The sequence below is a fragment of the Astyanax mexicanus genome, chromosome 7 (assembly GCF_023375975.1).
Source record: "Astyanax mexicanus isolate ESR-SI-001 chromosome 7, AstMex3_surface, whole genome shotgun sequence".
NCBI lineage: Eukaryota > Metazoa > Chordata > Actinopteri > Characiformes > Acestrorhamphidae > Astyanax > Astyanax mexicanus.
The window spans coordinates 9506000-10073853 of NC_064414.1; the positions used below are offsets into that span (position 1 = coordinate 9506000).

The window sequence follows — 567854 nt, forward strand, 5'->3', positions numbered from 1 at the left end:
GTGTGAAAGTGTGTCATGCATGCACACTTAATGAATATTGCCCATATCAGTCTAATGTTTAATTATTCGTTGTTCCTGGTAACAATTTATTTTCCCTTAAAAATAGCAACGCAATCCAACACTACATTCTAAGTGCAACTATTTTTTTTTTTTTATATGACGTGAGTAAATTTCACCAATCTATTTTCTGTGGAGCGGCAAAATAATGTGTCTATTCTATGCTTTTATAGAAATATTAGCCATATATAAGGAGTAATAATGTTCAATAATACCACATCTCAGTATGATGGGCGGACAAACATTCTAAGAGTGTCAACTCCCAATGATGTATCTCAAGGGAAACAAAATCTAATCTTTTTTTTGTAAAAAAAATTGATGCCCATTTACATCCTTACAGCTGTAATACACATACATTAATGTGGCCAGAAATCCAAAAACAGAATGTATTAATCACAGCCACTGTGAACGTGTGGTTATGGACTACACTGTTACAAAAACGAATCAAATCCAGCACAGTACATGCAACAGACAAGTGACCAGAACAAATCATGGCGTATCTTTACAATTAATACAGACACAGATACATTCAATGCATGTCAGACTAGATAAGCTCTTCATCATGACGCTGAACAAAGAACATTTTTATTTTTTATTGACAGTAACTATAAAAACAGCAGGGCTAATAAAACCCTATCGCATAAACTGCTGCTGCTAAGCCTTTCTCTTTCTCTCTTTTTGCAGGAAAATATATGTACATTTGTGCGATTGGACCTGTGTGCAGAATAAACATCATATACATACAATGTGCTCCTAAGAAGGCAAGTGTGTGTTGTAAAGGGGTATACATTTGCACTGATCAACTGCCTTTATTTTTTGGAATGTTTGGACTGAGATCAGTAATGAGATAAAAAATGTTGTAGCTATGATGCCTACCCCCCCACAGAAGCTCTTAGTTGAAGCAGAAACCCCAATGCAGTCGTTAACCAAAGCCCAAACCCATTAAGAAGGCCTACAGCTGAAGCATTATCCCCAATGATGGAATTAACTGAAGCCCAAACCCCTAATGAAGCCCATAATCAAAACTCAATAGCCCAGTGAAGCCATCATCTTAAGCCCAAAACCGTCAGTGAAGCCCTTGACTGAAGCACAAACCCCAATGAATACATAGCCTCAAAAATAAGTCAAAGGCAGCTGTAAGTCTCTAATGAATCCCTCAACTGAAGCTGTGACCATTCTATGAAGCAGTCAACTAAAAACTGTAAGCCTCAAAAGAACCCTCATCTGAAGTATAAACCCCACCAATGAAGCCATTACCCCAAACCCGAACCCCCAAAGAAGCCCAAACCCCTAAAAAAAGCCCTCAACTGAAATTCAAACCCCCATGGAGCCCTTAACTAAAACATAAACCCACCGAAGAAGCCATTATCTTAGGCCCAATCACCCAATGAAGCCCTTCACTAAAGCAAAAATGCACTGAAGAAGCCTTCAGCTGAAGCATGAACCCCAATGGTACCATTAACTGAAGCCTAAGCCCCAATAAAGTCCTTAACTACAACCCAATCCCTCAATAAAGCCACCATCCTAGGCTCAAACCCCCCAGTGAAGCCCTCAACTGTGACACAAACCCCAATGAAGCCCTCAGTTGAAGAATAAACCCCAAATAACCCCTTCGACTGAAGCCATAAGCCTCAAAAGAGGCCATCAATTAATATTGTAACACTCCAAAAAACAGTCGAAGGCAGTCGTAACACTCTAATGAAGGACTCAAATGAAACTGTGGCCCTCCACTGAAGCAGTCCAGGCCGTATCTCTCCAATGACGCAGTTGATTAAAGCTGTAACCCTCCAGTAAATCCTTCACTGAAGCCCAAACCCATCTTTAAAGCCATCATCCTAAACCCAAACTCCAAAAGAAGCCTACTACAAAGCAGTCAACTGAAGTAGTAATCCTCCAAAACAAAGCAAAGGAAGATGTAACCCACTAATGAAGCCTCACATGAAGCTGTAACTAAAGCTATAACCCTTCACAAAGGAGTCAAGTGAAGCTATAACCCTCCAATGAAGCAGTCAACTAAAGCCGTATTCCTCCAATTAAGCAGTCAAAGGCAGTTGTAGCCCTATAATGAAGCCTCAACTGAAGCCTTAACCCTCCAATGAAGTAGTCAAAGGCAGTTGTAGCCCTCTAATAAAGACCAACTGAAGCTGTAACCTTTCATGAAGCAGTCAGTTGAAGCCATAACCCTCCAATAAAGCAGTCAACTGAAGCAGTAACCCTCCATTGAAGCAGTCAACTAAAGCCATTACCCTCCAATGAAGTAGTCAACTAAAGCCATTACCCTCCAATGAAGTAGTCAACTAAAGCCATTACCCTCCAATGAAGTAGTCAAAGGCTGATGTATCCCTCTAAAGAAGCCTCAACTGAAGCTGTAACCTTTTATGAAAGTCAGTTGAAGTCATAACCCTTCACAAAGGAGCCTACTGAAGCTATAACCCTCCAATAAAGCACTCAACTGAAGCCATTACTCTCTAACGAAGCCTTCAACTGAAGCCATAACCCTCCAATGAAGTAGTCAAAGGCTGATGTAGCCCTCTTACGAAGCCTCAACTGAAGCTCTATTAATATATAACCCTATAAAGTAGTCATCCAAAGTGGTAATCTTATAATAAAGCCTCAACTTAAGCCACAACCTTCTAAAACAGCCACAAGACACAACCCTCAGATGAAACTATAAACTGATGCCCCATTCTATAATGAAGCCCTAAACTAAAGCCATAACCCTCAAATGAAGCTATTAACTGAAGCCGTAACCTTCCAATGAAGTAGTCGAAGGCAGATGTAGCCCTCTAATCAAGTCTCAACTGAAGCTGTAACCCTACCGCGTCAACCGAAGTGGTAATCCTTAAATACCTCAACTTAAGCCACCACCTTCAAAAACATCCATAAGCCACCACCCTCAGATGAAACCATAAACTGATGCCCCATTCCCGAATGAAGCCCTAAACTGAAGCCATAACCCTTTAATGAATGAATCAAGGCCATAACTCTCCAATTGAGCAGCCAACTGACGGAAAGCCCTCCATTGAAGCCCACTGAAGCCGCCAACAGAAGCCCACATCCTGACAAGAAGCCCTAATCACTATGAGAATGATTTATGACTGATTATCTATTTGCTGTCCGTTAAACTGACAGTAGTGGTAAACATTGTACGTTAGTTCTGTCATTTACTGTCACATAAACTTAGATTATTTTTCACTCCCAGTGTTACTGATGGACTAAAACAGGATTAACTGCATATAATGTGATATAATCTTTATCACTGAACTCCCTGACTGCTGGCAGTTGCACTGAAAATATAAAAATATTGACAGAAGTGCCTGAAAGTTTGTGATCTCTAAAGAGTTTCCCGTTTCTTGTGCATAAAATGATAAGATAAGAATATTGGATTTTTTTTCCCATAATTTTTAAGTTAGATTTTAGTTAATATCTGGTGCAGAAACAAAAAAATCTAAAGTGTTCACAAACTTTCAAACACCTCTGTATATCAACAGGGGATAATAACATTGAACAAAACATGACCCAAAATGTTGAAGGTAAATGTACACAAAGCATTAGCGCACAGCCCTCTGCTAATAAAACCTTAGCTTTGTTTTTGGGTGTCTCAACACCTCTGACGGGTAGTCTACATCAATAACTATAAAGATTAATGCCTCTTTTTAGTGTCCAGTGTTCCTACAAAAATGCATTAATCTAGGGCATACAGTAGCTCCTCCCCCTGCAGCAGATTCTGGCGTCCAGCTACAGGTGCGTTCACCTCGCAGTCGTAGCGGGTCAGCTGGGGCAGGGGCACAGGAAGTGTCCGGCCTTCAGACGGTCCAGCCAACAACTGGGCTACCACATCTTAGAGACAAGAGAGTAACAGAGAGACACAAAATACATTACACAATAGCATGTCTATCACATCATCACATCATCCTGATATTTATTGTGATTTATAGAGTAGAGTGTTTACTAAAGATGTTTATAGACTAATATCTCCTATTTAAGTGTACCAGAGTGTTTATTGATGGTGTTCATGGACTAATATATAATATTCTAGAGTAAAGGTGTGTGTTGATAGTGTTTATAGACTAATATCTCCTATTTGAGTGTATAGAAGTGTTTACTGATAGTGTTTCTGGAATAGTATCTCCTATTCTAGTTTAAAGTAGTGTTTATCAATTGTGTTTATAGACTAATATCTCCTGTTTGAGTGTATAGAAATGTTTATTGATGGTGTTTAAAAAAATAATATCTCCTATTTGAGTGTATAGGAGTGTTTGTTTGTGGTGTTTGTGGGACTAATATCTCATATTCTAGAGTACAGGTGTGTAATAATAGTGTTTATCGACTAATTTCTCCTATTTGAGAGTATAAATATGTTTATTAATGGTGTTTGTGGACTAATATCTCCTATTCTAGTTTAAAGTAGTGTTTATCAATTGTGTTTATAGACTAATATCTCCTATTTCAGTGTATAGAAATGTTTATTGGTGGTGTTTAAAAAATAATATCTCCTATTTGAGTGTATAGGAGTGTTTGTTTGTGGTGTTTGTGGGACTAATATCTCATATTCTAGAGTACAGGTGTGTTTATTGATGGTTTAATGGAATAATATCTCCTATTTGAGTATGTATGAAAGTGTTTATTAAGAGTGTTTATAGACTAATATATCCTATTTGAGTGTATACATGTGTTTATTAATGGTGTTTATGGACTAATATCTCCAATTCTAGTGTACAGGTGTGTATTAATAGTGTTTATGGACTAATATATCCTATTTGAGTGTATAAAAGTGTTTATTCTTGGTGTTTATGGGCTAATATCTCTTATTTAAGTGTATAGGATTGTTTAACTGGGTGTACAGGGTGTTTCTGGTGTTTATAGGTATCTCCTATTTACGTGAACAGTAGTGCTTATTGATGGTGTTCACAGATTAATATCTCCTATTTGAGTGTATAGGAGTGTTTAGTGATGGTGTTTCTGGACTAATATCTCATATTCTAGTTTAAAGTAGTGTTTACCAATGGTGTTTATAGACTAATATCTCCTGTTTCAGTGTATAGAAATGGTTATTGGTGGTGTTTAAAAATTAATATATCTTATTTGAGTGTATAGGAGTGTTTATTTGTGGTGTTTGGGACTAATATCAGTACAGGTGTGTATTAATAGTGTATGGAAGTGTTACTGAGAGTGTTTATAGACTAATAGCTCCTATTTGAGTGTATAAAAGTGTTTATTCTTGGTGTTTATGGGATACTATCTCTTATTTAAATGTATAGGACTGTTTAACAGGGTGTATAGGTTGTTTATAAACTAGTATCTCCTATTTGCGTGAATAGGAATGCTTATTGATGGTATTCACAGATTAATATCTCCTATTTGAGTGTATAGGAGTGTATGCTGTGGGTACTTTGAAAGTGTTTATAGAATAATATCTCCTATTTGAGTGTATAGGAGTGTTTAATGATGGTGTTTCTGGACTAATATCTCCTATTCTAGTTTAAAGTAGTGTTTACCAATGGTGTTTATAGACTAATATCTCCTGTTTGAGTGTATAGAAATGTTTATTGGTGGTGTTTAAAAAATAATATCTCCTATTTGAGTGTATAGGAGTGTTTGTTTGTGGTGTTTGTGGGACTAATATCTCATATTCTAGAGTACAGGTGTGTATCAATAGTGTCTATCGACTAATTTCTCTTATTTGAGTGTATAAATGTGTTTATTAATGGTGTTTATGGACAAATATATCCTATTCTAGTGTACAGGTGTGTTTATTAATGGTGTTTGTGGAATAATATCTCCTATTCTAGTGTACAGGTGTATGGAAGTGTATGTATGGAAATGTTACTAAGAGTGTTTGTAGACTAATAGCTTCTATTTGAGTGTATTAAAGTGTTTATTATTGGTGTTTAAGGCATAATATCTTTTATTTAAGTGTATAGGATTGTTTAACAGGGTGTATAGGGTGTTTATAAACTAGTCTCTCCTATTTGCGTGAATAGGAGTGCTTATTGATGGTGTTCACAGATTAATATCTCCTATTTGAGTGCATAGGAATGTATGCTGTGGGTACTTTGAAAGTGTTTATAGAATAATATGTCCTATTCGAGTGTATATGAGTGTTTTTAGTGGTGTTTATGGTCTAATATCTCCTATTTGTGAGTATAGAAGTGTTTATTGAAGTTGTTTATTGACAAATATTTTATAATCTAGTGTATAGAAGTATTTATTGAGGGTGTTTATTGTCGCTGTCCAATTAAAAACACTTATCTCCAAAACAGCAACTTTACAGGAGAAAGAAAAAACCTTGTAAACTTTTAATGGAAGTCAATGTAAAAATAGTTTATTTCAGGTAATTTTGAAGAGTTTCTATTGGTCTGTTCATCAAGAAATTTTGGTACAGTGTAGGGGACAGTTTGTCTGTTTAAATTATGTAGTAAACTAAAAATCAACAAAAATAAAGATAAGTGTTTTCCATAGGACAGCGATGATATGGACTAATCTTTGTAGTTCTATTGTACAGGAGTGTTTATTGGTGGTGTTTATAGATTAATATCTCCTATTCTTGTGTTTAGTAGAGGGTGTTTATGGACTTATATCTCCAATTCTACTGCACAGGACTATAATATAATGTTTATGCAAAATAAATAAGACACCTACCAGAAGGCAGAAGTAGTATGGTGACAGTCTCTGGCATGGTATTCTGTGGAAGAGCCTGTAACCCTGTCACCTCTGACCTTCTGACCTTTTTACCTGCTGTAGGTATGTCACTGACCACCTGCACAACAGAACCCCAGAAACACTGTCATTTACACATGGATTTTATCTGCAACCCCATATTAGAAAAGCTAGGACAGTATGGAGAAAATGCAGGAGTTTCGGTTTCGCGCTGTTATATTTAGGAAGTGTCTGTGTATCTTTGGTATTGTAAGGGCGCAAAAATTACGTTTTGCTCGGCTCGAATTGCGCAAAATTCATGTACTAATTTTCTTAATTAATCATGGGCGTGTTTTGGTTATAACGTGAAATGAACCAATCAGTGAGACAGTCGTCATTTCCTTTAATAGGCAGGTGAGCTCTGACTTTGGTGCCTTCGTATCTTAACAGTGTAGCGCTTTTGTTCGTCTCAGCAGAGGATACTGACCTGCATGTTAATGCTGTAAAGCAGGGGTGTCCAAACTACGGCCTGCGGGCCATTTGCGGCTGGTTTCCTTTTTTGGAGCGGCCCACGAGGTATTTTAGAAATAGAATGAAAGTTGGCCCGCTGTTAAACAGATTTTTATAATGTGAGATTCAAATTTTGAACGCTAGGTGTCAGAAACGGGCCAAAGAGTCTAAAAGCGGAGAGGGTGCGCATTTCTAGCACAAAAAACGGACAAAAGAGTCTAAAAGCGGAGAATGCGCATTTCTAGCGCAGAAAACGGGCCAAAGAGTCTAAAAGCGGAGAGGGTGCGCATTTCTAGTGCAGAAAAACAGGGCAAAGAGTCTAAAAGTAGAGAGAGTCCGCAGTTTTAGCGCAGAAACACGAGGCAAAAGAGTCTAAAAGCGGAGAGAGTGCGCATTTCTAGTGCAGAAAAACAGGGCAAAGAGTCTAAAAGTAGAGAGAGTCCGCAGTTTTAGCGCAGAAACACGAGGCAAAAGAGTCTAAAAGCGGAGAGAGTGCGCATTTCTAGCGCAGAAAAACGGGCCAAAGACTCTAAAAGTTGGCGTAATTAAGGAGTTTAATATTAAGAGACATCATGAAATGAAACATCAATTTGAAAAATCTTAGTTTACACAACACTGTCAAAGATAAAGATAGTAAGTCAAGTAAAATGGTGTGTAAATTAAATAATCAGGAAAAAATTTATTATTTAAAGTGGTATATTTCATTATTTGTTTTATTACAGAGTCTGTGGCCCGTGACTTCAAATATATTTCTCCTTCTGGCCCCCAACAAAAAATGTTTGGACACCCCTGCTGTAAAGGTACACCAGCCAGTGGGGCAAAAAGGGGGTATGCGACGCATAGGGGCGCTAAACTAGAGGGGGCGCCAAATCAAAGCCCCAAACAAATTTGCGGAGCACGGAGGGAAAGTAATGACAGGACGATGACGATTTTTAAACGTATCCCACCTACCCCCCTCTTAAAACCCACCCCCCACTTGCTGACGATTTAAAAACGCATATCTCCCCACAACACTGATTGCTGGGCGAAGCTACAGGAATAGACTCTGGCGACTGACTGTTGACTGTAGGTTTTCCACCGCCAAAATAGAAACACGCCAGAAATGTACCTGAAATTTACTCACTTCCAGACCACCACGCCCATCAGTGATTTAGTAGACAGTAGGTATACTCCTAAACTCCGACATTATTTTAATGGCATGGGCACAAGGCATAAAAATAGACTGTTGACGGAGTGTAAGGTAGCAAAAAGCATTGCGACGCACCTTGCGCAGCGGGTACAATAGGGATCTTGTGTTTTTTTTTTCCCAGTTTTAATACTTTCCCGCCTTTTTCTGAGCTTGGGTTTAGGTAGTAAAACTAATTTACATGTTACAAACATGTAGAGAATGTTATTACACATTATGAGGTTACTCTCAAATGATTTCCTATGAATAAATATGTGTATAACTATCAAATCTAATGTTACATTTGGGCTTTATAACACAACAATCACATACATACCAGTCCTACAGCCTGAGACAGAGAAATCGTTTCTAATTTCCTCTTGAGCAGTTTTTGGCTTGGCTGACACACCCTAACAAAAGAGACAGAGAAAGAGAGAGAGAGAGAGAGAGAGAGAGAGAGAGAGAATGAAAGAGAAAGAAAGAATAGGGCATGTTTAAAGATTAGTTCATTTATGTTACTTTTCTTATTAAGATGTGTCCCCTAATCTTTTTATTCTACTTGAGCTACAGTGTCTCAACACAATACCATAATAGCGCTCTGTTACTGTAACAATAATAGAACCTCTAAGTACTACAGTGCACCAATAGGAAACACTGTTCTCCAAACCAAAGAAGATACAAATCTCAACTAAATCTGAAATAGTCCTTTAAAACAACAGTATTTAGAAAAACTCAACAGGTTTCAATTAAAGTTCCAATGATGCTTATGATTGATTCTTTGTGCTGATTCTGCTCATAGACGTAACATATACATAAACTGGTTTAGTGCATTCACATTAATTCACATTAGTAAATTCAATTCCATAACATTGTTTACCTCACATATAACTTACTAAAGAGCTTCTTTAAGTAATCAAGAGTGGTTCTTCTTGCTGAGTAGAACAGTTTTGGCACCGATACCACATAACCACTACCTTTACTAAAGAATCTGAAGAAGCTCTTAATAAAGAGAGCGTATAGGTGTATTTAAGGGTGTATGATAGGGACAAAAACTGAAATGTGCGATGTCCTATGCAGTTGAAAATCCTGTAATCAATATAAAACTAAAAATAAAAATTGCATAAATTGTGGGATGCTAACAGACACAGCCAACTCTGACACGTTTGTGTCTTGGAATCCAGTAAAGCAAAGCTGCTGAAAAGCATAAAAACTAAACTAGTCTAATGAGTAGTTTGGTTTGTGCATTTACTGTGGACCTCTACCTCACTCTACTTCCATCACTGTTTAGTCACATGATCACATTCTGCAGTTAGAAGTGCTCCCTCTGTTGCTGCACGCAGGTAATGCAGCGCTTGGTGTAGTATGTCTGGGTCTTACCTGCTGGAACTCTGCAGTGGCTGTGCTGGTGGAGGTGGATCTGCAGGTTGAGTGTGTGTGTTGGTGCTGCAGGTGTGTGTCTGGTCTTGAGGTGCTGAATCTATCTGAACTGGTTTAGATGCTGGAACCTGGCTGACACATCCAGACTGCAGTGGTGAGTGAACACGCAGCTGATAATCATCATCCATGGGGATATAAGGAGCCAACATCTCCAGATCCAAATCCTTCACTGCCTGAGGAACACAGAAGTGTTCAGTGAGAAAATTACATTTAAAAGCTCTTTAGTATTTAGTATTTAGTATTTAGTAAGCTCTAGTATTATTCATAGTTTTAAATCATATCAGCAGCTGGTTGGGTAAATCAGAGCTTAATAATGGTAAATCAGATGAACCGCTGATGGAATTGAACACATCCACTGGGGCACTTATTAGGGGAATCGGGGAAAAATCTGTCTCCAAAGGTAATGTTCTTAAGAATGAGAAATTACCTGTGCGTCCAGTAGGGTTTTTGTCTCCGCCTCTATGGAGAAGATTTCCTCCTCGCTGTTCATTTTACACTGGTAGCTGTGGTCAGATGTCAGTGGACTAGTTGGCTGAACATAAACAAAAAAAAAACAAGATGACAATTCAGAAAAGCAGAAGAAAAACATCAAATCCAAATAAACACTGAAAAAATGATGCATAAAATGTACTTGAAGGAAGTTTTGCAACTTTCTGCATTTGCTTTTTCAAGTAAATTTTATTTTAGATATATTTAAGTAACTTCAATTCGGTTTCAAGACTTAAATGTTACATAGAGTAAATAAGTGAACTAAGTGAACCTTCAGTCAATCCTTTCTTTTAGTAAACTTTACTTCATTTATTTTTGCTGAATCAATCCTTTCCTTCTTTTAGTAACCTTTACTTAATTTCTACATACAATATTACCTAATTACAATTACTTCATTTCCATGACTCAAATCATTTATGATAAATAATATATTATAATTCCTGAAATGTAAATATTTTTAGTTAAAACACACATATTACACTCTCTCAACACATGTATGGCATATAAAAAAATAATATACTAAAGCCATCCATGTGTTAAGACAGTGAGACTTGGTCTGTTTACAAAATAAATCTTTGAGATTATGTAAATATTCGAATGTAGTTTTAACTAAAATTATCTATAATAAAATTGTATACATGGAGTAATTGTAATTAGGTAATATTGTACGCAGAAATTAAGTAAAGTTTACTAAAAGAAAGGATTGACTGATGTTCAGTTCACTTATTTACTCTATGTAACATTTAAAACTTAAAACTGAGTTGAAGTTACTTAAATTTATCTGAAATTAAATTTACTTAAAAAAAGCAAATGCAGAAAGTTGCAAAACTTTTTTTAAGTAAGTTTAAGTTTTCAGTGCACCTAAGAAATAAATTATAATAAATTTGACATCAAACATACATTAAAATTTAAATAAGTGGATTTATTTAATACTAATATAATAATACAACTAGGACTGTCAACCATAAAGCATTAAATCACGTGATATATTTGGAATCAGTAAGACGTAATAACGCCACCAAGTTTGACCCCAACTTTCGCAGTAATCTGGCCCGCCCTCCCTGCCCATTGCAAACTTCCATTTTCGACCCAGATAAAAGGACATTGGAGCAGATAGCACAGTCGGACTCAGTCTGGCGGTATTCCACTTACTTACTTATTAGTTAATACATGAGCTAATGCAGTAACAAAGCATATGTACAGCATTAATTACAGAAATAATGTAAATGCAAGAAAAGAGTCTCTTAAAGCGACAGTGTACACATTAGTGAATAGTGGCTGTTACATATTTCTTCTAGGCCATTTAAATGGTCATCCCCCTATTCTGAGCATGTGTGCAATACCAAACACTTCCTGAGATTTTTATAATCAGCAAATTGAGTTCTAAAAATTATTCAGAAATCCTTACAAACAAGCTGAAATATCAGATCACGGTTCTAACCTGGGTGGAGCAGGTAGTGGTGTCCCCTGCTGTACTGGAGGTGTCTGTGTCAGAAGATAACGGGAAGGAGAAGTCCTCTAACTGGAGCTGGGCAGCAGTGGTGTCCGGATTGATTAGACTGGCACAGGGGGGATCGGTGGGGGGCAAAAGGGGTGAAAGAGGCAGCAGGACACTGCTTGAGGGCAACATGACATCATTGTAGAGGGGCACGTCTTTCAGCACTGCAGCATCTATATCTGCAACAGTGAGATAACACAAACAACTGTTGTCAGTCTAATATCTGAGGTAGACAGACAGACAGACTAGAAAGATAACAGGCAGACAAGGAGACAGGTACAAACATAGGTAGACAGACAGAAGGATAGATACAATATATCACAAAAATCAAATTTTTTTGCAAATGTTTTACAATATCTTTCAAAGGACAACACTGTAGATATGATACTTAAAGATATGATGCTATATACGGCTACGGTATACGGCTTGTATAACAGGCAACCAGGGGAGGAATACGAAGACAAGCATGTACTGTGACAACACACTAAGAAAAGTAAGTACAGATTTGTACTTTAAAGAGTAAAAAGCTTGTTGCTGGGGCTGTACCTTATATTGAGGTACAAAAAAGTCCCTTTCAGTGAAAGTATTTTTTTTGCCAGTAAAGATTATAAAAATTATAAACATTATCATTAACTGAATATGTGTCAAAAACTTGATGATCCAAAATTGTCTGGCTTTCAAATAAAAAAATGTGCAATTAAAATATATGATGTTTATTAGTACTGTGATACAGAATACTGAGTGTAACTGTTGGCTGGTTAAATGGTACAAATTTGTACTTATTGCTGTTAGAAATGACTTTGTACTTCAGAGGGAACAAATCTGACCCAGTAAAGACCAATATTGTACCTTTTTTAGAGTGAATGAAGCAGAGCATGATTCCCTCCCTTCAGAAGCTGGGCTTCAGGGCAGTATTCCAACATGATAATGACCCCATACACACCTCCAAGACAACCACTACAATTCTAAAAAGAATCTGAGGGTAAAGGAGCTGGACTGGCCAAGCAGGTCTCCAGACCTAAACCCTACTGAGCATCTCAGGGGCATCCTCAAACAGTAAGTGGAGGAGCGCAAGGTCTCTAACATCCACAAGCTTCGTGATGTTTCATGGAGGAGTAGAAAAGGATTTTCTAGAAAAGGCAACCTTTGAAGCTCTAGTGAATTTGACTCTTTTAACACAGTTTGGCCGTTTTCACTTAGGGGTGTACTCACTTTTGTTACTAGCAGTTTATACATCAATGACTGAAGCTACCACTTCAGTTTCTGAATCAGTTTCTCTGATTTTGCTTTTTATAGGTATATGTTCGAGTAAAATGAACATTGTGTTTTATTCTATAAACTATTGACAACATTTCTCCCAAATTTCAAAAACAAATATTATAATTAAAATCATTTATTTGCAGAAAATGAGAAATTGCTGAAATAACAAAAACGCTAAAATGCAGAGCAATCAGACCTCAAATAATGCAAAGAAAACAAGTTCATATTCATAAAGTTTTAAGAGTTCAGAAATCAATATTTGGTGAAATAACCCTGTTTTTTAATCACAGTTCTCATGCATCTTGGCATGTTCTCCTCCACCAGTCTTACCCACTGCTTTTGGATAGCTTTATGCCTTTACTCCTGGTGCGAACGTTTAAGCAGTTCAGCTTGGTTTAATGGCTTGTGAGCATCCACCTTCCTCTTAGTCATAATCCTGAGGTTTTCAGGTTTTTAATTTGGTAAAATCAAAGATAACTCATCATTTTTAAGTGGTCTCTTATATTTTTCCAGAGCTGTAGATACAAATACAAACAGATAGACAGACAGAGAGACAACTCCACTCAGTTTACCTGCGCTGCTGAAGTGCAGCTGATTTAAAACCTCTGGTTCCTCCTTGAGGTCATCTTGCAGAACTGCAGTCTCTATTTTCTGAAAGCACTCCTGCTTTTCTCTCTCCTCCTCTTCCTCCTCTTTCTTTTCCTCCTCTTCTTCTTCCTTCTTTTCCTGCTTCACCACCATGGAGCCGGACTGATGGAGAGAGAGGACAAGTTCAGGATCTTCAACTCCGCTGGAATGAACAAAGGAATGCAGAGTTGAAGCATACATACATGTAAATTCAATGTATGCTGAAAAACACAGAGCACACACACACGAACACACACACAAACATAGTCAGGTGTATGGTGGTACCTGAGGACATAGTTGACGCAGACGACACACTGCGGCTGAGAGTTCTTGCTGTTGTAAATAACAGTGGCCTGAGTCTCCATCCACACAAAGCCACCAGTCTTCACCAGCATACGGTACTGTCCAGTACACGCCTGACCCTTGGCAAACACTACACACACACACACACACACACACGTGTCACATTTCTCTCCATTGACACTGTGGATAAAATATATCGTGATCAAACATCACATTATAGCTACCTCTTCGTGTCTGCACCAATTATCATTTTGGATTTTTCAGCTCCATTGATCATGTTTGAGCACTATGTAGTTCTATAATTACAGACTGTAGTTCTGTGTCTGTTTCTCTACATACTTTATTACCCTCCCTTTCATTGATCACAACCCAACAGAATAGACCACCACAGAGCAGCTATTGTAGGTATGAATATCTAATATAGTGGAGGACAGTGAGTGAACCCAGTGTTTAAAAACTCCAGCAGCAGTGCTGCATCTCATCCACTCACTGTACCACCAGCACAACACATACTAACACCTCATACACCAACAGCATGCTAATCAGTGCTAATCACTGCAGTGCGGAGAATAACTACCCACAAACCAGATAATAGCTGCTCTGCGCTCATAATATTTACAGGTTGGTTCTGCTGATATATTTGCATATATATCATATATTTTACCAAGCTTTACCTAGATAAATATAAATGCAATATAAGAAATATTAAGTGAAAATAAAATCATTGATTGCTGAATACGCAGCAAGTGTCTTCAGCCCTTTGAAAATAAAACAGTATAAAGGTTTAGATGTCGGGGTTAGAGGTTATCTTATTCCAAGATGACAGTGTGGACATGGAATTCTTGGACACATTTAAATAGCCTAATATTTTTATAAAAATAGCATTTATTTTAGAATATATATGTACAAGGCAAAAGTGTGGACACATCTTAAATTTAGTGGTTTTTCATGTGTGTGTGTGTGTGTGTGTGTGTGTGTATTCTTACAGTTGTAGTGAGTTTTGGTCAGACTGTCCGAGTCCAAAGCATGGTAATATTCATACACAGATTGCTGAAGAAGGTCCTTTGGGTCATATCCCAGCAGCTCCTTGATCCTGCACACACACACACACACACACACACACACACACACACACACACATTTATTTACAATGCAAGCATTCAAGTTACCTACACTCACTGGACACTAGATGGCACTGCAGCATTACTTTAGAATTCACGCCTCAGAAGAACGGAATAAAAACATGATGTCCAATAATAAAGTGACTAATAAGTGGAAGCACAAGGTAGGTAGGGTGTTTCCAATAAAGTGGCCAGTGTGAGGAAACACAAGGCATAGAAAGATATTTATAAGAAAGTGGCCAGTGAGTGAAAATGCAAGGTAGGTAGAGGGTTTCCAATAATGTGGCAAGTGAATATTGGTACATTGTATTAATAAGGTGTTTCTCATAAAGTGGCCAGTGAGTAGAAGCACAAGGCAGGTAAAGTTTTTCCAATAAAGTGGCCAGTGAGTGGAAACACAAGGTATAGAAAGGTGTTTCTAATACGTGCAAGCACTATGTAAGTAGGGTGTTTCCAATAAAGTGGCCAGTGAGTTCAAATGCAAGGTAGGTAGAGTGTTTCCAATAAAGTGCCCACTGGGCTGAAGCACTACTTCGGTAGGATGTTTCCAATAAAGTGGCCAGTGAGTGGAAACACAAGGTATAGGAAGATTTTTCTAATAAAGTGGCCAATGAGTGAAAATGCAAGGAAGGTAGAGTGTTTCCAATAATGTGGCCAGCAAGTGGAAACACAAGGTAGTGGAAAGGTGTTTCTAATAAAGTGGGCAGTGAGTGAAAATGCAAGATAAGTAGTGTTTCCAGTAAAGTGGGCAGTGAGTGGAAGCACTAAGTCAGTAGGGGGTTTCTAATAAAGTGGCCAGTGAATAGAAATACAAAGTAATAGTAGGGTGTTTCTAATAAAGTGGCCAGTGAGTGAAAACACAAGGTAATAGAAAGATGTTTCTGATGAAGTGGCCAGTGAATAGAAATACAATGTATCAGTAGAGTGTTTCTAATAAAGTGGCCACTGAGTGAAAGCACAATGTAGGCATGGTGTTTTCAGTAATTTGGCCAATAAGTGGAAGAACAAGGTAGGTGCGGTGTTTCTACTAAAGTGTCCAGAGTAATGCTGCAGTTGTGCATTATCTCACCTGTCGTCGCAGTAGGTAAAGTGCATGTTGAGTGTGTGTCTGCTGAGGAAGGTTCTGGAGTCCAGTGGCGTCTCGATGCTGGCTGGGTGAGGGATAGGGTTGCAGATAAGCACCAGGTACGATGCTGGAACACCTCTGTCCTCACAGTCGTCTGTCTGAACGCACACTCTGACCGGCGCTCTGATGTGTCCGGAGCAGTGCAGCACCTGAGTGCAGATGAGGAGTAAGAGTTACACACTGTTTACTCCTGAAATGGAACGTCTGGATGTAGGTAATGAAGTGTGTAGGAATGTGCAGTAGCCTGAGATAAAGATCTGCACCTTCCATGAGGCAGATCTGATGTTGACGTTCCGCCCCCTGCTGGTCAGAGTGCATTTCATCCGTAACAAAAAACGTCTTTCTGTATTCGGCTCCTCCTTTATTTTCTTAGATGAACCTGAAAGAAAAAGGGAGAGAGAGAAAAAATAGCTCTTATAATATGCTACAGTATGTTTACTTATTAATATGCTTGATGCATTGCTTAATGTAAAGTACCAGTCAAAAAATGGAGATTTATATTGCAGATTAATATTAAGGACATCAAAACAATTAAGGGACACATATGGAATTATGTAGTAAACAATAAAAAAGCGCTAGTTCTCCACAATCCCCTGATCTAAACCTGATGAACTGAGATGGTGATTTGAGGTGATTTAATTGGTATGAGCTGGAGCTTCACAGCGTGAAGGAAAATCAGCAACTATTGTTCAGCACCTCCAGGAACTCCTTCCTTCAAGACGCTGAGAAAACTATTCCAGGTGACTCTCCCTCATGAAGACACTGAGATTAAAATACCAAGAGTGTACAGATCTGTCCTCAAAGATAAATGTGCTTATGTCGCTCTCAGGAGCTCAGTGAAGTTGTACCAGTTTGGTACCATGGTAGGATGCAGCACCTGTGCAACTGCAAGTCCAGGTGTAAAATTTCACTACTCACTACTAAATATTCCACAGCCAACTGTGTTAAAAGTGATATTATAACACAGTGGAAGCGACTGGGAACAACAGCAACTCAGCCACAAAGTGGGGTCACCAACTTTCTGCAGAGTCAGTCAAACTAATCTCCAAACTTCATGTGGCCTTCAGGTCAGCTCAAGAACAATAGAGCATAGATGGAGCTTAATGGAATTGGTTTCCATGGTCAAGCAGCTACATCCAACCATACATTACCAAACCCAATGCAAAGCATCAGATGCAGTTGGGTAATGCACGCCACCACTGGACTCTCTGAGCAGTGGAGATGTGTTCTCTGGAGGACAAATCACAAATCGCTTCTCCATCTGTCAATCTGAAGGACGAGTCCAGGTTTGGGGATTGCCAAGAGAACAGACAAAAGTACATGTCTGACTGCATTGTGCCAAATGTAAAGTAAAGTTCGATGGAGGGGGATGATGGTGTGGGGTTGTTTTTCAAGAGTTGAGCTCTACTTCTTAGTTCCAGTGACAGGAACTCTTACTGCTTTAGCAAACCAATGGATTGTAGACATTTTTATGCTCTTAACTTTGTTCCAATGTGATTGCACACCAGTGCACAATGAAGAGTCTACAAACAGTCTGACCTTACAAATGCAATTCTGGAAGAATGGCCAAAAACTCCCATAAACACACTCCCAAACCTTGTGGAAAGCCTTTCCAGGTTCAAGAGTTGAAGCTGTTATAGCTATACTAAAGGGTGTAATGACATCACCCTATTGATTAAGAATGGGATTGAATGCGGAAGAAGGCAGATTATTTTTGGCAATATAGCTTATGTAATTTTATTATATATATATATATATATATATATATATATATATATGTGTGTGTGTGTGTGTGTCTCTTAGTGTTATAGTCAACTCTGCTACCTCTGATTTAATACATAAATACAGTTCTAGTAAAAAACAGGTGATCTGCATATATTAATGTCTATTATTTTGTTGTTTTATTTACTAATTTAATATTTTAATGTGATATTGATTTCCCCACTTAGTGTGATTTAGTATTTGCAATTCTACTCTACATACAAAATTATAGGTAACACTTTACAATACGGGTACATTCATTAACAGTAGTTACAACAGAATGTTTCAACTAATTCTTAAATAAAACTAGTTAAGACATTATTAATAATAACAAAGGTTTTAAGTAATGTCTCAATTCGACATTATTGACAACATTTTTATGCATTAAAATTTAGAAATGATTAATATTGTGTTAATTAGTGTCAATGAATAATTAGTTGTGACATCACTTTGCCATTTAATTAGGTTTATTACTGCTGTAAGTACTGTTATTTGTGACCCTTATTGTAAAGTGTTACCAAATTATATTAAAATACATACATTGTGTCCAAACGTATCCAGACAGCCCATCTAAATTAGCTTCTTTTTAGGTGCTCACACATATTCAGATGCAATAACCTCCACAATAAAGAACTAAACCAATAGAATTGGATGCTGTGAGCACCATGCCCATTGCCTGCTCAAAGCATTGGCTGAAGGAGTAAAACCCCTCTATTCCTCTAGAGTTCAATCCAATACCTTTGGGATGAGTTGGAGTGGCAGAACTAATCATCCCACATCAGAACCTGACCTTACTGATGCTCTCACGGGACTAAATTCAATCAAATCCTCCTAACAGCAAAGTTCCTACATATAAAGTAAAGCCTTCGCAGAAGAGTAGAGACTGTTACTGCAGTAGAGCGACAAACTCACGGCCAATACTGAAGAAACACTGGAGGAACCGCTGCACAAATACTTAATACGAAAAAATTTGTGTGTGAGTGTGTGTTTGTGTGTGTCACCTGTTCTGTGCACCAGCATCTCTCTGATCTCTTCATGGTCACATGGGTGCGTGAAATCAAACACGCTCTGTCCTGACAGATCAATCTATCAGAAGGAGAGATAGGGGCGGGGGGGGGGGGATGGGGGTGTTTGGAGAAACAGAGAAATTTAGAAAAATATAGAAATAAGTACAAAAAAGAGCAGACAGAAAAACAGAAAAATGGAGAGAGAAAGAGAGAGATCTTCAACTGCAAATGAAGGAGAGCTGCTCTCACAGCGATGCCACTTAAAATGTCATTAGAGAAGGGAGGCCTAATGTTCTAATAATGTTCTCTAGAGTGTGTGTGTGTGTGTGTGTGTGTGTGTGTGTGTGTGCTAGGGCTGTCCAATATACAGTGTGTGACACTGGATTGCTACAATACTGATAAAGCAGTATGCTAATAAGCTCTTCAACCAATAACAGCATCACAAAGGGTCGCAAGTAACAGTACTTACAACTTTATTTAATGTCTCTTCTGAAGTGGCCTGACCCTAGCCAATCACAATGCTACCATAGCTCGAGCCTCTCTTTGAGTCTAAACAACCTGGTGTACTGAGAACTAAAACTAAAGAGCTAAAGCTAAACCTTGAGAGATAAACATCTGGAAGAGTTAAAGCTAAAACAAAAGAGTCCTCTAAATGTAGAGAGTCAAAGCTAAAACAACACCTGGAGAGTTAAAGCTTAAACTAAAGAGCTAAAGCTAAATCTAGAGAATTAATGCTAAAACAAAACCTGGAGAGTTAAAGCTTAAACTAAAGAGCTAAATCAACACCTGGAGAGTTAAAGCTAAAACTAAAGAACTAAAGCTAAATCTAGAGAGTTAAAGCTAAAACAACACCTGGAGAGTTGAATCTAAAGCTAAATATATAGAGTTAAAGCTAAAACTAAGCATGGAGAGTTAAAGATAAAACACCAGGAGAGTTAAGGCTAAAGCTAAAGAGTTAAAGCTAAAACTAAAAATGGAGAGTTAAAGCTAAAACACCAGGAGAGTTAAGGCTAAAGCTAAACCTACAGAATTAAAGCTAAAACTAAGCCTGGTGAGTTAAATCTAAAACAACACCTGGAAAGTTAAATAATGAATTAATAAGATATCAGTCTTTCTACTGTGTGCTGTGAGCATCCCAACCAATCATGAGCTCAGTGCTCATAGCATCATCACTCAACTGCAACAAAACCAAGGCCAGTTAATTAAACACAAGCCAATCTTTACAGAGCCAAACAGAACAGAGCTGATTTACACATAAGTCCTAACAGCTTGTTTGATTGCAAAATAAAAAGGAATGCTTAAGAAGGCTATTTATGATAGGGCAAAATGTAGGATAAGAGCCTATTACTTTATTTATATGTAGGATATTGGCCCTTTAACTTAAAACCCCTGGGAACCTAAATCTGATTTATCCCTCTAATTAAGTTCATCTCCTCAGGGCTCACAATGTAAATGTGCAAAGTATGTCCTATGAATACCTTCCTAGAGTCAAATAAATGTCTGCTGTATTTCACTAGAATTGCTCTTGTCTCTATGTAGAATAGGCAGTGATAAATGGAAAGTTAAAGCTAAAACTAAACCTGGAGAGTTAATGCTGAAGATAAATCTGTAGAGTTGAACCTAAACTTAACCTGCAGAGTTAAACCAAGAGAGTTAAACATGGTAAGTTAAAGCTGAAGGTAAACCTGGAGGGTTAAAGCTAAAACTAAACCTGGAGAGTTAATGCTGAAGATAAATCTGTAGAGTTGAACCTAAAACTAAACCTGCAGAGTTAAACCAAGAGAGTTAAACATGGTAAGTTAAAGCTGAAGGTAAACCTGGAGAGTTGAAACTAAAACTAAAGCTGGAGAGTTAAAGCTAAAACTAAAGCTGAAGAGTTAATGCTGAAGATAAATCTGTATAGTTGAACCTAAACTTAACCTGCAGAGTTAAACCAAGAGAGTTAAACATGGAAAGTTAAAGCTGAAGGTAAACCTGGAGAGTTGACGCTAAAACTAAACCTGGAGAGTTAAACCAATAGAGTTAAACATGGTAAGTTAAAGCTGAAGGTAAACCTGGAGAGTTGAAGCTAAAACTAAAGCTGGAGAGTAAAAACAAAAACTAAACCTGGAGAGCTAAATCTAAAATTAAAGCATAAAGTTAAAGCTAAAACTAAACCTGGAGAGCTAAAGCTAAAACTAAAGAAGTAAAGCTAAACCTGGGCAGTTAAACCTGAATCTGAGCTGCCACCATTTCACACATGAGATGGCTGATTGCTTGGATGGACAGGACTGTTTCTGGATATAGAATAGGTGTTGTGCACTTGTTCTCACCTGAGGAAGTCCAAGGCACCTGTTGACATTCTCTGAAACATAAACTACGTCTCCATCATGAGACAGAACCATGAGGAACCCGTCCAGAGCCTTCAGACAACAACCACTCCACTGGGAATCCAACTCACCTCCCTTACTCACATCTAGAGAGAGAAAGAAAGAGAGAGAGAAAGAGAGAGAGAAAGAGAGAGATCTTTAAGTTATGGTTATATTATGGTTGTATAAATAGAACCCAAAGTCTCTTTTTTAAAGGTGTTTATGAACCTGTTAGCCTTTCGGACGGTCTGACCTGTGTGCAGTAGAGAGCGCAGACGCATGTAGCTGAGGGTCAGTCTGATGACGGATGCTTTGTCCAGGTTGGAGGTGAGGCTGTGGGGGAGGGGTAGTTCTCGGGACAGTTCATAAAACACCTCTGTCTCCTTCCCCCTGCGACAGCGGGCCGCGTCCCGGGACCTCTCCTTCCTCCTCTCAGAGCTCACCCTGAGGGACATTACAGATAAAAATACATTAGAATCACCCTGAAATACCATATCAACCACCAAGTCAAAAACCATGAGACTCCTTGGCAACATCTTGATGTTGATCGCAATTGACTGGTGTGCTATAGATCACTAAAACAGGGCCCTTAATTTGCGAACAGATGCCCTGTTGAGCCTTACAAGAACTGCCAAGACTACATGAGTGTCTCAGTCAGGTTGAGTGAGTGTCTCAGTGTCACAGATGCTGTCTGTCAGTACAGATCATCACATTCTATTGTTAAATAGTTTCACAAAGATTACAGAGTTTCAAGATTAACTGCCTGATCAGATCAGTTACATTAAAAAAATATAATAAACGAAGGAGCCTGTTCTGACAAATGTAGAAAGAGGAGTAAAAAGTACATATTTGTTGTTTAAATATAGTAAAGTTTATAAGTAAAAAGTATTAACCATATCCACCCTAATCCACCCACCCCTGATTGAGTTTCTTTCTTCTGCATTTGTGTTAGAATTTCCAGCCTGTGGCCTTCAACCACAGATGGATGCAGCTCCTCGTTTTATTGTTTTTTGAAAGCACTGAATTCAAGTTATGTAAGTTAATCAAGCTCCTCAATACTGCAATCTCCTTGTGTTGTATTGGTAACTCTTCTGTTCAAACATTATTCTCCTCTTTTTCCAATTACTGTGACACTCTATAAGTAATTAAAGATATTATAATACTCATTCTGTATGTTGATTATCAATGTGAGTGTAATCTATCTAATCAACGGTCCTCTGCAGTGGCAGTTGTTGCCATAGCAACAACTCAAAGTATGAGCAAACAATGTCCTTGCAACCTAGCAAACAATAGCAGCCACCTGAATATTCACTCAGCATCGCCATAGCATTGCCATAGCAACCCCTGGGGAATCTGGGAAACCATGTGCAGTACTTTAGCAACTACCTTGGTAAGCATCTGGAATACCATATCATCCACCTAAAATACCATAGCAGCTGTCATAGCGACCACCTAAAAAACAATTGGCATACCATAGCAACCACTTAGCAAAACAGTTTCATTCTATTAACCAAGTATCAACAGCACTGTCAAGGAATCATGCGTCTCTACCTTACCACATTCTCACTTTCTACTATTAGTACGTTACAGCAAACCACTCACACACACACACACACACACACACACACACAATCATGCAAACAGCTGGAAAAGGCCTAAGGCAGAAACACAGTGACTCTGATATATTGAGCAAACGGACCACAGAAAACAGCTGCATTGTGTCCACTCTTGCTAATGGACTGCCTGTGGACTGTCTGTAGGTGTGTGTGTGTGTGTGTGTGTGTCTGCATATGTATGTGTGTGTGTGTGTGTGTGTGTGTGTGTGTAAGAATGTGTCAGAATTGCCACCAGTCATGAGAAAATACTGACTGTAATCACAGAGCCTTATCCACATGAGAGAGAGGTAAAGGGGGATGGGGTGATACACTTCTCTCTCTCTCTCTTTCTCTCTTTCTCTCTCTCTATTGACTGGGACACAGGCAGATGATTCATTCACGCAATTTCTAAACACTCAATCAGTGGTGTGAGACAGATAGCTCCTGTCCTGGAATCCGATTGGCTGAGGCGTGTTCTAAGCCGATGTAACACTCTCAGTCCTTTATTAATAACCGGTGTGCTGCTTTCAGAATCACCTGCTGCTAATGAACAGCAGTGTTCGGCTGGAGAGCTGTTTATCATTTAGAAAAATGTATACAATTATTTGCTTAAAGTTAGCACAACCTGGGGGTGGAGGGGGTGGGTTTTTTCTTTTGAACACTCAGCAAAAAAAAAAAAAAAAATTTACCACTAAAAATGATAAGTTTTAATCTTACCAAATAAAAAAAACTATATAATCAAGAGGGAAATGGATAATCACATGCCATCAAACCAAGCTGAACTGCTTAAATTTTTGCACCAGGAGTAAAGGCATAAAGTTCTTCAAAAGCAGTGTGTAAGAATGGTGGAGGAGAACATGCCAAGATGAATGAAAACTGTGATTAAAAACCAGGGTTATTTCACCAAATATTGATTTCTTTTTTATTGAGTCCTGCATCTTGTTTGTTATTTCAGCCATTTCATAATTTTCTGCAAATAAATGCCCTAGAATCTGATTCAGTAACTGAAAATCTGAGAATCTGATTTAGAAACTGGAGTGGTCTCTTTTTTTGAGAGAGAGAGATGTATATACAGCAATTCTACCATCTACCCGAGAATGAAACATATATGTATTTATGCATTAATCTTAGAGATGTCATGACTCTAAATATCCTCCTGAGATTTTTCAGGTAATTAAAATATTGTCATTGAATTAAACATTAAAACTTTACATTTTTTACATTTTGTCACCTTACAACCACAACCATAAATGTATTTTATTGAGATTGAGACTAGCACATAGTTGTATAATGGAACGAAAAAAAAAAATCACTGCAATTACAATTGCAAATCTTTTGGGGTATAGCTCTACCAGCTTTGTGCCTCTAGAGACTAAGATTTTTGCCAACACCACTTATGTCTTTCTTTCAGATTCTCTCAGGATTTGTGTAAATATATATATTTTTTATGAAAATAAAAATATTTCTCTGCTGGTTTGTGTACTCTAAAATATTTTTAAAAATCTGCTCCACAATTCAACAAAACTGTAGATTTTTTTTCTGGCCTCATACAGCCCTCTGCTTTCACAGCATTTAAACTGGAAAAAAAAATTAAGCCAACGTCATTTTGTCCATTACAGTGAACACTGAATTAAAGCTGTGGTTTGCAAGGATTAAAATGCATATTTTTCTAATCTTTCAAAACTGAAGTTGGTGCTGGTTCGAATCCCGTTCATGCAGCTTGCCATCAGCAGCCAGAGCCCTGTAAGAGTACAATTGGCCTTGCTCTCTCTGGGTGGGTAGATGGCGCTCTCTCCCCATATCACTCCTAGGGTGATGTAGATCAGCACAAGGCATCTGTGAGCTGATGTATCGGAACCGAGCGCTGCGTTTTCCTCTGAGTGTGCTGTGATGCTACTCGGCAATGCTGCATCAGCAGCAGTTTAAAAAGAGGGGGTGGCTTAATTCATATGTATCGGAGGAGGCATGTGCAATCTTCACCCTCCTGGTGTGTTGGGGAATTACTAGTGATAGGGGAAGTCCTAACAAGTGGGTTAGGTAATTGGCCTTGTTAATTAGAGAGAGAAAAAAAATAAAAAGTTAAGAATCTCATTTTGCTGATGATTATTGACAACAGAAACATATGCAGTCTACAAATGATTGATCACTTGCCCTTCCTATTGCCATCAAATGTGAAAGCTGCGATGGCTGATATTTGAAAACAAAGGCAACCATGGCCTCACTGAACAGACCAGGATTCAAACAGAGAGCAAAAAATGTGTTTGCTTATAGGTCTAAACCTATTTCCACTACAGTGGAGAAAAACTAAATGCCAGGTCTCCGGAGGATATAGAACCACGCTGCCTGGAATAAAGAACCCTCTGAAAAATTCCCCTTTTCCCATTGTTCAAAGGGAATTGTGCTGTATCTGAATGAGAATCCATATGTATATTTTAGAGCACTATTATATATGTCTGACATTTTTCTCTGAGTGTCCAAATTGTAAAGTGGAAACCAATGTTTAGCTTATTAACAGTATCATAGGGTGTTTTCCTGTTATTTCCCCATCCCCTTAAAACAAACTGCTGATATTATTCATAAGTACAGATCAGTAATTACAAAAAGAACGATTTAATTATATTATCAGCATTTTTGTATTATACAGTACCTGTTAAAGAACTTGTGTTAAAGTGTTAAACAAACCAAAATACTCTGTGAATAATTTAGATGGATTTTATCCATCTAAAATCCATCTAAATTGATGGATTTTAGATGGATAAAATTTCAATGTTCTTGAAATTGTTGGAGTTGACTGACCATTAACTCTTGACAGGTTCAGCACAGCTGTTAACTGAAAGCCATTCCAGGTGATTACCTCATGAATCTGAGAAGAAAATCCATCCCAGAGAGAGCACAATTGGCCTTGCTCTCTCTGGGTGGATAGATGGCGCTCTTTCCCCACATCATAACAAAGGGTAATTCACTTGTGTTTTTTTACTGCTACATAGTAACCAAAATAGTGTCTTCCTATATAGCAAATTACTAATAAGGTAGTAAGAAGCCATATCAGCCACATAACTTATTATCCTTACCCACACACCATGATTGTCTTGCCTCTGTTACCAGTCAGCCCTCTACAAAGGTGCAACAGAGAAGTGTGGTTTGACTGGGGTTTATATGAGGGAGCAGGAAGTCATACGAGTCACAGAACTGATTTCCCTCATCAACACACGGGCCGTTTCTTAATACACAAGTACACAAATCTGTACTCCCGTACTTGGCAAGTACGGACTTGGGAAGTTCGGACAGCGAGTGCGTACTCCCGAAGACAGGAGGAATCGGGACGGTTGTTCTGTAATTTTTCACAGCTGTGTACTTGATGACGTCACCCTCTTAGAGGAGCGGAAAGCGTTGTTCTGAAAACATAGGAGCACATTTTCACCTAGCCGCTTTCTTAACAAATAAACCACATGTCTGAAGTTTAAACCCCTACATTCTCACCTAAAAATAACTTAAAACGTTATTTTAGCACACAGCAGTCCTGTTTTGAAAACGTACAGGTGCTTACAGTTATGTCCCTTCTCCTCCTGCATTGCGCTGATACTGCTGCGAGGTGCATTCTGGGTTATCGGGCTGTAAGAAGTCCACACAAGTCACCTTCCATGCATCCTCGATAAAGTGGGAGGAGCAAGAACACATCCGGGTATTAGTTGTGTACTTGGCTAACTGTGATCTTCTGAATTGGAACAGTTCTTGGGCTGCGACTGATGACGTTTCCCGAGTCCACAAGAACACAAGTACAGACAAGAACGCAGATGAGAAACGGCCACAGTGATGAACAGTGATGTCATCGAAACCCCAAATTATGTTTTAGAGTTATTACATTTAGATAAGGCAAATCTATTTTAAACTCTATAATTTGAACGGTAACTGCTCACCGCACAGGCTATGGAAATCAGTATAGATTGAGAATTGAAGTGCATTTCCCTGGAGTAAACACAACAGTGCAGAATACAGAGCAGCTCTAATGGCTGCCATCTTTTTAAACTCACTGTCCAATACATTAAAACCCCCTGCGCTGAACCATTGGCTTACTGATCACTTCAAATATATAGGTAAACAGTTACAGTCACTGGCCACTTTATTAGAAACACCCTACTACTATATTGTCCTTCCACACACTGGCCACTTTATTAGAAACACCCTCCTACTACCTTGTGCTTCCACTCTCTGGACACTTTATTAGAAACGCCCTACTACAATCTTGTGCTTCTACTCACTGGCCACTTTATTAGAAACACCCTATTACTATCTTCTGCGTCCACTCTCTGGCCACTTTAGTAGAAACACCCTACTACTATATTGTCCTTCCACACACTGGCCACTTTATTAGAAACACCCTATTATCCTGTGCTTCTAGTCACTGGCCACTTTATTAGAAACATCCTCATACTATCTTGTGCTTCCACTCTCTGGCCACTTTATTAGAAACACCCTCCTACTACCTTGTGCTTCCACTCTCTGGCCACTTTATTAGAAACGCCCTACTACAATCTTGTGCTTCTACTCACTGGCCACTTTATTAGAAACACCCTATTACTATCTTCTGCGTCCACTCTCTGGCCACTTTATTAGAGACACACTACTACTATCTTGTGCTTCCACTCAGTGGCCACTTTATTAGAAACACCCTACTACTATCTTGTTCTTTCACTCTCTGGCCACTTTATTAGAAACACCCTACTACTATATTGTTCTTTCACTCTCTGGCCAATTTATTAGAAACACCCTACTACCCTTTAGAAGAAACACCTACCTTTAGAAGAAACACCCGAAGCAGAACAAAGGAAATGTCACTTATAATATACAAACAAAGCTTTCTCAAGAAAAAAAACAAACAAAGTTATAACACAACAAAGCACAGTACTCTTTCTTAACTTTGTTTCAACTCAAAGAAATTCAACTACACTACATTTTCTTTACTTTTCTTGTTTTTTTTTTCTTGTTTTTTTTGTCTTGTCTAGTCTTATACTATCTGTTACCAGTCACCCGTCTACAAAGGTGCGACAGAAAAGTGTGGTTTGACTGGGGGTTTATATAGTGCTGTACAGGTGTGGCTGATCACTGACGGGGATTCTAGGAATTGAAGTTGCATGACCCAACTTCATAGATTATTCCCCTTCATTACCCAGCTCCCCTGCTGGTTGCCTGTGGTGCAGCAATGACATTGCATAACATTTTAATATAACATTGTATTCATTATGCCTTTTATAAAAATGTGTTTTGGGTACTACAGGACCCATTTTTACCCTTACATTACTTTTACTTTTATACTTAATTAGTTATGAAACCAGTACTTTTACACTTTCACTTGAGTAAAAAGCTTGAGTTGATACTTCAACTTCTACAGAAGTATTTTAAACCCTAGTATCTACACTTCTTTCTACCTACAGAGTAATGAATGGGAATAATTTTCTCATCTTTGTATAACCCTAGTTATTAAAACAGTAATTCCATCTTCATTTTCAGTGATGGTAGGCATGTGTTGTAAAAAATGGCCGCAGAGTGAACAGACTTGTCTATAAGGACTTTGATTATGTGCTGAAACATGTCTAGGTCTTTTCCTGTCTGGTATCTTATTGAAATTAGCTACAGCATGTCAGACAATGCTGACAAGAAATGTAGCATAATGACGCTATACATGACTGGAGACAAACACATGAGTTTAAGAAAACAGGCTGTGCCTCATGAATGAGTTTAGTCAAAAATGCTAATGTTGCTAATATCCGATTAGAGTGAGTACAATAACCTCTAGTTTAAACTGGTGTTGCTGGCGTCAGAGCAGAACTCAGGCATCTCATAGCATACACATCTTCTTCCACCTGCTAATTCTTCATTAAAACAGACTGAATAGTTTCTTAGAACAGTAAGAGTGAGGTTAGCTCTGCTAACATCAGCACTCACTCCAGTTTACTGTGAACGCTAACGTTATAGTCATGACAACAAGCATGACCTCAAACTAAAACTGCCCTGCTGAAAAAATCCATCTTAAGACCAGTTTCTGCTTCTAGTTGTTTTTTAATGGTTTAAGCTGGGTTTTGATAGTTAGCATGGGTTTAGGTTGCTCATTAAGGGGAATAAATTGTCTGTCTATACTGGTGAAGCTAGCTGGTTAACAGCTCTTAGTCAGCATGATGCTTTTGTTTTTGGTTATGCTAGTCATGCTGGTCATCCAGTCTGGTCACCATGTTCATGCTTGTTGACAATATTGGTGATGATGGTGGTCATTCACCATCTTAGTCATGCTGGTTGACCATCCTGACCAAGCTAGTTGATCATTTTGATGATAGTGGTCACACTGGTTGACCATCATGGTCACTGGTCATGCTAGTTAACCATCTTGGTGATCATGGTCATGCTGGTTGACCAGCTTAGTCATGCTGTCCATGTTCGTTGACCTTATCAATCAAGCTAGTCAACCATTTTGATGATCCTGGTCATGCTGGTTGACCATCTTTGCTGTTAGCCATGCTGGTTGATCATTTTGGTCTTGCTGGTCATCTTAATCATGCTAGTAGCACTGCTTGACCATCTTTATGATTTTGGTCTTGCCTTAGACAAGCTAGTTAAGCATTTTGATGTTCCTGGTCACACTAATTAACCATCTTTGTCATTGACCTTGCCTTGGGTTATCCCTCTTGGTGATGGTGGTCATGCTAGTTAACCAAATTAGTCAAGCTAGTTGAGCATTTGCATGTTCCTGGTCACAATGGTTGTCCATCAGGGTTGTTGGCCATGCTAGTTGACAATTTAATCATGCTGACCATGTTGGTTTACCATATTAATCAAGCTAGTCAACCATTTTGATGATCCTGGTCATGCGGACTTTCTTACTCATGCTGATTAAGCCGGGCTTGGTGATGCTGATCATGCTATGATGGTCAACCAGGTTAACTAAAAAACCCAAACAAAAACTGACCCTATTCTGATCAACATCTAGTTTAACAAGCACGACCAGCTTAAGCAGGCCAGACTGTTTTTACAGCAGGGTTTGAACAGAAAATTCCAGAAATCCTGAATTACAACCAAGCTGAGATGTTTACAATAAAGAAAAACAGTTAGTTCCGACCCTTGCAATGTGATTGGCTGAGAGGCATTCTATGAGTGCCATTATCAGCCGGTAATGCACTGTAACCAAAGTTCTCCATGTATTACTCCGCCACATACAGGTAACCTAGCAACAATGCAGTGCTTTTACAAGTCAAACAGTGCAGCTACAAACAGAGCAGCAATGGAACTATTTTTTTTTATAACCCAAAAATATATCCTTGTATTCTCTCATCCTGTTTAACTCAAAATCTTTTAATAAAAAGTGATAATGGAACTGTGGTATATATCGCATTACAACACTAGAGGTTTGTGCTATAATGTGTAATATTGGCACTGCTGTGCCAACTGCCAACGGACCTTGAGAGTATTATTGATTAATTGCATTTTACAGTTCTTACATTCATTATTTTATTTACATTTAAATATCCCACAGTAAATATCACAATAAATGGAGAAAGAAAGCACAATTGATATGTCTGGTCCATACCATCACGGAACAGCTGTAGCATCCATTTGGCCATTGTTTTGGGTGTCTGTTTATAAAGATTTCTAAGTCCAGTCTTAGTCCATTCTCCGCATTAGCATTCATGCTTGGTATGTATGTAAGTACAACCTTCACCACCCCCTTCCTGAAACCCCAAACTGCACCCTTGGTAAACACATCATCCCACACTCTCTCTTTCTGGTCGTCTGGGAATGCTCAGAAAGCTAAACACATCCAATATCACTTTCTCTCTCTCATTATCTAGCAGTTTGTTGTTCATACCCAGGAGCGCTGGAGCGTCTGCAGGACGTGATTAGGGTTTTATGGTTCTCCCTATCTGAGCGAGGGAACACTAAGAGCCCATCTTCAACACTGCTGCCGCTGACACCACTGACATACCATCTGACACTCTGGGGAAGCTTAATGCATAATACTACTAGTATTATTTTATAGCGGTTGAAAGAAAAAAATAAGGACTTAATTCTTCTTCTTATTATTATTATTATTATTATTATTATTATTATTATTACTTAATCAGAAATGTTGGTTATCTATACTTTACTGGAGTAATTTTTTTTGCCAACTTTTTACCTTTACTCTTTACATTTTCACACAATTATCTGAACTTTCTACTACTTTCTTACATTTTAAAAATAGTCCCACTACACCTAAACATATTAATACTAAAAACATATCCAGATAAATCTCTCCATCCAGAGTGAATCTGACTGTGGTTAGATGAGAAATATAAACATATACCATTCCGACACCCTATTGGTTTATACACAATCTATTACATCTACACACATCATGCCCCCCACAGACTCCAGCAAGAACATAGCTTCTACAATATATTTACATTGTATTAAAATGCAGTCATTTGGGGGCGCCGAGTGGTCCAGTGGTCTAAAGCACTGCCACAATGAGCAGGAGGTCGCAGGTTCGAACCCCAGCTCATGCAGCTTTGCCATCAAGCTGCCGGCGCTCAGAGGGAGCAAAATTGGCTCTGCTTCCTCTGGGTGGGTAGATGGCGCTCTCTCCCCACATCACTCCTAGGGTGATGTTCGCACTGTGAGCTGATGTATCAGAGCCGAGCCACTGCACTTTCCTCCAAGCACGCTGGCTGCTCGGCAATGCTGCATCAGCAGCAGCTCAAAAAGAAGCAGTGGCTGACTTCACATGTATCGGAGGAAGCATGTGCTAGTCCAGCGTGTGTATTTATATTCCTGTCTTCTTGTACATATTCCACGTCTGTTATGGTTGCTAGTGTTTATTTGTTTTACGTCTCAGCATAAAGCTAAGACTAAGCTTTTGTCCTTAATGGATTTTTTCCAATAAAGTAGTTTAAGTAGTTTTGAAACCAGTACTTTTGCACTTTTACTTACATAAAAATGATTTACATTAGCCATGTAGCAACGATTTAATACGACTGAATCAGTTTCAGACACTGCACATATGTACCTATGGCCAACTATCACTTTAATCCTTCAGTAAGAGAGGTGTAAGTGAGGTCATGGTGGAGCGCTGCAGGGTGAACGAGGACACGGGGAAAAACTCTTCCCAGCATTCAGGGTGAGGCCTGTTCCCGGCCCCTCCAGCCCCTTATAAAAACTCAGCTCAGACACGAGCGGTCCGGAGTTCACACCCCGCTTCACTTCACACAGAGACAGCAGTGTGCACCTACCGCAACGGTTACACCACGCCATCCATATCCATGCTAATGATATTACTACTAAACTCATATTTCATCTCCAGACACCACACACACACACACATTCTCTATTTAGCATGTGTCTGTATATTTCTAGAACACAATGTAGACAAACAGGAGAAACACAGGTGTGTGTGTGTGTGTGTGTGTGTATGGCACCATTCCTAAAGCCTGGCATGGGCTAAAAGGGTATTCTCTGGAATGGTGATGCTCTTTTCAGTACTTTTATTGGATTATATTAGCCCAATCTAATACATTTTACTTCGATACCGATTACACACACAGTGCATTATTAATGTCAAGACATGTTAGATAATTGAATTGAATTGTGTTGAGTTCTGGTATAAATTTCCAGCAGTTTTCTTTGTCCGGTCTTATTTAATAAGTCAGATGGACAATCAGGTACTAAGGATGTCACTACTTCACTGTCCCTACCCTATATTGTCACTCTCACTTGTATTTAAAAATAACTCATTTAACTTTAAAAAGAAGTCGATTTAAAAATATTTTATGTTTAGTACCTAGTAATCATACCCAGATTCAGAATCCAGATTCTGTTAATATTTGAAACTCACTTAAAGCAGGACTGGTATATTTTATTATTATAGAGCGGCATATTTCATCTACTAATGTTAGTTATTAATGTCTTGGTGTAGTTACTCTTTAATTCATATTTGAGTAGTTTAAAAACTTCTGAAAATAATCTCTGGTATGTATGACAATTTTCTATACATTTCTTGTCATTTTTAGGTGAATAAAGTATCTATCTATCTATCTATCTATCTATCTATCTATCTATCTATCTATCTATCTATCTATCGATCTAAAAGTGCATCAAACTATATAAATTGGTCTAGTCTTTAAAGAGACATGCAGTATTTGTTATTGATCAGTTCACAGAATTCAAGTCGAGCAGAAACAGCAGCACACTGTAGACTACCATAGTCTGTTACCATAGACTGTCAGTGTGTGACGATGTACAACATAGACAGTGGCTTTTATACTGTCCATATCCATATCAGAATAAGGTCTCATGGGCTGAAATAAAGAAATATATTGTAATATATATTTTGGCCAATCCGTCCAGCACTACTTACAAATAAATAAAATATATAGAGTATTTTTCACACTATAGGGCACACTTAAAATCCATTCATTTTCCAAAAATCCTCAGTGCACCTTATGTATAAATTCTACCAGTCAGGTTGTAAGGAGCAGTAAAGCCACGCTGCTGAAGTAGAGTGTTATACAGGAGTTTCAGGGAAGTTTCTCCAGCGCCGAGGCTGGAGCAGTATTAGCATAAGCTGCTAACCGCAGCGCTAGCTTGTTTACCGTTCAGAGGTGAGTATATTAGACTATAGCCTGCGTGTTTTCTGTATTAAAACAAGCTACAGTGGGACAAACCGCTAGCTGACAGTACTCTGGCTTACTGGAACACTCAGGGATCCTCAGTGTAGCGCTGTCGGGCAGCATTTACTAGCACTAAGCACTGCTTACTGTTCTAAAATATTGGAAATCTAAGCTTACTGTAAGTAAACAAAAGCACTTTACTCACCAAAATAAACAGTTTTTAGGAGAGAAATCAGTTTAGATTAACATTCAGCACTCGTTTTACTTTGAGACCTGTTGAATTAGAAGAGAAACATGGTGACACCCTTGTTCCTTACTATTGTCGCTTAAAATACGCCTTATGTATGAAAATATGAAAATAGGCCAAAAAATAGACGTTAATTGATAGCGCACCTTATAATACAGTAATAAATTTGGTAGATACTCAAATATACAGTATTATAAAGTGATGTGCAAACCTTATACTACTATATAGTATAATACTGTATATATAAATCCATATAAAGCGATACATAAACTATATACTCTCCATCCCTGAGGTTTTCAGTGTTCAGTACAATTATGTAATTCAACACAAACTACCCTACCCATAATTCCCCTTTGGTGCTGCTCCAGTCTTGGCCCAAATGTTCACAGTGTAAAACAGCAATGCAGTGTAAAGCTGTAACATTCTGATGTGACAGTAATGACACACACACACACACACACACACACACACACACTGGTGACTGGTGTGAGCTTCAGCTTGCTGACACACACTCACTACTCCGGGGTGTGTTGGGGATTGTGTTGAGCTGAACGTCTCGGAGCACTTTGGTACAGAAGGCTGTTTCCCTTCAGCCAGACGACATCATAACAACTCCAACAAACCACCGACACACACACACACAAACACACACACCACCAGACTGATACCCCTCTCACACACACAGCAGGGGGGACACATTCCCGCAGACCGAGCGCATCTGAGTCCAGCAGCAGGGGGTGGGGGGCATTAAAGGTAATTTCTCATCAGTGATGCTCCACAGACAGGGTAAAAGGACGCCGTCAGTGGGCCATGAAATAGGACTAATACAGTGCAGGGGGGGTGGGCTCTGAGCGACACACACATGCACACATACACAAGCCTCGGGCAGGTGGGAGGAGGGGTAGTGATCATGTGACACGGGTGCTTAGCCTGTGTGTGCCTGTGCCAGAAGCACGTAAATTATATAACATACATGTGTACACACACACACACACACATGTGCACATGCATGCACGCACACTTTTACACCAGTTTAAGTCAAAACAGTTGGAACATACAGAGTAAAAGACAGATAGATGTAAGAGAATTACAGTAATTTGAAACAGCTATCAGAAGCCTTTCTGCCTGAGTAGATAAAGAATTGGAATGTGCTATAGTGATGCATCAATTAAGGAGTTCCTCTAGTTTCTGTAATTCAGTGTAAATTCTGTACAATATTGAGTTATATACTCTTAGTACAATAGTATAATGTACTACTTTCCAACCACAAACAAAATCATACCTTCAAACCCATAACTAATACACATCCCAATACCCAACAACTCAAACCCATCCTCTAATGCCAATCCATCCCAACACTCATCCACATATAAACCCATCCATCCCAATAATCATCCATACTCAAACCAATCCATTCCAATAGTCACTCTTACACATCCCAATACCCAACCACTCGAACCCATCCCCCAATACCAATCCATCCCCACACTCATCTATACTCATACATGTCCCAAAACCCAGAAACCCAAACCCATCCCCAATGCCAATCCATGTCAACACTCATCCATTTTAAAACCCATCCATACCAAACCATTCTAACACTCATGCATGCTCACAACAATCAGTTCCAACACTCACCCATACTTACACACATCCCAATACCCAACCACTCAAACCCAACGCCAATCCATGCCAACAGTGATCCATACTCATACACATCCATCCCAATACTCATCCACACTTATACCAATCCATTCCAATTGTTACCCATACTAAAGAAGACTACAGAATAATTTTTTTTTTTAGGCAAGTTAAAAATGTTCTGCAATTTCAAGACTGAACAGGAATGCTTCCACGTTCCACGTTTCTTTTCAAAAGCTATGATTGCAAATTTTTGATGCATTTTCAGAGTTGCAGTTTTTTCCATGTTATGTGAAATCCTGCAGTTTCCATATATACATTCTAAATCTTTAATGATTGGTAGATCTTTCTTGACCTTTCCAGTGGCCATTACCCACCCCCACCATCACTCCTCTACCAGGAGATATAACCTCTACTGTTGAGGACTGAAGGTCATTAGGACTCAATATTCTGTGCAGGCTTTCAGAACGGTCAATAGAGCTCAGACGTTCAGTCCCTCTCAGAAGAAGAGGCAATAAACGATACGTCCATCATCGTCTCGGTCACCTCTGGCCTCCAGCCTTGATTAATTATACATGAAGCAAGAGAGCACTCTCACTAAGCGCTGAATATTTCAACAAGGAAAATACACACACACTCACACACACACGTGTGTATTTGAAAAGGAGTTCTAATACACTACAGTAGCATAAATCATTGTTAATTCATGGCTAATAAACAACCTGGTTCAGTCCAGCCAACAACAGCTCCTTCAGAACTCAGAATTATTAAATTAAAGAGATTTGTGTTTTGCGCTGAGAAGAACAGGTTTTTTTGTGCAACAACCCATGAGACAGGATCTAGTATCATGTCCCATGATTTTTGCCATATTCCACAAAAGCTAAAGAATGCTGTACTGACCTGTGGGATATGTTTGGGGGATCTCCTGCATTTAATATGGATGTGATGATTTCTGCCAGAGTATAAAAACAGAAGTACTGAAAAAAACATGCATATCACCATGCACCATCACCAGGCAGAGGAGCTCATTTAGCGGCAGACTGCTGTCCCAGTCCTGCTCCACAGACAGACTCAGAAAGTCTTTTGTCCCTCAGGCCACAGACTCTGTGACACTTTGTCATTCTGGCCACTCTGGTCACTACATGGACACACCCCTCATCTCAGCAGACACACTCTCAGAGATGCCCTTTTACATTACTTTATTTTGCACTAGTCGTTTTTGCATCTATCTATCTATCTATCTATCTATCTATCTATCTATCTATCTATCTATCTATCTATCTATTTTTTGTGATTAATTGTAATTCCTTCTAAAAACTTCTTTTACTTTGCTTTCATTAACAGTTTATAAACATATAAATTAGCCGTCTGGCTAACACTGGCTAATTTAGCATAAGAACTGGAGTGTTCTTCTCTAAAGCTCCAGAGTGAGAGGTGTGATTTACAGTAAAGCAGTGCAGGAGGTGAACCACCACAACACAATCAACTTAAATGCATTAAAGAAACCAGGAGCCAAATGATAATGACTAACATTGAATCAAGGAGAAAGTAGATGCCTTCATTTTTTGCTGTTGAATAAGCAGAGTTCTGCCTATTCAGTGAGTACATTTACACTAATCAAGCATAAGAAAATGATCACCTCCTTGTTATGGCCCACAGGAGTGACACTAAGGTGTTTAAAAACTCCAGCAGTACTGCTGTACCTGATCCATTCATTCCAGCACAACACACACTACTTACACCTCATACACCATCATGCCAGTACAGACACTGCAGTGCTGAGAATAATGACCCACCACCCAGACATTAGCTGTTCTGTGGTGGTTTTCCATCCATTGGTGACCCTGACCATTGAAGAACAGGATGAAAGGAAGATAATAATAAAGTATACAGAGAAACAGATACGATACAGGACTATAGTCTGTAATTATAGAACTACAAAATGCTCTTATATGATCAGTGGAGCTGAAAAAGAAAATGGATGAAAATATATTATATAGATGTATTACACAAAGAGTCCTGCTGGAAAATGAAATCTGCATTCCCATAAAAGTTGTCAGCAGAGGGAAGCAAGAAGTGCTGTAAGAATTTGTGGTAAAACAAAACTGCACTGACTTTGGACTTAAATAATAATAAAAAAAACACAGTGGATCAACACCAGCAGATGACATGTCTCTCCAAACCATCACTGATTGGTGGAAACTTCACACTTGACCTCAAGTAGTTTGGACTGTGTGTCTCTCCACTCTTTTTCCAGACTCTGCTACCTTGATTTACAAATAAAATTCAAAATTTACAAATAGTCAATGATGTTTTTTTATCTTACATCCTCCCAACAGTCTATTTTCATGCTTTGCGCCTGTGTCCTTTAAATAGCAAAAGCGCTTGTGAGTATACAGCATCTACGCTGATGGGTGTGGTGGTCGCGAAATCAGGTGTTTAGGTAAATTTCTGGCGTATTGCTATCTTGGCAATGGAAAACACAGGTGCACCACTGACTGAAAACAACCTAAACAGATGTCAACAGTCATCAATTTATTGCTATCTTGGCAATACAGGCACATGACATTTTCCCAATATGTGTACACCCCCACTGGTTACACACACAAGGACATGCAGCAGTGCACAAACCCAACTTTTACATTAACATCTTCACAGCTTGAATGAGCAGATGAGTTTAATCTGCTGTGAATCATTGACCACTCCCAGGTAAGTGCGCCATTAAAACAGCAATCCGTCAAAGTCAGAGCTCATGTGGCTCTTAAAGAAAAAAGCAAGTGACACACTGATTGGTTTATTTTACATTACACGCAAAACACACCCATGATTAATTAAGAGAATTAGTACATGCACTTTGCGCATTTTAAACCGAGCAAGGAATACTTTTACCGTCGTTACGATAGCGAAGACTGACACACCCTAAGTCAAGCTGCACAGTGCACGGTTGACAACTTGCCTGTTGATATAATAAAATAGGGCCTGACACTGCTTCAGATGTTAGGTTCCATTCTCCCCCACTGTGAACAATCTGGACTGGGTAAACTTCTCTATAAAGATCTAAAATAAAACTTTATGAGTCAGTTTCCTGGAATCAATGCACCTAAACTAGAAGATTCTCTGTTCAGAAGGCAATGTAATACTTATACCTATGCTCAATACCAGTCAAGACCAGTTTCTCTAGACCCATATTACTGTAAGACCAATTCACCATTAACACTATAATTTAAGTCTATGCTTTAAAAAAAAAAAACACACATTTTGAGAGGCTTTTCATTTTTTATTAAGAGGATATGCTATGATATAACACAGGCCATATCTGCAACTAATTTAATTGGCTGCTGACTGTTTGGGAGTTATGATCCCGTGATAAATAAATATAATAATGCTGTTTTCCGTCTGTAATGCTCAAAAATAAGATTGCTTAATATCTAATATAAATTGCATGTGAAAAACTACTTAATAACTACTTAACTAAGCCAAACAATTACTTTAAGAATTAAAGGTCAGTCAATCTGGAAAATTTCAAGAACGTATTCTCAAGTGCTGCTGCAAAGACCATCAAAAACGCAATGGTGAAACTTGCTCTCATCAGGACCACCCTGGAAAGGAGGACCAGGACTTCCCTCTGTTGCACAGGATACATTCATCAGAGTTACCCAGTCTCAAAAACTGCAAGGTAACAGCATCCCAGATAAGAGCATCTAAATGCTTCACCGAACATTTCTTCTTTTTTTTTTGGTGCACATCTCAACCATTTACTCGCACAGAAAATCAATGGAATAAGATCTCAGTTTGAAGGCAGACAGGTTAACTTGCTTTAAATGAAAAAAGTTGATATTACTTTTACAGTGATAATATGTGGAAAGTAAACCACCATGCTTCAACACTCTGATGTTTCATTAGAAAAGCTGAAGCCCCTGTACTGTGTTGACCTTGAGCTATTTCTGGCCAAAGGTCAGCAGTGTGATTAAACTAGCCTTCTGTACGGCCACCTCATCCCTCCGTGTTCCCACGCGGCCTTTGTTATCCTGGTTCACGCACTGCGGTTGGCTTTCTCTGAAGCCTTTTAGCTGGTTAACCTTCTACAACATCCCCTCACACTCGTGCTAATGACAGTGGTGCTGATACCACAGCAGAGATCCTTGCACTTCGGAGGGCGTCAGCTGATGCCCCGCTGCCACACTGTCACCGAGAGCACCGCTGGAGGGACACTGACACACACACACACACACACACACACACTGATCTAATTATGTCACACACAACCAACACACTGCTTCAGTCCATTTAGCTCAGTTTCATAGCTTCTAAAACTAGTTATTTATAACTGAATTAAGGATTGATTGGCTGAACTGGGTGTTGGACAGGAACTGGCCTGGTAATGGTTCGGCTGGCACACAACCATACAATAGATTAAAGGTTTGTATTTATTGTATTGTAAACAAATGATTCCCAAAAAAACCCTCATTTTTTTAAATGAACTTCTGAACTGTACTATAGTGCACTATAGTGAAAGTACAGAAACCATTACCATCTAACTCAGATAAAAAAGCTGAAATTGTGCTGTACTGAAGGTATAGGTACTGTATCACAATTGAATTTGAATAAACTTTACTATTGTGGAAGTATTTATACAGTACTTAAAATCTAACTCAATTAAAAAGGCAAAGACTGTATTATAGTAAAGGTAACAGTACCATATTACAATATAACGCTATTAATAGAGCAGAAACTGTTCTTCTGTAATATTACAGGTATTATATTACAATGTAACTCAAATGAACATGCAGAAACTGTACTATTATGAATGCATGGGCACTAAATTACAATCTAACTCAAATAAAAAGTGCAAAGACTGCACTATAGTAAAGTTAAGGGTACCAAATTAAACTTTAACTGTATTATTAGAGCAGAAATTGTTATTTTGTAAAAATATGTGGGTTTTGTCTTACATTGTAACTCAAACATTAGTGCAAAACTGTACCATAGTGAACTTACAGGCACTGTCTTACAATCTAACTCAATTAAAGTACAGAGAAACTGTAGCATAGTGAACTTACAGGCACTGTCTTACAATCTAACTCAATTAAAATACAGAGAATCTGTACTATAATTAATCTATGTTATACAATTCACCTTAATTAAAATAGCAAAAACGGTTCTATAGCGAAGGTGAATGTACCTTATTACAATCTAACTCTATTAATAGAGCAGAAACTGTTTTCCTATAAAGTGTGTACTTTAAAACTCATTTAAAGTACAGCGAAACTGTACTTAATAAATGTATGGGTACTGTATTAGAATCTAACTCAAATAAAAGTGCAGAATTGTACTATAGAGAATGCACTAGTACTATATTACAGTCTGACTGTAAAAGAGCCAAAACAGGACAATAGTAAAATGATGGGTGTTGTGTTACAATCTGTAGTGAGGTTATGAATACTCTATTATATAACTCAATTAAAAGAGAAAAGACTCTACTATAGTGAAGGTGAATGTACCATATTACAATCTAACTCTATTAATAGAGCAGAAACTGTTCTTCTGTTAGAAAAAAACTTTAGTGAAGTGTACTATAGTGCATGTATTTATCTCATTTAGAGGAGCAGAAACTATACTATAGTAAAGGTTTGGATACTGTTTCACAAAATAACTCAACTAAGTGAGAAGACTGTACTTAAGATTTGTACACTGTATGGGTTGGGCACTGTATTACAATCTAACTCAATTAAAAGAGCAAAGACTGCACGATAGTGAATATACTTTACTATAGTGAATCTAACTCTATTAACAGAGCAGAAACTGTTCTTCTATTAGAAAAAAACTATAGTAACTCAATTAGAAGAGCACTGATTTGACTGTACTGATTTGTATACTGTAGGGGTTGGGTACTATATTACAATCTAATTTAATTAAAAGTTGTGAAACTGTACTATGATAAAATATGGATGCTTTGTCATCTAATTTTAATCCTTAATTTAAAGTGCAAAAAATGTACTTCTGTAAAAGTGTGGTGAACATATGAATACTGTTTTTCATAAAGGTGTGGGCACTGTATCAGCATAAACAGCCAAACAACTTTAAAGAAAAAAGAAAAATATACATTAGGAAGATCGAGAAAAAAAGCATCTGTAAAGGTCATACTGATCATTAAAGCTGCTACAACAGGTAGAAATCAGATCAGTGTAAAGATCAGCGTGAAGATGGCACTGTCTTAGTGTCTCATGCTGTAACACACTAACACCTCAGCTCACACAGCAAACCCTCCAATTAACACTTTTCACACGTGTGGACTGGACTGATAGGAAGACTAGAGGTGTTAAGGGGGCTCAGTGAGTGGTGCTTATAGGAACCAGTGGTCACATGACTGCAAAACACATATATAGCCATTTTATTTACTGTCCAAACCCACCAGTGAACCACTTGTGTCTTCTGAGTTTTATATGAAATGGTTAGGCCTGTCACAGAAACCACAAACTGTATGTTGGACAATATACAGTATATGTGATTTATTGCAGGACCTGTGTTACTAAAGAGGATACAATACTCCTAAATAAGCAAATAATAGGAATTATGGATTATTATGGATTTACAAAAACAATATTATATACTGCAATATCAATATTTTGTCACTGTTTAAAGTGGCTCTTATCTGGGGTGCTGTTAACTTGTAGCTTCTGAGGCTGGTAACTCTGATGAACGTATCGTATAAAACAGAGGTAACTGTTGGTCTTCCTTTCCTGGGGCAGTCCTGATGAGAGCCAGTTTCATCATATCATTTTTGATGGTCTTTGCAACTGCACTTGAAAATACTTTCAAAGCTCTTCATTTCTTAAAGTCATTATTTTCTTTATTTAGTTGAGTAGTTGAGTAGTTATCCATAATATGGATTAGAACATGACAACATAGGATTATTAACTTTATACAAACTCTACCTCTTCACAACTTTACAACTGACACTCTCAAACACATTAAAAGAGCAAGAAATTAACTATTTACAAGTTTAGCACAACTGTTAACTAAAAGCCATTTCAGGTGATTGTACCTCATAAAGCTGGCTAAGAAAATCCACCCAAGATGCGCAAAGCTTTCATGTAAATATTTAGGACATTTCATGCCACTATTATAATAATGCATTTAAACATTGCTTTTAACAATCAATTGACTTTTTCAAAAATGTTCATATACACTATGGAGTTGGGATGTTAAGGGCTGGTTTCTCGGATTATTTAAGAGTAATACCCAATGATTAATCTTAGTCCTGAGCTATACAGCAATCTGAATGGTAAAAGAAAAAAAAAGTAGTCCTAGGACTAGGCTCAATCCCTGAATAGAAAATCAAACAATTGTTTCAGTTTTCCAGAGAGTATATAAATTTAGTCCTGGACTAAACAGCATTACTCAATGATTTTAAGATTCTCAATCAAAAGAAAAATTAAGTCCAGGACTAGGCTTTGTCCTCGGTTTCCCAAAGAAGGAATAAGCCTAGTCCTGGAGCAGACCATGTTTTCCTATCTATCAATGGAAAATGCTGTGCTTAATCCCTTTTCTGGGGAACTACTCCTTAATGTTTAAATACCCTAAATATTTTCTATATTTACAACATAAACTAATGTTCATCCACATTACTAGGTTAAGCCAATGAACACAATGAGAAATACAGGTGTCAGCAAAAACGACTGAGGTCATGTTCATGTACTGCCCAACAGGTGTGTTGATACCATACATTTTTGTGACATGCCTAGAAATTATGATGGTGGTTCACACATATAGTTTAATTCACCACTACAGTGAAAAAAAAAATTGTTAGGGTTCTCTATAAAACCTAAGCCTGGCTCACTATTAGCACTGCAAATCATTCCAAGTCTAAGCTGAATCTATGTCTAGAAAACCAAGCTTGAAATTCATTAAATAGAGCGTACTAAGGGCTAATTTCCCAGACCTAGACTGAGATCAAGCCAAAAAACAATCTAGCACTGAAACATCAGCAATAACATTAAAGTCAACTGACAAACAGCTTGAGCCTGTTGAGGCAATCACTACAGAAGACCTCTAAAGAAGTCCTGTGGTTTCTGGAGCACCAAGACATCACTGCAGCTTCTTTAAATCCTGTTGCACGTTGTTGCATCAATAGGTGTTGGGCATCCATGACTCAGGGTTGTCCTTCCTTGCAGTACATTTGGTAGGTACTGACCACTGCACATTAGGAACAGTTCACAGGACCTGCCTGATGTTTTGTAGATGTTCTGATTGATCAATTATCTGGCCATTGTAGTTTTGTTTGTTTGTTTTGTTGTCTGGTTGTCTAAGATTATTACACTTTAATTTTTTTCTTGATTCAACACATCAAGACACACTTCAAGAACTGACTGTTCACTTACTGCCTAATATATAGCCAGTACACCATACATATATAAACATTGAAGCAGATAATCAAAGTTCTTCAAAGCGCTTCAGCTGCCAGTGTTTTAATGTTGTGGCAGATAAGTGTCAGAGTTTGTTTAGCTCTGTAGGTTCTGTAGGTTCTGTAGGTTCTGCATTTGCTGATCTGAATGAATCACAGACCTGTGGAAGAAACCGAGCGATTCGTTTGATTCATTTACCTTTTCTTCCCAGGTGCGGCTCCTGACGTCATGGTCTAATCAGCGTCCGCCGCCGCTCGTGACGAGTGAAGTCCGTGCAGTAAACAAGCGCACCGGCGCGGGCTCGGATCCGCCGCTCCGCGAGCCTCTCACTCACACACCGCGAGTGCAGCGGGAGCGCGCAGGCCGGTCACGTGCCCGCAGCGGGAGCGCGCAGGGAGCTCCGGACAGGGCTGAATGGTGTTGCGTCTGGATGGTCCTCAGTCTCGTGAGCTCGTGCAGTCAGGGTTTAGTAGCGCGCGACCGACTGACAGCCTGATAACAATAAAGCAAACCTGGACAAATTCTATCTTAACATTCAGTACATTCTACAACACTACTACACACTACTACTCTACTACACTACACTGTATCGAAATACATGACACTATACTGCACTATACTGTACTGTATTAAAACACAAGACACTATATTGTATTATACTGCACTACACAACACTATATTGCACTACACTATACTGTATTATACTGCATCACACTATACTGCACTACACTACACTACACTGTATTATACTACACTACACTACACTATATTATATTGCACTCCACTACACTCCACTACACTGTATTATACTGCATTACTCTACACTATACTGTATTATATTGCACTACACTACACTACACTGTATTATACTACACTACACTACACTACACTGCCTTATACTACACTACACTACACTACACTATATTATATTGCACTACACCACACTCCACTATATTGTTTTACACTGCACTACACTACACTACACTGTATTATACTGCACCACACTCTACTGCACTATACTATACTGTATTATACTGCACCATACTATACTGCACTACACTACACTATACTGTACTATACTGCACCACACTATACTGGATTACACTATACTGCACTACACTATACTGCACTACACTATACTGTATTATACTGCACTACACTATACTGTATTATACTGCACCACACTATACTGTACAACACTATACTGTATTATACGGCACTACAATTTACTGTACTATACTATACTGCACTACACTACATATACTGTATAATTCTTTACTACACTATACATTATATTGTATTATACAGCACTACACTACACTGTATTACACTTAACACACTATACTACACTACACTACACGACACTGTATTGTCGAGCCTCTGCTGTGTCCCCAGAGTCCATAATTCATTATTGTAGTGTATTGACTTCTTGTGTTTTGACTCACTGGACACTTTATTAGAAACACTCTCATATCTTCTACTTCCACTTATTGTTCACTTTTTTTAGAAACACCTTCATACAGTACCTTCTAGCACTCTAGATCTCTTTTGTTTCTGAAATGATGGGTGTTCTGCCCTGTATGTTAAAATACAATACAAAAGTCTATTGTATATACATTGTTCATAAGCAGAAGCATTGTAAAGTCTTGTATGGAGGCAGGAGGGAGGACATTTTACTGTTGCATGTGCTAACTGGGCGCCATGCTGCATTTATGACGAATAAATCTACAGTTACCGAGTGTGTGGTGTGTGTGTGTGTGTGTGTGTGTGGCTCCAAGTGTTGGTAAAATTTCAAGTCTGCTACACTAATTGGTGGTTATGCTGTAAGAAGCTGGTGCTGAAACTAAGGAATAAAACTCCAGAAGCTGAACTACGGGATTATTCCTTCAGCTCTCTGAAGAAAGGGCGTCTCAGTGGGCTGAAGAGGCAGGTTTTTGTGGCCTGGCACACTCCTGACTCCACTGAAGAGGACGTGCAGAGTGGCATGCCCCTGCCGCTCATCCATTCCCAGCAACCCCACCGAGCCACTGGAGAAATTCCACAGCCATGATCTACTGAATGAACATTGCTGACGCTTGCTCTGGGAACGAGTGCATCTCAATCTGTGATGATTTAGGCCTCTGGATTTCTCATATGAACAACTACAACTACAGTTAATAGCTGAGTATTACTGGAATATAACTGGTGTTCTGGGACCAGTTCTTCTAGGTTGGGAAGTGTGGGAACTCTGTGGTGAGAACTGCATTTACTGCTGTATAATTATGTGTAGTCACACAGTCAAAAACGGGACCATTTTATTAGAAACAGCATCACTTTGCGCTTCCACTCACTGGCCACTTTATTGGAAACACCTTAATGTACTTTGTGACTTCACTTACTGACCACTTTATTAGAAACACACTTATACATTGTGCTTCCACTCAATTACCACTTAATTAGAAATACATTCATACCTTGTGCTTAGACTCATTGGTCACTTTATTAGAAAAAAAACCCCATACAGTGCCTTGAGTTTCCACTCACTGGTCACTTTATTAGAAACACATTCATACCTTGTGCTTCCACTTAATGGGCACTTTATTAGAAACCCCTTCCCACATTGTGCTTTCACTCACTGGCCATTTTATTAGAAACCCCTTCCCACTTTTTTTTTCACTCACTGGCCACATTATTAGAAACCATTTTCCACCTTGTGCTTCTACTCACTGGCCACTTTATTAGAAACCCCTTCCCACCTTGTACTTCCACCCACTGGTCACTTTATTAGAAACACCCTTATACACTACCTTTGGTTTTCACTCACTGGCCACTTTATTAGAAAACCTTTCCCACCTTGTGTTTCCACTCACTGGCCAAATTATTGGAAACATTCATCTTCGTGATTTCACTCACTAGGCAATTTATTATAAACATTCTTATACCTAGTTTGTCCACTTACTGGTCACTCATACAGTATCATTTAATGCCACTCATTGGCCATTTTATTAGAAACACCCACATACTGTACCACCAGAGGTTTCTGTTAAAGTGGCCAGTCAGAGTACAGTCATATATACGTGTGTAAAATCCTTTTTTTATCCTTGTGTCTCCCTGTTTTTTTAGCATCCAGCACTGAAGGGGTTTGTCCAGCTTGTCTCGAGCCTCTGCTGTGTCCCCAGAGTCCATAATTCATTATGTGCTTTATGTAATTAGGCTTTGGTAATGCACCTCTCTGAGGCTTCCATATCACTTTCCCAAACATTACATGTTCGATGGGCCGTAATTACATTTTATCGTTCTGTGCCGAGCTGCAACCTGATTTGGTGCTTTTGACACTACATATCCATCTTAGCATGAGCGCCACTTGGCTGAAAACATCTTATTCTAATGGCTTTGTTGGATTTGGCCGTTCACTGTGATAAACGACAGAGTTTATTGATTGAATTGTGCTTTTTCCCCCATTGTTATTAATGAGACTCAGGCGAGGCGATGTCCTAGATGATAGCTGTGTTAAAATGTAGCATTTAGACTGTGCTCTCTGACTGGATAGCGTTGCTTATGTGCAGTTAGGGATTCCTGCAGCAAAGAAACTACATTCACAATTCCAGTGAGTTGGGACGCTGTGTAAAACATAAATAAAAACAGAATACGATGATTTGCAAATCCTTTTCAACATACAGGGGGTGGACAATTAAACTGAAACACCTGTCATTTTAGTGTCTAAAATGACAGCCTGGTGGCCCATCTTCATTAATTGCACATTGCACCAGTAAGAGCAGAGTGTGAAGGTTCAATTAGCAGGGTAAGAGCACAGTTTTGCTCAAAATATTGCAATGCACACAACATTATGGGTGACATACCAGAGTTCAAAAGAGGACAAATTGTTGGTGCACGTCTTGCTGGCGCACCTGTGACCAAGACAGCAAGTCTTTGTGATGTATCAAGAGCAACGGTATCCAGGGTAATGTCAGCATACCACCAAGAAGGACCAACCACATCCAACAGGATTAACTGTGGACGCAGAGGAAGTTGTCTGAAAGGGATGTTTGGGTGCTAACCCGGATTATATGCAAAAAACATAAAACCACAGCTGCCTAAATCACGACAGAATTCAATGTGCACCTCAACTCTCCTGTTTCCACCAGAACTGTCCGTCACCACAATAAATTATTGTGGTCTAAAAATAGGTGTTTCTGTTTCATAGTCCAACCCCTGTATATGTAATTAAATACACTACAAACACAGTATGTTTCATGTCCAAATGGATATGCTTTACTGTTTGTTTGCAAATATTCACTCATTTTGAATTTGAGAAGTTGGGCATTGCATCCCTAAAGAAGACGTAGCTTGGATGGGAGCATATGTTGCTCCAAAACCTATATGTTCCTTTCAGCATTAATGTTGCCTTCAGGTTACCTACAGCATGAGCACTAACACACCCCCATACCATCAGACATGCTGGCTTTTGTACTTTGTGCTAAGAAAAGTCTAGACAGTAATTTTCCTTTTTGTCCAATGTCCATAATATCTAAAACTATTTGAACACTTTTACACTTTGCGTTATTTCATCTCGGATAAGCTCGGGTCCAGAGAATCCAGCAGCGTTTCTGGGTGTTGTTGATATAGTTTAACTTGCACTTGTAGTTGGAGCAACAAACTATGTCTGAGCCCATGAGGTTATATCCGTTTCAGAACGATGTGAGTTTTTAATGCAATGCCACCTGAGGGGTTGAGGGTCGCTGGCATTCAATGTTGGTTTTCTGGCTCTCCAGATTTTCCACAAATCTTTTGATGATATTATTAGCTGTAGATAATAAAATCATCAAATTCCTTGCAATTGCACATTGAGAAACATTGTTCTTAAACTGTGGAACTATTTGATCATGCAGTTGTTCACAAAGTGGTGAACCTCACCCCCTCCTCGCATGTGAACGACTGAGCCTTTCAGGGATGTTCCTTTTTTACCCAATCATGACCCTCACATGGAAGAGGTCAAGATGTGCTGCATCATAAGGCTAGGGTATTAGTTAGGACTGGGGTTAGCCTATCCTGCTGTTGGATGATAAAAGCATGCACACACCACGACATGACAGAGCTTTGTGCCGTCACATCAATGTCAAAAGTTGTGGTGCAAAAATATCAGGTGAAAAAAATTAACCTGCATGGTTTAACATTTTGTGTGTGTAAATATACTTCTCATGAGCACAAATCTAAAACTCGCAAGCAAAAAAAAGCTTAATTTTTCTCCCTCTTGGGTGTTTTTTTTTTCACTGCAGCGGCTCTTTTTGAGGTTTACACAAAGCACTTACACAAGAACTTATTGTCCAACGTGCACATGTTACCCAATATCCTGTTGGCAGACGGCTGCACGGCACAGGACAAGACGCGTTCAGACCATTTGTGAATATTTGAGCTGCATAGGATAAATTATCGCAGTTCGCCATTAGGAACCTCTACAACTCCATGCTGAGTCATGCTGCATGTTTCATTAGTAAACATGGCAGTGGCCTGATCCTGAGAGTATGATCAAACTGGTCAACCAGCACGATTAAGTTGGTAGACCACCATAAGCAAAAAAAGACCAAGCTGGTTGACCAGCCTGACCAGCCTGACTAATCCAGCTAATCATTTTTGGTTAATAGAACTTTTTCTTAATGTTACAGTTAACATTTTTAAAATATTCAATCTGTCAAGTTTTCTGGATGTTCTAGTGTTTTTATTTAATGTTTTTAATGTTCTGGTAACGTCGCTGCAATGTCACCTGTGTCAGTGTTTTCATTTTTGGTTTTGGGAATGTTACTTTTAGTTTTAACATTTAAATAATGTTAGTATTCATCTAGCTGGGAGCATTATGTGAGAAACATTCCGATTATTGTCACACTTTTTTAGAACGATCTTGGAATATTATTTCTGCAACATTACAGGCTAAAACTAAAGGAAACTTTTTAAAATGATGCTGAACGTTCTTATATATATATATATATATACACACTAAATTAACATTCTTATAATGATGCTTATAATATTCTCTGTTAGCTAGGAAGCTGGTAGAGAAGTATTACCACATTGGCCAACTAATTTAAACACACTAGTCTTCTTGGTTAGGAGAACATTTTCTAAATGTTACAATACACATTCTTAGAATGTTCAATCTATCAAGTTTTCTGGATGTTCTTAGAACATTTGAATTTAACGTTCTTTAAACTTGTCAGCATTTTAATTCTTAACGCCCTCTTAACGTTTCTTTTTCCTGATTGTCATTTTTAGAAACGTTATAATAACATTTTTAGTACGTTTCTGGAGCATTATTTCTGCAGAGTCACAGGCTACCCCTCCTAGAACCTTTTCAAAATGTTTGCTAAATGTTCTCTGATAGCTGTGGAGCCACATTAGCCTCATATGTCTAGTTAAAACTATAGAAGCAAACCTATAGGAACTATATATGTTTTGTCTGGTCAACTGGATATGTATGTATTGGGGAAATAGCTAAATAAATCTGCTGAACTGGTCTTCTTTCAGCTTTGGCATTCCAATACTCCCAGTTTAAAGCCTGCCGGCCTGCACACAGTTCAAACTAAAGATCCACTTTAAACAGAGAGGATAAAGGTGGGATTACTGAGGATCAGCGCTCACACACTTCCAGCTGCTGCTCCGATCACGCACGCTAAAGAGAGAGACAGCGTCCATCCAGCCAGAGCTAATCTTCACACACATCAGTTCAACATTTCACACAGAAACATCTCAGGCTCCAGTGAGTTCTGCTTAAAGTGACCGCCTTTACCCCACATCCAATATACAAAAAAACATCAGGATATGTCAGTTATTTTAGTTTTAACTCTGGAGATGTGAGATTAATGTAGCTAATGGGAGGTTATAACTGTTAGGTTAGCATGGTGTGTCTTAACAGTTTTTAAACAGTTTTCAATTGCACCTGTTGTGCCAATGATCACTTACAGGTCATTATCAGAATACTGTGCCTTTTTTGCCCTCAAAACATAAAAAACATGGTTTGACTAGTCACCACATTGCCATTTGATGGAAAAATGGTTGACCTAGAGTTGCAGACATGTTGAATTGCTATGGCATGGATGTAGCTAGCCCTAAAAATTAAAGCAAAAAGTTTTTGTTGTTGTTTTCCTCATATTAGCAAAAAATAAAAATACATAATTTTAGAAAGTATATAACTAAACAAAATACAAGAATGAAAATAAAGCAATGAGTGTTTCTAATACTGTGACCAGTGAGTTAAAGCACAAGGTTGGTAGGGAGTTTCTAAGAATGTGGCCAGTGAGTGGAAACACAAGGCATTAGTAAAGTGTTTATAATAAAGTGGCCAGCAATGGAAGTACAAGATTGTGTGTTTCTAATAAAGTGGCCAGTAAGATAATGCACAAGATTATGGGTGTTTCTAGTACAGTGGCCAGTGTGTGGAAGCCCAAGGTTTGGTGTTACTTATAAAATGGCCAATAAGTGGAAGTACAAGGCGTAAGTAGGGTGTTTCTAATAAAGTGACCAGTGTGTGGAAGCACAAGGTTGGCTGTTTCTAATAAATGTCATATCATAGAAGACTGCTGTTGTTGTTAACAGGCTTTTAAGACGAATATGTGCAAATGACCTCTGTTCTCATTGGCTGCACATCATTTAAAGAGCATTTCAGGCTGAAACAGCTCTTATAACTAAATAAATAAACAAATCTAAGAAACTAGTTATACACTATCCTTAAAATGTTTCTATAAATGTAATTTGTTTTTTTAATATTTATTATATTTATAACTTATTTCTAATAATGTTGTTTCTAATAAAATAGCCAATAAGTGGAAGTACAAGGCATAAGTAGGGTGTTTCTAATAAAGTGGCCAGTGTGTGGAAGCACAAGGTTGGCTGTTTCTAATAAAATGATCAGACAGTGCTAGCACTAGAACGGTTTGGGTGTTTCTAATAAAGTGGCCAGTGTGTGAAAATACAAGACATTAGTCGTATGTTTCTAATAAAGTGGCCAGTGAGTGGAAACACATGGCATTGGCAGAGTGTTTCTAATAAAGTGGCCAGTGAGTTTAAGTGCAAGATTATGTGTTTTTAATAAAGTGGCCAGTGTGGAAACACAAGCCATTAGCAGAGTGTTTCTAATAAAGTGGCCAGTAAGTGTAAGTGCAAGATTGTGTGTTTTTAATAAAGTGGTCAGTGAGTTAAAGCACAAAAAAGGGTTGGGTGTTTCTAATAAAGTTGCCAGTGAGTTAAAGCACAAAAAAGGGTTGGGTGTTTCTAATAAAGTTGCCAGTGTGTGGAAACACAAGGCATTAGTTTTATGTTTCTAATAAAGTGACCAGTGAGCTAAATATGAGTAATGAACCTAATGCATAATAAAGTGAATAAAAACACAAATCAGTCCTGGAGTTCAAATCTTTATAATAATGGCAGCGATTAAGCAGAAACATTAAACGCTTGAACTTGTATAATGAGTGTTTTAGCTGGACTGCTGGATCTCCTCTATTGTTTATCCTACAAACACAGCTGCTCCTGATGACATGACTCTAGAGAGGAACTAAAAATAGAGAGATAGAACAGGCACTAGAGAGAGAGAGAGAGAGAGAGAGAGAGAGAGAGAGGCTGCAGTATTGTATTATCTCTGTCAGTAGTAGCAGTATGGGTCAGCGTGACACAACGGCTGTAATTACCCTCATATCAGTGACACACATTTCCTGACCGTTACTCAATACGCTTTCTGGTCTGCATTCAATGAGTTGTGTAAGTCCTGAAGCTACAGTTCAGCAAAAATATAAACTACACAGCACCAAGAAACCTAGGTTCAGTCAGTCAGCCAGCCAAGATAGTTTAGTGTCTGAGGATTTGCTTATTTTTTCTTGTATTTTTTAATTGCGCATAACATACAGTAGCTAACAAGTATTGAAAGTATGTACACCAATTGGCATGTTGCTATCATTACCGTATTTTTCACACTATAAGGCGCACCTAAAATCCTTTAATAAGGAGTAGTAAAGCAACTGTGCTGAAGTACAGCGTTATAAAGGAGTTTCAGTTTAGTTCTCCAGCAGTATTAGCATTATCCGTTAAACGCTAGCTCTTTCACCGTTCAGAGGTGAGTATTATCAGCCTGTAGCCTGCTGCTAACCCCGGCTAGCACTGCTGGAGCAGCATTAGCATTGCCCGCTAACCATGCTAGTTAGCTCTTTTGCCGTTTAGAGGTGAGCGTCTTGGACTGTAGTCTGCGTGTTTACCGTGTTAAAACAAGCTACATAAGATGAACCGCTAGCTAATATCACCCTGGCTAGCTAATATCGCCCTAATATCGCCTACAGTAATCTAAACTTACTGTAAATAAACAGAAGTGCTTTACTCACCCAAATAAACAGTTTTCAGGAGAGAACTCTGTGTAGATTAACATCTAGCGCTCGTTTCACATAAAACATTTTTATTTATTTATTTATTTATTTTTAAGAATTACAGTTTTGTTTAGGTGAGACCTGCTAAATTAGGAGGAAAACAACACCCCTGTTCCTTACAAGTGTCACATAATGTGTATTTTAATCCGGTGCGCCTTATAGTGCAAAAAATACAGTAAGTGTGAACAAGTATCAATGTCATATCATAGAAGTTCCATAACATTACATTTTTAAAAGGCTCATACACTACTTTTCTTTACTATGTTTCTCCTCATTTAATGCTATTTACAATGTTTGCAAGGTCAAAACAATCATAATTTAATTTTACACATGTTTATGACATACAATTAACCAGATTGTTGTTGTTACCTGACCTTTAAGACAAATATATGACAAATGACCTCTGTTCTCATTGGCTGCACATGATTTAAAGAGCACTCCAGGCTAAAACAGCTCTTATAACTAAATAAATAAATACATCAGAAAAAATAAGAAAATACTTTTATAAGTGGTCATCATATGAACAATTTGTGCATTATTTTCCCTCAGAACATTCCTATGAATACATGATTTTTTTTTACTATTTATTATATTTATAACTTGCATGACAGAGTGGACCATTATAGTGAAAATTGACATTTGGTAAAAACATTTGCCTAGAGTTGCAGACATGTTTCAGTTGTTCTGTGATCGTGTTTTGTTTACATTGATACATTTTGATTTTCTACATTTATTTTAATTACTGTGAAATTTTACCACAACAGGATGAACAGTCTAAGCTTCTTAAATCAATATATTATTAATTGCTAAATATGCAGCAAGTGTTTTCATTCCCTTTAAAAGAAAACAGTGTAAAGGCTGTGATCTCAGAGGTTACTGTAAATTGTATGGGGGCACGGCAGATTACGGCATTAGTTGGGGTCAAATTCAGTGACATAATTGTATTTAAAAATGATAACCTGCTACTGATTTCAAATTAATCGCCTGTGTTAACTCTTTAACTATGACAGCTCTAGTAATAATGTATTTATTTAGGGTAAATCTTTAAACATGTTGCACAGTGTTTGTATGAAATTTAAACTCCTATGCTGCATAGTTGCCACTAAATAAAAAAGGTACATTATATTAATATTAAAATTGACTTGTGCTATTTGTAGCATCACAAAATCAATCAATTTTAAAATCAACTAGTTTCCTTATATGTACTGTACAAACTGGAGTGTAAATATTTTCAAATAAAAAGCGTACTATATCATAGTACACTTATTAAGTGAAGAAAATGACATTTTCCATGATATGGGGTCTTTAAATACCTAACAAAGCAATAATTATAATCAGTTATTAAGGCTGTAATGTCTGAGTTGCTGTAACTGAAGGAGAGTGCTCTAAACTCTATACAGGCTATATATAGTCTAACTTGTAGACTGTGTCGTTTTGCTGGATGATTCTTCAGATGAGGCTGAGAGTAACCTGTTCTTACAGAGCGTTCTAAACCCTTCCCTTCTTTAATGCTGCTGGAAAACACCATATTTGGCCTGTGTGTCAAACCTGAGGCTCTCCACTCTCTCCAAACCGGAATTTTCCATACTTTGAACAGGTCCAAGCTAATTCACCAACAAGCCACCGGCCAGCAGGAGTGAGAGAGAAGTTACTGGAGAGAGATTTTAGGATTTTTTTTTTTTTTTTGTAGAAAAGACAGAAAATTACTTAGTGATGCAACTCAGGAAGTGTCCCAATCCCTGGATAAAGGTAAAGGACCTACTGGCACAGCATAAATCAGTAAAGAAAGCACAGTAGGAGTCATCTTCAATGTCTACAAAACAAAAAATCTATTATTTTATTGTTTGACTATCCAAACTCTTCAGTGAACTTATTTGTATCTTCTGAGTTTTTTATGAAAGTAGATGTTGGTAAAGTAGTGGGTAAAAATGACTGTTTGTTTGCCACACAGCATCCTATATGTATTTTAAAAGTACATTTTAGACAACAAATCTTTGCAACACTACAGTAAAAATTATCTCAGACATCAGGCAGTGTATTCAAAGCCATTTGGTGTAATAATTTTCTGTGAAGAGTAGCGGGAATGGTTGTCAGTAAGTCAGTAAGGCGAGTCATATGGAATTTAGAGCATATATATTTTAATAAATACATTGATATTTGACGCCATGTATTGATGAAGTATTGCAAATGAAAATGATATATCGCAATATCAATATTTTGTCCCAGCCCTAATGAGGACATTGAATAAATAATTAACTTTTAAAAATAACTTTGTAATTTTCCCTTACTATCTCTGAGTGTACTGGTAAAATCACTGCCCCAGAATATGGTAAAATGGTATGGTAATTATAATAAAACTTTTATATCACAAAAAAAATCATCTAATTTAACTGTTTTTTACAACTGTTTTTTCATTGTAATGAAATGTACACAGTTCTTTAAGCACTCACTATAACCTCAATATGCTTGTTAAAACATATTATCGATACAATAAGAACATACATCTCTGGAAAAAAAAATTAAGAGACCACTTCAGTTTCTGAATCAGTTTCTCTGATTTTGATATCTATAGGTATATGTTTTAGTACAATAAACAATTTGTTGTTTTATTCTATAAACTACAGACAACATTTCTCCTAAATTCCAAATAAAAATATTGTCATTTAGAGCATTTATTTGCAGAAAATGAGAAATAGCTGACATAAAAAGCTGCAGAGCTTTCAGACCTCAAATAATGCAAAGAAAACAAGTTCATATTCATAAAGTTTTAAGAGTTCAGAAATCAATATTTGGTGGAATATGCCTGGTTTTTAATCACAGTTTTTATGCATTTTGGGATGTTCTCCTCCACCAGTCTTACACACTGCTTTTGGATAACTTTATGCCTTTACTCCTGGTGCAAAAATTCAAGCAGTTCAGTTTGGTTTGATGGCTTGTGATCATCCATCTTCCTCTTGATTATATGTTCTAGAAGTTTTCACGTTGGTATATATTTAAAGAAATCCATCGTTTTATGTGCCTCTAATTTTTTTTCCCGAGAGCTGTACATAATGATATGATAAAATATCAATATATTGCCCAGCTCTAGTTTCACAATTATTTTACCAATATAACTTAAATTAAACCTTAATTAAAACCTTAAGTGGGGCAGAACTTAGGATGGAAGGATTTGGGAATGAGAGACAGTTGGAGAACATTTAGGTATAAAATATGATGTAAGTGAATGCAATCAAATCCTCACAACAATGCTTTGAAATCTGGTAGAAAACCTTTTATGGTCAGTAGAGAAAGAGAAGAGTTACTCCAACAAAAGCAGGTGTCCCAATACAATATTTGTCTATATGACATATATCACTACATTTGAAACTCCATTTCTTGTGTCCTGTTTTGTTAAGCCCTGTAATAACTCTTCAGATACCTCCTCAGATACCCCAGAAACTCTTTGTTCTTGTTGGATGAGGTGAAGTAATGTTGGTAACCCTCTGGTCTCCTATTGAGGCTAATGGCTGTCAAATCTTCCCTTACAGCAACGTTTATCATACAGTGTAAAACAATCCCAGAAGATTAGAGGCTTTTCCTGCAGTAAAATCAAGACCAACTGCATATTTATCCCTGTGAACTCCTTTAATTCAGCTGAAAAAAACTGATGTGTACAAACCTTTGGATTTTCCAAAAAGAGTCATGGGTGGAGGAAATTTCCCATCAGTGCTGTAACTCACTCTGTTTCTTCCCATTCAGGCATATATGTGTGGCTGTGTTGGCCATACTCCTGGAGTAGTGCTGTGCTGACCATCTTAATGAAGTGGAGAATTTACGGCCACGGGTTGGTGGGGTGATGTCTTCTCACTGTAGGCTAGTTCTCATCATACTAGGAAATATTTCACACTCACGATTACACAACCCACACACAAACTGCCCTGATAACCCACTGGCAGCAGTGATGGAACACATACACACATAGTATTGTACAAAATGCTAACACATTTCAATTACTTAAAGCGACAGCCTGTAGGTTTTGAAGATTTGGAGACCTCCCTGGTGAGAATGTGTAATTGCACAGAGCATGTGGAAGAGTACTCTTAATGCAGGTTAATTAAAAGAAATTCTGTGTACAATTCTGTCTTTTATATATATATTGTTTGGTTCATTTTAATCATTTTTAAAATACTTTAAAAAGGTAGAGAGCAATCAAATCCAGGCATAAAAGGCACAGACATCTCATTTATTTAAAGCAATATTCTGTAGGTTTTGGAGATTTGGAGACCTCTCTGGTGACAGTGTGTAATTGCACAGAGCATGTGGAAGAGTACTCTTAATGCAGCTTAACTTAAATTAATTTATATGTGAAATTTTGTGTTTTTAAGTATATTGTTTGATTCATTTTGTACATTTTTAAAATACTTTTAATTGTAAAGAGCAATCACATCCAGGCATAAAAGGCACAGACATTTCATTTATTTAAAGCGACAGTATGTAAGTTTTAGAGATTTGGAGACCTCTGTGGTGAGAATTTGTAATTGCAAAGAACATGTGGAAGAGTACTTTTAATGCAGGTTAATGTACATACATTTCTGTGTGAAATTCTGTTATGCAATATCGTTTGGTTCATTTTGTTAATTTTTAAAATACTTTTAAAAAGTAGAAACCAATCACATCTGTTTTTAGAATGAATAAGTATATTAGATGTTGCAGGGACGCTGATAACATGAATTAAAAATAACTGTGTTAAAAAAACTGATAAAAAAAAAATTAAAATTATTCACAACAGAATGCAGTGATATTTCTCATATTTTCTTCTTTTTTCTTCTCTTTAACAATGAGTATTTAAATATAAATACAAAAATGATTAAAATAACTATTTTTTTAAATGCTAGTACTTTCTCATAATTTTGGGAGTGGGACAGAGAAAGAGATTTATAACATACATCAGCAGAACTAAAAAAAAAAATGAAGGATCTGAACAACACTGTGTTTACATCACTAAACGCAGCTAAAAATGCTCATACATCACCAAATCAGTAAATTATGGTAGGAGTTTGCGTGATTACCAGGTAAATGTTTTTTTTATTGCAGATTTATTCATGATGACAGCACTAATTTGAATATTCTGTCCCCTCCCAATTTAGGAATACTGCTTTCAATCTAAAGGAAAATCTTAAGCACTGCTACTTTAAGTTAAAGTAAGTTAATTTCAGCTTTTTCTTAATGTTGAAAAATGATAAACTTATACTTACTAACCATTTAGACTGAAAATGACATAAAGAAAGGATGCTCTGAACTTTGCACAGCACTATATTACTATATATATATTATTTTACCTGAAATAAAATGGTCCATAAATATTAGCAGATGACAAAACACTTTTATTTAAAAGTGCAATCAAATCTAGTTTATGTATCTTCTACCAGACAACTGAACACAACAATCTCATCAAAAGCTCTTCAAAAACAGTTGAAAGACAACTACTCCACATCAACAAATAAAAAAAAATACAAAAAGTAAAAACAAAGCAAACTTAAATAAAATTAGAAAACAAAACTGTGTAAAAAAAATTTAAAAATGCATTTTAACTTAAATCATACAACAAGAAGAAACACTAAGAGTGCTATCAATACTCAACCATCAATAACTGAGCTGGCCAATGTATTGTTTGCTTGCAATTATTAGCTACGATACTTGCCTGACCAATCACAGCGCCACTTGATACACTCTGCTATGCATTCTTTTGTATTTCAGCAATATGATCCATTATTTGTTGATATTGCGCAGCTCCCGCAATAACGATACATGTGGTACTCTGTCAGATACCCTCAATATCCCAGATACCATCAAACATCTCTCCATTATGACCAAATACTAATATTGACCCCTTATTCCTCAGTAATACCTACCACAGATATACACTACAAGCCCCTTAATACGCCCACACAACCCTGATTCCTCCTCAGATAAACCTGTAACCATAACCCCTCTAATATTTTACTATTACTGACCCTTCATTCCTCAATACTGCCTACCCTTAGGTATCCCAGCTTCCCCCAGATATACCTGATATACTTGATAACACCCCAAATCTATCCAATACCCCTTTAGATAAACCTGTGGTCATAACGCCTCTAATACTCCACAGATACTGACCCTTACCTCAGATGCCACTTACACTTTGCTTGCTGATCCACCCCCAAACAATCCTGACCCCCAATACCCTGCTAATACCCTTCAAACCCTTCTAATACACAAAATATACCTCTGATACCTGGACACCATCCATTCCCAATACTACCTCTTATGTCATGGTACCAACCAAAACCCCTTCAATGATCCCCACCCTCCAATATCCCTGCTACAGCCAGATGCACCCCCCTCACCTTCCTTTAGATTAGGTTGCAACCCCCAAGGGGTCCTGACACCATTCTTAGGGGTCACAAAAGTGATGCTACTCTGTGTATGTGGCTGGAACTCTTGAAGCTCACCAGACTGCAGTTCAAACAGTCATATGAAATCCAAAATAAGGTAAAATCCTGCTGCTCTGCCACATCTTCAGCGCCAAGCGGCACTTTAGGGAACATAGGAAAAGTACCTGACGAAATAAGTAATGAATAAATTAATTTACCATATTTTCCGAACTTACATTCCATTAATTTTCCCAAAAATTGACTTATAATCCGGTGCACCTTATGTATAAATTTTACCAGTCAGGTTGAAAGGAGCAATAAAGCCACTTTGCTGAAGTACAGCCTTATAAAAGAGTTTTAGTTTCTCCAGCACTGAGACTCAAGACTGGAGCAGCATTAGCATTAGCATTAGCCGCTAACCGTGCTAAGCGAGTGAGTATTATCAGCCTGTAGCCTGCTGCTAACCCTGGCTAGCACTGCTGGAGAAGCATTAGCATTAAGTGCTAGTTCCTTCACCAATCAGTGGTGGGTATATTTGACTGTAGTCTGCGCATTTAACATGTTAAAAAAAGCTACATGGGACGAACCGCTAGCTGATAGCACCCTGGCTTACCAGAACACTCAGGGTTCCTTAGTGAAGCTCTGTCAGGCGACTAGTGCTAGCGGTTAGCTGCTAATGCTAATGCTGCTGCACCCAGTCTTAGTGGAAATTTGGAAATCTAAGCTTACTGTAAATAAACAAAAGTGCTTTTCTCACCCAAATAGACAATTTTCAGGAGAGAAATCTGTATAGATTAATATCCAGCACTCATGTGACTTTAAAAAGAAAATGTTTTTTTAAGAATTAGGGGGTTCTTTTTTACTTTTTTTGTTTATCTTTTTTTTTGTTTGTTTTAAGTTACCCCCTCCCCCTCCACCCAGCGGCAAGACCTGCTAAATTAGAAGGGAAACATGGCAACACCCATGTTCCTTACTAGTGTCGCATAATGCGCCTTAAAAATCCAGAGCACCTTATGTAGGAAAATAGACCAGAAAACATACGTTCATTGATAGTGCACCTTATCATCCAGAGTTTGAAAATTCACAGCAAATTATGCAAAATGTGACCTTGTAATGTCAAACTACAGGGAAAATATGTATACATTTATTTTTATCGTACTTTTGGTTACATTTTGCAAAAGTTAAATAGAGTTTCTTATTACTTATATTGTCGGTTGTTTTTCCTATAGTCTGGCATGGTGTTGAAAACATGGGAGCACAGCAGGATTTTGGCAAATTTTTGGTCAAATATACTCATGTTCAATTAGGTTTAGTAAAGTAAAACTGAATTAAAATTGAAAGTAAAGATAGTTGAGGTTGATGGTTGAAAGTAAAGGACATGTTGAGGTTTTAGTTTGTTGTTATTGAAAGTGAAAGTAAAGCTGCACTGAGTTATGTTCATTGTGATGAATAGTAAATAAGAGAGGAATTCTGAATCTTTTCACATCAAACATAAAAAAAAAAAAAATCATCCAAGCAGACCCAAGCTGTCTCTTGTCTGATATATTTTAGGGATTGAGTTGACCACAGGGTGGTGAGTTTGAGGGGGTCCCATATATCCTGTAGATAACCCCTTTAGAAACAGTGTCAGATACCTTCACTCCAGTGAAGGTGATTAAGAGCAAATTTCAGTCTTAGCCTGAGTTATACAGAGCTGGCTTCAGTTCTTTGGCATCTAAAACAGTGACAACTCCACTTTGTGGAAAACATGGCACACTGCAGTCCCACAGAATAAGTGCCGTCAGGAAAGTATAGATGAATCCAGCTGTCGTTGATTCTGAACTCTCTGAATATCTAGTGCAGTTCCAGTTTGGAATAACCCTGATTGGCTGCTTTCACCACATATTAAACTTAGCCCTTTTAGGCCATAGTTATTGGGAGTCACATGAATGAAATGCCTAAATTGTGTCTGTCCAAGAAAGAGGAGAGGCATCAAGAACATTAAGTTCATCATTATTACCCTAAAACAAGTATTATCCTGGAAAGATAAAGGCACATAAAAAAAAGCCTAGACTTGCAAACGTTCGCAAAAAAACAGCCATTGCTAAAATGCATTAAAATGAACTTTGCCCCAAAAATAAAACAGCTAAAAGCAGTGCAAGCCACACTTCTGTTTCTGAAGGTCACTGCACTAGATGCAGTACTTTCTCGGTTTCCACAGAGAAATGGTCAGAAATCTGACTCCACCATGCAAACATCAGCACAGCACAAGCTCTCATCCACAGCATTAGCTTCAGCCAAGCCACAACAGCCCACAACTCCATCGTCTCTAACAGAGCATTCCAGAACGTCCACCGCGATGAGAATTTCCACCTGATGGCATTTTCTTCTCTTCCACAACTGCTGGCTCCCTCTGGGGGTTTATTTTGCCCTTTTCATAGCGCCCCCTAGTGGTTTATGGAGGGCAATACTGCAAAATCTCTGAAGAAGTGAAAGAGAAGTTGCAGAACTCTTCCTGGTTGATGGGTGGGATTACAGAATCCAGGATGGGCGTGAGGATGGCCTCTTCCTGCGTGAAGTCTGGGTCGAAGTTATTGACATCCTCTGGAGTTTTCTGTGCAAAAAACAATAGTTCTTTTTTGAATACATTGGATATGGTCTCAGCCTCAGATTTAAATGCTTGAAACGGCAACGCTTGGTAGTGTGCAAAGTAGCTAACAGAGTTAGCTTGTGATAGACTGGTTTAAACCCTTGAACTACATTTATGTTTACAATAACTGTTGCTGACTGATGCCCTTATTATCTGCTTATTAAGAATTTAAATTTGGAACATGTTATCCAAGTAGGTGTAATTTAGAGTTACACATGTATAAGTGTATCCCCATTAGGCTGTGTTACAGTAAAATACCCTGTTGGTAGATTTAGCCTTTGTTAGCTTAAATTAAACATGCTAGGTTGCCTCCAAATAACTGCTCTAATTAAACTCTGAGTTACTTGAGTTTACTGAGAAAACCTGCTAGAGTTGAATTAAGCCTATTAGCTAGATAGCTTATTAAGAGATAGCCTGATGTAAGCCGGTATTAGCTTGAATTAAACCTGTTAGCTACATAGCCTGTGTTAGCCAGAATTACACATAGTGGGCCATTAGTACTGTAGGTTATCATGCTAGGCTACAGATGGCTTCCAGTCGGCAAGTCTAAACATTTATATATCGTATTTTTATCACAATAAGACGCACTTAAAATCCTTTATGTATAAATTTTACCGGTCAGGTTGTAAAGAGCAGTAAAGCCCCTCCGCGGAAGTACAGCATTAATCAGGAGTTTCAGTTCTCCTGCACTGAGACTGGAGCAGCATTAGCATTCCCTGCTAACAACGCTAAGCGCTAGCTCTTTAGCCATTCAAAGGAGAGTATATTGCACTGTAGCCTGCACGTGGGACAAACTGCTAGCTTATATTGCCCTGGCTTACCGGAACAATCAGGGTTCCTCAGTGTAGAGCTGTTGGGCGGTATTTATTCCCCTCTAGAAGTTAGCCGCTAATGCTAATGCTAATGCTGCTGCACCCAGCCTTAGCTGAAATCTGGAAATCTAAGCTAACGGCAAAAATAACGGAAGTGCTTTTTTCACCCAATAAAGAGTTTTCAGGAGAGAAGATTAGATTAACATCCAGTGCTTGTTTGATTTTAAAAGAAAATATATATTTTTGAAAAATCACAGTTTTGTTTACTTAGCTTAGCTTTCTCAGCAAGTCCTGCTGAATTAGTAGGCAAACATGGTGATACCCCTGTTCCTTACTAGTGTTGCATAATGCACCTTCTAAACTGGTCTGCCTCATGTATTAAAACAGACGTTTATTGATAGTGTGCCTAATAATCTAGTGTGCCTTATAGTGCGAAAAATACATTTAATCAGGAACATAAACATCTACTGTTCTTTAAATAACAGTTACGATTTTGTTAATTATTCTAAATTAATAATTGGGAAAAATAAAAGGCCCTTCTATAAGCAGGCATGTCCAAGCTGAATGGCACTCAATTTTCCTGCACATTTTGTTCTTAGTTCAGACTCAACATATCTGGTGATTCTGACTTCTCTGCTGACTCACAGTAATATGGATCAGCTATTCTCATGTTACAGAGTCATTTGTTATTACGAATCTTGATTCTGACTCACGATTCGGGGCTTGAACGGCGGCTCCAGCTCCCGCTGGTTCAGTTTGTCCCAGTCGATGGTGCTGAAGAAGGTGTGGCTGATAATGGCATTTTCCCCACCGTCCGCCGCCACACAACCCAACCGACGGGAAGGATTCTTCGTCAGGAACTGAAGACAAAGCAGAGCGAGGTCACAATCTTAGTGTATATCATCACAATACCTGGATTTAGGTAGTGATGTTAATATACAGCTCTGGAAAAGAAATTTCAGACCACTTCAGTTTCTAAATCAGTTTCTATAATTTCTCTATTTATAGGTGTATATTTGAGAAAAATGAACATTGGTGTTTTATTCTAAAAACCCGACAATGTTATTTGCAAATTTAAAAAAAAATTATTATCATTTAGAGCATTTATTTGCAGAAAATAAGAAATGGCTGAAATATCAAAAAAGATGCAGAGCTTTCAGACCTGAATCAAGTTCATATTCATATAATTTTAAGAGTTAGAAATCAATATTTGGTGAAATAACCCTTTTTGTTTTTAATCAGAGTTCTCATGCAACTTGTCATGTTCTCTTCCACCTGTCTTACACACTGCTTTTGGATAAATTCTTGCCACTCCTGGTGTAAAAAATTTAAGCAGTTCAGCTTGGTTTGATGGCTTGTGATCATCCATCTACCTCTTGATTATATTCCAGAGGTTTTTACCTTGGTAAAATCAAAGAAACTCATCATGTTTCTCATCACACAGAGGAGTGTGTGTGCATGCACGTGCAAACACGCACACATGCACACACACACCTCTGGCATATGTGTCTCACTCTCTTGAGATGCAGCTGGGTTGCATGATGCAGCAGTTCCCTAAATTACACTGAGGTCATATATTCCTCTACAGAAGGAAACTTTTAAAATAGGCTAGCGCACACACACACACACACACACACACACACTCTCTGCCAAGATGGTTTCAGCACTGGCGCTACTAGGCTACTGTAGTTAACAAAATAACAGAAACGTATCACCACTGATTAGCATGGTGCTAATTGCAGACATCACACACTCTCTTCAAACCATATCACAAAGTCAAGTCACGGGTCTTTTATTGTCATTTCATTTAAGGGCAAGTACACTGTGCAATGAACTTTAAAGGCATTATGTACTTTTAAGTGGTTTCTGATTCTGTATGAAACTCTTTTACTGAATTATTGCTTTCACTATCAAATACTAGGAAGGTAACTTGCTACGCTGAAAGGGACCAACTCAGAATAACAAACACAACAAACACCTCAATAAGGTTTTAAAACACTCTACAGCATTAATACTTCAGGACTGTGTATGCTGGCTCAGCAAGTTCTCCTTCCTATAAAGGCTGATCTAACAGAACCACCCCGAGCTGAACGAGCAGCTGTGGAATATTCTCCAGAGTACACTGCGTTATTATACAGCACTGCTCAAATCACAGTCCAGCTACAACAGAGGAAACATTTTCAATAAACTAAATCAAACTTTTAATGAAGGTTCAGCTACAAAAATAGTATCCAAATTCATGTCAGGGGACAGCCTGGAAACACCCACACCGTTAGACAAGGAAAGAGTTAATGCTTCAACTTTTACCGACACAAGACCATCTTGCCAATAAAGAACAACCAATGGCATCGGGCAGTATATCCACATATACAAGTTCAGCCTTCCATCTTTTTATCTGTTTGAAGAGAATACAATACTCTATATCAGGGGTGTCCAAACTTTTTTTGTTGGGGGCCAGTAGGAGAAATATATTTGAAGTCACGGACCACAGACTCTGTAATAAAACAAATACTGAAATATACCACTTTAAATAATACATTTCCTGATTACTTTCATTTACACACCATTTTACTTGACTTACTATCTTTATCTTTGACAGTGTTGTGTAAACTAAGATTTTTCAAATTGATGTTTAATTTCATGATGTCTCTTAATATTAAACTCCTTAATTACGGCAACTTTTAGACTCTTTAGCCCGTTTTTCTGCACTACAACTGAGCACTCTCGCCACTTTTAGACACTTTGGCCTGTTTTTCTGCACTACAACTGAACACTCTTCCCTTTCAGACTCTTTTGCTCTTTTTCTGCGCTACAACTGAACACTCTCCCCTTCATTGGCCCATTTTTCTGCGCTAAAACTGCACACCCTCTCCGCTTTTAGACTCTTTGGCCCCTTTTTCTGTGCTACAACTGAGCACCTTCTCCGCTTTTAGACTCTTTGGCCTGTTTTTCTGCGCTAAAACTGCACACCCTCTCCGCTTTTAGACTCTTTGGCCCCTTTTTCTGTGCTACAACTGAGCACCTTCTCCGCTTTTAGACTCTTTGGCCTGTTTTTCTGCGCTAAAACTGCACACCCTCTCCGCTTTTAGACTCTTTGGCCCCTTTTTCTGCGCTACAACTGAACACTCTCGCCAATTTTAGACTCGTTGGCCCATTTTTCTGCCCTAAAACTGCACACCCTCTCCGCTTTTAGACTCTTTGGCCTCTTTTTCTGTGCTACAACTGAGCACTCTCTCCGCTTTTAGACTCTTTGGCCCGTCTTTCTGCGCTTCAACTTCACTCTCGCCGCCTTTAGACTCTTTGGCCCCTTTTTCTGCGCTACCAATGAGCACTCTCTCCGCTTTTAGACTCTTTGGCCCGTTTTTCTGCGCTACAACTGCGCACTCTCTCCGCTTTTAGACCCTTTGGACCATTTTTCTACGCTAGAAATGCGCACCCTCTCCGCTTTTAGACCCTTTGGACCATTTTTCTGCGCTTCAACTTCACTCTCGCTGCTTTAAGACTCTCTGGCCCGTTTCTGACACCTAGCGTTTTAACTTTGAATCTCACATTATAAAAACCTGCTTAACAGTGGGCCAACTTTCATTCTATTTCTAAAATACCTCCGCAGTTTGGACACCCCTGCTCTAAATCGAAGGTCTAACTAACTAGCAGCAAGCTGATTGGCTCTTTTTGGTGAAGGGCAGAACTTTATTATTGAATGGATACTGGGTTGAATGTTACGAGAACTTCCAGTCACATTTCAATCTCCTCATTAATCCCATCTCTGTTTTTAGTCTGCTGTACTGTAAGAGGGTAGAGTTACACTTACTAGGGCTGGAAGAGACCATAAGTATTACATGGAGTAGCTGATTTATCTATCATATGGTACTATTGGGATGTTAGTTGCATTAACAGACGCACTCTATAAAGTTCTTTGCAGTGTTGGGGGTAAGTCTAATGTTGGTGGAAAATGGGCAATGGAGGCAATTACTGGTTAGCCAGCCATCTAACAAGTAAGTTAGGTGTGCCGGAATCTGTAACACTAGCATTTGTACTTGTCCTCAGCCAGTACTTTTGTCACATTTATTTACAGGTCTGTAACAAGTCTAAATACTGTTTTAAACACATTTCCACATTTTTCTTATTTTAACCATCATTATATGAAATTACATCTACTGTGTGAGAGAGAGAAAGACAGAGGGAGATAGATAAAGAGAGACAGAGAAAGAGAGAGAGAGCCATGGAGACGGAGCAAGACATACAGACATTGCTTTGGGGCTCAGACGAACTCAAGGTTTTAAAGGGCAAAACAAATTAAAATGAAAAAGTGCCACCGTTGCTGAAGGCGCCATCTGAGCTTTGACAAATGATGATGACACTTCAATGAGCTTCTCCTTCACTTTAACTCTCTTTTATCTCTCCTCTCTCTCTCTCTCTCTCTCTCTCTCTGTCTGTATCCATCTCTCTCTCTCTCTCTCTCTCTCTGTCTGTATCTCTCTCTCTCTCTCTCTCTCTGTCTCTCTCTGTCTCTCTCTCCATCTGACAGCTGCTAAAACAAATGCTCAGAGATATACTAAAACAAACACACACTCCCTTTAAGAATCCAATAACAACTGCTATTAATAAAGCCCCCACACACACACACACACACACACACACACACAGGGAGAAGCTCCCAGCAACGCTTAATCTAAAAGAGAGAGAGAGAGAGAGACAGAGAGAGAGAGAGAGAGAGAGAGATACAATGAGAAATGGATATCACTTTGAGAGGGAGTTAAATAAGGAGAAGAGAGATAAAGATGATGGAGGGAAAGATCAAAGAGAGTATCAGCTAAACATAGAAAATAGAGATGCATAGAGAGAGAAATACAGAGAGAGAGAGAGAGAGAGAGATCACACACCATAAACACAACAACAACAAAACGTGATGCTGTACTGTTATGTAATAGTTGCTGACTTCTTACTTGGAGGTAATGACGGGGAGGCCAAAGGGTCTATAGCAGGGGTCTCAAAGTAGCGGCCCGCGGGCCACATGCGGCCCGCGACGCGGTTTCATACGGCCCCTCACGGGTTAACAAAATAAACATACATCTGGCCCGCAATTCAATTTAATTATTTATGCTTTATTATGTTCGTTTTCATATTTTATCTTAACTTGTATTTTGGTGTGTGTGTGTGGTTTTTGTTTTTTTTTGCTTACGCTGCGTTGCCTGCTTTAATAGTCTTCAGTAGCCTTCAACAGTCTAACCTTGCTGCCGTGGTGTGTCCACTAAACTCCGTAGTTATAAACATCCTGAGGTTAGCAGCGCGCTAACTGACCTGTTTATAATGTAATCCGAGCAGTGACTCCGTGACGCTGCTCTAAACTGCTGCTGTTAGCTGCTTGGGCTGAAAGATGAACTGTAGAGAGCTGTATTATCCGGTTAGTGGGGTTATTTTATTTCATACACAGAAGAACTTACAAATTTTTAAAAACGCTCCAGACAGGCTCAGCTGAGTCCTGTAGCCCGTGGCTGGGCTGCAGCTCTGACTAAGCAAAGACTGCGGGCTTGTGGTGCTGCAGCTGCAGCTCCGACTAGTGGTTGGATGAGGAACTGCTAAATCTGAGGAAATGCTAAATCTGTCACAGCTCACAATTTTTGATTTTATATTTATTAAGCCTTATTTCAGTATCAAACGTTTTGATCAAAGTTAATATAACTTATAAATTAAAAGGATTTATGTTAATAGAGCAACAAGCAACCATTTTTCCATGCAACTGTAATATTTGATTGAATAAATAGTATATTGAGAGTTATTTAACATTAAGGAGTAATTACATTCATTTTGTATTACATCTGGTTACATTTTCTTATATTTATAAGTTACATCTGGCCCTCAGAGGACAGCCAATATGCCAATGTGGCCCTCGGCAAAAATGAGTTTGAGACCCCTGGTCTATAGTGTGTGTGTGTGTGTGTCTGTGTGTGTGTGTGTGTGTGTGTGTGTGTGTGTCCATATGAGGCTGAGATTTTTATTTTTAGCTGTTGTTGGGTTCAAATGGTGGAGTTAGATGTGCTTGTTATATAAGAAATACAGAGTGAGAGAGAGAGAAACAGAAAGAGAGAGAAAAACAGAAAGAAAGAGAGATAAACAGAAAGAGACACAGAGAGCGAGAGAGAGAGAGAGAGAGAGAGAGAGAGAAAGAAAGAGAGATCTGTCTGGCGCCACCTAGCGTCCGTAATCATTTTATTTATTGTGCTGATCGATTTTATGGCCTACTACACTCACAGCTTTCAGGATGTCCACCGCATTGGCACTCAGCCAGGAGGCGTAGATGATCTCCTCATTCAGGATACACTCAAACAGATCATCCTCATTCTCTGCCTCGAAGGGGGCGTGGCCTGAGAGCATCTCGTAAAGGAGCACGCCCAGAGCCCACCAGTCCACCGATGGCCCATACAGCATCTCCTGGAGGATCTACACACAAATATAAACACAATATAAGCAAATATTTAGTACCTTTCATGAAAGAAATGCAAAAAATGTTGTGCAGCTGAAGTGGATTCCACTTCAAGGAAGTTGTTAGGATGTTGCTATGTGGTTGCTATGGTATGTCAGGAAGTTTCTATGGCGTTGCTAGATGGTTAATATGGTTGCTGTGGTATCTCATTTGGTTGCTATGGTGTTGTCAAGTGATACTAGGGAGTTGCATCATATAGGGGCATTAAGCCACACCACAGCAACTACCTGGTGGTTGCTGTGGTGTGGCTATTTGGTTGCTAGGTGGTTGTTATGGTGTTGCTAATAGTATAAGAGATGAAGGTTGCTGAAGGTTGCCATGGTTTTCTAGGTCTGAGGAGGTTGCTAGGCTGTTGCTATGGTATACCATTCAGTTGTTGTGTTGTTTATAAATGGATGCTTTGATATCCTAGGTAATTCCTAAAAATTGCTAAAAAAAAAAAAAGATGCTTACAATGGTATTTCAGGCAACTGACATAATATTGATTAGAGCTGCTAACTGTTGCTAGGGTGCTGCTAAGTACAGAAGTTGCTATGGTGTCTGAGGTGGTTGCTCAATTATTGTCATGTGTTTGCTGTGGTAACCTACGTGGCAAAAAGCTGACAGAAAATTGAAATTTAAAAGAATAATATAAAGACATTTAAAGAAAACAAATATAAATACTTGTGCAATGCATGAATATAACAGTAAAACTTGATTTACATTATATTTATAATATACAGCTCTGGAAAAAAATAAGAGACCACTTCAGTTTCTGAATCACTTTCTCTGATTTTGTTATTTATAGCTTTATGTTTGAGTAAAATAAACATTGTTGTTTTATTCTATAAACTACGGACAACATTTCTCCCAAATTTAAAATAAAAATATTATAATTTAGAGCATTTATTTGCAGAAAATGACAAATGGCTGAAATAACAAAAAAAGATGCAGAGCTTTTAGACCTTAAATAATGCAAAGAAAAAAAAATATTCATAAAGTTTTAAGAGTTCAGAAATCAATATTTGGTGGAATAACCCTGGTTTTTAATCACAGTATTCATGCATCTTGGCATGTTCTCCTCCACCAGTCTTATGCACTGCTTTTGGATAATTTTATGCTACTCACTCCTGGTGCAAAAATTCAAGCAGTTTAGCTTGGTTTGATGTCTTGTGATCATCCATCTTCCTCTTGATTATATTTCAGAGGTTTTCAATTTGGTAAAATCAAAGAAGCTCATCATTTATAAGTGGTTTTATTTTTTTCCAGAGCTGTATTAAGCTGCTCAAAATGCATTACAGTCAAGTGATCCAGTCACAGCAACAAAAGATGAGAAAAAAGATGGTACAATATACATAACAATCACTACATAACTGAATCACATCCATTTAATCTGTTTATTAAGAAACAAGATTTAGAATCCTATTCTACCCTATTTTAAACAGTGAGCAGTCTTACCTTCAACTAATTTTTTTTTTAATCTAAAAAGCTAGAGATTTTTTTAAAATCATTGTCTTATTAAAGAACCCGACTGTCTGCAGCTTTATCTCTCAGACAGATGACCTGACATCCTCTCGTCTCTATCTGTAAGTGCAGACTGGTGTCCGGTGTGTTGAACTTACCTCAGGGGCGATGTAATCAGGGGTTCCGCAGAATGTTCCGGTAACAGCTCCCTCACACATCCCCTCCTTACACATGCCGAAGTCTGCCAGCTTACAGTGACCATCCTTATCCAGCAGCACATTATCCAGCTTTAGATCCCTACAAAACACACACGCACATTTACACACACAGACTCTGATACACAGATACTGCATCATTTATAGCATACACTAAATAATCAACTGTAGATACCCTATCATGTATAGCATATACTGGACAATTTACAGCAGATACTGAATCATTTACAGCACATAATGAATCATTCATAGCAGATACTGAACAGTTTCTAGCAGATACTAAACCATTTACTGTGGCTAGTGACTCATTTTCAATTTTACAACTGGACCATGTATAGCAGACACTGGACCATATATATATATATATATATATAGTAGATGTCCTGTACATATGCACTATTGACAATAAAACTGCTTAACTTGACTTGACTTGACTAGATACTTTATAATTTATAGTTGATACTGTTGCTAGCAGGTACTGAACCATTTAAAGCAGATACCGAAGCATTTATAGAAGATACTAAATCATTAAAAGCAGTTCCTAAAAAATGTATAGGAGATACTGAATCAGGTAAAGCAGATTATGAATCATTTATAGCAGACACTGAATCATTTATAATAGATAATGAATAATTTATAGCAGATTATGAGTCATTTATAGCAGACACTAAATCATTTATAGCAGATAATGAATCATTTATAGCAGATAATGAGTCATTTATAGCAGATAATGAGTCATTTATAGCAGACACTAAATAATTTATAGCAGATAATGAATCATTTATAGCAGATAATGAATCATTTATAGCAGATAATGAATAATTTATAGCAGATAATGAGTCATTTATAGCAGATAATGAGTCATTTATAGCAGACACTAAATCATTTTAGCAGCGTTCCAAAGGGTTCTATTTTGGAGCCTATGAAAATTATGTTATGAGTTATGAAAGTGAGAAAGTGTGAGGGTCTAAGGGGAAAACAGGGGTGTCTAAAATTTTGAACATAACAAAAAAAGACCAACATATTATAAACAGATGTTTTTGTATTGCTGCACACTGTAAATTACCACTGTGTGAAAAATGTGCCACTGTGTGTAAATTGTTTTTTTGTAAATTTGTGTGTAAATTTGTGTTTACTGAACAGTGTATGGTCAGAATGTGTATGTGTGTGTGTGTGTGTGTGTACCTGTATATAATGCCCTTGCTGTGCAGGAAGATAAGAGCAGATGAGATCTCGGCCGTGTAGAACCTTGCTCTGTTTTCTTCAAACTTTCTGGATTTCTGAATGTGGAACATTAAATCCCCCCCGTTCACAAACTCCATCACAAAGAACAAACGCTCCTACAAAACAGAGAGAGAGAGAGAGAGAGAGTGAGAGAGAGAGAGAGAGAGAGTGAGAGAGAGAGAGAGCATTTAACATTAGGAGTCTCCACACACTCAGGTAACTCACCCCTTCCCACACCTCCACTCCATCCCCATCCCATAGTCTAACCCCACCCCATCCCATAGCCACAGCCCTCCCAACCTCATAGCTCCACCACACCCAATACCATAGCCACACTCCATCCAACCCCATCTCATCCCATAGCCCTTACAAAGTACGACCCAAACTAGTGGTGGGCGATATGGCTAAAATAATATCACTTATATTTCATGGTATTTTCGTGATAACGATATTCTTGGTGATATAACAAAACAGTGAATTAGAACAAATATTTTAAGAATACACTACTGCAACCAAATAAAAATTAAATGTTACTTTTGCATACGATAAGATATGGCACAATTGTATCAGATTTGTAACAGAAGTCAATGATACACAATGTCATGAAACTAATAACGCACTCCATATATCTCCATATATCCAGGATTCAAGTAAAATAAATGATACTGGACAGATATATGGCAATTTAAAAGAGTAGGATTTTTTTTTTGCTAAAAGTAGTACCCTGATGTGATAATTAGGGGTGGGTATAAGGCTATAACAGGCTATAATATAATTCACAATATTCAAAAATGTTGAATGTTGTATGATATGATATGGCACATATATGTATGATATGATATGGTACACACCTAACACAAACCCATTCAGCACACCCCACAACCCACCCAAACCTATAGCTCCAGCACAAACCCAACCCCATAGCCCTACCTAAGCCCATCCCACAGCACCCCACCACACCAGACTTCAAAACCCAACACACCCCATGATGGCCTTACTTCACATTATTTAATAGAAGCCCCCCCAATAGTGCCAACCAATACTAATATTGACTGTATCTATGTACTACATGCTTAAAACCATAAATCCACTGTGTGTGTGTGTGTGTGTGTGAGTGTAGATTAATGGGGCTGTCTTAGACAAGTGAGAATGAAATGAAACACACCAGCTCATAAATTTCATTTTTCATTACAGGAACATGCAGTGTTTACACCTACACACTCACACGTACACATATACACACATACACACACATGCTCAAACAGGGGACAGACCTTGAGCATTGCATGTAAATATAATTCTCATATGTATATATAATTCTCACATACGTGATCACACACACACTGGATGGCAGGCAGTACACACACCACAAACTCATATACACTCAACATTTACTCAACTGGGTCCCCAGTTAGTTTACACAGTACTGTTCACAATAGACACATTGAAATTGAAACTGTAGGCCAATGTTGACATCTGATATTATTTAGAAATTTAGAAACAATCTGAAAACTATAGTAATTAGGCACAGCTAAAACATTTCCCACTTTATATTGTCGCCATTTTCTTCTCACTGCATTTTTCCCCACCCATCTCCTATCACTAGTGATTCCACAACACAAGGAGGGTGAAGACTAGCACATGCCTCCTCTGATACTTTAGAAGTCAGCTGCGCCTCTTTTCAAACTGCTGCTGCAAGAATTGCAGAATTGTAGAACAGCATCACGGCGCACTCGGTTCTCATACATCAGCTCACAGACGCCTCGTACTTATCGACATCACCCTTTGGAGGGATGAGTGGAAGAGCACCATCTACCCACCCAGAAAGAGCAAGAATAATTGTGCTCTCTCAGGGCTCCGGCAGCTGATTGCAAGCTGCATGACCGGGATTCGAACCAGCGATATCCCGATCATAGTGCCAGCTCTTTAGACCGCTCAACTTTGCAAAATTGCATCATGTTAGTGTGCAGATTTGCATTGACCTTGAGCTTGAATTAGAGAACACACATACACGCACACACAAACACACACACAAACAAACACATGCACACACACAAGCAAACACACACACACACACAGACTGAAATAGAGTTGTAATGAATCAGTATATGAGGATTAGAGAGGAATTTAAAGGGTTTAAACTGCCCCCTACTGGCCCATCAGCTGCACTTTAGCACAATAACTCAGTACACAATCACATAAAGTAAAACAGCGTAACATAAAGGAGAATAAAACTGCACCAGTCTTAATGTTTATACTGACTTCAGACTTGATATAACACAGTGCATCAACACCAGCAGGTGATGAGACATGTTTCTCCAAACCAGAGACTGTAAAAAAAGATGGACGCTGTGTCGCCGTTCCCCTTCATTCAATGAAAATGAAGCCAAAATCTTCCGCCATGTTGGCGATTCTGACACCCGAGTCTGCGCAGTAGAGACCAGAGGAGGGAGAAAGACTGTGGAGAGACAGCCTACTCATTTAAATAACTCCGCCCCTGAGGGCTGCAGAGCGGTCACAGGCTGCAGAGCGGGGCGGAGCGGAGCTGACGTTCTGTTATTCGTCCCGCCCATAACCAGCCCTTTTACAATAACCACACCTTTTTTGAATAGAGCTGAATAACATTTTAAAAAACAGGTTCTGTGGGGATATAAAAATGTGACGATATAAGCAGAGGTTACATTAGCTGTTGCATTTAAATAAAGGAGGTAGAATTACAGTATATTAGAAAAAAACGTGATTGAAAGTTGTCTGTTTTGCCATTGAAACCTATGGGGATGGGTGGAGTTACACAGCTTTCTGAAACCGAACAGCAGGGGGCGCCCGACCTGTGGTGGCTTCACTTTTGAGAGACGATGCTCTGTCCAGCTATACACAGGCTGTATTCGGAATGGCATACTACTATACTGCGTACTGCATACTGCACTAGTATGTACTGCATACTACACACTGCCCAGTATGTAGTATTCGGTACTGCAACACTTTTGATTGTAGTACCCTACATGGCCCCATGACACACCAGTCAGTCCTCTGTGCTCCGAATTCCTCACAGTGAGTTGTAAACAGAAACAACCCAAGAAAGTTCCAGTTATATTTAAATACGTTTTCCTATTTATTTTAGTAGATTACTATTTTCATCTATGTAAGTACCATCAAGAAGAAAACATTTAAACAAACTCTTATTCATATTTACACAATCTCAACAATAAAAGAAATGAGACACGTTGCACAAGTGAAACAATTTTATTAATTTGTATTCAAATCATTCCCTTATTTAAAACAAAAATATGTAGTAAAACTGAGGGAATTATTTATTAAATCAAAAGAACGATTTTTTAAACAAAGGTAATTATTTATTAAATTAACAGAACGATTTATTGGAATTATTTATTAAATAAAGAGAACGATTTATTAAAACTGAGGGAATTATTTATTAAATCAACAGAACAATTTTTTAAACAAAGGTAATTATTTATTAAATTAACAGAACGATTTATTGGAATTATTTATTAAATAAAGAGAACGATTTATTAAAACTGAGGGAATTATTTATTAAATCAACAGAACAATTTTTTAAACAAAGGTAATTATTTATTAAATTAACAGAACGATTTATTGGAATTATTTATTAAATAAAGAGAACGATTTTTTAAACAAAGGTAATTATTTATTAAATTAACAGAACGATTTATTGGAATTATTTATTAAATAAAGAGAACGATTTATTAAAACAGAGGGAATTATTTATTAAAGTAACAGAGTAATTTATTAAAACTGATGGACTTATTTATTAATATAACAATCATTTATTAAAACTGAGGGAATTATGTATTAAAATATCAGAATAATTTATTAAAACTGAGGAAATTATTTATTAAAATATCAGAATAATTTATTAAAACTGAGGTAATTATTTATTAAAATAACAGAATAATTTATTAAAACTGAGGACATTATTTATTAAAATAACAGAATAATTTATTAAAACTGTATGTTGCTGCACACTGCGGAGGGTCCCGGCCGCGGAGAGCGTTCGGCGCGGCAGCGGAGGGTCCCGGCTGCGGCGGAGAGCGCTCGGCCGCGGAGAGCGTTCTGCGCGGCAGCGGAGGGTCCCGGCTGCGGCGGAGAGCGCTCGGCCGCGGAGAGCGTTCGGCGCGGCAGCGGAGGGTCCCGGTGTTCTGTCGAATTTTCCTACCTTGTCGAACCGTGCTGCCCCAATGTATATTTAACTGTAAAAATACAAAAGAAGCACTATTTTAGGGCATGTACCCAGTGATATTCCAGTAGATGTACGTTATTAGATTTGGATTGCATAATTCATTGTACCATGGCAAAGTTATAGTAAATATAGCTCATTACAAACTGCTTTTGTATTTATTTATGATAATAAGTGTAATTTTTTGTTTCCCTTTACACGTTTGTGCAATGACAGTTCGTCCAGGTTGTTTAATACACATAAACCCCCCTAAACCAGATTAATTATACATAAAAAACGAGAAATAATTAAATAGTGTAGGTCGGCGCATGCGCAGTAACTTTGGGAAGCATGTATCGATGGGTAGGAGAATTCGACAGAACACCGGCCGCGGAGAGCGCTCGGCGCGGCAGCGGAGGGTCCCGGCCGCGGAGAGCGCGCGGCCGCGGCAGCGGAGGGGCTCGACAGCGGTGAGCCGATACTTTCCAAAATAATTCCCTTAATTTAAAAATATATATATTTCCATAATTTCAAAATCTCTCGCACTCGCCACCATCTTGTTTTTTTCTGAAGCGAGCTGGAGGAGCCAGCCGCAATGCATGTTGGGATGCAGTACACCACGAAGACAGCTCTCCATGCACACTGCGAAATCGGAGCGGAGTAGTACACCATCCGGGTACCTGTAGTGCACTACAGATTCTCAGTTTGGTCGCATACTGCGTACTGCATACTGGCTTTAGGCAGATTTAGTATGCGAGTAGTATGTAGTATGCCATTTCGAATACAGCCACAGTCTATGCTCCAAACCATCACTGATTGTAGAAACTTCACACTAGACCTCGAGCAGTTTGGACTGTGTGTCTCTCCACTGTTCCTCCAGACTCTGATCCCTTGATTTCCAAAAAAAATGTAAAATTTACTGATGATCAGTGATGGTTTGGAAAGACATGTCATCTGCTGGTGTTGATCCACTGTGTTTTATTAAGTTTAAAGTCAGTGCAGTTTTTTCCCCACAAAATCTTACAGCACTGAACTGAATTACTGAAATAAAGTAACTTTTCAAAAATATTCTATTTTTTTGAGATGCACTAGTATACACAAATATAAAAAAAAAGCATGTGGGTCAATCTAATAGACCCCATTGCTCTGCTTCCTCTGGACACCATATATCACAAAATACAGAACAGGCCACAAAGTCTCATCTGAATCAAGGGTGGTTATTTACACTATTAGGAACAGTAGGTGAGCTGGATTTAGGTCAAGGCATTGTAGAGAACAAACGTTTTTATTTAACTACCTAATTCTATATGTGTCCCTTAATTGTCTTTATATCTTTAATTTTAATCTACATATAATGTAGAAAAAACACTGAATGAGAAGTTTCTAAACTTTTGACTGGTACTACACTGATACTGTGTGCATTACCGGGTTCTGGAAGCAGCAGTAGAGCTGTGTGAGGTATGGATGAGAGCCAGCGAGTGAGAGAACTCGTTTTTCCGTCATTGTGCATTCAACATCATCGTCCTGCAGAATGATGTCCTTCTTCAACACCTTTATGGCGAACACCTGATCAGAGTTATTCAGACGAGCCAGCATTACCTACACACACACACACACACACGTAAACCAGTTATGAACACAGAACAGTGTTTTGTACTTAACTCATTTACAATAATAACCAGGGATTTTAATCCCCCTCTGTCTACAACAAAATAAAACTTTTTTTTTACTTTTTACTTTTTTTGGTTATATCTTTGAACAATTTTTATTCAATAAGCCTTACTCATGAAAGCTTTGTTAAAGTGACAGTCCGTATTATTTTGTTTCAAAACTAAAAGCAGAAGCATTTCTGAGTGGAGAAGGGACAGAATACTGTGTTTAATGCTATCAGTGTGACTTTATGTACCGCGTCACATGTACAGCCTCTGAAAGAGGATCCGGCTCAGCTTTACTGCGAGCACACTCTCACCACTATTCGACTCTTTGGCTCATTTTCTGCGCTACAACTGTACACTCTTGCCGCTTATAAACTCTTTGGCTCATTTTCTGGAATGCTGTGTTTTTTTACACCCTGTCATTATCAGCACCTTATGCCAAAATGAAGGTGGCTTGTCCAAATGTGCTTTAGCTTTAGCATACCTCAAGCGACTCTGTTTGTGGCGTGTGCTCAGAAAAGGCTTCTTCTGCATTACTCTCCCATACAGCCTCTCCTTGTGTAAGTGCTCTGAATAGTGACTAGCTGAACGATGCACAGTGACTCCATCTGCACCAAGATGATGTTGAAGATCTTTAGAGCTCTGGAGGTCTGTGGGTTGACCATGACTGTTCTCACCATCCTTCTCCTCTGATTATCTGAGATTTTTCTTGTTCTGCCACTTCAGGTCTTAACTAGAACTGTGCCTGTGGTCTTCCATTTCCTCACTCTGTTCCTCAAAGTGGAAACTAACAGCTGAAATCTCTGAGATTTGAGGTTTTTATATGCTTTCTCTAAACCAGGATGTTGAACAATCTTTGTTTTCAGGTCATTTGAGAGTTGTTTTGAGGCTCCCATGTTGCCGCTCTTCAGAAAAGATGCAAAGAGAGGAGAAAAACTTGCAACTGGGCACTTTAACACTTTCTCAAAATTGGATTCACTTGTGTATGTAGGTCAAGGGTCAATGAGCTTACCAAACTAATTTTGTGTTCCAATAATTAGTGATAGCGATACTTAAATCAATAAAACACATAAATACACCTGCCTAATTGTGTTTAAAGAATTATTGCACACTTACTTTAAATCCTATTAATTTAATTTCACTTCTCAAATATCACTGTGTTTGTCTGCTATATGATATATTTAACTGAAAATGCTGATCCAAACAACCAATGATTTATAAAGGAAAATCTTGAAAATGATCAGGGGTGCCCAAACTTTTTCATACCATCATATATAGTGCGGCATTATTAGGCTGTTTATGCTGTCTAAAATTCATGGGATGATATGGCTCATTTAAGGCTCCTGATCTGTCATCAATTACCCACTGTCATATTCCAGTATCTAAGGAACCAAACATGGTCCAGATGGCAGCGTGCAGTAGTGTGGCGGCTTCTCATGTGCCTAGTGATTACCCTGTTCTGAGTAATTTTAGCTGGACCATAGACTGTGTATAGCTGGACAGAGCATCATCTCTCAAAAGTGAAGCCACCACAGGTCGGGGGCCCCCTGCTGTTCGGTTGCAGAAAGCTGTGTAACCCCACCCATTCCCATAGGTTTCAATGGAAAATTAGACAACTTTCAATCACATTTTTTCCCAATATACTGTAATTCTATCTCCATTATTTAAATGCAACAGCTAGTGTAACCTCTGCTTATATTGTCAAATTTGTATATCCACACATAATTCGTTTTTTAAATGTTATTCAGCTCTATTTAAAAAGGTGTGGTTATTGTAAAAGGGCTGGGTTACACCTAGCGGGGTGGGACCAATCACTGAATGGGTGGGACCATAGACTGTGTGAGCTCTGTGGAGGCAGCCATCAGCCCTCAGGGGCAGGGTTATTTAAATGAGTGGGCTGTCTCTCCACAGTCTTTCTCCCTCCTCTGGTCTCTACTGCGCAGACTCGGGTTTCAGGATCGCCAACATGGTGGAAGATTTTGGCTTCATTTTCATTGAATGAATGAAAACGGTGACACAGCGTCCATCTTTTTTACAGTCTCTGAGCTGGACCAAACTTTCTAGGATAAAAAGTTTATTTTATACTTGATTCTATTTTATTTAATTTTACTGTGGGATTACTGTGGGTTTTGTTCCACCTCATGTACCACATGTGATGTGAATGAAAATGAAGTCTTCTCGAATCTTTAAATCCTTGATAAAATAGGAATAGAGCAGGATCAGGTGGACTCCGTTCTAAGAGCTGCTCTAAATTCTTGTGTAGACATAAAGTAAATGGATCTCAAAAGTCTAAAGTTTAAAAAAACAGCCACTAAACCTGTATCACCTCTAACGATGCTAAGCTTCTCTCTGCAGAGCTCTGTCTGATGCATCCAGCAGCAGCACTAGAGCAGTCACTTCCTCTGGTGCCAATTACAGACGTTAACCGACCACAATGACCACATAAGTAACAAATAAACATTAAGCAACCATTTGTTCTGTTCAGCTTACTGGAAGTACTGGCTCTGAATGACTGTATCAGGAAGACTTCATGGCTATAGAAGGAAAAATGAATATTGTATGGCTGTTAGATGTAATTCCGCTAATTAAAAAAAAAATATTACATTAAAAGCGTGAATTACCGCGCACTGAGTTTTCTAATTAAATAAAAGATTACTCGAGGCACAGAAAATTAATCGATCAATTTTTTAAATTACTCTACTAAGTAATCGTTTCACGCCTACATTAAAGTATACTTGAATTAATGTAATTAAAGCTGAACACTTTACAATTTATAAAAACAAAACATACCTTGCCGAAGCTGCCCTTGCCAAGAACCTGCAAGAAGGTGAAGTGCTCCATCCCCAGAGACCGACCCGGCTCTTTATCAGTAGCCTCACACTCTCTCTTCAAGCTCATCCCGCGGGACTGTGCTTCCAGAGCTGCTGGAGACTATACACACACACACACACACACACACACACACAAATAAATGTTTTTATATACATATATTTTATTTCCATCACCTCTATGGTAGGTTTCTGATTAAATGAGATTTAACTAGTATAGCAACACATTCTGGGACTTGTACAAAATAAGTCATGAAACACACTTACCATGAAAAAACTCACTGTTATATTACAAAAAAGTCTTTAGGAGTAAATACATTAAAATTTAGTGACATATTACGCTAATTATCTTCAAGAAACTCCTGAAGACAGAGCTCTTCAAAGAGCACTTACTCTCTTAACACCTCTAACTAACTAACAACTTCTAACCTCATTTCCTTCTTCCCCTCCTTCACTTCTCTATCCCATTATTTCCCTTCGACCTCCTTTAGGCCCTGTCTAAAGATGGTTTTACCTTTAACTTCTATTACTTTTGTACTTGACTATTGTAAGTCGCTTTGGACAAAAGCGTCTGCCAAATGTAATGTAATGTAATTTAATGTAATGTAATTAGCTATAAATTTACACTGCTGAGATTAATCTGGAAGGGATTCGTTTCTCAGGGGGACGTCTGTGAAAAATATTTCACACTTCTACTCTGGCGTAAATTTTTTGGCTTTCTGGGTCACATGACATCGTGTTTAGTCGCTTGTGTTTACGTGGATCGCCATGGAAACGTACGCCCAAAGTGTAATTACGGTGCGCGGCAGTGGACAAACAGCGAGACGAAACTCATCCACACAGGAATAAAATTACTGGACGACCACAGAGTTTAGCGAAAAAAGTAGATAATTCAGCCTGTAATTTTCTCAGAGGACGTCTGAGAAATACACACACATGGTCGTTCTGGATGGGAAAAAAATCACAGAGGACCCCCCCATATAAGAAAATTACCCCAGGACCTGTATACCTTTTTTAATGTAATTTTAAGAGAGAGAGAGAGAGAGAGAGAGAGAGAGAGAGATTGTGTGTGTGTGTGTGTGTGGGTTTACCAGTGAGTTGCGTTTGGACATCCCCCCGGGCTGTAGGCCCATTTCTGCCAGTTTATTGGCCAGTTCCACGTTGTTCACTCCACAGTTCGGCGCTACATTCCCCTTACAGCGTATGTGCACATTCATCTTACAGACTGCAGAGAGACACAGGCACAGAGAGGTCAACACACACACACACACACACACACACAAAACCCACAAAAGCTCACAAACATAATGTGTATTTTATTATAGCCTGCTTTAGCAACCCACATGCAATAGCACAGTCAGATAACATGGTCAGAAAAGGAGCTGATACAACTCATTAGAAATTCAATTAAGTTTGTTGTAAGCTTTCTGTTTATTGTTTCTTCAGTTTTCTGTTTATTTTAAAGAACAGGCAAATAAATGTCTGCATAATTAACAGCCTGAAACGTTTAATTACTAATAAATTATTGTTATTTACTGAATTATTAATTCTGCAACTTTATGGCAATTGTAGCATTAACATAGCAACCAACAGGGACACCATTACATCATCTGGCAACACCATAGCAAGCCCAAAATAATGAATAACATTTCTGTTAATTAATGCTTGAATTAATGTACAGTCATGTCGAACTAAACTTCTGCCATCTTTTTAATGTGAACACATCACTCATCTCTACGCAGAACCAATAAATCTATTTAAAAATCTGTTTACCAACCCAAACCAAATTGGACAGAATCTGGAGAATCTGTGTGTGTGTGTGTGTGTTTGTATATACTCACTCTTGCAGTGCAGTCCCTGTTTCACAATTCCCCACAGTAGTGACCCACAGTGGTCACAGAAAGTAGGAACTTTATAGTTGTGGATGTTGAACTTGTGTGGGATGTTTATACTGAAGCCCTGATTGGTCGTCTGCAAAGAGATCAAACAACAACATTAACTGACCTGAAAAACAGTGTTTTGTACTGTTCAACTAGTGGCTGAAATCAGGAATTCTCCAGCAGTTCTCTGTCTTTCCAGCAGAGGGAGCTATTTCACTATATTTTCAGTGGGGATTACAGCCACTGAAAGTGGTAGTGAAAATATGATGCAGTGTTTTTGTAACGTCAGACATATAACAGCAGTTCATCATTGCTGCTTTTTCATTTTTCATTCTTCACTGTTTGACAATGTAAATCTGACAGCAGAAATTCATATTGTTTTATAATTCATTTCAATAATCGCAAGTGAGGTTGGAACACTCTGTGAAATGTAATTAAATGTAAGTATTATTTAGAACTTGAGGGCAGCAACACATCTCAAATAAGTTGGGACAAGGTCACCTCTACCATTGTGCATCATTCTCTCTTCTTCTTCATTCTCCTTTTCAGCTTTACTCAGCTGTATATTCCCCATCACGAGAGATGCCACAACACAAGGAGGGCAAAGCCTCCTCCGTTACACGTGAAGTAAGCCACCACCTCTTTTTAAACTGCTGCTGATGCAGCATTGCTGAGAAGCACCTCACTTCAGCTCACAGATGCCTTGTGCTGATCGACATCACCCTAGGAGTGATGAGGGGAAAGAGAAAGAGCGCCATCTACTGTACCCTCCCAGAGAGAGAGAGCAAAGCCAATTGCGCTCTCTCAGGGCTCTGGCCGCTGATGGCAAGCTGCATGACCGGGATTCGAACCAGCGATCTCCCAATCATAGTGGCATCGCTTTAGATTGCTGGACCACTACCTTTATACATCACCCCGGCTCTGTACGTTTTTGGTGAGAATGTGTAATTGCACAGAGAAAGCTGCAAAGTACCTTTAAAACATGAGTTGTGGTGTTGTCTTTTCAGAATGAATGAATCTGCTGATTTTAGCGAGGATTTTAGCGAGAACTGCATTTCTTTAATCTAAACAGATCTTTTTTTTTTGTTCTAATTCATTTTTTTTTTTTTTTGCTTTAATAATGAAGAATGAGTTTTTGCCATTCTGATATCTCCATGTCTGCATGTTAGCTCTTGTTTTAGCACCATTAGCAGCACTGGACCAACCAGAAACCCTGTTTTTAAAAAGAATATATGTGGCTTTGTAGGAATTGAAGCAGAAGCACATTAATGCCATTTATTCATATTAAATATTTTGTTCTTACGGACTGCAGCTTTAAGAGGGGTATTCATTATATAAAACTCATAATTTCTTTAGTAATTCTAGGTATTGGTAGATGTAAACTCACTGTTTATAGTTTACAGGCTGTGTGTGTGTGTGTGTGTGTGTGTGTGTGTTACCTGTTCTTTGGCAGGCTTCTTCATGCGTGGACACTCTGTCACAACCAGCTGATGGCATCTTTTGTGGACAACACAGGTACACACTAAGACACACACAAAAACACACACACACACACACCATAGTATACATTATTACGCTTAACTTTAATGAGAATAAATCTATGAGAACACAAAATCCAGATAAAGGACCTTAAACACAGGGGGGCACTGGCTGATTTCTTATGTACACACTCACACATGTACACACACTCACACATGTACACACACTCACACATGTACACACACTCACACATGTACACACACACACACACTCTGAGTGGTGGCTTTCTGATCAGAAGAGCATGAGTGTTAATCTACGCCCCCGCACTCTCTGAATGCTGCTGTGGGAGAAGTAACGTGATGACTCTGAGACCCCCGCTGGCAGATAAACGGGGGCAAATGACTCACAAACAAACAAGCAAACAAACAAACAAACTAACTAACTAAATAAATGAAAAGATGCATTTAAATAAACCCTATTGTACAAAGTGCACTATAAGCAGAATACACACACTGACAAAACACTCACTCACATTTACACAAGTGGTTTGGTTTCCTGTGTGAAAATGACAGAGTTGACCATGCGGAGAAAAAAAAAACGAAAGACAGACAGCCAACAAGAGAGAAAGAGAGAAAGAAAAAACAGTGAGAGAGAAAGAAAGACAGTGAGCATAAGAAAGAGCAAGAGACAGAAAGAAAGTAAGAGAGTGATAAGAAGTTTAAGATAGAGAGAGAGAGCAAGAGGGAGAGAGAGATCTGTGGCAGGACTGAGGACTGAACCTGTGACAGAGTCAGCGCTGAGGCAGCTGCACTACTCGTGACCCTCAGTATAATAATGCTTCAGTACAGTTACTCAGGACTCAAATAATGACTCACCCTGACACTGGTACCCCTGCTTTCCAAACACACCCCTAAAAACACAGAAGAGAGGAATATAAACCACACATAGTACCAGTACACAAAGGGAACCAAATCCCTTTTTAACTAGAAGTCAACAAGCATATTTTCTGAAGAAAATGCAGAATGGAAGGAACTAGGAATGAACAATCAATAAAAAGATGAGTGTGGGTTAGTATGGCTGTGGATTAGAGATTGGGGTCATACCCTGGAGGAGTAAATGGGAGGTAAATGAGGCCTGCATGCTCCATTCACACTTAATGGATATTTAAAAATCTGATTTAAGTGACGTTTATACAAATAAAGTGCATCTGATTAAATAGGTGTATACAAGCCAGAATTTAACAATCAAAATGAACAATCTTAAACCTTAGGCCCAATCCCATTTCATCCCTTAGCCCTACCCCTTACCCCTGCCCCTCTGTTTTGCACGTGCACACCGAGGGGTAGGGCTTTCCTGATTCTTGTTTGCCCTTCAAACAGAGCTTTTCCAGATGCATACTTCAAACCAAGGGGTATGAGGATCACTGGTAAGAAACCCAGAAATGTAAATATTTTCCCTGTTAAAAGTGACGATTAGCGCTATATTACCACAGTTTAACGTGTAGTTTCAATGTTGTATGGCCAAATTTTTCATAACAAGCTTAAAAAAGATTGCTAGTAGTTTGTCTCAGTAGCTAGCTAGCTAACTTTCCCGTTCCACCTTAAATGGTGCAACAGCCATTAGCTAACCAGAGCTAATTTCAGCTCACCATCACAGAGAAATTAAGAAATGGACAATATTAATTAATTTCTGAACCATCTCCCCCCTTTCTGAAGACATAAAAAGCCCTAAAATTAGCTCATTAGCAGCTATGTCACCTGACTTTAGCGCTCCTGATGACGTAGCCAGTGCTTAAAGGGTTGACCCAATTCTAAGGGTGTTCCAGGTGAAAAGGTTATACTCGAAAACAAGGGGTAGGGGTAAGTGGCAGGGAGGAAATGGGATTGGGCCTTAATCTTTAACAAAACATAATGCATTCATCCTTAAACTCTAACTACTAACTAAATGTAGAATGCAAAACTCATAAACCTTAAAAGCTAACCCCTTGAACCCCAACCTATATTCCTAAAATAATAATAATGATACGTAATATTTGTAACACTAAATCCTAATCCCTTGAACCCTAACCTCTAAGCCTTAAACCCTATGCCTGTATCAACTAACCCTACAACCCGAACCAGTAACCTTAAAACCGTAAAACCTTACAACCTAACCTAAACCTACAACCTTAACTCATTAACCTTAAACATGGTTCTTGCACCATTTGCACCATAAAAGTCAAATTTAATGCTTTTTTTTTTACACCATTTTAAGACCTCAATAAATATCATTTAAGACCCAAAATTATAGTCATAATTTATTTGGCAGAAAATAATGTATTGTATTGGAAAACGAAACTTATTGTTTACCATTTATTATCATTTGTTAGTAAGGAGTTAGTTCCCTCCCCGGTAATGCTAGTTCTCCGCTAACATTAGTTCTCTCCCCAGTAAAATTAGCTAGCTTTCCGCTAACCTTAGTTCTCTCCTCTACAACATTAGCTAGCTTTCCGCTAACCTTAGTTCTCTCCTCTACAACATTAGCTAGCTTTCCGCTAACCTTAGTTCTCTCCTCTGTAACATTAGCTAGCTTTCCGCTAACCTTAGTTCTCTCCTCTGTAACATTAGCTAGCTTTCCGCTAACCTTAGTTCCCTCCTTTGTTACATTAGCCAGCTTCTGCTAACCTTAGTTCTCTCCTCTGCAACAGATCAGATGTTTACGCTATATGTTTTCCCACTAGCATTAAACGTAGCGTCTGAAAATGTAATACCCACAGCAAATTTACAGTAATTTTAAGACAATTTAAGATCTTAATTACCTAGATTTTATTTAAAGACATTTTAGGAGTTTTTTAGGACCCACAGGAACACTATTAAAGTTGAATTATTTAGACACACAGAACATAGAATGTTTAATGCAAATCAAACACAATATTTGATCTAAAGAACCCATACATACTGAGAAGCACAGGGTTGAAAATGTCATGGTTTAGAGCTGTTTTGCTATAGTAGGGCCTGGCAAGCTCTATTACAGAATCCACTATGAATTTTTCACTGTATCAAAATGGGCTTGAGGACAATATCAGACCATCTGTCCAAAAACCGAAGCTAAAGCAGAGGTGGGCTATGCAACAAGACGGTGACCAAAACATTAAAGTTTACCAAGGAATGGCTAAACAGAAAGAAATATAGAATTCAGGAATAGCCCAGTCAAATCATATATGTTATATTTTGCATGGAAGAGTGGGTAAATATTTATCTCAGTTGATGTCAGTGAAATGTTTAAACGTAGCTTTATTTAATTTGTTTAGTGTCATAAGTTCCATCTCTCAATAGTGTTCAAATGAAACTTAAATATGTGTGTGTGTGTGTGTGTGTGTGTGTGTGTGTGTGTGTGTGTGTGAGTGTGTACCATATAAAGTCCTTGCAGTGGAAGCAGAAGGTGGGCTGCCTGAGGTACGTGGACATAAACTTGTGTCCATTGACTTGGTGGATCCGGCGGCGGACCGCCTGCTGACGTTTCCGAGAAAACTGTTTAAACTGATGTGGATTCACTCCAGTGTCATCTGAGTCAGAGAACACACACACACACCAAAGAGGAGAAGTGAGAAAAGTGAGAAGGGCCTAAATAGAGTGATGAGTGACGGAAATTCAAATCTGCTGGAAAGCAGAAGACAGTTTCATTTTTCATATCTCATTATTTACTTTATAATTTTACACACTTCACACTAACTCTGTATATAAAATATACAGTAAATACACACATCAAAGTAAAGGGGGTTACTACCCACTGTTAATACCCGCACAGCTTCAGAAATACAATGTCCCATCCAACTGGCACCCACTATCAGACCTCACTCCAACTCCCATAATTCACAACACCTTGCCATGAGCACATTGGACAGTGTACCACTTAGATAACACTTATACTTAACTTACACTGGTGTGCAAGATCCTAAACCATCCCCTGATGTAACAGTTCATGATCAGTTTACATACTGCTATCCCATGACTTCTGACATGTCAATACACACACACACACACACACAAATACAAATTACTATCATTAGCACACTAACCACAGAGAAACACAAAAAGAGAAGATACGGTTACATTAAATCTTAATTCTTTGATTGATTTGATCTGATTCTGTTCACTGTTTATTGTTCATCATGATAAGTTTAATGAACATCATTAGTGTATCTAATTAAAGCTGATGTCAGTACGTTTTGGGATTTTGGGGATTGAGATTTAGGGCACTCTCTAGTGAGAATGGGTAATTGCACCGATTGCATGCGAAAGAATAATTTTAAACTGGGCGGGAGTGATGCCGTCTTCCTTTAGAGCTGAAGAATTCGATTCCAGGTTATGTTCAGCCAGAGAAAGAGCGCACGGTCATGGAGCTCTCTCCACCATTTAAACTCTATCACATTCCTTTTTGGCTTCAGAGCGTGCTTTACTCCTTCATTTCTTTGTTTTGACTATGAGTGAATGAGCCCTTCTTAAGTCCCCATTGCTCCACCAGCCGCTCGCTTTGCAATAAAATTGAGCCGGATCCTTTTTCAGAGGCTGTATGCTGACATAAGTATATATATATATACATATGTATTCATACAGAGAAAGAGAGAGACCCCATAGCTGATTAAGAGGCTGATATAAAGAGAACACTGTTAACCACATCTGTTTAGAGGAAGTGCGCCTCACGTCCCCCGCTAAGCAGCCTGTGTGTAGAGTGTGTGTGTGAGAGAGAGAGAGAAAGAGAGAGAAAGAGAGAGAGAGAGAGAGAGAGAGAGAGAGAGAGAGAGAGAGAGAGAGAGAGAAAGAGAGACTCAGAGAGAGAGAGAGAGACTCAGAGAGAGAGAGAGAGAGAGAGAGAGAGATGGGGTGTCCACAGCTTCCCCACCACAGAGTCAGAGTGTGTTACCCCTCAGACACTGTAGATCAGAGAAGAGCAGTTACTGGCATCAACTCAGTCCTGCAGTGCATCATGATCTTTCTGTTCTTCCTATCTCAGATTCTGTCTCTCGCCTAAATAGAGTGATGAGTGATGGAAATTCAAATCCGCTGGAAAGCAGAAGACAGTTTAATTTTTCATATCTCATTATTTACTTCATCATTTTACACACTTCACACTAACCCTGTATATAAAATATACAGTAAATACACACATCAAAGTAAAGGGTTCAGATTCTGTCTGATTCTGGCATTTCTACACATTTTCCACACAACCTGTGCTGTAGGGGTGCACAATATGACAAAAAATATGGTGTGATAATACTGTTGGATAGCTCAACACTGATCGATAATACATTAAAATTAAATTAGACTAAATTATTTTAAGCTTCTCTAAAAGTTATTCTGCACTTGGTTTGGCTGCACTTTAGTTTAGTGTGTGCATCACTGTGGATCTCACTCTGCCCTCACAGGTTCAACTGTGCTATAAGCAAGGATGATGTTTCCGTGTAACAATATGCAAATCAGTCAATCAAAAATGCGACCCCCTGGTAACATCCAACCATCTGCGTCTCACTGTTATCAGAGGCACACAGCTCGGCTCAATCAGCTTTCCCTTCTGCCCCGCCCCTAAACCACTACATCACCCACAATACTTCGCTAACAGTTTTTTTTTTTTTTTTTTAAGCATTTTTCAAATTTAAGCTAAGGGTGAAGTCAGCTAAATCAGTTGGTTTAGTTCCCCTTTTAGCACAGTCTGCAGCATAAAGAGCTCCCTCCCTTGCTACATGTGTGTAATGCAATTTGAGTTTATTGTTTTTCTATTGCAGCTTTTTTGATGTGCTTTTTGTGAAATCTACTATTATGCTAACAATAAAACATTTCTGATTTATCATAGTTTTAATACAAAACATCTTAACCTTACAAACATCTTAAGATTGAGATATGTAAATAGCATCTGTTCACATTGTCTGTACCCTTTCTATAAAAAAAAAGAGCATAAATGCACTGATGCTAAACATTACTGAACTGCATCACAATGTTTGGAGGAAAACGCAACGACTCGGTTTTGATACATCAGCTCACAGGCGCCTTGTCCTGATCCAGATCACCCTTTGGAGTGATAAGGGGGAGGAGCAGCATCTACCCACCTCGAGAGAGCAAGACCAATTGTGCACTCGCAGGGTTTCGGCAGATGATGACCTCCGGATTATAGTGGCAGCACTTTAGACCGCTCAGAGCCCCATATAGCTAGCTAGCTTATGACAAATAAAATGACATATGACAAATATTTAAAAGAATCAGGTATTTATTATATTTATCCTGTTCCAGTTTCAAACTTTTTTCTATTTTCTATTTTCTTTTTTTCTATTAACAGCATTGATTTGACATGGATGATTATTACCAATATTGCTTAAGAACAAAAATGATTAATATGATTCATATTATTTGTTGGTATTTTTATTATTTTTAATTCTTATTTATTTATTATTATATTTGAATGTAATGTTCTTAAGTTAGGATACTGGGGGGGAGGGGGTGTTTATGTGTGTTTCCTCTGTGATAGATATGCATGGTTACTCATCTAACCATTTATAGAATTTCTGCTACTAAAGCCCAACATAGACTGCACAGGTGTTCAGTGGTGTGGGTGTGTGTGTGCGCACAAGAACAGACAAAACACACTTTTTAAGGTCTAGTGATGTCTAACAAAAACCACACACACAATTGTGTCTAGTGAGAGTAAAGTCTAAATGTGACAACTTCACCTATGGACGGGGTTAACTAACAGACTGAGTGGAGTGCTGCAATAATTAATAAACAGTCCAGATAATTCCATTCAAACACTATTAATTCAATATATGCATATACTTGTTGAAGCAGACTGGCTTTACAACTTAAATACATTGATATGCATTCCAGATTAATGCGTTTAAATAAATGTGATCAGTGATAAGAGGCTGCTGTGTAAAAAACCCTGTACATTTACTGCATTTTCCACTTCCCACCTAGACCAGCAAATTACACCCTCCTAATTTATTGTATTGAAAATTCAAACTTAATGTTTCTCATTTGTTATCAATTTTCTTTCTCTTCAGTTTTGTTCCATCGTAATGCAGAACATGTAATCATGTTAGCTAGCTCACAGCTAATGTTAACTCAGCTAGCGTTAGTTCTCTCTGCGTTAACATTAGCTAACTCTCTGCTAATATTAGCTAGTTCTACGCTAACCTTAGTTCTCTCCCCGTTAAGTTTAGCTAGCTCTCTGCTAATATTAGCTAGCTCTACGCTAACCTTAGTTCTCTTCCCGTTACCGTTAGCTAGCTCTCTGCTAATATTAGCTAGCTCTACGCTAACCTTAGTTCTGTCCCCGTTAACGTTACTCTCTGCTAATATTAGCTAGCTCTCCGCTAACCTTAGTTCTCTCCTTGTTAACATTAGCTAGCTCTACGCTAACCTTAGTTCTCGCCCATTAACGTTAGCTAGCTTGCTGCTAATATTAGCTAGCTCTACGCTAACCTTAGTTCTCTCCCCGTTAACGTTAGCTAGCTTGCTGCTAATATTAGCTAGCTCTATGCTAACTATAGTTCTCTCCCCAGTAACGTTAGCTAGCTCTCTGCTAATGTTAGCTAGCTCTACGCTAACCTTAGTTCTCTTCTCGTTAACGTTAGCTAACTCTCTGCTAATATTAGCTAGCTCTATGCTAATCTTAGTTCTCTCCCCGTTAACGTTAGCTAGCTTGCTGCTAATATTAGCTAGCTCTATGCTAACTATAGTTCTCTTCCCAGTAACGTTAGCTAGCTCTCTGCTAATGTTAGCTAGCTCTACGCTAACCTTAGTTCTCTTCTCCTTAACGTTAGCTAGCTCTCTGCTAATATTAGCTAGCTCTATGCTAATCTTAGTTCTCTCCCCGTTAACATTAGCTAGCTCGCAGCTAATGTTAGCTAGCTTTACGCTAACCTTACTTTTCTCACCATTAACATTAGCTAGCTCTCTGCTATTATTATCTAGCTTTACGATAACCTTACTTCTCTCCCCGTTAACATTAGCTAGCGCTTTGCTATTATTAGCTAGCTCTACGCTAAACTTAGTTTTCTCCCCAGTAACGTTAGCTAGCTCTCTGCTAATATTAGCTAGCTCTACGCTAACCTTAGTTCTCTCCCCATTACCGTTAGCTAGCTCTCTGCTAATGTTAGCTAGCTCTACGCTAACCTTAGTTATCTTCCCAGTAACGTTAACTAGTTCTCTGCTAATATTAGCTAGCTCTACGCTCACCTTAGTTCTCTCCCCGTTAGCGTTACTTTCTGCTAATATTAGCTAGCTCTACGCTCACCTTAGTTCTCTCCCCATTAACGTTACTTTCTGCTAATATTAGCTAGCTCTACGCTCACCTTAGTTCTCTCCCCGTTAGCGTTACTTTCTGCTAATATTAGCTAGCTCTACGCTAACTTTAGTTCTCTCGCCGTTAATGTTAGCTAGCTCTCTGCTAATATTAGCTAGCTCTACGCTAACCTTAGTTCTCTCACCGTTACCATTAGCTAGCTCTCTGCTAATATTAGCTAGCTCTACGCTAACCTTAGTTCTCTCCCCATTAACGTTAGGTAGCTCTTCGCTAATGTTAGCTAGCTCTCACTAACCTTAGTTCTCTTCCCGTTAACGTTAGCTAGCTCGCAGCTAATTTTAGCTAGCTCTCTGACAACCTTAATTCTCTCCCCGTTAACGTTAGCTAGCTTGCCTTTGATGTTAATTCTGCTAACCTTAGTTATTTCCCCGTAACGTTAGCTAGCTCGCAGCTAATTTTAGCTAGCTGTCTGCTAACCTTAGTTCTCTTAACTGGCCATTAATGTTAGTATGTGCCTTCCCACTGGCATTAAACACACCATCTAAAAATGTAATACCTACAGAAAATTTACAGCAAATCTAAGACAATTTAAGACCTTATTTATCAAGATTATAATTTAACACATTTTAAAGGACCCGAGAAGGACTTTTTTAAGACCTGCGAGAACCCTGTTTTATCCCTGTTTTTTATTTAGTTTTACTGTAGGGGTCTCATTTACAGTAATAGTTTATGAAACTACCTCCATCATGTTTGAAAGCCTTACTTTAGCCTGGCTAGCTGTGAGTTTCTGATCTGCTTTCAAACAGTTCTCAAATGCACGAAAAATAGTTCACCGGGAACGAAATGCACTCAAGATGAATATATGTATTCATATATATATATATATATATATGTAAATATGTGTTCAAATGTGTTAAAGGAACATGTGACGATGATCAAAAGCACAATGTACTGCGATGTTTACCCACAACTGCTAATGAAGAACTACCACAAACAGTTCAGTTCTCTGTTACCAGGGATAGTTCTGTAAACAGGTGTGTGTGTGTGTGTGTGTATGTATGTGTGTGTTCCTCTTACCATCTGTAAAGGATCCAGTGAGACTGATCACAATGAACACTTTGCCCTCTGGCTCCAGGTCAACCTGTCACACACACATACACACAACAGTTCAGTCAATAATAATAATAATAATAATAATAATAATAATAATAATAATAATAATAATAATAATAATAATAATAATAAAATGAATAAAAACAAAAAAAAAGTAATAATAATAATAATACACATTTAAAACCAATTAATGTGATAACTAATGTGCCAAAAATCGCATTTGTACAATAGCTTTACTTTCTTGTTAGCTAACCTAGGGTTGTATATTTGTTTAGGGATAAATTAAATATTTGGCAACATAAATTATTCAGCCAAGTAAAAAAACTTGTTAATTTATAATAAAATATTACTAATTTATTTTTTATTTATTCATGTTGCAGGATTTGATGTTAGGAGTTTCTCAGCACTGCTGAGGTAAATCTGTTATTAGAATAGCACTGCTAAGGTAAATGTATTTTATACTTCTAAGTATAGATTTGTAATAATCTTTTCTAAAAAAAAACTATTTAAAAATATTTTAGGCTGTTTAGTCAATTGATTATTTGTGGCAATTTATTTATTAATTATTATTTAATTTAGTACATTTGGTGCATCTGTAGAAGAACTATGGATTTATCTGAGCACTATGTCTGGGTTGTGTTTGTAGGTCAGTGCTGATCATCTATACACAGGAAACACCTCGAACAAAGCAGCATCAGCAATACACACTGTGTGTGTGTGTGTGTGTGTGTGTGTGTGTGTGTGTGTGTTGAGGGGACAATAAACTCAAGTTGTTATCAAGCGGAAAAGCATGAATTAAAGTCCATTTCAGTTTAAATCAGATAAATGTTTCTCAGTGATCAGTCAGAGTAGAGGCAGTGCAGGAAGTCAGGCTACACTATCTGACCTTGTATAAACTGAAAACAACAGAACAGTATTCACTCTCACACTACCAGAATTAGGAGTGTGCCATATCGTATCTTACACAATACACTATATTGCCAAAAGCATTTGCTCACTCATCCAAATCACTGAAATGAGCTCAGTGAATTCTAGTGTGGTACAGTGATAGGATGCAGCACCTGTGCAACAAGTCCAGTCGTGAAATTTCCTCACTACTAAATATTCCACAGCCAGCTGTCAGTGATATTATAATTAAGTGGAAGAGACTGGGAACGACAGCAACTATAAAATATTAATAATAGTGCAGAGAGTTCACCAACTTTCTGCAGAGTCACTACATCACTACAGACCTCCAAACTACATATAGCTTCAGATTAGCTCAAGAACAGTAGTTCAGTAACAGTAATATGGTGATTTAAAAAATCCATATTGTGTATCTATTTCAGCAATTCTAAACTGGTGGGTCGAGACCCAAAAGTGGGTCACAGACACGTTCTGGGCGGGTTGCGCACAGCTTGTAAAAAATTAATACATTTAAAAACATAAAACATTTAAAATAATTAATGCTTATACGATTTTGTACTTGTCTTTTACATTTGGGAAAAAAAGAGAGTTTCTTACAAATCTACTCTAAATGCAGAGTATTTTGTGCAGTTTTGATATTTAATTTTATTGAAGTAACTTTTGAACATGTAGACACGGGACAGACAAGCACGGATACAATATAGATTGTTTATTAAATAAGGGATAAGGCAGGTAAGAATAGTCAGAAACAAAATGGCAGCGTAAATAAACAGCATACCAGAGTGTGCAGGCAAAGAGGTCATACACAGGAAATACAAATCAAAGTAATGGGGCAAGGCAAAGGGAAAGTCAAAATACAAAAATAGGTCAAAACGGAAAAAGGTAACAAACGAAGGGCTAAGCAATTAAAGAGCAAAAAGGGTTGTCAATAAACGGGTTAAAAACACAGAAGGAAACGATATGAGAGCTTTACAAGATAGCTTGGGCAGGGAGTGGCAGGGAGGGAGTGGATAAAAATGAGAGATATTTATATATTAATGAGTTTAGGTGTGTACAATCAATAGGATGGTGAGCCGAAACACTGATGTGTCACGTGATCCAGCATCTAGAGGGTTGAGCACAGGTGCATCATGGTAAATGGAGATTTTTCTGGAGCAGTCTGTGGCAGACAGACAGACAGGACCTGAAAATCTCCATTTCCCATGATTCATCTGTACTAAACACTCCAGACATGCTGGATCATGTGACAAAACAGCATTCCGGCTTGCCATCCTATTGATTGTACATGTACATGAACATATATATAAACCCAGCTTAAATGGCAAAAATAAAGGGAAAAAATGGGGATGTTCTAAAACTGTAAACTGTGTTATATTTCATAAGCAAAAAACAAAAACAAATTAAAGGCTGTTTAAAGTAAAGTCTGACTTTTGTGATTAGACTAAACAACCAGTGATGTTGATCTGGAAACCTGAAGGGCGAGTTAAGATGCAGGAGTTTGTGCTGGATGTATTCCACTGAATACTGTTTAAACACATTCTCCAGGACATGACAGGAATTCTGAATAGCATTATATTAATCAAACTAAGATAATGTGTGTGTGTGTGTGTGTGTGTGTGTGTGTGTGTGTGTGTGTGTGTGTTCTTTTCTAAATGGTACAGTAGTTTACCCCACAGTTTCTGACAGTCTCACACGTTCATTTAAAACTGCAGCATCTGGAAATAAATAACAATACTCAAACAACAGAGAATAATAATAATATCATGAGCTGGTTTGGTTCCTCTGGAAGTTCAGAAACTGAGCTGTAAAAGGGTGGAGATGGAGAAGTGAGCAGATTAAAACAGAGTCTAGTGTTACAACTGTTAAGTACTACATTTAAAATATACTGTAATTATGTTATGGCTGCTTTATTGACTAAACAGTACTTAAACAGAAAGTTATTCCTTTTTAAAACATATGCTCATATTTTTCAATTAAATAAGTCTTGGGTAAAGTATGCACAATATTTACTTTGTGTAGAACATTTCCCACTGACTGGAGGTCTATTGAAGTGAAGGGTGGTATTATTGAAATTACTTTATTTATTTATATTATATTTATATTCCAATAATTCAATAATACTCAGATGGGGTTAAATTATGAATATTGATGCTGTCAGACAAAACCTAAACCTAAAACTTAACAGTAGAAAAAAAAAATTCTCAACTGTTAATAAAAAAGTAAATGTAAAAAACACAAGCCCTATGTTCACCATGTCCAGAAGCTCCGCCCACTTCTCCAAAATACAGAGTTATTATATTCACTAATACCACTTACAACTTTACTGTACACAACACAAGCCTTATGATCACCATGACCATTACACTTTTGCACTTTATGTTTGTCTATTGTATTGTTGTTCCATGTTGCACCATGGTTCCGGAGGAATGCAATCTCATTGCGCTGTGTACCTGTACTTAGATGTAATGACAATAAAAGCCTCTTGACCTAACTCTTGATTTAAATTATATTAATTAAATATACTGAAATGATTTATTGCTGTGTATATAGAAACGAGGCGCAGTTATCTGTCTCTCATTACTGCTGGAGTTCAGATCAGCATCAGTGTGAGCGCAGACATACAGACACAGACATAGAAGATGCAGAGATAGAAGAGAAAGATAAGAAAGAGAGAGAGAGAGAGAATAACAGAAAGAGAGAGAGGAAGAGAGAAAGAAAATGAGAAAGAAAAGGGTTAAAGGTGTAGCTGGTGGGAAAGTAGTAGTGAAACAGTTCCGTATGTGTGTGAGAACATATGAGCAATGAATACATTACACTCTGTGTGTGTGTGTGTGTGTGTAGGCTTAAAAGAAGAACATATATACAGCTCTGGAAATAATTAAGAGACTTCAGTTTCTATTGCTATTGCTATTTTTTATTTTATATGTATATTATGTTTACGTAAAATGAAAACTGTTGTTTTATTCTATAAACTACAAACTACATTTCTCCTCCACCAGTCTTACACACTGCTTTTGGATAACTTCATGCCACTCCTGGTGCAAAAAAATAAGCGGAAGATGGATTAAGGGGAAGATGGAGGATCACAAGCCATTAAACCAAGCTGAACTAGCTTGGTTTAATGGCTTGTGATCATCCATCTTCTTCTTGATTATATTTCAGAGGTTTTCAATTTCAGTTCTAGCCCCATGATTTCTGGTATTGTTATCTTGGAATATGTCCGTGTCATCAGGGAAGAACAAGTCCATTGATGGAATAACCTGGTATATATTCTGTATATTTAGGTAGTCAGCTGACCTCATTCTTTCAGCACATACTGTTGCCGAACCTAGACCTGACCAACTGCAGCAACTCCAGATCATTTGCTTTCAGGTAGAGACGTTTTTTTGGCCAGACAGTGTATGTATGAGGTGATATCTTGTGAGTGGGCCAGACATAGCAAAGCAACATTTAATCCCTGATAGTGGGTGCCAGATGGGAGGGAACGGCACTGTACAGTATATTTTTACATCAATAAATAGGCTGTTTAAAAATACTTAAGACAACAAATTTCAAAAACAGCACATCTACAGGAGAAGCACTCCCAACTTCAGCAGAAGTGTGATGTATGCAGCATATGTATGACTTCATGTCCTGCCAACGATTCATGTGCAAATTCCCCCCACCACTCTCTCACACACCAACCCACCCACACACACCAACCTACCCACACACACACAGACACAGACACACACACACACAGCTGATCTTTCTTTTACACCAAAGAATATCAGATGAACTTTTCCGTGAAGTTGGTCAGAATCATCACCCCATGTCGTGACTTAGGTCTAAATATAATACTCTACTAACCTCTACCCTATGCGTGCACCATCTCTCACGCACACACACACACACACAACTATATTTCCATTAAATGGCTTCAGCCTTGACTCACTCAACACTTTCAGCTCTTTAACGTGTCTTTTATGCTCTTATTGTTTGATTTAGGACAGCTTTCATGTTTATGTGAGTTCACATAATCTGAACTCTCATTAACAGACTGTAATGCAATACAGGAAGCATAGGGGGCGATCTGTAATGCTTTAAAATGTTCATATGATCCAAATCCTCATTCTGACAGACTGTGATGCACTACAGGAAGTGTAGGGGGCACTCTATAGTGCTTTATAAATGTTTATATGATCCACACGTTCTGACAGACTGTAATACACTACAGGAAGTGTAGGGAGAGCTGTATCATGCTCTATAACAGGGGTATTTAATTAGAATTCAGTATGGTCCAGTTAGACAAAATTTTGACAGGCCAAGGTCTGGACCGATTGTTAACTTGTGTTATAATTTAGTGCTTTATCCTGTAAGGTTGTTTGAACTGACTGATGAAAATTTTTAATATATATAATAATAATAATAATACATACATACATTCCTCGCCAGTCTCTCTCCCGTTCTCGTTTTTCCGCCTGTTCTCGGGCTCCCTATCTCTTTATAAAGGCGTTTTTTCATGGCTGCGGCAACACGGGTTCTATCCCGCGTAAGGAGCGGTGTGTTTATTTATTTTTTTTTCCCTTACCGCGTCTGCACAGATCTGATTGACTGAAGAGAGCGTTTGGTGATCTTACCCCACACGTGATTGGTCTGTGAGTTTACTGCGCCGCAAAGCACGTATACAATTAAATCCTTCTCAGTAGGTTTGGGTCCGCATTGGACAACGTTTGGGTCCGCACCCGGACCACAGTCCACCCATTAGTGACCTCTGATATAGAGCATGATACTATACTTCCTATAGTGTATTACAGTCTATCAGAAGGAGCATTTGGATCAACTGAACATTATAAAGCATCATAGAGCGCACCCTACTCTTCTTGGTGTGTATTACAGTCTGTCAGAATAACTGTGTGGATCATATGAACATTTATAATGCATTTTTGAGTGCCCCGTATGTTTTTTGATGTGTATTACAGTGTGTCAGAATGATCGATTGAATCATATGAACATTATAAAGCATTATAGAGCCCCTCCTATACTTCTTGGCATGTATTAAAGTCTGTCAGAATGAGCAAGTGAAACATTTAAACCTTATAGAGCAGGGGTCACTAATAGGCGGACCGCAGGCCGGGTCCGGACCCAGACCCAGACGTTGTCCAATGCGGACCCAAATCAATAAACTACAGAGAAGGATTTCATTTAAAGCGGCGGAACTTTTCTTGTTCACACTGCAGCAACGCGGCATCGCTCCCAATCGCTTTCTCCGCCTTTCTCTCACCGCTTTGGGGCGTGTCTCCTGAAAGAGCAAGCAGTTTATCTGTCACCAGCAAGAATATGTATAGTTGTAGTTCAGTGCTGTATTCAAATTAGACGCTGTTCTTTTTTTTAGCTAAGTTAACACTGATGACGGTCCGGACATTGGACTGACAAAAATTTCTCCAACTAGACCGTACTGAATTCTAATTAAATACCCCTGCTATACAATGTTCATATTATCCAAACGCTCATTCGGACAAACTGTAATACACTACATAATGCATAGAGGGTGTTTTATAATGTTTTATTATGTTTGTATGATCTAAAATCTTATTCTGGCTTTCTGTAAAACTTTACAGAGAGCATAGGGGGTGCTTTATAATGCTTTATACTGGTCATATGATCCAAACACTCATTCTGACGGATTGTAATACACATGAGGTAATGTAGGGGGCACTCAATAATGCGCATTAATGGTTATATAATTCCAACACTCATTCTGACAGACTGTAATACCCTAAAGAAAGTATAGAGGGCACTCTATCGTACTCTATTAATCTGTTGAATGGGTGTGGGGATCATATAGACATTACAGAACATTTAAGAGCGCCCTTCTGTTCCCTCTAGTGTATTACAGTCTGTAAGATGAGCATGTGACCATTATATGACCATTATTTCACAGAATGTTTAATATTAATTACTTCACTGTTGTTCTTAGTCTTGTGTAACATGGCAATCATCACTTTTAAAGCTACAGGTTACTCATCTGTCATTTAGTCTTCATTTCACTACAGCCAGACTACACAAAATGACCCCCAACACATGATTGAAAATACAGTGTTTTGACAGTCATTTGTTTGAGTGTATAACCAGGGAGTGTAATTCTACACTAACCCCTTCTCTGTGATCAGAACACACACTCACAATCAGCTTTCACCCTGAAGACAGCGCCATGTGATCCAGAGCATGCTGGGACAAAGAAGGTGTGTGTATTTTTACTGTGTGTGTGTGTGAATATTCTCTGCTGTTCAGCTGGTTTCTGGCTCAGCCCTCGGGTCTCCACAGCAGTGTACGGTTAAGTCAGTGTGTTCCTCCACTCAGTAGGAGGGCTGAAAAAGGACTCAAGGGCTATTATTATCAATTAGCTGCACTATTTAAATGTGATTATATTGTTGGGTGGAATGATCAAAATGTATATCATGATATTATTCAAGATTCTGACAGTTTTGGTACCACTTTAAAATAAGACTACCTTTATAAAGGGTTTATAAATGGTTTACAATCAGTTTATTAATGATTACTAATTAGGTTATAAATGCCTTACAAATAATTAATAATCACATAAAAATTACTAACACATTTATAAATTACTAAAATAGTTAGTGGTGGAATGATTAAACTTGAGAGTTAAATGATGCTGACAGATGTAGAAGCATCATTAGATGGTGAAGACAAATAAAGTTAACAACTAAATAAGTCTAACAATATAGATGGCTGTGGGTTCACTATTTGGCAAACAACAGGTCATTGTTGCCCTTTCTACGTATGTGTTCTAACTGATTAATAATGATTTTAAAGGCATTTACAACCTAATTAGTAACCATTAATAAACTCATTGAAAACCATTTATAAACCCTTTATAAATGTAGTCTAATTTTAAAGTGGTACCAAAGTTTTTTGCATGACTGGACTTTATGCCGATTCTCCACCAAATGATTTTCAAGCAATTTCACTGTTGCAAACAAATTTCCAAAGTCAGGATAAAATCATGAAGAATCTTGTTGAAGTTGAGTTGTGGTCGCAGTTGGGATTGGTCCACTAGGCCTCGCGTTCCTGCCCATACATACTCGCTCTCGCGGTATAAACTGCAGAGCTGCTGATACGCGCACGCAGAAGTATAAACGCACTCCGCTGCATAGCGCACTCTTGCTGCATATGCATAGGCTACAGCGTAGGTTTGATGCAGAAGTATATATTTGCGTCATTTTTTTATAATCCAGTGTAAGGTGTCTTTTTCTCATCCTGGCGTTCAGATAAAATTATATTAACATAAGTCTTGAGACTTGGCTCACACAAATAGATTTGTGAACAATGTCAACAACCAATAGGAGAGCTACAGGAAGCTGCAAGGCAAGCGTGGGAACTTTTGAGGAACTAGACATGATAAGACTCTGGCAATGCAGAGAAAAGGTGGACAGAAATTAAACAGAAGCAATTAAATTACAACTTTAACACAGCTTAATCATCATTTCATATCTACTATGAACTTCTCAGGCTCTAAAAGGAGTTGTTTAAAATTCACTAGTAAGTATGCAGTGTTCTGTCAACTTCCAATAACTACATGTTTTTGAAAACAAGAGATTTGCTGATAAATGTTTTAATATTTTCACGTCCTCGCTATATTTCCCTGCGTTTTCTCCGTTTCCTAGTGTGTTTCTCCAGTAGTTTTCCGTCACGTGTGTGTTATTTGTAGCTCCGCCCTTTCCCCAGGTGTTCATTGTTTCATGTTAGTATAAGTAGTACCTGTTAGTCTATGTTTGCTGTCGGTCTTTGCACCTTCCACTGTCGTTTGTCTCGCCACGTTTTAGCCAGTTTAGTTCCACGTTTCTTAGTTCTGTGTTAAGTTTTTTTTTTCCTGTTTATTCTCTTGTTTGTTCTAGTTCCTTGTTTATTTATGTATTTATCCCTTGTATATATCCTTAGCCCTGTTTCTTTATTATCTGTCTAGTTTAGCTCCTTGTCGTTCTCCTAGTTTGTTTTATTAGCCTTCCTGTCTATTTATGTTATTATTATCTCTGGTTTGTTTTGGTTTGTTTCTTGTTTATTTGTTTATTTACGTATTAAAGTCTGTCTTACCCGCGTTTACGTCCGCCTCACGTCTGCTCCCTCGCGTTACAGAAAGACCGACAGCAAACATAGACTAACAGGTACTACTTATACTAACACGAAACAATGAACACCTGGGTAAAGGGCGGAGCTACAAATAACACACACGTGACGGAAAACTACTGGAGAAACACACTAGGAAACGGAGAAAACGCAGGGAAATATAGCGAGGACGTGACAAATATTATGTATTAGGTATATAACGTTATACATGTTTTAATACTGACTTAGAATACAGTATGGCACTGTAGCCATATTTTTCTCTAAACACCATTTCAGAACCTCTTTACAGTTTTAAACATGTATCTAAACATAATACATATAAATAAACATCTTAACAACTATAAAGTACAATACTGCCGTTTTCATACAATATATTTAGATAAGCCCTGACTAGTGCAGTATATCTGGATTAGTGTGCATTACAGTATTACAGTAGACTGTGTCTCGTGAAAATGGCTGCAAGTATTGTGGTGTTACATTTTCTTCACACTACTGACCCGTAACACACACAAACTGAACAGCAGCTGCAGCTTTGTGTTGCTGTTTGTAAAGAAGCTTTTAAAGAGATTCTCTGGAGCATAGAGCAAAAATAAGCAGGCAGTTTTTAAATATTAATAACGGCACACTGTGCACCATCTGAGGACCTTTAACACCCTCTCTAATCAGCTCTTTACACTTTAAACTAGCTGAAACACCCAGTCTAGCTAAATGTCACACCATGCTGATGCAACACCATCTGCTGAAGGGTTACTGCGATGTTCACCCTAATATGGTCATAGATAGTGGTGCTGATACAATAATGGAGATAGCAGATGATTTAAAATGCTTTAAACGTGACCAAATTGAAGGTCAGGTTTGCTCAGATATATGTTCTGGCAAAAACCTGTTGATATGACAGGTATCACGATCAGTGATGGCATAGTTACTTTGAAACAGTAATCTGATTACTAGGGGTGTCACGATTCTCTAAATCCTCGATTCGATTTTATGTCCGATTTTAGGGTCACGATTCGATTCTCGATTTTCTTTTTTCTTTTCTTTACAGCAGAGAGGCCTATGCCAGTTTTAGATTAGTCTATGGTCAGTCATTGGTTTGATTAATCAAATTTACAATATATTATTTCAAAAGGTGGGCTTGATATAAGTGATGCAAAGTGATACAAGTGATCTGTAATACACCACATTAGGCATTATGGTCAAATAAAAAAAAAAATGTATATATTTGATATATTTGTAATGCCATCTAGTGGCTCTTTTGGTAGTAGCAGTGTGCACATAACAAAATAAATAATAAAAGAAATACAGGAATAGTCATGTAAAAAATAATAGAACAATTAGAGCCTTAACAAACTGAACTCTATCCTACTATAACAGTTAAACATGAAAAATAAGACTTTAAGACTTTCGGTCCCTTTTTGACTTCGAGGCCCGAGACCATATCATAATTGCGATCGATTTCGATGAACTATCGAAATTGTAACACCCCTACTAATTACTGATTTCCCCTTTTTAAAAGTTACTTTTAAGTTACTTTTAGGTTACTGCCGCCTCAACATAAAAACCTGTTTATAATAACTAGGGGTGTCACGATCTCGATATTTTATCGAAATCGAATCGAAATGAGGTCACGATCTCGAGTATCGAAGTCAAAAAGAGGATCGACGATCCCTCCCGCGCGCGCTACGCAAATAGCGCAGCGCGCTACGCAAATGGCGCGGCACCAACACAGCGCATCCTATTCATTTAAATAGAGAGCCGCTGCATGAGCGCAGTCGGCGGGAGTGTGATCACTGTTTTTATCTGTCCAACGGGGGAGGGGGGGCGGGGGTTGGGCGCGCAGGTTTTGTATCTGTATCTAACGGAGGGGTGGGTGCGCGCAGGTGAGAGCGTGTGAACTCGCTGAAATGCGTGTGTCAGTGTGACTTGAGAACACTGACTATAGATCACAGTGAGGTGGATTAAAAATCTTAAACTTATAATTGACTACACCTGTTGCTTTCCATTGAATTAAAAAAACATCTTTCTCTCAGATAAAGTAAACACAAGCGTGTTTCTGACTAAAATAAAAGCTTTTCAGGAGAGATATAAGTTATGTGTAAATATAAGACAATACCTGACAAAATCTGTTTTAATGACGTTAATAAACATCACTTATCTAACCAGCCTGTACTGATTTCTGCCCCCCAATAATGCTTTCAATAACCTCTAATAGCCTTTAATAGTCTTCAGTAGCCTTTAAAAGACTTACCTGGCGGCCGTGGTGTGTCCACTAAACTCCGTAGTTATAAACATCCTGAGGTTAGCAGCGCGCTAACTGACCTGTTTATAATGTAATCCGAGCAGTGCCTCCGTGTCGGCTGTTCTAACCTGCTGCTGTTAGCTGCTTGGGCTGAAAGATGAACTGTAGTGAGCTGTATTATCCGGTTAGTGGGGTTAAAACCTTTATTTGTTTACAGAAACAGTAAAAACGGACTGGCTGAGCTCTGTAGCCCGTGGCTGGGCTGTACTGAAGTAGTGACTGAGTGAAGAGAGCGGGGTGCTGCTGCTGCTAGTGGTTGGATGAAGAACTGCAGCTTCATGTAATGAGCAGTTTCACCAGCCATCCACACACAGCTCTGATAAACTGCTTGTTTTAATAGTGCACACTGTTGCTACCAAAAAAAGTCACTAGATGGCATTACCATATATATCTTAATAAATAATAATAATAATAATAATAATAATATTTATAATATTTATAATAATAATAATAATAATAATAAATATATTATTTAAATTTTATGAGGCATAAAATAATAACAAGAAAAAAAAACAAGAAAATCGAGAATCGAATCGAATCGTGACCCTCAAATCGAAAATGAAATCGAATCGAGGATTTAGAGAATCGTGACACCCCTAATAATAACACAACTCCTGAATATAAGGCGCATTATGGAACACCATGTTTTACTTTTAACGCAGCAGGGCTCACCACCTGTAAAGCTAAGCTAAGTAAACAAAACTGTAATTCTTTAATCTACACAGATTTCTATTCTGAAAACTGTTTATATGGGTGAGTAAAGCACTTCTGTTTATGTACAGTAAGCTTAGATTTAAGTAAGCCAAGGCAATATTAGCTAGCGGCTCGTCTCATAGAGTTTTTTTAACACAGAAAACATGCAGGCTACAGTCCATTATACTCGCCTCTGTACAGCAAAAGAGCTAGGGCTTAGCATGGTTAGCGGCTGTTGTGTTGTGTAAACTAAGATTTTTCAAATTGATTTTTAGTTTCATGATGTCTCTTAATATAAAACGCCTTAATTACGGCAACTTTTAGACTCTGGTCCGTTTTTCTGCGCTAGAAATGCGCACCCTCTCCGCTTTTAGACTCTTTTGCCCAGTTTTTCTGCGCTAGAAATGCGCACCCTCTCTGCTTTTAGACTCTTTGACCTGTTTTTCTGTGCTAGAAATGCGCACTCTCTCCGCTTTTAGACTCTTTGGCCCGTTTTTCTGCGCTAGAAATGCCCACCCTCTCCGCTTTTAGACTCTTTTTTCCCCGTTTTTATGCGCTAGACATGCACACCCTTACCGACTCTTTGGCCCGTTTCTGACACCTAGCTTTCAAACTTTGAATCTCACATTATAAAAACCTGCTTAACAGCGGAAGTAGGAGAAAAAAAAATAAATACTCCAGTAGACACAGATAGAGCATTTTAGTACTGTGAGACTACTACAGTAGTGAAGCTGTTCTATTTTGTTTCTATACATCTCTGTCTTTACCAACAGCCTCCCAGTCCGTTATGGCTGCTGCACCACCTTTGACCAAAAGACTCCACAGAGACTGGTGAGGATGGTAGAGAAAATCATCAGCTCTTCACACCCGCCCATTTAAGAGCAAAGCCCTCAAGATAGTCAGAAACCCCCACACACACTCTGCCTGAGAACTGTTTAGCCTTCTGCTCTCTGGCAGAAAACCTCCTCCACAGTGCTCTAGACCTCCGACTGGGCAGAGGGTTCACCTTCCAACAAGACAATGACCCTAAGCACCATTGGCGTAGAAACTGGGGGGATGCAATATCAGAAATAGGAGGATTGGTCCTCCTCAAAAATGATACAGCAGAAACAGCAGAAATTGTTTTCAATTTTGTTTTAAACTTGTTCTAAACTTTTATTTTGAAAGCGTTTCACATGCTGTGTTTGTTGTTAGCAACTGGCTCTGGTTGTTATGTTATGTAGCCCTTTACTTTATTTAGGCTTGAGTTAAAAAAAAAAACAAAAAAACACCTGCATTCAGCAGCAGCTTTACTGATCAGAGCTTTCGCCTAATTGGGCGTCGGGAAGGTCAGTGATGAGAGCAATGAATCGCAACAATAACAATATACTGCAATTAAAACGACTTTTGGTTAATGTCTTGTTCTGCTAACAGACTGGGTGGGTTTGGGTTATCTAAAGTTTATAATAACTGCTGCCAAAAATCCCAATAAAATGTTTTATAAAAGGACATCATCGTAGTAAATGCTTTCTGTAGAAAAAAAAAATAAAACACAGGACCCAGCGCTACTGATTTTTTTTTTTTAAAAGAGTGAAGATTTTTGGAAAAAAAACAAATCTGTTGTTATATTATTTTAAATATTAGGTGATTTACTAAGTAACTGATCAGTTTTTGTCATACGTGTATATGTCCTGTATTTGGTAGAGGAGGTGGGCAGGTTCAAAACCCACACAGATTACTGTGCTGTACCGCACAGTTCAAGTAAGAAAATACTGGATGAAGCTCTAATGTGAAGAGTGGTCTGTGCTTAAACTTAGCATGTTTCCTGAATATCTAATGATACATCCTGATCAAAAAATATCATCCTTATAATCATCCTGTATTAAGATGAACAGAAAGGCAACATGGCGGTCTTTGACATTTCAGACTTCATAAAAGCCCCTTCACCAGCCCACTTGTTGCTACAGCCATTTATAAACGCTGCACTCTGCTGCAGACCACCACCAGAGTACACAACATTTCTGCTCTACAGGAACACAGGCTTTAATCTTAGACACCTTCAGCATCTCTCTTTTCCATTCAGTGGGTGAAATTCTGACTTGCGCTGTGTTTGTGCGATTTGGTCTCTAGAGTTCACCGTGCGACGTGCAAGATCTTATTGCTACTGTGTGTGGGTCTGTGGGTCTGTGTGTGTGTGTGTGTGTGTGGGTTGTGGTGAGGCACTTCATTACAATAATGAGGTGATGTTCATTTCCATTTACAGTGAGGACAGACTGAAGTTTAGTGCTGAAGACATTTCAATCTAACTTTTTTACCTCTTTATTTTTTTGCAATAACAAGTAAATGTGTCAGAAGTATTCACGTTCATTATTTATGTAGAACTATACTAGGGTTTAAAATACTCTTGTAGAAGCTTAAGTATTAACTCCAACTTTTTACTTAAGTAAGTGTTAAAATACTGGTTTCAAAACTAATTGTAGTATAAAAGTAAATGTAACGAAAAGGGGGGAACATGCCATTCAGGACAGTGCACTACCCCCCTCCCCAAAACAAATTTTTCCAAAAGCCATATTGACTATAACGTTATATTAAAATTATAATGTTGATCAATTTCAGATCACTGTTTCAGCTGTATCTACAGTTCTGGGGAAAAAAGAAACCTCTTAAGGATGATGTTTTTCCTCTGGAATATAATCAGGAGGAAGATGGATGATCACAAGCCATCAAACCAAACCGGACTGTTACATTTTTTTTGCATCAGGAGTAAAGGCATAAAGTTATCCAAAAGCAGTGTGTAAGACTGGTGGAGGAGAACATGCCAAGATGCATGGAAACTGTGATTAAAAACCAGGATTATTCCACTAAATATTGATTTCTGAACTCTTAAAACTTTATGAATATGATCTTGTTTTCTTTGCATTATTTAAGGTCTGAAAGTTCTGCATGTTTTCTTGTTATTTCAGCCATTTCTCATTTTCTGCAAATAAATGCTCTAAATTAAAATATTTTTATTTGGATTTTGGGAGAAATGTTGTCTGTAGTTTATAGAATAAAACAGCAATGTTCATTTTACACAAACATAAACCTATAAATAGCAAAACCAGAGAAACTGATTTAGAAACTAAAGTGTTTTTTTATTTTGTCCAGAGCTGTATATACATCGAAAATTAATGTATTTTAGTACAATGCAAATATATTAAAGAAGCTTAGTTGATGACGTGATATAACGTTGGTGGTTTTACTGTTTCTAACATCTACTCTTATACTGAAAATTATAGAGAAATAAAATAAATATAATACCTTCACAGCCTCCAGCTTCTCATGTGGCCCACTCCTTATCTAGATAAACCTCAGTTTACTTTGGCTTTAACTCGGAGCTTCTGCTGGTAACAGAGGTATCAAGTAAATAAGTTAAAATACTTTATTACCTTAACTTAAGTAGAAATGATTGTTATCTGTACTTTACTGGAGTAATTATTAATTTTTCAGCTGGCATTTTACTTCTACTTCTTACATTTTTTACACAATTATCTGAACTTTCTACTCTTTACATTTTAAAAGTAGCCTTGTTACTCCTATTTTATTACAGCCTGTTTTCAATTCGACTTCTCATCGTTCAATAAAACCCCTATCCAGATAAATCTCTTCGTCCAGAAGTATAACATTATATCAGTATATCATTCCAACACCCTATTGGTTTATGTTGTGATCCATCAAACCTCCATCACGCCCCCCCCACACACACACTCCAGCAAGAACATAGCAGACATATGTAGTCTAGTATGAAAATGATCATCCAACTAAGATTCTTTAATATATTTACATTTTACTAAAATACATTCATGTTCAGTGAGCATATATGCAGCTGAAACAGGGAGCCTAGTGCATCCCAAATTTATCAGCATTAATATTTAAATATAATATTATAGTCTTTATGGCTTTTAGAAAAATTCTTAAGTTAATACTTCAACTTCTACAGAAGTATTTTTGACCTTAGTATCAAAACTTCTACCTGAGTAATGAATGTTAATACTTTTCCTTTATCTTTGGCTGGTAACTATTGTAGTTTCAGATTTAATATTTAAGCTGAATTTTAATGGCCTTTTAATGATTGTACAGCTGTTTAAAAAGCTGCTCATGTAGGAGAAAACATATCCCTGGTAATCGCTGGTAATGTGGTTTACTAAGCATCCTTTGGCTAATATATTGTGCTTTGTTGGTTTATTCGCTTCAATATTAAAAAGATTAAGTGTTCAAATAATATCTTTAAACTGTAGTTTTATTGCAATTACTTTTTCTTTTGATGAGAGAGACAAAAATAAATGCAGGCTATTTTATTTATGCAATGGTATTAATAGTGGCAATGTGTTGTTTTGTATTGGGTATTTGGCCAAATATTTTACCAGCAAATATGTGTGCTGTAGCTATTAAAGCCAAAAGTGGGTGTATAGTAACAGTGGTAATGGGTGTAGCATTTCTACCGACACAAATGTTGTGTCACTAACAAAATGTGGGTGTGGCTAAACCACAGATGTAGCTCAGCCATGACAATTGGTGTAGCATAAAAACAGAAATGTGTGTAACAAGAACAATTGCAAATTCCTTTTATGAGAAAACTCAAAGTGTGAACACAGTTTGTGTGCATCTGTGAGTGTGCATGTGTGAGAAAGGTCTTGATAACACGTCCTGCAGCTGTTTATGCTTCTGCTGTGGTCCGAAAACCACAGGTTCTCTAAAGCTGCTCAGAGAAGAGCAGCCGAGAAGAAAGCTGCCGTCCTAAGTTTGGTCATTGAGCCGCCAGCCGGCACTTCCTGCTTTCAACCACTGATTCACAGTCAGTTTCCTATGAGCACAAACACATAAACACACACACACACACCTCCTACAGTGTACAAGTCTGTGGCCCAGAACTAGGCATTTGTGGTCATAAAGGTACGAGCCAACATCGACATAAACTTCTGACTCCCAGTATGAATTAGTTCTAGACCAGAAGCCTTGAGAACATTTGTATCCACAGCTAGGGGTGTGCCTTGTCATATCATACATAATATACCGCAGGGGTCTCCAAACTTTTTTTGTTGGGGGCCAGAAGGAGAAATATATTTAAAGTCACGGGCCACACTCTGTAATAAAACAAATAATGAAATATACCACTTTAAATAATACATTTTCCTGATTATTTCATTTACACACCATTTTACTTGACTTACTATCTTTATCTTTGACCGTGTTGTGTAAACTAAGATTTTTCAAATTGATGTTTAATTTCATGATGTCTCTTAATATTAAACTCCTTAGTTACAGCAACTTTTAGACTCTTTGGCCCTTTTTTCTGTGCTAGAAATGCGCACCCTCTCCGCTTTTAGTCTCTTTTGCCCGTTTTTTCTGTGCTAGAAATGCGCACCCTCTCCGCTTTTAGACTCTTTGGCCCCGTTTTTCTGTGCTAGAACTGAGCACTCTCTCCGCTTTTAGATTCTTTGGCCCGTTTTTCTGTGCTAGAACTGAGCACTCTCTCCGCTTTTAGATTCTTTGGCCCGTTTTTCTGTGCTAGAAATGCGCGCTCTCTCCGCATTTAGACTCTTTGGCCCGTTTTTCTGTGCTAGAAATGCGCGCTCTCCGCTTTTAGACTCTTTGCCCCGTTTTTCTGCGCTAGAAATGCGCACTCTCTCCACTTTTAGACTCTTTGCCCCGTTTTTCTGTGCTAGAAATGCGCACCCTCACCACTTTTAGACTCTTTGTATTTGTTTTAATATTTAGTTTGAAGCTTTTAGGGCTTTTTGTGAATAACAGTATATGTTTATATTTTATATTACGACTGTCAGATTGATGTGTTAATTTGTAATAATTAATCACTAAAAAATAACACCTTAAAATAACTTAACCTGGTGATACAGTTCCAGTCACTATAACGTGATGGAGAGAACCAAGCTGCTAGCTGCATTCCAATGTTCTGAGGTCAATAACTAACGACTAGAGTTAACAGAACCTACTAATCTAACCAGCACAGCTCCATCCATCTGTTATCAAACCCCAAAACCTAGTAATCTAACCAGCACAGCACCATCCATCTCTTATCAAACCCCAGAACCTACTAATCTAACCAGCACAGCACCATCCATCTGTTATCAAACCCCAGAACGTACTAATCTAACCAGCACAGCTCTACCCATCTATCAAACCCCAGAACCTATTAATCTAACCAGCACAGAGCCGTCCATCTGTTATCAAACCCCAGAACCTACTAATCTAACCAACACAGCTTTATCCATCTATTATTAAATTCCAGAACCTACTAATCTATCCAGCAAAGCACCATCCATCTGTTATCAAACCCCAGAACCTACTAATCTAACCAGCACAACTCTATTTATCTGTTATCAAACCCCAGAACCTACTAATCTATCCAGCAAAGCACCATCCATCTGTTATCAAACCCCAGAACCTACTAATCTAACCAGTACAGCGCCATCCATCTGTTATCAAACCCCAGAACTTACTAATCTAACCAGCACAGCTCTATCCATCTGTTATCAAACCCCAGAATTTACTAATCTAACCAGCACAGCTCTATCCACCTGTTATCAAACCCCAGAACCTACTAATCTAACCAGCACAGCTCTATCCATCTGTTATCAAACCCCAGAACCTACTAATCTAACCAGCACAGCTCTATCCATCTGTTATCAAACCCCAGAACTTACTAATCTAACCAGCACAGCTCTATCCATCTGTTATCAAACCCCAGAACCTACTAATCTAACCAGCACAGCTCTATCCATCTGTTATCAAACCCCAGAACTTACTAATCTAACCAGCACAGCTCTATCCATCTGTTATCAAACCCCAGAACCTACTAATCTAACCAGCACAGCTCAATCCATCTGTTATCAAACCCCAGAACCTACTAATCTAACCAGCACAGCTCTATCCATCTGTTACCAAACCCCAGAATTTACTAATCTAACCAGCACAGCTCGATCCATCTGTTATCAAACCCCAGAACCTACTAATCTAACCAGCACAGCACCATCCATCTGTTACCAAACCCCAGAACTTACTAATCTAACCAGCACAGCTCTATCCATCTGTTATCAAATCCCAGAACCTACTAATCTAACCAGCACAGCACCATCCATCTGTTACCAAACCCCAGAACTTACTAATCTAACCAGCACAGCTCTATCCATCTGTTATCAAATCCCAGAACCTACTAATCTAACCAGCACAGCACCATCCATCTGTTACCAAACCCCAGAACTTACTAATCTAACCAGCACAGCTCTATCCATCTGTTATCAAATCCCAGAACCTACTAATCTAACCAGCACAGCACCATCCATCTGTTATCAAATCCCAGAACCTACTAATCTAACCAGCACAACTTCATCCATCTGGAGGAGGCATGTGTTAGTCTTTACCCTCCTGGTGTTGGGGCCTCACTAGCTAAATGGTAGTTCAGGTTGTGTTTATCCTAAATAAAAACTCAAATAATTATCACAGCGATGAACATTTGCAGTCTCTGCTGTTTTCACACTGAATGTGGTGTGTGCAGCATTTACTGCTCTCAGCCATGTGACTCTCTATTTATATATATACCCAGCAGAATCTAACCAGCACAGCTCTATCCATCTGTTATCAAACCCCAGAAACTACTACAAGAACAGCAAGAAAGACCACACCTAGCATCCACACCTAGCCCATTCCCTTCACCCATATTCTAAAACACAAACTTCATTGCAAGATCTTCACAGGGGTCATCAGGTAGACACCTTCCTTCGTCAGTGTTTCGCTAAATTGATCTCTAAAGAATGCTGCCCGAGCACGCTCCTTCTTCTCTCCCCAGCACATCACTCCGGAGGAGGCATGTGCTAGTCTTCACCCTCCTGGTGTTGGGGCCTCACTAGTGATAGGGGGAGTCCTAATGAGTGGGTTGGGTAATTGGCCATGTAAATTAAGGAAAAATGGGGGAAAATTTTGAAATAAAATGATAAGAAAAGGAAAAGTTACTGCTTCATTACTCCACATGATGGCACTAATCAAATAAACAGGGTAAACCTGTAGTGGAGAATATTGGTTGTCAAATTCTGTGAAACTGACCCTAATGAATCCATTATCCCTGGTATTGACTTATTTAAATAGAATACATATGTAGTTCACTGGTGGGTTTGAAGAGTTAATAAAATGGCTATATTTGTGTTGTAGTCATTGAAGCATGTGGTTTCATTCATCACCACTGAAAAGAAATTAACCAAGCAATAACCGTACACTACTGCAGACTCCAGCCCTGCTGAAACTCTCCAGAGAGGAGAGGTGAACACTACTTCCTTTTAAAGCACACTATAAGTGAACCAAATAGATCAGAGTGTATCTACAAAGGGTCACTGACAGAAGTGATCCCAAACATAATGCACTCACAGCACACTGTCTCAAACTGCCTGTTTGTGAGAACTGAACTTAAATCAGCTCTCGATCGTACGATGAGAGGACTATTTTGGCCGACTTACTTTTACTTCTCTTTCTACATGAACTTTATTACTCACAGCCTGTTCTCAGACCGATTAATGGTGATCAGCACAAGTGTGAGTGTGTGTGTGTGCAAGACCATACATGGAAACGTTAAAAAAAAAAAAAAAAAAGGTTTTAAAAAGGTGAGTAAATAAATGCTCTAATGCACAGCATGAATTTCTGAGTATTCTGAGTTTCATGACTTGCAGAAGAGTGTTAATAATGTATTTTTAATGTGTAAAATGTTTACGGTTATATTCCCTCCATCATAATAAGAAGGAATCAGCTGCTCAATTAATTCAATTTAGAAGCTCTGGATGGTCCAGGCTTTGCCACTATGATCTGAAGATTGCTGATTCAATCCATCAGCCATCATCAGACAGAGTCAGAGCTGCCGGCGTTCAGAGGGATCAAAATTGGCCCTGCTCCCTCCGGGTGGGTAGATGGCGCTCTTTCCTCACATCACTAAAGGGTTATGTCCACAGTACAGGGCGTCTGTGAGCTGATGTTTCAGAACCGAGTCGCTGCACTATTCTCCAAGCGCGCTGTAATGCTACTCGGCAATGCTGCATCAGCAGCAGCTCGAAAAGAAGTAGTGGCTGACTTCACATGTATCAGAGGAAGCATGTGTTAGTCTTCACCCTCCTGGTGTGTGGGGGCATTACTAGTGATAGGGGGAGTCCTAGTGAGTGGGTTGGGTAATTGGCCTTATAAATTGGGGAGAAAATGGGAAAAATTAGAAAGAAAAAATAAAGTAAAAGAGAGCACAATTGGCTGTGCCCTAATGTGATGCCAGTCAGCACATCAATCTTTTAGCTGATGTATAAGAGCTGGGTCCCTGCACTTTCCTCCGTCCTTGCTGGCTACACAGTTATGCTACATCATTTGAAAAAGGCAAATAATAGGGGTCCTAATGAGTGCGTCTGTAATTGGCCTTCCAAATTAGAAATAAATTATATAAAAAAATAAAAAGGTTGGGACCTTTTACATATTAGAAAAATAGAAAATGTCTGGGCTGATATAAGCTATAAGCAACCTTAACCCATAGCAAACTGCTTACACTGCTATTGGGATACCCAAAGAAATTATTACTCCAAATGGTTGTTAATCATATAACGTATAATGTATAATACACTCATTGACCAAAGATTACACACAATCGATTGCTGCAAATCTTAGTATGCACTCACGTCTCAGGAAGATATGTAAATGATTGCAGGTGTGGTCTGACTAGACGCTAGGTAAAAGGCGTAAAAGTGCACCACTGTCCTTTTTTATATAAAAAAGCTCTTAAAAATTATTTTTGGATAGTGTACCTCTTGGTAAAATATAGCTGAATGCTTGACATAACCCTACAACACATTCTGCACTCTCTCAGAGCTCTCTATCAAAGCTTAATAACTCAACAATATCCAACACATCAACATAAACCATATACAGGGGTTGGACAATGAAACTGAAACACTTGGTTTTAGACCACTATAATTTATTGTCCCGACGGACAGTTCTGGTGGAAACAGGAGAGTTGAGGTGCACATTGAATTCTATAGTGATCTGGGCAGCCGTTGTTCCCGAACATCCCTTTCAGACAGCTTGCACTTGCGTCCACAGTTAATCCTGTTGGATGTGGTTGGTCCTTCTTGGTGGTTAATGCTGACATTACCCTGGATACCGTGGCTCTTGATACATCACAAAGACTTGCTGTCTTGGTCACAGATGCGCCAGCAAGACGTGCACCAACAATTTGTCCTCTTTTGAACTCTGGTATGTCACCCATAATTTTGTGTGCATTGCAATATTTTGAGCATAATTGTGCTCTTACGCTGCTAATTGAACCTTCACACTGTTTTTACTGGTGCAATAATGTGCAATTAATGAAGATAGCCCCCAGGCTGCTCCAATTTAGCCATGAGACCTCCCACACTAAAATGACAGGTGTTTCAGTTTCATTGTCCAACCCCTGTATATGGCTAGAAAGAGCTCCTACTTTCTGGTAAGGATCTGTGATTAATCCACTGTGGAAAACTCTTAATAGTAATCTCTTATTCAAAGTGTCTGAGGCTTTGAGCTCTGTGTCGTGTCTGAGATTCCCTGCGGCTTAGAACCTAATATCAACACCAGTGCTTGTAAACAATGTTTTGAATCATTGAATTGAATTTGAACTCAGCTTGGGAAAGGATTTACTTACTCAGGCTTTAGTCAACTCTACACTCAACCCATTGTGTTACTGTAGTTCCTCAAAGCATCCAAACACAACACAGATAATTTGATATTTCACGAAATATCAGCAGAAGTTTAAATGTCTCTCAGCTTTTAAATGCCTTATTGTGCGATTCCCTCTGTGTTACAGCAATCGACTAAATCAAAACACTTTGATTACAAACGAGAGCATACATGGGGGCGTGGCTGATTACATCACTGATATTTTTTCCATTTTTTCAGATAAATTCTATAAACTTCTTGTGAAATGAGGAATAGACATCATAACATTGTTAATTGTCTCTGTTCCATGTTTGATCTTCTATTATTTTATTAATTTCTGATGTTTTAGGTTTCAGCAGTGGTATCGTTTCAATATCAGTATTGAGATATTTAGGTAGGTATTGCATTAAAAGTCATAAGTTTGATTTAATGACACAATTAACACTAACAATAACGTTTCACCCCTTGCAGTGATACAAAAGAGACTATCAGCTCAGTGATATGTGTAAGACACAATGCTTGCCCACACACAGCATGTGTTTCTCAGGAATGCTTCTGTCATATTGCAACATTTCTTTTGTCTGCTCAGTCACCAGATTTACCAATGAATGTGCAAGATCTGCAAAATCTGTGGGCAAATGTGCCCATACAACTCTGTCATCTTGTATCCAGGCTAGACATACCAATATTACACTGTACATATCATCATTACGTTCATAAACACAAAGTTTCATTCCGTTCCAACAATAAACTTCTTGGGTGCATTATTTTTTTTTCAGTGAGTATACAATAGTATATTAATAAATGTAGAATCCACCTTTGTGAGTGTGTGAGCCTGGAGCAGTGTGACCATAAACAGTAGGTTTGCATGCGTGTGTGAGTGTGTGAGTGTGTGTATGATTGCAATGCGTGCATGTGTTAGTGCTCACCTGTGTGTAAGGTGTGTGTTTACAGAGCTCTTCAAAGAGCACTTACTCTCTTAACACCTCTAACACACTAACTACTTCTAACCTCATTTCCGTCTTCCCCTCCTTCACTCCTCTATCCTATTATTCCCCTTTGTCCTCCTTTTATCCCTATCCAAAGATGTTTTTCCTTTAAACTTATTTTACATTGTACTTGACTATTGTAAGTCGCTTTGGACAAAAGCGTCTGCCAAATGTAATGTAATGTTTACCCAGTACAGTCGGCATATAAAGAATGCAAACACAGCCAGCACAGAGCAGAATATGACTAAACTGCAAGTGTACTCAACATTCTGTATATAAGTAGATGTTTCTAAAATGTTTCTAAAAGTGTCCAGTGAGTGGAAGTACAAGATAGTACTAGATAGTTTCTAATAAATTGGCCAGTGGAAGGAAACACATATAGGTGATATCTGTGTTTTAATAAAGTTGCCAGTGAGTGAAAGCACAACGTAAGTTAAAGTGTTTCTAATAAAGTGTCCAGTGAGTGGAAGTACAAGATAGTAGGGTGTTTCTAATAAAGTGGCCTATGAGCAGAAGCACACGTTAGTAGTAGGGTGTTTCTAATAAAGTAGCCAGATAGTGGAAGTAAAATATAGTTGAGTGTTTCTTATAAAGTGGTCTGTGAGTGAAAACAGAAGTTGGTAGGCTGTTTCTATTAAAGTGGCCAGTGAGTGGAAACACATGGTAGTAGCGTGTTTCTAATAAAGTGACCAGTATGTGGAGAAACAATGTAGGTTACAGTATTTCTAATAAAGTGGCCATTTAGTGAAAGTACAAGAGAGTTAAGTGCTTCTAATAAAGTGGTCAGTGAGAGGAAACATTATAAGGTAGGTAACGGTGTTTGTATTATAGTGACCAGTGAGTAAAACAACACAGGTTAAGGTGTTTCTAATAAAGTGGCCAGTGTGTGGAAGCACAAATAGGTTGGTGTTTCCAACAAAGTGGACAGTGTGTAGAAGCACAAGGTATTAGTGTGTTTCTAATAATGTGGCCAGTTTGTGAAAACACAACGTAGGTAAAGGTGTTTCTAATAAAGTGGCCAGTGAATAGAAGCAGAAGATAGTAGGGTGTTTCTAATAAAGTGGCCTATGAGCAGAAGCACACGTTACTAGTAGGGTGTTTCTAATAAAGTAGCCAGATAGTGGAAGTAAAATATAGTTTAGTGTTTCTTATAAAGTGGTCTGTGAGTGAAAACAGAAGTTGGTAGGCTGTTTCTATTAAAGTGGCCAGTGAGTGGAAACACATGGTATTAGTGTGTTTCTAATAAAGTGACCAGTATGTGGAGAAACAATGTAGGTTCCAGTATTTCTAATAAAGTGGCCAGTTAGTGAAAGTACAAGATAGTTAAGTGTTTCTAATAAAGTGGCCAGTTAGTGAAAGTACAAGAGAGTTAAGTGCTTCTAATAAAGTGGTCAGTGAGAGGAAACATAAGGTAGGTAAAGGTGTTTGTATTATAGTGACCAGTGAGTAAAACAACACAGGTTAAGGTGTTTCTAATAAAGTGGCCAGTGTGTGGAAGCACAAGATAGGTGGGTGTTTCCAACAAAGTGGTCAGTGAGTAGAAGCACAAGGTATTAGGATGTTTCTAATAATGCGGCTAGTTTGTGAAAACACAACGTAGGTTAAGGTGTTTCTAATAAAGTGGCCAGTGAATAGAAGCACAAGATAGTAAGGTGTTTCAAATACAGAGTCCATTGAGTGGAAGCACAAGAGAGTACGAGGGTGTTTCTAATAAAGCGGCCTGTGAGTAGAAGCACAAGGTTGGTAATAGGGTGTTTCTAATAAAGAGTCCAGTAAGTGGAAGCACAAGATGAGCACAAGCACAAGATGGACAGGGAGTGGACACACAAGGTTGGTGTTTCTAAAAAAGTATGTTTGTATTGTTGTGCACATACAAGGGGCCTTAGTTACACTCACCCATCCCTCAAACGTCTCCTCAGTGCTGGTGGTCTCCATCAGGTCCTGGAAGCGGATGGTGCAGTTTGCTATGAACTGGTCATATCCTATAGGAGCGTCGTGGAACACTGCGAGTTCCAGTGTGCTGCCGGCACTCACGCATGCGTCGAACTCCTCGTTGTAGGTCGGGGAGCTTGTGCGGGGCTTGGTGCGTGTCTGGCCCACACGGTACTCATCCACCTTCACCACAATGTACGGGTCCAGTGTGTGCGTTGCTTTACCGAAAAGTGCTGCATGGCGTGTGGCAGCAGAGGTGGGCTGCAGGTGCACAGCCTCACCAATGCGAAGTCGCATGGAGCCGGAGAAACGCATCACTCTCTCTCTTTCACACAGTCACACACTCAATAATAACTTAGGACACTAAACACTAATGCTACACTACACACTACATAGTAGTAAATAAGGATAAAACTAATGCACTAATGCTGCGGGTACTGACACTAACGTCCTAGTACCGCTGATACTGGCCCTGATCTACTATTACTGCTAACACTAATGCACCGATACTGCCAACACTGACACTAATGCACTAGTACTGTTGATGCTAACTGTAATGGACTAGTACAGCTGGCATTGATACTAATACACTAGTACTGCTGATAATAATACTAATGCACTAGAACTGTACTACTGACACTAACATGCTAGTACAGTGCACACTAATACCAATGCATCAGTACTGCCGACACTCATAGTAATGCACTAGTATTATTGACACTAATGGAAACACACAAGTACTGCTCCCAGTAAACCAATGCACAAGTACAGGTGACACAAACAATAAGTGCACTAGTACTGCTACTACTACTAACTACTACTACTAACACTAACTATCACTTGTAGTGATCACACAAAAATAAAAGTACTACAAACATTAACACTAACAGACACTTAGATCAACATACTAGTATTGATCTATTAACACATCACATCAGCACCAATGCATTAGTTCTGCTGACACTAATACCACTGCACTAATACTACTCACACTAATACTAATGCACAAGTGCTGCTGCCGCCACTGACACTAATGCGCTAGAAGGGTCGACACTAATACTAATGCACTAGAACTACTGAAACTTACACTAGTACTGCTGACAGTAAAACTAATGCACTAATTTAATCCTAATACTAACACTCTAAAACTAGAAATACTAACAATAATGCACTAGTACTATGGACACTGACACTAATGCACCAGTACTACTGCCACTGACACAACTGCACTAGCATTACTGACATTAACATCAATGCACCAGTACTAACGTCATTTAAGTTGTATTAAAGACCAAAGTTTATGACGCACTAGGGGGCGCTGTAGACACACACACACACACACACACACACACACAGAATGACACTCAACTTAAATGCAAAACATACACACACTCTCTCACTGTCAAGTACAAACACACACTCACATGCGCGCGCTGCGGGTCTCTCTAAAGCTCCTTCATGTCCACTTCACCTGCACCAGGTGAGGCACGCGCAGACAGGTCCAGACACAGGGGGCTCGCTCTCGGCTGAGTAAAGTGGTCCTCAGCTAATGACCCCTCTACTCTTTCTAATCTATCTCTCGCTCTCTGCTCCACCCAGAGAGTCTGATCACTCACTCTCGCGCGCGCGCCTGCAGCTTCTGCTTCTGCTCCTCTCTCTGTTCCTGTTTATGTCACATCACCTGCCCTGTTCTGCCCCATAGCGCACAGCGCCCCCCAGCGAACTGCAGGGGCAGAGTAACTTAGAGTGTGGAGACTGGTCTGGTGAAAAACACCCCTGGGGAAATAACTTGTAGGGTTAATAGATGTAGTTTAATGCAGAGGATATACACTTATCAGAATATTGTGCCTTTTAGCCCTTAAAAGTGACAGACAATGAGTCATTGTTTATTTACTTTTTTAATAGATTTTTTATATATTCATAACAAGACTATTTTTTATATAACAAAAAGCTTGTGAAAAATCATCATATGTCAATAACATGCAGTGTTATAGGTCGCGAGAACTACAGGGCGCGTGGTTTTAAACAGGCACGGCTTTTAGAACACAGCCAAATTCACATCCAACAGCAGAGGTTCCCAACCTTTTGCAACTCACGACCCCCTAAGCCCACCAAAAAAATTCCACCCCCCCCCCCCCCCCCCCCGGAATATTGTATTTATTTATTTTATTACTTTATTTTTTTGCAATTTAAAAACAAATACAGCCCAACTAGGGTATCGTTTTTAAATTTAGATGCTGATACAATACTTTGAATTTAATACCGATACCCAAACAGTACTTTTCCAGCTGGCACACAACCGACCTTCAACGTTGAAATGTGGTTGAAATATGACCCAGATAGCCAGCGACTTTGGCCCGGAGTCGTTTCTAAGTCGGCACTGCTGGTTTAGAGTCGCAAGCAGAAAAATACTTCTGGCCCACAGCTGGCCCAGTGTCACTTTCTGAGTGTTCTACATCAGTGTCACTGAGCAGTCGTTTTGGTGCTGGTGAACGACTGTCGCACCTAACCTGCTGATTCTCTGAACACAGGTGTGTCCTGGCTCAAATACGGCAGACGACCCTGTACCAGCACTGCACTAACAAAGTGGAAAACTGACTGTTCCCTACTGTTAGCACTTTTCTACCAAAGCTGACTTGTATATTTTCTTTTTATTTACAGTTATAGATGACTCCTGTCCGTAAGAATACTTACTCCCGCTGTTATGCTGCTCCTCACACACACACGCACGCACGCATGCACGCACACAAACACACACACACAGCCTGTTATAGTACACACACACACACACACACACACACCCACACACAGAGCCTGTTATAGTACACACACACACACACACACAGAGCCTGTTATAGTACACACACACACACCCACACACAGAGCCTGTTATAGTACACACCCACACACACACCCACACACAGAGCCTGTTATAGTACACACACACACACACACACACACACACACACACACACACACACACACACACACAGAGCCTGTTATAGTACTGCTACACGCACACACACACAGCCTGTTATAGTACACACACACACACAGAGCCTGTTATAGTACTGCTACACGCACACACACACAGCCTGTTATAGTACACACACACACACACAGAGCCTGTTATAGTACACCCACACACACCCACACACAGAGCCTGTTATAGTACACACACACAAACACACACACACACACACACACACACACAGAGCCTGTTATAGTACACACACACACAGAGCCTGTTATAGTACACACACACACACACACACACAGAGCCTGTTATAGTACTGCTACACGCACACACACACAGCCTGTTATAGTACACACACACACACACAGAGCCTGTTATAGTACACCCACACACACCCACACACAGAGCCTGTTATAGTACACACACACACACACACACACACAGAGCCTGTTATAGTACACACACACACACACACACACAGAGCCTGTTATAGTACTGCTACACGCACACACACGATCAGCATCCCTAGACCCCAAAACCAACCGTCGCGCACACCCCAAACGTGTGATCACGTTTAGAGTGTAAATGAATCTAGATGATATTTACCTTGGTGCCCCTGCGCATCAGCCCAGTTCAACCCGTGCGGTTTCTCGTAGCACTTGGCGCGCGGATTCCTCAAACATTACAACGTTCCTCAACTGTCAGCTATCCTGAAACCTTTGAAGTTTGTAGGTAGGTATCAAACCTAACTAAGTATTACGTACCTTTTTTGAAATATAATTTATTTTGACTTAATAAATATTTTGGCCGTCAAATATGATTTATAACCCTATCTGTGTTGCCTCTTCAGTTAGCTAAGCTAGCTAACTTAGCAGCATATCAAGGTGATATTATCTGAAGCTAAATTATCTCAGAATGTAGCATTAAACACATTTCATGTTAATGTAAATGTTAATGTTGCTATAACAGTTACTAACAGACAACCAAAAAGTATGTTTTTACTTGAAATTCAAATTGTTAACTAGTGTACAAGGCCAGAACAGAAGTACTGTTTCGGTATTTACGTTAGCTAAGCTATAAACGGTTAGCTAGCTAGGATAGAAACCAGCCAGTTTGCTAGCGTTAGCTTAAATGCTTTTACAAACATACATACTGTAAAAGCATTTAGGCTTGCTAGTTAACCAATTTGGTAGTTAGCTAGCGAATTGGTCTTTACTAGCTAACCTAAATGCTTCCACAGAACTTTTGTTTAGATGTTGTACATTAGCTAGCTAGTCAGCTAGGTTAACTTAGTGGTTGTGTGTCTCTACAAGTCACTGTGTAATGTTTGTTTTAGCTAGCTTTTTAGTTAAATAAAATGGTGCTGTGTCTGTGAGTTAATATAAAAAAATCTTTATTTGTATTGTTTATTCCAGAGTTCAGTAATACGTTCCTGCACACTCTGCTACTTCGTTAAAAGTGTATGTTATTAACTTAGCTAGCACATTTTTATATAAACACACTCACTACTACCAAATAAGCTTTAGTCAACATTTCTCTAATTTGTAAAATCACACTAGAAGTTGTTTGTGTGTGCAGTATATTAGTATACTAGAGACAAAAATGTTTTACTTAAATTAAATTACACACACACAGTTATCCTGTTAGACACAACAGGAGAATTTAACAACATTAAGTAAAATAGTGGAGCTTTTCAGAGCAATTAAATTATTCATGTTTTATATTGGCAAAAAAAGGAAATAGGAAAATCATAGATACATTTTATTATTGTCAGTAAATTAATATGTTTTAATGTTGCTGCCCCTACTTTCGCTTCTGCTGGTGCCCAATTTTCCAAGTACTTATTTCAAGAATGTGATGCTGAATTTAAAATGGTCATGTCATACAAAAGAAAAAACATAACAGCATTATATTTGTAAATATGACTGCAATAAACATATTTAACATTAAACTATTACTGTACTTCTATTAGTTGATAGTTGTATCTATAGAAACAAGCGTACAATTAAATATGTGTAGAGAAGGTATAACTTGCTTTTAGAGCCTACTCAGAAAATATAAATAAGAAAAACTATACTGGTGGGTGTGTAATGCTCTCAGGGAGTAAGATATAAATTTACTGAGGAGGAGACATCAATGAATTATTAAATTATCTTTATTTTAATTGTCTTTATATTATTTTAATCTTTATAATCAACACATTTCCCTTATAATTAATGTAGATGTATTTATATATTTAAGTATTACAGTATGGAGGACCAAAAATGACATACGTATAAATAAATAAATAAATAAATGCACATATAAATGTAGAAATAAATAAATGTTGAAATAAATAAATGAATAAATAAATAAATGTTGAAATAAATAAATACATATATAAATACACATAGAAATGAATAAATAAATAAATATATAAAAAATAAATACACGCATGAATAATTGTATAGGTAAATAAATAAATTAATAAATACATTTCTAATTTTTTATATTTATTTTTATTTATTAATTTATATGTGCATTTATTTATTTTTTCATTTATTTATTCATTCATTTATTTCAACATTTCTACATTTATTTATTGATTTATTGCCACATTTATTAATTTATTTATTTCTGTATTTCTGCATTTGTATGATAGTTAGGTAGGCGGTCCTATCCTCGCTCTAAAGCAGGATTGGTTTTTGAGCTGCAAAAGTTTTGGTTCTACTGCTTGTCACTACCCGATCTGTACCCCCTGCCCGATTTGTTCCGCGCATGCGCACGCATGCGCATTGCAAACTGAGCAGGGGCACAGATCAGGTAGGCAATGCCAAGTTGTGGTTCCGCTCACACTGTCGCAAACAGCTTGTAAAACGCGGTTTCAAAATGAAGGACTTACGTTTTTACAGAGCTCTGAAAGAGTACATTTTAAGTGGAACATTTACTCCACCATGCAACAAAAAAATGCGCAAGGAAATGCGGCGTGTGTCTGAAAACTTCATAGCAAAAGGTAAGTTAAAATCATATCATATTTTAGAAAGGTTTGCGTTAGCTGAGGAAGCGAAGTGTCCCGTTATGTGAACTAGTTAGTATAGCTAGGTTAACTATGCTAGCTAATTTAGCTCGGAGTATTTTATTATATCAATAAGTAATTAAATATGAAACGTGTTTTTTTTCCGGCAGACAACCGATTGTTTTACACTGGACCAAATAAAACGTATATGAGACTAGTTGTTTGTACTGAGGAGGAAAAAAGGTCTGTTTTGATGGAGTGCCATAACAACTCCGGCACCGGCAACCACAACGGTGTACGAGGCACGAGAGACAGGGTGATTGCTGGATACTTCTGGCCTACCCTAATGAAAGATGTAACTGAGTGGGTATGTTGTGAAGTTATAACACAATTTCTTATTTATTTCCAGAGCGTAAAACTGCAACACAGTACATATAAATGTTTTATTTAGTATAAATATTACAGTATTATTCATACAAGGCTGAAGTTGGTTTGATATTCGCAGCTCCTGATTCGTTTGGTTGTATGTACACTACCTTCCATCACTTACTTTCTCCAGTTTTACTTTAACGTGCTGTTCTAGTGTAATTCATTCATTTACTAAGTAGAAAATATCTTAACTAGAGAGTTAGCCTCATACTTTAAGAGAAAACCTGGCATTAGCCTGGCCAGAGCTAATTGTATACTGTATAATATTTATTTTAATTATTGAATATATAATTAACAATTTAATATATAATGAAAAAAATATTTAATAAAATTATATTTTAAAAACCTTTGTGAGCCATACTGCACAAAAAATGAATAAAAAGCTAATGTTCCAATGTGATTTCAAATAATTTTTTCATCTTGGGCCTGACCAAATACACATGATATGAAATTGAAGTCTCCTATGTTAAGGAAAACCTAGAATTAGCCTGGCCCGAGCTGATTTTATACTGTAAAATGAATTAGCAACATGACATACGAGCCATAATGCACCAAAAATTGAATATTAAGCTGACGTTCCAGTATGATTTTGAAGGACTTTTTCATTTTGGACCAGAACAAATAAACATGAGATGAAGAGTTCTAGTATTCACAAAATCGCACTGGAATCACTGGCTTTATATTCATTAATTTTTGTGCATTATAGCTTGTATGCCATGTTGCCAGTTCGTTTTAAAGTATAAAGTATTTCAGGTTCTTCTTAAAGTAGAAGACTAAAACTCATTATATCATGTGTATTTGGCATGGCCCAAGATTAAATATCCTTCAAAATTGTACTGGACCATCAGCTTATATTAAATTTTTGCTGCATTATGGCTGTGTATGCTATGTTGCTAATTCATTTTACAGTATAAAATCAGCTCGGGCCAGGCTAATTCTAGGTTTTCCTTAAAATAGGAGACTAGAATTTCATATCATTTATCAGTATCAGTATTTGGTCTGGCCCAAGATGAAAAAATTCTTAAAATCACACTGGATTTTTTTTTTGAGCGCAACGGCTTTTAAAATATTATTGTATTTTTTAAATTATATATAAAATTTATTAATTTAATATTCAGTAATTAAAATAAATATTTTACAGTTAACAGTTAGCTCTGGCCAGGCTAATGCCAGGTTTTCCCTTAAGGTAGGAGGCTAATTCTCTATTTAAGATGTTTTCTACTTAGGAAATGAATGAATTACACTAGAACAGAAAATAAGTGGAAGGTCGTGTATATAAAATTGCATTTTATAACATAATGTATATTTACATAGTTAATAAACAGCTGTACTGCTTTTCTTCATTATAGCTCCTTCAGTGTTGATATGTGAGGTGTTAAATATAATATGCGGAACAGTTTGTGAACGCTCCCTTTAGTTCACGGTGGTTCAGTGAAGCGGCAGCTGCGAATATCAAACCAACTTCAGCCTCATATTATTTATTCAGTAGAAACAAAAGAAATCTTTCATAGATAGTTACCAAGATTCTGATTTTGTATAAAAATAGTGTAACAAAAACAAAGTAATGTAACGACAAATATTATTGTGCACGAAATTATATAGCACACCCCTTGTTCTAATATGTATTTATGATATGCATTTTATTTTACTTTTTAGACACTGTCCCAACTTAATTCTTCTTTTTTTTGTTTTTTTTTAGGTGAAGTGTTGTCGCCGCTGCCAACTAAATGACCCCATGAAGACGGGGACACCAGTGTTACATTCTATTAAGGTATTCCAAATTCTGTTTTGTTTAATAGAGAAAATAAATGTTTTGAAAGGTAATGGAAAATATGTGTTTAGGTGAAGGCTGCATGGGAGGTGATTGGCCTGGATTTAATTGGCCCACTGCGAGAAACTGGTCAAAAAAACAAGTATGTGTTGACCATGACTGATTTATATACAAAGTGGGTTGTTGCTGAGCCACTGCAAAATAAGACTGCAACTGAAGTGTCAGCAGCCATCATAAAGACACTCTACTTGTTCGGCATGGTCAAGAAAATTATTACTGACCAAGGGAGAGAGTTCGTTAATGAGGTAAAAGTCTAGTATAATGTGAATTCTTAACATTGATATTTATCTTAATTAGCACACATGTTTTTCTGACATTCTGCTATGCACACTGTATTTCCTTTTTGATGATTTGCACACAGCTGAATGAAAACATCTTTGCAACTCTGAAAATCAAACATGCTGTCTCAAGTGCCTACCACCCTCAGACAAATGGGCAGGTAATTTTCAACATAATTTTATTTGACATTTCCCTGTAATGTTAAAAAAAAATAGGAAATGTTTTAATTGTTGTTTTTTTTTATATATATATATAGGATGAGCGAACAAATCAAAATGTCAAACGTTTATTGCGGAAGTATGTAAATGAAAGCCATAATGATTGGGACATCCATTTACCTGCAGTTGTGTATGGTATTAACACTGCTAAGCAAGTGGGTATTCATTATACATTCATTATGGTCGATATATAATGTAATCGATATATAATGTTTTATTTCTGATAACTTAATTTGTTTTTAACCAGTCTTCAACCAGGCACACCCCGTATTTCTTATTCTTCCATCGGCACCCTCATTTGCCAGAGGTTATGAACGCCTGTCCCATGGGAGAAGACTTTAAAATTGCTGACCCAGAAGATGATCTTGACACCCGAGTAAATGAAATGAAAATTTTAAATGAGAAGGTTAGGTCCAAATTCATGTAGTCTGACCACAGAAGTTTTTTTTAATTCAATGGCATGTAGTAAAGTGTAATTTTTTTTTTTCAGGTGCTTAGCAACATTGAAAATGCGCAGAAAAGACAACAAAAGTCTTACAGGAACCGTAAGAGAAAGCTAATGAGCACAATCAGTCCTGGCGATGAGGTCTTGATTTCTCAAGATTTCAATATAAAACAGAGAAAAGACACCCTTGCTGACCGCCACAAAGGTCCTTTCACTGTGGATAGTATCTCTAAAAAGGGTGTGGCATCAGTGGTGAAAGATAATGGGACTCGATGTTGCATCAATGTCTCACGGCTAAGGCCTTTCTACAGGTTGGAAAGTAAGAGCTAAGTAGTGTTTTTTTTGTAATGGTTGACATGTAAGGTGTATATTGTAAAGTTTATTTTATTAATATTAGACTTAATTTTTTTTATTGTCTCTTCAGATCATGGAGCAGTTCCATGTGTGTCACTTCAGGACCATGAGTATGGTACACCTGATGAAGCAACAGACCATCCTTATGCTTTTTCTGGAGAGAAATGGGAAAAAGACTTGGGTCCTCTCCAGGAAAAACTGGTAGGGGATGATTCCACCTAGCCCATTCCAAATTTCACTCTCCTTCACACACTGTTAGACACTACCAATAATTTTTTGCAATCGTATATTCAGACCATCTCTCACATATCACACCATTCTCACCCCCCCTCCCTTGCTAACTCTTTTAATTGCAGTTGAAATATGTCCTGGACAAAAGCCTTCCAGCAGCAGAATTGATTGTTAAAGATGACAATATCTGTCTTACACGTGAGGACTTGTGGAGTCTTGGGTTAAATCAGTGCATGGAGTCTACTGTAAGTATATTCATGTTGCAGCATGCTTGCTCAAAGGCACAGAAATAGTTTTTTTTGTGTGTAATTTATGCCTTTATTTTGTTTTATTACGTCTAGATTGGGAATGCATGTTTTAAGATCATCAGAGAAGCTGCTCAAAAACATGTAATTAATTACAGAAGCTCAAACATTGTTATTTTGTATACTTCTTCATGGGTACTTGTATACATTTGCTAATCTTGTTGTGTTGTAAATAGGGGAAAGATGTTTACATTGCTGACATGTATGTGGTTCCCACATGGAAAACGATGAATGTGGACCCACTCTCAAGTTTACCGGTAAAGTGAAGTTAAACACACACACAGACAGACAGTTGCACATTAATGCAATGATTTCTGTACAATGCACAGTAGTTGAATGGTTGCATTTTCTTTCTCTACACCAGAACAATCTGTGTTCCAAGAATGCGATTTTGTTCCCTGCATGTAGTATGCAACAGAATCAACTGGATCACTATTTGCTATGTGTTGAGTTACAGTTTCAAAAAATAGATATTCAGATTTTTAGAATGAAGTTTGTTGATTAGCTTATCATTTTGAAATATGTCCATTGCAGGTTTTACTGGTTGTGGAGAGAGAGATAATTTTTCTAGATTCTGTACTCCCTGGTGGTTTTGGAGATGACTCGTACAAAACGATATTTAGGTTAAGAGAGAGGAAAAAGTTGCCCTTGTTCAGTGGCTTTTACCAATAATATTTTACGCAAGAGCCATGTTCTGTGGCTGCTGATTTACACAAAAGCCTTGTTCTATGGCTGATGATTTACAAAAAGCCTTGTTCTATGGCTGAAAATTAACAAAAAGCCTTGTTCTATGGCTGCTTATTTATAGCTTTGTTCTTTTGTTTTATGTTTACGCAGAAGCCTTGTTCGATGGCTGTAGGATTAGGTCTCATTTTATGAAACTAGACCATGGAGAACAATTGTATGACTATAGGTTTCAGTAAGTGTGTGTCCATAATTAATTTTTTTTCCCATTTTATGTGCAGACATATTGCAGGCCAGATTGACCCAAGACCCTGGACAGAGAAGACCGGCAGAAGTTTTGATGTAAAGCCTTTTCTTTATTTTCTTACTGGGTTATATAAAACTCTGGACATCAGTTGGCTTAAATGTAATGTAAGACTATAGATATTTTCTTTTGAAGAGAATTTTCTACTGTGATTTTGGGAAACTGAGCCATGACTAGCCCACCAGTTGATACTTTTTGCTATATTCATTCGTCTTCTTTCCACCATACATTCTTTCTTGTCCAGACCTAGGGACTTTCTGTCTATTTTACACAATTTGAAACAATCTCTATCTTCAGCACATCTACTTCATGTATTAATGGCTTTTGGCAGTAACTCAGTAAGGGGGAACCTAAGCTTACTTTAGTGAAGCACTTGTCTACATCTGTTTCTATTGGTTCAACACCTTTACTTAACAGTAATATTTAATATTTTGTTTCCAGCACTTCCCTCAACAAACTTCTGGGAACTACTGTGGCATCCTTATACTCATTGTAAGCATCCTTTTAAGTTGTGATAAGCAGCATTTTGAGTTATTGGGTATAATAGAGAGATTTATTTTTTTACAGTATGCCCTCTGTATCTGCACCAATACCCCATTTATCTTCACAGAGGTCAGTTGCATCTATTAATATAGAAAAAAATTGTCTGATCATTGTTATATATGTTTTAGAATGATGTGCCATTAATCCGCCAGTGGTGGTGCATCCTCCTGATGGAAAGATTTCAGATTGAAGGGTAAGGCCACTCTGCTAAAGTATTCATGCCTTTTCTGCATTTTATTTCATTTGATTACCTGCTGATTAAGTTTTTTGATTCAACAGACATGGCCAGAGGTTTGCTTTCTGGACTGACAAGGCTAGCAGGCTATTGCAAGGGACCCTTCAGCCACTTTTTAGGGTATCTAGGTCAATCACTTCAGACATTCCACCTCATGTGCAAACCATGGTCAACCGCACAGCCCAAGAAAAGAAGCTGGTAGACTTTGCTGTACAAGACCATGGAGTCCGGCAACATTTGTTGGTATGTTTGTCACACATTAACAATGTTTGTTATTTACAATTTGCACATTGTTTTACCATTACAGTGTTATAAGCAAATAAGCAAAAGGCCTTATAATTCATGCTTGTTGTCACCATGTGTTGGGGGACTTTTTTTTTTTTTTTTTTTTTTTATGTGGATTTACAGTCCAAAACTTTTAACATAAACTACTTTTGACATTCAACTAGAAATGTTAAATGTTTGCTCATGTTTTGATGAAGTGCTTTTGGCACTTTGCCTTTTGCCTTTTGACCTCTGTGGAAAAGAGCCTTCGAAGTGGCTCAGCAGAATCCAGAAGGGATCATCTCTACGGGTGCCAGTGTACCTGGACTCGGAGGAAGAACAGGACTCCCTATTTTTCTATCTTCAGGATGTCCTGAAATCTGCACCAGTAGAATTCCACATTGAGGATCAAGTGCAGTTCATTTTGGATGTTTTGTTCCCAGAGGTAAGGTTACTAGGTATGCAGTAAATATCTATTAACAATGTTAAATAGCCTGTTGTGACTTAAGTTACATAAAAATTTTAATCAAATGTATCTTTTTTTAAAATCCAATAGAGTAGTACTGTGAGACCATGATAACCACAATACATTTTCTCAGACAGTTATTGGGTCATTTTCAGCAGTGACACTAACGCTAATGCTGGAGTTTTTAAACACCTCAGTTTCACTTGCTTGACCTGAATAGTCCACCGGCGGTGGACATCCAGTGAGCATTGATGAAGGACTAGAGTATTGACAGCACCAACTATGCAGCAACAGACTCAGAGCTTCTATCTGACTTTACATATACACTGTGGTGCAGATAGGTAGGAGTGTCTAATAGAATGAGAGACAATAAATGGACACAGTGTTTAAAAACTCCAGCAGCACTGATATATCTGATCCACTCACTGTACCAGCACAACATGCACTAACACCTCATACACCACCGCCATTGCTAATCACTTCTAATCACTGCACTGCAGTGCTGAATCTTTATAATGCAGTTTTATAATTTATATTTAATTTTTTTAACCCTTTTGTTAGTGCATCACCCAAGCCATGTCTACACTACAGGGAATAACTATACAAGAGGCTGAAGAGTTGTTTCTTTCAGGTCCTAACTACAGCAGAAGGTAAAAACAGTTACCTGTGTTTGAAATATCTGTATGAATGTTTATTTATTGTGACTACCATTTTAATTGGGTGGGTGGTTGCGTGTTTGTGTCGGGGTACTTTGAGTTGGGGAGGGTGGGTTTTTGTGTTGTGGTGGGTGTTTGTGTCGGGGGGGTTGGGTGTGTTGGGGTGAGGTGGGGTGGGAGTGGGGTGAGGTGGGGTGTGTTGAGGTGGGGTGGGGTGTGTTGGGGTGAGGTGAGGTGGGAGTGGGGCGGGGTGAGGTGGGAGTGGGGCGGGGTGAGGTGGGAGTGGTGTCATTTTTGGTCCTCCATAGTACAGCTCAAACACACACACACAAAAACCTATACAGTATGTGTGTATATGTACAGTACTGTGAAAATGTTTTAGGCCGATGCAAATTTCTTAAAACCAATCATCTCAATATTAAGTTGAGTTAATATTGAGTTTTACTTGGCAAAGGTACCACGTATTAAAACAGATACAAATAAAAATAAATACGGTAAAAAGTAACAAGAAGTCCACAGGTGCCAAACCTTTGTTTGGGCGAACCTATTAAACCAATGTTTTTCATAGTACAAAGTAGGGCTGTGAATCTTTGGGAATCCCAAAATTCGATTCAAAATTGATTCTTGGGGTCACAATTCAATTTTTTCCTGATTCTTTCAAATCAGTTGGATTTCTTTTTCTTCATCCTCCATACTTTAGCGGCGCAACAACAAACACTGTAACACAACACTACATGCCCCTCTGTAGCCTAATAGGGAGAGGCAGTAAGAGCACTGTCGTGGGGAGCTTTTTAACTGTACCGCGGAGCTCAGCTAGTTAAAGAAACAGTCTGGGGTCTCCGTTCTCGTATTTGGTCTTCATAATGCATGCATAATGTTGTTACCCCTGTCTTAACTTTTGGAACATGTTACAGGCATCAAATTCAAAATGAGTGAATATTTGCAACATTAAATTTCTTGTCTTTGTAGTGTATTCAATTGAATGAGTTAAAAAGAATTTGCAAATTGTAATCTGTTTCTGTTTTCTTTTTTTCCCTTTATTTTTTAAATATGTAAACTTTATGAATTAAACGTAAATTTAATATAAATCTTTGTTTTATGTCTTTCTTTGAGCTTCCAGACAAAGTTTTTCTCTACTTCTCTACTAACACTAATTGAGTAAACAGAATACTCTATTTAAACCAATGGTAAATTCCTTATTTGTGTTTCCTATAATAATATATAATAATCATATTGATGTACTGATGTACAAAGTGGTTATTTACATAAATTTTATGTACAAATAGCTTGTAGCTTGTAGTAGTAGGAATAACATTGTAGGTTCCTGAACCTCCTAGTTCTTAGAAAACAAATTCACCAACAGTAAAAGACAAAGTACCTTCAGTTACAAAAGTTTTGCTTAACTTGTGTTGGGCACTGGACCAAGTTCGGTGGCAGGATCTCAGCCAGCTTCAAGAACAGTCAGAAACCAGTGTAGGCCCAGTCCTGGTCCTACGTTCAAAAAGACACTGGGCCGAGTCCGGTGACCGAATCTCAGCCAGCTTTGAGGAGTCAGAAACCAAATAAGGCCCAGACTTGGTCCTACGTTCAAAAAGACACTGGGCCAAGTTCAGTGGCCGGATCTCAGCCAGCTTCCAGAACAGTCAGAAACCAGTGCAGGCCCAGACCTGGTCCTACATTCAAAAAGACACTGGGCCGAGTCCGGTGACCGACTCTCAGCCAGCTTCGAGGAGTCAGAAACCGAATAAGGCCCAGACTTGGTCCTACGTTCAAAAATACACTGGGCCGAGTCCGGTGGCCGGTTCTGGGCCACCTTTGAGGACAGTCAGAAACCAGCTAAGGCCCAGTACTGGGCCAGCACTCGGTGGCTATCTGGGGACTAAAGTAATGTTTGTTGTTGTTTTAACGTTGAATCAACATTTAATGTTCAATGGTTGTGCTAATGTTGAAATTTTAACGTTAAATCAACATAATATCCTCAACCTTCTGCCTTTTGAATTTGCCTTTTACATTTCATCACCATAATTTCTAAAAACAGTTGGATGAAGGAATTAAACAGTGTTTTACTTCTATTTGCAATAATTGTTTTTTTTATTTAACATGTTCATTTTCTAATAGTTTTACTGTTTTAGTGTTCTTGAGATCAGATGTTGAATTGATAGTGATGGTGGGTAACTTTCATTACACCCAGATTTACTGCAGTGATGTAAGTTTATTGTTAACACTTTTTTAACCAGAGGATTTTCTAATTTTAGTGAGCTATAGGTTATTAAGGGTTGAACATATGACGTTGAAACAACGTTGCTATATCAACGTTGATTCACTTTTAAAAATCAACAGTTGATTCAACATTGATTCAACCATAACATCTACGTTGATTTAACGTTTATTCAACGTTGAAATGCCAGCTGAATTTTTCAATATCTTTTTCTAATTTGAAACCAAAAATACAAAAAACTTTTATTATTATTATTGTACAAAATGTATTTATTTAATAGCTTTAATGAATAATCTCATTCTCATTCTGTCATGAAACTCCATCTTTTTGGTTCTTGCCCAGAACTAAATTACTGAATTACTTGTTTGACTGTTATTTTCTGAATTCAGAATTCTACAAACTTGACAGAACCGATATTTTTATAAGGGTTTGATTTTATCAAGAAAACATTTTTCTTATATAAACAAAAATGTAAATTTAATGTTAAATGGTTGCGAACGCTGAACTTTTAACATTAGCTCAACATAATGTCCTCAACCTTCTGCCTTTTAAATTAGCATTTTACATTTTCACTTTCATTTGTCATAATTGCTTTTTAATTTGGCACCAATTCTTTACCATACCTGGGGGTATGTTTATGTTCTATTTGTTTTACTGTTGTATTTTTGAGAACAAATATTGAATCAGAGTGGTGGGTAGAATTTTTTATACTCAGCTTTACTACAATTATTTTATTGTTAACACTCTGTTAACTAGGATTTTCTACTTTTATCTAATTGTAGTAATAAAAGCTTTTTCTTTGTAGTTGAACAGTTCCTACGACGATTATATTCAGGGAGAGAGAGAATAAAAATCAAATTGTTAATTTTTCATCATGGCATACAAATTTTCAGCATCCTGAATGTAAGGTATGGTTTATTAAAGGTTGAGCTTACGGCATTGAAACAACGTTGCCATATCAACATTGATTTACTTATCAAAACTACTCAACTAGGGGTGTCAACGTTAAAGCGTTAACGCACGCTGTTAATTTGTAATCAGTAACGCGTTACTATTTTGCAAGTTAATTAAGGCACCAAGTTTGACTTGGTTTGAGTTCGGCCTTAAACTGGCCCGCCCCCGCCCAACGCAACTCCTGCACTGCACTGCTCCTCATCTCTGATATTTTTTAAATATTAAAATTAAGCTGAAATCCTCACAACCAATTTTACAGTCCAATTTATCATGCATTCTTTATTCCAGCACCCTCTTTTGATTTTATTTCCCATCAAACATACATATATATACTATTATTTTTATTTACACCACTAATATACATATAATTGCATTTTACATTTCTTACATTCATTCTTTTACGTACATTTAAATATCCACTATAATAATTTGCGTCTGAAGAAAAACAAATGCGATTAATCCCAGTTAATCACAGAATTTTGTTGTGATTAATCAGATTAATTTTTTTCATCAATTGACACCACTAAAATCAACACCAAATCCAACGTTGATTCAACCATAAAAGCAAGGTTGATTTATTGTTGAAATGAGTCATTACATTTAATGTTTAGTACTATTAGTTAAGTTTTTTTTATCAAGATTTTTATTTACCTCTTACTTTTTTGTAACTGGTTTAAAACATTTATATTGAGAAGTTATTTTGGAAAGGACACACACACACACACACACACACACACACACACACACACACACTCCACTATATACTGTTACACACACGGACCACTAGATGGTGCTGCTTCACTTTACTCTGAGTGTTTATCCGACAGTAAGGTTTAGGCATTATTTCGAGGATGACTCTATAAAGTTTTATATGTACAGTACTTATAATTAAATAAACACAAATAAACAAAGTCAGTGGTCAATAAGTTTGTTTATACATGTAAAACTCCATATAACAAAATTACATTACACACAAAGAAACAAAGTCAGAACAGTAATTGTGAGAGGGAGATGGGTTTGTGCGTAGGGGATGATTTGTAGGATGTTACTCACATTGCAGACTGAGAGAACTAATTTTTATTGTGCTATATTATATTGTAAAATATAAGGAGTTCACAGAGCAGTGTATCTTTGGTGTTTAAGGTGCAGTGGGAAGGTTCTGTGGTGTAAAAGGCTAGTGTTGGGTACCTGAAAAGGATTGTTATAAATTATTGCACTTTTATATCAAAATATGAGCAGCTATAAGACAAGTACAGGCATCTTTCCACATGGTAAGGCACGGTTTCAATCTTTCCAAGAGGTCCCTGATTGTTTCCGCACTATACAAAGAATGAAATAAAGTGCATTTTCACAACTGAGAACAGTTGTATGTATCAACACATAACATAAGAACTGGTCCACATATTCCCATAATTCCACAGTACATATGAAATTATATTTTACAAGTGTATTTCTGTGTGTCCTGCAGCTTTTCCTTTATTATACGTCAGGTCCTGAAAAATGCTTGGTCAGAATGTGTAACCTGTGTTACAGTAATAACAGCACCCCTGTCTATGTGTGTGTTTAACACGTCCCTCATTAAGTTGGATTTGTGAAAACAGAGGGGAACAGTTAGAAATGTTGAAGAACACCAACAGCTGGAGAAAAGGTCAGAAGGACATTTGTGCCCATGAGAGGATGATGATACAGAGGCTCAGCAAACCCACGAACACACCAAACACCACCAGGGCTCCCGCCTGCAGCAGAAAAGAGAAAAAAATGCATTTAATATACATACAGCTGGGCAATATTTCAATATCTACTGTATATTTATTGTGATACAAAATCAATTTTAAACATTACTCACAACCACATATACAGTGGTGTGAAAAAGCAGATTTCTCACTTTTTTCAGATTATAATTAAACTTTATCAGACAAATATAACCTGAGTAAATATAAAAAGTACTTTTTTTTTTCTTGATTGAGGAAAAAAAATCCAATCAAACCTAGCCCTTTGTGAAAAAGTTTTTGCCCCCATTAATTAACCGTGATTAATCACACTTTTCCATACACAAAGTTCAATTTCACTACTAACCACAACCAGGACTGATTACCTGTAGAATCAAGAAATCACCTAAATAGAACCTGTCTGACAACATGAAGCAGCTAAAAGATCTCACAAAGCAACACATTATGAAAAAATAAAAATAAAAACAGTTGAGGAAACAAAGTCACTGATCATCTATCAGTCTGGAAAAGGCTACAAAGTCAATTCTAAAACTTTGGGACTCCAGCAGACCACAGTGAGTGGTATTATTAACAATTGGAAAAAACATTGGCAACACTGGTGAACCTTCCTAGGAGTGACCGGCCAAACTAAATTACTCCAAAAGGCCATGGACAACTCATCCAGGAGGTCACAAAAGAACCCAGAACAACATTTAAGGAACTGCAGGTCTCATTTGCCTCAGTTAAAGTCAGTGTTAATGATTCAGTAATAAGAAAGAGACTGGTTAAAAATTGTCTCCATGGTAGAGTTGCAAGATAAAAAAACACTGCTGACCAAAAAGAACACAACGACTCGTCTTACATTTACCAACAAACATCTTGATGATCTCCAGGACTTTGGGTAAATATTCTTTGGACTGACAAGAAAAAAAAAATTGAACGTTTTGGAAGGTGTTTGTCCCATTACATCTGGTGTAAAACTAACATATAATTTCAGACAAAGAACATTATACTGAACATAAAACATGGTGGTGGTAGTGTGATGATCTGGGGCTGCTTTGCTGATTTAACAGACAATCCTAAAGTAGAATGTCCGGCCATCTGTTCGTGACCTCCAGCTGGATTTCTGTACCTTATTGTTATTCAGTGATGTTCAGTACAGTGTGTAGAAGTTCAGTAATTTAAAGAGTGTGTGTCATTTAATGTGTGGTTTAATACTGTAGTGTAATAACATCAAATTGAATATGTAGATCATTAATATTAAAGCTTTGCTATGTTCAATACCATAATGTCAATCAGTTCATTTTTCAGATTTACTAATTTACAAATTTTTAGTTCAGTAGATGTAATTTGTAGTTCAGTAGATGTATTTTTAGTTCAGTACTGCTGGGGCATAATACTCACCTTAGTTGAACTGCAGGACCTGATGTCATGAGAATTGATCCGCAGGTAAAACAAACCAGGATACACAAACAGTAAACAGGTGGAGGTAGTGGAGCCTGTATGTCACACACATGCACACACACGCACACACACCCACACACACGCACGCACACAAACAAACACACACAAACACACACACACAAACACACAGCTGTTGAATAACTGGCACATCAAACATGCTGACGACAAATACAGAATACAAACACATTAATATGAATAATCAGTCCAGAGCATCTCCCATGCTTAGTCTCAGACTAAGCAGCAGTCTGTCACAAAAACAGAGCATGTGGACTAAACCAATACAATTAAGAACACTGAGCCACAGGTGAGCACAGTTATATTAGTGTGAGGTGTGGGGGTGTCATATGAACATGGGCAATTTTAAAACGAAAAAAGGACTCTCAAGTGAAAGCAATTCCTGTAATACAGGGGTCACCGATCTTATCCACAAAGGGCTGGTGTGGCTGCAGGCTTTGATTCTAAACAACCAGCAGCTCACCTGATTTTACTGCTTTAATCAGCTAGTCTCAGTTTTTAAACAACTGTTAAGTTATACAGGGTCTACTCCTGCAGTTGGAGTTGTAGCCACACTGTGGCCCTTTAGGGATAAGATTGGTGACCTCTGTTTTAATACAATATGAACAAGCAAACAGACCAAGTCACTGATTCAAACAATGCATTAACTCTAAATTACAGTCCCTAGTGTTGCACGATATACGGATACTAAAAAAGTATCTTGGTATTTCCTAATTAAAAACGGTACAATACCCCATTTATTTAATGAGCGTGTTTTACAATAAGGGTGGTATTTTCAAAGAGTGCAACCAGGGGGCAGTGTGCTTCCTCTCTCAGTCAGAAGAGAACGTGTAGCATGGCTGCTAATACGAGCAATTTAGCAGATTGTCCTCAGCTTGTAGAAAAACTACAAACACAAATCAAAATATGAAACTACTCTGCATACACTTCTGACAGTCAGGACAACCCCGTGTACACATCAAATCTGGTCTGCACGATGGACGATGCTTTAAATCTGTACAGACCAAAGGAGCCAATAATAAAGGCATTATCTACAGTCCTAGACGCATTATACTGACTAAAGAGCACATTCACATGCTTGTGTTCCTGGCTAAGAACCTTAAAGTGGCTAAAGAACTGTCCAGAAAATAATCAGTGAGAAAAAAAAGAGGACAAAACTTTTTTTTCCTCATAACTTAGCCATAAATCTCAGCTGCTGCAACAGAGAATTATTTATTTTTGTGCAGATATGTTCAATAACTCAGCAGATGTGACACAATATAATGCATTTTTTTTTCTTTTTTATTTATTAAGTTAAAATTGTCTTTCTGCTTTAAGGTTGTGCTCAACAGATATCAAACACTGAATAAATATCACATTGTTAGTGTGGTGAGTTTGTTTATAATTAAAAAAAAAAAAGAATTTTAAATTCAATTATATAATTAAATGTTATTCCATTACTTTTCCTGATGTTCTATTTTCAGTATCTGTATTGAGATATTTAGGCACGTATTGTTTTGAAAGTCTTAATTTTGTTATCGTGACAACACTAACAGCCCCACATTTGTCTATTTTTTTTCTTGCTGATCTGAAAAATTCATTAATAGTTAGTTTAATAGTAACCTTTTAATACTAATGATGCCAGTAAAAAAACAAACTTACCCACAACTCCAAAAACATTTCTAATATCTGGAACATATTCAGCCAGCAGCACCACCACCAGGAGGAGGAGGAAGGTGGAGAGACAGTGAGCAATCCAGGAGAACCTCCTCTCACCCAAAAACAACATTAACACTGCTTTACGGGCCTACACAAAGAGAGAGAGAAAGAGAGAGAAAGAGAGAGTTAGTTGTTTAAATTTGCAGTATCACACTCCAAGCGAAAAGGGATCTACATGGCGTTTGGTTGTATTTCTACTATACAGTAGTACAAAAAAGTTTGGGCACCCCTGATAATTTTAATGATTTTCCTTTATAAATCATTAATCAGCAATTTCAGATAAATATATCATATAAGAGACAAAAACACCCCAACTTTTGCAAAACATCTCCAGTTCAGTCAGGTTTGATGGTTTCTGAGCAGGAACAGCCCGCTTTAAATCACACCACAGATTTACAATAATATTCAGGTCTGGGGACTGAGATGATCATTGCAGAAGTTGGACGTGTTCTTCTACATGAATGCTTTAGTAGATTTTGAGCAGTGTTTAGTGTTGCGGGTCGTTGTCTTGTTGAAGTATCCAGCCCCGGCACAACTTCAACTTTCTCACTGATTCTTGAACATTGTTCTCAAGAATCTGCTGATATTGACTCAAATTCATGCGATCCTCAACTTTAACAAGATTCCCAGCACCTGCACTGATCACACAGCCTCACAGCATGATGGAACCACCACCAAATTTTACTGAGTGTAGCAAATGTTTTTCTTGGAATGCTGTGTTCTTTTTCCTCCATGCATAAATAACCGCCCTCCAAATAACTAAATTTTAGCTTCATCAGTCCAGCCCCTTATTTCAAAATGAAGCTGGCTTGTTCAAATGTGCTTTAGCTTTAGCATACCTCAAGTGACTCTGTTTGTGGCATGTGCTCAGAAAAGGCTTCTTCTGCATTCCTTACTCTCCCATACAGCCTCTCCCTGTGTAAAGTGCTCTGAATAGCTGAATGATTCACAGCGACTCCATCTTTGGAGCTCTGGAGGTCTGTGGGTTGACTATGACTGTTCTCACCATCCTTCTCCTCTGCTTATCTGAGATTTTTCTTGTTCTGTCACTTCAAGTCTTAACTAGAACTGTATCTGTGGTTCTTCCATTTCCTCACTCTGTTCCTCACAGTGGAAACTGTTGAAACAGCTGAAATCTCTGAGATTTGAGCTTTTTGTATCCTTCCTCTAAACCATGATGTTGAACAAGCTTTGTTTTCAGGTCGTTTGAGAGTTTTGTTTAGAGCAGGGGTTTCCAAACTTTTTTGTTGGGGGCCAGAAGGAGAAATAGTCACGGGCCACAGACTCTGTAATAAAACAAATAATGAAATATACCACTTTAAATAATACTTTTTTCCTGATTATTTCATTTACACACCATTTTACTTGACTTACACACTTTATCTATCTTTGACAGTGTTGTGTAAACTAAGATTTTTCAAATTGATGTTTCATTTCATGATGTCTCTTAATATAAAACTCCTTAATTACGGCAACTTTTAGACTCTTTGCCCCGTTTTTCTGCGCTAGAAATGCGCACCCTCTCCGCTTTTAGACTCTTTGCCCCGTTTTTCACCCTCTCCGCTTTTAGACTATTTGCCCCGTTTTTGTGCGCTAGAAATGCGCACTCTCTCCGCTTTTAGACTCTTTGTCCCGTTTTTCTGCGCTAGAAATGAGCACCCTCTCCGCTTTTAGACTCTTTGCCCCGTTTTTGTGCGCTAGAAATGCGCACCCTCTCCGCTTTTAGACTCTTTGCCCCGTTTTTGTGCGCTAGAAATGCGCACTCTCTCCGCATTTAGACTCTTTGGCCCGTTTTTCTGTGCTAGAAATGCACACCCTCTCCACTTTTAGACTCTTTGGCCCAATTTTCTGCGCTAGAAATGCGCACCCTCTCCGCTTTTAGACTCTTTGCCCCGTTTTTGTGCGCTAGAAATGCGCACTCTCTCCGCATTTAGACTCTTTGGCCCGTTTTTCTGTGCTAGAAATGCACACCCTCTCCACTTTTAGACTCTTTGGCCCGTTTTTCTGCGCTAGAAATGCGCATTCTCTCCGCTTTTAGACTCTTTGGCCCGTTTTTCTGCGCTAGAAATGCGCATTCTCTCCGCTTTTAGACTCTTTTACCCCGTTTTTTTGCGCTAGAAATTTGCACCCTCTCCTCTTTTAGACTCTTTGGCCCGTTTCTGAGACCTAGCTTTCAAACTTTGAAACTCACATTATAAAAAAACCTGCTTAACAGCGGGCCAACTTTCATTCTATTACTAAAATACCTCGCGGGCCAGTCTAAAAAAGGAAACGGGCCGCAAATGGCCCGTGGGCCGTAGTTTGGACACCCCTGGTTTAGAGGCTCTCATGTTGCCACTCTTCAGAGAAGATGCAAAGAGGAGAAAAACTTGCAATTAGCTCTTTGACGCTTTCTCATAATTGGATTCACCTGTGTATGTAGGTCAAGGGTCAATAAGCTTACCAAATTAATTTTGTGTTCCAACCAGGTGCTGTGTCAGGATCATTTGCTTGAATTCCAGATCAAGATCAATAATAATAATAATACAAAATATGTAAATGTAATAAATGAAAACATAAAACACAAAAACACACACCGGGAAGTGTATAAGAGGCACTGTGAGCAGCACAGCCAGCAAGATGAACAAGCGGACCACTGTCACCAGGACGTCATGTGGCAGGTAGGCATCGTATCCTAGCAACAGCTGAGACTCCACCTGAGCTACAGTCAGAAAACACACACGATCAGACTACAGACACATATATACTAGTGGAGATAATCAGCTACTGTAAAAATATATTTAAAATACAATACTACAAGTTCTCTTCTCTCCACGTGTGACTCACACACACACACACACAACACAATTCACCTGTACTCTCTTACCATAAAAGGTGAGGTAGCCGAACAGAGCAGACACCAAATACACCAAGAAACTAAGAGAGATGCTGACATTCGCCACATTCTGCATCCTCCGCTTAGTGGGCCTGAAACACACAAACACACACACTGAGTCCCAATAGCGCCCCAGTATTGAGTCTGCTACATGCTAGTCAGTGTACTAAAATCCATGAGCTTCTTCATTTCTAAATTACACTGTAATCATTCGTTTTCAATCACACTACACAAATCACTACACGTATCTAATCCATCTTTGTGTTTTTTTTTATCTATCTTTATCTAATGTAATTATCTTTAATTGATAATCTGTTACAGGAATCCAACTAAAGGTTTAAAATGAAGGCATTCTGAGTACTCTGAGTGTCATCTACAGATCATCATTCTACTCAGCTACTGTACTAATAACTGTGCAGTGTTTTATATCTGGTAAACTGACTAGAAACTTTTTAACTTTATTATAATATCTCACTGTAGCTGCTTAAATTAAAATTTCTTAATGTGCTGTATAAAAGATAAATGGAGACATTTGGCATCAAACACAAGCATCTGTGTGTCTCTAAGTGTGTGTATGCGTGCGTATTATATGTAATATATGTTTTAGCATAAACAAAGTTTGTTTTTTACCCGTTCAAATATACAGTTTCAGTCGAAAGTTTTTTTTCCCTGCATTGTAGATAAATACTAAAAGTCATCTACGATATAAAAAAAAATATTAAAACAAATATAATAATAATAATAACAATAATTATTATTAATTTATATATATATATATATATTTATTTTTCTTAACTCTTCAAAGTAGCACCTCTTGCTTGGAGGACAATTTTGCACATATTGGCATTTTCTCAGTCAGAAGTACTGTACCTGGAATGGCTTTCAAGAGTTCATTAAATTCCTTGTCCTCCTAATGTGTTTGAGAGCATCAGTTGTAAAGTTGTGAAGAGGTAGATTTGGTATACAGTAAATAGCTCTATTTGAGTAATGTTCTAATCCATATTATGGCAAAAACTGTTCAAATAATTAAATAATAAAATGACTCCGGTCAATCCGGAAAAATTCAAGAATTTTTAAAGTATCCACAAGTGCAGGCGCAAAAAGGACCATCAAAAATGTTATGATGAAACTGGCTCTCATCAGCACCGCCTCAAGAAGGAAGAGCAAGAGTTACCTCTGTCGCACAAGATAAGTTCATCAAAGTTACCAGGCTCAGAATCTGAGTAAACAGCACCCCAGATAAGAGCACCTAAATACTTCACAAAGAAATTTTGGTTTGTTTAACACTTTTAAAGTTACTACATGATTCATGATGTGTACCTTCATAGTCTGGATGACTTCAGTATTCATTTACAATGTAGGAAAAAATATGAATTTAAAACAATGAATGAAGAGGTGGGGTACTGAATGAACTCTAATATTACTGTATGATGTCTCACTAAATAAAAGCACTAAAACATCACCAGGCTCAGTAACCAGAGTGATTTATGTGAGGAAGCTAGCGGAAAACTTGTTAAATTGATTAATTCAGTTAAAGTTTCTTGATGAATCACATGCATTAACATGTTGGATTAAGTCGGATGCTTAAATGGTCACCTGAAGAGTGTGTGTGAGGCATTGTGATGTGTGTGTGTGTGTGTGTGTGTGTGTGTTTTACTAACCGGTGGAGTTCACAGTAAATGGGCAGAATGGCAGTGTGGCACAAGAAGGAGAATGCCATGGTGGGAATGGCGTAGGCACTCTGAAACACACACAAACACACACATGTGCGCACACACACACACACAAAAAACACTCTCGGTCAACTTTATTACATGCCATAACCCCAAGCATTTGCATTTAGACTCCATCAGCTGCTTATCTGATCAGCAATGCTGTGTGACATGCACTCACACTCATCACACACGCATTCACATGCATTCACACACACTCCCTCATAGTGGTTTCAGTCCTTTTCTCACCCACATGCAGTGTGTGAGCTCAGCTATGTGATATGATGAGTTAATGGGATCACATTAAGAGTAATATTAGTGTTACGCGCAGCCCTGCAGTGTGTTATTAAAGAAAACACATCTCTCACACACACACACACACACACACACACACACACACACACACACACACACACACACACACACACACACACACACACACACACACACAAACACACACACACACACACACACACACACACACACACACACACTCTCTTTATAGCTCACTTACCTTACTAGAGAAGACAAAGAGATGAGCCGTGCAGTCTGAGCCGGAGAAGTTGGAGGATGGAGTTGGAGAAGACATTTGCTGAAGCAAAAACACACACACACGCACAAACACACACACACACACACACACACACACACACCTGATTAAAGACTGAATATTCGCTGATGCAGAAGGAGGAGTGTCAGTATAACCTTTATCAGTTAGATTTTTATGATAGTTTGAGGCTAAATAATTTTTTTTTCACATTTAAAATAACATGATTTTTTTAGTTCAGAATTAAAAAAAAACAGAACTGGCCAAAACTTTCTAAAAATAAATATTCTTTTAATTTTCAGAGTTTTCCATTTTTGCATCTTGTGACAAAAAATCTGACAGCATAATCCATTTTACTTTTCTGATTAAAAGAATCAGAAATTCTGATTAATGAGTTACAGAAATAAAAACCAGACAACAGGAAAAAAATGGATGAAAACCCTTTTCGTCTACACTTTTCTAAATGGTAAAAAAAAATAATTAAGTTTATAATTCCTTTTTCCAAATTTACCCTCAAACGATCAGAAATCTAGAATTATTGTATCTACAGAACAAGTCAAAGGTTTGGACACACCTTCTTATTTAGTGTATTTTTTACATTGCATATTAATATTAAAGACATCAGAACAATTAGGGGACACATATGAAATTATGTAGTAAACAGTATAAGAAAGTTTTCGTCCTCCACATTAATCCCCTGATCTAAACCTGATGAACTGAGATGATGATTTGAGGTGATTTAATTTGGATGAGCTGGAGCTTCACAGCGTGAAGGAAAAGCAACAACTATTGTTCAGCACCTCCAGGAACTCATTAAAGATGCTGAGAGAACTATTCCAGGTGACTCTCCCTCGTGAAGACACAGATTAATCTACTAAGAGTGTGCAGATCTGTCTCCAAAGATAAATGAGGCTACTTGACTGGTACTGTATATAATTACATTCTTCCTCTTCTCATTATTATTATTAGTAGTAGTATTATATCCTGTGGGTCTGTGACTGTCGGTGTGTGGTAATTACCAGGCTGAGAGTGGAGTTGACGGGTAAAGGACAGGGAATGGACCACTTCTTCACCACAACCTGAGAGAAATGCAACACAAAAAGACAAAGCAAGATCTGTGTTTTTTCTGCTAAAGTGTATAGTTGGGATTATTTGCAAAAATCTGTGCACTTGTTCAGGACTAACTGCAATTGTATTGTGAAGCAAACTGTATTTATTCACATAATTCTGTGCAGCTAATTAGTAATAATTATACTGTGTCTTATGATCAATTGCACTATTCTGTGTGATCACGATTTTTTAAACTATAAACTACAATTAAAAGCTGTTGCATTATTCAACAATTGATGGCATTATTAGGTGGGGTATAACTACAAATAGCTGCATTATTCTGTGAAGTCAATTGTAATGAACTTCAATGTTATATGCATTCATGAAGAAAATGTTTATTAAGTCACGCAATAAATTGCACAATTGTTCTTAAAAAAAAAAAGATTGTTCCCATGTAAAGGCTGTGCATTATGCAAGCAGTGAAGGCAGCACAGACTGTGTGTTTAAACAGCATGGAGCAGCACAGACAGCATTTCTTCACAGCAGTATACTATCAGGCTAATATATCAGATTAATCTGCACCTTATTAACAGTTTAATTTATATTTTGACAGTTTATATTAACAGTATAATTGATAGTTTGTTTGAATCAAGACCAGATTGCGTTCTCACCACGGGGTTTGGGCGGATTTTGTTGGAAGTTGGGATCATTCCAACTGATTCCAAATGAATTGCCTTTGTTAACATTTTAATGTGATCTCAGCTATATGAACGAAGAACTCACTCACCACTACAGCGAAGAACAACATGAAGAAAAACGACAGGCTGCTGGTGTAACCAAGGAAACCTGAGAGAAAATGATAAATACTGTGTTTAACATTAGGACTGTTAAATATACTTACAGCTTAAGCCTACCTACTGAGATTCCCTCTAGCAGCTTCTGCATGTAAAGATTTACATTCTCAAATCTCCCATTTAAAAATCTCATTAAAACAGTAATTTGATTAGTCAAATTAACTCAATTAAGCTCCTAGCAATGATTTAGTCAAGATATATCATTTATATATTTGGATTAATTAAAGTAATTAATTAAATTAAAATTAATCCTGCTGAATGCATTTATTGTATTATTTTGTAATTCAGCGGTGAACTGTAAAGTGGGGACTTGCCTATCTTTGGCAGGAGGGCGAGAGGTAGCACCACACACACCGTGACCAGAATCAACAGAATTCCACCGTCTTCATACCACAAACTGCAGAAGAGAGGGAGAGGGAGAGGGAGAGAGAGAGAAAAAGAGAGAGATGATTATGATCTAACCTAGTACCACTGTTACAGCATTACTATTAGCATAGTATTATTGTTGTTATCTCAAAAATACAATTAAATCATACAGCCCAACACCATGCTGCACAACAGATTTCATTAGAACTACATTACAGTATATGTCAGTATATACCACAGGCATTCCCAACACTGCACTGATGAGCTGGGCTGAATTACTTTTGTACACTGTGTGTGTGTGTGTGTGTGTGTGTCCAATCCCCAAAGTTTCTCAGTTCCCCACGCAACCAGCACTAATAGATGATTTATATGAAAATATTGTGTATTGTATTATATATATATATATATATATATATATATATATATATATATATATGTGTGTGTGTGTGTGTGTGTGTGTGTGATCTGCATAAACACAGTCCTAACTTGTGACACTAACATCTGCAAAACCCCTTCAAGGGTTTTTCAGTAAATGCTTTGGTTCCACTTACATAATTATCTGGACGCTTAAATCTTTTAAGGAGTTTTAGGAGAGAGCATGTTCTATAGAGATGTTGTTGAGAGTTCTGGAAAATAATGTAAATAATTCTAAAGCAGAATACAGAGTTCTAGAAAACAGAATTCAGACTAAAGAATTCTAGAAAACACAATTCAGACTAAAGTGTTCTAGAATGGAATGTTACGAATTCTAGAATGGAATGTTAAGAATTCTAGGACAGAAAGCTGAGAATTCTAGAATGGAATGATAAAAATGGAATGTTGAGAATTCTAGAATGGAATATTGAAAATTCTAGAATGGAATGTTGAAAATTCTAGAATGGAATGTTGAAAATTGAATATTGAGAATTCTAGAATGGAATGTTGAAAATTGAACATTGAGAATTCTAGAATGGAATGTTGAAAATTATAGAATGGAATGTTAAAAAATCTTGAATGTAATGTTGAGAATTCCAGAATGGAATGCTGAGGATTTTAAAATGGAATGTTGAGAATTCTAAAATGGAATGTTAAGAATTCTAGAATTGAATGTTGAGAATTCTAGGATGGAATGTTGAGAATTCTAGGATGGAATTTTGAAAATGGAATGTTGAGAATTCTAAAATGAAATGTTGAAAATAGAATATTGAGGATTCTATAATGAAATGTTGAAAATTCTAGGATGGAATGGTGAGAATTCCAGAATGGAATGTTGATGATTCTAGAATGGAACTCTAGAACGCAAGGTTAATGATTTTAAAATGGAATTCTAAAGAGTTCTAAAGTGGAATGTTAAGAATTTTAGAATGGAGTGTTAAGAATTCTAAATTGGAATTCTAGAATGGAATGTTCACAATTCTAGGATGGGATGTAAATAATTGTAAAGCAGAATGTAGAGAGTTCTGGAATGGAATGTTCACAATTCTAGGACGAAATCCTGAAAATTGTAGAATGGAATGTTGAAAATTCTAGAATGGAATGTAAATAACTGTAAAGCAGAATGTAGAAAATGCCAAAATAGACTGTAGAGAATTCTACAGTGGAATGTTGAGATTCTAGAATGGAATGCTAACAATTCTATGATTCTATGAATGTAAAGAATTCTAAAGCCGTATGTAAAGTTTTCTAGGATGGAATGTTGAGTATTCTGAAGTCAAATTTAAAATTTAGAGAGTTACATGGAATTTTGCTATTTCTAGGATGAAATGGTAAAAATTCTAAGATGGAATGTAAAGCATTTTAAAGCCAAATATAAAAAACTCTAGAAAAGTAAACAGAACATACTCTGGATTCTGGACTGCGTGAAAGCTTACCCAGAGGCCTCTGTTCTCAGGAAGCTGTGGATGGTGGCTGGAAGTTCAGACTTTAAGATGAACATGTAGGAGGCCATCGCTACCGAGGAACACAGGGGAGAATGCAGAACACATATTTTTACATATGTGAATATAATATGAAAAGTTTTTTTTACAGAAAATCTGTAAATCTGTAAAGACTCTTACCACCAATATTCTGGATCAAAATAGTAGAAGCTACAAGAACCTTGGAGAGAAAAAAACAGAATAAAATATAATTTAGTGGAAGTAGTCATGAACAGTATTTAAGTTAAATAACATTGACAAACAGCCAGATGCTCCTGTGTATAATATTTTAATAACTTACTTTAATTATTTCTTGTTTTATCTAATTATTTTTTATATCTAGTTCTCGCAAATTTAAAAAGGCCAATTACCCAACCGACTCATTAGCCTCACCGGATTGCCAGTGCATTTGGAGGAAAGCGCTCTGACATGGTTCTGTAGTTTATAATAGTTATATTGCTTACACTATTAATGTATTAATGTCAAAAACATAAACATGGTCTGTGCTGTTTTATTACAGTTGTGTGTAAAGCAGATCTATAGGCTTACCTTCCCAGCTTTTTGGAAAGCTATTTCCCCCAGACCTTCATATGACTTCAACCCTGCGCACACACACACACACACACACACACCACTTTTTGTTAGTTTCTATTAAAGATATAAATTTACAAGTATACTTATAATGTACAGTGCTCAAAGAAATAAAATAAAAGCTTTTGATTTTTATATTACATGTTAATTCAACACCTTAATATTCAAATATGACATGTTATTTGTTTTTCTATATATTTTAATTTATTTGTTGTTTATTTTGCCTATTTATCTTAGAGTAAAAACTGAAATTTTACGATTAAATATAATTAATTTCTTACTTTTTCATCTGAATTCATTCTCTCTTACTTTACTAATTATCAACTTTGTTTGTTTCTCAAAATGAATTTCTGATATTTCAAATGTAGTTATCATTAAAAAAAAAGGCTTTTCCAAATTTCTTACTTTGGGCAATTCCTAATTCTGTGCATTCAAAACTAATGTATGTAAATGAGCTTGTTTCTTACTGGCTAAACTGCATTATGCATTGTACAGTATGTTCCTGTGCTAAAGTGCTTATTTCCCATGCACAGTTCTTAAAGATTCACATTCACTTCCACTGTGTATCTTTATGTGTTGCTTTATGATGGCAGATGGACAGGGAGGGTTCCAGACGTTTGAGGATGAGTGTGAAGGGGTTAAGGTGATATTACCTGTCTGATCACACAGGGTGAGGAGGATGTGGATGGAATAGGAGGCCAAACTGGACACCAGCAACAACAAAACACTGCACAGAACACACCAGGGGTTAATAAGCCAAGAGTCTTCATGTGTTTACATACAGCAGGGGGTGATGGGAGAAGATAAAGGGATAGTCCAGACAAACACATACAAATAAAATGACTGTTTTCCTATTCATCCCAAATATAGTTTAAGAATGGAGCTACAATGTTAATGTAGCTAATAAAATGGAATGAATGCTCATGTGCACCAATTAGCATTGTGCTAACTGCTTTCCTAAATCATTAAACACTCTGAATAATCCACATGGAGGTGTTCAGTAATCTCTAATAGACTGGATTAATGTGGGTTTCAAACACTGTACTAGTACATCTCAAAAAAGTTACTTTATTTTGGTAATTCAGTGCAAAATGTGATAGTCATATATTATATAGATGTATTACAGACAGATTGCTCTATTTTAGGCGTTTATTTATTTTATTGTTGATAATTTTGGCTTACGGCCAATGACAACCCACAAATCAGTGTCTTAGAAGATTAGAATATTATATAAGACCAATTGGACTGTGTTTCTCTCCATTCATCCTCCAGACTCTGCTGCCTTGATTTCCAAATGAAATGCTTAATTTACTGATAGTCAGTGATGTTTTTTAGAGAGACATGTCATCTGCTGGTGTTGATTCACTGTGTTATATCAAGCCAGTGCAGCGTTTTCACAGAAAATCTTACAGCACTTAATGTTTTCCTCTGCTACTGACAACTTTTAGGTAAATGTGGATTTCATTTTCCAGCAGGACTTGGAACACTGCACACACTGCCAAAAGTACCAACTGGTCTTATATAATATTCTAATTTTCTAAATCACTGATTTTTGTTCCATTTTCCTCAGACACTAGATGTCTGTGCTGGGACATCACACCCTAATTTGACTGTTTTCAGTTGCACATTTATATATAAACTATAATTGTTAACATTGTCAAAGGTTAGCATTGTTAGCAACACCAGTTGATAACAATTTATGCAGTATTTATCCATCAAAACAGCATGTAAACATTTTCACAGATAGAAGTTGGACAGTACTGTGAGTATGGCTGATTTTATGAGACACTAATAAACAGAAGTTATAATAAACTAAATAATATTACTGCTTTATATTACTTGCTGTTGAGGGAGTATTTGCTGAGGCTTTTCAGACTTGCTTAGTAGGAAATCTGAGTATTACGGCGTATTCCAGTTAAAATGTCCTACTTGGACAGAGGAAATTCCAACATCTGAGCACAAGTGGAACACAGCATAAGCTTCGTGTTAAATACTAAATAAGTTACCTGTTATTGACATTAGCCTTGTAGCTACACTGCTAAACTAAACTTTTAGATGTCTTTTAGAGTAAGGAGGCAAATTGTGTGTGTTTGTGTTGGCAATCCATCACTTTCAACTAAAATCCAGCACCTGTGGCTTACCTGAAGCCGACGATGCCCGTGTTGGCCATGGCATATGCTAGACCCAGGATGCCACTGCCCATTATGGCATTCATCAGGTTGAACACAGAGGAAGCAAAGGAGGCCCCTCTAGAGGCACCCTAAGAGAGAGAGAGAGAGATAAAAAATATTAAAATTACTAAAAATGTTATCCTTACTAATAGTGGTAGTGGTGGTGATAAATTACAAAGCTTTGGTTACTTTACTGAAGCTCGGTGAATACCTATTCAGGAGAAAAATAGCCAGCTTATCTGTTTTAATGGTTGCAGCACACTGTGTGCTGTTGTGTCGTACACCTGGCAACCTGGGTGTGGAAATGAGACTTGGAAGGCGGCAGGCAGCAGGTTCGGAGGCTACATGCTACACAGATTACTGTGACGTACCACACAGTTCAAACAAAAACATACTGGCTAAAGCCCTGCTGATAAAAGCTGCCAGTGCTTAAGAAACTTTTATTTAAAATCTGATGATACATCTGGACCCATGGTATGAGTAACTAAATAAAATATAATCCTTAATGCTCCTTTAATATGTCATGACTTGACAACAGACAAACAAATGAATCAAAGAGTTAATAGTTATGAAGTAAAGAAGCACAACACTACAGCTCTCAATTACACAACATTCCACCACCAAGCTGTGAAAGCACGTGCAAACACACACACACACATATAAACACACACACACACACTGTGTGAAAGTGAAAGAGTCAGCATATATTATGTGAAGTGCACAAGATAAGCATGTGATCACTCATGCAGAAGTTGCACAAAACTCTTAATGCCTTACAGAGACAATGACAAAAAGATACACTGACTGTCAAGATTTTAGGAACATCTTGTTTTTTTATTTACCATTTTTTAAACAGTTTGTGTTTAAAGTTTCAGTATGTGTTTCAGTATGTGAAGTCTGCTTCGCTACCTTGATAAATGAATTGACTATTCACTTATCGTGTCCCTAAAACAAACAAATATCATAAATGTTGTTACATTAGAGGAAATAATAAGACAAGTTTATTTTTTTATATTATTATATGTTTTTTTTGGTCTGTTTAAAAATATATATAGTTGCATATTCAAAAGTTAAGATATTGCATATGTAAATAGGATTTTTTTATTATCCTATTGCCTATTTTTTTTAACTATTTTTGTTTATTAGTATTATATATGAATGTTTATTTATGTGTGTTTTCTCGATCTATCAATCTATCCCACGTTTGCTGAGGCTTTACTATGGTAACTCATTGCAAACTGACACATACAGCATTCATGTGGATTAAAAATATGTGGTTTGTATAGCTCTGTTTTCTTGGAGGGTATAAGTGTGTATGCCTGTGTTTTGGTATGCCTGTGTGATGCATGTGCCCTGATCTAACACACAAGGAAATAGGCACAATAATTACATTACGACTTACTGAAAAAGATAAAAACTAAATAATTTAAATATGTTTTATGGCCCCATTATGGGACACTGTTTTACTAAGCATAGAGAAGCTATTACAGTTTTTCATCACTTTGAAGCATTTCTCAAGTTCAGCACAGCTGTTAACTGAGAGCCATTCCAGGTGACTCATAAAGCTGAGAAAATCCAGCCAAGATGTGCAAAACTGTCATCTAAGCAAGAAGTACTACTTTGAAGAATCTAAAATATAAAACATAAAAATAAAATAGGTGTGTGTGTGTGTGTGTGTGTGTGTTTGTGTGTGTTTGTGTTAGTTACCTGAGCCAGTAGTGGTGTAGTTTCACCATCATCTTCATCTCCTCTGTCCGGCTGATCTCTACTCCCAGCCTGAATGCTGGAGGCTGCAGCTTCTTTACTCATCTGCCTCTCTCTTTCCTCTCTGTCTCTCTCTCCTATTCTTTCTTTTTTCCTCCCTTTTTCACTTTTTCCTTGTGTCTATTTCCTCTGCATTTGTCTTTAACCTTCTCCTCTCTTCTCGTTTTCTTTCTTTCTGTCCTGTGCTATCTTCCGTTTTTCCCTAGCCTTACCTTACCTTTTCTTTTCCTCACCCTCTCTTCCTTTCACTTTTCCCTTTTGTTTATTTCCTCCTCCCTTAACTTCTCTCACTCTCTTCTCTTTTCCCTGCTTTCGTTCTTTCTTTTTCTGTATTTAAGCTTTTCTTTTCTTCTTTTTTTCTTTCTCTCTGTCCTGTGTCTTCCCTTACCTTCTTTCCTAGCCTTACTTTTTCCTTTCCTCCCCTCTTTCCCCCTCTATCTCTCCCTCTCTCTGTTCCTCTCTCAGCTCTCCACTCTCAGGCTGAAACTCTCTGCTCTGGCTGATCATGTGACTTGTTTACTAGTCGACTCTTGAAGACGCAGCTCGCCGCTCCTCCAATCAGTGATCAGCTGTACACGGGCGGACCAATCAGACAGCGGCGCTGTGTCCCCCGAAGCTGACGCAGGCGCAGGCGTGTGCGCATGGCCGGTGTGATGGTGAGGTAAGGGAGCTGGTGTGAATGAATGCAGGTTAAAATGCTGAATTAAAGAGTTTAAACTGATCTTTATAGAGTTTCTGTGTGTGAGTACAGGATTAGTGCGGGTTATATTAACTGTAAACTGTATTACTGTGGCTGTTGTGTGTGTGTGTGTGTAGATGTAGTTTATGGGTTAGACTGTAATCTGTAACAGTAACAGGGAGTTTGTGGTTTAATAGCTACAGATCTGCACACTGTTATTATTTCACACCTATAAACATTAGACATTTTAAACACAACATTTTAAAGCCCATCTGTTTAAAGGTTTGTTTCAGGTCAGTTTTAAGAAGATCTTTAGAAACAGCTGAATGAGTTGACCTTGAATAAGTAATTCAGTAATTTAATATAAAATTCTAATACTTAATAAAACGTAATAATTATTACAATACTTCTAATACTTATACTGTGACTACTGTGATTATCCCTTTACATTTAAAACAGTAGTAATATGTAGCAGCAGTACAGTCATGTTGATGTTACACTGACTGCAAAGAGGAGAATGTTATTTCTGTTATGTTAAACAGAACGTTAGCTACAGTAAACTAGCTTTTTCTGAAGAGATTAAAATTATTTCTGCTGTAGAAACAACTGCATTTGATTGATTTATTTATTTTTCAGATTTTATTAATATATTTTAGGAAGATGTAAACACTTTGCTGTCTTTAAAAAAATAATAATAATGTGACTCCTTTTGAATGTCGTTATACTTTTGGATAAAAAACTTAAAAAAAACATAGAAAATTCATAGAAAACTATTTTTATTATATTATTATTATTGTTATTATTATTATTTTCTATTTCTGTATTTTTATCGCACAATTCATTAATATTAGTTGCGTGAACTAGTCCGATCCAATATTAGACATGTATATATCTGCCGATACTGATATACATAATAATAACTTACAGAAGGATTAGACATCCCAGTATAACTTCAGAAACAATTTTAACATTTATATACCTTACATTTTAGCTTTCAACCAACCCCCAGGCATTCAATAAATACATAGTTTATTTTTGGTCCTATTCTCTTTTTTTGACTACTTTCCTCTTTTTTTGTGCTTTAAAAATATATTTATGAAAGTATATTACACTCCTCAACCAGAAGTGGGAAAGGAAGGAGGGGAACAGGAATAAATACTAATTCTTGCATAGTTCAATAATATCTACCATAGGACCCTCCCTAGCAAAACCACAGCAACCACCAGGCTGTTCATTAAGCTCAGCAGTTACTCTTGCCCCCCTTTAAAAAAGGTCTAATTTAATATTGTTGGTTTGATTCTTAACATATGCTCTTGATATTTGAGTATTGTGTCAAAACACAGAGGGAAGAGATGTTTGATCTTGATGGATTAACTTATTTTAGATGGAGATGGTACAAACTGGTTTACAACACTAATTTAATACTACAGTTGCTTAAATATGGTGATTTTTTTATTCAAAAAGTGTTGCACTTTATCAAAATAAACATAATTAGTTACACTTTCTGTAATCAAGTGTGCAGTTGATCAGTGTGTTTTTGAAGCTTTAATAAAATCCAAGATTTTTAAAGATCAGAATAACAAATTTATCTTTTTGTCATATTGCCTTGCTCTAGTTTCATGGAAAGAAAAAGAACAAAACAGCATTACATAATCAGATGTAATTCTTAATAACATTTCCCCTAATTTATTCAGGGGCTGGTATGCGTTGTGCATTTCTAATAAAAGCTGTTGTTCCTCTGTCCTGACAGGCGTGTTCACAGACTGCTGACTCTCCTGGATATTTACTGTCGAGGAAATTGTGGACGTATCTCAACCAACCTTCAGATTCCAGGGCTTTCCCTCTCCTTCCATGCACACAAATCCGTCATGGCAGACCCCCAAGCCCCTGCAGCACATCCTAGCCTTTACACAGCGCCCCCTGCAGTTCGAGGGATGACTGAACTGGACCGGGAAGCTTTCACGCAAACCATCAACGTCCTGGCCATTCGTATCCCCACCAGCGTCATCGACAAGGTTGTGAAAAGCCTGAAGAAAGTGGCCCTGCAGAGGCCCGGGCTCAAACGGGTTGTAGATGACCCCCAGAACCAGACGGACAGTGATGGTAAAGAGCACCGGCTGCTCCTGCTGGACCCTCAGAGTGTGTCCTCACCTGAGAGCTTCAGCCAGGATGAGGCCAACGCACTCAAAGCCTTCAGTGTAAAGCCTGAGCTCCAGCGATACGAGCTCAAACTGACGTATGATAACCTGAAGAGTGATGAAGTTCTGCGGGCTGTGCTGCCCGAGGGTCAGGATGTGACCTCAGGCTTCAGCAGAGTGGGACACATCGCTCACTTGAACCTACGAGATCACCAGCTGCCCTTCAGAAACCTTATCGGTAATATAAAGTATGATCTAGAAGATGGACTGTTCGTATGAGCCTGAGAATTAAAGAGAAAAACAGACCAAAAATTGAATGCACAGCCCCTCCACATATGTACATAATAGAGATGCATGATTTAATGCACTTCTAATTTATTCATACTTGAATCGCAAGCTAGTCTCCTATACAAACATCCAAAACCATGTGTCTAGTGCACATTATTGCACCAACAAACAGACCGTTCTTAATTCTGGCAACTTCATCTCTTATGTTCGAATGATATAGTTTGAAGACAATTTTAAAGGAAAAACATCTTAAGGACGGCTCCTTTAAAGAACCTTTGAATGTTTCTTTCTGCAGGTCAGGTGATCATCGATAAGAACCCAGGAATTACCTGTGTGGTCAACAAAACCAGCACCATCGACTCCACATACAGAAACTTCCAGATGGAGGTTCTGGCAGGAGAGAACAACATGGTGGCCAAGGTAAGAACCTTAATATTGTACTGGTTAAAGCAGAGGTTCTCAAACCCTTACTCAGAACCCAGTAAAAGATTCATGTTTTAGGTCTGACAGCATCAGTACCATGGTGTCAACAGGGGCAAGGAAAAACTCCCTCACATTAAGAGAAAGAAACTGAGAGACTCAGTAAGAGAAACTCATCCTCCTCTGGTCAGTACAGTACAGTCCAGACAGTATAAACAAATAACAGAACAAAAACAACTGTACAGACAGATAATGAGGAGCTAGTAATGGGCACATGCTCAGTGTTAAAGTTCAGCCAGTTTAGGCATCCATATCTACAGCTATAGAATGTCAGGAATGGATTAGTGCCGAGCTCCAGAGCAGGACTGCATCACAGCGGGCAGCAGGGCAGTGGAGAGCCAGGTTGGGCATCATCAGAACACAACAGGAGGAACAGGTCATCTCTGTACAAATTAAAGTACTCCAAAATTGAACCTTCACGTTAAGCCTACAAATTGAAGAGCCAATAGTTCTATGCACCATTGGCTATTTTTATTTTTTCTATTTGTTTGCATTTATTATTCAAAACAAATTGTTAATCATTATGAAATGACAATTATCGATACTATTAGAACATCAAAATATCTAAACCGGCTCAAAACCTTGTAGTACAGTACTGTATATAGGAGGCAGTATATATATATATATATATATATATATATATATATATATATATATATATATATATATATATATATATATATATATATATATATATATATCTATATATCAGTGATCTTTAATTTTGGTACTGCCTTCCTCTGTGCAAGCAAATGTATGGCTTTCCCTTTTTTCAACACACCTGATTCAACTTATCAGCTCAGAGTAACGGTGGGTGTGTTAAGGCAGGCAATCCTCTAAAATGTTCTGGGCAGAGGGTCACCAGGACCGTGATTAAAGAAAACTGATCTAGAAATATCCACATCATACAGTACTACCAGGACTGGGAGGGTGAATGTTAACACGGTCTTCACTTTTTCAAACAGCAGCAAAAGCATCCACTGGACCCTTAACTAGGGCTGCAACAATTAGTCGATATAATCGACCATGTCGATTATTTACATTTGTTGACTACAAATATTGACTAATCGTTCATTTGTACCAGTACTGAATTACACAAAGTGCTGGGGACAGAAGTGCAATGGGAGATGGGTAAATATCTCATTCACACAGTTTACACTGAACTTGGTCTGTCTCTCCAAAAGTGCTCAAACACAACAGAATACATATTTACTCACTAAATATTAGAACTTTCCACATTTCAACAATATCTAGACATTTAAATGCCTTTTTAAATCTCATGTTCAGCTGTTTCTATTGTTTTTGGAGATGGAGGACATAGCAGAAAAAAATCATTGACTAATCGAGAAAAAAAAATTATCAGATTAGTCGACTACCAAAATAATCATTAGTTGTAACCCTACCCTTAACATGCTTGAAGGAGAGCATTACCTGCTAATTATGTTCTTTCTGGGTTACCGGAACACTCAGGGATTTCTCAGTCTAGTGCTATAAGGCGGCATTTACGTCCCGCTAGCGCTAAGGTTAGCGGCTAATGCTAATTCTGCTGCACTCAGCCTTAGTGCTGGAGAAATTTTACTTTTGCCTTGAGGACATTCAAAGTTTGTCTTTGTTGCATTCTTGTTATTTACTCTTTAATTACCTTTCTTTCTCATTTCCAGGTGAGAGAAAACGGCGTGTTATATGAGTTTGACTTTGCGCGAGTGTACTGGAACCCTCGGCTCAGTACTGAACATGAGCGAGTCGTTTCTCTGCTCCGTCGGGGCGACATAGTGTTTGACATTTTTGCCGGAGTCGGGCCGTTCTCTGTTCCGGCTGCGCGCCGGGGGTGCACAGTTTTTGCTAACGACCTCAACCCAGAGTCCTACCGCTGGCTTCAGCACAACACCAAGCTCAACAAGGTTCAGGCAAAGGTCACCACTTTCAACCTGGATGGTCGAGAGTTCATCAGGGGGCCGGTGAGAGAGCGGCTGCCGGAGCTGATGAAGGGCTCGGCCGGGATTCACGTGGTCATGAACCTTCCGGCTTTAGCACTGGAATTCCTAGATGCCTTCAGGGGCCTGCTGGGACCGGAGCCAGAGAGGGAGCCTTCCGGTGAGGTTAACCTGCCACAGGTACACAGTTACACTGCATTATAGCATTTCAGATACTGTGTGGAATACTGTTGCTGCATGCTGGTATTCTGAGCCCAATAACTAAGGACTCATGTGAACTATATCCGTAATCTCCATATCATATACCACTAACTACTCAGGCTAAATAGCACAGGAAACAGTAATTAAATTCAAAGAGTGAAACTCATATATAATATACAGGGGTTGGACAATGAAACTGAAACACCTGTCATTTTAGTGTGGGAGGTTTCATGGCTAAATTGGAGCAGCCTGGTGGCCAATCTTCATTAATTGCACATTATTGCACCAGTAAGATCAGAATGTGAAGGTTCAGTAAGCAGGGTAAGAGCACAATATTGCAATGCACACAACATTAAAGGTGACATACCAGAGTTCAAAAGAGAACAAATTGTTGGTGCACGTCTGGCTGGTGCATCTGTGACCAAGACAGCAAGTCTTTGTGATGTATCAAGAGCCACGGTATCCAGGGTAATGTCAGCATACCACCAAGAAGGACCAATCACATCCAAAAGGATTAACTGTGGACGCTGTAAGAGGAAGCTGTCTGAAAGGGATGTTCGGGTGCTAACCCGGATTTTATCCAAAAAACATAAAACCACGGCTTCTCAAATCACGGCAGAATTCAATGTGCACCTCAACTCTCCTGTTTCCACCAGAACTGTCCGTCAGGACAATAAATTATTGTGGTCTAAAACCAGGTGTTTCAGTTTCGTTGTCCAACCCATTTTCCATTGTTGATGATCATGGCTTACAGCTAATGAAATCCCAAAAGTCAGTATCTCAGACAATTTTAATATAATACAGGTTAGACAGATGGGCACTGTGCCAGGTCTCATAAAATAAAATCTGCATCTCCATAAAGCTTGTCAGCAAAGGGAAGCATGAAGAGGTACCAAGCTGCTCGAGGTCTAGTGTGAAGTTTCTACAATCAGTGATGGTTTGGGGAGTCATGTCATCTGCTGCTGTTGTTCACTGTGTTTTATCAACTCTAAAGTCAGCACAGCGTCTAACAGGACAAATTACAGCACCCTCTGCTGACCAGCTTTATGTAGATGCAGATTTCATTTTCCAGCAAAAGTACCAACTGGTCTTACATATCTGTTAGCTGTAGAGCTTGGTTCAGCAGATTAATATTATTATATAGAGTTGTGTCCCAAATAGTCAAAATATTCTACACAGCTGTGTTCCAAATAGCCATATGTCATATGAGTTGTGTTCCAAATGTAATATTGTGTATATATATAGTGCATATATTAATATTATAGTGTTGTATTCCAAGTAGCCATATTTTTATGTAGGGCTTTGTTCAAAATAACCGGAATATTGTGCAGGGCAGGGTGCAGAATAGCCAAAATACAGTCATATGAAAAAGTTTGGGCACCCCTATTAATCTTAATCATTTTTAGTTCTAAATATTTGAGTGTTTGCAACAGCCATTTCAGTTTGATATATCTAATAACTGATAATATAACATGAAATATAACACAGTAATATTTCAGGATTGAAATTAGGTTTTTTTGTACTTACAGAAAATGTGCAATATGCATTAAACCAAAATTTGACCGGTGCAAAAGTATGGGCACCCTTATCATTTTATTGATTTGAATACTCCTAACTACTTTTTACTGACTTACTGAAGCACAAAATTGGTTTGGTAACCTCATTGAGCTTTGAACTTCATAGCCAGGTGTATCCAATCATGTGAAAAGGTATTTAAGGTGGTCAGTTGCAAGTTGTTCTCCTATTTGAATCTCCTCTGAAGAGTGGCACCATGGGCTCATCAAAACAACTCTCTAAAAACAAAGATTGTTCAACATAGTTGTTCAGGGGAAGGATACAAAAAGTTGTCTCAGAGATTTAACCTGTCAGTTTCCACTGTGAGGAACATAGTAAGGAAATGGAAGACCACAGGGACAGTTCTTGTTAAGCCCAGAAGTGGCAGGCCAAGAAAAATATCAGAAAGGCAGAGAAGAAGAATGGTGAGAACAGTCAAGGACAATCCACAGACCACCTCCAAAGAGCTGCAGCATCATCTTGCTGCAGATGGGGTCCCTGTGCATCGGTCAACAATACAGCGCACTTTGCACAAGGAGAAGCTGTATGGGAGAGTGATGCGAAAGAAGCCATTTCTGCAAGCACGCCACAAACAGAGTCACCTGAGGTGTGCTTTTGCATAATGAGAATATATATTTTGCATAATAAGAAATGGCTTCTTTTGCATCACTCTCCCATACAGCTAAAATATTACTCAGGGAGTGTGTTCAAAATAGCCATAATAATATTTAGACCTGTTATCAAAGTGGCTGTAATGGTACACAGTGACTTAAGACAAAGGCTATGTTTAAAATGTGCATGTGTGGTGATAATCATATCACATTAAGTAAAATAAAATACATCAGAAACCCTGTGTTGCAGGTGCACTGCTACGGCTTCTCGAAGGAGGATGACCCTCAGAAGGACGTGGTGGAGCGGGCGGAGGCTGCTTTAGGAACTTCCCTGCAGGGACGCTGCACGGTGCATATGGTTAGGAACGTAGCGCCCAATAAAGAGATGATGTGTGTGAGCTTCACCATGCCCACGGAAGTGCTGTACAGCTCGAACAACAAAGGTAAGTAAATCTGTTTAAAGCTCCAAATCTGAAAAAAATTCCAGGCATAGCATTGAAAATGCTAATTTAGAAAAATGCAGTGTTTATTACATTAGCTTTGGCTTTTGTTTAATTGCAAACAGTATGAAGTAAATGTATTTCATGTTTTGAAACTTTATTTATTAATAAACATCCATTCCTGCATTTCAGACCTGCAACACAATACAGAAAAGTTGAGACAGGGGCAATTTAGAGCTGGTAATGAGGAAAAAAACACAAAATAATGGTGTGATTTCAAACAGGTGATTTGATCATGATTTAGTATGAAAGCAGTATTTACAAAAGAGCAAGAGGATCTCCAGTTGCAGCAAATGCGTAAGAATTATTGAATTATGTAAAAACACAAGGGATTTGCGTATTTATTTCTGTTTATTAAAATGAATCAGTGCAGACAAAATATAAAATGTTGGTTTCATAATGTCTGCAATCAAATAAAAGCCAAATAAATGGAAGAACACATACTGTCCCAACTTTCTCTCATTTGAGTTTTTGCATTTTTTGCAATGCTCAGAAAAGATCAGCCAAAATGAACATCCAAAACTAACAATTCTGGCGTTTTTCTTTCTTTTTCAGATTTCTCAGAGCCATCACCAAAAAGACAGAAATGTGAGGAAGCTGAATAGAAACTCATCTGGGTGGACTGCCATTTTGTTTTTTTCACATTTTCTTTTATAATAAATCATTTTTAGATATTCCACACTCTGTTGACATTTCTGTAAAGTGTAAATGATTCTACCAGTGCTGCTACTGAACCCTAAAGGCTTAATTGTATGTATGGAAGGAGCATCTATACTTTGCAAATTGCAATCATGTGTCTGAGTCACCACAAAGACAGCATTTCGGTGCTTAGCGGACCAATCACAGTTACTGCAATCTACACCAGGGGTTCTCTACTGGTCTAAGCCCGGGACCCAATTATTATTATTTTTTTTTTTTTTTTTTTTTTTTTTTTTTCCCCATGGTCATTAATTCGCAACCCACTATTGTAAAATACAAACCAAACAAACGTATTTTTGAAAAATAGCCTTCAAATACCCATTTAAACATACATATGCATAAAGTGAATTTACGAGCAATTACATGTATGTAAAGTTACTACAGGGAAATTGAACATCAAAACTGCACAAAATAAATAAGGCCTCAAAATCTCATATCTCTGTGTTCAAAGTATATTAATAGGAAACGCTCTCTTTTTTCCCCCCCAATATAAAAGACGAATACAAAATCAGATAAAAATGCTACAAGCAGTCCAATTTCAAAACACCACAGAGAGTAGTCTGCCCCACCCACCGCTCCCCAGACACAAAGCTTACTCGGGTTGCCAAATCAGGAGGCTGAATGTACACAATCTACACAAAATTTAGACGGGTAGGAGAGTACAAGCGAGAGGAGTGGAGAAATACAGAAGTTCAAAATTCTTCAAAAAACTGTTTTAGCGTTATATTGACTTTATAACTGTGCTGTGCTGTGCTGCACGGCCTGAGAGGGAGCTATCAGCTGGGCTCTGCGCTGTGCCACGCTGCGCCACCTGAGAGACAGCTACACCTTGCTAAGCTCTCTCGAGTACTCTCTGCCTTGTTATCCCAGCTGCACACACTCTCGTCATATTCCTTCTTTGGTCACTGAGTTTTTGGAAACATGCTGAGGATTTTTAAGCTGTGGAGCAGCTGAGGTTTAACTGAACCAGCTCTGCTTGCTAAGTTCTTTGCTGTACCACTGATCGCACGCTTTAGTTTGCTTACTGGCCACCTCTGGGGGTGTAGTTAACATTGGGCAACGAGCAGCAGGCGGAGTCAGAGGACAAAACAAACACAGATACCAGGGACGGACTGCAGACTTCAAATAGGAACAAACTGGCTTAACATGATTCCTTAATATCTGATGATACATCCTGATCATTTTATCACTTACTACAAAAATAAATGACATATTGGTCCTTTAAGTCTAAACTGGCCATTAAAAGTAAGCAACTGGATTATTTACATATAGTTAGACACAAGCAGTTGTATGCTTCCAAGTTTCATTTAAATGAAGACAGTTTCAACTTGTTTTACCATTTATTTAAACCAAACATTTACAAATTACAAAATTACAAATATGCTTCAAAAATGACTACACAATGCATCTGTACGTCAGTCAACCAGGACTAGACTGCAGAATGTTTGTTCTGGAATACATGGGAAAATGACACAAAATAAACTTGGGTATGTCTTCCAAAAAAGCACAAATCGTCTTTAGTTTTACACTTCATGAGGTACAAGTAATAAAGTTTGTGTAGCCCAGTTAGCACCAGGCTGAAATCATCACACACTTCTTAAACCATGTGGAGGTGTTTGGTAATCTCTAATAGATTTGCTTCCTGTTTGTGCTTACAGGGAAACTCCACCAATGTTTTAAAAAATCTTCACACAACTCATTTGGGTCAGTTTCGTAGACCAAGAACAAGCCTAGTTTTAGACTATATTCTCCTTTCAAAGGGAAATCTCAATTTTCACAACTGAAAGTCCAGATCAGAGTATCTCTATACTTAATATTAATTGGTTTGTATGTTAATGTTAATTCAGAGAGTTGCTTTGTTTTCAAACATTCCCCCTTCACTCCCTTCACATACACGCCTTCACTCCGCAGCAGAATGACTGTAAAAGATTCTCCTTATATTCCTTTTATTTCTTTTGGAAATAAGGCTTAACCTATCAGTGTTGTAGCAGTGATACAGTGTCAGAAATCCCATTAGCAGGTCTATGAGACTTGATGTGGAAGCAAAAACTAAATCAAACTTGAGATAATAAACATGCCCTGGCTGACTGGAAAAACTCAAGATTTTTTGACCTTTAATAAACTTCTCGTTCCTGCTGGATGCTCTTCACAGAAGTTATCCAGTTGGCTTGATTTGTGCATTAAACATACAAACACAGACCAGCTAACACACACCATGAGGGTGTGTTATACTAACGATGTAAAGAGGCCGCTGAAAGCGTCCTGTAGCGCTCGATGGCAGGCAAGTTCAGATGTGTAACCACCAGCCAGATCCTGCGGCGTCGCAGTTCTCACATGATTCAGATACCTGAGAGAGACAGAGAGAATAACATTAACAAAATCCATCAGTGCAATCAGTGTCCATATTTGTTGCTTTCTAAATACTGCACCATGTTTTACATACGATTACATAATTTTTTGCACTATAAGACGCACCTGAATATAAGGTATCAATGATACCTTTAATGAACGTCTATTTTCTGGTTTATTTTTCATACGTAAGGCGCATTATGAGATACTAGTAAGGAACAGGGGTGTTGCCATTTTTTCCTTCTAATTCAGCCAGCAGGTCTTGCCGCTTGGAGGCGAGACCTGGAAAACTAAGCTAAGTAAACAAATCTGTCATTCTTACGAACAAGTCTAACAAATGCTAGATGTTAATCTACACAGATTTCTTTCCTGAAAACTGTTTATTTGGGTGATTAAAGTGCTTCCGTTTATTTACAGTAAGCTTAGATTTCCAGATTTTCAATAAAGCTGAGTGCATCGGGCATTACCAGTACCAGATAATCGCTAGCGCTAGCCTCATTTAGCAGCTAATCCTGTCCGACAGCGCTACACTAGGGAATCCTGAGTGTTCTGGTAAGCCAGGGCGATATTAGCTAGCTGTTCATCCCACGTAGCTTGTTTTAACAAGGAAAACACACAGGCTACAGTCTGATATACTCACCTCTGAAAGAGCTAGTGCTGCAGTGCTGTTCTACGCATGGTAAAAAAAAAAAACATACCGGAGAGGAAATTAAAACCGGTATGCATGAAAAAGCGATATACCGCCCAGCACTAGCTACACATTAATGTTGAAAGCATCAAAATTAACCAATCGAATAGGATGCTTTATAGGGACTGTGAGAACATAAGATCACATATGGTCACTGTGCTGTACTCCAGTGTGGAAAAAACACCCAGCACTGTGTTTTAGGGTTCTCTGGACTAATGAAGCCCCATTCAAAACATGTGGAATAAGTCTGGATTGACTGACAGAACTAACCACTCAACATCTGCAACTGACCTCACTGATGCTCTTACTCCTGGAAGTGAATACTATGAAATCCTCGCTACAGCAAAAAGTGTTCCAACATCAAGCTTAAAGCCTTCTAAGATCTGTAGAGGCTGTTACTGGAGCAAAGGAGGAAAACCCCCTATGTAGTACCCTCTGAAACACCACTTATCATCCATCATTCTGCTTTCCATTCACATTAATGAGAACTGATAAGGTTGTATGTGCGTGTGTGTGTGTGTGTGCTGCTGTACTATTTCATCAACAGTTCATCCATCCTACACACACACACACAGCAGCATTATCAGAAGTGTCTTGGGATTTGAATTCCCAACTACACACCAGCTTGAGTGGCAGTTCAGTCTGCATTAAGGTATTAGGTGTGTGTGTGTGTATGTGTGTGTTTAAATGTTAACAGCTGTAGAAATACTCCTCCTTTTAAGTCCCTCTCCTCTACTTTACTGTTTACTGCCAAAATTGTATCAAAAAAGTTGAACACAACTTGTTGGAAGTAACTTTTCATACAAAAAATAGAGGTGGGCATCTCACAATATATCACGATACTGTGATTCTCGATATATATATATATTTTTATATACATATTCTTTATGGTACATTTGTGTTACTGAAAAGGATTACATACTCCTAAATAAGCAAATACCAGGACAAATGGATTTATTGGTTTCAGTTTCACAGAATATAAATGAATGCTGTTTAATATTTACACACACACACATACCACAGAGACAGAGAGAGAGAGAGAGAGAGAGAGAGAGAGAAAAGTGGGAATGAAAGTGTAATTAGTATGTAAGGCCTGTAGGGGGTGACAGAGCTTGATAACTTTATATACAGGGTTCATACATGTTTTAACAAATACATTTGTGATTTTTTTCATGACTAAAACCAAAAATAAACTAAAACTATAATGATTAAAAAATATATTTTAAGCAATGTTGGCAATCTTTAATAATAATATAAAGTTTCAGATCCTGAGAGCACCATTGTGTAGGGCTATATTACTGAACTAACTCTGAGCTGATGTATTTGTTAGCTAATAATAGTTTTTATTCAGTCAATAAATGGAAACACACATTTGTGAATTGCAAATTTCCATGACTTTAACAAAACTTTCTGCATATTTTTATTTTTTCTACACTTATCCAAGCCTGGAAATGGCTATTTTCTAAATTTCATGACTTTTCCAGGTTTTTCATGACCGTACAAACCCTGTATATAACTCTGTAGTTTCTCCAGAGGTTAAATAACTCTTCCACAGCTTCCAGAATCCAGGCTTGTAACTACCCTGATACTAGTATTCTGGTATTCAAGAGAATTCAAACATGTGAATATGTGTGTATTTAATTATTAAAGTACTGAAGTATTTAAACATTTAAGTATTAGAGGACTGACATATTTAAACCCCTGTGTGTTAGATAATTGATGTTTTGCACCATCTGAGTATTAGTGAACATCTAGGTATTGGTGAAATGATGTATTTGGAAATCTAAATATTAAAAGATTGAAGAATTTGAACATCTCAGTATTTGTGGAATTTGTGTAATAAGTGTGTTTTCAATGAGAAACAGAGATATGTTAAATATATGTAAAGTATGTTAAATATCACTGTGTTTATGGGATGGAGATGTGTGAAGTGTATGATGAATAAGAGAATATATTTGTAATGTGCTGTGTGTGTGTGTGTTTTGGGGGGGGCTGCAGATTTATGGCGTCGGGGTCTCAGTGGGAAGAAGGGAAAGAAAAACAGAGTGGAGGAGGAGTAGAGAAATATACACACTCAGAATTGTCCATCAAACCACATGCGAGAATAAGTGTGTGTGTGTGTGTGTGTGTGTGTGTGTGTGTGTGAGGAATGTAGGCACACAATCAATCCAGTGCTCCAACGTAACTCATCATTAAATACAGTCAGTGCTGTTCTCTTTACATTCATTCAATCCCTCCCCGTCTGTCTCTCGCACGCTCACTCACCGCCTGTCTCCCGGTCTTTCTCTCTGTCTCTGTCTCTCTCATACTGCCTCTATGTTCCAGTCTTCCTCTCTGTCTCTCTCCGTCTCTCTCACTCTCCCTTTCTCTCCCCTTCTTATTGAAAGATCACTTCCTGACTGTGCTGACATGTGATGACTTCCTGGATGATAGCGTGTGTTTCCTTGGCTAAGTGTATAAGTAAGTAGGTAGCCGCCAGACCACCAGTGCCCCCACCCAACCACCCCCCACCCCTACATCTTGCACTATCCATTAAGAGCTCCCCTATACAACTGAACACCATCATCAGAACAAAACCTCAAACCTCCAGTCCTGTAGAGACTCACTGCTGTATACTGTTCGGACTGTACTGTTAATTACTGACCGAGCAGAACAGACAGCATGTGCAATGTTAATATATTAAAATGTTCTGTAAGATTTAGCAAATATACAGATTTATCATTCATCATTACAGCAGTATAAACGGATGCTTTAACATTGAGATAAGTAATTACAATATATTCTTTACTATTACTATATTTATTATTATTATTGTATGTAATGTATTTTTATTATTACTATATTTATTATTGTATGTAATGTATTTTTCACTACTCACAGCTTATAATAATTCAAGCATCAAACATTTTACAGTTCATCAACAAAGTGTGTTAGCGCACTTGTGTGTGAGTGTGTGTGTTAAAAGGCTCTGTGTTAAAGGGGGCTGCTGAATAAACCTTTCAAATACTTCCACCCTTCATTGACTCTCACTCACTCTCTCTTACACACACACACACACACACACACACACTTCCCTCCCTCTCTTTTCTGTACCTGTGTAAATAACGTTTGGGTTGGGCACAGCTGTGTGTGTGTGTGTTCGTCCCAGGGGTTAAGGGGAGTGGATACATAGATGACCGTTTAAAAACACACGCTAGTCCAACATAAATCACTAGGAACTCAACTGACAGCCTCCCAACCCACACACCCCATACACACACACACACACACACACAATTAAAAGATATAAGTCTTATAAAATGCACAAATTTTCCTCCAGGTCAGCAACAGTTTGTAATCAGTAAATACTAAAAAGTTTTTTTCCACTCTTAGCTCAACAGAAAGAAAATAACTAGAGAAGGTAAGTTAAAAAAAAAAGTTTGATGTATTTATATATTTATGTATAATAATATTATATATCATTATATATCATACTAATATTAGATAGTTATATATAACAACATTTTTAGTATTATTTTTGAATTATTAGTATTATTTTTTTATTTAGTTTCTGCTTTGTTCTTCTGTTTTTCTTCATAGTCATTATTATTATTATTATTATTATTATTGAAATATTCCATTTAAAATATCGTTTGTATTTTTAATTAAAAAAATAGGTAATGTAATATATACTTTTTTTATTGTAGTATTTTCATTATTTATTTTAGAAAAAAACACTAGTATTTGTTTGCTTTTCACATTGTAGAACTATAGAAAGTTATTATTAATAATATTAATGTTATTAAAAAAAGAAAAGAGAATCCATGATCTTTCCTTTTTTTAACCTCTCTCTCTTTCTCTGTCAAACCACATCACAGGATCTGCTGTAGGCAGGAGCGGGAATGGAAATGTATGTGTGTGTGTGTCTGAACTAAAATATGAAACTGCAAACATGGCAAAATTTCACCATCCCTTCCTGTTTACTCTCAGAGTGGGGTGCACCATGGGAAATGTGGTTTATTTTTCTGAATAAGAGATTACCATTAATCTCTGTCAGAGAGAAAGAGAGAGTGAGAGAAAGAGAAAGGGAGATTGAGAACATTTATTTTAAGAGCCTAGTTCTGGGCGAATTAGGGCCTGTGCAAAGTTTGGGCGACTTTTGGGAGAGCACGAATTTTGTGCGACTTTTGAGAAAGCATGAGTGCTGGGCGACTGTAATGCCAGTGTAAACTTTGGGTGACTTTTTGGAGAGCGCGAATGCTGGACGATGTTTGGGAGAGCACGAATTTTGGGTGCCTTTTGGGAGTGCGCAAATTTTGGGTGACCTTTGGTAGAGCGTGAATTTTGGGCGACTTCTGGTAGAGCGTGAATTTTGGGCCTCTTTTGGGAGAGCACGAATTTTGGGCCACTTTTAGGAGAGCGCGAGTGCTGGAAGAGCACAAGTGTGGGGTGATTGTGTGTGAAATGCAGCATTACCCCAGTCTGTCCAGCTGCTCCAGTTCAGGTAAGGGAGGTCCATACGTCTCCACATGAATCGGCTGATACTTGTACAACACCTCCTCCACACGAATAACTGGAGCGAGAGACACCGTCTGACCCTGAAAGAAAGACAGAGAGAAAGAGAGAGAGAAAAAAAGAGAGAAAGATGTATGAACAAAACAAACAAAATGTCTGTCAAACAAGACAGTCTTTTTCTGGAAAAAGCATTTTAAACTAGAACATGCCTTTGGTGCTCCTATAGCAGAGTGTTCCCTAGACATCATAACCTACCGATATCCTAGCGAGAGCTAAATTACAGCTTCCAAACATGGTGGAGGTAGTTTCACTCACAGTTACTGTAACTAGGGCAACATTCACACAGCAGGTAAATGTGGCCCAAATCTGATCTTTTATGTCACATGTGAAACAGATTTTAATTCCAGTTTGGGTCACTTCAATATGTGGCATTAAAATTCGATTTAAGGTAATGCCCCTGAACGGCCAGATGGGAATTAATGCAGATTTTATGTCAAGGGAAAGAGGGGGAATTCTGATGCGACTAACACACCTTAAATTTTAGAAAGGACAGGGTCAAAACCACCAAGAATTCTTAATGAAATGGTCAAACTAAGTCTATATAGTATGCGCCTGTGATAAAATAAAAAACTTGCCTGTGTACTTTTTACAGTGAGCTCATATGCTTCATAGCTTCTGTGTATTTCAGGCAAGAATGAAAGTTCAAGTGAAGTTCAAGTTCAAGTTCTGTGCCTTGGTCAGCTGAAGAGCACACACTATTCAGATGCTTAAAAAAACAAACATTTAGGACACTTTTAACTGCTGTGTGAAGATCCTCAAAGTAAACAATGAGAGACTCAACTCACAACAAAAACTACCTAGATGAAACTACAGCTTCCAAACATGGTGGAGGTGGCTTCATATATATTGGTACTGCAACTAGAACTAGGACAATGAAAAATGAGTCCCTCAACTCACACAGTGTACAGGCTATGTAAATGATATGAAGACCACTGAGCTGCTGTAGTTTAGTATCAGGGAGTCAGTTGAGGTAAGATGTGAATTAAGAGTCAGAGCTTGTGCTGCTTTAGACTGAACCCAACTGAGGTTTTCTGAGTCTAAAGAGCATATGTGTGTGTGTGTGTGTGTGTGTGTGTGTGTTTCTTTCCCTCACTGGTAATGAAGATGGATTGGTCTGGGAGCTGCAATTGAGATCCGCCAGAGATCAGTGTGTATATAACACACACAGGCAGCACTACAGTAACAGTGAAGGTAATGATAAAAGCAGATGTTGAAATTAACTTCTGGGGAAGTCATATGCAGTTGTGTGTGTGGGTGTGTGTGTGTTCCTTTACTACCATCTAATGAACAACACTCTATAAACACACTGTCCAGAGGCCCTATATAACACTTTGATGTGAGTAAGTGCTTACTAAAACTCTACTGAGAACAAATGCAATCTTCTCACACCAATGTTCCACATCTAGCATAATATCTGACCAGAAAACCATCCAGCTAATAGCACTGGTTTTAAAAAGAATGCTGGAGTGTCCAAAAACCTTAAGACAAGTGGTGAATAACCACAACTGCTGACAATGTATTAAAGAAAATGTCTCTCCACAACAAGCTTACTGTGCTGTGTTCAAGCCACACACACACAAACTAGGGCTGCATGATAGGGCAGGCCGTGTGATGTCACTTAAGGCAATTGAATCAAACGCTTTGTCATGTAGCAAGGTTTTGATTCTTGACACAAGAAGTAGATACACAGCGTTGTCTCTGTGTCTGTGTGAGTGACAGGCTGCTTCTTCCTGTGCGAAAAGCGCGAGGAGGAGGGGGAGCGCAACAAGGGGGCAGGAGTAAACACAGGGTAACCCCATGGCCTACATCCACATGGTTGGGCACATGCTTGTAAAAACACGTGTCGAAAGCTGTGCACCTCAGCCCAGCACAGTTTTGCACAGATATTTCCAGTTACTTTTAATCTTAAAAAAATCTTAAAATTTTAATTTTACTTTTGAATTCATGCTTTTAATCCCAAAAAAACACCTCTTATTTACTTTTTTAAGAAGCCATTTAAACGCCAGATTAAAAAGCCAATTACTGCTGTTTTACTTGGGTTTTGAGTGCTCAGCACTGACTCTGATTGGTCCCGACATAAGACGGCGAGCAGATTGGGGTAGGGCTGGTAAGGTAATGGGCCCTTTGTTTAATATCACAATATATATTGTCAAAAAAAGAACATTTGCAATGTAATTTTTCCCCAATATCATGCAGCCCTAACACAAACACCCTCCACAGATGAAAGACATACAAAGGAACAGTCACCTGTTTCTACCAATCAAACACAAAAACATATGATCAAGACAAACTGGTACATAAATGTGCGTGTGTGCGCATGTGTGCAAATAAACGTCACAAAGGTTTGTGAGCACTGAATGTGTTCAAAGGACAAAACACAAATCATGTCTGCATAAAAAGCACAGACAAAAGAAGTGTGTGTGTGTGTGTGTGTGTGTGTGTACACAGAACCAGTCAAAAGTTTGGCCCCACCTCTTCTCTGAGTTTTCTTTTTTTTTTATTATTATTTTTTTTTACATTGTCAATTTAATATAAAAGCTATACGGGAACACATGCTGAATTATTTAATAAATAAAAGTGTTAAACAATCTTTATGAGGGAGTGTCACCTGGAATAGTTTTCTCAGCGTCTTGAAGGAGTTCCTGGAGGTGCTGAACAATAGTTGTTGATTTTCCTTCACGCTGTGAAGCTCCAGCTCATCCCAATTAAATCACCTCCAATCACCATCTCAGTTCATCAGGTTTAGATCAGGGAATTGTGAAGGATAAACACTTATTTTACTGTTTACTACATAATCTATTTGTGTCCCTTAATTGTTTTAATGTCTCCAATATTAATCTACAATGTAGAAAATGTATTAAATAAAGAAATTAAGAAAAACAGTGAATGAGAAGGTTGTCCAAACGTTTGACTGGTACTATACGCGTGCAAAAGAACAGGCTGAAGAAGACTTTGGTAAGGGATATTCCCCAAAACAGTGCGAGTGGAGGACAGACACTTAAACTAGAGCAAGCTACACTCTTACACACATTTACAAATATACACTGCCTGGCAAAAAAAAAAAAAAAAAAAAAAGGGGTCACGGCATGCATTCACTGTGGCATTGTTTCCATAAGCTTCTGCAATGTCTGACCGCAGCACAAAGCCTTCTCCAGCACATCCCAAAGATTCTCAATGAGGTTAAGGTCTGGACTCTGTGGTAAACTCTCTCAAGCCACATGTGAAAATGATGATCTCATCATTGAATATGTCATGGGATATGTCCGTGTCATCAGGGAAGTAAAATCCATTGATGGAATAACCGGGTCTATATTCAGTATATTCAGGTAGTCAGCTGACCTCATTCTTTCAACTGCAGCAACAGATCCAGATCATCTGCTTAGTTAAATTCAGGTGAAGATTGTTTTTGGCTAGGCAGTGTATATATGGTGTTTTGACCATTCTACATTCTGACCACACCAATGCTCTCGTCACTGAATGTAATCAAACCTCCAAAAAAAAAAACTTTTTAATATCCTTGATTTTCAGAAACAGTGAATAAGTGAGTGTTCTGAAACAGGGAAAGGGACTAGACAAGCTGTGTTTGCGCATTTGCAGATCTTTTTTTTTATTATTCACATTATGAGTCTATTTTATGTTTTTCTTTATTGTTTCATTTGATCAGAAAGTCATATCAGCATTTCACTTTTAGTTATACAGTGTATAATTTTCTGCCACAAATAAAAAATAAATAAATAAAAATAAATAAAACAAAAACATTTTGTAGTGTTTTCTGTTCTTAAATTTGCATATTAACCATTATTAACTATTTATTTACTTCTACTAGAAAATATTAATTAAAAAGTTGTCACATGATAATCTTATCTTATTTAAGAACACTTGAACATCCTATAACCAATAAATGACCAGTAACTGTAATTAAGTTTCTCTTTCTTCTTTTTTATTAAACGTGTAATTACCTAATACACAAACAAATTAAAAACAGATTTGTATTTTTGTTTCTGTCAGTCTCTCACCTGGTGAAAGTGAGCTGCTTTAAATGTTTTTAAAGTGTGTGTGTGTCTCTGTGTTTTACCTTGGGGATTCCTGTGGAGAAGATGGTGGTTGGTTTGACGCTTTGTTTCTGTTTCTCGATCTGAGTCTCCAGCTGTGCTGCTCTGTCTTTATGCTGAGCCAGAAGAATAGACGCCGGCAACTGAGAGCGTTCCTACATTAACACGCACACACACACACATACGCACGCACGCATACGCACACACACGCATACGCACACACACGCATACGCACACACACGCATACGCACACACACGCATACGCACGCATACGCATACGCACGCATACGCACACACACGCATACGCACACACGCATACGCATACGCACACACACGCATACGCACACACACGCATACGCACACACACGCAGAAACACAGACTGTTTAATACGAGGTAGGCCTATCACAATGATCATGTTATCATACAATATATGGACATGACCTCAGGGTGTAAAAGAGTGTAATTGCATTATTATGCTATTTTATCTTGTCAATGCCAGGACAGTATATTGTCCAATCCAAAATAAGTTAGTTTGACAGGCCTAATATAAGCCATTTACATCCGTACATGTGTGTGTGTGTATATGTACCAGCTCGTCCAGTAGAGCCTGTTTGTTTTTGCGTTTGGCCTGTAGTTGTCTCTGCTCCTCCTGCAGCGTCTCCAGCCTCCTCTGCTCCGTGTCCTGCTGCTCTAGCAGCAGAATCTCCTCCAGCTCCTCCTGCTCACGTGTCTATACACACACACACACACACACACACACACACACACACACACACACACACACACACACACACACACACACACACACACACACACACAGACACACAGTTTTACACTAGTCATTTAAAAAAATAATGAAAGTTTATGTACACAGATGAGCACAATGCTAACTGCACTGCTTGTCCAACTCATCACACACTCTTCCCAAAGACTTGATAATGTGGTGTTAATGTATGTGTTATCTAGAACGTGGACACACACTGACCAGTTTGACTTTGTTTCTCTGTATGACGTCTCGGTTCTCTCTCTGGTACTGCTCCATTATCTGCTTTGTTCTCTCAATGTCAACGTTATTCGTCAGGTTATATACTGAAACACACAAACACAATGAATTTACTACACATAATTATGGGATGCACTGCTGCAGGATTTTGACATCTAACAAAAGTACTGGGTGAGGTTAAGTCACGTGGTGATGGGGTTGGCTAATTTGATGATTAGAGCTGGACAGGGTTGGATGACATGGTAATGGAGAGGAGAAAGGGTTGGCTAATGTATGAAGTACGCAGGCTGAGTATTGCAGGTAAGAAAAGGGGAGAGGGTTGGGGAATTCAGATAAGGAACAGGGGTGGATCTTGCAGAGATAGGAAGGGGACAGGATGGGAGTGGATGGGAATTAGTGTTGGACGATTTTTTTAAACGATTAAATCGGTTAATTCAAATTACAGTTTTAATGCGATTTTCAAAATGGAGTAATCGCGATTTTACATACAGACATTTTATCTTTTGAATCAAAAATATCCTAAAACGCTCCTAATTTCTGAAGTGTTTATCCATCCCACAAACTAATGCGCTTATATTTTCTCGCACGCATATTTTCTCAGAGGACTGAGCTCGTATTGTGAAATGTTCCAGCACTGCTCCAGCACTTTCGACATGAACACCCAGTGGGGAAAAAGCATATATTTAGCTAGAAATAAATATTTTTATTGCTACCGTTTCTAAAAACTGCAGCGTCGTCATTCTCCGATGAGGATCTGTGATCAACTGTGGAAAACAATAATAATCTCTTTTTCAAAGTTTCTCTGTGGCTGTGTAGATACGAGGTCAGCACGTATTATGAATGCAGGGGCTTGTTATACAATGTTTTGAATCATTGATTTACTCGATGAGTCGACTCAACCCAAAGCATCTGAACACCAAACAGGTTTTATATATATTTTGAACCATTTTTTGGCCATAATCGCCCAGCACTAATGGGAATGGTTAATAATTTGTTTGGGGTTGGGTTATGTAGGTATAGTAAGGGAATTCACCGATTTCCTCCACCTGCTCCAGGTAGTCGTTATACTCTCTGAGACTGGAGAAGTCAAAATCCCTCTTATTATAACTGAGAGAGAAAGAGAAAAAGAAAGAGACATTTTATTTAAGTGATATTTGACTGTGATATGACATATTGACTCCACTGGGCAAAAATATAAACACAACAGAATGAAATACATACTAAGAGAAGATGGTCAAAGAATTAGGAGAAAACGGAGTCACTTACATTTTCAGAACCCTCTTCCGAATCTCCACCTCCTTATCAATAGCAGGATCTTCAAAGAGCTGCAGTCGGAAATTACTCTTTCTGAGGGGGGTATCACACTGCACACAATTACCGGACCCCCGTACAAACAGCATGTCCACACAGTTCTCACAGCTGAAAAACACAGGCAGGCATTCACATATTAAAATTGTAAAACACCAAAACATAAATATTTAATATATATATATATATATATATATATATATATATATATATATATACACACATATATATACACATATATATATATATATATATATATATATATATATATATGTGTATATATATATATATATATATATATATATATATATATATATATATATATATGTTTCGTATATAGTGTTTGTATGCGGTGATTTGTCCCCTATCCAGACACATGTCCACAAGCTGTAATAAATGTTGTGCGTATATATCTGTCCTCTCTCAGTCAGCACGGTAGGAGAGCATGCTTTTCCCATTCAGCACAAACACTGTGTCCTCTCAGAGCCAAGGGCGAACACAGAGGAGAACACAAGAGAGGGCAACACAGACAACACAACCCAAGTCATACCCTTAACCCGTACACCCTACAGCCAACTGCCAACATGTCTTTAATCAGATTAATCACTAATAATATTCTATGATTAATCACGATTGAATCACACTCAAATGATCACACTTCGTTGTATTTTTGGGAGGGAGAAAAATGTTTTTGTTTGATACACATTGCAAGCTGGCTAGCGTTATATTTAATATTTCGTTATAATTTCTCTGGGCACTTTTAATACCATAAATAAAGTCAAGGTGCATAAATATGGGCACCCCTAAACAGAGAAATTACAAAAATATTTAGTAGATCCTCCTTTTGCAAAAATAACAGCCTCTAAACTCTTCCTATAGCTTCCAATTAGAGTCTGGCTTCTGGTTGAAAGTATTTTGGATCAATATTATTTACAAAACATCTCCAGTTCAGTCAGGTTTGATGGTTCCTGAGCATCAACATCCTGCTTTAAATCACAACACAGATTTTCAATAATATTCAGATCTGGGGTCTGAGATGATCATTCCAGAACTTTGTACTTGTTCCTCTGTATGAATGCTTTAGAAGATTTTGGGCAGTGTTTATGTTTAGGGTCATTGTCTTGTTGAAATATCCAGCCCCGGTGCAACATCAACATTGTCACTGATTCTTGAACATTGTTCTAAACATTGTTCTGCTGATATTGACTGAAATTTATGCAACCATCAACTTTATCAAAATTCCCAGTACCTGCACTGGTCCCACAGCCCCACAGCATGATGGAACCACCACCAAATTTAACTGTGGGTAGCAAGTGTTTATCTTGGAATGCTGTGTTCTTTTTCCTCCATGCATAAATAACCACCCTCCAAATAACTCAATTTTAGCTTCATCAGTCCACAGCACCTTATTCCAAAATGAAGCTAGCTTGTTCAAATGTGCTTTAGCTTTAGCATACCTCAAGCGACTCTGTTTGTGGCGTGTGGTCAGAAAATACTTCTTCTGCATTTCTCTCCCAAACTGACAGCTGAAATCTCCGAGAGAGCTTTTTGTATCCTTGCCCTAAACCATGATGTTGAACAGTCTTTGTTTTCAGGTTATTTGAGAGTTGTGTTTTGAGACTCGCATGTTGCCATTCTTCAGAAAAGATGCAAAGCGAAGAAAAACTTGCAACTGGCCACCTTAACACTAACAAGTGGATTATTGAATTAACGTTATAAAGTAAACAGTAAAATAAATTGTTAGTAATTTAATGAGTAGAGATGTGTCTAAACTTTTGACTGATATTGTATGTTTAACAGTGATCGCTCTAAAACTAAATCAAAATTCAGTTCTTTACGCAAAAAAGTAATTAAAGTAAAGCTAGTTAGCTTAGCATCTCTATACTCACAGTGTGTGTCCACAAACATTAACCATCAGCTTCAGAGACGGGTTCCTGTATTTAGTGGTTTTGCATCTCGGGCAGCCCTGATCGTCCATAGCTCGGGTACGCGTTAGATCTGCTGATATAGCGCTTTATTCTGTATTTAATCGGATATTTATTAGAGAAGTTACTGCGCTCTGGGCTCGTGTTTATGGTGTGCTGTAAAGTACGCAGGTTTTATTTTCACACCTGTTTTCAGGCACGGACCGCCCTCCATCGATTTTGACTGGCTACTTACATCACAGCTCTTGTGCTGGGATTGGCTGACGGCTTGTCAGTGTGATCTTCTGACCAATCAAAGAGCAGGAAGGGCGGGACTTTCTCACCGAGTAGCGCTTTCGGTGGTGTAACAGACAAACGCGTCCTGAGAAAAAAGGGTTTAGCGGCAGTCGTTCCGCTCTGTTTATCAATACCAGTGAGTGCATGTCTTTTTTTTACAGTAATTGTTCAATACTAAGTTTTAATTATTTTTTAATCTATTGAGTGATTCGTTTATTACATTTTAATTAACCCTTTCATTCCTAAAACACACAAAAACAAAAAAAATAAATGACCACTTAAAAATGATGAGTTACTATGATTTTACGAAATTGAAAACCTCTGGAATACAATCAAAAGGAAGGCGGATGATCACAAGCAATCAAACCAAGCTGTAAAGGCATAAAGTTATCCAAAAGCAGTGTGTAAGACTGGTGAAGGAAAACATGCCAAGATACATGATACATGATTTCTGAACTCGTAAAACTTCATGAATATGAACTTGTTTTCTTTGAATTATTTGAGGTCTGAAAGCTCTGCATCTTTTTGTGTTATTTCAGCCTTTTCTCATTTTCTACAAATAAATGCTCTACATTGCAATATTTTTATTTAAAAGTTTATAGAGTATATTTATGGAAGCCCATTTCCGCCACCTGAAGAAAAAAAAAATGTCCTCAACTAAGTCATAATTATGAGATAGTAAGTCATATTTATCAGATAAAAAGTCATAATTATGAGATACTAAGTCATAATTATGAGATAGAAAGTCATAATTATGAGATACTAAGTCATAATTATGAGATAGAAAGTCATAATTATGAGATAGAAAGTCATAATTATGAGATGACTTTTTATCTCATAAATATGACTTACTATCAAATAATTATGACTTTTCTATCTCATAATTATGACTTAGTTGAGGACGTTTTTTTTCTTCATGTGGCGGAAATGGGCTTCCATAGGGGTATATAGAGTATTATAGTTTATAGAATAAAACAACTATGTCAATTTTATTCAAACATATACTTTAAATAGCAAAATCAGAAAAACTGATTCAAAAACTGAAGTGGTCTCTTAATTTTTTCCAGAGCTGTGTATAAGAATAAATCTAATTAACTAAACGTTTTATTCCTAAACATGATTTAAAAAACTGTTCTATATCACAGAATTAGTACAAATTTGTTGTTTTACTTTGCCTTGTTTGTTCTGTAGTGCTGACATGTCGTAATTGTCTGAGTAGCAGGTTTTCTTTTCAGTGCAGTGGGCGGAGCTAAGTTACTGTTTCATTGGCTGGTTTATGATCTATTCTGATGGACAACAGGTCTCAATTATTGTTCTGAACAACAAAACATTTGAATAACAGAAACCACATTATGTCCACTGTAATTGATGCAGTGTCTGAAAAATATTTTAAAAAATGCAGATATTTAGTTTTGCTTAAGATTTGTGTGTTGTGCTGTTACAGTTTTTTTTTCCAATTTTATAAACTAGGTTGGTTTTATTAAAATACCTAACACAATTCACAAAACCACACAAACAAATTGCAAAACACATTATGTATCCTGCAAATGGAAGCAATGAACCTAAAAATACTTCAAAACCAGACTTTTGCACCAAAGAGCACACACTTCATTCAGCTCTACCCCAACCTCTCACTCTTCCCTCCCTCTCACTCTCACCCTCCCTCTCTTCCTCTCTCTGCTCTGTCATCCACTGTTAGTGTAAAAGAAGCTTACCTGTGGTCTTTTTATAGTGCTTAATTTCTGATTGAAGAGGTAACAATGAATTATGGAGGTGTTTAGACTGGAGGCACATATTGCCAATTAGCTCATGTTGTGTAATGTTGAATGGCAGTGTAAGACATGTGACTTGATATCAGACTGTTATGTTCAGTAAATTTAAAATGTGCCCATTTAAACTGCAAAATGTGCGTAAAGCAGAAAATGTGTTGGAAACTTGAGAACAGCATGTACTCTGTGTATCACTTCAAATAAATGTGCATGCCATTTTAGTGTGTTAGCAATTGGAAAACAAATTAATGATTAAATAGTTAGCAACCCTATAACATCAACAATCCTTATAGCAAAGAACTTTGAATAAATGTTTTTTTTTTGTTACATTAGATTTTTTAATGCTGATAGTGGAAAACAACTTTTAAAAATGTTTATTAGTATTGCCTTACATGCATAAATTCTGACAATTAATCAACGTTCAAGGTTTTGAATGGTCGGCGGTCTGAATCCACACTCACAATGCTTTCATATAAAAGGTGCTCCCCAATATATATCCCCATATACTCCCCAATACTAATATTACTATTAATAAGTTATTTATATAACTTTTTTGTATTTGTCCTGTCCTCTGTGCTGCTGTAATATAAATTTCACTGTTGTTGGATGATCTTATTTTACCCCTTAACGGCCAGGATTTTTGTCAAATGTCTGCATGACTTACACCTCTAAATCTTGAGGATTTCTATTCAAGCATTACATAAAAAGCTTTCATGTTTAATAAGAAACCTTACTGAAAAGTATAATAGTAATTGCAATTGAAAATATAAAAAATGTTTAAGTAAATTCTGCTAATGTCAACATATAATGAATTAAATCATAAAATTGGATCTTTTCTGAACTTCATTTTAAAAACAATATTTTCCTGAATACAAATCAAACAGTTCCTGTGCTCCAAACCTATAGTTTCGTTATGTTTGTCTAGTTTTTACATCTATTTTTAAACCTGCAGAATTTGGGTTTGATTCCTGTTACTGATCTGGAATTATTAAGTAAAGTAGAGAGTGAACAGGCAGCTTCTTTAAGTGTCCTGTAGGAGATTTCAAAGTAATGTAAATAAGTTAGTTTACTGCAGAGAATAAGGGTTTTGTATCACCTGCACCTGTAGTCCGTATAAGGGACAAGGCTTTTTAAGATGTTATCTGAATATCCTATAACCAATATATAACCAGTAACTGTGATTAATAAGTTTCTCTTTATACTTTATCAAACATGTAATTACTTTATAAACACATTTTAAAACAGATTTGTACTTTGTGTCCTGTCACCCTTCAGTATTTTACCTGGCGCAGATGAGCTGCTTTCAGTCCTTTGAAGTGTGTGTGTGTGTGTGTGTGTGTGTGTGTGTGTTTGTTTGTAGATGGTATGCATTAATCTTTGGCCAATCACATACCTGTACACTATCCCAAGTCTCGTGGCCCCGCCCTCTATGTTCTCCCCCCGCCCCCTCTCACTCTTCACAGAGTAAAAGTGGAAAAGTGCAGAAAGTGCAGGAGCGCGAGGAAACACGACCCGATACCTGGGCACTCTCCCCCCAGCAGCACGCGGGATGCAGCGGGGTCAAAAACAGGTGCAGAATAGGCATCAGAAGCGAGGAGAACAGCAGGAGGGGCGACAGTGGCAGCAGCAGGGGAATCTGGAGGGGCAACAACAAAGGCAACTATGGGGGCAACAGAAGCAGGGGCAAGATGGGCAGCAGCAAGTGCAACAGTGCCATCCAGGGCATCAACAAGATCAGAAGGAGCAAGTGCAGGTGGGGCAAGTGCATCAGCAAGAGTCGAATGGGCAACAGGGCAAACAGTGTCAACAGGGGCATCAGCACGAGCCAGTGGGGCAACCGTGTAAACAGGGGCATCAACAAGAGCAGAAAGGGCATCAGTGGCAACAAGAGCATCAGTGGAATAGAAAGGGGCAAGAGCACAAACAGAGGCCAAAAGGGCAGCAAGAGCAGCAACAGGGGCAACAACAGTGGCAGGAAGAGCAACAATGGAAAAAGCAAGACCAGAAGGGGCAAAAACAGGGGCAAGTGTGGCATCAGCAAAAGCAGGAAGGGGAACGATGTTATCATAAAGAGCTAGAGGGACAACAGGGGCATCCGCAAGTGCAGGATGGGCAACAGTGGCAACAGGAGCATCATCAACAGCAGTGTAAACAGGGGTATCAACAAGAGCAGAAAGAGCATCAATGTCAAGAGGAGCAAGTAGGGCAAGAACACAGGAAAGAGGGGCAGCAGGAGCAGCAACAGGGGCAGAAAGGGCAACCGTGGAAAAAGCAAAGTCAGAAGGGGTTAAAACAGGGGCAAGTAGGGCACCAGGGGAGGAAGGGGCATAAGTACAAGCTCAGGCAACAGGAGCAACAGTGCCCGGAGGGGCAAATGCAGGAGCAACCGGGGAAACAACTGCAACAGGGGCATGAGTGGCAGCAGGAACAACACAAGGGGCAGCAGCCTCGTGCCCCGTTGCCCCCCTTGCTGATGTCCTCCCTCTCCCCGGAGCAGGCCGCGTGCGTGTGCGAGGCGCTGCTCCAGAGCGGTCGCGTGACCCGCCTGGTCAGTTTCGTGCGCGCGCTGCCTCTCCAGCCGCGCGCCCCCGAGAGCGTCCTGAGGGCGCGCGCGCTCGTGGCGTTCCACCAGGCGTGCTACCCCGAGCTCTACGCGCTACTGGAGCGCCACAGCTTCAGTCCCGCGAGCCACCGCACGCTGCAGGACCTGTGGTTCCGCGCGCGCTACCGGGAAGCGGAGAGCGCGCGCGGCCGGCCGCTAGGTGCCGTGGACCGGTTCCGCGTGCGCAGGAGATTCCCGCCGCCGCGCACCATCTGGGACGGCGAGCGCACGCTTTACTGCTTCCGCGAGAGAAGCAGGCGCGCGCTGCGGGACGCGTTCGCGTGCAACCGCTACCCGAGCGCGCGCGAGAAGCGAGAGTTGGCGGAGGGCACGGGCCTGAGCGAGACGCAGGTGAGCAACTGGTTCAAGAACAGAAGACAAAGAGAGAGGAGACCCCGCGAGCAGCAGAGCAGGAGGTACACACACACACAATGTACTACAGTGTGTATTATACACTGGCATGCCAAAAGTCATGGAATATCACTTTGTAACGTGATCATGACGTGTTACCTTTGGCTCTGATACATTGTTATGTGCTGCATTGTTACTTGTTACAATATAAAATATTAAAATAATACTAATCCTTCCAAACCCTTTCTATAAAAACTTAATAACACATTTTTTGTCATTTTACTTTTAGTACTTAAGTAGCACATTTTAGAATAAACTACTTGCAATACTTAGGTACAAAAAAAAGTTGAATACTTTAGTACTGCCTTTAAAGTACAGTCACTTTTTTGAAAGAGCACTTGTGCTTTTACTCAAATCTGGGTCTGAAATCTGGGTACTTTATACATGTCTGCGTATGTACTGGGAATACGTCATAGAAGGCATTACCACACACAGTGGAGAGCTCAGTGTATGGTAATGATCGAGACAGGCGGTTCCTGTTTAGAGTTGTCTGTGTCAGAAATCATCACATCCACATTCAAATCAGGAACTCCCCCACACATATCCCACAGGTCAGTGTTCTGGGACACAATATTAGTTCCATGCCCCGTCAGGCCATCCTAGCAACTTCAGTGTTAGATTAGGCCACAGCGTGTGCAAAGTGTTCTTCAACCATTCTAAAATATTATTCCAGACCTACAGGTTTTTAAACCATTGTTTAAAAAAAAACTCAGGGTCAGACTAAAGTTAGAGAACAGTTAGAGATCACAAAGACAAAGAGCAGGACTTATAGAACAGTGTACAGTGGACAGATAAATCCAAAGCTGAATTATTTGGGTTCAGTAACAGAAGACATGTATTTGAGTACTTGCTTAACATTATAGATACAATATAATTTCTTCAGTGTATCAGAGGGTGCTTGACCAAAATATGACACAATCTTCACAAAAACTGAAGCTGAAATGGAGATGGACCATGCAACATGATCATGACCACGCAGCCACCAAACACATTCCAGTAAATCCATCAAGGAATGGCTTAAATAAGTTTTGGAAAGGTCAAGTTAACAGCTGAATATCTAAACTATTGAGATTCTGTGAGGTGATTTGAAACGGGATGTGCCCCTCAAATATGAAATACATCCTGATGTTTTCACATGGCTGTATTTAAAAAGGTAAGCCCTACAAACTAAGTTTGACAGTGTAAGAGCACTGATATGTCTAGACTTGCTTTACTGTAAATGTTTTGGTGATGGCATTATTGCAGCTGTGTGTGTGTGCTGAAGGGGAGGTTTTACTGTTCCCCTTAGGTAGCAAAGGTAAACAGTGCAGAGTAATACATACACACACTTTGAAGAGACAGCATTCACGTCTTTAGATGCTTTTCAATTCTGTGAACAAAAGCTCAAAAGCTCACATGCACCTGGCAGAGGTGACCTTCAGGTATGACTGACTCACACTCATGATCACACACACAACAGGTTAGGAGTTGTGGATTGTTTTATTTAATTATTTTATTATGTAATACATTGCCTGACCAAAAAAAGGTCATGCTCTCTAATATTTGTTTGGACCACCTTTAGCTTTAATTGCAACACACATTCGCTGTGGCATCATTTCCACCAGCTTCTGCAATGTCACAACATTTATTTCTGTCCATTTTTTTTTCTCAAGATCTTGTACTAATAATAGGAGATTTGTAGTACTGTGTAATGTTTTTTCCAGTGCATCCCAAATATTCTCAATGAGGTTCATTGAAATGCTCTTACTTTCATTATTAAACATATCCCTGAGTTTTTGATTTTACCAAAAGTTTAAGTGATGGCCGATCACCATTATTTAAGACTTGTTTCTGACCACATTCCTTCCTCAAAGATGAAGTTTGCTCTGAGTGGTCCAGCGGACTAAGTGCCCTCACTTTGATCAGGAGACCACCGGTTCGAATCCTGTTCATGTAGCTTACCATCAGCTACTAGAGCCCTGAAAGAGCACAATTGGTCTTGCTCTCTTTGGGTGGGTAGATGGCACTCTCTCCCCACATCACTCCAAAGGGTGATGTCTGCAGCACAAGGCATCTGTCTGTGAGCTGATGTTTTGGTACCAAGTTGCTGCGCTTTCCTCCAAGTGCGCTGTAATGCTACTCGGCAATGCTGCAGCAGTTTAAAAAGAGGCAAAGGCTAACTTCACACATATCGGAGGAGGCATGTGCTAGTCTTCACCCTCCTGGGGCCTCATGTACTAAAGGTGCGTACGCACAAAAACATTGCGTACGCCATATTTCACGCTCACGGTCAGATGTACTAAATTTGACTTGAACATGAGAAAGTGCGTTCCCCCATGGCACTTTTGTTTTGGGCGTACGCCTTTTTTTGTGCGTATGTATTGTGTTTTTGTCATTTGGCGACACTTAGTGGCGATGCACTGAAATATTGAAATAACTATTAAGATATCCTTTATGCACACATTGAAGTAAGCATTATTGGGTAAAATAAAGTAAATTAATCAGACAGTTTCATTGTCTTACAGAAATAATCGTTTAACGTGTTTCCACTTAGCCTAGATTATGGGTTTTAGCCTAGATCAGGTTTGCGCTGGAGTTGTTGGAGATGCAGCGTTGGCATTACTGGAAAATATTGCTAATGGCCGAATTCATTGAGCGCGCATTTTCCGTGACCATTATGTTTTTTTGGCCCATGATGATGACTGGCTTATAAGCCGTTTTAGATTTCCAAGAGGATAAGAGGATAAGAAAACAAGCTGAGTGCGTGACGTGTGGCTTTTTGGTAGGCAACTCATTTAAAGCATTTAAATGAAAGCATTTATCTTAGAATAATAAAACTTAAAACATGGGTAATTATACGCTATGCGTATATAATATTCTTTAATATTATTATTATTATTATTATTATTATTGTTATTATTATTGTTATTATTATTATTATTATTATTATCATAACATTATACTCTGCGTAATTGAGGGAGGAGTCGTGGCAGGTGTGATGCTTTCGTGCATTTGCGCTTGATTTTAAGTTGATTGCGATGTACTAAGAGAAAGTACGTGGGATTGTGCCTACGCACGGTTTGATAAATCTGGATTTTTTTGTGCGTACGGAACTTTTCAGATCTGAGCGTACGGAACATTTTAGTAGGAAGTCCACGCAAGTCTTAATACATGAGGCCCCTGGTGTGTTGGGGCATCACTAGTGAAAAGGGAAGTCCTAATGAGTGGGTTGGGTAATTGACTGTGTAAATTGGGTAGAAAATGAGAAAAAAAAAATTAAATAAAAGAAGAGGATGTTTCCCCACTGTCTTTCCACTTTTTAATGATGCGCTGCACAGTTCTTTACCTGATTTGGTTTAAGATAATTTTTACATCTCTTGCACGACAACAGGATGAGTCTTTCCACATCACAAATTAACAAATGAGGAGCTACTCACTGCATCAGTTAGGGTTAGATAACTTGTTGGCAGATGAAACATAATCACCCATGCAGTAATCATCCAATGGGTGGTTCTAACATATTTGCTTAGTTAAATCCATGCGTGACATTTTTGTCTCAGGCAGTGTATTAATTAACTGATACACAGACAGACAGTAGCCTAGCAGCACACAGGTTTACCCACAGCTTCTCATTCTCATTAAAGGGGCACTAAACCCCCTGATTTTTGCTGAATTCACCCTTAGCCCAAATTTGGAAAAGTCTAAAAATGGGAGGGATTGTTTGGGAGGGGCACTGGGTGATGTATGGGTCTAGAGATGGGGCAGGAGGGAGAGCTGATTGGCTGAGCTGCAGCAGCTGCAGTGTTCCTCTGATAGCACTGGTTGGAGACACAGATGTTTGGACGTCAGAAGGAGGGCGGTATTATTGATTGATTGACAGATCTTCATATTGTGTAATGTGTTCGCGTACCAAGGTACAAACAACATCCTTGCCTATAGCACAGTTAAACCTGAGAGGGAGCTGCAGAGGCAGAAATGCATTTTTAAATGTTTAAAAAAGGTTAGGAAATGTTTATAAAAGTTTAAAGCAGAACCGTATCTTTCACTACTTTAAAGGAACACATTTTAGCTAGGGCGGCGTGGTGGCGCAGTGGGTAGCACTTCCGCCTCACAGCAAGACGGCCTGGGTTCGATTCCCGGCTGGGGCGACCCGGGTCTTTCTGTGTGGAGTTTGCACGTTCTCCCTGTGTCTGCGTGGGTTTCCTCCGGGTGCTCCGGTTTCCTCCCACTGTCCAAAAGACGGCACGTTAGGCTGATTGGATGTCAGATACAAAGTGCATGTGTCTGTTTGTCTGTCTGTGTCTGTCTGCCCTGCGATGGATTGGCAGCCTGTCCAGGGTGTATCCTGCCTTCTGCCCGATGCCGGCTGGGATAGGCTCCAGCACCCCCCAGCACCCCCCTTAATGGCTAAAGCAGTTGATAATGACTTGACTTGACTTGACATTTTAGCTATTAACAGAAAAACTATGGTTTAGGGTTAAGTGGCTCTTTTAATACTTTCTCAGCAAAAAAAGTGATAATTCATCACAAAGCATGTAATTAGAGCACTTACAAAATCTCTCTCTCCCTCTCTCTCTCTCTCTCTCTCTCTCTCTCAGTGAGTCTGATGGTAACCCCTCCAGTGAAGATGACAGCAGTAAAGGTCCGGAGGGTCTCTCTCCTCTCTCCAGCTCTACAGAACGGACAATAAACCATAAGGTCGCAGAGGTCATCCTTCAGCCACTGGAGGGCAGTAGAACCTCAGAATCTCCCACTTTGCTCATCTTCAGGGGAAGTGTGGATGTCTGTAATACTAACCACCACAGTTCAGCTTCCACACACAACCAGTCTTCAGGAAACTTCTTCAACGAGCTGGACCTGGAGCTTCAATCTGAGGCCTGCAGGCCTCGCCCAGACATCCAGACAGACACTACTAAAGCAGATGAAGATCACCCCAGCTTTCACATCAGTCTGGACGAGCCTAAACTGGACCTGAGCAGATTAGACTCAGGCCTGATGGTCCAGACTGAAGCTCCAGGCTCAGGTTTAACCCACAGTCCAGAGTGTTCCTCAGACCAGAGCCAAACTGTAAGCCACAGCCTGGTGCCTGAAGCTGAAATGGTTGAGGCAAGTGATGAAACTTCAGTGTTCAAACTTTTAGATCTGAACCCACCTTCATCTTCATCACCTGCTTCAATTACACAAGGTGAGAAATCACAGTGTGCTTCCATTCACTGGCCACTGTATGAGAAACCCCTACATAACTTATGCATCCACTTACTGGCCACTTTTTTGGAAACACCCTAATACTTTGATTCACTGGCCACTGTATTAGTAATACCTACATTTCCTGTGCCACCAATTACTGTCCACTTAATTGGTAAAACCCTATCAAACCTTGTGTTTTCATTTACTAGCTACTTTACTGGAAACACATACCTTCCTTGTGCTTCTATTTACTGGCCACTTTATTGGAAATACCTACTTTTTATTTACTTCCACTCACTGGCCAGTTTATTGAAACCACCCTTATACTTCCTTGTGCTTCCATTCACTGGCCATTTTATTAGAAACACCTACATTTCTTGTGCTAACAATCACTAGCCACTTTACTAGAAACATCTACATTTATTTTGCTTCCATTTAGTGGCCACTTTATTGAAAACACCATATCAATCTTGTGTTTCCACTCACTGGCCACTTTATTGGAAACATCTACATTTATTTTGCTTCTATTCAGTGGCAACTTTATTGGAAACACCCTGTAAATCTTGTGTTTCTATTCACTTTGCACTTTATTGGAAACACCCTGTCAATCTTGTGTTTTCATTCACTGGCCACTTTTCTGGAAATACATACCTTCCTTGCGCTTCCATTCACTGGCCACTTTATTGGAAACACCCTACAAACATTGGGCCTTCCACCCACTGGCCACTTTATCAAAAACACTGTCATACTACATTGTGCTTTCATTCACTGGCCATTTTATTAGAAACACCTGCATTTCTTGTCATACCATTCACTGGACACTTTATTGGAAACAACTACCTTTCTTGTGCTTCCACTCACTGGCCACTTTATTGGAAACACCCTATAAAACTTGTTCTTCCAACACTGGCCATTTTATTGAAAACATCAACTTTCCTGTGGTTCCATTCACTGGCCACTTTATTAGAAACACCTATCTTTCTTGTGCTTCCACCTACTGGCCACTTTATTGGAAACACCTTTCAAACATTGGGCCACCCACTCACCTTTCTTGTGTTTCCATTCACTGTCTACTTTATTAGAAACACAGCAGCTTGTGTTGATGATTGTCTCCTCTATTTTAGGTGCTGTTAGCACAGACGCTAGCCTGACGCCACTGCAGTCCAGAATTGCCTTGTATAAACTAAACAGAACTGAAGCACTGACCCCGATCAAACAAGAATGTGAGAGTACACTGGGCTACATGTACACACACCTGAGCTACACACACACACCTTTACCTGTACAGTCAGGATGCGGGTCAGCTCCTCCACAGCTCATCACACAGACAGACATAAAGAAGCTCAGAAATCAGGACCCCATCCTGACCCCTGGCCCTAATAGTTACTTTCTGTGTGCTGTATCAGAAGAAAGGACGTTGGGGGACACAATGGGGGACACTCTGAGGGATGAGTGTGTGCAGGTGGGTGTAGCTCAGGAGGAAACTTACCCGAACCACAACCTGACTGACCTCTGAAGCATCAATTGGTTGTTGTAAATGTTGTAAATGTTGGAACATTGCTGTGAGGAGGATTGGATTGCTCTCAGCCATATGAGAACAGGAGCATTAGTGAGGTCAGGTGCTGATGTTGGATAATTATTTCTGCTGCAATAACATATCCCAAAGGTACTGGGTGGAGCCAGTGGGGATTCTAAAGTCTCTTAGGGCTCAAGGCAAAAAAATGGTGTCAAGTGTTTTAGGGTGTTATCACACAAGCACTATTTGGTCCAGTTAAAAACTGACTGGTGCAGTTAGTAATCACATTTAGGTGCAGACCAAACCAACCACACCAAAACTCAATCTGGTCCCAAGCGATCCTCGGAACAGCTAGTTTGTGGTGAGAACGTGATCCGACCTTGATCTGAACTGACTATCAAATATAGTCGTAGAGCTCCTCATCATTTGAGCTAAATGGCTGTTCAGGTGCAGTTTAATAAATTTATTTCTCAGATAATTACTACAGCCATAAACTATTGTGATCCCCTTCTCCATGCTAAGCTCATCTAATTTCACAATGAACGTGTTAAGTGCACAGCTTGTCGCCCATGCCCCCGCAAATCTGTTTGTACTGCTTTGTACTGCTATTCCCATTGAAAAAAAATTGTTCGAAAGTGCAGCAGCAACCGTGGCACCCTGCCACCACCCCTCACCCATCAACCCCCACCTGAGCCCCACCCACTAGATCAGTTAATGATCTGCCATGTGGGTCTGCTGTTTTTTTTTTTTTTTATAATTTTATTTCTAATGTTTCCCATTTTCTCCCCAATTTACATGGCCAATTACCCAACCCACTCATTAGGACTCCCCCTATCACTAGTAATGCCCCAACACACCAGGAGGGTGAAGACTAACACATGCTTCCACCAATACATGTGAAGCCAGCCATCGCTTCTTTTGCTTGGAGGAAAGCACAGCGGCTCGGCTCCGGTACATCAGCTCACAGACGCCCTGTGCTGCAGACATCACCCTAGGAGTGATGTGGGGAGAGAGCGCCATCTACCCACCCAGAGGGAGCAGGGCCACTCTTGCTCCCTCTGATGCCGGCAGCTTGATGGCAAAGCTGCATGAGCAGGGGTTCGAACCTGCAACCTCCCGCTCATAGTGGCAGCGCCTTACACCGCGGGTCTGCTGGTTTTACCAGCACCATGCCTTGTCTGAGGGAGGGATCTGTATCTGTATCTAATGTCTGTGGCAAGTCTGCAGAGAAGGAAGATGTAGCACTTTCAAATAATAAGTTTTGTGCTAAGCTTATATGTAACTAGCTTTCTCACGTTTTGCCACTTAACACCAGCTATCACGTGTAGTAACGCTCAGCTTAATGATGGGGCGTGGCCAGCAATAGCTTATTTGCATACAAGTGAGAGAGCCCTTAAATGGCTGATTCTGAAAAGGACTGAAACTGACAAAAGTAGAGTTGGTGAGATCTCTTTATGTGATGGTGGTTTGTCGAAGAACTTCATGAGCATGTTTTGTTTAGCCCATAGGCCTATTCTAATTTGTATAAAAGCAGGCACACTGGAACACTGTGTTTACTTTCTTGCTCCTGCCCTAGTCAGCTCTGACCAATAAGCAGAGAGAACATGTTCACGTTGTTTGTTGTGACGCATTTTGTTGCCCTAGTGATTTCCTTATGTAAAACCAAACCAACCAAGAGGGAAAATTCTCCAAGTAAACAAAATAAAAAATACATTCACATCTGAGAAACTATGGCGAGGAATTGGTGCCAAATTGAAAAGCAAACACTGCTATGGAAAAAAGTAAATGCAGGCCACAAGATGCATTACTTTTCCTCACTAACATGCAGAACGCGTGCAGAAATAAAATGCAAAAGCACTATTACCCAGGAGCAATCAGTCTGGAGTACCGTTCTCCAGACGGTTGTTTGTGGTTCGCTAGTGCAGACTGCACAAAGTGTGGAAGCTATCCGAACCCCGGTCTGTATGGGCTGGTTTTGGTGTGTTTGGTTAATTTTTCATTGTGACTCTTTCCCTTGTTGTGTTTAACTCTGACTGGTTTCTCAGCCACGCCCCAAGTTCAGTAGTGGGTTCTGATTGGATAGTGATTCTATTTCATTTTGCCACGAGTACGACGGTGCTCCTAGCCGAAATGCAATCCTGTACATTGTGATTTGCTTTTGAACATTCGCAGCACCACACAGTGGAATATGATGGCAAATCTTCATTCGCCTGAGGGAATGATCAGTATCTACTCTACGTTGCAACTCTGCAGATGAGGGAGATATAAGTACTTTCAAATATGAGTTTTGTGCTTCTTTCACAGTTAAGCATGAACTAGCTTTCTCATATTTTTGCCATTTTACACAAGCTATCACGATACAATACAATTCAGTTAAGCCAATTGATTTTAAGGTTTGTGTGCAATTCTGACACATATTTAGTGTTTGGTTTTAAAAAATGTAAATCGTAATGTATTGTTTTTCAATAAAGAGATCAAGTGCAGTGTAATGTAATAGTGATTTATATTTTGCCTTCTGATTGCGTTTAAATTTTTCCATGGTAGTGTTTGCTTTTTAATTTGGCACTAATTCCTCTCCATAAGAAACAAACTACAGGTGTGAAAACACCCTTAAATAATCTGACCAGCAAACTTCATCGCTTCTTATTCTCCATAAGCCCATGTTCGGCATTGGGTATGGTGACCTTAGGTGACCTCATGTGCTCATGCTTGCAATAAAAAAGTGTACTTTTTTATTGTTTGGTGCTCTTGTATAGAGATTATTCAGACTGTATAAGCTTATCGAACAGCTACAGCTAGAGATTGTGTATATATTGTTTCCATATAAATTAAATATATATTAAGTTATTCACACTTAAAAACTACAAAAATTGTCATATAAAAAATAAGTGTAAAACTGCCAGCATTTATTAATTAGTTCCAAGCATGAAAGTCATCAATGCAAGAAATGTAAAAAAAAAGAGAGATAACGTGAGTTTATTGTCAGGCCCATTAATAAAAATATGTTTACCCAAGTTCATGTAAACATGTTGATCTGCATTAATCTGATTATATGAAACGCATTCACTGACTGAGTTAGATCAACAGTGTGCAGGACTCAAAAACCATTAGTTAATTTCTGCATTAAAAATGCTAACTAATAGTTTTTTAAGGTGTTCATGACTTATTCTTATCCTCTTATTAGCCATTTATTATAAAGATATAGTTATTACATGTGGTACCCAAAAGTTATATGGTAACCATACAGTAAAGGGTTAAATAACACAGTTTATCTTTAAAAGGAAATTCAGCTTAAATGTATAGCACCAAATCTGTGTAAAATAAATGTAAATAAATGTAAATAAAAAGAGAATGCAATGATATGCAAATCACAGAGACCCATATTTTATTCACACTAAAACAGAATACATTTCACATGAGAAACCTTTCCATTTCATTAAAAACAATTACTAATTTCTTCTCAATAGAATTGGGATGAGGTACAAAAAATGTGCAGACATATGTGGAACTAATAAATGTGGCTTCAATTAAAGGTAATTGCAACTTACATTGCAACACTTGTCCGTATTACGCACTTGACTTGCAGCATTGCACAGTGCAGTGCAAAGCCTTATTTCTGTTTTTTTATGTTTTTGCACAAAAAAAATTGTTTAGAATTTATTTTTTATTCTTAAATCATGCAAAATTAGATTAGAGTAAAGTCATTCACACATCATTCTTGTAGCCTAATTTACCAATGTTTAGGTCTGTGGATCATTGTTCACATTGTTCGTGTTTTAATCTTTTGGAGATCTGTTTTTAATAAACATGCTTCTTCAGTGCTGCAATGTTAACTTCATTTTGAACAGATTTTGCTTATTCAAACAGCCCAAAATACTTTTAAAAGCTCTTTTTTTAATGCTCTACTTACTAAAAAAATGTTGGGTTTAAATCAGGCTTATAATGACAGTTTATGGGTCAAGTTGGATATTTTGGCTCCGATCTAAGCTCTACAACACACATGTCTGGTAGAATACAGTTAAACTATGATGGCAAAGTGTGTAAATTCTCTCCAAGCTTCAAGAATTCCAATAAATATTTTTATTCATATAAAATAAAGTGTTTCTGCCCATCTAGTTTAAAAATATTGCAACGAAATATTCACACAAGCCACACACACACGGTCCGTTCTTAGCTATAGCATTTCCGAGCTACATCTGCGGCTGTTCTAAATTCCTCTGGACAGGAAGTGTGTTTATAAAGGCCTGGGCAGTGCAGTGATGAGGGAGGGCCGGGCTGATCCTGCGAGGCCGCTGCAGCCGCTGCGAAACCCGTCCTGATGGTTTACACATTGCCGGCAGTCTGGAGCTCATTAGCGAGCCGAAGCTCGTCTCGGCCGCCTTAATTCAAATAAACATCAGGGCGATTTTCTGGAGGCCCCGAAACAGAGGGAATGCTGGGGGGTCCGGAGAGAGACAGCCAGAAACAGACAAGGAATTAGAGGGGGATTCAGGGGGTGGGGGTCTGTACTGAGCACTGACAGTTTCAGGATCCAGAATCTAAATCCATAAAAATATCAGGAAAAAAATATGTTTTTCATAAAAGGCTATTTTTTGCTCAGTAACAGTAACATATGCAATATAAAAATGTATATGATTTACAGAATGTAAATATTTAAAGCTGTCTGTTTGTAACTGCGTTCCAAAGCATAGGGTGTAGCCGAGGTGATCTGCGTTCCTCGGCCAATACGTCATAAAATGCTGTTCCAAACTGAAGGACACTTCGTATGCAGGCGAGGAATGCAGCTGAATTTGCTGTGCATGTACAGCATAAAGGGATAAAAAAAAATACAGCACAATGAAAATTTTGTAGATTCCATTTATTTCTGATTATAAATAAGGGTTAATCTACAGATACAGTAGATACAGGAATCACCAGCTTTTTAAACATCCATACTAACTTGAATCTGACATTCGGCACAATACCATTTCTTTTTTTCTTCTATTGTTTAATGTTTAATGATAGCCCACCTAAATTTCCTGTAGTTGTTTTTAAAGACTAAACCATCAAAAAAAAAAGTGTTTTCACACTGCGAACGACCCAAACCATGGTTCAGTTGATCCAGACTGGGACCACCTCTTTTGGGCAGAGCGAATTCTGGTCCTTTGATCAGGACTGAGGCTTGCTGCACTTCTCAGACCTGTTATTTTGGTTTGGAGAAAACTGAAAAGTCAGAAACTCCAGACCAAACAAGGTAGAAGAGAAAGCACCCTCAGTCTACGCATACAGAGTTTTCAAACATTATGTACCTACCAATCTACCGATCAGTGTGTTGTGCTGACCTTACGTCAGGGTCAAAGGTTTAGACAGTAGTTTCAGTCTCCATCACACACACTTAAATGCATGCACGCACTCACACACACACGGCTGTCAGCAGTGAAAGAGTGGAGCGGAAAGAGAGAGAAACAGAGTGGGACAGAGTAAAGAGGAGGTCGCGACCTTCTGGGGTTAAATGCCCCGGACTCCACTGAGGGCAATGCATAACACATGCGTAGTTACCATACACAGGACTGTGTGTGTGTGTGTGTGTGTGTGTGTGCGATTCTGAGAGAGAAAGAGAGAATATTTTGAAACACAGGATTATTGTCACTAATAATTCACTACAGGGGAAACATATGTCAACAGTGTGTGATATGAGTGTAAATACTGATCTGTGTGTGTGTGTGTGTGTGTGTGTGTCTTCTGTTCCACCCAAACACAACCAAAATAACTAAGAGATCAGCTTTGACCAATTTTTTTTTCTATTATAATTATTTAAGGTGTTTTTAACTGGAGAGCAAACACATGTCCCCACAAAGACATAAATACACTCACACTATCCATCATATTACTCTGTATGTGATACTATACATGCTGTGGATTTATTGAAGACAGATCTGGCCTCTGTGTGCATATATAATTAGGTAGCTCCCTCCCTGCACAGCCTGCTTTCACTTTACAAACATTACTTTACTAAAATATTTACAATTTCTGATTAAAGAAAATACAAAAACTATACTCAATATGAATGCATAATTTATAAAATAAAAAAAAAACTCTCATATTCATAAAAGTTTATTTGTCAATTTAACATCCCCTGCAAGCAATATTTAATGCTTTAGTTTTATGAATTACTTTGAGTAGCATTTAAGGTAGTCTCTAGTCTCTCCCTAGCAACCATCCAGCTCCTTAGCAACCATCCAGACAACCTCAAAGACAACCACAGCAACACAGGAACAATATAGCAACTATATTGCAACACTGTAGCAGACAACTATAGTACACCAAACCAAAGTTATAACTAGAAACCTCCTAAAATTGCACAGCAGCCACTAACCAACACCCTGGCAGCCACCTGAAACAATACACAAATTCACACCATAAAGTCTGTGTTAGCTTATGAACTAACACGACTGATCTGTAGTTTGTGTGTGTGTGTGTGTCTGTGTGTATTCTGTCCCTTTAAGTGAATGAACTCTAACCCTGGGGTAACAGGGCAGATCAGATGGGCAGTGGGGTCTCTTACTGCTTCAAACACACACTCACACACACACAGACACACACACAGGCCCCAGGTCAGGGGTCACTGCTACTGCTGAGAGAGAGAGAGAGAATCAAATGATAGAAAACTAAATAAAAATTACAAAAGAAAAAGAGAATGAAAAGAGAGGTAAAGAAAAATTGTGTAAGAGAGCAAAAGAATGAGAATGAAAGCACAGAGATTGAAAGAAAGCAAAAGAAAAAGAGAGAGAAGGAGAGAAAGACAGCGGGAGAGATTGATAAGAGAGTGAAAGAAAAAGTGAGAGAAATGGAGAGAGAGAGAGAGAGATTGAGTGAGAGAAGGGATTCTACAAGTGAGAAAAGGAGAGAGGTTGTGTTGTAATTGTGAACAGAGTAAAAGCAGATGTTTAGTTTGGAGCTGCTTCGAGCTCAGAGCTGAACTCTAACACTGTGTAAGTGTAACACTGTGGATCAGAGCCGACACACACACACACACTCTCTAACACACAAACACACACACTTACACACTCACACATGCACACACACACAGTGTTACATCTGCAGCACAGTTAAAGGAGCAGTCGGTGAGGTGAGGGCTTGATCAGGTGAATGTGTATTAAAGTGCTAATATCCAGCATATCCCAGCACTCTCCATTTTTCATGATATTTCTAACAATAAAGTATTGTTTAAATTAAATACAGAAGAGTATATCGTTGCTGTCCAATGAAAAACACTTATCTCCAAAACAGCAACTTTACAGGAGAGAGGAAAAATGTTGTAAACTTTCAATGGAAGTCAATGTAAAAAGAGTTTATTTCAGGTAATTTTGAAGAGTTTCTATTGGTCTGTTAATCAAGAAATTTTGGCAAAGTGTAAGGGACAGTTTGTCTGTTCAAATTTTGTAGTAAACTAAAAATCGACAAAAATGGAGATAAGTGTTTTTCATAGGACAGTGACGATATAGAGTTTCCTAATTATTGTAACTACATGCAAATAGTAATGGATTCTGTAAGATCAGACCCAAATAAAGTGAGTGTAAACTGTTACCTTACATATATAGGGTATATTCTAGGTTTATTTTCAGCAGTGTAAACCAGCATTTTAGCACATCCGTTTTCCAGCCATTCTTAAAAAATAGTTATTAGTAGTATATTTTACACTAGAGACACTTCTGGTATTTAACATGGTGTTATAATGTTATATACTGTTAAAATAAGCACTGTGAAATACCAGCAACATGCTAGTGAACCTAGCAATAAAACTAGCATGTAATTAACCTATTTAATTACTGTCATTTTTCAGGAATTTTTTTACAGTTTAACGTTACCTACATTACCTGAGCTCTCACAAACACACACTCTCTGTCCTTTCTCTTTTTCTCCTTTTCATTAGTTTAATTCTCACTAACTCTCACTCTCTTTTCCCCGTTCATTCATTTTCTAGTCCTTTTTTAATTAACTTCTTAACATTTATTACATAAGCTGTACTAATCAGTAACTACATGGACTGCTGTGCAACATGACTGGGGCTATTCTTCTTTGGCAGAAGTGTGTAATTACCAGTTACAGGTTAATCTCTCTTTCTCTTTCTCACACTCTTTCTTTTCCTATTTTATTTCCCCTTGCTTTCTTAATTTTATCTCGGTCTCCATTCGATTCTTTACTGCTTTCTTCATTTATTTTCCCAGTCTTTCTCTCTCTCTCTCTCTCTTTCTCTCTCTCTCTCTCTCTCTCTCTCTCTCTCTCGCTCTCTCTCTGTCCTTTCTTACAATTGATTCTCTCTCTCTTTTCTTATTTGTTCAGTTAATGAGTTATGGAGTTGCTGTTGGAAGTTGGAAGAGGTGTGTGATGCTGGTTACAGAGCACACAGCTGTTGTTAAAAAACGATCAATTATCGCACCCCTTAAAATAAATTACTACAATTAAAACAGTGTGTGTGTGTGGGTGTGAGGGTCTCCAGTTTCATGTCTCCTCCTCCTGGGAGGAAGTGCAAGACTCTGCACTGCGCTGACTTTAACACACTCCACACACACTCTGGCCGAGAGACGGACAGCGTCCAGCATCAGAAGGAACAGAGCAGCACACACACTCCTCACAGCATCAGGAGGAACAGAGTGGCACACACACTCTTCACAGCATCTGGAGGGACAGAGTGGCACACACACTCTTCACAGCATCTGAAGGGACAGAGTGACACACACAGACTCTTTGCAGCATCTGGAGGGACAGAGCGGCACACACACTTCTCACAGCATCTGGATTCACAGAAAGGCACGCACACGCCTCACAGCATCCAGAGGAACAGAGCGGCACACACACTCTTCACAGCATTTGGAGGGACAGAGCGGCACACACACTCTTCACAGCATCTGGAGGGACAGAGCGGCACACACACTCTTCACAGCATCTGGAGGGACAGAGCGGCACACACACTCTTCACAGCATCTGGAGGGACAGAGCGGCACACACACTCTTCACAGCATCTGGAGGGACAGAGCGGCACACACGCCTCACAGCATTCAGAGTAACAGAGCGGCGCACACACTCCTTAGAGCATCTGGATTCACAGAGTGGCATACACACTCCTCAGAGCATCTGGATTCACAGCATCCAGAGGAACAGAGCATCACACACTCCTCACAGAACCTGAATGGATAGAGTGGCCCACACACTCCTTACAGCGCCTGGAGGGACAAAGTAGGACACACACTCTCCGCTGTGGCAGGGCTTGGAGGAATAATTACTGTGTAAGAACAGCCACACTAATCCAACACTGCCTTACCTTCTAAAGTACTGCAAAACCTATTGATTAAAAAAAGTAAAGAGTAGTAATAACTGAGAAATTAACAATAACAATTTACTTGCTGTTTACAAACTGAAAAAGTTATTTATAAATAAATAAATTATGACTGTGCAATAAACCCTAAAGTTTATAACTGAGTAATAAACCATGAAAGTAATTTAAAACATTAATAATACAATAATAATAAGTAACAAACCTTAATGATTATAACTGAAAACCTGTTGTTCATGACTGGGTAATAAACCTTGAGAATTATAACTGATCTTAAATCTTAATGGTTATAAAGGAGTAACTACAATACATATAATACAACAATAATATTATTAATTATTAATTATAACCTAGTAATAACTATAAATATGAATAACTGAGCATTAAAATACTAATAATAACTAATTACCTGTATTAGTAAGAAATAATAAACTGAAAAAAATAATAATAATAATACTTAAAAAATCTGCACTAAACCTTAATGCTTATAGTTAAACAATAAACGTTTTATATATGTTAATAAACTGAGGAATAAACAATATTGTTAACTGAGGTAAAAAGTTTATTAATTAAAAGTAAATATAATAAAATTAGCATTATTATTGTAATAGTTTCACTCGTGTTAGTTATAGGATAATAATTATTCATTTGAACTTAACACTTATTGTTTATTTGTTGCTGTACAGTTTATACTATTTTATACAAATCTGAGGATATAAATCACAGCATGTTACTTGTATTATACTGTATAGTTTTGATAACATAGAAAGTTAATTGAAATCAATTTAATGAATAGTTTTGAATTATTGTATATTTTTTAGCTAGTTCTAGGGTTAGTGGGTAATATGTCTTAACATTAAGAACTGAACAATAGTTCTGCATTTTAAACACAATATTATTTAATAGCTACTGTATAAACCTATGTAATTTAGTAAAACAGCATTAGTTACTTAATAGTAACTAAATGCACATATGTAATATATACTATATAATTCATTAATAACACATTTATTTTATGGTAGTTACTATTTCACTGATATTAGGTATACTGAATACAAGTAATAAGTCTTAAGACTTTAAGCAGATCTCCTAAGACGGAAAAGGGGCTTCACTCTGGAAGGAATACCGTACCCCGGTCTTCAGGGAGCTTCAGGCTGGTAGGACTTCAGGACAGCATGTCCATCTCCTCGTCCTTCGGCTTCACGCAGGAGCAGGTGGCGTGTGTGTGCGAGGTCCTGCAGCAGGGTGGTAACCTGGAGCGCCTGGGCCGCTTCCTGTGGTCCCTCCCGGCCTGCGAGCACCTCCACAAGAACGAGTCGGTGCTGAAGGCCAAGGCCATGGTGGCGTTCCACCGGGGAAACTTCCGGGAGCTCTACAAGATCCTGGAGGGCCACCAGTTCTCCACACACAACCACGGCAAGCTGCAGCAGCTGTGGCTGCGGGCGCACTACGCCGAGGCGGAGAGGCTGCGGGGCCGGCCACTGGGCGCCGTGGGGAAGTACCGCGTCCGCCGGAAGTTCCCCCTGCCCAGGACCATCTGGGACGGCGAGGAGACCAGCTACTGCTTCAAGGAGAAGTCCAGGAGTGTGCTGAGGGACTGGTACACCCACAACCCGTACCCCTCGCCCCGGGAGAAGAGGGAGCTGGCACAGGCCACTGGCCTCAGCACCACACAGGTCAGCAACTGGTTCAAAAACAGGAGGCAGAGGGACCGGGCGGCCGAGGCCAAGGAGAGGTGAGAGACAGAGAGAGAGAGAGAGAGAGAGAGAGAGCATATAAAACATGTCAAAATGGTGGGACTCAAGAAGAACAAACTCTTAAGATCTATAAAGTATTCTTTAAATGATGGCATTTAATACCAAAGTAATACATTTTAATATTTACAACTAAAAAATATATATATATATGACTGTGCAAGATACCCTGAGAATTATAACTGTGCAATCAATTGTAATATTTATTGTATAATAACATGTAAATAATAATTAATAGATAAAACAAGATTAATAACATACTAAACAAATAACAAGTACTTAAATGACACTATTTATAACTGAATAATAAACTTTTAGAATAACAACTGCTGGGAAACCTTAATGTTTTAAAAACTTATTGTTTATAACTGAATAATAACCCTTAATAGTAATAAATGAATAATAACACAATGACAACAATTAATAATGGGTAAACTTAAAATGTGTAACTCAGTAATTAACCCTGAGGATCATATCTGTGTAATAATTTTTTATTTTTAATGTTAAGAAATCCTAAAGTAATACATCTTAATTGTAACAACTGAGTACTAAAACCATAATATTTATTACTGAGTAATAAATCTTTAGAATTGTAACTGGTGGGGAACCCTAATATTAACCTTATAAACGTATAGTTTATAACTGAGTAAAAAACAATAATAACAACTAATAAAGGTGGGTAATAATATAAAACTTTAACATCTCAAGTAATAACCCTTGAGAATCAAAACAATAATGTGCAATAAATCATAATGTTCACAAATCTTATTAAATCTGAACTGTAATAACTAACTAACAAAACCACAATATTTATAACTGTAAGTATTACATCTTTAGAATCATAACTGGTGAGAAATTGTATTTTTTTTAAACCTTAAGGTTTGTAACTGAGTATAAAACCTCAATAAATTATAACTGAACAATAAAACAATAATAACAGCTAACAAGCTTAACAGTAAAAAGTGATAACATATCTATAAAATAAATATTAATCAGTAGTAAATATTATTATTATAAATATTAACCATTAGGATCATAACTTGCAGTGAATCTTTATTGTAAGTTTTTTTTATTGCTTATATTTTGAAGAATCATGTTTGATTAAATAATAATCTACTGTACTAAAAAAAATTTAAATCACTTTTAAATCACTCAAAAAAATATTTAAAAGTTTAGTTTGTAATGTGAGTACCAATTTAAAGAACCCTTTTAATGAGAAGCCACATTTCCTTCCTAAAAACAACAGTAATGTAATATAATGATATAATATTCCCTTCCACTATACTCTACTCTCCCACTCACTCACTTTTAATCAAACCAAAATCCTGGAGCTAGATCATAAGACCAAACAATTAGGGTTGTTGTGGCCAGTTATGATCTGAATAGAAATATTTAACAGAAAGTGAACTAAAACAAGAACAAGAAGAAATCCTACACCCAGCAGCTGCCGTCATTATGATCCATACGTAAATAAAATAAGACTAAAATTAAGGTTTAAATTAAGTGCTATTAAAACAGACATTTCAATTCACTGCATTGTGATGTCACACGCTAGAGCAGTTTAGCTTCACCTATTTACATTCCAATCATAATGAGAGTTTCAGACCTGACTGCTCTCCAAATAAAGCTCAGCCAATCAGATATACATTGATAATATTGATAAGAATAATAAAACTATACTAAAAACTAATAGTAAGAAGCAAGTAATTAAACCAATTTTTTTTATATTATTATTATTATTATTATTATTATTATTATTATTATTATTATTATTATTATTATATAAGCATATTTAATAAATAACAACTGTGCAATAAATAATTGTTTATAACTTAACAATAAATATAATGTTGATAATAAACCAAACGTTAACAACTGCAATAAACCTTATATTATTAACTGAATAAAAAGCTTTATTGACAAACAACAAATATAATAAAACTAACATTATTAATTAATTAGTTATATTAATTGTTATTGTGGTCATTTATGTTTTTTCCAAAACATTCTTAAAAGTTTTATTTAAAAAAGACGGAAAATGAGTTCTTAGATAAATGATTTTAAACTAACTTAACTGAAGTCCACAGCTAAAGTATTTTTTTCTGCTTTAATTCATCAGTAAAGTTTTAAAGTCATAACAACCTTAGTTCTAAGAGGAAACATCCACTAAACGTTTATCAACAAACCTGAGAATCATTTAAGCATCCAAATGATAAAGAACCCTTAGAGAACCATGTTTATTATGCTTCTGAGTTTACACAATACTTATCAATAAAATGTTCTTATATAAGTTTTTATATAATAGATGTGAATGGTTATAGGCTATAATGTACAGCTCTTAGAAAAGCCTTTATAAGCTGCAGAAGGGAAGGAATTAAGCTTTTCACATCTCAACTACAGAACAAAAACTACATTAAGTGGTAAAAGACAATATATAGTATCTAAATAAATATATATTTATCAGAAACTCAGTATAGGAATATATACATTCTGCATATGAGAGTTCAGTTTAAATACATTCGGTTTATTATTTTTTAAAAATATTCTAATATTTATAACTGAAACTGACACTTTTAATTGAAAGTGAATAAGTTTAGATACATTCTATTTAGATTTGTTTTCTGAGAATTTTAATATTGTTGTTGATGTTGTCAATAAAAAACACATAAAATGGGTTTACATAACTTTTACGTATACTAGTGTAAAACTAGAGTGCATTACTGTGAATTCATTTAGATATACAAAATATTAAATTTAATAAAATCTTTTAAAACCTGACAGTTAAAATAACTTTGTATTAAAACAATAAACACTAAACAACACTAAAGAAACATCTTAATAAAACAAAAGAAAGAAAGAAAACATTAATGTTCATTAATTATATTTGAATGAATGAAATTTAAATATTTAAAATATAATTTTAATTTTAAATCTAAATAACCCATGAAAATGTTTAGTTTTTATGATGTTCACTAATTTTCTATTTACATTTTTTTCTAATATCTATTATGCTTATCAAATGTTGATTACAAATAACCTGAATTTTGATCATCCTAGAACTAGCTTTAGTTTACAATATTTAGATTTTACTATAGTTTATTTCAGATTTCAGTTGAACAATTATTTTTTTATTTATTATAATTAGCTAAATTATATTTACACAGAGATATGTCTATAATGTCTGTAATTACAAAAACATGCTTTGTAATGTTAGATTATTCTTTTAGAAATGTAAATGAAAGAATGACAATCAAATTCTAAAAAGTTTTTTTTCTTTCTATATAACCCATTGAATGAGAAGAGATGGAACCTTTGACTGGTACTGTATATATATAGTTTGATTTCTGACATTTTTTTAAATGTCTAATGATATTATATATAATGATATTTGTGGTTATTTTCTCTTCAAGGATAAATGATAAAAAAAAAAATGTATTCAAATAGTAGAGAAATGCTAATTACAACTAAATAAGTAAATATAAGCAAATGTAAATGTATGAATTAAATATTTAGTATAAATTAACAATAAATAACACAAAAACATGGAAAAAATGATCAGTAAAAATATAAATTTTGAAAAATATTGTTTTTTAGGTCATATTAATTTAAATTTATAAAAATTATTTGTTTTATTTCTGTAACACTGCAGTGAGTGTTATTCTGTTAAACACTTGTTGTGTGTGTTTGGTGGATTGTGATTCAGGGAGAGCAGACCGAGGCGCCTCTCTCCGCTGGATGGAGAAGGGAAGTCCCTGATGTCCAGCTCAGAGGAGGACTTCTCCCCGCCGCCGAGCCCACGGCACACACACCCTCACACACACACTCCCCATCCCACCGCTCTCAGCTTCCTCCGGGGGGACGGCATTCACCCTGCGGCCTGCCTCGGGGTCCTGCAGCAGCAGCAGGGTCATCCTGTCCAGCTCCAGGACTCTTTACTCGGACCTCTGGCGTCCAGCCTGGCGGAGCTGAGCTCCTAGAACCCTCTGAGCTCTGCAGCAGAACAGAACAATGAACAATCCAGCTCCAGGGCAAATGCAATACACACACACACACACACACACACACTCAATTCTGACCCTGTTCTATAATTTATCTATTGATAAGAGTGAACATTAAGAATAAACTGTGTAAAAGTAAAAAAGGGCTGTTTTATTGAATCTCACCCACGAGATAAAAATGCTGTGGATTCAATGTTGCAAAGTAAACAAGGACAGCGTGTGAAAAGCCTCATATCCCACATTCTTTAAAAGGAGAATTTCAGTTTAAATGAGAAATTCGTTTATTAAAAAAAATATTTGAATGAAAAATATTCAGACAGAAATGACAGAAAAATCACTTTCTGTGTTCAGCTAGTGAAAAGACCCAATAATTTATAACCAGCAATGACTTATTTATTTTAACTCCTACTTCAGTATTGCAGACAAAGGGAACGTTTAATTTCATTTTACTCTCTGTAAATTCCACTCACATTTGATAATGTAGTAAGCTGAGGTAAATAAATGCCTGTTATAGCACTACTAAAGTAAATCCATGATAATGGATAATAGCTCTGGTGAAGTACAGTGATGATTAAAAAGCACTGCTTTGCTTTGTTGGTTTGTGTGCTTGGAAATTAAAAAAAAATAACAGTAGTAGTTTTGTAATTGCTGTTTCTTTAAAAAGCAAGACAAAAATCAATTTAGGGTACGGAATTTATTCAATAGTGAAAAATGGGTTCGGTATTTTGATGTTTTATTTTTTTCGATTTCAATTCATTTTTAAGTTTAAGTAAGATAAATGACCTCAGATGCCAGATTCAGTCAATTACCAAAGACACATTAACAACAGGAGAAACTAGGATAACATACCTAATACTGGACTCTTCACTTTCAGATCCTTATTAATTTGGTAAAGGGATGTCATTTAGAACATAAATTGACTTTATTTAGTCCACAAACATAAATATAACCTGCATTGTTTTTTTTTTGTACTTATTCACAACTTATTCATCTCTGCTGTCAAACAGAGCTGATCCTGAATAGTTTAATACAAAAATAATTTCTAACTACTGTTGCCCCAATTATTAGCATCTCTTATACTGTAAATACTGTGAGTCTAGAAGCAAAAATATAATGTATGTTTTTATATCAATGTGTGTGTGTGTGTGTGTGTATGACAGCAAGAAAATCTGATATATGTGTGTTTATTTATTTAACACTAACAAGTTGTAGTTCACATGTGTATATATTTTATACAGATTTTAATTATATTGGCAGTACTTGTCTGCAGGACTATATATTAGGTATATATCAGGAAATTGGTAAAACTTAAAGTAGATAAATGCACTCATTAGAAGGGGTGTCCACAAGCATGTTGACACAGACACACACACACACACACACACACACACACATATATATATACCGGTATATATGTGTGCGCAGGGGCGTAGCAGCAAATTCTGGGCCCTGTACACCCTCTATGTTAATGGGCCCCTATCCATGCCAGTAAACAAAGGAAAGTGAGCGAAAAAAAAAAATCAGGATTTTCATGGGCCCCTCTCCCTACTCGGGCCCTGGGTAGTCAGGTCCACTTTTCCCCCCACTACCACGCCCATGTGTGTGCGTGTGTGTGTGTGTGTGTGTGTGTTTAAGTGTGTTTACTTTGCTCTCAGTGTGTTTGTTCAGTCAGTTCTGGGCCGCTGCAGTAGAAGTTTTTACACACTCTGAAGTGTATCTCACTCCCGATCTGTGGCAAACTGACCGTTACACCTAAATCACACTTTTACTGTCGTCATTTTTCATCCTGAAGTGGTGAAACAGCACCCCAGGGTCCCTAAATGTGTGTGTGTGTGTGTGTGTGTGTGTGTGTGTGTGTGTGTGTGCGCACCAGTATATGAGAGCAGATTTATGCCTTCTGGCCCAATCACAGCCACAACTAACTGAGAGAGTTTTAGACACTAACATGACCACCTCAGCCCTGCTCCATACTCCTTCTTGATGGGGATAACAGTAATACAATAATAATATTACAGGGACTCACAAAAATGAAGAATTTTGCCCAAAACAACAGAAAACTATTGGCTTAAAACAGAATACTGAAGTTTCCATTAAATCTGGCACTTTTTTTTACCATTGAATAATGTATGTAGCCTAAATACATTTGTCTTATTTTTCAAACAAATCCAATTTCAAAACTATAATTGAAAAATATTAAATACATATTTTTTAACATTCCAGCCGACATACCAACATAGCACAGTAAATTTACCTCATTAGTGCTATTTTTACCATGGCCTAATTCTAGTCACATTTAGTTACTAACTAATTTTACCCCAACAGTACAACTTAATTCATAGTTTTTTAGTAGTGCTATTGTAATCTTAAATTTACTTTAGATGTGCTAATAAAATAGAATTATTTATTTGTCACATACAGTCATACATGATACAATTAACAGTGAAATGCATTAAAGTCTGCCCAACGACCCAATACAACAAGATATTACATAAAATATATACAGTACCAGTAAAAAGTTTGGATACACCTTTTGTCATTAAATGTGTTTTTTTTTTCTTTTTTTATGATTTATGACATTGTAAATTGAATACTGAAGACAATATTAAATCTATACAGTAACACATATAGAATTATTGTGTAAACAAAAATGTTAAACAAACCATAATTAAGCAATAATACACAAGAGGGAGTGCTATAACATGTAATATTGGTACTGCTGCGCTGCGGTTGTAGGCACTATAGGCCACAGGCTGTGAGTTAAAAATAGTCCCATTGCTGCTCTGTTTGTAACTGCACTGTTTGGCTTGTAAGCGCTACATCGTTGCTAGGTTGTGGTGGAGTAATACATGGAGAGCTTCAGTTACAGTGCATTACTAGCTGATAACGTCACTCATAAACACATCTCAGCCACGCCATAACAATCAATGCTGAATAAATGTAAACTTTCTGACATTGGATAACAATATTGTTTTAGTGAATTAGAGATGAAAAAATATATTCGACGGTCTTTTGCTATCGGACATTTGACATAAACTAATAATGAGTCACTGTTCAGTATAAATGATTTGGATTTCTTTTTTCAGCTTAACACTGAAAGCTCTTTTTTGCCATTACTAGCTGAATTATTCCTTTTGCCAAATGCTGGGAGCATCCCTATCATATAGTTCCAGAAATCACAGCAACAATTTAATTTTGACATATGATGATTTATATGTAGAAATAGAACCATGCTAATTGGTGGACATCAACAAGTTCTATTTCCTTGGTATGTCCTGTTATGTTCTATGTCCTATGTTAGCATTATAGTGCCAGTGTAAAAGACCTTATATTTATGCAAAAGATTTTTATATGTGAACATATATAATAAACATACGATACATTATTTTTAGAGAAACTAGGACAAAATAACACACAATAAAGCAAATGCCTTCAGTCATTTTGGTTAAAGGTGAAAATTTGCCTAAATGACATTTTAAAAAGTATGAAGTCGGTGTGTGTGTGTGTGTGTGTGTGTGTGTGTTTTACCCTGCTTCTGTGCGTCAGGGTAAATAGTTCTGAACAGAGGCCACTGAGGGTTTCCGGACTGTGTAATCGGAGCCGGTTTAGAGGAGTGTGTGTATATGTGTGTGTGTGTGTGTGTGTGTGTATGGAATTGTGGGTGTAAGGGGCCCCAGACTGAAGGAGCTGAAGTTGTGTTTTACTTACAGTGCACATTTTTGTGAGCTAAATAGAATGGAATCATTCCTTTAGCTTCACTCCTATAAAAAGGGACACACAGACTGAAACGCCACCAATTTAAAAAAAAAAAATCTATAAAGAACAACATGTTTCAGAGAAACACATTCAGAGTAGAAAATGTACTGACACGCACTGATTTATTTTCAGTGCTGGTGAATAGAATCAGATATTGGAGGCCATGAAGACACACATACAAACATACAGAATCAACTTTATTTACTATTCAAACCCACCAGTGAACGTACACATAAGTCCTCTCTAAGTTTAGATTGAATTTTAATGATGATATCATAATAGTGGCAGAACCAGGCCCGTTGTAACAGGACAAACAAACTAAGCAATTGGGCCAAAACAGGCCAGTTTGGGGCCCCCAAACATGGACTGGTTATGAACTGAATGCAGAGACAAACTGTGTGAGAGGCCGTTTAATTTCTGTGTGAGTCAATGCAGGAAAATACCACACTAACTAACTGACATTACCCAGCTGGCACACCACCGACCCTCAATGTTGAAATATAGTTGAAATATGGTTAAAATAATGTATCTTGAAACAACATTTAATGCTAAATATTTGTGCAAACTTTAACATTTTAATGTTGAATCAACTTGTCCTCAACTTTCTGCCTTTTGAATTAGCATTTTACATTTCATCACCATACAGTTTCAAAAAAGATTTGGAAGGATGGATGAAAAAGTGGTTTTACTTCCATTTACAGTAACTGCTTTTTTATTTGGCACCAATTCTTCACCACACCTGGGGGAATGTTCATGTTCTATTAGTTTTACTGTTGTAGTAGTAATGGCGGGTAACATTCTTTATAATCAGCTTTACGACAGTGATGTAAGTTTATTGTTTCTAGGATTTTCTATTTTAGAAGATTTGTGTTTATGGTAACAGGACTGAGTGATACCCAGGGAGACAACTAAAATGTGTATTTTTTTTTACTGAAATATTATGGATTTAATATGAGAGAAATATTTTTAAAGCATAGACAGGATTTTGGAGTCACACAACAATGCAAAAAAATCTCTGAAGGTTTTTAATAATTATATTTCATGGTAAAGTTTATAGTAAGAGAGTGGGGACAGGTAACAAATGCTATTTTTTAAGTGTTGGAAGTAGTTTGTATTAATATTTTAATTACATATTTTACTTGCTATTAGGTCAATGTACAAGATACTTTGCTTAATAATAAAATGTATTTTAAAATTATTTTGTGTGCACATTTAAAAATGTTTAACATTACTTAAAAACAAAGAGACTGTACTGTAAAAGTGTATTAAATCTAACAGAAATGATTTATATACAACCTGCTAATAACACTGCTGATTAGGCAGAGCGCTGCAGCAGAGCATGCTAATGAGAAGTTCTCTCCTTCCCTCTAGTGGTTCAGTTAAGCTAATACAGGAGCACCAAACATCACCACACTGGGTTTCTAATAAAGTGGCCAGAGAGTGGAAGCATTAGGAGGCCCAATATTAACTTAATATAACATTAGAATAAACATAAATAAACATAAAATCAGTGATCAATGAGAGTGTCTTCCTGTAATTAACTCTATATAACATTAGAACAAACCTAAATAAACATAACGCCGGTGGTCAGTAAGAGTGCCTACCTGTAATTAACTCTATATAACATTAGAACAAACCTAAATAAACATAACGCCGGTGGTCAGTAAGAGTGTCTACCTGTAATTAACTCTATATAACATTAGAATAAACCCAAACAAACAATAATAAAGTCAGTGGTCAGTGAGAGTGTCTACCTGTAATTAACTCTATATAACATTAGAATAAACCCAAATAAAAATAAAGTCAGTGGTCAGTGAGAGTCTCTGCCTGTAATTAACTCTATATAACATTAGAATAAACCCAAATAAACAATAATAAAGTAAGTGGTCAGTGAGAGTGCCTACCTGTTATTAATTCTATATAACATTAGAATAAACCCAAATAAAAATAAAGTCAGTGGTCAGTGAGTTTCTCTGCCTGTCATAAACTCTATATAACATTAGAACAAACCCAAATAAACATAACGCCGGTGGTCAGTAAGAGTGTCTACCTGTAATTAACTCTATATAACATTAGAACAAACCCACATAAACATAACGCCGGTGGTCAGTAAGAGTGTCTACCTGTAATTAACTCTATATAACATTAGAATAAACCCAAATAAACATAAAGTCAGCAGTCAATTAGTGTCTACTTTTAATTAACTCTATATAATATAAGAATAACGCAAATAAACATAACATCGGTGGTGAGTAAGAGTGTTTACCTGTAATTAACTCTATATACCGTTAGAATAAACCCAAATAAACAATAATAAAGTCAGTGGTCAGCGAAAGTGTCTACCTGTAATTAACTCTATATAACATTCAAATAAACCCAAACAAACACAATGTCAGTTGTAAGTAAGAGTGTATATCTAATCAACACTAAATAACATTAGAATAAACCCACATAAACACAAAGTCTGTAGTTTATTTACTCGTCTGTCTGTCTGTTTACATATATACTGTAGGTATATAGATGAAATAAATATAAACTGAAAATCTTATTTTATATCATGCATATGCAGTGCATATATAAAGCCTGGTTTTGTATATTACATTTATAAATGTGTATGTGGTGAACAAAACATTAATGTAATATGCATTAATAGTAACATTATATTTGGGTTTTCAGGCTAAGGCTGAAGCTCTGTTATGTATACTGACCCCTCGATGACCCTTCATGAGAATTACTGTCAGAGCAGGTTACGACACAGGGCAGTATGGCCGCTGATTACAGAGAGAGGCATTAAAGATAAACAACCCAAAAAAGATCGCTCACTCCACTATCAACTCCTTTACTGCTCTACAGCTTCATCAGCTACAGTTCCCGATACAGTGTTAAAGAGATACAGTAAAATATGTATTTATCCTGAGCAGCTTGTGTTTAGAACAGGAGAGAACATGAAAGACTGCCAAACAATCAGTGATTCTTTCATAATACCATAACTCTCCAGCGGAGACCCTTATCCAACTTCCATCCCAATGCCAAGATTGTGAATAACTCTCCTCAACTAAATCCTATTTACCTACAAACACATATGATACTTACTCATGACCCCCCAAACAACAGAAAACCCCTAATAACGCCAAAGAAAAAATAATGGTGGCAGCAGAGCATGCTGGCAGAACCTCTAATACAGAGTACACTGTGGGGAGTTGAATTATAACCTCCTGAGACCGAGACTTTAGCTTGGTATGCATCTTAATTTCTCTTTGTCTTTGTACATAAAGTGTTTTCGCAAAAACAATGTCCTAATATGGGCACAGTGGTGTATTTTTTAACATTTAAAAATGATCCTTGCCATTTGCGGTCAGAAGGATCCAATTAGTCAAAAGACAAAAAAAAATTAACTTTCTACAATAAGAAAATAAACTAGTTTCAAATAAGGATGTGCCATATTGTATTGTACGTGACAATATCACCAACATGTTTGAATATCGTGAACGATATTATACCCTGAAATATTATGCGATATTACCCACCCCTAATTATCACACCAGGGTACTACTTTTTTTGCTCTTTTTAGCAAAAGAAAAGTTGACACTGTTCTCTTTTCTCATTACAGTATAATTTATTTTACTTTAATCCTGAATATATGAAGATATTTGGAGTGCATTTTTAGTATCATGACAATATGGATCATTGACGTCTGTTACAAATTATATAAAATTCTTATTCTTTAATATCATATCGTATGCATTAATAAAATGTATTTTTCATTTTGTTGCATAAGTGTATTCTTGAAATAATTTTTTAATTCAGTATTTTGTCATATCCCCAAGAGTATCAATATAGCAAAAATGCCATGAAATACTGTGATATTCTTTTGGGGCCATATCACCCACCCCTAGATTCAAATACAAAATTCAATGAGAATTTTTACCTGGCCCATGTTTCTGTCTGGACTGGCTGTGAAAAGTTTCGACTGGGATTCCTGCCATTTTGTTTTCAATCAATTGGGTGAGACATGAGACAAAAGGGTCATAGTTTTAAAAAATACAGTATAGTATGTACAGTTATGTCCCCATATGAAGACGCAGGGTCTTAAGAGGTTCACTCTTGTTAGGATAACTCCCAGGGTATCAAAAAATGTTAACAATGTGATTTTAGCACTGTGAAATTTGCTGCGTTATTAATAAATAAAACACAACTAATACAGTGTTTTCTAACACCACATATTCACACACAGGCAAAGTCTGACTTGGTCTTTTTGTATTATCCCATTGTTTTCACACACAAAAAAAAAACAATAAAAGTCATTTCAACACACAAACAAATTGTAAATTTGTCCAAAAAGACAAAAATAGAAAATGAAATAGTGCTTCAGTCTGGCCATGCTGTGTGTCCATCCCCCTCTGGCCTCTTGTAGAGCTTGGTCTTTGGCCTTGTACAGGCACTAAGGCTCTTCAGGCAGACTGTCTCCTCCATTTACTCCTTTAGAGTCTATCGCTCCTCAGGCAGAGTTTAGCGAAAGAATCCTTCAGGGCACCTCATGTCTGAGCTCTTTGCACGGATAAAACTTATCTTATGCCAAAAGCACCAAAATAGGCTTTAAGTTTACCTGTACAAAATTAAATTCCTTGGGAAATCATTCTGATATACAGTATTATCTGTATAATACAGATTTTTTTAGCTTTTAGCATTAAATTGAGGTTGTGATTAAATAGATAATCAGGTAGATCATCTTATCAGCTCCACAGAGCATATAGGATTATTTTGAAGTTGTAAGATTACAGACAGGTCATTCTTAGCATTGAAGTGACACTGATAGGTAGTGATTAGTGTGTTAGTGTGTGCGTTGTGCTGGTACAAGTGTATCAGATACAGCAGTGCTGCTGGAGTTTTTAAACACACAAATTCATTGAGGCCCTTGGGGAGCCGGATTAACTTAACTGAAAAGTTATCTCAGATTTAGGTACCACAGTTTGCTGATGAGCAAACTAACCAAAAGATGCCCTTGAAGGTGCCATCCCAGTAACAAAAGGGGTACACAGTGCACAGTGTTGAAATAATTGTGATTGTCTGACTGTGGGAAATGCACTACAGGAGCCACAAATAGAGATCAGGCTGAAAAACACTGACGTGCTCCTTTAAACTCAGTCCATTTTAGCCAGACTCTCAAACCTGTGTGTCCGAAACCACTGGCTCCAGTCCTACACTTCACACTCACTGTCACTGGAGCTGATGGAGACAGTGGAGAAGGCCACAGTGACATTGTTTGAGGGTCCCAGGCCAGATGAATCACTCAGAGGGTCTACAGGACCTTCATCATCCCCCAGGAGAGACTGGACTGAGCCGCCGGACAGAACCTCCGCCTGTATCCTGCAGGAGAGGGGAGTTAACGACATTACTGTCTGACCAAAAAACTACATAAACTCAATATGCAGTTGATGAGCCAGGATGTATAGTATCATAAGTAATAAGTCATATGTTATGTGTTAAGACATTATCTATAAGTCATGTTGTAATAAATTACTATACCGTACATTTTCCACATTTATCCACGTTGTCCCTCAAACATACATTTACATTACATTACATTACATTACATTTGGCAGACGCTTTTGTCCAAAGTGACTTACAATATTGAAGTGCAAATAATAGAAGAGGTTAAGTACAAAAATAATAGAAGTTAAAAATAAAGCATCTATAGATAGGGCCTTAAGGAGGTCAGAGGGAAATAATGGGATAGAGGAGTAGAGAAGAAGAAGAAGGAGATGAGGTTAGAAGTAGTTAGTGTGTTAGAGGTGTTAGGAGAGTAAGTGCTCTTTGAAGAGCTCTGTCTTCAGGAGTTTCTTAAAGATAGTGAGAGATTCTCCTGATCTGGTAGTGGAAGGTAGTTTGTTCCACCATTGGGGAACTCTGTATGAGAACAGTCTGGATTGCTTTGTGTGAGTGTTTGGCAAAGCGAGGCGACGTTCATTGGAGGAGCGCAGCGGCCGGGAGGTAGCGTAAGCCTTCAGGAGCGAGTGCAGGTAGGAAGGAGCCTGTACTGTCATCACCTTGTAGGCGATTGTAAGAGCTTTGAATTTGATGCGAGCAGCAACCGGTAGCCAGTGGAGCTCTATGAGCAGCGGGGTGACATGTGCCCGTTTTGGTTGGTTGAAGACCAAACGTGCTGCTGCATTCTGAATCATCTGTAGTGGTTTTACTACACAGGCCGGGAGGCCAGTTAGTACGGCATTGCAGTAGTCGAGGCGTGAGATTACCACAGCTTGTACCAGGAGTTGGGTGGCCTGTTGCGTCAGAAACGGTCGAATTTTTCCGATGTTGTAAAGCGCAAAGCGGCAGGATCGAGCAACTGAGGCCACATGGTGCGTGAAGAGAAGCTGGTCATCAACCATGACACCCAGGTTCCTAGCAACCTTTGTCGGTGAGAGAGAGAGAGAGAGTCGATGGTTATGGCAAAGTTGTGTTGAATAGAAGGTTTTGCTGGTATGACCAGAAGTTCAGTCTTTGAGAGGTTTAGTTGGAGGTGATGTTCCTTCATCCATGCGGATATGTCTGAGAGACACTGTGATATTCGTGCAGAGATTGAGTGATCATCTGGTGAGAACGACAGGTATAGCTGAGTGTCGTCAGCAAAGCAGTGGTAGGAAAAACCATGTGAGCGGATAACCCGATCTAGAGAGGTGGTATATATTGAGAAGAGAAGAGGTCCCAGTACCGAACCCTGGGGAACCCCAGTGGGTAACGAGTGGGCTGGGGACAGCCGTCCTTGCCATGACACCCTGAACGAGCGCCCAGTGAGGTACGATCTGAACCATGACAGCGCATTGTCTGAGATCCCCATGTTCGAGAGTATAGTTAGGAGGAAGTCATGGTTGACTGTGTCGAAAGCAGCCGAGAGGTCCAGCAGAATGAGCACTGAGGACTGTCCTGCAGTGTTTTTGTTTGATAGACTGACACAAATAGCAAGTAATTGTGAAATTAAAAAATATATGATACATGGTTTCCAAACCTTTTAATAAATAAACATCTAGGAAAATGTAATACATGTTTAATGGGCTTTGTAAATATGACACAAAGTAATTGAGTAAGCAACTGCTTTAAAGGTTTTGAGTAAAAAACACATTTTCATCAATAAAACTCACTTCAGTAAAGCCATAGTGCTGAAAATGTGTTGGTAGGCTCTTTGAACTGAACCTTTTCAGCTTTTAAAGTGGAACAGAACATTTCAATTAGAATCCAGTTGTATTATAGTTTTATACTATTTGTCATGTCATGAGTCATGAAACAAATCAATACATTGTGGTTTAACCTTGAATTTTAAATTAATTATGTAATTTTCAGGATGGAAAAAACTGCTAACAGATTTAGATTTTTGGGTGGCCTATGCCTTTCATGTATCAGGCCTAAATTGTGTATGTAGGCAACCAATAGCATTGTTAATATTGTGGTATTTGCACTATTGACTGGTGTAATGGATTTATCATTTCCATACTGTAGACTTTACAGTAAGCAAGAAAGACACTATAAAGGTTTGTAAGACTTCAGTTCACTGGTTCCTTTTATACCCTGAAGAAAAACTTTACCCCCAATTATCACTGTATAATTTGCCCCTTGCCACACAGCATTACAGAAGAAGCCAACTTCAGGATCCAGGTTCATCTTACCTCAAACTGGGTCATAATGCTGTAACCTAATAGACTCTCTTTTGTTGTGTAATATTTAACAATCACACACTTCCAGATAACCCTGCTGTAGATTAAGTGTTTACTGTGAATGCTGAGTAAAAGTGCTGAACTGGGGGCAGGAGTAGGGATTACAGCCTCGAACTGACAGTTGGCCCAACAGGCCGAGGCTCATGCTGGGAATGTATAATCTGATAGAGGCAGGATTAGGATTAATACTGGATTAATAGTGAAGTGGGTGCCAGTGGAAACGTCTGTCATCGTTTCATCATCACACCTACAGAAACGGCAGGTATACAATCTACCTGTGCAGCAAATGCAGGGAGAACTGTAGGAATGATGCACAGGAGGTTCACACACACTTATACATATAGTTCCTGTTACACAGGCAGGTTATGCTCTGTTTAGGCCGTTCAGGAGAAATCTGGACCTGTGATCTTTAGATCTGCTCACAAGATCCACTTTCTTTAAAATGTACTTTTTTATGTATCTGTTTTAATGTGATATACCTTCATTTATTTATATAATCCCAGGAGAAGACATAAAACTAAATAAATTTAAAAAATCACTACAATTAGTGTGTTTTGAATCTATAATTATGCACTTGTAATTAAATGCTAAAAAAATGTATATATAGTGTAAATTTTTTATTTGAGACTTTTGTTTTATTTATTATATAATTATTAGAAATATTATTATTGTACAATACAATATATAATACGAATTTTAAAATTTCAATTATAAATTATAAATACATTATCTACTTATAAATTAGAATGTACAGAACAAATGAACTGCCTTTTTTAAGAAAATAACTTTTGTTATGTGATTATTATAGAATTCAATTATTTTTCCTTTTTAAGGAAATTTATACAATTCATTAAAAGGATGACATTATTATTACTGTTCTTGATGTTATAGTTGCACTTTTATTATTCTTATCGTTATTGTTGTTATATTATTATGAATTGTATTGTTGTTGTTCCTAGTGTTAAAGTACACTGGGAAAATATTCTTAAGCCTAGTAAACTTTGCTCATTAAAATGAAAAAAATTTACCTAAAATGATCAGTAAATTAAAACAGTATGTACAGCCAAAAATTGTGTTTATATTGTTCAGATGTGTGCTAGTTTTACTTAAGAATGTAGTGCAAAATATGTGTGGGCTTATTAAGTAATATCAGTTTTTAGTTTGTCTTTAGTAAAAAAGACAAAAATAATGGGCTAGTTTTACTTAAAAATATAGTTTGACATATTTACAAGCTTATGAAGTAATGTCAGTTTTTATTTAATGTCAATATTTAGTAAAAATGACCAAAAAATGATGTGCTAGTTTTACTTAAAATATAATGTACATGCAAGCTTATTAAGTAATGTCAGGTTTTATGTAATGTCAATGTTTACTAATAATGACCAAAATGATGTGCTGGTTTTACTTAAAAATATAGTGCAACATATTTGCAAACTTATTAAATAATGTGGCTTAAAGATTTTTAGTTAAAATGGCAAAAAAAATAGGTGAACTTTTATTTAAAAAATATAGTTCAACATATTTGCAAGCTTAATAAATAATGTCAGTTTTTATTTTGTCAACTTTCAGTAAAAATGACAAAAATTATGTGCTAGTTTTGCTTAAAATTATAGTGCAACATTTTTCCAAGCTTATTAAGTAATATCAGTTTTTTTTAAATGTCAACTTTTAGTAAAAAGTGACAAAAAATATAGTGCAACGTTTTTGCAATCTTATTAATAAAATTAATTTGTTATTCAGTGTAATGTTTTGTAAAAATTGACAATTTTTTTTTGTGATTTACTTTTTAAAAAAAGTACTCTTGCAAAATAAGTAAAACTAGCACCTCATTTTTATTAATATTATTGGTGGTAATGGAGTTTTATGAATATAGATAGGTAGATAGTGTACCTGTTGGCTGCTGCTCGGTCTCTCTGTCTCCTGTTCTTGAACCAGTTTCCCACCTGCGTAGCCGTCAGTCCGGTGGCGCGCGCCAGCTCGCTCTTGGCGCGCGTGTCCGGGTAGGGCTCCCTCAGGTAGCTCTGCCGCAGCACGCGCCGGGCTCGCTCCCGGAAGCAGTGCGCGCGCCGCTCTCCGTCCCAGACTGTGGGCGGCGGGGGGAACTTCCTGCGCACGCGGTACCGGTCCACCGCGCCAAGCGGGCGGCCGCGCGCGCTCTCCGCCTCGCGGTAACGCGCCTCGAGCCACAGGCGCTGCAGGGAGGCGCGCGACTCCGGCGTGGAGAAGCTGCGACTTTGCGCGAGCCGGTACAGCTCCCCGTACTCTCCCGCGTGAAACGCCACCACGGCGCGCGCGCGCACCACCGCCTCGGTCTCGCGCTGTGGGTCCGGCGGCAGCGCCCAGAGGAAGCGCGAAAGTCGCGCCACGTCCCCGCTCTCCTCCAGGGTCTCGCAGACGCGCGCGACCTGCTGCGGGCTGAAGGAGAGCGCGGGGAGATGGAGCATCGGGGCGCGAGGGAGAGAGCGCAGGATGAACGCCCGCGCGCGCGTGTGTGGGTGTTTGTGTTTTAGTGAAAGAGTTTATCCGCGAGGAGGAATGTCGCGCGGCCTTAATGCCACTAATGTATCCATAAGCATCCTGACAGTGTGTGAGATAAAGAATAGAGAGAGAGAGGGATGGAGTGAGAGAGACAGAGTGAGAGAGAGGGAGAGGGAGGGAGATAAAGAATTCCCATAAACACACTTCTAAACCTTGTAAAAAGTCTTCCTAGAAGACTTGAAGCTGTTATAGCTGCAAAGGGTAAGCCAACATATTAAACCCGAATAGATGTTCCTTTTCTTTGTCCTTTTTCTCTGAGCTCTTACTGCTCCTTCTTTAAGTAAATGGAATTGTTAAACAGAGCTCAACGTTTATGTTATGCAATATGTGAGCTTCTAGATTCGGGAATTGTGCAGTTTTTTGTGTATGCAAAAAAATAACACTGCTAACAAAATCTCAACAAGTGTACTTAACAAAAGTGAGTACATCATTAAGTGAAAATGGCCAAACTGTGCCCAAAGTGTCAATATTTTGCGTGAACACCATTATTTTTCAGCAATGCTACTGGATTTCTCTTTCACTCCTCCTTGACGATGTTGGATGTTAGAGCCGTGTGAGGATATGAGGATGCCCCAGAGATGTTTGGCCAGTCAATTACCTTTAACTTCCTCAGTAAAAACTGCCATAAGGCCTGTTTTCTGGAGGGAGAGGATCATACTCTGCTTAAGAATGTCACAGAACATGTTGGAATTCAGCTCCTCAGGGCTATCAGCATTCACGTAGTCCAGACCAAAATCCTACCAGCACCATGCTTGACTGTAGACAAGGAACAGCTTTTTTTCTGTTACTCCTCACCAGGGTGCTGCCACACATGCTGGATACAATCTGAGCCAAACATGTTTATTTTGGTCTCCTGAAGAGTTGTCTTGTCATGAAGTGCCATGTTGAATAGTCAGTGGTGAGTTTGAGAGAATTGTACCCAAAACATCACATTTAACAGGCCTGCTCCCCATACACTGGGAACCTAATGTATGATGCTGAAATATTGGATTTCTTGGATTGTATTATGATCCCTTTATCTTATTAATTAGATCATCTTCTACTCACTAAACTATTCACAAAATTGGGGTAACCAGTGCCCAAACTTTTGCATGCCACTGTAAACTAAACTTCCTTTCCCGAATTCAGGATAATGTTTCATAAGGCATCCACAGTACTGCTGCTGTGAGTGCACGGCAGATGGTTAAAAATTGCATGAGAGAGAGGAATAGAGACAGTAAGACGATTACAGTGGCCTTCTAATCCATTTCATTACAGTTTATAAGGGCAGAAGAACAATGAATGAAGGGTTCGAGAGACTTCTACATGCAGACAGAGGCAGAAAGTTGAGAAATTCACAGTTCTCTGACAAATTCATGGCCTTGCTGTTGCGCTGTATAAATCACATAGACACTAAAGCCTTAATGTGGCCAGATTTTTACACATACATGCAGTGATGAATGTCTGTAATCCCCATTTGGCAGCAGTGGCAGGGATTTATCTGACCCCTGTCTGAACTCCAGTCCTCCACATGGCAGTCTCTGTGTTTAGCTTGAATCCGGCGCGTCTCCTCTGGTCAGAGGATTAACTTTCTAATTAAGATATCATGTCTGTGAGCGGCAGAGTGGCCCGTAACACTGACCTGGCCCATATAAAACACCCATACACTCATAACACAACAATAAAATAAAGCTAACGGTCGCTTCAGTTCATACCGGATTAGACACAGCTCCAGGCAATCGTGTGTGTTTTCCATTGGCAGTAAAATACACATAGTTTTTTTATTATTTTATATTATTTTGTTATTAGATATTTACATACATAAATACATGGTCCATGATTAATTAATCTAAATGAATGTCTTGTCTCCACCCTAGCCCTTAGTTTCTCAGTGTATATATATTGCCCCTTTGTTTCAGTGTTCTTTGTCTGGTCTTTTTTGTGCTTTTTGTTTTGTTCCAAAATTTAAAGAGGATAGTCACAATTATTTTCATTATATGTTGCTCTGTAATAATAAAGTACACAGGCTGCTTTAAATGCTTAAAGATTAAATGCAAATATTAACAGAAAGGAGATATTTGACTATATTTTGATTAAAAGTTTACTTAGTAAAGTCCAAATAAAATAACTTTAAAAGTGACTCAACATGTCCCAGTGTCATTTCACAGTTCTGGTGATGGGTAGACTCACTAACCCCATCACACTGGATGTTCTTTACAATTTTCAGTATATATATATACATGTATGAATTAATGGCTGATGTTTGGTATCAGAATGATGTTAGTGTGCTGGTTAGTTACAGTACCATATTTTTCAGACTATAAGGCGCACCTAAAATCCTTTCATTTTCCCCCAAATCGCCAGTGCACCTTATAATCCAGTGCGCTTTATAGTCCAGTGCACCAGGTCATTAGGAGCAGTAAAGCTACTCTGATGAATTACAGAGTATAAGGGATTTAGTGCTGCTAACCGTGGCTGGCTATGTTGCTAACCACGGCTGGGAATCGCTGTTAACTGGGGTTAGCTATGCTGCTAACCATGGCTAGCGCTCACCCTTGGAATTCTAAGCTTACTGTAACTGTACACAGAAGCGCTTTATTCATCCAAATAAATAGTTTTCAGGACAGAAATCAGTAAAGTTTAACATACAGTGCTCTTTTGACTTTAAAAGAAAGTCTTTTTTTTTTTTTTTTAAAGAATTACAATTTTGTTTACTTAGGCGCTTCCCTCCAGCTTCTCCATTAGAAGGGAAACAAAGCAACACCCTTGCTCAATTCGAAGTAGACATCCTCACTAGTGTCACTTAATGCATTTTATAATCCGGTGTGCCTTATGTATGATAATAGACCAGAAAACAGACATTATTTGATAGTGCGTCTAATAATCTGGTGCACCTTATAGTTGGAATAATACAGTAAATTCTGCAGTTTGATGTAATATATGTATGATGTCTGTATGTCTTCAGTTATGAGTTGTTTCATTTGCCTCTGTCACGTTTCAGTGACTAGAACTGTAGCTTCAGGGCAAAGGGCACAAAGAAAGGTGAATAATCAGCATTATTTTTTTTAATGCAATCTTTTTATTGTTATTAATTTGTGTGTGTGTGTGTGTGTGTGTTTTGCCACGTGAAACAGCTTTCTCATCCAGCTGCAGTGTTGTGGTGTGGGTATGTAATCTGGGATTTGTGGTAATGGAGAAGACTTATCCATTTGACCCCATAGCCTCCCTCTGTCTCCCTTTCTCCGTCTTTCTCTCCCTCTTTGTCTCTCTCTTTTCATGACTGACTGATGTTAGGCAGCTATTGAAAAACAGATAGACAACTGTATATTGTTTGTTCATGAATTTATTAATACAATATGTGCGTTTATATCTGTGAGTTCACACTACAAACACTGCTTGTACCATCAACCTTTCAATCCCTCACTTCTTACACCAGAGGGTCTGAAACACGCCCAAATTACAGTGATCAGCCGTAACATTAAAACCACCTGCCTAATATTGTGTAGATCCTACTCATGGTGCTAAAACAGCAATCGCACGCTGAGGCACGACCTCCAAAGGACCTTTGATGTCCTGTTAATTTAGAGATGCAGACAAACCAAGTCTCCCTGAAGCTGCGGGAGTCTCCCGCATTTCGGTAGTGGTTCCCGGATGCCCGCGAGTCACATATAATCTCTCGGAATTCAGAACGAGCGCCCCAAACGCGCACTGCACGCAAACGCGCACACAGGCGACAGGCTTTTTTTCTCTAATCGTGTGTGGGAAGGAGAGAGACAAAACAGAGAGGGTTCTGATTGGCCTGTTCTCTGCAAAGAGTCTGTGAGACAGCCAATCTGTTTTTAGTGTGGGCGGGCAGTGTTTTTCCCCCCTCCCAGACGGGATTTGTTCAAAGAGTGAGAGAAAGCAGATCATGGCGGAGGCAATATTAATAATTATTGTAATATGATATGAAATGTTTTTGATGTTGTGCAATTTCTTGTGATATTGTTACTGTAAATCTTTTGTCAAATAAAAAAAAAAGCATAGGCAGGAAAGCAGAGGCAGGGCCTTCCAAAAAGAAAAAGATAAAACTCATTTTATTTCAACTCTGAGTACTCTAAATAAAAAATAAAAAAATAAAAAAATAAATAAAAATAAAAAAACCGTAAAATTAATTAATATAAAATTAAAGTTTCGTTATCATTTAGTGAGTTGGTTGAATTTCTTTTTTTTTTTTCGCCCCCTGGGTGGGGGGGTGGCGGAGGGGTGGGGGGGGTGGGGGGGTGGGGCGGGTGAAATCAACTTTTGCAACTTGGGATGTCTGGAGATGGGAGATCCAAGAGCATCACTCAGGGTTGAACCTTGATATGCGATGCCACGTAATAATACGCTACGACCTAAACAACATATATAGATGTGTTATATAAATATATATATATATATATATATATATATATATATAATACGTCGCAATATTAATATATTCCTATCCCTAGTTTTGATTTATATGATGAAGAAAATATTTTTAAAAAGAGGATCCATTACACTATTACTATCTCCTTCCCAAAATAAAGTACCAACAAAAGTCTCGCTCTACATATGTATTCATCCGCCGCCCAAGTTAGTTCCCAAAGCTGTACATTGTTTAATATGCACATCCTCGATTGGTCATTTACTTAAAATCATCAGTATTTTAAATTAGTATTGCTTCTGGAATATATGTAAGATATGTATTTGCAAAATAGACACTTTTTAACCCAAAACAAAGTACTTCTTCTGTAGTGCATTAATACAGTGACACCAAGAGACATAGCCAGAGAATCTCTGGCATAGTCATAACTCACAATGTCAAGTTCATTTGACTCCTTAAAATATCTGCTTGGTTAAATTAACTTAACAATACTAATTGAAAGACTGAAAACTCATGAACTTTAGATGAAAACCCAAAACTCATTATGAATAGTCAGGGTAACTAAAGAGTGTACGTTATCATAAATTATGGGCTAAATTATTGTTTACAGTGTACCCATTTAAAATAATGGTCTTAATTGTAAACAATCAGAATATAATGGTGATTAAAACTAATAAACTTATATGACAGTGATTCAAATATTTTTTAACGTAAGACAATACTAATATAATTATTAGCCAATATAACACTAATAACTAATAAACTAGTTAATTAAAATGTAATACACTTGGTGATTTAATTATTATTTAACGTAAGACACCACTAATATAGTTATAAGCCAATCTAACATTAATTCCAGAGACGTATAGTAAAAAAGTACCACTACTTCACTACTTAAGTACTAAAATGCTGCATCTGCATTGGAGTATTATTTTTTCTCCTACTAATCTCCAGTTTTACTTTACTGTATATTTTGGATGAGTTTAATATTTTTTATCTAAAATTTTTATATGCTGCATTGTTACTTGTTACAATTATAAAAATGTTAGGAATCATTATAAACCCACATTATCACTAAAGTCAGAGCGGTAGATGCTTTGCACTGTCACCTGGTTTGATGAAGCTGCTCATCATTAAGTAAATCAATCAAGCTGATCTTATAAGAAGACCACACTGCCTTTAGCACTGCTAACTTTCCTCTGCTTTCAGTAATAACAACATAACACAGTAATGTACTTTCACTTTCAGTACCTGAGTAGTGCATTTTACAAATAGCTACTTCCAATACATAAATGTTTAATGTGGTGCTTAAACAACTCTAACATTTACTCAAGTCACTTTTTGAGAGATCTCTTGTACTTTAACTCAAGTCTGATTCTCTAGTACCGTATACATGTCTGATTCTTATATTTACATTTAAATACCTACTATTAAAATCTTAAGAAAAAGAAAAAGTGAAGAACATTGTTGTGATTAATATGGTTAATTTTTTAATGGACTGACACAACTAGTATTAATGTTATGGCTGATCAGTGTATATTGCAGTACAGTACAGAGAGAATCGGATGGTTCTGAGCACCACAAGTACTTCTGTTGGTCAAGTTTAAACTGCTTTTAAGTTACATGTTGAAATGCTCTTCTGCTGTTGGAACTTTTTATTGGTCTGATTTTCTTGGTCTTACTGTATATCTTATCTATATGCCCGAAGGTGTCCAAGCTTCCAAAGTGGCATTCCTGAGCATTCTGGTGTTTAACCTGATGATGAGGAGAATGGAAACACTGGTGTACACATTCATAGCACCATTTATCTGGATTAGAAGTCAGTAAGAAGCAGTCAGCCAGTGTGGTGAGAGTGCTAGATCACACTACTGTTCATTTAAGCCAGTTTTAAAGCTAAAGCTAAGCTAAGTTCGGCAAGACAGTCTGATCTTCAATGTGCAGACACTTTATCAGCTGAAGCATGGTGCCATGGAGAACTACAAAGCTTATGTAGCTAACATGTAACAAAAGCTCATATCCCACCAATTAGCACTATGCTAAATGCATGCCCAAATTAGTGCAGCTCTCTGATGTATTATGTATACAGACTGGTTCCTAAAGTATTTGGGCATTAACACAATTTTGGTAATACTGTCTCTGTAGACCACTTCAATGGGTTTAAAATGAGTGTCTTTTGTTAGTGAAAAATCACTAAAATGGGTTAAAGCCAGCTGACTGACCCTGCAATTTAAACATATTAATTTCTTGAGTTCATCATTCATCAATTTTATGACATTTGAATGAATCTATGCAGAGAACAGTGCTTTTTACATCTGAGAATTCCTTATGCTACTTCTACCAACTCAACATCATCAATAACCACAAGTGACCAAGATCCATTGGCAGCCATTTAACACACCTTGCCTTAACACACCATGGCGAGTGGTCCAGCGGGCTAAGCGCTGCCACTATGATCATAAGATTATCTTTTCGAATCCTGTTCATATAGCTTGCCTCAGCCAACAGAAGCCCTAAGGGAGCCTTGCCCTCTTTGGGTGGGTAGATGGTGCTCTCCTCCCACATCACTCCTAGAGCTGAAGTATCAGAGTTGCTGCGCTTTCCTCCAAACGCACTGTGATGCTACTCGGCAATGCTACTTTAGCCGCGGTTCGAAAAGAGGTGGTGGCTGACTTCACATGTATTGGAGGAGGCATGTGCTAGTCTTCACCCTTCTGGTGTGTTGGGGTATCACTAGTGATAGGGGGAGTCCTAATAAGTGGGTTGTGTAATTTTAAGTAAGTAAATTGGGGAGAAAAAAATTAAATAATAAAAAAACAATGTCCCCACCATGTTTATTAGATCATGTGATTGCTTTGATGATTAATCTGATCGGACCTTTTCATTATTGAGTGTTACCAATGGCTGAAAAATACTCTGATTGCTGGTTGAAATATGATGTGTAACTTCGCCTTTCCCAATATGTTTCAATTTTTTTTTTCAGATAATTCTTCTCCTGTAAACAGTTCTCAAGTGTCTAACTCCAACAGTTAATTTTCACTGTGATAAATTAGCTGATTTTTATTTTCCCCCAGAAATCAATTCTCGTCCAGCACTCTAAACACAAATATTTTCTAGTCTGGATCAAAGCCAAATACCATCAAAACCATTATTTCTTAATAATCAGTTTTACTGTGGAAACATTTCTCTTACTGGGCAAACTGGGTATCCAGTAGGAAAATCTGCTTTGTTTCTGTGCTGAAGGCTTGATTTAGGTGGTCTGAAACTTACATGGGGTAGAAGGGAGATCTATCAAATATATGGGGGCATCAGTCTCTGCCATTGATATCTACTGCACAAACTCTGTTTGGAAATTTGAAAACATGGCAGCTTATTTTTTTCAAACCAGAAAGAAATGTAACCATGGTGTCCATGTTTTCTGCAGTTATATTAGTGGTTTGCACCGTGAGGTAAACTGTATACTGTATTGACATTTATGCCTTTTTTTCAAGGTGGTTGACCTTGACAACAAGACACCAACCTTCTTAAGAAAGTCTTCTTGACTTGAATATCTGCTGTGAATGGGTTTTTGATGAATGATGAACTCACCTCAATTCCACTAGCAGCCATACACACCCATACCATACCACTATGTCCGCCATATTTAACTCTTTCGCTTGAAACATCACCTCTTTGGACCACATATGTGGAGATCATATGAACAGTTACCAAATACAAATTCAACACTTGGATTTTGTCCTTCCACAATAGACAACAGGCTACATATATACCTGGGCATGCAACTGCTTAGCAGTTAATTGTCCAATTACTTTTAAACGGGGGGACACTGTGTTAAAAAATGGCTCTTAAACTCATAAATATTGACTGCTTCATTTCAAACCTATTGTGGTGGTGATGTACAGTGGAAAAAAAAATGGCACAGCCCAAATACATAGACTGAAGTTCAAATAACAGATAGTGTGGCCCAAATCTGATCTTATACATCATTTGTGACACAGATGGCAAGTGTCGTTTGTGTGGCAGTATGGACAACAGAAAACAAATGAATCTTACATTTTAAATTTTGGCTATTTTTTTAATATGTGGCATTAAAATCCAATACATATTCGATTTAAGGCAATGCAATGCAGCCGAAACAGATTTTATGCGACTTTCACGTCATCACGTCATAAATATTTGGACTGGTGTCTCTGGTCCAAAAATATTAGAATGCTTGTGTTGCAGATTGTGTGAACAGCCAAAATATGTCATTCTTTGGTCAGAAAATCAGACTTGGGCCACTTTTACCTGCTGTGTGAACAAAGCATTATTGACCTGACTGTAGAATCACATGAGAAAAAAACATTAGCTCCACAGTTCAATACTGGCAGCCATATTGTTAATAACATGGTCCACTTTACCCCCAGTTTGTGCCACTGCCTACATTCAGGAGTAAAGCATTGAGCTGTCTGTCCTCAAAAATTTTAAAAATTACATAATAGTCAAGTTGCACCAACAAAGACATAGCTAACAAAGAAGCAAACAAACAAGGGAAAAAATAAAGATGTGCATCAATCTGCAGATTCCTGGCTAATTAACCACCATTCCCAAATCTGTGGGGAAATATGTTTAAATTTCATTATACAGTATATTCAACCAATATACAAGAAATATTCCACATGATTCTGAGGAGATGGTGGTCATGGTGGTCAGTCTTTAACTGAACCCTCGAAAGAAAAAGATGTCGGGGTCCTGGAGAAGAGGAAAGAGAACACAAGGTGCACCTGACTGGATAAACAAATCAAATGCAAGCATACACAAACTGACCAATTATGTGACAATTATGTGACAAATGTGAGGTAGATTAACGTGTTATGATTATGAGTAGAAGCTAGCACAGCAACTATGTCATGCATATTACTGTCGATATTACTTCGTTAGACACTGTAAAACTCTCTACTGAAAAGCATTCAGAATCACTGACACATGGGCTGTGTCCCAAATTGTTCCGAGCAGCCTCCTTGCCTTGTAAGCCATTGCAGTGATGAAGGTCTTTGTGATTAAATCAAGGCATCAATTCAGTCTCACACTGGTATCAACAGTCCACTGATAGATGTTAGTGGTTAACATAAGCAAACCCAATTTAACCTACACAGATTAAGCATAAATGTATAACCACTTCCTTGTTTCCTGTATCCGTTTCTCTGCATACTTTATTATTATCCTCATTTTCCATTGTTTTTTAATGGTCAATAAGTAGTGTGTGTTGTGTTGGTACAGTGTGTGGATCAGATACAGCAGTGCTGCTGGAGTTCTTAAACAATGTGTTCACTCAATGCCCACTCTATTACACACTTCTATCGAGCTGCTTCACCTTGTGAATGTAAAGTCAAAGAGAGAATCTCTGAATCTGTAGCTACAGAGTGTTGTGTTGGTCATCCTTTAGTCCTTCATCAGTGCTGCACATAGGATGCAGAGGATAATAAGGTATGCAGAGAAACAGATACAGATACTACAATCTGTAATTACCAGTATAGAACTACAATGTTTTTATATGCTATGTGAATATCTAAAAATCTGAAGAAAAAAATGAATAAAGAAGGGTAATTTTTTATGCTTTATCTGTGTAATTTACAAAGTAAAATATGCTGTACTTTAATTCAGACAGTGTTGAGGGCCTGTCTGCTTCAGACTCTTGCAGTTTTCTTTATTGTACCCACATAACCCCATTGATACATTTCTGTTTTCTTGAAATTAGTTGAATGAGGTGTAACGGAAATCCTCACATTGTGCTGGGATGTTAAAATATACTTTAAAATAGCCTGTAATTTTAAACATTTTATATATCTTATATTATTTAAATTTCTATAAATTCAATACATTATGATACATTTGCATCTTATGTGGGACTTGAGATGGAATGAAATTGTAATCTCACAATCCACTTCCATCCAAAAAAGCACTTGTTATTTAAGATAATAAAATAAAATAAAATAAGAACCACCCTCTGCAGAGCTTTCTTGTCTGCAGTACAGCAGCTACCATGCCAAACGTTGATGCTGGCATAATCATCTCCTTCGTCTTCTTTACATTGATGCAGAGACTGATGCTCCAGGTGTTCACCTCCTGCCTGTAGCTGGACTTATACCTGTTTGTGATGCATCCAACCACTGCTGTCTTGTCTGCAAACTTCACGTTATGACAACCTGGGGGGCTCAACATACTGCACTGAGGGGAGCCAGTGCTAAAGATTAGGTGGGAAGAGATGTTGTAAATCCTCACAGACTACAGTCTGTTGGTCAGGAAGTCCAGGACCCAGTTGCAGAAGGAAGAGCTCAGGACAAGTCAGGAGAGTTAATTTATCATAGTCTGAAGAATTATGGTGTTGAATGCGGATGTGACGTCCACAAAAAGCATACAAACAGAGAAATCTCTCTACTCCAGGTAGACGAGGAAATGACATCCTCTGTCGGCCCAGAGTGTACCGTGCCTGAGCTGCACTTATTCACAAACACTGCCCCCTTTTGGTGAAAAAAAAACCCCACAAAACCATTTTCAGTCTGACAGAGAAAACACCAAGACCACTTTACTTAATGCAGAGCATGACCTGCAGGTTCTCTGGAGTGATGGTGCTCCATCTAAAACTGAGGAATGAGTTGGAGTGGCAGAACTAATCATCCCTCACCAATCTTTACTGATTGGCTCTTGTGGCTGAATGCAATCAAATCCTCCTCACAGCAATATTTTGATACCTAGTGTAAGGTCTTCCCAAAAGAGTAGAGGCTATTAATGCACCAAATTGGCAAGCTCATGAGCAGGTGCAACTATAATTACAACTACAAACATATTCACAAATTCTTTCCTTGCATGGTCCTTGTGAGTCTCAGTGATGTTTTAAAAAATGCAGATTAGAAGGTTCTGGATTTGGATTCTTGCTTGGACCCTGAAGATTGTCGCATACTTGTTTATTTTTCAATGGTTATTGAGACATTTGGACCAAATAACTGAACATGTTCAAATTACCCATGTGAAGATGATTTTTGTTCAGGCCTGAAAAGACGTCATGAACCTGATCAGAATTCATCCTGTGACTTTTAAATTGCGAAAATAAACTTTTAATTAAGAAACAAAAGAAGAAACTGTATTTTAAAGTTTAATAGATATGTGTTTATTTTCAAGGGACAACTTCATGGAAAGTTTTTTTAAAATAAAGATTTAATGTTGCTTGTAAAAATGTACTCTTCTTAGCCCCATTAAGCATTTTATCTGCATCCATTCAGCCTAAAGCATTTCAACTCCACCCATTTAATTTACAGAAATTTTGGCTCCACGCATTCCACGTACAGCTGTCTTTAGCATTTAAGCTCCACCCTTTAGCCCCACTGTTTAGTCTGTAAAAGTTAAGCTCCACCCTTCAGCCCACAGCAGTTTAGCCCCACTGTTTAGTCTGTAAAAGTTAAGCTCCACCCTTCAGCCCACAGCAGTTTAGTCCCACTGTTTAGTCTGTAAAGGTTAAGCTCCACCCTTCAGCCCACAGCAGTTTAGTCCCACTGTTAAGTCTGTAAAAGATAAGCTAAACCCTTCAGCCAACAGCAGTTTAGCCCCACTGTTTAGTCTGTAAAAGATAAGCTCCACCCTTCAGCCCACAGCAGTTTAGCCCCACTGTTTAGTTTGTAAAAGTTAAGCTCCACCCTTCAGCCCACAGCAGTTTAGCCCCACTGTTTAGTCAGTAAAAGATAAGCTCCACCCTTCAGCCCACAGCAGTTTAGCCCCACTGTTTAGTCTGTAAAAGATAAGCTCCACCCTTCAGCCCACAGCAGTTTAGTCCCACTGTTTAGTTCGTAAAAGTTAAGCCCCGCCCTTTAGCCCACAGCAGTTCAGTCCCACTGTTTAGTCTGTAAAAGTTTAACTCCAGCCTTCCTCTGTGAATAAGGAACAAATATGACACTCATTCAAATAAAATAGGTTTTATTTCCAGTCTGAAAAGATTAAAATGACAACAATAACTAAAAAATAATAATAATAATAATATAAAGCCAAAAACAGACGGTTAAAGGATGCCTGGAGGGCTAGGGAATCACAATGTGTTAGGAGAGGGAGCGATTTTCCTTGACTCACTTCATTTTGTGTACATATTTATAAATGAATACAAATATACATATTAATAATTTAATAATAAAAATAGCTTAGCTTAGGGCAACTGTTGGCTAAAACCAGTCAAAACCAAACTGACGTGCAGAAAATTGGGACATAAGGGGATGGGTTCACGTGGGAGTGGGAGTGTGTGTGTCACTGTGTGTGTCAGTGTGTGAGAAATTGGTTGCCCTTTATGTCAAAGCAGGAGGTTCAGCACTGGGGGTAAGCCTACACTAGAACATTTCATGTACACATTTTTTATAGAGATAGGTTGGCCAAAACAGAATTTTCACAATAATCCACAGTCAAAATAAAGTACTCAGTCTTCCAGGACATATTTAGCCTCTGAAGTTTGCTGCTTCCTTGGCCATGAGGCTAATGTAGCTAACAGTCAGTGGAAGCCTATATCTCACCAATTAGCACTGAGAAAGTCAAACCCAGCAGACTTGCTGTGGTTTCTATCTATAAACACAGATTAATGCAGGTCAAAAATCTAACAGAAAACAAAAGCATGCTAACAGGCTAATCCTTTACTGCTTAGCTGCATTAGCCACATAGCTTCAGTCTTGGTTTATTGACTACAGGGATTCAAACTGAGTGTGATAATTTTTTTCAGCTGAACTATCGCTTTAAAAGAACATAGAAATAGAAGAAATAAATTAAATGACCCCAGGTGAGGTCAATTAGCGAAGACATGTTTCTTGGTATCTGAGGTGGAGATGCTCAGCTAACACTTCTAACAAAAATGGCACTGAATGTTAACAATCTCATCTCTCAACCAGTGCTATCAACATTAACACATTAATACACAAAATTAAAGTGTAAACAATTTTGGCCAAGCTCTTTTTTACAAAGCCTGCTGACATTTTATTAGTTCAGATATTACTTTTTATTTATCTTAAATACAGATTAAATCTCATAAATCTCATTTTTCTCTCTTTTACACACAAACTGGAACTATATTATCATCATGTCATCATGTCCTCCTACATGATTTGTAGTGCTGTTCCACTTCCAAACAGAAGCGCAGTGTGTGGAGTGATAAACACTGTGCTGAGGTAAAAGTGGTTCCAGTTATTTCAACATTCAGCTCTATTTATTTAAGTTTTTCTGTGTTTATAGACTAAAGTAAGTCACGCAGTGTTCTAAACCACTACAATTTTGTTTTTACAGAGAAGAATGACGAGTGACAGTCAAATAATTAGCCTGTAGGGGTGGGACAAAACATTGATATTGCAATATATATTTTATCGTTTTTTTGTTTGCGATACATCATTGATACATGTGTGGCATCAAATATGGATATTTTCAATGAAACACTCAAAACTCTTTAAGACTTGTCACCCAAGTTTGTCTTAGTAAATTGCTGCTGTCAAATTGGTTGAAACTCCTGGTATTTACATATTTAGGAGTATTTTATCCTCTTCAGTAACACAGATGCTGTTAAGTTTAATGGAGAATTGTTTGGATATATTGAGGATAGTAGAATCACAGTATTATGATTTCATCAATATCGTGGGCAACGTATTGTGATTATAACATATCGCGAGATGCCCTACAATTTCCACCCCTAAGTGCCTGTTAGCAAAATTAACCTAGTATTTCTTGCAGTTGTAAACAAAATAAGCACAAATCAGATACAAAACATGTCTTGGCTGATCAGCCGATTCTGGGGTCAAGAGATCAATCATGTTATATTTTGTTCTTTTTAATATGAATGGATTGGAAGGGGAATTGATGGGCTTAAGGCTAAAGTAACTACATGGTATTTACATAAAAAAGGCATGTCCAATTAATTCCTAAATCGATCTCAAACTAACACATTCAGAAGGTTTTTTCTTGTGAGCTGCCCTTAGAGCAGTGTCAACCATACAGGACTTTTACCACTGACATCACACAAACCAAGGGTTGTGTGTGGTAAATTACCCTTGTGAAATTTAACCCTTGTGGTTCATAACATCAAGTGCATCCATACTGAAACTGTAGAATATGTAAAACCATGGTGATCTGGCAACCTCAGACAAGTCCAAACATGTCTATATGTTTGTTCAGTTTGTTAAACCTCTATTGACCAAGTGTACAGGATGCTCTGGTGCTGATGTGAGCACATGAGCCAAAGATCACCATACCCAATAACATTGGGCTGTGGGTTTCTCTGAAATGTTGGAGTTCCATCAAAAACCTTTAAGATAAGTTGAAGTGGCAGAACCAATCATCCAACATCTGTACCTGGCCTCACTGATGCTCTTAATCTTACAGGGTCGAACACAATCAAATCCTCCTCACAGCAATGTTTCAACATCCAGTGTAAATCATTCCCAGAAGAGCAGAGACATCAAATTCCCCTTGATTCCAGAAGAAACGTTGGCCTCCACAAACTTTTGGACATATAGTGCACAGAAACACACTGTTATGGAATCTGCACTTCGGCATTTTGGCTCAAAGCATTCAGAACACATGTGAGCAATAATTCATAGATAATTCCACAGATTTGTCTAAAATTTCTGCATAGTTAGACTAAAGTTAAAATGTGAACAAGTCAAAGTGGGTTTGGTGTGAAACTCTCTGTTCTAAAGAAATAACCTAAACTTGGGGGGTGAACGAGAACCAGAACCAGAAAGCTTCTCCCTTTTACATCAAATATGTACTGTATGAATACACAGTTTAACACGAGACACTGTATTACCATAGTTTTAATCCAATTTTGGGTCAAACGGTTTAGACATCAATGACTGTTATTTTGAGGGCACAGCCAATTTACACTGTTATATTAGCTGTTCAGTGACTTCTTTACATTGTATCAAAGTGTCATATCTTCAGTGTTGTCCCATGAAAAGATATATAATAAAAACTGTAAGGGCTGTGCTCAGTTTTGTGAGATACTGTAAACTGGCAATATTAATGCCATAATCATGGCATTCGGTGCCTGGTTCCACCACAACTTTATATAATTCTGAGATATCAGTACAGTAAGTACCTCTGCAATTTCACACCAAACCCCTTTCTGAATAGGTTCAGAAAAATGCAGAGAATTTTGAAACATTGGTAAAGTTCCCCTTTAACCTGTTTAATAACTGAAATATCCTATGACCACTTATTGAGGAGTCTTGAGGTCAATTCAGTGTAATCAGTCTTAATAAGATGAATAGTAGGTGCTGTGTTATAAATGCTTTATTCAGACCAAGTGAAAAGCATGAACAGTTTCATATCATCATATGTCATCATATGACAGGTCCACATTGGTAAAGCAGATTTTACACAGTTTCAATGCGCAATAAAATACATAAACAGTACATTTCCTGTTTTCTCAGACTACTACTGTGATTCCTGATTAGTTTAGAGGATGAACATTTATGTATTTTTGTTATTACAAAAATAGTCCACTATCCAAGCCCTCGAATGGGCTGTCTGCTCTCTATTTGGCCAAACTCGGTTACATACGGACACCAAAAAGCCACAAGTCTACAGTCCAGGGAAAGGGGGACGGGCACTTTGTGTTCAGATTAGCTATATGTTGTTAGATTGTCAGTTTTGTTACAATTCAAATTGGGAAAGTTTAATAAATTACCCTGTGAGGTTTAAGAAACACAACTCAATGCCTAATCTCCAGTTTAACAAGTCCAAGACTGGTAAACTCTTCCCACACAAGTATTCATAACACACTAGACCAGTTTTACTAGGTCCAAAACAAACTAGCCAGATTGAAATCTAACCCCCGACCAACCATTTCTTAGTGGCATGGACACTTATACTTCTGTAAAATTACGGAAACCATTTAGCCACAAAAAATTCCAGGCAAATATGGGATAAAAAAAAAAAAAACAATAAACTGAAAATATCTATATAATTACAGTAACCATCTGTCTCGCTTTCTCTCTGCAGAAAAGAATATACCTTTTCAAATCTACAGGGGTCGTACAGCATAAGAAAAACTGACCTCTTCAAGCTCTGCCCACAAGAACACATGCAACTACTTTTGCCAGGTAGAGCAACCCTAATGAGAGACTGTAGCTCCACCTCCTCAGTGTAAATAATCACAATACCTACATTTAGAGTGTTATTAATATATATTTACCCTAATGAGAGACTGTATCTCCACTTCCTCAGTGTCTCCTGGTACATCCTTACAAGACATTTCAACACACAGTGCCAGTGTATGCTAATTCAGGCTACATTCTGATTTTTTTTCCTGATCGTGAATCCGGCATTCTTCTGCTAAAATTAATCTTATACTGACTTTTACTAATACAATATAGATTCCAAAAGTCAGTCAGTCATAGGATATCAGTATATAAATTGCTCATGGAGTTTTATCTTAGGGGACGACTCTATACCTGTATAGACTGTCAGGTGTGAGTGAGGCTGATCACTTGCCAGAGTGTTTATATAAAGGCAACATAAATTACTGGAGTGAGTGGGGGTGCAGATTGATGGGACATTCGGTTTGTTGTGTGAGTATTTAATATTCCTTGATCTACAGTGTCATGTGTCACTGGGAATAAAAGGCATTACCACCCACAGTGGATAATGCAGTGGGTGGTAATGATCGTGACTGGCAGCATCTGGCTAGAACTGTCCTTATGAGCAGACAAGCAACTCCGGCAGAAATCATCAAATCCACATTCCACATAAGAGACACCACACAGACACACACACACACACACACACACACATCCCACAGGTCAGTAGAGTGTTCTTTAGGTCATGGGACACAATACTAGTTACTGGCCCATGACTTTTCATTTCAGTGTACCATTTCTAGCCATTACGCAAACATAATAGTGCAAACTGTAGTTGGACAGTCAATTCAGTCAATAGGATATAATTTTTTCAAAATGTCAAAATAAACATTGGTATAACAGCCACATAACCCTGCACATACATGTGCTGACATAGCTGAGCGATATGGTAAAAATATTATATTACAATATTTAGACATTTTCACAAAACAGTATTTGTCCCCTAATTTTGACACACAGAGAAATAATTTTTTTGCTGCACATCATCCAAGATTTTGTACTGTAATAAAATGCACAGTTAAGTCACTGTTCTTTAAACAATAGTACCCTCAATATGCTTATTAAAGCATATCCTCAAAACAATAAGGAAATGTATCACAATAATCATAATCATATTGCCCAGCTCAATCGTGCAAACCTTTACTCACATCCAAAAAACTAAACAAATAACACACCCTAAATGTAGGTACTGTGATAAACACTGAGGTGGAGCTAGATTTGAATGTTTTTTTTTCTCAGCATTCTTTAAATCCTCTTTAACAGTAGTTATGAAAAACACATTTGTGGGCAGAGCCTAAATGGGCAGGCTGGGAGAAGGGGTCAAATAAGAACATCAACTGTCAGCAAAACCTTACCCAAAACCATACCAAAGGTCACACAATAACTCGACCAATCAATCAGTTTCTTAATCAATCGATTAATCAATCAATCAATCACACACTCTAGCAGCAAAGTGTTCTGACGTGTTCCCTAATTTTTGTAAGACACAAAAACTTCCCAGAGCCGAGAAACAAGACACACTCCAAACACCAAACAAGCTCTCTGCCTCGCACTGCTGTTTGTTCTTAGTCAAAAGCCTGATCAAAACTATACAAAAATAGTTCCTAAAAAACACTTGCGTAAAAATGAGAGAGTGAAAGTAAGAGGAGAGAGGGTGGTGAACTGGCAGGAGGAGAGGGCAGCAGTAACTGAGGTTTCAACTATTTGCTAATTTGCACAACATTCATGATCTGCACATTTGCATCCACTGACTCATATCTACATTACTAGCCAAAATAAAAGTCCTTTACAATCCACATTTCTGCAAGAGTCATGAAATAAAACAAGCAGCCAGAGCCAAAGCTGTAGGCATTCACACACACACAAACACACACACACACACACACACACTTGGTTGGGCGAGGCAATGCCTCTTCCACAAAGCTAAAAACCCAACGTGCTGGTGCTCACAAGGAATAGCAAGGTTAGCAAAAGCCAGCATGACTAGCATTCACCTAAAACAAGCTAGCATGATGCTAATAGCAAAAAGCAACACACTGATCAATAGCTTCCATTCACTGTTGAGTGAAAAATCAAATTTACGCAGCTTTCCCAGCCCTTAAAATCCCAAACACAGTCAGTCAAGTTTGGTGTCTTGACTAGATTTTATAGTTTTGCTCAAATATAAAAATGTACTTTAAATTAAATAGAAGAAAACATAACTTTTTGTAAATAAACAATGACTTGGTAATCATTAAAAGTAAGTTTAAATTGAATTTTTAGTGGCTTTAAAGTGACCATCTTGTGAACTAGTGAACACCAGATGATTTGAGGAGTATATAATTTCCATAGGAGTGTAAGATTCAATCATTTAAATGCTTAGTGTTTACATGATTTGTTAATACAATTAAAAAAAAAAAAAACTTTAGTCATTTAATATTTTAGTATCAGTATAAGTATTAGAAGGTAATGCTTAGCTTTAATCTTACTGAATTTTGATTACCAACAAATACAGATTTAGAATTCAAATCTTAATTTCTTAACCTTAATTTCAAATCTTTATTTTGTTACTTAAAAAAGTTTTTTCTTAACTTCTTTAACTTGGTTACTTGGACAAAAATAGATCAGTTTAGAGATTCAAAAATAAAAACTACTACAAAGTAGTTTTCTGTTGAGAATAAAAAAAAATTGATGCAAATTTCAAATACAATTTATTTGCTAAATTTAAATATTCAAATATTGCTTTTTAAATGTTGCTTTCACGCAATTAAGCAAATAAAAAACGAATAATGCTTTAGAACACGCAGAAGGGATCTGAGGTATTTACACTTACACCAACTACAAACACATTTTTCAAAACTATACAAAATTATATGAATAGATTTATCTGCATTAATTATGTTTATAGACAAAGTATTTTGAAACTGGTTTGAGGCCATATCATCACCTAGAAACAGACACTTATGTCATGCAAAATTAAATAATTTTCAACTACAGTGTCTAAACTTTAGACACCAACAAGTCTTGACTGACTGGAAAGGGAGGAAACTGGCTGCATCTCTCAGTGAACCACTGCTTCACTAACCGCATTAACATGTTTGGTCAAGTTATTCCTTTAAGCAATGAAAAGACGCTTCCCAAAGCCTGTTACACAACAAAAACTGAAAGAAAGAAAAGTGCTGAGAAAACATGTGCAGACGAACCCCAGTGTTCCACCATGCTGCAGAACTCTGGAGGAACGCAGCATAAAGCTCTAATCTAGATTAGGTCCACAGAAAAGAAACAGAAAAATAATTCCGCATAAAAGACTGATGAAGAAAGGAGGAGCCTGGCGTTCTCATGCTAATTACACATCATCCTCGTCACGCTGTCTCTCGCTCATGCACCCACACCCAAAAAAAAAAAAAAAACACACACTGTGAACATACACACACACACACACACTGTGTACATACATACACACATACATTTGAGCTTAGCTTGGTTTTAAGGAAGATTTAAAATGGTTTCTTTATAATAATAATAATAAAAAAATTGTAAAAGACAGTAGCAGGTAAGACGAGACAGTGGCACTCACCATCGCTGCTGCGTCCTATGTGCCAATAAAGAAAGAGAAACACAAAAAAAAAAAAAAACAAAAAAAAAAAAACAATATTTCGATTTACAAAAACAGAAAAAAAAAAAAAAAAAAAAAAACACTTTAGGCATTGTGAGCCTGTTTATTGTTTATTTATTTACCCGTTTTATCTGAAGAGCCAATAAAAAAGATAAAAACAAAGCAAAAAATTCAAATTAAAAAGTAAGAAAAAAATTAAAACACAACCAACCTTTTTTGAGTTTGTTTTTTTTTTTTTTCATTTTAAAAAAACTGCAAAGGAAATTTTGGGAAGGCCATACAGAACGGGGTTTTCAGCAAAACAAATAAAACATTTTTACACAAGAACTTTAGGTTTTAAATCCTGGTGATGGGGGCAGATGGTGGGGTTGTATTTAAGGATTTTATGAACAGAAAGGCAGATAGTGCATAAAGGTTTGCTCTTCTGATTTTTTTTTTTCTTTTTTTTCTGAGGTTTTGTAATTTTTATGGATTTATTTTTATTTAATGTCAAGCTGCATTTGATACAGGCTTTTTCTTTTTCTTTGTACAAGACAATTGCACTTCACAAAAAAATCGTAAAACAACAAAAACAATAATAAAAACAGAAATATACAAACACACAAGGAAATGTGAATCAAATTAATTACAGCCCCAAAAAATAAAACAAAAATAAAACAAAATAAAAAGAAAGAAACAAAACTGACTCTATAGCTGCAGGGTTGAGGGGAAAGGGTGATGTTGAGGGATGAGGGACACTGGCTTTGAACAGGTGAGAAAGAGAGAGAGAAAGAGAGAGATATGGAGGAAGGGTACGGACGTTGATCCACTTCCCCAGATGTATCGATGGCGTAAGTGACGAAGTGAACGTGAAAAGGTTCTCCTCCTCTGGCGGGTCCCTCTCAGTGGTCCGCAGGGGGAGGCCGGAGCTGTAGTGGGTCTGGGTGCAGGTTCTGGAGGGTTGTAAACTGTGTGTCCGGGTTTAAAAGATCAACGCTACCACATATCATCTGTGGACGCAGAATCCTTGAGTGGAGAGAGGAGGACAGCAGCTCATCAGATGCCACTCAAATCCACCTCAGCTAACCTATCAGCCCCGACAGAGACGATAAAGCTGCTAACAGTAAAGGAACAGCTAGCTGACCAAACACGCTAATGTGCTAAACTGACTAATAGGAACAGGAAAATTGTAGCACTTATCAATTAGTCATCTTATGTGCGTTTAGGTTCTAAGTAGCACTTTTTTCATTTAATGTTAGTATCATTAATTTCCGTTAAACATATTAGCACATTTAAAAGTCTATTATTATACTATTATTATTTTTGAGCCAAATAAAATGAGAAACTGCACTAACTTCAAATAATAAGCAAAGAGTGCAGTTTTTACCAGAAGCTAATTTCTTAGCATTGTTAGCATCATCAGTTTCTGTTAACCACATTAGCATGTTTAGCCAAGCTATTATTCCTTTAAGCAAAAAAAGACAGAAGCTGCACTAATTACAGTATCAGTCAAAAGTTTGGACACACCTCTTCTAATTTAATGGGTTTTCTTTCTTTTATGATATTGATGAAAAACAATAAAGCTATGAAAAACATGTATTATAATTTAAACCAAAAAGTGTTAAGCAACCCATAATATGTTTTATCCTTTAGATTATTCATAGTAGCACATTTAGCTTTGAAGACAGATCTGCACACTCTTGGTATTTAAACATCAGTGTCTTCATGAGGGAGAGTCACCTGTAATAGTTTTCTTAGTGTCTTCATGGGGGTTCCTGGAGGTGCTGAACAATGACTGCTGCTTTTTCTTTCACACTGTGCTCCAGCTCATCCCAAATCAGTGAAATCACCCATCTCAGTTGGGGATTGAGGAGGACAATCACTTTTTTGCTTACTAAATAATGCCATATGTATCCCTTAATTGTTTTCATGATTTTAATATTAATATTATTTATGTATATTATTTCTACAATGTAGAAAATAAATTAAATAAAAAAATAACAAAAACAATGAATGAGAAGGTGTGTCCAAACTTTTGACTGGTACTGTATACTTAAACTTGTATCAGAAGTAGTTTGATAATCATAAATTAATGCAAACAGCCACGATGCAAATAAAGCAAACTATATTACAACATTAGCTCCTCTGAACTACAAATGGAACTGACTTGCAGCTGCCATGTGCTTCATGCTAATAACAATGTAAAAACCCATAGTGTTAGCAACATTAGCATGAATCATGTCAAGTTATCACTTAAAGCAATAAAAGAGTGAGGTTTATGACTTATGAGACAAATTTAATTTCACCTAAGCTAAAACAACTAAAGGAATAGTCGGAGCAGCTAATGTTTTGAAAAATAAATAAAGATAAACAAGAATACTATAAGCTTCCACTGTTAGCCAGTTTGCTAATTTAGCATCTGTTCAAAATATCCCTTTAAGCAACAAAAGCAATAAATATTTAAAGAAATAGCCGATACTAATAAGCATTATACTACTGTTTGATTTCATACAGAAATATTAGCTCATATAATTGAATTAATAATGTAAATAGCAAGCCATTATCGATTAACATAGCATTTTTTATATTATCAATGTTTCTTTTGCATTTAATCACAAGGAATTCACAAACAGCAATCTAACTACATTAGCGTGTTTGGTGAAGCTACTCTTTTAAAACATTGCCAACATTTACACTTAGCCATAAGAGCATGAAATGATGGTTAATAAAGTGGGAAATGTAGTAAAGTCAAAATGAGAAGTAAAAATGACAAATGGATGAAAATGTCTGTCTGAAACAAAAGAGCTTAATTTTGTAAAGTTTTAGCCAACATGTGCTAACTAAACTCTGCAAACAAATGCATTTGGACAGCTAGCCACTGCTGCTACCTGAGTAGAAAACGTAACTGCATTATTCATTTCAAATGATTTTCGCTGTTTATGTGTGACAAATCAAAATATTCGGACAAATAAATGTTTTTTATTGTTTATAAAATACTGTTTTAGCAGAAAATTCACTTATTCACTGCTATTAGCATCGTTGGTTAGACAGTATCATACCAAAATCGCTGGTAACTCTGAGAGAATGACCCATAGTGTTTTTGCAGTTGTGCTCTGAGGTAACACAAGATTTAAAGATCCTCAAATAAAACTTGACATTTGAATATTTTTTTAATTCAATGTAAAAAAAAAATTAAAATGTATTTAAAAATCAAATGTATTTAAAGCTACTTCTGCAGATACTATTACAATATTTTAGCCCAGTTAGTCACGCAGAGGCCAGCTACAAAACTCACAGAAGAGCCACTGCTGACCAGAAGTAAAAGATACCTGTTTATGCAAGATATCTGTTCTATTTAAATACACACAAAAATTACTTTAAAATCAACAGCGTAGGCACTTGTATGCCCATGTAATGTACTTGTAAGCCCATTTCTGAAACTTGAATAAAATAAGGTTCATCAGGTAAGTCATAATTATGAGATACAAAGGCATTATTATGAGATAGTAAGTCATAATAAGAAGAAAAGTAAGTCATAATACAATAACAGTAAGAGATACAATATTGAGATACTTAGACATAATTATGAGATACTAAGGGCCCAATCTTATACACTGCGCAAGGCAATAAATAAATAACCAAAACATAGCCAATTACCGACCCCTGTCCTAAATTAAGCTGCGTGATGCATGGTTGACAGCTCACCTATAAATATCTAAATAGGGCCAGAAGTAGCGATTATGAAATAATCACTTGGTATCTCATTATTATGACTTAATATCTTATAAATATAACTATGCATCTTACTATTATGACTTAGTATCACATTTTTATGATTTACTGGGGAACATTTTTTTTTCTTGTGGCAGAAATGGCCTTCCATGCTAAGACAGAAATGCTTTTCTCTGCTTCAATATGGGAAGCATATTGAAGCTCTCCAAACACAGCGTGCTGTAGTGCAGTAAGTGCACAACCACCTCATGATTACACACAGACAATCTGCTCGCTTGGTTAGTTCTCTAAAGAAGATCCTTGTTAGACGGTTTTGCTAAGGGCAACACACTGCAGTACCTGCTACTTTAAAAGCTACTACTAGCACAGTTCTGCTGTGTTCCATTTAAACTCAGATGCCAAAATGTTCTAGTTACAAGTAGGAATAATTACGTGAAACACTAATACAGATAGTCGGAAGAGCTAAGTCTTTAGCTAACTGTTTCTTGTAAATGTGCAGAAACACTGTAAAATTATAGGAATGTGTAAATGAAACATCACCAGCTCGGATCTGACATAATTCCCTGATCCGACATCCACGATAAATGGAACGCAGCATTAATAACACAGAACATCAAACCAGAAGTGCCACTGCTGACCATAAATTAAACAGCAGCCTGTTTCATATTTAAATATGTATCTAAAGATATAAATATATTTTAGATGGTTCTTTAGCAGCTCAGGAAACAAAGAGTAAAGTTTAAATTTCTCTGCTTTGGACACAGACTTTTCCATACAATTTGTCTCTCCAAACTCAGCACTCAGTAGCCCAGTGAGCTCGTTACAACCTTATATCTCAGGGTTCTAGCTCTTTTTGGGAAAATATCTTTCAGGACTATTTTCATAACATCCATACAATAAATGTATGAAAAACTTTAAACATTGAAAAGGTGTTATTTATACACATAGCTATTAGATGCACTACTCAGCCACTAGAACTGTCAATATATTTTTAAAAAAGTCCCTCTGTAGACCATTTTGTGTTAAATACACTGCCTGGCCAAACAAAAAAAAAAAAAGGTCACACACTAATATTTCATTGGGAAGCCTTTAGCTTTGATTGCAGCACGCATTCACTGTGGCATTGTTTCAATAAGCTTCTGCAGTGCCACAATATTTCTTTCAATCCAGTGTTGCATTCATTTTTCTCTTGCATTGATGATGGTAGAGTCTGACCGCTGTACAAAGTCTTCTCCAGCACATCTCAATGAGGTTAAGGTCTGGACTCCGTGGTGAACAATTCATGTGTGAAAATGATGATCTCATGCTCCCTGAATCACTCTTTCACAATTCCAGCCCCATGAATCCTGGCATTGTTATCTTGGAATATGGCCGTGCCATCAGGGAAAATCCATTGATGGAATAACCTGGTCTATATTCAGTATATTCAGGAAGTCAGCTGACCTCATTCTTTCAGCACATACTGTTGCTGAACCTAGACCTGACCAACTGCAGCATCAACCCCACGTCATTTCCTTTTTTTTGGCCAGACAGTGTAAATCAGCAGCTAAAATACACTGTTCCACTGTCTCAAAGCTCCAAAAATATCTCTGCTACTATTCCCAGAACAATTTTGTAGTTATACATTTTTCATGAGATTCCAAGAATGTAAAAAGTGTCTCAAAGTATTTTAGGGCTGTCAAATTACCACATTAAGTTTGATTCATTAATCACAGAAAAATACCTTGTAAAAATGAATGCCAATAAATCAGCTTTCTTGGTGCCTTTTGACGCAGCGTTAAATTTCCGGTCACTGTAACGTGATGGAGGCAAACAAAGTGGCTCTGCTTAGTCCCTTTAAAGGCACCACTTGCAGGCCAACATGCCCGTCTTCATGGATAGCAATGCATGACTGTTAATGTATTTTGCTCCATTCAGGTTATAATTTTGGTCTAAAAATGATGGTATGGTAAACATCTGAAATAAAATATGTTCAAATTCTTTATTCATTCGCTTCTCATCTAAAATGTATTTAAGCTGTTTAAAATACTTTCTTAGCAAAAAAGGTAATAATGCTCATAGAAATGTCATAGAGATTAACTGAGTAGTGTCAACTGGTAGTTGTTGTGGTGGGGAGATGGGGCGGGGGGATCGAAATATAAATAGATAAACACACCCCTTCTTGCACAGGCTGGAACCTGGGTTGTCAGCTGGGAAAAATCGCGTTTATAAGGAGATAGGGAGCCCAACAAAGGGCAGAAAGACGAAAACGGGCAGAAACTAAAGTCACGCCGAGAGACGGGGGGTCCAGAGAGGCATTTTATTTATATTTATATTTTTTTCGTTATAGTTCAAACAACCTTACGGGCCAGATGTTTCATGCTGCCTATTGCTGAGCCCTGCACTACTGCAACAAAATGAATATAAAATTATTTTGGCGATATTAATGATGTGATATGGCACGTCCCTACTTAATTGATATTTTTAACCAGATTGTAACAGAAGCCAATGATCCAACATCATTTTACTAATAATGCACTCCATATATCCAGGACTGAAGTAAAATAAATGATACTGGACAGATATAATCTGTGTCTAGTATGGGAAATGAGAACAGTGTGAATTTTACTTTTGATATACACAGCAAAAAAGTTGGCCCAAAAATAAATCAATATTTCAGGGCATTTTTGCAATAACATTCTTTAAAATAAATTATTATATAAATTGTGTCGATATTATTGTGAACAATATATTATATGGAACACCCCTATTCCTGACCAAAAATATCAGTCAACAGATTTATTTAGTTGGGCCTCATCACATCCTTTGTGTTTCAAGAGAAAACAAATTCATCATCGTTGTCAAGCAAAAACCCTGCATCTACAAAATGTACCTTTTAAAGGATGTGACTTTATAACTTTTAATAAATAAATAAAATAAGTTAAATTATTTTCTTCAATTAATTTCGGAGCAGTATTATTGGATGACATGTGGACACAATAAAAATAACAGGCAGATTCACATAAAGTTAAAGATACAAGGTTTTTGCATGATCGTGACAATGTGTGCTCTGCAACTAATTCTAAGGGTCAAGGATAGCAGATTGAGACTAAAAGACCTTAACGCAACCATTGCAAACTCTCCAGCACACTACTGCTCTAAACATCAACTAATAGCATTCATTAAACCAGCATCTCCTTGCACACGCCTATTAATCACTACAGAAGTTGCAGAAAGTCTACACACCCCTACGGAACCTTCACTGTGTAACTGCAAATGAGAAATTACAAATTAGTCACAACCTGGTTAGAAATGCTTTGGTAAACATTGTACACAAATGGCACAGGCGTGTAAGCTTAATATACACTATACACTTACTTAGTTTACTGTGAGCAAAGGTAGGCATTTACAGTAGTTTGCATTTTGAATAATTCAAAATTATAACGGCTGCATTTAAAAGGGTGTAACTGCAGTCGAATGCTATTTTATTGTAACTGAATTAAATCAGAAACAAAAACGGTTTTGAAATAACAATATTGTTTATCGCAATTATTTCCGAGGTAAAATATCCCCCAGACAAAAAAATTCAATTTGAATACAAATCTAGAGAAAATATCTGTTTGTAAGTAATAAATAAATAATATATCAGCCATAACATTAAAAGCACCAGATAAATAAATACCAGATAAATACTGTGTAGGTTCCCCTTATGGCGTCAAAACAGTTTTGACCTATTAAGATTGTACAAGACAACCAAGGCACGAAAGACAAATGTCCTGTAAGTTATGAAGTGACACCTGGTTCATGTGGGTCTATGAGCATCAAAGAGCTATAGACCTACATGACCCAGCTGCACTATTGTTCTTCCTCATTATATTACAAAAGCATTATGTAATGTTATTCTAGCTATAACAAATGTTTATTGCCATAGTATGCACCCATAGTTAGCAAAATCATTTGTAAGTGTTTCTCTAGCAAATTTTACAAAAGCAAAGTTGACAAATTTCCAAGACAGCCTTCCTACTAAAAATGCAACTGACTAAAACAACAATTTAGAAACTGAAAGACAAAAAAACTAAACCGAAGACCAGAAGTGACTCAAATTTTGAGGGGATGAAAACAAGAAATTGAGAATTTTAAATCCAAAAGAATGACATATAGATTGGTTCCCAGTTCAGACAGTTATGGAGCTGATTTTAAAAGACTGGGTTGAACAGAATGAAGGAAAGAAAATGGATGGAAAGGATGAGAGCAGATCTACCATTGAGCATCAGTCCCTCTATAATGTTAAAAACACTATTCCCAAAGAACAGCCAACCTTCATTTCACAGTATACACTCATCTAAGAAGCATGCAACAACAAGCAAACAAGCATCACCACACACAAACACAAACCCACACACAGCGCCAAGCTGCAATACTCACTGTGTCCTCACTCCTGTATGGGTTAAGTTTGTTATATACTGCTTCGATGACGCTTCGCCTACAAAATAAACAAAAGAATCAAATTAAATCAGTTTGTAAAATGGACTGTACTGCTATCTAGAAATCCCTGCTCTACCCTAAGACACATTTATTATCAAATCACAACACTATAGGTCCGGGTTAGAGCAGGAAGGTACGGTCACATGCTGACTTGGGCTGCAACTATTATTGCAATTATTATTTTGGTAGTCGACTAATCTGACGATTATATTTTTGATTAATTGATTAGTCAACGATTATTTCTGCCATCTCCATAAACAATAGAAACAGCAGAACATGAGGTTTACATGGCATTTAAATATCTGAATGTTGTTTAAACATGGAAATTACTGAAATTTAGTGATTTAATATGTAATCTGTTGTGTTTGGGCACTTTTGGAGACACAAACTAAGTCTGCTATTGCGCTTTTGTCCCCAGCACTTTGTGTAATGTGGTACTGTTACAAATTAACGATTAGTTGACAATGAAATTTTTAGGTGACAAATTAAAATAATCGACAATGTCGATTATGTCGACTAATCTTTGCAGCCCTAATGCTGACAGCTGAGCGAGGAGGGGTTTAGCAATTACGCAATTAAATCAGGTGCATGTACACAATACTGACATATGCAATGCAATGACATAGCAATCTTATGTAAACTGTAGTGAAATCAGGTTATGTTGGCCCAATCTTATGTTTTCTTTGTTACTCCTAATTCCAGGTTCACAATACACGATTTTAGCTGGGTTTTTTCAGTCGCTTTTTTTATTTTAAGTATTTCTATTTTTCTACAGTAAACAGGTTTTCCATAGTAAAAGTACATAGCATCCCTGCTACTTTAAGCTGATTACTTAGTGAGCTGATGCCAGAAATACAGGTAGACACTAAGTTTAAAAGGTTTATAACTGGAGTTTCAAACCTTAAAAAAAATATATAAAAACATTTGATATAGTTCTGTGTCGAGGACATAATTACATATTTTAGTATAAAATTGATCAAACATTTATAAACTCAAATTTTATTCAACTGCTTAATATGACCTCTTTTTTTTCAACTATGCATTCTCCTCTCTAGAGATTGTCTGGCTCGGCATCACTAGTTGTTTTTAGAGAGCACTCACTGTGAAAAATTGTGTAATTTGTGACCCTGTATCGCTGATCGGTCGTGTAGTGTGAAAGTCTCAACAACTGAAGGACTCGCAATAATAGCATAACCGGTAGTGTAGTGTGAACATAAAGACTGATGACTTAAAAAGTGTAGTATGAACCTGGTATCAGCCTTGATTTTGAAATGTAACCCTTCCCTCTGGAACAGAGTTACAAGAGGAAGGGGTGAAATCCTCCCCGACACAGACACACTGAACAAAAATATAAATGCAACTCTTTTGCTTATGCACCCATTTTTCATAAGCTGAAGAAAGAAGACTTTTTCTATGTACACAAAATACTTTTTTCTGTTTTGTCTAAATCTGTGTTAGTGAGCACTTCTCCTTTGCTGAGATAACACATCCACCAGTCACAGGTGTGGCATATTAAGATGCTTATTAGACACAGTGATCATTATACAGGTGTACCTTGGGCAGGCCACAGTAAAAGGCCACTAAAATGTGCAGTTTTACAGTATTGTGAGAATCTTTAAATAGAGTTGATCAGGTTGTTGACTGTGTCCTGTGGAATGCTGGTTCACAGGAATGGCAGGAACTGGAACCTGCTTTCGTATAGGCCGATCCAGAGCTTCCCAAACATGCTCAATGGGTGACATGTCCGGTGAGAATGCTGGCCATGCAAAAACTGGAATATTTTCAGCTTCCAGGAACTGGGTACAGACCCTTGCAACATACGACCGTGCATTATCATGCTGCATCAAGAGGTTTTGGTCATGGATGAATGGCACAACAATGGGATCTCATCACATTATCTCTATGCACTTAAAATTCCATCCAAAAATGCAGCTGTGTTCATTGTCCACAACATACGTCTGCTCATACCATAACCCCACTGCCACCATGGGCCACTCGATACACAACATTGACATCAGCAAACTGCTTACCCACACGATGCCATAACTGGAGTCTGCCATCTGCCCTGTACAGTAAAAAACTGGATTCATCCATAAAGAGAACACCTCTACACTGTGCCAGACGCAATCAAAAGTGAGCATTTGCCCACTCAAGTCGGTTACGACGATGAACTGCAATCAGGTGAAGTCTCCGATGAGGATGAGCATGCACATGAGCTTCTGTAAAACGGTTTCTGACAGTTTGTGCAGAAATTCGATTTTGGAAGTAAAGATGCTGGATCTGTAGGTCCTGGGCTGGTGTTGTTACACGTGGCCTGCGGTTGTGAGGCCGGTTGGATGTACTGCCAAATTCTCTGAAACGTCTTTGGATGCGGCTTATGGTGGAGAAATGAACATTCAATTCATGGGCAACAGCTCTGGAGAACATTCCTGCAGTGAGCATGCCAACTGCACGCTCCCTCAAAACTTGCAACATCTGTAGCATCGTGCTTTGTGACAAAACTGCACATTTTAGAGTAGCCTTTTATTGCGGCTAGCCCAAGGTACACCTGTGTAATAATCACTGCATCTAATCAGTATCTGGGTATTCCACATCTCTGACTGGTGGATGGTTTATCTCAGCAAAGGAGGAGTGCTCACAAACACAGATTTAGACCAAATTGGAGAGAAAACAAGCTTTTTTTTTTCATAGGAAAAGTCTTAGATCTTGGAGTTCAACTCAGCACTAGTTGACGTGTCTTCAGAAAAGGGGCATGTGGTTCAGCAATTAATTATTATTTTAAATTCCTTAATTCCTTTGTTATGATTACCTGAAACTATTATTAGCTTTTATTTAATTGTTTCCTTTTCCGTATATTTTTCCCACTCCAGATAGTCAATTACATTATATACTTGTACTGGCATCAGGATGAAGCCTGTTTTCACTCTAAAGAAATGTGAGTATTTACGTTTCTCTACAGTAAAAGCAAAACTTCACACTCTAAATTCTGATGTAAAAGAATGACTCACTTGCTAGCCAGTTCTCCTCCCGGCGGTAAGTTTGGGATGCTCTCTGATGCCAACATTCGCATCACATGCACAAGATCGGGCACTCCCTCATCACCATGTTTCTTTAGGATCTCTGGAGAGGGAGAGAGAGAAAGAGAGAGAGAGAGAAAAAAAGAATTATTCAACTCAACCCAATTAACCTACTCAGTTTCCCTATCTATGGTCTGCTCACAGATAAGGCCATCATTATTTACGTTTGTACATACACTACAAGTAGATATTGTGATATACACTGAGCTAAAGGAGCTACAGTCTCTTATTAGAGTGAACATATATTATTAACACTCTAAATGTAGATATTGTGATATATACCAAGAGTTTGATCTACAGTCACTCAGCATTGCAGTTGTTCCTACCCTCCACACGGCCCTCCAGATATTTGTCCAGTTCTGCCTCTCTCTTTACAGCGTCCGGCGAAACCTTTGGCGCTCCGCTAAAACACACCAATACAACGCTCATGTTGTCTCTGCTACCCTGAAGCATCATAACAGAGGAAGAAATGTTAGCACAGCATTCCATTTAAGGCTTATCATCAGTATGCACAGAATCGCCCACACATTCCTGCAACAAGACATTCCAAAAATAATTTTTTCCAGCGTTCCCCAGGGAAAATGGACAAAGCCTACTGGGTGGCATGTGTCCATTACTATTTTCATGCAGCAGAAAACTGTAAAACATTTCCGTTGTGTTACCTAAGTGATATTTTTTGTATAATGGTGTTCGGTGACAATTTACATTATGGACCATACTATTCGCTTAAACTGAGTGCAAACCACAGTTTCTGCAACATTACCAGCAAACCTGACGGAATGATTATTTGGAACATATGGACATTTATAGAGCACCCCTTTATAGAGACTACCTCTAGTGTAACACAGTCAAAATATATACACATGTAGAAGTGTAGAGTGCCATCAAAAAAGTTAACAGCAGCTCTGTGGAGCCTCACGCTGTCCTGCCTGCAGAAACATAAGAACAGAACTCCTGCAGCTTCTGCTGTTATTCCTTACAATATGAGTAACTATAGCTGTGTTTATGTATATTAATACTGTAGCTTAAAGGATAATTTTAATGCACACTGAACTAAATGTATTTATTAACTGGAGAACCAAGGGACTTGTGATAAACTGATAAACAGCTGCTTAAATACTGTAATGTCTCTAATGGCTTCAATAAAAATATATTGTTAATTGATATTAAACTTGTGTCTTATTTGTATAATAAAGCATTTAAAAAAATATGTCTTGAATGGTTTTACATGTTGAGTATTTTAGGTTCATTTATAGTATTTATGGAACGATAAATGACGATATTTTATTGAAAATTAGGTGATCTAAACTCCCTAGAACTTACTAAGTATTGTATCCTCTTCAGTAACACATATGCTGTGAAGCATTGCAGAATCACAGTATCAGGATATTATTGTGCATCATGGTCAATGTAGTATGATGATGCCGTACTGTGAGATACCCTATATATATATATATATATATATATATATTTTTTTTTTCTTTTTTTTTTTTCTTTGTGTGAATCTCTCACCTTGTACAAGCAGGTATCCACTATTTCATTGCAGACTCTCTCCAGGTCATCAGTGACCTCCAGTCGTGAGCGGACAAAATCGCAAAGCTCCTCGTTGGCCATCACATCCCAGATCCCATCGCAGGCCAACACGATGAATTCATCTTCTGTGTCTGAGCGCTCGATGGCGTACACCTCAGGCTCTGGTGACACCAGCTGCTCCGTGGGACCTTTACCATGAACACATTTGTAGTCAAAGTCCCCCAGAGCCCTGGAGACAGCCAAGGAGCCATTAACGCGCTGGATCATGACGGACCCGCCGGCATTCTGGATGCGCTCCTTCTCCAATGGGTTGCTGGGCTTGTGGTCCTGCGTGAAGAAGTGGACGGCACCTCCGCGGCTCAGCAGGCCGCGTGAGTCTCCGCAGTTGATGAAGTAGACGTGCCGTGGTGAGATCATCACACCTACCGCTGTAGAGCCGCTGCGGTCTGCGCCGCCGTGTTTCTTTTCTGAAATCTGCCTCATGTGGTCATCGATTTGCAGAAAGCCAGTGCGGATACCACACTTCACGCTCTCCACGCTCGGCTCCTCATCAGTGCCACCGTCGACCCCTCCACCGCCACCACCGCCCCTGAAGTCAGGGTTGCTGGTAATGTGCTCCAGCAGGTGCTCACAGCAGTAGCGTGCCACCTGAGAGCCTGCATGCCCGTCATAAACAGCGAAGAAGGACCAGGGATCAAGGCCATTGGGAAGGCCAATGACGGCTGTGTGGGCATCTTCCATTTCCACTCGCCAGCCCTGCATGCTGCTCAGGCCAAAGCGCAGCCCATTACCATCACCATGAGCATTGTGCTTCTCCATCTTTGGCTTGTCCAAAAACGCACCCATCCTGGAGGTTGAAAATCTGGGATTTAAAAAAAATGCATTAGAAATTCATTACAGTTTCATTACAGATATATTTAACATTTTATGATATTATTATTACTGTTTGTCTAATTAATAACAGTAGTTATAAACAGTGCTGTAACAGGAAACATTTTCAGATTCAATGATGTTCTTATAAATAAAATCAATCTGTGCCAGGCCAGGCCCAATTTTAATGATTTTCAGCTATTTTAAGCCTGATCTGTATTTGATCCTGTGTTTTTGCCACTGTGCCACTTTCTGTCAAATCACTGATGCTTAAAAAACAAACTACTTTGAAAACCTTTTACTCTTTAGAGGCAGCAGCATTCCAGCTACTGTTCTAGACAAAAACAATGACCTTATTAAACAGTTATTACATAAAAACAAAGAGGGAAATAGTGAAGATATTAGGCACACTATAAAGTGGTGAAGTCATCAGAAATGTAACTATTAGAACATGATTCTCATGAATCTTAATTAAGTACAATATTTTAAAATTCAACTGCACTATGATTAGCAGATAGCATATATTACTGCATGTCTTTCCTTTGGGCTAATGTAAAACTGTTCATCCACCACGGATCCCAGAACAAATTGGCCTTTATTGTGATTTTTTCCACCAACTTGGGGTACTGTATGTATAAGCAGTGTTTTTTTAATAAACTACCTATGCACTTTCAAAGTGTTTAGTGCCTTGTTTTAAATGTCCGGGCTCTTTGAATTCTACCAATGAAGTGTGAAACTACTTTGAGCTTCTTAATGGTGTTAAATTAGTGATTTCTTTACCTGGGCAACGCTATGCTCCCGTCACTAGCATTGTAAGCCTGTCGGGAGCATTGGCTAAAAGTTGGCTGAACTTAAAACAAATGTTTGTACCCATTATGTACCCACTACACCCCAAGTCAATAACATGTTAATATGCAATAAATGCAAGACAAACGGTGTTAGTAACATAGAAGGAAACAAAAGTTTCAATATTCATTTTAGACTACGTTTATTACACAAATAACACAGAACACATAAACCACACAACACAGCACTCAAAACATCATTTGAACTATGAAAGCCAAATATCTGCAAATTGTAAAAAAAAAACAAGGGTCCTCCACTAAAGCATAATTATGAGATACTAAGTCATTACTGTGCAATAATGCCCTCGGACTTAGCATCTCATCATTATGACTTAGTATCTCGTATTTATGACTAAGTAAGTATTTATCATGAGACACTAAAGCTTTATCCAGACAGGATTAGTTTCTCAGGGGGATGTCTGTGAAAAATATTTCACACTTCTACTTAGTGATAAACCTCTTGCATCTGGACTGCAATTGAACAGACAGGAGGACCAGTGAGTTTTTTGTTAGCTTTCTTGGTCACTTGACATCGGGTTCAGTAGCTCCTCCATTTCCACCCACTGTTGTGTTTAGATGGATTTCTGTGGAAACGTGCACCCACAGCGCTATTACGGTGTGTAGCAGTGGACAAATAGCTATTTTATTAAACACAAGGTAAAGAAACTAATCCTGTCCGGGTAGGGCTTAAGTCATAATAATGAAATAGTAAGTCATAATTATGAGATACTACCTATGGGGGCATTGTCTCATAATTACAACTTAGTGGAGAAAAACAACTTGCATATCAGTTTAATTAAAGGACTGAATGATCAATTACGTAAGCCCCAGTTTGACAGAATAGAAATACCCCCTCTCAAAGCGAGACAGCTGGTTTGCCATCCTTGTATGGCAGTAAGATTATCTCTGCAACACACTGCTTGCACTCCTGCGCACTAAAAATAGGCAAGGATGCCTAGAACTACACACAAACCCGTCCGCAAAGCAAGTCGGTCATACAAAATATTATGGTACAATATATAACTATAATCACTCCAATCACTCGGAAGCTTTTACATTTAACTGATTAAGATGTGCAAATATGATGTAGCTGGCTAGCTGGTTATTTCTTAATCTGGCTATGGCTTATACACAGACAGTAGTGCATAGGAGTGTAGCTAGTTTCAAACCTGATATTTTATATGAAATATCAGAGCCAGGGACAGCGGGAAACTTTAAAAAATAAGATAAGAAAGACTGCAAACTGTCAACTTCTTTAATCTTCACTATTAACCAGTTAACGTAAGATTGCTATCCTCTCCTCTCCTCTGGTTGGAATGAACAGGGATTACGTAATGCCGCTAAACTATTTTAGCTTAGCTTATTATTTATTTTTCAACCATTTATTTTTATTACAGAATTGAAACACGTTTTTTAAAGCACGTGTAAAATAAATTAATTGTCACGGGGAGTATAATATAATATGAGCTTAGGTCAAAAACATAAAATTAGCTAACCTAACAAGAGTTTAAATAACACAGCTAGCGTAGCTAAGCTAGGTTATCTTAGCTTGGCTTAGCGCTCTTTCTAAGCTGTCAAACTCGAACTGAATGACACAATTGGGCGTTTTAGACTCTAGTTGTATGAATTAACACATTTGGACAATTAGGAATATTTTGTTAAAATAATTAGAATTGTGTAATCGTGCGAAAGGGGGCGAGTTAAAGCCGTGTAAACAAATGGCTAATGCTACTTAGCTTAGCTAGCTAGCTAACTACTAACATGGGACAGGCCTCCAGCCTGGGTCACACTCATTTATATATATATATATATACACACACACACACACACTGACTGACATGCACACGTACAAACACGGGCTGTGAAAGGCTCGCGGCATAGAGCAGAGGTTTATTAGGAAACAAAAGGACGAGAGAAACTTACCTAAAATCCCAAATATATATAGAGAGAGAAGGAGACGGGGAGAGAGACACTGAGAAGAAAGCAGAGAGAGAGAGAGAAAGAGGGAGAGAGACGGGGCGCTAACACACGGGCTCTGGTTGTGTGTTTTCAGTGTTCAGTGTGTGAAGGAGCGGACACCCCCGCTCCGGACCCCGGCAGCAGCCATCCTGCGGTTTACGATGCGACCCGACGGGACGCGGCTGTGTGTAAATTAAAAAGCTGAGATAGAGATAAAGAGCGCGCGCGGCCGAGGCTGCTCTCCTGCCCCCCCAGCAACCAAACAACCCCGACTAGCTACAGCAGCAGCAGCGCCAGGACCCGGATGTACATTCGGGGCAGCTTTGCTTGGCTGTTTTTTTTGGCGCACTGGATAGAGGCGATTACGTCAGCCCGGTCAAGTACATTCGCTGTAGTGTGAGGAGGCGCCGTGACGACATTTCTGCCCTGTGCTGCACGGCATAGGCAGAATGACATCATACTAAAAATTACTTCATACGTTATGTGCAGACATTGGCATCATGCCCATTCAGTACAGAGCTAGGTATAATTGCATCATGCCCATTCAGTACAGTCCTAGCTAAGCATAATGACATTATGTCCAGTTAGTACAGAACTAGGCATAATGACCATCATACTAAAAAAGGATGACATCATACTCGTTCAGTGCAGAGCAAAGTATTATGACATATCTATTCAGTACAGAGCTAGACAGAATGACATTATACTAAAAATTGACTTTATACTTGTTAGGTGCAGACTGAATGAGTATGATGAGTATTTATTAGGCATAATGACATCATGCACATTTAGTACACTGCTAGGCATAATGACATCATGCCCATTCAGTAAGTACAGAGCTAGGCATAATGACATCATGCCCATTCAGTACAGAGCTAGGCATATGAATATGCATACTTTTTTTATTTATGCCCATTCAATACAGAGCTAGGCATAATGATATCTTGCCCATTCAGTATAAGCTAAGCATTATGGCATTATGCCCATTCAGTAAGTACAGAGCTAGGCATGATGACATCATGCCCATTCAGTAAGTACAGAGAAAGGCATAATGACACCATGCCCATTCAGTAAGTACAGAGCTAGGCATAATGACATTATGCCCATTCAGTACAGAGCTATGCATAATATCAGCATACCCAGTCAGTACACACCTATGCTATAAAAATGCATATATCCTTTTTTAATTTGTGGAAGTTTTTCAGTTTCACTATGTCAGGGCATTTTTCATCTTAATTGAAATGCTTAAGTACGCCCTCTTGTACTTGTCCAACAATAAAAATAATATACATTTTAAAATTCTGTATTATAATGACGAAAATATCAAATGTTACCTATAACTGTAATATTATAAAATAAAAACAATGACAGCCATATTAAAAAATTTATTGATTAATAATTACTTTGTAATAACAATATATTAGTGAAGGATTATATTGTGTTTGTGTATTATAAAAATAAACCATTGCCTATTGCATTTATAATATAAAATAAGCAATAACAAACAAAAACAAAAAAAACAGTAAATTACTAATGTCACAAATAATAACTCGTTTAAATTTAAAAAGCACCAAAACCAACAACAATAATAGTAGTGTAATTATTAGCCATTTTTAATTTGTATAAGGTATGTTTTAGTTCTGTTAGTAACTTTTATTTAAGGAAACTTTTATTTTGTCGGGTGGCGATTACCGGGTCATGTGTTGATGCAGGGCAGCAGGGCTGTGCTGTGTGTGTAGGTGGAGATGATGGAGGTGTGCGGGTGCTGTCCGCTGCTGTTAGCTGCAGGAGTTTGTGCGCTGCTGCTGCTGCTGGTCTTCATTGTGTCTGACAGGGATTTTACGCTGCTGTGGGCGGAAAAATGGGGCACTAAACCAGGTAATGAGCCCTGACTAGTATCTTTACTCCCATACACACTTCCTATGTTCCCCAGTACACTTCAGTACTCGGTATACTGTAAAGCTGCTGCACACTGAGGACTGCAGTTTAGAGTTTAGACTCTGTTTATTCTCAGTTTATTAGTTAGAGCTTGACAGCCCCTTTTATAGCAAAAGCTAACACAGTATACCGTACCAGTCAAAAGTTTGGACACACCTTAAATTTAGTTGTTTTTTATTATTTAAACATTTTCTGCATTGCAGGTTAATGCTAAAGTCATCCAAACCATAAAGAAAAACATATGACTGTTCTCATACAGTGTTCCCAAATGGTGGAACAAACTACCTTCCACTACCAGATCAGGAGAATCCCTCGCTATCTTTAAGAAACTCCTGAAGACAGAGCTCTTCAAAGAGCACTTACTCTCTTAACACCTCTAACAAACTAACAACTTCTAACCTCATTTCCTTCTTCCCCTCCTTTACTCCTCTATCCCATTATTTCCCTTTGACCTCCTTTAGGCCCTATCTAAAGTTTTTTACCTTCTATTATTTCTGTACTTCACTATTGTAAGTCGCTCTTGACAAAAGCATCTGCCAAATGTAATGTAATGTAATATGACAGTTTTGCCCATCTTTGCAACATTTTCACTGTCAGCTTAATGAGTTAGAGCTACCTGGAATAGGTTTTATTTAATAGCTGTGCTGAACTTGTTAAGAGTTAATTATTTGAAATTCTTGAAATTCTTGAGCGCATCAGTTGTAAAGAGGTATAGTTGGTATACAGTGAATAGCCCTTTTTGAGTAATGTTCTAATCCATATTATGGCAAGAACTACTCAACTAAATAAAGGAAAAAAATACTCGATGGTCAATCAATCAAAAAAAATCAAGAACTTTGAAAATGCTGTCACAAAACCATTAAAACAGTATGATGAAACTGGCTCTCCTGAATGCTTCACAGAATATTTTGGTTTGTATTACACTTTTAAGTTACTACATGATTCCTAATGTGTCTATTCATAGTCTGGATGACTTCAGTATTATTTAAAATGTAGGAAAAACATATAAAAATATCCCCCATGAGTTGTGGAGCAGTGGTACTGTGTTCTCTGGAATGATGGTGCTCCATCCTACTTTTGGATGAGTTGAGGTGGAGTGGTCATTATCCAATATCCTGAATTCACTTATTATCCTGTAGCTAAATGCAAACAATACTTAATGCAGTGCTTCAGATTCGAGTACACTGTAAACTTTTCAGTTCAATTTGCTTAATGACATTTTCAAGTAATGTTTACAATTACTATTAATAACATAGTTTAGTACTCTAAACTGACTTTAATTCCAATGGCATAAACATTGAATATTTGGGAAACCTTTACACTTTGAAAGTGTGCAGTGTAAGAAAAGAAGAGGCAACAAATCTTTTTTACTGTTCATTTAAAACAAACGTGGAAAAAATGGGTAAAATACTGACATAAAAAGGTACAACAATATTATCTTACCTCAGACAGTCAGTAACATTACAGAGTAATAACAGAGACTCTGGCCTGTGGAAAAGTAGTTATTTCTAGTGTCAATCCACATCCTCTGATTTGATGTCCAGGGGAGTATGGCTGTCATCTGTGATAATAAATAATTCAATAAAAATGTGGGAAATTATTGTTTCATCATGTTTAACCTATTACAAAGTTACAGAATTTACAATTTACTCATTACAGCAGCCATGCCTGACATGTGCATTACAGTAGCCAACACTAATCAAATCAGTTGCGAATAGTTGACACTATTCACACATTTCCGCACCTCAACACACATTTAATATAATTTACACCTGATTCAATACGACACCCACATTAATAAAAAACCTGAATCTGGTGAAAATAAACAGTAACGTTAGTTAAATTAGCTAATTATTGGATAGTTAAAACTTTCCATTATCGCAGAGTTTTTTATTTATTCACAAAATCGATGAAAGTGTTCTGTTTTACAGTAGCTAGTTGGGTATTTTGTGTAACTAAATAACTAATGCTTTTAAGATTGGTAACCGACATTCCGCATATTACCCAGTGCGTAGTTTTTAGGAGATAAACACATAATGTAATATAAATGCTAACGCTAAGCTTAATTATTTGGCTGCATTTGGCTTTTTGTTTCAGTGTTTTGGTTACAGCAAACACTGTTCCAGAGTTTTAAAATAATTAACAGTAAGTTAGTTTCTGAAGAGCAGCTGCTCTTCTTTTGTAGCTGAGTTAGTGTTAGCTGAGCTGAGCTAAAGTAGCTGGTTAGTGTTAGCCGAGCAAATTAGCCGGTTAGCTTTAGCCAAGCTCAGCTAAGGTAGTCGGTTACCATTAGCAGAGCTGAGCTAAAGTAGCCAGTTAGCGTTAGTTGAGCTAAAGTAGCCGGTTGGCGTTAGCTGATATAAAGTAGCCAGTTAGCGTTAGATGAGCTAAAGTAACCGGTTAGCTTTAGCCGAGTTAAGCTAAACTAGCTGGTTAGCATTAATCGAGCTGAGCTAAAGGAGCCATTAGCGTTAGCTGTGCTAAAGTAGCTGGTTAGCGTTAGCTAGCACAGAGGCTACTAGAGAATAAAAATGCATGTAACACAGAAGCTCCACTGCTCAATACTAAACCCACTCAGATGGTTTTACTTACCTGTGCTGTTTGGAATCCTGTGGAGGCTAAAATGAGGCTGAAGGCGATGATGCCTGAGGCCGGTCAATGCCAGGCATGGGCTAATGCCGATTATCTAAAGAATGGCAATAATCGGCCAGCCAATATATCGGTTGATCATTTGAGTGAACAGTAGAGTACACATTCATCACAGCTTCAACACAGAGTCAACAGCTCACAAAATAATAGTTGCTCTTACAACCTACAACATAGAGACGAGGCTGAAGTTAGTTTGATATTCGCAGCTCCAGATTCGTTTGGCTCGATATTCGCAGCCTCGTATTCCCCGGCTGAAGTTGGTTTGATATTCGCAGCTGCCGCTTCACTGAAGCACTGTGAACTAAAGGGAGCGTTCACAAACACCCGCTGTTTATATTAAACACCTCACAGATCAACACTGAAGGAGATAGAATGAAGAAAAGCAGTACATCTGTTTATTAACAATGTAAATATACAATATCTTATTAAATGTAATTTTGTATATTGTAAAATATTTATTTTAATTACTGAATTTATAATTATATATTACAATAAATAATTAAATATATATTTATTAAAATTAATTTTCATCTTGGGCCAGAACAAATACACATGATCTGAAGAGTACTAGTCTTCTTCTTTAAGGAAAACCTGGAATTAGCCTGGCCCGAGCTGATTTTATACTTTAAAATGAACTGGCAAATTTTGAAAGACTTTTTCATCTTGGGCCAGAACACATACACATCAGATGAAGAGAACTACTCTCCCACTTTGAGGAAAACCTGGAATTAGCCTGGCCCGAGCTGATTTTATACTTTAAAATGAACTGGCAACATAGCATACCAATCCATAATGCACAATTTTTTTATGTAAAGCTGATGTTCTAGTGTGATTTTGAAGGACTTTTTCATCTTGGGCCAGACCAAATACACATGATCTGAAGAGTACTAGTCTTCTACTTTAACGAAAACCTGAAATTAGCCTGGCCCGAGCTGATTTTATACTTTAAAATGAACTGGCAACATAGCATACCGATCCATAATGCACAGTTTTTTTTATGTAAAGCAGATGTTCAAGTGTGATTTTGAAGAACTTTTTCAGGTTGGGCCAGAACACATACACATGATCTGAAGAGTACTAGCCTTCTACTTTAAGGAAAACCTGGAAGTAGCCTGGCCCAAGCTGATTTTATACTTTAAAATGAACTGGCAACATGGTATAACGAGCCATAATGCACATTTTTTTTTTATGTAAAGCTGATGTTCTAGTGTGATTTTGAAGGACTTTTTCATCTTGGGCCAGACCAAATACACATGATCTAAAGAGTACTAGTCTTCTACTTTAAGGAAATTTTGGGATTTGCCTGGCCCGAGCTGATTTTAGACTGCACAATTAATTGGCAACATGGCAGCACAAAAAAAAATATTATTTAAAGCTGATATTTCAGTATGATTTTGGACTTTTTTTAGACCAAATACACATGAGATGAAGAGTTCTGGTATTCTCAAAATCAATGCTTTATATTAATTATTTCTGTGCAAAATGGCTTTCATGTCATGTTGCCAATTCATTTTAAAGGATAAAATCAGCTCGGGCCAGGCTAATTCCAGGTTTTCCTTAAAGTAGAAGACTAGTTCTCTTCAGATCATGTGTATTTGTTCTGGCCCAAGATTAAAAAGTCCTTCAAAATCACACTAGAACATCAGCTTTATATTCAATTTTTTTGTGCATTATGGATCGGTAGGCCATGTTGCCAGTTCATTTTAAAGTATAAAATCAGCTCGGGCCAGGCTAATTCCAGGTTTTCCTTAAAGTTGAAGACTAGTACTCTTCAGATCATGTGTATTTGGTCTGGCCCAAGATGTAAAAGTCCTTCAAAATCACACTGGAACATCAGCTTTACATAAAAAATTGTGCATTATGGCTCATTATACCATGTTGCCAGTTAATTTTAAAGTATAAAATCAGCTTGGGCCAGGCTAATTCCAGGCTTTCCTTAAAGTAGAAGACTAGTACTCTTTAGATCATGTGTGTTTGGTCTGGCCCAAGATGTAAAAGTCCTTCAAAATCACACTGGAACATCAGCTTTACATAAAACATTGTGCATTATGGCTCATTATCCCATGTTGCCAGTTCATTTTAAAGTATAAAATCAGCTCGGGCCAGGCTAATTCCAGGTTTTCCTTAAAGTAGAAGACTAGTTCTCTTCAGATCATGTGTATTTGTTCTGGCCCAAGATTAAAAAGTCCTTCAAAATCACACTAGAACATCAGCTTTATATTCAATTTTTTTGTGCATTATGGATCGGTATGCTATGTTGCCAGTTCATTTTAAAGTATAAAATCAGCTCGGGTCAGGCTAATTCCAGGTTTTCCTTAAAGTAGAAGACTAGTACTCTTCAGATCATGTGTATTTGGCCTGGCCCAAGATGAAAAAGTCCTTCAAAATCACACTGGAACATCAGCTTTACATAAAAAATTGTGCTTTATGGATTGGTATTCCATGTTGCCAGTTCATTTTAAAGTATAAAATCAGCTTGGGCCAGGCTAATTCCAGGTTTTTCTTAAAGTAGAAGACTAGTACTCTTCAGATCAGGTGTATTTGGTCTGGCCCAAGATGAAAAAGTCCTTCAAAATCACACTAGAACATCAGCTTTACATAAAAAAAATGTGCATTATGGATCGGTATGCTATGTTGCCAGTTAATTTTAAAGTATAAAATCAGCTCGGGCCAGGCTAATTCCAGGTTTTCCTTAAAGTAGAAGACTAGTACTCTTCAGATCATGTGTATTTGGTCTGGCCCAATATGAAAAAGTTCTTCAAAATCACTCTGGAACATCAGCTTTACATAAAAAAATTGTGCTTTATGGATCGGTATTCCATGTTGCCAGTTCATTTTAAAGTATAAAATCAGCTCGGGCCAGGCTAATTCCAGGTTTTCCTTAAAGTAGAAGACTAGTACTCTTCAGATCATGTGTATTTGTTCTGGCCCAACATGAAAAAGTTCTTCAAAATCACACTTGAACATCTGCCTCATATTTTTTTGAGAGCAATGGCTTTTAAAATATAATTTTATTACATATATATTTTTATTACTTATTATAATATATAATTATAAATTCAGTAATTAAAATAAATATTTTACAATATACAATTAGCTCCGGACAGGATAATGCCAGGTTTTCTTGAAAGTAGGAGGCTAAATCTCTATTTCAGATATTTTTTACTCAGGAAATGAATGAATTACACTAGAAAAGCAAATTCATGTTGTAAGTAAAACTGGAGAAAATAAGTGATGAAAGGTCGTGTATATAAAATTACATTTAATAAGATATTGTATATTTACATTGTTAATAAACAGATGTACTGCTTTTCTTCATTCTATCTCCTTCAGTGTTGATCTGTGAGGTGTTTAATATAAACAGCGGGTGTTTGTGAACGCTCCCTTTAGTTCACAGTGCTTCAGTGAAGCGGCAGCTGCGAATATCAAACCAACTTCAGCCGGGGAATATGAGGCTGCGAATATCGAGCCAAACGAATCTGGAGCTGCGAATATCAAACCAACTTCAGCCTCGTAACATAGAGGCCATGCAGCTAATCATAATATATGATCTACAGGTTTACCTGGTAACCACTACACACTGATGGGGAGTGTCTGAAACTGGGGGGCCGATCTAGTATGCAAATAGATAGTGCCATGGCAATAGATTAAAGTCTAAAGTTATACTTCATTTACCTGAAAGATCTCCGTTTGAATGTTATTGGGGCAGCAAATGTTCACCTAACTCAAAGTAGCTGAATAATATTTAAATGTATCCAACTTGATGTAAAATAGACTTAATATATTTGACAAATTGTGGGTTTAAAGTGTAAACAGTCTACCCTGGACAGTAGACAGTTACTCCAACAAAAGCAAAATAAACACTTTTGAATGCGTTTATCTTTTGAAACAATGAATGAGCTGGTGTCCCAATACTTTTGTTTACGTAGTTTGTTTGCCATGTTTTTGTTTGTGAATAGGCTTATATTATTATCATTGTCACAATTTGTGTGTTTATTAAATACTTTTGAACTGGTCTGAGAATAAAAAACAAAAAAAAGTTAAAATAAAGCTTGCTATCAGCAGCCGGAGTCCGAGAGAGCACACGTGACCGTTCTCTCTCCCCCACTTCACTCACTAGCATGTATCAGAGCTGGATCACTGTGCTTTCCTCTGAGCATGCTGGTTACCCGGTGATGCTACATTAGCAGCAGTTCAAAAAGAGGTGAAGACTAGCACGTCTAGCAAGCCTTTTGGTTTTAGTATTTTCTTTTACTATTACTAGTGACAGAGAGAGTCTTTCGTGGGATAATTGGCCTTCCAAATCGGGGAGAAAATGGGACAAAAAATGAACCTAAAGGCTTACAGACACTATCCCCATTATAAATCAGAGATGCTAAAACAGATGACAGAAGGTTGTGGTGAAGATATGAGTGTTCAGTTGAACACTGTTGAGTGTGCAGTGTTGTGCAATGTATTGCTACAGATATTGTTACAGCCTTAGTACACTCTTTTAAACTGTGCACTTTGTACCGTTGTACACTTTGTACATGCACGTTTACACACTCTAGGTGGGTGTGTCAGGAACATTGGCTAACACTGGGGAAAAAAACTTACTTGAGTTATTAAAGGAGCAATTCTATGATAAATCAACATATCTTAATTATTCTCTGATAATTTAAAGCAATTGATTTAAAGCACCTTTGGTATCTGACAGGAGGTGCTTGTCTAACACTGCTATCAGAAGCTGCATTTAGACATATAAAACATAACACAAAAAGTAAGGAGATTTGTGTGTGGTAGATTTGTTTGTTGTATTGATACTTTTGGTAACAAGTCTTATACAGTTGGAAAGCCTGTTAATTCCCCTTTTAAATGTAGCCACATAAGTAAGAAACATATTTTTGAGTGATTCTGTCGTTGACTTATTTGCTGTTTAACATTTTTCTTGGGGTGTCATCTCCTTGGGATGCCCACTTTGCAGCCTGTCTCTGACATCCCTGTTATACAGAATTTGGCCTTCAGCTTGGAGATGGTACTAGAGCTCAATCCAAATAATGCCACAAATGCTTGAAGCAGAGACCTACTGACCATTGTAGCAGGGCCATTCTCACAGATGCTGCCACTGAGGTGCCAATTGGGGATTTTAACAGGCTTTCCAACGGTATAAGTAACGGTTATTGCCAAGAAGCATTTATACAGCCAAAAGAAATAATCTACCAAACATAAATTCCCTTACTTTTTGTGTTATGTTTTATATTTATGTTTATTATGTACCAAATCCTGCTGGAAAATAAAATCTGCATCTCCATAAAGCTTATCAGCAGTCAAAAGTCTATGTCTGTCTACATCAGACATGTCTGTAAATTCAGAGCGCCATTGACATATAATAAACATTAGTTTCGCACAGTTTACCGATATTAAAAAAGTATCTCAATACTTCTTTATTAAGAAAAACAATACAATGCCCCATTTATATGGTAGATATGGTGGAGCTTCATGTGCTTCAGTCAACGACTGGTGAATCTTCACTGTATCAGCACTGGTAGAATCGTGTAATAGCATTCTATTTAACTGAGCCTTTAACTGTTCCCTCTGTTCTCTTCTCCTCTGTTCTCCTCTGTAGAAGTGGCTCTGAGAGGGAAGGTGGTGTGGATTACCGGAGCATCCAGTGGTATTGGTGAAGAGTTGGCATATCAACTCGCTGCTGCCAGAGCTCGACTTGTCCTGTCTGCCCGCAGGGAGGCAGAGCTGGAGAGGGTGAAGCAAAACTGCTTAGGTAAAAATACTGTACAGTTAGAGGCACTATATAGAGATTCACTTTAATTGAACACTCATTATTGGTGTTACATTCATTCTATTATTTATACTATTCATATTTATGTTATCTTCAAAATGCAATGTTATATTTTATTAACTTTAAATAGAAGTCAGTGTAAAGATATTTTATTTCAAAAATTTTGGAAAATTTCTATTGGTCAATTCATCATGAAATTTTGAGAGAACACCTGCCAAGTTCACATAATGTAATACATTAGAAAGTAGTACACACACATTTAAATACACACACACACACATTCTTGCATCCTGCTGTTTCTGATTCACTTTTGCCAGCCAACATACAGAATATGAACACACCATCACCATCCCAATGTCATTGCAGTGTTTTAAGAATGACCCACCACCTGAATAATAATAGCTGCTCTGTGGTGGTCTTCAATCCTGAGCATTGAAGAACAGGATTAGAGGAGGATAATAAAGTATGCAGAGAAACAGATACAGGACTATAATCTGATTTTACTACATGTAATACATGTAGTTAGAACACTTTGCAACCAATCAGTCAAATGCGGAGGAACATAAAGTGATTTGCTTTTATTACCATAAATTATTAAGCTGAAGATTTTTTAGAGTGACTGTATTGGATGACACTGCACATGCATTATACACTACATGTTTAAAAGTATTCAGACTCCTGCTTTTTCAGTGTTTCTCAAGTACATTTTTGAGCTGTTGTTTGTGCACATACACACACAAAAACAGCTTCTTATCTTTGCTTTTAGAGCGCACTAGTCTAGAAGAAAAGGATATTCTTGTTCTTCCACTGGATCTGCTGGACCGGGCGTCACATCAGGAGAAAACCAATGCTATTCTGCATCACTTCGGCAATGTGAGTTTCTCTATGGTTAAATACATTAAGTGTGTCTTAATTTTCTTTCTGCTGTAACTAATGAAACAATCGGTAAAGAAAAGCGCCTGGTTACATGTTCAGACACCTCACAGATAAACAGTGCACTTAGAGATTGCACCTATACCCATCCATACCAATCCATACTGTGCCCACTTAAACCTATACCCATCCATACCATACCAATGCAAAACTATACCCATGCAAATCTATACTAATCCATACTATACCGATGCAAACCTATACCCATCCATAACATATCCATGTAAACCTATATCCATCCAAACCAATCCATACCATACCCAGGCAAACCCATACCCATCCATACCATACCCATGCAAACCTATAACCATCCATAATAATCTACCATACCCACACAAATCCATACCATACCCATGCAAACCTATACCCATCCAAACCAATCCATACCATACCCACGCAAACTCATACCCATCCATATAAATCCATACCACACAAACCAATAACCATCTGTACTAATCTATACCTATGCAAACCCATACCCACCCATACCAATCCATACCATACCCATGCAAACCTATACTCATCCATATCCATCCATACTATACCCACTCAAACTCATACTCACCCATACCAATCCATACCATACCCACACAAGCCTATACCCATCCATATCAATCCATACTATACCCACTCAAACTCATACCCACCCATACCAATCCATACCTTACCCACACAAGCCTATACCCATCCATATCAATCCATACCACACCACACCACACAAACCAATAACCATTTATACCAAACCATACCTATACACACCATACCCATGCAAACCCATACCCATCCATACCAATCCATATCAAACTCACTCAAATTAATATCCATTTTTACCAATCCATATCATACCCACACTAACCCACACCCATCCATACCAATCCATACCCACGCAAACTAATAACCCTCCATACAAATCCATACCATACCCACTCAAACTCATTCCAATCCATATAATTCCCACACAAACTATCTTCAATATATCAATATCAAAATATTTAAATCTATATCTATACAAACAATTGAACCACATGTTGTTGATCATCAGTTCCATTATGCTTGCCGTTTTACTTCAACATTGGAGCGGTGAGGCTATGGTTCAAGTAATGGAAATGTATACCCTGCTAAATAGCATAGCGCTAAATCATCACAAACACGGTGTTCAGTAATCTCTAATAGACTTAATTGTGGTTTCTGACACTGTATGACCCACTGTTACCTATAAACATATTACTCCACATATAACATTACATTGTTTAAAACAGCAGTGCCAATTATTCAACTGCATTAACCCCAAAGCTCCCGTGTAAAACTGATTTCAAACACCAAACAAACCCGGTAATGAAAACATTAAAAACATTGTTTGTTTGCAGATAGACGTGTTGATTAATAACGGTGGTCGTAGTCAGCGCTCTCTATGCGTGGACACGGATGTGGAGGTGTACCAGGGTCTGATGGAACTCAACTTCATCGGCACCGTGTCCATCACCAGGCAGGTGCTGCCCCACATGATCCGTCATGGCAACGGTATCATAGCAACTGTCAGCAGCATCGTTGGGCTAGCTGGAGCTCCACTATCCACCGGATACTCGGCCAGCAAACACGCACTGCAGGTTAGAGGGCCATTCTTCCAACCAGCATATTATTAATTAACTGACCAACAACACATTCTGATCACTGACTTTATGTTTATTTGGGTTTATTCTAATGCTATATAGAGATTTACAGGTGTACACTTTCACTGATCACGGACTTTACATTTATTTGGTTTTATTCTAACGGTATATAGAGTTAATTACAGATAGATACTCTCACTGACCACTGGTGTTATGTTTATGTGGGTTTATTCTGATGGTATATAGTTAATTACAGGTAGATACGCTCACTGACTTTATGTTTATTTGGGTTTATTTTAATGTTATATAGAGTTAATTACAGGTAGACACTCTCACTGACCACTGACTTTGTTTATTTAGGTTTTTTCTAAAGTTATATTGATTTAATTACAGGTAGACACTCTTACTCATCACTGACTTTGTATATTTCGGTTTATTATAATTTCATATTCTGTTTTACAGGTAGACACCCTAATTGGCCACTGGCTTTATGTTGATTTGAGTTTATTGTAATGTTATATAGTGTTTTAAAGGTGTACACTCTCAAAGACCCACTGACTTTGTTGATTTGAGTTTATTCTTATGTAATATTGAATTTTACAGGCAAGCAAACTTACATACTATTAACCTCAAGTTTATTTGGTTTTATTATAATGTTAAATAGAGTAATATAAAAATATATTAGGTATTTTCAGTACAATTGTGCATCATTCTATAATGTACATAGGTTTACCTGTCACTTCTGCTTACTGGTATGATTTCTCTTTTTTAGGGTTTCTTCAACTCCCTGCGGACAGAGCTGACCGATTCTCCTGGAATCACCATCAGTACGATCCTCCCTGGACCTGTTGTGTCCCAGATTGTACAGAACGCTTTTACTGAGCACACAGACAAGGTACAGCACCAGCTGATGGTTCCATCAACAGAGGATAACAACAAACACTGATCAGATGTGTACATTTTGATGTCCTAAAGAGTTCATGGTTTAATATAATGGGTCATTTACTATCATTAGTCATTTTATTTGGCAACCTAAACACAGTGTTGTTCCTGTCCCTGCAATGTGACTGGCTGAAAGGCGTTCTATGAGTGCTGTTATCAGCCGATAATGCACTGTAACCGAAGCTCTCCATGTGTTACTCCACCACATAGCAACGATGCAGCGCTTACAAGCCAAACAGCACAGCTACAAACAGAGCAGCAATGGAACTATTTTAACTTGCAGAGTGTTTATAACCAAACAGGTCTTATTTTCTCGTTCTCTTTAACTCAAAATCTTTCAAAAACAGTGATACTGGAACTGTTGTATCATCGCAAAAATACACTCGAAGTTTGTATTATTGCATGTATTATTGCTTAAGTAGATTCATTTTTATTTATGTGAAATTGAATCTCTCTGTTATGATTAAAACAGTTCATTTTTAAGTGATTGACACCACGAACATGAATAAAAAAATTATCTAACACTGACTCTTATAGTTACATTGAAATACCCATTATTAAAAACATTATTTTTATTAAGGAGAACAGGTGCGATAAATCTCAATAATAATAATCAATAATAGAATTCTGTTGTAACTCTCCAGGTTCAAATTGTTCTCTTTCTTCCTTTAGCAGCTGATTTACACATTACACATTCTTTCCTCTCTCTTATTCTATGAAGCCGGTGTCCAGCGCGGGTGATCAGACGCATAAGATGTCCACTGAGCGCTGTGTCCACCTCATCATGGCCGGACTGGCCAATCGGGTGAAGGAGATGTGGATTGGTCAGCAGCCGTTTCTGCTCTTCTTCTACGTCTGGCAGTACACACCGACACTAGCGTGGTTCATGACCAGCCTGCTGGGCAGAAAACGAGTTCAGAACTTTAAAGCTGGTCTGGTAAGAACCTGCAATTTCCTTTTACACATATTATAAAGTTTTACAAAGGTGACTTTGACTTCTTAGCAAGATTTCCCTGATACAATGTACCTTTTGTTTCTCTGGTCTGAATCAGTTAATGAGTTTATGTACCCCCTCGGGTTTAGTTTGTTTTCACACAGGCGCAAACATAAACCAAAATGCGCCCCAGCAAGTTATGCGAACACACTGTCTCCTCTGATTGGTCAGAGTTATCTTGTGCGAGAGCAAGAAAGTAAATACTGCAAGAAAGTTCTGTGTTACAAACCAGCACATATATCTGTGTAGTGTAAAGCTGCTTTAACACTGAACATGGCTGCTGCACTTTCAAACAGTGTCTTGCAGTAAGCAGAGCTGTGCGGTGTGAGAGGCAAGTGCCGATCTAAGCTATATACTAGAGCTTAGATCGGGCCCAAAAAATCCAATCCGGCCCGAGCCCGTGCATGTTCTGCCCGAGCCCGACCCAACCCAACCCGACCCATAAACTGGCTGTTTTCGGGCCGCTTGAATGAGCGAAATCTGTTTAGAATGATGTTAATTAACATTGAAACACTGAAGGAGCACAGACCTATTATTTAATAAAAATTTTTTTTTTTTTAAGAACAGCTGCACACAGTGCTGCAAGTCAAACGCGGACAAGTGGAGGAGCTCACGTGCTGCCAGAGCTGCGTGATTATAACATTCTAACTGGTGCAACTTTCTTTAAACAGTTTAACTTGTAACATAAAAGGTTATAATAGTTTTGAAATTTACATTATAGTTTAATTTTATTTTGATTTCACTTTTTCTCCTCCAATTTAGTTAGTTTTATTGTTTTTATAAAAGGTTTGCTAGTTTTTATTAGTTTTTACACATCGCACAGAGAGCTTAATCTGAGAAACACATAAACAAACTCAAAAACTCAATAAACTTTTCTATTTTTCATCCAAATTAGTAATTATGAATGAGTGAGAGAGAGAGAGAGAGAGAGAGAGAGAGAGAGAGAGAGGAATCTGCCGAATCCGACTCCCTGCAGAATCCGGCTCCGCGTGCGCATGCGGCACGACACCGCGCGCAGTAAAACTGCTCGAGTAGAAACAGCGCTTATTAACAAATTAACAGACACGAAAACAAAGGGTTTTCTATCAGTATTTTTTGTTTAAGTTAGTTTTATAAACACACAATACAGTTCCAGTTAGTTATGTTTTCTCCTTTTAATTACCGTTTTTATTAGTTTCAGTTAACAAAAATGTTATTTCAAATGTTGTTTTCGTTAATCGATAATAAATGGTTACTTAGCTACATTGTGATTATCGCACTAAAGCTAAAATTAAACTATAACTAAAAAATAGATGCCTACATATCAGACTATTTTCTGGAGCCCAACCCGGTCGGTCGGGTTCGGGCAGAGAATCTAAGCTCTACTATATACAGCTCTGGGGAAAAAAATATAAAAATTTAAAAACCACTGTAACATAATCAATAATTTTTGCACCAGGAATGGCGTAAAGTTATCCAAAAGCAGCGTGTAAGACTGGTGGAGGAGAACATGCCAAGATGCATGAAAACTGTGATTAAAACCAGGGTTATTCCACCAAATATTGATTTCTGAACTCTTAAAACTTTATGAATATGAACTTGTTTTCTTTGCATTATTTGAGGTCTGAAAGCTCTGCATTTTTTTGTTATTTCAGCCATTTCCCATTTTCTGAACAAAAAAATGTTCTTATTAACAATATTTTTATTTGGAATTTGGGAGAAATGTTGTCCCTAGTTTATAGAATAAAATAACAATGTTTACTGGCATTTACTGGCAAAACAGGTTAGCATGGATCAGCAGCAGAGATGGTGTTAGTTAATAGCTGTGGGAAAGTCATCCAGCTCACTTGCCTCGGAATGTTGAATTAGGTTGAGTCTGCCATAATCTAAATCTAGACTCTAGACTATCCATCTAGAACACATCCTCATTTGTTGTCCTTTTTATTTAACTTTTCCTTTGTTAAACAGATTCCTGGTCTAACCTCATTTATTCTTATCCACAACCACTGACTAGATCTCTCTGCTACTTATAACAGTTCCTTTATCACACGACCCCTGAACCCAAATTCCACCAACACAGACGTGAGCGATTTTGCCTCCACTAGTCTAACGTGCCTGCCGCCTGCGTTCTTTCACCTCTGGCACCAAATCTCCATATATTAACTTTTTCTTTTTGTAAGCTCTGTCAACTTTGTCCTTATATGGCATAGTTACCGTCTTTTTCACATTATAAAGCTCACCTAAAATCCTTGAATTTTCCCAAAATTGACTAATAATAATATAGCCTTATAGTCTGTAAAATACAGTAACTATAAAATATCTATAAACTATCTGCTTGTTCTCTGAGCACAAAACAATATCTGGCCACAGTAGTTTCTTGCCTATATCTGCCAACAACTTCCAATCTCGTACATCAGCTTATTTACCAAGATTTGACGTCTGTGCTTGTTCAACATTGCACTGCTCCTCACAAACAAACCTAGTTGACCTTTTGGCACCAACAATATGCATATCTTTAACCTTTTTGTGCTTCTTATCAAGGCAAGCTGCTAAAGACCTAAGCACTTGATTGTATCTCCACTTTTAGCAATTCTGCGACAAGCTCACCGTAGAGCCAAGGTTTTGCAGTGTTTGAAGGAGACCATAGATAGCTTCTAGCAGAAACTTATGTATATACATATGTATTGTTTTTGTTTTCCCATTGTTTAAATACTTATGCTGAGTACAAAGCTAATCTAAAAAAATGCTGGTTGTCTCAATACATTTAGGCACATTGTACAGCTGCCCAGTAAGGCACAGGTGGTTAACATGACCATGGCTTCATGTGAGGAAAGATAGAGGATAGATAGAGGGTTTCTGGGGCACTGTGCTAACTAGTGTGATATATGCTTCTATTAATTGTTAGCTACATTAGCCTTGCAGATTTGTTTATTTTAAACACTCACTGATAACAATTTATTGTTGTTTCTGTGATTTGTAGGATGCAGACTCGGCGTACTTCACCAAACCCAAGGCCAAGACCACCTGAGACACTGTGCAGGTTACTGAGGCCTTTAATTTCAATTACAGCGGTCCACTTTTAAGTTAGTTTTTTAGGTAATCGTGTACTGCTTCTACTAAACAGAGGCACCAACGTCAGCTCGATGGACAGCTCTTCCACTGCTTGTACTACTTGGACTAGTTGGATTGTGGAAAATGTTGTTTCTTAAGGTGAAAGTGTAGCAAAAAGTAAAGTTAGTGGTGTATTTTTATACTGATTGAGGGTTTAAATTGACCTTATCCTGCTACTCTGAAGATGTTTGGAGAATGTGCATCCTGTTATGCAAAGCTGAATTGTCCAAAACTTTATCTGTTCAATACAAAACTCTTTATTGATGCAAAATTAGTGACTGTTTTGTTAAATCAATACTAACTGATTATATACAACACTGCCTGGCTAATAAAAAAAGTCTGCACCTGGATTTTACTAAGTAAATTATAAGGGTTGATGCTGCAGTTGGTCTGCAGGTCTAGGTTCAGCAACAGTATGTGCTGAAAGAATGAGGTCAGCTGACTACCTGAACATACTGAATATAGATTTTTTCTTCTCTGATGACACGGACCTATTCCAAGATGACAATATCAGGATTCATGGGGCTGGAACTGTGAAAGGGTTCAGGGTTCAGGGAGCATGAGATCATCATTTTCACACATGGATTGAGAGAGTTCACCACAGAGTCCAGACCTTAACCTCATTGAGAGTCTTTGGGATGCGCTGGAGAAGGCTTTGTGCAGTGGTCAGACTCTACCATCATCAATGCTGCAAGATCTTGGTAAAAAATTATTGCAACACTGGATTAAAATAAATCATGTGACACTGCAGAAGCTTATCGAAACAATGCCACAGTGAATGTGTGCCGCAATCAAAGCTAAAGGTGATCCAACAAAACGAGTGTGACCTTTTTTTGTGGTGGCAACTGTTTTTTTTCTGCCCAGTGTAAATAAATGGCAGGAAGATGCTTTCCTCTTAGTACCAGAGTCTAGTGTCAGAGCTCAGAGCCCTCATTAGCATCTAGATCTGATTTTAATTTTTTTCCCTTTGAGATTCCTGAAATGTCGCTGTCTGCTTGTAAAGTTTCACACAAAAATATAGCAGTATATCATTCAGATTTATTTTATACTTCCAATTACAAAAAATGTCTTTAAAAGTCCTCACAAAGACAAGCAGTCCAGTCTGTCCAACACTCCTTCAGTTCATCGTAGCTGTAAAGAGTACATGTCTGTGTGAGTACTGGACCAGCTTGAGACCCCACAGGGTTATGATGCTTATTGAAGTCCTTCCTTACGACTGCCTCTGTGTGAACCCCCAGTTTGTTTTGTGTGTGTCTGTGTATATGTGTGTGTATAGGAACACACAGGCACTGGCTAGAGTTTTCTTTTAAACCCATTAGGGCCACATGGGTGTGAGCATCACTTGTGGCCCCTGGATGGAGCTGTCCAGGCTGGACCGGGTCAGATGTGGAGGGACACAGGTGGCACTGAAGCATCAAAAGTTTGGGGACACCTAGCTTTAAGAAAAGGTGTTGATTTTGCCAGTTTACAATAACTTAACATGTTAAAGACTATTAACACACACGTAAACATTTGTGACTAAAAGCTAAAAAAAAAAAAAAAACAGGTTTTCCCAAGAAAAGTGTCTATATGTGTGAACAAGTATTTTGTAATGTAATATTAAACTGCACAGTCAATTCACAATAAACTGGACACCTTGTAGTTCTATAATTACTGTAGTTGTGTGTCTGTTTCTCTGCACACCGTATTTTTCATACTATAAGGTGCACTTAAAATCCTTTAATTTTCCCAAAAATCATCAGTGCGCCTTAATTCTTAAAGTCTTATGTATGAATTTCACCAGTCAGGTTCTAAGTAGTAATAGCATTAGCCAATATCCGCTATTTGCCTGTTCAGAGGTGAGTATTACCAGACTGTAGCCTACTTCTAACCCAGGCTAGCACTGCTGTAGCAACATTAGCATTACCTGCTGTCTGCGATAAGCGCTTGCTCTTTAGCCGTTCAGAGGGAAGTATATCGAACTGTAGCCTGCAACTAAGGCTGGCTAGCACTGCTGTAGCAGCATTAGCATTACCTGCTAACCACGCTAGCTCTTTGGCCTTTCAGAAAATAGACTTTCATTGATTGTGTGCCTTATAGTGGGAAAATTGCAGTACTTTACTATTTTCCTTTTACCCTGTTCTTCGATGGTCCGGACCCCACAGGACCACCACAGAGCAGCTATTATTTGAGTGGTGGGTCATTCTCAGCACTGCAGCGACTGTACTGGCATGGTGGTGGTAAGTGGCTCAGACACAGCAGTGCTGCTGGAGTTTTTAAACACTTTAGTGTCACTGCTGGACTGAGAATAGTCCACCAATCAGAAATATCGAGCCAAAAGTCTCTTGTGATCACTGAGGAAATACTTGAGGATGACAAACCCAATTGTGCAGCAACAGATTCAGAGCTTCTGGTTTTGACTTCTTGGCATCTACAAGGTGAAGCAGCTATATGTTGAAAAAAATGACCCACCAGCCAAATAATAACTGCTCTGTGGTGGTCCTGTGGGGACCCTGAATAACAGGTCGAAAGGAGGATAATAAAGTCAGACCTGCCAACTGTGAAATAACCTTAAATGGCAGGGTTATTGTATAAAAATAAAGTGCTCTAATTGGCAGAAAGCACTCTGCTTATGCACAGATCTCTATGACTCAATCAACTTCAACAACAACTTCAGTAAAACTAGAGAATTGTGACATAGTTTAGGACAGAACCGTACAAGCGTACTAGAAGGTCAAAATGCGTACCAACTAAAGAAACGTGAGATAGTTAAGAATAGAACCGTACAAGCATACTAAGAGGTCAAAATGCGTACCTGTTCAGCAAAATGCAGGTCTGTAAAGTACGCAGAGAAACAGAAACAGAACTACAGTCTGTGGCTACAGAGCTACAAAGAGCACATACATGCACAGTATGTGCAATTGCAAAAAGGTGGTCATTATTATGCTGTGACTTGACTGTGTATTTCCTACTGTTTTAAAATGTGTTTCCTCATATTTAATCTGGGTCTGTCCCATTAAGCAGAAATTCTCAGGTGGCCATATAACCTAATGCAAAAAAGGGGCGGTCCAATAGAAATAATCCTATATCTAACCGATCAGGATTGATGTAGTGTGGGAGGGTGTGATAGGGTGCAGGGGTGGGAGGGGGGTGAGTGTGTATCATAAGCAGGCGACATGGATGGGTGCGGAGGAATAGATGGGGTACCCCAGTGGGGGGTCGGCCGCCTGCACAGTGAGGTTCCTCAGCATTACGGGGTGAGCCTGGATGCTGTAGCGTTCCTCATCATCGTTTGTGGCGTAGAGCAGCTCCCAGGACAGATTTGCCCACTGACCCCGAACACACTCCTCGTTCAGGACACCGACCTGCACCAGGTTCTCCTGCAGGGACAGCACGCGGCCCGTATACGTACCCTACACACACAAACACACACACACAGACACCCACAGTTGATATCTACTCCTTTAAAGTTATCAGGGGTTAAACTCAGAAGGTGTGCAGGCTTACCATGGTGAGATCCTGTCCGAGAGAGAAGAGGAAAGGCTTCTCCTGGACAACGCTGTCGTGCCAGCCGCGCTCTGTCACCAGACCGATGAACCAGTCATTGTGGTAATCCTGTAGAGTCGTGTACAGCTCCTCCAGACTCTCCACTGGGCCAAGAGATGCCTGGTCTATTAGCAACTTAACACTGTACCTAAACACACACACACACACACAAATACTTTACAAAGCTTTGCCATAACAAAATTAAATAAATAAAGACAGTATAATGGTATTTTCATGCAAGAAAGTTCAAACAAGTGTCTTCACCAAGGTCCATGTCTTAGTTTTATTGTGTGTATTTGATCCGGTTAAGGTAGTTCTATGTAGTAGAACTTTACTACATCCTGTCGTCATCAGCTACATGGGCGGAGTCTCTCTATATTTTATATAAATCAGTTTGTAGAATGTTCATCATGTCATGAGTTCAGCGAGATGCTTTGCTTTCACCTCACACAGAATGAGTGTAAAAATTCTCCTCAGATTCCTTTTATTTTTGCTTTTTTAAATACTCGTTAATCTACTGTTACAGTAAATAAATTAAAACCCAGTCTAATTGTTTGTATTCTAACTGCTGCATGATGCACATGCACACCAAAGGGAGTTGGATTTTGGCACAACACCAAAAGTTTTTCCTCTGGTTTGTTTAAAGACTGCTTCAACTTCTTGCCATGTGGGTCAGCCAGACATTTTCCTGTTCCAGTTTTCCAAAAGTCTTTTAAAGTCTTCTAAAGAAAAGACTCTGAATGGGCTGTGAGTTGTGTCAATGAGTACAGTAACAAAATCAGTATCTGCCCTGCTTTACTACAGACAAAGGACATTGTAAATTGACCAATCCATTTCCAAAGCTCAGTTTATTTTTATTGCTACTTATCAGCTGTAAGCTGTTAACTAAATAACCCTTTTTTCTAAACAATATATTGATATATAGATATATATAGACTTTTTTCAGGTTTTTAGTTAATTTGTTTATCTTAAAGATCTCGTCAGTTTACTGCAACATTTTGTACACTGGATTTTGTACCATTTCCGGTAACTGACTGAACCTAAGGAGCTTAAATAGCAAAAATAGAGGGGAAAAATGGGGATGTTCTAAACCTTTTGACCGATACTGTATATGTTTTTTTCATAAGAAAACATCAGACATTAACATTTTTATCAGCAAACTAGAGTCTGTTGCTCGGGGCAGCTCTATCAGGGCAAAAATATTATGTCCTGATTTTCTGGTGTTTTCCTAGGTCATTCCATCTTTCATTTTACTGCCAGAGCATGTCTATGGAGTGCAGGACAGCAGACTTCTGCATCTGTTAGTGATAAGTGTAGCTGAAATAGCTGTAAAATGCACAATAGGTGGCGCTATACACACCTAAAAGCCCTGAGGGTGAGCTGATGCAGCTCTTTATTGGCTCTAAGCCAGTCGAGTCCGTCGGATAACGGGGCGTCGCCACAGTAAACCCTGAACAGCAGGCTGGGGCTGGGCACCGCAGCGTCCGCTCCCAGCGCCACCAAACACGACAGCGCCACCTGGCTGTACAGCCCCCTCAGAACCTGGTCCTCCTGCAGAGCCCTACACACCTGCAGGAACATCAAAGTATACAGGTGAGGTGGAGAAGAAATGTTTAAAGCTGCATAAAAGTGATTTATAAGCAGATTTAGATTAATAAAGCAGTTAAAATGGAGCACAATTAAAGAACAGGTAGCATATAAATTTCATTTCAATGAATTTCAATTCATTTTACTTTTTTAAAATAAGAGTTATATAATATATAACAGTAACCCCATGCACACTCCCTATAGTCCACATGTGTAAACTAAGCTGCAAAATCAGCCTGTTTTGATTAATTTACAAAAATGACAAATAGCCTTCTATGTTAAACCGAATAAATAAAAAGACATTAGAAAATATTTTATCATTTACACAGAAATATGACAAACTTATTTTAAGTCATACTGAGAAAAGCCGAAAGGTAGCTAGAAAACGGCGTGATTATGTTCATTTTTACTTAATTTAGGACTAAATTAATCAATCATTCATAAGGTACCATGCTCTGCATCAGTTTACTTTTTTTTTTTTTTTCCCCAAAAATCGTCTGCCTTTCTCTGTGTAAATCCCAACCTAGCTAATTGCATGTTACTTCAAGTAGCACTGTTGAAGTAAATGTAAGATTAGAATAGCACTGTTGAAGTTAACGTATGTTTAGAATAGCACTGTTGATGTAAATGTGTGACTATGGTAGCACTAATGAGGTAAATATACTGTGATTTGTTGTTCTGTCTGCTGGGATACGAAAAATGTTCAATAAATATTTTAAATTATTAAAAGCAAAATACATTTAGGCTATTTAATATAATTTTGAAAAGAAAATGATAAACTTATGAAAACCTGACAGATGAAATACTCCATTTTGTTCAGTTTAAAAAAAAACAATTTTGGTGCATCCCTACAAAAAAAAGACATCTGGAACAGAATTGAACAGTTCATCTCAATTAGTGATCTAGCGAAAGTCTTTAGTGTGAACTTTTTAATAATGATGTTTGTGTTCAGATGCTTTAAGGAAACCTGGCTCTTGCACACCTGTTCAGGTTCCCCCTCCCAGAAGCCTTGCATGACCATCCGGGACAGGCAGAAATGGAACCACTCCTCAGGGAAGCAGGGACGAAGGGCTTGGAGCCTGGAGGGGGGCAAGGGGGCATTCATCCAGGCTGTGGGCAGGGAGAGGCTCTCTGAGTGTGGGCAGGAGAAGTTGAGGGGCTGGGTGGGATCTATAAACGTGGTGGTGGTGATGTTAGTGGTTACAGTAGGGATTTGGTTCTCCCTGCCTTTGTCCGTTGCAGGCAGGCCGAGTCCCATGCCGAGGCCCAATCCCAGCGGCCTCAGCGTGGGCAGAGACGCCAGTGCCATGTTCTCATACAGACTGTGTATTTCTGCAGAACCGGGCAGAGAGAAGCCAGGCTCTAGCCCAGTCTGACTCTGTTCTGTCCGCACCATTATCATCTTAACCGGCTTTCTTGCTGGAACAGGTCCAAAAAGGTCGTCCTCGTCCGACCAATCAGCAAATGAGGACAAGCTGGAGCTGTCCCGTCCCCTCAGATTAGGAGAAGATGAGGAGTCAGGATGCCCCTGAGAGGCCACAGGCATTTTCACGTCACCCGGGCCAGGAGGCTCAGGATGCTGGGAGTTTTGAGACTTGCGTCCAGAAGCCTGCAGGGAGTGGCCTTTGGCCCTGCGGATGCTGTAGGCCTTGTCCTGGAGACATTGGCGCAGCAAAATCCACAGCAGGGTCTTCAGAAAGTCTGAGCGGAGGTGGCACAAGTGGTCGGGCGAGTCGATTATGCCCGTCAAAACATTCCGGGCATCAGAGTAGACCCGGACAGGCAGGGCAGAGCAGGGCGTGAGGGAGTTCTCCCAGTGCGCGTTCAGGAAACGCAGGAAACGACCTGGACGTTCAAGTCGATCAAATGCACCTTCAAACACCTCGTCCACTCGTCTGGCCTCCACTGTGTGACAGGACGTCTCCTGCAGCTCCAAACCCTAAAAATAAAAGAAAGAACATCAGTTTAAACAGGCGTGCAACTAAGACATATTTTTGTAGTTCGATTACTTGGAGAACTTGATGTTGACGTACCTATATTTACTTATATATACCTATATAAAAACTACAAACAAAAATTTACAGGAGACACATTCAACACACTGGATGTTGTTATTTTCAGAAATTCTCCTTAAACCTGTCTTTTATTGAGATGTAAATATTAACTGACAATACTTCTAAAATTGAATCAGTCTCTTCTATTGCAAGGAAGTTTTTTTGTAATAATTGTAATTTAATTGTAAAATGCCATTAAGTCTTTCTGTTATTTCTATATTATACATCTATTGGCAGAATCATGTTGTGAGGATGCATCATATTCAAACCAAAAAACAGATTAATAAAAGGATGGTACAGAATAAAGAGATGACACAAGACAACCTGAGTGGTAGAAGAACAAAAATATAAATGTTTTCAACCTGTGGCTCTGCAAGGGGGCTGTAGGTCAAAATTCTTTTTTCTATTTAGCAAAGGAAAAAAAAAACAATATATAGATAGTTCAGCAAATGTAACATGTGCCAAGCAAGCATAGATCAAGCAGAAATCCAAACAAAGGAAATACAGCAGTGAATACCCAGTACTAGGCTTCACATGCACAGGAACAGAAAAGGATGACGTTGATGTTTGTGCTGTGTTTGGTTTTAAACAGCAAATAAAATATTCTGGGGTATGGAAAGTTTTGTTGTGAGTTACGTGGGCAAAAGGTTCAGAACCCTTGCTCTAGAGCAGGGGTGTCCAAAATGTTCTTGTTCGGGCCAAAAGGAGAAACATATGTGCAGTCACAGGCCACAGACTATAATGAAACATACTACTTTTAATAATACATTTTCTTGATTACTATCATTTACACGTCATTAAGTTGGCTTGGAAAAGCCAACTTATTGTTCTTCGTAATCTTCTTATTTTTTTTATTATTATTATTATTATTATTATTAAGTTGGCTTGGAAAAGCCAACTTACTGTTCTTCTTATTCTTCTTATTATTATTAAGTTGGCTTGTCAAAGCCAACTTATAGTTCTTCTTATTCTTCTTATTAAGTTGGCTTGGAAAAGCCAACTTACTGTTCTTCTTATTCTTCTTATTATTATTATTATTATTATTATTATTATTATTCTACGCTAAAATTTCTCAACGCTACTCCTCCTACAGTTTTCGAGCTAGAACCACCAAACTTCACAGGATGGTAGAACCCATAGCCACTTAAGTTGCTTGTGCTTTTCTAAGCGATCGGAGAACCAGGGTTCTAGCACGGTTCCGTCAAAGTCACTTTTTTCCCCATAGACTTCCATTCACACTTTTTTCAAACTGCTCTAAAAGTCACAATTTTCAAGCTAGAACCACGAAATTCACAAGACATACAGAACTTGCAGAGACGTTTCAGACGATATGCTGATCTCACCGATACGATTTACGGTTTTCGTAAAATTATCGTACGAACTTTCCCCATAGGAATGAATGGGCGGAATGTTGGCCATCTCACACACACCAGCCGATCCTGCGCACGGCCCCCCTCTCTGCCCTGCTCCTCAGTACTGTATCTGTATGGAGAAGAGACTGCTGAACACAACCCACACCAGAACCAATAACACACTACACACACACCCCACTACACACCACACAAACCCCACACCCCACACACTCTACACACCCCACACACTCCACACCACACATACCCCACACCACACACTCCACACTTCACACCCCACTCCACAGCCCACACCACACACACTCTACACCCCACACACACCCCACAGCACACACAGTCCACAGCCCACACTACACACACCCCACACACACCACACATACACCACACCACACACACTTCAAACCACACATACCCCACACCACACACACGCACACACCACACATACACCACACCACACACACTTCAAACCACACATACCCCACACCACACACACGCACGCACACACCACACATACACCACACCACACACACTTCAAACCACACATACCCCACACCACACACACTTCAAACCACACACACCCCACACCACACACACGCACACACCACACACACTTCAAACCACACATACCCCACACCACACACTTCACACCCCACACCACACACACTCCACTCACTCACCACACGACACACAGTCCACTCCCCACACTCACTCCACACCACACAAACTCCACAGTCCACACCACACACACACCCCACACCACACACAGTCTACACCCCACACTACACCCACTCCACAGCCCACACCACACACTCTACACACCACACACACCCCACACCACACACTCTACACACCCCACACACTCCACACCCCACGCACTCCACACCACAAACACTTCAAACCACACATACCCCACACCACACACGCTTCAAACCACACATAACCCACACCACACACATACTCCACACCACACAAACTCCACAGTCCACACCACACACACTCTACACACCACACACAGTCCACACCTCACACTACAAACACTCCACACCACACCCTACACACATTCCACACCACACATACCCCACACCACACACACTCCACACCACACAAACCCCACACAACACACACTTCAAACCACACATACCCCACACCACACACACTTCAAACCACACATACCCCACACCACACACACACCACACACCACACACACTCACCACACGACATACAGTCCACTCCCCACACTCACTCCACACCACACATACTCCACACCACACACACGCACACACCACACATACACCACACCACACACACTCCACATCACAAATACCACAAACCACACACTTCACACCCCACACCACACACACTCACCACACGACACACAGTCCACTCCCCACACTCACTCCACACCACACAAACTCCACAGTCCACACCACACACACTCTACACACCACACACACCCCACACCACACACAGTCTACACCCCACACTACACACACTCCACACCACACCCTACACACATTCCACACCACACATACCCCACACCAAACACACTCCACCCCACACACCACACACACTACACACCACACACAGTCTACACCCCACACTACACACACTCCACACCACGCCCTACACACATTCCACACCACACATACCCCACACCACACACAATCCACACCACACAAACCCCACACCACACACACTTTAAACCACACACACTCCACAGCTCACATAGCCCACACCACACACACTCCACCCCACACACACTTCATACCCCACACCACACACACTTTAAACCACACACACTCCACAGCTCACATACCCCACACCACACACACTCCATCCCACACATACCACACACAATTCACACAACACCACACACTCCACACCACACATACCCCACACCACACACACTTTAAACCACACACACACTCGATAGCTCATATACCCCACACCACACATACCCCACACCCCAAACACTCCATACCACACACACACTCCACAGCTCACATACCTCACACCACGCACACTCCACCCCAAACATACCACACACTTCACACCCCACACCACACATACCCCACACACTCCATACCACACACACTCCACAGCTCACATACCCCACACCATACACACTCCACCCCACACACTTCACACCACACATACCCCACACCACACACACTCCACCCCACACACACTTCATACAACACAACACACACACTTTAAACCACACACACTCCACAGCTCACATACCCCACACCACACACACTCCACCCCACACATACCACACACAATTCACACAACACCACACACTCCACACCACACATACCCCACACCACACACACTTTAAACCACACACACACTCGATAGCTCATATACCCCACACCACACACACTTCACACCACACGTACCCCACACCCCACACACTCCATACCACACACACACTCCACAGCTCACATACCTCACACCACGCACACTCCACCCCAAACATACCACACACTTCACACCCCACACCACACATACCCCACACACTCCATACCACACACACTCCACAGCTCACATACCCCACACCATACACACTCCACCCCACACACACTTCACACCACACATACCCCACACCACACACACTCCACCCCACACACACTTCATACAACACAACACACACACGTTAAACCACACACACTCCACAGCTCACATACCCCACACCACACACACTCCACCCCACACATACCACACACAATTCACACAACACCACACACTCCACACCACACATACCCCACACCACACACACTTTAAACCACACGCACACTCGATAGCTCATATACCCCACACCACACACACTTCACACCACACATACCCCACACCCCACACACTCCATACCACACACACACTCCACAGCTCACATACCTCACACCACACACACTCCACCCCAAACATACCACACACCCCACACCACACATACCCCACACTCTCCATACCACACACACACTCCACAGCTCACATACCCCACACCATACACACTCCACCCCACACATACCACACACACTTCCCACACCACACAAACCCCACACTCTCCATACCACGCACACACTCCACAGCTCACATACCCCACACCATAAACACTCCACCCCACACACACTTCACACCACACATACCCCACACCACACACACTCCACACCTGACACAAACCCCACACTCCACCACACATACGCCACACCACACACACTCCACACCACACATACTCCACACACCACACCACACTCTCTACACACCACACCACACACACTCCACAACACACACACTCCACACCTGATACACACAACTCACCCCACACTCCACCACACATACACCACACTCCACACCACATTCCAAACACACCACACCAAACACACTCCACAACCCACTCCACACCCCACACACTCCACACCACACACACACTACACAACTTAGTAACTATTTGACAAGCCAACTTAAAGTTCGTTCACGAACTTTGCCTTTTCTAGTTAAGTTGGCTTGGAAAAGCCAACTTACTGTTCTTCGTAATCTTCTTATTATTATTATTATTATTATTATTATTCCGCGCTCAAATTTCTATACGCATCTCCTCCTAGGGCTTTTGACGTAGAATCACGAAATTTTGCAGTATCGTAGGACCTATACCCGATTAGGTTGCTTGTGCTTTTTTAAGCGATACATCGTACGGTTTTCGTAAAAACTTCGTAAACGTACGCTTTTTTTTCCCATAGGAAATGAATGGGGGACAACTTTGAACGTTTGTGTAGGTAACAATTTTTGACATACAAAGACAAAAATCGGACGGTCTATAGAACTTACCGCGTTCTTTCCGAAAATTTTAACGTTTCGACGATACGTCGTACGGTTTTCGTACAAATGTCGTACGAAGTTTTCCCATAGAAATGAATGGGGGGCCCAGAGTTCCATCTCACACACGAGCAGCTCTGCGCACGGAACCCCTTCTCTCCCCTGCTCCTCCAGTACTGTGAGTGTATGGAGGAGCAGCTGTATGGAGCAGCTATCAGTCAAAAGTTTGGACACCCCGGCACCCCAGCCAGGGCTTAGCAACCACCTAATAACTGCTTAGCAACCACCTTAGCAACCACCTGGAAAACGTTAGCAACTGCCTAGCAACCACTTAGCAACACCTTAGCAACCACCTGGAAAACGTTAGCAACTGCCTAGCAACCACTTAGCAACTGCCTAGCAACCACTTGGAAAACGTTAGCAACTGCCTAGCAACCACCTGGAATACGTTAGCAACTGCCTAGCAACCACTTAGCAACCACCTGGAAAACGTTAGCAACTGCCTAGCAACCACTGAGCAACCACCTGGAAAACGTTAGCAACTGCCTAGCAACCACTTAGCAACTGCCTAGCAACCACCTGGAATACGTTAGCAACTGCCTAGCAACCACTTAGCAACCACCTGGAAAACGTTAGCAACTGCCTAGCAACAACTTAGCAACTGCCTAGCAACCACCTGGAAAATGTTAGCAACTGCCTAGCAACCACTTAGCAACCACCTGGAAAACGTTAGCAACTGCCTAGCAACCACTTAGCAACTGCCTAGCAACCACTTGGAAAACGTTAGCAACTGCCTAGCAACCACTTAGCAACTGCCTAGCAACCACCTGGAAAACGTTAGCAACTGCCTAGCAACCACTTAGCAACCACCTGGAAAACGTTAGCAACTGCCTAGCAACCACTTAGCAACTGCCTAGCAACCACTTGGAAAACGTTAGCAACTGCCTAGCAACCACTTAGCAACTGCCTAGCAACCACCTGGAATAGGTTAGCAACTGCCTAGCAACCACTTAGCAACCACCTGGAAAACGTTAGCAACTGCCTAGCAACCACTGAGCAACCACCTGGAAAACGTTAGCAACTGCCTAGCAACCACTTAGCAACTGCCTAACAACCACCTGGAAAACGTTAGCAACTGCCTAGCAACCACTTAGCAACCACCTGGAAAACGTTAGCAACTGCCTAGCAACCACTTAGCAACTGCCTAGCAACCACTTGGAAAACGTTAGCAACTGCCTAGCAACCACTTAGCAACTGCCTAGCAACCACCTGGAAAACGTTAGCAACTGCCAAGCAACCACTTAGCAACCACCTGGAAAACGTTAGCAACTGCCTAGCAACCACTTAGCAGCTGCCTAGCAACCACCTGGAATATGTTAGCAACTACCTAGCAACCACTTAGCAACCACTAGGAAAACGTTAGCAACTGCCTAGCAACCACTTAGGAACCACTTTAGAAATGATAGCAACTGCCTAGCAACCAGTTAGCAACCACTTAGCAACCACCTGGAAAACGTTAGCAACTGCCTAGCAACCACTTAGCAACTGCCTAGCAACCACTTGGAAAACGTTAGCAACTGCCTAGCAACCACTTAGCAACTGCCTAGCAACCACTTAGCAACTGCCTAGCAACCACCTGGAAAACGTTAGCAACTGCCTAGCAACCACTTAGCAACCACCTGGAAAACGTTAGCAACTGCCTAGCAACCACTTAGCAGCTGCCTAGCAACCACCTGGAATATGTTAGCAACTACCTAGCAACCACCTGGAAAATGTTAGCAACTGCCTAGCAACCACTTAGCAACTGCCTAGCAACCACTTGGAAAACGTTAGCAACTGCCTAGCAACCACTTAGCAACTGCCTAGCAACACCTTAGCAACCACCCTGGATACCATAGCAACACCTTAGCAACCACCCTGGATACCATAGCAACACCTTAGCAACCACCTAGCAACTCCTTAGCAACCACCCTGGATACCATAGCAACACCTTAGCAACCACCTAGCAACACCTCAGCAACCACCCCAGATACTATAGCAACACCTTAGCAACCACCTGGAAAGTTTTTAGATTTCAGCATGTAACCAAAAGTTTTAGATTTCAGCACTTAACCAAAATTTTTTAGATTTCAACATTTAACCAAAAGTTTTTAGATTTCAGCATTTAACCAAAAGTTTCGAGATTTCAACATGAAAACAAACGTTTTAAGATTTCAGCGTTTAACCAAAAGTTTTTAGATTTCAGCTGTTAAACAAACGTTTTAAGATTTCAGTGTTTAACCAAAAGTTTTTGGATTTCAGCATCTTACAAAACATTTCTAGATGTAAGCAATTAACCAAAGGTTTTTAGATTTCAGCGTTTAACCAAATGTTTTTAGATTTAAGCGTTTAACCAAACGTTTTTAGATTACAGCGTTTTTGGTATTTAGCTTTTAGCCAAAAGTTAACAGCATAGCAACGACTCTTCACACTCTTCAGACAGAAACAGCTTTTTAAGTTTCTGTCAACCATTTTAACTTTTCAACGTTATTAGCGCTCTTTTCCAAGCCAACTTAAAGTTCGTTCACGAACTTTGCCTTTTCTAGTTATTATTATTATTCTACGCTAAAATTTCTCAACGCTACTCCTCCTACAGTTTTCGAGCTAGAACCACCAAACTTCACAAGATGGTAGAACCCATAGCCACTTAAGTTGCTTGTGCTTTTCTAAGCGATCGGAGAACCAGGGTTCTAGCATGGTTCCGTCAAAGTCACTTTTTTCCCCATAGACTTCCATTCACACTTTTTTCAAACTGCTCTAAAAGTCACAATTTTCAAGCTAGAACCACGAAATTCACAAGACATACAGAACTTGCAAAGACGTTTCAGACGATATGCTGATCTCACCGATACGATTTACGGTTTTCGTAAAATTATCGTACGAACTTTCCCCATAGGAATGAATGGGCGGAATGTTGGCCATCTCACACACACCAGCCGATCCTGCGCACGGCCCCCCTCTCTGCCCTGCTCCTCAGTACTGTATCTGTATGGAGAAGATACTGCTGAACACAACCCACACCAGAACCAATACAACACTACACACACACCACACCACACATACACCACACCACACACATCAAACCACACATACCCCACACCACACATACCCCACACCACACACACCAAACCCCACACACACCACACCCCACCACACTATACACCCCACCACACACACTCCACACACCACACCACACTCTACACAACACACACTCCACACCACACATACCCCACACCACACATACCCCACACCACACACACCAAACCCCACACACACTATACACCCCACCACACACACTCCACACACCACACCACACTCTACACAACACACACTCCACACCACACATACCCCACACCACACACACTCCACACCACACAAACTCCACAGCCCACACCACACACACACACGCACACACCACACATACACCACACCACACACACTTCAAACCACACATACCCCACACCACACACACTCCACATCACACATACCCCACACCACACACTTCACACCCCACATCACACACACTTACCACATGACACAAAGTCCACTCCCCACACTCACTCCACACAAAACATACTCCACACCACACAAACTCCACAGTCCACACCACACACACTCTACACACCACACACACCCCACACCACACACAGTCTACACCCCACACTACACACACTCCACACCACACCCTACACACATTCCACACCACACATACCCCACACCAAACACACTCCACCACACACACTACACACCACACACACCACACACAGTCTACACCCCACACTACACACACTCCACACCACACCCTACACACATTCCACACCACACATACCCCACACCAAACACACTCCACCACACACACTACACACCACACACACCCCACACCACACACAGTCTACACCCCACACTACACACACTCCACACCCTACACACATTCCACACCACACATACCCCACACCAAACACACTCCACCCCACACACCACACATACCCCACACCACACACACTTCAAACCACACATACCCCACACCACACATAATCCACACCACAAAAACCCCACACCACACACACTTTAAACCACACACACTCCACAGCTCACATAGCCCACACCACGCACACTCCACCCCACACACACTTCATACCCCACACCAACACACTTTAAACCACACACACTCCACAGCTCACATACCCCACACCACACACACTCCACCCCACACATACCACACACAATTCACACAACACCACACACTCCACACCACACATACCCCACACCACACACACTCCATACCACACACACACTCCACAGCTCACATACCCCACACCACACACACTCCACACCACACACACCCCACACCACACACAGTCTACACCCCACACTACACACACTCCACACCACACATACCCCACACCAAACACACTCCACCACACACACTACACACCACACACACCACACACAGTCTACACCCCACACTACACACACTCCACACCACACCCTACACACATTCCACACCACACATACCCCACACCAAACACACTCCACCCCACACACTCCACACCACACATACCCCACACCAAACACACTCCACACCACACACACCCCACACCACACACAATCTACACCCCACACTACACACACTCCACACCACACCCTACACACATTCCACACCACACATACCCCACACCAAACACACTCCACCCCACACACACTACACACCACACACACCCCACACCACACACAGTCTACACCCCACACTACACACACTCCACACCACACCCTACACACATTCCACACCACACATACCCCACACCAAACACACTCCACCACACATACCCCACACCACACACACTTCAAACCACACATACCCCACACCACACACAATCCACACCACACAAACCCCACACACACTTTAAACCACACACACTCCACAGCTCACATACCCCACACCACACACACTCCACACCACACATACCCCACACCACACACACTTTAAACCACACACACACTCGATACCTCATATACCCCACACCACACACACTTCACACCACACATACCCCACACCCCACACACTCCATAACACACACACACTCCACAGCTCACATACCTCACACCACGCACACTCCACCCCAAACATACCACACACTTCACACCCCACACCACACATACCCCACACTCTCCATACCACACACACACTCCACAGCTCACATACCCCACACCATACACACTCCACCCCACAGACACTTCACACCACACATACCCCACACCACACACACTCCACACCTGACACAAACCCCACACTCCACCACACATACACCACACCACACACACTCCACACCACACATACTCCACACACCACAACACACTCTCTACACACCACACCACACACACTCCATAACACACACACTCCACACCTGATACACACAACTCACCCCACACTCCACCACACATACATCACTCCACACCACATTCCAAACACACAACACCAAACACACTCCACAACCCACTCCACACCCCACACACTCCACACCACACACACACACTACTCAACTTAGTAACTATTTGACAAGCCAACTTAAAGTTCGTTCACGAACTTTGCCTTTTCTAGTTATTATTATTATTATTATTATTATTATTCTACGCTAAAATTTCTCAACGCTACTCCTCCTACAGTTTTCGAGCTAGAACCACCAAACTTCACAGGATGGTAGAACCCATAGCCACTTAAGTTGCTTGTGCTTTTCTAAGCGATCGGAGAACCAGGGTTCTAGCACGGTTCCGTCAAAGTCACTTTTTTCCCCATAGACTTCCATTCACACTTTTTTCAAACTGCTCTAAAAGTCACAATTTTCAAGCTAGAACCACGAAATTCACAAGACATACAGAACTTGCAGAGACGTTTCAGACGATATGCTGATCTCACCGATACGATTTACGGTTTTCGTAAAATTATCGTACGAACTTTCCCCATAGGAATGAATGGGCGGAATGTTGGCCATCTCACACACACCAGCCGATCCTGCGCACGGCCCCCCTCTCTGCCCTGCTCCTCAGTACTGTATCTGTATGGAGAAGATACTGCTGAACACAACCCACACCAGAACCAATACAACACTACACACACCCCACACCACACACACGCACACACCACACATACACCACACCACACACACGCACACACCACACATACACCACACCACACAAACTTCAAACCACACATACCCAACATCACACACACACCCCACACTCACCACACGACACACAGTCCACTCCCCACACTCACTCCACACCACACATACTCCACACCACACAAACTCCACAGTCCACACCACACACACACCCCACACCACACACAGTCTACACCCCACACTACACACACTCCACACCACACCCTACACACATTCCACACCACACATACCCCACACCAAACACACTCCACCCCACACACTCCACACCACACATACCCCACACCAAACACACTCCACACCACACACACCCCACACCACACACAGTCTACACCCCACACTACACACACTCCACACCACACCCTACACACATTCCACACCACACATACCCCACACCAAACACACTCCACCCCACACACCACACATACCCCACACCACACACAGTCTACACCCCACACTACACACACTCCACACCACACCCTACACACATTCCACACCACACATACCCCAAACCAAACACACTCCACCCCACACACACTACACACCACACACACCCCACACCACACACAGTCTACACCCCACACTACACACACTCCACACCACACCCTACACACATTCCACACCACACATACCCCACACCAAACACACTCCACCCCACACACCACACATACCCCACACCACACACACTTCAAACCACACATACCCCACACCACACACAATCCACACCACACAAACCCCACACCACACACAATTCACACAACACCACACACTCCACACCACACATACCCCACACCACACACACTTCAAACCACACATACCCCACACCACACACACTCCACATCACACATACCCCACACCACACACTTCACACCCCACACCACACACACTCCACTCACTCACCACACGACACACAGTCCACTCCCCACACTCACTCCACACCACACATACTCCACACCACACAAACTCCACAGTCCACACCCCACACCACACACAGTCTACACCCCACACAGTCTACACCCCACACTACACACACTCCACACCACACCCTACACACATTCCACACCACACATACCCCACACCAAACACACTCCACCCCACACACTCCACACCACACATACCCCACACCAAACACACTCCACACCACACACACCCCACACCACACACAGTCTACACCCCACACTACTCACACTCCACACCACACCCTACACACATTCCACACCACACATACCCCACACCAAACACACTCCACCCCACACACCACACATACCCCACACCACACACACTTCAAACCACACATACCCCACACCACACACAATCCACACCACACAAACCCCACACCACACACACAATTCACACAACACCACACACTCCACACCACACATACCCCACACCACACACACTTCAAACCACACATACCCCACACCACACACTCCACATCACACATACCCCACACCACACACTTCACACCCCACACCACACACACTCCACTCACTCACCACACGACACACAGTCCACTCCCCACACTCACTCCACACCACACATACTCCACACCACACAAACTCCACAGTCCACACCACACACACACACCCCACACCACACACAGTCTACACCCCACACTACACACACTCCACACCACACCCTACACACATTCCACACCACACATACCCCACACTACACACACTCCACACCACACCCTACACACATTCCACACCACACATACCCCACACCAAACACACTCCACCCCACACACCACACATACCCCACACCACACACAGTCTACACCCCACACTACACACACTCCACACCACACCCTACACACATTCCACACCACACATACCCCACACCAAACACACTCCACCCCATACACACTACACACCACACACACCCCACACCACACACAGTCTACACCCCACACTACACACACTCCACACCACACCCTACACACATTCCACACCACACATACCCCACACCAAACACACTCCACCCCACACACTACACATACCCCACACCACACACACTTCAAACCACACATACCCAACACCACACACAATCCACACCACACAAACCCCACACCACACACAATTCACACAACACCACACACTCCATACCACACATACCCCACACCACACACACTTCAAACCACACATACCCCACACCACACACACTCCACATCACACATACCCCACACCACACAATTCACACCCCACACCACACACTCCACTCACTCACCACACGACACACAGTCCACTCCCCACACTCACTCCACACCACACATACTCCACACCACACAAACTCCACAGTCCACACCACACACACCCCACACCACACACAGTCTACACCCCACACTACACACACTCCACACCACACCCTACACACACTCCACACCACACATACCCCACACCAAACACACTCCACCCCACACACTCCACACCACACATACCCCACACCAAACACACTCCACACCACACACACCCCACACCACACACAGTCTACACCCCACACTACACACACTCCACACCACACCCTACACACATTCCACACCACACATACCCCACACCAAACACACTCCACCCCACACACACTACACACCACACACACCCCACACCACACACAGTCTACACCCCACACTACACACACTCCACACCACACCCTACACACATTCCACACCACACATACCCCACACCAAACACACTCCACCCCACACACACCCCACACCACACACAGTCTACACCCCACACTACTCACACTCCACACCACACCCTACACACATTCCACACCACACATACCCCACACCAAACACACTCCACCCCACACACCACACATACCCCACACCACACACACTTCAAACCACACATACCCCACACCACACACAATCCACACCACACAAACCCCACACCACACACACAATTCACACAACACCACACACTCCACACCACACATACCCCACACCACACACACTTCAAACCACACATACCCCACACCACACACTCCACATCACACATACCCCACACCACACACTTCACACCCCACACCACACACACTCCACTCACTCACCACACGACACACAGTCCACTCCCCACACTCACTCCACACCACACATACTCCACACCACACAAACTCCACAGTCCACACCACACACACACACCCCACACCACACACAGTCTACACCCCACACTACACACACTCCACACCACACCCTACACACATTCCACACCACACATACCCCACACTACACACACTCCACACCACACCCTACACACATTCCACACCACACATACCCCACACCAAACACACTCCACCCCACACACCACACATACCCCACACCACACACAGTCTACACCCCACACTACACACACTCCACACCACACCCTACACACATTCCACACCACACATACCCCACACCAAACACACTCCACCCCACACACACTACACACCACACACACCCCACACCACACACAGTCTACACCCCACACTACACACACTCCACACCACACCCTACACACATTCCACACCACACATACCCCACACCAAACACACTCCACCCCACACACTACACATACCCCACACCACACACACTTCAAACCACACATACCCAACACCACACACAATCCACACCACACAAACCCCACACCACACACAATTCACACAACACCACACACTCCATACCACACATACCCCACACCACACACACTTCAAACCACACATACCCCACACCACACACACTCCACATCACACATACCCCACACCACACAATTCACACCCCACACCACACACTCCACTCACTCACCACACGACACACAGTCCACTCCCCACACTCACTCCACACCACACATACTCCACACCACACAAACTCCACAGTCCACACCACACACACCCCACACCACACACAGTCTACACCCCACACTACACACACTCCACACCACACCCTACACACACTCCACACCACACATACCCCACACCAAACACACTCCACCCCACACACTCCACACCACACATACCCCACACCAAACACACTCCACACCACACACACCCCACACCACACACAGTCTACACCCCACACTACACACACTCCACACCACACCCTACACACATTCCACACCACACATACCCCACACCAAACACACTCCACCCCACACACACTACACACCACACACACCCCACACCACACACAGTCTACACCCCACACTACACACACTCCACACCACACCCTACACACATTCCACACCACACATACCCCACACCAAACACACTCCACCCCACACACCACACATACTTCAAACTACACATACCCCACACCACACACAATCCACACCACACAAACCCCACACCACACACACTTTAAACCACACACACTCCACAGCTCACATACCCCACACCACACACACTCCACCCCACACATACCACACACAATTCACACAACACCACACACTCCACACCACGCATACCCCACACCACACACACTTTAAACCACAAACACACACTCGATAGCTCATATACCCCACACCACACACACTTCACACCACACATACCCCACACCCCACACACTCCATACCACACACACACTCCACAGCTCACATACCTCACACCACGCACACTCCACCCCAAACATACCACACACTTCACACCCCACACCACACATACCCCACACTCTCCATACCACACACACAATCCACAGCTCACATACCCCACACCATACACACTCCACCCCCACACATACCACACACACTTCACACCACACACCACACAAACCCCACACTCTCCATACCACGCACACACTCCACAGCTCACATACCCCACACCATACACACTCCACCCCACACACACTTCACACCACACATACCCCACACCACACACACTCCGCACCTGACACAAACCCCACACTCCACCACACATACACCACACCACACACACTCCACACCACACATACTCCACACACCACACCACACTCTCTACACACCACACCACACACACTCCACACCTGATACACACAACTCACCCCACACTCCACCACACATACACCACACTCCACACCACATTCCAAACACACCACACCAAACACACTCCACAACCCACTCCACACCCCACACACTCCACACCACACACACACTACACAACTTAGTAACTATTTGACAAGCCAACTTAAAGTTCGTTCACGAACTTTGCCTTTTCTAGTTATTATTATTCTCGCCACGTTTTATAAACAACTACTCCTCCTAGAGCTTTCGAGCTAGAACCACGAAACTTCACACGATGGTAGAACTTATAGCCGCGGGGTGTGCTTGTGCTTTTTGGAGCGATACATCGTACGATTTTCGTAAAAACTTCGTAAACGTACGCCCTTTTTTCCATAGACAATGAACTAGAAGAATTTTGAATGGCTGTGAGCGTCACAATTTTTGAGATACGAAGACGAAATTCGGATGGTCTATAGAACTTAGTGAGTTCTTTCCGAAAATATGCTTTACGAAACGATATGTCGTACGGATTTCGTACAAATGTCGTACGAAGTTGCCCCATAGAAATGAATGGGGGGCCCAGAGTTCCATCTCGCACACAAGCAGCTCTGCGCACGGAACCCCTTCTCTCCCCTGCTCCTCCAGTACTGTGAGTGTATGGAGGAGCTGCTGTATGGAGCAGCTATCAGTCAAAAGTTTGGACACCCCGGCACCCTAAGCCAGGGCTTTGCAACCACCTATTAACTGCTTAGCAACCACCTTAGCAACCACCTGGAAAACTTTAGCAACTGCCTAGCAACCACTTAGCAACCACTTTAGAAATTATGGCAACTGCCTTGCAACACCTTAGCAACCACCTGGAAAATATTAGAAACTGCCTAGCAACCACGTAGCAACCATGTGGAATAAATTAGCAACTGCCTAGCAACCAGTTAGCAACCACCTGGAAAACGTTAGCAACTGCCTAGCAACTGCTTAGCAACCACTTTAGAAATGACAGCAACTGTCTAGCAACCACTTAGCAACCATGTGGAATATGTTGGCAACTGCCTAGCAACTACTTTAAATTGATAGCAACTGCCTAGCAACCAGTTAGCTGCTGCCTTAGCAACTGCCTTAGCAACCACCCGGAAAACGTTAGCAACTGCCTAGCAACCACTTAGCAACCACTTTAGAAATGATAGCAACTGTCTAGCAACCACTTAGCAACCATGTGGAATACGTTAGCAACTGCCTAGCAACTACTTTAAAAATAATAGCAGCTGCCTAGCAACCAGTTAGCTACACCTTAGCAACCACCTGGAAAATGTTAGCAACTGCCTAGCAACCATTTAGCAACCACTTTAGAAATGATGGCAACTGCCTAGCAACCAGTTAGCAACACCTTAGCAACCACCTGGAAAACGTTAGCAACTGCCTAGCAACCACTTGGCAACTACTTAGCAACCATGTGGAATACGTTAGCAACTGGCTAGCAACCAGTTAGCTACACCTTAGCAACCACCTGGAAAAGGTTAGCAACTGCCTAGCAACCGCTTAGCAACCACTTTAGAAATGATAGCAAACTGTCTAGCAACCACTTAGCAACTATGTGGAATGTGTTGGCAACTGCCTAGCAACTACTTTAAAAATGATAGCAACTGCCTAGCAACCAGTTAGCTACACCTTAGCAACCACTTGGAAAACGTTAGCAACTGCCTAGCAACCACTTAGCAACCACTTTAGAAATGATAGCAACTGCCTAGCAACCAGTTAGCTACACCTTAGCAACCACTTGGAAAACGTTAGCAACTGCCTAGCAACCACTTAGCAACCACTTTAGAAATGATAGCAACTACCTAGCAACCACTTAGCAACACCTTAGCAACCACTAGGAAAACATTAGCAACTGCCTAGCAACCACTTAGCAACACCTTAGCAACCACTAGGAAAACGTTAGTAACTGCCTTGCAACCACTTAGCAACCACTTTAGTAATGATAGCAACTGCCTAGCAACCACTTAGCAACACCTTAGCAACCACTAGGAAAACGTTAGCAACTGCTTAGCAACCACATAAGTAATGATAGCAACTGCCTAGCAACCACTTAGCAACACCTTAGCAACCACTAGGGAAACGTTAGAAACTGCCTAGCAAACACTTTAGAAATTATAGCAACTGCCTAGCAACCACTTAACAACATCTTAGCAACCACCTGGAAAATGTTAGCAACTGCCTAGCAACCACTTAGCAACCATGTGGAATATGTTAGCAACTGCCTAGCAACTGCTTAGCAACCACTTTAGAACCGATAGCAACTGCCTAGCAACCACTTAGCAACACCTTAGCAACCACTAGGAAAACGTTAGCAACTGCCTAGCAACCACTTAGCAACCACTTTAGTAATGATAGCAACTGCCTAGCAACCACTTAGCAACACCTTAGCAACCACTAGGAAAACGTTAGCAACTGCCTAGCAACCACTTTAGAAATTATAGCAACTGCCTAGCAACCAGTTAGCTACACCTTAGCAACCACTTGGAAAACGTTAGCAACTGCCTATCAACCACTTAGCAACCACTTTAGAAATGATAGCAACTGCCTAGCAACCACTTAGCAACACCTTAGCAACCACTAGGAAAACGTTAGCAACTGCCTAGCAACCACTTAGCAACACCTTAGCAACCACTAGGCAAACGTTAGAAACTGCCTAGCAACCACTTTAGACATTATAGCAACTGCCTAGCAACCACTTAACAACATCTTAGCAACCACCTGGAAAATGTTAGCAACTGCCTAGCAACCACTTAGCAACCATGTGGAATATGTTAGCAACTGCCTAGCAACTGCTTAGCAACCACTTTAGAACCGATAGCAACTGCCTAGCAACCACTTAGCAACACCTTAGCAACCACTAGGAAAACGTTAGCAACTGCCTAGCAACCACTTAGCAACCACTTTAGTAATGATAGCAACTGCCTAGCAACCACTTAGCAACACCTTAGCAACCACTAGGAAAACGTTAGCAACTGCCTAGCAACCACTTTAGAAATTATAGCAACTGCCTAGCAACCACTTTAGAAATTATAGCAACTGCCTAGCAACCACTTAACAACATCTTATCAGCCACCTGGAAAATGTTAGCAACTGCCTAGCAACCACTTGGCAACCATGTGGAATATGTTAGCAACTGCCTAGCAACTGCTTAGCAACCACTTTAGAAATGATAGCAACTGCCTAGCAACCAGTTAGCTATACTTTAGCCACCACTTGGAAAACGTTAGCAACTGCTTAGCAACCGTGTGGAATACGTTAGCAACTGCCTAGCAACTGCTTAGCAACACCTAAGCAACCACCTGGAAAACGTTAGCAACTGCCTAGCAAACGCTTAGCAACCACTTTAGTAATGATCACAACTACCTAGCAACCACTTAGCAACCATTTTAACTTTTCAACGTTATTAGCGTACTTTTCCAAGCCAACTTAAAGTTCGTTCACGAACTTTGCCTTTTCTAGTTTTAGTTGAGTTATCTTTGTCTATCTTTGACAGTGTTGTGTAAACAAAGCTTTTTCAAATTGATGTTTCATTTTATAATGTCTCTTAATATTATACTCCTTCATTACGGCAACTGATTTCTTACATATTAAACATACACACTTCCTTCTGAACTCTGAAAAAATAGTCATTTTCCCAACGTGCCTAAAATTTTCTGCATTTGTTTTCTATTTCCCATTTCTTTGGACCTGCCATACATTCCCAAAAGCTCAGGAACATTAATGTAGGGATAATAAAGAAAGGAAAGTAGATGAGAAGCGTTTTAAATTTGTTTTTTGTCATAGCGACACCTATCGTTCAAACTTTGAATCTCACATTATAAAAACCTGCTTAATAGTGGGCCAACTTTCATTTTATTTCTAAAATACCTTCCGAGCCATTCCAAAAAAGAAAACTGTAGTTTGGACACCCCTGCTCTAGAGTAACAAAGTCAAAGTCCAGATTTAAAATAAATTCATAATTATTATTACAGCCTGGGAATGTTGTTTGTTTTACTATCTAGTGTCGACCAGAGGAGAACGGATTCTCCTTCTGAGACTTTGATCCCCTCGAGCTTTCTTACTCTAACTCTCAGGGAGTTTTCCTGACAGTGTTGCCCATGGTTTGCTCACTAGGGGGTCTGATCTTAGGTCTCTGTGAAGCTGCTTTGTGACACACCCCTCTCGAAATGAACAGCACCCACAAATCTAGATTCTGAACATCTCACCCAATATTAAGTTTGATTTACAGTTTGTGGGGAAATCTGTCAAAAATAAAGACACCGTTTCTAAGATTATGTCTCACTTGTTTTCCCTGATTTCACCAATCAGGTTTACAGCCAGTTCTTTAGTTATTTCACCACCCAAGTCTAAAAAACACCTGTCTACACCTGTTTTTATGGCTACAACAGGGTTAATTCTATTTCCATGTTTATGATCCACCAATTTTCATTGTCTACACAAGGGCTGCTTGATATTGGAAAAACTGACACTGCAATAGTGTTTTTTCCTATAAAAAACAAAATTACATTATGATTAAGATTAAGTAAATGGCAGTTTATGGCAGTTACTTGATTATTTAAGCAGTCATGCAGACAACATACCCTGATTTCTTAAATCAGATTAAGAAATCTGATAAAGAGAGACAAATTTTAGCTCAGTAATCATATTTCTCGGTTCATGTACAATATTTATAAGTTTGGGTTTTACATGATGTTTATGTCATGTCTTGTTCTGCACGTTTATTGATTGGTTGCAAAAATCCAAAACTCATGTAAACTTAGTTAAAAAGTAAAAAGTAAAAATACAGTTTTCTCATTACCATCTTTGATTATCAGGGTTCATGTAAACACAACAATCAGATGACTGAAAAACTCCAACGTTCCACAGTAAATAGATTATGAAGTGGATGCAAATGCACTAATTTATCCAAGATGTCCTGAGATGAATTATGGACTTGTCACATCTATAATTGGAGTAAACTAAATAGATAGATATTGATAAAAGAAAAACGGTTGTATTATTTGATTAAATTGGCCTTAAGTGACATTACACTTCCTGTGTTGTGACTACTAGGCATGCACATATGATGCTGAACTAATATATCGTCCAGCCCTAGCCAACACTGATTATTATAGTAATTCTCCACCCAATTTGCGACTAGTACCTTAATGTTAACTGTGCAGTAGCCATAACCTCTCTCCAGAACAGTGATCCAGGCCACTCTGTCCTGGAACCGGCCAAGGAAATGAGAACCAGGTCCAGCAGAACCTGGAAAAGAAAAAAGTTTTTCTTAGTGTTGGTGAAACTGATAATGCTAACAAATCACAGCATCCCTGGTGATTTTAGTACTGTAGTAAAAACTGCTGATCTACTTGTTAAATTAGTTTGAGTGTGTGAGCCCCTCTCACCCAGTACTCCGTTAGCGAGTGCGTGTTTCAGCGCCGATGCTAGCCTGGCACTGAGCTGCTGGTAGTAGACAGAATCAGGGCATGGGCACGACGTTCCAGGCGTTTCAGGCCACGAGCGCTGCGGCCGAGGAAAACCCACCAAAAATACGGGCAGAGTAAAGAGTGGCAGCAGGGGGGCAGCCAGCAAGGCGGAAAGGAGCACCACGGCCAGCAGCAGCGGGCACAGTGCCCCGTTCAGCGCCAACAGAGCCCCCGCAGACTGACGGCGCTGCTTGGTCTCTGTCCATGATGTGATGAGGACAGTCAGCGCAAACTTCATCTTCGCCAAGAACTGAGAGAGACGGTCAGAAATCAGAGACACCTGAGAGAGAGAGAGAGAGAGAGAGAGAGAGACACAGAGTGAGAGAGCAAGAGAGAGAGACAGAGGAAGGGGGTGGACAGGGCACATAAGATGACTGGATAAGTCCAGTGTTTATTATCATATTCCTTGGTAAACAAATAAAATAACATCAGATTCCAAACTTGGCTGATAAACTGAATCTGGGGTCAATGACCAAATCATGCTTAGAAGATTTTTTGCAGATCTGTTTCTTTAATACAGGAATCTCAAGCTCAAACTACCTGGTAAAACTAAACTATCTAGGCAGTACAGTGCAGGGGTGACCAGAGCTGTGAAAGTTGTTTAATAAAGTTTTTTTTTTTCTAAGTAATTATCTATGTAAAATGTTCCCCACTACAAACAGTCCACTATGTATAAAATGTTTTTTTGTGCATTTTAGTCACCTTTTCTCATTTACACCTTTTTCTCATATTTATATTTTATAAATATATATTTTTTTATTAGTTTATAGGAAATAAAGCTTGTATTTAACCATTTCTCATTTATTAAAACAATTTAATTGGATGATACAGGAAATGCCTTTGTAACGCCCACATGCGACCAGTTGGAGGGGGGAGCATTTATATGTGTTGACGCGACAAAGCAGTGTTAATGCAGCTTTAGTGATTGTGTGAGAACTAGAAACTAATATTCTGACTTAAACTAACACATAAAAATGAAGACAAAAAAAATGAATGATAAATGATAAAATCAATTTGCAGGACAGATTTCAGTCTAATTTTTAAACATCTGAAGGACTGTAAAAAGCTGCATCATGGGTCAGATGAATTTTGCAGGCTGGTAGTTTGAGATCCTTGATTTAATGCCTACAGAGAGCAGGATCTGCAAAAGGCCAGTAAAATATGTAAAGCTTTTTTTATTTTTGACAGATCCAAACTCACCACTATAAGCTGTACTCCAGTGCCCAGCTCATGCCACTGGTGTGCGGTACCATCTCCATCTGCCAGCTTCACGATCACCACCACCACCATCTGCAGCAGGGCATCCTCACTGTTCTGCCACACCTGTGACATGATAATAAGAAAACAGTTATGAGCTCATAGACATATATCTTCCTTCAAAGTCAAATGCATCAGATGTCTAGAGAGTGTACATTGCTCCATACCGATCTGAAGGCTCGTGTGAAGCCAATAGCCAATGATGCAGTGTGTAGCTTGTGCAAGGACGTATCCATGGCCAGAAACGCAATCATGGCTAACGGACTCACTGGAAAAAAAAAAGGAACAAAATAAGTATTGTTAGCAGCATTCTGTTTTTTTCTTACACTATTTTCTCCCCAATTTATCTTTAAGAAATATACATAATGAAAAATAAGAAACTACGGTCACTATCTTTACTGTACTTTCGAACCTTCTGATGTCAAACTATTAGTACAATATAAACGTATATATAGGTTTGTATTTTACTGTTTGTTTGACATTAAAGAGTCACATTTTGAGAAAGTAAATACATTAATTCATTACTCATTTTGTCTGGTATTTTTCCTGCAGCTGTCTCGCCTGATATAAACGATAAACGCACTTAACACTTAGAGCAAATGGACAAACTCTGCTTTAGCACTATGATTCCCACACTCTACAGATGACAGCCACCTCAAGTTTGTATTAGAATTTTCTCACCGAAGTTGAGCAGAACTCTCCGGGTGAGTCCAGCAGCCCGCAAACCCCGGGTCCGCCTCTTGAAGGTCTGGACGCTGCTCACCTGCCGGGGGTACAGTGGGTTCAAGAACAGACCCCAAAAAACACAAGCACCCTGAAGTTCTCTCAGCACACGTGTGACCAGCAGCAGGGCGATGAGGATCCATCCCACCACAACCTGGGGGCCAGGAGCTACACTTGAAGATCCCCAGAACCCCACTGAAGCAAGGCTGAGGTTACCTGCAATGATTAGAAAAGGTTGTTTAACTCATTTTAACATAATATTAGAAATTAAATACTGTCAGACCTGTTGAATCAAGGAATCACTTAAATCGAACCTGTTTGACAACATGAAGCAGCTAAAATATTTGAAAACACAACACATTATGCTCTGAACTGAAGAAATTCAAGAACAGATAAAAAAACAAGGTAAGTGACATCTATCAGTCTGGAAACCGTTACAAAACCATTTCAAATGCTTTTGGACTCCAGCTGACAACAATGAGACCTAATATTCACAAATGGAGAAAACATGGAACACTGGTAAACCTTCACAGGAGTGGTGACTGACCTACCAGAAATAACTCCAAAAGGGCATGGACAACTCATCCAGCACATCACAAAAAAGATTCTAGACCAGGGGTCACTAATAGGCGGACCGCAGTCCGGGTCCGGACCCAGACATTGTCCAATACGGACCCAAACCGATAAACTCCAGAGAAGGATTTAATTTTGACAGTGTTCATTTAAAGCGCAGAATTTTCTTGTTTACACTGCAGCGACGCGGCATCGCTTCCAAAGCTTTCTCCGCCTTTCTCTCACCACTTTGGGGCGTGTCGCCTGAAAGAGCAAACAGTTTATATGCCACCAGCAAGAATATGTAGAGTTGTAGTTCAGTGCTGAGTTTGAACGAGACGCTGTACAGACCGCTGCCCCAGCTAGTGAATTGGGAAAATCCGCCTTTATAAAGAGATAGGGAGCCTGAGAGCTAGCGGAAAAACGAGAACAGGCGGAAACTAAAGACACGCTGAGCGCAACAGAGAGACAGGGGAGGAATGTACAAAAAATCTTCGGACCTTGGACTGACGAAATTTTCTCCAACTGGACCGGACTGAATTCTAATTAAATACCCCTGTTCTAAAGATGATGGTCTACTACCTCACTGGACTCTATTGCACACTGTGTAATAGAGGTAATTACTACCTCACTGGTCTTTTTTGCACACTTTTTGCACACTGCATAATTTGCACACTGTCTTATTTATTATTCTTTGTTTGTATTGTGTTGTATTGTGTCTGTCTGCACTTTTGTACTGTTGCACTATTGTTCTGTATACACTGTGTTTATGTGCACCATGGTCCCTGGAGGAACGTTGTTTCGTTTCACTGTGTACTCTGTATATAGCTGAAATGACAATAAAAACCACTTTGACTTGACTTTGACTTTGAAGAACTGCAGCTCTCACTTCCTTCAGCTGAAGTCAGTGTTAATGATTTAATAATAAGTAAGAGACCGGGCCAAAATTCCTTCTCAGGGATGTGAAAGAATCACTGCCAGATATCGCAAATGCTTGATTGTAGTTGTTGCCATACTTTTTTTTTTACATAGGGCCAGGTTGGTTTGGACTGTTTATTTCCCTTAATAAATTAAATTATCATTTACAAACAGCTTTTTGTATTTACTCAGGTTATCTTTGTCTGATATTAAAATGTGTTTATAAATAAGTATGACAAAAAGGCAAAAGCAAATGGAATCTGTGAGGGCACATTTTTTTTTCACAGCACTGCATATATTACTACTAACATAAAATCATCCCTTATACATTTTGAAAAATGAATTCAGAAGCAATGTATTAGGTGTGTATGCAGTTAGCACAGAGGTTGAGTTAAATTCTGTAAAATTATGTGTAGTGAGCTTGGAAGGAAGTGAGTCTAGGATGCCAGACTTCACTGTTCCAGGCTTCAAGCCTTCCAGGGGGTGTTGTGAGCTAAATTCAGATAAACAGTAATGACACTTCATTCACTTACCTGATGATAAGGGAAGGGAATTGGCTAAATCCTATGTATAACCCCAGTTGTTAGGTGCAGGAGTGTGTTACATTCCTGTATTTTGTTACGTAGTGTTACCATTTTAGTATATTAGACCTAACATTTGCTCTATAAGTATTCTATAAGAAGCACCCTATTATCCTGTTTTATTCTGCTTGCTGCTGGTGAGGAGCCAAACAATGCTATAACCAAAAAGGAACAGCTGCCACTTCTGTTCAGAATAAATAAAATTAAAATATTTATCAATATGTTTACCTGGGCTGGGAGACAGCTGGTGAAGCAGCCCAGCTTCAGTCATGGCTCCAGCCAGGAGAAGCACGGACAGAGGGAGGCTGAACCAGCCCAGACTGAGTGTTGGTGGGTCATGTTTTTTGCCTCGAAAAAGCGCTGTGACCTGGGTGAGGTCCTGACTGAGGATGTAACCCATTGCGACGGTGAAGAGAACCACAGCGAGGGAGGAGGGGATGAAGAACGTGGAGACAGCGACGCACACAGACGACAGGAACATCACCACCAGCCTAAAGGTAAACAAATACATAAACACAAATATTACTCACTCAGGGCATAGCATTGCCTATGCAAACAAATGGCTATTTTTACACCATTAACAAGCTCAAAATAGTTCCAAACTTCATTGGTAGAATTCAAAGGACCCTGACCTTTTAAAAACACTGTTTTTACATACAGGACCTTTAGGTAGTACCACAGTACCTTTGGGTGACGCCATCTTGAAATTAAGTCACGATAAGTTGGCTAACAATCACAAATGTATAGGTAAGAGGGGAACAGTTAACAAAATCATGAATTTCAATTGAGAACTACCTGAAGGTACTGTGTGTATAAACCGTGTTTTTAATAAACATGTGCAATTCTCAGTGCCTCTTTTTAAATGTCAGGGCCTAATTCTTATCCCGAGTCTCAGCAGAGCTTAAGATTCATGAGACCAGGTTACGTTTCTCCAGGCTTGAACTGTCCAGCTACTGTTCCTGTGCTCACTGCAGCCTCAGCTTTCTGTTCTTAGCTGATATTTTCCAATCCTCAGCTTTACAGGTATTCCTATTACATTTCTTAGTGAGTTTGCAATGTGATATTGACTTATTTATTGAAACTGATTACTTAATTATGTATAAAATGACATGTTTATAGTGTATTTAGTGTCCTGTAATTCACCCTCACTGATCATTTATCTCCCACTTTGTAAACAAATCACACACCTGCATTAGAAAACACATGTATATGGAAACATAGCTACTACTTCTTCTGAAATGTAAAAAAAAAATAATAATAAAATACTAGTGTGGATGTGTACCTGTGGTTGGTGGCCATGGGTGACCCCCCAAGTCCGTGCACCAGGATCTGCTCCATGGCCCACAGCAGCAGTGCATCCACAGGAGAGAGCATGCCCAGAGCCCACAGCACTGGCAGGGCCACAAACAGCACATGTAGTACCTGGCTAGCCACCTGTAGCTCGGCCACACCCCCTCCACCACACCTGCACAGAGGAGAGAAAGACTGGGTGTTTATTCTGAATAGATAAGTAGAGGTTAATATTTGCACCCATGGTCCATTACATATGTATTTTGATACATAAATGCAGTTTACTTGCAAGCTTTTATTATAGATTGCGAATAAATAAGATTGTGGCACATTTCAGAATTCCATGTATTGTTATTTATTGCAGAGGACTTGCTTACTTATTAACATAAGAACTCTAAGAACAAAACTTTTGCCTATGCCTGTAGACACTGTGTTGCTTGACACTTTGTGAACACTTGTCTACATAAAACACATGAAAGTAGACAACAATATTCAACTTGGTCATTTATTTATTGAGAAGAATGATCCAATATTACAAATCTGTGAGTGGAACATTTATGCAAACCCTACTGTTCTTTTCGGTAACGGCAGATTAGTGCTGCACATCGGCTTGGAGAAAATTTAGTTGGTGGGTTTCATCCCATGAACTGTTGCTTTAACTCAGCTGCAAAATCTGTATTGGAATAAAGTAAGGATTTAGACTTGGTTCCCATTCTTTAATCATTCTTTAGCAGAACAGGCCTAGGGTCATTGTCTTGCTGTATGGCCCATATTCTCCCAGGACTCAGCTCACAGCCACATTTTCCTTAAGAATTTTCTGTTGTAATTCAGACTTGAATGTTCCATCACGAATGGCAAGCCACCCTGGTCCAGATGCAGCAAAACAGACCTAAACTATGACATAACCACCCCCATATTTCACAGATGGGATAAGGTTTTTATGCTGACATGCTGTGTTTTTCTTTCTCAAAACATAATGCTTCTTATTTAAACCAAAAAGCTCTGTTTTGGCTTGTTCATCTGATCTTTATCAAACAGCAATGATCTTTTAAGAGATCTTTTCTCCTTGCAACCCTGCCATGCATAAAATTGCTGTTCATTATTCTGCTGAAGGTGGATTCACAAACACTTCCAAATGTGAGAAAGACCTTCAGCTGCTTAGAAGTTATATGGATGATTTTGTAACCTTTTTTGTAGCCTTTTCCAGCCTAAATGGTGTCAGCAACTCCATATATATCCTTTGTTCGTGCCACAATGCACTTTATAAAAATGTTCCACAATATAGAAATTCAACCCAAACAGTTGACAATACTCTGACTGTGTTAGGCTCTGTAGTGTGTGTGTGTGTGTGTATACCTCAATGCCACGTCCACAGCGATGAAGGCAAGGATATACAGTGGTCTTGTGAGGGGTGTGATCTCGTAGGTGTCCTGAGGCTGGAAGGTGGCCGTCTCTGTCGCCGTGTTGACAATAAGAGAATACTCCCCAATGCACAGCGTCACCCAGCTCAGCACAAACACAGGCACCACTGCGCCCAGACCCACACCTGAGTCTCCATATACTGCACTCAGCCTATCAGGCAGCAGGTACCACGTACCAAACCCGCAAAGCACGCCAGCGAGTACCGTGTGCAGAACCACGTTCACCATGAACCTTTTCCCCGGAACCACGAAGCGCACAGTCTCTGGAGCCACACAGTGGGTGAACTCCACCTCCTCCTCGTCTGCCAGGATATTGTCTACAAACATCCTGGCAGCTGGAAGCCTCTGGACCGTCCCCGTCCTTCGTGCCACGCACTGGGCCAAGGTCTGCAGGGTGGCGCCAGCCCCCAGCATAAGTGCCCCGGACAAGATGCCCGCATGAGTGTCGTCCATCATTCTCAGCTGGTACAGCAGGGTGCCCACACCCCCCAGCAGCCATGGTGTCAGGAACAGCACCAGCTGATGCATGTAGACATATGGGGGGGCGCAGTAGCCCAGCTTAAGCCTCGGCCCCCCCAGCACAGTCTGAGGGAAGCGCTTCCAGAAAAACTCCTGCTTGTAGTCATTGAGCAGGGGGACGTCAGGGCCCATGATGTTCGCAGCGCAGCGGGATAAGGCACGGTCATCTCCCCAGCCCTCCTGGAATACCTGCCACCATCTTCAGCACCTTCCTGCTGATCTGAGTTAAATGAACATTATTATTTTGTGGACAACGATACAGTCATTTAATTAAGATGTTTGGTATCTAAAGCTGCAACAATCAATCGACGCAATCAACTATTAATTAAAGAGGAATCTGGTGTGTAATAGACTTGGGGTGTAGTGAAACATGATAACAAATGCAAACTTTTGTCCAATAGCCCACCTCCACTCACTGCAGCATTCCAAAATACAGCACCAATGTTTCCAAAAGGCTTACAATGTTAGTGTTAGGTGCATAAAGTTGCAAACCATGCAAAAAAATATATATATAATGAAAATAAAAACTGCAACTTAATGCTGGGGCTTACTTAATTACTTAGTTAATTATTGTTTACTTAATAACCTAGAAATTTACACTTAACTTAAATAGTATGCACGGTATACACAATACACACAATAATTACACAAAAACACATATGTGATTGCACTTTAGATATACGTTAATATGGGTGATTTAACTCTAAGTTTTATATTCGTGTTTCATTGGTCATTACTCATTATTTACGTTTCTATGGGAACTTATGTTATGTTAAAGTGACTGGACTAGAGCAGGTGAGGTATAAAAAAAATAAAAAAAAAATCATGAATTTATCTCTTTATCTATTTACAGTTACTGCACTGAAAATCTGTCAATTAGCTCTAAATTTTTTATTTTTTAAAACTTGAGAAATACTGCATTTGACAGTCCACAGATTTAATCTATTTAATACATCTCTTCTACATCTTTCTTGTATTTAATGAATCTTTCCTTCTATATAAATATTTCCCCCTATTTAATCAATATTCCATCTATTTAAAAATCATTATATCTACTTAACAGTATGTCATCGATTTAATAAATCTTTCCCTCGATTTAACATATTGTTTTATCAAATTAATAAATCATTCCATTGGTTTAATTTAAGATTCTTCTTTAAACTGAGGGAAGGACTGAATATAATTGAACATTATGTTGATACTTTGGGGTCTCTGTGAAAACAGCTAGGTATGAAATCTCAGCAGGGGACTGTGATATGAATTTACTGTGATCTGAACTGACTGTTTTAAATTGACTATTATCTGAATTCACTATGATTTGAATTGCCGGTAATCTGAATTTACTGTGATCTGAACAGACTGTGGTCTGAAATCACTGTGATCTGAGATCAGATTAAACTCGTGAGTAAATCACAGACTGTAACTGATAAACAGTGATCTGCTGCTCTGTGTTTACAGTGGGGAAGCCCTGCTGCTGCTGCAGAACCACACAAACAGAGAACAGCCCCAGAGCAGAGAGCTGAGCCCCAGCAGGCTGTGGAGTTCAGTATGTTAAGTTAGGAGGGTTATATAGTTAAATGCTGGAGTGTTCAGAGCTCAGTTATTAGTGAGCTGTAGTGAGCAGCACTGTACTGTGGGTCTGAATAACCAGGTTAGCTAAAGCGGCTAACGGTAATCCAGCGCTAGGTTATTTTAGCAGGTGCTACAAGGCGCTGCTAGCATTGAGGCTAACACAACAAAAGGAGAGCTGCTGTAGAGAAACTAACTGCATTAATTGAAGACCAGCCTGAGCAGATTGAACTGCGCAGATTTAAGAGACATAATAAATATACCGGACAGCAGTTTTATTCAGCTTTATCTGATAATCAAACCCTAGAACTGAGAGAACTAGAGCCCATAATAATAAACACACAGCACAGCTAGCCCAGCACTGATGCTAAGCAGCCAGCCAGCCTCTTATTATAGACCTCAGGCCGCCCGGCGCCGCTGCCGGGTGTTTTATATTAATAACCCGCACTAATTCCCCGCTAATATCAGCCCTGAATTCGGACTGACCTCTCGCTGTGAGGAGTCTGAAGTCTGTGAGGTGTTTTCATGTTTATCTTCACCTTCGCTGAGGCGCCCATTGCTGCTGTTTCCCATTGAGCTCCATAGAATGGCGCCGCCCGCGGCCACAGGAGCGCACTGCAGCATCGAGCCCCAGTTCTGGATTTGAGTTTTTACCTCAGCGGTGTACTAAATTTACAGTCATAAAACGCACTAATTCTTAAACTCATACTGTACCAGTAAATTATTTTTTTTATTTTATTTATTCTAAATTGTAGATTAATATTAAAGACATAAAAACAAAAGGGACACGCACTTTTAATTGTTTCTACTGAAAGCACTTCTTATGATGGTGTCCTTTTATGAAAAAGAATGTAACTTTACGTTTCATAGGGATTTTTCTCAGAAGTTAATATAAACGTTAGACGTCAGGACATGTGTTCTTACTGTTGTAGGGTAATTTACCACAGCAAAAATGTATGTGAGCCAGACGGACAAGGAAAACCAGAAGTCAGGATATCCAATGTAGAATAAAATTTACTGAAGAAAATCATTGAAGTATTACAGACACTCCAGTAGATGAATCAGACAAAAAGTAAGAAAATAGACAAAAGTATTACAGGAAAAATGTTGTAGATGGTCAAAAGTAAAGTATTCCAATCTCGAGAGCTACAGGAAAAGTCTGACTTTTCTGTCTATGCATTAACAATTATACTTGAATAACAATTACATGTAAATCTACTTTACCAGGATACATGTTCTTATTGGTTCTATAAAAATCAATAATGACATAATTGTCTCTATGATTGGTTCTTCAAATGTATCAACATTACACTACTGATTAAGCATGACAATGCATTACATATGTTGCATCAAAAAGGTGTACGTCACAAAGTCCGAACATCATGTTGTTTTCCATTCCCGTGGCCTTCGGTGTCTTCTGGCCTGTCTGCGACTTTGCGCCGCTTAGAACAGGCATGCGTAGGCTATCTAAGGAGAGGTTACTAGCACAATCACTCAGATAGCGGGTATCTCCCTCTGCAGTTGTCAACATCTTGTCCTTGCATCCTGTCGCAACATGAAACAACCTTCTCTTCTAAATGTACATGATATTCTAACAACACAAAGATCCTAGTGGAATAACAGATTCTAAAAATAAAAACTGGTGTGTCTGCACAATTTATTGCTAATGATTACAGTCAAATTATTATATTTATTGAATGATCATAATTATCAAATAAAAGGATATAAGTGTAGATTAAATGATATACACGTCCAGAATCCATGGACGGGGGCTTCCCAGATCGCTCCCATCACTGTAAACTACAAATGAACAGAAGTCAGATTAGATCAGTGTTTCTTAACCTTGTTCTTACATATCCTATTGCATACTCCCACTGTTCTGCATATTGTAGAGCTTTCTCTGCTTTAAATGAACATAATAAAGTAAGTGGTATGATGGTATGATGTGTCTAATACACTGCTGGACATACATAATGATTGATTTATGATCCATAGGGGGCTAAGAGATTTTAACAGGTAAACTCAGTAAAGGACTGTTTATTAGCTAATCAGTTGGATCTGGTGGAAAACACAATTTTAAGGGCAGTGATCAGGGTTAAGAAACTGCTTTAAACTACCAACATTACCCAGTGTTGTACTAAATTCTGTCTATCCCCTACATCCAGCTTCTAGCTGACTAGTTATCTACATTAATGAAAATTAAATAGTTATTAGCTAGTCAGGTACAGGGTAAACTGAACATTATATAGTTTTGTTTTTCTTAAGCTAAGCTAATTCCAAAATTAAGCTAACTGACTGTCACAGGTTGTATTTTATTAAGCGCAGAGTTGGTATGTTTTGATTAGTGCATTTTTAACCAGCTATCAGAAACATAGCAGTTTACATGGTTTACATGGTTAGCTTACCGTTACCTTTCTGTTAGAAAAATCGCTGTATTTTCATACCTGGTTTAAAATCATCTGCTGCATCCCGATCGCGCTGCTTAATCTCACTCTCCTGCGCACGCCGCAAAACCAGCAAGCTGATTGGCTGTTTCTATTGAGAGGCGGAACTTAATTCCTGAACCGGCTCCGTGATTGGCGTTAAGAGATCCCCCCGGTTCCTACGCCAGTGTGTGCAGTAATGATAATGAGCAATACTAAGCAAGTACTAGGTGGTAGGCAGTGCATTATAGGTCGGTTGTTATGCTGTAATGAAATAATAAAATAATAATAATATCTAAAAACATGCATTTACTGAACACAAGTGATTTTGAATTCAAGCAATTCCCAGATGGTTGATTTGCTAGGTGGTTTCTATACTGGAATATGACTTTGTTATGCCTTGTGATTTTAAAACAATCCAAATATTGTTTTTTTACTTTTAAACTAACCTGAATCTTTATATACCTATTGTATGTTAATGTATATAGTTTTTTTCTTTTATAGCAAACAAGGCTACAAAAAGACCATATTTATTGTTGCTAATATTATTATTAATGACCTAATAATCCTTCAAATGTATGTGTACGAGGGAGATGAAGAGGAAAGTGTGCGTTTGTGTAAGGGCAGTAATCCAGACAGAGGTGTGTTTAATCTAGATTATCTGTATGCTTTGTAAACCAGATTGACCTGATGGGGCAGATCAAGGGTGTAGGAGCGGGCTTGATATTGGGGGGGACACATTTGCCAATATGAACCCAAGCCCACCCTATAGTTTCCTAGAACATTTGGGGAAATTTAATTAAAATTAAATTATTATTATAAGGTGATTTTACAACCTAAACATGTTACTCCAATTTACTAATAACGTTACTCCACCTTACAGTTACTAATGTTAGAAAAAATTATGCATGCAATGTCTGAATTATATACGTATGAAAAAAATGATCAGTTATAACCTAATATTTAAAATAATAACAGATTTGTTTATTATTATTATTATTATTATTATTATTATTATTATTATTATTATTATTATTATGTATTGGCATGTCAATTCTGTTGTATATTTACATTTTCTCCTGTTTTTTTTTTTTTGTGTAATGAGAGCTCTTTTTAAGATGGTGTCCTTTTATGTAAAAGAATGTAACTTTCCATAGAGATTTTTATAAACCTCAGGACATGTGGTCTTACTGTGAACTACAAATGAACAGAAGTCACTTTACAGCAGTGTTTCTCAACCCTGTTCTTACATATTCTACTGCATATTAACACTGTTCTGCATGTTCTAAAGCTTTCTCTGATTTAAAGGCATTTAATAAAGTAAGTGGTGGTTTGATGTGTTTAATACACTGCTGGATAAATTTAGGCTCCATAGGGAGTTAAGGGGTTTAAACAGGTAAACTCAGTAAATGACTGTTTATTAGCTGATCAGCTGGATCAGGTGGAAAACACTATTTTAGGGCAGTGATCAGGGTTAAGAAACTGCTTTAAACTACAAACATAAAGTACTGTACTAAATTCTAGCTATCCACTACATCTGGCTTCTAGATAACTAGTTAGCTAAATTTAATTTTCGTTCATTATAGCTCACAGTAAGTCTTGTAATCCTAAATTGGAAAACACAGTTTGAAAATGAAATAGTGATTAGCTATATAGTTTATTTTTTCTTTAACCTTGACTCCCAATCTAGGTAATTCTAAAGTTAAACTCACTAACACAGCTGCAGTTTATTAATCACAGTGAGTTTTGTGTGCTGATTCAGAGACGTGTATTTTTATCCAGCTATCAGAAACATATCATCACAGTTGAAGTCGTTAGCCTACCGTTCCCTTTCTGTTAGAAAAATCTCCGTATATCCATATCTGTTTTAAAATCAGATGAAGCTGCTGCGTACCGATCCCGCTGCTAAATCTCACAGCGAGGGGGCGGGGCTTCCCCAACAGCACACTGCCTCTAATCCGCGTGCCGCAAAACCAGCAAGATGATTGGCTGTTTCTACTGAGAGGCGGGACTTAATACCTGAACCGGCTCCGTGATTGGTCCGGTCTGTCTCCTCATTAACAGTACAGCTGATCTGAGCGAAACGATATCATTTTTGGGGGGGACAAATCCACCTGTTTCTAATATTGGGTGGGACATGTCCCACCCATCCCCCCCGGTTCCTACGCCTATGGGGCAGATTATGCCAAACTGAACGGGGCACAAAGATTAGTGAGCGAGCCAGAGTGTCTTTAACACAGTTATTCCAACATGTAAAGGAAAGTAAGAGAGGAGAATTAAACTGTAAGAAAATTTAACTGAGAATTAAACTGTATGTGCATGCAATCCCAGAAAACCACACTCACTGCAATCTAGTCTAAATATATACAGTAGTAGAACACTGCAGATTTATTGTGTAGAACATCATTTACCATTATACCAAGCCACCACACGCTTCTCCCATTCAGATGCTGCTCTTTCTCTGCTTGTCAACAAATGCACATGATCAGCTGACCATAAGGGGGTGCTTAATAAATTATTTGTTTTTAATGCCGTGGTGTAAAGGTGAATAACATTCCCCAACTGTAGGGGAGCCACAAGCAAAAAAATACCAATTCTTTTATAGTAGTGAATTAATACACTTCATACAATATAACATAATAAAATCAGTGACTTCATTTACATTTATGTTTCCATTTGAAAAGAAAATCAACATATTCTACATTAAACATTTGTACAGTAAATTTACAGCAGTACAGATCACATTTCCAGCCTTCCTTTATCCTTATGATGGGTTACAGTGGAGGTCTGGGCCCGCTGTGAAATCTGTGGGATTTATCAAATATTAACAGTTTCAGTATATGTTATAGAACCAATATATTTATATATATATACAAAGATCAAGCATAACATTATGACCACCTCCTTGTTTCTACACCCATTATCTATTTTTCAGCTCCACTGAGCATATACCATAATTTCCGGGGTATTAAGCACATCTGAATGTAAGCCGCATACGCTAATTTAATAACATTTGTACATATACAGGCCAGATCTGACTATACTGCGCACTTTTAATTAAATAGGTACACAGATAACGTCACATAATTGAGCTGCCAGTTTAAGAAGCTTGGAGGGAAAGTAGCATTTTCTGCTCATGATCTGTTACAGGGCTGCTGTGATTTCCATCAGTTAGTTAAATGTATAACCTGCTGCCTATTGATGCTCTAGTGTTACAGTTAGATAATATAGTGTCCAGATTTTGCAAGGTGTCGCTACAGGTTGCCTAGCCTATATTGCGCTCTGCCTTTGGTCCACTCGCTACGAAATGCCTCTCGAGGTTGGTTCACGGAGGTGTTCAGATGCTTTATTTTAGTCATTCCAGTCATGAATAAATTAAATAAACATTTAACTGACGCAGGATGACTGTCTCTGTGTTATATAAATCATATTAGGATCAAATATACTGTGAAGCATGATATGCGAGCAAGTTATGATCTCTACAGTGAACAATTGTGTTTATTGACTTAGTTCCAACTGTACACTGTGAAAATGAAGCCATATGTCAAAAACATTCAGAAATGTTGTTACTTCTCTGGACCAAAACTCATTTAAAATGGACAGAGGCAAAAAGAAAAACTGTTCTGTGATCAGATGAATCAAAATTTTTATTATTTTTGGAAACCATGAACACCACGACCTGCAGATTCAAGTGGAGAGGGAACATCCATCTTCTTATCAGCAAAAGTTCTGCAAAGCCTGCATTTTTGTTTGCATGGAATTGCAATAGTGCCTATAACATTGTTAGCTTTCATATCTGGAAAGGCACTATCAAGGCTGAACAGCATATCAAAGTTTTAGAACAACATATGCTCTCAACCAGACAATGTCTCCTTTAGGGAAGGCCTTGCATATTTCAGCAAGACAATGCCAAATCCCATACTGCATCCATCACAGCAATATGGATTTGCATGTGTTCTGTGTTCTATTCTAGATAAAATATGGATATATGAATGTGTGTGTGTGTGTGTGTGTGTGTTTGTACGTATATGTACCTGCTGTCAATGTCTGTACTGGGGTAGCTGATGTAGACTCTGTGGCCGCTGAGTCCTCCTCTGTGTCGGCCGTCGCTCTGAGCACTGCGGGAGTGTGTGCCTCCAGCTCTATGCTTCTTATCTAATACAATACAATACACACACACATTAAATCAGCATTCACAACCCTCCACACACTACCAACCTGATCCACCAAATTATACTGGACTTTACCAGTTAGCACTGGAGCTACTGATTTAATTAACAATTCATTTAAGCAATGAAATTATCATGGTTCTAACTGTCTACACATCCTCCTTGGGTGATGGGGGGGTGTGGTGGTTGGTTACTTTTACTGCTGAGGTGTGAGTCGTCCAGGTTAGGGGTGAAGATGATGTCGTGCTGAAAGCTGCTGAAGCCTCGGGCAGGAGAGTGGTTCAGTGGAGATAAGCCAGGAAAGATCACTTCAGCACCTACTGCTGGGGGAATGGGGTACTACACAAACACACACACGCACACACACACATTTCCATTCAGTCTTGAGACAAGTAACTACCAAAAGTAACAGTATATATGTGATGATTTTGCAGGTTTTTACTGAACACACTCATTTAATTCAGCTCTCAAAGTATTAGTGGAAAATGTAAGTGGACTCTACTTCTTGGCAGAGTAAAAAACAGTTTCATATTGTCTCCATTTGTAGATTATTTGACTAACTGTAGAATTTTTAAAGTCTTTAAAATCACTTTGTGTTCCTTTCCAGCTTTATGTACTGTATTTTTCGCACTATAAGGCGCACTTTAAATCCTTTAATTCCATCAGTGTGCACCTCAGCTACAACTAAAGCTACCAAATTTTATAAGAAGGTGGACACCTGTTATGTACCTTAGTTAGATTGTATCAAAATTGTATATGTATCTTAAAGGAATGTATGTAGGTATATAGGTGGATATGTAGGAATGTATGTATGCAGGTATGTATCTATATAGGTATGTATGTATGTTTTGTAGGTATGTATAAGTAAACATGTATCAATACGTAGATATGAATGAAGAGAAGGTAAAGATGGATATTTTTCTTTGATTCTATTTGTATATAATATGTGTTAAGTGAAGCCCGATCTCAAGGAGATTTTGTAACACAATGTTAATTTCCTGTCAATGTGTGTTAATGGCAATAAAGTAAAAACAAAAAAGAATAAAAAAAAATAAACCGTTGCACCTTATGTATGATTTCTACCATACAGGTTGTAAGGAGCAGTAAAGCCACTCTGCTGAAGTACAGCGATATACAGGATTCAGTTTAGTTTTTCAACATCGAGACTGGAGCAGCATTAGCATTATCTGCTAGCCGCGCTAAGCACTGGCTATTTCATGTTCAGAGGTGAGTATTATCGGCCTGTAGCTTGCTGCTAACCCCGGCTAGCACTGCTAAAGCAGCTTTAGCATGAACCGCTAGGCACTAGCTCTTTTGCTCTTTTTTGGTGTGGAATGGCTCACATACATGTATCTTTCTTGTGTGGAGCAAACTCAAAAAGTTTGAGTGTTTTTAATCAGTTAAATTAGCTCTAGTCCACACCTTCAAACTAGCAAGACTCTAGGTGTGCTAACACTTCACTCTAATTAGCTTTTTGAGATGATTAACACAAGGGTTCACATTTTTTTCCCACTAGAACTATGAGGTTTTTTATGGTTGCTCTCAATGAAGACATGAATGATCATAATTTTTTGTGTTATTATTTTAGGCATATCATATTTGTCAATACCCTTGATTTCTTGCCGCTTTATATATACTGGTATGGTATAGTTTTCTCTCTCTGTACATGTATATGTATATATGTACCTGTCCTTCTGCATACGTTAACTCAGCCCTGGTTCGTTCATCCAGTGTAATTGAGATGCCATCCAGCACCTGCAGGCCGGGGAGACGAAGAACAACCACTGGCCTGTGGAGGCAGCGCCGAGCCACCTGACAGAAGTCAAAAAAATCGGTGACATACACATTCATTTTCAATCATTTTAAATAAAAAGGTGAAAATCTTGAGAGATAAAGAATAAAGAGAGGTAAAAACAAGTGTATACAGCTTATTCTGCCACGCCCACTCGCAAGAACATGTTATTCTACATTTGTATTAGAAAATCCTGTCAGTAAGTAGTATCTCGTTGTATTGTACTTGAAGTAAATGAAGTCTGAAGTAGCTACTGCTGTGGACACTGATCATAAAGTAGAAAGAAGAAACCCAAACCCAGTAGGCTATTAAATATTGTTTACAGCTATTTGTGAGCATATTTGGGGACATCACATAGCTATAGCTTGGTTAGCTAGGATAATTAGTTAGCTAAGATATCTACTGCCTTTTAAAGAAGAAGAGCTGTGACTGAGGTTGAAGGAACCAAGTTTAAAACATCCTTCCTAATGTCTGGTTTTACAATTCTGTGGAGGGAAACTTTTTTATGAAGTTCTGGTGAAACAGATGTGCCAGGGCTGTGAGCCTGTTAAAGACGAAATATTAAGAGTATATGTATGAACTTTCAGGTGGATGTTTTAAATGTAGCACCATTAATCATAACAAAATTCTCCTCTTTTTTAATTACTGTTACACCCTCTAACTAACTCTAGTGTATTTTACTACTTTTCCTGTACTATCACTGTAGTTATAATCTATATCAATGGCCTGCTGCTGCACCAGAAATTTCAACACAAAGTAAACAAACATGGCCCCTCCTTGTTGTCTTGAAGAATAAGGTGGATACACGCAACAGGAAGACAGGAAGAAATGAGAGAAAGTAGGGTTAAAAGTAGTAGAATGGGGGACAAACAAGACTACAGTTGCCAAAGCAATACACCTAAACCACTACAATTCCCACAATACCAAATTCAGCATCTTAAAGCTTTAGATTATGGGTTCTGTGTGACATACACCTGTGAGGTTACTGTATTTACCCCAATACTGCATACACCTTATATTGAAACAAATCACTTTGTGTGTGTGTGTGTGTGTGTGTGTGTGTGTGTGTGTTGGTGGAAACACTTTAAAGATGCTAACATTTACACTTTACTTCTTAGTTAACACACTATAGGATCCTATATCCACAGTGCGAATCGTAACTTTAGCATACTGTTACACCCCTAACACATACAGATACACACACACACACATATACATAAGATTGATAGACGGACAGACAGACAGAAATACATAAAGAGTCCCATTTGTTTTGTAAATCTGCTTTGCAAAAAAAAGAACTAGACAAAACTTTTTTTACTTAATGTAAATCTGCCAGTTGTTCTTTTTATTGTATCACAATTTCTTGATATTTGGACCAGTAGAAATGCTTAATGTACCGGTATTTGGAATGTATTTGTTTTGCAGACACAGGGTTTTGCATGACAGCAACAATATGAAAATACATGCAAGTAAGAAAACTTCCGGTAGGTCCCGTATGTATTACATGCATGTATATATTTGTGTGTGTCTGTGTGTGTGTATCCTACCGGGTTGCCCAATACAGACAGTTTTATTAATGATGGTAGAGCATCCAGTTTCTCCAGCTCTGAGAGATCCTACAGCAAATAAAGACAGGGTTACAGTTATTTCATTATATTTTAAATATGTTTAACCAATCTGGTCCTGTAAGCAGTCCCGCTGTTTGGCGAGTGTGTGTGTGTGTGTTGTGCACCTGCACTTTGTTGTTGTCCAGGTGGAGTGAGCGAAGCTGGCTGAGTGTGTGCAGGTGGCTGAGGTCACGGAGTCGGTTGTCAGACATATGGAGTTCGAGCAGAGCGGCCTGAGCGCTAAACGAGTTCGCGCTCACACACCTCAGTCGATTCCTGTCCAAAACCAACTCCTGCAAACGCCGCAGACCCTCCAGACCTTCCACCTGCACCATCTCATTACCTTACAGAGAGAGAGAGAGAGAGAGCAGAAGTAATAATATATATGTACACACAATAATGAACTCCTCATCAAAATATAGTTACATTCAGGAGGAAGTCTCAGATTGCTGATGTTCTTCAGAGGAAAAAAAAAAGATGACCAGAAACAATAAATGATTAGAAATATATAAATTGATATCAGCAATATTGATTGAGTTACACATATAGTGCGCCTTATAATATGGTGCACCATATTGTGCTCAAAGATACAGTACTAAACCAACTGTTTAAAAAGCTTTTAAAGTGCCCAAAACTCCACACTGGTATATATGTTTGCCACACTTTTCAGTATTTTCATGAAAATATGAAAAATAAAAAAACTCTCTCAGTTCAGAGGACCTCTTGGTAGCTAAGTAAGATACACTTAGTTTTGGTTTTATTAAACATGTTACTTAAAATAACAGTACACATTCTGAGAAATTACAAAATCTTTTTTTTTTTTGTGATTTAGGTCAGTTGAGTGTGATTATGTATACTGTAATGCTGTCCACCTCCTATCAACTCTGTGAAGTTATACTGTTTTAACAACAACTTTCTGGTATAAAGTGTACAATATTAAAAGTCTGTGTGTAGGTGTGTGTGTAAATGTGTGTGTACCTTGCAGAAACAGAGATTTGAGATTGGTCAGTCTGCTGAGCTGAAGCTCGCTGAGGTTGGAAATGCCGTTATAGCCCAGGTGCAGAACCTCCAAACTGGCCATTAGCGGCTCCAAGCTCTCCCCACACAGGGCGTCCCTACAGGGGCCAAAGAGCAGGAGAGAAACAGGTACAGTACAAACATTCTTAAAGTGTTGAGATTGACAACACTAATATAAATATAATTCCATCTTACAAATCTAACAGATTTTTTTTTTACATTTAAATACATGCATGTTGATTACCTGCTGTTTTTGCTGTTGTGTTGTCCGTAGCCACTGGAGCTAACTTTGTGGTAGGGTGGCTGTCTGAGGCTGTGGTGTGTTTGTGTTTTCTGGCGTGGGAGAACCGACTCGATGTGGTTGTAGTTTAAACATAAAGCCTGCATTAACAACACACACATACACACAGTTAGGTTTAATGCACTATAAAACCACAGAACCAATACATTGGGCCCAATTTTAACGTTTTATAGACGAGCCATCAAACCATGCACCGCACTGCTTGATTTGGGGCATGTACTAATTGTAACGGGAAATAAACCAATCAGCGTGTCACTTGCCTTTCCCTTTAAGAGTCAGGTGCATTCTGACTTGTGGATTTGTATGTTAGCAGTGCACTGCAGGACACTGACCTGCTTGTTCACACTTGTTTACAGAAACATTAGGTTTTTTTAGTTTGTTTTCTTCTTATTGTTAATGTAAAAAATGGGTCTGTGCACTGCTGTACTTCATGTGTGCATAAAATACAGGGTGTAAGCATGTGTAGTGCACCTGCATTGCAAAGATAGCAATGAATGTCTGACACCTGACTGTTGTCAAGGTTCAGATCGGTCAGTGGTGCACCTACACCGGAAATTTACCTGAACAAATCTGACTTCCAGACCCTCACGCCCAAACGCTCTTGCTATTTAAACAATGCAGGTGCAAGGTGTGAAAATAGACTGTGTGTGGTGTGTAAGATAACAATGAGCATCACAACACGCCTTGCGCAAGGTGTAAGATAGGGCCCAATGACTAAGACATGATGTAAAATATAAAATTAAATATAAATTATTTTTTAACACCGGTGAATAAGATTTTTTTTTTTATTTAGAAAACAGTGTGCAATGTTTCTAATGCATGGAAATAAAAAAAAATATTATAAAAATCTTGTGCTTAACTCATGTTTTTAAACACTATTCATTTGTAATCTGTCTCTAGTGGATATATAATGGAAAATAAGAACAGTGCGAATTTTTCTTTAGCTGAAAACAGCAAAAATAGTACCCTGATGTGATAATTAGGGGTGGATGATGTGGCACGGCCTTTCAGGGTATAATATCGTTCATTATATTAAAAAATGTTGGCGATATTATTGCATACGATACGAGTCATATAATTTTGTATAATTTGTTTGATTTGGTTCTGCTAACTACTTCTAGGACTTTTGTGAAAATTGTGTGATTAAGTTTTGGGTCAAATGTATGCACAAATATTAAAAGTTCTAAAAGGTTCACAAACCTTGTGTAATAGCTGATTAAGTGCTACTAAGGAGTTACTCTGGTGTCTCTAATGGTTTTTCTGAAGTTGTCAGTCTGTTCTAAGTGGTTGCTAAGCAATTGCTAGGGTCTACTGCTGGTGTGTTTTATGCTGCTGCTAAGTATTTGGACTGAAGTTGATTCATTTAAAAGAATGTTGCTAAGTGAATAATATGTTAATATGTTGGTGTTTCTAGTGCAGTAGGTTTACAAAGATATACAAGAGGCATAATAACAAACAGATGATTAACTCAACATGACACACACACACACACAGGCAGGCTAAAACACACCGTGATGTTGGGCAGGTAGATAAGGCCGCTAAAGGAGGTGAGGTTATTCCGCTCCAGATTGACGCAGCGCAGGTTCACAAACAAATCAGCAGGAACAAGATCCACCATCCTGAGAGAGAGAGAGAGAGAGAGAGAGAAAGTGACTTATTACCTTTGATTAAACTTCATGTTAATAATTTTCCTAATTAATTATGGGTGTGTTTTGGGCGTAACGTGAAATAAACCTTTCAGTTTGCCAGTTATCACTCCGTTTAAGAGGCAGCTGCGCTCTGACTTTGGCGCGCTCGTACCTTAACAGTGCGGTGCTTTTGTGCATCTCAGCAGAGGATTCTGACCTGTGTGTTCACACTGTAAAGGTATGCCAGCAGCTCATTTAAGTGAACAGAAATGTTATTTTATTCTTTATTCTGTTTATTGTTGAGGTGAAAGCCGGGTTTGCGCTCTGCAGCACGCCCTTGTGTGTTTAACGAGCATGACTAAAATAGGATTGAGGGGCTGACTGTTGACTGTTGTCATGGTTTTAATCAGCCAGTGGAACATCTGTATTTCCCAACGGAAATATAGAAATACACCAGATATTTACCTGAACACACCTTACTTCCAGACCACCATGCCCATCAGTGTCAATATATTTCTAAACTCTGCTATTTTAATGTCACATGCGCAAGGCATGAAAATAGACTGTTGATGGGCCTTGCGCAGGGTGTACAATAGGGCCCATATACTTGTAATTATCAAAATAGTTATTAAAATTAAAACTAATAATTATATTATTAAAACCCTGGATTACACAAGTCTATAGAGATTTCTTGTGGCATTAAAATCAGATTTTATGTCTGATATTCACTGGATAATCTAATCAGCTGATACCTGAATCTCTCTCTCCAAGTTTGAGCTGTTAAATCCACATTAAAAGGCATGAAAACACAGTGTAAAACATCAAAAAGGGGCCATAGCTTATATAGAAAACATATATAGAAAGAAACAAAAAAGATGAGGGAAACAAAGAAAAAGATGGAGGGAGAGGGTGTGAGAGAGAGAGAGAGAGAGAGAAAGGGTGAACACAAAATGGATAGAGAGAAAAGTACTGAGAAACAGACAACTGTCCACCTTAACAACTACTGCAGTTAAACCAGAAGCCTTTCATCAGAACACAGTTAAAGGCTGTTAAACATACTCTCAGTGTGTCAGTGTACCTGATAGAACAGGCTGTCAGCTCCAGCTCTGTCATTTCTCTGTAGTTTGAAATACCCAGTTTCTCAGTGACCATGTCCGGCGTGAGTCTGCCTCCAAATACATCTTTAGCATTCTCGCACTCAGTCACCTCCTGCATGAAAACACACACATACGCCAGTGTATCATTAAAAATAGATGTATAAAAATACTAAGATCCATTTTCACAGTCAGATTGGTTGAGAAGTGTTGTAATTATGATTATTCATCATGATGTCAGAGTTTTTCACTGAATCATCTGTATCACTACACTGAACACTGTTGCTAAGCACTGGCTACAGTAAAAAGGAGTGACTGCAGATATTAACATATTATAAATATTCACATGATTGATGGCAAGTCCAGGCCACAGGTTTTTTGCAAATTCACTGTTCACTATCTGCAACCCCGTCACAGCTGTGGTGTTACTCCTGATGATACCCTCCCTCCTGTGTTGTATTACATTAATACATTTCTCTTACCACAGCGGTTCCATCCAGTGCTTTAAGAGACGGTAGATGAAAGACCACGTAGATGCGGTAACTCTCCAACTTCTCCACTAAAGGGTTCCCGTACAAATCCAGGATGATCAGACTAGTAAGCACCTTCAAAAAAGAAATTACACCTTATACAAACAAACTTTCCCTGTAACACATCTTCCTCTGAAATATGTAAAACTCCACCCCATCCTTTAAACAGCAGCTAACACAACAGGGTGTGTACAGTAAGGCCCTAAGTTGTAAATGAGAGTGTTCAATAAATACATGCAAGGTCATAGATTTTGTGTTATTATTTTAGGCACATTATATTTGTCAATACCCTTGAATTGGATGAAGATCAGATCGCATTTTATGACAAACTGCAGATGCAGAAAACCTTAACATTCCAAAGGGTTCACATATTTTTCTTGCCAATATCCCTTATCCTTATAACTATGAATAAGCATCACATATTTGCATGACACACTCTGTGTTTAACCCTTGTGTGGTGTTCAGGTCTGTGGGACCCGTTTTCATTTTTCATCAAATGATACCAAAAAAATATTTTTTCTAACTCAAACGTATTGGCATTGGCTCATTTTTTGTGAAAAACATATATCAAAACACATTTTCGATAAACACACACTGTACACCTCCCACCCCCACCCCCTAACCATTTATATAACATACAGTATGTTTGGCCAAGGGCTAATAAACATTGCTTTATTTGTAAATTTGAAACTAAACAATTTTCTACTCATATCTTGAGTTTAATTCATTTTCTTTTACATTTTATTAAAAAACTAATAAAAAAAGAGTAGCCCATTTTTGAAAGAAATGTAACATAAGAAAGGTAAAGGGTAAATATTAACCATGTAAGCTGTTTATATTGCTTGCAATTTAGGTGAAGCAAGCATGTGTAAAGCATTTTAATGTAAAATTGCTTAATTATGCTGAATTAAATACAAGTAACAAAGTAAACGAATAACAAAAATATGAACACCACACAAGGGTTAACACACATATGAGCTGCTAACCTTCAGGTGGTAGATGTCCCTGGAGGTGCTGATGTTGTTGTTGCCGACGTAAAGCTCAAACAGGGAGCGTGATCTCTGAACTCCATGCAGAGAGGGGATCAGATTTCTCTCAGCAGACAGGAAGTGGAGATTGGGAAGGTGATCCAACACGGAGCCATCCAGACACTGCAGCTGATTACTGTTAACGCTCAGACGGGTCAGTCGCTGTAGCTTGCACACACCTATGTATGTAGAAAATGTTTAGCAAGCAAAACATATTTATGGTCAACTGTCAACTTGTTTTGCAGGTGTTTCTGATAAAGTGGCCAAAGAGTATGAGTATTTCATTATGTGTTTGCATTAAAGTGGCCAGGTATATAGAGAGTCAGGATAAGTCAGGGAGAGACAGAGAGAGATGTACCATCCAGGCTGCTGATGTTGTTATGGTTGAGGGACAGCTCCTCCAGCAGGGGGCAGTGTTCCAGACCCTCAATATGACTTAGCTCGTTATTATTAAACGAAGCCCAGCGCAGGTTCACCAGCTTGTCCAGATTAGCGATACGGGCCAACCGCTGACCGTCCAGATTCAGAGCAGTGATCTAAACACACAAATAAAAGCTTGTAAAGCTTGTTTATTTTCTGTTTCTGAGTTTAAGATGAGGAACTAAACCTTATATTTATATAATTCTCACTTATAAAACAAAATTTTTGGATAACCCCCATTTATTTCCATTTATTTCTGCCATTTAAACACTTTAGGCCCAGTCAATAACCGGAAATGGTACAAAATCCAGAAATCGGGGGGAAAAAGGTAAAAAAAAAAAAAAAAAAAAATCATATATTGTTTAAAATGATTTTTGTGATTTTTAGCAAACAATTACAGCTGGTCTGTTATTCACGATATTTTAGCTGACACTTTTATCCAAAGTGACTTACAAGGTTATTCTTATTTCAGAGTTGGGCTAGTGTAGTGTTAGGAGTCTTTCCCAAGGAACTATTGGTGTAGCACAGCTTCAGTCACCCAGACCTGGAATTGAACCCTAGTCTCCCACATGATGTGGTAGCTAACTAACAGGTAGTGCTGTTATCCACTGCACCACACCAACCACTCTGATGAACTGGTCTCTACTGCAGCATTTACACACTTCTACACAGCACATTCAAACTTTCATCATAATAACTATAAAAAGACACAGGAACACAGAGAACTCTGTAACTATTAAAACTATAATTCTGTACTTTAGAGAAATTACAGATTAAGCCAGATCACAGTTCCGCTACACCACAGCTATGTTTGTTTGTACTTTGTTGGTCCACCCTGGTTCAGGCTCTGCAGTGTGTGTCCATGGTGAAGGCCACAGGTGTGTGAGGAGCTGGGCTGTAGTGAGGAGACTTAGACATCGTGGGCGATCAGAATCAACACGAGAATGAGCCACAAGAGATGCCTACATACATACACAAAAAAATATATAATAATGATCATTATTAAGAATCATGTAGTAACTTAAAAGTGTTAAACAGAACTAAATACTCTGTAAAGCATTAAGGTGCTCTCTTCTGGGGTGCTGTTAACTTGTGGTTTCTGAGACTGGTAACTCTGATGAACTTGTCCTTTGCAACAGAGGTAACTCTTGTTCTTCCTTTCCTGATAAGACCCAGTTTGTCATAACGTTTTTGATGCTCTGTACAACTGCGACTTTGCAACTGACCTTAATTTCTTAAAATAGCTGACTGAGAAAATCCAGCCAAGATGTCATGTCATCTGAGCAAGAGGTGCTACTTTGAAGAATCTAAAATATAAAACATATTCTGGTTTGTTTAATATGTTTTACTAAATTGTTTACTAAATAAGTCCATATGGGTTTCTTCATAGTTTGGATGACATTAGTATTAATATACAATGTAGAAAATAGAATTTTAAAATAATGTTGTGTACACACACACTCACTTCATTGATTTTGGAGACAGTAGCCATCTGTTCAGCATCAGCAGCTTCTTCCTCAGTAACTAACACACCATCAAAGTGCGTGAGAGTCCTCAGTCTCCCCAACACCACCATCCTCACACATTCACCCTAAAACACACAACACACACTTCAGACAAAAAAACAAACTAACTAACAGTGTGTGTGGGTCTTTCATTGTTCCTTTGATGTGGAAGAGGAAAATTCTATTCCACAGTGATATCAGTTGTGTTTTGATTGTGACACACTAATTCACATTCATACTCAGGAACTAACTAAACTAAAGCGAATCCAACAATTAGGGAAGCACAGAAATTCTAACATACAGTGATAAAAACCAACTGGCTCACAAAAAGCTTTAACTCCACATGCTTTAAATCATTTTACTAACAAACATGAACCTGCAACCCACTCACTGCTCGCTACCGAATTGAGACACTTGGCTTGAAACAGTATGAAAGTTTGTAGAATGGCTAAGACTTATACGTCTTGTAGAGAAAGAGAATAATGATTTTAACACCACTAACTGGATACCCCTCTTAACAGTCCATCCCTTATCCCATGCATAGCTATTAAAATAAATGTATCATATTCTAAATGAAAAAAATATATATATTTACTTGATAAGCAGTTCTTTTACTATGTTTTTCAACTCCTGAGTTCGCATTTGCAGGTCTGTGATGGTGGCAGTGAGGGTAAGGAAAAAGACCTACTTAAAGTCCATATTTTTATTTGTGGGAGTGGGAAAGAGAAGGGAGGGATGCTTTAAAGGAGAAGATACATAATTGATTAAAAAGTTAAGCATAGTGTTTTAAAGTGCTATATATTTTTTGTTTTTATGTATGAAAAACTTTTAAAAAATGTGGCATTTGTTAGCTTTTTTTTTTTTTCAAAAATTTGCAATATCCTAACGGCTTGCTGTGAGTTACGTTTAGTCTCTCTTTTGGGTGAGTTTGTTTAGAGAGTTAATTGAAGACTCTGTGTACATTTACTCTATTTTGTACATTTTGGCTGTTTTCTGTAATAACTACATAACACAATACTGTACTTTTACTTTCAGTACTTCAGTAGTGAATTGTAGAAAAAAACTACTTGCAATACTTAAATACAAAAAATGTACTTTATTATTTATACTTAAGTGTGGTGATTAAAGAACATTTTAACTTTTAATTTTTTTATGTAAATGTATTGATGTTTATGCTTGAAAACAAATTTAATTCTTAGATTAATTCTTTTTTAAATGAATGCTGTTTATTTGCTCTCTTTTCACCTGGGTTTTCCAGGGGTTTTGGCGTGTGTCCAGGCGTAACAGGGATGGTGCGTGTTTTTGCAGCACCGCCATGTCGTCCCTGGCGTGGGTCAGCTGGTTCCAGCGAAGGTCCAGCTGTGTGAGACGTCCGAGGCCCCGCAGGCCCCCCAGAGTCACAATTTGATTGAAACTGGCGTCCACACATTCCAGACTGGGCTGGGGGGGGCAGAGAGGGGCAGCACATTACACACATGCACACAAACACACATTTTAAAAATCACAAAATTCTGACTAAATCTGGACCAGGTTCTGCTAACCTTACTAAAACAAAAAGTAAAAGATTAAGAAAAAAAAGAAATATCACTCTTTCTCACCAGATGTGAGATGTCATCCAGGTGCGTGAACTCATTAAAGCTGATGGTCAGATGGCGGAGTGCTGTCAGACAGGAGATCTCCTTCAGCTTGGTAAGACCACTATCATGGAGGTTGAGCACCTTAAAAACAGTCATTTATAAATACATATGTATAAATATAATAATTTAATAATTTCCCAAATAATTATAATGTAACAGGAATGAGATTGTTTTTGTTAGATACAATGAATCAAGGTTAAATTGAATAGTTTTTTAGAGAATTAATTAATTAAAACAAGCTTAATTTGTGATTTTATGATGCTGTTAATCAATTTATAAAAAATCATAATCAAATTGTGGTTACATTTGAGATATTAGCTGTAAATGAAATACATCCCTATTTTTGTTTTCAGGGCAGGTTTAAGGTTTAAGTCTGTCAGCCAGAAATTAATTATGGAATGTGGAATTATAATGTTTATATATATATATATATTTATACATTTTTTAATTACGAATTTTCCCTCTTTTTTCTTCCAATTTAGCTAGGCCAATTGTCCCGTCCATTCAGCTGCTACTCAGCTGTATATCCCCTATCACTAGTGATGCCACAACACCAGGAGGGTGAAGACTAGCACATGCCTCCTCCAACACATGTGAAGTCAGCCACCTCTTTTCAAACTGCTGCTGATACAGCATTGCCGAGTATCAGCACAGCGCGCTCGGAGGAAAGCACAGAGACATCCCCCTAGAAGTGATGAGTAGAAGAGCGGCATCAAACCACCCAGAAAGAGCAAGGTTAATTGTGCTCTCTCAGGGCTCCAGCAGTTGTTGGCAACCTGCATGACCAGGATTCCAACCAGCGATCTCCCGAATATAGTGGCAGCATTTTAGAACGCTGGACCACTCAGGGCTTCCCACTGGTAATTTATAATAAAAAAAATCAAAACTCACTACATAAGCTGAATGTGGATCAAATGCATTGTGCGATCCACTTAACGATCCAGTGAGCATTTTGGGCTGGACCATAAATAGACTGCTTGCTACTTTGACTATGAAGAAGTGACGAAATGAAACGCTATACCTGTATTGTGAGTTTGAATGTGCTGTGTTTTATTTATTTTATCATTATTTATGTTTTATGTCCTAATAATTTTATTGTAAAGCACTATGTGGATTTGTCTTAGAAAAGTGCTATATATATGTATATATATATTGGCTGAGGTTTAACGCAAAGGAGCACCAGAAGTTAGCAAGCTGCAGCAGCTCCAGCATCTAAGCTAGTGAAACGTTTCCGTTTTCTAAACAACATAACAGCGTTTTTCGTACTTTAATTCAGAACTGACTTTGTGTAAAGATTTAAACATAACTCATGTGGCTGGTAATGCAATCAGTGCTGATTCATAGTTATATTGAAGTATCCAAATTAACTTACATTTCTACAACTAATTGTAAAACTGAACAGTCTCTCTCTATATAGCATGAAACTAATAATGGAGTAGTGATCCATTTCAGCCCCAATGATGCAATGAATCATTTTCTAAAGACACAGAAAGGAAAATTGAATGAAATTTTACGATGCACAGAATCGTTTAATAAAGAATCATAACTGAATCATGGTTAAACTGTTTAATTAATAATACGCTGAATAATTTGCCAGGTAATACTTACAGTGATCTGGCTGAGGACGTTTGCTTGGGCCGCTGTCAGGATGCTTTTCTCGTCCAGGCTGAGCAGTTTGGGTCGGGGTTCGAGGATTGGCTCCAGGGCTAGCGCCTCTCTATCAAGAGCCTCGTTATCACAGAGCAGTGGAGAGGCATCACCTGGCTCACCAGAGGGTTTGAGGCCTGGAGTAAAGGGGTGAGAGTGCCGGGGCTTTTCCTGCAAGGTGGGAGAACAGAAGTGTGGAAGGGGTGCAGATCACATCTGATATCCAGTACCAGTCAAAAGTTTGGATGCAATAAATCATTTCCTCCATTTCAAGGTGGAATATTACAATTGTTTAAACACATTATTTCAAAAACTGTCATATTGTATTTTCGGTAACACTTTAAAATAAGACTACTTTTATAAAAGGGAACCCACAGCCTTCTATACTGTTGCCCTTTCTACGTGTGTGTTATAACTGATTATTAATGATTTTTAAGGCATTTACAACCTAAATTGTAACCATTAAGAAACTAATTGTAAACCATTCATAAACCCTTTATAAAGGTAGTCTTATTTTAAAGTGGTACCGTATTTTCTTACACCAGTAATATGGTTTACAGCAGAGGTTGTTCACTTTGAGGGTTTCTTCCTCGGTTTGGTTTGGTTTCACAGAAAGTAAATATAGAGAGAAGATTCAGTGTTCCAGCGTGTAAAATTTGCCACTGTGCTTTTAAACAGTGAAGCGTGCATCTGTAAGCAGTGAACGCTGCACATTACTGCATGTGTGAACAGCATGGAGCACCAGAGACAGTGTTTGTTTATAGCAATATATTATCTGGCTAATACATAAGATTTAACTGCACCTCATCAGCAGTTTATTATACTGAATAGCTGAGTGGGATCGAGACCAGATCACATTCTCACCACAAGTGAACCGCACCAGAAATATAATCCATATGTTGGGCGGGGCAGATACCGGAGGAAGTTCGGGGTCAAACTTCCAAATTAATAACGTGTGTTAACGCTTTAACTTCGACAGCCCTAATTATAATACTCTGAACTGTTTCGTAATCAGTTTTTATTCTAACAAGACATCTGAGAGTCTGTAATGCACTGAATGATTATATTTTATAGTAAACTGAAACTGTATGGAGTACCTGTCTGATGAAGTCGAAGTCGATGAGGTACTCAGGCAGGACGAGCTCGTGATCAAAAACAAACCACATGGTCTGTTTCTGACTGCAGTCACAGCTCCCTTGCAGGTCTGAGGAACATGCTGCATCTGAAAAGTACACACACACACATTCAATGGGATATTGACAAAATGCGAACACTGCACTTGTTCTTTACTCTTTGTTGTTGTAGGCATTAATTATGAGGAATGGACTAATAGAAATGTTCCAAATAACTTTTTACATTGACTCCCGTTAAAAATCAAGAAGGTTTTTTCTGTTCCTACAAAGTTAGGAGATACAATTGCATTATAGCAATTATAGAAATTATATTACAACACTTTGCTTTCTTAGTTGTACTTCCTATAAACACAAACAGGGCCCTATTTTAACGATCTTAAAGCGAGCCATCAATTGTGCAACGTGCAGCCTGATTAATGTGTCTTTGCTATCGTAACGACAGGAAAAGTATGCCTTCTGCGACTCAAAACATACAAAAGATGTACTAATTCTTTTAACTAATCATAGGTGTGTTTTGAGTGTAACTGCAATAAACTGATCAGCACAGCTGCCAACTGGCATGCACTATGGATTTGCACACTGCTGCCTGTCCATGTGTGTGTAACAAATGGGGATGTATGCGTGTTGGCCAAGCGCCTGTGTTGACAATTCAATACCAGGATAATAATGAACGTCTGACTGTTGTCTGTCGAGGCTATGTTCAGTCTGTGTTGCACTTCAGAGGTGCATATCAGACATTTCTGTCCAATGCCGTAAATATATTCACAAGCACCAATGCTATTTAAACGACAAGGAAGGCGGAAGGCATGGAAATAGACTGTTGGCAGGGTGTAAGATAGTGTGTCAGTGTGTCTTTACTATCATAACGACAAGGAAAAGTATGCCTTGTGAGACTCAAAACATGCAAAGGACATACTAATTCTCTTAATTAATCATTGTTGTGTTTCGTGCAATAAACTAACCAGCATGTAACTTGCCATTTCCTTTAAGAGCCAGGTGTGCTCTGACTTTGGTGGATTGCTTCAATGGCGCAGCCACCTGACCGTGTCCAACACTTCCCAGCAGAGAAAACATTTTGATGTACAAATTTCTGCACAATTCCGTTAATATATTTACAAGCACTGTTGCTATTTTAATGACACAGGCGGAAGGCATGAAAATAGTGTTGACAAGGTGTAAGATAGCAATGAGCACCGCAGTGCACCTTGCATAGTCTATAATATAGGGCCCACACACTCACTGCTGCGTGGTTTCCCAAAACTGAAGGTGTTCTGTTTGGTGCTGATCTTGCGGTACACCGAGTGAGTTCTGGGGTAGAACTCAGAGCTCACAGGTACTCCATCTCTTGCTGGAACACTGTGACCCAGGAACACTTTAGACACAATCAGCTGACCTGACACACAAACACACATACACACAGACAGATATAATTAGCCATTAAGAGCTTTTAAACATTTACACCTGCACTGTGCACTGAGGAGCTGTAAGAGGTATGCTAAAACTATACAGAATAGAATGTTTTTATTCACTGTTTTTCAACGATTTTGGTAACATTTGTTTCACTTGCCTCAGTTGATTTTTAACGTTTTCCTAATGTTAGTATTTGTCTAGCTGGGAACATTATGTAAGAAAAGTTACAGCCTAACATTCCTGGAACCTTTTCAAAATGTTTCTAAACATTCTTATCGTTCTCTGTTAGGTGGTGGTCTAAGACAAAGTCCAGGGCTAAATTTATTTCCCAGTCCAGCTCTGGTAATTAAGAGAACTACTGTTGTTGATTAGCAGCAGGTTATGAGCCACTTCTGTGGGTGTATAGTGCAGTGTGAGGGGGTTCAGACCAGGTTTTAGGGGTGGGGGCTCCGCTGGTCTTTTAGTTCCGTGTTTGGTGGCATGTTTCCATGGCTGGTGATAAATGCTGACACTGTTGGTCAGTGGAACTGCTCCATCCATATCTAGATCCTAAGGACAGAGCACACACACACATACACACAAAGATGCTATCAATTAAATTTCCTGTTGCCAACCAGTGGCAACATTTTTGTGGTAGAAGAAAAGGCTAATGTTAAAATCATGCAATAGTAACCATTATCATTGCTTTTATACATTAACTATCTTGCAAAAACTGCAGAATAAAATTAACAGTACAGTTTATGTGGTGTATTACTGTATACAACATCAAGACTGGAATTATCTGAAGCAACCAAATGACAGCTTTGACAATGTTCACAATTACCTTGTAGCTTTCAGCTGATTTAAATCCGTTCTCAAGAATACAGAGAACCTCGCTCCCCTCAGAGCTTCTTTCAGGATCTGGTGCATAGAACAGATAGTCCAAGAAGCGCTTGTAGTTCCTGACACACAAATATACACAAACATGGGTTTTTGAGTCAGCTAGATTGTACTTCATGTGCTTTAACCACTAAGCAACCACTGATCCAGGATGGCGTAGCTGGATCACAGCACCCAGAAAACTAATTTAGTCCAGTTAAAGAAACCCGGAGAAGAACATCAGGGGCAGTATCTGGGTGTAGTGGACTCACGGTGAGATGAATGGAGGTTCCTCACTGGTCAGCATGGAGTGCAGTTTATCCTCAAACCGCAGTCTGAGCACACGGTTATGCACCCGGATGATCCGGTTGATCTTAATGCCGGTGATGTTGTGGGGCTTGTGATCCAGTGCACAGAAACGAGAGAGCAGAAGATCATAACAGGAGCTGAACCTGAAACACATGAAGGTTCAGTACTTTAGTCCATGTTCTAGACAGAAATAACTAATCAGTGGTAATGGTGATACTGATGGTGATACTAATAGGGATACTGATGGTGATATTAACAGTAATGGTGATACTGATGGTGATACTGGCAGTGACAGTAACAGTGATGGTGAAACTGATGGTGAAAGTAAAGGTGATGCTGATATTGCTAGTGATGGTAATGGTGATACAGATGGTGATAGCAATGGCGATACCTATGGTGATAGTAATAGTGATACTGATGGTGATAGTAATGGTGATGCTAATACAGATAGTTATGATAATAGTGACACTGATAGTGATATTAATAGTAATGGTGATACCGATGGTGATAATAATTGTGGATGGTGATACCGATGGTAAAAGTACTGTTGATGGTGCTGCCGATGGTGATACCAATGGTGATAATAATGTTGATGGTGATACCGATGGTGATAGTAATTGTGACAGTAATGGTGATGCCTATACTGATAGTTAAGGTAATTGTGATAAAAGCAATGGTAATACTGATAATAATGGTAATGGTAATACTGTTGGTGATAGTAATGGTGATCATGTATACTGATAGTGATGTAATAATAATGGTAATACTCATGGTAATGGTGAAGTGGTGGTAATATAATAGTGAATGTGATACTGATGGTGGTAGTAATGGTAAAGGCGATACTGTGATGATGACAATAGTAATGGTGATAGTGATACCAATGGTAGTGATAGTAACAGTGATGGTAATAGTAATACTGATAATGATGGTAATGGTAATACTGATGGTGACAGTAATGGTGATAATGTATACTGATGGTGATGTAATGGTAATGGTAATACTTATGGTAATGGTGACGTGGTGGTAATATAATAGTAAATGTGATACTGGTGGTGATAGTAATGGTAAAGCGGTCGCTGATGATGACAATAGTAATGGTAATAGTGATACCAATGGTAATGGTGATTTAGTCGTGATAGTAATCGTGATGGTGATACTCATGGTAATGGTAATATTGATGGTGATTTTAACAAAAATGGTAAGGGTAATAATGATGATAATGGTGATAATAATGGTAATGGTGATACTGATGGTAATGGTGTTAGTGATGATGCATGATAGTGTTGGGTACCAGGCGTCACTGGTATTTCCCTCCTCAAAGCGAATATTTCCTACTGTCTCCAACTCCATCACCAGAAATTGAACCATCAGCTCCTTCCTGTCTAATGCCTGAGTGATGTTTCGCCGAAAACATGCCTCCACCCTGTAAAACACACACACACACACACACATACACCGACCATTAGTCAAATAATTTATTTTCCCATGTTATTTAGTCCAGGTTATTGTTTCCGTAATAACACACCTCTCATCTACTGCGTTGTTGCTTTAAAGTGTACCTGAGGGGGTGGCATGGGAATGCCCACACTTGTATTATAAAGGTTATTTTGTGAGAAAGGTTACACACTGTCCAGCTTGCTCATGGCAAGGCAATGTAAATTTTCGAAATTCAATTGAGGTCTGATAGTTAGTGCCAGATCAATGGGACACTCAATGTTCAAAAGCTGTGTGGGCATGTACAACTCCTCATGTCATGGGACACAATACTGGTTCCTGTCTCATGATGTTTGGCATGTGAGTGCAAATACAATACACCTATATATACAGAATAAATGTTGAAGTTTAAACTGTAAATTGTAGTTTGTACTCACTCCTCTATTCTCTGCTCCCAGGTTTGAATCCTCTGTCTGATGGTGGTCAGTTTGTGTTGAACTCTCTTCTCATATCCAGCTTCTACAGGCTCCATGTTTTGGTCCTTGGGATGACCTACCCCCTTTCTGCTTTCAGCCAGCTCACACTCAAACTGTGAATGAGAGGCTTCCATTATCCCACACCTTCATTTAGTGAGTCATTTACACAATGTTTCTGGTTCATGTGTGTGTGACATAAAAAGCCCATTTCATTGGTTTAGAGAAATATAACACCAGATGTGATCAGTCAGGTTTGTGGATGGTTTGTGGAGGAATGCCAGTGTTTCCGGGTGCTCTCGTGTCTACGTTATCTTACCTAGCTCTTTTCATTTTGTTGGGCTGATATAGTAAGATCTGCTGGAGCTTTTAGCCCCACTCTGATAATCTGACAACATGTACTCTATACAATTAATTAGAACTAATTACATCCTTGCATCTTAATGACTGCCCACCTGTTCAGCCTGACACAGATGGAAGACTGACCATCAGGTTTCTCCTGTGACCTCTCTGACCTGACACAGATGGATATTCAACTGTCAGGTTCTCCTGTTACCAGTCACAGTCCTGCGTACCTGTCCAGCCAGACACTGATGTAAGTTTGACCATTGAGCTCTCCTGTCACTTGCCTAATTTAGTAGTAGTAGTAATTATTATCACTAATAGTAACAGTTATTATAAGGGATGCCAATAAATTAAAAAAATAATAATAATCACACAATTTGCTTGTGGGATATTATTTATGTTTAATTGTATATTTTTAACTTTAGACACAGATTGTCCTTTGTGAATGATGTTCAGGTAACATCTGAATTGTAAAAAAAATCACATCAATACAGTGTGGATTAAACAGGCAGAAGAGGAAAAAAACAACTTTCACTAAAGAAGAAACACAAGTGTGAGTGAAAGAGAGCGGGGAGGATGTGAAGAGTATCCATTTAATCCATATTTCAAAAGTAATCTACTTTCTGAGTGCTGCATTTTTACTTCACTGAATACAGACAGCTACATTTTGCTAATATGATCAACTAAAAAACTAAATCAGGACAGGACTTTGGGGCCAAAATAGGTAAAATGATTACAAAAAATAACATGATTAAAGTATACAGATTAATCATGTTTGTTAACATGTTGGTAGTGACTGTTACCATTAACATCATTATTATGTCATTCCTACCATCATTATACTAGTATACCTGAACATAGTAGACCTATAGTTAACTTTTATGAATAATTAATTAATAGTTTCACCAGAGGAGGATGGGTCCTCCCAAGGTTTCTACCTCCAGTTTTAAGGGAGATTGTCCTTACAGCTGTTTCCTCCGCTTTGCTCACTGCGGTTTCTATGTATTGTGTGTTGTTTGTGTTGTCCTGCTGCCTGTAAAGCTGCTTTAAGACAACATCATTTGTAAAATTACTATTTTATTTAATTTGACTTGAATATTAATGATAATGCTCACATGTTTGAGTGTATAGCTCAGTGTTCGGATCCTCTCCTCAGGACGCTGCATTTGCTTCTTCTTCTGCTGCTGGAGTTTAGCTTCAGTGTTGTCAAACTGTCTCTGAGCGCTGTGCACCCGCATGTTATAGTACATCATCTTCTTTGTCACTGTAGACTGAAAGAGCATATAATAAACAAGAGGATTGCAATGTTGTGCCTTTAAGAATAACAACAGAGCTGAACAGCTGTAGGCTGAATGGGTGGGCTTAAATTAATGTAATAAACTGATATGGCGTATTTTTCGGACTATAAGGCACACTTAAAGTTCTTTATTTTTTTTTTTTAATTGACAGTGCGCCTTATAATCTGGTGCACCTTATGTATGAATTCTACCAGTCAGGTTGTAAGTAAGACACTCTGCTGAAGTGCAGTGTTATAAAGGAGTTTCAGTGAAGTTTCTTCAGGCTGGAGCAGTATTAGCATTAGCCGCTAACCACAGCACTAGCTCTTTTTTCGCTGTTCAGAGACAAGTATATCGGACCGTAGCCTGTGGTAAAAAATGGTAAAAAAAGCCATGCTTTTTTACCATGTTAAAACAAGCTACAGAAAACATGGAGACACCCTTGTTTCTTACTATTGGAGCTTAAAATGTGCCTTATAATCTGGTGTGCCTTATGTACTGAACTGCTGAAGTGCAGTAGTCTTAATGGGTGGGGCTAAACTGCTTTTTAAATTAAACTTAATTGAATGGGTGGGCTTAATGACTGTAGTCATAATAGATGGGGCTACCATAAGTTGAATGGGTGGGGCTAAACTAATACAGGTTGAATGGACTTAGTTAAACTTCTATTTAATTTAATGTAAACCAAATGGGTAGACTAAACGACTGTAGTCTTAATAGGCAGGGCCAAACAACAATACATTGAAGGAGCAGGTTTGCTGAAAAGGTGGGATAAAATAACTGTAAACTGAATGGACAGGGTTAAACTAAAGTAGTCTTCATGGGAGGGGCTAAACTGATATAAGTTGAATGCGTGGAGCTAAACTGCAGTAGTTTTTAATTGATGGGGCTGAACATAAATAAGCTGACCTAACAGAGCTACTATAAATTGAATGGGCGGGGCATTGAATGAGCAGAGAAAATATGCTGTTGGCCGAATGGACAAGGATAAACTACCATAGACACACACACACACACACATACACCTACCTCAGCTGATTCTTTAATTGCTTTACTGGTAACATCATAGGAATCCAATCTTTGCAGAGTGGGAACATGGTACAGGATGTGTGTGAAGTAGTTACACAGCATACACACTGGGTTTGGCCGGGACTGTGGATCTTTAAGGCCCAGTTCTCTCAGTTTACTTAGACGAGTCAGATGGGTCAGCTCCTGTCACACACACACACACACACACACACACATAAACAAACCACACATAATAATGCAACATGTAGCATGCAGAAATTACATATATGGAAACAACACTGCAAAACAACATACTCTGATTACTGAAAATGAACACTTTAAAGAGTTTGTGCTTCATATTAATATAAAATGCAGTTAAATACATTCACAATATAGAGGTGTACTCTTCTTCATCTCAGCAACAAGCTATTTGTTTCATTATGTCGTAGTTTGTGTGTGTGTGTGTGTGTGTGTTGTAATACATAGACAAAAGGAGCACACAAACCCAGAAGCTGTAAATCACTACACACACCCACAGACACACACACTCAGACAGAATATAACAAAGAGTCGGATTCAGCACCGTCTTCTAAATTCAGAGGCTGAAAGAAAAACAGAGTAGTCTGGTAGAAACACTGCTTTGTTCTGATGACAGACTAAAGAAGAAGCTTCTCTTCCAGTCAGCAGATCTTTTCCCAGTAATTCCGATAAACGATCAACCACAAAAGAAAAAGCAACATCCACTACTGTCTTCTAATGCAATGCTGAGAGTTTTAAACTCAACTGTATCTGCTGTAGGTGAGGCTGGCTGAAAGACAATAATATTCATGGGCCTTAAAAGAGAAAAATTGTCAGAATGACCAGGCCTGTCACATATTATATACTATATAAATAAATAAAATAAAATAAAAGCACAGTTTTTAAATAAAGTCAGTCAGAGGTAAAACTGTAGTGCGTGGGTTGGGCGCAGTAACATCTCTGCTTAAATACACTCAAGTGAATGCAGCAGGCAAATAAAAGAGTGTGCAGTTTAGTCCTGGTGGACTAAATTAGCTGATTAGGCTGAACGAATAAGGTGCCTACACGTACCTACCTTAAAGGAACTGATCTTATTCCCTGAGAGATTGAGCTTTTGGAGGTTGGTATTTTGGTCAAGGCTGTTTCCTGTAAAACAAAGACATAAAATGTATGTTATTAGTATGTTAATACACCATTCCTTATACACTGGTTATTGTAATACTGTATGTGAGGATATTAGCTAATATTCATTACAATAACCAATAAGATGTTTGGCTGTGTCTATCTTATTCTGCATGATGACAAGGAGAGGACTGTGTTTGTTTACTTTTTGTTATAATGTTTGGTGCAGCAGTGCACCAATGATATAGGTAATCCACTTATAATGTTTAATACACCTATAATAATCACAACTCTACCAATTTTTACCCAATTTTCACACGGTTTAGTTTATTACAAAAGGCAGAGATCTAGTAATTATTCAGGATGCTGGCACACATTTTACAAATATGCTTTCATTAAAATTACAATACATTCATTACAATAATTTACAAATATTTTGTATTATGCTCTTTAACAAAGACAGACAGGTGGTTCAGCATATTAATAATTGTATAAATGAATTATTTTATATTTATATATACATACATACATACATACACAAAAATATATAAAATATATCAAAGTAATTCATTTTAGATGTTGCAAACTAGGTGGAGCTTAGATCGGGCTTAAAAAATCCAACCCGACCTGGCCGGAGCCCGTGCACATTTTGCCCAAGCTCGACCCGACCAGCCCTATAAACTGTAATTATGAGTCTGAGCCCACTTTAAACTCAACATTTTTTTAGTAAGTACAGTGTTACAACTGAGCTTTTTAAAACATTTGGGGCTGTTTAAATGACCGAAATCTGTTCAGAATGATGTTAATTAGAACAGCTACACACAGCACAGTCAAATGAGAATAAATGGAGGAGCTCACATGTGCACCCCAGAGCTGCGTGATTATAACATTCTAACTTTTGCAACTTAAAAAAAAAAAAATTGATTTATTACTTTGCTATATTGTTATTATCACGCTACAGCTTTATATAAAATAAATATAGCATTAAAAAACAGACGCCTACATCACAGACCATTTTCTTGGGCCCGACCTGACCCAGTCTGAGGAAAGTGGTGGGAAATCTCGGTCTGACACGACCCGAGTTCAGGTCAGGTCGGGTTCAGGCAGAGAATCTAAGATCTAAAACTTGGCAGGTGCTAAACTGCTTGAGGGTGTAGTCTTGCTATTGCTAAGTGGTTGCTGTGGAATGCCAGGTGGTTTTTATGGAATTTAAATTATACATTACTTAAGGGTATTATGATAACACTTGTTATTTTTGCATAATGTTTATTTGTAATAATTGTTATTTGAAAATGAATATGATTATAACACTGTATAGCACACTTACCAATACTTTCAATTAAATTATCAGCCAGGTTAAGTTCCCTAAGGTTCCCCAGCATGCTTAAGCCCTGTTGTACAAACACATTGAGTCCATATCACACACAGCAGTGTAAAATATATCTCACACAAAATGTAGACAGTGAAAATGATGAGTACCTCTATCTCAGAGATGATGTTGTTGTTGAGCCACAGAACCTGCAGGTTAGTAAGAAGTTCCAGGCTGCTAATCCTACTGATATTGTTGTCGTAAAGAAAAAGCTTCAGCAGCTGCAGGCACTTCTCTAGACCTGAGATTTCCTTTAATGTGAAAGAAATCATAGTACATTATCATTATTGGACACTTTATTTGAAACACTCTACCTTGTGCTCCCATTTACTGGCCACTTTATTAGAACCCCCTCCCTCTTACATCCAGAACATCAGTATGGATTATTCAAGCCTGCGACAAAAAAGTCACTCACTTCAATCTGGCACTCCACCACCCACAGCTCTCTGAGTGAAGGACAGTTCTCTAAACCCTGGATTTGTGTAATGCTCTGTCCCACAAGGGTGAGCCTGGTCAGCCTGGGGAAAAGAGAAAGCCCAACCATCCGGGGAAAACCAGAGAAAAACATCTCCAGTGCTGTGACTCCACTCCCTTCCTGGGAAATCTTCTCAAAGGACACTCCATTACACACACACTGAGGAAAGAGAGACACCACTGACACCACTTAGTAAATAGTAATTCATATCAAATGCAATTTCCTTGCTAGGAAGAAGTTAGCACACCCACGTTGAATCATTTTCTGATTTTGCTATATATAGCTATTTGTATGAGTAAAATAACATTGTTGTTTTATTATATAAACCACTGACAACATTTCTCCCAAATCCCAAATAAAAATATTACCATTTAGAGCATTTATTTTTAGAAAATGAGAAATGGCTGAAATAATAAAAAAAGATGCAGAGCTTTCAGACCTCAAATAGTGCAAAGAAAACAAGTTCATACTTATAAAGTTTCAAGAGTTCAGAAATCAATATTTGGTGGAATAACCCTGTTTTTTTAATCACAGTTTTCGTTCATCTTGACACGTTCTCCTCCACCAGTCTTACACACAGCTTTTGGATAACTTTATGCCTTTACTCCTGGTGCAAAATTTCAAGCAGTTCAGCTTGGTTTGATGGCTTGTGATCATCCATCTTCCTCTTGATTATATTCCAGAGGTTTTTTAATTTGGTAAAATCAAAGAAACTCATCATTTTTAAGTGGTCTCTATTTTTTTCCAGAGCTGTATATAAATATACAAGAGGAAACATCTGTAACTTATGTTAACCTAATTTTAATGTAACGTTACTGGTTAATATGTTAAGTTAGCTAGACTAGCTAGTTAGCTACAACTCTGGCTAGGTTAGTTAACTAACTGTTATGTTAGCTATGGATTAGTTTCCTCATATCTTACCAGTTCTTTGATAATCTCCTCATCTCCACTGTGTCCCAGCATCTCACTCTGAGTCATGATTCAGTTTTCCTTCTGGTTTTACAGCAAACTCAACTTTTCAGCTACACCATCTTCAGCACAGACTCTCCCCCTGCATTCCTTCACACAGCCCGGCGTCCAGCGCCCCGCTCTCAGCTCCTGCTCAACACTAGCGGTTACACTACACAGATATAATATAAATCACGGCTTTAGATCTCTCCTCAGCCACTGAAGAGCTTTAAAACGTTCATTTAAAACCCTCAGCTCGGAAAATTCACCGTGTTTACATCAGACCGTTGCTAAGCACATCTGCGTCCCAGTTGCTAAGGCGCCATATTGGGAGGTGGGCGGTTATTTTTGTTTCACACCCGTAAACAGGCAATCCCCGCCCTTCGCCCTTCTGCCTTCATATATATTTTTATATTTTATTATATTTAATTTATTTTAATAATAGGCTAATACTTAAAAAAGCAGAAATTGAGATTTTAAACAGTTTTAAGGGATTAAACAGCACCCATTCTTGGAATGGCCAAGAAGGAACAGCAGATGTCGCCCTAGCACAATGTAACTGGTAATGCCCTAATTTGTGTCGTATTCAGTATTAATGTTTGGTTTAGTTTTTTTGTATTTTGAAGAAAACATTCAAATATTTATGTAGTATAAAATCTGATACTACAAAAAAATAATGGGGGTCACTTGTCAACAAACATGTTGATTGTTTACTCGCATGCACTGTTAATGTAGGGTCCTATAAAATCTGTATTTAAAGAGACGAGGCTGAATCTGGAGCTGCGAATATCAACTTCAGCCTCGTTTTAAAGAGGTAGTTTGTTTGTTTTTGCAAGAAAAAAACATTTTATTCTGTTCTAATGTAATGAATTAATGCTACATGCTTAGTAATTAATTAATCTACATGAATCACATTTTATCACATTCATCAACTTATTTATTTTGTGTAGTTTGGTTTATTTTGGGTAAGCAAAACACATACACACAATGCAAAGAAAACAAATTCATTTTCATAAAATTTTAAGGGTCCAGAAATCAATATTTGGTGGAATAACTGTTTTTTAATCACAGTTTTAATGCATATTTTTTTAATGCAGTTTTAAGGCATGATCTCCTCCACAAGCTTTACACACTGCTTTTGGATAGCTTTATGCCTCCTGGTTCAAAAATGATGGCTTATGATCATCCATCTTCCTCTTGATTATGTTTCAAAGTTTTGCAATTTGGTAAAATCAAAGGAACTCATCATTTTTAAGTGGTCTCCTATGTTTTTCCAGAGCTTTATATGTTTATATGTTACACTGTGTAGTGACACAAACAAACAAAAAATACTACATTATACATTTTTTTTTTATTTGGAGGGCAAACAACACATTCTTATTCGTCATAAAAAAGGTACTCCAGAGCTTTACCCCCACTGACAGATTTTGTTTTTTTTATTTCTAGGCTACTCAAATATGTCTTAAGGTGTAACAACACTCTAAGACATTTTTACATTATTAACTGGAATATGTTGCTCTGTAATAATAAAATATACCAGCCCTGCTTAAAATGCTTAAACATCATATGAAAATATTAACAGAATTCCGATTTGAACAAAATTATTTGAACATATAAAATAAAGTAAGACAGATGGGTGGCACTGTGTGATTGGGTGCAAACTGATTTTAGAGATGATTTAATGATGTTTAATATCAGAGTGATGTTACTGTACTGGTTAGATATAATATGTTGTGTATGATGTCTGTATGTTACTGTCATCTTCAGTTATGAAGGTAAGAAGATCAGCACTAGGCTACAATGCCAGTCACTATTTTCTTATTCTGTGTATTCTGTGATTTCTGCGATAGGGCCTGCGATGTGTTTAGGAACACATAATTATATATTACACAAATAGCATTATAAAGAATTGTCTTTATTGTAAGACACTTATTTTCATGTTGTCACGTTCCTAAAATAATCACCTAAATATTTTTTTTGGCAAAATTGTCTTTTTGACAAAATCATCTCCTGATGATGCTGCCGGCCATCTGTAATAAAATTGCCTACACCCTCATGATCAGATCATTTGATTATGCTCTTTTTGTATAACGGTCTATGTCAAGAGTTCGACTTTGCTAATTTATTATTTCTATTTAAAATAAAATGTGACTAACCCAATGTGTTAAAGCTTTCCAAAACTAGGCTGGTAAAAGCTTTCCAAAACTGGTAAGTCATTTATTTCTATAATATAAAATTTGCTTATTTTTAAAGACTATAGACTATAAATATTGCTGTTATAGTTGCTGTGTCGTATTAAAGTTTTTTGTCTGCATTTTAGTCAACAAAATATCTAAAAAGTCGATAAAGCCATCAAGAAATGCTCTACAATCTGTGACTGTTAAAATTTGAACTGTTCTCTGCCTTTTTTTATTAACCCTTGTGTGATGTTCGGGTCTGTGGGACCCGTTTTCATTTTTCATCAAATGATACAAAAAATGATAAAAAAAACACTCAAACTCATTGGCATTGGCTCATTTTTTGTGAAAAACATATATCAAAACACATTTTCGATAAACACACACTGTACACCCCCCCCCCACACACACACACATTTATATTACATACAGTATGTTTGGCCAAGGGCTAATAAACATTGCTTCATTTGTAAATTTGAAACTAAACAAATGTTCTACTCATATCTTGAGTTTAATTCATTTTCTTTTACATTTTATTAAAAAAACTAATAAAAAAAGAGTAGCACTTTTTTAAAAGAAATGTAACATAAGAAAGGTAAAGGGCAAATATTAACCATGTAAGCTGTTTATATTGCTTGCAATTTAGGTGAAGCAAGCATGTGTAAAGCATTTTAATGTAAAATTGCTTAATTTTGCTGAATTAAATACAAGTAACAAAGTAAACAAGTAACAAAAATATGAACACCACACAAGAGTTAATATTTTCAAAACTTTGAATCAGGATTATTTCTGGTTGGTTCTACTGCTTGATTGTATGATAAACTATCCCCTTTGAACATTGCTAATAAATTTAAATAAATAGCCATAACAACTGTCGTACGTTTTTTGTGTTTCCTGAAAAATATGAAAAAATGTTTTGCACGATTATTTTAGGAAGGTGTCGATGATGTGTTGCTTATTTAATATGAAATTGTTTTGGGACACATTGGAATTCTTTTATTTTTTTTTATTTTAATGATGCGGCCATCATTTCTTTCGAAAGGGTATTTGTGTGATCCAAAATTAGTTGCAAGAATCTGAACATTCAGTGTTCAGTGTTTTCAATTAATGGCCCAATGAAAACCACTGCGCTAAAACAAAAAACATCAAGATTTTTTATTTTGAATTTCAATTTGAAAGGCAAATGACACGGCACACTCCATAGTCCCCCCCCCCCCATCATTAGTAATGCTCCCAACACATTCAACAATTCAAATGGTTTAATTGTGGTGTTCCATATAAATAGTTCTGACATGATTTATAACATGTTAAAATATGAGTTATAAAATTGTGGTTAATTTATGTTACATCAGGAATTTAACCTTAAAACATTAACAGTCATTGCCCACAATAAGAAAAAACATGAATGAGCTATAAACATAAAACATGAATGAGTTTTAAATTTGGCACCTGTGTTCAGAAATGGGCCTAGTCTTACATAACAGAATACTGAAAATATTATAAAATGGTGACGATGATGATGACGATTATTATTATTATTATTATTATTATTATTATTATTATTATTATTATTATTATTATACTAGAGTAGAGTTAGTATTGTGTATTGTTGTGTTTGCGGGGTCCTCACTACAAACAGTTAAACTGAATGTGACTTTCTGTCCTAAATCCGTGCCAGCCGTGAGCCTCTCACACACACATGCACACACACACTCATAGACACACAGACACACACACACAAAGCGACGTCAGCAAGCAAACCATTCAGCTCTGTCTCTCTCTCTCTCTCTCTCTCTCTCTCTCTCTCTCTTTCTCTCTGCGCTGAGGAACAGGAGCGCGAGCATCGGGTCGATTTCTTCAGGTAAAAACAACCAAAACAAAAACAGACGGAACCGAACCGCGAGCAGCTGATCCGGAACCGAACCGCGCGCTCTACCGCTGCCGCTGCTGCTGAGTGTTGGGTCGTGAGCGCGCGCTGAGCATGGCCGGGAAGCGCGAGGTGGAGGACTCGTGGCTGGCGGAGGAGGAGGAGGAGCTGCGCGCGGGGACGGGCAGGCCGCTCTCGAGCTCCACGAACTGGGAGGACATCGGCACGAGCTACCCAGCCGGGGACGGGCGGAGAGGAACCGGCGTTGCCATGGAAACTGCATCCACAGGTAACCGCATCAGTTCCTCGCTCTGAGCTTCAGCTTCAGCAGGGATGCTGCGTGCAGACGGGTGTTTGGGGGGGCTGGTGGGCAGCAGTGGGCTGGGGGCGGTACAGGGGTATAGGCTGGCACTGCCATTAAACTGACCTGACTGACCTGGATTAAATATATAATTAATGAACATTAACAACACTTACAGTCATGTGACTGTGATCATGTCTACATCTGTACGCGTTGGCATGGGTCCTCAGTCATTACAATGCCCTCTGTGTTGGGTGTGGCAGTTCCAAGATGCCATACTACTCGAACCCCCCAACCAGACTATGGTACCTCTAGGTCAAGGTTGCTTAGTGGCAGGGCTAAATGCTACGCTAACAGTATAGAAAGTAACAGCGGCTAGATGCCTACATGATGCCACTCATCTCAGTTGTGGCAGGGCCCAGATGCAACAGTGCATGTAACGTTATCCAGTGTGATATGTATATATGACATATTAGCTGAACTGGCAGTGTCCAGCTTCTGTTACACTGGGTGTGATGCCACTCTTCCCGGCAGGGTGTGGCAGTGCATGGATGCCACTCTGTCTTGATGTGGCAGTAAACAGATGCAACACTGTCTGGGTGTAATCATGATCATATGCTATGTATTTGGGTATTGTAGTGCCTGGATGTTGTTTGGTTTGGGTGTGGTAGCTTGGATATCACATGTCAGGGTGTGGCAGTTCACTGATGCCACTTTTTCTGTCTGTGTCACTGTTCATATGCCACTCTGTCTGGGAGAGGCAGTGCCCAGATTTCACACAGTCTGTGTTTACCAGTCAAGTTCCACTCTATCTTGGTATGCCCAGATACCACTCTGTCTGCGTGTCATTGGCTGGATGCTACTTAGTCGGGTTTTATCGTTCAATTCAATTCTGGTTGTGGCAGTGTAAGATGCTAAGATGCTATTTAGTGGCTGAACAATGTATTAGTAGTATTTTTCTTTCTAAAAATAATGCTGGCTTTCTGACATCTGCTTTTAAATTAGCCAGCTAGCCTTTTCCTAAACTCCTCCCACCTTCAAGAGTGCAGGAGTGCACAGAGTGGTCCAACAGACTAAGGCACTTTCACTATGATCTGAAAACTGCTGGATCAAATCCTGGGTCCGGCTGCTTGCCATCAGCAGCCAGAGTCAGAGCAAGCACAATTGTTCTTGCTCTCTCTGAAGTGGGTTGATGTAATTTCCCCTTTACATCACTCCCATTGTGATGCTGGCTGGCACAGGCAGCTGTTAGTTGGAAAAAAGCTAGTGGTGGCTGGATCGCATGTGTTGAAGTAGGCATGTGTCTTTACCTTCCTAGTGTTGAGGATATTATTAGTCATAGGTGAAGTTTATATGAACAGGATCTAAGTAATTGGTCTTTTAATTTGTGTAGAAAATATGGTAAAATTACAACACATTGTACAGTTGTCCACAATTTTTTTTCAGCTGGTGTGCCCCTTCAAGGCATACTTGACCAAGCTAGACTGCTCCAGTCATGCAAGAAAGTCCATAAACTAACTTAGAGTAAGCAGAACTCATCAAACATCAGTAATGTAGTTTACGTTCCCCCCTGAGCTCTTCAGCTATGGGAAATTCTAGCCAGAGGAAATGACTAAACTGGGGAGAAAACTGGAAAAAATCCAAAAAATAAAAAGTAAATATGAGAATTGGATGGAAATGGAGGTGGGGAATGTGTGAAGGGATGTACAGTAGGACAAAATAACAGATAATTTTGTTTAATAATGTTTATGTTGTTGATAAGCTAAGCTACCAGATGCCTCAGCCTGTTTTGATTTGGAAGTGTGTGTGTGTGTGGTGTTTACACGATGTGCCGGCTGCTCCTGTCCCCGTCTTGTCTCAGCACTGCCTCTCCTCAGCTGCATAATTTAAACTCGCTCAATAATTCAGAAATCTTCAGGTTTAGCTTCTGCATGGAGCTCCACAGTTACAGTGCCAACACTGTTGATCCAGTTGCCCATTCTACAATCTACACCGATAAGTCCTAACATTGAAACCACTGCCAGGCGAAGTGAACAACAATGATGATCTGATTTCAAAGGCTCCTGTCAAGGAGTGGTTATATTAGGCAGCATGTGAAGAGTCAGTTCTAGACGTTAATGTAGCAGGAAAAAGGGTCCACATGGCAAACCCATGAGGAATTTGCAGTCTCACTTTGTCATTGTTATGCAGTGAAAAGCTTGCTTTTGCAGTATTTACAGTAACTTATGCAGTATTTTACATTTTAAGTTTTGTAAATTGTAAATCTGATTTTAATTGTATTTTATTGTAGCTATCAAAGATGAAAGTGCTTCAGAATATAGGGAAAACTATATATTTAAAGAACATACTACTTCAGCAAAATAAATAGTAAGTTTTATATAGTATGATTTAAACATTCAGTAAAAAAAGTAAACTTTTTTCTATTTAGCAGGGCTTCAGACTAATACCATCCGACCATCCTGGGGACGAAAGCATACTATTTAGTAAACAATACCACTGTTAACACATTTCTATAGTTTTCAAATCATTACCCCTGTGTAATGAACCAATTCTGACTGCAGAACCTTTTTACAGCATGATACCGCAGATCTATTATTTTTTTGTACATTTTCCTTTATTACCAAATTAGGTACTATTTTGTTATAATACAGACAGAGGGACATATTTATATCCTCTGGGCTTTTAAGTTTTGAAGTCAGTTCAGAGTGAGATTTTTTTGTGAAGGCTGGGCAGAAGTGGTGTTGGTAAGGGGTGTTAGCAAACAGGAGCAGGGGTCATGATGGGTGTTGTGTGTTAGTGACAGATTTTGAGGCCTTCAGCATGGTTGTACTAATTTCGTTCAGGAAATACAAAATCCAATATGGAGATAACTTACAGTACTGTAGACTATTAATCGAATAGGATGTTCCAATTTTGTTCAATAGGTGTTGGTCTGCATTGCAGGGGAATTCAAGAATTGATACACATACAGACAGTACTAGTCTAGCTCACTGATTTTAATATAAACACACAGAGTGACCAATGGCAGCGGAGCTAGCCTTTGTGCCATGGTGGTTCATACTATTTGCATGGTGAGGGGTAGACTATATAAGAGGTGCTTAAGCCCCATTAAAAAGGGCTAGCAAGGCCCCTGCTGCATTTTTCTTTGAAAAGTTATTGGCAGGATCATGTACATTTTACCTGGATACAACAATGCTTTTTTTGATTGGCTGGTAGCTAAATTTTTCACTTTATTGACTGGTGTGTGGCAAGATTTCCATTCGTCTCTGCAGAAAATTGCTTGATGCTGGTCTTCGTCCACAGTAAAAAAAAAAGTGTTCTGCACCTTGATGGGTTTTGTCCTAGTAATTTCTCTGTGCGAGAGATACAAGTTGTGGCCTGTGAGATGCTTGAAATGTGCATGTCTCACGCCCTGTATCCTTGAAAACTTTTTTATAGACAAAACTACAGCAGGTTAGATGATATGTAGCTGAAATGTATAGAGGAAGCAGCCTGTCTTTTAGCTTAACAGATATAAGCAAGTGGTCAGTTACCTCAGCTTGCTAATGCTTAGCTAGCCTTTTTCAGATTGAGTCTGTGTTTGTGAGTATGATGTCTTTAGGTGTTGAAAGCTTTATTTCCTAAATTTAATGTTGCTTGTATTAATCAACCTTAACTTGACGTTTACTGGCTCCCTGCTATCATTCTGTGGTTCTGCCTTGCTAGCTACAGAGCTAACGCTAGCTACACTGCACTAGGAGAAAAACACTGAAAAGGAGCATCTTCCTTAGCTAGTAACTATGTCATTACCCAAATGAACAGTTTCACGTGACATTTTAATATGTTGTTGTTATCTGGAGACATTAAGTTGATATTGTAATTAGTTTGGTGTAGGAGTACATTACTGGATGAATGTCTGTCTGTGTCTGGGTTAGGGCTGCAGTGATTAGTTGGCATAATCGATAACATTGACTATAAAAATATTGTTAATGCGGTATATAATTGTCGGCGCGTTTTTAAAGTGTGATGGGACGAGGGAGAGATAACGCATGCGAGAGAAAAATGAGTGAGAGAGGAAGACACTCACATAGTAAGAGAGTGACTGCGCATCCTCTTCTATATTACCCATGGTAGGTTCAATTATTATATTTTTCGCACTATAAGGTGCCCCAGATTAGTTGCACTATCAATAAACGTCTATTTTCTGGTCTATTTTCTTACATAAGGCGCTCCGGATTACAATGCGCATTTTATGCAACGCTAATAAGGAACAAGGGTGCGGACATGTTTTCCTTCTAATTTATCAGGTCTCGCCACTGTGGCAAAACTGTAATTCTTAAAAAAATAAACAATTTAGACGAGTCACACAAGTCAAAGAGGCGCTGAATGTCAATCTACACAGATTTCTCTCATGAAAACTGTTTATTTAGGTGAGTAAAGCACTTCCGTTTATTTACAGTAAGCTTAGATTTTCACTAAAGCATTAGCATTAGCAGCTAACCGCTAAGCAGTGCTACACTGAGGAACAATAGGTGTTCACTACATTAAAATGTATTGCAACGTTACAGAGTTATATTTAATTGTAACTACAGAGTTTAACAAAAAAACCTTTGTCTATTCTTAGACAAACATTTATTTCAGTGGCATCTCCTTGGTAAAATGTAAGAAAAAAGTAAAAAAAAAAAAAAAAAAACACTGAATCTACTGAAATCTACTGAAAATAACATCCAGCCTGTGTGAATGTTTCCTATAATATACTTTGTACTTTTTACAGATTCATCAAACTATAGAAATGTACTGAATAATTAGTCTTGGGGCACAATTGTTTAGCTGTCCTCACCAGTAGGTAGTACAAATAGAGGGTATGACAAAAAATAATGACAACCAATCAAACAAATAATCGTCAGAATAGTCGACTATTAAAATAGTCGTTAGTTGCAGGTCTAGTAAGTAGATCGTTAAAACTGAGCTTTTTAACTAAAACTATGGGTTGTTTGAATGAGTGAAATCTGTTCAGAATGATGTTAATGATCAGTGCAGCACAGAACAATCATAGGCTGTTACTTTAGAGGGTAATGCGTGAATATTTTTTAATTTGAACTTTTTTGTATGGGCCCGACTCGTTAGGCCCAGTCCAAATTCACGCAGAAAATCGAAACTCTTTTTGAATTTTTTTTAAGCACATGCAAATGATTTTTTGAGTGTTCACTACTTTCTTTACCTAAAATTTTTAAAAAGCATCTTTATGAGTATATATAATAGTTACATTTACCTTGTTTTCAGTGCAGTATTGTTCAGATTTAAAAAATACATTATTTCAATCACATTTCAGTGCTGAAGGTCAATCATGTACCAGCTGGTGTCTATGTAATCTTTCTATTTTCATTGTGCAGATTCTGACTGCAGTAAGAGCAGAGCAGTCTCATCAGTGTAACCATCTGAAGAGAAGGCCACATCTATACGAAGTGACCATCATGGCTCAAACGGCTATTTTTAGCTTTAGAGAAGAGACATCACGTATTGAGTCTCTCCCTTTTTTTCTCTTTCCCTTTTTCTCATCCCCCTCTCTCCCACTCTCAAGCTCTTTCTCAAACTCAAATATTCATGACCTGAAGCCTCAACTCCCTTTCCTCCCCTTTAATTCCTTTCATTCTCTCATGCACTCTAAGACACACAACACACACTCTCTGTCTCTATCTTTGCTTTTTAACTGACACACAAATGCACATTCAGACAGTCTATCTCACTCTCTTTCTCTTTTTCTCTTCCTTGGTGGTTTATTTAGAATAGTAGCTGCTCCCCCTCTCTATTCCTCCTCTCTATTCTCACAAACAGAAGGGGGTCTATTTATATCCTCCCTGAGCATGAAAACCCCACACTGTCTCACAGAGTGCGTGTGTGAAAACACAGCACGCTAAACACTGCATTAGCAACAGGGGTGGACTTCGCACTGGGCAAATGTGGGCAACCCCTGCAAAATCTGTGAAAATTATGATTATATGAAATAAAATGCAGAGGATTTAGTTCATGTTAAAATCAGAATTAAAATCTGCTTATATGGGCAGTAAGTGTTTGTGTTTTTGACTCACATAAAACATGTTGTAACATATAAGAATATACAAATAACATCTATACAAAAACAAATAGTGAAGCACCAAAATTCAAAATTTTTGACCAAAACACAATGAAATATTTGGATGAATACTGAAAACATTTTTATTAAATTTACCACCATTGAATAAATGACAGATTTTTATACAAAAACTATTAGCTGCAGAGCTACAATAATTTATCACAAATATTTATTTAACATTTAACATTTTTAATATACTAGCAGTCATACCAGCAAAGTAATTTCAAACTTAAAATTCAGATTCAAACAGAATTAGTTTATTTGAAACACAGTGTTCCGATACACTGCATCATATCAAAATTAAAATAGTCCTTCCAAAAACAGGTTTCTTTACCTCACAGTTTTAAAAATTTTGGTTCATACCTAAGAAAGTGCAAGCAGCTAATCTTTGATCAGAATGTTTTGTCCCCAAATGTTTCTAAATGAGAGTTTAATCATCTGATCGCTGATCTCACAAGGGTGTTTGTTGGCAATACGACCCATGAAAACATTGCCACACCCTCATTCACTTTAAAAGATATGCAAAGCATTGTACCTGTTTTTGTTCGTTGAGATCACACAACATCACACAAGTTGCATTACTTTATTATCTGTTTTCTGTGAATCAGCTGAAAGAGTTTGGTGTCAGGAATCATTTGCTTCTATGAACTGTTTGGATGACTCGCTTGTTTGTGTTTTGCCATTTAGCACAAGCTAACACTAACATGTGGTAACCGTTCTGCATATACATGGCGTGGCCAGCAACAGCTTATTTCCATAAAAGTGTCAGAATCCTTAAACGTCTCATTCAGAAATGGACTGAAATTATCAAGAATAGAGCTTCATGAACATGTTTAGTATAGCTCATAGACCTATTCTAACTTGTATAACATGTATAATATGTTCTTTTTAAGATTAACCGCAACTTGGTCACAAAGTGTCCAATCAAGTAATGTTACATGGAGAAGAAAACCTTTAGAATGTGATGTCATATCAGCTTGTGTAGGTGTAATCTCTTAATGTTCCAAAATTGTTGTTACTACACCAAGTTGACACAAATACATAAGTAAAAATGACACTTAAACAACCACCTGAAACACAACAGCAACCACTTAGCCAATAGACCTATTCTGTAAAAAGAGTTAAAATATGTCCCCTTTAAAGACAAACAAAGCAAAGTACCTGATTGCCCACTAGATGTAATTGTAGTGGATAATGATTTGAACATCTCAAAAGATTTTTTTTTCTGTATCAACTGGTTCATTTGATTTTGCTATTTTAATCATAAACATATTTCAGCAGTGCTGTTCTGTTCGCACAGCTATCTAGCCAACTACCTCAGCAGTGCTATGTTAATCAAAAATAACTATTATACTTCAATTCTAATTACTTAAATTCTAGTTAATTTCCTTTTTCTGCAGATGAGGCTTTTAGGAGATTGAATGAAATTAATCACTTGTTTCCGAACAAGATTTGATCTTGCGAGACTTTCAAATCATCATCCACCACAGTGGCATCTGGTGGGGATTAAGGCACTTTACTTTCTTGTTCTGAAGTTCAAAATGATCCCAAACAACATATCTAGGTCTTTTTGATGTCCTCCAATTGTAAATGCTAATGGTTTGACAAATTATGACACTAAATAATACAATCAAAGCAGCATGTGTGTATGTGTGAGTGTGTGAGATTTTTCTCTTAAAATTTTTTAAATTAAAATTATTTTTTTTTCAGTTAAAATGTTTTGCATCTCTTTCAAAGTGTAGCAGTGTTGTCATGTGCCATGTTGATGACAAACACAGTTCTAAGATCAGAGATCAGATTTTTCACCTCTCATTTAGAAACATTTGGGGACAAAACATTCTGATCTCTGATTGGTTGCATGCACCAGCATGCACAAAAGGATTTGAAAGGTTCTGAAACTTTATAGATGTTGGCAATAAAGGGGAGAGAGACTCCAATGATATTTTAGGATGTCCTTACTATTTACTGTAGGGTCTTGTGATCAGAGATCACCAGATAGTAATGCTTGTGCTCAAGATGCTTTCTACAATTGCTCTGTAGAAGATGATGAGGTTAGTAAGAGGACAATATTATTGAATGCTGAACTAAAGTTGATGAACAGCATGTAAACATAACAGTTTTTTGTTGTCAAGGTGGGTGAGGGTAGGTGGAGTGCAGTTAAGATAACAACATCTGTTGATCTGTTTGGATGATAAACAAACTGCAGTGGGTCCAGTGAGGAGTGGAGGTTGCCATGACCAGCCTCTCAAAGCATTTCAAAGCATTTCACGCTGGGCTTGAGGGCAATGGGACGGTAGTCATTGAGGCAGAACACTGGGGACTTCTTTTACACAGTGGTGCTGGTGGTGGTCTTAAAGCACGCTGGCACAACAGCAGTACTCAGAGAAATGTTGAAAATACCTGTGAGAACATCTGCAAGGTGTTTTGCACATCCTCTGAGAACTGCCAGTTAGGCTTTCTGGTCCTGAGGCTTTCCGTGGGTTCACTCTGTGTAGAGTTCTCCACACATTAGTCTGAGAACAGGCGCAATACCTGGTCATTTGGAGGAGGTGTGGTCTTCCTTGCCTCCTTGCAGTCCTTTGCTTCAAACTTTGGTAGAAGGTGTTTAGTGCATGTGGAAGTGAGGCATCACAATCACAAGCAGGGGGAGGTATCTTGTAGATGGTGATAGCCTTGATGCCCTGACACGTGTGTCAGCAGTTTACTTCACTAATTAAGACTAATTAGGCGTTAAGACTAATGTATCTAACTAATATAGTAAAAGATCATACCATTAGCATAATGCTAACTATACATATCAGCATCATGCTCTCAAGAACCTCTCTAATAGATTTGATATTATAATATTTGACACTCTGATACTTACCAATAAACATGGACAAAATTTTGTGTATTTTAGTGCATGTTAACTAGCTATGTGAGTCGTGAAGCTCCAATATAAACATAAATAAGCAAACTTAAGACACAAAACATGTCTCGTTTGATAAACTCCATAGGGTACAGAAGGGAAATTTAAGCCAGGGCTTAAGGAGGGCCCTCAGATCATTAAATCTGCCTCAGCAAAGCTGATTTTGCAGGATGGACGACGTGAAAGCTGGACGCTGAGCTGGACAGCGCTGATGTAAAGATCAATACGCTGTCTCTCCTACACAGCAATAAGTCAAACCTAATCCTCTTACTGCTGATCCACTGCCCATATGCAGCAGAGACACACACAAACACTCGCCTGCTCCTGAGGTGTTAGCTACATGCTAAATGCATAGTTTAGTAAAAAAAAAAAGAAGCTGTAAATAAGCTCAGTATGTATTATTAATGTAAAAACAATATTTTGTTCTGTAGGCCATCATATTGTTTAGCTGATGGCTGTTGGTAGTGTGAGGCTAACAACACTGTTTGTGGCTAGTATTGGCTTTGGTCAAACAGATTAGAATATAGCTGGTAACTTGGGGCCAGCATATTGTGGCTTTGTGGCTCAGGCCAGCCTAAGATGAAGTGTGTTTACAAGGTAGCAGTGGGCTGGAAGTCAGCTGCTGAGCACTGGCAGACTCAAGGGATGCCCCCCTCCCCGACTAGGTATATTATGATTAAGAAAAATCTAGATATAGATATAGATGCACATGAGAAATTTCGATAATGTGTTTAATGAATGCCTATTAATGGGTGCCCTTCTCAGACATCCCAAGTTGCAAAAATCTATTTCATGGAGGTACCCCCCCACAGGGTGGAAATCATGTATTTTTTAATATAATTCTAATAAAGAGAAATGTATGTATGGATGTCACAAGCAGAAAAAAAATTACTTATCAGACACTACAGCAAGAAACACTGATTTATTATAGCAGGATCATTATAGCACTTTAGATTGTACTGTATGTGGAGATTTAAGTTTTTGCACTTATTATAAAATAATTCTTATAAAAAAATAACATAACAATAATATTAATAATAATATCTACTATTAATTAATGTGTATAAAAACTAAATATTTCAAGAAATTAAAAATTTTACAGACGTTTAAAGTGTAGTATAATTAAATAAAGTTTTTGCAGTTTTTTCCATTTATATCCTGTTTATATCCATCTGTCATAAAATTTTGGTCTAGTTTAAGCTACTCAATGGCAGGTTTAAAACAGACTTTGGGCTGTATATTTTTGCTGGCCTGACAACCCTTCTGGCTGTTAGTGAGTTCAGTGAAGAGCTAAAATCATAAGAAACTACTCCCTGCACCCTGCTGTTCTCCTAAAGAGTCTACTCTCTGGTGATGTTAACAACTCGCAGTGCTCCCAACTGAGTGAGAGTGGTTTTAAAAAGGCACGATTTTAGTGACATGGTTAGTTTTTACACCTAGAAATCCCCCCCACACACACACACACTCTGTATGCTGCTGAGGTGATAGCTACATGCTAAAGTAGTTAGTGTAGTTTAGTGAGAAAGCTGATTTAGCCCATTTAATTAAGCTGTAAATACATGTATTAATGATGTAAAAACAACATTTTGTTATGTAGGACATCATAATGTTTTAGCTGACGATTATTGTTAGCTTGAGGCTAACACTATACGTTGACCATAACATAAACTCTACAGACAAAACGAGTCAACAGAAAGAAACAGAAACTTCTGGCTTGGATCTTCATTAATGTAGCACCTGCACAAAACATTCCACCTTAAATGCTGCTAATTTAACTTTCCACTTTAAATGCTTCTGTGATGACACAGGATTCAGGGTGAAGATAAACCATATAGTGTATACAGTCTATGCTTTTCAAACGCCTTTAGTTTTTTTAAGGTGGAACAGAACATTCATATAAGTATCCAGGTCTAGGAATATAAATGTTATATTTTATAACATCTTAGGGCATTTTTTCTATGGAGAATCTGAGACACTGATGTAACAGATTCTAATTTTTGTGAATTATTTAAATACAATTTGTGACACAGATGTGAAAATGTACATAAACACAGTATTTCTAGTGTCTATAGTACTGGCAATAGGACTCCCTTGAGCAGATCAACATTAAAATATTATCATGCCATGAATGCCAGAGGGATTTGAAGCTCTTCAGCATTAAGCTGTGGAGCAGCGGGACTCTAGAATGATGGAGCTCCATCCAATGCTTTTTGGATGAGTTAGGTGATGTTCATTCAACATCCTGACCTCACCAACAGTCCTGTTACTGGATGCAATCAAATCCTCCCAGCAATGCACCACAAATCTAGTATAAATCCGTCACTGGACAGCAAAAGCAAGCTCTTTTTTTAATACTCTGGGTGTCACACCTCTTTTGTCCTTAAATTTATCATTTGTTACAGTTATGAGACACACACACAGAACTTTCCTGAACTTTTGTCTCAGGGATGTGGTTATTTATAGTCTAGTTCCCTGTCCTCAACTCTGTCCTCCAGCCTGTGTGTGTAAATGAAGAGTGCTGTCATCTAGTGGAAAAGTATACAGTTAGATTATTCAGTCTAATGTTTCTATTGGAAATGCAATGAATTTTTAATTGAAGTATAAATCTATTACTAATGAAAGCTTTCACTACTCCATCCTTCCTACTGCTATGTGGATATAAGCTCTTGGATACCCACATTCACTTACTCACACATTCACGTTTTCAGTTATACACTACCAGTTAAAGATTAAACTCATTCTTTCTTTTTTTTTTGTAAACAAAGAAAAAGTGTTAAACAAATCAGAATATCTTTTATACTTTAGATTCTATTAAGTACCACATTTAGATGACAGATCTGCACACTCTTGGTATTTTAATGACAGTGTCTTCATGAGGTAGAGTCATCTGGAATAGTTTTTTCATAGTCTTGAAGGAGTTTCAGGAACGCTGTGAAGCTTCAGCTCTTCCCAAATCTCCATCTCAGTTAATCAGGTTTAGATCAGGGGAGTGTGGAGGACTAACACTTTTTTGTTTAATATGTAATTCCATGTGTCTCTTAATTGTTTTCATACACTTTTAATATTAATATACAATGTAGAAAATACATTAAATGAATGAGAAAGTGTGTCCAAACTTTTGACTGGTACTTACACTACAGCATTTAAGCTTGTGTTCAAAAAGGCAAAAGTGCAATACAGTTTTTTTAATGTATAACAATAACAGTATGTATTGATATAATCCTATACAGATTTACAAAAATCATTGTGTCTAAACTCTGTCTAAGGCCCAATCCCATTTCTTAATTGTACCACTTTACCTTGTTGTCAAGTGGAAACAGGTTTACAAGGGAAGGAGGTGAAATTCTTTCCTTAAGAGTTTAGGACAAACCTTCGAGAACCTGTAGGCAAATTTGACAGGCTGATATGATAGCAGTGGAGCGCTAAAGTTCAGCAACCTAGTTGCTGGACTTGAGTTCATTTTAGGCCTTTAGATGTCTTTATTAATTATTACTGCAGCCTCTGCTTATTATTAAGTAAACCTATTTTTTCTCCCTCTCTCTCTCTTCAGGTGACTCCATGTCTGACCTTTTTCAGAAGTCTTCCCCTGGCCAAGATGACCTCTACACTTCCCTCCTCTCCTCACACTCTAATTCCTCCTCCTCTAATCCGTTTGGTGGAGGCGCTCCTCTTTTCTCCTCTGAAGGAAACCGTTCTCCTCCTGCTCCGGCTGGCACTGACTCCGGTATCGGCATGACCCCTGGCGACCCCTATGACCTCCAGACGCACAGGACCGACCCATACAACTACATGGACATGAGCGATGACCTCAGTGACCTTGGTAACCTTGGCAACCTCGGTATCAACAAGTCAAAGCAGCAACCAATGAGGGGTTACGATGAAGATGATGACGATTTGGGAGGCCTCCAAGATTTCAAGCAGAACAAGGAGCCCGAGCCGGACCCCTTTGACCTCGGGCGCTACCTGGAGAAAAACGCCCCTTCATCAGGAGCCGTGGAGAGCAAAGACAGCCTGGGGTCAGCTGGAGGTCAGCACTCTTTTCCATTTGTGGAGGATCCATCTGACGAAGAAACGGCTGAGTACCGCTCGTACCGCATGATGGGAACACCACAGACTGCCAGTCCAGTGAAGATCACCGTGACGACCGACTCCCGTAACCCAGCAACCCAGCCACAGAGGGTGTCTCCACAAGGGGGAGCCACAGAGAGGGATAGCGTTCTTAGTTTTGGGCAGCAAGGTCTTCCCACGGTAACACTGTCGGAGCCTGAAGACGACAGCGCCGCATCCTCTGCCAATCACTCCCCTAACCACTCCCCTACAGGTAAGCCACACCTCTTACTCAGTTCAGTCCCCTGACCTCACTTCATGCAGTATTCTCTCTAATAAACTTTCTAATGGGGTTTATAACACCTTGGGACTCACTGTTGTCACTATGAACATAGACTGAAGTGTACAAAAAATGAATATTGTAATATTGGGATATTCATGAAAGCAATGTTTGCCATTTACATGCACTTAATATGCTGCACTTTAGTATTAGTGTTAGATTTTTGTTGTTTCCATTTTGTTACACTATACAAAATCAAAGTCTTGAGTCTTGAGAATGTATGGAACTCTCATTATCACAAAAATAGAAAGACAAACACTGTAGGCTACTGCCTATACTAAATACACTCATTCTTCTTTAGTGACAGAAAAACCAATGTAAGCAAAACAACAGTTTGTTTTAGGGTTTAATGTTGTTTCTGAGCATAAACTTAATGTAATACAAATGTAATTTGTATTAGCTTCTAAGTTTTGCTCCATATTACCAAGCATCAGAAGGCACTTGCCTTGAGGACTTAAATGTTCCATAAGGATAATTACTATAAAACTGGTCATAGTTAAGGGTTTATTGTTTCCTACACGACCTCAGTATGTACCAGAGCATGTTAGTTTTCAAAAATTTGATTTTGAACCTATTGTTGACTGATTAAAAAAGTTAATTAATTAATTGCACACTTTACTGTGTTATCCTTCTCAACACGGAATCAATGTTATCATCACAGTGGGATTTTATTTATATTCAAGTATGGTTGTTTATTTTGATCTTTTTAACTTAACAGATTGTAGAAACAACTAGACTGATTACACTCACTGTGCACATACTCAGTATAATTGATTTCTTGCATGCATTTTTTGATATTGTCCTGAAATCAAATCCAGGAAACCATAACAAGCATCATTTTAAACATTTGGTATCGCTAACTTTGACCTTTTCCATTCTTCCAACTTGTGTTTTTTGCAGGACGAGAATCACCCTCAGACATTTTGTTCCAGCCCGCAGGGATAAAGTCAGCAAGCTCGGTTCATAACACCAGCGCCCCCTATCAGGACACAAAAGTTCCTGCCAAGCCCTCCAACCCATGGGACATGCCTGGATTCGGTGGACGTGACAATGATGGCAGCGGGGCAGAATCTGGAGATTCTGAAATCGAGCAAGTTGCAGAAGAGCTTGATTCACCAAGACCTGACAAGGTCCAAAGTGCAAAAGGGGGGTTCGGCCAATCTGGCAACCCTTTCGGCCAACCCACCAGCGCCAACCGAGGTTCGGATAAAGCTAACAATCCTTTTGAGATGCAGCAAGCTAACAAGTTGAGTGCTAGCAATCCCTTTGAGCTTCCCAGCAACGTCAAGACTGGTTTCGGCCAACCTGGCAACCCTCCAATCTACAGTCTCCTTCGTGAAGAGAGGGAGGCCGAGCTGGACAGTGACCTCCTCATCGAATCAGCTTCTGAGGAGAGCCCCAAAAGGGAGCAGGGATACCTCCCCCCAAAACCGAGCTCCCCTCCGGCAACGAACATCTCCACCAACCCCATCTCACCACCTCGCCGCACGCCCGAGCCGGTGGTGAGCACCCAGAAAGAGAAGGAGAAAGAGAAGGAGAAAGAAAAGGAGGAGGAGAAGAAGGACATTGTTGAGAAGCCAGTGGAAAAGGTCAAGCCCCAGCCCCAGCAACATGAAGACAAGCCCCGCCCCCCAGCAACAGGCACAGCTGCAGCTGCTCCAGAGCAGCGCCCCCTGGAGAACTTGGGGAGCAAGAGCAGGAGCAGTGGAGAGACGAAAGCAGTTGGCGCTGTGAGAGCAGAACTGCCTCCTTTCCTGCAGAACTTCAGCAAACAGAAAGGTAAGAGGAGCTTTAATTGATGCTTAAATGGAGACAAAACACTAGAAGAAAAGCTAATGTCCAGCAGACATTATCCACTCATATCCACTGTATTTCCACAATCCAGACTAAGGCTGCACAATATATTATTCTAGCATCGTAAATCGCAATGTGGACATGTGCAACAGTCTCAATTTTTTTCCATCACATTTCAGGTGTTTTAGATTAAAAAAGTAATCTAATTAATTACATGCATACTTAATTACATTTAATTAAATATAATTTTAGCTATGGAGCAAATACATAAATGAATAAATCTGCCTGTAATGAAAATCAGTCAGTTACAGATGCTGTAAATACTGTGTATCTCTTTCAACAGTAGACCAACTTTATATAGCTGCACTTTCATTCACCTGAAAATTACAAAACTATTATAGAAGCTGGAAACACATACCAGAGGATTTTAGGAGATTCTAGACTACTCAAATGTGTCTTAAATGAACATCGACACTTTACATTAATAGCTAAATTATGTTGCTCTATAATAGTAAAATATGCCTGCTCATTGCTAGTTAACAGTTAAACTCAGGAGTAAGGACTGGAGGGTGTTAGCTTGGATGCTAACTGATTTTGAGATTAATTAATAGATGCTGTTTGATATCAGAATGATGTTAATGAGTCCACACTTGCAGCAGACTGCAACAGAAGTGAATTACAATCAAACTCCAGACCATTTCAGCATACCCACAGACTGAATTTCTGGACCGCTCATCGGCTCAAAAACAACTCACATTTGACCAACCCACAGAGCAAGCAGACCTGGGTCAGGGAAAAAGCTTGTCTGCTGTGGGATTTATACTGGGATTTAATTCTGGAAATGAGTGGATTTTAGCTGATTGTTATTGACAGTCTGTGGACTGTTTAGATGATAAAGTGTTCGCTGTGATTTGTATTATATACATAGGTTTTTCTAAACTGAAAAAGCGTAGAATAGCAGGTTAACCGCAGTGTTAAGAGCAGGCCTCAGGTTAAAGTCAAGATGCTGAGAGACACAGCAGCTAGCCTTGCTTATGTTAGCTAAGCTAACACTCAGAGACAACATGCTTGGAGCTTGTTAGCTGTGATTCTAACGTTTTTTTTTTTAGTATAGTAGTTGACAATGTTGATGAACCCCACATTCATTCATTAGGTATTAATTTTAATCCCATGCTGCTGATTTTAGTTTAATTATTAGTAATATCAATAAAATCAGTTTGTCTTTTTCTTCGCTGAGTGTGTTGGAGTGTGGTTATATTTGAACCAAGCATTAACAGTTTCCACAGATTTTTAATTGGTATTCACATTGTTTGTGATTCCTGCTGACTTGTTGATTTGATCCGCATCAAAAAAGTCCATGTACACCCGTTGCTGGGAGTCTCAGAGATCATAAAAGTCTCTCTTTAAGTAGGTTGGATGGTCCTCCCATACCATACATTTTACCATATCAGTCCGCATGGGCAGTGCTATTCAGCATGGGTGTATATTGGACAATGGAACAGAATTATGAGTTATCAGTTATGGGTAGGCTGGACACAGTAACTTTTTTAATTCACAATAAATTGTCCTATGTTTTATCGCAATAGACAATTTTATTTTAACTTGAAAATAATTTAATGCCACTAATATAATGAGATATCCTCAGAGGATCAGTGTTTTGGAGTCACTTAACAGATCATTTTTAAAGCTGATGTCCTTAAGTTTTGGGATTTAGGGCTCTCTCTGGTGAGAAGGGTAATTGTACCAGGCATGTGGAAGAATCATTTTAAACTGGGCGATGTGATGCGGTCTCTTTTTAAAGCGGATGAATCCGATTCCATGTTATGTTCAGTTAGAGAGAGAGAGAGAGAGAGAGCTCAGTCAAAAACTCCACTTCAAATACACACTTTGTTTTTTACTACGAGCGAATGAGCTACTGAGCTCCGAGTTTCCCCTTCTGAAGTCTCCATTGCTCCACCAGCCACTCACGTTCAGTAAAACTGAGCCTAATCCTCTTTTAGAGGCTGTACATGTGACGTAAGTAAGTAAAGATGTGTGACGTGGCCAGAAGAACTCCCACAAAAAGCGACCCCACACCCCAGTTTTTAGAATACATATATAAGTCTTAGCAGAGATGGTCGTTGCAGCACACTCATACCATTAAACACAATATTTTATCCCTTCTCCACTCAAAAATGCTTCTGCCTTCAGTTTAGAAACAGAATAATATGAACTGCCACTTTGACGTATACAGATCATATACAGAGCAGGGATGTGTTATGTTAATGGAGCTGTTTGCTAAAGTGAAACCTATTAGGACTTTTTCTTAGTGTGGGGCAGGTTAAGGGTGCTGAGACCATGGAAGCTCTGGTGGAGTTTGAGTCAGATAAGGTAAATAGCATTTGAGATGTCTGTGTATTGCTTGATTAAATGATGTGAGCAGCAGATTAAAGACTACAGCAGCAGTAAAACTGTAGTGTGTGTGAACGCAGCAACCAATATCGAGGGCAGCAATAGTTGTTGCTGTCATGTTCATTTACCATATGATAACTCGATAATAAATGTTTTAAAACAGGCCTAGTTTTAATGAAGATTAGCAACATGCATTCCTTTCTCACTCTGGTACGCTTCTACGCTTCTTACTGCAGGATCAACCCAGGGAAACTGCCTCTTATCAGATGTGTGCTTGTGTCAGAGGGCAAATAATCTGATTGGACCCGTGGCTGGTTTTGATGTTATGGTTGGTGTAGTGAATTCCTTTCATGCAAAATCTTGGTGAAGAAACAACATGATTTTACAAGCATTGCTGAGCTTACAATCTACAATTCATGACCTTAAAGGAGAACTCTGTTGTAAAATGGACTTTTGGTGTAGTAAAACATGATAAAAAGTACTTAACTTTGATGAATAGCACACCTCTGTTCTACCACAGCGTTCTGAGATTCAGAAATGTTAACAGTTTGTCCAAACACCCTTCAGACTGGGTGACACGGGGCATAATTTGCCCCGATAAATCGCTTTTTCCACCGTTATCCAGCAGCTCAAAGTAGCTCCACACCTCCTTGCTAGAATCCGGAGTGCCCTGACATTTAAAATGAGGCATTAATAACTTAAAAAGAGCACAAGTAACAGTAAAAATCACTGTTTACATCCCATAAGGCTAGCCATCATTGTACTATGTGTGTATTTATGTGCCTCTTGGCGCCGGCTGCTACGCTATGTGGAGTCTATGTATATAAGTCTGTCATTATCAGTACAATAATGGCGGAGCTTGGAGCTGAAGCTAGCAAAACTTAGAAACCTACAAGCATTTAAACAAATCTAATAATGATTTTAATCATGATTAATCACAGAATATTCTTGTGATTAATACAATACATTTTTAAGTGACACAACTAATGTAAATATATTCTATATTTATTTGGCCAATCTAACACGGATTCTTTTATTTACATTCATACAGCTATTATTAAAAGCTTATCAGGTAGGCCACATTGTTTACACATTCAAGCAATATTTGATATTTGCATTGTTCATTTCATTGTAATTAAATACTTGCCCTGAATATATTCCTTTTAATATTATATTTAGTAATTATTGTTATTATCATTTAGAATAGTATATGTCTTTTATATACACATTTTTAAAGTGACAGTCTGTATTATTTTGTTTCTAAACTGAAAGCAGAAGCATTTCTGAGTGGAGAAGGAATAGAATATTGTGGAATGTCCATCCCTGCTAAGCCTAATATATTCATCCTAAAAACTGGGGTCACACGTCTTTATGTACTTATGTCACACGTACAGCCTCTAAAAGAGGATCCGGCTCAGTTTTACTGAACGCGAGCGGCTGGTGGAGCAAAGACTTCAGAAGGGAAAACTCAGAGCTCAGTAGCTCATTTACTCTATAACAATATAGAGTATATTTTACTATAGTAAAAACAAGGTGTGTAGTTGAAGTAAAGTTTTTGACTGAGCATGCTTTTCTCTGACTGAACATAACCTGGAATCGGATTTATCCGCTCTGAAAGGAGACCGCATCACACCAACCCAGTTTAAAATGATTCTTGCACATGTTCGTTGCAATTACCCATTCTCACCAGAGAGGGCTCTAAATACCAAAACTTATGGACATCAGCTTTATATAATGCAAAAAAATTGTTTATTATGGTTCTCAACAAAATTACAGAAATTTTATAGATTTAGATTTTTGTCAGTATTGCACACATCTATACAACAGACTCTCTCTCTCTGACCTCACAGCTCGTTTAAAAGCAGAAAACAGGCCAGGCCCAGCACAGACCATTCCTGAAACACATTAGACCTAAATCAAATTTACTGAACGAGACAGGAAAGGAAATTAGAATAGTTTAGATTAAGATTTGTGTCCACTGTGCACCACTGATCAGAGTAAATGTTCAGAGTAAATGTTCTGAATGGGCTCTTCCTGTGAAGAGCTGATCAGCGTGAATTGTCCTTACTGCATCAATGAAGATCCTGCACTGTGTGTGTATGTGAGCTGTGATCAATGGGAATAAATGAAAAGGATAAGCCAGACTTTGGGCTCCTTCTAGTGGTTCATTTACAAAAGTCCCCTACAAAAAACAGCAAGCCACAACAAAGAATAACTTACAGAGCCAGAATATATTACAGATATATACATTTGCATATACACAATCATACACTATATAGACTATGGAATGTAAGTAGTGTATGAACTATGTAGATTTTATAGACTGTGGACTTTATACTCTATACATTGTGTAAGATGTGTATAGACTATATAGAGTGTATGGATTGTAGATAATATACAGTGGTGTGAAAAGGTGTTTGCCCCTTTATGGTTTCTAATTTTTTTTTTCATGTTTGTCACTCTTATATATTATTAGTAAAAGACAATATTATTAACGGAGAAGAAAATCCAAACATACATGGTCCTGTGTGAAAGAGTGTTTGCCCCCCAATTAAAACATAACTAAAGTTCATTTTCTCTAGACACACCCAGGACTGATTACTGCCACTCCTGTTCTTAATCAAGAAATTACTTAAATACAACCTGCCTAAAAAAGCAAAGTACACCAAAAGATACTCTAAAGCTAGACATCATGCAAATATCCAAAGAAATTCAGGAACAAATGAGAAAGAAAGTAATTGAGATTTATTAGTCTGGTAAAAGTTTATAAAGCCATTTCTAAAATTTTGGGACTCCAGTGAACCACAGTAAGAACCATTATCCACAAATGGCGAAAACGTGGAACAGGGGTAAACATTCCTAGAAGTGGCCAGCCGACCAAAATTACCCCAAGAGCGCAGCGCCGACTCATCCAAGAGGTCAAAAAAAGACCCCACAACAACATCCAAAGAACTGCAGGCCTCACTTTCCTCAGTTAAAGGCAGAGTTCATGACTCCACCATAAGAAAAAGACTAGGCAGAAATGACCTGTATGGAGTGCCAAGACGAAAACCTCTGCTAAACAAAATTACCATTAAGGCTCGTCAAATTTGCAATAAAACATCTTGATGATGGCCAAAACTTTTGGGAAAATACTCTGTGGACTGATGAGACAAAATTTAAACTTTGTGGAAGGTATGTGTCCCATTACATCTGGTGTAAAAACAACAAAGCATTTAAAAAAAGCATCATACCAACAGTAAAATATACTGATGGTAGTGTGATTGTCTGAAGATGTTTTGCTGCTTTAAGACCTGGAAGACTTGCTGTGATAAATGGATCCATAAATCTCTCTACTAAAAAGTCCTGAAGGAGAATGTCCGGCCATCTGTTTGTGACCTCAAGCTGAAACAAACTTGGGTTCTGCAGCAGGACAATGATCCAAAACACACCAGCAAGTCCACCTCTGAATGGGTAAAGAAAAACAAAGTGAAGACGTATGAGTGTCCTAGTCAAAGTCTTGACCTGAATCCTATTGAGATGCTGTGGCATGACCTTAAAAAGATGGTTTATGCTCCCAAACCCAAAACTGGAAAAATGAGTGGAGCCACAGCGCTCCAAAAAAACTCATTGCAACTCACCACAAATTCTTGATTGCAGTCATTGCTGTTAAGGGTGGCCCAACCAGTTATTATGTTTAGGGGGCAATCACTTTTTTACACAGGATCATGAAGGTTTGGATTTTTTTCCACCTTAAAAATAAAAACCTTAATGGAAAAACTGCATTTTGTGTTTACTTGTGTTGTCTTTGACGAATATTTACATTTGTTTGATCTGTAACATTTGAGAGTGACGAACATGCAAAAGGTTACGAAATCATGAAGGGGGTAAAATACTTTTTCACATCACTCAATGAACTGTACACTATATATGAAGTGTATGGGGTGTATAAGCAATAAGGAGTGTATGAACTGTTAAGAGTATATGGACTATGCACTTTATATGATGTGTATAAGGTGTATAGGCTACATCAAGTGCAAAAACCATATAGAGTGTAAAGACTATATGTACTATATAGACTGGATAAAGGAGTGTATAGCCTATACAGAGCTGTATATACACAGAGGAGTGTATAGCCTATACAGAGCTGGATCTATATGGACTATGTGGACTTTATACACTATAAGGAATTAAGGTGTGTACAGATTATATGGATTAATATATATATATATATATATATATATATATATATATATATATATATATATATATATATATATATATATATATAGCATAAGGACTACATGTATTATATAAAGTATAGTCTGCTGTAATTTCTGTAAAGACTTAAACTTTAGTTTGCTAAGTGCGGACCACGCCTAAAAAAGTAGAGAAAGAAGAAGGAAAACGGGGGAAACTCAGGGAAATTTGGGCTGTAATTCTGAACTGTGTGCTTGAAGAAGCGTGCATGTAATATAACCCCCTTTTATTTAATAATAAGTGGAAGAGTAGAAAAAGGGGGTTGTTGGGGAGGAGGTGGGTTGCGAACTTTCGTCACAAGAGGTAGTTAGTTATGGGAGGTATTTATAGGATGGTTGATTGATACGGGGTGGAGTTAGAACGTAGAGTTCGGGCGTGGTCCTTCTCCCAAACTTTTCTTATTACATAACATAATTTATAGTTACAGAGCTATCTGTGTTTTTGTGTCTTTTTCTAGTTAATATGAGGTAAATGTGCTGTGTGTAAGTGTGTAAATGCTGCAGTAGCGAGTGAAAGAGGTACAGTCAAATGAAAAAACTTTCTTATGTTGCTTCTATCTAAATCTGCAGTAACACAATCTGTCCCAAAACTGCTTTACTACAGACAAAGAGTTTTTAAATTCCTAATTTTTGCATTAATTTCCAAAGCTCAGCTTAGTTCCAAACCAGCTGTAAATTGTTAACCAATTACCCCCCCTTTTTTTAACAGTATACAAATTTTGCTAACTTTTCTACCATATACATTCACTGAATTTTGTACAATTTCAGGATAGGTTATTCACTGGACCTGAAGAGATGGCAAAAATAAACAGAAAAAAAACTGTTCTAAAACTTTTACCTGGTAGTGTACATTGACTTAATGTTTTATGGAGTATAAGGAGCATATACAGGGGTTGGACAATGAAACTGAATCACCTGGTTTCAGACCACAGTAATTTATTGTCTTGACGGACAGTTCTAGTGGAAACAGGAGAGTTGAGGTGCACATTGAATTCTGCTGTGATTTGGGCAGCCGTGGTTTTATGTTTTTTGGATACAATCCGGGTTAGCACCCGAACATCCCTTTCAGACAGCTTCCTCTGGTGCCACAGTTAATCCTGTTGGATGTGGTTGGTTCTTCTTGGTGGTTAATGCTGACATTACCCTGGATACCATGGCTCTTGATGCATCACAAAGACTTGCTGTCTTGGTCACAGATGCGCCAGCAAGCCGTGCACCAACAATTTGTCCTCTTTTGAACTCTGGTATGTCACCCATAATGTTGTGTGTATTGCAATATTTCTAGCAAAACTGTGCTCTTACGCTGCTAATTGGACCGTCACACTCTGCTTTTACTGGTGCAATAATGTGCAATTAATGAAGATTGGCCACCAGGCTGCACCAAATCAGCCATGAAACCTCCCACACTAAAATGACAGGTGTTTCAGTTTCTTTGTCCAACCCCTGTAGAATATATTAAGTGTAAGGATTATATGGACTGTATATATGGGCCAGTCATGATAATGAAAGATTATCTTATTAAGATTATTATGATTAAAGATCAGGTTTGGGAGCCCTGATGATCTGCATCATTGTGCTATTATTTTATCATTATATTGATAAATAATAATATCAATTACGACAGTGTATTCTGGGGCATTATACCAACGATTGTAGTTATTGTGGCCGGTCTGTGTATAGACTATATAAAGTAGAAGTATATAGGCTATATACAGTCTACAGACTACACATAGTCTAAGGGGTGTATGGAGCATGTTGATATTATGCCACAGTAATATGACTGTAAATCCTCAGACACAGATGAATCAGCTGACCCTCAGAAACACACCCTTCCCCCCAGCAGTGTGTTTGCAGCCAGCGCTATGTGTGAGGCAGACTGAGTTACTGTGAGCCATCTGGGGCCTGTAATCACTCAGGAGGCAAAAAGATGCCACAGTGTGGAGCGTGAGCAAAGGCACAGAGGTGTGTGTGTGTGTGTGTGGGTGTGTGTGCGCGTGCTGTTCAGGGCATACAAGCCCATATACAGTAAGCATCTGTATGTACTATTATGCACCATATATATGTGTATATACATATGTAATGTCACATATGTATTCACTCAGATTTGTTTCACTGCATAAATACTGTTTCTGCTGATAGACAGCCAGACTGTACACAGTTTTTGATGATGTAACAATCTCACCATGGCAGCAACCATTGTCTCTGTCTCTCTCTCTCTCTCTCTCTCTCATTCTTTCTTTCTCTATTTCTCTCTCCCCTGCACTACCAAACACACACACACACACACACTCATACACACACTGAAGCTTCTGGAATACAGAAAAACAGGTCATTGCTTCTTTAACTATTTTCATTTCAGCCAGTAGGGGGCGACAAAAGACCTGTTTTCAATTTTAAGCACTGAAGTGATTTTTTTTTTTTTACCAAACACACACACACACACACCTGATTAGCATGGAAATAATTAAGCATTTACGCTTAGTCTAAAATACCATTTCAGGTTATGTAAGGCAGATGGAAACCATTCCCAGCACACACACACACACACACCAGATTGCTCAGGCCCTGCTGTTGCTATAGCAACACCGATGGGGAATGGGCTTAGGCTGACATCTTGAGGTATGATTGGCTGTGGCCGTGGCGAGAGATTTTAGGGAGGGATGAGAGAGAGTGCATAAGAGAGAGAGAGAAAGAATGCTGAAAAATAAACATATTTAGTCTATAAATAATTTGGTTTATTCATAAATACAGTGATTCAGCACTCAAGCCAGTGTGGTGGATGGTGTGCACAAAATTAAACTGATTATTTTTCAGTGCATCAGTGTAAACAATGCAACATAATTTATTATATTATATTATATTAAATAATATTATATTATATTATATTATATTATATTATATTATATTATTAAAAAATACCATTATTTAAATTTACTTTCAATTACATAAAACCACTCAGCAGTTAATTATTTTTAAGCTATGAAACTCATTTTATCTGAAATCATGAATAAACCGAATCTTAAGCCAAAAACATATTTTCACCAGTTTTTTTTTACCACATGTAGTTGATCAGTTCAGAGAGTTTAGTGCATGTTGTTTCACACTGGTGCTATGAGGCTTGTGATATTACCAATTAGCTTGGTTATAATTCATCATACACTTTTGTAAATACTTTTTTGTAGATGTTGTTATTTAGAACAGACTAACGTATTAGTAAAGTTGAGGGTTCAAATGAATATTTTTAGCTCTGTTAGCCTTGTAGTTCACATATGTAAGTATTCACTAGAGCTGTGTATTGGCAATAACTTGGCGATATGTTTCGTATTCCGATACAGTGTTTATAATTTTGCGTACATGATTAAGAAAAAAATATCATATTAAAAAAGAAATCCTATAATTTTTATAAAATCCAAATCTCTGACTTTAATGCTAATACTAATAATTAAAAATAAAAAAATTATTTGTACAGTGATAGTGGCAAAATAACATATTTTAATACTTTGATATATCCATATTTTCTTACATCCCTTGTATGTACACACCCTAATCCATGTGTTTGTGTTTACAATTTAGGTATATTAGCTGATAATTGTAAAGGTATGACTGTATTGGGTTCTACAATCAAATGCTTTAAATAGTCTCTCTGGAAAAAGAGACTACATTACCCACAATGTAATCTGGAACATTTAAGGCAATGAAGCAAGTGTGATGCCAGTAGGAAAATAAATATATAATAACTGCACTGTTGTGAACCACACCCTTGTGTTGACAGTGATGGCACAGACAGGGGGACAAATATAAACAACAGGAGGAGTTCAGAGTGTGTGTGTGTGAGAGAGCGAAAGAGAAAGAGAGAGAGAGAGAGAGAGAGAGAGAGAGAGAGAGAGAGAGAGAGAGAGATGGGAACAGATAGTAATATGGAGATAGAAATATAGAATTGGTAGATAGGGGGAAAGTAAAGGAGAGAGAGGAACAGACATAGTAATACAGAGAAAGGGGGGAACAGATACTAATAGAGAGATATAGAGGGGAGAAACGGAGAGTAATGGAGAAATGGATAGTAATAGAGTGAAAGGAACAGACTTTAATAGAGATGGATTAAGAAACAGATAGTAATAGCAAGAGAGACACATATAGTAATAGAGAGAGAGAGAGAGAGAGTGAGAGGGGAACAGATTGTAATACAGATGGATGGAGGAACAAATAGTTATTGTGAGAGATAGAGAGATAGAGAGGACCAGATAGTAATAGACAGAGAGAGAAAGTGAGAGAGTGAGAGGGGGAAAGAGAACAGGTAGAGAAACAGAGAGAGAAAGAGATGGAGGGAGAAATGAATAAATATTCAGAGAGAGAGACAGAAATAGAAAGTGAGGGGGCCGTTGTGGGGCTTTTATTATGAAGCTTTTCCCCCTTTAAAAACCCTCCCACCAGTTCACTCAGCTCACCAGTGGCTGCAGTGCAGACTGCAGTGTTTACCATGTGATCTCTCTCTCCCTCTCTCCCTTCTCCGTCTCATTCTCTCTCACTCTCTTGCTCCCTCTCTCTCTCTATCTTGCTCTACCCTCTCTCTCCTCCTGCACCTCTCTCCCTCCCTGTTTGTATCACCAGTTTATCATTCTCCAGCTAGCATCGCATTAGACTCCCTCCTCCTCCCTCTTTCTCTCTCTCTCTCTCTCTCTCTCTCTCTCTCTCCCCCTCTGTGTCCATTGCTCGCTCGCTCTTCCCTGGCCATTCATGTTGTGAGGTGGTGAGATAGTGAGGGAGTGAAAAGACAAAGGAAAGGCAAGGAAGGGGAAGAGGAGGAGGAGGAAGAGGAGACGGAAGCAACAGAAGAAGAGAAGGAGGAAAGAGGGGGGTAGACGTACGGACGAGTGCAGACATGGACTGTGGGAAGAAGGAGTGTTCGTGGAGAAGCTGGAAAGGCCAGGGTACTGCTGCTGCTACTGCTCTGTGTGTGTGTGTGGTGTACACATGTATATGCATTTTGGCATTGGGACATTGTTCAGGCTGTAATAAGGCTGTAGAGAGTGTGTGTGTGTGTGTGTGTGTGTGTTTTGGCCTTGGTGTGTATGTGCATGACACTGTGTGTGGACTGTGATAAGCTTGGTTTATATTGGAAATAACTAAAGGAATACAGACAAAGGACTCGGTGGGTGGATGAGGGAATGAGGGGGGGTTGGGTAGTGGTGCTGATGGGGTTGGTCGGTTCCATCCTGCTGTTTTCCTCCTCGTTGCCAGGGCAGGTTGCCATGGCGGCAGGCTTTTTTCTTGCTGTTTTTGTGCAAGGGAAAGCACGCAGGACCAGCCAGTCGCCGTGGCAACCAGGTCACACCCATCTCGATTACATCATACACCTCTACAGGCAGCGCTGATACCTGAGTGTGTTTGGATGGGGAGAGAGGGATGGAGGGGGTGGAGGGGTGGTTATTGTTCAGCAAATGCAAGAAGAGCATCTAACGCAGAATAAAAGGCAGAGCTACATCCCACTCACAATCAGTCATCCACCCTGCAGCCTGCTTCACTGGGGTGATGACTACTGTATAACATGATGCTACTATGAGATCATGCCCATGTTGCGTTAACATTCCAAGATGGAGGAACCAGAAGAAGTTCATTCCAAATGTACATGGAATCTAAGTAAACATTCTGGAAGATTTAGTATATTCAGAAATAATGGAGCACTGTTTTACTATGCAGCAACATTTGCACATTAAAAATTAGTTTTGTTAGCAAAATTTAAAAAATTATGGTAATAAGCCAGTCATACAAAAACAGCTTAAATGTCTCAACACAAAAATATATAACAACTTCAAATTTAACACTTTCAGTGGCCACTCCATAATCTTCCAGGACTTCTTCTGAAAAAAAGCCTAGCTAAAATTGTTGAGGTATGCTTGGGATCATTTTACTGCTGGATGGTCCAGTGATGGTCCTCAAAGAAGGCACAAAGGACATGAGGTTTTCTTCTAGGATTTCCTGATACTGGATTGAATCCATGTTGCCCTCCACACCCTGCAGGATTTCAGTACCAGAGAAGGCAAATTAGTCCTAGACCATCATTGAGCCACTGTGGCCAGGGTGTGTTCTTTTTGGCATATGCTTTTTTTGTCCTCTTCCAGACATACAGCCCATCCAAAGGCCTGAAAAGTTGTTTCATTGCACCACAGAACAGAATTCCAAATCATAAAAGTGCCAAATGGAACTTTAGTGCCTTCAGTTTTACTGGTGGAGAGATTAATGGATTTTGTAAAATACTTATGGACTTTTGGAAGCCAACAAATATCACACCATATGTAAAAATAGGCTGACTAGGATTCCACAATATTCCTTATTGTTCTGTGAATGCATAGCTACTGCATTAGCAACTGTAGACCTACACCACACCCATCACCAGTCATCCACCCTGCTGCAGGCCTTTGGGTGTCTAGATCGTTCCATTCAGCAGAATGAAAGCAGTTTTATCTGCTGGGGGTAAACTCGATTACCGGCCATTGTAATCACTACACGTGGTCACATCAGTACCTCTGCCAGACAGGAACAGCAGAGCTCTCTTTTTATTTATAATGTGTTAAAATTGCATAAAGAAAGGTACAACTGAGGTTAATTTTGTAGTTCCAAGTAGGAAATCTTAAATCAGAATCCAATATGGCTGCTCTGGGCATCAAGAGTAGTAAAAGCTGTAGTATTGTACAGTTTATTATCACTTATTTCTGATTTTGTCTCATTAAGTTAGTTTACACAGTACTTTCCAACTTCTATCTGTGGACATGTTTGCATGGTGTTTGGATGCACAAAACCTGGGACAGTACAAACAATAGTAACAATACAGTTAAAAGTGTAAAATTTGGAAATGTTTAACTTAATGTTTAGTTTCTGATATTTGACATCCAATATTGGAATGCAAGTAAATGGTTGTGATGCACAATATTACTCTGTAGCAAAGCCTGCACTAATATGACCTTTATGCAGCTTCTTTTATCCTCAACTTTTCTAACCAAACCTGATGCATTTTGAAAGTTCAACGTAAGTAAGTTCAAGTATAACTTTTTGGCCATTGTAAGTAAAGGTGTGTTTAAAGAATAAAGGTCATGACAAGTACATCCCACCAACTGTTAAACATGGGGGTGGATGGATTATACATTGTGCTTGTGCTACAGCTAGTGTCACAAGAAACATTTAACAGGCAGAAGGAAGAATAGATTTAGAATAATACCCGCAGATTCTGGAAGTAAACAAACATCTCAACATCTGTAAAATTTTATTTGCAAGACAACTGGGTCAGATTATGTTCAGAACATCTGGCAGATTGAATGGGGTGTTCTTGGGATGCAGTGATCAGTACCTACCAAAACTCTATTAAGAAAGGACAACCAGTAAAACAGCAACTGGTTCGTAGGCACCCAAGGCCTCACAACTTACAGGGTTTAAAAGATCTGCAGTGATATCAGTCTTGGTGTTCCAGATACCACAGGACACCTGCAGAGGTCTTTTGGAGTCTGTGTCTCGATCAGAGCTGACTGATCTTGACTGATCAAAGCTGATGTTTTGGCATCACAAGTGGAACCTACACAAAGTTAGGCTGGTGGTTTTAATGTAATGGCTCATCAGTGTATAGGGCAAGCAACACTTGGTGTTCTTAGAGGTTGAATCCAGTAGCAGAAATCAGACTGTTTGTTTTAGTGCCCCATTAGACAGCTATTTAACCTCCAATTATAACCTTGATGTCCAATATGGCCCTAAAAATGTCACATTATTTGCAGAACACTGGACATAACGCAGCAATTGCCCTAAATTACAAGAAATTAAAGGCGTAACGTCTGTTTCCTGCACCACAGTAATCTTTGGTTGTAGAGGCTGGAACTTCCTGTTCTTTCTGGTTCCATTTCCTATTTTGCATTGGAATCACGATATTCCCTCGAGGCTCAGAGTCAACAAAATCTACAGCGAGGCTGTCAGACTGAAAACTGCTCAGCCATACAGTTGTTGGGCCAGTTTACACCATGGACAATGTGACATTCACAGCACGTCCACAATCCAAGTTTGAAAACAGTGCCTGAACAAGCAAGAAAAAAGTTAGCTTTTTAAGTTATCCACTTGAGGTACAATGCTAATATAGTTAAGACTTCTGTTTGTAAATCTAAACCTGCTGTTAGCACTACACTATTAAACTTAAACCAACAACAACAAAAAAGATCTGCTGATTAAGACCAAAGTCTATATTGTAATATATACTGCTCCAATGGCAAAGACCTTTCACTATGGATGAGAAATGTGTTGGCATGGTTTGTACGCTGGGCAGTAAGACTATTTATACTTCTAACACTGGTACACTCACTCACACACACACACACACACACACACACACACAATGACTGCAACCCCCCCCATGCTATTTTAAATATGGCCCAAAGCCCTGTTCATATTATGTGTATGTGTGTGTGTATGTGGTGCAGTGACTCCTTCGTGTCTCATGAGCTTTCTCATCAGCTTAGACGTGTGTGTGTGTGTGTGTGTGTGTGTGTGTAAAAGAGGGGAAATGGAGCACTGTATCTATAGCAACCATCACCATCCTTCTCATTTCGCTTTTTATTTCTCTCTCAAATACACACACATCTGCTACACTACACTGCTGCAGCTCCATGTATTGGTAGTATCTATGTTCAGCTGTCTTTACACTCACATAGACACACACACACACAGATGTACATTTGAACAGACAGCCTCCAGCATGAAGCAGAAGAGAGCACGAATGCATGTCCTCCATTTTGAAGTGTGTATGAGTGTGTGTGATTGAGGATGTGGGGGAGTTCTGAAATGCTTCATAATATATTATTTTAATTGGAATGAACTTTCTTGTTCGATAATCAATATATAATATAAATTCCAGGAGCTACACAGTATGTGGCTTAACCACAAGCTAATGCAGGTAATGTGCAATGTGCTATACTTGAGCTTCCATGCTAACCACTAGCAGTGTGGTAAAAAAAAAAGCACTAAACGCAACCTCCAAATGCGAAGCTAAGCAGGGATGCCCAATTTGAGTCTCTTAATGCTGAGTATCAGCCAAATACCTCCCCATGTTGGATTTTTCTGAGATTTGGGTTTCTGTTGTGTGTCTGTTTTAGCATTAGCCTCAACTTTGTCCTGAACATGATTTTCATTGGTGATTTAAAAACAAAGAAGTAAGTGATACACACATTATAAAGGCAGGATGTTATTGTATGCTGTTGGATTGAGCACTATTGTTTCAGAGAACACAGTCCTTTCCATTGCTCCACAGCTCGGTGGTGGAGGACTTTTTACCCCTTTAAAACCTGTCATTAGATATGGTGGCAAAGAATTTACGTTTATCTGCTCCAGAGTGTCCTATTCTATTGGCAACACTTCTTAACAGGGACTAGATAAGGTGTGTGCGTGTGTGCATTTGCACTTCTGTGTCAGCAGTGGATGAAACTGATCAGCTGAAAGGAGCTGAATGCATTCATTAGAACAGATGTTCACAGACATTTGAACCTATATCTATTGTAGTGTATTGGCTGTTGTATTGTATTAAATCAATTACCAATAACCAATTTATATCATAGGTATTATACTATATACTTTTACAGTTTGGCATAATGTGAACCTAACAAGTTGTTCTTTGTATTTATTGATAATTTCATGATGTATAGACCAATAGAAATTATCCAAATAATTTAGAATGAAAGGATTTTTTTTTTCTTTTTTTGGTTTTGTAGGTAGGTAGGGTTTTGCGTGGCAGTGACGCTGACTTTTTTTTATCAAGCTCTGTTTCTTGGTGCAGCAGGATACATGTTATTATAATGCATTTCTTGAGTTAATCAGTGTTAATAGATGATTTTAATTGGTTTGAATCAATTAATCGTTACAGCTCTGATTGTAAGCTAGCAGCACAATCACAGTGTGATATTTAGTCCATATGGTGCAGCTCTTACCTTTCAGTCTGCATCCTTCAGTCTGATCCTTTTTTTCAGTGAGTGTGTTACTACACAGCGTGGGGTATCACAGGTCTGTGTGTGTGTGTGTGTGTGTGTGTGTGTGTGTGAAGCTAGCCAATATTTGTGGGAGATATCAGTGTGCTAGCATTCACTCCCCTCCCTTCCTCACTCCCTCCCTCACTCCCACTCTCTCTCCCTCCCTAACTCCCTCCCTCACTCTTTTCTTTTGTGTGCTCGCTCGCCCATTGCCTCTGTCTCTTTTCTCTCTCTCTGCAGTCATGGCAGGCACAGGTCAGTGTTTCTCTTTCTTTAGTTAGCCTAGCACATTAGCCTTAATGTGTGTGGTGTTTATTGAACGTGAGTGTGTGTGTGATGGTACTGCATACTGTGTTTGCTTGTTGGGTTCTGGATTAGCAGTACCGTAGTTTAATTCCAAATCCAAATGGCCTTTTTGCAGCTTTATAGTTGACATTTGACCTCTCTGTGTGTCTCTGTGTGTAGTGTTGGCAGAGGGTAGTCTACCTTTGTGGAGGGTCTTGTGTACATTAGTACAAGTTTGTGTGTGTGTGTGTGTGTGTGTGTCTTTACGTCCAATGGGCATGTACACAACAGCAGCTGCTGTCTGCTTAAGCCACTTTAAGGCTATTTAGAGGAGGTGGATACTGAAGGTGTTAAAGGGTTCTTGCTCTTTAGCCGAGGATCGTCGTGAAGAACATCATCAAGCAAGCTCAAATCCTGATACTTTGAAATGTTTCTGGTTTGGAAGTCTTAAAAATAGTGTATTTGCAAGTAAGCAGCTTCCTAACTGGTCTATATTGTTGATTTAAGGCTTAAAAAGTGGTAAAAATGTGTTTTTATCGTGAACCATACACCTGTGACATCTGCATCCAGGTCACCCAGCTCCGATTGGTCGTTCTGCACAACCACATCTTCGCTTAGAGCAGAAGATCTGAAATGGCCGATATTTCTGCCCTCCTCTCAGCTCAGCTGGGTTAAATTTAGCACTGCAGGACTAAAGGGAGAATCACTCAGGAGACTAAAGCCCTCACACACACACACACAGAAAGAAACACACTGTCTATTCCCCTCAGCAGTTCTGGCGGTGCTGCAGGTGTAAAACCCCAGTCACAAACCATTACCACCGCAGAAGGGTCTCTGTTTCCGTTCTGAACAATCCAGCCAAGATTTGCTGGTTCTCATGGCAACACATCATCCGTAATGTTGGTGAATTGTGTATGAAGACCGAAGTATATTGAGTGAGTGACCCCACGCTGAGGGTCGTCCACGGCTCAGAACCTTCTGTTCATCTTCAGCGTGCAAATTTTTACACGTTTAAAGTGACAGTTTGGTGAGAAATCAAAATGCATTATGGGCCTATTGGGCACATATCCAGGGGTCCAGTCCACTAGGTGGCACTCGACCAGCAGAGATTACCACTACCAGACTGGCCAGTAGACACCCTACCGCATAACCTGCTGGAAAGACACCAGATCACAAACTAATGGAGATACAGCTCAGGTCAAGAGGCTTATACTGTCATTACAGTGCAATTAGAAATTATGGATGGAACATGGAACAACAATACAATAGACAAACATAAAGTGCAAACGTGCAAAGAAGGGCTCCAGGGCTTTAAGTGGGATCATAGGATCAAATGAAACAAAGTCATGCAATTAGCTAGTGAGGTTGTTTAGTGTGATGAGACAAGCCACATCAAGTGCTAAGAGATTCTTACTGGTTGGGAAAGATGCTTTGAATTTAGCTTGACCCCGTTTACACCAGATCACTCAAACCACATTCAAAGGCAACCACAGACAATATTACGATATTGTTACTGTGGTGTGAACACCAAAGCAAACAGCTCTGCCCACATTACCCGCATCAGTGCTAAACCATACGCAATTATTGTGAGACCACACCATCCCCCGTCAGCACGATTTGGGTGAGAATGCGACAAGCTAATTGATAAAGGTGATACTTTTGGCTTGTGTGCAAACAAAAGTAGCTGTCTTATCTCAATCTGGGCTGATGACTCTGTACAAAGAAACCTGGAAGACTCTTATGTCAGATGTGTATCTGAGATGTGAATGGCTATATCATTTGTAATCAGACTGACCAGAAACAATCACCATGTGAATTATGTCCTTATGAATATTCAGCAAGATATAATTATTTAAACATTATTACTGATTAAACATTTTACAATCATATTTTCTTATGAAGACAAAAATGTGCCAAAAACACTTAAAAATCTGAATATTTTCTCTGGACATGGAGGATTTCTTAAACGCCCCTTTCAGCATAAACTGCAAGCTTGCATATTTTTTTTTACGTTGTTGTGATGTGCTGAAATCACATTTGTTAGCTTACAAACTCATTCTGACTGCTGCTACTTTTAATTTTATAGTCAGTTTTTAATCTTTGCATTTAACGTTAGCTGAAGTTATCCTGTCTTCAGCAAGAAAGGTGCGGTATTTATTATGTTTCTATACAAGTAGATAGCCAGTAAGCTGACGTGACTTTAGAACAGGCAATCTGATTGGCCCACTGATGCTGATGAGCTGACATGCTGCCATTTTCTCTTATAGGGAGGTAATTAAAATAGTACACTAACCAAAGCAAAGTCTTATTTTCTTGTAAATATTACTACCAAGCTTTATATAACAGTATGTTATACAGTCTCAAACCACATAAACAGCCCTTGATACAACTGGTCAGCTGTGAGAGTCTACAGAGCTTTGTTTTTAGCAGTAAAGAAATGTGTTTGACCTTTTCAGCTGCTGCCTCAAGCATTAAGTGCTAAGCCTGGTTTTAGTCTCAGTCTAGTACACACCCTCAAAAGAGCTCCAGAGCTGAACTAAGACCTATTATAAGTCACTGTTTCAGATCACCAGGCACTTTTGGATAAAGCTCTTTTGGTTGAACTATATGAACACTAGCTTTTTTCTATGACTGAACTCTATACATACAGCAGTTTAACAGAGAAAGCATTCCCAGTGCTCCATTACCCAGTGTTGGCATTGAGAAAAATGACTGAAGTGAATTTTTTATGGATACTGCTGCCAGTATTCGCAATAGGTGTGCACTGCTGGTGCCATTTTACTCATTAGTAAGCAGAGCTGTCATGTTATGTCATCTATACTTTAGTGGAATAATTATTTTTCAGACAATATTATTTTTTACTTCTATTTTACTTTATTTCTACTAATTTACAATTACCTGAACTTTCTACTCCTTACATTTTAAAAATAGCCTCGTTACTCCTATTTCATTTCAGCTCTTTGTCATTCCCGCTTCTCTTCGTTCAATCCAGAGACAAAAAAGATGGACGTCGTGTCGCGGTTCCCATTCATTCAATGAAAATGAAGCCAAAATCTTCTGCCATGTTGGCGATCCTGATACCTGAGTCTGCGCAGTAGAGACCAGAGGAGGGAGAAAGACTGTGGAGAGACAGCCTACTCATTTGAATAAACCCGCCCCTGAGGGCTGCCTCGCGGTCACAGGCTGCAGAGCGGAGCGGAGCTGACGGTCTGTTATTGGTCCCGCCCATAACCAACCCTTTTTCAATAACCACACCTTTTTTGAATAGAGCTGAATAACATTTTTAAAAACGAATTCTGTGGGGATATAAAAATTTGACAATATAAGCAGAGGTTACACTAGCTGCTGCATTTAAATTATGGAGGTAGAATTACAGTATATTAGAAAAAAACGTGATTGAAACTTGTCTGTTTTGCTATTGAAACCTATGGGGATGGGTGGGGTTACACAGCTTTCTGCAACCGAACAGCAGGGGGCGCCCGACCTGTGGTGGCTTCACTTTTGAGAGACGATGCCAGTCTGTCCAGCTATACACAGTCTATGGTTCAATCAAATAACCTTATCCAGATAAATCTCTCCATCCATATACAATAAATGTGATTGTGTTTGGCTGAGAAGTATAAAGAATACATTTCCGACACCCTATTGGTTTATTCGATCCATCACACCCGCACACGTCTCCTGTGGATCGCCCTTAGCTTTTGCCCTCAATGGCATTTTTTCTTCCTACATTACTACATTAGTACATTAACACTTAAGTATGAAGCTTAAGTTGAAACTTTGCTTCTACAAAAGTATTTTAAACCCTAGTATCTATTTGTCTAAATAGAGAGTAATGATGTGAATGCTTTTCTTACATTTGTTAGTAAGGCTTATCAGTAATGTTTTCATTTAACCAAGAGCTTGTTAGCTTTGCACTGGAACCCAATGCTAATGGTCTGCTAAAGGCTTTACATGTAATTGTAATGGTGCTAACAAGTAATGTTATCTTGGAGTGCATGAGTTAGCATGGTGCTAACTGTAAAGGAATTCATCATTTCTAATAAACTTATTGTTGCTGTTGTTTTCAGCTATAATAACAGTACTATTAGACAAACAGCCCCACTAGCTAGCATGCTTAGCTAACTACTCTACCTGAGAGATGATTCATCATTGTAACTTAAAAATACGTGTTCCATACTAGCGCCACTCTTGAGCGCCAGTCGGTCACTTTGAGCTCTTATCTGAAAAACCACTGATAAAGTGGCTATTTTTGCCTTCGTTCTAGCCACCCTCAGTCCAGTTATTAACCCTGTGCACAGGTGCTGCTAACGTTAGCACAGCTGTGGGCACATGTGTGAGACACAGCCAGGTGCTGACTGAGAGCCAAACACACATTTTGGAGACTGCTGAAAGCTAGAAATTTCTGACTTCAAAATCATTTATACTTAATATTACACCGATAAGCTTAGTCCTTACACATGCAGAGCAGCTAAGCCTACAGTAATCACTTGACCTGCTCTTTTAGCTGTTGACAGTTTATTAAGTAAAAATTCTTGGATTGAAATCGGTAAAACAGCGTCCCAATAAGATGCTGGAGAGAACAAGAGAGAGGCAGACGCTGATATAATTTTCAGTACTAGCTAGCAAAAACTAATAACATTATACTACCAAAGGTGACATATTCACATTCATTACTCAAGTACGCCTAGTAGTTAACAGTTAATTCATTCAGTTATGTCACTGTTAACTAAATTGTGGTAATTGCTCTTTCTCATAGGACCAGACTGGTTTGAATACTGTATTTTTAGCACTATGATGCACACTTATAGTCCTTTAATTTGCCCAAAAATCTACAGTGTGCCTTACAATCCAGTGCGCCTTATGTATGAATTTTACCAGTCAGGTTGTAAGAAGCAGTAAAGCCACTCCGCTGCAATACAGCATTTATACTAAGCAGTATAAGCATTAGCCGCTAACTGCAGCGCTAGCTCTTTCGCCATTAAGAGGTGAGTATATTGGACTGTAGTATGTGTGTTTACCGTGTTAAAACTAGCTATGTGGGACAAACCTTTAGTTGATACCCTTCTGGCTTACCGGAACACTCAGGGTTCCTCAGTGTAGCGCTGTCAGGTGGCGTTTATAAGCACTAAGTGCTGCTAACTGCGGCTTGTGCTGCTGCTAACAATGGCTAGCGTTGCTGCTAACCGCACTAAAATATTAGAAATCTAAGCTTACTGTAAATAAACAGAAGCACTTTACTCACCTAAATAAACAGTTTTCAGGAGAGAAATCTGTGTAGATTAACACTCTGTGCTCATTTGACTTAGATGAATTAGACGGGAAACAAGGCAACACCCTTGTTCTTTACTAGTGTCGCTTAAAATGTGTCTTAGAATCCAGTGCGCCTTATAGTCTGTAAAAAACGGTAGCTTTTTTCCCTTAAATTAAAGAAATTTGTAAATACCTTAACTGCACGATATATTGTTTGTATTCTATACTGTAGGGTGTACTGTGCTTTTTCAGTGTATAAAGGGACATTTTAATTAATAAATAATAATATTAATATTTGTGGGAAGTACCTTTCACCTAAAAGCATTGATGTGAGTGTATATTTAGAGCCCCAACCATTTAAAACCTAATGAATGTTGATTCAGTGTCAGAATTTCAACATTAACTGATGCCTGTAAGGTAATGTTAAATAAAGGTTGTTTTTTACAATATCGGCCTTAAAAGATGTAATGCAACAAAACATTTAATGTTTATTCAAAGTCCTTTGCTATCAGGGGTATCAGGTTGCAGACACCTCACCCTGAAAAAAATAATTTTATGGATGTAGAATTAAGGCCTCGAGTCCCAACCTTCTCCTTCAAACCCCTCATGCACATGCCTAAAGAATAAAATTATATATAGTGTTTGTTTGGCTAAAGGAATAAAAATAGTGTTTATTTAGATCTGTACTTTCTTTATAATGTAATCTTAATGGAGTGGATGGAGTACCTTTAACACCTATCCAGCTACAACTGACAATGGTAGCAATGTTAATGAACAAGAGAAACCTGATGAAACTCATCTGAGCATTCTCTCTGCAGCAATTTAACCCACAACAAGTAATATAGAAGTTACTGTTCCTAACAGTGCCCTAAACTGTCATTATTTCACCCAATCTTTCTCTCACAAAAGCTCCTCCCACACAGAATCCTCATTGGTCTACTAAACATTAAGAGAGGCCAATCAGGATGCTGTATTTGTTACTCTCTAACTACCTGTATGTGTGTCTTTCCCATGTGTGATCACTCTCACTCGCTCGCTCAAAAAAAAATGTCCAGGATATTGTATATAATTTGCGGGAATCAGGGAGCACATTAAAATCTGAGAGACTCCCTGAACTTCCGTGACATGTGGGATCTCTGAGGGTTCATGATAAAACTTGTAGACTAATATTTTAGCACCTTAATGCGAACATAGTGTGAAGCTTTTTTAGTACCGCTCTTTTTGGTTCTCTGAGGCTAATTAATGCTTCCTGAAAATGTCATGTTAGCATTTTTTGTAGAACATTTCTTAAGTCCAGAGGCTATGCCTGTTGGCCAGCTGGTAGAACTGGTTAACCATCTTGTCTATTGACTAGTACACCAACTACACTCATTGTCTATTGTTTCTCTGCATACTTTATTATCATCCTTTCACCCTGTCCTTCAGTGGTTAGGAGTAGGACCCCACAGGACCATCACAGAGCAGCTATTATCTGTGTGGTGGGTCATTTTCAGTAAAAAATTAAAAAGCCTTTTATGATATTAACATTATTGATCTATCATACCAGAAATGGAATTTTCCTCAGTAATATATATTTGATAATCGTGATCATGCCTGTTGTTTTATTTGTATGTTTGTTCATATATATATATATATATATATATATATATATATATATATATATATGTGTGTGTATATGTATATGTAACAGTAAACAGTATTTTAGCCAGTCATACAGTCAGCCATGACCAATGCTTCAATAATTGCGACTCCATACACAGTGTGGACTGAACTAGCAGATAAACCAATCAAATATATCTTATGCTTTTAGCGAAACTTGTGTAAACCGAAACAACTTTACTAATCCAGCGACTGCATGTTTTTTTTTTTTATCTACAGTGGTGGACCTGCTGCACTGGCGGGATGTGAGGCAGTCCGGTCTGCTCTTCGGCAGCGTGCTGCTGCTGCTGTTCTCACTAACGCAGTTCAGCGTGGTCAGTGTGGTGGCTTATCTCGCTCTGGCCACACTCTCAGCCACCATCAGCTTCAGAGTCTACAAATCAGTGCTGCAGGCCGTGCAGAAAACCGACGAGGGACACCCTTTCAAGTGAGTATCACTGTGGCTGAATTCTTTGTGCACAAGAATAAGTGCTAAACTGCATGTTTGTTAGGGTTCTCAGTGTAAATAAGTGATATCCATATATCTATATGTATTTACACTTAGTTATATGTTATATAGAGCAACACACCTCTGCACATTAAAACATGCTGTTAATGTACTGTTTCCATATGTACTGTTAATTTGAAAAGTAGTAAAACACAATTAACACAATGGCACAATTAACTTTATCTCCTTCCCCAAACAGTAAACGAATTTAACATAAACATGTTGATTTTAACCTCTGAACCTGCCCACCTCCATTCCCCCAGTCCCATTTTCACACTCAGGGTGGCCAGGTATAGAATAGCACGCAAGGGGGTACTGTAGCCATGGAAACAGGCAAACTGGCTATTTTTCTTCTAAGCAGGTTACCACTGAGCTTCAGTAAGGTTGCTGACCATAGCTGGATAATTTAACACCTCCACTAGCATTGTAAAGATGGCCATTTTGGACTTTGAAATGTATATATTTGCTGGCTACAGATTAAGACTCGTCATCTCTTGCCCCTGTGTCTAAATCTGGCAACCCGCATCAGCTTGATGTCTGGGGAGTAGCGGGCAGTAGCAGGCAGGGCAGAAACTGGACTCCTGTAGCCATTTTACACTCTCACTAACATTTATTACCGATTGTTCCTTTAACCATTAAAAGCCCAGACCCAATTTAAATATTGAAATGCATAAAATAAATAAATTCAGTGTGCAGCTCATTCTCTCATTCATTTTTTCTTACTTTGGGACATCTCTTATTTTAATTATATACAGAGTAGTGTAACAAAAATGACAATTTCATAACGTGTTTTTTTTTTTTTTTTTTACATTTTTTTCTTTCAAGAAATCAGGTCTGAACTAGTGATCTGGAATATAAAACATTTTAATTGTTCAAATGGTTGGAACAGAGCTGTAGAAGCTAAACATACATAGGAGATCTATTTTTATTATCTCCTGCACTCCTGAATTCTGTAAATAAGGTGAGATGGACAAACACAGATTGACCCATTGTGCTGTGACGCTCTCAGGATGTTCAGTGTTTTTAATTTAGTGACTTTATGACTTCATAAAGTGAAGGACAGTTTTAAAAGGGTCTGTGATGTTCATCACCATGGGCTTTTTTGGGTTAATTTTTTTTCCCTATACAGGGGTGCCTAAACCTTTAAATAGAACTATAATATGATTATTATGTGCAAGTGCATGTGTTAAATGTTTGCTCTTTAGTTTAACATTGGAGCGATGATGCTAATGTTAGCATGTTTATGTTAACAGGTCTAAGGTTAGCAGGCTAATGTCAGCATGGCTCAATCATCATTGCAGTCTTGAGACGTCCACTTGCACTGTTTATAGCCATGTAAATGCAGCAGTAAATGAAGTGGTGATGTATAGATCTATGCAAACCAATTACATAAATAGTTCCCCCTAAAGGAGAAACTTTTTTTTTACATTTTGTTAAAATATATTTTTAGATCTGTAGATAAAAATGTCATAAAAAGTGCATGTTTTATAATTCCAAATAACTCAAGACATCTTCCATTCATGAAGCCCGAAGCCAATGCAATCAACTGATGGTCATTTCCCTCTCTTTCTCAGGGCCTATCTGGAGGTGGAGATCGCTATGTCTCCTGAGCAGATCAGTAAGTATGTGGATAAAGTGCAGCTGTACGTGAACTACACTCTGAAAGAGCTGCGCAGGCTCTTCCTCGTCCAGGACCTGGTCGACTCCATAAAGGTGAGACTTTCTGACCCCCACAGACATCACATCTTAAACATCCAGCCTGTGACCGAAATGGCTTCATACTCTCTCATTAGTTTTGGGCTATATAGGGAGACACTATTTAATTCAGACACTACCTCACTATTCTATAATTCTGAGACACCTCACCGTCTGCTCTTGTTGCGCATGCACACACACGAACACAAGAATACCTTAACTGTTTAAAATCCTGTACACACACAAATTAAGCTCTGAATTAATGTTAATAAAGCTCTGTGCTGATCAGGGAGTAATATTTGTTACTTTATACTGTTTATAAACATAAGCCTCGCATTAATGATCAACATGGGAAAATATAAGAAATGAACAGTGTCCAGTGTTGCCAGATTGGTTGTTTATGCTAAATTGGTTGGTTGTGTATGGCCAGTGTAATGTTTATTAATTTAATTTTCTAAACCGTTTGAGGCAAATGCAGAATTCTAAAATTGGATGTACTCATTTTTTTTATGTAGTGCAGCGTACAATAAATACATTTTTTTTTTTAGTTTAGTTTTTTCATCTCTGCCCCTCACAATCGAAATTTTAGGAAAAACTTAGAAAACTTTTCTTTATTTTCCTGATTTTTCCATTTTGCAAGTTGGATTATAACATCAGATAATGTTACAAGAACCAAAAAAGGACAAATCTAAAAATTGAGGTATTCAACATTAATTTTGTTTTTTTTACAATATTTAAGGCAATGTTGGAGAAAAAACTGTGACATTGTTGATACGCTAAAGATTGCCTTTTTTGGCAGTTTTCTTTGCATTTTGTTGGATTTGAAACACGTTGTACCCAGTATGCAAATGTAACAATCTGGCAACCCTGGCCAACACTGCTAACAACACTTTAAGCTCAACATAGTAGTTCTGTGTGTGAATTTCCACTGGTGCTTGGGGTTCTACACTGTTTTAAATGTGGTTGGTTCCAAAAAGGGTTTTTAATCTCGCAATACAGAGCAAAGCATTTCAAGAGTATTGAACAATGATTCTTTACGTAGATTGCATGGAAAGACAATGTGGATTTGGATCAGTCTTTAAAAAATAAAATAAAAAAAGTTTGAATGCGGCATGTTTGGCTATTAGGAATTTGAGCTACTTTCAGAAATCTGGATCAGTATTTGGCGCTCTTTTAAAACTCAGAATTCAAATCTGGCTCACTTTTGTAAATATGCATTTGGAACTTTTTCAATTTTTTAAATCAGAAGAAAATGATGTTCTTTTCTTTCTGTAAACCAGGATTTAATCTTATTCAGATCATAATAATATCTATTTTAGTTACAGACAACTATTATCCACACACTTTTTTCTTCTTATTTTCAATGAAAACTATGAAAATAATTTACAAAACAATTAGCATGCTGGTGGTAGCTGTGGCTACTTATGGCTAAGCAATGTGTCTAGGCATTAAAAGGTGTGTGTGTGTGTGTTTAGTTTGCAGTGTTGATGTGGCTGCTGACCTATGTAGGAGCTCTCTTTAATGGCCTGACTCTGCTCATCCTGGGTAAGAAAACACAAAGCACAATACGGCTGCCTGCTCACACCACAACACTGCCCCACACTGCATTATGGGTCGTTAAACAGCTCTAAATCCCTGCAGTGCTGTTATCCTATATAATACAGAGAACCACTCAAACGTTAGGACCCACTCGACTAAACACATTCCCATCTAAAGCCTTACACTTTCATTAATACTTGAGGAAGCAAATAAGCGAGTAAAAAGACGATGAGTGAAGTTGTTACAGAGACTACAAATACTGTGTTAATCTGCTTTAAGACAAAAATAGGACAAGAAAAATATATAAACTTTATTTACAATCCAAACCCACCAGTGAATCTACATTATATGGATATGATATGGAATTTTGATAATAAAATAGTTGTAAATTTTAACATAACCTTCTAATGAATGCATTCAGCTACTTTAAGATAGACCCATTGCTGACACAGATGTGCGGACTCATGCACATATCTGAGCTGTGATTTCTGCAGCTCCTCCAGAGTGATCATGGGCCTCTTGGCTGCTTCTCTGGCCAGTGCTCGCATTACATAATCTACCAGTTTGGGGGGACTACCATATTTTTATAATTTGCAGTTATATAAAATTTTTTTTTATTTTTGGATAATGGATTGAACAGTGCTCCTTGGGTTAACCTAACCCTGCTTTAAACTAGTCCATAAATTTATCTCTGACCCATCTAATAAGTTCCTTGGTCTTCATGACTGTTTGTTCGCTAGTGTTTTCTAACAAAACACTGAGGCCTTCACAGAACAGGTTTATTTATACTGAGACTAAATTACACGCAACTACAGGACTTTATTACCTAATTAAGTGACTTTAGAAGTCTGAAGACAATTGATTGCACTGGATTTGATTTAGGGGTTTCAGAGTAAAGGGGGATGAATATTTTTTCAGATATTTTTTATTCCACTTCTCAATTATGTGCTACTTTGTGTTGGTCTATTACTTAAAATCTCAATAAAATACATTTACGTTTGGGGTTGTAAGGTGACAGTGTGAAAAATTCAAGTGTGTGAAAAACCTGCCAGCTGTTGTAACGTGTCGACCATCCAGTCAGCACTTTACACTACAGCCATGTTAATAATTAACCAACACACACAGGCGCGCACACACACGGTCACAGTGTTCCCAGGCAAGCCATCATGACCTCACACTTTCTGATTAAATAAAAAAAAAATGCTTTTGCTCGTCAATTTACTAATCTCCCTCTCTCTCTCTGTTTTTTTTTCCAGCTGTGGTGTCCATGTTCTCCATGCCTTTGGTTTATGAGAAATATCAGGTATAAGCTCATTAATAAACTTCGGAAAACCAGGAAAATCTCAACGTGTTTATGATAATGTGTTTAGTAAAAATAATCTAAATCTGCTCATATATGAAAATGCTATCTAGTTTTGTTTACCACCTATTTTGAGCATCATCTTTCTGCTGTAGGTTCTGCTGTCTATTCTGCTGTAGGTTGAGAGGAGCATACCAGACTGTAGACAGCACGTTTACAGTGTTAAAACAAGAAACGTGGGATGAACTGCTAGCTAATATCGCCCTGACTTACCGGAGCACTCAGGGTTCCTTAGTGTAGCACTATTGGGCGGCATTAGCCACTAACCGCTAGCGGTTAGCCACTAATGCTAATGCTCCAGCCTTAGTGCTGGAAAAATTCAGGAATCTAATCTTACTGTAAACAAACAGAAGCGCTTTACATTTTTAGAAATGTAAAAATGAAAAATCTGTGTAGGCACCTTATAGTGCAAAAAATATGGTAACTCTATCCATTCAGCAGTATTTTGCCACCAATTCAGCTAAACCCTGTAGGAGTTGATTCACACATTTAGCTCACCTTCCTCCCAATTCAGGCTACAGCAATTTAGCACAACCCACTCAGCACAGGCTACATCAGTTTAGCCCCACCCATTCAGCCAATATTAGTTTAATCCCACTCATTCAACCTTCAGCAGTTTAGTCCCATCTATCGGGCTTGCAGGATTTTTTCCCCTCTTATTCAGCAAACAGCAGTTTAGCCCCGCCCACATGTTCAACAATTTAGCCCAACCCATTCAGCTCCACCTACAGCAGTTAAGCCCCACCCATGTAGCATACATCACTTTAGCACCAACCATTTGGGCTCCAGCAGTTTAGCAGTATGAAAAAAGGTAGAAAACACAACCAATACAAACTAAGATATTTTTCATACATGATTTATAAAGGCAAAGTGCTTTATTCTAAGAGATAAAGAAGGCTTGAAATGGTCACCTAAAGCAAATTCTTGTATTTTTTTGCCTATTTCTACAGACTCAGATAGACCAGTATGTGGGGCTGGTGAGAACCCAAGTGAACACCATAATGGGAAAGTAAGTCTTGCATAAAAACATTACAGGAGAAATCTGAATTCTTCATGGCTGAAAAATATAAAAATCAAAGGAACCCTAAAGTGCAAACCAACTTTAGGCAGAGTGTGCATGAGGGCCGGGCTGAAAGTGGGTAATCCAAGACCAGAAAGTAAAAAAAAAAATAAATCATCCCAGGATTTTATTTTATTTTAACTGCCTGGATAGATCTGTGTATATGTGAGCTGCATCTGAAACAAGATTCTTGGTGTGATTTTTTTAATCTTTGTGGATCTGGATAACCCACCTCTAGGCCTGGCCGATGTGAATATGTGAGCTCAACTTGAAAGAGCTAAAATTCTGTATAAACTGTATTGGTTTAGTGAGTTTAATAGTGTAAATCATGCTGCACACAGTAAAATAGGTCTAGAATAGTTAGTAGAATCTATTAGCTTATTTTGTGAGCTACCATGTTTTTTACTGTTGTGTAAAAAATGGACTGTACTTTGGTTTTTGTTGGATGCACGGTTGTTTGGATCAGAACTGGATCAGAATCGGTTTTATTCAGAAATAGAATTACATGAGAATTTATTGCTGTGTCATGTTAAAACATGTAACTGGAATGCTTCCTAATTTCTTCACAAAAACAATAAAAAGGAAATTATATTTGCATGCTCAGTATCAGTGATACTACTAATAACTGGTATACCAGGCAGTGGGATTGCATTATTTCAGTCCTGTAGTTCTAAAAACTGTGCTCTGTTTCTGTTCTCTGCACTTTTAGGATACGAGAAAAGGTTCCTGGGGCCAAAAGGAAGGATGAATAACTCCTCCCATCCACCACCAGTGAAAACATGACACTACAAGCCAGTAAAACTACAACCAATCCCAGCACTGACTGACCCCCAGCGTATATATAAATATACATAAATAGAGGGCCAAAAATACCACCTGCATTTATATACACAACTAAGCTCACATTTAAGCTAAAATAGTGGCACAAGTGAAAACCACACTGTTGCAAACCTACTGTAAATCCCAAGCACTAGTAGCTACAGCGCTAACAAGCTAATTCACTACACCTGGTCACAAATACTTGGCAAGGGGGGAGGGGTTAAAGCTATAGATAGAGCTGAAAGTCATGAACTGCTTTTCTCTTTCTGATTAAAATGCATGAAGTCCAGTCTTGAGTAAAGTAAATATTTGCTACAACTCTTTTCTTTCTGCTTTTCTTTTCGCAGCGACTATAAAAAGAAAAAAAGAAAAAAAAAAAGCACATGTGACACAGAATAAAGCATCATGCCTGTCCAGTCATTTAAACTAACTGCTTAAACCACCACGTCACTGTTTAGAGTGTTTACTCTTGGTGTGTGTATATACACGTACATGCATATACATATATTAATATATAAGTCAGATCGTGGATTGAATTTTACTCTCTCTGTTTTTCTCCTCTGTGTTTTCAAGCACAAGAATAATTTGAAGGCGTGTTCACTAAATGTTGTAAGTGTAATTTTTGCTTTTGTAAACTCTAGGGAAGTTGACGCAGGCCGATGCAGGCGCTTTAGGTTTAGCTCCGAGGCCGAGGACGAGCCGGCAGACTAAAACCTGTCCAACTTTGTACCATGTTCAGTGTAGTTCTTTCAAAGTCAATGGGACTCTTTAACTATTTGCACTTCTGTATTTAATTGACGAATGAGAAAAATAAAAATAAATGTTCCGTCATGTTAAATGTGTGTGGTGTTTTTTTTTTATTGCAAATAGAATTTGCTAAAATGTTATATGATGTGAAATCATGCATTCACGCATAGTGAAGATACATATCTCTAATGCTATCTTCTGCAAACATCTTGTGCTATTTAAGACAAATCATTTTGAAGAAAAATAATTGATGCACATATTTATGTAGTCTGAAATCAGATATAGAAGACAATAAAAAGAAAAACAATCTTGCTGGACAACTACAAACACATAACTGACTTTAGATTTGATAGAACACAGTGGATTAACACCAGCAGATGGCATGTCTCTCCAAACCATCACTGATCATCAGTAAATTTTACATTTTATTTTGAAATCAAGGGAGCAGAATAGAGAGACACACAGTCCAAGCTGCTTGAGGTCTAGTGTGACGTTTCCACCAATCAGTGATGGTTTGGAGAGTCATGTCTCAACATCTGCTGGTGTTGATCCACTGTGTTTTATTATCAAGTCTAAAGTCAGTGCAGTTTTGTTTTCCCAGAAAATCTTACAGCATTTCATGCTTCCCTCTGCTGACAACTTTTATGGAGATGCATATTTCATTTTCTAGCAGGACTTGGCACACTGCCCACACTGCTAAAAGTCCCAATTTTTCTTATATAATAATTATAATTATCTGAGACACTGACTTTAGGGTTTTCATTAGCTGTAATCCATAATCATCAACAATAAAATAAATAAGCGCTTAAAATAGATCATTGTGTGTCCAATTCATCTATACGAGTTTCACACTTTGAACTGAATTACTGAAACAAAATAACTTTTCACCTGTACACCCAGTCATTTAGGTCCCAAAACACACTCTAGCATGGAGTCTCTAGCTCTAATTCCTGTCCCCAACTATCTAGAACGTGACGTTAAGGTGCATCACATTATTAAAAAAAATCTGCTAAAACACCACTATTGCGAGAGAGAAAGAGGTGTCTGCTTCTAGCTGACATAACATGACTAATAAACTACCCTAAAAAATAATAAATTCACAAACACACACACACACACACACCAAAATGAAGTAAAAATAATGCATTATTTCTTCAGATAAACACCCATGTGCATACTGATTATGTGCAAATGCATAGATCATAACCTACTACTGCTACTGCTGTTATTCAACAACAACCGAGAGAGATAAACACATCCTTTATTAAATAACTTAAACACTGCCATCTCGTGGCAGAGGCTGTCACCACAGCACAACTCAAACAAGCAACAATACAGAAACAAATCTAATCTGTTCTGATTAGTCTCTAACTGCAAATCTCCAATCCAAACAGAACCAATAGATTAATAACACCATAATCAGGGCTGAAACATGAAACTACAGTAACACAGACTCTCACATGTTCAGCAGAGTTACAGGATGCAGCTGAAACAGGAGCCCAGTAGCTCTGTCCTTTTCCTTCTGGACAACCTCCATCTGCTGGGACGGGTCAACCTAACACCACACACACACACACACACAAACACACATACAGTTTAAACAATATTTAATCTCAACTTTGTTTTTATAGAGATAACATGATTTTGCAACATCCTATAAGAATAACACATCATAAAAATACAAGGATATTGTATGTATTATTTAAAATACAGTCTAATCACTACAGAAAATTACCTTCAAAAGCAGTTATTTAATTTTCAACTGATTATTTAAGCAACTTTTCACATCAGGAGAAAAAAGGCACGTCAAGTTTAAAAAATGAACACACCTACATTAATAATTGTTTCTCACACAGAGTCTGACAGTGATGCATACATTTCTGGCCCAGTTTACAGAACACACCACAGAGTTTACAGAACACAAAAATCAGATTCATTCTTAATAAGCCTTAGTTAGGATTTCTCTTGTTCAAAAACTAAACAGAAGGTGAGTAAAGTTATAAAAAAAAGGGCAGTACCTGATTCCATTTCTTTGCTTTGTCGTAATAATCTGCAGGGCGATCCTCTCTCGAGGGAGATTTACAAAAGAGCCTGAAGAGAAATCACACGCACCACACAATTAGACTTTTGTTAAATGTCTACTGTTTACAAAATAGACAAAAGTTTACCAACATTTTGTTTTATTTCTACTGAATGTTTAGATTTCTTCATATTAATTTCATGATACTGTAACAAAACAAGTGTTGAAGTTTTATACAGGATAACAGGTTCAAGATGTTTTTCATATTGCCAAAAATATTGTGATATTCAGAGTATCTGCAGGTATGGGGAATGGAATTGAAGACGTTTTAAGACTTTTTAATACCAATCAGAGACTAAATTAGAAAATGACAAAAAGCACAAAACACCAATATTAAGTTTACAGACTACACAGTAAGCTTATAAATTATGCACTTGCCAACAAACAAATATTTCCAACAAATATCATTTTAAAGTTTTGCACTGTACGGTTCGTACAATGAAAATAGGGTAGTGAACAAATGAGCACCTACAGCAACTTCTCTACTAGCTAAAATCAATAAATTCATGTAAAAATAGATGAAAATAGTGCCCCTCTGAGCTGCAAATAACACAACTTGTTCTGCTTAAATTCAGTCAGTCATTAAATCAGTAAATTAACTTGGGTGATTCTCACGAAAAACAGATTTAAAAGAGTTCACACTTGAAAATTTTCAAAAGGCATTTGAATATAAAATTTATTTTTGTTATGCAAGATTAGGGTCTGAACTTCTTAGAAATACTTTTTTTTATTTTTTTATTATTTTTTTCTGCATATTTTGCACCATTTTAGTCAGTCAGAGCACACACATTCTCAGTACCGCAACATGATAACACAGACCAGATATGGTTTAAAAGTTACACATTTGTTACTTTTTAAATAGATATTATTAACAGTTGTGCTCATATGTGCATATAACCCAGAAAATATTATATTTAGTTTCCCATTTTTTTTTATTTTATGATTTGTCTCATTACCGCAACAGATTATCATTCATGTCCTGTCTTTTCAGGATATTTAACTGAAAAATTACATGTATAATTACTTATTTAGTACAGATGACCTATGAAGAAATACAATTTATCCAAATACCATTATAAACTAGAATTTGTTTTATAACAGTAAAATAATTAGTAAATAAATATGTGTTGCGGTAAAGAGAATGGTGTTTCGGTAATGAGAGTCAATGTTTCGTTAATGAGAGTCATTACAAGGATTCCTACTTAATTAACAATAACACTTTACACAACAAACACAGAGTGTGAATGCTGTGAATAAATAACAAATGTACTTCTTGAGTTTTGTATGTAGTAATATTGAACAAAATGTGGCATTTGCTGTTGAAAATTATTCTCAGTAAGACTCAAGCTGTGAAAATATCCTATTTTGAACTGTGTATTTTAATAAAACAAATTTCAACATACCTCATTAGACATAAATTCCTTAAAACTTTAAACATCACTGTATAACTAAATTGAAATGGAATGTTTAAATACAAAATAAGTAATTCAACATCTCATAAAACAACTTTTTTATTAAGTATTAATTTCATGACAGATATAAACATCAATGTACAACTGAATTGAAATTAAATATTTAAGTATGAAACAAGCAATTCAACATCTCATCAAACATCTTTGTATGAAGCATTAATCTCATAAAAAATGTAAACATCAATGTGCAACTAAATTAAAATTAAACAAGCAATTCAATATACATCCAATTTGTAATACAAAACGCCTAAGGTGCGCTGTTTGTGTTTAGCCCAAATATCAGGCAAAACACAGAAATGCCTAGCAGAGGAGGTGACCGGCAGAGGCTCAGGAATTTGGTCTCTGATGTCCTGGCGGTAATACCAGACCTTTTCCCCAGAAAACCTTATAGATGGAACATAGAAGCGATTTTCCCCGGCACAGTTCATGGTGTCCACCTCATATTGGTCATCTCTGCAATCTGTATTTTAGAAAAAGAATTTTAAGAGTGCACCATCGACTTGCCTCTCCAGCACTCTTTTGAAACTGGGTCTATACAAGCCTGACACTGTAGTTTCCATTGAAAGTAGTGACTTGAAATAAATTTTACCTGTGTAACTACACCGGGGAACAGATTATTGTCATATAATATACACATTTCAACAACTTTTATTGTTATAAACTGTTAATAAAGGTTGTTTCATGAAATATATATATATATATATTTTATTTTTATATCTTATTCGGAAGTAATATGGGTGTCACTGCCCTGCTACATAAATCTGTTTAGTATCTGAAATTGCATCATGTATTGTTTTATATATTGTTTATTATAAGTAAATAAAGGCTTTTTTATGAAACTATATATATATATATATATATATATATATATATATATATATATATATATACACTGCTCAAAAAAATAAAGGGAACACTCAAATAACACATCCTAGATCTGAATGAATGAAATATTCTCATTGAATACTTTGTTCTGTACAAAGTTGAATGTGCTGACAACAAAATCACACAAAAATCATCAATGGAAATCAAATTTATTAACCAATGGAGGCCTGGATTTGGAGCCACACACAAAATTAAAGTGAAAAAAAAAACACTACAGGCTGATCCAACTTTAATGTAATGTCCTTAAAACAAGTCAAAATGAGGCTCAGTATTGTGTGTGGCCTACACGTGCCTGTATGACCTCCCTACAACGCCTGGGCATGCTCCTGATGAGGTGGCGGATGGTCTCCTGAGGGATCTCCTCCCAGACCTGGACTAAAGCATCCGCCAACTCCTGGACAGTCTGTGGTGCAACGTGACGTTGGTGGATGGAGCGAGACATGATGTCCCAGATGTGCTCAATCGGATTCAGGTCTGGGGAACGGGCGGGCCAGTCCATAGCTTCAATGCCTTCATCTTGCAGGAACTGCTGACACACTCCAGCCACATGAGGTCTAGCATTGTCCTGCATTAGGAGGAACCCAGGGCCAACCGCACCAGCATATGGTCTCACAAGGGGTCTGAGGATCTCATCTCGGTACCTAATGGCAGTCAGGCTACCTCTGGTGAGCACATGGAGGGCTGTGCGGCCCTCCAAAGAAATGCCACCCCACACCATTACTGACCCACTGCCAAACCGGTCATGCTGAAGGATGTTGCAGGCAGCAGACCGCTCTCCACGGCGTCTCCAGACTCTGTCACGTCTGTCATGTGCTCAGTGTGAACCTGCTTTCATCTGTGAGGAGCACAAGGCGCCAGTGGCGAATTTGCCAATCCTGGTGTTCTCTGGCAAATGCCAAGCGTCCTGCACGGTGTTGGGCTGTGAGCACAACCCCCATCTGTGGACGTCGGGCCCTCATACCATCCTCATGGAGTCGGTTTCTAACCGTTTGTGCAGACACATGCACATTTGTGGCCTGCTGGAGGTCATTTTGCAGGGCTCTGGCAGTGCTCCTCCTGTTCCTTCTTGCACAAAGGCGGAGGTAGCGGTCCTGCTGCTGGGTTGTTGCCCTCCTACGGCCTCCTCCACGTCTCCTGGTGTACTGGCCTGTCCCCTGGTAGCGCCTCCAGCCTCTGGACACTACGCTGACAGACACAGCAAACCTTCTTGCCACAGCTCGCATTGATGTGCCATCCTGGATGAGCTGCACTACCTGAGCCACTTGTGTGGGTTGTAGAGTCCGTCTCATGCTACCACGAGTGTGAAAGCACCACCAACATTCAAAACTGACCAAAACATCAGCCAGACAGCATAGGTTCTGAGAAGTGGTCTGTGGTCCCCACCTGCAGAACCACTCCTTTATTGAGTGTGTCTTGCTAATTGCCAATAATTTCCACCTGTTGTCTATTCCATTTGCACAACAGCAGGTGAAATTGATTGTCAATCAGTGGACAGTGGACAGTTTAATTTCACAGAAGTTTGATTTACTTGGAGTTATATTGTGTTATTTGAGTGTTCCCTTTATTTTTTTGAGCAGTGTATATATATATATATATATATATATATATATATATATATATATATATATATATATATATAAGTTCATGTCACTTAAAACATTAATTTCTCATTACCGCAACAGTGAATCTCATTACCGCAACAGTGAATCTCTCTACCGCAACAGTGAATCTCTCTACCGCAACAGTGAATCTCTCTACCGCAACAGGCCTTAAATTGTTGCGGTGTATGAGAAGGCTGTTGCGGAGTAAGAGGGACCTTAACCTTCTTTGATCTCTGTGGGGCCACCATGATGCCTGGTTAAACTTTTGCTAGCTTTTTGTATTTAGACTTTAAAAACCTTAAAAATTCCCAAAACACAATAAAATTTTCATTTTTTTAAACATTAAAAACTAGCTGTTTCGGTAATGAGAAACAAAAAGTTGTGTATGCTCGCTGACAACCAAGTTTTTAACATTTATCTGGAGAGGTATAAAATTAGGTGCTTACCTGGTAGCCATCTTGGGTGTCGTAGTAAAAGGTGTCCTCCCTCTCAAAATGGTTGTTTTTTTTCTGTTCCTTGTGGTCTTAAATGGTGCTTGAAAATTGTTGCGGAGGCTGAGAACATTGGTTCTGACCAAAGTTATTTTTCTAAATATTTTCTTTTCTTTTACCAATGAATTCCAAGTAATACATTTTTATTGACTGTAACAATTTACTTTATATGATACATTTAAGTTTTTTGTTATTTATTTATTTTAAATATTAAAATTGTATAATTGAAGAGCCGAGATTCAGCAATGGACGCGTTGCAGTACTGAGAATTTCACACTAAATTATAAAAAATACATAATTTAAAATATCACAATGTCTTCTTTTAATCACTTACAATATAGCCTATGATGAGATGTTTATAAACCAGTGTTTCCCAAATTGATAGCATTTACCTGTTCATCACACTCCTTAATGCCACCTCATTAGTCTGATTTCGTGAGAATCACCCACTTGCATATCACATTTGGAAATGCAATGCAATGCAAATTTAGAGGATTTAACACATTTTAAGACATATTAAGGCTTTTTTTTTTTTTTTTTTTAGGTTTATATCGCCCACCCCTAATACCGTAGTGTCCAAAATAATTTGACATTCCAGCTTGTAAATCAGTGAAAGTCTGGTCAGTGAACAGTACCTGATGAGCCGTTCCCGAGCTTCGTCCTGCAGACAGCTGATCCGCTCCTGACCCAAGTTCAGGAGACCATTCAGACCTTCACATGTCAACTTGTTCATCACCCCTCTCAGTGCATTTATCTACACAACACACAAACACATGTTTATAATATAATAAGTTAGTAAATGAATAAATAAATGAATGAATAAAAAAACTACCTCTGTAATATCCTCAACGTCAAACTTGACGTCGAAAGCCAGCTCAATGTCGTGCTCAAGCAGCACGCCCTCCTCAGAGCTGGATTTTGCTCCTAGACCACACAGAGCTCCAGTGAAGCAGGTTCGCTCTTTGTCAGTACTGTAGGAGCAAACACACACACAAGAAGCGAATATGGATGTTAAATATTTCTTATTAAAAAAAAAAAACACATGAAACAAATCTGCTACTCAAGCCTGTTAGCATCAAACCAAACAATGAAATCAGAGCAGCGAACAACACTGCTATAAAACCTGAACCTTCAATGTAATAAATTCATAAAAAAGAACTTCTATGATAGTGACTTTTTAGTGATACGAAAAAAATATTAAAATTAATTAATTTAAAGAATATACTGCTGCAATAATATAATTGTAAGTTATATTTAGCGAAAGTATAAATATTTCAGATATTCAGTAGAATAAAAAAAAATCTATTTAGTAAATTCAGTGATTTACTAAGACTAATAATGTAACAGAAAGCTAATGTAATGTAACAAAACAACCAAAACACTAAAGAGCACACTGTTAACAATAAAAAATAAATAAAAAACTTTAAATTCTAAATAAAAAATATATTTTTTAATTGTTTAAAAAGAAAAAAAAAAGAAAATATCATGTGCAATAAGATACCCAAAGAAGACAGTAGTACATTACGTAGGGCTCTGTGTAATTTTCTTGCCATTCACTCATAACAGCACAAACCAGCAGAAAAAAAATCTGCTTGTAAACAATCATAGCGCTGCTATTAAGTAACAGAATGCATGTCTGAGTGTTACCGCAACTCCATGATGGGGGTGAAGAGCATGGTGATGAGGGCAGGGAGGCCGTGGATATGAGGCATCAGCGTTGTTTCTTTCAGTAGTATACGTGAACCTGCGTGCACAAACACAAATACACCGTGTTAAACCTAATAATGAACTGCAACAGATTTATATTCTGGCTGAAACCTGGAATCAAACTGTGTTCTTTAAATTGGCTCACAAGATATCAGCTATCTTTCTCATGTTAAAATATGATCTAACAGACTTTTATTGTGATATTTATCTGTTTTCTTAATGCCTGCACTGGGAACCACTGTTACCAACGAAAATAAGAGCTAATTAGAGTAGAAACGCCCACTCTATCCTAAACTCACAAATCAGCTTGTTCACGTGGGAATGAGAATACCTTACCCGTGTCAGACAAGAATTATTGAAAATGAAAAACTAAAACTTCATCTAAAGTTAAGTAAATAAAAAGTGCACCTTTTCTAAAAGCACACTGTATTTTTGATTCCCTTGTGTTTAGGCCACTTTAAGTGAAGTGGAAGAATCTGTTGTTTATAGTTGATTATTGTAATTTAAATTGCCTTTAAACTACTAGGCTACTCTAATATACAGGACATGGCACTGATTGGTAAAAGTGCCTGTATAAAATCTGAAACATGTAGCTTTGTTTTAGAAGTGTCTTTTTGTTATTGACTTATCGTATGTAAAAAATAAGAGACCACAATGAGTTTTTTTTTATTTTAGTTCAAAAACCACTAAAATATAATCAAAAGAAAGATGGATGCTCAGAAGCCATCAAACCAAGCTGGACTGCTTGAATTATTGCACCAGGAGTGGCATAAAGTTATCCAAAAGCAGTGTGTAAGACTGGTGGAGGAGAACATGCCAAGATGCATAAAACTGTAGTTAAAATACAGGGTTACTCTAACAAATATTGATTTCTGAACTCTTAAAACTTTATAAATATGAACTTGTTTTCTTTGCATTATTTAAAGTCTGAAAACTCTGCATCTTTTTTGTTATTTCAGCCATTTCTCATTTTCTGCAAATAAATGCTCAAAATGACAATATTTTTATAAAAAATATCCATACCGCTCAGCCCTAATATCTAGGCTATTTGCAGATTCACCCCCCCTCATATTTCAGGCAGCCGGGCACTGCAGTAGAAATGCTATGCCACAATAAAGCTGATGTCTTTGTTTATTACTCAAAAAAAAGATAACACTTTTTTTTACAATCCCACCCTTGTTACTGTCAAAAAACTGTAGATTTTCTTTTTAGGCTATACACATTTTAATTGGTTTCTTTTTTGTTGTGAATCATAGATTTTAGCGGTACTTTGTAGTGACTACCAAAATTCTGGTATTGTGATGTGCCCAATTCAAAATGTTATGTTATTATAAACTGTAGTGTACAATTCCCTCCAAAAGTATTGGAACAGCGAGACAAAGCCATTATTTCTGCTGTAGACCAAAAAACATTTGGGTTTGTCAATAAAAGATAAATTTGAGACAGAAGATCAACATTTCAGCTTCTATTTCCAAGTGTTTTCGTCTCTACGGCTTTGATTGATTTTCCATTTTCTTTCAGCTTTACGGTTGCTTGTTTTCACTCTTTTTGATTATCATGTTGGTTAATGCTTTAATTATAAATGCACAGTTTGCACTGGCAAAACCCAAAGCTGAGAACTAAACAGACATTCCATACTGTTTATTATTTGAATAATCAATGTATGAGGACACACATGGGAACCAAAACACACCTGAGAGTCACGTTACAAAACATTTGCTTACAAGGAAATGGGTGGGTTCAGAGTAAAAGTGCTATCTTCCTAACTGTGTTTTAGATGAAGAAGGAAAGACATGGAAATATAGGCAGAAATGTAGAACTTTTGTCTCATATTAATCTTTTAATATTAAGTAAGAAAGAGAGAAAGAGCAACACCTGATGAGCTGAGTGAAACGAATGCAGCCACCAGCATTCTCTCATGACTGTCCTGCGGATGGTCATTCACCAACACTGAGTTTATACTGTCCCGCTCTATACTAACCGACCTGTGAACAAACAGAAACAGCTGACCGTCACACCAGCTGAATATCAGTTACCTCATAGGAGAGCAGGTCGTTAAGTGTGTTTCTCACCTGCACATCGTGATCCCACTCATGCAGTGGAAGGCAACCTTATGAGGGCTGGAGGGGCCGTGCACAGGGACCTGTAAGAGGAAAATAGATGAATAGACTAAATACTGGATCTCTGTTTCGTTCATTTGCAGTGTGGAACTCTGTGTCTTTATGTTCTTCAAAGAAGGAATTGAAGGAGCAAATACATTGTTTGTAAGTAAGATAAACATCACTCCTACAGAGGATCTATACAGGCTGAGTATGAGTGTGTGCTAGTATTAACACGTTTCAGTCAGCTGTTTAAAACAGACAAGCAGCCACAGCAGCTCTAATTATAATTTAATATATAATTAATTAACTCATTCCGAATTGTAGTTTTACAGAAATAGGTGTAAAACTGTTTGAAAGATCAGGAAGTTTTCAATGCCTCACAACATATCTGAATTTCTTGGAGCAGGTCACAGGAATTTAACTTGTTGATGTAATTAATTGGTAAATTTAATTATTTGTTATATTATTTGGTATTTTTGTAATTATTATACTAAGTAATTATGTGCATGGTGACTGGACACAATGCCTGGAGAAGACTGCAAATGTGTTACCCTGCATTTGGGGGCGCTGTGGCTGCTTTTGGAAAAGGAGAGCAGCAGAGCATCAATGAGCTGCTTCTCCTCGTCCTTCCTGCTCTGCCAAGAACTACTAGTAGAGCTTGGGGTGAAGGTGCCCTCTTTCAGGTCCTGATACAGACCCACCAACACATCATGTGACTGCTGCAGTGGAGAGGGAAGGGGATTGAGGGAGAGAGAAACAGAGAGGGAGAGAGGAACAGAGAGAAAGAGAGAAAGAACCATCAATGAACATCAAAGTACATCATAGATCATTATATTCCCCACTGATTAGCATACTCAATAACATCAGCACGCTAATCGCTAACACAGCATTTAAGATATTATAGAAAATATATTTTGCTCACCCCTAGTTTCAACATAGAATTTTACTGTTTTACTGTTCCCAACAACAACAGGTGCTTAGCTACCTATTTATGTACATTTCTAATTTGTTTTGTTTTCTTTTTTTTTTAAGTTTGTGTTATTTTAGTTTCATTTCGTCTTTAGTCTTTACATTATGTTGTAAAGTTGTTCCAACTTCTGTTTTAATCTTGTGTGTCAGCAAAAAATGAGCAATGTAAGAATTTCAGTGTACACTGTGACTGCATGTTTACTGTGAACTTGACAATAAAATGTTTGAATCTCTAAAAAACTAACAAAAAAAAAAGAAGAATATTGACCAAGAAGTTACCTGACTCTCAAAGCTCTCCTCGGTGTATCGGGCGTGACCCTCCTGCACCAGCAAGTCGGCCACACTGGCGTCCCCCGTTTCCATGGAGACGTAAAGGTCAACGCGCATGACTCCGTGCAGGATGGAGTAGAGGGAGACGATGAGCGAGTGTCCGCTGACCAGCGTAATGAAGCGGTTCCTGGCCTGACTGCTCCACTGATCTCCCAGGATCATGGACTGGGCCGAAGGAGCCATACGAGCCACAACAAACTCCTGTGCCTAAACACACGAAAAACAATACTTTTACATACAGTACCAGTCAAAAGTTTGGACACACTTTCTCATATAATGTTTTAGCTTTATTTACTTCATTTTCTACATTTTACATAAATATTAAAAGACACAACAACAATTAAGGGACACATATGTAAACAAAAAAAGAGTGTTTGGCCTGAGATTAAAATACCAAGTGGGCAGATCTGTCCTCAAAGCTATATGTGTTATTTAGAAGAATCTAAAGTGTAAAACATCTTCTCGTTTGTTAAACAATTTGTTTACAAAATATGTCTCTGTGTGTTCCTGTATAGCTTTAATATAGTCTATAATATTAAATTTAGAATATAAAAAACAAAAAAATGTACTTTATATAACATAATAATACACAAAAATAACTAGGAGTCAATCGGTTAAAAAAAAATAAAATCAGATTAATCACAATTAATATTAATTTCTGAATATTGATACCAAATTCAACATTTAATCAGATAAATTTCATGAGAAGCTAATTCATATTTTTAATCTTATTTTGATAGAAGCATATGGTTGTAAATATTTGATATAGAACATAAAACATTCATTAAAGCGTGTGAATGAATAAATGATTGGAACGGACCTGTTAAAGCTAAAAACACAATAGGAGCTAGTTTTATCTCCAGCACTAACCCAGCACTCCTACATTCTGTAAATAAGCTAAAATGAATAAACACACATTCACACACATTCCTGTAGTGATGTTCTCAGGAACTTGAGACAAAGTAAAGGACAGAGTAAAGGAACTTTACACAGTCACTATGAGCTCTCTTGGGTGAATCTTAAGAATAAATAAAAAGTAATCTAGCTTTAACAGTAAGCGTCGCTGTGTTATATTGCTAAATAAAGACGCTAATGTGTCACCAGGCTCTGTAAACTGTCACATGCTTAACTTGCATTAAACTTTTTATCACATGCATTAGCGCAATAACAGCCCTAAAAATAACATTACAAAATATAACATTATCACAAAAAAATCTAAAAATGTGCATTCCCTAAAGGAAACACAGAATGGTTGTGCAGCTAATTCCAGGAGAAACAGCACCTGTAAATAGCAATGTAACATCTATATATTCCCAATTATATTTATGTTCACATATATTTTATATATGTTTGTTTAATGTACATTACATGTACATTAATGTACATATTTGTGTTTTCTTCATAGTAAGCGGTGGTTATTAGATGTTAATAATAACAACAATTAGATACCACACAGACAGTACCTGAAAGGGTGGAGTCAACAGATCAGCAGGAAGTTCTCTCAGATGGTCACAAGGCACACGAGAGGTGTTCCCATAGTCCAGAAAAAACACCTAAACACAAACATATTACACATAAAATGCTTTACATTACAGGGTAAACTGTTAAGTTTATTTTTTAGACATGCACTGTTTTATTTTATTCATATTTCCCTATATTGGTTCTGTTATATTTAGCTGTAAAGATAGGACTTACTCTGTAATCCCAAAGGTAGACTTTTATTATGAAGTGACAAGGGGACAAAGGGATGTGTATTTTGTTTACCCAAGCATGAGGGTTATTGTATAGTTGTCCAGCTGGTAATGGCTGGACACATAAATTCACACTGATGGTTCCAAATTCTGATGCTACCATCTGCATTGGCCTGATGAAAAATAATCAGACCACACTACATTTCTCCACTCATGACCAGTGTTGGTGAACCTGTAACTATACTGAATAAACTGTAGATACAGTAGTGCTACAAAGTTGCAATAAACAGAATTTTTAGCATTCAATTACAAAAATGTATGTTTTTCTATGTTCTCCTGGTGGTGAATTCCTGAACATTAACATTAGCCAAATGTGAGCAATGTTAGCAAATGTGAGCCCTGCTTTGAAGTTTTCCTGGGTTCCTTTGAGACCTTGCCATCTATTATACTCCTTGCTTATGAAGAGATCTCTGTGATCTTTGCTGGTTGACCACTCCTGGGTAGGGTAAAGATGGTCTTGAATGTCGTCCGTTTTTACACAAACTGTCTGACTATGGATTGGTAAAGTCTAAACTCTTTTGAATGGTTTTGTAAACTTTTTCAGCCTGATGAGCACCAACAACTCTTTTACTGTATTTCCATTGATTGAAATGGGGATTAATAGGGAATAATAGGGAGCTGAAAAATGTCAGGTTTAAGTTTACAAGCACCCGGAATCACTTATCATGCGCTGTCAGTTATTAGATACCTCTTCACAAACATTTTTCCAAATGAAAGGCACAAGCTGTACAAGGCTAGAGTAGTAATGTTAGCTGAGCATGAGCATTTGTTTGTTTACCAAAAGACTGGCTGCCTTTCTCTGTGTAAATTTCAGTCGTATGTAACTTGAGTAGCACTGCTGAGGTAAATGTGTCATTACAAACGCATTACTTAGTCAATTTTTGTAAATTTACCTAAAATTGCTGAGAAAATATTTGGTTAAAACAGCACCACTTACAGTTCTTATGATTGATGTGAAAATCAATCATGAAGCTGCTGAAACATATTTGCATTATTTTATGCTCTTTACTGCAGCCACACGATTATCTAATTAGATAATTCCATGCATCGTTTGCCTGGCCACAGTGTTGTAGGCTGTAGGAGACAGTATCACACTGTAAAGTGTGATAAAATACTGGCAGCACTCTGACAACTTAAAAAAAAAAAACTCTGTGGGAGTATATTCATTACTTGACCTTTTGAAGTGTGTGTGTGCGCGAGTGTGTGTATGTGTGTGTATATGTATCACCTCTACATTGGTCCCCAGTATGTGCAGTATTTTGGCTCTGTAGTAGTTTTCGGGTTCTGTATCAGTGTGTATATCGCGGAATGGTGCGAGGCACAGCAGGTTGGGGTACAGAGACACGGGGACAGGCCGGAGCCGCAGCTGATTAATCGCTGTGGTTAGCTGCCTCTGCTTCTCCATGCTGGCCTCATCTGCCTGGAAACCCCAGAAGTGACCCACCTCCACCACCTACAACATGGCAGAAGGCACAGAACCTGGTCAAATCCCAGACTGCTGTTAAAAAGGCGGGTAAACTGGGTGAAAATTAAAGACGTGAGATGATCAATAAACCTCTGTGATGTTTATGATGAAGACTTGTTTAGGGGGCAGCTTTTCCGGCTCAATGCTGCTGCTCAGGACTCCAACAGGGTGCACAGTCTGGCTCTGAAAATCCACATTCACTCTGAAACAGAAAAATAAAGACTTCATACCTCTTTAGTATGTAAATACATACATATATTAACTGCTAATAACTAGTTTTACTTGAGGGACACATCCACACACAGCAGAGTATTTCAGACAGCCTGCCGGCACAAGCCAGGACTACCTAGAATGAAGGTACAGTGGCTTGCAAAAGTTTTCATACCCCTTGAACTTTTTAATCACATTTTACCACTTCGCATTTGATCACTTCACAACCACAAATTTAAAATGTATCTTATTGAGATTTTAAGTGATAGATGAACACAAAGTAGCACATAATTGCAAAGTAGAACGAAAACGATACATGATTTTCAAAATTGTAATCAAATTAAAATCTGAAAAAGTAGAACCAGCCCCCTTTACTCTGAACCCTCTAAATAAAATCCAGTACAATTATTTGGTACTTAGTATTTATATAGGGGGTTGAATACTTATGCACTTCACACTTTTCAATTTTTTATTTGATTACAATTTTGGAAACCATGCATCGTTTTTCTTTCACTTCACAACTATGAGCTACTTTGTGTTGGTCTTTCATTTATAACATGTAAAAAAGTTTAAGGGGTATGAACACTTTAAAAAGCCACTGTACTTATTTTTGGATGATTATTTTCTTCTAAATATTATTCAACTATGAACAGTGTGTGAGTGTGTGTGCATTCACACCGTGCATATTTGAGGTATGAAAGGGCCCTGCCCTTAGCCCGAGCCTCAACCTCTTCTGCTGGATGGACCTGCAGCTGAAGAGGAAGCCTCTGCTGAGAGAGGAGCAGAGACAGGGACACTTCTGGAAGAACTCCAGAACCCCTCAAAGATGAGCGGTAGAACTCCACATATGCCCTAAACCACACAGACACACAAATTAAGGAATTACTAAATCAAAAATCAAAAAAGTCACAGTACTAAATCACTCTTTGGGTCATTATCACATCCCCTGCATGCCAAGGGAAGTCAGATTTCTCACTAACACTAATTCTTTTTTTTAAGATTGCTTCAGATTCTAGTAATTGGTAGAAAAGTGATTTCGCACTGCAGGCGAACCAGCCCATGGTTATGAATTATTAAAATGCACTTAAATGCACACAGTAACATACAGATCATATGAATTGATATGCAGATATTTGTATATCAGTTCATCAATCAATCATGGGGGTTAAGTCCGGTATGTAACAGTGTGGATGTGTTTACCTGGAGCCATCGAAGGCGATAGACTTCACCTGACCACACTGTCTGAAGAGAGACTGCAGCTGTTTGTAGTAGAGAAATGCAAAAGGAGGCAGATTTCGCACCTAAAAGAGAGAGAGAGAAAGTGAGAGTGGGGGCAGTAATACAGAGATCATAATAGGCCTGAAGAGTTTCTACATCTGTCTAGAATTGATTTATGTTGATTTAAGTTAAACAGAGTATTTAAAGGTCACCTTCCGTCGTTTTTTCTTTCATTTTAACATGTCTAGTTGTGGTCTCTAGTATGAATGAATGACATGTGAGCCGTTTTTGTAAAAAAAAAAGTGCTCAGGTGTCTCTGTATAGCTCTTTTTTAATGGACTGTTTTAGGGGTGTGTCCAAAATGACCGGATTCCAGCTTTGCTCATGAATATTCATACATGCAAACAGCATGCAAATATCTCTCCTCTGATTGGCTAGGAGCACTGCGACGCCCCTCCACCGCTCTGCCGCTCACTGCCTCCCACCTCCTAACTGATGAGCGGTGATGTTGCGTCGCTTCAGCTCCGCCTCTGGGAGTTTCTCGAGCCAAGGTGGGCTGGTCTGTGAGTTTCTGCCTACGTAGGCAGAAAGATAATTCAAAATTCACCCGTTTTTCGGAGGGGGGGAGGGGGGATTTCTTTGCTTAGCTCCTGCAGACAATGGGGGCTGCAAAACAGTTTAATGTGCAGGTGTACACATTCAACTCGGAGAGACCTACTGTATTCCACAAAAAACAAGAAAAATCGGATTTTCGCGGAAGGTGACCTTTAAAGCAGCATTATATAAGAATCTGTATTTCTTGCTTCTGAGCTCGCCCTAGAGTTAGGAAGTGTGATTCACACTAAAGAACAAACTTACACATGACTTTATTGACAATCTGTAAAACAAAGGATATAGAAACATGAGGTCTGAGGCTGTAGAATAATCTTACTGGATTTTAAAACTTATATGAGTAAATATAAAACATTACACACATCTTGACAGCAGTATTGCGCATCTCTACCAAACCTTCCTAAAACACCCGCAGAGCCTGAATAATCAGCAATAGAGCCACTGAAAAATTACAATCAGTGGAGCATCAACACGAGTCTGAAGCTACTGTTTTAAGGTAAAATCACTACATAATGTTGATTTAAGTGTCTGATATAATTAATTTAAAAACAAACAATAATCACAGCTTCGTATAGGCTAGTTTCCATCAGGCAAGCCTTTGCTGTGAAATGGTTGGCATTAACATAAAGGTTTTGTATGGTACCAGTACTGTGGTCCTGGGGTCATTTCCTGACAGTTCTTTAGAAGCCAGCTCCTCATCTAAAGCCCCCTGGATGAAGTAGTTTGGGTAGAATGCTCCTGCAATCACCACCTGCACAGGGGAACGGTAATTAGTGCTTTGATAATGAGCACATATTGCTGTTAAAGATTCTGTCTGTGTCACACTAACAAGTTTATAAAATACAAGTATGAACCTTGAGATGGAGCCTTCATGGTTAGTCTATTTCACTCTGTTGGATGCAGGTGTGTGTAGGCGTGTGTGTTTTACCTGCAGTATGAATCTCTGTTTGTGCATGCTGGTGTAGTCTAATGGAGAGGAGCTCTCTGTGATGTTCATGTTGAATTGATTCACTCTCTTTGTCAAATCCTCACGCAGCTCAGCCACCTACACAACACACACAAAAAAATGCACACACACACATATTACACAAATCTAAAGCAACTCCTAGCAACAACAGAACTAAGCATCTCTGTGAATAGGTTAGCACAATTTTGCGTTTCATTTTTAGTGAACAGGCTGAAGATCCTGTCACAGTCTGTTACTGTGGAAAATCACACAGATCTCAAGCATAACTGTGGAGAGGTTTGCAAGGGGAGAATCTAACGTGTGTACAGCTTTTAGCGTCTTTCTGAATAAAGCAAAAAAAACATGATTTTCAGCTTGTTAAGGCAACTGCGCCTGCGCACATTTCCACAACAAGGGGGATTTGCCATAAACACCTCGCTGTTGGCACAACCAGCAAGCTAATTGGCTTTTTGCAGTGTAAAAGTTCTGTACAGAGCTGTACATGAAGAGGGTGGACACTTGTTACCTCTCTGATTCGTTTAATCTGGATGCAGTTTTCTTTGCCCCACTCCAGCTCATCCTAAAACACAAACATACACATAAGCAATTCACTTCAGTGACCTGGAGTGCTTACTTGGTCACCTCACACTGAGACTAGGATACAAAGGCAGATATTGATGGTTTTCAGCAGTATCAGGATTAGAAAACAGAACTAAGTTTGGAACAAAACTAAATAAAAATTATCTTTAATTTTGTTGACTAATTTATAGGTAAGTTTCTAGGGTGCATCTGTTCTGCAGTACCAGTTAAAAGTATGGACTCACCTTCTCATTCAGTGTTTTTCTTTATTTCTTTATTTAAGTTATTTTAATATTAAAATACATTTTAAATATTAAAAAACAATTAAGTGACATGTGGAATTAAGACTATCACTGAGAAAATACCAAGAGTGTGCAGATTGGTAATCCAAGCAAAATGTGGTACTTAGAAGAATCTTAAGTATAAAACATGTTCTGGTTTGTTTAACACGTTTTGTTTACAGAATAATTTCACATGTGTTCCTGTATAGCTTTAATATAGTTTTCAATATTAAATTTACAATATAAAATCCTAAAAAGAAATAAAACGCATTGAATGGGAGAGGCGTTTCCAAACTTTTGACTGGTACTGTGTATACATAGTGTTAATATGTATATACAGTACCAGTCAAAAGTTTGGAAACGCCTGTCCCATTCAATGCTTTTTTTTTCTTTTTATTTCTAAATTAAAAAAAAAAAAAAAGAATTGTTTTAACTCACCTTTGGATGCCTGAACTCTCCTTTGGCTCTGGATGTGTGCCAGGCCTGACAACATAAAAATATACATATAAATGAATACTTTTTAAAAAGACCACTAATAAATTTTATTATTTTTATAGCTAATATTGTATTTAAATATATTGCATTAAATGTTGCTTTTTGTACCCATTTTTCATTACTAAAATTTATTGCAAATGTATTTTCTTTATATTTAAAACATTAAAAAATGACCAACACAAACAAACAGAGAGAGAAGCATTCCCACCTTAAAGGCATTGACAAAGGCGATGGAGTCACTGGGAACACCATGAGCGAAGGCTAGCTTACTCCTACACACACACACACACACACACACAATAACCAGAAATATACTTAGTCCACATCTTTTAAAGATCTCTGTTTTAAACATCCGTAGACGCTTTAGAGGTGGTTAGATTGGAAGATTAAATGATGTCACAGTAAACCATCAGAATCAGGAAGTTGGGGGAGTTTTCACACAAGCACTATTCGGTTTAATTAAAATGGACTCTGGTGGTACATTTTATTTTGGCAGGTATGAAAACAGTAATTGCACTCAGGTGCGAATCAAAACAACCACATCGAGTAATCGGATAAGACATATTTGTTTGCTTAAAGAGTAATTAAAAATACACAAGAGAAAACAAGACATTTCACTTAATAATACATGACCAATTGATTTCCTTTTTTAGATAAGTCTAAAAGTCTAAAATAAGTCTACTCGAGGCACAGAAAATTACTCGATCAATTTTTTAAATAACTCGAATTATCCGAGTAGTCATTTCACCCCTAGACCCAACTACCATATATACTCCTACTTGAGCTAAAGGGCTGTTTAGGTGCAGTTTAATTTGATTTACTACCCAAATTTAATACCACAGCTATTAATTAATTTCATATCAGGTGCGCCTTTAAGCTAAGCTCTTTTTAAACTGAACATGTATGTCCAGCTGTCATCGCTCACAAAGGAACAAATCTAGACTTCTGGACTCTGAAACATTCACCCCCATTGAAAACAATGTGTTTGAAAACACAGCTGCAATTTTCCCACTTTCAGTGTGAAATTAGCTTCAGACTACATAGGATCCTCTTGCTATATTTTATAGTTCAGATTAATTGTTTGGAGGAAAAATGAACATTACCGGTAACCAGCCAGCTGCTGCAGAGACGGCATCGCAAAGAAACTCTTCAGCGAGAGAGATGCGGCTGAAAGTAAGAGAGAGAGACAGAAAAAAATGGTAAAAATCTTTTAGATGCTTCAATTACTCTTTTTTTCTTTTTTTCTAAAGAATGTAGAATATGAATCTAGAAAGCTCTATATAGACCTGTACCCTCGATCGGTACTATGTGGAACTATTTTTGCTCAAATTGTGTAACAATCATCAATAAAAATGGATAAAGCATGAGGTGCTCCATGCTCCATTACATAAATTTGGTTACATAAAAATGACTTTATTAAATTACCATGGGTTAGGATTAGGGTTAACTCACAGTTCCCATTAGTCCATTCCTACAGGGTAGTGTAGTACACTGTACTTTAGTCCATGTTCTAGATATAAATTGTTAAATTCCACTCAAATAAAAGTTACACAAAACCAGTCAGATTATTTTAACATCTTCAACCAGTACTTACACTTTTCACTAAATGGCTTGTGTATGCAAAAAATCATAGCTCAAATAAACAGGTTTGTTCCACATCATTTTTTGAATGACAAAGATATGGGGAGATTACTTAATAAAGAAAATTAATAATATTCCATACTAACCCAAACTTACACTTATTTAACCACTACATGTACAGTTTGCAGTAAAAAAAATCTAAATTGCTAATCATATTTAGAAATAGGGATGCAATGGTAGTGTCTACATGGTTCGGTTAGTATCACAGTTATTTGGCCAGGTAACAGTTTGCTTTCAATAAATCAATATTATCTTAGCTCTAACACACAGTAGGTTATTTGCCCCTTTAAATCAACTAAATGCTACTATTCTCACTTAATAATAAAGGTAACAAAAAAAAATATCTCCAGCATCTGCATTCAGAGCACTGATTGGCTGCTAGGAAAGTTTTGTCACCAGTGAACCAGATGAGGGCCAGAACCAGACAGAGACCATTGAGGGCAAAGTAAAATTATTAACTGTCTTTACAAGTAATCAGCAAAAATGCTGTTATATTACCCCTGAGCAGTGAATCAGTGTCTTGACATGTATTCATCGGTGGAGAGCAGCCATGACGAGTAAGCGGCTCTGTTTCCTGGCTATGAGGCAGAATCTGTCATCTAAAAAGTCTACAGCGGCAGAGCGCTGAGAGGTTCCACATGCCTCGTTCTGTTGAGGTCACAGTTCACCTGGCTCTATTGAACTGAACAGGGTGAACCGAACCGTTCAATGAAATACTGAAAACGGTTGCATCCCTAGTTAGAGAACTGACCATTTATTACTTATTTTAAGCTGTCCCATGCCACATAAAGTGCACCCAGTTATCAGGACCGAACAACTACTAATCTGGCGAAGTTATCTCTTATATTTTTTTCTTTACAGCAAGTGAAAAAATGAGAAATCTCAGTAACAGAAAACACTGTGTGGAACATTTCTACTACTCCTTTACTAGAAAATCGGGCTGATGCTTTGCAGCACAAATTTGTTTTTACTATATGTAGTGTGAATAAACTGAGTTTTGTAATATAAAAAAAAAAGTTTGTAAGTTTTTTTCCAGTGTGTTACCGATGATGAGGCACTCCTCCATACAGCCGAAGACGTGTCCCAGTACAATCAGCTTCCCCAGGTGTAGATCTACCGGCAGGTTAGCTAGAACACGCCCCAGAAACGTCAGATCACCATCAAAACTGCTGCTGCTCACTGACAGAGCTCCCATCTACACAAACAAACAGGTAATATAAATTATTATTAAATCTCAATATAAATATTTTTTGTGCACACATATAGGGAGTTTTTAGCTGTGTTTGTGTATCTCTGTGTGGACCCCCAACCTCTTTGAGCTGCAGGATGGTCCTCTTGATGTCGGTGAGGTTCGGGGGGGTCAGGGCGGTGGACAGCAGAGTGCGAGGGTCACCCATGTTCAGTATCTTTACCTTCAGCACGATACTGGCCAATGGAGAACGCTGAGAGAAACAGGGAATACGCACACAAAAAAAGCAACATTTACATGCTCCTGGAACACAAAACCTAAATTACTGCTCTAAACACTCTACAGACACTCACCAGCATCTCTGGCACGGCATAATCCGGAATTTCCTTATTCCAAAACTCTCGTGTCACCAAGCGATAACAAAAGCCCTTAGACACTCGACCAGCTCGTCCTGAGAGAGATAGAAAAATAATAAATATTGATACACTAATCAATATATTAATGTTTAGTACTGTTTACATGTGTTTAGTATTATTTATTAAACATTGATAAAGTAGTATATTGATTTAACACTACATAATAAAAACCAACAAACACTGAAAACCCTGCTCCTAAACAACAGTTTATTTTTTCATTATATATTATATTAAAGGAATGAACCTCTGCGCTGGTTACAGTTGGTTTTGGACGCCCAGGTCAGACAGAGAGACTGGTAGTTTGTCTCTTTATCACACACAAGGTGACGTGCCAGGCAAAAGTCAATCACTAATACACAAAGAAACACACACACACACATTTATTTTAGTTCTTTTACTGGCAAACAACTTACTGAAACTCTTCTCATGACTCACCATATTTCACATCTGGCACTGTGACTGAACTCTCTGCAATGTTGGTGGACAGGATGATCTGGACAAACAAACAGGTCAGAGATTTAGACCAAAACACATTAGGAACACTTGTGTCTCTAACTACAAATCATACAAATGTATGACCAGTGGTGCAGTACTCCCTATATACTTTTTAGTTTAGCAGTATGTGGTCTGGGACGCAACCATTTATTTTGAACCCACCTACCAATACTACAGGTTGGTAGGGGGGGGCTTAAATATATTAATTGGGACACACTTTCTTCTTACTCACTTTTAACAAAACAGTGGTGATTGACAGGTTTTGAACCCGTTTTATGTAAACCCTAAATATAACCTAAAACATCATTAAATTAGATTTTAAATGCAGATAAAGAGAACCCAGTCAAAAAAAATATATATATATATCTTTTGTATTTTTTTTATTGAGGAGTATTATTCAATGTTACATATTCATGAATATGTATGTGAACCTTTGTTTTTAATATCTTTAATCATTTTGTGTTAGAACGACTTGTGAGCGCAGGGTCTTGTTACATGAGAATCAGTTCATGGACAGATTCCCTGACATTATCCTTAAGAAATCTCAGATATAACTTATCTAAAATTATTTGCTCCATCAATAAAGGCTACCCCAGATGCAGCAAAACAGGACCAAACCCTGATCCTACCACCCACCATATTTCACAGATGGGATAAGGTTCTTATGCTGGAATGCAGTGTTTTACTTTCTCAAAACATAATGATTTTCCTTTTAAAGCAAGAAATAATTTTTGGTCTCATCTGTCAACAAAACATTCTTCCAATAGCATTGTGGCTCCAGGTGATCTACAGCAAACTGCAAATAAGCAGCAATGTTCTTTGTGGAGAACAGTGGCTTTCTCTTAGAACAACAATGGTGTAAAAACAGGTTTGCATTGTTCTCCTAGCTGTGGCCTTGTTAAGATAACATTAGCCAATTTGAGAGAGGCCTTCAGTTGCTTAGAAGGAACCCTGGGGTCCTTTGTGACCTCGCTGACTATTACCCAGCTTGCTCTTGGAGTGATCTTTGCTGGTCGACCACTCCTGGGAATGCTAATTCTAGAGGTACATACTTTAGCCACTCACACACATGTAAATATTGGATTGTAATATTTTTGTCTAATTTGTTTAACTGGGTTCTCTTAATCTACATATAGAACATTTTAAATGTTTCACAACTGTCGATCACTATTGTAAGTAATAAATAAAAACATATTTTCAGATTTTTAGCACAAACGTAGAAATATTAAGATTAAAACTAAACGAAGTTCAAACAGGACCCTTAAGACTTTATGATAAATATTTACGCATAAAATTAAATAAATAAATAATTAAAGTAAAAATGTATGAAATAAAATATATATATTTACCTTCCTATATCCAGGCACAGGAACCAGAAACACTCCATTCTGTTCCTCTAGAGTCACAGTGGAATGCAGTGGGTAAACCTGCAGCCTGAGAAAAAGGCCTTGTTTTAATTTATAATGAGTCTTGTCCTAATCCTGAAAAACAGAGCCCTATCCCAATTCGGAAATATTACATAAAAAATAATAAACAATTAAATAAAAACAGCCCCATCACAAATTCAAAGCCACATGACAGTAATAGTGTAGTGTGGTTTATATCTGGCAGATTAGAGTGTATTTTACTGTATTTTAAATAAGTTTAAATAAGAGCTTTAATAAATTATAGTGTATCTGCATATTTCATCTTGCAAAGAGGAAATGTGCCATCATAGTTTGTGCGTGCAGGTGTGTGTGAGAGATAAATAGTGTGAGAGAGAGAGACCAAAGTCTTTAGCACACTGACGATGTGGAAAATTAGGTGTAGATAAAAGTAGCAGATGGATCTATAGGTAACTTGCTGGATTATAGCTTCTGTACCAACCAGACAGGCAATAAAAAGCAAAACAGTGGGAGCAATCACAAACAGACTCATACAGATAAACTCATCGTTCGTGAAGCACAAAGCTAGACAAGGTGGGGTGAAAATGAAAGGCTCTGATTGGCTGAAAGCACTCAGCAACATGTAGACCTTTGTAGTGCAATGGCAGAATCAACTTCAGTGACAACCTGACTGAAACTGCAAGATGTAAGATCAAACGAAATGCGTACTTTAGAACACAGAATCGTACAAGCGTACTAGGTCAATATGCGTAAATGTCTGACGTTGCAATGCAGAAAGCCATAGCCTTTGTTCCAGTCCTGAAACACATGTGACATGTCCCAATTCAGGCTGAAATCTCAGTCAGGCTGGTTTCTGGCACTGTATGACAAGTTACTTTCTATAAGCAAAGTGTTAATGATTCATCAGCCTTGCTCACCTTTTGCGGACGAGTTTGGAGAGAGCCTCCTGCATGTACTGAATCTCAGCCAGTCCAGGGAGAAACACCAACACACTGCCTCTTTCTGGAAGAGATGCACTCACATCCTGAGCTGAACGACTGTAAGAAAGAGAGACACACACACATACACACATTTGTCAATCTCTCTCTGATACTTGTTCCATTTTAGGAAAAAATAAATAAATTCAACCCTATCCCCGCATCGACGTGGCCTCACAGTTCCGTTAAAAACAACAACAAAAGAAACACAATTCAATCTAGTACAGACAGGCCCAGTATTAATGGAGACCAACAGAGTCTCTGGTAGAGTCTGGAGTTTACCTTACTACTGAGCACATCTGATGTCCTTAACTGCCCTGAGCCAAGACACACACACACACTCTTCTGGCATTTTCACACCTTATAGTCCATAATTTGCACCAAAGTTCATGTCTTTGTTACACTGTGTATATTTAATCCGGTTATTTTTGGTTTCACACTACAGTTTAGAGAGCTGACTAAAGAATCTTATTACATCCTAGCTCTCTTTCAGAATCCATCTCTCCTTCGTGTACATGTGCACCCTACAGCAGCATAAGTGCAAAAGACTATCCAAAGGAACACATTTCAGTTATTAATAGAAAAAATATGGTTTAGGGTTTAGTGGCTGTATAGGAAATTCACAATGAAGAGGGAAAAAGGGGCTCTTTATCTTAAGAGACAGCAGAGACTTGATTAGTTGGTCTACTGAGACCTAACTGAGGCCACGAAACAAACAAATCATGTACATACCTATGCGCTCAGCCTCTGGCTCTCACACATATCCTTAGCAAAAATCCATTGCCTGTACTTTATCTATCAATTAATATATTTTTATTTATTATCTATTATCATCTATTATTAACATGTTTGAATATCCCAACATTTTCTCGACAATTCACTCCAACAACAGCAAGATTTTTTTTTGTATTCACAAATTGATAATATTAATATAATACTCACGTAAAGTGTCAGATGGAACCCAGAGTCTAAAAGCACTATATGATGCTAACTACACAAAAGGCTTGTTTGAAAAAAGAATAAAAAAATATTTAAATTTGTGTTCTATATGTGATTGTTATTTTGGTTGCTAAAGGTCAATTGTTTAAAAATCTAACCTTTGATCTTTGGCCTCGATCTCATCAAAGCTCTGAATGAGGCTGACAGCAACATTATACATGTCTGCAGAAATGTTGGGCTCATCAGGGTGAGGGGTGTCCACCTGAAACAGACACACACCAAAACAAATAAATTGATTGAGTTGAATTAAAGAACAGTACAAATATACAGTTTGAGTAATTTATTCAATACTGGAGAGCTAGTAAAACCAAACAGAGTTGCTGCAGTGTTACCCAAGGGTTAAAATCCCTTCTGACAGAACGTCATCTCTGTTTTTTTGCCATAACTGACTAACTCATATTTTGTAGAATGTATACAACGAACATGTCTTGTGAAAAAGCAAAGACCTTTAAAGCCAGTAACCGGATCCCCTCTTGAAAGTCCATCACTCAGCCCAGTACAGTTAGAGTTGATGAGTATTAAAACTGAGGTCCACAGTGCAGTTCTGCACAGGAATTCACATGCGACTTATATCAGCCCCAAATGCACTGACACACACACTCTGAGGCACGTGCGCACACTCACACATCTGATGACATCTTTCCGCAGATACAATTTATTTAGTTTATTTCCTTCAAACACATTACAATATTCTCACTTAAAAAGCATCAAAACAACCCTGACATATTACAATAAAGTAAAAAAGCACTATTATATACTTTGCATAATATTTAATTAATTCAGATCAAACACAGATCAAGCACAGCATTAAAACCAGCTCTGTATATACATATTACAATGGTCAGCCATACCATTATAACCACCTTCTTGCTTCTGCTTTCCTTGTAGCTTTAAAATTGTGGCTAAATCTTGCCTAACCATTACCCTAACAACATTAATCCTAGATTTCCGTATTAATTTTTTTATTAATTGAAATAAATATGCTTTTTTTCAAGTAAATAGAAATTAAATAGCAGGATTTATTATGAAACATTACAGATAGCAATCATGCAATAAGGAAAAAGACATCTTGCCTCAAGATGCATCGATAATTATTTTACAATTGCATCGCAGACCTCAGAATCATAATACAATTGTTAGGTGCCTAGAGATTCCCAACACTACCTGATATGTTTAAAAATCTCGATATACAGTCCAGCCCAACTGTAAAGTAACCTTACAAACACACTCACTTTCAAGCACAGGGTGTTTTGGATATCATCCAGGTAAAACTCCTCCACCGTGTACGGCGCACCTTCCACCTCAAACACATATGCTGGGTTTATCCGATTACGCACTGGGGTTCCGAAATATTCTGCAAATTCTGCACAGTTTATTGTAGCAGACATCAGAATCACCTTGGAGAGGAAGAGAGGGAGAGAGCAAGAAAGAGAGCGAAGAAGGACTTTTGTCATGGTAATACTTTTTGTTTTGCTTTCACTCATTCATTACTATTACACACATTGAATAAACATTAGACATACCTTCACATATCGAGAGTTGGAATGTAGGAGTTTTCTGATCACCAGTAACAGAAAGTCCAACTCCTCCGTTCTTTCGTGCACCTAACGCAAAACATTCAGTCGGTCAGAATGAGTGCATAGATTGTACAAACATTACAGAGCATCATAGAGAGCCAATACTCTTCCTATAGTTTATTACAGTCTGTCAGAATTAATGTGTAGATCAAGGGTTCCAAACCATTTGCAACTCATTGCCCACTTAAATCACAACACAATTTTCCACAGCCCCACAAATTATTTTATTTGCAATTTAAAACCAAATACAGCGCAACTGTTAACTTCATAGTTTCCTCATTGCTGTGCGTGTAAAGCCAAGTGCTCTCACTGCTGTATTTTTTCGTCTGGATTTATGCCGCTTTTTTTTTTCTTTTTTTTTGTCTGGTCAGAGATAAAGTGGCTGCTTCACATGTAGATGGTCCAGTTTCAGGCTCATTTGTTTGCATTTAATCATTTATCCATATTTAAAAACATTAAAGCTCAGATCGAGCCCAAAAAATCCAGCCCAACCCTGTGCACGTTCTGTCCAATAAACAGTCATTATGAGCCTGTTTTAAACCTGACATGTTTTATTAAGTAGAGATTTCGTCCGCCTAAAGTTTCCATTAGCCTGAGGCCACTTTGCAGTACCTCTAAGGCCCACTGGTTAAAAACCACTGGTGTAGATCAACTGACCATTAACAAGGGTCTTAAGCGCCCCTACACGTCCTGTAGTTTGTAACAATTAACGTGTGGATCATTATAGAGAGTGCCCTCTACTCTTCTTGTAGAGCAGGGGTGTCCAAACTACGGCCCGCGGCCCATTTGTGGCCCGTTTCCTTTATTGGAGCGGCCCGAAAGGTATTTTAGAAATAGAATAAAAGTTGTCCCGCTGCCTCACATTATAAAAACCAGCAGGTTTTTATAATGTGAGATTCAAAGTTTGAACGCTAGGTGTCAGAAACAGGCCAAAGAGTCTAAAAGCGGCGAGTGTTCAGTTGTAGCACAGAAAAACGTGCCAAAGAGTCTAAAAGCGGAGAGAGTGCGCAGTTGCAGCACAGAAAAACGGGCCAAAGAGTCTAAAAACGGAGAGAGTGTGCGTTTCTAGCGCAGAAAATGCCCAAAAAGTCTAAAAGCAGAAAGAGTGTGCATTTTTAGCGCAGAAAAACAGGGCAGAGTCTAAAAGTGGAGAGAGTGCGCATTTCTAGCGCAGAAAAACGGGGCAAAGAGTCTAAAAGCGGAGAGGGTGCGCATTTCTAGCGCAGAAAAACGGGGCAAAAGAGTCTAAAAGCAGAGAGAGTGCTCCGTTTTAGCACAGAAAAAAGGCAAATGAGTCTAAAAGTTGCCGTAATTAAGGAGTTTAATATTAAGAGACATCATGAAATGAAACATCAATTAGAAAAATCTTAGTTTACACAACACTGTAAAAGATAGATAAAGATAGTAATCAAGTAAAACGGTGTGTAAATGAAAGTAATCAGGAAAATATATTATTTAAAGTGGTATATTTGTGGTATAGTCTTTGGCCCGTGACTTCAAATATATTTCTCCTTCTGTCCCCCAACAAAAAAAGTTTGGACACCCCTGTTGTAGAGTATTATAGTCTGTCAGGATAAGCACTCTCTGCTCTTCCTGTAGTGTATTACAGTCTGTCACAATAAATGTGAGATGCAAATGAACATTATACAGCATCAAAGAGCGCCCCTGCACATCCTGTAGTGTATAACAGTCTGTCAAAATGAGTGTGTGGATGATAAGAACATTACAGAGCATCACAGCACACCCACTACTCTACCTGTAGTGTATAAGTTTTTCAGAATCAGTGTGTGATCATATAAATATTTCAGCCCCCCTGGACTGTGTTTACCTCATCTATAAAGATGTGTGTAAACTCTGTGAGGCTTTTTGCTGACACCAGTTTTTGCAGCAGTACTCCCGTGGTCATGTAGATAAGGCGGGTGTGTTCTGTCGCCATCTTCTCCAAACCGACCTACAATCAACGAGAGAAGAGTTTATTTATGAAAAGACAACAGAGTAAACACACAACAGAGAACTGAGGACTATATTTTAAAGAAATGTGTGATAATTAATTCTGTGGGAATGCATGAATTCCCGCTGTTGCTGACAATATCTCTATAATATTAATCTCCACAGAATTCATTTTGCTATCTTTTCCCCAATTCAACCTATTCGTTTGTGCTTGTGAGATGACTTATTGTAACCCAATTTCTAGATGGTGGCATTCTACCAATGAAGTGTGGTTAAAAATAGCGGGTTTTTTTTTTTTTGCATTTTTGCATGGGCATCGTCAGCCACTAGCATTGATGCATTTTGGGAGCATCAATAAAAGCTCTGTATTTCGGAATGTGGGGGGTGAGCGGAGGTGGGCTGTTCAGCAAAAGTTCATAGTCGTTTCACTACATCCCAAGTCCATTTCACATGTAAGTTTAGTAAGTTGAATAATTTTTTTTCTGCATGAATATTAGCTTTTTATTCATAAATTTGCAACTAATCTGCAAGAAACACAAGGCAATATATAATAATAGTCCATTTTAATTTATGTGAACGTGATTGCATAAAAAAGCAACTGTTTCAAAAGCCTGAGCACTTCTATCTGAAATACATAAAACTTTGCTGTTTTGTTACCTGATACCCCACCAGGCTTCCCAGCGTGCATTTGCGTTCACGTGCAACCCAGCGTGCAATGCTGGAGGCTCCGATCTTTCTGGGCTGAGTGACCACCAGGTTACAGCAGGCATTCTTCTCATTATAATAATCCAAAATAAACTGAGGCAGCTGCGTTGTTTTACCACTGCCTGTTGCACCACGGATTATCACCACTGAGTTATTCTCTATCAGAGAGATCAGCTGGTTACGCACACACACACACACACACACACACAAATACACACACACACACACACACACACAGTAAGTTATTAACTAAATAATAACTTATACCTTAAAATGCTATGACAGGTTTTTAGAGCCACTGTTTTTGAGAATGTTGTAATATTTCCACAGTTAACTCATAATACAGGGTGAGTCAAAAACCCACAATAAACTAAATATAGCAGATTTTAAGATATGGGGGCCAATAATGTTCAAGACATAGCCTAAAAGATAAGTCCCCTCATTATTTGCTTGGGTATTCAGATGTCATTTTTCCTTTCGTTTCTCAAATAAAATGGTGTCCTGCGACTTTTGACCCTGCATTTTGAGGAAAAAAGCTTCATACCCTATGGCATTTTTGGAATAAAGTCCTAATATTTAGGAAAATAACTAACAATTCCATCTCAAACTGTTTCAACCTTAACAAAAGGTTGAAACAAATTTTGGTCAGTGTTATGTGTTGGTGCATGTGTGTTGTGGGGGTGTATACACACCTCCTGTCTGTTCTTGGTGATGGGCAAGGCTGGATATTGGTAGCTGGCCAGAGGTGGAGGAGGACTTCCTAGACCTTGAAGCAAAAATGCCAAATGTAATTTAATAATAATGTTTGAGGATTTCAAACAAACAGTAAACCACCATGCATTTTATATGGAAAGCTGATAATGATGAAATAGTGGCAAATCTAATAAAATACACATGTAAGATCAGTTGGAACTGACTAATATATTTTTTGACATTCGCTGAATATGTAAATGGTCACCTACAAAAAATCTTTAATATAATAAATACACAAAATACATAAAACTGCTCACAAAATATGTCAGCTAACAGCTTACTTTTGAGTAATTTAAAAAAGTAAGAAAAGTGAATCAATCCTTATCCTTAATGCTATAGTGTTTCAAATCCCCTGAATTAAAGCTAAAAGTCTGAACTTCTATCACATCTGGACTGCTTCACTTCAGATTACCTGAAGAGGAAAAAGTACAACTGTGTCACTGTCCATATACTTCTGAACCTGATTGAATAATTACAATTAAATGTGTGTAAAATCACATTACCTGTGGGTAGTTCAGCCCTCCGGTTCCTCGGTCCTCCCTGGTCCTTCAGCGGACTGCTCTGATCAGGCCTGGAAACATTTTATCATTAAAACTTAACTAAAATCTTAATTGAAATTTAATGTTGGACTGTTGACCCACAGGACCCAACAATATAGCATAATTAAGAGATGATATTTATTGAACACCAAAATAGCAAAATGTTTAGAATGATTAAGTAGGTGGGTGGTTAGGGTAAGTAGGGTGGGTTGGGTAAGTAGGTGGGTGGGTTGGGTCTGTAGATGGGTGGGTAGGGTCTGTAGATGAGTGGGTAGGGTAAGTAGCTGGGTGGGTTGGGTATGCAAATGGGTTGGGTAAGTAGGTGGGTGGGTGGGTTGGGTAAGTAGGTGGGTGGGTTGGGTATGTGGATGGGTTGGGTAAGTAGATGGGTACTTAGTAGATACTCAGTTGTGTTGTATTGACTGATCACTGCAACAGTGAAGAACCAGTTCAAGCCGGTCTAAACCTCGTTAAAAGTCTATTAGTGTAATCTTTGCTAGCTTTTCTTAAATATCTTTAAAAGAATAAAGTGTAAAATTTTAAAAGACTCGTATCCGCCATGCAATTTTCAAAACCTACAAAACAAATTTTAAAGTTTCTCCGTTTTTGGGTCATTATTTCCATTTTCTATTCCACCTTAAATGGTCCAGCAGTTTTTGGCAGCTTAATCACTAAAATGGAACTGCTAAGTTAATCCATTTAAGGTGGAACGGATAATAAGTTAATAAGTCTATTATCATAAATTGTTTCAATTAAAGCAGGAATAATTACTTGATAATGTATATTATCAAACAATTTCAGTATAAGCACAAAATCATGGTGAGTTCGCTAATCAATTCAAACCAACTAACGCTAGGTTAGCTAGCTATTAGCTAACCTAGTAATTAAATGTAGTTAACGAGTTAAGTTAGCTAGCTAACGTTACCAAACCGAGGGTCAGCAGCACAGTTACTGTAAGCTTAGTTAGTTAGTTAGTTAGTTAGCTAGGGTTAACACTAGTTTACCTAGTTCAGTTTATTAGGGCTGAAATACCATATAAACCACAAAATATCAAACTTAATAACGTTTAAATGAATGTCTTACCCCTTTCCCTCGCTGACTGAATCAGCTCTGCTCTCTTTCTTCGGTTCATCAGTGATTCTCACATTAGCAAACTGAGCTCCGATAGTGAACCACTTGGTTATCTGCTCTGCTGTAATAGCCGGCTTCATCACCGCTCACTCTAAACCAGCATTTAAACTAAAACAACCAGCGATAAAACTTACTAAACTTAAACAATATTCACTGTTAGGAGCCAAACTTCTCCCAACCAACCGTCCGGCCTCCGGCTCGCGCTCCCGTCGTCTGTCTGACTATGTGGAGAGAACAGTGGTTTGTGGGATTGAGGTGATTTAAGTTTCAACCAAAAGCCACCCAACTATATTTAAACAGGATTTAAATATTACATTATATAACTTATTATTATAAGTTATTTTTAACAGACATACACTTTTTTCTTTAAATAGACAATAATATTTATGATGATGTGTGTATGGGGATATTTTTTGTATAACTTACATTGCAACAGTGTAAAAATAAATAAAAACATTATTAAAATAAGAAAAAAATAAATCTGTCAATATTTTAACTAAAAACTAAAACGAATTCATCATAACATTTTCAATAAACATCAAAATAGCATTTTATGCCAATGTTTGGTGCTAATGTCGCTATTTGTTTGCTAATTTAACTAAATCTATACATATTTTTCTCAACCCTGTCACACCAATTAATTTACCCCCTATAAAATGAGAAAATCATGCTGTACATGTATTTTGAAGGACTGCTTGTGAATAATAGCAAAATGTTTTGTTATTTATTGTCAGATGGAGATTATCAGGTCCAATACTTTAATTCCTTTGAAGTTGTGAAACATACCAGTCCTGTTAAAAATTTTGTAAAACCTTTCCTAACTGTTAAAAAAAAACACTTTTATTGCTATAATTTCCTTCTCTGCAGCGCCTTTTCAGGTTCAACTGTGCTATAGTTGTGGATGATGTGTCCGAGTATTTTGGTGCTAGGACGCTTACAATACACAAATCAGTTAATCTATAATAATACCATCCCCCTGTTGACGTCCAATCATATGCAACTTACTGCTATGGACACTGATTAGCACAATCAACCCTAAACCCATACATCACCCAGTGCCTCTTCCAGACGACTCCTCCCATTTCTTTCATTTCTATCCAAGAAAATCCTTGTAAATGTTTGATTAACTGTATAGATCATTTACAGGAGTGGCAGAACAAATATAAAAAGCTAATAAAACATTAATGAAAAATTGTGTATAAAACATGAAAAATGCATTTTCCAGGTAAATTAATCCATACAGTTCTGAAATGTGAACTGTCAATTCAACTTTATTTAATAGTAAATGTTTGTTTTAACTGTATGCATAATTTGCAGCACAGTCAGAAAATATAGACTTGATTTTCAAATAAAAATAAGTGAACATAAACAAACCTCTAATTATTTAAGGTCTACAAGAATCAACTTTGATATATGTTAAAATAATCATACAGGGGTCAAACTGTGATTGGGTTAAACTCAATACAACATTAAGAGAGGAAAAAAATGCCAAAAAAATGATTGTATTGTAACGCCTGTAAATGTACATTTCCGCAAAAGACTTAACTAATTTACTATCAGAATAATATTACTTGAGGTTTCTGCTCATTAAGAACCAAAAACACACCCATCTTGGAAACACCCAGTACAGTGGGTCTCCTCGTAAATTATACAAGTGTGTGAAACTACCGCCACCAAGTTTAGAAGCTATACTGTAGTCTGAGTAGCAGTATGAGTTGTTTTGCCTTAAAACAGTGCTGCTCTAGTACAGTCCAAGAAGATAAGATACTATATGAGAGTGAGTTGTGCAATTCAGTTGTCAGATTAATCAAAGCAACTTTTACGATACAGAAACAGTCTTTAGGAGATATTTACAGCTGTTATGGGAATATACTGAATGACCAAAAGCATAATGCATTTTGCATGCATTTGTATGTAGAAGACTTAAGGATAAAACAGATTTTTGTAATAAAAACATACAAAAAGATTGGAAAATGATTTTATTCACAAAAATATCAGAGAAAAAAAAACTCTTCCATATGTATTCAGACAAGAAGATTAAAGGACAAATGTTTACAGGAGGGGGAGAAGGGGGGGGGGGGGGCACAGGTAGGACAGAAAAGATCATGGACAAAATACAGAATCAAGTCAGAGAATAATATTTAAAATATAGCCCCAAATCAGCCTTTGAATCTCTACTCGCTTGGGTAGTTCCATGTTCCTACAGTACATCAGCAAGAGCGAATACATCATTTAATTTTAACTGCACCAACCGTGAGCTTTTTCTTTTAAATAGTGTATTTGCACCATAATTTGTAAAGTGAATAAATGTGAGAAAAGAAATGGAAACATAGAAAACAGTACAGCACTTTTAAAATCTATGCCCAGAAAACAAGTAATACCCACAAAAAAAATCTGGAAACCAGCTGACGAATTTCAAGTTAACAGACTGACCAAGTTTAAAATGATTAAGCTGCCTCAATATTGAAAATATTGAAATATTTACATTAAAAAACCTGTCTATTGCTGAGTAGTTTTTACATAAATCTACTGCTTATGCAAGGAAAAGTAGAACAAACAATTATATCAACAGTGCTGAATGTTTATAGACATCACATTTCCTTATCATTCACATTTCCTTATCATGCACTAACTAAAACACATTCACACACACTCACTCATTCACCTTACACAACTGGACAAAAAAACACAGTTCATATTTCCCTGTGTTCAGTCTTAATGTTCAGGTCAGAGTGTACCAGTTTAACACTGTCCAAGGAGGTTAAATCCTGCTGTCCGTTTTTGGATCCTTTGCATTAAAAACTGTTAACCTGAAAATGATTGAAATCAGCTGTTTAGGGCGAGTGTTCCTGCAGTCTGACTGCACCACTACAGTCTTCTGAAATGTTCAGCTAAAGGTTCGACTGATGAACTCTGGGTAGAAGTTTGGTTATTAGGCCACGTTTTTTTGCCGCAGCTTCTCGTTCTCCTGGGAAAAAGAAAGAAAAGGTTGCACGTTTGTAACAATCTGTGCAAGGGTCAACTCTAACAGACAAATCTCATAATGGGAGTGGTAATAGATTTAACAAGGCGAAAAAGGCAATATAGAGATGACAATTTGTGAATGATCCTTATAATCCGATGCGCCTTGTAGTTCGTAAAATACGGTTCACATTTGTTATTATTTATGTTATTTGTACATTTTTTTGTATTTACTGCTTTTAATAGTTAGGTTTTGTATTTCTTTTGTGTTGCTGTAATGAGAAACCTTGCCTCTGTAATCTAATGCCTTGGCCAGTCACATGATCAGACCCTCCTCTCTCTTTATAACTTCAGAGCCTACTAGCAATATGCTAAAGACACTAAATGTGGTATTTAAACGCTGGGAATATGTTGGTGTATACATGGGCTGATATGTAGTAAGTATGGCTTAAGACTTGTTTAGACACTTTTAGACACACAGAGAGCAAACTAAATGTGCCCCCATTACTCATCACCACTTTCTTCACAGCATCTTGTTTTGTGCTCATACACACTTTAGTGATGCGTCGACAATGGCTACGACTTTATACACTGTCTATTTAGCACAGAGATACCAAACAGTGAAGGTGGGGATTTCCTTTGCTGTTGTGTGAATGCACCATTATAGGGGTTGAATACTTTTTGCAGGATTTTGTACACACACATTTAAGAGTATATAGGATGATCAAGTTAAGCTCACCTCCTGCAGTTTAGTAATCTCTTTCTTCAGACGGACCATGTACTCAATCTTCTGTTTGTGGTTCTGGTGGCCGAGCAGTTTACCGTTTTCCTCTGCCAGGTGGTCCACCTGCTTCCTCAACACCTCCACCTCCTGACCACAATAATTTTAGACAATTATTAGACCAGCATTCAGATCACGGTTAATTGTACTTGAATTGAATGTTCAATTAATTACCCCCTTACATCTAAACAAAGTTACCGTATTTTTCGGGCTATAAGGCGCACTTAAAATACTTATTTTTTCCCAAAAATCGTCATTGCGCCTTATAATGCAGTGCGCCTTGTGTATGGATTTTGCTTGTGTTTACTGACCTCGATTTTATGTGGTACACGGCGCTCTGTTGTGCAGAATTCCTCACCCACGCCAGAAAAAGATCCCCCTCTTGGGCTAGCGCGCGGTTACCTTTGACTGCCGTACTGCCTCTCGGCTGTGGCTCAGGGTAGCTAGTTTCCACTGTAGCTCCGTGGCCAGAACAAGGTGCCGGTAAACTTTCCTTTCCACCCGTTCTGGGGTAATAGCACAAACTGTTTCTTTTTAGCGCCCACTTCTAAGTAAAGTTAACTTCTTAACACGCGCTGGCCCACCGGCGGGCCAGAAATATTTAATATTTCATAACTGGCTGTGTTTCTGAATAGTTATGAACAGTTACAGGTTCAATATAGACATCCAATATACCATTTTAAAGCTTAGAATCTCTGCTTTTGAGCTATTTAGCCTATTTAGCGGAATATCCTTTCAGAAAATAAACATTTAGGGCGAAATATGCCTTGGTTATGATTTTAATAATTCATAACTCTCATATTTGCATTTATCGTTCGTCCATATTTCATCGAATGCGGTCATGTCATACACCATTCGAACCGTCTGGCTCTCCGGATTCCAGAACTGTGCTTTTACTGTAGGATGTATGTTTCATGAATTAGAGCTGCGTCAGAGCGCATGTTTCCAGTAATAAAAGGCTCTCCGGTCACTGCCGCCACCCCCCGAACACAAACCCGCGCTCAGCCACAGGTCCTACCTTCAAAACGCGTCCAGACTAAAGAGAATCCATCAATCCAGTCTCCTGTAATCCACAGTTATATCCAAACAGCGCTGGAAATCACTTCATCCAGAAATGAAACTTATCCAATCTTTATAATCCGTGTATCATTCGTTCATTTGATATTCAATTGAGAATCAAAATCGGAAAATTAAAAAACCAATTCGTTTTTTCGTTTTTGAATATAATACCAAAAAACGAATAACGGCTTGTATTTTAATCCGTGTATCATTCGTTCATTTGATATTCAATTGAGAATCAAAATCGGAAAATTAAAAAAACAATTCGTTTTTTCGTTTTTTCGTTTTTGAATATAATACCAAAAAACGAATAACGGCTTGTATTTTGTATTTTTATTTGGTTATCCAAACAAAAATTGGAAATTTAAAAAACGGACCAGGAGCCGAATTTGATTTTGATTTTGAACTTGACCCATTTGTGTGCCCCGGAAGTTACTGATTTGTTTATTCTTGGTGGGTTTCTGTTGCGCGGGAGTTCACTGCAGTGTTATCTACACAGTCTGTATTGCTGTAGGCAGCATGGCCGGACTGGAACCACATTCTGGCCTAATTAAAGATCTTTTTGAAGGTGGTAAGACGCATGAAGAGATTTCGTGCACGTTGCAGCAAATGGGGATCCAGCGATGTTCTGCAATGAGTGTTAGAAGGTTCTGTGTTCAACACGACCTTAAGCGAAAAAGACATGTATTTTCTGTTGTCATATCGTCTTCTTTCACTGCAACGCGTTTAGTTCCTCTGAACAAGATAAAACTCTCCATCCTCAACTCCATCCAAAGCCTACAGCAATACAGACTGTGTAGATAACACTGCAGTGAACTCCCGCGCAACAGAAACCCACCAAGAATAAACAAATCAGTAACTTCCGGGGCACACAAATGGGTCAAGTTCAAAATCAAAATCAAATTCGGCTCCTGGTCCGTTTTTTAAATTTCCATTTTTTGTTTGGATAACCAAATAAAAATACAAAATACAAGCCGTTATTCGTTTTTTGGTATTATATTCAAAAAACGAAAAAACGAATTGGTTTTTTAATTTTCCGATTTTGATTCTCAATTGAATATCAAATGAACGAATGATACACGGATTCTTTATCTCTGTTTTAAAACCGTTTTATTCACCGAATTCGGCACAACACGCTATTACAGTCAGAAGCCTCGCGGAGTAATACGGTACTTGCTGTGCTTCAACATAATATTATGGTCTGTCGGAGCGTTGCGGCTACCGTTGTCAGGAGCGTCGCGGAGTAATACGTACTTGCTGTGCTTCAACATAATATTATGGTCTGTCGGAGCGTTGCGGCTACCGTTGTCAGGAGCGTCGCGGAGTAATACGTACTTGCTGTGCTTCAACATAATATTATGGTCTGTCGGAGCGTTGCGGCTACCGTTGTCAGGAGCGTCGCGGAGTAATACGTACTTGCTGTGCTTCAACATAATATTATGGTCTGTCGGAGCGTTGCGGCTACCGTTGTCAGGAGCGTCGCGGAGTAATACGTACTTGCTGTGCTTCAACATAATATTTTGGTCTGTCGGAGCGTTGCGGCTAAGTTTAATTTAGTGCGCCTTATAATCCAGTGCGCCTTGTGTATGGACTAACACTAAAAATAGACCGTTCACTCATCGTGCGCCTTATAATACGGTGCGCCTTATAGTCCGAAAAATACGGTAACTAGCAGAGACAGGCTAATGTATCAAAGTAATGAAAATCTACACAATACACCTACAAAAGTTTTTACTATACACCATTCTAACTGCATAGGCATTAATATGGGATTGGTCCCTTTTACAGATCTAACCGCAGAGCGTTGGATGTACTACGCTTCTCAGCACTCCACACTTGCCCTGTAATTTCACGCGGTTTAACGTTTCATGGCTGAGTTGCTGTGAATCCTAAATGCTTTCCCATTACAATAATAACCACTCAGAACTGATGAAGGAATATCTAAGAGGGAATACATTTATATAGAAACACCCAAAGTATGAAAAAACCCATCCATCCATCCATCCGTTTGGATAAGAATAAAGAAATGTGCATAGAACTCCCCGGGCACCTCCCCATTACACATTAATCTCCTCCAGAGCTCCACCCACTAAATCAGTTGAAAATCAACCATTTTGTTTGTTTTGGTTGAGAGAGTACACAGCAGGATTGACCATCACACTTTGTCTGATGGAGGGATCTATACCTACTGTCTGTGGAAAGTAAGCAGATGAGGGAGATTTCAGTACTTTTAAAATACTTTTTTTACTATTGTGCAAAAAGATGTTTTAGCCCATAGATCTATACTAACTTAATGTATAATATGTATGAAATGTCCACTTAAAATTTACAATGTAGGAGAAAAAAACACACACACACCACACTGCACGACAGGTATTGTAACTGCATATTCTTTACTGTAATGTTTCCGCTTTTTGCTTGGATGAACTCACTGCTAAGAGCTCTTCCTGTTCCTGGTCTTTCAGCCTCAGCTCCCGCAGCTCCAGACAGCGGTTCCTGAGCTCAGAGGTCAGCTCCTGCACACACGTCTGAGACTGGGCCAGAGTTATCTCCTTATTCTGCAGACTGACCAATCCAACCCAACACGCACACATACACATACAATTAAACCTCACTCTACATCACGTAGCGTTCTAATATCTAAACAGGTAAAATTGATAGATATTGGATTGATTTTTCTCTTACGAGTTCTGAGCATCAACCAGCTGCTGCATCAGAGTATTCTACGAGAAGAACAAAAGGGACACAGACTGTAAATGAATCACAGCTAAACCTCAGAGTTTTTTTCCTCTCTCCCAATTAAGCCTGTGATATGACTTTTAGCACCCTCACCTTGGCACTTCTCTCTTCTCGTAATTCTCGAAGAACAGACTGGTGGATGGCCTCCTTTAGGTTTCTGCAAAACAATGGGATAATATTAGTAAACAAGCATGTAGATATGAGGGGATGTACATTGGTGCTTTCTTGTGGCAATATAACGAGTCTAAGCATGTCTCACTCTGTAGCATTGCTGCTCAGGGTCTTCTGGTTCTGTGTGCTGTAGAAGTGCTCCAGCAGAGTCTGGATCTCCATGCGCACATCCTCCTTCTCATTTAGCTGAACCTATTCCACGTAATAACATAGCATAGCGTAATATAACATAATAATATTCCACTGTTTGTAAATTCACATTAACATTTAAATAAAGAAAAAAAGTTATTGATCTGGTTTTGTGTGCTTATATGCTAACCTTCAGTCTCTGGATCTCTTCATTTTTGGCCGTGCGTTCTGCACTGAGCTCAGCCAGCAGCACCTCCATAGTCATCATGGAGGAGCGCCTGCTTTCTAGCTCCCTCTCTTGGCTCTCCAGCACCTGGGACAGCTGTGTGTTAAAGCTATGTGGAGTGCATGGTGTCTGAACACAAACACACAGACAAACAATTATTTTTACTCAGTCATTATTATTTTGCAAAGAAAATACTGTTTAAACTAGGGCTGCAAGATATTGGGAAAAAATAAATATTATATAAAACCAATTGGTACTTTTGGCAGTGTGGTCAGTGTTCCAAGTCCTGCTGGAAAATGAAATCTGCATCTCCATAAAGCTTGTGAGCAGAGGGAAGCATGAAGTGCTGTAAGATTTTGTAAAACACTGCACTTCCTCCAGACTCTGGTCCCTTGGTTTCCAAATGAAATACTAAATTTACTGATGGTCAATGTTTTGATTTTTCCAGCAGGACTTGGCAGACTGCTCTTAAAGGGACAGTGTACACTTACTGAATACTGGCCATTACATATGTCCCCCAGGCCCTTTAAATGGTCATCCGCCCATTGTGAGCATGTGTGCAATACTAAACACTTCCTGAGATTTTTTATACACAGGGAATTAAGTTCTAATTCATTCTTACAACCAAGCTGAGATGTTCACAATAAAGTTACAAAAAATAATAATAATAATAATAAAAAATACTTTTACGGCCCATATTGCCTTTATCTCCCCTCAAACATACAAGTATATACTAGTATTGTAGTTGCGATTAACTGGATTAAATTTGTTAATATTTTGTTGTTCTGTGATATGTATTGCAAGATAAAAAAACTGAAACAAGATCTTAAAGGTCACCTTCCGTCGTTTTTTCTTTCATTTTAAAATGTCTAGTTGTGGTCTCTAGTATGAATGAATGACATGTGAGCCGTTTTTGTAAAAAAAAAAGTGCTCAGGTGTCTCTGTATAGCTCTTTTTTAATGGACTGTTTTAGGGGTGTGTCCAAAATGACCGGATTCCAGCTTTGCTCATGAATATTCATACATGCAAACAGCATGCAAATATCTCTCCTCTGATTGGCTAGGAGCACTGCGACGCCCCTCCACCGCTCTGCCGCTCACTGCCTCCCACCTCCTAACTGATGAGCGGTGATGTTGCGTCGCTTCAGCTCCGCCTCTGGGAGTTTCTCGAGCCAAGGTGGGCTGGTCTGTGAGTTTCTGCCTACGTAGGCAGAAAGATAATTCAAAATTCACCCGTTTTTCGGAGGGGGGGAGGGGGGATTTCTTTGCTTAGCTCCTGCAGACAATGGGGGCTGCAAAACAGTTTAATGTGCAGGTGTACACATTCAACTCGGAGAGACCTACTGTATTCCACAAAAAACAAGAAAAATCGGATTTTCGCGGAAGGTGACCTTTAACAAATAAAAAAAAGCCATTATGCTTAATGTGTGTGTCCAGTATTGGAGTTAAATCATGTTGGCCAAATTTAATCTAGGATACCTTTTATACATTCTAGGGATGTACCAAAATTAAAAACATATAATGCGATAAAATATAATCATATTGCCAAGATCTATATGTACACACATACAGTAGCAGGCAAAACTAAAAATTACTACTAAATGTTACTAAATTCAGCAAGCTGAAGGTAAAATTATTGCCAAATCGCATAAAGATAAAGAGGCTTTGCTGTCTTTTATCCTTCTCCTGCTCAGCAGCTGCTTAAAAGAACCCAAGGCTGCAGTTTCTTTTCTGGCAGAAGGTTAGAGAACTAGTATTTATAAACCTTTAAATTTGCATCACCTGGGCTCTCCTAATGATGACTGAACAAACCTGACCTCCTATGCTTTCCATAATTCTGCAAAGTACTCCTTTTCTTGTTTCATGTTTAATGTGCTGATATTGCTTAACATTTGGCTGAAGGAAGAACATCAAATACACTTTTTTCACATTATATATGTATACATGTATGTGACTATTGCGCTTGCACACGTTGCTGAAACAATATATTGTGCAGCCATAGTTTAAATGCAGAGTTAAAAATGTTGACGCCCCCAAAAGTGCTGATGGATGCAGATAGAGATGAACTCACCCGTGGGTTTGTTTTAGGTGTAGCAGCTGCAAGAACAACACTTTCATTCCTTACATTCATCTGCTCCTCCCGCTGCTTCAGCTGTTAACAAAAACACACTTTAAGATGCCTCCAGTTCAACATTAATTAAAAAGCATGAAAACATTAAAGGCTTTAACTGAAAAAATAAATAAATAAATAAAATAAATATAAAGTGTATTTAGCGCAGTGCTTGTCATATATATTTTTATACCTGTTCCTGCAATGTGTGTATAGTCGTCTCTCTTTCAGTGCTCAGAACTTCAGCTCTCTGCAGAGACGCAGTCTGTTCTTCTAGAGCTTTACTCAGCCTCTCCACTTCCTCTGTAGCATACGCCAGGTCCTCCTGCATCAGCTCCAACTATAACAATACAAGCAGTGCTTAGGATCTGCAAATGCGACTCTGATTAACCTGAAGATGCATTTGACAACAGAGTGTAAATGCATGTGGACAGGGCAATGTGTTTTGATTATGCTTCTACATAAACTTGTCTTACAATATCTTAAAAAAATTGACACAATCACATTACGCTACTGACGTGACGCACCTCAACACGTTCCGATGCGATACGTCTATCGGAAGCTTCTCTCAGATCCTGCAGCTCTATCTTCATGTGAGAGATCTGCGTCTTCATCTCCTCTCGCTCTGAACACACTGCTGCATACTTCACCTGTGAACACAGCAGTGTTGCTGTTAGTGCCTTCATTACTCCATAACCAAACCTCAACATGCACAATTATGTGGGATTTAGGAGAGATATTAAACATTACTCCTGTTTAGTGGTGTGCCTAATTGTATTGAACACAATATCACAAAACATTTTTTTGAATATCGTGAACTATCATGCCATATCACCCACCTCTAATTCTAATTAATCACATCAGGGTACTACTTTTTTACTGTTCTCATTTCCTATTATATATATCTACTAGAGACAGATTATTTCTGTCCAGTATCATTTATTTTACTTTAATACTGAATATAGAGAGATGTATGGACTGCATTATTAGTATCATGACATTTTGGATCACTGACTTGACTGTTACAAATCTGATAAAATTCTTGTATTATTTGTTTATATCTTAGTTAGGGGTGTGCCTTATCACATTGTATGCAATAATAAAATGTAATTTTCATTTTGTTGCAGTAGCATATTATTGAAATATATTTTTGAATTCAGTGTTCTGTCAAATCGCCAAGAGTATCGTTTTAACAAAAATACCACAAAATATTGTAATATTATTTTATGCTCATATCGCCCACCCCTACTCCCTATATCTGTGATTATAAGGTCTATGGGGTATTTTCTTAGACATTGATAAAGCCAATTCCAGGACTACACAGCATTTGCAATGTTTATTTATTTTTTTTTACAATGAATGGATAATTTTGTCCACAACTTGGCTTAATCCATGTCGAAGAAACGGACCCTAAATGTGTTTAAATTAATTTCACAAAACAGACATCATACAGGCATATAGTTCTGAATATTAAATAGTGCCGTAAAGCACAGGCACTGAATCACTTAGAACAAAGGAAATAAACAATGCCACAAAATCTGACTCACGGTGATGTCACTGAAGTCAGCGGTGAGCAGGGACAGACTCTGTTCTTTCTCTCCCAGCTCAGACCTCAGATCACGAGTCTGCTTCATCAGATCCAGCACCACAGTCTAGAAAACATACACACACACAGACACAGCAACACACACAATTACTATTTCTATGAATCAGTGGTCTCAAACTAATTTTATCTGGGGGCCCGCTGGAGGTAGAGTCTGGGTGAGGCTGGGCCGCATCAGGACAAGGACTCACTGAACGTTTTTTTTTTTTTTCAAAGCATTATGCCATGCCAGGTGTTGTGTCGAGTTATCCTACCCATGGATATGTGCGTGCGCTGACCTACATATATATATATATTTTTTTTTCATTATTTCTCCTGTGTTTTATAATAATTCAGTTTTTCTAGTATTTTATTTATTTTTTTGTGCATTTAATAACCTGGACTCACTGTCATTACACTGTCAAAGTGTAATGGCACTTAATAATATTAATAATACAAAAAATATTACCTAAAAATGTACAAAAACAGAAAGTACATGAACTTCTACTGGAAACATGCTTTAATATTGTGCTTTTTTATTTTTACCTTTAAATAAACACAAAAGGGTAAAACAGTTTGACAGGGTAGCACAACTCGACAGAACACCGGATCTCTCAGCTCGCCGTGTGGGCGTATCCGTGATGTTTTTGAATTCAAATGAAGCAACAGATGTAGTCAATCATAATTTTAAGATTTTTAATCAACCTCACTGTGATCTATAGTTCTACAGTTCTAAAATCCATATTTTGCCATTTTCAGCTTCTATTTCGTGGATAAGAGGCGCTGTTTCTATGTTAGCGAGGCTTTTGTGTGTGTGAAGTCGCAGCTGCTGTTCAATATTTCTGTGTTGCTCATGGTTTGAGCTGCTTAGTCATAGAAAGCTTCAGTTCCTAATCCAACAACTAGACAAAACTCTGGAGATAGAGAACTGCTGCAGCCACACACGTTAGCAGTCAATCAAGGGGACAGGCTCAGCTTAGTCAGTCTAGAGTTTTTTACCCCACTAACTGGATAATACAACTCTCCACACCACATCTTTCAGCTCTTACAGTGAGCCCTACTAAAAAAACATTAATTTTTGGAGAGAAAAGTGCTTCTGTTTATTTACGGTCAGCTTAGGATTAAAATATATTTCCTTACAGATCACCATAAAAAGGGGAAGCTTTGCAAAGTTTACCTGGCATCTATGAGGCATTAATGTGGCATGCCGATCAGCCACGACAATTGGCTGATGGAACAGAAAGTTAGTCGGTCCCAAAAACACTGATCGATCCATCTCTAGTTACCACCACTGCTACTTACTACCATGAACATCATTTAATACTGTTATTTTACTTATACTGCTGTTTTACTTCTACTATGATGAAAAGAGAAAATATGAGGTCCTCTTACTTTGTCCTGCTCTATTTTCTGCTCGAGGCTGGACACCGAGGCAGTGGCAATGTTCACGTCCTGCTGAAGAACTCTGATGTTCTCCACCTGAAAACGGGAGACAGCAACAATGAAAAAGCATAGGTTTTCAGGGCTTACAATCAGAAAAAAATTAAAACCTAGAGAGACACAAAACATAAAAATAACACTAAACTACGGCTGTATGATGTAAAAACAGTCAGTGCGATATTTTGTTGTTCTGTCATATATATTGCGATATTAAAAATATATACACTGTGGAATTTGGATTTAAATTAATTCATAGTACTCATAGGTATCATTCATGAATAGGCTTCTGTCTTATACATATGCATTCATAAATTCATATTTAAATTTATGTTACGTAGATATAGCTTCATTAATATTAGTTTTTTTCTTATATATCAGGCAAGTAAAAAAGGTTTAAAATTGTGGGGTTATTTTGTACACATGCACATTGCAATAACCATGCTGAAACGATATATTGTGCAGCTCTAGACTAAACAACCATCTACATTGGTTTAAGTTGAACATTGATAGGATGGTTGCAATCATTGCTGCTTTTTGGTTTGTAGCAAAACATGGTACATTTTTTCTTTTTACAATGCAGAGAAACATTTCTGGGGAGGAGCATGTCAGGCTATACAGTATTGTCTACAGAATAGGATATGCATCTGCAGGTAGGGTATGTGTAGGATATGTAACAGATCCAACACACAAGCACAAACTGGCTTTTAATGCAGCATTAACTTCCAGACCTATAGACACACACACCTGCTGATGGTTTTCTGTAGTGAGGTACAGAATCTGCTTCTTCAGCACAGCATTCTCCTCCATAGACTGTAGTAACTCTCTGTGATAACAGCAGCACATCATTAGACAGAATTAATTCACCTGTTAACTCATTAAAGCACTTCATCTCTGTCAGAGTCAGAGAGTTTGCAGGTTGGCTCTGAATGATTGAGATGAACTCACTTGGAGGTGCTCTCTCTGTCTGCTTTCAGCTGAGACCTCAGACTGCTGCTCATCTCCCTCTCAGCCTGAAGAGAATTCATCAGCTCCTACAAACCACACAAACTCAGCACTGTTAGAGAGGAGAGTCACACTCTACAGAAATTAGAAGAACAGGAGAGGAGATCTGGACTACAAATGAAGTGTGGAGCTACTTTGAGCCTGAATAACGGTAGAAAAAACTATTTATCTGCAAATGCAAGGCATGCGCCGTGTCATCTATTCTAAAAGCCTGTTTGGAAAAAGTGCACAAAATACTGGATCTCAGAAAGCTGCGGGAGAGTTATAAATTAAACCATTTGCAATACTGTATTAAGTAAAATAACATAAAAAAATACATTTGAATACATTAGTACTTTCACTGAAGTGTGAAGCTAAACACTTCAACTTCTAAGCAAGTCATTTTTTTGACAGAGTACTTATATGAAGTACTTTTACTCAAGTCTGGGTCTTTAGTACGTCAGTATGGGCGTGCAAACGCACCAGACAGTTCCAGGAGAGCAGTGCTGAGCCATTTTTCAGACAAGATTAAGATTCATAGTTTCAGAATGCCTAATGCAACCTTTTAAAAGCAGTTATGACTGTACCATCTGTAGAGCAAACATTTGGCCTAAGTATAACAGTAGTGATTGTTATATGCTTTATGTCAAGCAAGATGCAATCATTGGGTGACAAGTTTAATTTTAGGCTTTAGGCTTTTTTTTAATTCTTGGATAGAAATTCCTCTACCAATATACAATTTCTTTTACCAAAACAAAATGAAATAGAGACAAATAAAGGAAAGTGAACAACCTAACAGAACATGATATATATATAAAAAAAACATTAAAAAGTGAAAAATAGAGGAAAGGGAACAGGGCAATAAAATGCTAATGTAAAATAACAGAATGTAACAGAAGGGAAACGACAAGACAACACAAGAAAGTGAGAATGATGGTTTCTTACAGTGATCTGGGCTTGCTGTTCTCTATGCTGTCTGATTTTCTCCTCCAGCTGCTGGCTGTACTGATCAGCCTCAAACTTGTACTCAGCCTGCAGCGTGTCAAACGAGTCCTGCAGCATACGCTGCTGCTCCTGCAGCTGCTCCCACTCCAGCCTGACACAAAAAAAAAAGTTAATGAACACTGCAGTGAGTCTTATATTAAAACTACCCACATTGCAGTAAACGATGAGCGCACTAACCGGACTTTATCCAGCTGTAGCTGTGTGCTGATTAAGCTGCTGGAGAGCTGCGTGTTCTCCTTCTCCTGCTCCATCTGTCTCTCGTCCTGTTCCTTTCGCACCGCCTCCAGCTCTTTATCAGACGACTTTAGGACCAGCCGCAGGTCACGCACCTCACTGCGCAGCACTGTGAAAAACACCACACCAGTAAAATCTCTAGAAACACATATTAAATATGTACCTATTATTCTTGCTCTAGATAACAGTAAATTCATACAGTGCCAGAGACCACATCAGTACGTCTTAAATACTACTGGTCAATGCTGCAATATACACAGAAATGCCAAATGTCATGGGACATGGGATAAGAATTGTGTAGGTGTATTGGACACCTTCTCAGATACTACACTCAAACAGTGGGCTAGTGGACTGTAACCAGTAAGTAAGTGAACCAGAAGTACACTGACCCTCTGCTGCAGTCCTCTCCTCAGTGAGCTGCTGTTCTAAAGCGCTAATCTTCTCCTGCAGCTTTTGCTGTTCCTCCATCAGAGAACTGCGCTCTGAACTGAAGTCCTGAAGAGAGAATTTACTTATAAATGCAGCCATAAAATACTGTAAATCAAGTAAATTGCAAACAAGTGTTCTAATAATAACTAAAACATTACATATCCTCAGTGCTGCAGCATTATACCCAGTCTTACCTCCTCTCTGCGAGCAGACCGCTCCGTCGACGTGCAGACCTGCTCTTCCAGCTTGCTGATTTGCTGAAGGAGCTTTATGTTTTTGGCTCCCTCCTCGTCTAACTGCCCCTTTAGCCGATTGATCTGATCCTAACATTTACAAGAGAAGTCACAAAAAGGGCTTTAAAATAATTATTCACACTATAACACACAAACACCACCCAACTAACATCACAAAGAAGGAAGCTGCCCTACTAATGTCCAAAATAATAATATCTAAAATGACACGGTCTGCTTATTAGTGACCTCTGTCCAACATGCAGACAAATTATTGACATGAAATTGTTTTAAATAGAAACTTGTGCTGTACTTTGTAACTTCGGCATACCGTCACACCCCTACTGCAGAGAAAAACTAGAGAGATTCATGCCGCTATATAAATAAAAAAATTCAAATATGTGTCTGAACTCACCTGCATCTGCTTCAGCTCTTCAGTGAGAGCCTCACAGGCCAGTTCACTCATCTCTGGCGGAGGCTGTTCAGAGTGAATATCCTCCAGCTCACCCTCTTCCAAGTGGCCATTCAGATGCTCTGGGCTGGACAGTGGCACCAGACGACTCCGCAGGTTATAGGCTTTAGTCGGGGTCGTCAAGATCTGGGGAAAAGGGGATGAAAAGCATGAACACATTGACTTTCATTTACAGCTGTTGATAGATTTCAGTTTTCTCTTCATGTATATTTTAAAATTCAGCTTACACAACCTTAATTTCGATGTGTAGTCAATCAGCCAAAACATAGTGCTGCTGTTTAAAGAAGTCATCACAGTGGCACATAACTCTATTATAGATTACTAAACACATCCACAGTTTGTGGTAAGAGTGCATTAAGATATGCATTTAGTATGTTGCTAACTGGAAGGGTATAAGATTCTATTATTTGTTTTACACTGGAGCTATGATGTGCATATAGTTAACAGAAGAAACTTGAGACACTAAACTTTTACATCTTTCATAAATCAGTAAGTAAAAATGTTCCTTTGGCCTCGTGTTTGTTTACCTTAATTGTTTCTGCGTGAATTTTATTGAGCTGACACACTTCCTGCTTGGTGTGAGCTTTAGTGGCTTCCAGAATATTCTCCAGGTGCTTGTTTGATTTGTCCAGGTAGCGTTTCTCAGACTCCAGCTCCAGCAGCTGCTTCCTGGAGAGAACAGGCAGCATGGTTGGGGTTTAAAATCTCAGACAACTTAACATCAACATCACAAAGGCAGAAGAGTGGTTTCTACAGCTCTAAGTACAGGGGTTAATACAGCTTGGACTGTTAACTAAACCAGATCGCATCTGTGGAGGATATTGAGCTTACTTACAGAGTAAAACTAAAAAACCATAAGATCTGTAAAGTGTTTGTGCTTACTTGCTCATCTGTTTGTACTCTTCAAACGCTTGTGCTGTGGAAGTGAGCTCAGACTGTTTCTGCAGCAACTGGGCCTTCAGCCTCTCAACGGAAACGGAGGACAAAGTTTCCATGGTGACAGGGGTGGAATAGGTTGATGAAGCTGTCGCATATAAAAGCAAACAGAATGAAAATTCAAATGAAAAAATATACAAAATTACAACTTTTAAACTGTTATTACGATGCTAGTCAGTATATAGTATTTTTTTATCCAATATAAATCTGTAATGTGCATAGTGTTTATGGACAGATAATAATTAATTATGGAGTGGTTTAAACCAGTAAGAAACTGCAGTGTGTTATTACAGTCTCATAACACTCTTACACTGGATAGTTTTTAATCCAGTCGAATGTGTACAGTGTCGAGTTCAAGACATGATATTGTGCTGGCTAGAAGTTATTAAGTAGGAAGTTCGGTTGTTTGATAAGATATGTAAATTATATCAGTATGTTTCTTGGGTCTTCTTATTAATGTCAGAAAACTGGCATGCAGTTACCAGCATAATGCGTGTAATATAAATATCATGATAAATTTATCATGATAAATATCAATATCAAATTATTGTCCAGCCATATAATTTGAGTCCAGTATGAATCTGGAGATATTTTTCAACCCCTTGATTTATTTTGTATTGAAAGTCTCATTCCCTCACCTCCTGCAGCCTCTGTAGGCTCCTCCACCTTCATTAGCTCCTGAAATTCCTGCTCCAGCTCAGCTGCAGACTGAGACACAACCTGCTGAGCACTTTTTACAGACTCCAAAGCTCGCAGTGTGCGAACCTCGTCTCTTAGGCTGCAGTTCTCTGCTGCGTACCACATCATGCGGGGATGGTGCTCCACCTGAGCGTGAAAAAGGTAGTTTCATAGGTTAATGAGTGTATGCTGACATCATTTATAAAATACTACTGTACTGTCCACCACTAAACCGCATATGAAAAATGAATACAGATTTGTTTAAATTTAGGACCTGATCCCGGAGCAGACGGATCTCCTGCAGCAGCTGCTCGATCAACGTCTGGTCCTGCCGCTGTGGTCCGGCTTGCTGTCCTGCCTCCAGCTCTTGCTTTAGCCGTGCAATTCGGTCATCCCTGAACTTCAGAATCATTCGGTTAGACTGGATGAACTTCTCCTTCTGTGCCCACGCCTCCTCCATCCGGGACACCTTCTCCTGCAGAGCCTGCATCATCAAAACAACGGTTAGAGCTAGCTAGTCCCACTTAACGCCATATATTAGGCTAGACGGAGGTGTCTCTGTTCAAATGCCCAGTGGAACTGAAATAAATACTTAATTGCCCACAGTAATGGAAACACCACCTGCAATAAAAGCTTTGTTTTTTGCTCTTCTTGCCTCTTTGTACATAGAACACACTTTGAATTAAAGATAGGATATGTCTCTGCTGGTACTAGTACTCCATGGTTTAATTTACTAAGATAAATTAAATGAAAAGCTTCAACACCCCACGCTTGTCCCCTTTGGATAACAAAGAAACTTAGCTTTGTCAAGTTACAAAACAATTTGTACACCGGGTACTCAGAAATCTAATTTTAAAGAAAAGTTTACATATTCCATAAATTGTCTATAATGAAAGATGTCCTGCACTAACACACATACTGCTGACAGTGCTGGGCAAATGGTAAAGCGGATGACGTATTATACATAAATAAATATATATTTATAAAAAAAAATAAAATAAAAAAAAACACATTACAGTTCAGATCAGGCCAAAAAAATAATAAAAATACATCTCGACCCTACTCGAGCCTGAGCAGGTTTGGTCCGAGTCCGACCCATAAACAGATTTGAACAAAACATTTTTTAAAAAGTAGTGCGTTAAATCTAACCTGGCCTAACCATCAGCAAAAAAGGGTACAAGGATGATGTGTGTAATCATGGTATAGTTTATTAGTAGGCAAAACACAGCACTGCAGGTCAATTGTAATGGGGAAGAGTGAAGGAGTGTGTTCACTGCACAGACCAGCACCAACTTGTGCAGCTTTTTTAATCACAGTAAGATCTGATCTTTGCTATATAATTATCTTCATCATCATGCCATAGCATTTATGCCCAACCCCGGCTTGAGCAGAGAATTTAAACTCTACTACACATAGTACACATTCAGATTGTTTTTGAACACTGGTATTTGCCTTCTTAACATTATGCTTTTGAAAAAAACAATAAAGAGATAAAAAAAAAATCTAAATTCAATTAAACTAAACATATCTGTAATCACATCACCTTTTTCTCATCCTCACGTTTCTTCCAGAGTCGTACTGCCTGAAGAAAGCGAGCTTTATACGGCAGCTCAGTTTCAGTTGGAGCTGGACAAACAATAAGATAGTTGTTTTAGACAGAGCTGAACCATTGTCTTATAATGTAATGTGGTGCTGTGCAGTCTTCAGTGCTTCACGTAGAACACTTACCTGTGTGTGGCTGAGGACCTCCAGGAGCCAGTTCGTTTATGTTGTGCCGCGAAGACAAAGCATTCGCCAACTGCTCCTTTAGTTTTTTCACTTCAGCCTGAAGCTGCTTCACGTTACCCTGAGTGTCTTCATTTATCATAGCCTGAAAAAAATGGAAAGACACACTAAAACACTCAACATCAAGAGGATGGAATTTTAATGCATCATGTTATATATTTTTATTGTGGAGAGTATGCTTTATTAAGTATATAGAGGATATCATTAGTGTCTGACCCAAGATCATTGACCCAACTTTACATTTCTTTACAAAAAGTGTAAAACAAAATGTCTATTGGATGATGTGCAGCAAATAAGCAATAATCACAGATAACAGATTTTAAGAATCTGACACTGCTGATGCATTTTATCTGCCGTCATAGCACAACAAAAATATTTTGTATTGTGAAAATGTCTATAAATATCATGAAATTTTAATAGGAATGCACAGGTACCCTTTTCTTTACAGCAAAGTGTGAGTACAACTCAAAAGATAAGAAATTATTTTTCTTCATTGCATGATTACTTGGTACTTAAAAAAAAAAAAAAAAGAAGCAAAGTATCTGTAATTAGTCATAATGAATCTCACTATTTAAATAGGCTCATTGACACATACCATTTACTTGAAAAAAAGCAGTTTTTCAATTAAATTAAATAATTAATACAAAAATACCAGTGTGAGTGGCCATGAACACACTCTCAACAAACTGGGGACAATATGAGGGAAATGCAACATCAATGAGAAGCTTGCTAGAGAACATGGAATCGTAAAAGCATACTACACAATATATGCATATATTACACAAATATTGGCAGGTCTGATAATTTTTTTTGCCAATTGTGAATCATTTCAACATAGTCAACGTCCAAATCGAAATGCAGCTATTAATTAAAAAGTTCCCCCCAGCCCTATGTAGAAATACACATTGTTTTGTGATGCCGATACCTACCTATAACTATGCAATCAAGAGCATTACGTGGTACTGCATTTCATTTGTTCATTTTTAATTTTGTTTCCCATTATATTAACTTTTTTTTTTACTTTTCCAAACAAGCAATTTAAATGATGCTTTGAAAAAAGAGAAAAAAAAGATCTAGGGCTGAATAGACATATTGTTCAGATATGAGCGATGGAGTTGCTGAAAACAAGTTTGCTATTGGTTAATGCACTAGATATGCATTAGACACTACAAACACTATCACATATTGGTATCGGAGTCTTGTTTACAACTACAAGTAGATTAAATGAGCATGGTATCAGGCAAATACCCGATACCAGTATCAGTATTGCCATATCACCCAGTTCATAAATAGAAAATTAAGATTTTCTAAGCTCTATTCTACGCGGTACCTTGTTTTTGATGAGTTTGGCTCTCTGAGCGAACTGCAGGGTGGAGAGCGTCTCCCCAAAGCATTTGGAGCCTGGGTGGACATTGGCTATGATGTAGGTTTTAGCGTTTCCTCCCAGAGAGTCCTGAAAATAACCACAAACTTTGAATTTAAAAAAAGTCCAGAAAAATAAGGGCTTACAGACTTATCTAAAACTCTATTCCCACACAAACAAAAAACATTTGTGACTGACCCTCAGCAGAAAGGTTAGTTTGGAGTCTCTGTAGCAGATGTGGCGGCTTCTACCATTGGACACGTCCATCAGGGCCATTATTACCTGACCCAGACACATCAAGGAGCGGTTGATGCTACTGGCCTCCTGCAGAACAGACAGGAAACAATTTAGCATATAAAAATCTATATATATGAACATATCAATTAACATATGAACATGAAAATTGAACAGATTATGTATGATTGTGAAAACAGAACAGAGCATTATTTTACAGGAACTACAACTATTCATTGAAGCTGAAAACAGAATACAGTAGTTTTATTATCCACAGACTTAGTCTACAGAGTGTAATACACTACAGAAAACACAGAGGGTGCTCAAGTTCATTTGATGCACAAGATTATTCCGACTGTAAATCAGTATATTTATTGAACAGTTTGGGGATTTTGTAAAGTTGCATTACTTCTACACATTTTTTTTTTAAAAGTCAAGACAGGTCAAATAAATGAATAAAGAAATAATTCATTCATAAAACAAACAAGTGCTCCTGTGCTATATGGGTGTGTCCACAGTGATGTCACTCCAAAATCTTTAAAAGACTTGGTGCATCTCTGCTGCAAATCGATTTAAGGGAAATTTTAGGCAGGTTCTTTAAGCTTCTTCAGTATTTTGACTAGTGGAAAGAAGGCTTCAGGACGCAGCAATTGTGACATAATAAAACACTACAGGTAACAAACAGGCTGAAATCACTTTTAATTGAACAATAATTTGAACTATAATCAAATCAATCACATACAAGAAAACTAGCAATCCCAATTCTGCCAAGCACATACCTTTAGCCGTGATCCCTCAGCTTGTGTGTCTCTCTGCCTCTCTGACCCGGCCAGATCAACCAGGTTGAGCTGGGACGTCCTGATGTTTACCACTCCCTGTCCGCTTTCTTTGGACTCCAGTGTCATGGTGAAAACAGCATGAGAGCGGGACGACTCTCGGTTCATCGACGTGGAAGCCACGCGCCGGTTACGCCATCCCATGGACAACACCTGCAGCATGTGACAGATTATTTATCACCAATTATTGATTATTAGTCATTAACCAGTACTGACATTCATTCTATTTATATCACATTAATTCCCCAGCAAATTAAACCAAAATTTTAATGTTGTAAATTTATATGTATAATATTTTGATCATCATTTGTGACCACTAAATTCAAACCTGAAAATAGTTATTATTCAATATTATTCAAACAGGCTGTTTTGTTACTGTGCTTTTAAAAGTGACCTGTAAATGAGCATTATTCTGTCAAGCAGTGACACATTCAAAAATAAACAGGCAATATTGCTGTCAGTGTGGATAAAAAGTGGTAGAATTAATAAAAATGCACTGTATGCTAATAAGCTGATTACATTACAACATTACAAAACAAGAAATTTAGTTTCTGCAGCTTTGTTCCTGTATACAGGCTGTAAGAACCAGGCACATTGAAACAAGCACTGTAAAATATATACTTATATGTATTAAAATTACTGTTAATACATATATTTCTCTTTACCGTGATAATAAGAATCACATTAGTCATTCTGTCAACATCAATTAAGTAATTAGGTTTAAGTGTTTTCATGTTGACTATTTTTGCACTGCATTTATATTTATTTTTGAAATTATTGAAATGTATTGAAATATAATGAACTTTAATTTGTAATTTTTTCCCCAGGTAATAAGCTATTTTTTATGGGTTATTTAAAAACATAGCCACTGCTAAATTATTATCCCCTCCTGGTTTCTGACCTGGTAGGCTTCGGCAGCCGAGGCTGCGTATTTCTCCACAGCTCCCTCCACAAAGACGCCCTTCTTAATGTCCTCCCGCAGGAACAGGCTGGCCGAAGCGCTGTCCAGCAGGTCGAAGATTTGCTCGTTGTAGATCTCTATGAAAGAGCACTTACACAGGAAGCTCTTAGCACCTGAAGACTACAGACAGACAGACAGACATATTAAACAGTTTCTTCATTTAAACACTTTCTTCTCCAATTTTAGTATTTCCCAGTTTCCTTACTATTCAGGACCTCACCACTGCTGGGAGGGTGAAGTACTGCCACTAATGCCAAGCTCAGACTACATGATATTTTTTCCACTCACGATGTTCACTATATCAGATTAAGCACTCATCATACTATAAATTTGGGCCATGTCTCACAAGGGACACTGGTAACACTACGCAAACTCATAGGTCATTGGGGAAGAGGGTCAAAGAATCTGTCAATCATGGTTACATCTAGCAGTTTTGTGCCCTCAGAAGCAAACATAGAAAAAGAAGAAAGACTGTAGGTTTGTTTCTGGGTGACCTATTGTTCAGAGCAAACTTGAGGTATGGCATAAAAAGCTATTAATAAATCAGTGGTGACGTCTCTAGGCATTGTGGCAGAATGTGTCAAACCTGCAGATAAAATCAGGCTGACAGACTGACAGGACTTCAGGACACTAAGGGATGACTGTGGAATCCCTAGTGACTAAATCAACAACCATCCACTGACATGCAGAACAGACAAAGTGCATATAAATAGAGGGGGCCCACTGTGCTATACTTACCTTCTCCACTTCTCTGTTGATGAGAAAGAACAAATATTCAAAGCTGCGAGGGATAACGCCACGAAGATCATCTGAGAAATCATTTAGCTCGTTCGGACCTACAAACACACACAATAAATTAACATATCTGATGGAGGACAGGAATGTCTGCCATACGTAGAAGAAACATCTCATCAATGTAAATGACCAACCCAACATAGTGAAGGTCTTCCCAGAGCCAGTCTGCCCACTGCAGTAAATAAAAAAATGCAGCAAAAAGTCAGGATGCAGAAAACACGAAGAACACACTTATTCTGAATATAGAGCAAAAACAGTGGAGAAAGACTCACTATGCGAAGATGGTGCCATTATAACCGTTCATACATGATTCCACAATGTTCTTAGCAACACTTGAAAACACAGATTCCTGCAAAACAGATAAAAGCAATAGGAGAATAATTATTAGGCAACTTCTTGTAATATACATTACATTGTATTTAGCAGATTAACACACACATTTTAATATCAGACCAATATAATCAGAGTAAATATAAAAAGCAGGAAGTTATAGTATGATATTTATTAATTGAGGGGAAAAAAGCTATTCAAACGAATCTAGCCCTGTGTAAAAGAGTGTTTGCTCCCAAACCTAATAACCTGGTTGTGACACTCTTGGCAGCAACAACTACAGTCAAGCTTTACTGATACTGGCAATGAGTTTTTCACATCTATGTGGAGGAATTTTGGCCCACTTTATTTTACAGTATTGTTTTAATTCAGACACAATGGAGGATTTACGAGCATGAACATAATGCCACAGCATCTTAGTCAGAATTTGGGTAAGCCATTGCAAAACCTTATTATTATTATTTTTTTCAAGCCATTAAGAGGCAGACCTGCTGGTGTGCTTCGGACCATTGAACTGCTGCAGCACCCAGTTAAGCCTGAGTTTAAGGTCACAAATTGACGACTGGACATTCTCCTTTAGGATTTCTGCTAGAGAGCAGAATTTATGGTTCCATCAATTACACCTACACCACCATGTTGGACTGTAAGTATTATGTTCTTTTTCTGAAAATACGTGTTAGCTTTACACCAGATGGAACAAGACACACATCTTTAAAAAGGTTTTACATTTGTTTGGCAGTAATCAGGCCTGGTTGTGGCTGGTGAAACTGAACTTAACTTTCGAAAAACTTTGACAGCAAAGTAAGTCAAGTCAAGAGGCTTTTATTGTCATTTCATCTGAGTACAGGTGCACAGTGTAGTGAAATTATGCTATTTTACAGTTACAGATGTGCCTTGTTCTTACAGTCTTATTTAACTAACAATAATGTAAGTTTGGCAATTTAATATAAATAAAAAAAATCTGATTAAAGCCATGTTTCAGTAAAATAATTATTTAAAAAATGTATGTATACATATATATAAATATCTGCACGTGAGTTCTGTGACAAGAAGCAAATTTATCAAAAGTTGCCCTTTTGACCAGCGGCAAGTCAAATATGTTTGTATAGAATGTAGGAGTAATATAGCAAAAACAGTGCCTATAATTATTCGTATATTAATAGTCTTTCGTCACGGACCCTGTTCACAGTCCCCAGTTTCAAAGCTCACCTGAGTGGTGTTCATGTCAGCCACATGATCGTAGGTGAAGGTTCGTGGCTCAGGTTTTGAGTGCAGACGGACGGTGTGAGGCGAGGTCACCGTTAGACACAAACTCGGATCACTGTCTGTGGTTAAACCAGTACCATGGGTCAGAGGTCTGACACGCACATACACTTTAATGGCATCTCCATCACTGCTGTAACGACATAAAGAAACACAGAGGACGTGTCAGATTAGTAGACTCTGTCATTTTATATTAAATGATCATTTAAAACAAATTGAAGATCTAAATAATATAAGATAATACATTAGAATTATCATTTTTCTGCAACCACATTTTGGACAGTAGTGCATATAAATGGGGATTAGTTAGCAAAGACTATTTAAAAGAACAAACCTGTTGGATTGGAGAGGCAGGGTTGTGTCCCCAGACCCTGTATGGTTAAAAAAGAGGAGAAAAACAGACTGATAGTCCTGATAGTTTGTCAAAAATAAGAGAAATGGCGATTCTAATGTATTTCAGGCATTCTGCATAGGTTAGATGTGGTCAAGATCAGGTGTATATTTTGCTTGCACTTGTACGAACAAATCACAGGCAAATTTATTCTGCTCACAATACATGAATGAGGCCCATTAACTGTACATCAATAGGAAATTAAGGTCAAATTTACAGTGCAAAATATAAGTTCTATACCAATACATTATCTACAGTAAATATGCAGTGACCTTTGGTGTATTTAATTGCAGCTGAACAATTTTTTTGTCCTCCAAGAAGGATTAAAAAATATATATCCTATGATTAAAAGTACCAGCCAAAAGTTCAAACACACCTTCTTATTCCGTGTTTTTCTTCAGTTCTTTCTTTAATTTTTTCTACATTGTAGATTCATATTTAAGACATGATAGCAATTAAGGGACACATATAGAACTGCGTAATAAAGAGTAAAAAAACAAATTTCCCCTCACAATCCCCTGATCTAAACCTGATGATTTGAGGTGGTGATTTGGGATGAGGTGGAGCTTCACAGCGTGAAGGAAAAGCAGCAACTATTGTTCAGCACCTTATGGAACTCCTTCAAGACTCTGAGAAAACTATTCCATGTGACTCTAGCTCATGAAGACACTGAGATTAAAATACCAAGAGTGTGCAGATCTGACCTAAAAGCTAAATGTGCTACTTGGAAGAATCTGAAGGATTAAACATATTCTGGTTGGTTAAACACTTTTTGTTTAGATTTAACAGCTTTAATATTATATTTACAACGTAGAAAAGAAACAAAACACACTGAATGAGAAGAGATGTGTCCACATTTTGACTGGTACTGTATGTACACCCAATGTCAGCTTATAATACACATGAACAGTATCTTCTTCAGTAGAGCAAAGTGTTAGCAAGTGTATTATTCGCAACAACAAAAAAACTCCACCAGCTGTGACCACAATTCTGGCATGCTCGGAATTAAATTAACCTGACTATTTGTTAGTTAGCTACTTGGCAAACTAACCTAAATGTAAGTGAAGTGGAGATTTGTTACAGGGAAGCTAAATTTAACTGTTAAACATAAACACAAACAAAATAAACTGCTGCTTTATTAGTTTAGCTCGCTAACAGTCTAAACTGCCAAACCTGTAAACACTGTTATACTGTCTACACTCGACCTATACAGACATTTAAACATTCAAAATAAATGTAATTACGGTTATTTAAAATTAACTGGCGTTAATCGCTATGCTGGATTAGTTAAAGTAGTTAACTACTAAAAGTAGTTAGTTAGTAAAGCTAAGCCATTTAGTTAGCCTTTAGCTTTAGTTGAGCTAGTCACGACTCAGACCTCAGAACTTTAACCTATAGCTAACGCTAGCTCTGTTATTAGCCATTATAATCAGTATTATCAGTAAAACAGCGCTTATAAAGCGTTCCCCGCGCTCTTATAACAGCAGTAACGACGGTAAAATACCTTTTCCTCTGGGGTTCATGTTGTTATGTGACATTTTTAAATGTGAAAAAGCTCCAGCTCCGCATCAAAACACTTCAAAATTGGCGCGGCGGGTTTTTGTAGAAGGCAGCGGGTTTTCAGCGCAGCAGCGCCTCCCGCAGCACCGGAGGAACCATCCGGTGTTCTGTCGAATTGTGCTACCTTGTCAAACCTTGCTACCCTAGTAGTATATTTAACTTTAAAATGCTAGCACCATATTAGAGCATGCTCTCTGTGAAAGTCTATGTAAATCTTTGGAGAGCATAAATCACTGTATCATTGTACCGTTTGTGTAGTTGTGGCAGTGAGAGGTCATTACAAACTACTTTTTTTAATATATCATTATTATTGTATTTATTATTATAAATTTTCATTTGCACTTTTGTGCAATGACAGTAAGTCCATGTTGTTTAATGCACAAAAAACCCAAAGATTTATTACATAAAAAAACTATAGGTCAGCGCATGCACAGTGCATTTAGGAAGCACGTATCAATGGGTAGCATACTTCGACGGCTCTAGGAACCGACTCTCGAAACTGAATAACGGGAGCCGACTCCTGAATGTGAACAGTTTTTTCATATAAAACATTGTGTAACAATACATGTTTTAATTCATGTTTTTCTAGTAAATTAACGTATGTAATGTATGCCTTTATTTAATATATAAAATGAAAAAGTGCTTCAAAAGCAAAAAATAAAATACAAAAAATTAAAGACCCATTTAAATAATTATATAATAATTCTATAATAAATAAATAAATGGACGTAGGGTGTATTGAAACATAATGAGTAACGAGTCAAATAGTCCACCTCCATTCCCCCCAAGATTCTAAAATACAGAGCTTTTAGTTTGCGGTTGATTTAACTTTTGTAAGATTGTACACTTTCAAGTTCTCTGTGCCGTGTTTTAAATTTCAGGGCCTCAGAATTGTACCAATAAAATGTCAAGCTTCTTTGAGCTCGTTAATGGTGTACAAAAAAAATAGCCATTTCTCTGCATGGGCAGTGCAATGGCCCATCACTAGCACTGTAAGCATATTGGGAGCGTCGACTACAAATGATGTATTATGGAATTCTGGGGATGAACGGTGGTGTTTATTGAAAGTAAATCTTAAACGTTTTGTTTACAGTGTTTTATATTTAATATTAATAACTAAGCTGAGGACATGAAAAGCATGTTATATTTAGGTTTTGGGACGTTTTAAATATCTAACAATTTAGTCTAATCTGAGATTGGGTCTATTAGACCATGGCAATAGTCAGTCAATTAAGCTAGTGATGTCAATCCTAAAAATTCAGATAAACATTATTTTGCAAATTGGACTCAATATCCTCCCCTAATTCCCTTTTAGCAGTATTTAATGTTATTTTACAATATACCTACAGCTGTGTTCAGAAGGTAAATTTCACTTACACTGTGTTACTCCTGTGAAGTGCATGTTGGCCACATGTTGACTACCAATTTAATCCACTCTATCTGTTCAAATACAGTAAAGTAAACTGGTTTGTCAGTAACTGGCTTAATGTGAAGCTTCTAGTAAAATAAACTGTTCATTCTCAGGAAATTTATTAGTTTCCACTGGCACTGGACAATCTGTGTTCAAAGTTAAAGAAAGTTCAACTGTACTACCTCAGAGCAATCAGCAAGTTGCTATTTTTGCAGAGAAGCTGAATGTTACATATATTACAGCTATTTCAGCATTTTAATATGTCTATATGAAGGTTTTTACACATTTCATAAGTGGCTAATGGACGCATAGCATGTGTAATAGAAATGTTCACAGCATTCCTTCTATTTGGTCCAATCACGACAGACCTATACTATGATGAAAAGCCTGCTTACATATAATGCAAGTTTTACCGTCAATATATGCTTAAGATTGTGTATACAGCACTTATTAGCTACTTTGTAGGAGCCTTGGCAGACATTTGTAGTTCCATCTGTAATCGGGTGGCACCTGTTCAGAGCTTTTGCAGTTTAATTTTAAGCTACTTATCATAGCCAAAACCTTCCACAGTGAATGAGGAGACATCAGTGTGAACATTGTAATTTTTTTTTTTATTCATTTAGGTAAGAACAAGAACAAGAGACATACAAAGACAGACAAACAGAAATAAAAGTTTTAGTGCTTCTGCACTTTCATAATCAGCTCATCACACAGCTTGGTGACATCTTCCACCTCCTTTACCTAAGAGAGGAAATAAAGGGAAAATGTCAAATGCATACATCAAATTAGTGACACAATAATAAACATTTCCCCCACTTACTGTTTGATTAGCAATAAATAAAAAGCATTAGTTTCTTCAATTGCATTTGAACTGCTTTTCTTTACGTTTCGTGAATTTTCTGACATTTTTGTCCATGTTGCATGAACCACAGCTTTAAATGCATTAATTGTGAAATTGTGTGAGCATGTGTACCTTTTGCTCCAGGTTCTTCTCTAGTGATTGCACTTTGAGCTGCTCCCGCCTCAGCTGAACCTGAAGTGCAGAAATCTCTGTGCCAAGTTTGGAACGCACATCTGCAATCTCTTTATTTGCCCTGCAAACACAAATCAACAGGTATTACTGACATACACAAACAAAACAGACAGTCATATGTGCAACATACTGCTGCTTTAACAGAAGGGAAAAAAAAAAACCCGCAAATGCCAAATTATATAAGACAAGTAGGTCATTACTTTTACCCTTGCATCAAATGTGGATGTGATTCCTTGTCTGTTTGCACAAACAGTTCTAGCCAAATGCCACGTCATTAGCATTTCCACACTGTGCTGTCCACTGTGGATGGTACTGTCTTATTGATATATTTCCAGAACACACACTTTGGCACAATGTGAATTATTGGCACAAATACGATGACCAGGGTTTTACATCACTTAACTTGTTATGGTACAGGTCTCCAAACCCATTTCCTTTATGGCCAATCTACTAAATACTTCCATCCCATGGTAACTGGTATGTCTATATATGCTACATGGGTCTAATGCAGAGGTATTCCAACTATGGGGAGTAGGGGCACAGATGAAAAAAAATAAAATAAATGCAATGAAGTCAAAACTTAGGTTTTTTTTTTTTTTTTACAATTAATTTTAAGTAATGTCATTTTATTTTTCAATTGTCAAAATTAGTGTCACATCAACTTGCAACAAGAACAAGATACTGCCAAGTGGACCTCTGGATGAAAACAATTGATACCTCTGGTCTAAGGGGTAAAAATTTAGAAAAATAAGGAAAAGAAATGGTGTAGTAGGCTTACTGCTCAATCTTTTCCTCTGCATGGGTTTTCAGCATTTGGTAGCGCTGCTCCTCCTTCTGCAGCCTAGCCAGATAGCTCTGTGCACACTGTTTCAGAGTCTCTTCATTCTAGACACACCAAGGGAAGAGAAAAACAGGCTTAAAATCCTCCCACAAACTCAAGTAAAAACTAGTAACTAACCAAACACCCCAAACAAATTCCTGGCAAATTTTTATTACTTCAACAGATGTTATTGTGACAAAGAACAAATGAGCTCTAATGATTGACTAATTTACACATAGACCGCACCTTCTTAAAGCCATCGATGACCTCCTTGCGTCGGTCCAGGCGCTTGACTACATCTGAGAAGGAGCGCTCCATATCGTTCAAGTCTTTAGCCAGCTGTTGTTTCTCCTGAAAGACTTTACTCAGCTCTGCCTGCACCAGCTCTTCCTTCTGCTTGTGTTCCGCTGCACATAAATCAAAATAAATTCACACTGGGTGTCGGATCTGACACGGGTATGAATTATACCAAGCTACAAAAAGGTACAGAAACATACCTGTGATCTGAGCAATAATGGTCTCAAACTCTGACACAATCAATCTGGAGGGAAAAGACACAATTAGTGTTATATAAGTAGCAGATTTTTACTCTTTAAAAACAAGCCTTTCACTTCAATACAATGTGCAAATCGTACCCCATGAACAAAATGCTAAAAGATGGCAATATGAGCAAACTTACACCATGTGTTCGTTATCCATAGTCATTTTTGCAATCTGAGCCTTAAGTTCTTCCTCCTTCTCTTCAGCCTGGAAGAAGAACACCATTAAAAATCCAGTCACTTGTTATAAATTAAAACTGTCCGTTAGAACTGACAATGCATAATTACTTGTAAAATGTAGAAACTGATATACCTTAAAATCAGGAATAAACCCTATTTCTGTGAATTACCAACCAATTAAAATCAATAAAACTGCTGATACTGTAACCCTTACCATTTCCTGTGCTTTTTTGCATAAACGTGAAAATGTTTAGTTTTTTTTTCTTGGGTTCAATCAGACATTTAAGAAGTCTACAGCATTACTAAAACTGTAGAGTGCGTGTCTAGCGGAGGTAGAAAGAACATCTCCATGTAAAATGCACACAAGCCTACACAGCAGGCAATATAGTTGGCAAGTCATGTTAATTTCTTGTACAATACATCACTAACACTTTTTGCGACATGCCTATTGGAATACATAGCAAACAAATCTCTGCATTTTCAAGAACTTTATTTGCACCCACCTGTTTGCGTGCCCTTTCCATGGCAGCATCCATATCTTTCTGGCTATACTTCAGCACATCCACAATCACACCCTCACTCTTTTGTGGCTGTTTAAGGGTAGGCACCAGCAGGTCCAGCACAGTGGGATCCTGAACCACAGGGGCTTCAACCTGCACACAAAACAGCCCAAGATCACACTTTTTATAAGGGAAATAAAAATCTTGACCCTTAAACAGCATTCAGAACTTGAGCATGTACGGAAATCACTTGATTTGTATTTTTAGGTCAGGAAAAAGAATATTTGAAACATTTGGACACCCAGCAAGCTTAAATTTAAATACAGGTACTGCAATATAATACATATATGTTTTTTTATGGAAAAATAACTGTATTACAAGCCTCACCACAAGTGGTGGGAAATCCTCCAGTAGCTTTGGGCTTTCCTGCTGAGATTTCTGCTTCACCTCAGATTTTGCAGCTTCCATCATCCTGCAGCAAAGAGTACAAGAGTTAGACAATATGAACCACAAAACCAAATCAGTGACTGCTCAAACACAGTAAACATATCAGTTTTATACCGACATAATTAGCAAACAGATGTTCTAGCACATGTGACTCACCGGATGGCGAGGGAAGGCCGTGGAAGGCAGAATCCAGAATTTGTGCTGTCTGCTGATGCTGTTTTCTTAGGACTTTCCTTCACCAGAGGGTCAAACTTCAAATACAGTGACTGCTTACGCAGGGCAGACTCCTTAAACTACAGACACATACACATCAGAAACGCTCTAACAGGAAAACAGAAACTAAACAAGAATTAAATAAGAGCTACTTACAGTGCTCGATCCAAACTGTTCCAGATAATCGATCTGTTCATCAAAATCATTAGGCAGGACTACAGGGAACAGGAAAAATAAATAAATAAAAGAATGTAACATAACATGTTTGAGCACTTTTGGGTAAAATATTAATTCAGATATTTGGATTTTAAGATGGATTAGGAACAAGAGCTTGGCAACAAATGTGCAAGACTGAAGAAAGTAAACTACAACAGCCCGAGGGAGGTAGTGTGAAATCTGGACCACAGTTCGGATGGGGCAGATATTGTAAACTCTATTGTGAGCACACATGCCCAGAGCAGTGTGGGGCCAATGTGGGACACAAGGGGACCTTTGAACAAGGATTTTATCCATCAGTGGCAGATTTAGAACTAACAACCCTGTCAACAACCTGGGGCTCTCAACCATCTATGGAGTGAGGTATAGCTGCTGGTGGTGGCCAGAGGTGGATTAGTAACTCTTGACAACTGAAAACTTACACATAGAGCCGGGCACAAACTCCTCTTCAGCTGCAGCAGAACCAAACTCCGCACTCTGCTTTAGTGGGCAGGGCTCAGGAGTCTGCTTTCTCACTACAGGCTCTGGCGTGACTGGGATGCAGGGTTCCTTGCTCTGTGGGACAATGGGCAACTCTGTCTCAATGTTTGTCTATAAAATAAAGAGACAAAAGCACTTAATTCTACAACAATTTATAATGAGTGGGCAAAGCAATGGAGGTGCAGGATATCGAAATATTATTAAATACCTGAGTCTTAGTCAAAGACAGCTCAACATCTGCACTTTCTTCAACACTGTTGCATGGAGAACTGTTTAAATACAATAAGAAAAAAATGCAATTAAAAATCCACTGCATTGATAAAGCACAATCAACCCAGTTGCTATGCAACACAAATTAGCATACAAATTGTGTGCGTTTTCGTACAGGACAAACCATTCAAACATGCGGATGCGCTCTCCGCAGATTAAAAAAATAAAATCAGTGTCTGTCTGGCTTAAAATAATTAGATACAGCTATCAAATGAATATAACCTAAAGAATTCTAAAAGATCAAAACAAAATAGTGAATCCTCAAAGCAGTAGCTTAAAGACAAAATATAAAGCTTTACCAGCGCTATGAGACGCAACACCTACAGAAGGAAGGAGCAGCGGCAGCGTGACTGTTCTAGTGAAAAAATTAAAATGTAAAATTACATATAGGGCTGTGTACCACATAAAATCGGTCCAAGATCCTCACCAAAAATAGAAAACCATGATAGAAACTCAACCCTAATGCCAGTACATTTTATCGTAGCCTACTTTATATATATTTGCATGAATAATTGCCTGTATAACCACCTGTACTCAGTACACAGTGCAGTGATCATCCTTGGACCACATTTTAAAGCAGTGGTTCAATTTCATTATGCTAATGAATGTATACAGATCTTGAACTAATGAACATCCTTCAAGTTATTTTACTAAACAAATAAAATTAAGGAAAATTAAGAATTCTGACCTTTTTGACACATCATGCTTTTCCCCTTGTTGGTTGTCTGACTGTAATTGTATCGTAGTCTGTAATGGTGCAGCTTGTGCTTCCTCTTTCATCACTGAAATGCTCTGATCACCACGAGGAGGAGAGTTAGCCATCGAAGCTTTCGCACCAAATGGATTGAAGTTAGGGTCATCAAATTTGTCAAAGTCAAAGTTGTAAGAGCCTTTCGCCACAGGGATATCAACAGGTGCAATCTCGACAGTTGTGTCAAGAAACTGCGGTTTGGGTTCTGGGGATTTTTTCTCATCTGGAACTGAGGAAGTTTTTTTAGGGGCAGGTTTGGCACCTGGTGGCCTCTTCATGCCCAGGCGCTTGGGGGGCGGCTTGCGTTTGACTTCAGCACAGTCATCAAAGTTAAACTCCAATAACATTTTGTTGTCTTTAGGAGGCAATTCGGATGGTGTAGTGCTTTCGGTTGTAACTGCAGATGGTACAGGGGCCACAGGCTTTAGCTCTGGTTGGGGAGGCATCTCTGAAACATTGCCCACATTAAACTCGAGCAACACCGCACTGGCTTTAGGAGGCAATTCAGATGTTAAAGTGCTTTCTGTAATAACCTCTGGCTTCACCTCTGGTTGGCTAGGCATCTCGGAAACGTTGTCCACATTAAACTCCAGTAACAATGAGCCAGCTTTAGGAGGCAACTCAGAAGCTGGAGTGCTTTCGATAACTGCAGGCTTCACCTCTGGTTGGGGAGGCATCTCTGGAACAGCCTTGATATTTTCTGGTACAGCCTCAGTATTCTCTAGTACAGCCTCACTAAGTTCTTTCTTAGGTTCCACCATTTCTGAAGGCAGAGAATTGCTGACTGGTGCTTTTCTGCCAAGAGGAGGGGAGTTCTGAAGCTTTGAACCACCAGTCTGAAAAGGATTGACTGAATCAAGATTATCAAAATCAAAGCTATAAGCAACTTTCGGTGGCAAGGGAGATTTCTCAGCCTCTGAAGGTTCCTCTCCAACAGGAACACTCTCTATGACAGAAACTGGTTCAGGAACCTTCAGATCCTCAACATCATTACTGCTTTGATCCAAGACTGGTGTTTCTAAACATCTCTGGCCAATAATCACCGTAGTGTCTGTTGAGGGTATATCTGAAGATATATCTGCAAGAGCATTTTCTACTGACTGGTTCAGAAGAACAGTCTCATCCAAGGCCATATCTATGAGAGCTTGCTTTTCTTCAACTTTCTCCACCTCTTCAAAAGCAGATGAGGCAATAGAAACCTCATCCGGTTGTTCTGGAACAGGTGGAACCATAGTCTCTGATAGAGCAGGTTTGCATGGTGACAGGATCATTTTAGCTGAGCCCTGAAAAGGATTCATCCACTCTAGATTATCAAAATCAATTGTGTAGCCTCCTTTGCTTTGAATAGGCATTTCATCATCAGGGTAGGGAGCTTCAGTTGTGCTTGGGACATCAGCTGGTGCAGTAGGAGCATGTTGCAGAGCAGGTGTCCTGGAAAATTAGATTATGAACACTCAGGTTGTTTACATTTATAAATATTTATGAATTTGTGCCAAACACAGTCATGTCTACCAACATTAAATGCAGCTAGAGCTTTCTTTTTAGCTAGAAAAGAACATGTTGATACTCACTCAGTAGAAGTCAGCGAGAGAGACTCTAGGAGAGCTGTGCAATCATCCAAAGAGGCCATCTTGCCAACACGGCTAGGAGACATAATTTTCTTAGTCACCGGGTCTCTGCGTGGAGTTTGGAAACAAACCTGGAGAACAAACAGTAACGAAAACTTAAGGGGATAAAGTGAGCAGAAATTTAAATTTAAGCAAGAAATATCCACATATTACAGCCACATTCAACACAGTCAGTGTACGGAATTCAACAACCCTGAATGTGTTACAAAATGACGTGGATTACAGAGAACAATGAGTTTATTCATAAAGTAAGCAGTTCATTAAGAAGAACTATGCCTTTTGTAGCAACATGGCAAAAATAAAAAAATAAAATGTACATTTTACAAACTACAAATAAACACTTCCAAAAACTGTACATCAGTTAAAACTCCTAACTTCCTTTGGAATCAATTGACTGTCTATCTAGCCCTATCCAAGTTAGCACATATACAAACACAATCATTTAAAGTCTCTACCTTCACTCCTTTGGGCACGTTTTTGTTGAGGTTTTCAGCCTGAGATTGTCTCAGTATGGAAGGCCTGCCGGTGGGCTGATCCAAAGCGAAAATATCAGCAGAAGTTTCAGGTGCAATGTGCTTCCTAACAGGGCAAACTCCCTGATTCTCATCATTCACCACCACTGAACTCATACTAGAGAGAGAAAGAGAGAGAGAAAAACACACTGAAGAGTATGAGTGACGACATCATAAAACGAGCCACTCCCAGTGGGCACTCTGTGTACAGTACCCAGCTGGGTTTACTGATAAGCCAGAAGGACTTGTGCTTTAAATAAACAGAAAATTTAAGTAGTTTGTTGATGAAAACTGATATTTTAAATTAAATGTTTTGATATCCACTTTTAACTGTTTGCAGTTTATATGCATGCACAAATCATACTGTTACTATTTCACACAATTAGAGTCTTGGTAAATAACTGTTAACCAAAAACGACAAACTAATAGATTTTTAGTTTTATTTACTAAAATTATTCTGGAATCTTATTTGGGTGCATAACTACATTCTCAAAATAAATCTTATACTGTAATACTGTAGACCACATTCAGCAACAGACAGCAATGTTGGTCATGTCATCACAGCTGATCCAGAGCCAATCTCATACCTATTCAAAGCTTCATTAGAAAGACTGTGGATACTTTCAGACATACAGTGCTGGTTGGTCATGTCGGTGAAAGCCTGAATTTCCAGGCTAGCTGCAGAAAGCATACAAAGTGAAGAGCCATTGTGCAGAATTAGGTCAGGGGTGGTTTAGTTCGGTCAGCTGATGTGTGGCAGTGAAAGGTTGTTACTGTAAAATCCCAACTGTGCTCCAAATGTTAAGTAAAACTTATGTGAAAAGGTGTCCAACTGAGAAAGCCCATCGGTGAAAGTGAATCATACCTTCAAGAGAAAGGCAGAAACTGGAGGAAAATAACTTGACATTTCAAAATTACTGAATCAGTTGGCAGTTACACTTAGTATTTCCTGGCACACTGCTTTTTATATTTTACACAGTATTGAGGATAAACAGGTTATAAACCCTGTCCCTTGATGGCATGACTTCACATGACTAAGAATATGGAGTTATAATTACCATTTATGGCCATGTCTCTCTCCAGAACCCAGGAAACTCTATTTAAAATGAACAATGCACCATCAGCTTTACCAAGCCAGACTTCAAGAAAATTACCGATGTTCTACAGTATTTATTTCAGTAGGATTTTATAGGTCAAATGAAGCACCTCAACATCAAAAACAACATTCTGTGGGTAATAGAAAATTTATTCGTTACAAATAAACGATTATACAAGTTGCTTGAGTTGCTCAGTTGGCACAGTGTTTCAGTTCTCCTCCATGCTACTTCCATGTTTTAGATTGGACAGGGTGTGGTCACGTGATTATACATGTGGTTGTAAGTTCAGTACATGTACACATTGCTTTTTTTAAAACGAAATCAATATTTGAATCAATAAAATGCATTATATTAACTGCGCAGACCTAGTTTACACTCCAAACAAGTGTTCTACATTGTCACCCTTGTAGTTAAAATGGTCACTTTGTTTTAAATGTAATACAAACTCATAGCAAGACATTAAAATAAGCTCTGTTGAGTTTTTATAGGTTAAATAAGTTAAGTTAAAACAATGATAAATAAATTATAACCACACACACCAATGCACGTTTTAAAAGTACGTTACTTTTAGGACACTCTGTAATTACACATACTCACACTTAACGTTAACTCTTACTGACTGTCATTTTAAACAGTAGAAGACAAACAGTAGTTAGTGTTTTAATGGGGGAGCCAGACATTTCCAGAACTTAGTCAAAGGAGATGCATGTGTAACGTTACACAAGCTAGCTAGCTAGCTAACTAACCTAACGCACTTGATAAATACTCCATAAATAATTTAAATACGATTCAAAAAGTACTACATACCTTAAACATTGAAATACTTTAACTTGGTTAACCTGCCGTTAACTAGTTAACCAAACTAGCTAGTAAACTAAGCCAAACTATCTAGTCTGGTAAGCTTAGCTAACGTTAGCTAGCTATGAAACGTCAGTTAAATTAGTGTTTGAACTGAATACCAAAACATTGTAAAATGTGTAAACTAGATAGCTGAGTTAAAAGTATAAGTTAAGAGAGAGAAATTACCTAGCTGGCCACTTAACTATTTATTAAAATACCAGATAACGACTCGCTGTCAGAAACTAGCTTTAAAAGTATTATTTCACACTTTAAGTTACTCGACACTGCTCATAAAGATTTGTCCTCATACTTACATGTCTCCGTACAGACAGTCAGCAGCAGAAGAAGCAGAAATAAAGATTAAAACGTGTTTATCCTGAAGAGACGGGCTGCGGCTCCCTCTCCGCTGTGAGTATCTTAACTGAGCCGCTGCACTGGTTTAACAGAATACCCGTTTACCGTTACATTTCAAATTTAAACGCCTTTGCCTCCACCAATCACATTCCTACCGCGACGCCAAGAAGGCGGGCTGTAATATGAATCTACCAATGCCATGTCAAACTGCGCGCAACTCTGATTGGCTGGTGCAGAAACAGACCTGGCGAATGAGCCAATAGTAAACACATTCAATCATAAACAGGCCCACATGTTACCTTATTCAACCCGTTGTAATCATTACTGTAAAAGCAGCGCCAGCAGAGAATCTCTGGAGAGCAAAATCTTGGTGATATTTAAAAAAAAAGCTCAATATTTTTTACGACTTAGATTTCCAGTTCTTACACCACAAACCACAAAAAACAGCACAATTCAAAGTGACCTGCAAGTTATTGTTTCTACGGAGCACCTGAAGGGACATGGTTTATTTTTTAACATGAAAAAGTGGTGAGCACCACATACTAAGTGGTGAGCAGCAGATAGTAAATGGTGAGCACCAGATAGTAAGTGGTGAGCACCACATAATCACTTGTCTGTACCTGACTGCGACATTGTGCTGTGCACATGCTCTGCAATCCTCCATCCAATTATCTAAATCCTATTTGCCTAGCTGCCACACTGTATGTGTATGTGTCCAAAAGCTTTTTCTACAAAATGATGCCTTCTAACTTGTGCACGTCTTATAAGAGTTAGCTGGCTATCGTTAGCTCTGGGCTTAACGCTACCTTTAGCCACCTAACTAAAATATTCCCCACTGAAATAAAGTAGTTAACATTAGCTAACATAGCTAACTGGCTAGCTAACAACGTTATTACACTGTGGAAAATATGACAGATTAAACTATAGCTATAGCCAATTAGTATCTGGTGCTCATCACTTGTGTGTGTATGTGGTGGAGAAAAAATACTTTTTGAATAAATAAGAAATAAATAAGTATAAGTTCCGACCCTGCAATGTGATTGGCTGAGAGGAGTTTTATGAGCAACATTATTAGGCGATAACGCACTGTAACCGAAGCTTTCCATGTATTACTCCGCCAAATACAGGTAACATAGCAACGATGCAGCTCTTACCAGCCAAAAATGGACATTAATCTATACATATTTCTCTCTTAAAAACGTTTATTTGTTTATAACTAAACCGATCACATTTTCTCATCCTGTTTAACTCAAAATTGTTCAATAATCAGCAGTAATGGAACTGTGGTATAATCGCAATAATACACTCAAGGTTCGTGCTATAACGTGTCATATTGGCACTGCTGTTCTGAGGACCGCATCCCAGCAGTGCCAATATGACACCTTGTACCACTCCCTCTCGTGTAATATTGCTTAAATAATGCATCTTAATACATATTTTTTGCAAAATACACCATTCTACTTTCCAAAATTAAATGAATATACTGGCAAAGTATTTATAGACTATTTAACTACATTAAACTGGAGTTTTTAGCCATTTAGCTCCATTCCCCGTTATTCATTTTGCACTCACTCGAGGGCTCCCTCTAGCGGTGTGCGGTCAGTCTGATATAAAAGGGGAGATATGAAGTGAGTAGGCTCTGATTTGACCTGTTTGTGAAAGCACTACTAGCACTTCTACTCAAGAAGTAAATATAAACACTGATCAATAACAGTTTTACCCATAGACTGTATATAAAGATGGACGCCGTGTCGCCGTTCCCATTCATTCAATTAAAATGAAGCCAAAATCTTCCGCCATTTTGGCGATTCAGAGACCAGAGTCTGCGCAGTACAGACCAGAGGAGGGAGAAAGGCTGTGGAGAGACCGCCTACTCATTTGAATAACCCCGCCCCTGAGGGCTGCCTCGCGGTCACAGACTGCAGAGCGGGGTGGAGCGGAGCTGACGGTCTGTTATTGGTCCCGCCCATAAGCAGCCCTTTTACCATAACCACAACTTTTTTTGAATAGAGCCGAATAAAGTTTTAAAAACCGAATTCTGTGGGGATATAAAAATTTGACAATATAAGCAGAGGTTACATTAGCTGTTGCATTTAAATAATGGATGTAGAATTACAGTATATTAGAAAAAAACGTGATTGAAAGTTGTCTGTTTTGCCATTGAAACCTATGGGGATGGGTGGAGTTACACAGCTTTCTGCAGCCGAACAGCAGGGGGCGCCCGACCTGTGGTGGCTTCACTTTTAAGAGACGATGCTCTGTCCAGCTATACACAGTCTATGGTTTTACCCACCAAAATGTAATACACTTCTGCTTAAACACCCCAGTTTCAAAGGTAGGTCAAAATTCACAATATAGTCTATTTAGGCTAAAGATTTATGTTAGAAAAATTTGTTACAGTAAACATAACTTAAATATTGACGATAATATTGACTGCATCACCCATATATATTATGCACAGAAATATTTTTGATTTATTTTCCTTTAACAAGGTTTATTAAAATTAAGGTGGGACTGTTTATTACTTCAAAGGAACATATTTCAACTATTAATGAAAAAAGATGGTTTTAGGGTTTAGTGCCTCTTTAAGTACAAATACTTTGCCACCTGTCCTTGTTAAAATTAAATAAAAAAAATGAATATTTAAAACATGTGTTTTTATATTAACATTACTGTTATTGTCACAACAACCTGTGGTTCTGTAAGAATGGTTTCAGAGGTACTACTCTGTCATATCATAACTAGAGCTGCAGTGATTATAAATAATAAGTAATTTGTAACCGCAATAATGGGTGTGGTAGTGGGGGTAAAAGTGGGCCTGACTACCCAGGGCCCGAGTAGGGAGAGGGGTCCATGAAAATCCAGATTTTTATTTTCGCTCACATTCCTTTTGTACTGGCATGGATAGGAGCCCACTGACACTGAGAGTGTACAAGGCCCAGAATTTGCTGCTATGCCCTGACCGCAACACACAAAGTGCTTGCGACAGAAACACAAGGGGGGAGGTAGTTTAAACTGTGGTCTGTGTCTCCAAATGCACCCTATATCACAAAACACATTCAAACAGCTTCTGTGCTTTACAGCTGTTTCTTTTACTTAAAAGTGATGGACGGCATGGCAGAAATAATTAATACAATCTATTTGACTCACTGAATAATAATAATCACATAATTTGACTACTAAACAGCTTAGTTACAGGCCTATTCATAACCATGAAGCTAGCAACTGTAAAAGGTCATTGATGGTAACAAAACTAACAGAAAAAGCCCATGCCATGCGTGAGAAAGAAAGAGGTTTTTGGTAAAGTGAATAATTAATTTATATAATATTCATATGCTTTTTTCATTCAGATCATATAGTTTGGCAAATATCATGTATTGTACTGTAAACTGGGATTAATGTTATGAAATTCATTACCTACTGTAGGTTTTGTTTCTTGAAAAAACAATTACTGTAATTACGCAAAGGTCATGCCATATCATATCATACGCAATAATACTGCAAACTATTTTGACACAATAAAAGTCTACATATCGTTATAATAGTGATATTCGTGAAAGTCTATTTTGTATTTGTTTTTGCTGTTTACTTTAGTTACAGTTTATATTCATGTACAAAATGCACTGTTCTTTATTTTGTGTTAGATTTTTGTTGTTACTGTAAGTTACTGTTTAAAAAACAAGCCTTTTCTGTGTATGAAACTCCTATATTTATATTATAGTAAACTTTATTTATTTTGATGATTTAGAATATTTCTGAAATGTTTTTTCTTACTAAAATGTTTCGTCAAATAACCAAAAATATCGCTATCACAAAAATACCCTGAAATATTTCCCACCCCTAATGATCACATAAGTGAAATTTAAATGTATTTTCTAAAACTAACATTCAAACATTTTCAGTCAGTGTGGCCAAAATACACCATAATACAGAAAAAACACACAAGTAAATCCTTTGGAATTACCTGAATTTCTGCACACCGCCAACTGGCAAATAAATATAAACTACTTTAATGCTATACATGTTCAAGTCTTTATTTTAAAGTGTAACAGAAACACAGAAATATTACATTTGACTGTAAATCGTAACTTTTTTCTTTTTTTCTTTGATATCAAGACCCACACTTTTCTTCCTAATGTGTTACTTATTTGTATATTTTTATTTTTGCAATTATAAACTTAATTAGCATACATTAATTGTAACATTTGTATTGGATATGTATACACATAAATTGTTACATACACGTTTATACATATGAGATAATACATTTATGTTTTATGTTTATAATTGTATATTTAACTAATAAGTGTTATGTGATTTCTTGAGCAATAGAGGGCAGCAAAACAACAAAAACGCAACAAAGACACACACACACACAAACACACACACACAGAAATAGAGAGAGAGAAAGTTATGTAACTGTGTTTGTGTTAAGGACAGTGTTAGTGGAAGGCACGCCCTCACTCTACTGACCCACATTATGTCTAGTGCAACAGTCTCTGTCTCTCTCTCTCTCTCTCTCTCTCTCTCTCACACACACACACACACTAACCTAATTACTGCAAATCTAGAGAGCAAAGTGTATTGTCCTTGACTGCAGGAGTCAGAAAATATAAATAGTCTCCTTCCCTTTCAGTCTCGCACCAAGTCTTATCCACACAGGGCTGTTATGACTGCAGTGTGGTTTTCACCTTATACCACTCTACAACAACAAGATCAATGCATAAAGGTTTCTTTGCATGACTAATAAAATACTTCAAAAAGGATTCACTAGAATTATAGTCAGTGTGTTTTCATAAGGATTTAAAAAACTCTTTAAAGTTAAAGGTTTCAACAACCTAATATTAATTAAATAAAAAAATATAACATAAAATAAGTGTTTGCTTTTTGATCTGATACTGACCTTTTTCTGCAGAAGTCTAGGCTGCCAAAGCTGACCCTAATTTCATTCGTTGTTTACAGGAGAAGGACAAAAAACAACTTTCAAAATTAAGTTTCAGTAAAAAATAATGTAAAAGAAAATCAGTTTTCTATATGCAGTTTTCTTACTTTATGTGAATTTGTCTTTATAAATCTTTGAATTGGTGCCATTTAAAGGACTTTAAAGATTTTAAACGAATGAAAACCTCAAAATACATTTTAAAGTCATGTTTAATAGAGCTAAGTGTATTTGCATTGTGATGTAACACAAAATAAAAAAACATTATTTTTTAAAAATGTGTCCTCCAGCAGTATGTCCCCACTGACCATTATTACACTTTCAATGAACAAGAAATAAAAAAACGGCAATTTATGGCAATTGTGTGCTGCGAATCTAACCATAAGAAAACATGAATTTTATATGAAAGTTAAATTTCAGCACGTCAGATTTTTTATTTGGAAAAGTAGAATTATGTATTTTCCTTACAAAAACGAAAGATTTTTTTTTCTACAGTAAGCAGGTTTATGCAGTAAGGATGCTGTATTAATGCTACTTTGAACAGTAGATAAGCTGATGCTTGAGATAAAGTCAAAGTACTAAGTTTAAAAGTTTATAACTGGAGTTTAAAAGCTTAAAAAATATGTTTGCGGTGCTGAAACATTTTATATTGTTCTGTGTTGAGGAAATTCGTAATAAAAACGATCAGAATAAGAAGTATTAAACATTTATAAACTCAGATTTAAATTAACTGCTTCATGTTAACCCACTCATTTTGGACTCACTCGGGAACGCCCTCTGGTGGTCTAACAAACCCGGAAGATGTGCCTGGAAGAAGTGGGTGATCTCCTCTCAAATGCTCAAAATCTCAGTGCGTGTGTGTTACAGATTTCCGCCACCTGAAGAAAAAAAAACGTCCTCAACTAATTATGAGATAGAAAAGTCATAATTATGGGATAGTAAGTCATAATTATGAGATAGTAAGTCATAATTATGAGATAGTAAGTCATAATTATGAGATAGTAAGTCATAATTATGAGATACTAAGTCATAATTATGAGATAGTAAGTCATAATTATGAGATACTAAGTCATAATTATGAGATAGTAAGTCATATTTATGAGATAAAAGTCATAATTATGAGATACTAAGTCATAATTATTAGATAGAAAGTCATAATTATGAGATACTAAGTCATAATTATGAGATAGAAAGTCATAATTATGAGATAGAAAGTCATAATTATGAGATGACTTTTTATCTCATAAATATGACTTACTATCTCATAATTATGACTTACTATCTCATAATTATGACTTTTCTATCTCATAATTATGACTTAGTTGAGGACGTTTTTTTTTCTTCAGGTGGTGGAAATGGGCTTCCATTAAAAAAATGACATGCGTAGTACAATTCTTTTAATTAAACTGACACAGAGGGTATAATCTCTTCTTAAGTCTCAACACTCTAAACACATTTTTGCCTTTAAAAACATCTTGGAGTTTAAAATGGCAACTTATACATAAACTGAACAGGATTCTCTGCTTAAAACACAACAATCTGAAAAATTCACACGTTTCCCTATCAAATACTGATATTCAAAATCACACAACCTGAGTTAATTAACAAATATATTTGCCACCTGGCCAAACACCTTCTTGGTTAATTGTTACCTCTTCAATCAAAAATGAAGTGCTATGTATATATTTTTGCTCTATTTTTGTGTAATTTTCTTTTTTATATTATTGTTTGATCATGTTTTTGTTCAATCAAATGTAAATATATCTGCTGTGTATATGTTGCACTAACTTGCCTAACTTGTTTATTGTGTGTATGTGTGTCTAGGTACAAAACTTTTCGTGAAAAATCTAAAGGTGTCAGAAATTGTTTATTTATCACTAACCAGGGCGAAAGACCGCCCCCTAGCGCAGTCTCCACCAATCACACTCTGCCACTGCCAGACCTACAGCCTAATCAGCCAATCAGAGCGGGATATTTGAATGATGTCGTCTGCATATTTAACCGGCACCGAAGAGTTAATTTTCTGAACTATTTTTGTAATAATATAATATAATATAATACATTTTATGCCAAATATTTTTTTAAAAATTGCATTGTAAAAATGTAATATTGAAGACTGTATTAAATATATACAGGAACACATGCAGCATTATTTAATAAACAAAAAGTGTTAAACAACCCAGAATAGGTTTTATACTTAGGTTTCTTCTAAGAGGCACATTTATCTTTGAGGACAGATCTGCAGACTCTTGGTATTTTAATCTTAGTGTCTTCATGAGGGAGAGTTACCTGAAAATAGTTTTCTCAGCATCTATAATGAGTTCCTTGAGGTGCTGAACAATAGTTGCTGCTTTTTCTTCAAGCTGAAGCTCCAGCTCATGTCTTTAATATTAAACTACAATAAACACAATAAATTAGTGTGTATATTAGTGCAATAAATAAAGAAATAAAAACATTGAATGAGAAAGTGTGTCTAAACTTTAATTGGTCATGTATATTAATGTAGTTAATTAAATAATAATACAATAGTTATTAATAATATATATATTTTAATTATTAGAAACATCTAAAAATAGAAAACAGAATACCTTATTCCCACTTCTCTGTCTCACACCCACCCATCTATGCCCATGCACAAACACACACATAAATAAACACCAAACTGTTACATCATGAACAGCAAATCTACTCTTACATCACTATCACACAGAGCTGCCTATATGAGAGAGTATGTGTGTGTGTGTGTGTGTGTGTGTGTGTGTGTGTGTGTGTGTGAGTGTGTGTGTGTGTGGGCCCAGATGGCTGTGGTGTTTTGACTAACAGGATTAAGCTTAGTCCAGATCAGCCAGATTTGAGAGAGCCTCTTTCATTCAGCCTGACCACAACAGCCAGCTCACTCCTAATTCACACCTAAAGCAACATTATGCAGCACTTTTACCTTAAACAGAATCATGTTGATGATCCACTGACAGGGAGATTGGCCTCTTTGTCACCTTCTAGGTTGGAATGCTGCTATTGCACTATGAAGTGATAGTAAAGCTGCGCAAGACCTCTTGCCAAAAGATCGTAACTTTGTGTAAAAGTGTAAAATTCTGTAACATCAAGCATCAGTCCACATGCTTCTTACACCTCACATGCTGTGATTGCTTGATTTGTGCTTATGGCAGAGGTCTAAAACTAAACTACACTCCCAAAACAATTGCAACAAAGCTAAATTTTGGTCACACCTACATTTTTCAGATTTTAAAAAATACTTTAATATTAGGAAACAAATATAACCTGAGTAAATATAAAAAGCACAGATCTGTAGAATAAAGAGTCACTTAAATAGAAACTGTCTAACAACATGGAGCAGCTAAAAGATCTCAAAACACAACCCATTATGCTACTATCTAAAATTCAAAAATAGATGAGAAAACAGAGTCTTTAACATTTATCAATCTGCAAAAGGTTACAAAGTATTTTTTAAGGCTGTGGAACTCCAGTGGACCACAGTGAGAGCTATTATTCACAAATAGAGAAAACATGGAACACTGGTGAACCTTCCCAGGAGTGACCAACCAACCAAAATTACACCAAAAGGGCATGGATGTCTCATCCAGGATGTCACAAAAGACCTCAGAACAACATTTAAAGAACTGCAGGTCTCACTTACCTCAGTTAGGGTCAGTGTTAATGATTCAATAATAAGAAATGGTATCCACAGGAAAGATAAAAAAAAAAAACAAAAAAACACTGATGACCAAAAAAAACACAACAACCCATCTCACATTTGCCAAAGAACATCTTGATGATCCCCAGGACTTTGAGTAAATATTCTTTAATATGAAATGACAAAATTGGAGCTTTTTGGAAGGTGTGTGTCTCGTTACATCTGGCATAAATCTAACACATAATTTCAGAAAAAGATCTTTATGCTGAACGTAAAACATGGTGGTGGTAGTGTGATGGTCTGGGGCTGCTTTGCTGCTTCAGGGCCTAAACGACTCGCTGTAATAGATGGAACCAGTAATTCTGCTGTTTATCAGAGACTCATGAAGGTGTATGTCTGGCCATCTGTTTGTGACCTCAAGCTCAGGTGTATTTGGGTTCTGCAGCAGGACAATGATCCAAAGCAGACAAACAAGTCCACCTCTGAATGGGTTAAAAAAAAAAATGAAGATTTTGGAGTGGTCTAGTCAAAATCTGATTGAGATGCTGTGGCATGATTTTATACAGGCCATTTATGCTTAAAACCATCCAATGTGTCTGAAATAAAAAATTTGCAAAGAAGAGTGCACCAAAATTCCTTCATAGAGATGTGAAAGACTCTTTGCCAGTTATCAGTAAAGCTTGACGGCAGTTGTTGCCACCAGGGGTGGCACAACCAAATTATTAGGTTTAGGGGGCTAACACATTCACATAGGGCTAGATTGGTTTGGATAGATTTTTTCCTTTAAAGGTGTCCTTTCATTAAAATCCACTTTTTTGTTCTTTGTGAAATACAATAGGTCTCTCTGAGTTGTATATGCATGCTGCACATAAAACCGTGTCAAACCTCCATTGTTTTTCCCATTTTCTCCCCAATTTACACGGCCAATTACCCAACCCACTCATTAGGACACCCCCTATTACTAGTAATGCCCTAACACACCAGAAGGGTAAAGACTAACACATGCTTCCACTGATACAAGTGAAGTCAGCCACCGCTTCTTTTCGAGCTGCTTCTGATGCAGCATTGCCCAGCAGCCAGTGAGCTTGGAGGAAAGCGCAGCGACTCAGTTCCGATACATTAGCTCACAGACGCCCTGTGCTGCATACATCACCGAGTGATGTGGGGAGAGAGCTCCATCTACCCACCCAGAGGGAGCAGATTTCACTCTCTGGCAGCTTGAAGGCAAAGCTGCATGAGCAGGGGTTCGAACCTGCGACCTCCCGCTCATAGTGGCAGCGGTTTAGACCGCTGGACCACTGAACCACTCAGCAACCCATGAAACCTTCTTATGTAATAATTGAATAGACATTCTCATGATTAAGGCCTGTAATTTCAGGCAGAAAAAAATGTTAGCTTCCATGGGACATACCATAGGTCAAAGGACATAATATTAGCCATAATAACATTCCAACATGCATGGAGGAGAACACTAATTGCTAAATGCTTATTTTGTTACGAAAGATTGGGTAAAAGCTAGTTAATCTGTATCTAAAATGACAGGGTAAATCACATTTTAACATCTGTATATGCTAGTAAGGCAGTTTCTAAATATTTATCTTTGGTGCATATTACCTGCAGTATTGTTCACAGTAGTGGTGAATGAAATAAGTTATCTAAGAGCTCTAAGAGTTCCCTTACAGAAAGTTATCACTCCAAAAGTTTATGAATACACTGAATGTGTCGCTGTTTTAATATAGTTTTTAGAAGCTTTTTGCTCTTAAATGTGTTGCTTGTTTCACTTACAGTAGAAAGGAACATAGCGAGATTAAAACAGAGAGAACGGCAGGACACAGCCTGTATTGTTTAACCCCACTGACTTCACTTATATAACTCACCAAGACAGCGTCACTGGGTGAGAGAGGGTGAGAGCGGGAGAGTGAGTTATATTGGGTGCTGTAGGCCTCTGGTTCTTTCCTGTGGGTCTGCAACAGAGGAATCTGGGTCAGTGGGTAGGGATGGAGCTGATAAGTGTGTGTGTGTGTGTGTGTGTGTGTGTGTTTCTGCACAGACTGTTATGTAAGAGTCTGAAAGGACAATGGCGGGAAAAAGGAAGAAAAAAATGCCTTTCCTATACAGTCTGGGTACTGAGAACCCAGAACTAACACAGTGACTGTAACAGAATCACACACTGACTGAGTATGTACAGTAGTTGTTGTTGTTGCTTTTTTGTCATAATTACTGTACATTGTTCAGATTATCAAAAAGATTTTAATATCAGACACAGATACTAAAAGCCGTTTTTTAAATGACGACTTCATTTATTAAGGGAAAAAAGTCATTCCAAACCAACCTGTTCTTATGTGAAAAATAATTGCCCCCTAAACCCAGTAACTGGTTGTGCTGTCAACTAAAATCAAGCTTTTGCTTGATAACTGTGACTGTAATATTTTTTTTTTTTGAGCCATTCAAAGGTGGACTTGCTGATGTGCTTTGGATCATTGTCCTGCTGCAGAACCCAAGTACACTTGAGCTTAAGGTCACTAACTGGTGGACGGACATTCTAACTTAGAGCAGAACGGATAGAGCAGAATTCATAATTCCATCAATTACAGCAGATCCTAAAGCAGCAAAGCACCCCCAGACCATTACACTACCACCACCATGTTTGACATTCAGTATGATGTGCTTTTTTGGAACTGCAGTGTTAGTTTTACGCCAAATGTAACACAACACACACTTTCATAAAAGTTTCAGTTTTGTCTCATCAGTTCACAGAATATCTTTCCATAAGTCATATTTTTAGCAAATTTGAGCCTGACATGTGAGGCCTGCAGTTCTGTAAATGTTGTGCTGGGCTCCATTGTGAACTTCTGGATGAGTGTGTGTATGTGTGTTTTTGGCCAAATAAACAGCCTCTGTAAGTAATCGAATACTTAAACATACAGCATATTATATTTAGCCAATCCTAATACACAGACACAAGCTTTATACATTCTCTGACTAATGAATCATTTATTCTACTAACACTCCTTAACCACAGGCACCTTCAAGCAACTGTCTAAAGATCTGAAAATGAAAGTAGTACAAGCGATGCCCATGAGGTAGGGGAAGACTATAAGAAAGGAAATAGTCATTTTCAGCTTGTGGAGCTCTCAAGATAATATCTGAAATATCAAGATTACTCTTGCACAGAAATGCTTGTGTGCTTGTAAGGCAAACCAAACTCCAGTAAGAGTTGTGAAGCACTGTAACACTTTGCAGTGCTGCTAATCAAATGATAATCTTCATAGAAGCTTCATAAGAAGGAAATTTGAAGTGCTATACAATGTCTAGGGAAGCTAGCTGAGTTTTGGAAACAATTGTGTGGACGGATCATTTTTGGAGAATAAAGCAATAGCATTTTATAAAAAAGGACAAAACACCTTGTCAACTGTGAAGCATAGGGGTGGATGTATTATGCTTTACCATTGTGTTGATTCCAGTGACACTGACAATATTGCACCTGTAGACAGAAGAATTTTACAAAACATCAGGAAATCCTAAATCTACATGTGAAATCATCGGTAAAAAGACTGAAGCTTAAATGTGGATGGATTCTACAACCACAAATATACAGCAAAACCAACATAGAATCCATGTGGAGCCAAAAACTGATACTTTTGGAATGACCCTCAGTTGAATGACCTAAATATCATGAAATATTAGATAAGGCCTTCTGCAAAGCAGCTGACCTACACATACAGCAAGGAGTGGGACAAAATATTGATATGGTGATATATCATAGGGCTTTCGCTTGCGATACTTTTTCAATATGTGGCATGAAATATTGAAATTGGTCATTTTTCATGAATGCATTGATTTAGTTTATAGTTACAATTTATAGTTTATGGTTTTTTAACAACATTGGAGTAATTAATGCTACACTTTGAAGAGTTGCAATGAGTCTATATGTTTGAAAGTGTTAGAGCGTGCTAAGCTATGCATTTTGTTCTACATTATTTATAGATTGATGATTTAATTATGTGAAACTGACACCAATAAATCCATAATTCCTGATATTTGCTTATTTAAAAGTATTTTAAAAAGTATCGTAGAGAATTGCCTCGTATCTCAGTATATCGATATCATTGTTATTGGTGAAATGTATCATGCCCTGTGATTTCCATCCCTAATTATAGTTAGAAAATGCTTTTGCAATTTGTGATTTCTGCCACAGCCAGTAATACCAAGCCCTGCCTCCACAAGATACCCAAACATTGCACAAGCCATACAAAAAGCACTGAGAAGCAGAGCAGAAGCTAACTGAACATTGCTTAACTAATGTGGTGAAATCTAGAGAGGGAGAAAAGGTGGAGGAGTGTTTACTTCCTGTATCCACCTACACACACACACACACACACACACACACACACACACACACACACAGCTTGGACTTCTACCCTTCACACACCAGCACACAGACCCATTCGGCTAAGGTCCACATCTTTGGTGTGTGTGTTACTTCCTTACAGTGCGGTCCATCTGTTTCTGCTACAGAGGGATGTGGGAGGAAGGCAGAAGTAAAACACACACACCCACACACACTTTTCGTTTGAACTAGTCCAGATTAAAAATACGCTGCAATACACAGTTTATAAACCACACGCGTTTCCTTACTGTGTTTGTTAAAGGGACCATACCATGGAGAACTGAACAATAAATAAAAAATGCACTTTATTGTAAAAACAAGGTTTGTAATATGAATCATCATTTTTAATATTATTGCAATATGATTTTTCAGGATAAACACATTGAAAGAGCTGCAATAACATTGTGAATACCAAACTGTGAAAAAATCTAATTGCAATACCTACGTGCAGCAACAGAGGGAGCTCTCGATGCTGCAGACTGTGACATAACAAGGCTGGAGGCAGAGCGAGGTAGAGAGAGCTCGTGAGGTAGAGTGAGGAAGACAGGTAGAGCGAGGTAAAGTGATGCAGACTGAGGTAGATGTCCACAGTAAACCTCTTACACCAAAGTATTTCTTAGCCTGGGGAAAATGAGCGCAGCCAACCTAAGCACTGAAAAAACATTAAGAAGGCTAAACTAATTAAGATCTTTATTTATATGGTTTCGCATCAATGTCCGAATATCCAACAGTTAGTGCACATTTGATTCTTTGTCCTAATCATACCTTCTTAATTGACACAATTTTTTTTTACAAACATTCCATTCGCATAGCAGTCCATGTACATTTTTTATAAATCAGAGAAAGGTTTAAAAATATATATTATGATCTTTTTTTACCTCTAAACTCAACCTGAAGTCTTCAGTGGATGTCTGTGAGAAAAACAATATGTAAGATGAGGGCCCTTTAAAATCAGTGTATATAAATTGTTTTTCGTATAATAATAATATTAGGGACTTTAATTTTCCAATTTAACCGTCATCAGCTTTCCACAGGCTTTTTTTTTTTTTACCTCAGTATTAACAGTTGCTCTACTTTTAAAATGGTAACTAAATGTTATATGTACTAAATACATTGTGAATACATACTGTATGGGCTTATGAATGAGAAAAAAAGGAAGCAGGCTTGTGAGGAGTGTATAAGGTGTTAGGTGTTCAAGTGTAACCGGTTGTGCAGGTCAGGGAAGAAAAGGGAGTTAGGGAGTTAAACTGTCAGTTGACCTGTGGCTAATTTAATAACTGCACTTCCTCATACAGCTCCCGCGAACACACACACACACACACACACACACACACACAGGGAAAGTGAAAGATACTATCACTTCAGTGTCTCCTATTGTATTTCCCTGCTTTATGAGTTGTATTGTGGTGCAAATACAAATACAGGCCTCTGTGTGTTTCAATTTTATGCCATACACTACATGCTGCACTATTCCTACATTGTGTACCACTATATGGAGCCTGGGATTCATTTTAAGGTCTTTGTTTTGAATTGTAACAATTGGCACTTATCAGAAACCAGTCTCCCCAAAGTACCACATTTCCCACATTGAATTGCACATTGTTTACAGTGGGTTAATGTTTGCAAACTTAAGGTCTTTGCCTAAATTTGTCTTGATTTAGGGAATATGGACAATTAGGAGTAGGACAATTCCCGGTGGCCCACTCTGTGCATAGGCCACTGAAAGTACTAAAATAGAATATAATTTTATAATTTTTCCATTTTTTTCCTAATTTTGCACAGCCCAACCCACTCATTAGGACTCCTCCTATCACTAGTAATGCCCCAACACACCAGGAGGGTGAAGACTAGCACATGCCAGCCACCACCCATTTTCGAGCTGCTGCTGATGCAGCATTGCCGAGCAGCATCACAGCGCGCTTGGTGGAAAGTGCAGCGACTCGGTTCTGATACATCAGCTCACAGACGCCCTGTGCTGTGGACATCACCCTTTAGTGATGTGGGGAGAGAGCGCCATCTACCCACCCGGAGGGAGCGAGGCCAATTGTGCTCCCTCTGAACACTGGCATTGGATGGCAAAGCTGCACGAGCGGGGGTTCAAACCTGTTACCTCCTGCTCATAGTGCTGATTCATGTATTTTAATTTTGAACTGTACATAAGTCTACAGTGTCTGACGTACCTGGCCATAAGCCATCATCCTTTAAAAAGGTTATAAATAAACATGCATATAGATGAGGTGATGTGGCCAGCAGGTTGTTTTGAATTTGGAGTTGCTGTGATTGTGATAGGATTTGGATGTCCAAATTTTTTAGTTCCAAATAGAAACAATTACCTGGAACGTACCTCCAGGTTAGATTACTTGCTAGCATAGACAAGAGAGCCTCATGAATGCAGAGTTCAAATTCCTGGATGCCTGCACCCGCATCAACAGTAGTAAAACCAGTAGTATTATCAGACGTGTATAAAGTTGAAGTGTTGTTTAAGCTCCATGCTTAAGTGGAAGTACTAAAGTATTTAACATTTATTTATTTATTTATTTTTTTTTAAGTTTTGCAAGTAGTTTATTCTACAGTTTACTACTGAAGTACTGAAAGTAGAAGTACAGTACTGTGTTATTATTGTAGTTATTACAGAAAGCAGTGAAAGTTCTGAGTCAAAGGCAGATTGGGAGCACTGTGGTCTTATAAGATATACGAGCTTGATCTCTTGATTCACACAATAATGAGCAGCTTCATCAAACCTGATGAAAGCAGTGCAGATCATCTACCGCTAATGTGGGTTTAAAACGATTCCTAACGTGTTTAAATTTTAATGGGAGAAAAAAAGGCAGAACATAATGTATCAGAAAAAAATAATTAAACTCACTGAAAATATGTAGTGAAGTAAAAGTGGAAGTTGGAGAAAAATACTCCAGTAGATACAGATACAATATTTTAGTACTTAAGTACAGTAGTGAGGTAGTTCTATTAAGGTTTGATTTCATTTCCAGCTTCGATATCTGACATCTGATGTAAATGGAACACATCATTAGCTCTGGAGTGAATCTCAGTCTCGGTCATATAAAACAACTTGAGTTAGTTAACTGTAGCTATCTGAACTCTTGCCCCGCTGGCGACAGTTAATAGCAGCTAAAGTAAGCTAATTAGATTTTTTTTAAACACCCTGAAGAAAAATCCAGCTCAAGACTTTGCAGGTAGCTGGTTTCAGATAGTCAAGGAGGCTGAAAACTGTTGTCTGCTAAGCTAGCTTATTAAACAGGCCTTGGCTGTAATAGTTTGTTGCAACTATTTACAGAAAGGATGCTCAAACAACAGAATGGTTTAGCTTAGTTAGTTGGTCATGGTCTTGTAAATCAGCTAAATCGTTCAACTCAAAACATACCATACGCCGATCAAGCAAGCTAACCAGGCTGTTTTTTTCCACGGCAGGACAGAAGCACTTTTGCGATCAATAGTAACAAAACGTGCATTTAGATTTGTACAATAGAATTAGCAAGAAATGTAGACAATTAAGTTATTTTTGTGATTTTACACAGCAACTAGCTAACTAGCATTTGAAGTTTGATCAAATAAGAATAGTTTTTAAATAAATACCATTTACCTCATCAAATGAGAATTTGATTGTGGGGGTGGCAAAAAAAATAATTAGCATGGCACTACTTATCTGAAGCAGTTTTCAAATACAATTTTAAGCTTAAAATTGCAGCTATTGTTTTAATTACACATTATTTACACTAGCAGACATAACACTCTGCAAAAACTGATCTTATGGGAGGTAGCATTGCCATTTTCTTTTATTTTAATCTTACCAAACCCAATAAGAGGACAATCAAAATGCTTTGCCACTCTCACTACCTGTGTGCCCTTCTTGCTTTTTTGCTCGCATGCACATTCTGATGGAACAGGTGGGATCTCTGAACTAGCTGTTTTATGTACTGTTCAAATTGGGCTTACACATTGCAGTAAAAGGCACTTAGGTTGTCTAGGCTTATGACTAAATACGACATGTCTAGTCACCTTTACTGCTGAAAGTACTAGCTAATTGACCAGCACATTTTAGTAAATAACCACTAAATAACCAATAACAGTCAAATGAACAAGACCACATTAGCAGCTTTTTTTAATGCATTTATTTTTTTAGCAAAATAGAATCTGTGATGCTCTTAGGTAGATTCTGTACGAAGTGAGGAAGCCACCCAGGTGAATATTTACAATACAGTCCAAATGTGTAGATTCTTATGTACAAAAGAAACATAATTCATCTCTTTATATAAACAAGCATGTGCAACTCCACTGATGTTAGACCTGCACACAGATAGAAATGAGGTAAATTCTGGCAAAGCATGATCTTAGATCAACACAATCACTTAGAGTGTCCCCTGCATGAATAACACTTACCCAAACACACACGATCAGAAGCACACTAGCACTCAAAACAGTCACTAAATTCCATTTACGGTCTCTCACATGCACACATTCACACTCACACACACAAGCCTGCTATCATTTTTCTCCTGAGTTGGAAGGTTTGCTCAACCATTTCACACATGTTTACCTGCAATAAGAATGTACTCAAACAGGATTTTTTTTAGTTAGTTACTGGACTTAGCCCAAAATGAGGATCATCCAAAAGTCCTTCCACTGACTTTTGGATTAAAGGAATACTCCAGGATTTTTACATGCCAATTTCAATAAGCGCAATATGCAGTGCAGATGCAGCATACAGCAATTGGGTTGGACACATGGTCAAATTACAGAGCTAACTGGGACATCCTTGAGGAGCATTCAGTTAGTGAGTTCCCCCACCCTGAAACCAATTACCCTTCACTACCCATATCACTACAGCGATGAGCAAAAGGAACAAACATTTTCAGAACCTTTAATGGTCAGAAGGTGCAAAGTCCCCCAGGTTGGAAAGAACCTTCCTGCAGCTCTTGTTTTAATCATTAGACCAATTTATGAATGACGAGTATAACAAATAGGGAATTACAGACCAAGAACACCTGCAGTTTCAGGCAAATCCAGCCCAGCTAATGAAGGCAATAGGCTAGCTGGATCTGTTTTGCTCCTTTTTACATTAGCGTTTTAATCCGAACTGTCCAAAATAAAGCAGGAATTAAACTAGATGTTGAGTTTAGACAGATGTGCATTTCAACAGGATCCATTAGTTAACCTGATAGATAATCCAGAATAAAAACCTGTCCAGCATGAAAAAATAAGGGACATAAAGGGTGTTTGTATCGGACAGGTACAATTGTTGCTCCAACTTAACCAAATCCAGTTAACCAACCTGGACCTGAGCCAAGAGTTCCAAAAACAGAGGTGTCCTTTAGCTCTCCTGCTACTGAACAGGACTGACTTTTGGTTTATTTTGGTTTAGACTGCTTTGTGAAGCAATCCCTTTACAGTCTCTGACCACCGGACTAGTCCAAACGGTCACTTAATCAGTTCTTCAGCGCACTGATTTTACGGAGCAGCTGCTGCTGTTTTGCCTTGAGCTTTTTCCTCTCTTGATTTTGTCTTCGCTCGCATGCCCTAAGCTGCGTCAGATATTCTGTGGCCCGGGTCAGGATGGCTACTTTTGAGGTCTTGGCGCATTCTGAAAGTCCTGGGATTTCTCCACGAAGCGCCTGGAAACGAGAGCGAAGATTGTCCCTTCTTTTCCTCTCTAGAAAGTTCCGCCGCTGCTCTGTGGCGTCCTCAGAGTCTGAGCTGGCGGGAGAAGAGAGGGGAGATGAAGACGAAGATGAAGACGAGCACTCCAGTCTGGCTCTTTTTTCCTCAGGTTCTAGATGATCCTCTTCTTCGTGGTCAGACTCTGGTGACGGGGCGGCGTAGTTGTGCTGCTGCCTGTGCAGCGAGATGTGGAAGTGTTTGGGACAGGGCCCGTGGGGGTCAGCACTGACCGCAATGGTAACTGGGGTTCGGCGGCCAGGAGGGCGACCACGTTTGGGCCTGTTGTCCACGGTCACCACGTCTATTTCATCATCATCTGGAGATAAAACAAAATAACAGAATGCTGCACAATTAGTGGTGCGCAGATATGAGCTTACACAGCAGTATGTTGCAACCACTCAACATTACAGGAATAACCCTGCACGTCTGTCAAAGCGCATACGAATTATAAAAACTTTATGTAGTTATGTAGTGTATTACAAATGTGTGAATGTTTACACAGTTTAAATGAATGCTATAGATTATTACAGGGCACCCACTATGCCTCATATAGTGCATTACAGTCTGTTACAATGAGTGTGTAAATTATATGAACAGCTACAAATGTTCATGTCCACTTTGCCGATAAATCATTGCACCCTAATAGTCCTCCGATTTATAAAGTTTTAGCATAACAAAGCTGTTAAGACACAGGTCTTTGATGCTTTATGTGCTACAATTTCCAGTTTATATCAACTTTAGACCCATTTGCAGTGGAGGGATACATGCAGGGTTTACAGCAAAAGAGTTTCCCCAAAGAAATTAAATTTGAAGATTTACCACCATTTTACCATAACCAACATTTAAGATAATAGTGCATGCTTGATGAGTTTGGATAGTAAATAAATGCAACATAATTCCCTTCACCACGACAGCAAGTTTAAGAAATGCATAAAAATCTGCAAAATTCCCCTTTAAACTGCCATCAACTATCCACACGAGCAAACTCCCTCACCGGATGAGTCTGAGTGAGAGTCTGAGCCAGACGAGCCTGAGGCAGTCTTCTTTCCATGATGTCCTGGGAGGCTGAGCACAGCTGCCGGGTTCACGCACTGTGTGGCAGGGCTGCTGTATGTATGTGCTGTGACTGGTGCCACCCGCTGAGTCCTCATCATTGGAACGGCCTTGGCATCTCTGGTGACCTTCTCCAGCTGCTGACTGGCCAGGCCGCTCCACATGCAGTCCTTTAATACGATGGAGCTCAGGTTGGCCAGAACGTCCAGCGGCTCCAACTCCAGGTCATACGAAGAACCATAATCCTCCTCGAAAGAGGGCTTCAGTGCCATCCAGCCTGGGCACTCCAATTCGAACCTTGAGGGCGACACAGGCGGAGTGGGAAGCAGCTCAAACTTCTTCCAGATATCCTCGCTGGGTGCTGTTGACTTGTAGAAGTCCTCCCCGGTGTCCAGCCCATCATAGTAGAAGTAGTGTTGCTGGGCCTCAAGCTCCATGGGCCAGATCTGGTCAGGAGCCATGGCACAGCCAAGTCCGGGCATCGTGGGGCAAGCTTCACCAACTGCAGAGAGGAAAGCAGGAGTTTAGCTTTAGCAATAGAGGCATTTTTGTCACCTAACTATTGGAATACAAAAATCCAAGTGAAATACAACAGAAACTTGTTAAGTCTAACAAACACTCAATATCCAAATAAATAAATGTCCAAACCATTTAACTTAAAAGAACCCATGGTGACCTGTGTCACAGACTTAGCTTACAGCTCTCTATTCTTCACTTTAACTCAATAAACTCTTAAGTCACATCCTGAGAGCACTACAAGACAGTGTGTGAATGTGTTTGTTGATTTGCCCCCATTTACAGAATGTTAGTGCTGGGTTAGTGCTGCAGATAAAAATAGCTCATTTTAACAGTGTATTTTTGTGTATTCTGCCTCTACAGTTCTGTTACAAACATTTTTCAATCATTCAAACGCTTAAATTAATGATTTATGTTTCATAGGACTAATACTGGATATATATATATATATATATATATATACACAATATATATAGACATGGGTCTGTGCTCTTAAGGGATAAAACAAAAAAGGCTTTAAAAAAGACTAATTAAAGTAAGTATACTTCCAAGCCAAAGTCTAAAATGCAAAAAATAAAAAATATTTCCTAATGTAATTAAACCCCTGGCTAATTCAATTAGGTCCCATGCACTCCTACAGGGGTGTGCACAGCAGCTTTACTGCAACACTATAATCCCCCCAAACACACCTAACCAAACCACCCCCCCTTAACACACACACCCAAACTAACCAAAACCAACCACACACACCTAACTAACTAAAAAGTATCCACAAGACATATTACTATCCCCCCTTTACACCTAGATAACTAACTAACCCTAAGCAGCCCACACACACAGTCTCTGCAGCTCCCTCGTGCAGTAAGTTGCTCCCCCCTCGCGAATCCGCTGGAGCAGGAAACACCGCAGTGTCCCGCACGCGCACGCGGCTCTGCGGATTTCCCATAAAGCAGAATTTTGCGCTAAATCCCGCGGCTCGCGCTACTCACCGGCTCATGTGTGCTACTGTGAGCTCGCGCTGCAGCCGGACGGACGGCCGCGCGACGGGACAAGAAGAGAAGAAGACAAAAGAAAGCGCCGGCTCGCGCGTCCCGGCCAACTCCTCACACACACAATAACCAGCCGGAGAAGCTCGCGGCTCACAAAGCCTCTCCCCGCTCCCCCTCACGCTGTGCGGGGCGGCCCGGTGCGGGGAATTACAGTTATAAAGCAGACGCTGTGCGGGTGTCTGGTTTCCAGTCGCGGCCGCACCCCTAACACACTTTTCGCGCCAACAGCTGCGTCTTTGTGTAGCCGGAGTAGCGCAGGCCACGCCCACGTATCGACAAGACCACGCCCGTCTGCGCATATGATTCCGCCCATTTGGACCGTTGGTCCCGCCCCGCCCCATTCACTCCGCTCCGGCCTGCGCTCATTGTGCTGCGATTTTAAACCGAGTGGGAGGAAAATGAGGCACTAGTGTAAATAAAGGTGTTTAAAGTGGGTTTAAATTCACGATTTTTTACATGATTTATTATTTATTGCTAAAATACCAATTTAGTGTTTTATATGGAATGATGATGAAAGTCTGGAACATTTTAAAGTTTGGGAACTATTTTACATACACCCATTCACAATATTACTTATTTGAATTGAAGGAAATTTTTGTTATTTTTTGGTAATTTTATGAAAGGTGTATTATTTTTGTTACTATTTCTAAAACACAAATGTAGTGTTTATATGGAATTTTTCTAATGATGAAATTGTGGTATATATATATAATAATATTTTTTTTTTTGGTGGGAACTATTTTACATAAACACATAAACTTGTCCACCGTTTTACTAATTTGAATGGAATTAAATTTTAGCATTAATGTAAAAAAGTGGGTTGAGTGGGTTTAAATTCGTTGTTTGTTACATGATTTATTATTTATTACAAAAATATAAATGTAGTATTTAATGTTAATAATGAAGAAATTAATAATTCAAAGAATATATTTTCCATAAACATATCCACAGTTTTAGTAATTGAGTTGAAGGCGTTTTAACTGCATGTGAATTTGTGGTTTATTTCAGAGTTTTAATATTTATTAAATTTTCTATTTCTATTCTATTTTTTATTCTATTTATTAGCATACTAATTAACCCATTTAATACCATTGGTCATAGCAGTGACCATTAAAAACATATTCATTGATAAGGCCCTAAAAAGTGACTTTTGATAAATCAGTAATAGACAATTTGTCAATTGTATATATTAACAAAATAAAGTTACTGAAGTGTGTGTAGTGTCACATGTTTGGTGTTGATTATCACATGACCAGATCTGTTTAAACCCTGGTTGCACCATGAAAAGTAAATGACTGCATCAAGCATCTAAAGAAGTAAAGATATGTGAAAGTTATTTGGTACACACATGATCTTTAACATGTCTAGTAATGATATACGTATTAACATTCACGAGTCTGGGTTTCTAATAATTTAAAAATCTCTGACCGTCTCCAGAAGCACCTACTTCTGTACTGGACTCTGGGAATCTGGGATATTGAACTATCACACAGTGGAAACACAGTGTGTTATGGGCAGACTTTCAATCACCATCAAATCACCAGCCAACAGCCAGGGTCTGTCATGGTATAGGATTGTGTCAGTACACTTCTGTGATGCAGCATTAATGCAGAAAAGTACACTGAAATCTTAGAGCAACACATCTTGCCTTTAAGACAACATTTTTTTCAGAGATGTTCATGTATTTTTCAACCAGACAATGCAAAACAACACACTGCACACATTACAAAGGCATGGCAGGAGAAGAACGGGGTATGGGAAATGGATTGACCTGCCTGCAGTTTTGGACTGTACCCAATAAAGAATGTTTGAAAAATGTTAAAACGTTAAATGCAATGATGTAGCCTGCTATTGCTCACCTTAAAACATGTCTGCAGGAAGAAGGGGATGAAATAACACCTGAAACACTTCATTACTTGGTATCAGCAGTGTTGCAAAAAAGTGTTGTATTGGAATGTGTTGCTGGCCTGAAATGCAGGAATGGATGTATATTAATAAATTAAACAAAGTTAAGATGATAAAACATGACATATTTTGGGTCTATACTGTCTGCTCTCAAATAAATGTTAAAATAAATGTAAGAAATGCTGTGTTTTTATTGAAAACAATTAAGGGACACATATTAAATTACATAGTAAACAATAAAAAGTGTTTGTCCTCCACAATCCCCTGATCTAAACCTGATCAACTGAAATGGTGGTTTAAGATGAGCTAGAGTTTCACAGCATGAAGGAAAAGCAGCAACTATTGTTCGGCACCTCCAGAAACTCCTTCAAGACGCTGAGAAAACTATTCCAGGTGACTCTACCTCATGAAGACACTGAGATTAAAATACCAAGAGTGTGCAGATCTAAAGTATAAAACATATTCTGGTTTGTTTAACACGTTTTGTTTACAGACTAACTCAGCATTTTTTCTTTTATAGTTTTAATGTTTTCAATATTAAATTTACAATGGAAGAAATCATAAAAAGAAAGAAAACACACTAAATGAGAATAAATTTTGACTGGTACTGTACGTCAAAACAGCATCTTTAGAATCAAAATGTTTATTTATAATCTTTTGAATGTATTCAGTGTTTCAGATGACCTCACTCAGGGTGGGGGTTTGGAGTAAATTTGTGGTTCACTGTAAAGAAACTTACCAGCTCAAATTTCTTTACAGTGGTGGTGAATGAAACCAGACACTGCAGTGACTTCAACACAAATGTAGCCACTATATTAACTAGCCAAACCCACCAGTGAACGTACATATGTTGTATGTGGGAATGTTGATGATGGTGAAATACTTGAAAATCTTTTTAGTTTTTCTAGTTTATTTGGAGACTATTTGTTGCTGCACAGCACCTTGCATGTATCACTCCACTGTTTTACTGATATATGATTTTTAAAAACATGTTTTTAGCCTAAAATCTTCTCTAATACTAATAAAACAATTTCTCGGTTATCAAGCAGTCTATTCATTACCATTTAGTATTTAATCATTTTGAAGAGTGTGAAGAGCTTTTAGAGTTTACCCATCTATAAACGATAGAAGAGAGCGATTCACACCAAATCCTCACTTAATGATTTTTATTGTTAACAGTTTAGTCATGCAAAAATTGTAGAAAAATGTATGGAGCTGATATACAGTTTGTACAATTTACATGCATTTACACATAAAAAAAATGAACTAAAATAAACTTAAGTAAACATAACCTTAGATTAAATACATGTTTATATAAGCATTTATATTTTACTGTTTTATTTAACTTGCCCTATTTGCTTAATGTCTGTGTATTGGATATATCTTCTAAACTTCTACTCACATACAGTACAATTATAAAGGAAGTAACTACAGTAAACAGTTTTATTTTCTTGAGTTTGTGTATGTTTGGTCCATAGTTATTTTTGTACATTTGTAAAAAGCATATTTGTGAATAAATTCACTAGTTAAGTTCACTACAAGCTATCTTCAGTATAGCTTAGATTTCTATTAATTTATATTTTCCATATACACACCAAACCAGGCAAACCTACATCTTGAATATGATTAGTTTTATGAAAAGCCTTTCTTTATTTTAATAGATAAGGTCAGCTTTTCTCTGTGTGGGTTTTATAGCTTTAGCATAAACAGATGTTTTAATACAACACTCGTACCTATAGGCCTGTGCACTTCAGTACAATTATGATAGCTTTTCTTTATCTTAATGTTTACAAACCTCACTTTGCACCTTTCATTATGAACACACTTCAGCTCCTGTGCTAAAAGAGATCCTGGGTGGACTCATAGAAGAGATTATTAATGAGCAAAGATCTACTGATTGTAAAAATAAACATCACTATTAAAATCTATTCATACAAAAGCACCTGAGTATCAGGACATGAATGCCCCAGGTCTGCACTTCTGAGCTTAACGGCTGCCATTATAAAAATATCATCAGATCACTGCAGGTCTTTATTTAGGCCTTTCTTTTGTCTGGACCTCAAAGAATCGTTTTCAGCGCAGCCATTAAAATGAAAACCCTGATAGTGATTTCTGTAACAGTGTGAATAGGTGGATAGTAGCTGCCCCCCCACCCCCACCACCACCTCCCCCGTTCCCTACCCCAGTATTTAGTGTTTAGAGCTGCAGTGTGAAAGAAGCTGATGCCGCAGTGTGAACGACCCTATTGACCCCTGCCTCAGTGCAGGTACACCAGTAGCCGGCTGCAGCCAGGTGAGGAATGAGGCTGTATTAGAGAGTTACTAAGCATGAGAAACAAGACAAGAAGAGTCAGTTCACTGTAGAATTAATCAAACTGAAGGAATCACACATTTAATCAAACATAAAAAATAAGAAACTCCATATGTGTCAGTGAGTCAGTTTAACAGGGTTAATTTTACCAAATAAATGACAATTAATTTAACAAAATGCATAATTCGTTTAAAATGAATTTACAAAATTGGTATAACAGAATGATTTTGTAAAAGTTGTAAGTAAATAAAATTTAACAGCATTAATTTCATGTATACACTTAAAAAAAAAAAGAAAAAAAGAGACCACTTCAAAATAATAAGTTTTTTGATTGTACTATTTATAGGTATATGTTTGAGTAAAATGAACATTGCCATTATATTCTATAATCTACAGACAACATTTCTCACAAATTTCAAATAAACATTTAGTAATTTAGAGCATTTTAGAAAAATATAGAAAAAGATGCAGAGCTCTCAGACCTTGAACAATGCAAAGAAAACAAGTTCATATTCAACAACAACAATACTAATGTTTTAACTCAGAAATCAATATCCTTGTTTTTTATCTCTTTTACACTGCTTTTGGTTGACTTCATGCCACTCCTGGGGCAAATATTCAAGCAGTTCAGCTTTGTTTGATTGACCGTCAATGTATATGAATGTCAGTGAGCAACCGCAGGATGACACCAAGTGACCTACAAAAAGCATGGCAAATGGCAGCTGGGGTGAAGTGAATGAAAAGATCTGTTGGAAAAGCCAGACTTAAGTTTGCAAAAGACCATAATATGTGGAACACAGAGGACTGAAAGTGAGATCATCTTCACTGATGCCCAACACCTGGTCATCTAATAGTTATACAGAGACCTGGAGAGAAGTACAAGCAATCCATTATGAAATTTGGTGGAGGATCTTTGATGATGTGGGTATGCTTTAATCCTGTGCATATCAGAATGCGCAAGAATGTGAAGCGCGTTTATTCTAATGTGTGCACATATTAGTGGCTCTGCATCACTCTGCAGTTAAAACCGCGAAGGTGGGAACGTGAAGCCCGGCAGACCAATCACAGCTGCGGTGTTCGCGGCGCACTACGCATAGTTACATTTCCAAGGAGGTGCGCATCAAACTAGATCATAGGGTATGTGGTGATGCCTAGGCTATGGCGTAGGTTCGACACAGAAGTATAAATTGGCCATCACACAGCTAGGTCAAACAAGGTGTGGAAAAAGGACCACCAGATCAAGACCCTGTCATGGCCAACCCAATCTCCAGACTTGAATCCCATTAAACCCTCTGGATTAGATCAAAGCTGTACTGAAAGTGTGTAAGACTGGTGGAGAGCATGCCAAGACACATGAAAACTGTGATTAAAAATCAGGGTTATTCCACCAAATATTTTTTCCACCAAAATATTTCAGCTCTTAACTCTTCCTGAGTAGTTAACACATTAGTATTGTTGTTTCTAAATGAATGTAAGTTTGTTTTCTTTGCATTATTTTGAGGTCTGAAAGCATACCATCTTTTTTTTTATTTTGACCATTTCTTATTTTTGCAAATACATGCTCTAAATGTCAATATTTCTTTTGGATTTTATAAGAAATGTTGTCAGTAGTTTATAAGACTACATAGTATAGTATAGTATAGTATAGTATATAAAACTACATAGTCTGTTATACTCATATGCATATACCTATAAATAGTAAAATCAGAAAAACTGGTTATTTTGAAGTGCACTTGTTTATGGAGCTGCACGAATCAAAGAATCATCCTGAGCATCAAAGAATTATGAATGGATTACACCCACATTGCTACATACCTGAGAACAGATAGACAAACAGATAGAAAAACAGGTAGGATAGGTAAGTAGGACAGACAAAACAGGCAGACAAATAGATGTGTGTAAGTGAATGCTGATGTGTGTATTGTTCCAGGACAAATGAACACTGGGAGTAATTAGAGTTTTTTTATTGACCCTGTTAAATAAACAAGTACACACTTCAGCATATTTGTTCACAAACACCCTCTGTGTTTCATTCTGAATGATGGAGTGTGCTTGTGTGTCTCCTGGCCTCCTAGTGGATAGACAATGCTGTAGCTTCCGCTCTCTCATGTTCACTCCTCACCTCTCCATCAGCATCAGCACATAACGATCGCTCCTCCACCAGCAGCGTCTGCACAGAGACAAAGGAAGGATTTTTAAATTCCTGTCAGACCCCTCCCCCCCGCCAGCCTGAGAAATCAGAGACCACTCAACCCCCGCCCCCCCCAGCCTGGCAGTTACTACCCCAAACAGCTTTACAATAAAGAAGCAGTTAGACCACAATGAAAAAACAGCTGAAATATTAGAGTTATAATTATAGTAATTAATGTAGTTACAGATAACCATTTTCACATTCTTATTTAAACTGCAAACATCATACTGGTTATTTATTATTTATATTATTATTTAGGTATACAAGGTATATATGAACATTTTTTTCTTTAACAATTAGTACTTTAGTTTAGGCAGATAAAAAAAAAATATATATATATATATATATATATATATATATATATATATATATATATATATATATATATATATATATATATATATATATATAGCTAGTGCAAATAAAATTTACAAACCTTTGCTGTTTTTTTATTATGAATTTCTTTTTTTATTTGCTAGTGTTTCATATGCCTACATCAGACATGGTCAATGTCACCAGTACAACTAACTGTTTTAATACCTGTTAGTTTTATACATTTATTTCAATTCTGACTTAATTTATTAATTTATTGACTTAATTCATGTTTTATAAGAGACACAGGACATTAATAAATTAGCTGAAAAACTCCTAGCCAAACAGCTAAACTAGCTACCATTTATAGAATGTTTAATCAAATAAACAAAATAAAATATATATTTACAGAAGAAATAAGTCAAAAATGACACAAAATACCCACAATGCACCCAAACACATTACAGTGAGCAGCAAACAACTTTAGTTAGCTTAGCAATATGCAACAACAAAGCTGAACACAATAAAACAACAGGTGAAGACTACAGTAACCCAGTAATTGAATACTAAATTGCATGCTGTTGTCATCAATGTACACTGTTTGTATGTATGTAGGCAGCTATCTAAACTGAGTCTTCAACCAGACTCAACACAAAAACACTAAACCAAACCAAAGTCGCTCGTTGACACTAAAACCCTCCTTCTGTTTCTCTCCACAATTTTCCTCCTCATTCCTCCACCACCCCCACCCCCTCCAGTAGTGTCACTGTCTTTAAGCTGCGGCTACAATGCGTAATGCTAACAAAGGCTAACAAAAGCCTCAAAGAAGGCCTGCTAGCGCCAGCTGATGCTGTGGAAGCACGCTATTGTTCTAAAAAGGCCTCCGTCTATCATGCGCATGCACAATGAGGGAGAAGGGAGGGACCCCAAACACCCCTCTCTCTCTTTTTCTCTCTTTCTTTCTCTCTCTCTTTCTCTCATACACACACACACACACTATTAACCTTCATTCACAACTAGCTTACCACTCAGCACTAACGTACACACACTCTCAGGATTCTGAGGAGGCCCAAAACTTAGGAGGACTTTAGTCCGAATAAACACAACACCAATAAACAAACGCTAATCTACAAGCTTGAGCTCATTAGTCAAATAATGAAAATGTGTATTGTATTTTCTATTATAATAAATCAATATTGTGATATACAGTGGGGTAAAGGTAATTTGCCCCTACAGATTTCTTGTGTTTTTGCTTTTTTTCTGTTTAAGATCATTCCACATTATCTCATTAATGGATGGATTTATTTTCTGCTTTGGATCATTGTCCTGCTGCAGAACCCATGTACGCCTGAGCTTGAGATCACAAACTGATGGACGGATATTTTCCTTCAGGATTGTCTAAAGAAAACCGGGGAATTTATGGTTACATCTATTAAAAGTTGTCCAGGCCCTGAAGCAGCAAAGCAACCCCAGCCCATCACACTACCACCACCATGTTTGACATTCAGTATTGAGCTCTTTTTCTAAAATTATGTGTGGATCATCAGTGTTTTTTTCCTTGGAACTCTGCCATGGAGGCCATTTTCGGCCAGTCTCTTTCTTATTATTAAATCATTAACACTGACCTTAACTGAGGCAAGTGAGACCTGCAGTTCTTTAAATGTAGTTCTGAGTTCTTTGTGACCTCCTGGATGAGTTGTCCATGCCCTTTTGGAATAATTTCAGTCGATGACCACTCCTGGTAAGGTTCAAAATGTTTTTCCATTTGTGAATAATAGTTCTTACTGTGGTCCGCTGAGATGACTTAGAAATGACTTTGTAGCCTTTTCCAGACTGATAGATGATTAATGCCTGTGATTTCTCATCTGTTTTAAATTTTCTTCAGATCAGGACATAATGTGTTGTTTTTGAGATATTTTAGCTGCTTCATGTTGTCAGACAGGTTCTATTTAAGTCATTTATTGATTCTACAGGTATGGCAGTATTCAGGCCTTGTTGTGGTTAGAAAAATTGACCTCAGCTTTCCAAAAAGTGTGATTACTCATAGTTAATTTATGGGGGGGGGGGGCAAACACTTTTTTTGCTGTTGAGTGCTGTGGTGCTGCAGACAAAAGGACCTGGTTTCCATTCATTCATTAGTTCAAAGTGAATGAATGAAGCAACAGCAGGATTTAGGGCAGCCATCCAATCACATCAGACTACAGGACTTACAACTTGAACTGTACTGAGTAAACCCGATTGGAGCTTTGCTCTTTTAATCTTAATAAACCCCGCCCACTGGAGCTGTCTAGTATTTTTTCCTTATTTAACCACTAGATGGAGACAGCAATCAGTCTCTACAGAATGTTTTTCAGGTTTGTCAGACACTAGAGGGCGCTCCCGATAAGTTCAAAATGAATGAGTTCATATGGATCATTTGATTAAAATCAGACTTTATAAATGTTTAATTAATTTTATATTAAACATTGTACCCATTTTTCAGCAAGGAACAATATACATTTGTTTTAGTACTACAGACATAATTTTATTTATAAACAAAGGTGTGAGAAGTATTCACTTTCTTTAGTCAGGAAGAAGTATAGACACAATGGTTTAAAATACTTTTGTAGAAGTTAAAGCATCACCTCAAGCTTTTTACTCAAGTAAAATTGTAAAAGTACTGGTTTCAACACTATTCAAAGTATAAAAGTAATTTAGGGGAGGGAAATGCTTTAAAGGACGCTCCACAGAACATAATGTATATAATGTTATATTAAAATGTTAATATTGACAAGTTTGGGATTTTGCACTAGGCTCCTTGTTTCCGCTGCATATATGCCCATTGAAAATAAATTTTTGCATTTTAGTAGAATGTAAATATATTAAAGAAGCTTCGTTGAGACATTTTGCTGAAGTTCTCTTGAGTCTCTGCACGGATCATCTTCATACTAGACTACATACGTCTGCTATGTTCTTGCTGGAGTTTGGGAGGCGTAACGTGTGTAGGAGTGATGGATCACAGTATAAACCAATAGCGAGACAGAATGATATACTCATCCAAACACAATCAGATTCACTCTATCTGGATGGGGGAATTTATATGGATAGGGTTTTTTTTTTAATAATAAGAAGCCGGAATAAAAACAACCTGCAATAAAAAAGTAACAAGGCTATTTTTAAGTAGTAGAAAGTTCAGATAATTGTGTGAAAATGTAAGAAGTAAAAGTAAAAAGTCATCTGAAAAATAATTACTCCAGTAAAGAATGACCAACATTTCTACTTAAGTAAGTTAACCAAGTATTTGTACTCCATTACTTTATTTCTCTGGTTATAAATGTTTTAAACTCAGTGCTCTGGCTCCAGCATCAGCTCACCAACCAGACCATCAGCTCACAGTAGCGGTAATGTTGCCACCTTTACTGCCTAAAATACTAAAATGCTGTATCTGTATCTAATGGACTATTATTTTTCTCCTACTTTCACTTTTACTTCACTACATGTGATGGATAATATTGGATAATGGATAATATTTAGTTTAATATTTTTGCTATGATACATTTTTGTTTCTAATTTCTTTCCATTTTCTCCCAAATTTACACGGCCAATTACCCAACCCACTCATGAGGACTCCCCCTATCACTAGTGATGCCCCAACACACCAGGAGGGTAAAGACTAACACATGCTTCCTCCGATACACGTGATGCCAGCCAGCGCGCTTGGATGAAAAGTGCAGCGGCTCAGTTCTGATACATCAGCTCACAGACGCCCTGTACTGCAGGCATCACCCTACGTGTGATGTACTCGGCGCCCTTATGATACATTTTTTATGTGCCACATTACTTGTTACAATTATTAAAATGTTTTACATAATTCCAAACATTATCACTAAAGCCAGAGCTGCACTGTCACCGGGTTTGATGCAGCTGCTCATCAATGAGTGAATCAAGAGATCAAGCTGATCTTTTAAGAAGAAAATGCTGCTCCCCTTCTGCCTGAATTCATTTGAGACTCACTCTGCAGCGCCTCCTGGTGGTCAAACAAACCTGTAATAGATTCTCAAGTGGGTAATCTCCTCTCTAAAGATTCTCTTGGCTGGTTTACAACAAAGTTTGGTAGCTGCCTCACTCAAACCTAGCTGACTGAATTCTTCAGTTAAACACTAAACAATCACTCGTGCACCACTACAATAACATTATTTCACAGCTAACATTAATATTCACTAAAATGTTCAGCTGTAAATTTACGACTATCATTAAATGGGTTTTATTAGATAAATACCAGACATTCCACTTTGTAAATTTCCATATCAGGGAGGCAGCATTAGAGCCTTTGTAATATAAAAAATATCCTGCACAGATAGACTGTAGTGATTGTTTGTGTTAAAATGTGTTTTATATCTTCTTTTTTATTTATATCTCCTTCATATCAGTGCATGACACGTGCATCTTTCTTTCCTGATCTCTCTCTCTCTCTTTCAGATTTATTTTTGGCAAATTTAATCAAATTAATTATATGCTCACACTGATCAATTCTAATTAATTTTAGTTGAGGACCAAATGAATGAACAACTTAAAATCTTCTTGTACTGAACATCAATCAGTAACAGATGCTGTAAATACTGCATATGTATTGCAACACTACATTTGTTTTATAGCTGTACCCTTATTTACCTAAAAATTATAAAACAATTATAAAAGACACTCACACATGCAAGAGATTATTTTTAGGAGATTGTAGGCTACTTAAAATGTCTTAAAATTTACACTCATTGACACAAAATTTTTTTTTTTTTTACATTATTAGCTGAAATATGTTGCTCTGTAGTAATAAAATATACCAGCCCTGATTAAAATGCTTAAAAAATGAGATGCAATATTACCATAATTTAGATATTGGCCATATTTGATCAAACATTTATTTAGTAAAGACTAAATAAAATAAAAAATAGAGGTTCTTAATTATTTTAGTCAATATTGTGTGTTGAGTTGTTTTCAGAAGGCAGCTGTTGACTGACTACTATATATAATGTTGTCCGATTAAATCCATCCAGAACTTTTGAAAAACCCTGCATGAACATCAACAAATGACCCAACAGGGTGAACCCTGCACAGGGCATGTGCAGAGGGGGGGGGTCGGGGGGGTAGGTAAACACAGAGATAGATAAAGGGACACAAAATAGGACGAGATAATGCACAAAATAATTTACTTCCAAACTGAATTAAGAGGTTATTTGAAGCTAAAGAAAGCAAGAATAAGCTTAGTAGAATAAGTGTCACCTGTGGAACAATGTTTATTTAAAGACTTGTTGTTTGCTGTCTTTCTTTTCTTTCTTTCTTACTTTCTTTTTGTTTTGTTTTTTTTCCAGGTAGAGTCACCTGGGATGGCTTTTAGTTAACAGCTGTGTTGAACTTGCCAAGAGTTAATTACTTGAATTTCTTGCCTATTCATGTATTTAAGAGCATCAGTTGTAAAGTTGTGAAAAGGTAGATTTGGTATACACTGAATAGCTCTATCTGAGCAATGTCCTAATCTGTATTATAGCAAAAACGACTCAACTACGTAAATAAAAAAAATACTTGAAGGTCAGTAAATCCGAAAAAAGTATGAACTTTTAAAGTATGCTCAGGTGCAGTCTAAAGAGCATCAAATGTTATGATAAAACTGGCTCTCATCAGGACCACCCCAGGATAGGAAGATCAAGTAACCTTTGTTGCAAAGGATAAGTTTATCAGAGTTACCAGCTTCAGAAACCGCAAGTTAACAGCTCCCCAGATAAGAGCACCTAAATGCTTCACAGAGTATTTTGGTTTGTTTAACACTTTTAAGTTTCTACATGATTCATTATGTGTCCCTTCATAGTGTGGATCACTTCAGTATTCATTTACAATGAAAAATAAAAAATAAAAACATTGAATAAGAATTTGCGTTTAAACTTTAATTAAAACTAAATTCAACTAACCTAAACTAGATATCCGTACATAACATTACAGTTAGTGTATCTTGACTACATTTAGGCAAATGATTATATGTGGAAATTTATTCTGTTGGACTATGTATTTAAATAGGACACATACAGTAAATACAGTACTTTCATGGAGGAAAGATGCTGTAAAGTGTTTGTGGTTTCACAGATAATCCTAAAGCTGATCTAAATTGTGGAAACTCTGGTCTTTTTGCACTTTCTCTTCTAGGAAAATAACTCTGGGTGGTCTGGGTGTTAAAGTGGAGCTTTGTGTTTACTGGAAGCTCTTTCACAGACAACACCAGCACACACTCACTGTACTTCATATGTGAACAATATAATAATAATAATAATAATAATAATAATAATAATAATAATAATAATAATAATAATAATAATAATAATAATAATAATATATATGCAAATATTTCATGTATTGTTTCCTTTGTGTATACAGTATAAAACTGACATTAAACACAATGCTGTATTACACTAGAATCAGGCAATATGACAATTTTTATTGTACCTATTGGTAATAAACGTTATTGTATCTGCAATATACTTTTTTAAGCATATCAAAGATAGCATCAGTGCTTAAGGTCAAATGACCCAATTAGTTCTCCTTCACCAAGAGAGAACATGGTAATGCAGCTGGAGTTTGATAGTAACATGGTTAGCCTTTATGGCATGAATTATATTTTTCAGGAGCAAAACTATAATTATTAAAGGCTTAAATATAAATTTATTTTTTGACTTTTAATAACAATAAATACATTTTTAAAAAATTTAAGAGCCAGGAAGCACCCAAAACGTACAGGAGCCTTCTATCTGCATAACGTTGCCTAAAGGCAACTCATAAAAACATAGTTTTAGTAAGTTTACAACATGAGAATAGTAAGAATATAACCATCCAGCCAAATATGCTTCTTTACATATTTTTATTTATGACCCCCTTGTACTTCTCATTATAGTGGACGTGGATATGTCTTGTAAAATTACATGATATATAAATCAAATATAAATAAACAAGTACACCAAAAATAAGATACAGTAAGGTTTGGTGTAATAACCAAGCATTTTGTTTGTTGCCTGAGGGCAACACTATGTCATAATGTTAAGCATAGTGAAATTAAATGAAGTGCCAATTGTCTCAACGTCTAGTGATCATTTGTCTTTTAGTGATCAAAATTAAGCTAATTCAAAAGTTCTGCTCTGTTATTTTACACTGACAGGGTGAGTTGCTGTTTTTCCTGTGGAACATTTAGTAGTGAGAAAATTTGCTGTACAGGTGCTGCATCCTATCGTGGAACCACACTGGAATTCACTGAGCTCCTGAGAGAGACCAATTGACCCAGTGCTTGGTTTTATATACCTGTGGCCATGGAAGTGGTTGGAACCTGTGTTTAATGATTGGTGAGTGTTTATAGGTTATATGTTACTTTAGGTTATGAAGTGTCAGCAGTGCCAGCACTCAAAAGTCAGTCCATTGTTGTGTTAAGAAAGGAAGGCTACTCAATGAGAGATATTGCAAAAAAATGAAAATATTGTACCATGCTACGAAGTTCTCACATCAGAGTAGCACAAACTGGATCAGACAAATGAGTTGGAGGCCCTAATTCACAACTTGTGTGGTTGTCAGCTAACAGATGCACTAAATGGAACACATCAAACACCATCAGCATTAACAATAAACATAGATAGATAGATGAATAGAACAATGAATAGATGAGAGCCCAACACTTAATGTCATCTGTCAGGCATGGGGGAATGGGGAAGGCAGCATGATGCTTTGGAGGACACATTGGAAGTGTTATGTGAGTTACCATTGGAAACAAGACAATTTCACAGTAATACTAAACTTTTGAGTAGTAGCATATATTAAACACCCTGATTTATGGATTAATGAAGCATCTCTACCTCCAAATGTGCTGAGTTTTTATTATTGCAAATAAAGAACAATATTTGGTAAGTTTTTAGGCTCTAATATTTGTAAATCTGCAGATTTGTGTTCATATTTTCATTATCATACCATCAGGATCCGAGCAGCGCTGTTTTGAACATATTGTAGCCTTTGAAGACTCTTGACAGGAATCCCAAGGACAAGTGCATTGCAGTAGTCGAGTCTAGAGGAGATGAATGCGTATACCAGTTTTTCAGCATCAGATATGGTCAGAGTATGGAGAAATTTGGCAATGTTTCTGAGGTAGTGAAAGGAGACCTTGCACAGGACCTTGACTGAGAGACCCTTCCGAAACACAGTGAGTAAAGCTGCCTCATTCCACCCACTGCCTGCTGCTATAGTGCAAAATTTAAGGGCATACTCTGCTACTGAGCTAGTGCCTTGGCTAAAAGAGAGTAAATGGTCCCCACTAGCTAACCCCGCATGAGTTTGAACGAAAACCAACCGGAACTGAACCAGAAAGTCAAAACGAGACTAAAGTGAAGACCAGATAGCAGTAGCCTATTCTAATGCCTTGCCAAAAAGATCTGCAGATCTCTAACACACACAGCAGCTGCAGCACACTCACACACTAGGAGCACTAAGCACACAGACAGAGACCAGCAGGCAGCCCCCTCAGTGGGCGGGCAGCAGTTGGGGGGTTAGGTGCTTTACTCAAGAAGAAGCTCTTAATTTAGTTCCTTTCCCCCTACTTCCTGTCAGTCTCGGGGATCAAAACAGCAACCTTCTGATAACAGGTTTTTCTGATAATAATAATAATAATAATAATAATAATAATAATAATAATAATAATAATAATAATAATAATAATAATAATAATAATTTCTTAGTTCTGAAACTTTTGGTAAGTTCAGCTGACATCAGCTGCTTATCTTTGTTGTAAAAAAAATCTACTTTTTGGTTGACTTTTATATACTTTTTAATACATAATTATTAATAGAACAAACAATCTGTCCCTTACACGCAGTTACAGTTAAATATTTCTACATGAATGGACCAATAGAAATTATCCATAATTACAGAAAATAAACACTTTTTACATTGACTTCCATTAAAAGTTAAGGAGGTTTAATCTCTCTTCTGTAAAGTTGCATGCTTTTTAAGTTGCAAGCAACGTTATGTAATTAAATTGGGTTGGGTTTTATTATATAATCCTATGGGCATAAAAATAACTGGGCTGTTTTTGCAGTATAGGTTCAGTATATGGACTCTATGGACTGGTACTCCCCCCACCCCCAAAAAAAACCCTGAACAGGTGTGTGTGTGAGTGGGAGAGAGAGTGTGTGTGTGTCAGTAAGGAGAGAGAGTGTGTATAAGACAGCAGATGGCCACAGTATCACATCACATTTTTAACACTCCTGTCCTAAGTGAAGAATCTGAACTCATTCAAAGCCGCTCTCTCATTCTGAACCTCGCTGACCGGTCGATGGCCAGTATACACACTGACGATGTTTCATCTGAAATGGGAACACTGTGCACAGATCAGGTGTGTGTGTATGTAAGTGTGAGTGTGTGTGCTGGACAGTGAGCATGCTGTACTAATTTATAGTGTTAGAAATGGCTGGCATGTGTGAAACCTGGATGCCTAATTCAGGCCTGTCCAAATAGTGGCCTACACTCTTGGGTGCTGAAGGGTGAAAGGTTGAATAGTGTGTAGTTGGGACAGACACATGGATTACGATATGTATTGCATGTGTTTTCAGTATGTTTATTTAGCATTGATTATAAGAGCATTTTGTAAGCTTTATGTAATCTCCACATTAATTGCAAATCATCTGGTAAAATTATGTTCTTATTTTTAAATGATCATTTGCAAAGTTAAGAATGTGTTTACTTAAACTCTTATTAGATTAAAGTGTATTTAAATACATCATTATACATCTGCCTCAAGAAGAACTAAACTTAAACTGAATCTCAAATAAATCCTTACTTATATTGAATAGATATTAAATACTTAAACAGAGTGTCAGTTTGCACTCTATTTGCATGTAATTTGCATTAGCCCCATCTCAAATCATGTGACCACCAATAGAAACTCTGGTTTCCGTATGCAACACTTGGTACCAGAATTCCCCATATCAGACTGCCTTAACTGGAGGATACCACTAATCTTACTGAGTATGTCAAGTCACATACGCTTGTTTAACAATTTTTATAATTAAAGGTCTCATTCCATCGTTTTTCATTATTTTAAAATGTGTAGTTGTGGTCTTTAGTATGGATGAATGCCAAGTGAGTCGTTTTTTTGTTGGAAAAAAAGTGCTCCGGTGTTTCTATTGAGCCCTGCTTTATTTCTCTGAATTAGAGGTCTCTAAAGAAGGACAGGTTTTTGGCTCTTTCTCATGAATATTCATACATGCAAACATTTCACCTCTGTCTTTACTCTACAGTCAATTTTACAGCTCTAAAACTCAAAGGACAAAATATTTACAGAGATACAGTCTTAGTCATAAGGATATATAACATTGAGTGCTAGGAAAAGTTAACCCTTAAACTTTACTTAATATCAGACTCTCAGCATTGCTCTCCACCTTCATACAGCCACACCAACAACATGCCCACCCCATCACACCTCTTTGACCAGTGCTCTGTCGAGTTGTGCTACCTTGTGAAACCGTGCCTTAATGTTTATTTAAGGTCTCTGTAAAACGTAGAATCAACCGGAGCTCCGATTTAAACCTATAGTTACTTACACAAGACAGCTAACGCTAACTAGCTGTAAGCTCTTTAATTTACACTAAGTCTAGATAACAGAAATATACAAGTTACACTGAGTGTATACAGAATTAAGTTAATATCTACATTTAGCAAAGATAGTACCTGCAGATGCTATGTTGATTATATGTACATAGTAACATCATGACACTTGTAAATAGTGTGATGTCACTATATACACTTAGTATTAATAGCATCTGCCTTTATTATATCAAGGTTTTTAATCTGATGTTAATTCTTCATTACTTTTGAAATTCAAAATGTTTGGATATATTAAATAACTATTGAAATATTGAACATTTTAAAGATCTACAGAAAACCAACACGACTTTAGTCATCTTTAAATACCATTACTTCAGTTTAAAATATGTTAAATTAACCCTTCTTTAAAAAGCTTGGCAATGTGAAGAAGTCCAGGGTTTACAAATTGTACAACTCAAGTCAGATAAAATAAGTCAATTACATATTAGCCTGACTTACAATATAATATTAGCTAGCTCCATGCACACATGCTGAATTCTACAACTCTACAGTGCTACAATTTTCAGTCATGGCCAAGACTCACAGTAATGTAAAGGTAATATTTGGAAGCTAACAGTTACAAATAATGAATATCAGTTACAGTAAATATACTCCCCATAGCAACCCAGACAGCAAACATTAGCACTACATTATAAAATGCATTGTTTCTGTACCTCAGAGGGAGCAGAATGTAGCCAATTGTTAGTTCTAAACTGCACGAGTTAGATTAGCCTGCATGGTCTCTGTCACATGATCTCCTGCTCAACTGTAAACTGTGTAATGCTAACTGCTGCCCAACTTTAGGAACTGGCAGCTTTAAACCAATGATCCAACATATTACTGATATCAAAATTTCAACTTTAACCAAAATAATGATTCTGAATAAAAAAATCAATCATGTGTCAACATCACCTTGATATCATAGTAAGCCAACAGCACCAAAAAGGAATACTGTACTTTTTTCTGATCAGGCTTCTGGTACAGTTAATCCAAATATATAAAAAAATACAATAAAACACAGTATACAGTATTATTATGTAATACAAATATTTGGATAATAAGCAACCTGCCATGTCATTATTTTGAGATCAGCAAAAACAATTAAAATAACGTCTTAGTTTCTCAAATAAATGAAATAGTATATCAAAACAATCACTTTAATATAATTAGATATTATGAAATAAGGATATTTACTTAATAACGTGAAAAACTATGTGCTGGATCTTTATTTATTTTAGATGGTGGAAATGTGCTTCCATAGGAAAAATAATAAAATATATATTTTTGTTTTATTTCAAAAGCAAGAAACATATTTAAATAATTTTTTATTTATTACTTATTTATTCTATTATTTTTTATGGCAATAACTAGCTTCCGTAATTTTTTTGTAAAAAATTCCCCTCAAAAAGAAAAAAATAAACATATAAAATGTATAATATTATTTATATAATAATATATAATATAATAAAAATATATAAAACAATAATTTAATACTGTCTCTGCTTCACTGGGCTGGAGTGGGCGGGGCGCGCGTATCTACTGATAGCGGGGGGCGGGGCCTGCGGTTCATTCAAAGAGCAGAAGCCGCTGAAGCGCGCATTGCTAACGGTTCCATCTGATGTGAGAGTCAGCCTGCGCCCCTAAATACAATCTGAAACAGAGTTAACGTTATATCACTAACCAGCCGCTTTAACATGGCGAGAGGAGAAAGAGCCGAGCAGTTTCCTTCCAGCCTGTTACCCTCCGTCAAACACATCAACAAGGAGGGGCTCAAAACCAACAAGGTAGGAGCGAAAACCGGGTTTAATACACGAGTTAAGACCGGCTGATATCCTGCGAGTCTGTTCTAATGTCTGAAAAGACTAACTCAGGTTAAATAGCGTTATTTATTTACATAAAGCTCAGTTTTAGGGTTAATTAGCCTCGTGTCCTGTTTTAGAGGCTGTATTATTTTTACACACGGCATATTTTAGTAAAATGATAATTGTAACGTTTGTTTGAGTAAATCATGGTTTAAGCTTCATTTATATTAAATGCTTTGGCTTATTTAGCTAGAAAGGCTCGAGTGTCTGTAGTCAACGTGGACATGAGCATGTGGCATCCGGCTTGTGAGTGTGTGTGCGTGTGTGTGTGTGTGTGTGGCTACAACATTTCATTCATAGTGAGCATAAAGAGCAGCTGTGTTTCAGCACTGTTCATCTTCTAAACCTCCTTTAATATTCGCTTACAAACTATATCCATCTGTATATCTAAGAGCACCTTAATAAACTAAATTATAAATCTTAAGTTTCTGATTCTAAACGCTTTTAAACAGTAATAGAGAGAGCTTAAATCTGTAACTATAAAACCATAATCATTCTGTGATTTGTAGTTCTGTTTAGTTTACAGGCTGCTTTATTACAGGAGTTGATGCTGGAGGTGGGTTTTACCCAGGTTTCCCTCATGTTTAGATCTAGAGATGACTCACTGTTACCCTGCCTACTGGCTGTCGTGACTGGAGACTGCAGGCTTAGTTCAGGCATGGGAAGATCCAGCAGCAGTTAAAGGAGCCAGAACATGGAACAACTTAATAAATATAAAATGCAAATCTGTCCTCCTCTGTCTTATAAAAATCAAGCTTGTTTGGTCTCTTTCTGATGGCAGATGCTGTACTTTTTTACTTTAGTTGTGATTAGATCTAATGTACCTGGAGGACTCAGGATCATGACGTTTTAGGGTTTGGTATCTTCGCGTTTAATTTGCAAATTATTGTGCATAAAGTGCAAGGGCTGATTTTTGACTGTTCTGGAGTCTTTTTAAATATCTAAGACTAGAGGTGGGCGATTGCGCCCCTTAAGTAATTTCATAATATTTCTGTATTTTTTCCTATAGTAGTGTTCTTATATTGAAACATAATACATTTTTAAGTTTTATTTAATACATGTAAAAGTTACATAAATTCTCCCAGTCAGAATTGTTCACAGTGGTGATAAATGATACCGAATGCGATTACAGTAATACTTCATTATTTGTGAGACATCATATTTAAGCTTTGGAGTGTAAAATTGTTTTAAAATCACATTTTATTAAAATGGTTGTGCGATACCTGCAGGATGTTATGTCGACAAGTTATCATCACTTCCATGGGCTGTGTCTCTCTCTGTTTAACATTTTAATTTGTTTGTAGAAGGGTGTGCATTGGTTGGCAGCTGTGAGTTGCCTTTCCAGATGTTGTGCTGAATTCTGCTTCCCTGCTAGAATCTCAATCCCACGCATGCCACACTGCAGAATGAGCATAACAGGGTCCTTTTATTTCTGTTTATAAATAAGGATTAATCTGCAGTTAAAGTAGATACAGTAGACACCAGCATAACCATTTGTGCCCAATAATACTGCTGCATGACTCCAGCTGTGAAGTGGAATCATACTTTTTTTTCCATTTTTTAATATGGGTGATTATAGCCTGCCTTATCTTCCTGTAAATTGTCTAAAAGTCAGAAACTTGGTTCAGTTGATCAGACTTAGTCTACCCAATTTTTTTTGGTGCTTTCCTTAAAACAGTTGTTTATATAGCCAAAGTGGAATCTATATTTGTTTTATGTTTGTAGTTGTATGAGTTGTAATTTCTTTAATTATTCATGTTAAACTGTTTTCAGAGTCAGGCAGAATGAATCAGAAATCTTACCGACAGAGTCTGAGCTCATTACAGTCTGAATAGTCATTATGTTACAGGATTAGAGCGCTTGCAGCTGCAGAGTTGAGCAGAGTAATAAAAGAATGTCCAGGTAAAGTCTACAGCGAGGGTTTCACTGCAGGCTGAACACTGAGAGTAATGGTGGTTGTTCAAATGCTTCCTCTCCCTAAAGATAAGAGGTCATGACTTTTATGACCTTCATAAGACTTTTATGACCTTCCCTGCTGTTAGAAGAACTGAGTGTGTTGAATACAGGCTGAAAACATGTTCTGCTAAAGTAACATTGCTACTGCTGCTAATAGGCCTGTCATTATAATTTCACTATCAACTTATTGTACAGTAAATGGAAGATAATCTTGATTATCTTGTGTTTTGAACGTTTGTTTACATATATAACAGTAAACAGTATTTTAACCAGTCAGGCAATGACCAATGCATCAATAGCTGTGACTCCATACATGCAGTGTGGACTGCAGTAGGTAAAGAGAAAAATCGATATCTTCTAGTCTTCTATGTATTTCCCAAAATATAAATAATTACAAGTTTGTTGTCTTTTTAAAAAGGTAGAATTGCTTTTCGGTATCCTCTTTATATCAGTAATCTTAACCTGACAATAATATAGGTTATTAAAATAGTTTTTGTGACAATATATTGTCCACAAAATAGTTTTCTGTAATTAGTTAATGATTAAAGGTTACTGAGCACCATGTGTGCTTCCTGTCTGTATTAAAGTCAGTCAAAATTCTATATATTTATTATAGTAATAGTGTCCCTACACATTTTGTATTGAAATACAGAGTTAGAATGAGCAGATGTGATCATTATGATCATTATATAGCACCCACTATGCTTCCTGTAGTGTATTACACTATGTCAAAAGGATTGTGCACATCATTTGTGCATTACCCAGCATCCCTACACTTTCTGTAGTGTAATATCATATAATTATGTATTGCAGTCTGTCAGAAAGGATGTGTGATTTTACATTCATATATTATACTGATTTGTTTGACATTTTTATTCTTAACTTACTTTTATTCTATTTAAGAAGGGTTGCATTTGGAGTATTTGGCACCCCCTTATTCACATAATTTATAGATTGCTTTCATTTGTATGTAAAAATTATTAATTAACCTATTTCGTTGATTGATTAAACATTGCAGCCTTTGTTAATGCCACTATTTTTAAAACTTTTGGACAGGAAAAAAATAGAAACCACCCAGCCAAATATTACGTCAAAATGCCCCTTAAGTCCAGCTGATCTGCTACATATGACTGAATGGTGTGTGTTGAATGTCACCTGGACTTAGCGTAGAGTTGCACACAGTTGTAATTGGAAATGTCTACATTCTTCACCAGCTTTTAGACCTGAAAACAGTCTTGGCGCCAAGAGGCTTTGCGTGGTTCACTTTTGACACTCTTGCGTACAGTTGCTGCCTGCTATTGGTTTACAGGAGACAGGAGCTTTGCTGTGATTGGTGCACAGAAAGGAAAAGTGTGGTCCGGGTGATTCTGTAGTTTCTCATCACCTAACTGTGACCTAGTGCTGTGTATTTCACGCTGACTCGACACACCGCAGCAGATGAGACGGTTTGCAGTGGCCAATCAGAGATGCTGTTTAGTCATGGTACGACTAAGAATGAACTGTAGTTACCTCAGATTGGGGTCTGACCCCTTTGAGCGTGGGCTTTATGACTGAGACGGTGTTGTTGTAAGGATTTGAGAATGAGCGGAGGTGTTCTAAATCCCACAGTGAACACCTGCTATTCTGTGAGAATGTATTGTCAGACAATAATCCTGACAATAAAGACCCCCTGAGAGAAAGTGCTACTTGGTAGATTATCTGGTAGATATTGTCATGTAAAATAAGAAAATGTAATTCTATTATTTGACTATTGTGCATGCGTGCATTGCATCGATTCAGAATGTACACCCTACTATCTTGTGGGTGGGGTTTAAACACAACACTGACTAAACCACCGTCTTTCACCAGTCTTTACATGTAAGCAAATAATTTAAAATCGCTATTTTGTTTTTGAAATTTGATACACTATTGCAAGAAAAATATTGAAATATGAGGGCAATATCAATATTGGTTTACACCCCTACTGGAAATATATGCCCCAACTTTTCTTAACCCATTTAGAACTTTACCATTTAGCCCAGATGAAAATTTTTTAGCTGTGAGACCAATGTTGCTGATCAACTCACAAATCAGTAGTCACCCAGATCTTTTCGATAAAAGTGCTTTCACTCACGTCTCTCAACTTTCTGAAATCCGCTGACTTGTGGATGTGGTGTAGAACTTATGACTCACTGGTGGAAAACTCTATAAAATGTTCAGCTTTTTAGGTGACCTGTTTTGTTAATTGGGTTATTGCTTACAGTAATGATGACATTACACCAATCGACTACAAGCTACTATAAGCGCATTGTGAATTATCAATAGGTCAGCTACTGTATCTAGCAAAATAACAATTACCTCTCATTTCTTTAGGTATTATCTTTTTATTAGGCAACGATTAAAAAGGAACTTGGCGTATAGAATATAATTTAGTGTAGTCAACTTACATCTTGTATAGCTGCCACGTGGATTAAACTTTTTTGGTCGACCCTGGCGAGGCATGTTCTGTGTTTAATCTGTTTTGGAAAACTTGCTGGATAACCTTGGCCAACATAGTGTGGCAGCGTTTTAAAGGCCATCTTAGTGATGACCAGCAATTCTTTTTCTCACATCCTTAGAGAGTTTTTTGCCATGAGGTGCCACATTGAGTATCCGGTGGCCAGTATGAAAGAGTTGTCCGCAAAACTATTTAACAGCACTGCTTCCCAATTACACCTAGAGCCTGTTAAATCTTAACCAGTCTGATTTTATAAAAAAAATTGTTGACTCCGCACCGCACAACAAGGACTGCTCATCCACTCAGTTCACACACATCGATTGGATTAAGCTATTAAGATTAAATTTTACAATTTAGACCCCCCCCCCCCCCCTCACCCCCAGTCAAATGACACACGTTGTCTGTGGTTGTGCTGCCCGCCGCCCTCAGGGGTCATTTTGGTAGATTTGTTTTCTGTAAAACTGTATTTCTCCCACCGCTGTCAAGAGATGCGCCATCTTGGGTGGAGTGTGCTCACATTTCTGTCTTGTATACCTTAAATACACCCAGCTGTTCAGAGATGGCTCTTATGAATCTCGACACTGTAGACTGATATTATATAAACATGCTGCCCGGATGGAAAGAAAAACTGCTCAGTTTAATCTGAATTGTGTGACTTCTATATAATCTTTTGTTGTCTTTTTAAGTTCACAGATTTCTCATCCTCCTCACATTTCTTTCTTGCAGACGCCCAAGGAGAAGAAGGAATGCCTGTCCATCTGCAGTAAACTATGTTATGCTATCGGAGGAGCACCGTATCAGATAACTGGAAGCGCTCTGGGCTTCTTCTTGCAGATGTACCTGCTGGATGTGGCTCAGGTGAGGACACTTGGATTGCATTCATATTAAACACACTTGTTTGATGTTTGGTGTGACTGTAAATAAAGGACAAATTTGAACAGCATTTGGAAGCATTGTAGAGCACCTGCTATAGTTCCTGTGTTGTGTTACAGTCTGTCAGGATGAGATTATAGGTCATGTGAACATCGTAAAGCATATATATATATTACGAGATTTAAAATTGCAGAAATGTTTACCAGATTTGAACATAAATCAATGATCCAGTGATGTCATGATACCAACAGCTCACTCTATTTTAAAGATTAAAGTAAAATAAATCATATTTGCCTGATGTGACCTGTCTCTTGTAGATGCTCCATGGAAAATTAAACAGTATAAAGTATCCTTTTGTTCCAAACGGCACAAAAGTTGTATACTGATCATTTAATTTGACTGAAATTACATTACACATCCTGTGATGTAACTCTTGCACATATGAACATCATAGAGCATTATACAGCGCCCCCTACACTTCCTGTAGTATATTACAGTCTGTCAGAATTCACCTGTGGATTATATAAACATTTATAGGGCATTATACAGCGCCCCCTACACTTAATGTAGTATATTACAGTCTGTCGGAATGAACATGTGGATCATATAACCATTTATAGGGCAATATACAGCGCCCCCTACACTTTCAGTAGTGTATTACAGTCTGTTAGAATTAATGCTCAGATCATAAAAAGACTCAATTCAGCTTTGCTATGTGAACACCACTAGCGTCAGTAGATCTCCACCACTTGGCAAATTTCAGAATGCAATATTCGGTCATAATTTGCATACAAGATCTGTCTCCAGTTTACATACGCATAATAATTTTTTCCTTCAGAGTAAACTTCTAATTTCTGAGAGGCTCCGTTTTTGGTGCTGATTTTTTTTGGTTCAGATCAGATGCCCCTGCACTGCATTGTCAAAGTCTCAGTTTCAAAACCCTGCTGACTGACTCGCTTACACCTACACACACTGCCCACGCACTTAAACACACACACACTGCTGGAGACTGGGAGAACAATGGAGAAAGAGTCAACTGAGGTTTATATCAGTGTGTTACTGTTACTGTATCAGCCTTCAGCACCAATCCTCGTCTTCATTCCACCTCCTGCTGATCCGCATTGTTGAGTAATTATAGCTCACTGCAGGGTCAAGCCAGGCCAGCTATAAATGAGCATTAAAAGGATTATTTATCACCTAAAACCCCCCTGTGACCTTTATATCCTTTTTAGAATTTATTTGATACATACTAGATTTAAGTTTGTTTTTTAAATGCTCTTTAAACGCAGAGTACTTGGAGTTATTTTGTGTAGGTAATTGATGCACCTCACAAGTGTTCTCCTGTTATTACGTCAATGAAACCCTATTTCAGTACTGTTTAGTAACACTGTTTGTGTCTAATGAAACATGCAGTACCAGTCCAAAGTTTGGACACATCTTTTTATGATTTTATTTACAGGTACACATAAATAATTATCCTGTAAAAAAAAAAAAACAGAAAAGGTTTTATACTTGAGATTCTTCTAAGTAGCACATTTATCTATGAGGACAGATCTGCACACTCTTGGTATTTTAATCTGTCTTCATGAGTGAGTGTAACCTGGAATAGTTTTTTCAGCGTCTTGAAGGAGTTCCTGGAGGTGCTGAACAATAGTTGCTGAAAATAATAGCTGACAATAATAGCTTTAAAGCTCCAGCTCATCCCAAAACACCGTCTCAGTTGAGTTTAGGTCAAGAGATTTTTTTTACTGCATAATTGCATTTGTGTCCCTTAATAGTTTTGATGTATGTATTATTTATCTACAATGTAGATAATAAATTAAGTAATAATAAAAGGAAAAACACTGAATGAGAAGTTGTGTCCAAACTTTTGACTGGTGCTGTATATAATTTTTATAATCTGGTGTAAATATTTAATAAATATTGTATTGTTATTTTCAGTTGGACCCTTTCTATGCATCTATAATCCTGTTCGTTGGTCGTATTTGGGATGCCATAACTGATCCCACTGTGGGATTCCTGGTCAGCAGGAGTCCTTGGACACGACGTGGACGAATGATGCCTTGGTAAGTACCCCACTTCATTCATTCATCTGTTCATCCATTAACATCCATGAGGAATAAAACAACATAGAATATATTAAAAAAAACCCGCACAATTACACAGACTACAATAATGTACATTAATGTTTATGTCTTCAATTTAGAGACAGGAGTTTTTACATTACATATTATTATTATTATTGCATGTTATTGCTAAGTCTTAGGTCTTAAAGTCTTAAATGTTACACTGCAGTAGGGGTCGTAAATGAAATATAATTACAGTAAATTAAAGAATTATGGCTTTAAAGACACATTATGCTGTACCACACTGCCCAATGACAAAGCTACTTGGTAACCAATGAGTAGAAGAAAATACTCAAATGTGGTGCTTGCATTTCTTTATAAGCTCCTCCCACCATTATGATGCATTTTTTCCACCAATTTGGCCACAGTGGCACCAAATGCAAGTACAGATGCAGTAGTGTGTGTGTGTTTTTTTTTTTTTTTTTTCATTAATGATTTTATTATTATTATTATTATTATTATTATTATTATTATTATTATTCCTTTTTTATTGTAATTTGGTCTTCCAGGCTAACACCCACATTCCTATAGTCTTATTGCTGATGGCAGATCGACAAGAGGAAATGACTGGATGCCAGTGGAATTGGAGGGAGGGAGGGAATAAATACCCATACGTGCTGTTTTGAATACAAGATGTGAGATTTGAGTGATAACCATGGAAACTGTGCTGTAGCACTCTGAATTGGGATGTTCTGTATGAACAATAGCGTGTGACGGGTGGTGGCATGAGATTTGCAATATAGCAATATGGTTGAATGTGTCTAAATTAAGGATGTAAGGCTAAATTTTCCTCAGCACACACATGCGTGCACACACACACACACACACACACTTAAATGTGTCACACCCACATCACTAAACAACTACTTCCCCTTTCCTATCTTTTTTTGGACTGTTTATTGCAGCTTTTTGTAAACTGCATGTTTGTTAGCACGTAGTTCTTAGTTCATATTTTACAAAGCAGTGAGTGAGTCAGATAATGCTTAAATTGTGCTTAAAAAAACAATGAACCAGATGTGATTCTGTAACAGATCCAGGCTGAAATGGCACCGAACCAAACCCAACTGCTAATAACATTAGCTACATGTAGCCTAACATTGGCTTCTTCTACTTTTTTAATTTTGTGAAAAAAGTAACATAAAGATTAAAATCTGTAGTTTTGTTGTTTGTATACACACACACACACACACACACACATGCAGTCTATGTGAAGGAAGGTTCTGTCCTGCAGCCAGTCTATAATATTAGTTTCATGTAGTGTGCAAATTTTTAACTCCCTCAGAGAGAGAGTGAGGGAGAGAGAGTGAGGGAGAGAGAGTGAGGGAGAGAGAGTGAGGGAGAGAGAGTGAGGGAGAGAGAGTGAGGGAGAGAGAGAGAGAGAGATATGAGGGATGGGGAAGCTGCTATTAGTCATTCTGTGCCTGTGTGCGTGTGTGGTGGGGGAGGGATGCGGATCGAGCCTCCTGTTCTGATTGGTCCAGCGGACCACACCACCCTCTCTAAGCCAATCAGAGGGAGCATGTGTTTAGAAGTGACAGTTTGAAAATAGCTCTCGCTTGGTGGAACCTGATAGGTTACTACAGGTCAGGATTGTGTGGAGAGAGGCTGTTGCAGCGAATGATTTTGACCTCCAAGTTAGCTCCCCATCGTCTCACTGCAGTATAGTTTTTATCATGTAATATGTATTGATATATATATATATATATATATATATATATATATATATATATATATATATATATATATATATATATATATATATATACACACACACACAAACACACACATATATATGTGTGTGTGTGTGTATATGTATATATGTGTATATATGTGTGTATATATATATATATATATATATATATATATATATATATATATATATATATATATATATATATATATATATATATAATATAATATAATATAATATAATATAATATTTTGGAAATAAAATACACTTTTCACATTCGTATTCACATTATCTGAAACTTGTTTTTTATTACAAATATTTCTTGTTAATGTCCTTTGTTAATGCATTGCTATTTATATACAGTACCAGTCAAAATTTGTACACACTCCTTTAATATTATTATTTTTTTCTTTTTTTTTTCAACATGTGTATTAATGCTGAATACATCAAAACAATTGAGGGAACACACATGCAATTCTTATGTAAACAGTGTTAAACTAGCCAAAATTTGTTTTATAATTTCGATTCTTTAAAGTAGCACCTTTTGCTTTGATGCCAGTTTTGTCCACTTATTGCTGATTCTGTTAGTCGCTTCATGAGGAAGAAAAGAGATTTGGAGGTACTGAGCTCTTGTTAACTGCTTTTCCTTTACTCTGCTCTCCAACTTGTCCCAAACACCCAAGGTTGGGTCTTTTTATATCCCAAACACCTTTTTATCAACTATCTATCTTCCAGGTTATGTTAAGTCAGAGAGAGAGAGAGCTACTGAGGTCTGAGTTTTCCCTTCTGAAGTCTCTGTTGCTCCACCAGCAGCTCGGGTTCAGTAAAACTGAGCTGGAAGAACTCCCACGAAAAGCGACCGACACCCCAGTTTTTAGACTGAATATATTTGGCTTAGCAGATGGGTGTTCCAGCACACTGGTACCATTAAACACAATATTCTGTCCCTTCACCACTCAAAAATGCTTCTGCTTTCAGTTTAGAAACAAAAATATAGATTGCAATTTGAATTGCTCCCCCAAAAAATGAGAAATTACTCAATCAAGGAGGTTTCTTGGAATGACCACCCTTTGGTTAATGACCCTAAAGGGTTAATGGCTAACGATTAACCTCTCAAAGGGTTAATGAACCAAAAGAAACGCTCCAATGCATTTTACATTGACTACATTAAAAGTTAAGGCTGTTTTTTTTCCTTCTGTATAGTTGCAGGTTTTTTTATGTGACTGCATAACAAATAATCAGGTATATGTATTATGCTAATCAGATAACTTATAGAATTCTAATAAACCCCCAGAGTGCTGTCAGACCACTGGGCTGTGAGTGGTATTGTAGGTAGAGCAGTTAAAGTGCTCTGTGAACAATAAACACACACACACACACACACACACACTCACACACTCGCACTCGTGTTCCAGTCAGAGTTATAATAACCGTATATGGAGTTTAGCTGTCCTACTGTTCACCTGCACACACTGCTCTTCCTTATTCTCCTCTCAAGCAGAAATAAAACAGAACTGAGCTTCGTTTATTCACTCATTAACACGTGCTGTGATCCCCCTGCTGCACTCATTACACACACACACACACACACACACGCTGCCTCTTAGCAACGTCATGGGGCTTTTTGAGTTCATGTGTGTGCTCAGTCTGTGGGTAAACTCTGTGAGTTTAGGAAAAGGTCATAAAACAATGAGGTCAGCCGCCTTTTAAAGCAATAGTTTATAGTCTGAAACTCCTGCCCACCCCACCTACCTGTACATTAACTCAAATGTCATTCATCAGCCAACACATTTGTTTCTGTGGTCCAGGAGCCCAGGGGCATAGGGTTGGGTTTGACATTGGGGGACACATACTATAAATCAAAGGTCACACTATCCCTTAAATATCTAAGGTATTTCACATTGGCTAAAACTTACAAATAATACATTAATTACTCATTTATTTTAGACCTCAGCTTACTCTCTTTACCAGTGTTCTCTAAATACCATAACAATGTTTAAAATAAAATAACAATAGGTTTGAGTAATTATTAGTTGTTGTGTTTGGGTGTGAAAGAAATAGTGAAAGTGTTTTGTGATAATTGTTTTTCTTATTGTTGAGGCATTAAATGCTGATATTAAATAAACAATGTATGTTAAGGTTACACTAAAAGTTTAAGCTTTACCACAGTAAACAAGACTAACGTTACTGTTGAACAGTAGCTGTGTCCCAAACCACACTCTCTGGAACTGTGTATATACTACACTACTGAAAACAATTCTAATGATTTGTGTATATTCATTTATTTATTTAATTTATTTAAGTACCATATGTAGTGCAACAGTGTACAGTGCTGGTTATATTAATATGTTCTGGTGTTTGATATGATGTGTGGAATTGCCATTGTTAACTGTGTTTGAGATCAATTAATTGCTGTTTTTAATAACAGGATGATGTTACTGTGCTGGTTAGATATGGTTAGGTCTGATGTTTGATGTAATATATGTATTAAATATGTATGTTACTCTGTTTAAGTATTAATGTGAGAATACCAGCATGTAGTTACCGGTTTAATGCAACCCTTGGGTAGATTCTGAGGGATATTGGAGTATCTGAAAAATTATATCACTGTTAAATGTCTATATCGATTTATTGTCCTGCCCTAAGCTGGTACAGACTTACCAGATGCTCTAGTTATTAATGCCAAAATAATTTCTACCTTTTTCTGTGATACAATCTTTGGTTGGGTCAGATCTAACCATTTCTGATATTGGATGCAATACATGTATATTGCAACAACTAGCATGGTACTACCTACAGGTCTAAATCATTACACACTCTACTCAAACTGTATAGAGGTGTTCAGTAATCTCTAATACACTTGTGCGTATGTGGTCAGACTGCTTAATTGTGTGTCTTTTTGTGTACATGTGTGCAGGATTGTGCTGTCTACGCCATTAGCAGTGATCAGCTATTTTCTGATCTGGGTGGTTCCTCCTTTTGAAAAAGGAAAAGTGGTCTGGTATCTAATCTTCTACTGCCTCTTCCAGTCCATGCAGACGGTGAGTAAAATAAACATGCACGCACACACATACACATCACTGTTGTACAGAGTAATTCTTGGGCCTAATCCCATTTTATATTTTTGGACTCTTACTTTATGTCTTGCCCTTATCTTACCTCTTGGAACTAAGTTACAAGTGATTGAAGTACTTGAACTCCTCCCCCTAAATAAATAGGACCACCCCTTAAGAACCAAATACATCGTCTAAATTCAATAAAAAAACTTTCAGCATGCTTCATTAGCAGCTATTAGTGGTGCTCTGTGCATGACCCTGCCAGTCTACTGCTGCAGAGAAATGTTAAATAACCTCACTCCACTGAATCTCTACTGTGGGGAAGACCAAGCTGAAATAAGTTACTTGCGAGATTCTTGTTTGTTTGGATTTTTCCATTCCACCTTAAATGCAGAAGCCTCAGTAATTGCTGTTGCACCATTTAAGGTGGAACTGGAAATTTAGCTAGCTAACTAGCTGAGATGAACTGATACAGTTTTTTATGCTTGTTTTAAGTAAGAGTCGTAATAAATAAAAATACTTTGTCCAACCAGCTTACCCCTAAGGCAGAATTCACAAAACAAGAGAAATAGAGCTAGTGGAAGTGATAATGGCTCGCAAGGAAATAAGGATTTGGGCCTTATTGTTTTGGATATTTACTGACAGCTCTCATAGCTGAATATGAGAAAATCTACAGTTCTGTCTGTTTGTGTTAGTAATGTGTGTGCGTGTGTGAATATCCTCTCGTTTGCAGTGTTTCCATGTGCCTTACTCTGCTCTGACCATGTTCATCAGCTCTGAGCAGAAAGAGAGAGATTCTGCAACAGCGTATCGTAAGTACTGTTTATATATAATCACAAAAAGTGGAGTGATGTTTTGATGTGACACATTTTTTTGGCCATTTTCACTTGCCAGCAGTTAATGGCTGTGTTGAGTTATTTTGAGGGCACAGCAAATTTACACTGTTATACAAGCTCTACATGGACTACTTTACATTGTATCAAAGTGCGATGTCCTACGAAATGATATGATAAAATATTTTCAAGAAATGTGAGGGGTGAGTGCAGTTTAAAGCATCTGTCTCTCTCTCTCTCTCTCTCTCTCTCTCTCTCTCTCAGGTATGACTATAGAGGTTTTAGGAACCGTTGTTGGAACAGCTATTCAAGGTCAGATAGTGGGCGGAGCCAACGCTCAGTGTATAAACCACACTACTTATCTGAATGGCAGCAATATACACAATCCTAATGGCAACGCCTCCGACATCTCACTGGATGATACGGTAAGAGGGGGCGGTGTTTATGTTGTTAAGGGAATTGATACGACACTGTTCAAGCTATACTATCCGATAGTTTTTATTTGTAATTATTAGTATAACATTTATTTGGCATTGTAATGACCTACTATAGAGTTAATTATGCCATATATATTTATAACACCGTTTCAGCCTTCTATATGTTCTATAATTGCTGCTATTGCGCTATAATGGCACTGTGGCCAAAGCTTCCAAGTATCACTCTACCACATACACATGCAACTTAGCAGCAGCTCCAGTGCTTCTAAGCCAAAACACTACAGCCATACACAAATCTGCAGCGTTAAATACAGTAAAGATCAATCATAATGAGAGAATGGACGACCTCTAAGGGTGCTTTCACACCGACTTTGTTTGGTCTGAACTTTCAGACTTCAGATTGGGTCCAAACTAAAGTAGCAGGTGTGAAAGGGGCTGTAAACCAATGTGCCTAATAATTGTATTTTTTTGTAATTTGGTTTTATTAGCTTTTAGTATAGTTGGTTAGTTGTCCGTTAGTTTGCTATATATTTTTATTTTTATTTTATATTTAATCCAATAAATCTGTGATACTTAAAATACAATATTATTAATTGATATGTTTGTCTTTATTATCTGTATAATAATTATTGAGTAAAGATGGTCCTCAACAACATAAAACTGTTTACTGTCCTCCTTATTTTATATTATTAATAAACTGTGATATAACGAAACTTTGTTATAATCATAGTAATGCACTTGGGGTTCATGCTGTAATTTGAAATGTTGGCATTGGCAGTACACTACTCCCAATATTTCATGTTATAACACTCCCTCTGTTTGCATATGTGTAACACAAAAATTAGGTTACATATTACATTACTATTTACGTAGAATTTACAGGTTACAGATTGTTTATTTGCTTTGCTAGGAGTTGTGTATTTGTTAAAATGTAGAAAAACTTCTTTTCCAATTGTTGATTATTGGTTACTGATTGTATAAGACTTATTAGATGACTGAAGTAACCATCCTCATGACCTCTTTTTTTTTTTTTTTTTCCTCATCTCTCTGTCCTACAGAAACAAGCATATATGGTCGCATCTGGTGTGATCAGCGCCATCTACATTCTGTGTGCCATTGTGCTGTTTCTGGGTGTCCGAGAGCAGAAAGGTGAGCAGCACTCTCTCACTCTCTTTATTAGAACACATACAGTTAATTGTACATAGAGATATAAATAAACTGGTTTGCAGATATCACAAATCCAGCATTATAAACAGGGTGGATGCTGAATCAGTACAATATGCAAATGTAATTAATGTCTCACCCCCACCTTATGGTGGTTTTGCTGTTCTTGTCTGGCTTGTCTACATAAATATAGTCATGTCACAGATGGATGTTGGTTATGTGTGTGTCTCTTTTAGATGTTGCTGGTCCAAAAGCAGAGCAGCTGACGTTTTTAGAGGGTCTGCAGCTGCTGCAGAGGCACGGGCCGTATGTTAAACTGGTCATGGGTTTCCTCTTCACGTCTCTTGCCTTCATGGTAAGGAACACACCAGCTCTTACTTTGATAACATCTAATAAAATCAGTATCCTGTATGAAGCTCTTGTAACATTTTAATATCCAAAAATAAGCTTTTACAAATATATATATATTTATATGCAGAATGAAGTTTTAACAGAAATAGCACTAGATATTAAACGTTATTAAAATATTCAGTTTGGAGATCTAATAATAATAATAATAATAATTACTATGTAGTTCTAGTAGCTTTGAATATTCAGTATGGAGTTGTAATGAAATTAATCTTGTATGACATTTATTATAATACATTTCTAATAAAAATACAAAATGAAATAAATTAATCAAAATATATTATTATCCCATGTTACAGTTTAATAAGATTAATAGCCCGTACTTCATTCTTATAATTAACCAAAATAAGGTTTTAACAACATTAATATCCAATATAAAGTTTTAATTATATGAAGTTCTAATTATACTTAATATTATAGTATGGAATTCTAACAACATTAATATCCAGATTGGAGTTCTGATCATACATAATGTAGAATAAAGATTTAATAACATTATTTACTAGAATAAAGCTCTAATAAATACATTTTATATCCAGCATGAAGTTCTAAAAGATTAATATTAAGAAAAAAGTTCTAATAACCTTTTAATATCCAATATAAAGTTCTAATAGCACTGGATTTCAGAGTTAGCCTGGTTGCTAAAGTGTTAATCAGGCTTTTGGTGCAGCGTTCTGCTCAGGTCTGGTTTATATAGTGCTGATGTGGGTTCCAGCTCTACAGTCAGCTGATGGATGGGAGAGTCTAGAGGGACACTGTCTCTGTATGAAGCTGATAAAGCAGATGATCATGACTGAGATCAGGTTTAGGGTTAAAGTGAGCATTAGAACAGGTCTAAAATCTAAACTGCTGTTCCGGCTGGGCGTGCGATTAAGGTTGGGCTTACAGTAACTTTATAACTCATTAATTTTGTTCCCTCTATTTTTTTTTTCGCTTTTAGCTCATGGAGGGAAACTTTGCTTTGTTCATCACGTACACTCTGGGATTCCGAGACGACTTCCAAAACATCCTACTGGTTATAATGGTGAGTAAATTACATTAGCGTGACTGTGTGTATCTGTGTGTCTGTTCTTGGCTTAATCAGAGCCTGTTTCATTTAGTCAGCAGTTGTTGGGGACAGGGCTTGGTGTCTCTATGGTGATGAAAGGGCTGATTTTCAGGATGAGAGGAGATGTAGGCTTTGCAGCTGAGAAACAAAATCTTCTTCCAGTGAGAAACTAGAACTGAGAAAAGTATTGTGGGTATACACTGAGGAAGTGGTACATTGATTATTCAAATAATAAATAGCACTTAATAGATCTGTTCAGTTTCAGATTTGGGGTTTGTCTCTCATGAAAACCAGAGAGCTGTCTATATGCGCTTTTCCACCGGCATGGTGCCGGTGCTAGTGCAAGGTTCCCGAACGGTTCTTTGTGTTTCCACCACAAAATCACAGGTTCTCTGCCAGAGAACCTGGAACCAGCGAACCTGTGACGCGAGCGCCGAAAGGGCGGGGCGTTAAAGCGTCTCAGGGGCAAAGTTATTTACAAACCTCACCTCCATTCACAGCTAAGAGCAGCAGAAGCAGCTAAATGAATAAAAATGAATTATCAACAGTGGTCCACTAAGGATAGCAGCACAAATGTTTAAAGGAGCTCGCGTTCTGCCATGTTTTCAAATCGCCCCCCAACTTCAGTTGATGCCCACATTCACATACGTAGTGAGTGACTCCTTAAAGCAGTGGAAACGCAGGCCGGTTCTTAAAAGGTTCGCAGAAACCGGCTCTGGCTCCAGCATTTTGTTAGAGGAAAAGAGGTATATGGGTGCCAAATAAACAATTGTGAAGCTGAGAGAAGATGGAAAATCAACCAGAGCCATTGCACATATATTATCCATAGCCAGCACAACTGTTTGGAATATCATAAAGCAGAATGTCATAACTGATTTAATTAGTATCCAATGTCAAACAGGTAGACCATAGAAATCACAGCAGTTAATGACAGAAACATTGTGTGTGCTGTAAAGAAAAACCCTAAAACAACTGTTAGTGACAGCAACAACCTCAGGAGGGAAGGTATCACAATCTGCTGTTCACAGAAGACTGTGAACAAAAGTACAGAGGCTTCAGCAGAATATTAAAACACTAATTAGCAAGAACAATAGGAAAACCAAGCTGGAATTTCTCAAGAAGTACAGAGACAAGCCTATGGACTGATTATGGACTGATGAGACAAAGATTGACCTTTACCAATGTGATTGAAAGCCACCCTAAAGTTTGGATAAAAATGATTTGCTCATGATCCCAAATATACCAGCTCATCTGTGAAACAGGGTGGAGGAAATGCCATGGCTTGGGCTTCCGTGGCTTCTTCTTCTTATATATATATATATATATATATATATATATATATATATATATATATATATATATATATATATATATATATATATATATATATATATATATATATATATATAAAATATATAATATATATATATTGGGATGTTAGTTTGGATCCATATTGCCCAGCCCTATGTGATGCACATTAGTCTCTCATTAGGCATTAAATATGTTGTGTGTGTGCTTGTGTCTTTGCAGCTCTCTGGTAGTCTCACTATTCCTCTGTGGCAGATGTTCCTCACTCGATTTGGCAAAAAGACTGCTGTCTACATTGGCATCTCAGTAAGCATCCATATGAGTCTGTACAGTTTGTGCAGCACTGATCTAATAGATCAATATTAACTTTTAATACATGCATTTTGGGACTTATTTTGACTTTTGCTTGTCTTTTTCTTCAGTGGGCAATTCCATTCATGATCATCGCAGTGTGTCTCAAGAGTAATCTGATCTTGTCGTACGTGGTTGCCTTTGCAGCTGGTATCAGCGTGGCTGCAGCCTTCCTTCTACCCTGGTAAGTGTTTCTGCTCTGAAGAAAAAAAAAAGTAAAGTTCCCAAAATATATGTTAAATAAAGTACGTCTAGGTACAATAATAGATATTATGATAATTATAAATATGTTTTTATTTAAAACATAAATAAGGGGTGGAAATGGCCTCAATAAAGGCGTTTTGTAAAGGTTAGGAAAGGTTTTATACAAATTTTAAGCAGGACTGGTATGTTCCATAACAAAGGAACACATATTTGAGCTATTTATGGTGCTTAGTGGCTCTTTAAAAAGTATTTCTAATAATTAAAATAATTTAAAAAGTACTTTTATTATTTTCTTTAAATAAATGTAACAATGCATCATCAGGTTTTGTGCCACAAGGGCAAGCTCTGTAAAAATTAGACCATTTCTGTTTTGTGTTCTGTTCTGCCCCCTACAGCACCGAGAGGACATGTACAGCACATGTAGAGTGTTATACAGCAAGACTATGAGCTTTCCGTGCTTTTAGATTTGCATATCTGTGTATGTGTGCTTTGTTTTGGCCTGTGTAATAAAATATAATTTAAATGAGGATTAACTGGTTCCTGCTCTTTGTGGTTGTAGGTCCATGCTCCCAGACGTGGTGGATGATTTTAAAGTGAACAACCCAAACTCTCAAGGGCACGAGGCCATTTTCTACTCCTTCTACGTTTTCTTCACCAAGTTTGCATCTGGAGTCTCACTGGGAGTCTCAACACTCTGTTTACAGTGAGTCCATTAGCTTGCTTACACAAATTCACCAATTCATCACATTCCCCAATTCAGAACCAGATAGAATAAGGGTTATTGTATATCATTTGTGTTTTGTTTTTTTCTTTGTTTGATAATTAAATGTATTTGAAATAAGGTAATCAGTGTCCACTTAATCAACTGAAGCATGTTTGGTGCTTATTTAGCTTTACACAAGGTTTGTGTTATTTTGATATGATACCTGCCTAAATATCTTAATACTGATACTAAATAATACCACAGCAAATATCTAAAACGAATTTGGAACTAAAATTAATTAATAATAAAAGTGGAAAAATCATAAAAGATTAACAATGTAACATTATTCATTTAAAAATAATACATTTATGAAATTTCTATCACAAGTAACTATGAAAAGCCCCTGCTAACCAGAAAATCTGAAGAAAAAAAAAATACATAAATAGAAAAAATGTCTATCATAACCAGCCCCGACCCCATGTTCGCTCTCGTTTAAAGTTCAGGAAAAGAACTGGGCCATTGATGGAAGTTTTTATTCACTAAATCACTAAAAAGCAGAAGAAACCAGAACATCTGTGGGACATTTAAACTTAAAAATCTGTTATTTCTTGTGAATTTTCATGAGATCTCTGTGGAGTTTGGGCACTTTGAGGAACTAACACAATGGTTGAGTGTAAAGATGACTCAGTGAGTGATCTGGTTCCTAAGTCGAGTGCAATGTTTCAAAACATTGTTTACAAGCCCTTGTTTTGATATTAGTCTCTGAGCCACGAGGAAGCTCTGAGATGATAAAAAAAAGAACTACTGAAGCCTCTCCAACTGTTACTCAGTGCTCATGTCTCGTGCTTCTCTCTCTTTCTCTCTGTGTCTCTCTTTCTTTCTAGCTTTGCGGGCTATGTGGCGCGAGGCTGTAACCAGCCAGACTCTGTGCATTTAACGCTGAAGTTGCTGGTGTCGGCTGCTCCAGTCAGCCTCATCATCCTCGGCCTGATCATCTTTAAAACGTACCCCATCAATGAGAAGCGGAGGCAGAAAAACTGGAGACAGCTACAGGCCCTGCTACAGTAAGACATGAACTGCACACACACAGTATCACTATTATAGGAGTAATTTAAAAAATCTTTTTGTTGGGATGCAGAAACAAACTCCACTTTTGTCACTTTTCACTGTATGACTTTATAATAACTTGGTTGTCCTTTAATTCGACATATTGAAATTTAAGAAGCTTTTTTGGACAGCAATAATAAAAATGCACACCGTTTTTTTTGTTTTGTTTTTTTTTGCACTATCAGGCACACCGGATAATAAGGCGCACTATCAAAGTCTGGTCTGTTTTTTTTTTATACATAAGCAACAACGGATTATAAGGTGCATTTTAAGTGCCACTTATAAGGAACAGGGATGTTGCCAAGTTTCTAATTCAGCAGGTTTACACAGATTTCTCTCCTGATTTTTTTTTTCTCCTGAAATCTTTATTTGAGTGAGTAAAGCGCTTCTGTTTATTTACAGTAAGCTTAGATTTCCACTAAGGCTGGAGCATTAGCATTAGCGGCTAACTGCTAATACCGCCTAACTGCCGCCTGACAGCGCTACACTAAGGAACCCGGAGTGTATCGGTAAGTCAGGGCCATATTAGCTAGCAGTTTGTCCCACGTAGCTTGTTTTAACTCTGTAAACACACAAACTACAGGCCGATAATACTCCCTTCTGAACAGCCGAATGGCTAGCGCTGCGGTTAGCGGCTAATCCTAATAATGGGCTGGAGAACTAAACGTTAAACGGAAACTCCTGTATAACGCTGCAATTCAGTGGAGTGGCCTTACTGCTTCTTACAACCTGAATGGGAGAATTCATACATAAGGCGCAACGGTATGTAAGGCGCACTGACAAAATTTTCCAAAAATAAAGTATTTTAAGTGCGCCTTATAGTCTGAAAAATAATGGTAATTAAGGTAATAAAGTCTCACCACTTTAATTGCTTAAACATGAAAGTCCTCATCTACATCCCAGCCCTTTATCCGATACCTCTTCCATTATGGTGACTTTAAGCTAAAAACAGTAATAAAAAAATATAAATAAAAATCTTACATTTACTAATTTCTGCTGGTTACTCTGTTCTGCATTTATTGGCGCTCAGTGGTGTTCACAAGTCTGTCCACTAGAGGTCGTTCTTTGGCACCTTTTGTCAGTCTCAGGCTGTGTCCCAATTGCATACTACACTATTAGTATATAATATATACCATATAATATTAGTCTTTATAGTCTGAGTTTCACAGTTTTGTACACAAAATATTAACATACTAATAGAGCTGGCCAATATGAAGATATTTTCATTGTACTGTGATAATGTTTCTTATTGTATTGACAAAAAGTCCTGATTTAATTGGGTGATGAACAGCAAGAACTGAAGAAAAATCAGTGTAGTGTATATGAAAAAGTGTTTGAGCATTTTGTATGTGAAAATATTGCAATAAGTATTGTATATCATAACCAATTTAAATAATTTTTAAAATAATTTTACAGAATATTACTTTAATGATATTGTCCAGCCATAAATACTAATGCTGTTTTGTTGCACTGCACTTTCATTGTTTGTCTTTTTTTCTGATATTGTTCCAGATGTGTGTAACTCCCCCCTTTCTATCTTACATTTTATTGAGGGATCATACTGTTAATCATGACTACACACACAAAAGAAAAGACAAAAGCCAGAATTTTCTAACGTTGAGTAACTTTTCAGAATCCGTGTATCATTCGTTCATTTGATATTCAATTGAGAATCAAAATCGGAAAATTAAAAAACCAATTCGTTTTTTCGTTTTTTCGTTTTTGAATATAATACCAAAAAACGAATAACGGCTTGTATTTTGTATTTTTATTTGGTTATCCAAACAAAAATTGGAAATTTAAAAAACGGACCAGGAGCCGAATTTGATTTTGATTTTGAACTTGACCCATTTGTGTGCCCCGGAAGTTTCTGATTTGTTTATTCTTGGTGGGTTTCTGTTGCGCGGGAGTTCACTGCAGTGTTATCTACACAGTCTGTATTGCTGTAGGCAGCATGGCCGGACTGGAACCACATTCTGGCCTAATTAAAGATCTTTTTGAAGGTATTAACTAAATATGACATTTAGCTACGGAACGTTAGACAAACACCTGAAAGATCCTGCCGATTTTTTCTGTTGTCATATCGTCTTCTTTCACTGCAACGCGTTTAGTTCCTCTGAACAAGATAAAACTCTCCATCCTCAACTCCATCCAAAGCCTACAGCAATACAGACTGTGTAGATAACACTGCAGTGAACTCCCGCGCAACAGAAACCCACCAAGAATAAACAAATCAGTAACTTCCGGGGCACACAAATGGGTCAAGTTCAAAATCAAAATCAAATTCGGCTCCTGGTCCGTTTTTTAAATTTCCAATTTTTGTTTGGATAACCAAATAAAAATACAAAATACAAGCCGTTATTCGTTTTTTGGTATTATATTCAAAAACGAAAAAACGAATTGGTTTTTTAATTTTCCGATTTTGATTCTCAATTGAATATCAAATGAACGAATGATACACGGATTTTTCAGCTTTCACCATTTTGTTTATGCTACATTCTCAGAAATAAGTTTATTAATATAAATGAATGAATATTAATTCGTACACAGTTTGGACACATCTTCCGGAGCATATAAAGAAATAGAGGGGAGCAGGTAAATTGCAGCTATTAGTGTTTCTAATAATGTGGCCAAAGATCGTACTGACCATTGTTCTCTGTTTTGTTTTTTGTTTACAGGGACAACAGTGAACCGGACTCTGAAAGTTCTGAGTCTTCAGACTCACGAAGTTCAGTTTAAATGAATAATCAACAAAAATCAAACTGGGCACATGCAGAACACAGACTGCCATCACTGCTGTGTCCTGCAGAGGTCAGTAAGAGGAGCAATCACTGCTGTGTAATGCCTTTCACTGACCTTTCCTCAGTCTGACCCTGTCAGGGCACAGGTCACTGGGCACTATTTACTGCCCAGGCTGCTCTGTCTACTACAGAACACGGCTGTCTTGTGGTACTTTGGTGCCACCTGTTGGGCATGAAAGGAGTTAAAGCTTTTAATTTAAGACCTGACCGAGATCCATTCTGTTGAGTATTTTTGGCAGCCAAAAAAAAACAGAGTGACTTAATCGTATGCCTGTGTTTTCTGTCTGAAACGAAAAGGAAAGAAAAACAAAGTGACCAACGTGCATATTTATGTGTTGAGGCTTATTTGCGTTGAGCAAATGAGCTTATTTATTGTCTGTTCTGTTTGAAAGGTTGTATGAAAGTGATTAATTGTTGTTGACTGAGATTACGATTGCTTTGAATCAAAGAATTTATTTGCTTCTTTGCAAAGCTTTCCAAAGTACAATTATTTAATGTGTACTAAGGTGTAAACTAAAGTGGCTTATTATTATCAACTATTGGTCGGTCTTTTTTTCCCCCTTTATGGTGAACTGTGTTGCACCTTAACTAATGGTATGTTTACAAACTATGCAGTACATTTAATTTAGATGTAACATTTAAGAGTATTACAAAAAAAAAAAAAAAATCAAGATTTAAAAAGGTCAGACTGGAGGCTCCAAGTGGACTAGCAGACTAAGCCACTGCCACTGTGATCAGAAGATCACTTCAAACCTCAGTCATGCTGCTTGGCCTCAGCAGCCAGAGTGCAAGAGAGCACAATTGGTCTTGCTCCCTCTGGGTGGGTAGAAGGAGTCGCTGAGCTTTCCTCCGGTCAGAAAAGATCAGACTGAGGTCTTTTTTTTTCTGGACAGCTGCACTGGTTGTCCTTAAAGGGAAATTCATGTATAACTTATGAAAATTCTCTATATAATTAGTTCAGAAAAGACAAACCTCACAATCACCGCAATCTCAGAGTGGGTTTGGTATGAAATCTGGTGGTAAATTGGTGGTGAATGGACCAGAATTCTAATGCTCTAAAAGCTACCCTCGCACAAAGCACAGTTTTGAGAAGATTGGGGTCTAAAAAAAACTGCATATCAAAAAATAGTCCCTCCCTAAAAAAGTTACTTAGGGTGGCCACGATTTCATCCACATTCCATATAAACTCAGAAAGCATGTAAAGGTTCACTAGTAGGTTTGTATGGTGAATAAAGTAAATATTAATGCTGTAGACATGGAGACCAATGTCTGGCTCTAATCACTATCACTGTACAGAACAATAAGGCACAATTTCACACCAAAGCCTCACTCTGAATGTGTTTAGAATCTATAGAGGATTTTGAATATTTGGTGAAAGAACAGTAATTACAGAAACGCATGTAAGCTGTAAGGCATAGTGGTAGATGTTTTTATTTTTAGGTGTGAGCAAGGTTTTAAAAAAGATCAGCCATTATCGAGCCTGAGACACTTCTTGTGAAGTTTGGCTGCATTATTATTATTATTATTATTTTATTTTATTTTATTTTTTTTTTTTTTTTTTTTGAAGTATAAAGAATGTGTAAGAAAATAAACTTAAAATATAAATAATGATGTAATTCATTACACTTTTACAATGCTTTTTGTGTTTTGAACTTCTCAGGTGGTAAAATTTGCTAATAAAACATACATTTATATAAAAAAAAATCAGATTTAAATCTCTGGCCTAAATTTGTATTTTTGAATTTTAAGCAAATTAAATTGAATTCATGGATCTGAATTTTTTACAATTGAAAATGTATTATTTTGAAATTAATTTTTTTTTACCCCCTCACATGTCTAAAACACCAAAAAAGCTTTTTTTATTCAAATTTCTGAATTACTGCATTAAATATTTTGAGTTTATTAAAAGTAAGGTAAACTTAATTCAAATATACAAAATATAAATTAAATGAATTCAGCTTTTACGCTTTTTATTGAGAACGGCACTTGTAAACAACTTGTATAACAAACTTGAATTCAAATTTGTATTTATTTTAACTTATTTCCATTGAGATTCAGACATGCGCACACAGGCGGACCTTATTTAAGTCTATTTATTAACACTGGTCTCAGATCAGTGGGCCTAAATTGTATGTGGCGTCTAAATATTAAGCCTATTGCTTCAGAAGCTGCTGATGTAAATTTGTTACATTGTTTGTGTGCTGATATTGTGAAGGTGAATGCGTGCATGTTTTTGTATTTATGGAGGCGTGGTCTGTGGTGCTTCGCTTCGTTTCTCTTTAGACAGAAGTTCTCACTTTGCTGTTTTTTTTGTTTTGTTTTTTACACACCTGTGTGTGTTTGTTTGTTAAACTCACACTGTGCACTTAATCACCACAGGTGGAAAAGTTCTCTAGAACCCTTCACTGCACTACACTGACATGCCATAAGTCATGGGACAGCAGTAGGTAAATAGTTTATGAAGTGTTCCCTCATTGAACGACTTTGCAACGGCCACAACTGTATAAGGTGTGAGGTGTTATCTTTTGAGTGCGGCTGAACGCTGGCCACTGTGTTCAGGAGGAGGCTAACCCTGCGTTTATGCTGGCAGGAAACCTAGTGGAGACGGATAAAACTCAAATTTATCCAATATACATTATATATATATATTTTTTTTACTTTTTTTTTTCTTCCTTTCTGTCTTTCTGATGATTAACTCTCCATTTATTGGAGAGATTGCCTCAGAGATGATCTTTTATCACAATAACAAATATGTCACAATACCATAAAATTGTTACTTTGCCAAGCTCTAGTCCTGGAAGGCATTACCCCCCCACAGTGGACAGATTTCTGACTGTCTTGTCAGAAATCACATTGACATTCAATGCAGGAGGTCCTAACATATATAATAGGTCAGTGCAAGTCAGGTGAGTTTTCAGGCTGATCTACATAATAATGTTTTTTGTCCCACAACATATGCCATGTTGGTGTATAGTAAAGGACAGTGGGCAGATCGTGACATACACTATAGTTCCAAAAGTATTTGTTAATCCGTTCAAATCATTGAACTTGTGTAAATCACTTCCATGGACATAGCTACTGTATATAAAATCAAGCACCTAGGCATGCAGTAGACTGCTTCAACAAACATTAGTGAAAGAATGGGTTGCTCTCAGGAGTTCAGTGAAGTTGATAGGATGCAGCACCTGTGCAACTGCAAGTCCACTACTACTAAATATTCCACAGTCAACTGTCAGTGAAATTATAATAAATTGGAAGCGACTGGGAACGACAGGATAAAATAACAGCGGAGTCAGCGGATGCTGAGGAGCATAGTGCACAGAGGAACCAACTTTCTGCAGAGTCACTCACTACATTCCTCATGTAGCTAGGGAACTTTTTTGCAGCTAATGTGTTAATCTCTGCTCACTTATTTCTGCTACCAGGGTCTGTTTTCACTGCTGCACAGACTGAGACTCCCAGATAAGAGACTAACTGAGAAATCTCATTCATTTATTAGATTCCTTAATCTGATTTTTAGATATTATACCAATTTAAGAAATCTGGGCATGCTGTTTGCATGAGTACATGAGTAATCAGATACAACTACGGCAAAACAGATTGTAAATGTACATGTAAATGCACCTACCAGTGGAAGCCTTTCTGGAGCTATCTACATCAGGGTTTCCACCAATCTGAAGACAATCTTTTAAACAGAAAAAAACTCATTTATGCAAGATTTGTTTTAGATGTGTTTGCTCTTGAACACTCAAAATACCAGTGAAGATGAGTTTACAGATAGAAATGTATGAAAAAGAAACATGCTGGGATTGGTCTTTTAAGTAGACTTATCCAGCAGGCTACTGTATAAATATGTACATTTTTGTTGATGATTTAAGATTAAGATGAAATTAAATAAGATAAAAAAAATAAATCACGTAAATGAGAGAAGAAGCACAGGTCCAACCAATGTTCTGCATGGCCAGAGCCAGTTTAGAGAGAGACTGCCCACTTACTTTTTCCCTTATTATATTATAAAAGGACTGCAGAACACTAGCGGTAGCCTGTGAGTGAGTTCATAATGAATAGGGGTAAATGAATCTAATTAAAACTACTTGTCCAGGATATTCCTTTCATTTCAGAAAGTAAAATGTTACTTAATTAAAAAGGCAAAGACAGTTTACCTGTGTTTTTCTATTTTTCTACAGTAAACTGGTTTTAGGCAGTAGAGATGTTAGCATCACTGCTACTGCTTCAGCTCCTGCTGCAGATACAGCCAGAACATGTTCTGCTGAAACACTAGATTTTGTTCTGTAGTTTAAAAAGTACCTGAGATTTATAAATTTTGATTTTACTCAATTCCTCTATATGAATCCATTCATTTTAAACTCACTTCAAGTGGGTATTCTCCTCTGGCATCACTAGTTGTTATGTACACTAAGTTCTCAATCAGTCTTGTAGTGTAAAAATAAACAACTGAACCACTCCAAAAAAGTGTAGTGTGAACCAGGCATTAATCTAGCTAAAATCAGATTACTGAATATCGCTACACCGTTTGAGGATGAGGAGAGTGTGTGATGATTTAAGCATGCACTTATGAAGCAAGAAAGGTGTTTGTGTTTTAAATCAAGAGCCTTAAGCAGATCCACAGAATGTGAATAATTGTACAGAGTTGTACTTTTGTTAATATGCTTTCTTTGTGTCTCAGTGTGGTGGAATACTGTCTGTATGTATGAACACAGCTTTAATAGCTTTTTTTTGTCTCACAACCCATGTATGTACTATTATATTTATATATATATATATATATATATATATATATATATATATTTTTATATATATATATATATATATATATATATATATATACACACACATCAGCCATAACATTTAAATTATTGCCAGTTGAAGTAAGGATCTCAGTCACTTTGACAAAAACCAAACTGAGATTAAAAACATCTCCTCAAACCTCACGCAGGTCTTGTAGGGTGGTCCAGGGGTCAAAACAAACCTAAAGATTCCAAAGAAATATAACTGGTGACAGGGTCATGGGCTCTCGTGGCTCATGGAGGGCCCACCTCACAACTTTACAGGTCTTACAGGATCACAGTCTGAAATTTTGTTGGGTCAAGGCTTCAGAGGGTCAGAGTTGGTCTGGAAGAATGAGGGGAGCCTGTACAATATTTGATCATGTGATTTTAATGATTTATTGATTGCTGTATGTATGTAATGCCCCTTTGTGCAATTGTAAATACTGTATATTATTGTGTTTATTGTAAATAATGTCTCACTGCTTGGCTGAATTTGTCAATTAAATGAATGAACATGAATTATTAATTGATGTGGTGGGGTTTCTTTCTCTTGAAGTTTTTTCACTTAAAGGTCTCATTCCATCGTTTTTAAATTAATTTTAAAATGTCTAGTTGTGGTCTCTAATATGAATGAATGCCATGTGAGCCGTTTTTTGTGGAAAAAAGTGTTCAGGTGTTTCTTTTTAGCCCTGCTTTAGATCACTGAATTAGTGGTCTCGTAAGAAAGGTTTTGGGCTCTTGCTCATGAATATTCATACATGCAAATATATCACCTCTAATTGGCTAACAGCACTGCAGCGGAGAACGCCTACCACAGCCCTCCCCCCCAACCACATATTTAGAACTCTAAAACTCAAAGGACAAAATGCTTTCAGAGAATAAGAAAAAGTGGACACAATATTCCTAGAATGCTTTACTAAAAAACGAACTAATTAATTCTAAAATGATTTGTTTTAGAACACTATTTGAATTCTAGAACTATAGTTAACTCTATTTTTTAGTTTTTTTCTAGAATACTAATGGAACAATAGTTCATTCTAGAACTTTAATTCTAGACTCTAGTTATTTTAGAATACTAGTTTATAGAACACTGGATTATTTTAGAACTCTAATTCTGCAACACTTTATACATCACTAGTTCATTTTAGAACAGTTTTATTTATTTCAAGTCAAAGTCAAGTCAAAGTGGTTTTTATTGAAACGAAACAACGTTCCTCCAGGGACCATGGTGCACATAAACACAGTGTAGACAGAACAATAGTGCAACAGTACAAAAGTGCAGACAGACAATACAACACAATACAGACAAAGAATAATAAATAACAAGACAGTGTGCAAATTTTGCAGTGTGCAAAAAAGACCAGTGAGGTAGTAATTATTTACCTAAGTCCAGTGAGGTAGTAGGGTTTTTGTTGCTTCCATTTTCTGGGGTAAGTGGGGTAAGAGTGTGTGCGCATGTACAGAAAACCATCAGTTCAGTCTCTGCAGTTGAGGAGTCTGATGGCTTGGGGGTAGAAGCTGTTGCAGAATCTGGTCGTGCTGGACCGGATGCTGCGGTACCTTCTTCCCGAAGGCAGGAGGGAGAACAGTTCGTGTGAGGGATGGGTGGGGTCATTCACAATGCTGGTTGCTTTGCGGATGCTGCGGGTGGTGTAAATGTCCGTGATGGAGGGGAGAGAGACGCCGATGATCCTCTCAGCTGTCCTCACAATACGCTGGAGGGTCTTGCGGTCAGAGACGGTGCAGGTCCCAAACCAGGCAGAGATGCAGCTGCTCAGGATGCTCTCAATGGTCCCTCTATAGAAGAGTGTGAGGATGGGTGGAGGGAGACGGGCCTTTCTCAGCTTCCGGAGGAAGTAGAGACGCTGCTGGGCTTTCTTGGCTGTAGAGCTGGTGTTCAGGGTCCAGCCAGTTCATGGAGAGACAGCCCACTGCCTGTTTCCCTTTATATCATAAAATAAGTGCAGAACACTAGTTGGAGCCCATGAGTTCTCAATGAATAGAGGTGAATGGTGCTAATTGGTTAAAAACTGGAAGAAAATGGACATTCCAGGACATTCCTTTAATTTCAGAAAATAAAACACAATATTTCACCAAAAAGTTAAAGACAATTTACATGAATTCCCCATTTTTCTATAGTTATCTTGTATTAGGCAGTAAAAACACTTCAGTTTTAAAAACACTAGTTTATTTTACAAGTCTCACAACACATTTGTTTTTATAACTGTTATATAATCTTTTTAAACACTTCAGTTTATAGAACACTAGATTCTTCTAGAACTGGCTTTACTTCTAGAACACTTTAGTTTATTCTGGAACATTAATTTATTCTAGAACTCTAGATAATAGAAAACACATTGGTTTCAGAATACTTTATTTCTAGAACAATCTCATTTAAAGACCAACTTAGTTAAAAGAACACTTTTTTTTAAGTTGTCTCTCAATAATTCTAACACAATTTATTTAAGATTGAGAACACTAGTTTATTTTTGAACTCTCATTATTTCTAGAACCTTTTAATTTAAAGAACATTAGTTTAAAGTACACATTGAGTTATTTTTAAAATAAATCTAGAACACTTGATTTTTATATTATTGTTCATTTTAGAGCTCTTTAGTTTGTTCTAGAACTGTGTCATGTGTCAGTTCTTATCACTTACTGGACTAAAAGCATATATCTGACTTTACTCCTAAGCCACCACTAGAAACACCTGGGCAAATCTTGGTAGTAATGGGGCAACCACACTAAAAATAACTAAGAAACACTTAAGCAAAAACAATGGTAACCACCTAAAGTTTAAAGGGGTACAAATGCTTTTGCAAGCCACTGAAACAATATATAACAATCACCAGGGGATACCTGGTTGTATGTTTTGTAGTTTGATTGAAAAGTGCTCAATAAGCATGGGGAGCTCCAGGTCTGGCCGGTTAGATGCCAGCAGCTTTTCGGTGGTTTCCATGCTCAGGGTCACCTGATTAAGTGCCAGTAGCCATAGGGCTCTCTCAGAAGTGAACACATTTGTTTGTGTGTATTGGAGTGTGTGCTTTACCGTGCTTTCCAGTAAATACCCAAGTGTGCGCAGTTTCACAAACATGCAGCAATATGCCCTTTTAACTGAATACTGCAATGAACCGTTGTCCCACTGAATGACATGGACTGGATTTTAACTCAAATGAAAGACTAAAGACGTGGAACTGAATGGTTTGAGCCTTCATAATGTCCCACTGACTAAAATAAAATCTAAATTATACATTAAAATACTGGAAATCAACTAACTGATTTCAAACATATCATAACTCTAACATTATAGCTCAGTTTTTTTAAGAGATTAAGCCTAGACTATTGCTTTTGCGGAACTGTAATATATGCACTTACATTGATGGACAAAAGTGTTGGCACCCACAAATATTCCAGGAAATAATCGCAATTACACATGTTTACTTCCCAGCTGGCCAGTAGACATTAATTTCAGGTTGAATGTTGGTCATGATGTCTAATACTGTTTCGTGCCTGCAGGATTCCTTTGTGTGTATTGGAACAACAACCAAAATAAAAATCGGAAGGAAACAAGGCAAATAATAATTGACACAAAATAATAATAATTTCACACAAAACTTAAAAAAAAAATGAGCTGGACCAAATTATTGGCACCTTTTCAAAATTGTGGGTAAATACCTTTCAAGCATGCTCATTTAAACTCACCTTTGGCAAGTAACACGTGTGGGCAACATAAAAATCACACCTAAAACCAGATAAATAGTAGAGACTCTTAAATATTTGCATTGTGTGTCTTTGTGTGCCGCACTAAACGTGGAGAACAAAAAGAGGAAAATTAAGATTATCTGATTTCTTTGACCCAGGTTTGCAACATAATCAAGACGTTTACAACCTAACCTCCCTGGATGTGGGTGGAGGAGAAAAAAGATATAAAAGATATCAATCTCAAAAAGCGATTTATCAGTGCAAATTATGCCCCGTGTCACCCAATCTAAAGGGTGTTTGGACAAACTGTGGGAGAATAGAGGTGTGCTATTCATCAAAGGTAAGTACTTTTTATCATGTTATGGTGTATTTTACTACATCAAAAGTCCATTTCACCTCGGAGTTCTCCTTTAAATTAGTTTCTTTCATAGACTGTGTATAGCTAGATTGAGCATTGTCTCTCAAAAGTGAAGCCATCACAGGTCGGGCGCCCCCTGCTGTTTGGTTGCAGAAAGCTGTGTAACCCCACCCATCCCCATAGGTTTCACTGGCAAAACAGACAAATTTCACGTTTTTTTCAAATATACTGTACACTGTAAAGCCACACGTTGTTTGAACTCAAATGATTTAAGTCTGTTTTAAATAAAATTGGATATTTCTAAACAATACTCAACTATTTTGAGTTAGCTGAACATTTGTGGGCACATACATACATTTAAACTAAGATCTTTGAGTTGAACCAACTTAATAACTGAGTTTAGTCTGTTGCCATTAACAGCTTCTTTTCTATTGGCTTCTGTCACAATCTATTTGCATACTGGGTGTGTCCAACAGTTTCTGACTAACACTCACCATCAGTGTGTAGTGATTCCCCCTGGGCTACCTTACAAATAAAACCTAGCCAGGGTGGGACCAATGACTGTATGAATGGGACCAGCCTGTGACCTACTGTGTGAGCTCTGTGGAGGCAGCCCTCAGGGGCGGGGTTATTTAAATGAGTAGGCTGCCTCTCCACAGTCTTTCTCCCTCCTCTGGTCTCTACTGCACAGACTCGGGTTTCAGTATTGCTCACCATGTCCATTACTTTATGACCACAGTGTACCATCTTCTAATGGCTACTTCCAGCAGGATAATGTGACATGTCATAAAGCACACAAATTATCTCTTTCTGATATTACTAATTATCTCTATATGATACTATCATGTCAATGAACTGTTTCCAGTACCTTGTGGCCGGTGAGTGTATACCGTATCTGGCAGCCAGGAGTTTCGGGAAACTAAGTCTGATCGTATCCTGCTTTCATCTGCCTCTGAATAAGCACAAGCACAAGCCTACACAAGCCTGACTTTTCATTCAGACAAGAGAAATCTGAATGTGATGCAATCACCAAAATGCATGTTAATGCCAGGTGTACACAGGTCCTTTCAGTCTTCATTGTTTTTTTTTTGTCTTTTTCACTTTAAAGGTCGCCAAAGCAGGGATTTGAAGGTTATCTTGGTATGTTGATGATCTGACTGCTTTCATCCTGGTTCCACAAAGCTTAGGTCACATCCCCCAGTCACGATGTGTATGCATTTCTAGCACTGAGCGAATTTAACTGGTGTATATTTGGAGTTCACTTCAGCTTTTCTCAGCCTCCTCAGGTTTCTTCATAACAGGTATGGTGGTCCAACTGTAAAGAGTTTGGATTTCAACATCTCTGTGATGTTCCTGATCCAGAAGCATACAGTAAACATGATGCACTTTGACTTTCCTTCTGACCTTGTCTCTCCCATCAATCTGTACAGATACTGTAAGACGAGAAGTGGTAGAAATAGAAAGAGAAACAAGAGGGCTTATCAGGTGTGAAGAAAAAACAAACAAAACAAAAACAATGTGAAGTATGTTTTTATAAATGTTTACAATGATTTCAAATGTGAAATCGATACAGTTTCATCTCGAAAAAATCCCTTGCTATTTTCTCACAAGAGGCCCAGGTAACTCCCCATCTCATGGGTATCACCCTCCTGTCTCATGTAATTATGAGATCCTGATTTGGATAAACACTAATCATCTGCAACAGTGCTTCTCAAACGTTTTTGACCACATACAAGCCATTTCACAGAAACACATGTACCACACACACACACACACACATACGTACACAGTAAGCTAGACGTCTAATCCACACATATACGCGTCATACCTTTTGCCAGTTGTTCCTCATCTGTTGTTTGGAGTTTGCTTACTTTTGTAATCTGTAGGTTAGTATGGTAAGGTTATGTTAGTATGGTATAGTATTTTTTATTTTTGTTTCTGGTTAATACAGTAATCCTACTAAGAATCTCAGAATGATTTAAATACAGTGAACTACAGTGTTTACTATGTGATTTAATTTAACCATAATGCAGAAAAGGTCGTGAACTGTTTGATACAGCCAGTGATGTCAAGCAACGAAACACAAATACTTTGTTACCTTACTAATGTAGAAATTTTTAGCATTTTTACTTTTGCTCCCTACATTTTCACACAATTATTTGAACATACTTACCTAGTATGAAGATGATCCGTGCAGAGACTCAGGAGAACTCCAGCAAAATGTCCCAACTAAACTTCTTTGATATATTTGCTTTGTAGTAAAATACATTAATTTCCAATGGGTATAGCACATTTTTCAACATTTCAACATTTGGGGTGATGGAGGGTGAGTGGGGGTTGGGGTTGTTACTGCGTAGCCTAAGTGGCCTTAATGGCATTTTTCTCCCTTACATTATTTTTTACTTTAAGTAGGTTTGAAACCTGATCTGTGTGACTCTTGTCTGCAGAAGCCTGAAAGATTTGTGGCGTTTTTACCGGAGATGGAGTCGCTCCACACGGTTTGCATGTTTCTTGCGACCTCAAAAGAGAAATATATGGTCTCTTCTCTCTCTCTCTCTCTCTCACTGCTGACTCTGTCAAATTAAGTAACAACAGTTCACAGGGGAGTCTGTCCTCTCGGGTTTAGTATTTGACCGCGGGTACTGAGAGACGGGTACTGATTGGTTGACTACCCCGCTTGTCCCACCTCTCCACATTCGCTAAACTAGTAGTTATTGGGTCTTCCTAACTGGTCCCTACCTTTCACAAAACTAATCAGGTCTGATTGGATTTCGTCTCTGCCAAACATTTTTGTCTCGTTTTTTTCTGGATGAAAATGTCAATTAACTTCATCTCGTTTTTTTTTTTAATGCTGTTTTTATTTAATAATTGTCTCGTTTTCGTCTTGAAAACGTTGACGAAAACCATTGTTCATTGTTTAACACTGCACTGCATTGTTTGAACTGCACTTCACACTGAGAATATTCAACAGATCTTTAAAAATTTTGACATTAGAACATTATGCTGACTGCAACATTACTAGTACAATGCCCTGTCTTGTGTGGCCAGAGTGTTTACCAGTTCATGGACAATGAAGGCATTGAAGCCCTCATGTTCCTTTCAAGTCTCTACAGACTGTTCTGGAGCCCACTGATGGCCCGTTCCAGGTCTGAGAGGACATTCCCAGGACCCAGTCTCATCAAGAGCATCCCCAGATTGTGCTGGGAGTGCATAGAGGCATTTGGGGGTCATACATCCTTCTGAGAAACATTATCAGTTGATGTGATCAAATGTGACCTATGATTTCAACATTTTTGTCTTGTTTCTTAACCAGCACCGGGTATGTATCCATCCGTCTACAAGCTTTACCAACTAGTTATCTAGGGAACGTATGACAAGCTTGACTACTAGCTTGGTCAGGTTGTCCATGCTGGTAGACCAGCTACTCCTTCAAACTCAAATTAATGTTCACTTGGATCTGTATGTGAGGATGAAGATAAATATGCATTGTATTGTTGAATTGTTTTTACCCAAAACAATGGTCCATTTGAGCAATCCTAGAACAATAAAGAATATTCTTCTAGCATGTTCTTATAAGGATGTTGTCACCCTGTGTAGTTTGTTGCACTGCTCCAAATAAATGACTTATTTACCAGGTAAAAACCTAAATGCTCATTTTCTCCTCTGATTGGTCAGAGCTGTCTGTTGTGGGAGCAAGAAAGTCAAAACAAAAAGAAGGTCCTGTGTTACAGACCAGAGAATATACAGTATTGGTGCAGTGTGAGGCTGCTTTCACACTGAATGTGGAAAACTGCTGTTGCACTTTCAAACTAATTGTTTTCAATGGGATGCTCAATGGCGTGGTTTTCCCCCAGTCGAGTCAGTAAATGGAGTTGTACAGGTCCTTCTAAAAAAATTAGCATATTGTGATAAAGTTAATTATTTTCTGTAATGTACTGATAAACATTAGACTTTTCTTATATTTTAGATTCATTACACACAACTGAAGTAGTTCAAGCCTTTTATTGTTTTAATATTGATGATTTTGGCAAAAAAAAAGTAAAGAAAAAACAAAAATCCCTATCTCAAAAAATTCGACCAATAAAAGTAAAGTGTTTTTAATAATAAAAAAAAATCAACCTTCAAATAATTATGTTCAGTTATGCACTCAATACTTGGTCGGGAATGACTGCTTCAATGCGGCGTGGCATGGAGGCAATCAGCCTGTGGCACTGCTGAGGTGTTATGGAGGCCCAGGATGCTCCGATAGCAGCCTTAAGCTCATCCAGAGTGTTGGGTCTTGCGTCTCTCAACTTTCTCTTCACAATATCCCACAGATTCTCTATGGGGTTCAGGTCAGGAGAGTTGGCAGACCAATTGAGCACAGTAATACCATGGTCAGTAAACCATTTACCAGTGGTTTTGGCACTGTGAGCAGGTGCCAGGTCGTGCTGAAAAATGAAATCTTCATCTCTTTAAAGCTTGAAGTGCTCCAAAATCTCCTGATAGCTAGCTGCATTGACCCTGCCCTTGATAAAACACAGTGGACCAACACCAGCAGCTGACATGGCACCCCAGACCATCATTGACTGTGGGTACTTGACAATGAACTTCAGGCATTTTGGCATTTCCTCCTCTACAGTCTTCCTCCAGACTCTGGCACTGGTGTGGCAACACTCTAAAAACACTTTAGTTATGCAGATATCTAATGTTTCAGGCACCTGTGACCCACACAAATTCTCTAGATTACACAGATCTCAGTTTTTTATTCATTCATTAGTATTTCATTCCTTAGTCATTTCATCATCAACAAATACTGATGCCAGGCATAATCTATAGATCTCTATAGATAAAACAGGGGCTTTCTTTGATGATGATTTCTGTCCACACTCTGCAGTGTTAAAATTACAGTTTAAAAAACAACAGCACTCATTTCTAATTCGACCCCCTATTCTCTGCTTGGGATTATTACGGTGTTTTATGTGTTATAGTTGTTTGTTTAGACAAACAATATTAAGTTGTAATGATTCTAATGGTGGAGTGTTATTCACCCTCTTGGTGTTGAATTGGAAGTTGGATAAGGGTCTTAACCCGTCAGCCCCCTATTTTATGAGCTAACATTCAGTACCCAGCAAATGTTTGGACACACCTTAAATTCAGTGTTTTTTAATTATTTTAAAATGTTCTTTGTTGCAGATGTTAAACAAACCAGAATATGTATTATATTTTAGATTCTTCATAGTAAGCACCTCTTGCTTAGATGGCAGATTGGAACCTCTTGGCATTTTCTCAGTCAGATTTATGAGGTAGTCCAAGAAATGGCTTTCAGTTAACAGTCAAATTGCCCTCTTACTACACAATTTTAGCCCAGTTTTTCAGTCTGCGACAGTGTTTCGTTGATCACGGACAAAAACTTGCAAAAACTCAGAGGCAAATCAGGGATCTCTCTTTTTAAACACACACTGTACACCCCCCCCCCCCCCTACACATTTATATTACATACAGTATGTTTGGCCAAGGGCCAATTTGAAACTAAACAAATTTTCTACTCATATCTTGAGTTTAATTCATTTTCTTTTACATTTTATTAAAAAACTAATAAAAAAAAAGTAGCACTTTTTGAAAGAAATGTAACATAACAAAGGTAAAAGGCAAATATTAACCATGTAAGCTGTTTATATTGCTTGCAATTTAGGTGAAGCAAGCATGTGTAAAGCATTTTAATGTAAAATTGCTTAATTTTGCTGAATTAAATACAAGTAACAAAGTAAACGAGTAACAAAAATATGAACACCACACAAGGGTTAAAAATCAAACTTTAAATGTTTATTTTAATACTGTAGTGGTGATAATCTGCCACAATGCTGTTAATGTGTTGCAGAGACTGTCGTTATCACCAAGGGCCTGGCCATCGCTGATGTTCCTGGTTGTCTGTCTGATGAACGGTACAGGATTTCATTTATTCTATTTTTATTGTAGAAAATTTAAAATGATCATGTGAAAAACATCAGCCTCCAACCTGAGTATTTAACTGAGTTATAAAACCCTGTTAGTTTTAAATAAAACTCCTCATTTACTGAAGATGTTATGGTACTGTTCTCCTGTAGAGTTCCTGTGGAGAGAAGTGATCTCATCCCCTGTACTTTTGCTGAGATGGAGCGACGTGGTCGCAAGCGCCGCCCCAACATTGATAAACAGGACTGTCCAATTCCGTTCAAACGAGCCCAACTAGAGCTGCCTGTCCTTCAATGGTACCAGTCTTCTCTTCTTCAGCTGATTTGCTAATCTGTCATCTATCTTTTGTGTGTGTTCAGACTGTGTGAAGGATTTGGATGAACTGTGTGAAGTTTTTGTGAGTGAGTATTAGAAAATGAACTGCAGTAGGTTGAGTTAAAATAAGCTAAATTAGTTTAAGTTCCTGTTCTTATGGATTCTAAAAGTCTTATTGATTGCTGTTGTTTTCATTTAAGGATTGCATAGGACCTTCCGTCCTGCCATGTCGGTCGTGCTGTGCCCCGATCGAGGGAGTGCTGCGTTGACCGTGCAGGGCCATGGGGTGAAACGGGATTGGGCCTTACCGTCCTGTGAAGAAGTGTTGGAGCTATCCGGTGTCAACCAGAGGAGGACTGGTTCCTCTTTTGAGCCTTGGTTCCTCTCAAGGTTTCTTCCTGATGATCTCAGGGAGTTTTTCCTTGCCTCCGTTGCTCAAAAGAGGCTCGGACCCGGATGCAGGGAGACTGCAGGGACAGCCTCTTCCTCATCAGTAAACATGCTGGCAGTGAATTGAATTCCTCAGTGACGGTGTATTGTTTTATATTGCAGAGATTTGAGGGTGAACAGAGAGGTCATTGTTCCTCCTAATATAAAAACGTCTAGGGATGCCCCTTTTCTCCGCTAAAATGTTTTTATTCTTGTGTTTGATATACAGTATAATTTGTTTACATTTTTTTTAACATATTACATTAATGATGATTTGATATTGCATTCAGAAAGCACAGTACAGTAAACTACTGTGGTATAAAATTATTTTTGTGATTGTCCTTCATAAATCATTGGTTGTTCAGATTAGCAATTTCAGTTTAATAAATCATATATTAGTTAAACAGTGATATTTAAGAAGTAAAATGAAGTTTATAGGATTTACAGAAAGTGTGCAATAATCCTTACACCCTTGTCATTTTACTGATTTGAATACATTTATCACTAATTATTGGTACACAAAAGGAGTTTGCAGGTTTTTCTCCACTTTGCTTCTTCTCTGAAGAGTGGCAACATGTTAACCTTAAAACACAACTCTCAAATGTCCTGAAAACAAAGATTGTTCAACATCATGGTTTAGAGAAAGGATATAAAAAGCTATTTCAGAGATTTCAGCTGTCAGATTCCACTATAAGGAACAGAGTGAGAAAATGTGAGAACACAGGTACAGTTCTAGTTAAGACCTGAAGTGGCAGAACAAGAAAAATCTCAGATAACGAGAGGAAAAGGATGGTGAGAACAGTCATAGTCAACCCACAGACCTCCAGAGCTCCAAAGACCTACATCATCATCTTGCTGCAGATGGAGTCACTGTGCATCGTTCAACTATTCAGCGCACTCTGCACAAGGAGAGGCTGTATGAGATAGTAATGCAGAAGAAGCCTTTTCTAACCTCACGCCACAAACAGAGCCGCTTAAGGTATGCACACAAAACTTGAAACAAAACAAAACAAAACTTGAAACAAAAGCTTTTTAAACTGACTTTCATCAAAACGATTTTAGCAATAGTACACACTGTTATTTACACCTGAGGGCAAATAGCATGTGCCTTGTTTTAAATGCTTAAAGCAACATTTCAAAGTTCAAATTTTGCCCTGTTTTACCCAGCCTGAAGGATGTTTGGACAAACTGATTTACCTTCCACTGTCTTTAAAGCCTCATCCTCCTTGGTGCAACATGAATATCAACATGCCCACTTAATTTTAATGCCCCCCCCCAAGCAAATCAGTCAAGAACCGGGGCTGTATGTGGTCGTCCTCACGTTATCTATCACTGATTTGGGCTAGAGCGGCTAGTTTATCTGGTGACCAGTCGGCTAAAGATGTTTAGTAGTTTGGTGCTATATTAGACATTTTACTGCACAACAATTTGATTTCACTTTGGGCTTAGAGGGCAAACGGTACGATTTTACTTGATGTGTATGTTACCTGGCTGGTGGGACACGGGGGAGAAGAAGTCTCTCTGTTGTGGTGTGTGCTGTGCTGAAGACTCGCTGAACTGAACAGCTGCTGCAGTGCGCCTAGTGCCTTGCGTGCCACCGCGTGGGGTCACGTGACAGAGGAAGAGAGAGGTTGGGTGTGTGCGAGCTGATTTCAGGGCATTCAGTTTTCACTCATTTTTAAACGCTCAGGTTTCAAAAGATCATTTCAAACCAGCCACAGTAAAATTTTTATAATAATAATAATAATAATAATAATAATAATAATAATAATAATAATATATATATATATATATATATATATATATATATATATATATATATATATATATAAGTTTCAAAAGGGCACTTTGGTTGATAAAGGGCAGAGTTGGTGGTGCTTTGTCTGCACGCCTCTGGTGCCTATATATTTCAGTTTACAGCTTACAGGTTTTACACTGTAAAGCAATAGCATTACTGCTACTGTGAGCTGATTGGTTGGTGAGTTGATCCTGGAGATACAGGTAGAGCATGTTTAAAAGGCGTATAACTTCAAAAGTTCAAAACTATAAAAAATGATGTTTGCAGTACTAAAACATTTGATATAGTTCTGTGTTGAGGACATAATACTTCAGTATAAAACAGATCAAATATTTATAATCTCTGATTTTACTCAGTTGCTTCATATGAAACCACACATTTTGGACTCATTTTGCGTATTGTGCTCTTGCATTTTAATTCACTGGCATGACATCGCTAGTTTTAATGTGTGTTCTGGCGTTTTCTCGTGATGAAACAAGTTTCTGAAGAGCAGCCAGGTGAGGCAGCAATTTCCCACAGTGATAATTTGTGTAATTTGTGATAGTGTGTTTAGTTACGTAGTGTGAAAGTCTTAACAACTGCGCGAAGAACTGTCCCTCCCCCCGTTTAACAACTGAAGAACTGCGCACACCCACCACCAACCCCCCCCCCCCCCCCCCCCCAATCTCACTTCCACCACACATATCAGCCAAGAACTACTCAACTATAAAAAAAATATACAAATTACTTTAGGAATAGAAGGTACAATACTTACAATTTTCAAGAAGTGTGAAAGTGCAGTTGCAAAGATTGTCAAAAACGTTATGATGAAACTGGCTCTCATTAGGACCGCCTCAGAAAAGGAAGAGCAAGAGTTCCCTCTGTTGCACAGGATAAGTTCATTAGAGTTACCAGCCTCAGAAACTACAAGTTAACAGCTTCCGAGACAAAAGCCACCTAAGAACTTCACAGAGTATGATTTGATTTGTTTAAAAGTTTAAAGTTTCTACGTGAATCCTTATGTGTTCCTTTATATTTTTTCTTATTTTTCTCATTATTCTCATTGTAGCTGCCATTTTCATTTAATACGAATTAGTTTTTGGAAAATTTCAGGGTGAAAGTTAAGGAGTAATTCAGAAAATATTAATATAAACATTGTCGAATTAATGTAAAGCAATACTGAATGAAATACATAAACGTTTTATATGGAGTTAATAATTGGTTCCATTCTGTGTTAATTTAATTCTTAAAATATTAACTTTTATGGTTGAGAATTTTTACCACTGTAATGAGTGGGACCATATGTTTTTCATTGTTACATTAAACTCTGCGAGATACCTTCCACCTTCCACCTGTCTCTCTGGAAATGTGAGACATGCCTGCTGTTTAATGGGGGTTGTGCTGCCGTATTAGTCCCCATCTATTTTATGTATCAGGTGCATTAAAACCCCCTGCAGATTTCTGTATGAGTGACATTAGCTGTTGCGACCGGAAAATCGTTAAGTGTGACGGGGGAAGTACGAGAGAGTGAACCCCCAGAGTAACATCAGCTGACAATAAGAGGACCTGATGCTACATCAGTTACTGCAAGGCAGAGATTTATAGTAATGGAGTAGAACTACTTTACAACTGTGCTTCAGCATGGAAGCTGTCAGAGTTGGTTGAAAGATGGATAGAGTTAAATACAGGGCAAAAAAATTTTAGACTGGGAAGAAGATTCACCTTCACCGCAAGACAATGACCATAAACTTACAGCCAGAGCTACAGTGGAATGGTTTAGACAGTCAAAGTCCTGACCTAAATCCCATTGGGGGGGATTTATATATATATATATATATGACAAAAACTAATCAGCTATTAGCTAATATTCAAAGTAAGATTTTATCCAGGACATTATCCAGAAGCTGTTTTTATTGCAGTATATTGTTATTGTTGTGATTCATTGCTTTCATCACTGACCTCGTTTGTAAAGCCAGTGTTGTTGTGCCGAATTCAGCACCCCCGCCAGGAAAAGCACCCCCTCTCTATAGCACGGACCCACGTCTTCTTGGCTTTAACTTTACTGGAAATACCCAAGACACTGTTCTAAGCTACACTGGCTCGTACAAAATAAAGAAAAAGAAACATGCCACCTGCGGTCTCTCCCGAGAGGGGGTAATTTCCTGGTGGGGGTGCTGAATTCATCACCGTAGTAGTGCCAGGAAAAGCAGCCCCTCTCGGCAGCGCGTACGCATCATCTTCTTGATAAAAGAGGTAATTGCTTCATCTAACTTTAATTAGAAACGGGCAGGGGTGCAGATTTCAGCATGCTTTCAAAATAAAAGTTTATTTTAATACAATTTCTGCTATTTTTGATCGCCCTGGTTCCTATGCCTAAGATCCAACCTGGCTGAGCTTGAGTTATTTTGAAAAGAAGAATGGACAAAAAGAGAAGAGAAGCCTCTTTTATTCATTAAGTCTTTTGTGAGCAGTAGATTGTTATATCATCATAATTTCATTCCTGCTCTCTGGAGATTGTTGCTGAGGTCATTAACATTTGTTTTAAAGCACAATGTTTCTGTCATCAACTGCTGTGGGTTTCCTTGGTCTACTTGTTTAGCATATGTTACTTAGTACACCAGTGACGACTTTCTTCTTCAGGATAATCCAAAGGGTTGTACTGGCTATGGCCAATATTTGTGCAATGGCTCTGATTGATTTTCCATCTTCTTTCAGCTTGTTTTTATGTTAGCATGCCCTCTGGTTTTTATGTTAGTTGGTTACTCCTTCTATAACTATGTTATCTAAATGTGCATTCTCCACAGGTAAAACCCACATCTGAAACTGAGACACCATTATCTCGGTGTGCTGTCATCAGTCATCAATGGCCCACATACTATCTATCTGTGTCAAAGTTACAAGCTAAGAGTTCCTTTGGTCATTCTATTAATCCATTTAATTCATTAGTCATTCTAATCTATCTACAGTATATCTAATCTATAGATCTGTATGGTTACAGACATTTCTTTATGAGTAAATGTTCTCATGAGTAGAGTATGAGTAAGTAGTGAAAGCCTTTTTTATCACTGACAGAGAGTGATAAGTGCATTCCATTCTCTACTCAACCATATAAAGGTGGTTTTAAAGCACAGAGAAGGAAAACGTTCAGTCGGAAGGAAACTTGTGTTAGGAGTGAACAATTTTTTTTTTACGTCACAGGGAGAGGCAAAGCTTCTTCTCTAGTTAAATCATGAATTCATTAATCATTAAAAGAGGCTAAGCAGGTCTGTTTTGAATTTATCAGTGAATTGCCCAATTTACTCAAATGAGTTCACTAGAATTTATGTTGCATTCAAATGATTAGATTTGTGTCTTGCGTCACCGGAAATATTTGTGCAACCAGTTTTGACTAATCTTTCCTGCGGGCTCTTCGCAGAAATGTGGGGGTTTATATTAGCCTGTATCTCGCTTTCTCCATCCTGAACTGCTTGTTTCCCTAGTTCTTCTGAACTTCCTTGTTTCCATATTTCCCCTGAACTGCCATTTCTTAATGGAGTAATCAGTAGGAAATGAGAGTGAGAGTAGGAAATGCTTAGAGCAATCCGGTTTCAAAACACCGGAAACAGCTGTCTGACCCACCCCACCCCACCCCACCCCACCCCACCCCACCCCACAGACATGAAACTCACTATGGTTGCTTGTAAAAGTATTCATACCCCTTTAACTTTTTCACATTTTGTCACCCTACAACCACAAACTTATATTTATTTTATTGCTTGTACAGTACATGCCAAAAGTTTGGACACACCTTCTCGTTCAATGCGTTTTCTTTATTTTCATGACTATTTACATTGTAGATTCTCACTGAAGGCATCAAAACTATGAATGAACACATGTGGAGTTTTATGTACTTAACAAAATAATGACCTGGCCTCCACAGTCACCTGGCCTGAACCCAATCCAGATGGTTTGGGGTGAGCTGGACCACAGAGTGAAGGCAAAGGGGCAACAGGTGCTAATAAACACCTCTGGGAACTGATGGAAAACCATTTTAGGTGGCCACCTCTTGAAGCTCAATGAGAGAATGATGCCAAGAGTGTGCAAATCAGTAATCAGAGCAAAGGGTGGCTATTTTAAAGAAACTAGAATATACTTTTTTTTTTTGTTATTTCACCTTTTTTGTTAGGTACATAAAACTCCACATGTGTTAATTCAAAGTTTTGATGCCTTCAGTGAGAATCTACAATGTAAATAGTCATGAAAATAAAGAAAACGCATTGAAAAAGAGAACGTGTGTCCTCCCACCTGAGTTGTGAATTTCTGCAGCTCCTCCAGAGTGACCATGGGTCTCTGTCAGTTTGAGTGGACGGCCATGTATTGGTAGGTTTGCAGTTGTAGAATACATTTTCTATTTTTGAATGATGGATTGAACAGTGGTCCTTGGGATGCCCAAAGCCTCGGATATGTTTTTATAACCTAACCCTCCTTTAAACTTCTCCACAACTTTATCTCTTTCCTGTCTGGTGAGTTCATTGGTCTTTATGATGCTGTTTGTTCATTAGTGTTCTCTAACAAACTACTGAGGTTGATACAGGACAGCTGTATTTATACTGAGACTAGATTACACACAGCGGGACACACAACTTATTTGGTGTCTTCTGAATTTTTTTTATAAAAAAAAAATTTAAACAATATATTTTCATTTCACTTTACAATTATGTGCTACTTTGTGTTGGTTTATCACTCAAAACCTTTGTAAAATATATTTATGTTTGTGGTTGTAAGGTGACAAAATGTGAAAAAGTTCAAGGGGTATGAATATTTTGCAAGTCACTGTACATGAACAAGTGCAAGACCAGTTCAATAACTTCAGCCATGGCAACCATCTTTTTACCACGGCAAGCTCATGTGGATTTTATATAACTTTGTCCTTAGTTAGCTAGCTAGCTTTATCAGCACCACTAGATGCGTTAGCGTTAGCCTAAGCCCACTACTCCAAAAATATACTCAATAGAGTTGAAGGAAATACTTTACAGATCCCACTAATAAACTGTTTCATTAGCAGACAACATATAAATCTGCAGCCTGATCATGATAGTTATGACCTGCCCTCACTGGTGTCAAGCGAAGCTAGTGGAGACTGGAAATAAACAGCTAAATAGGCTATCTAGTTGATAGAAATGATGAGTGTCATTTACTTACGAGTGACGCTCAACATACAGTATAATCACATTCGTACTAAATTATGTCAGTATAGAGTATATGCTGCTCCTCTGCTGTGATTGACTGCAGTTCACATTAGCATGTGTAGCATGACTGGGTTAATGAAAATATAATCCTTAATTGTCCTTTAGAAAGTACAGCTTGAATCTTTACAATATTCTTATAACCTTTTCTGACCTTGTGGTCACTGAATACTTTTTTAGACTTCAAATTTAATTAAATTAATTCATGTTTAAAAAATGTATGCTCATTAATTGCCTTCCCGTCACCTTCCGGTTACTTTAATGTGAATTTTTAACTTCATGCAGATACACCAACATGCATTTGGGCATAGGGGTGTAGAGCACTTGCTCAAACCACACCATACACTCTGCCTTAAGAATGTAGATAGGTTTGTTTGTCTCAGTAACTGGTTGAGAGAGGTGTGACTGGTGATTGTGATTGGTGTGGAGCATTGTATAACACTACTACCTGCCAGTGAGCCAGACAAACCAAGTCTCCCTGAAGCTGCGGGAGTCTCCCCCATTTCTGTAGTGGCTCCCTGATGCCCGCGAGTCACATATAATCTCCCGGAATTCAGAACGAGTGCCCCAAACGCGCACACAGGCGACATAATTCTTTTCTCTAATCGCGTATGGGAAGGAGAGAGAGAAAACAGAGAGGGTTCTGATTGGCCTGTTCTCTGCAAAGAGTCTGTGAGACAGCCAATCAGTTTTTAGTGTGGGCGGGCAGTGTTTTTCCCCCCCTCCCGGACGAGAAAGCAGAAAATGGCGGAGGCAATATTAATAATTATTGTAATATGATATGAAAAGTTTTTGATGTTGTGCAATTTTTTGTGGCTTTTTTCCCCCAAAAAAGAAAAGAAAAGCAGTGGCAGGGCCTTCCAAAAAGAAAAAAAGATAAAACTCATTTCACCTCAGAATACTCTAAATTTAATTAAAAAAAAGTAAAAGTAATTAATATAAAAGTAAAGTTTCGTTAGCCTTTGGTGTGTGTGCAATTTTTTTTTTTTTTTTTTTTTTGGTGGGTGGTGGGGTAACCTCCCTGAAATCAACTTTTTGAGCTATCACGTTATGTGCGAGGGTGAGGTTCAATTCATGGTCTGGGTGACTACTCTGTGTTACACCAATACAAATCTTCGGGCAAGACTCCTCATACTACATTGGTCCACCTCTGTAATGGGATTAACCTTGTAAGCCGCTCTGGAATCTAGAATTGGCTGAATGCCATGAATGTTAAACAGATCTAAGGACAGTGCAGACGCCCTGGCAATGCACTTCACACTCAACTACCTCAAGGGACAAATACAGTACATACATCATACATCAGAATGCTGTTTGTTGATTTCAGATCTGCCTTTACCACAAAGGACAATAGTATGACTGCATCCTTTCTTCTAGACTGTTTTGCAATTGAATAGGACATTTTGGCCAGCTCAGTTACTTGACAGCAGTTCTTAATCATCATAAAGTCCCACTTCACAGACAAAAAAGAGGCTCACAACAATGTGACCAGATAATCAACCCTTTGGGATTACTTGCACTGTGAATGGTAACATGTTGTGTTCAATAAAACCATGCAAACATATAATCTTTGTTTGTTAATCTGCGTTGTCTATTGTTGTGACTTAGATGAAGATCAGAACACATTTAATGACCAATTTATGCAGAAATCCAAGTAATCCCAAAGGGTTCACATACTTTCTTGCAACTGTAAAGTATATCTTAATACCCAAGGGAAGTCACTAACACTCTAAACACATTTTCTGCTTTAAAGTGCACTTTTTAAATCCACTGAACAAGGTTCTCTGCATAAAACACAACAATCTGACATAAAGTCACACGCTTCCATATCAAAACACTGCTATGGAAACAAACTCTTTCAGTGTGTGTCAGTTCAGTTCTTCATGTTGTGTGTTTGTGTGTGTGTGTGGTTGTGGGATTGTGTGGTGAGGGGGGGGGGGGGGGGTTCAGTTCAGTTAAGTTCATGTATTGAGGAGTCTGATTGAATGAGGGTAAAAGCTGTTGCACAGTCTGGTTGTATCAGTGTGAAGAGTCTGTTTAAGGGATGGGTGAGGTCATCTAAAATGCTGTAGGCTTTACGTATGCGGTGTATGGAGTAGATGTCGGTGATGAAGGACAGAGATACCCGAATGATCTTTTCAGCTGTCCTCACTATCTGCTGTAGGCTGTCTACAGTCCCTCTGTAGAACAGGCTGACGATGGAAAGTAGGTGATTTGCTTTCTTCAGTCTCTGCAGGAAGAAGACCGTACTGGTTCTTTAAAAGATGTGTAACCTTATTGTTAAACTAATGAGGGAAATGCCTTTGTGTGAAGACAAAAGTGTCTGCAGATTTACTATGCAGTTATGTAACACTTCCCTTAACATTTTTGCAACTTAAGATTATGCAAGATTATGCAAGATTATGCAAAAAGATTATGATCAGTCTTTTGTGATAAGATTCTTTAAGATTTCACAATACAGGAAAAAAGAACACACCTTCTTTTTGCATTGTATGTGTTATTTGTACCATAAAGTGATGACATCACCTTTTCCTTACATCTAAGAAGCAACTAAATTATACTGAGACCTGAACATAGTTCAAATTCTTTAGCAGATTTCCTTTTAGAGCTTCACACAGTCTGTTGGCTAGTAGAGCAGATTTAGCAGTTAGCATTCTCCTCCAAGTGTGTTCAGATTTAATTTGATTAAAAAGGCAATTATAGAAAGTAGATGCATATGCATATGCAAATGATTAAACTGGGTAACAGATATTAAACAAATTATAATAATAATTAATGTACTGTCTCTGTTTAATTAACCTAAAGGATAAGGGAGCTGTGAAACTTTTTTGCAGAAAAACTACATTTATAACAGTTTTTGTGTTGAAACCAAATTTAAACGATTTAAGCAACTGGTTGACTTAACCAGGTCCCCAAGCCAGGGAATGTGAACTTTAACACTCTGAGAGACTTTTGTGAGCACTTGCCGCATCATTTAACATTAATGGTCCACCAAACAGGCAAAGCGTTCCACTCCCAAAGACAAGTACAGGCAGAGCAAATCTCACCATGTCTTGTAACTACAAATCTGTCTTTCTACTCTAGGAATGGTCTAAAAGCCTTACATTTCTGCTAAGTGCAACTGATATATGAAAAAAGATTAAACAGTACTGAAACAGGGCTGTTGGCTCTCATCTCTATGTTTAGACTGGATAAAATTCAAATTACATTTCACCCCTTGGCCCTACAACTTACCCCTACCCCTCTGTTTTGCGCATGCACACCAAGGGGTAGGGGTGTCCTGATTCTTGTTAAGCTGGAGGGGTAGGGGGAAGGTATAGTTTGTTAGCTCTTCAATATCTTTTGCATGTTTCAAGCCATGCAAGGTGTACTTTTCCCATCATTATGATAGCAAAGACATACTGACATCCGGCTCGCCTATAGATCCCTAAAATAGGGCTCCCAGTGTTGGGAGCATTGTGAATGATGGTGGGAGAACTAAGAAGTGTACAGGATAATGAGCCTATCAAATTTTAAAGATACATTTAAAAAAATTTGTGAAAATAAATTAAACAACTGGATTAAATAACAAAACATTTTAAGTTGAGTCATCAAGAAAATATCTAGTAAAATTTGTTCCTGTTTTTTTTTTTTTTTTTTTTTTTTTTACAGTGGAATAGTTTAATCATCACTAGGTCTGTTTATCTCTAGTCTCATTGATGTCTGGATTAAGATGAGTAGAGCTGACCTGAACTCTTCACTTTTACGAATCAGTTTCTTTTCAGCGCAACATTATACTACATTACAGTCATTCTGCAGAAAAAAACAGGAATGCAAGCTGACCTCCAAATTTCACTTTCTGTCTGACTCTCTCTCTTTCTCAATAACAGGATCTGTGGGAAGGTCACGCTTGTCCTCCGTCTCACTTTGAGTCTCTAAATTTCTCTTTGGCTCCGAGTGTCAGTGCTTTATTGATTCACTTCCATAAAAATGAAAGAAGATTTGTGTGCCTTGGATCCATACCTGTGGAAAAAGATATCAGATTAAAGTCCAGAGTCTGGTTCTGAGTCATTAAACTGCAAAAGCACAGATTGCAGCTTCAGCTTGATTTATCTGTTCAAGTGAACTCACATGGCGCAGTAGATGTATGCCTCAGGAGCCCAAGGTGCAATTAGGGGTTAGCCAGATAACTGTTGGTTATTAGAACATTCTCTGGATGTTACTGTTAATGATCTCAGAACATTCAGTCTGTCAGGTTTTCCGGAGTTCTGAACTAAAAGTAGTATAATCACTGTGCTGTAATCTGAGCATTACGTTATGTTGTTTAGATACGTAATGAACTGCAGAGTCTAGACACTTCTGAGGACATGGCTGCACATTCTGCACTTACAGAGGCGGGAAAAAGTATTTGCCTCCTACAGATTTCATACTGATTTGCATACTGTCATACATCATTTGTCACACTGATATTTTTCTGATTATCAAACAAACTTTAAAATCAAAGCTAACCTGAGTGAATATAAAAATCACTTTTTAAATTATGATTTTATTTATTAAAGGAAAAAAAAATATCCAAACCAAGCTAGTCCTGTGTGAAAAAGTGTTTGCCTCCTAAATCTAATAACTTCTGCAGCCAACAACTGCAATCAAGCTTTACCGATAATACCGGTAATAAGTCTTTCACATCTCTGTGGAGGAATTTTGTCACACTCTTTGCAGAATTGATGGAACACATTAGGGGGTTTTTGAGCATTAACAGCCTGTTTAAGCTCATATCACAGCAACTCAGACTTTGACTAGGACACTCCAAAATCTTTATTTTGTTTTTTAAGCCATTAGGTGGACTTGTTCGTGTGCTTTGGATCACTGTCCTGCTGCAGGACCCAAGTAATATTTGGATATTATTTTCACTTAATAAATGAAATCATCAATTACAAGGTGCTTTTTATATTTACACAGGTTACATTTATCTGATATTAAAAGTTTTTTTGATAGTCAGTACTGAGGAACATTTGGTGATTATCACAGGCAAGTCAATTCACTCTGGGGACTAGGGCTGCAACCAATGATTATTTTGGTAGTCGACTAATCTGATGATTATTTTTTCGATTAGTCAACGACTATTTCTGTCATATCCTTCATCTCTAAAAACAATAGAAACAGCTAAACATCCATTTATCCATTTAAATGAATGTCTAGATGTCTTTTAAATGTGTAAATTGCTTGTGATTAGATGTGTAATCTGTTGTATTTGGGCACTTTTGGAGACTTGGCCATTTACCCATCTCCCATTGCACTTCTGTCCCAAGCACTTTGTGTAATGTGGTACTGTTACAAATTAACGATTAATCAACAATGAAATTTGTAGTTGAAAATAAATTGAAATAATGGACTTTGTCGATTATATCAACTAATCGTTGCAGCCCGACTATGGACACCTTTGAAACCCCTGCGGGCAGTTATATTCACTCATTCAAGATCAGCCTCCTATCTGTTTCAATGGGGAGAGACCAAAATAACCAAAGGTTTAATTGTCATTTTAAAGACATATTTTAATTATCGATAAAATCTAACAAAAACCTCAGGATTAGTTTGCAGTGTTTGGCTCCATTGTAACAAACCTCTTTCTAAACAAAAAAAGTCAATCACATTCTCTGAGGGGACTCTAAACATCAGCCTATGTTGCATGAGTGAAACCTCACAAATTATGCCTTATGAATAAAATACAACACAAATATTTACACCTTAATATACAATCTGAACCAGATGAGCCTCTGTTTGAACAAAAACTACAAAAAAAGAAAAAAAAACTCAATAAAAAAATACAAAAAAGGACTGATCTCACCGGCTGAGTAGTCAAAGTTCATTGAAGGGTTGATTCCAGGGATTTAGTAGCAGTAGTCCAATCCGAAGTCAAGCAGAGTGAGCCATGATCAACATTGTCCTTAGCGCCCATGAAAGTCCAATAAAGTAGGAGATAGAAGTCCAAGACCCTCCATTTCACTGTCCATTGTCCATTCAAATCCTTCTACAAAAAGAAAAACATCATCAATACCATATCAAATCCAAATCAGCAAAACATAGTTCATCTGTACAATGCATTAATTCTGATTTACTTACACTGGTCTTAAAACACTCAGGTTTCCCAAGAGAAGGACTTAAAAAGCTTAAACAGCATGTGAGCAGCAAACAAACTGTTTGCAACACCTGTAACTGTAACAATGGCCACTTCTTCTACTATAAGGTGATCACCAGAGCTTGGACTCAACGTAGCCCCCTGATGTTAAAAAAATCCCATTACAAAAAAAAATCTATCAAAAATTGATGTGACCATGGGATATGGTTACACCATAATGCCCAAGATGTTCATAATTCATGGGCTTGGTGTGGCTACTGCACAGATCTCCACATTGTGTGGTGGTTTCTCCACCAGTACACTGAACCCCTTCATTTTCAGCATAAGCAGAAAAGAAAATCCCAAGAAATCATATAAGGATTAGCTTTTTAGCCAAAATGGGCTTAATGGAAGACCACCAAGGAGAAACCAGATGTGAAAGCCAATCATTATTGAAGCAAACATGCCAACATGCACACTGACCTACCACAAAGGTTTTGGGAGAGGATCTTTTGAACAGATGTTCACAGATGCAAAAATATAGCATTCAGAGGAAAGAACACTGTAGGTACTGTGAAACATGTGGGAGGCTGGCTGTGTTTTATGTCTGCACCTGGTACAGGTTATTTCTTAAATTATCAGTTAAATTATCTTAAAGATTATCAATGCATTCTGAAGCGAAATGTGCTGTTCAGTGTCAAGAAGCTTGGTCTCAGTCACAGGTCATGGGTCCTCCAGCAAAGACAATGACCCAAAGCACACAGCTAAACACATCCATAGTTTGGCTAAGATTAAAGCATTGGACTTTGAGCCCTGATTTAAATCCCACTGAACATCTGTGGAAGGAGCTGAAACATGCAGTCTGTCGAAGCACCCTTCAAACTTGAAACAGCTGGAACAGACTGCTCACAAGGAGGGGACCAAACTACCTGTGGGCAGGTGCAGAAGACTCATCAACAGAATCATTAAAAGAATGATGGTACCTTTAACTTATTATGATGTTGCATAATCTTTCGAGGCTTTTTTTATGATTTTAATGTGTCTGTTGAACCACAATTCAAAAGTATTGTCTGATTTGCACTAGTTGATTTAAGTAAATGTCATTTTTATTTCAGTAACCATTGTGTTTTTTTTTTTTAAAGGAAGGTTATGAATAATTTTGTCCAGATGTGTAGATAGCAACTGGAAATAAAATCATTACTTGGTAATATTGCACATATAACATTAACAGATCATGTTATTAATAACAACAGTGCTTGTTGACATATAAAACATTACAGTTCATGAGAATATCCTGATTTTTGTGGATGGATGCATGGAGACTGTTGCCTCTGATGTTGGTCCTTTAACTGGTCAGACCAAATCTGCACCCTGTCTTTAGCTGCTGGGGAAGAGTAAAGAGTCGGGAAGTGCTCTGATTTCAGTTCTCATAATCATAAAAAAAGTTGGAGCAGAAAGTAGAATTCCGTTCTTGCTTGAACATGTTCCTGCCAGCATAAGCATTAGGAGCTGAATGCCTGTTTGTTACCTGGGGTCTAATTCTGTCACATATCTACTGTGGGCAAGACGTATGTTGCTCTGGCAAGATATTGCCAGACAGGTTCCTGGAATCAATGTCTTGTGAGACAGGATGTTATCTTAATAAACAATGACATCTTACAATCTTAATTGACTTACTGAAACACTCATTAGTAACTATTTCAGTAAACCATTGAAAGATTTCCAACAGAATACGAAAAATCCCTAGAAAAATCCAGAAATATGTATTGTTTATGAAATGCTACACACGCCTTAAAGAGCCACTAAAATCCAAACAATATTTATTTCCAATAATAGCTAATAATACTTCAAAGGAGTACATTTAAAATGTATTCCCTTGAAGTAATGAAACATACCACTTTGTATAAACCTTTTTTAACCTTTTAAAACACTTTTATTCTGGTAATTTTTTGCCTCTGCAGCACCCTCACATGTTCAACTGTGCTTTACATGTCCATTGCGGACCCAAACCGATAAACTACTGAGAAGGATTTAATTCTGACAGTATTAAAAGCAGCTAAATGTTTCTTGTCTTTGCGGTATACATGCTTTGCGGTGCAGAAAACTCACAGACCAATCACTGTAAAATCATCAAACGCATTCCTCAGCCAATCAGATCTGTGCAGATTCAGGAGCGCAAAGCTACACACAGGCGAAGTACACAGTGAGAAGCTGCAGTCGGAGAATAAAGTGAGAAAGGCTAATTTAGATGGTGCGCACATACCACAATTATAAAACCTACTAACATTAATAATATTACATAAAATAAAACTGCTGCTTTTAAACAAAGCTGATATTCTGGCTAATTTCAGCAAACATTTCTCCATATATTGTACGATTTGTCATTTATGTAATTTTCATCACAGGCAGGCCTAAATCTAATATAAATATAATAAAATAGAATAAATTTAGCATTTTGAAAGAAAGTTGATATACAGATTTACATTAATAAACTCAGTAAATTAAATTATTGTTAAATTTTATTTATTGTATGATAAGTCGATAATGTAATTATTGTGACAGGCCTATTTAAAAGAGGCCTATTTAAAACAATAAATATTGTTGAAATATACTGAATAGTATTTGTAATTTGATTTGTCTTTCAGTTGTTGATGACATAAAACACTAATAGAACTACTAGGCTTCTTCAGTATACAGGATATAGTACTGAATCATAACACAAGTTAAAAATAATAATGGTTCTAATTAAATACCCCTGACCTATACCATCTGTTTCCTTCCATTTTGTTCAGTGTTGTTTGTCTTTTACAATTTGTGTAAAAAAATAATTTATGTTTGCACCTTTAACAGAGTTGGAATTAACAGATAATATAATTAATGAGTTTCACCAAAATTGCTCCATTATTATAAAAATGGGTTAAAAATGTGTAAAAATGTATTTTTGTAAAAGTTTATATTTTTGTAAAAAGGTTAAAAATATTTTTGGGAGCTTTTCATTTCTTGCTTTGACGTCCCTGCAGGCTGTGTCCCTCTGCTGCTGCCGTACCTCCATCAGACGAGTGAGAGCTCTGAGATGGATGGTGCGTAGCTGCTGCAGTTCCCCTCTAAAATATATATATTTTTAATCTATATCTGGTTAAAAACTTTAAAAAAATATTGTTCTATAACTTATATAGAACATAAAAATATATAGTGCTCTATTCATGGTATTGTTTTGATAAGAAATGCTGCGTTATATAACTCATGCTTTCAATAATAAAATGTGAATAAAGCAAATTACTTTTTATTGTATTTTTTTTGCAACCTCAGTGTGTTACACCTGCAGAAATGCATTGCAAGATAAGAAGATTTATTTGGTTTAAAATCGGTTTCAGGTATGCTGCTCCCTAGATTTTATATGTACATGTACATGTTGTGTGAAAAATACTGTTTTAAAAAGAACAGCTCTGAGATGGTGTGTGGTGGTACACCTGCAGAAGTACATTGCAACATTTATTTGGTTTAAAATCTGCTTCAGAATCAACAGAGTGGAAAGCAGCCCTGGAGACTCATTCAATGGCCAAACAGTGGTCGTTACACACCCAAACTCTGAAGCCACTCCACTTTATGGGCCACCTCACACCCAGAGACCTTGCTGTAGCAAAAACATTACAGTTATACACATGTTTTGGCATCGACTCTCTCTCTCTCTCTCTCTCTCTCTCTCTCTCACTGACAAAGGTTGCTAGGAACCTGGGTGTTATGGTTGATGACCAGCTCTCCTTCACGCACCATGTGGCCTCAGTTGCTCGATCCTGCCGCTTCGCGCTTTATAACATCAGAAAAATTAGACTGTTTCTGACGCAACAGGCCACCCAACTCCTGGTACAAGCAGCCGTCATCTCACGCCTCGACTACTGCAATGCCCTGCTAACTGGCCTCCCGGTCTGTGTAGTAAAACCACTCCAAATGATCCAGAATGCAGCAGCACGTCTGGTCTTCAACCCACTGCTCATAGAGCTCCATTGGCTACCAGTTGATGTTCACATCAAATTCAAAACTCTTACAATCGCCTACAAGGTGATGACAGAACAGCTCCTTCCTACCTGCACTCACTCCTGAAGGCTTACGCCACCTCCCGACCGCTGCGCTCCTCCAATGAACGTCGCCTCGCTTTGCCAAACATTCACACAAAGCAATCCAGACTGTTCTCATACAGAGTTCCCCAATGGTGGAACAAACTACCTTCCACTACCAGATCAGGAGAATCTCTCACTATCTTTAATAAACTCCTGAAGACAGAGCTCTTCAAAGAGCACATACTCTCCTAACACCTCTAACTAACTACCTTCTACTACCAGATCAGGAGAATCTCTCACTATCTTTAATAAACTCCTGAAGACAGAGCTTTTCAAAGAGCACTTACTCTCTTAACACCTCTAACAAACTCTAACTACTTCTAACTTCATTTCCTTCTTCCCCTCCTTCGCTTCTCTATCCCTTTATTTCCCTTCGACCTCCTTTAAGCCCTATCTAAAACATGTTTTATCTTAACTTCTATTACTTTTGTACTTGACTATTGTAAGTCGCTTTGGACAAAAGCGTCTGCCAAATGCAATGTAATATAATGTAATGTAATGTTTATTTCCCTTGAGTTTTTTTTTGTATTGCCACACCAATTTGAAAACTATTGCCATTTTGTGAAACCCATAAAATTACAAATACAGTCTGGACACAGAGTACAGACTGAACCACATCAGCCTCTTTATTATCCCCCTCAAAGCTTAGTTTTCTTGTTGCAGTTTCAGACTGTGTTCTTGTGCGTGCGAGATGAGAAGGCCCATCACTAAAGTAGAATTTTATACATGAGGTGTTAACCCACAGAGATCAGCCCAAAACCATGTTGAGTGGGAAATGAAATTAATGCAATTGTTTTCTGAATGGCTTAATTTTCCTGCAGGTAGAATATTTCCAACCACAAATGAGTGACTTCATTTAGCTAAACCAAAGTTAGTCATAAGTCCCAAAATCAATGAGGTTAAACTAGCCTTTTCTGGTCGGTGGTTTCAGATGAGCAGCTTAATTACACAGGTACAAACTTGTATTTATTAACTGTCTACTGTACTGTACTGTCTATGCACCTTGTGTTTTGTTTTAATGTGCACTAATGTCTCTCAGTTACTGCAGAGGAGATCTAGCCTAACTGTACCAAACATTTGAACATTTACATTTACATTTGCTTTGGTTAGTTAGGTAATTTTGAGGTACAACACCACACACAAGATTTAGAACACTCCCATTTTGCCATTTAAGCTTTTCAGGATCAGTTAAAAAACAGAAATGGATCAAATGTACCAAATTTTGCAGTAAACATTTGTTTTAATGAAAACAAATGAATTAAAAAAAACCTAGGTTGTTAAAAAAAATTGAGAAAGTAGGTATTTTACCTTTTACAGTGTACAATTTCTGTCTGGAATAGGAGAAAAAATATATGGCTAATAGGGGTGGGCAATATTATATCGTGACACAGAAATATCGTGATATTAAAAATCCATATTGTGATAATAGGGCTGTTCTGTCTTAAAGGTAGTCTATTATTTACTGTGAAGCTTAAAGTGTATTTACTGTATAATTAATTTAGTTTGCAGTTTATATGTATGCACTAAATTTTCTGCAATATTATTTGCTGCATTATATTATTTAATGCTATATTATTTATTTTTTATATATTTTATATATTTATTATTTATTTTGCCACATCACATTCCTGAAATAAATGAATTATTTTAGTTTTCCTATATCGCCAAGTATATCGTTATCGCAAAAATACCCTGAAATATCGTGATATTATTATCGCCCACCCCTAATGGCTAACAAAAGAAAATAGAGTATGTGGGTTGCATATTCCTATATTTGTCATTGACAGGTTTGTAGAATAGAGTGTCAAGACATCAACAGTCTTTTGAGCTGCCTTTCCAGGTGAAGTTTGGAGGTCTGTAGCGATTGACTCTGCAGAAAGATGGTACCAGTTTCTTCCACTGCATTATAATATCACTGACAGTTGGCTGTGGAATATTTAGTAGTGAGGAAATTTCACATCTGGACTTGTTGCACAGGTGCTGCATCCTATCACTACACCACGTTGAAGTTGGGGGGGACTATAGGCTCCTGTGGCGTGGCCTAAGCTTTTGCCCTTAAACGCATTTTTTCCCCTTATATTACTTTTACTTTTATACCGTTAGTTGAAAGTAAAAACTTTTACAAAAGTATTTCAAATCCTAATATCCTAGCATTCCTTCCTGATTAATGAATGGGAATACTTTTGACACCTTCGGCTGATTTAAATGAACACTAAAGTAAAAATTGTAAACACTGTTACATAGAGTTCATATATGTGAATCCATATAGTGATGAATTGGTAGTATTTTTTACATTGTAGAGAGTGTTACCATATGTTGTCTTGAACAGTGTTAAATTGACCAGTTTAAGAGTCAGTTTAACACTCAACTTTACTGTCTAGTATAATGCTTTAACTTGGGATGCAAATGATTAATCGACTTTCATATTAATAAAAAAAAATCAAGAGGTTGCTTGAACAAAATGTATTACTGGGAAGGCGAGCGGTGATGAGAGAAGGGCAGAGGGCATTACAGAGAGAATATGCAGAATGATCGAGAGAGATTGGATGCCAATCAACACAGTACAGGATTTTAGGATCTTATTGTGTTGAGGATTATTAAGGATTTCCTAATTAATAGCCTAGATGCAGTTTCTTCATAATCTATAGGCTCAATAATATTCTGTTTGGCTCTCTATTTAATTTCTTCTTCTTTTTTTTTTAAAATATGTCTCATGTATGTTTCAAATGCAAGAACTGAGCCAGTCCTTAATTTACTTCTTTTTTTATTATTAAAGAATGTATTTTGTCATATAAAACATGTCCGCTTTCTTTTCCTAATGCATAATTACTTGAGGAATATATAATATAATATAATATAATATAATTATCATCATTTAATATATACTTTTTGAACTAAGTGTTTTAACTGTTTAGGTCAGGGGTGTCCAAACTACGGCCCGCGGGCCATTTGCGGCCCGTTTCCTTTTTTGGAGCGGCCCGCGAGGTATTTTAGAAATAGAATGTAAGTTGGCCCGCTGTTAAGCAGGTTTTTATAATGTGAGATTCAAAGTTTGAAAGCTAGGTGTCAGAAACGGGCCAAAGAGTCTAAAAGCGTAGAGAGTGTTCAGTTGTAGCGCAGAAAAGCGGGCCAAAGAGTCTAAAAGTTGCCGTAATTAAGGAGTTTAAAATTAAGAGACATCATGAAATTAAACATCAATTTGAAAAATCTTAGTTTACACAACACTGTCAAAGATAAAGATAGTAAGTCAAGTAAAATGGTGTGTAAATGAAATAATCAGGAAAAAAGTATTATTTAAAGTGGTATATTTCATTATTTGTTTTATTACAGAGTCTGTGGCCCGTGACTTCAAATATATTTCTCCTTCTGGCCCCCAACAAAAAAAGTTTG

The 567854-nt window shown here is 38.2% G+C and overlaps 19 protein-coding genes and 1 long non-coding RNA gene across 35 annotated transcripts; 7 read left to right on the forward strand and 13 right to left on the reverse strand.

Annotated features, from left to right (window-relative positions):
• Nucleotides 1–236: 236 nt before the first annotated feature.
• hif1aa (hypoxia inducible factor 1 subunit alpha a) lies at nucleotides 237–45113 on the reverse strand. Its single transcript, XM_007247542.4, has 15 exons — nucleotides 44069–45113; nucleotides 21602–21792; nucleotides 21313–21455; nucleotides 18995–19079; nucleotides 16496–16611; nucleotides 16176–16381; nucleotides 14972–15078; nucleotides 13968–14115; nucleotides 13628–13845; nucleotides 11739–11974; nucleotides 10236–10340; nucleotides 9749–9981; nucleotides 8709–8781; nucleotides 6700–6817; nucleotides 237–3897 (listed from the first exon to the last, which is right to left on the reverse strand). The coding sequence occupies exons 1-15, from the start codon at nucleotides 44098–44100 to the stop codon at nucleotides 3743–3745; spliced, it is 2166 nt and encodes a 721-aa protein (XP_007247604.3). The 5' UTR covers nucleotides 44101–45113; the 3' UTR covers nucleotides 237–3742.
• Nucleotides 45114–59146: 14033 nt separating this feature from the next.
• On the reverse strand, nucleotides 59147–121093 carry prkcha (protein kinase C, eta, a). Its single transcript, XM_022685063.2, has 14 exons — nucleotides 119476–121093; nucleotides 93841–93904; nucleotides 87880–88033; nucleotides 85365–85399; nucleotides 84450–84532; nucleotides 82972–83101; nucleotides 82222–82355; nucleotides 81093–81233; nucleotides 78073–78246; nucleotides 72414–72568; nucleotides 71172–71310; nucleotides 69339–69527; nucleotides 63800–63946; nucleotides 59147–62238 (listed from the first exon to the last, which is right to left on the reverse strand). The coding sequence occupies exons 1-14, from the start codon at nucleotides 119824–119826 to the stop codon at nucleotides 62080–62082; spliced, it is 2055 nt and encodes a 684-aa protein (XP_022540784.2). The 5' UTR covers nucleotides 119827–121093; the 3' UTR covers nucleotides 59147–62079.
• A 6980-nt stretch (nucleotides 121094–128073) lies between these two features.
• On the forward strand, nucleotides 128074–131623 carry LOC125803024 (uncharacterized). Of its 3 annotated transcripts, XR_007440077.1 has the most exons (6): nucleotides 128074–128182; nucleotides 128279–129240; nucleotides 129396–130601; nucleotides 131005–131055; nucleotides 131131–131175; nucleotides 131235–131623. XR_007440077.1 is itself a non-coding variant. In XM_049481772.1 (5 exons), exons 2-5 carry the CDS (start codon nucleotides 128551–128553, stop codon nucleotides 129561–129563), a joined length of 669 nt encoding a protein of 222 aa, XP_049337729.1. In that variant the 5' UTR covers nucleotides 128088–128182; nucleotides 128279–128550; the 3' UTR covers nucleotides 129564–129966. The 3 variants fall into 3 exon arrangements, 2 of the variants coding, with proteins under 2 accessions (XP_049337729.1, XP_049337730.1); XM_049481772.1 differs by lacking the exons at nucleotides 131005–131055; nucleotides 131131–131175; nucleotides 131235–131623 and having other exon boundaries at nucleotides 128088–128182; nucleotides 128279–128646; nucleotides 128731–129004; nucleotides 129110–129240; nucleotides 129396–129966; XM_049481773.1 differs by lacking the exons at nucleotides 131005–131055; nucleotides 131131–131175; nucleotides 131235–131623 and having other exon boundaries at nucleotides 128104–128646; nucleotides 128731–129004; nucleotides 129110–129240; nucleotides 129396–129966.
• Nucleotides 131624–136811: 5188 nt separating this feature from the next.
• On the reverse strand, nucleotides 136812–155095 carry slc38a6 (solute carrier family 38 member 6). The gene is made up of 16 exons (XM_022685062.2): nucleotides 154554–155095; nucleotides 152817–152935; nucleotides 151329–151402; nucleotides 150634–150686; nucleotides 150226–150265; nucleotides 150040–150118; nucleotides 148138–148220; nucleotides 147757–147815; nucleotides 146939–146998; nucleotides 145887–145964; nucleotides 145322–145401; nucleotides 143652–143752; nucleotides 143362–143486; nucleotides 140729–140873; nucleotides 139013–139107; nucleotides 136812–137635 (listed from the first exon to the last, which is right to left on the reverse strand). The coding sequence occupies exons 1-16, from the start codon at nucleotides 154653–154655 to the stop codon at nucleotides 137549–137551; spliced, it is 1380 nt and encodes a 459-aa protein (XP_022540783.2). The 5' UTR covers nucleotides 154656–155095; the 3' UTR covers nucleotides 136812–137548.
• Nucleotides 155096–155181: 86 nt separating this feature from the next.
• trmt5 (tRNA methyltransferase 5) lies at nucleotides 155182–163674 on the forward strand. The gene is made up of 6 exons (XM_007247543.4): nucleotides 155182–155271; nucleotides 157040–157665; nucleotides 158011–158135; nucleotides 159857–160309; nucleotides 162746–162938; nucleotides 163551–163674. Exons 1-6 carry the CDS (start codon nucleotides 155252–155254, stop codon nucleotides 163598–163600), a joined length of 1467 nt encoding a protein of 488 aa, XP_007247605.3. The 5' UTR covers nucleotides 155182–155251; the 3' UTR covers nucleotides 163601–163674.
• Nucleotides 163675–165021: 1347 nt separating this feature from the next.
• mnat1 (MNAT1 component of CDK activating kinase) lies at nucleotides 165022–179754 on the reverse strand. The gene is made up of 9 exons (XM_049481421.1): nucleotides 179539–179754; nucleotides 177608–177760; nucleotides 177375–177448; nucleotides 176324–176427; nucleotides 175928–176068; nucleotides 175361–175492; nucleotides 171187–171308; nucleotides 165359–166041; nucleotides 165022–165318 (listed from the first exon to the last, which is right to left on the reverse strand). The coding sequence occupies exons 1-8, from the start codon at nucleotides 179625–179627 to the stop codon at nucleotides 165921–165923; spliced, it is 936 nt and encodes a 311-aa protein (XP_049337378.1). The 5' UTR covers nucleotides 179628–179754; the 3' UTR covers nucleotides 165022–165318; nucleotides 165359–165920.
• Nucleotides 179755–183168: 3414 nt separating this feature from the next.
• six4a (SIX homeobox 4a) lies at nucleotides 183169–193070 on the forward strand. Its single transcript, XM_022684772.2, has 3 exons — nucleotides 183169–184637; nucleotides 189210–189796; nucleotides 190923–193070. Exons 1-3 carry the CDS (start codon nucleotides 183169–183171, stop codon nucleotides 191312–191314), a joined length of 2448 nt encoding a protein of 815 aa, XP_022540493.2. The 3' UTR covers nucleotides 191315–193070.
• A 6790-nt stretch (nucleotides 193071–199860) lies between these two features.
• Nucleotides 199861–206522, forward strand: six1a (SIX homeobox 1a). Its single transcript, XM_007247619.4, has 2 exons — nucleotides 199861–202362; nucleotides 206085–206522. The coding sequence occupies exons 1-2, from the start codon at nucleotides 201803–201805 to the stop codon at nucleotides 206356–206358; spliced, it is 834 nt and encodes a 277-aa protein (XP_007247681.3). The 5' UTR covers nucleotides 199861–201802; the 3' UTR covers nucleotides 206359–206522.
• A 7852-nt stretch (nucleotides 206523–214374) lies between these two features.
• Nucleotides 214375–220467, reverse strand: six6a (SIX homeobox 6a). The gene is made up of 2 exons (XM_007247546.4): nucleotides 219732–220467; nucleotides 214375–215499 (listed from the first exon to the last, which is right to left on the reverse strand). Exons 1-2 carry the CDS (start codon nucleotides 220283–220285, stop codon nucleotides 215331–215333), a joined length of 723 nt encoding a protein of 240 aa, XP_007247608.2. The 5' UTR covers nucleotides 220286–220467; the 3' UTR covers nucleotides 214375–215330.
• A 4314-nt stretch (nucleotides 220468–224781) lies between these two features.
• Nucleotides 224782–257251, reverse strand: ppm1aa (protein phosphatase, Mg2+/Mn2+ dependent, 1Aa). 4 transcript variants are annotated; one of them, XM_022685058.2, is made up of 6 exons: nucleotides 256898–257247; nucleotides 253239–254121; nucleotides 252053–252170; nucleotides 251658–251769; nucleotides 248590–248647; nucleotides 224782–229476 (listed from the first exon to the last, which is right to left on the reverse strand). In XM_022685058.2, the coding sequence occupies exons 2-6, from the start codon at nucleotides 254103–254105 to the stop codon at nucleotides 229441–229443; spliced, it is 1191 nt and encodes a 396-aa protein (XP_022540779.1). In that variant the 5' UTR covers nucleotides 254106–254121; nucleotides 256898–257247; the 3' UTR covers nucleotides 224782–229440. The 4 variants fall into 4 exon arrangements, with proteins under 4 accessions (XP_022540779.1, XP_022540780.1, XP_022540778.1 ...); XM_022685059.2 differs by lacking the exon at nucleotides 224782–229476 and adding an exon at nucleotides 232676–241479 and having other exon boundaries at nucleotides 256898–257244; XM_022685057.2 differs by lacking the exon at nucleotides 224782–229476 and adding an exon at nucleotides 245433–247434 and having other exon boundaries at nucleotides 256898–257248.
• Nucleotides 257252–258668: 1417 nt separating this feature from the next.
• On the forward strand, nucleotides 258669–275215 carry dhrs7 (dehydrogenase/reductase (SDR family) member 7). The gene is made up of 7 exons (XM_007247547.4): nucleotides 258669–258811; nucleotides 267126–267278; nucleotides 268063–268169; nucleotides 269597–269836; nucleotides 270612–270734; nucleotides 271503–271718; nucleotides 274735–275215. Exons 1-7 carry the CDS (start codon nucleotides 258679–258681, stop codon nucleotides 274780–274782), a joined length of 1020 nt encoding a protein of 339 aa, XP_007247609.3. The 5' UTR covers nucleotides 258669–258678; the 3' UTR covers nucleotides 274783–275215.
• On the reverse strand, nucleotides 260233–261713 carry LOC125802901 (uncharacterized). Its single transcript, XR_007439934.1, has 2 exons — nucleotides 261464–261713; nucleotides 260233–260432 (listed from the first exon to the last, which is right to left on the reverse strand). It is a non-coding gene; the product is annotated as an uncharacterized LOC125802901 (long non-coding RNA).
• Nucleotides 275216–275883: 668 nt separating the features above from the next.
• pcnx4 (pecanex 4) lies at nucleotides 275884–313320 on the reverse strand. 3 transcript variants are annotated; one of them, XM_015605417.3, is made up of 13 exons: nucleotides 313258–313320; nucleotides 310566–311369; nucleotides 309202–309384; nucleotides 308148–308410; nucleotides 305827–306084; nucleotides 305313–305413; nucleotides 305089–305211; nucleotides 303808–304168; nucleotides 303564–303667; nucleotides 280960–281916; nucleotides 279751–279959; nucleotides 278352–278538; nucleotides 275884–278257 (listed from the first exon to the last, which is right to left on the reverse strand). In XM_015605417.3, the coding sequence occupies exons 2-13, from the start codon at nucleotides 311279–311281 to the stop codon at nucleotides 278006–278008; spliced, it is 3714 nt and encodes a 1237-aa protein (XP_015460903.3). In that variant the 5' UTR covers nucleotides 311282–311369; nucleotides 313258–313320; the 3' UTR covers nucleotides 275884–278005. The 3 variants fall into 3 exon arrangements, with proteins under 3 accessions (XP_015460903.3, XP_022540777.2, XP_007247616.3); XM_022685056.2 differs by having other exon boundaries at nucleotides 310566–311364; nucleotides 313205–313314; XM_007247554.4 differs by having other exon boundaries at nucleotides 313205–313314.
• Nucleotides 313321–317493: 4173 nt separating this feature from the next.
• Nucleotides 317494–346029, reverse strand: lrrc9 (leucine rich repeat containing 9). The gene is made up of 32 exons (XM_015605419.3): nucleotides 345669–346029; nucleotides 344688–344906; nucleotides 344383–344523; nucleotides 344231–344294; nucleotides 342857–342927; nucleotides 341785–341967; nucleotides 340594–340749; nucleotides 339098–339249; nucleotides 338518–338649; nucleotides 337190–337369; nucleotides 336883–337000; nucleotides 336488–336608; nucleotides 335890–336042; nucleotides 334614–334738; nucleotides 333478–333687; nucleotides 331831–331950; nucleotides 331478–331672; nucleotides 330193–330318; nucleotides 329549–329689; nucleotides 328666–328843; nucleotides 328266–328486; nucleotides 327232–327354; nucleotides 326734–326864; nucleotides 325538–325646; nucleotides 323971–324107; nucleotides 323688–323824; nucleotides 322835–323052; nucleotides 322650–322718; nucleotides 320997–321122; nucleotides 319505–319649; nucleotides 319176–319296; nucleotides 317494–317946 (listed from the first exon to the last, which is right to left on the reverse strand). The coding sequence occupies exons 1-32, from the start codon at nucleotides 345723–345725 to the stop codon at nucleotides 317916–317918; spliced, it is 4410 nt and encodes a 1469-aa protein (XP_015460905.3). The 5' UTR covers nucleotides 345726–346029; the 3' UTR covers nucleotides 317494–317915.
• A 3611-nt stretch (nucleotides 346030–349640) lies between these two features.
• On the forward strand, nucleotides 349641–396857 carry rtn1a (reticulon 1a). 3 transcript variants are annotated; one of them, XM_007247555.4, is made up of 9 exons: nucleotides 349641–350028; nucleotides 362611–363381; nucleotides 364348–365226; nucleotides 389279–389486; nucleotides 391121–391259; nucleotides 392717–392786; nucleotides 394037–394083; nucleotides 395091–395149; nucleotides 395910–396857. In XM_007247555.4, the coding sequence occupies exons 1-9, from the start codon at nucleotides 349854–349856 to the stop codon at nucleotides 395950–395952; spliced, it is 2391 nt and encodes a 796-aa protein (XP_007247617.3). In that variant the 5' UTR covers nucleotides 349641–349853; the 3' UTR covers nucleotides 395953–396857. The 3 variants fall into 3 exon arrangements, with proteins under 3 accessions (XP_007247617.3, XP_007247618.3, XP_007247619.2); XM_007247556.3 differs by lacking the exons at nucleotides 349641–350028; nucleotides 362611–363381; nucleotides 364348–365226 and adding an exon at nucleotides 376397–376798; XM_007247557.4 differs by lacking the exons at nucleotides 349641–350028; nucleotides 362611–363381; nucleotides 364348–365226 and adding an exon at nucleotides 382017–382117.
• Nucleotides 396858–398009: 1152 nt separating this feature from the next.
• On the reverse strand, nucleotides 398010–429950 carry tdrd9 (tudor domain containing 9). The gene is made up of 35 exons (XM_007247559.4): nucleotides 429670–429950; nucleotides 428551–428618; nucleotides 427987–428060; nucleotides 427247–427468; nucleotides 426468–426590; nucleotides 424586–424666; nucleotides 424295–424459; nucleotides 423161–423264; nucleotides 422004–422123; nucleotides 421051–421135; nucleotides 419642–419699; nucleotides 419451–419555; nucleotides 419144–419241; nucleotides 418912–419043; nucleotides 418646–418796; nucleotides 417064–417127; nucleotides 416169–416232; nucleotides 415904–415948; nucleotides 415132–415185; nucleotides 414588–414704; nucleotides 414303–414410; nucleotides 413030–413130; nucleotides 412508–412681; nucleotides 411710–411821; nucleotides 411383–411607; nucleotides 409867–409956; nucleotides 408353–408610; nucleotides 407656–407823; nucleotides 407075–407145; nucleotides 406878–406987; nucleotides 404943–405039; nucleotides 404128–404266; nucleotides 403931–404049; nucleotides 398785–398857; nucleotides 398010–398321 (listed from the first exon to the last, which is right to left on the reverse strand). The coding sequence occupies exons 1-35, from the start codon at nucleotides 429795–429797 to the stop codon at nucleotides 398223–398225; spliced, it is 4002 nt and encodes a 1333-aa protein (XP_007247621.3). The 5' UTR covers nucleotides 429798–429950; the 3' UTR covers nucleotides 398010–398222.
• Nucleotides 429951–431681: 1731 nt separating this feature from the next.
• kif15 (kinesin family member 15) lies at nucleotides 431682–457496 on the reverse strand. 6 transcript variants are annotated; one of them, XM_015605416.3, is made up of 35 exons: nucleotides 457342–457496; nucleotides 455781–455817; nucleotides 455393–455576; nucleotides 454126–454202; nucleotides 453988–454025; nucleotides 453797–453894; nucleotides 452999–453178; nucleotides 452041–452250; nucleotides 451226–451351; nucleotides 450995–451117; nucleotides 449608–449749; nucleotides 449423–449505; nucleotides 448154–448363; nucleotides 447840–448026; nucleotides 447148–447289; nucleotides 446793–446934; nucleotides 446209–446391; nucleotides 445758–445886; nucleotides 445524–445629; nucleotides 445078–445243; nucleotides 444841–444991; nucleotides 443860–443945; nucleotides 443659–443737; nucleotides 442867–442953; nucleotides 441440–441544; nucleotides 440420–440542; nucleotides 440086–440232; nucleotides 439854–439934; nucleotides 437748–437912; nucleotides 437517–437620; nucleotides 437351–437414; nucleotides 437204–437241; nucleotides 436951–437083; nucleotides 433418–433549; nucleotides 431682–432685 (listed from the first exon to the last, which is right to left on the reverse strand). In XM_015605416.3, the coding sequence occupies exons 1-35, from the start codon at nucleotides 457373–457375 to the stop codon at nucleotides 432650–432652; spliced, it is 4128 nt and encodes a 1375-aa protein (XP_015460902.2). In that variant the 5' UTR covers nucleotides 457376–457496; the 3' UTR covers nucleotides 431682–432649. The 6 variants fall into 6 exon arrangements, with proteins under 6 accessions (XP_015460902.2, XP_049337030.1, XP_007247622.2 ...); XM_049481073.1 differs by having other exon boundaries at nucleotides 436951–437097; nucleotides 437203–437241; XM_007247560.4 differs by having other exon boundaries at nucleotides 455393–455579.
• A 1904-nt stretch (nucleotides 457497–459400) lies between these two features.
• On the reverse strand, nucleotides 459401–468796 carry tacc3 (transforming, acidic coiled-coil containing protein 3). 2 transcript variants are annotated; one of them, XM_007247562.4, is made up of 17 exons: nucleotides 468649–468785; nucleotides 467456–467493; nucleotides 466341–466515; nucleotides 465829–465956; nucleotides 464195–465688; nucleotides 463445–463505; nucleotides 463179–463347; nucleotides 462697–462755; nucleotides 462484–462620; nucleotides 462268–462352; nucleotides 461884–462033; nucleotides 461341–461408; nucleotides 461159–461202; nucleotides 460908–461068; nucleotides 460620–460726; nucleotides 459782–459902; nucleotides 459401–459549 (listed from the first exon to the last, which is right to left on the reverse strand). In XM_007247562.4, exons 3-17 carry the CDS (start codon nucleotides 466512–466514, stop codon nucleotides 459484–459486), a joined length of 3024 nt encoding a protein of 1007 aa, XP_007247624.3. In that variant the 5' UTR covers nucleotide 466515; nucleotides 467456–467493; nucleotides 468649–468785; the 3' UTR covers nucleotides 459401–459483. The 2 variants fall into 2 exon arrangements, with proteins under 2 accessions (XP_007247624.3, XP_007247623.3); XM_007247561.4 differs by lacking the exon at nucleotides 467456–467493 and having other exon boundaries at nucleotides 468649–468796.
• Nucleotides 468797–485757: 16961 nt separating this feature from the next.
• On the reverse strand, nucleotides 485758–490205 carry mycla (MYCL proto-oncogene, bHLH transcription factor a). The gene is made up of 3 exons (XM_007247564.4): nucleotides 489904–490205; nucleotides 488340–488900; nucleotides 485758–487661 (listed from the first exon to the last, which is right to left on the reverse strand). The coding sequence occupies exons 2-3, from the start codon at nucleotides 488878–488880 to the stop codon at nucleotides 487114–487116; spliced, it is 1089 nt and encodes a 362-aa protein (XP_007247626.3). The 5' UTR covers nucleotides 488881–488900; nucleotides 489904–490205; the 3' UTR covers nucleotides 485758–487113.
• Nucleotides 490206–508900: 18695 nt separating this feature from the next.
• Nucleotides 508901–532258, forward strand: mfsd2aa (major facilitator superfamily domain containing 2aa). Its single transcript, XM_007247565.4, has 14 exons — nucleotides 508901–509103; nucleotides 514340–514471; nucleotides 516428–516552; nucleotides 521220–521343; nucleotides 522092–522170; nucleotides 522456–522616; nucleotides 523687–523777; nucleotides 524029–524147; nucleotides 525141–525224; nucleotides 526779–526862; nucleotides 526979–527091; nucleotides 527671–527814; nucleotides 528699–528878; nucleotides 531600–532258. The coding sequence occupies exons 1-14, from the start codon at nucleotides 509014–509016 to the stop codon at nucleotides 531658–531660; spliced, it is 1587 nt and encodes a 528-aa protein (XP_007247627.3). The 5' UTR covers nucleotides 508901–509013; the 3' UTR covers nucleotides 531661–532258.
• The last annotated feature ends 35596 nt before the right edge of the window (nucleotides 532259–567854 follow it).

Excerpts from the sequence above, each read along its gene's own strand:
- trmt5 (XM_007247543.4), top strand. The coding sequence starts at position 155,252 with ATGGCCGGTGTGATGGTGAG. Across the intron at positions 155,272-157,039 it reads ATGGCCGGTGTGATGGTGAG|GCGTGTTCACAGACTGCTGA; the intron begins GTAAGGGAGCTG and ends CTGTCCTGACAG. Across the intron at positions 158,136-159,856 it reads AGAACAACATGGTGGCCAAG|GTGAGAGAAAACGGCGTGTT; the intron begins GTAAGAACCTTA and ends TCTCATTTCCAG.
- kif15 (XM_049481072.1), bottom strand. The coding sequence starts at position 457,375 with ATGTCACATAACAACATGAACCCCAGAGGAAAAG. Across the intron at positions 448,027-448,153 it reads TCCGTCTGCTCCGGGATCAG|GTGGAGCACCATCCCCGCAT; the intron begins GTCCTAAATTTA and ends TTTCACGCTCAG. Across the intron at positions 437,913-439,853 it reads CACCTAAAACAAACCCACGG|ACACCATGCACTCCACATAG; the intron begins GTGAGTTCATCT and ends GTTTGTGTTCAG.
- six4a (XM_022684772.2), top strand. The coding sequence starts at position 183,169 with ATGCAGCGGGGTCAAAAACAGGTGCAGAATAGGCATCAGAAGCGAGGA. Across the intron at positions 184,638-189,209 it reads CGCGAGCAGCAGAGCAGGAG|TGAGTCTGATGGTAACCCCT; the intron begins GTACACACACAC and ends TCTCTCTCTCAG. Across the intron at positions 189,797-190,922 it reads ACCTGCTTCAATTACACAAG|GTGCTGTTAGCACAGACGCT; the intron begins GTGAGAAATCAC and ends CCTCTATTTTAG.
- LOC125803024 (XM_049481772.1), top strand. The coding sequence starts at position 128,551 with ATGAACGCCTGTCCCATGGGAGAAGACTTTAAAATTGCTGACCCAGAA. Across the intron at positions 128,647-128,730 it reads TGAAAATTTTAAATGAGAAG|GTGCTTAGCAACATTGAAAA; the intron begins GTTAGGTCCAAA and ends TTTTTTTTTCAG. Across the intron at positions 129,241-129,395 it reads GTCCTCTCCAGGAAAAACTG|TTGAAATATGTCCTGGACAA; the intron begins GTAGGGGATGAT and ends TTTTAATTGCAG.
- mfsd2aa (XM_007247565.4), top strand. The coding sequence starts at position 509,014 with ATGGCGAGAGGAGAAAGAGCCGAGCAGTTTCCTTCCAGCCTGTTACCC. Across the intron at positions 523,778-524,028 it reads GGGTGTCCGAGAGCAGAAAG|ATGTTGCTGGTCCAAAAGCA; the intron begins GTGAGCAGCACT and ends TGTCTCTTTTAG. Across the intron at positions 524,148-525,140 it reads TCACGTCTCTTGCCTTCATG|CTCATGGAGGGAAACTTTGC; the intron begins GTAAGGAACACA and ends TTTCGCTTTTAG.
- slc38a6 (XM_022685062.2), bottom strand. The coding sequence starts at position 154,655 with ATGAGTAAAGAAGCTGCAGCCTCCAGCATTCAGGCTGGGAGTAGAGAT. Across the intron at positions 150,266-150,633 it reads CTTTCCAAAAAGCTGGGAAG|GTTCTTGTAGCTTCTACTAT; the intron begins GTAAGCCTATAG and ends TTTCTCTCCAAG. Across the intron at positions 143,487-143,651 it reads CGGCTACCTCACCTTTTATG|CTCAGGTGGAGTCTCAGCTG; the intron begins GTAAGAGAGTAC and ends TTCTGACTGTAG.
- six1a (XM_007247619.4), top strand. The coding sequence starts at position 201,803 with ATGTCCATCTCCTCGTCCTTCGGCTTCACGCAGGAGCAGGTGGCGTGT. Across the intron at positions 202,363-206,084 it reads GCGGCCGAGGCCAAGGAGAG|GGAGAGCAGACCGAGGCGCC; the intron begins GTGAGAGACAGA and ends ATTGTGATTCAG.
- hif1aa (XM_007247542.4), bottom strand. The coding sequence starts at position 44,100 with ATGACGTCAGGAGCCGCACCTGGGAAGAAAAG. Across the intron at positions 16,612-18,994 it reads GATGCTGGTGCACAGAACAG|GTTCATCTAAGAAAATAAAG; the intron begins GTGACACACACA and ends TTTTTCTTTCAG. Across the intron at positions 15,079-16,175 it reads TTTACCTACTGCGACGACAG|GATCAAGGAGCTGCTGGGAT; the intron begins GTGAGATAATGC and ends GTGTGTGTGCAG.
- six6a (XM_007247546.4), bottom strand. The coding sequence starts at position 220,285 with ATGCTCCATCTCCCCGCGCTCTCCTTCAGCCCGCAGCAGGTCGCGCGC. Across the intron at positions 215,500-219,731 it reads GACCGAGCAGCAGCCAACAG|GATACAGGCGGAGGTTCTGT; the intron begins GTACACTATCTA and ends CCTCTCCTGCAG.
- tacc3 (XM_007247561.4), bottom strand. The coding sequence starts at position 466,514 with ATGAGTTCAGTGGTGGTGAATGATGAGAATCAGGGAGTTTGCCCTGTT. Across the intron at positions 463,506-464,194 it reads AAGCATGATGTGTCAAAAAG|TTCTCCATGCAACAGTGTTG; the intron begins GTCAGAATTCTT and ends GTATTTAAACAG. Across the intron at positions 462,756-463,178 it reads GTTTGTGCCCGGCTCTATGT|TCCTGCCTAATGATTTTGAT; the intron begins GTAAGTTTTCAG and ends TGTTCCCTGTAG.
- tdrd9 (XM_007247559.4), bottom strand. The coding sequence starts at position 429,797 with ATGAAGCCGGCTATTACAGCAGAGCAGATAACCAAGTGGTTCACTATC. Across the intron at positions 417,128-418,645 it reads GGAGGAGTGCCTCATCATCG|CCGCATCTCTCTCGCTGAAG; the intron begins GTAACACACTGG and ends TCTTACTTTCAG. Across the intron at positions 413,131-414,302 it reads ACCCCAGGACCACAGTACTG|GTGCGAAATCTGCCTCCTTT; the intron begins GTACCATACAAA and ends TCTCTCTTTTAG.
- prkcha (XM_022685063.2), bottom strand. The coding sequence starts at position 119,826 with ATGCGTTTCTCCGGCTCCATGCGACTTCGCATTGGTGAGGCTGTGCAC. Across the intron at positions 83,102-84,449 it reads AGAAGCCTGCCAAAGAACAG|ACGACCAATCAGGGCTTCAG; the intron begins GTAACACACACA and ends ATCTCTTTGCAG. Across the intron at positions 81,234-82,221 it reads TGTCCAAACGCAACTCACTG|TCTCCAGCAGCTCTGGAAGC; the intron begins GTAAACCCACAC and ends GTGTGTGTATAG.
- pcnx4 (XM_015605417.3), bottom strand. The coding sequence starts at position 311,281 with ATGGGCCCTGACGTCCCCCTGCTCAATGACTACAAGCAGGAGTTTTTC. Across the intron at positions 304,169-305,088 it reads CTGGAGTACAGCTTATAGTG|GTGTCTCTGATTTCTGACCG; the intron begins GTGAGTTTGGAT and ends TCTCTCTCTCAG. Across the intron at positions 303,668-303,807 it reads ACTCGCTAACGGAGTACTGG|GTTCTGCTGGACCTGGTTCT; the intron begins GTGAGAGGGGCT and ends TTTCTTTTCCAG.
- mycla (XM_007247564.4), bottom strand. The coding sequence starts at position 488,880 with ATGCCCGGACTTGGCTGTGCCATGGCTCCTGACCAGATCTGGCCCATG. Across the intron at positions 487,662-488,339 it reads CTCTCACTCAGACTCATCCG|ATGATGATGAAATAGACGTG; the intron begins GTGAGGGAGTTT and ends TTTTATCTCCAG.
- rtn1a (XM_007247555.4), top strand. The coding sequence starts at position 349,854 with ATGGCCGGGAAGCGCGAGGTGGAGGACTCGTGGCTGGCGGAGGAGGAG. Across the intron at positions 391,260-392,716 it reads ACCTGGTCGACTCCATAAAG|TTTGCAGTGTTGATGTGGCT; the intron begins GTGAGACTTTCT and ends GTGTGTGTTTAG. Across the intron at positions 395,150-395,909 it reads GTGAACACCATAATGGGAAA|GATACGAGAAAAGGTTCCTG; the intron begins GTAAGTCTTGCA and ends CTGCACTTTTAG.
- ppm1aa (XM_022685057.2), bottom strand. The coding sequence starts at position 254,105 with ATGGGTGCGTTTTTGGACAAGCCAAAGATGGAGAAGCACAATGCTCAT. Across the intron at positions 252,171-253,238 it reads TGGATACCTGCTTGTACAAG|GGTAGCAGAGACAACATGAG; the intron begins GTGAGAGATTCA and ends ATGATGCTTCAG. Across the intron at positions 247,435-248,589 it reads CATACAGGAGTGAGGACACA|TTACACAGTGAAGGTTCCGT; the intron begins GTGAGTATTGCA and ends TCTCATTTGCAG.
- dhrs7 (XM_007247547.4), top strand. The coding sequence starts at position 258,679 with ATGATGGAGGTGTGCGGGTGCTGTCCGCTGCTGTTAGCTGCAGGAGTT. Across the intron at positions 268,170-269,596 it reads TTCTGCATCACTTCGGCAAT|ATAGACGTGTTGATTAATAA; the intron begins GTGAGTTTCTCT and ends GTTTGTTTGCAG. Across the intron at positions 271,719-274,734 it reads AGAACTTTAAAGCTGGTCTG|GATGCAGACTCGGCGTACTT; the intron begins GTAAGAACCTGC and ends TGTGATTTGTAG.
- lrrc9 (XM_015605419.3), bottom strand. The coding sequence starts at position 345,725 with ATGACTCAGAGTGAGATGCTGGGACACAGTGGAGATGAGGAGATTATC. Across the intron at positions 344,295-344,382 it reads ACATCATCTCTGAGATAGAG|GGCTTAAGCATGCTGGGGAA; the intron begins GTACTCATCATT and ends TTTGTACAACAG. Across the intron at positions 340,750-341,784 it reads CAATTAAAGAATCAGCTGAG|TCTACAGTGACAAAGAAGAT; the intron begins GTAGGTGTATGT and ends ATGCTCTTTCAG.
- mnat1 (XM_049481421.1), bottom strand. The coding sequence starts at position 179,627 with ATGGACGATCAGGGCTGCCCGAGATGCAAAACCACTAAATACAGGAAC. Across the intron at positions 176,428-177,374 it reads GGAGCAGGTGGAGGAAATCG|TATATAACCTGACGAATAAC; the intron begins GTGAATTCCCTT and ends TGTGTGTTTCAG. Across the intron at positions 176,069-176,323 it reads AGAGAAACAAAGTCAAACTG|ACACGTGAGCAGGAGGAGCT; the intron begins GTCAGTGTGTGT and ends GTGTGTGTATAG.